This window comes from Puntigrus tetrazona, chromosome 4 (genome assembly GCF_018831695.1).
Source record: "Puntigrus tetrazona isolate hp1 chromosome 4, ASM1883169v1, whole genome shotgun sequence".
NCBI classification, from domain to species: domain Eukaryota; kingdom Metazoa; phylum Chordata; class Actinopteri; order Cypriniformes; family Cyprinidae; genus Puntigrus; species Puntigrus tetrazona.
Window position 1 is genome coordinate 3,756,375 of NC_056702.1, and position 532,137 is coordinate 4,288,511.

The following is a 532,137-nucleotide window of genomic DNA, read 5'->3' on the forward strand; positions in this document are numbered from 1 at the left end:
CATTTTTTTCTAAATTACAAATAAAAAGATTTATTGAGTAGAAATATTGCATGCAGTCTCTAATAAAAAATAAATGACAAATTAATAAGACAGAAATATTTAATTTGCCTAAAAGAATTTTAGTATGCCAAGATTTCCACTGTTCAACAGAACAATTAAATAATAAATATAAATTTATATAAACCCTATTTTTATTTTTAATAACAGAGCTTTAAGACCCACTTTTTTCCAGCACTAATGTTTAAATATTCAATTTATACTATATTAAAATTATATAAAGACATTTTTTTTATTCACCCGGTCTTCTTAATGATTAAATGAAAGCCAGATAGTTTCGTGATCCCTGATGGGAAATGTATTGTTTGTAATAAGCCATTTGGGAATTGCTGGCTATTGCGAGTGTCACTGTGGTCTGATCAAGACTGACCAGCAACAAGGCGGTGGTGTGATCAGACCAAAACACTTGCATAACCGCCTTTATTTGTCCTTTTAATAGGTCAACTTCACAGCCAAACTTCACTCAGTGAACCACTCTAGTCGCAGCCCAACCTACTTAAAAGTTTTGATATCTTCATTAATCTGGGTTTAATTTTTCAACGCAGGTCATGAATGCGTATGAATAAAGTATGACCTGTAGCGAATTCTTGAACATAGTAAGCAAATAACGAACACTGCTGAGCTGTAAGCATTATTACGAACAGAGCTGAACCTTTATTTGAACACTTTGACCTCGAAACTATTTCTATGCATTGAAGTCTCCTCCCCTTTCTAGAGAACACAATGTACACAACGCACAGCGTATGGGGTTGAGGCTGGTTTCGTTCTGTGCAAGTGCTCTACAAAACCATAAGCTTAATTCTCTTATTAAGGCCAGTTTTAGTTCAGTTTGCCCCAGTGACTGAATTCTTTGAAGTGCAATGAACTCTTGTTGCAGTGTGTCCTAATTCTCCCAAGTGAAATAATCCAACTTTCCAGCCGTGTCACCTCATAAAATGCCACACGGATTGGCTCAAGTTAAAAAATGACATCACACCATTAAAGTTATGAACTTTAATACTTACCACGCCACGGAAGGCGGGAGGAATTAAACCACAATATACAGGAATGAAACAGCTGCAAATAAGAGCCTGGGAATGAAGTGAAAATAGAAAGAGAAAGACAAACACAAAATAAAGAGAAAGCTAAGAAATAGTGTTCTTTCAGTATTATATATATACTATTACAGTATTTTTATTATTATTATTATTTTGTACTTTTTATTAAATATTCAGTTTAATTTATTTTTATATTTATTAAATCATTTTTTATTTTATTTTAATTTGCAAAAGTATTTTTATACATAAAAATGAAAAATTATATATATAAAATAAAATTATTATTATATATATATATATAAATATATATAATATTTTTTATTGTATATATATATATATATATATATATATATATATATATATATATATATATATTTTTTTTTTTTTTTTGTGAACTTTACCAAATTATGATTTTTAGGAAACTTAACTGAACATTTTAAAATGTGAAAGCACTCTTGTTGACAGCTATAACCACAATATTTAGTACATTAACACGCTGGGGCTTTTAAGCTGATGATTCTTGGGAATAAAATGTCATGACCTCATTTTTACAGAGAATTCATCGTAAGATAGAGCGAACGAGCGTGACGTCATGTTATGACCCCGTTAAATCATTTTCATCTAGATAAAAGTGAGGTATCGGAGTAATATAAAGCGGTGGCAGAAAATCTCATTCTGAGCTGTTGCTATGGTAAAGTGAAGCTCTCACCTGGATGAGTTCGTCTTTGGAGCTGAAGTCGGACACCAGAACGTTTTGGCCGTCCATGACCCGCGTGAGGGACACACACAGTCGACCAGAGGCCAGCGTGTGCGCATCAGACGGCAGGTCGCGGTGCAGCCCTCCACGTATCACCTTCACTATGTTAAATGTTGGGTGCAGAGGGCCCAGATTACGCTTCCGTGCCTCCTTGGCAACATTGATGACGTCTTCACAGCATTTCTCTGCATCAAAGGAAAAAAACTGTAATGCAGATACACTGAACATTCTTTGTTTCTTTTTTAATCTTTGCTCTTACCAATAGCCTACACACAATCTCTGAACCTGTAATAAACCAAAGGTTGATGAGAGTCCGCATCAGCTTTCTAGTTCAGATATGACATGAAAGTGAAAGAATGAAGTCATGACATGCACAAACAGCACAGTTTAAAGTTCTTCGGCGTTCAATCGAAAAGCTTTAACACAAAGTGACTCGTTCTTCCCTGCTTTTTACACTTTCCACCTGTATTTCTCCGAGTCTTGATAAAATACCCAATGGAAAGAACTCCTGGATCACACATAGAGGATCGTTTTAGGGAAAATATTAAATAAATAAATAAATAAATCAGATAACACGGTTCAAATATTTTGGGCGTGAAACATAAATAAGTGAACCGAAATAAATGCTAAATAATAATAATAAAACAAAAAAACTGCAAAGCAATATAGAAATATAAAATAAACTAACAAACACGGAAAATGCATGTAACAAAATTCAAAACATGAATCAATAAATGAATACAATCATAATTTTATTTGTTACACACCTTTACTCAGAATACTCTGAATAAATACTATAATAACATAGAAATAATACTAAAATAACACCGCTTCCACAAAAACATTTTATTACAATTGTATTTAATTTGAATATAATAATTTATTTTTATTTTAATCAGAATAATGAATAGGTGACTATTACAGGACAACACGAAACACCCCTATAAGTAGCTATATATGTATACTACATGTAAAGTACACAAGTAAATCATTTTGAGTGAATGTGTGTCTGTGTACTTTGTTATGCATTATCCATATATATATATGTATTAGTACACATAAAAGTATTAGTCATAAAACACTGTTTATAGTCACTATAGTCAAGTATTAACATGAAAATGCCAAAGTGCCCTAATCACCAGAAGGAAGCACTGAAGGATAACTTCAGATCTAGTGTTCGTGATCTTCATACCTAAGCAGGCGTCGGTAGTGAGCACGGATGCAGTGAGCGCCCCCGCGGAGGCTCCGTAGATCTTAGTGGCCCCGCGGATCAGGTTAGGCGCTTGCTCCAGAAGACAGCTCGCGACGCCGATGTGGTAGACCCCTAAAAAGCCGCATCCGGCGAACGAGAGGTTCCAGCCTCCCTTTAAATCAAACATGACCGCGGCTCAGTCTCGGGTCGGTCCCAGGATCATATCCTCTGCCCGTCTCCGTGGAGAAGGAGCGCTTGCTGCTGTTGCGTGCCGTTTTTGCTCTCGCGTCCGTCAGCGCTGGAGCCAATAGGAAACGCGCCGCAGCCCGATAGAAAAAGAAACTCTGTTTGCAAATTCTTAAATAGGCGGGGCTTGCACGTGGCGCATATACTGTTATGTATACTGTTCAACGTTGTCACGTGACTGGTGCTACTTTTCTCAAGATAGGTCGCGACAGACCAATCGCAATCGTTAAAGATGATGACACTTAAAACAATCACACTTTAAATTGATTATTTAATATTCACATACCAATACATTTTTTTATACAATAAACGAATACATTTTTTAATAGTAAAATGTGTGGCAAAAATCTTCCTAAGATATTAAAATAATAACAATTTTCCTCTAATTTCGAGACACTCCAACTTGTCTTCATTTAACACTCTATAATGTGATATTCGTGTTTAACAAACATTAGTGTGCACTTTATTAATAGCCGACTAAATACTCAATATGTACTTTTGCACTGACGAAACGATATTTTCTAACCCCTAACCCTAAACATACCCTGTTTGCATTATTGCACAAATGTCATATTTTACAATCCTTTTGGGGACATTTGGTCTTTGCAATGTATCATAAACAAGCACGCGCGCGCGCGCACACACACACACACACACACACACACACACACACACACACACACAGGCAATTTGATTATATTGTAATAATACAGTTATACGTGGCTATATTTAAATGTGCAATATGCAATGACTGATCAAATAAGAAAGCAGACAAACGTGATAAAAAAAAAGATTATAGCATTATTGCTCGACTTTTAGAAACGTGTTGTTTATTTACACCGGTGATGAACATCTGGCCTGCTCGAGGATCCGCCCAGACGACTGGTGCTGATGCTGAGAGGACCCCATTACATCACCACTCCTCCTCCTGATTGGCTGAAGGTCGAGGCGCACGCAAAGCGGCACGTCCTCGCCAAACAATCAGCGGCTGCTGGATATCAAATGCGTCCTCTTCTCCCCGAGCCTTTTTAAAAAGCGATCCCCTTCAAGCCTTTCGCGTCGCAGTCGTTTGAAAGGATGGCGGAGAGCGAGGTGGACACGCCGAGCACCCCGATCGAATACGAGAGCAAATACTTCGAGTATCATGGAGTTCGGCTCCCTCCTTTCTGCAGGGGCAAGATGGACGAGATCGCCAACTTTTCGTTAAGAAGTAGCGACATATGGATCGTTACTTACCCCAAATCAGGTATCAAAACGTCAGAAAACGCCTGTCACGTGCATGCTTTTCCTTCATAGAGGATGCAGTTATCTGAGGCGTTCACCAAAATAAAGGATGATCTGACATCTCTAGCGTGCACGCCGCTTTTGTTTTGCATTTATTTGTAGACAGTATGATTTAGATAGCTTGTCAATAGGCTATGCTAAACATATTTATATGCATATTTACGCAGTCTGCCTGTTTAGTAAAACGGCGCTTTCCAAATTATAGAGAAATAAATAGATGTTTACTTTTATGCACGATTCATCAACAGCCTGGGTGACGTCGGAAATATTATTGATTTTAAATAAGAGGTGTTTCGCATTATGAAAGCAGCCAGGCCCACCTAATCACGTCCGGTCCTCCCTGACAGTCTCACGAGAGCCAGGCCCGTAGGAAACAGATGAGTTTTTATTAACAAAATAAGGCGGAAAGTTTATTATTTTACAGGCCGTGCGATTTTTGCATGATGAGAATGACAAGTCAGCACTGGGAGCGTTTGCGATGTGTTGATGAGAGATTTAAAAACAAAGCGAGGTGAAATGTTTTCCATGCCCACACGTGCTCAGTCACCGCATGCAGGGGCGCTGTGTCGCTCTCTCTCTCCCACGCATGCTTGTTGCTATGTCGATTTACTTGTGCAATAAGTCAGCTTGAAAACAAACGCACATTTACAGGTCTTTTTGCTTCCTGTGATAAAACAAAACTAAACAATTTAGACTGGAAAGTGCAGATGCATTATATTGCTTTCTCACACGAGAAGCCACATTTATTTTGAATGTCGCCAAAAAGAAAGCAGGTTCCCTTGCTTTAGTGCGTTTGAACTAAAACGAACAAATAATGAGCAATTCATTTCGTTAAAGGAACAGTTCACCCTGAATGAAAATGTGCTGAACATTTACTCAGCCTCACGGTTTTAACTTCAAACTGTTGCTTTACGTATAATATTGCTCCGAAAGTCATCTTGTCTGAATCAGGAGAGAAATATGCACAGATCAAGCACCGTTTATAAGCGGGAAAGGGTCTAAAACAGTTCTAAACAAATGGTTTTGGAGATTTTGATGTGGATTGGTTTTCACTGGAAGAAGTGCTATTATGGATTATGGACTCATTTGCCAATAAGCAATAGATTAAATGTAAAACACTTTAAAGTGCCCCTGTTATGCCATTATGAAGTTTTGGGAGTCTCCTACAATAGGTTTACAGGAATGCATTACAATTCAGATTCAAATTACTAGCAAATCGTTTAGGCTGTAAAGAGTCGATTCTTTATTTTGGGAGACCGTAACTTTATTTATTGTGCACTTTTTCGACTTTACAGCTGTGCAGATCGTTTACAGAAAGCTACATGACACACTGCATGAAAGGCAATATTGGAATTGGCATAATAGGGGCACTTTAATGCTGTTTTTTTTTTCATTCTGACGGCACCCATTCACTGCGGATGATCCAGTGATGAGCAAGCGATGTAATGCTACATTGATCTAAATCTGTACTGAAGAAGAAACAAATTCAGCTACTAATGGCGAGACCATGAGGAAATGTTCAGCAAATATTTATTTTCGAGTGAGTTAGATAATAAACATTTCTCAATGTTGTTGTTATGAAAAAGTAAAGTATTGCTAAGAAAATCGTCATAGACCTATAAGCAATATTAGCACAGTCAAGAGCTGTCTAAGTGGACGCAGCTGTTTATATAACGTGATATAGATACCACTGCGCAGTTATGAAGAGATGAGCTGAGGAATGGACAGATAGCAGGATACTAAGAAGGATAGCGGGAGGGTTTATAATCACTTGATTTCTCAGAATCACCAGCATCGGTGTAATTGAGTTCAGAAATGTGTCTCCAGCGGACTCTGATGGATGACAGGTCAATAGAGTCACACGGATCTGCAGAGTAAACAGACATGGCCTTGTTGATCGTTGTGATGGGAACGGCAGAGTCAAACATTACACGCTTCTTGATTTTTCTCATGCCTCTTATAACAGGATTGAGCTCCATTTTGTCCACATTAAATATTTTCAGAATTTTAAACTCTCTCTTTTTCCCCCGAATATAACGCCAGGAAATTTCTAAATTGACAGTTTAGGTAAAAAAAAAATTGTTAGCGCTTTTCACTTTGTGCGCTTTAGTTGGAGGAAGTGGCCGTGTGACACTGATGGGGCGTTTTCTTGAAAACTGATTTAAAACCAAACGTCATCATCGTGCTGAAAGATAAAACCTCCTTTTATTTGTTGTCATGTCCTTAAAATATTAATTGGTCACAGATCTTTAAAGTACCTAACACAAGACAAGAAGTTTCTGTGCAGCAAATACAGATTATGATACTGGCCCTAGTACGGTTGTTTTCGGCGGTGCCGTTCATGGTAAAGTTAGCATGCGTACGTGATTTCTGCTTACGTATATGCTCTCAAGCCAGCCAAGAGTAAACTAAACTGCTGAGTGACAGTGAAAGAGTCGCTTTATGATCATTTCAAGGTCATGCTTGTATTTTACATTGGTTTTGTATTCTTGAAAAGCCCTTATAGTCAACAAATAAGTGTTGTGCTGAGGTGGCAGTAACTAAACAGAAGTAGATGTTTCATGTGAAATGGGCAAAAAAGAAGAAGTGAAAGGGGACCTTGATACTCTTTCATAGTCATGCAATACTAAAAATGCTTTTCAGGGTATCCGAACAAGACTTGTTGGGGTTTAAAGGCTGCTTTGTCAAACGTTTAATGCTAGTCATGCGTTTAAACCAGCTCTGTCCCTTTCAGAATTACTTTTACAATTAATTTGTTACGGCTAATAAATATTCGTAAAACATTTTCTCGGAACGCGACGTGTTCCTGTTGGTCCGTAGAGACGATTTCTGCTAAAAGATCAACAGGAACATGTTTGTACCCAGCTCAGCGTGTAATCAAACCGCCATTGTACTGTTAGGGAGTTTGGCAAAGCAGAAACCTCAAAAATGGCAAAGCCCGAACAGCCCGAAATCATGGGGCAAGACGAATATGCTCTTTTGTGAAGCGTATAATAGCATCTGCATCAAATGGACGGGCTGACTCTTGTCAGCCGTGACGGTCAAAACTGAAAAAAACCGAACACACTTCACCAAAGAATGAGTTTAAACCCCAGGCCATATTTAGGTAAATGCATGTTTGTACAGTTAAGTGCAGCTGGCAATCAATAATTCATACCAAACAACTTAGCTTTCTTCCTCTCGTGCATGTAGGTACGAGTTTGTTACAGGAGGTGGTATATCTGGTGAGTCAGGGTGCGGACCCGGATGAGATCGGGCTCATGAATATTGATGAGCAGCTTCCTGTGCTGGAATACCCACAGCCGGGTTTGGAGATCATCCAGGTGTTTACTCTCTTTACTGTGGCCTTCAGCGCGGGAATAACATTTATTTATCTCCTGACCTCTTGGACTGATAAGGTTTTGTGTTTCTTTAGGAACTGACATCGCCTCGTCTGATCAAAAGCCACCTGCCGTATCGCTTCCTGCCCACAGCGATGCACAATGGAGAAGGCAAGGTCAGCTGGAAAACACAACTAACATATTCATCGCGACTTAATCGTAACATGTAGTACAGTTTCCACAAGAGTATTGGTAATAACAAAAAAGGTTTCTTGAGCACTAAACACTTTTTCTACTATGCTTAAGATGTGAACAGATCTTTAAAAAGAGCACAATTTTTGGTATTAATATGCCTTTACGCACCAATGCATGTCCTCTAGGTGATCTATATGGCCAGGAACCCTAAAGATCTGGTGGTGTCCTACTACCAGTTTCATCGCTCTTTACGAACCATGAGCTACCGGGGAACGTTTCAGGAGTTCTGCAGGAGGTTTATGAACGACAAGTGTGAGTGAGACACGTTCGACAAAACCAACGCTGTATTTTCTCGAGAGGAAAGTGTTCTTGTCTTAATCTTGTTTGTGTGACCCCGTAGTGGGATACGGCTCCTGGTTTGAGCACGTTCAGGAGTTTTGGGAGCATCGCATGGACTCTAATGTTCTCTTCTTGAAATATGAGGATATGTACAAGGTACTGACACACACACACACACACACACACACCTCCTACTTATTTTATGGCTATGTTTCAAATAGAATTCTACATTATACACTACACATGCAGTGTCCATGTATGGAGTTTAACCCTTTTGGCTTTTCTCAGATTCCAAAAAAAATCGCTTTGTATGTGATTTGCAAGCATTTATTGCTAAATGTTACTTTTGACACTTTTATTATTTTCAAAATATCTTTGTAAAGCTTTTATTTAACTTCAAGAACTTTCTGTAATTTGCTTATTGTAATTATTGCATTTAATCTAATACTTATATTTTATTCCAATTACTAAAATTATTGTTAAATTGTACATCAAAAATGTATTATTTAATTCAATTTCCTGCAAACTGATGCAAAGATGATCTCAAAGACACTGCATGCATTCTGCTTTATATACTCGATACAGTATCACAGAGTCACATATAGTCTTTTGAACGTCCTCTTCCTCTCACTCGGTCTCTTTTTAACCTCCACGCATCTACTCTTTATCCACGTAGTATCAGTGCAAAGAGGTCCCTAATCACCGATATCCACTCCTAGTACATTTCCTTCTCACACAACAGCTGTATTCATGTCTTATAAGGGCAACGGTTCCTAGAAATCGAGTGTTAATTATGCATAATACAGGGGAATCACCGATTGTCAGGCTGCTTAAGTATGTTGTTTCCATATCTTTATGGAGGAACGTGATTAGGAGAGCTCAGAGTCCAGCAGGCAAGCACAAACAGAGACACACGGCATGTGACAGGGGAATAACCTCTGATGTAAAAGACTAACGTATAGAAATGGAGCCTATAGATAGTACACCATGTTCCAGAAAGTCTGTAGTTCATTAAACAGACAGTCTATATGCTAAACATAAAGGATATTATATAAAACAGTATAACATAACATAATATAATAAAATATAAAAATAACTATTCTTCCTTAATTCTCAGTGCCAACAAAGTTAAATAAATATAAAGTAAACATTTGATTGTTAAATGTTAAAGAATTAAGCCATATTGATTAAATTGCTTTAATGTTCCAAACTTTAAATAAAACATATTTATTTACTAAAATAAAAAAAATTATTAAGTTACGCAAGTTATTACTTTAACTCAACAATTGTAAAAATCAAGTATTGAATATTCAGAATATTCATTTATTTAACTTTTACTAACTGACATATCAAAATGAATAACTTATTTAAATAGTGTACATCAGTGCAAATCAGAAAATATGACGCTTTGTATAATGCACTGCTAGCAATTTCCTTTTTTTTTTTGGATTCAGAACTTTTGGAAAAAAAGTCACCTGGACCTCGGGGTCCCTGAAATAATTAAAAAAACTGAAGTTAATTATGTAAGCTCATTACGTTTTGATGTAGTCATCTGTGTAAGACCATGGTGTGAGTCACGATTACATAACCAAGAGACTGCCGTTCTCTCCGTCTCTCCACCTTTCCTGCCGCCCATAATTTTGCTCTCTGGAGGATCTGGGGACTCGTGGAGCAGCTGGCTCGCTTTCTGGGCATCTCGTGTGATAAAGCCCAGCTGGAGAGCATGGTGGAGAGCTGCAACCAACTCATCGAGCAGTGCTGCAACTCCGAAGCCTTGTCCATCTGCCGGGGTAAGAGAGAGATGCCTGAAAAAAAAAACGTTATTAATCATAACTTGATGTGCATTACAAAACAGCACAAATATATATATATAAAAATGTAAAACTAGGAATATAGAAAAATATTAGCTGTCTTTCACTGCATGTTCTGTTCCCTGAGCTAACATGACCTGAAGCACGCTGACCCTATACCTTCTTTAGCCTATCATAAAAATGGATTCCCAGAGATTTCTTCTTGGGCAAGAGAAATCTTTAGTCTTTCCCAAGGACGGATGCATGCAGTGATAAGTGCAGGCCAGAAGTGAGAGTGAACTTTAACACATTTCACATGCATGTATATGTCTGCCAGACAGAAATCTATCCCCTTGTATGACTAAATAGAGAAATCTCATGTGGCTCAGCAGTCATACAAAGGAAGGACTGTCGGGCAGCGCCATCATGTGGTGAATATGTGTGCTGCATCTTTATTTCTGTTGCTGTTTGACGTCTTTGTGCTGTTATTTGTTTTATTATTCGGTAAACATTATGTAAAAAAGGTTTTTGCAATTCATTTCAGATTTTTTTTTTTATTATTTGCACTTTAGTTCGATTTCGTCGTTGTTTTCTTGTGTCTTGTTTATTTTTCTTTTAGCGCATGGGATTCTTGGCTTGGCATGACGCTGAAAAATCTCACCCCATACAGTAGGGATTTGTTATACTGTAAGTGTGCATGAAGATATACTGTTAACGTGAAGATGGAAAAATGCGAGAAAGGTGAGTCTGGGTGAGGTCAAGTCTTTAAGGAAGGTTCTGGGATTGACTGTCAAAAAAACTGTACAAAATAAAATAAAATAAAATAATACTAGGCTTGGCCACTGTTCTGGAGGGAATGAAGCAGAAATGTGGAGTTTTGTTCAACTAAAACAAATTATTAAGTAAAAAAAAACATTATTATGATTTATACACATGTAATACAGTTTGGATGTGTCTTGATGCAATTCCTGTAAGTGTTATTTTTGGTTGTACCATTTAAAAGCTATCATTATGTGCATGATATTTACATTAAGAATTCTTCTCTTTGCTCATATATGCTTCCGGAAGAGTCTAACTCTGTTTTCATCTGCTTCAGGTCGTGTTGGGCTTTGGAAGGACATTTTCACCGTGTCCATGAACGAAAAGTTCGATGCCGTTTACCGACAGAAGATGGCAAAGTCTGACCTGACCTTTGACTTTACCCTGTGAGGAAGCGACACTGGACTATCAGTTCACCCGCTGTGCTTAACGTCACCCGACGGACATCCCCCGTTTTATCTCTCCATCCCCACCATCTCTTGCTCATCAGTGCTTTCATTATTTCCTCAAAGGTTACTTCTTAGTACAAGTACGCGGTCAGTGCTAAAAGGCATTTTTTTCACGTGTGTATTTGTATAAACAGTGCATCAGCAGTGCTAGTCCGAAGTGTAAGCACAGTGCTTGTTGCGTTTGCACATTGTACAGAGCTATTCCATATCCCAAAGGCGCTTATGAAAAATGTATTTATTAAAAATCCGATAGCGATAAATGATTTAGACTATATTCTATATGCTAGAGCCCTTACGACAAACGTTTCTCAGGAGGATTCTTGAAATCATTGGCTAATTCACGCACCGAATATGCAGCCATCCAATCACAGTTCAGGTGGTGAAAACCTGAGCCTCATGATGAATGCTGATTGGCTCCTGGCCAAAAGATCTTAAAAGTGTGTGTGGAATGTCATTTTGCTTCTTCTAGCGGCTTCTAGATGCTTCGACTTATATTCCAGTACAGCTATTCATCGATACCATAGATATTGAACTTTTTATTACATTTACTCACATGTGCATCCGCAATTTTTTAATGTGTATCGTGTCTACATATTTGCATAATACACGAACGTATACAATCTCTGCGTAAAGGAATGGGAAAGAGAACATTTTGTATCAGTGACATGCACATCATAATATAACGCATCAGAAATGTTAAGGCCAGATATGAGTTTGCATTTCATTATTATGTAAGAAGCATAAAAGATGCATAAAGTGAACTCAAATACCAGCACTTCTGACAAAGTGACTTATAACCTCACATGTCCAACAGTTACTGTGTTTGGAATGGAATACTAGCATCCTACATAGTGTGCTATTTTTAAAGGAAAAAGCCCGAGACCAAAGAGATTCGATATTTTTCCTATTCGAAAAACTCTTTTATAGTTTTATGGTTTACTAGTCAAGTCTAGGCCAATAGGTTTAGAAACTATACTCTCATTCTGGCGTAATAATAAAAAAATTGCTACTTTTCATTTCCCACCGGTCTCAGTACACAATATAACTACAGAAGAATCACGCTTTAAAAAGGAAAAATATCAAAAAATATCAAAACTTATGCTACTGGTCTAATTGGATTCAGTGATCTATGCTAAAAGTTATCACCGGGCCAAAAAGTGTATGCATAACTAAATATATTTAACACTGTCACATTGCCCTTATTAAATATGCGTTTAATATAGACAGCGGCAGTCGTGTAATACAATTATATGGATGTTTAACATTTTTATTCAATTTTGTGTGGCAGGTTGCAATTGAGGTTTCTGTGCAACAACAATGAAAAGACACTCTGTTAAAAATTTGAAGTAGTAAATAAAACAAAGATCACTGAAGTTAGCTTCACAAGAAAATACTATTTCTGTCTGTCTACTCTGATAAACTACTGATCATTTTAAATTCAGTGTCACTGTGTGCAGTATGCATACTGTATATATGCTTTCCCCCTCCTTTTATTTAATTATTTATTGATTTACTGCGGTGTAGACATTATTTTCAACAAGACGTTGCTTGTAAATGTCACAGAATTGTCAGACACAATCCAGTGATCTTCAATTTACTTAAAGCTTTGAAAAAGATGTATTGTGCTAGTACTCTATTCTGAATTCAGGCAATCGTTTGATTCAGGAAGAGAACTTCTGTTCGTAAAGCTCTGAAACCTCTCGTCCAATCAGGAGGCTGCGTCATCACAGTCACTTCATTCATTACTCCACACCATTTCCTCTTTCTTCACAGTCACTATCATGCCTCGTTTCAGTGACTGCTTCTGGTCTCTGGACACATTAGCCTGTTGCTCTGAATGTCTTTACTGTGTGGGACAGGTACATGGTCAGCCTGCACTGATTTAGTCCTGCTATGCTGTCTTATGTAACTCAACACACCGGTTTCTTTTCAGCCTTGCTTGCTGGTTTATTAATAAAGTGACATCTTTAGGCCTTGAGGTTCAGATCGTCTACTGTGTGTTATTGCTATTTAGTTACTGGTTGGTGATGATGTTTATTAATTGATTCTTCTTCTTTCTTCTTGCCTTAGAGCGTAAATACAACGTATCCGAATTAAAAACGGCGGCTAATGCGGCGGCTTAAATCTAAGATGCTGGATTAACAACAGTTGGAAACTGAAGCATGCTGAGTACAAAGAGGTTTCTGAACAATCACAGATGGCACCAAAGGACAAGTGAAGTTCCTATGGCAACAAATCAGCGCCTCTGATATACGTGTGTCCTTTAATCTGCCAGTCAGATATTAAAAATGAGATCAGTGCAACTTTGTATTTTAATGTTACAGCGTAGCACGGTTTCAATGGACTTTTGTTGTTAAAGGCACAGTTCACCTAAAAAATGAAAATTGGCTGAAAATGTACTCAGGCTATCCAGGATGAGTTGATAAAGGTGACCTTTTTCTCAGCGGTTTGGTTTCACGTTATGGCGGCACCCATTCACTAAAGAGGATCCACTGCAGGGAAAGCCATGTAAATATAAAGAAACAAACCCCTCTACATCCTGCATGCATTTTCAGCAAAATTTCATTTTTTGCGTGAATTGTATCGCCCCCAAATGAATAAGTAAATCAAAGTTGCAAGGCGAAAGTTATAAAAGCACATTCAAAAGTAAAGACCAACAGATTAAAAAAATATTTTTTATAATAATTTAGTATTTAATACTCAATCTTTCAAAAGCAATGCTTAAATGTAATTAATTTTGAATGAACGCCCAGTTACTACTAACATGAGCTCAAATTATATATGTACAGATGATATAAAGACTTCTATTTTAAAACATATCAATAGCATATATGTGCAAAGAAATCGACTAATAATTAATGATCGAAAGTGTGTCACATACTTTCCAGCCACTAGAGGGCAGTGCAGTCCACGGGAGAGTCTACTTTAAATCATCATTTATGCTTTGGGTCACTCAAATAAACAGGTGTATTTTGAAGCTTGCTTAAGGTTGTTGGTAGCACCGTCTCAGACAATTAATGCGTTTATTGTTGATAAACCGCATTCTGACATCTCAGGCTAAATTAATGTTGAGGCAGACCTACAGCAGAGATGAAAGAGATGACAGTTTCACCGTTTCATTTGGCAAGCCTCAAAAAGCTAATTATGTATTTGAAAGAGAACATTATTTATTGTTATGGAGTTAACAAACCTCAAAATATAAGATGAAGCGATCAAAAAAATGACAAACTTGTCCTTGAAATGTTCATTAAATCATTTCGATTATTTATTACCAATGATCAATAAAATGAAAATGAAAAATAAATGAAGCAGTGACACATGCAGACAGGAACAAAGCGAGCCGCATGTTTCTGAACACGACGCTATTTTAACTCCTTTTTACACTGCATCGTGATTGCTTTGTACTTCCCCTTCACTTTTTCCACTTCTCCCACTGGAGTCATGTGGAATACCTGAGAACGTGTGGGATCCAGGACTTGTTTCCCGACAGAATGGGCACGTGCCTGTATAACTGTCAGCATGAAACTGCAAAACACACCGGTTGTATGAAGAACTCACAGGCATTGACAGCCCTGGGCTTTCGGGGTTAAAATTGTGAATAATATTCTTTTTTTTTTGTCCTGAAGGAGAGGCTTTACAGACTTTTCGACAAGTTCTACTGCAACTGAAAGTGCAACTAAAGAAGTCAGAGAGAGAGAGAGAGAGAGAGAGAGAGAGAGAGAGAGAGAGAGAGAGAGAGAGAGAGAGAGAGAGAGAGAGAGAGAGAGAGAGAGAGAGCTGTGATATTCTGTTTGCTGTGTCAGTCTGTAGAAGCGCCCCTGGCTGCCCACTGCTGCTCTGCCCATCTCTTTCTTCAGTTATGAAACACTAGTTGAGTTATCACTGTCAGAATGCTGGTTGCTGCAATATTGTTCTCTTGAGTCGTGGTCATGAAAACTGCACTGTATTTACTGGGCTCAACTGTAAGCATGGTCTGATGGCCCGGGGCTTGTGACAGAACCGTCACTCGCTGTATCTCGCTGTATCTTATTTTGAACATCGTTATTCTGTGTATGCAAAAATATCATTTAACTGGAAAAGGTTACACAAGGTTTCTGTAGTTATTTATTTAAAATTAAAAAAAAAAAAAAAAAAAAAAAAAAAAAAAAAAAAAAAATATATATATATATATATATATATATATATATATATATAATGACCATTTGATTCAACAACATACATAACTAAAAAAAAGCTTGTAAAACAGCTCAAGATGCTTTTTAACAACTTAACATTTGTTACGAATATGGTGTATTGTAGTGTAGTGTATTGCAGTCAATGGACCTGAAACTACTGCAACGCATTGCTGTGCAAATGTATTTACTGACACCTTTGGAATGTGTCAGCCAATCAGAATCAAGAGTTTTACAACGATGTGAAATATTGCATCTGCCGCCTTCCACACACACACACACACACACACACACACACACACACACAAACACAAACACACACACTCCAAACGTCTCCATAGTGGCCTTATTTTTGGTGGATTAATGTCTGTATTTTTTCTGTTATATAACGTACTGCCTGACTCAAACCTGAGTCCCTTTTAATCTCTGTATTGAAAAGGGGCTACTAGCACACCTACACACATATGCGTAATTGCTCAATTCATTCCTTATGAACGATTTGAAGACACACACACAAGGACTTATACTGGGCCTCTCCCCAAGAGGAACTCTTGAGAACAACGAGAACAATCAAGACAGGGTCCAGAATTATACATATGCATGCAAACACTGATAAAACTCAACAGTACCCATGAAATATCTGTTGATTATATAAGTTTAAACAGACATCTTCAATCACAACTGATAGCTCAGCTAGAAACCAGACTGAGCAACTATAAACACTGGGCAAATAAATGCCACCCACCCACTCACCTTAATCCATTTAGTCATAACTGATAGTAAATCACGTATAGCATTAATAATATTGAGAAGACTATATAAGACAAGGGCTCGTGGCCTATGACATATGTACCAATATAAAGTTCACCAAAATGTGAAAGAAGACATTTTGACATTGCGGCGCAAAAATTTAGCTTAAAAAGATTACGCCTATAAACAGAGCTTTTTGCGTATTAAAAATATCATTGCAAGCATTTCCGTGATTTATGGCCTACATATGAAGCCCGTTTACCTGTAGGCAAATTGATTGACTGTTAAATTGTCCTCTACTTCAATTGGTCCTACAAGATAAACAATTCATTTTTTTCTCCCTAAACTGATCTTAAGCAAAGCGTGGCAGACGGAATGAAGATTACTAAATTAATTGTTCATTTAAGAACAATCTGGACTGGTTATAAGTCCACTTATGTTGAGCACACGCACAACAGCATACACACGTTTTCCTTCCGAGGGTGACTTTTTCTTCCAATAAATTGAAACTGGGCTAAAACATACTGCAGAACATTGGTCCCCCCCTAAGGTTTCAAAGAGAGAGCGGAAATATTTCCAATTATGCAGGTTCAGGTGCGCAATAATTTCCCTTATCCAGCCGCACTAGGCAAAAATGTAGTGGAAGCAGAGAGCGTGTGTTTATGCGACATGCATCAGTGTCACGTCAAGTGTGTGTTTGTGTGATGCTGCCGCGGCTCTGCTGCACGGTCATAATTGTCTTTCCGTTCGTCTTTGTTCCGTCTGGCCGCCTCCATCTGACAGTTTGACTGCTCGCTTCATTCTGCCTCTCCATACTGATATCCTCCATAATATCAGCCCTCCTCCCTCGTATGAGGGGAAGTTGGGGAAAGTTTACTTTACGGGCCCATATCCTCCTCGCTAACGTTAACAGCTGCTGCGCTCCTGACATTTTGATGCGTCTTATTGGAGTCGCTTTGCGCTCCGGGGAATGACATGCCAATGGCGTCTTGTTTCAGCCTTTATTATTATTTCTTTGATTTTTATAGCTCTCTCTCACATGCTGTCGGGCACTCTGTGAAGAGATTGAGAGCTGGGTGCACTTCTCCGCTGATCAATTATTTAACATGCAAGTCATTTCTATAGATGAGAAAAGAACACATACACGAATAATCGCGGGGGGGCTGCTGGAAGAAAAAGAGGGAGCGAGAGCAAGGGAGTTTAGGAAAAAGACTCCAAAATATGTTCTGTGGAAAACTAAATTAAATCAGTTAAACGTAAGAATGCATATTTAAGAGAGAAATATAAACGGACAAAGAAAATGCTTCCCATTAGTCTGTATGCTACACGAAGGTCACAGGTTCGATTCCCTGTGAATGCATTAACAGTTATGGCAAATGCATAAATGTAAATATTTTGTGGTCGAAGATTGTTAACTTTACAATAGCTGGCCACAAAGTATTATTTTGGCTCTAAGCATTTCTACAATTCAAACTGTAGAGAGCATGATGCTAAAATCATGGGTTCAGTTCCCAGGGAATGCATTAGAATTCAAATTTAGATCTTGAATGCAACGTAAGGTGCTTTGGATAACAATATGACAATATGGACTGGTTGCCTGATGTCTACATACAAAATAATCAAAACTGCAATACAGGTTCACCTGAAACACAAATGGTGCAATACAATATAGTCATAAACAGTTAAGACTGCAATATAAATAGGAGAAGAAAATGCTTCCCATTGTCCTGCTAGCACCACCAAGGTCATGGGTTTGATGCCTGAATTGATACAATATGGCAAATGCATAAACCTAAATTTTATGTTGATGAGGTTATAAGTCATACCACAAATGTACGCCAGATGCATAAATATTATGTTGTTGAGGTCACAAGTTGAGCAACTCTGTTAGACAGCACGATGCTAACAACACTAAAGTCATGGGTTCGAATCCCAGGGAAAGCTTGAACCGATAAAAATGAATGCCAAATGCGTAAATGTAAATGATCTGTTGTTGGAATCAAAGGTCGTACCACTCTGCAGTGTTTTGGCACAAAGTATTTCTGTAGCTAAAACAGTAAAACATGGCAAAACCGAAATTTGATTCCCATGGAACGCATGAATTGATAAAACTGTAAAAAAAATTAAATAAAATAAAAGTCAGGTGCTGATCATCCAATATTGATAGGTTATAAAATCAAAATTACAAGATAAAGTATCGCCCACAATACAATATAACAACATTAAAACATTGAAATGTGTTATTTAAAGATAATTTAGTTTACTTTTGTACGATAAACAATTCTGGACCCGCTTTGGCTTGCCACTTAATGTCCAATCTGGGTCCCGAAGCAAACCCAGTAGAGAAGCGTACTAGAGTAAAATGAGTGTTAATGCATTGTCTTGTCAGTCCTGGTGCATCACTGAATGGGAGAGAGGCTTCAGTCAGTGCCAGAACTGCCATCTGCCGAAGTCCTCTGTGAATGCGCTAGTGTTAAGAGCCCAGCCCGGGCTCCATTAGCCACACGCACACACACACACAGAGGATACGTGTTAATGAAAAACTATGCGCTCTATTATAGGACCCACTCTGACTGACTCTTAAGGGACTTCGTGCGGTGGATTAGTGCATTTTCAGGATGTAGGGCACTTCATAGGAGACTGTGCTTTGATTATGCATGACTGAAATAGGTGTCTGTGCGCGTGTGGCATGCTTTGCTTACTGCGCAGTGTGTGTTTATGAGGTTGAAAGTCCCGTCCCTGGAGTGACCCTCCATGCGAACTCCCACGTGAGGCTGCTTTTGGAGTTACCTCGACTTCCTTTCTACTTTTGTCAGCTCCAGGACTGCACAAAACACACAATGGGAAATGCTTTTAAAAAGAAGTCAGATAAGAAAGTGCACTCAGTCATCTCAGATACAGACATCTTGCAATGGGGATGAAGCATCAGGCAAATGACAAACGACATTGTAGAAAAGCGCTGTTTGCAGTCAGCCGTGACTTATTTATTCAGTAAGTGAAAGTGTCCAATAATAAAGGGGTTATTGAGATAAAGTGAATATTTAGCTGGTCATGTGATCGAAATATGTCGGCTCCGATGAGGCGACTCACTCCTTGTAAAATAACGTAAGTCCTTTTAAAATGTTAAATTTTAAGGTTTTAGGATCTTTATCAAATTCAAAAACAGCGTACTTCATAGTGGCCTGTTCCTGACCCCAGAACAGTTTATAAATATCATATAAATGCGTCAATGCAGTCTCTTTTTAAACATTCTCCTTGGAAAAGGTTTAATTCTGCAATCGGAAAAATAATTTCCAGGAAATGACAAATTAATTTTGGAATAAAAGAGCGTGACTTGATTATCGAATGCCATTTTTGTGTCTCGGATATTTTTGTTCAAGGGCTAAATGTATTAATTTGAATCAGGCAGAGTGAGCCAGCAAGCGTAGGTGGTTTAAAATAATGCATTCCTACTTTTTTTTTTCTTGCTTTGTTCATGTTCCCGATATTAAGTAGGTTGTTTGTTTTCCGCATAATGAAATTGAGGAATTTACTAAATTAAATCAGAGAAGGCAAATTAGACCTACAGAGACGCTCATTCTCCTTTCACCACCTTACACTCGTTCTGTATCTCTGTTTATCCATTTTGCACTCTTTTTTTCCCAGTCCCTCTTTGAACCCCGTTCATTCTCTTTCTTTGTTCTTTTTCATTTCTTTCCAAACAGCCTCCTCCCTCTTCTCAGAGTTTGCGTCTCTGTAACACCTCCCTCCTCTCCACCGCCATCACATTTGCAGTACGAGCTATAAAACAGACAATTGCACATATACATTTACCTAGAAAACTAAATGGGGAGACTTTTAATTGTGTTTATTTAAAGCTATTAGACTTTTATTGCACTAAGTATAGATTTGCATAAAAAAATCATGCTGTGAAATGTAAAAAATATATTAGATTAAATTATGAATTATTATCAAAATGAAACGTTATACTGTGGTTGTTGTTTTTTTTATCCCCAGCGTCCTTGTGCACAAAGTTACCTTTCTTGTCTACAAAAAAACAAAACAACAGCAACACACGGATCCAGTGTATGTAGTGATTATTGTTAGAAGAAGCGGTGTGATGCTTAGAACAGCTGTTCAGGCTAATGAGTGAAGTGCTTAAACACATACACACACTCAAGTGATGAAGCACTTTGTCACAGATGCTTCCTCTTTCACGCTGGCATCAGTTATCAATATTCTATTAGGACTGCAGTCCTCCACCTCAGAGACAGAGTTACATCAGCACAGCACACTACAGTTGTGTGATATGCATACTGTGTGTCAAACACCCACTATAGCTATTCTCATTCTCTGATTTGCCCCCTTTGGCTCTTCTGGGCTTTTCGCACTTGGCCGAGTTTACTTTTCTGTTATAAACAGTTTTTATTTACTGTGATTCCCGAACAAATTTCATTCCTTTTCTTTTCTTCTTTTTTTCAACCCCTGCTCTTCATATAAAGACCGCTTTTCGCCAATAAATCAAGAGAGACATCAAGCCCCACCTTTTTCTACTCACTGAATATCCCATTTGTCATTCGGAAAATTAGTTGCATAGCGGAAGAAAAACATGCAGTTAAGGGTGTCATTTACCCATCTTTAGTTTTTAAACTTTTCATACCCTACGCAAGTAAAATATCAAGTGTAAAATACTGCACAAAATACATTGACAAAACATAAAGTTTTACAGCTAAACGCATCAACAACACAACAACGCCATACCGCAAAGCTCATGAAAATGTGTGTAAATAGTATGCCAAATAAAAATGAAAACTCATGGTAATGAAATGCAAAAAATGGACTTTGGCATATATGATCACACGTGCGTATTTGGCATGTATATAATATGCAGTTATTCCTGTGCATATGATACAAATATAACAAAACATAACATAACATAACATATCATATAACATACAACATATAACATAACATAACAAAACAAAAACATAACATAACAAAACATCATAACATAACAAAACAACATAAAACATAACATAACAAAACAACATAACATAACAAAACAAAAAACAAAACAAAAAAACAACAAAACAAAACAAAAAACATAACATAACGTAACGTAACATAACGTAACATATAACAATGTAACATAACGTAACGTATAACATAATGTAACATAACGTAACGTATAACATAATGTAACATAACGTAACGTAACGTAACGTAACAGAAGAGAATAAACAGACCAACCAGCCAAAAATCATCCCCTGTATAATTTATTGTGACAGTAGAGGTTACGCAGTGTCTCTTCAGCTCTTCATTGAATTGTGGGACTCAGCGTTTACAGATAAAACAAAAAGCCTTTTGTTTTGTGTCTTAGATGCTTGTAGACAAAAAAAACAAAAAAAAGGAAAAAAAAAAGTCCTGGTGGATGTTAGAAAAAAAAAACAGACAAGGAAAAAGAAAGTGACGATGTATTAGAGGTGGTGCAGGCTGCAAACACACACATTTTGTCACAGATGCCCTGTACCCTAGTTCCTGTTTAATTATGGACGTCTAATTGGCACATGGTGACACTGGCGATAACACTCATGAAAATGTTTTGAGGTCTGGTGGTCCTCTGGCCATTCACACATACACACACACACACACACACACACACACACACAGACACACACACACATGCTGTAAGCATGGCCGGATGCCAGGCTCAAAACGAAGCCAGTCAGTGGACGACCACTTAATGGAAAGCTGGCTCTGACGAGAGGGAACGAGCGAGAGGGAGAAAGCTAAAGGGAACACGCAACGGGAACGACAAGGGGATAAAATAAGATAGATGAATAGAAATGAGATGAGATCTCTATCTTTCAGCTCATTAATTGTTCAAGATATCTGCTCCTTTCTCCTTTGTGATTTTAACACACTTCTAATTAGCTCCTAATTCGGGAAGTTTAAGCCTTGTGAACTTATTTATATATATATTGTAAAGAAATTCCCCCTCGTTTGATCTTTTTTATCTCTCTTTCTAAACCAGCTGCAGTCTCACGTTTCCTAGCCCCAGACTGAATTGTGAAAGCTAACTTAATGTAGTTGTAATTGTTCTGCTTGTCGGATAAAATGGTTTTTATGAAAAAAAACCCCACTTCTCAAGCTGTATTGCTTCCAATTACAGAGGTTTGAATTCAAAAAGGCACGGCGAAAACAAAAGACATACAAGACGATAAAAGAGATTTTCGTCCTCAGGCAAAGTCTGCGTAGAGGTGAAACCGAGTGATAACGCAGTCATTCGATCGCATCTGAGAACGAACAAGACCTCATTTTGTCTCCACTGAGCCACTAACCAGGAGTTTGGGCGGCTGAAAGCACATCTGGGAGGAGACTCTCGTTTTCAGAGCTTGATTTGGCAGCGGACCTAATAAGAGTTCAATTAAAGCAGAAGTTCTTTGGGCGACAGCAGGATGTGATTACCCAGGAGTCAGTGGGGTATATATAGTAGCTGTTCCTCTTTCCGTGTACGGCTGCCGTTCTCGTGCCAGGACCTGAGGGATGATGAGGGAGGTCCATTTGCACAAGGCATTATGACTGTCTCCGTTCCCTCCGCTAAAAAGCTGCCAGGTTTCGCGGTCCAACTGCAGGTGTCCAGCTAATGCACCCCCCTGAAGCTGAAGTCATTATCTCGGGGAATTCGCTAAGACTGAACAGATAGCTTCCGTTAGCATCGCTTTATTTACTTGTTTTAGAACAGTTCACTAGTTTCGCTTAATCTGTGACCTCCGGGGGGAAAGGATCGGGTGATACGGGAAATAGTCCTTAGCACACTAAAATGTGTACTACAAGAAATCTGTTATAATCTAACACTGACGTAACTACAGAAGGTGGAGCTTACTCTGTACACTATTTAGTCAGTTCACTATTAGATCTTTTTTATTATTAATTATTGCCGCCTGATCATTAGAACACACATCCGAGAGACTCTTTCAAATCATATTTAGTTCAGCACATGTTTATCTTCCCCGTACCCGTCTCTCCACCCTAGTAAGTATTTCTGTGATAGAGTTCTACTCATGTCTGTGATTATCTGCTTATTCACGGTGCTTTGGGGAACAGACTCGACGCAGTAAGATCAAGGCGTACACATCAATTGCAGTGTATAGCTGTGAGATGAAAGGCAGGGTAAGAGTGCAGAAGTTCAGCTGGCCCGAGGCAGCTTCGCCAGCTCCCGCCCATGTGGCTTTTTAACTTTGCAGATTGGAGCTAACCTAAAGGCAGTGACCGGGGCTCACCGCCAGCTCACCCAGAACAAATATGGACACGTCCTTCAGCGAGAGCAGCTGAGGAGAATAGGGAACGGCAGTTTAAAAAGAGCAGAGGCAGGTTTCAGAAGTAGATGGGAGGAAAAGAAAGAAACGGAGGGAGGATTATAGGCTAATGAATCCAGCAGCTCTTATATTTCTGTTCTGCAGGTCCAGGCATTAGAAAGCGATCACAACTTGATTGCGACCAATCAGAGATCAGGCACCAGGGTGATTATGACAGAAAATGGGAAGTGACAGAAAAATCCTCCTTTCTATCAAGGACTTTTTCCCCCCAAACTTTGTGCCTGGCAGTCAAATTTCCTCATCAGGTTTTGATGAGACTCATGGGCATACGCAGTGACAGGTTCATTTCTACAGCGTCTAATTGCTTTCAGCTTTCGCTCAGCCAGGTCCCTCATTAGTGTGCATTTAGCACACATACGGTAAACCAAGGCACCTAGCTTCACACCCTACCCGACTTGTACAAATGATACCGCACCATGCAAGTTTTGAACACCTGTAGCTCAAATATTTAGTTTACAGCATTATTTTGTGATACAGTAGCTACGGAAAAGTATGTTAAAGCTATGATAGTGCTTGTGATTGCATTAAAGTCTATGCCTGTAGTTGCTTGTTGATAGTTGCTTGGTTTACACAAAAATGACAATTCTGTAATCTCCCTTATTTTGTTCCAAAATCCATATGTAATATGAAAGGAGATACTCTGAATGATTGTCCTGGTCATGTACCCTCTGCAATTACAATAAATGGATTTTAAAACTTCAAATGGACTATTATTGTACTGCAAAAAAAAAAAGAAAAGATATAACTGAAATCCTGAAATGATAAATGAAATCTGAAAAAAATATATATATATATATATATATATATATATATATATATATATATATATATATATATATATATATATATATATATATATATATTTGCATTTAATATATTTTATATTTATTATATATAAATATTATTTATTTATTGCATATATGTCTACCAAATATTTCTTTTTGCATTCATATACATTTGAATACATTTGCTTAAAAATAAGCCAAAATAACCATGCCAACAATTAATGCCAAATATTGTACTAGCATCATTAGCCGCATTGCCAAGTTATATTACAGATTTATTTGTGGCAAAACATCATAGTTTTGGATACACAGTCTTTATCATAAACAACAAAACATGCAGGGAGAGTTGATATGATTACTTATTTGTCTATTTAGCATTGTTTTCTCCCTGCTATGTGACCCATTTCCTGCCTAATTATGTCCTCTGCAGTAGGTCTTCAGTAAGTATTCCGACCTGAACTGACTAAACCTTTAGACTGAACTACATTCGAGACAGTGGGAGGTTCTGCTGTGAAAGGCTGCATTGAAATAAAAAGATATGTCAGCGATAAGAGCAAAAGAAGGCAGAGCTTCTGCTTGAGTGTCGGGTGATATAATTCAGCGAGATGAACCTGAACATGACTAACGGAGAGGAAAGACTCCAAGATGGGAAGTCAGATAATGTCTTCACCGAGACACACACACACACACACACACACACACACTAACAGACTGTGAGTTTCTTCATATAGGCTTCAGTCATAAAAAAGGAGTTTAAAACAAGATTCAGCACATTCATTCCTTTTAAAAAAAACAGACTGTCATAAAAAAGACTTTTTAATAATGGATTTGTGGTTTATGGCTTTTTGAATCAGGTGAACTACATTTATTTTATTATTTAAACAAACATCATTGTCATACAGTACATCTCTACATCAAAACAGACCCTATTTACGTTTTTTAATGGACAAGAGGCTATATTTGGTGCATATTATTCTAATTTGAAATATTTTTTTTTAATTAACATACAGCAGTTTCTCCCTGGTTCTATGTCTCACATTAACTCCAAATGGGTAAATACCCCAAATATATTGAATATCCAGTTTTTACCAGAAATATGTGCTGTTTGCAAATTGTTTTGTTTGCTTCTAAACGATCACAATAGCGCACATGCACTCTTTAACAGAAAAACACAAAAATAATGACAGAAATGGTTTCCTTTTTGCTAAAACATTTTTTTTTTTGAAAAAACTGTGACTTTGGGCTTTAAACTTGGCGCTAATAGTGATGGACCTTTTGATAAATGGCTCGTGATGTTCCTAATCTGTACAGAAAAAAGTATCTACCGAATGATTAAATGTAAAGTATTACTTAACTGTAATTATTATTATTTTCCAGAATTGCAATTCTTCATTCTGCCTTAGCTACGGGATGTCATAAAGTCCAAACGCGACGTCTTCAGGTGTTCACTCAAACTCTGCAAACGCTGTTCAGGGGAGGGCTGTCAAACATCGCTTCAGGGAACTCGGAGTTGTCCGAGGGCAATTGAGTTGATTGTGCAGACCACGAGAGAATCTCATTAGAACAAACACACTGTTTATTCATTTCCTTTTTTTTTTTTTTTTTTTTTTTACCCCACTCGATCACTCCGTTCCCGCCATTAGCCACCATCTGGGGCCCCCCCCTCGCCGCGGTCCCTGCTTTTAGAGGACAGAGGGGTGGAAATTGGCACTAAGTGAAGAGATGGCATGCGCGCAACAGAGGGAACAATTTTAATTAAAATGTTTGCCCAGAAAATAATCTCCCGAGTAGCCTTGTTAATTATGACTAATGCCTGCAAAGGTAGCGCACGCAAAACGCACGGCGTGTGTTCACCATGGAAACGCGCGCGGACGTCGTTTTATCGCCCCTCAAACGGAAGTGGGGCGTCTCTCCTCCTCCTTTTGTTCCTCACTGAAGCAGCTTGTTTGGCCACCCGGTGATGTGACTTTGTTGTTAATTGGGTCATTGCCTTTACTGCAGCGCACTGACTCCTCAACCCTGATGTGAAATCCCAGGTGGGCTGCAGCGCAACACAAACACACACTCGTATACGCACAGCGTCCCTATGCGCGCTTGCCTGTATACACACGTACGCATTATCAAAGGAGAAATTAATAGAGGAGAATTAGAGGAGGTAAATGCTGATTAGAAGCTGAAATATGAATTCACGCTCGCTGGACTCAGACGTCTGCTGGTGAATATGTTATGTGGTTTATGGAGCCTCGTGTCGCTTCCCGTGGTGACATGTGGAGAACACTGCTGGCCTTTGATGGTTTTAGTTTATGTGGAAGGCACACAATCTAGTCAAACAAACTTGAAGCACCAGCGGACAGCTGACCCTGTGCTCTCTAATGCGTTATTTGAATATATTTGGGGATTGTTTTTGATTTAATGGGCCAGCGATTTACAAAAGTCATTCGTTATGAATCAGAGTTGGAGTCGCCTGATATAACCGGACACTATATAGTCGAATATGAACATTTATCAGCAACTCAATAGAGGTGTGATCTGGCAACCTCTCGCAATGTAACTGAATGCCCCTTAATTCTGAGGTTGGGCTCAAACGCACCTTACTGACTAAATAAAATAAATAAAATCACATTGCTAGATAGAAAGTTGCAACTCAAACACTGGAAGTCACAAATTACTTCAGAATAAAGTTGCAATTACGATAAGGACACTGCAAGTAATATAAAAAAGTCACAATGTAAAATATAAATGCTGTAATGGTGAAACAATGTAGTTGTTATAACTAGTTACTAGAAACAGTCAAAACCATAAAAGAGATCTAACTAAAAGTCTGGGACTCAAAAGCAAAAAAAGCACATCAGATTTTCTTAAATTTAGTTAGGAATGATAGATTTGAATACAGAGTAAAAATGAAAACAGGTAATTCTGAAACAGTTTAAAATAATAAATAAAGTCGCATTGCTAGACAAGCTTCACAATTATAAGACGTACTGTGAAGTTGCAAATGCCAGAAAAATTATGAGAAAGTTGCAATTATTAGAGAGGAGAATTCAACTGTGAGATATAAACTCACAATTAAAATAGTCACATTGAGTCAATTGTGAGAAAAGCTAAATGATGAGAAATAAAATTATGTCTACAAGTATAAAAAGTATAAATGACTTTAATTTCTTTTTTACTCTGAGGTGGGTACAGCAAGTATCTGACTGGAGATTTGATTTGAGGAGAGGTGCCACACAAACAACATGAGACTTTTAGATGACATTTAGAGGTCAAATTTGCTTCAAAACACAACTAGAAGCCATTTCGCTGAAAACTAAAACATCTAAAAAGATAAAATGATAAATCTACGACATCTGTTTGTCTGTCGTCGGGCGGTACGTCGATTCAGAGTCTTTCTCCTAATCTTTAATCTCTCTGTCTCAAAAGCACAAATCCTAACGGAAATCCACAACCCCTTTTTCCAAAGCACCTCAAATATTTATTCAACGGTTTGATGTTTCTTCGCTTTTATGAAATAATCAAAAATGTTTTAAAACGCATGCACCGCCTTTCTCACAGTCCTCTATCGCGGGCAGGAGCTCCTTCTGTCTTTACGGTCTGTAAAGGAAAGGGGGGGGGTGTCTTGTCTTAATAATAAAGCCAGTGAGCCGCAGATCAAACAGCGGTTTGGTGTTACAGCAGATCGTAATGAACCTCGGCAGCAGGTCTGGAGTCAGACAGAGCCGCATGCAAACACTGGGGAGAAGAGCGCAGGGCGCTAAGACGTGCTCCGCTTCCTGATACTCCAGCCTCTGTGTGTGTGTGTGTGTGTAAAATTTCCAAGCCGTTCCTAACAGCGGTGCATGAGAGATCTGCATAGTTATGAGTTATAGAAAGAGAGCAGTGCTTATTCATCATACAGATACAGACACAGGGGTCACCAGAGACAAAGAGAGAAGTGGTCTTAAGGACATTTAGTAGGCATCAGCCTATTTTTGGCATTCTTTTTCTATATAAAAAAATATTAGATTGTCTTTGATATCCCTTCCTTCTTCAAGACCACCATATACCTGCACGTATATAAATGGTCACACTGAGATATAAAACCGTTCTGAGATTAAAATGGCAATTGTCAACATGAGGTCAGATGTTATGTGCTTTATGCTGGTTTGGTAACGGTGAAGCCAGTAAATCAGCAAAGATGTTCTGCTTGACCAGATTTTATGGCTAGCTTGGGTTCGCTGGTTTACGAGCTTGACATAAACTATCACTATCAGAATGAAAGTAGAAGCTTGAAAGCAGGTGAATCAGCATGTTTTTTGTCTAATTAAGGGGCCCGTTCACGCAAAAATTAAAAATGCATTTACTCACCCTCCTGTTGTTCCTAACTTATTTGAGTTTCCAATAGTTGATGGTTCCCCACTGACCTCTATAGTGGAAGAAAACCGATTCCATCATAAAAACTCTTTACCAAACTCTTTGGTTATCTACATTCTTCAAAATACCTTTTTCTTTTTCTTTTTTCTGTAGAGTTAAAAAACTTAAGGTGAATTAAAAGACAAAATGTTTATTTTTGGGAGAAATCTCCATTTAATTTGGTTGACCAAGTTGCTCCTGCTGGAATATTTTAATTTTATACCATATAAAACTTCAGTCAATCTTGCCAGCCACTCTCAATTTATGTACTTAAATCAACAAGACGCTCACCAGTAAGTGTCAGTAGCTGATGTCTTTCCTCACATGCTGATGAAGACGAAAGAGCTCAGTGACACAAAAATGGAGGGTGCTGTCCCCCGAAGAAGTTTGTCCTCCAGACAATCACCAGCTGAAAGCGTCTCCGAACTACAGGAAGATACATTAATGGAACTTGGATTTATTAGCAGATTTTTTTCTTTTAAAGTGCATTAATACAGGACAGAAACCGTCTGGAAATCATAAACGCATCTCCCAAGGGAACGTGTGGCTAATGGATCATTTTGATTTCTAAAGTAGTACATTATTGGCTTAAGAAGCATTTCACCATTTCTGGACATCTCTGCACTGCAAAATACATAAATAACTCATAATTTTTTTTCAGTAGAAATATCTAAATACCATTATGCATTTACTTAAAAGGCAAAACTGTCAAAAGGGTATTAAAGACAAACATGGGATTTCGTCATCATTCGCTCAACCACGAGTCAATCCAAACCTGTATGGCTTTTTCTTCTGCGGAAAACATTTTAAAAAAATGTTCTTCATTCAAACAATTCTACCTTTTCATTTGAAGCATAAACTGCAGCACTTCCTTTCCAGACATTTCTTTATACGGTTGTACATTTGTCGAAAGATACATTTGGAAAGAGGTGTTGACCAAAATCCAACAACAAAGACGCCAGCGCTACTTCCACAGAAAAATGAATGCTGCATAATCTGCGACATCCATTCGGATGCAGTTTGGTGAAAAAGCACATAAGAGTATATACATAAGGTTAACTGCGGGATCGGGAGAGAAGGGGAAAAGAGCTGTGTCTATCTCGTGCGCTGGGATTCAGAGGTGGCCATCTTCCTGCAGAGCTATGCAGGTGTGAATAGTCTAATATCAACATTCAGGGCACTCATTTTGCCTCTATAATGTGCGAGGCTCTCTGGAGAGCGCACACACATCCTGAAAAGCCTCCCATTTCTTGCTTCATGAGTCATTGGAGAAATTATTCGCTGCACAAATATAGCTTACATGTTCTTCGTATCTCATTAGAGCAAACAAAAGAACAGAAACACTGAATAATTTTGATTTCTAGATGTTCCAGCTAATTATATTCTTTGGAGGCTGCCTGCAAGCAGCAGGACATCGTTTTAATTTGTATCCTCTAAAAACCTATTAAAAGGAAGCCAGCCAAAAAGTTCTCTATGTTCACAGCACTTGTTTTTTTTGTTTTCCAGATTGGAAAAGTGAAGCAAGGTAATTAAATGTAAAGTGGGCAGCAGTACTAGTTTTTATATCATCTGTTGTATTCAAAAGCCAAACACAAACAGAACTCCCCTTTAGAAGTGCATCCTTAAATTCGCTGCTCTCGCTTTGTAAACAAACCAATTACAGCAATACGCAAAGTAAATATTGGTTATATTTTAAATGTAATATGCGAGATATTCAGAGATAATATATTCAGAGGAATCACTGTAGGCATTACTCTGCGTGGGCTACAGAACTGACTAACAAACATGCATTCTTGGAGCGATCCATTAAAGGCCCTTTCAAGCTTTCAGCTAATAAAAATACTACAACGATGGGTCGGGATCCGAAAATCAGACTCAGGTCTGTTCTGACATGCCCTCCTCACTGAGAACCAGAAACTGAAACATAACATGCGCGTGCAAAATAAAACACAAACAAACTTGGTTGGTCCTGAACGTTTCGTTTCAGTCGATTATTGGCTTTTAGTAAGACTAAAACAGAATGAATGAATGAGCAATCAATAAATAGATGGACAGATACTTTGATGTGCAATGTAAAATCTGTGCCCTGAAACTAAATCAGATGAGGAAAATAATTATCCATTTTTGGGATCATTCCAAGTTTTCATACCTATATATATATATATATATATATTTCTTTCATCTTTTAAAACAGGACTTATCAGCCTTTTAAAATCACCGTGGAATTTAGAGCAACATTTTTGACACAGAGCTAGAGATATCTTTGATATGCAGAGTTATAAAAACATGCAAAGAAATGTGCCTTCCACGCAAATATTCATATTAATGTTCATCTGTGCAACTGGAAGCTGTGTGTCTAGTGATGGTGGGAGATCAGATCTCTTTTTCAAAGTGGAGGGGAACCAAACCAGACCAATACCCAGCACGCACACACACACACACACACACACACACACACACACACACACACACACAAATCAATCCGACCGGAACATGTTTAGAGTCATGCATTTTGTCAATCTCTCGGCATGCTAATCTGATGATGGATTACATGTTGGAGAATGAGATGGGTTTTGGCAGACCATCTTCCCTGCTTTCCACTTCACGGACAGAGAATCTGAACAAGACTTGTAAGACAGTTTGAAGTTTGTCACCAAGGAAACCAATGCACAGCACCTGCTGGAATTCAAACCTGGCACCAGCGCCAACATCTACACAATAACATTAGCCAATCCTATGGCACGACAGGAATATATATTGCGTCTAAAAAAAAATACGTGTCCGTACATGTTTGAAAGAGCAACGGATGAAGTATGAAGATAAAGTGTAAATGGCAGACTCGGATTCAGATTCAATACAATAAGTTTTCCCTGTGTGTGCATCAAACCTGTTACATCAATATCTCATTTCAGATCTCAGAACAGATGGCTTGACATGTCCAAGATCTGTCTGCTTTCTTTCATATTCTGTCATCAGTACGCCTTTAGTAGCACTTCTCAGTATGCGAACGTGCAAACGACTCCATAACCGTACTTTTGTTGCTATAAGATTCTCTCCGCAGATTTATTACATCATGATCATGACATAATAATTGCAAAGACGTTTGATGCCATTGTGATGAATGACTTGAACATTTTTCATCACACCACATGCATGTCTACATAGTCAAACCAGAAATGATTCAGACACCGGAAAATGATTTTTGATATTTTTCAACTAGTGGGACACTATAGTTCATGCAAGTGAAGATAGCAAAATAAAATAAACATATTTGACCCCAATACACAGTGGCTTACCAGTAAAACTGACACAAATATGGGACCAAATATGATTCACATACTACATAATTGCCAATGCAAACATTTAACGCCACAGACTGAATAAAATTAAGAATTGCTTGGTAATTGGTTGACCTAAATTGGTATTATCTAATTGTGTACTTAATTTTAACAGCTGACAACTATTCAACCTAATTCATTAAATACCCTTCTATCAAAGTTATCTGATTTTATCAAGATGAATTTCGCTGAGATCCTGTCATTTTCTAAAAAATAACTGTGATAATGGGAGAAATGTTGAAGGTAAATTTTGGTTTGACGCTGTACGTGTATATTCAAAATCTTCTCCTTTATGATTATTATGCATAAACTGAATTTTCAACAGGAGCTGTGTGTTCATTTTCATTATGTTACAGAGCTCTAATTAAATTATATTGGCAATAAGTAATTATCCGTGCATATGTTTTTGAGGAATTTTCACATACAAACCCTTCCAGATGTTGAGAATAGATCTTTTTATAGAGTTGTGGTTGTGCTACGGAAAAATGAAATGGTGAGAAACGGCGAGCATTGAGTTCATTTACCTGCGCTTTATAGAGATGGATAGTATTTTAGAAAATAAATAATAAAATCCTTACTTTCTAGGCAGTTTAAATTCATGAATTGTAAAATCAATGTTGGATAAAGTCATACTAAACAATCATTACTACGACCTCGTCCTACGGGCATCGGTTTCTCTCAAACCAGAGGCATGTGATTCAGCAGTCCAGGGCACAGAATAAAATTTAGCAATTATGAACAATTCATATTGTTACTTAGTAGATCAAGGACCCCGGTGCACCTGTAAAATGATTACAGTATTTCACATTGCAGATTCATTTTTTAAATTCCGATATATCTCTTCATTCTTTTCATCCTAGACCTTGAAGAGAAAGCCAAATAACTGCCTTTAATTTTACATACATCGTCAAATCTCTTAAACCACGGACAGATCAACCCAGTAGCTTACAGTTTAAAGCTTGTTGCCTTCCATCGTCAATTGCACTTTTCATGTGCTAATCTGGCAACCCACTTGAGTCAACTGAGCAATATTTAGAAATTGGACTGCAGTACCCATTTTATCCGCCAGCTCTTTATATTATATACCACACCTTTAACAACACTATTTCAGGTTTACACATTGAAAGTTTAATGCGTTGCTTGCCTTTTCTCTGTAATTATTTCTGAAATTTACTAGCAATGCTTTTTTTCCCTTTTGAGACCAGATCAAGAAAATCTCAGTATAGGGTGCAGAGTAATCAAGCTAAATTTCTACATGAATCTATCTATCCGTCTTCAATACTGTCTGCTTTGTGTCATAGTGCCCACATATACTGAAAAAAAAGTCATTCTAAAAATATGTAACGCCATCCATAGACTCAAACAGAGGCCTTGATACGGGTAACATGCAACATCAAGAGGTGAAGAGATGGCTTCGGTACAAGACACTTTGGACATAATCAAAACAGCATTAGTTTAATGGTGTTTCTTGTCTGTTGATAATGGTGCAAATGCCCTGTATGTTGGTAAGAAAAGAGAGCGGGCACCAGATTGGGTAAGAACTCAGCAGGGACCTCCCACCCCGAGGCTCTATTCCGACACTTTCCTGATGACAGAATTGGGAGTTTTTGTCATTTTTGGCATGGAGAAAGAACTATCGCAGAACAAAAGAGTGAGGGGGTGTGCTGGTTTTGCGTGACTCCCCATGGAGTAAGTCCTTGACGCCCTAAGCCATGCTAAAAGTGGGAGGGAGAGGCTAAACCTGGCAACCCAAGCTAAATTTGGCATCTTAACATTTCTTAGCCTATTTATGCTGCATTGTTCTGCATTATGACCAAATGACTAAACGATGGTGTAAGTTAAAAAAGATAAATAAGACTTATTTATTCCAAGAGTTAGCCATTTGTATTCTGCACGCAATAAAATAGCTACTATTGTTCTTGTCCATATCAGTGCCCCCTGAGGTGCTCGTGGTGATGATGTTTCATATGTTAATAAAGCCAGCCAGGACAATGCATCTTGACCTTGCAAATAATAAATCAGCTTTATGGCTTATAGTTCTCCATGTAGGTTACAGTTAAAAATAAAAAGAAAGAAAATGCAAAGTTGTGAAATAATATTAATATTATAATTGTTAACTATATATATATATATATATATATATATATATATATATATATATATATATATATATATATACACACACACACACACACACACACACACACACACACACACACATATATATATATATATATATATATATATATATATATATATGTGTGTAATTTATCCTGAGATGGTCTTAATATACCAAGGACAATTTCTCCTTATTATCAGTTGAAAACAGTTATGCTGCTTAATATTTTTTGTGTATATGAATTTTTAATGCATAGAAAGGTTAAACTAATTGGATTTTTGTAATATAAATGCCTTCTGTACTTTGTGACCAATTTCACGCATCATTGCTGAATAAATGCCTTACATTCTTTCAAAAGAAACATTTTATGAAGCTTAATGAAGCGCAAAGTTACGGTCAGATAGATAAATATAGATAAAAATATTAGAAGCATATTCAGAGATTTTTTTTTTAAATGCGATCCAGCTGAGATCAAAGCAGCAAAAATCCAAGCAGAGTGTTATTTCTCTAATTTTGGAAATAGTGTGATTCAAGTGTAATGAAACTAAGGGAATCCATAACTTCAGAAAGGTGCTGCATACTTCATAGTGCATTATTTTTATGACCCAGCATAGTGCTGGATCTAAATATCAATATACACAAATTAATAGTACACAGCAGATAGTTTCCTACAATATTACTTTTTTAAAAAAAGCAATATATAGATAAATGTGGTTGATAAAATATACAGTCTAAAGATATACACATAACATATCCGTAAACAGGAAATTATAGATTCACATTTTTAAAATGTAAAATAATTAAGAAAAATTTTTTCAGTATTTTTAAATACTAGATTTAAAAATCTAATATGTAATTCAATATTTAAATATATGTTTTTAACCATTGCAAGTTCATTAAAATTGTCTTGTGGTGTGAATACATAATATTTTGAAATTAATTTATATAGAGCATAGCATGTTACACTTTAGGACCTCCCAAAAATTGGACATAGACCACATGCAAAAAAAGTATACAAACCTATTAAGCAGTATATTCTCCTGCATCTACTTTTTAGCTAAAATTATTCAGGTCTAAAATATATTCTTCCCAGAGGACATTTTTTTAGTCATTAAAGATGACACCGTTGCAAATAACAGCATTCATTTTGCAAATTTTAAAAGGTTTCTTTATAAAATAAGTCAACCAACTTCTGCTCGGGGATACGAGTAATTCAAAGACGATGAAAATTAAACATCTTTGTCACAACAAACATTGTTCATAAATAAGCAGCATATGACAGTAATCAGCATGCATTGTTGCGGCTAATTGTTTTGTGTTTTCTTTTTTCCAGCGGCAGTTGCATACGCATTTGTTCCACCCGTATTCCTTCGACTGGCATCAAGTATTTTCAGCGCGAGCCAGACGGCACGCCCCGGGATGTTTAACAGCGCTAAAATGCACTACACCAGGCCTTTTGTTCAGCTTTAAGAGCTCGAAACGGCTGACAAGAACATGTCGAAGATGTATTTGCGAGTTTATAAGAGACGGAGGGAGAGAGAGACAGACAGTAGAGGACATTGCTGTGTAAAGCACACAAGTCGACAGAGAGATGTTGTTGGTGTGTACTAAAGAGGATGGAGTGGATGGCACATGAGTAGATGTAAAGAGGGGGAAAAAAAAAAAGATCTAAGAAAAAGGAGAGTAATAGGGAACATGTAGGTAAAAAGTGGCCAGAGACGGGAAGGATAACAGAGAACGAAGTCTTTAATGGCATAGTAAAAGCCAGCCTGGAATAAATTACCTTCCATCCCGCAGGATTACTCATGTAATTATTTGAATGAGGGATTTCATTAGGATGTGCAGAGGTGTGGAAGAAGGAAGGCTGAAGTGATACAAGACTGAGGACAATTTTTACCTACATAAATTAAGTTTTAGCCACGTGCAGATAATTGATATGAAATTCAGAGTCCTTTGATTAGGACTAAAAAGTGAGAGTGTAATAATGTGGAATTGACTAATCTCAAATGAAGACGGAGTAAAAAAAGAATGAGAATGAACCCTAGCGATGGGATAAATTTTAATTTAAGAGGTTGATGGGGTTTAAATTTCACTTGTGTGAATGATCTTCAGAAACTGCACAAAAAAGTGTGCACGTCCAGCCAGTTACAGATGAAGGACACTGAAAATAAACTCTTATATGTACCTTAATGCTCTAAATCGAAGACTGCAAACAGCAATGTTTTAAGCTCTAGGTGATCACCAGGAAAAACCCTATTTATATAGCGACAGACAATGACGTCATCAGATTACCTTCGTTCAGGAAATCACGATGTGATATTTTCATCTTTTTAAAGGTTTTTTGATTGCTATATATACACACACACACGTCTGTAGAAGTTATTGACCATGGCAAGAAAATTGGTTTACTGATAATTACCAAAAATGATCAGTAAATCAGTGTATTATCATAAAATAATGTGGATTTTTACTGGTATGAAATAATACTGCTGTAAAATAACCCCATTTCCTACAGGCCAGATAATCTGGTGATGTCATTGTCGGTCTATATCGGTTTACTTTACTTTGTCACTGCAAATGATCTCTGACGGTACAAAAAACCCCAGCTTTGACAGAGAACTCATCTCTGCTAGAATGTATGCAACACCATAACTCTTTAGACGGCAAAATTAATTGACGAAAAACAAAAGAATCTCGCAAAAGTGTATCTTTATCATTGAAATTTCACAACACAGTGACTTAACAATGCACAGAATCCGTTTGGAAATTCAGAACAGCATGCTGGGGAAAAAAAACCGACTGCAACACAGCAGCAAACCTGACGACAACGTCTTCAAAGAAAAGGCCTCATACGGGCGCGAATTAATTAAGAAAGAAAAGGAGAGGAAAGCCACGAGAGAGTGCAAAGCACCTCTGACCGAATGCAAACAAGTGTACAAACAGCAAGAAAAACCCTCAAAAGATGAATAAAGAAAGATGAGACAGAAATCCGTCTCCCAGACATCAGCTCATCCTTCCTAGTTGGCGTTTCCAATATTTTTCTTTTTATCTCTTCGATCTCTCAGTGCTCTGATTCGTTCTTTTCCTCGGGCTATAAGAGAGAAGCAATTGATCGCATTCGTACACACAGGAGCCCACAGATGCACGCACACACACGCAGAGCGATAATTCGTTCGATTTGTTCATTTTTATTCATCCATTTATATGGAGGAGATGAAAACCCTCTGCACATCTAACAGAACCGTCATATTAGGCCTAATGCCACACACAGTTAATGCCGAAGAGCTGTAAAACACATGGGAATAAATTATCGCCAGGAGGAATGTTAATAAATTATAGTGGGGAGCATGTGGATCAAAGTGCAACATATTCTTGTTATGCAAAAGCGCACATTGCGTGCATGGCAAGTCTTTGATATTCGGAGGAGGGACGTTAACGGCGGCGCTTTAGAAGAACTTTTAAATATTTGACCTTAAACAAACACTTCAAACTACTGTAAAAGTCCACACTGCTTTAGTTAAGGACCGTTTGCTTGAAAACACACTCACAGTTTTACACGTTTACAGTAAATCGAACAATAAAGAAAGCATGAAAATGTGGAGAACACTGGGAAATTTTTTTTTTTTTTTTTCACCATCAATATTTTAAATGTTACATTCCTGTTTAGGGTCATTTCATCTCCCAGTGAAACCCAATATGACCCCAAGTTCAAAAGAGCAACATATAACAACAGAGCAGATAGGAAAAAGAAGAATGAGAGACTGAGACTCAGAGAAAGAGAGAGAGAGAGAGAGAGAGAGAGAGAGAGAGAGAGAGAGAGAGAGAGAGAGAGAGAGAAAAAGATAGAAATGGTAAAGACCCTGAACAAACTTGTTTGCACCATAGCGCAGTGTTTCCTCTGGGCACATCCTGTAACTTTCAAGAGTGGATCCAGAGCAAAAGAAAAATGTTTTTTTTCCAAGTCCATTGAGGCTACAAGGTTACAAAGTTCCTTAAATAAGTGCCAGCCAATGAGAAGAAAGCTTGGCTTTCCATCATCTCCAGCACTGATTGGCTTCCATGACTTTAAGTACACGCGATTGTCACGCCGATTCAAGTGCAACGCAAGAGTCAAATTCAGAAAGCAGTTCAAACATCCGTGTCTGTGAGGCAGAATGCAACCGTTCAGTGTCACACGTCACAAAAATGGATGTAAAATATCCTTGAAAGTATCCAAATTAGCATCTCTCATCCGCTCTATATACACTACAGCATCCGCACACGCTCAAAAAGGGACCCTGATTGAAAGAAGGGGGCAGTGGGCGGGTCCTAGTTCAATCATGAGCTCCTGGGATTGGGCAAGTCGAAAACGATGGGCGGGTTCATAGGCTGGAAGTTCACCGTGCACGCCGATGCATTAACGAACGTGGTGGTTCCATCGGTCATCATACCGTAACCTAGCTCACACAAACACAAAGATATTATGACTGGTTAAGGTGGATAACGTCACGCACCTGATGTTTTCGCGAAAATACGTTGACACACTTATAAAAGGTGGACAACATGGTACAAAATGATGTTAAAGGAATAGTTCACCCAAACGTGAACTATTCTCAGGCCATCCTAGTAGTTTGTTTCTTCATTGGATTGGATTTAAAGAATCCCACTCAATAAAGATCAATAATCTTCTCCTGTTGAATGGGTGCCATCAGAATAACGGTTCAAAAATATCACCACATGACTACAGTCAAACAGTTAATCGATTAATGACTTGTGAAGAGATCCTTTAATATCAAAACCCACAGACATAGGCCTATTCATATAGAACTCTTTTGCATGTAATCGGAGCTTGATCTGTGCATATTTCTCTCCTGATTCAGACAAGACAGCCATTTCACTGGAGAAAGTATTAATATGCATTACAGACAAGCATTTTGGCCATATTAGATTAGTTTAAAACACCTTAATGATGGATTTGTTTCTTACAAACACAGCTTTTCACTTCACAAGATGTTAACTGACGGTCTGGATTCGTAAGCGGAAATTGTGGATTCTGCCGGCACCCATTCACTGAAGAGGATCCTTTGGTGATAAATTTCTCTAAATCTCTTCTGATGAAGAAACAAACCCACATTTTGGATGGCTTGAGGGTCAGCAATTTTAATTTTCGAAAACAAGGTTTAAAGTGTTAAAAGCTAATGGTAAGTACAAATGATCGTGCAGTGTGAATGGAGAATGAATACTTTTAAGATTTCATCTGCTACAGCAAAAATGTACAAATGCAAGCAAGCAGCTGCAGTTTTTATGCTAAGTGTAGAGATGTTTTGCACATTTACGTGCCATAACACAAACACAGACAAGCAAAGCACAAAACACAAGCTTGCAACCAAATCAGACTAAGATGACAATCCTTTATTAAAAGCATTTTGAGCATGTGTGCTAAATAAACTGTGAATATGAATGTGATCTAGTTTTTGCTATAGAGCTGTCAGAAGGCAAAGCAGCATGGGACAGACTCTGCCCTGATAACCCCAAAAACAGGCAGACTGACGTGGCAGCATGAACAAATATGTCTGAGATCAGCGGGCTGTGTCATTTTAATGCACGTGATTTACAGACAATTGCGATAGCTATCATTTCATGTGATTACCTTCATGAATGTGTCCAAATACATGTAGTTTGGGCTGAACTCTCCTCTGAACAGTGTTCAACAGCTCCATGCAGCCAACACGCTGCATCTTCCTGGGCACCCAGTCCAAAAAACCTACAAAAGAAATAGTGTAATGACTAATACGAACATCACAAGGCAAAGACAATGATGCAGAATATGCAGAAATATATGATATTAGAACAGTTAATTCATGCTTTTAGAGATACAAATGTCAGACGTACCAAGTTAGGGAAGACATTTATAATAAATTTAAAGACAGCAGTTATGATTCCGCTTAGTGTTTCATATATGTATAATATATTATACATTATATATATTTTTTTTATACAAAGTCACCATAACACAACATCTTTAGGTGTTAATTTGAAAACTCAAGGAGGGTGAAGTCTTGACTCAGTGAATTTTGATTAGATGATCTGACTGGGCGCTCTAGGAAGGTTAGCAAGCGACATATACATGAGCTAATCCATGAGCCAAGACTTCCTAGACGTCCTAGACTTCGATTTTTCTTTCACAATTAATTGTGTTTACACAACCAGAAGTTTTGATATTTAAAACTGGTGAAAGTATAGAGCGAGTACAATGATTTCAAGATCTTTAGTGCTGTTTACACAGGACGTGTCCTTATATCCAACTGATGACTTGTTAAGAGACTTACTCTTATATATGAACTAGCTTAATCCGAAATGATCATTACGTTGATTTTACAATTGTAGTCTGATGTCAACATCGCTGCGAATCTTCAGAGACGTCATTTGGGGCAACACTATGATAAACTCTCACGTTTGCACAAATGTATAGCGAGACATGTCTTTACCATGAGAATTACACATTGTCACAATCCCAAAGCCCAAAAGCTTAGTGTTTTAAACCGCAGCTGTCTTTACGCACAAACTTCCGTTCTGTGTATTCCATATGACTGTGTGTGTGAAGGTTTTATTATGTGCGAAGGGATTTGCTGCACTGCGAACAGCGTCTCAGTGTTGCATGCTTTAGCAGCCTGCTGTAGCAACTCCATCTGCCAAAGCCTCAGAGCAAAAGAGTGTGCGTGTATGCACGAGGATGAAGACAACATAATGGGGAATAACCATTACCGCATGCTTTGTGTGTGTGTGTGTGATTTAGGTCTCACCCAGAGGAGGGCAGTGTGTGAGAAGAATATCCGTTGAATCTGGGATCTGATTCCACTTGTCCAGCAGTGCTTGCCCTCGTGGCAGATTAAAACCCCAGCCGTAGTACCATGGCTGCCTGAAAACATACATCAAGGAGGAAAAATACACAGTTAAGGCCTACTGATGTGACTGAACATTACTGCCAATATCTTCCCATGTGCTTCACTGATCTTTTACCCAGACTGCTCTACCGCTGATGAAAACAAGATGACATTTCCATTAGGATCTGTAGACGGAGTATCTGTAAGAGATCTTGGGTCTATGATGTTAAAATAACAGAAAAAAAAACTAAAATCCCCAAATCACAAATAGCAATCGCTTTGATCTGGCATCATTCTCGTATCTTTTATGAAATGTAACAGAAAAAAAAAAGTTTAAATAGGAATGAAAAAGTCACAGGTTTAAGAACGGCTTAAATTGTGTTCCTCATCTTTTTCGTTCCCCACATCCCATTATTTACTGTCATCTCTCTACCATCACTGTCTAAAAAAGCAGGGGCGTAAAGATGATTTGAAAGCTTGACTCATGAATATTAATCAGGTGATGTAACGTTTGCCCAGTAGTCCAAACTGTGCGTAAGGGCTAGTAAGTGGGCGCAAAACATAGGAGGATTACCATTTGTGCATTTGTCCAATCAACGGCACAGAATCGACTGGCAGAGATTTTTTACTTGGTTTTCAAATGTCACAAAGAAAACTGCTAAAGTTATTTTTTATTTATTATATTTAAAAACATTTTGATTTTATATATATATATACACACATATACACATATACACACACACACACACACACATATATACATACACACACACACACACACACACACACACACACACACACATATATACACACACACACACATACACACACACACACACACACACATATATACATACACACACACACATACATACACACACACACACACACACATATATAGGGAAGAGGGACAGAAACAGAAACATGTGAGGAACAGAAACACAAGAAGAAAGGGAAAGAAACAGGTAGAGACAGGCAGTATGTAAGGATAGAGAGGGGGGTTGATGGTTTTGCCTATGCCCCATCACTTTGATTGCAGATGCACCAAGCTTGAGTGACGGTATAGAAATTAACATGTCACTAACAATCTGTCCCCAAATCCATCTTCCTCTGCTGTGGCGGATTTGCACATTTATGTGTGTGAGTATGTTGAAAGACTCAGAGTGTGTGTGTGTGTGTGTGTGTGTGTGTGAGTGTCAGTTTACACATGAAGGTTCCCTTGCCTCTACGTGGATTTTGTAATTTATAGAGAGCAGTCACTTGAAACGTTTACTTTTATAGCGGGCTGACGCATCAGTGTCCCGTCCTGCAAACACACACACACACACACACACACACACACACACACACACACACACACACACACTTTGAGGAGTGATCCAGACCAGCCCCGGGTTCCATCATCTCAAGAAGGTCAAGAGGAAAGAAGGGACTCATGGGAAAGCAAATGCTATTTTCATTTGATTTTATCTGATTATCATTCAAATCACTTCTATCATCAGAATCTAAACATTTATGATCAAACATCCGAAGGGCCACGGACACGGTCTGATTAATTCACATCTCTAATCTTAAAACATTTAAAATGGCCTTTGCATATTGATAGTGCTATTTAAATATTCATCTTCATCTTTACATGGACGTCTCAATTACACTGGATGGAGAAAGGACTCATTATTGGTGTCCCAAACAGATTTTTCTGTCTGAGCATAGAGAGGTTTATAAACAGAAAGAAAATGAGAAAGATGGCTGAGTGTGAATGGGAGATGTTACGAAAACTGCATTAAAATGTCTTAAAAATACAAGCAATTATGTAATTCAGATATTCAGATTTAGATTTTATCAAGCCATTCAAATTGGACGAAGACTGACTAGTGTGCTTGATGTACTAAACCATCTGTGTATTTATCAGTTCAGATGCTTTTTTTCATTTGTCAAGGTGAATAGAAAGCAAAGACAGCTGTTTGCTTTCATGCCTTTACTCCCATGATGCCACATCAGCACAAAAGTAGAAGAGAATACTTTGCAAATTACACTTTTCAATTTCTGAAGCAAATGTAAAGGGTGTTTGCTCGTGTAAAACTTATGACCACATTGCTAAGGTGCCGTCTATAGCGTATCTCTAGAGTGCTGCCAATTCAAACTAGCATTTTGTTTATCCATCTTCTAATTGGATAGTTGGACTAGAAATGCCATGTTGCTGATGTGTGTTGGTCACCACTGGCTTTAAAGCGGTCTATTTAAAGCAGGGGTAAAGAATAGTTTGGGTCAAATCTGTGAGTGCATGCAAAACCTCTCTTGGCCAAATGATATCGGTGCAGTTTTGTCATTAATCTTTAAACGCATGGCTGGGGGGAAAAGGCTGTGGGGCGGCTGTTCTTCAATATTTCATCTCATTGGTTAACTTCAAGGATTTTTAAAGGAAGGGAAGATGGGAGTTATAAGAAAATCTAGATTTTTTTAAAGAATGCATTAATGATTCACAGCTATGTGAAATCTAAATCAATTCTTGCTGTTGGTAAGGTGGTGCACTTTGAGTGGAAAGATAAAAGAAAATTGCGGAGAAATGAGCAAAGAACACGGAGTAGAAATATGACAAGGTCACTGACAGGTCAGGAAAGTTTGTGCTAACAGACCTGTTTACATCAAGTGCATACACTACCACTTTATTTTAAAACCTTTTTACAGCCAACCAATCAGCTGCCTTCTAAAGCGACATCCTAAATGTCATGGATGTGAAACGCTGTGTTCTCGCAATGTCATTTTCATTTTTCTTTTCTGAAAAGATTTTTATAGCCATTTTAAAGATTCCTTCTAATAAAAGAAATACTTCTGAACGAAGCCTAAAAAAAATATTGACAATATAATTTCCATAACTTTTCTATGACCTTTTAAGATTTGATTAATTTTCTCAACTGAAAAATACTCCACAGGAAGAATGTCCACAAAGTACCGAAGGCACATTAATGATTTCAATGGTTTGCTGTTGGCATGTTGCTAAGTTAATTGAATGATCAATTAACATTTTTTTAATTAAATGTTTTTATCTATTTTTATCAATGCTTTTCAAAGCCGACTGAGTTTTAGTATACAACCTTTTCTCTTACTGCATGCGCTTGTCGCAGCTGTGTCCACATTAATACCTATATATCTGAAAATGTTATTTTCATTTCAAAATGTCATTACTAGATCATTTTTAAGCATTTTAAGTAAGTTTTCCAAAAGTTGCTCACCCACACTGAAAAGTCTTAAAACGTCACCTTGTTGTAAAAATAAAAAATAAACACCATCTCAGTATGGATTAAATGCCAAAACGTAAAAAAAAGCGTTTTTAGTTATAGTCTGCAATGATTTTGGGACCGAGGTATATCTTACTAGACGGCTTAATTAAAGGTATACTTCACACAAAAATGACAATTCTGAAATGATTTGCTCATCTTCAAGTTGTTTTTCTTCTGCTGAATTAAAAAACAAGATATTTTAAATAATGTTGGTCACGAAACATTAACATCCACTGACTTCCATAGTAAGGAAAAAACACTGTGGGAGTCAATGGGGACTTGGTTCTCAACATCCTTCAAAGCATCTTCTTTTATGTTCTGCAGAAGAAATGTTTCATTTGGATCAACTTGAAAACTGGTATATGATGACAGAATTTTCATTTCTGGGTAAGCTGCCCACTTTTTGAAACGGTTTTCAAAATGCCTTAAAATGCTGCCTTCTTGGGCAGCTCACTAGATTTTAGAGCATAGCTATGCATACCTACACATATACGTAAACGCACACAAGTTACAGTAACTGCAAATGAAGAGAGCTTTTGTTCAGCATCCTCACCTGTGGCTGCAGTAATTACAGACGCCGGTGGTATCCTGACCCTAATTACAGAGGAGGTGTACACAATATTCTGTGTGTGTGCGCGTTTTTAAGATAGTGTATGTGCATGGCACAGTAGCAGGTATGCAAGTGAATAATTAGCAATGTGACGTTTCTGACACTGACCCAGATGTGTGTATGGAGAAGAGGAGGTTGGGAATCTACAGGGATAAGCCGTTACATCTCTAAAGAGTTAAGAGGCAATATCAGACAGTCTTCATACAGAGCACACACACACACACACATAACCTCATTAAGAGAACCTGTTTCAATTAATAGCTTACGGGTCACAACAGTCCACAGAGATTTACCGGCACATAAGAAGTCCTGTCAACATCACACAACTATGAATGAACTATAATAAAACTTTTCCTCGCACGATGAATGAATGAAATGGCTTGTTAAACAAGAAAAAGAAAAAAAAAACATTAATTGGTAATATCTGAAATTACTATATCATAAAGAATAAAAGCGAATATATATATATAAAAAAATCACTGAAAATCACATCAAGTCAGTGATTAAAAAATAATATAAAAATAATCATATCTTAAATGATTACACCATGGAGAATAAAAAAAAAATCTAAATTTAATAACATATGCATATGAACTGTTGGCAATAAGACAAGTCACATGCATCTGAAAATAAATGTGAATTTTATGCTGGCTTTAAAGATTCAGCTTTAACAAAAGGATTAAATCACAGCATGCTGTCAACACATACAAATATAAAAAAAAGCACCGTATAAGGAAATATATATGTTTTATAATTGTATTTGGATAGTGTTGCATGTTCAGCACAGTGTAGCTTTATTTTTCAGGCTGCGTTGTATATTTAGCACAGTGTGCTGTGCTGTATTGTGCTGAACTACAGGGCCGGCTGGACTTTGATGTTTAATCTGAGAGAAGCAAGCGGTCCATTCACACGGGGCTCCAGTCCGAGCAGCACAGCAGGAGAGACACACTCCACAAAACCAGAGAAAGAGAGAGAGAGAAACCCTGGAAGGCAGAGTATATCAGTCTCTGACAATAAAGGGATTAGACCAGGCTTGAGCCGATAGGAGTGTGTGGGTCTGTTTATGTTTCTGTCAGACATAGCTGCACATGTTCTGCACAACTTCACTGTTTGCCCAACTTCACTGCAATCCCCCACTCGGTCTCTGTCTGGCTCTGGGTTAAAACGTGGTAAATATGGGACATTTGGTCCCCAGCATGACATATGCAACACTCAGCATGTAAAAGTGAAACTAAGACTACTGGCCACAACACACACACATTCATCTACAGATACACACACAGTGGAGCGTGTTACGACTGAGTAATTAATAATGCAAAAATTGCTAAATAAAATATATTTCTTATTATAGAGACCTCACCCAAAAAAAACAACAACAACATATATCCATAAGAAAAGCAATCGAGGTCACCTGTTGAATAAAATAAAAAATTAAACTGTATTTTATTATAGAGGAAAAAAATAAATATACAAATCTACATAAGAAAATTTTTTTAAATCGGTTGTAAAAACAAAAAGAATCAGAAACCAAGAAATGTACATATTTAAGAAAAACAATGCAGGCACGTTGTTGAATAAAATTAAATAAATAAATAAATAATAAAACAAAATAAATTAATGGATTAATTCTTTACAATAAGACAGGTCACTCGCATTAGAAAATAAAATCAATTTTAAATGTCATGCCAAATGTCAAATATTTTAATGCAAATAAAACTCATCAATAATAAGAACCAAAATAAATAAACCTAAAATAAATGATAGAATTATAGTATTATTACTGACAGTAGAAACGAACTGAATGAGCACCACAGCTCAATGTGTTGGAGCATGTGTGTTAACCAGGCCACGGTTTTTGCCAACAATTAAGCATTAATGATAGTCTTAAGTATAAATTGAGGGGTGGATAATGAATTTGGACCCTGGGTGAATGTTTCTGCTCCACCGCATCCGATCCGGACAGTCCGAAAAACCCAGCAGTAACAAACCCATCTGTGCAATGAGACATCTGCCCACACAGCCTGACACGTCTCTCAAACTTATACACACGCGCGCACACACACACACACACACACGTACTGGCCTGGGCACACAGCAGACTTCAGAACAGCTGTGTGGACTCACACTCATCAACAGGAACATTCACAGCACTGATTAACATAACGAGCCAAGAGCAGGCACACACAGAAGTGTTTGATAGCTGATGCAGGGCTTTAAAGGAACGGATCGCGCAAAAACGGAAATTCTGCCATCGTTTACTTGCCCTCATGTCGTTCCAAGCCCGTACGACTCTCTTATAGCGTGCTGAATATAAAAGGAGAATCCCATTAGCACATTAGCATATTCAGATTTGGCGCGGCGCAATTGGCTACGAGATGCACAACGAGAACCAATGGAGTTTGACATTATTCAAGTCAAATCTGACACTGCGTGCCAAATTTGAACAAGCGCAAATTCCTTTTGTCTCTCACTGAAGGAAGAAAGTCATTCAGGTTTTGAAAAACACGAAGATGAGTAAATAATGACAGAACGCATGGACTGACTTTAAAGGAAAAGCCCTTTAAAGCAACGCTTAAAAGTCCGTGGTTGCATGCATAAAGACCTCTGCGTCTGCAAAGCTGCATTCTGTATTCCTTTTGAAAAATCAAGCTTAATAAATGCTTACTGCAAGAAAAAAAAAGTCTCAATGGACAACATCTGCAGAGAAGCTCTCGTCTTGCTACTGTGTGTAGGTGTATGTGTGTGTCCACAGAAGAGACGAAGACGCTCAACAATCGTGAGCAATTCTAAATTAAACTTCCCGTTTATAACATGAAAGAAAAGCAAGACGTCTCAAACCTCCTGAATCCCCGTGCTGCATTTAAATGTATTATTTTCTGGAATACTTGATTCTGATTGGTCGGTTTCTGTCAAATATATTTTTGCTAAACTGACCACATCATTCCCACAAAGTTATGCTCGCCTCTCACAGTCAGAGATCAATATCTGCTCACATATTCTAAGAAATTCAACAAATCATTACTTTTCTTATTTGACAAGTAGCTATGTACTAAGTGGGTTAATTTATTTTATACATTTTTTTTTTTTAAAGCAAAAATGCATCATCGCATTCCTGAACACTGGCCTTCAACATTAAAGCTTCGATTACAGATTTATTCACTTTAAATACTGGGGAAGAAATTATCAGAAGAAATGTATAATATTTCACAGATACATAGATAGATATGGGGTATGTATGCATGTATAAACCTGGAAAACAAGCCCCATCAGCTTGTGAAAGAAACCGTTAACTAACCGTTAATATTAACTACGGTGATAATTATGAACCTTTAAGATAATCAGATGTTTTCATTGTAGCCAATTAATTCAATTTTAATATCTAAATGTTATTAACAAGATTAAACATCATTATTAAACAGAATACCCTTTTTTAAATCACTGCAAATTTACTGAAGTTTCTGACAAAACTAAACACATACAGTACAGTATCCTAGAGCAAAAAAGCAAAAAAAAAAAAAAAAAAAAGGAATATTTGCGCAATATGCCTTTAAACTACAAAGCACATGGTGTCTTGAGATACTTCACTGAACGATTACTTCTGTTTCTTCCGTCAGGTCCCTTGGCTTTGTCTCTCGTTCTTCTTCCGGGAGGATTTTAGGAGCGCTGAGAGATATGTGCGACTCAAACAGACACCGTGCATGCAGCGCTAATGAGCTCCCTCTGGAAGCCCTCAAACACTCTGTCATACGTTATAATTGCGTTGGCAATACGTTAGGTTTTGCGTTAGCAGTTTGTACATAGTGTCGGAGAGGACAGAGAGGAAAGAGCAGGACAGAAATGGAGAGAGTTTAAAAAAGAATGACTGAGTTAACAAGGAAATATCAACGCTGAATGTGTGTGTGTTTGAGAGAGAGATGAGCTGTCGCCAGACCCCTCTAGTCTGAACTGTGAGGAGCAGGTGCAGGACAGCAGCACCAGTGTGTGTGTGTGTGTGTGTAAATGAGTGTGAACGTGTGTCAACGGCCGTGAGTGTGTGTTAGAGATGAAACTGTCATATGGAGCAGCTTGAAGCGATGCAAAGCTATTGCTTTCTGGGTTATAAACACACACATACACACGCAAGGTGAACTGGTCAGGTCATAGAAACTTACTCCTGCTGTGTTAATGTGCTTCGTGTTGGCTTACCAGCATGGCCTTTTCAGCTCAGCTGAGAGACACGCTTTACACACTGATGCAATTTCAACTCGATTTTCTGTCTCGGCTTACTCATCTGAAACTTTCAGTTGCATCTTAGCTTTTTTTTTTTTGTTTAAGAAAAAAAGGTTATTTATAAAAATGGTTTTAATACAACTGCAATGCAATGCAATACGATGCAACGCAAACACACACACCACATGCACACACGAACTGCCCAAGAATTTAGAATGTGGATACTTTATATTATATGTAATCCTTACAGATAATACATTATGGATATAACAATATATTGAGCTAGAAAATGTCATATTGTAGGCCTTGTATCGTATTGTAGTATGGTATATAACCTCAATATATAAACAGTGTTTACTGAACAAAAATGGCAGCATAAAATTAAGAATAAGTAAAATAAATAAATAAATAAATAATCCTGAAACTGGCCAATACAAAATGATTGACCATTTAATTAATTAAATTATATAATTAAAATAATGACGAGTTTTGTAGAAAAAAAAAGCCCTAACAAAGAAAAGAAAGAAAGAACTCTATTACATTTATCAAAAATATTTTTTTCTAATACACCAGCAGTGCATTTAGTTTTTAAATGTTTTTAAGACACCCTTTTACCCCAGACAATCATATTTGTGTGAATGTGCATCTGTGTAAGGGAATAAAATGTCTCCATCTCTAATTGGTGGCAAAAATACTAGCCACACTAGTTTTGCCACATGGTACCACATTTCATTCCTCCACAGCTGTGCGGCGAAAATAAATATCCAGTTCAGAATGGAGAGCAAGAGAGGTGTAATGAGCAGGAGAGGGAGTTAACATGTAGAAAGTGAGGTAGAGTAGCAGAGGAAGCGCAGAAGTGCTTGTCTGGGATTGTGACGGTGCTGCAAAAAAATCAGCGGCTAATTCCGCCTGTGTAACTGCTGGACATTTTTTTTCCTCCCTCTTCCCTCTCTTTCCCACAGAGTGATAGTTGCCGTAGCAACCGTGGCAAATCTTCCTTTTCTCAAACAGATGTCCCATTTAGTTGGAAATTAGAATGTGTAAAAACCCAGGAGACTCAAATTATTTCCAAGTTCTCCGGGAGGAGGGAGACGGAGAAGAAAAGAGGAGCGCGGAAAAGAAAGGAGTGGCGAGGGAAGGAGAGAAAAAGAGGAAAAAGGGAGGGAGAGGGTTACATATCCTACTCCTCAGGAAGTGTGAAAGTGTGTTGATTAGCCATCGCTGTGGGGCAGCTAATTCTGACGCCCGACCACACGCCACAGCCAGCACTGAAGAGGCAGCAGCCGGAAAAAGACACGAGAGAGGGAGGACAAGATGAATGCAGGACGGCTACCAACCATTGTATGGTCCGTCTTTTGCTTAATACGGTGTATAATTTATTCTCTGGATTGTCTTTTTTTTCATTTTATGTCACAGTTGGATGCAGAACACGACTGATAAAGCGGGTGACGTGACGGAGAAGGATAGAGATAAGCTGAATTATCTTGTCCGCTTTGCAGGTAAACAGATTCAGCGTTTATGAGAACGTAAAGAAGCTCCCCAGAGACGCGCACACTCACGTATGTGTGAAGACTTGAGCGCGGTGTGAGAGAGGAGCTTCGCCTTGGAGACCAATTTACAGGTAACATCCAGCCAAGGCACCGAGCCCCGCAGTCAGTTGCTTTTAATAAAAAAAAAGTTGATTTTTCTATCGTCTTCGCAGCAGAATGACTGACACACGGCAATCGGAGCTGAAAAGAGTGGTGGAGCATTTGGTCTGCACCTTGAAGGCCCTTGATTCATGACAACATTCCTGAGTGAAGCAAAGCATTAAGCTACAAGATAACCCTTGGACTTGAAGTTTAGCACTTTTTTTGCTTTATTTTCTCCCCCCACGAAAAAATTGTTTGTTGTTGACGCTTTAATACATAAAGCACCTACGATTATGCATAATATGCCGTCATCAGGGTCAGGTATTAAAAAGGTTTTAAGTCAAGAATGGCACATTTGCTAAGAATAAGCCATGGGTATTTAAAACGTGGATCAAAAAAAGTTAATTGTGTTTATCTGTGATCCATACACATCAATGTATGGTTATAAATATATATAATATATTATAATATTATATATTTAAATTATGAATTAGTTAATTAAAGACTAACTGACAACAAACTGTTTTATTTTGTAAAAAATGTTAATGTAAATGTAAATGTTTTAAGTGTTACAACAAACCTAAAGCCACAGAAACCTACACAGTGTTCTGTGGCTTTAGGTTTTAGGACAAATTTGAACAGTTTTTATCCACTTCAAATGTTGACTGTTTAATGGCATCTTTTTTATGACTGAAGGCTAGTATCACTAATACCAAATAATACCAAGTAAGAAAAAAAATCCCTTAATATTTAATCATTGACTATAGCCAATAAATATTACATTATAATTATTATATTTTAACCTTTATTTGTCCTTAAAAATAACTAAAACAATCTTCACATAAACCCATTATAATAATTGTGATATTTCTAGGCTGCCTGTACTCAACAGAAATATACAGAAATTGAATAAAAGTTATTAAACTCTAAATATTAAATTAAATAGATCACATATAAATACACAATAAAGTAAATTACTAAACTACACATAAAGTACTAAGCTAAATACATCATACATAAAGATTACAAAGAATACAGTAATTAGGTTGTTTTGGATATATATATATATGGTGTTGCAAAAATAAATAAATACAAAATTAAATACAACCAGGACCTTTATAATTCATTAATACATTTTCAATTCAATTCAATCACATGACTGGACAACAAGCTAGGATTTAAAAAAAAAAAATAATAGTAAGGTAATATATGGAAGAAAAGAAAAAACAAATTTCTGACACTGACAAGTACAATTACAATTAAATTTGTGTCATGAAAATAAAACAAGCCTATTTTTCAGTTTGAAGCTGAAAAACATTTGGCCTGTTCATATATTGTACTATCTTGCTACCAAGCAGCCCGATAAAAGACTATAATGCTTATGCCTGAAGCCCAAGACATTAATCGTGTAAAAAAAGCATACAAAAAAATAGATCTTCCCAAAAGAGACAAGGTCGAATAACTTCTCCGTGTTTAGAGCGGCTAACTCAAGTGTGTGAGCGTGAGGGGTCTACATGACAGGACTAGGCCGCTCCGACACCCCCCTTCTCCCTCAGGCTTCTCAGATGTTAATTGAGGAGGTCCTCCTGTGGCCAGCCCTACATAGCCGAAGCGGTGAGCTCTTTTCCCCGTGGGGAGACACGACTGATACTGTACTAATCTCTCCACTCTTCTCAAATCACTCTCCACATCAGCCGCTACTTTAATTAATTCACACAGACGCGCCGACAAGGTCAAGCAGTTAAACGTGCTGTTTTATATATATCCACCACCACACTGGCCTCTTCCTATCCATCATTAGGCTCAGTTCCTCTTCTACTCCTTTTTAATCGTTCGCTTCGTCCAAATGAAGGGCCATTAATTAGCGTCTCGTGCCGCGTCCCCTTCATCAGTGAAGAAGAGTCATCAAACACAAGGAAGACAGGTACACCAAAACAGAAAAGAAGAGGAAAAACGCACATCCTCTCCGTCTTTCACTTTACTTTCTTTCTTTCTTTCTTTTTTTTTTGTTTTGATGAGCTTCTTTAATTGGGCCACTACAGAAGAGAAGCAAATCCTCAATAATTAAAAAATCTAATTACGGAGTCTTTTGCATCTCTGGCATTAATTATTCCTCGTGGAGTCGCTGGATAGCGAACATTTCTCCTATTTTCATTTCACTTTTACAAGGGGAAAAAAAAAATAAATAAAAAAGTCTGTTTGCTTCTTTGCGCTTTATCCCCTCCTCTTTTCGTTCTCTTCTCCTCCTCTCTGCATCTTTCTCAGGACAAACGCTTTAAAGGCGGCCATTGATCTTAAATAACATCATTAAACATGTTTAAAATCGCACACATTTGAGTTGAGCAGTATGACTAAAATACCATGTCATACAGAGATCCTGCTAGGTATTCAAAACGTAATCCACTGAATTAAACACTGAAAGCTAATTGAAATACTTTTTAATCTATAAACGTTAAACGCTATAGCAAAATCATGTCTACAATAACAGCACTGGCCACACGCCGCCTTGCAAACCTACACGCATATATGTTGGCAGCCAGGTGTTTGTCGGTGATCATCTGTCTTTGCTTATGGATGCCCCGCTGTGCTATATAACAGCGTATGAAGCCCCCTGCTGCCCCTCAGAGCAAGAGAACGAGACGGACAGAAAGTGATTGACAAAAATGTTTTACACTTAATCTCCTTTACATTTAATGAGAGACTGACAGAAAAGCAACAACCTAGCGGGTAGCACAAGCTCTTCTCTTTTGTCATTTGCAAATCCTGTTCCATCCCTTTTACGTTGTCACCTCACTCTCGCTGTTAAAGCTAAAACGTAGCTTTTATATAAATTAGAGCACAATTTTGTGACAAAGTTTAGATATCAGTTTGAACTCTAGAGGAGACGTGAGACTGCTAGTGTCTTTTTTCTCTGGAGAAATATAAGTCTTCCACTCGCAATCTTAAAGAGAGCCCATTTACAGTTTTTTTTTTCCTGTGGGTATTCCAGCAGTGCAACAGATTAATTTTACAGTACAAATTCCTTTCCAGTATGAATTAAATTGCAGTCACTTCCATTCTATTATAGCGTGTACTATTCCGGACGATGTTTGAAACTTTGTATTGCTAGAATTTCTCATTTTATCGTCTCCTTGTGGCGATCACTTGGATAAAAGAATATGCTACATTTTTTAATGAAAATGCATCACAAAAATGCATGCGACAATAAACGTTCAAAATAGTATAGCGTGCCACACTTTTGATGTCACGTCAGCTATCTAAATAAAAGTCCAAAAATACCTCTTTTGTCTTTGCCCACTGTGCATATAAAAAGCCAAACCAAACCATCGCAATCGTATTCACCGTCCAAAGTCTTTTCATTTCAATGCAACTTTATTTTAATCTCCTGAGTTTAAACGCACTTTTCCCAATTACCTTCTACCTGCTCTTTTACCGCCGTTGCGTAAACATTCAGCTAGCAGCTTTCCAGTGACGGTAACCCCCCGCAGGGCGCACAGGATGTGTTTGTGTTCACCGAGCATCATCGTGACTTGTCACCGCGTCTGTGAGTAACCATCCATACGAGCGGATACGAGATGTGGGAAAGTTTAAAGCCGTGTATGTGCTGCGTGTTTAGCTCAGAGCTATACGTGCTGTGGGTCCTACACATTGTTTGTGCTTCACGCTCTCTGAAAGGGACAGCCATCCTTAATACTTCATCCACCCACACCGGCTCACACACACACGCACACGCACACAAATAGGCACAAACGCACCACGCGTCTCTGCATTTGCAGATCTGCGGATGACAAATGACTTGTAAACTTGCATTAGCGTCAGCAGAACAGAAAAACACGCCACATGTTCCCCCCATGCAGTTCTTTTCATTCCAGAATCACCGCATGACAAATAGTCAGGATTTAGGAAAGAATGCAACGTGCCAAGATCTCATTTAGCCCGGCAGAGAGAGAGAGAGAGAGCGTGTGCGTGAAAGTACGAGATTACGAGTAAGGATGGGTCCAACAACCGGCTAGTTGATTAGAGAGGTCGACTAGTCTCAGATGTTTTCTTATTTATCGTTATTCTTTTTTTCATCATTTGAGTAGAGATGCTTAACTTGGAGGGTTTGATACACTGCTGCTACAACCGTAGCCATATACACACACCATATAGATCAGAGTAGTTACAAATGGGCATGCCGCTTCGGCATTTTTGAGAATTGCCATGTGTATCGATATTTTCTTACACCCCTAGTATAAAATGTCCAAGCTGTGTTTGAACAAGCCCACTGTCAGAAACAGTGTGCCAAAAATCGACACCATTACAAACAAATGTGCAAATATTGCACAATTACAGTTACAAAAGCTTGTAACTGATCCTGTACCCTCAAAATGGAAAGATTTTGTACATTATGTACCACTAAAGGATGTGCATTAGTATCAATATGCATTCTTTAGTAACAGATAAAAGTACAAAGGTGTACTGCCCCAGTAACCAGCTTTGGTAAACTGAACGCAGGAAGGAAACTGAAAAGCAAAAAAGAACTTGGGCCAGAAGACGAGAGAGATGAAGAGAAGTGTTCTGATGCTGCTGTGGTAAAGTCGAGTTAAGTCAAGTCATCGTTATTTATACAGCCCTTATTACAATGCAAATTGTGTTCAAACAGCTTTACATTATTAAATAGGTGTGTCTTTCTCTTCTGGCCGGACAAAACCAGCAGTTTAAATCCAGGTTGCAACTGAAACAGAAACTAATTCCTGTGGTTTGTCTCAATGGCTGTCTGGGGGATGAGGTCTTTGGAGTAGATCAGTCTCTGGGGCACATTTAGGTCTCTACTGAATTTCTGAGCAGCTGGATGGACAGAATACAGTTCCAAAACCTGCTGCCTTCTGCTGACATAGACAGTTGCCTTTCAATGTGACATTTTAACTGAAAAGACTGTGTGAAAAGTGACTGACTTGGAGTACTTACATATTAGGAACACAATTTTTTCCCACCCAGTTCATTCTAGGATCGTTCTCTCCGAGAACGATGCATGTGATGATGAGAATCTGGGCAAAACAAGGTATCAAAAAATTCACCTTGACACTTAATGTATCTTAAAATACTGTACAGCCTCAGCAGACAGCTTTGGCATCAGCACAATAAATAAAGAAGCTGAAAAGTTAGAGATGAAGTAATAAGGAGATGGATGACTCTATTGAGAACTGCACAGATCACAGGCAGCCATCGCCCGCAGCAGCACAGGACTCGGCCCATAAATCCAGCGACTTAAAATCTCCACGGAGATGAGAGTTTTGCCACCCGGCCCCAGTGTGGCGGCACGTCTTCGGTGACAGGAGGACAGAAATGAATGTAGCACTAGATGGACTGACACAGGGGAGACGATGGTAAAAGACAGAGAGACGCACTTTCTGTCCGTCTTCCTCTATGGCGGAATGCTATTACCAGATCTCAGCAGTTTTATTAGGTCTGTACGGTGTAAACACACATAGGCACAAGCACGCTGGCACGAGACGAGGATTTCTGACAGGACATATCGGAGTGGATTAATTCTAGATGGTTTTAATCTAGCTCACGAGTTCATGACTGTTGTAAACACCATCAGCTTGACAAGCCACACTCACATAAATAAATGCTTATTTATAAACTTTGATGTTGTAAGAGCTTACTGTGATATTTTCAGAAGCCGCCTGTCAGTGAATACACCTTAGATGGAACACACACACACACACACACACACACACACACACACAGTTTACACATCTTTACGCATAACTATAAAATTAGAATATATCATAGACTTAACAAAATCATGTTGGTTGCTCACTACTAAACCAAACCCTAACCCCAAAAGGAAAACGTTTTGTAATAAAAAAAAAGACTTATTTAATAATAAATTGATAGCTAATGTAATAAATTAAGTATAATGTAATCATTTAAAAAATTACACTACCTGAAGAATACAAATAAAATAATAGTAAACAAATTAATAACATAAATATGTATAATGTTAATAATATGAAACATTATTATATTATTAATAATAATAATAATAATAATAATAATAATAATAAGTGATAACAATAATTCTTAACATTTATCATAATAATTATTGTAATTATTTTTAAAATATATTTTTGTCATGAATTATCAGTCAATTATTGCTTTTAATATAAACGTCAAATATAATTACTAAACACATTTTAGTTACAAAACAAAAACATTATTTAGACATCCGCGTGGTTTCATTGTGTTTTACGTTTCTTGTAAGGACATTTTTTGCTTCTACAAGTTAAGAAAAAACCCCCACACACGCTGTTGTGCAGGCCAAATTTAATTTGAAAACAATTACCTGGCATGCAGCTACAAAACATCTGTGTTTATACATAGAAGGGCCTACAAGTCACACAAACACCCATACTTATTCACTGGTGCAGAGGTACATTGCAGAACATGGAGGGTTGGCAAAAGAAGTGTTAACAAGAGAGAAAGACAGAATGAGGGAGGAAGGAGCAAAAAATGAGGAAGACTTGAGGGGGAAGGGACGACACAACAACATATGGTGACAAACACGGTGACAGGAAGACTTGAGAAAGCGCGAGAGAGAGAGAGAGAGAGAGGGACTCACCACGGAGAGCCGTAGATGCGGAAGCCCCTGACGGTAACATCAGAGTCCTGCAGGTAGATGCAGTTGGTGAGCAGGGACTGAACGTTCTCGTAGTTCTCCGGCTTGAGTTTGGAGGCCGAGGGAAAGTAGTAGAAATCCTGCTTTATCAGGTCCGCCATAAACTCCTGATCGAATGTTAGCTCGTGGTTCCCGGCTATAACGATTTTTATTTCATAAGGCAGAGTGCCTGAGGAAAGAGAAAACAGCCATCACGATAAAGCGCCTTGATTAAAAGATTGGTTATTTTTCATCATTAATTCATGTAAAGTTGGCATGTTAGCTAAATGCACGTTTCCCACACTTCTTACAAGCTCATTTTTTGGGGGCGATGGGGACTTTTACGAATCATTTTAAAGACAATCCACTCAAAAGAGCTAGGAGAAGTCTAAACGGGTATTACCGTGACGTTTTGCATAAATGAGACAAAATCTGCAGATTTTTGCTTTTTCTACACTGGATTTTGTGGAGGTAAAAATGTATTTCAATAACCAAAAGTGTTAATCAGAGCTTAGAGACTCTAGAGGTAGCTGAAAGCGTAATCGAATGGACCAAAATATTGAATAAACGAACACATAAGGGGAAGGGGGATGTGTAGCGCCGTGAATGACAGGCTGACGGATACTGTGTAAATCTGCGCTGCTTTCTGCAGGCACAGATGCCGAGTGGGCCTGCCAATAAGGTGGGCTACATCATTCTCCTTGAGGTATTAAGTTGGTTGAGTTTGCGTTTAAATCGGGAATCTTAAAGAACTCGTTTTCAGCTTTTCTGTGAAACAATGGAAATTAATATGGCACTTCATAATTCCGACATCAATAAACGCGCAAATATTATTGCTCCTCGTTCCACGGTCCCCGTTTTTTCACAGTTCTTTAAAATTTTCGGCGCACCGGGGAGCGAACCTGTCCACGCCTGACAAACACAAAGACAGTCTGTCCCCACAAATCTCCTCTCTCCAAATCGCTCTCCCCGCAGCCCTGCGGAGCTGAGGCGAAATTACGCCAAACATCTGGAAATGTTCCCTTTATTTGAAAAGTGTCATAAAAGAGATGAGATGCGTCAGAAAGTGTAAGGTTTGAGGTGTGACGGAGAGTTCAGTCAGCCTGTGTTTTGACAATTACGCAGCCAAGCGCGTCCCTGAAAAGCGGCAATTAAATTGTGGGCGGGAAGGATGTGGGGGGTGCTGGTTTTGAGGACCTGCGAAAAAAATAAAAAATTTAAAATGACGGAGCGCACACACATACGGTCCCCTGCACATGCTTATGCTCAAAACGTGTGACTTAACAGCAATTTGCTTGACACTTAACACACGCACGATACTCCACGGCACCTCTAAAAATCTGCGGCCATAAGCACAATTTTACCATCGCTGGGAGATGATCGTAAAAGTAAGACATGGGCAAAACTTGAGAGTTTTATGCGTGTACGGCAGATGCTTCACAAGAATCAGCGCAGGAGTTTTGGAGATTTAAAGCCTCCTTCTAGAGGCGAAGCTCTGAAATCTTTTATGGTTGCTCAACACTTTTGTAATATACGTAATAAAAGAACTACCTTCCAGCTCAATCTTATGCTTTACCGTGATATGATTAGATTTCCAAGCAGATTTAAGAGGGTTCATATCTTCCAATGCTCATCAAATCCATAATTCAACATCCATTTCCCAGACAGCTGTCAATAAACCCTCTATATTGCACAGCTCTGAAGAGTACTCCATTCTGATTGGTCTAAGCATTTTGTTGCACGATGCTACCTTAGTTTTATATTTCTTGTATCACTATGGAGTCTGTTTCTGGTACTATAATAAATATTTAATATATATTAGACAAATATGTCCATTGAATGCTGTTCATTTTTGCCAAAGAAATCACACTAGATCATTTACTTCAGGATCTTTGGTTTAAAACCCAAACATTATATTTAAAATGATCTAGCATGTAAATATGAAATAAATAATTCAAAATACTAAAAATACAAAAATAGTGGTTAATTAGATGCACAGCCTGTCAACAAAAAAATTTTAAAAGTTGATGAGCCTGTTTATCTCGTCATCTTAATTATGCACTCTTATATGCTTATTTACTTTGTGCAGTATTATTTTCACTTAGCGTTGCTTTTCCTCGCCATCCACAACCTTGTTTTTTGGGATCACGACCCACCATTTCTTCTTCTGCTCATCTATATTCTCACCACATATAGTCATTTGTTAACGTGCATCTTCGCATTCCAAAAAAAGATAAGTCTTCCATATTGTGTTTATGTCGTGCACCATCGGTTTCACATACATGTGTAGGCACTGCAAAAGTGTGAAAATCTCCCGGTGCATATGTTCATCTCCGTGCACTCACTGCGTTTCTTTTCTCTCCTTCTCGCGCTCCCTTTCCCTCTCATATAGATTCCACAAACGGTCCGACTCCTTCAAAGGCAGAATTACAGAGAGAATCACCATTTTACAATGGAGTCATTCTCTTAGAAACACAAAGCAAAAAAAAAAAAAAAAAAAAAAAAAAAAAAAAGCCTTTGGAAGCAATCAATCACACAAATACAAAACGCCAGCAAGAGGGAGGATGGAAAAGACGAGCCCAAAGCTTTTGTGATGAGAAGGAGCGGGAAACGGGAAAGAAAAAAGCATGCCGATTTCAGCCCAAAACGCCTAATCCGGACACACGGACGAGTGTGTGCTGCTTGTTGTTATTAGTTTCTATCTTCTTGGGCCCTTTGTCTTTGATTTCAAAAGCACTTTCAAGGCAGCAATAGCTTAAATTTCACTGTGAATCTGACAGACAGCTTCTGTTCTTTTCACTTCAAAAAGAGCGCAATTAAAGTGGATGAATGCAGGCCTGTGCATGTTCACACAGACACATACGTGCAGCGAGAATAGCATGTTCAACAACAACACACACACACACAAGCACTTGCTATACAAAACATTTCACTCTTATACATGTCTTGTGAGCTGCAACATTGACATATTTGTATGCGTGTGTGTGTGTGTGTGTGTGTGTGGTGTGGACCATTAGAATCAGGGTTTTTATAGGTGCATAAGCCCAGAGGAAGTGTCCGGATTTGAGTGCTATTGTCATTTCTGTTCTGGTGGGTGGTCTTTGGACTTTGATGGAGCAAATCCTCCAACCTCCAAAATTCAGAGCTCATTCAAGAGGATTATGGTGCTGTCTCACGCTGTGTGTGTGTGTGTGTGTGATGCTGCAGACGTTCCGCGAGACGTTTGCCACCTACGTGATACGTGCACTTTCTTGTAAGTTGGCTGGCTGAGAAAGTATCAGCCAACGACAGAACTGTGCATTTAACACATATGCCAGCAAATGAAATTTAATCATGGCACATTGTGAAAAATAAATGGAAAAATCAAAGAGCTTGAGAGCGCATGACACTAAAAGATTTTGTCATATTTAGGTAAAAGACAAAAAACATTGCAGTTTCAGTTTTAAACTGTCATGCTGTCATGTAGCATTTGCAGTGCATTCACTTTAGATGAAAAATTCATGTCACTACAATACATCAAAGAGAAAATATGAAAATACCTGCCTCTCTTTATAAAGTTTCTCTGTTTATCACAGCGTTCATCGTTCAATATTCGTATTTCGAGTTTTTTGAGACTTCCTATACATCCAAAAGTGAAGACAATGGTGCTGATTACATTTTTGGTTCAGTTTGTTTTAAAGAGCATACTGTAGATGATATCAGAATCCAACACTGTGACTGTAGTGGTGCTAACTGGTTGATTTTTGATGAATGCAGCTTCATCAAAACTGTATAAAATTCCAGCCTATAAAACAGTCATATTGTGCATATTTTTAAACGGAATTTTGTTTTTCCAGAAGCCCATAAAAATTTTTTTTTTTTTGCTAATGATTATATTCATATATCATTTTTAACCGCTCTATGAACATTTGTAACTGTTACCGTACTTTTAAGATGTCTATATCACGTAAACGCCCTCTTCTTATGTGAAATGGCTAGCAATGCTTCGCTGTGTGAGCCGTGCGGTTTTTGGCTCGCACCATTCCACACTTCGCTACTTTGCAAAGTATCAGCAAATTCTTAAAACAATCCGTGAAATGTGCCACTCGAAGTGTAAAGTTCAAATGTGGGCGGCCATGTGTTTATTTATCTGAAGTTAAGGAAGCACAGAATAAAAAGGTTTTTTTTTCCAGCTTAGTTTCAATAGAAGACATTTTGGACTGTGTTCTAAAAAACAGAGTTCATGTTTTCATAGCGCATCAAACTCTTTTATTTTAAAAGATCAAGGAAGATTTGATTTCTCCTGATGTGACCCCTTTAAAGCACATTTGTGACATCTGATTTATTTAGTGCATGCTTCTCACTTGTTTCAACCATTCGCTTCTCCCATTGCCTCTTTTTAGATCTTTTTTCGGTCCATAATCCCGGCTCAACAGAAAACAGTGACGCTTTGAAGAAGTGGAGTGAAGAATCTTTCTGCCAACGTGCACAAACACACAAACAGTGTAGGTGTTCTTTGTGTTTCTTCATGTGCCCATGTGAAATGTAAACATACAGTATTATAAGGAGAACACACACACACACACACACAGTATCCACCCATGCATAAGCATTCAGTCTCAAACACACAGGTGGCAGGCCACAAGGTGAGAACATAAACTGGATCTGTGCATAAAACTACATGTTTAAATATATTTTTAACATGCCTGAGATACAGAATTGAAATGACAATCATCTATTTATGTACTTATTACTTTCTGTCCAGGATGCTTTTATTTGTGTTTTCTTGTTTTTACATTAGGAGCAAAAATTTGAGTCAGCAAAATACTTGAAGAATTAATTGTATGGACTGCATTTGTAGTGTAGTGCCTTTATTTCAAAATGACAGAAATAAACTTTTTGGGCTAGCTATTCTATTACGTTTTAAATTAATACTGCACGTAAAAAACAAGACAAGCATTTAAGAAAGACAAGACGTTACACAAATGATGTGCAAATGATGTACACACACAGGTCCACAGACGCAAAGTATTCAACCACAAAACTACACAAAGATTTCATCTTTTTCTGAGATTGCTTTACACTTTAAGAGAAAAACCGTAAAGGAGTGTCAAGCTTCCTCGTTAATAATCCACAGCTAAACCTTCAGCTGAGTAAACCCATGGCAGGGAGAGGGGAAAAAAACGCAAAAAAGAGAGCTGTAGAGCTTGAAGGGAGAAAAAGGGAGAGCACATTAAAGTTTCATGACGGTTTTCTCTCCAGATACAGACCAGAGAGGGAGAATGGAGGGAAAACTCCAAAGTTGAGAGGAGAGAGAGGGAAAAGAAAAGGAGTGAGAAAGGTGTAAACTTTTTTCCCAAGATTCTTCCACCCCACACACTCAAACGCACATCTCACACAGCCCACGCAGCTGTCACATCACCATTGGGCTAATCTATTATTCATAATGTGGACAGGACAGAACAAGACGGAAGAACTACCGAACCTTCCTGACCCGAGAGAAAGAAAAGCGTATTAACCATTTCAACCTGCTTCTCTAACCCAGGTCTGCACATAATGACTTCCACACGGAAAAAGTGCATGTGAAACAATGCAAGAAGAAATTCAGCTGCCTGTGCCACAGATTCTCTTAAACTCACAGAAACCTCCTGTGAAAAAGGAGTTTGGGTGCTCCAACGAGCAAACTTCATCCGAAATTGGACTGGACTACTACTGGAGTCTGAACTGACGTAACTTACTATAACTATTGATTGTATTCTTCAGCAAAACCCTGCCAGTACAGCAGATTTTAGCCTTGTCTATGATCTCCAGAAAGGTTGTAGTATCACTTGTTATTACTGGGAATTCATGTCAGATTTTCCCTTTAACGCAGTTCTTTAAAGATCCAAGAAATGATCCTAAAGCATGTTCTCCGGTCGGTGTTAAGCCCGAAGGATACAAGAGAAAGACAAACGCGGTTTCTTGCACTAGTACAGTTGTTCAGCACGCAAATACAAATGATTCAAGACTGATAAACACAAATGGAGACCTGTGAAGATACGGATTTGCTTCAACTGCGCTTCGACACATTTATATAACAGGACTTTTAATTCGTGAACATCTGTACTCGCTAATGGTTAGTTCAAATTAACTGGTTGGGCAAATCAGACAACGCTGTAATCATTTTCACATGAGTGAAAAATTTGCATTTTTGTCATCTTGTCAAAACACTTTTCATAAAGAAGAAAAAAAATGTAAAAGTTATGACCAACAATTGTTAAGAATGGACATCTACAGGTCACAAGAGTGGTCAAATTTCAATAAGGTTTGTCAATTAATAAATCTAATGAATCGCATGTATGTAGGAAACCCTATAATTTAAGATAAAGAAACCACATTTTGGCAGATTATCATTCAAGGTGAAAATCGAAAGTAGATTTATTTTAAACTGAATATTGGACACGAACAAATAAGGATAAAAGTATTTTTTAGGTAGCCCAAGTTCATCTTTTTGGAGTAAAGCTAAATTAAATGGATACCGGACCACGCGCCCCCACGAAAAAAATGCATATTTTTCTGTCATAACGATGAAGGAGAATAAGTGTCAATGTTTTTTGCTAATGTTCTGCAAAGAAAACGAAACGCTGGTGACAATGCAGTTTTGTCATGTTTATTCATAGCTGCTAAAGAAACGATGTCTCTTTTTTTACATAATTTGTAAATAAAGGTGTATCACTCTGCAGGTCAATTTTAATGTGAGCTTAGTTTTAGAGCCAGTTTTCAAAACATTTCCTATGAGGAGGAGAAGCCTCATTTGTGTGCATGTGCCACGCCGAGTTGAAATAGCAGGAACATTTTATTATTTTAATATTAGGCTAATAAGAACAGGCCTAGCACTAATAATAGTTTTATGCAGTTATAAGGGCATGATATATTGGAACAAACCTAAAACGTGGCTTTAGAAGACAACAAATTGTTTACTTTTATATCGTAAGTCTATCAGTCCATAGCAATCTATTCTGCAATGTGTTTGTGTATGCAAACACACACGAGATAGACATCTTTTATTGCTGTGACACATCTTACTGTTTATTTCCAGTGTCTCACACCATTTTATAATAGCATTCCAGCTGTGCTAAACACACAATATAGTAACAATTATGACAATTTTTACCCTATGATGACTAGAGTTTATCCACGTTATCAATACACAGATTCACGCACTTCCAAAGCTTTTTCCGAGTTGCTTTATTGCATGCTGTATTCACAGCGCCTACTTCAGGGTCTAAGGTGACGCGCTATTATTAAAGTACCCCCAACTGCCTAAAATATTAAACCTGACAAGTTCAAGCAGTCGCGAAGAGCCCAGACGAAAAAAAGAGGAAACGGATTCAGCAAAAACATTACAGTGTGGAAGCAAAAAGGAGGAAAAAAAAATATACAACTGCCAAGGAAAAAGGCCATGAGACTAGGTTGAGTTAAGAGCATCGCCACATGAGGAGGTCTGTGCGAGACTGTGTATTTGCGCACACTTTAAAGTGTTGTGAGGTAAAAAAAAAAAAAAAAAAAAAAAAAAAGTAAAATCATATCTCTGAGGATTGTTGCTGGATAAAGAAAGGAAGCATGTGCGCTGCGAGTTCTCTCAGATACACAGGAGCAAAGATACAGAGATGAGAAAAAGAACCAAGTTATAAATATTTATACAGAGACAAACGCGAGAACAAAAGCGAGAACTTCCTTTTTGGCACAGGGACGGCGTGCCAGAAAGAAAGAGAGAGGCAGGACAGCAGAGAATCAATAGCGGGAAAGAAGATGAGACACACGAGCGGGAGTCTTAATCTGACTGGTGTCTCCTGCACCCCGCTGACTAACCTCCATCCATCCAGATCTCCTGCTTTCTATTCCCTTTCCTGAAACAACACCAGTCATCCTTCTGATTCTCTTTAGTACGGAGCCATCCTCATCTTTTTGGACATATATATATATATAAAGCATCACGACAATGACCTCTACGTGCTTCTGGTTTGTAAGAAAATCATCATAAATATCCATATTCTACTTTTGTCGAAAGGACTTTTTGATAAAAGATCACTGTGTTTTATTTCCTTCAGAGATATAAATAAACAAAAAAATAAATAAAAATAATCGCTTGAGTTCATAAATTAGGCAGCTTTATGAACAATATCATTGACTTGTAATATATCTACTGTAGCTGACATTAAAAAGCTATTCGGAACGAGCCGTTTCGCATCTCGGTTACAACAAACAGTATTTTTGGACTGGTACTGTACGTTTTCGTACTACATAATTCATTATTTCAAAAATCTAGGCTTCTGCCGATTTTGAACATGCAACATTCACAGATGCACACACATCCCACATATCTCGCATGTTCATTTATTTAATACTTTGGCTAATGTGATTGTGCTTTTGCTACAAATAAGACGGCAGCTCTCTCAGTTCTCTGTTAAACGTTTCATCGCATTTGTATCCACAAAATCAAAGCAGATTTTAAAGCAGATTCAGCCCTGCGACACTTTTAAAGATGCAATGATCCTATAAATGCATCGCGCTGCATTACATAATTTAAGTCACCGACAAAACCTTCTTAAGGAAGAGAACAAGCAAAAAAAAAAAAATCTCACCGAGCCAGTCGTTAAACTTCTTGACTTCGCTGGGCAGGCCGAGCTCTGTGAAGTCTCCAGTGTGCAGTAAGACGTCACCGTAAGGCATCTGAATAGTGTCAGTGCGCGAGTGCGTGTCAGAGATACAGACAAACCGCGTGTAGCCCGGGGGCTTGGGGGTGTCATGGGGTAACGGATCTACCCTGTGGAGAGACAGAGGCGTGGGAATACGTAAGGTTATATATCGTTCTCTCACGACTTCGCAGTTGTATTTGCAGAAAAGGGTCTCTGAGGGACATGGCAGAGTTTTGAATAAGAATGGCCCACTTTAGAGCATCTCCTACTGGGTCGACCACACAGACTCTACCGGCGACACACACACACACACACACACACACACACACACACAGGTACCAACTCACAGACAGTCATACACACTCACGAATATATGGTAGTGGCCTGTTTTCCTTTGTAAATTGGCATAAATAAAAAGAAATAGAAACAGTGAAACAAGGCCCATTCAGGGGAAAATAATTTACTCTTTGAACTATAATACAATTAAAAAAAGAAACAATGATGCAAAATTCTTCAACAAATTCAAATATATATATTAAAAGACAATAGTGTCATTATTAAAAAAAAATTTGGTAAGGAAGCCCCGAATCATGAAAAATATTTAGTTGACATGAACCCAATCGGGCGGGTTTTTTTTGTGTTTTAAAAACGCAACGGTAGCAACAGCGCTCTAAAGGTAATGAAGATCTCCTGAGAGAATTTTAACATGCAAACTGTCAGCTAAAGCAAAGCGTGCTGTCAGAATGCAAATTAAAGTGCCGCTGCTAAAAATCTGAAATGGAAAAGAAAGAAAAAAAATGCAGAAGACAACTAGGACAACTAGTCAAGCGCATGCGATTCTTAAATTTGCGAGTTTCTTACATATGGACGTGAGGCGGCTGGAAGCGCCCCTGGTTGATGTTGTAGAAGGTGAAGGCTTGAGTCGGGTTGGCGCTGTATTCGTCCACTTCCACCACCCCTCTTCCGCTCCTCTGAGACTGTTGCTGCTGTCGTCGGGCTGCCATGATTTCGGAAAGTGTGAAAGCCATGGCAACACACACACACACACACACTAACGCTTTCTCTCTCACACAGGCGCACTTGCTCGCCGGTGCTCGCTTAAAGGGCTTCCAATGGGGTGAGACTGTCTTGTGCAAGTTGTCGGGACGGGTCCCGGACCGTATTCAGCGGTTGGCCCACCGTACAGCTCCGCTGCTGGGACAGTGAGCCTGCATGCCTCCCCTCAATCACAGCACACCAGCGGCCACAATGCACCTGAGGGGGAAAAAAAAGGCACGAGATGCAAGATAAAGGGAGATGAGAACGGTGACAGCGGCATATTATCAAAACCCACAATCAGACGTGCGGCTGACGGCGGTGTGTCCCACTCTCCTGCGTGTTAGCGCCGAGATCTTACACAAAGCCATGGTAACCATTCTGTCACGATTTCTGTCTAACAATAGAGTTCCCTGCACTTTCAAGACGGCAGAAGAAGAAAAAAAAAAAGATGCGACGCAACAGAGACAATTGTTTGGGAAGAGAGAGGACACAAAAGCCCTCTAAAAGAAAGGGGAGCTAAAATGTTATTTTGAACTGAAATAACAAGGAGGAAAGAAGCTGAAAGCTTTCTGCAGTCAGAGAGTGCTGAAAAAGACCTCAAAAAAATTGCGATACGATTTTTTTTTTTCTACATAAAAGATGGATGATGACTAAGCAAACTAAGTAAAAGCACGTAAGCTGTAAGTAATAGGAGGAGTAGTGAAAATAAAACTAAATAAAATATATTGAAAAAAAAAAAAGTATTAAAAAAGTAATGTAGGATTTAGGTGTTAAAAGAGACCATGCAAGTATTTTGCCTTTTATTTAAATGATGAATATCAAGGTATTCAGTACTACATGTCAAAAGATCATGTACAAAAAATAACACAAACGTACTTGCTGGCATTTTTGTGAGTGTAACATGGTTCACAAAAAGAGACTAAATTAATTAGCAGATCTATCAGCTTAACCATATGATAACTTGCTTTTCATTAAGCCTAATTTCACAAGGCGTCCTTTGCCAGATAAACACTGTGTGTGCCGTTAAGGATTTTGTTTAGATAACAAGAAATAAACCCGACACGACGCCAAAAATCAATCGCGCACGTTTAACAAGCGTTCAGGAACTGACTGTATCTATGGTAACTGTCTCCGCTTCCCAAACAGACGAGCGTCGTTTATAATCATCCATGCATATTCAAAAGATATGCGGTGCTGATTTACATAGCAGAAATATACTTACCTGTGCAAACTCAAGAGTCTGACGCTGATAGGTTTTAAAGACGTGCAGGTGAAGACGCCGGACTAATAACCGGGGAAAAAAGAGCTCCCGTTTGCAGAGGCTCGCGCTGGTTTGTTTGAACTGAAGTCGCGTGGTGCCCCGGTATGTGTGCGCGTGTGTGTGTGTGTGTGTGTTTCACGCGGTCGGAGACACTCCCCCTCCGCTGCTCCGGATCCTTCTCTCCTCCTCTTGCGAATCCCACTATGGCCAGGAGCTTTCAGTCGTTTAACTTCCTTGACGATCACAAAAACGCCTCTCGCAGACGCTAACGGATTTTGTTGTTGACGCAACTTGCTACCGATTGCGCCATTCGCGACGCATTATGATATTATATTAGATAATATATGTGTCGTTTCGTTATGTTATTTGACAGTTCTGTGCGCGATTATTTGTACTTTAGTAGGTTGTCCATCGCTGTACGCGCCTTAAACGCTAAGGCGCGCTTAAACTGAAATCTTGCTCGGCGGAGTCAGAACCAGCGTCTCCCGTTCAGCCAATCAGTTTGTCAACGTCACGTGCGTAATTAATATTCATGAGACGATCCGTTCTCGTAGCATAACGCGTTAGCGCTCCACTCAAGCCAGTTGTTTCAGTCAGAGAGGAGCGCTTAATATTTAATATTATATCTGCCATCTATATCTATAGCTTATCTGTGCTGTCTAACCAACGATGTTTTTTTTTGTCTGACCTTGACTTTGAAACTTAATCACAGATAAAGGTGTACAAATCAGTATCTGATAGGTAAAAAAAATATGAATATTAACCTTTTTACTTTACAAAGAGTTCAGATATACTCAAAAAACAAACGAAAAATCAATAAAGATGAATTAGAAACTGCTCGTGAAATCTTGGTGCGCACTGCCCCTTTGTGGGAAGATATGCGTAATATTTTATGATATTTTAACACGAGAGGGCGACAAATCGTGCAAAGCTTTTAGGTCAGATCAGGGTCACATTTTTCTAATTGTCTTAACTTCCACTTAATTAATTTGAACTGATTATACTTAGCGTGTAACTAGCACGTGCTTCAAACGAAAGGTCGGCACAACACACGGCATAAGATTTGAATGATTTATTAATAAAGTGAGGTCTTAACAACAGTTCCCGTTCTCTTCTACGCGTCTCCTGGGGTTGATTTCACACAGCAGAACTGTTCTTCTGTAATGCGGTCATTTATCACGATGGGAAGCATACCAACAAACACAGCCTTCCAGATCAGCCCTGCGCACGTTAGACTGTCACCTTCCCCAGCACGCCGTTTCCTTCTACTGTAAATATTAACTTAAAAAAACCTAACATTTGTACATCATTTACACATCTGTATTCATAAAGCTTACAAATCACGCCAGCAGCAGTCTCGAGTCACTCTCCATCTGAGGGGCGAAGCACTTCTATGTGTGTGAAGCCACGGTCTTCTTTTCAAACAGCAACGTCTCCTCAAGTAATCACACGCCTCTGTTTTAGTAATCAAACGAGACTGTGACATGTGATTAACACGCACACGCACAAAAAAATGATCAAAGACAACCTGCGGTTATCTCACGAATCATAAATTACTGTGATAGCATAATAATACGGATTAGGTAATGCGTTTGTGTGCGCATGCATGAAGTTGGTTTATGCTCGATGCAAGAGTGAATGTGTTTCCCCTGTCTTATGTGGATATTAGAAATACAAGCATGAGTAAGTGCTCATATAACAAAGCAGCTTTTGAATGATCACTCCGTCCCTTTCTCCCAAACCGGACAATATGCGAAACAACGTCTTTCTGTGACTTTATGGCACGCGTAGATGTCTGTGGTTCGATTTGTCTTTTTCTGCCTCTTCTCTCACCCCTCTACACTTGCAAAAAGACCGCTATATCGGTTTTCACAAAAACGACCAAATAAAACTGTACCAGAACCACATTGAGACTCACACTATATATATATTTTTTGTTTTCCTACAAGAGCATTCTGCTGATTTATGAGGGGAAATGATCGGATCTCTGGATTCTCTCAGCCCGCCAACATTCACATACTTAAGGTATGTCATCCATTCAACAAACGGGCTCTGACTTTCATCCACAGTTCAACAAGAAGAGCAAAGTAACGTGTCTTTGTGCACAGCACAAAGGTGATATGTTATTACTATGTAATAGATGCAACAGACCGTGAGACTCGTGATTCTTCGTTGTTCTGAATCAAATCTCTCCCGTTTCCATGAGACAGCCGTCTCGAACTAAAATCTGGCTTGCACCACATGCACAATAACAGCCAGGTTAATGACAATCTCATCGCATCGTGTGAAATTAAATCACGTGAAATCTTACGCTTGTCAGGCTAGATACAGACCCAGTCAAACGTTAGGGTACTTTTAACACGTTTTATATTAAACTGCCAATATTATGAGATGATCATTATGAAACCTTTTTTTTTTGTTTTCAGGAGAGTGATATATCTTTCTGCGTCCTGTAGAGGGGAGGTTCGGGCATTTCGTGTTTCTACGACCAAAGTAAAACATCTCTATACAACAAAAACATTACGAAAAACTTAGATTCCTTATTCTCTACAATATAAAATTCAAGTGCAATTGAAGCTCCAAATACTAGTTAAACAACGTACATGTAACTCTAACTCTCGTACCGACAGGTAGTCTTTGTCTTTTATCTTGTTGTTGTTTTTTCTTCTTTCTTTCATTTATCTGGCTTTGTTTTTCATGTTGTGGTCAGAGCAGAAAGCGATTTCCTTTCTTATACAGTTTGTAAAGAAAACTTTAAGTGCACTAGGATATTAAAACCCCTTGTGCACGTTAGGGGCATGAAAATAACCTTTTCAAAACAAGAATATATATCTGTGTGTGTCTGTATGTGTCCTAATATGTCATAAGCTTGCACATATTTTTTTTTTTGTTCGCACGCACACACACACACACACACACACACACACACACATATATATATACATACATACATATACAAATATATACTGTAGATATCAAACATCCAAAGAGGGCTTTTGCAAAATAAAGCACATAAATATTAGCAAACAAAAAAAAAAAAACAAACAAGACAAAAAAGGGACAAATCTCAGACAGGAAGAAGGCCAAACGTCTTTATCTTCTTGCAGTAGTGAGGCCTTCTGGGAGCTAGTGGAGAAAAGACAGGAAGAGAGATGGGGATAGAGCCGGGGTCGTGGAAGAAATGTTCGGGTTTCTATTTATACGGCCGTAGAAACCTGGAGACTTTGGAGCGTAGCAGTTTGATAAAGGAACGTGGGAACATCTCCTTTGATTCCTGCACGGTGTATTTAAAGTAGTTGTGAGGGTGAGCCAGCACATCAAACAGAGCTTTAATCAGCTTCTTATCCTGACAACACAGAAACAGAGAATTAAAAGTGGCCGGTCAAGTTAGGTTTGTCTGCAGTTGATTGCTGTATTGTAAACATACGCTCACTTTTAATATCTCCTGGTGGTTTTCTGAGGCGTAAAGTCGGCCATCTCGAACAATGTCTTCTATAAGTTGCTGGTAGTCTTCTGTAATGACAGACACATTGCTTTCATTGACAACACTGATATATGTAGTATTTATGATTTATAGTTTTTTTCCTTTTTTTTTTTTTACAGCCTACTTTCTTTATACCAATTTTGGCAATATTCACAAATATAAATAGGCTGTACAGTAAAAACAGTAATATTATGAAATATTATTACAAATGAAAATAACTTTTCTATTTTAATATTTTTAAAATAATAAAAAAATTGTGTTATTAAACTTTTGTAACATTATAAATGTCTTAAATGTCAATTTAATGCATTCTTGATGAATAAAAAGTATTATTTATTACTTTTTAAAATTTGAAATCAAACTATTATGTATTGATTTTGAACAATAACTAAATCTACTGTACCAGTTACTTCTAATGCAACCCTACTGTATGCGTACGTGGGTGCCTCAATGTATATTGTTATCTTACCATCATAAGTGACATATGGGACCTGAAATCCCTTTCCGCTGTTTCCCTCATTAGATTTGAACTGGATCCACAGCTTGCGTGAACGCGAGGTGAAGGCGATCGGCCGCTCATAAGTTTGGCATGTCTCATAAGTTGTAATGGAAGTGGGCTGGGCTAAAAAGAGAGGGGAGGAGCTCAATAACACGGATTCTTGCAGGAATAATAAAGCAGCAAAGCGACAGGTATACCATACCGCTCTTCCTCATGACAAGAACATCTCCACACTCATCCTCGATAGGCAGAAAGATTTCTGGCACAACAATAAGGATGCGTCTCTTGTTTGGAGGGTTAATGGTCCAGACACAGTTGACGTTAGACGGATAGTCGCCAGGATAGTTGGGAGATTCGATGTAGCCCATGAAATCTCCCAGCTCACCACCACATAGTTGATCTGCAAGGGATAAAACAGACTTTGCCTTTGAATTCACTGCTTATTAGGTCATCTTATAGTGGATTCGCAAGTATCTGACTTACTTTTGCAGTGAGATACATTGTTAGCGCCGTCGAAGTCTGTAGTGGTGTTTCCAGGGCAGGTGATGCAGTAGTTCTGTCCCGACTCAGACTGGTAGGTACCAGCCGGACACCGGATGCAGCGGTGCGTGGTGGCGTTATAATAATGCCCGAGAGCACAGTGAACTGGAAATATAGGGAAGAGAGAATTCAAAATATGTAAGAAGTAAGCATGCTTAAAGAACCAGGAGTCGCTGTGCTTCCCAGCATACCTTTAGCCTCACAGTCTCTAAAGGACGTGCTGCCCGAGTGTTTAGTCATGAGTCCTCCTCCACAAGGGAAACACAACACACGGCCCGGCTCAGGCTGGAAGGTTCCCAGCTGGCAAGGCTGACATGGACGGAAACCATCAGCAGAGAACTGACCGGCAGGACACTGGCCTACAACCAGAGAAAGAATGAAGCAACGTTTTAAACATTTAATATATAAAAACACTATTTTTTTTTAATGTTTTAAAATGTCTTTAAAAACAGCAAAAATAGCAATATTGTGATTTACACAATTTAACAATTCACAAAAACTATGTAATAATTTCTCCAGTCTGCCACATGATTCTTTAGAAATGGTTCTAATATGATTATTTAGAATATGATTAGTATTTTAGTCTGGTAATTTCAAAAAAAAAGTATCAAATTGACATTAGAAAACATAAAGAAAACAAGCTGTCTAGACTACTTTTATGGTGCTTTATTTGGTCTTTTTTTCACGCTTTCACAGACCCTGTATCTGTTCACTATCATTTTATAAAAATGCACAGCCTGGATGTTTAACGTAATTAGTAGACAAACAGAAAAGTGGTTCATGATGTTCATCATCAGAGCCGGCCCAAGGCATAAGTAAACTAAGGAGCTGCTTAGGGCCCCGTGGCCACCAGAGGGCCCGTAAGAGAAGCCTATATGAAATTACATTCTATTTTATTTATTTGTAGATGGGCAATGATAATAATAAGAAAGCACAATATTAAATAATTAAATAATCTGTACATATACTTTTATTATTTCCACGTTGTTCCATGTCTTTTTTTTTCTCTGGCTCAGCGACAGCCAAAGCGTCAAGGCCATCGTTAGCTAACTTTGGTTGTTCTCGTTATTTCCATGGACTTTTTTAGGAAAAACACCCCTAAACAGATCGGACCTCAGTTAATTAGCATAACCTAGGTAGGGTATCTTTTTGTTTAAGTTTATGTTTGAACATCATGCCTCAATTAGCTAGAAATAGATCAAGGGTTGTTGTTGTTTTACAGATGCTCTCTGCTGTTTAATATCTATTATAAAAATATTTATATTAATATTATCAATTATTAATATTTATGTCCTGTAAATTAATGGTCTGCTAGTTTATTTGACTACTTTTCAGTACACTACATTAAGTATGCCACTTTGAATGTTAAGACACCTGACCACACTTGTAAGTTTGCAACTGTTACAATAAAAAAAAAAAATCACAGAAGACTAAACAAGCTTTGACAATAACCAGCACTGAGAGGTTCCCAAATAAAATTCTGCTTAGGGCCCCATGAAGGCTTTAATCCCACAAGGGGGAGCTAAAAGCAAAGAAACCTCATTCAATAGTCAACTAAACTGAAGCACTGAAGTATTATGAGCATTATGTGCACTGCGGCACGTATGAGAATCACAGATGGATTAAAATTGCCTTGTGGATGTGCTTGAGCAGCTCAAATGATTAAATTGAGCTTCTACCTACCAATTGATCAAGACTTTCCTCTGACCTTCATTAGAAATCTCACATTTGCATGATAATGAGCAATTCCGGGATTTCATTTCAGGCTATATTGACCCCCGAATTTCAAATATGTATTGATTCATTTTAAGAAAGGGGATGGTCTCGCATCAAACAGTTCCTGCAATCAATAGGTGTTTCATTACCATCACAAAGCTATTCATTGACACACACACACACACACCTCCGCACTCGGAGACGTTCTTGGCCCCCGTGACGCCCTGTCCCTCGGTGCTGGGGCAGGGCTCGCAGGACAGCTGGCCCTCTCTGTCCTGATAGGTTCCTGGCGGACACAACACGCACTGTTCTTGTTCTCCGCTGTAGAAGGTTCCCACACCGCAGCTGACTGGGAGACACATGAATACACAGAAGCGCACCCAGACACACAGACTTACGGAACTGTCTTCAATGCACCAGGTCAGAAAACAAAAGCATCTTCTAGAATGCTCACCACACTTCCCGTCGGTTAGGACTTGTCCTATACTGCAGGTCTCGTCTCCCTCTGTCTGCCGCACGGCGCGCTGGGCCACGTCGTACGCCGTGCCGGAGAACTGAATGTAGAACTGCTGCTTACTGATGGACTTCCTTAGTGTTCGCATGGCATTATGCAGCCTCTGTTTGGTCTTCTCACGCACACAGTCCACGTTACATGACTCTGACATGTATATGAAGACGAGAACGCTCACTTTTATGTTCTAGAACCACAGATGGAAATTGAGAACGCAGAGAGAACCGCTGTACACACACAAAGGCAATGTTACCTGAGGCTTCCTCTTCTTTCATTTCCATCTCAAACTCCGCTGTGATGTGGGAGACTTCCTTGGATGGAGATTTGCGGCCACGACGGCGCTTTTTGGACGAGTCGCACTTCAGATTCACAAATGTCACCTGACAGTCGTCTGTGCAGGGGAACTGACTAGCTGCTGAAAGAAAAGGAAAGATAAAAGGAGAAGACGAATCAAAAGGAATCAGTCAGTATCTGAATCAGAAAGAGCTTTGCATGTTTACACACACAAGCAAATGTTTTAGTGACTGAAGCTCCACAGTGCAACAGAATGACAAGACAAGACAAGGATAATAAAAAGAATAATATACAAAATAGACCGTATATATAATAGACATGTACGATAAGGACAAGCAAAAAAAAGTTAATGAAACTGAAAATAAGGAAGTGATGATGTGGGATGGGAAAAACAAAATGGAAAGTGGTCAAAAGATAAAAAGGAAAAAAGATGCTGGAGAGAAAAAGCAAACAAAATAAGAAGGACAAATATGAAATGGAGAAGAAAAAAACGGTTATCAGGAAGAGGAAAATAGGAAAAAAAGAGAAATGGTAAAGCTGATAATAGGCCATGGGAACATGAAGAGAAAATGAGAAATGAGGAAGTAGAACAAGAGGAAAAAGGAGAAGACAAAAAAATACATAAAACAGGAAAAGTGGACTAGGACAAAGAAAGGAAAATAGAAAAAAAGAAACATATAAAAGTAACAGGAGGAAAATGGAAAGGAAATGGGAAATAGGAAAACGTACAAAAAAGAGGATGAGTTAAGGACACGGTACAGAAGGATAAAATAAGTCAAGGAAATAAGAGGATGCTTTCAGTATTTAAATGTGTTATATCTCACCCTGCAGGCCCTGTTTTCCCATATCCCTGTGTTTCTCCTTATTGCGGGGTCTCAGGTGGCACTTGGCGTCTTTGATCTTAAAGCGTGCTTTCTGCTTCACAGGCTGGGCCAGCATCTCTGATGGACAGGAAATCGGCAAAGTCTCACTTTCACTTGCACGGTTTGGATAATAATCATGGAAAACAACAAAATATGAGGCCTTTTAGAAATCCAACATTCAAACACACTAAATCTGTCCTGTGGGCTGAGCGGCCCATTCCAAAGTATTAAAAATGTGAGTATCTAGTTTAGCACAACAAGTCCTAAGTCAGTGAGAGAATGAAGGGTGATGAAGGGTCAGGAGTTGAAGAGAGAACACACTGTGGTTGAGGGCTTCAGCTGGTCTTCTGCAACCATATCGAGCGTGTGGTGGTTTTGGACGTGACGGTAGGAGTTTGGTAGTGAACCTTTAAGCGATGTTTTTTTTTTTTCTAGAATGTGTGAATCGAGCGTGAACCGTCTGTTTACTCGTTCTCTCCGGGCCCCGCGTGTAGAGGCCCTCAGGAGCCGCTGTGGTAGAAACCCGTCTGTGTATTTCAAATCTGTCAGCATGTAGACGTGCAGCCAGCACCGAGTCATTTACTCAGGTTCACAGCATTCCTATGTATGCTGTCCAAAACAAGAAACGGCGTGTGTGTGTGTGTGTGTGTGTGTGTGTGCGCGAGTGTATTTAAGCAGTCTGTCTGTCTGTCTGTGCCTTGCTCTGCTCTCCAAAATCTACACAACGAACCACTTGGGGAATGTCGAATTCTGAGAGCTGGGAAAGAGAGAGCACTGGGGATAATAGTAGCGTGTATGTGACCTCAGCAGGGTTGAATGATAGGACCTGTTCTAATTCTCCTTGCAGATCGGAGTTTAAACCCTTTTTTAGTGTCTGTAATGGAGTGGAACAGGTCATGCTACATGACTTGTTTACAGTTGTCCTGTCTGATCTCTGCTGGAGGGGCCAAAAGATCTAGATAGGTATTCTGGGACAAGGCAAAGGTATGCGAACGTCTGTCCTGCCATTGCACTGAGTGACCCGAGAGACCGAGATGTGAGGAAGATTTGAACTACAGCACTTGGATTAAAGGAAAGAAGTGAAAGGAAACAGTGAAAAGGATAAGAGATAGCACAGAAATAAAAAAACTGAAGGAAAGGAAAGGAAAGGAAAGCTGAAACTGGACAAGAGATAAAGAAAGAAATAAGAGATAAAGAAAACAGGAAGTGGGATAAAAGGTAAAGAAAAGGAAAATAAACTGAAAAAGTAGAGGAGGTGAGGATAAGACAGGAAAATGGAAAAGAGGAAATTAGGAAATGAGAAAGGAAAAGGGAGAGATGAAGGGAAAGCAAGGAAGAAAAAGGAAAATGGAAACGAGAAAATAGTGTAGAGGAAAAATTCAAGAAAAGCAAAAGAGAAAAGGATCAACAGAAAACTGGAATAAAAAGGAAGAAAAAGAAAATGAAATGGGAAAAAGGAAAAGAAATCAGGAAAAGAACACAAGAAAAATAATAGAAAGCAAATAGAACAATTTTTGAATAGGAAGCAAGAAAATGAAGACAGGATCAAAAGTAAAGATGTAAGGAAAGTAACGTAATGGAAAGAAACAGAAATCAAGAACAGAAAAAGGAAAGCAGCTAAGGAAGAAAACAAGAGAGAAGTGAAAAGTAAAGGAAAGTGAATTGGGAAGAAATGAAATGGTAGAATAAATAAGAGAAAGAGAAGGAAAGCACAGAGAATAAAAGCAAGTGCTTGGTCTTATGAGTGTTTGTTTGAATCGAATGATGTAGTGCACTATATTTTGCAGGGCATACTATACTTTGTAGCTCAAGCTAGACTGCTGTTTGTAGTGCATATTGAGAGTAGTACTGTACACGCATGTTTAGGAGAGATGTCTCAGAGTTTAACAAAAGAGTATGGACAGGTGTAAGATGTACCTGTGCAGGTTTGCAGGGAGCTACTGCTGGAAGTAGTGATGTTCCTCTTCACTGGCACTTTACCTGGCTGGACAGGTACACCGCAGCTCAGAGTGTAACTGTTCTCAGAGTCTTAGTCACACACACACACAGAGAGAGAGAGAGAGAGAGAAATCATTTAAACAGATGCTCCAGGTCCAGGTGTTGCATGCACCTGAGTAATGTTTTGTAGTGTGTGTGTATGATGTATGTGTGTGTGTGTGAGTGGAGAGGGTTGGCTGTCAGGAAGACAGAGTGCTGGGAAGTTGTCTAGAGAGTCATTGGCCTGCCTTTGGCCTTGCCACAAATCGTCCAATGCAAGGCTGAATATTTCTGTTGGCATGAGGCTACAAACCCCGGCTGAACAGGATTAAAAGAGGTTTTATACGGCTTTAGTGCTCACTGTGCGAACCCGTGGAGACCATTAACACACACGTACAGAGAATCCAAGAGTCATAAACACACACACACACTCACAAAGATAAATACTCATATACTCAGATTCACATGGATCTTATTTAAAGACGAAATTTTGATGTTATTCATTTGATTTATTCTAGAACATACTTTTTACGACACACTTCAGATTAGTGCATATTTATTTTTGTAGTGCATAATAGATTTTATAGTGCATATTAGCTTTTATAATCTACACTACTTTCCATAAACATATACTGCATTGTTGATTTCAACATAAAATGTTAATCATATAATTACATATTACATATATATATATATATATATATATATATATATCATTTACATTTTTTTTAATTTTAGGCTACTACACAAGAACATAAAAAACACAATTTGGTTAGAACTTAAATTATCCAACATTTTAAGGATGCTATTTTGAATATTTATTTTTTGTGGTGCATACTAGATTTCATTAACTTTATAGCGTATACTGCTTTTTGAAGTACATCCACTGCATTGGAAACAGTTTTAGAATAAAATTCTGCAGTTCTGTGCTTTAGAAAGAAAGAAAGAAAGAAAGAAAGAAAGAAAGAAAGAAAGAAAGAAAGAAAGAAAGAAAGAAAGAAAGAAAGAAAAAGAAAAATTTACCAATGGGATTAAAGGAAAAAATAATAAATATTCACTGAAACTATTTAAAGATTGTTAGGATATTTTAAATACTTATTTTTGTAGCACATTAAAGATTTTTTGTTGTTATAATGCAAACTTTTTTTCTTATTTACCACTGAAAAAGGGCAAATGTATTTTTTTAGTAGAGTTTTTAGATTTAGCGGGTGAGACTAGCCAAGATGCAGAGATGAATCACAGTTTAATGAATCAGAACTGTTAATGTGTTTATGCACATTCCTCCAAACTGATGGACCTTGCATGAAGTTTGTCAGAGACAAGTTTTGGGCATCTAACACCTTAATACCTTTACCAAATCAGTCCACAGAGATGATAGATGTACTTATGAAATACTGCCTCAACATTTCTTTCTAGTCGCTTTCTCACAGAAAGTCAAAAATCATCTTCTGGTCTGGAGTGTTATGGTGTGCTCGGTCACCTAACATTTATAGTTATGACAGTTCTATGCCTTTACATAGATTAAATTAACATTTGCACACGCAATATAACGTTTGTACCACTAGATAGCAGCAGAGGGCAACGACTGATTGCGCCAATAAGCATAAATGAAGTGCTTAATCTAAATAAATCATTTCCTTTCCTTAAATTCCTTCCCTTTCTGTATTTTCCATGCTCAACAAATCAAACCGGACATAATGTATCCACAAACAACACACAATCACGTGCTGTTCAACTAACTTCCACAAAAAAGCGACGTACATACCTGCCAGGAAAAGTGCGTTTGAAGGACAGGACAGGGAGCACACCTCCCCTCCACCTGTCTTGGTGCAGCTGAGCTGAGCACGAGGTGTTGGCTTTCCATTCGGGAGGCATTTTACCGCCTCTGAGGACCAAGCAAGGTGCGTTACCACGGAAACAGCTAACATTATGGGATATTTCGAGACGAGGAACGAAGGGAGGACTCACCAACACAGTCCTTCTTGTTCCAATGGAGCTTTTGACCAGGAGGACACACACACTCGTAACTGCCCGGTGTGTTGATGCAACCGTATTCACAGCTCCCATTATTAATGCTGCACTCGTCGATATCTGTCACATGCAGCATATCCGAATGTGATTTTTCACATTTAAAAGAGTGAGAAACGTTGGCTGGTTTCGAGATTGTGAACTCACCGCCACAGTGTGTGAAGCCATACAGACTGTAACCTTTGTGACACACACACTCGAAGCTTCCCGGGTAGTTGATGCAGATGTGGTCGCATGTCCTCTCAAAGGAGCACTCGTCAATATCTGCGGAGAACAAACAAAGAACACAACACCATTAAAGCAAGTCACGCGTGTGTAATAATTTCCTGTCTTGCAATAAAAATGGCCACCAAAAATGGTGATTTCATCAGGATTCTTGGATTCTCACCATCAGTATCCTAAAAGACAAAAAACAGCCCACTCTTTTGACTTTTTTTTAAGGGGGTTACATTCAAATCACAACCATTTATAATTACAAACATAAGCCATTTTTGGTATGCATAAATTGCACATCATGTGAGCGATGCTCAGATTTATTTGTTGACTATTTCTGTTTATTTTTAATCAGCTTACATCTCTTTTTAAAAGTGACCCACATCTAATATCTCTACTTGCACTATATACCTGGCGAAGCAGCCCAGTGTAGACTGACTCGAGAACAGGGTTGCCAGGTCTATGAAACAAACCAGCCCAATTGCTAATAAAAAAAATTAGCCCAGTCAGGTTTTTCTCCAGTTTTCTTCTCCATCAGGAGTCTGGGGGGAGGAGATCACTTTAACCCACGAACCAAAAAACAACCAGCAGTAACAGTGAACAGGAACATTTAGCAGGAAAACCATGGACGTGGCAACAAGTGTACCGTATCAGATTTATTTCCGCAAATTAATGTGAGAAGATAGATAGATTGTCTGGCAACAACTGAGTAAATAATAAAAAAATGATAATGTAGCTATAAAAGGGAAAATATACAAGAGAGATAAGTATGACAAAAAAAAACAAAAAACAGATAGATCTCTTAAAATAGCTGGCACAGCCAAAACACAGCGCTTCACCAACACACCCCTCAATAAAAACACATACACTCCCCACACATTGATAGCCAGGAATAGGGTGGTGTGGTGTTTTGGTTTAGCTTAATAAAATAATTTCTGTTTGTACTCCCACTCATGCTCCGACATGCTTTCAGGAATCTGCCACCATTCACCTCCAGTAAACTCAACTAAACACACACACCTCATACGACGCAAAACGCCTGCCAGCATCCCGACCGAACAACAGCCAGTGAGGTGCTCCTGATGGGACAGTTTGCGTAGATAGCTTCTCTATCCACATGTCGGTATCAGTGGTTTTAAAATGCTAATCCACTTCTTCAAATGAGAATGAAGATATTTTGCAGAATGTACGCGTTTGAGCGAAAAATCAGGAAAAAAGTACCACAAAACTGCTTTCACTACTTATCAATCTTTGGAAATCTTTAAATTGCATGTTAGCCTTACGCGATAACAGACAGATATTAAAGTTGTTATTCAAAGAAATGTCAAGCTGTCTTGCAGAAAGCAAGGTGTTTAGTAAATTAAAAGCTGCATAAATTAATAAATAAATCATAAATATATATTTTCAGACAGGTATGATGCTTTAATATGTTTATTGTTATTTTCGGTTGTCGTATGCACAAGAGCTGCCCGAACATGTTGCTAAATATCTCACATTTTGCCCCACAGATTTAACAAAGCAGCACGGCTGGATTTAGCATTTTAGATCTCTTTAAATTATTCACAGAAATAATTTAAAAAAGAAAATCCACAGGAGATTTAAAAAGAAAAAAAAAATAAATGTGCATGCATGAAGACTAAAAAAACTGTGGAGAGGAAGATTTTCATTAATCACAATTAAAATTGTTTTATTGTCATTTTTGGAGCTTTAAGTTGTTGTTTGCATAAGAGCATCCTGAACATTTTGTTAAACATAATTTGTGCTTAACAGAAGAAAACTACAGTAGAAGAGAATGATTCTCAATAAATAAACAACGTTTAGTTCTATTCTGATACTTATGATACTTGAGCTAAAACTTGTGTATAACTACGTGTAAGAGCAGTCTGGACATTTTGTTAAATAATAAATAAGAAGAAAGCAAGCCATATGGCACAGGAGGAATCATATGGATTAGGAGGAATCATAAAGTGTCACAGTCACAGACCCATGAACATCTAAAACACCCAGAAAACAGAAACAATGTAGTGTAAAAAAGTGACTCACCTTGACAGGTGCGTTCATTAGTCAGGAGTTTGTGTCCTTTCTGACAGCTGCACTCAAAACTGCCCACTGTGTTCCGGCAGAAATGATCACAACCTCCGTTATTCTCCAAGCATTCATCGATGTCTGCAAAGAAGACAGAGATAATGACAATAATGGTGAAAAACACAGATACGGGGGGGGTGTTGATCCAGAACAAGTATTCTCATAAACGGCTTTTTGGAAATGTAAACAGTTTTCCTAAACAGGCAGCCACATACACAGCTCCACAACATCATCTTAAATATATCGGCCAATGCTGGCACACCATCCACAGACCCAATAAAAGCTAATCCCATCAACAAATGTGTAGGAAACTGTGTGTGTATGTGTGTGTGTGTAGTTTGGGGTTTCCTCTGCAGTTATTTCAGTAGCTGCAGCAAACACACGCTGGCTCAGGTTTGCACTAATATTAACTGAACTGAGGTGGGACAGAAAGTTTCCACTAAGCTTAAGACCGCAGATAAACATGCTAACTGAACATGGGGCGGCACCAGCGGGAAACATGCGTCAATTTACACAAATCAACACATATTCCAATCATTATGGTTTAATTCTACACAGATTTACATTTTAATATTAAGTAATTAAATTTAAGTTAAATAGCATTTAAAAGTTTGGGATAAGTGCAACCTTTTTTATAAAAAAAAAAACAACCTTTTACAATATATATAATAAATTGTATTTTAAAATACAAAATAAAAGTATTATAAAACTGCAGTAAAATTACACAGTACTTAAAAATCGAATTATTTAGAAAGTAAATAAACAAAGAAACTGAACTGCAAAGTGTAGAAGTCTCCACTGAAACAATTTCCAATAATAATTGTAGATTTCATAACAATAAAATGATCAAATACAACAACAAAAAAATTATTGTAACGATTTATAACAAAATAGTCAACAAAGTAATGTATAATTAACAAAATAGCGTATAACTTTATACATTTTCAGTTTAAAAGAATCAAAATTCTAAAACTTCTTTTTTCCAGGTTTAAATTAGAATTTGAAAAGCAGATGTTCAGTGTGGTCTCAGACCTTTGGATCCTATTTTACAAAATAGACTTAGACAGGTAATCTTAGGTATTAATGTCAAATAGTTGCACACCACTGTGCTAAAAAGTTACACTGTGCCAGCTAAAATGAAAAACATGAATCACTCTTTTAAACACAGAAACATGCAGCATTTGATTGATATGATTATATTCTTCCACCGTCCATCACTCAAAATGAAGCTGTAACCACAATTTAACCTGCTGGCTTTAAAATCCACGTAATCTTAGCCGTTTTACAACGCCTGAATCATTCACCTCTACAGCTCTATTTCTCCAGAAGACAGATCAACAGAACGAGAGCGGTAAGACAGGAGAATAACCACGCTAGAAGTTCACGTCTTTTGACTGATGTGTCAAATACTGAAACGAACAGCTCAGGGCCTCCTAATGTTAAGCTAATGATCATGTAAATATTAAATACAATTGATATAGCCTGCTGTTCTTGTCTCTGTCTGTGTGTCTTGACATATTTAACATCCTCAGGGTCCAATGGTTCAGATGTGGACAACATCAGAAGAAGGTCAGGAGCTCTCTGTGACCTAGAGGAAGTGCTTTATCATCTCTGTCAGCTTAGTTCCTGTCTACCTGTCAAGTCAAAGATGCAAAGTTCAGTCATCTGATCTATATTTTTCCATTATAAGGTTGACGGAGAGCACAGATGTTTAAACACACGGCACATTGCTCGTGATACACGGTTGAAAATGTTTGCATAAACGTGTCAAAAACTTTAGGCAACACAAAAAGCTACAAATAAAATGTCAATTTCAAAAATGAGGTTCTGCCAACCTGTTCATTTTAAGACGTTTTATAGTCGTATTTATATATCATCAGAATCTCAACACTGAAAAGGTGTTGTCTAGGAGCTTGATAACTATTATAACATCATGCTGATTCATTAACAGAGTAAAAGCATTATAGCGCAAATGACATAATGGAATATTTAACAGTGATTTAGCATTCACACTTCCCTAATACACACACACACACACACACACACACACACACACATGCACTTTATTCCAATGGCTCCTTAGCGCAGGCAGGGGGCTAATGATATTCCACATAATGAAGTTTAATGAGACTAAATAAGCTTTGAGTTTAAGCAAACATTGGACATTTTTCACATCTGTAAATGATAAACAACTGCAGGGGCGAAGAGCGAGAGGCTGCGAGGATTCATCGACATCGATTTTCGATCGGAAACGAGGAGGGCAAACACACACGGCGTTTGGAAACGTCGCTAAAAAACAAGTGCCGCGCTAACCTGATCTGATTCGAAAGCAAGCAAGCAAGAAGAAGAATGTGGAATCCCCATGAGCTTGTCTGTACTCAGGGATGTGTGTAGCCTTACCAAATATTTAGAGAAAAAAAAGCAATTAAAATTAATACATTTGTGGAAACATGAACCTCTACAAATAAGTTGGGACAGAGTTTTCAACAAAAGGAGCGTTTTTGCAGATCGTTTTCAGGCTGCTCACCTCAGGCTAGCTAATCTCTGAGAAATGCGCCGTTGAGCGCGCCAGTGTATTTTTTGGAGATTTAAATGGCCTGTTTTATTTGCTTTGTTCATAAAGGGATTTTGCCATGTAATAACACAGGCGCTGCTTGTCCAGGGCCGCCAGGAAAAACCAGCGTGATTTCGCCCCCGACACTAAAACTCTTTGGAGCGCGCGGGGGTCCGTCGGGGACGGTGTCATCCGAGGTGATGCCGACTGGCTGCTATTGTGAGGATTACTGGGCTCGGCGTGTATTAATACAAATGGATCCTCTGTGCCAGAGCTCACTGTCCCGGTTAGAGAGAGAACCGGAGACCTGATGGAGAAAACAGGCCTGCTATGACCCTTACCAGCTCTAGTCTTTACACAGTGCTGATCGGTGAGTGTAAGGACAGGTGAGCTTTCTGAAAAGAAACAACACCTCTACATGTGTATTAAAAATCAATCACAAGTTATAATAACAGACCAGCATTATTTTGAAAAAGTTTTACATAAACATACAGACAAATTGCAAAAATTCATTTCATTTAAGATTTATTTTAATATTTTTTTTCTGTTCTTTTCTTTTATTTATATTTTGCGAGTTTTTAGGCAATTTAAAAGTGAAAAGAAAATATTTTAGAAATATATATATATATTTTGTATATTCTGAGTTTATTTTTAACTCTGCATGTCTGTATAAAATAACTATATAAACCTGGACAGCAATTTATATTTAATAATAATAATAAAAATAATACTGTTGAAAATTATTATTATTAAAACAAAAAATATATATGCACTATATAATATTTTTAATAATAAAAAATATGATAATAATTGTTATTAATGTTGTTATTGTCATTACTGTTGTGTAATTCAAACTAAAATAATTAAAAGTTCATGTTTTATTGCTCACAAATCAGTGTACATTATTCTAAGGGGGAAAAATAATCTTTGTAATGGTCTTAATCTGGTATAACCTTTCTGAGTAACTAAAAAGGTTGTGGTGTTAGTCCTTCTGTTTTAGACTGCTTTTGCAGATAATGCAGCATTTCTAAACTCTGGCTAGTTTACAGAGTAATTAAATGAGTTAAAATGGTATTTTCTAATCTAGCAGAAGAGCGGCAATAACCAGCACGGTTGACTGAAGCTAAACTCTCCATGCAAACCAATTCAGCCCCAAACACGCAAGTATGCAGGCCAGCGGAGACGTGCCTGGGGTACCATCAGCCGGACCGAGGAAACACACGCATATACGAGAGCACGCACACACACAAACACACAAGACAACCCGCTCGTTCCCATAATTCATTTCCCCCGTTGACACCGTACACACACACCTTCTAATCAAACATCTGGAAACTGTTCGCAGTCGTTTCAATCACTCTCCCTATCCTCCCTCGCTCTCGCTATCATCCAGCGTGCGATCGAGTGTGTGTCTGTCAGCGAGCTAGCCGGGCTCCCCTGTCTGTCATCGCCGACCGAGGGCCTTTTATCAAATTCAAGCATTTAAACATGCCCTAAATAGTTTATATTGAAATGATTATGTTACAGAGACAAGATGGGGCAGCTCCCTGCGAGACCACTCGGTGAGGAGGGAAAGGAAAGCGTGAGAGAAATAAAGTGAAGACGACAGCGGAAAAAACAAGAAAAGGTCAGCCGGAGACATTTGCACGCACCAACACACACTTATTTTAGCAGCGTAATCTTTACGTGATGCACTTTTCTGTTTAGTCTGTGGTTAGCGTTGGTATAAGCGGAGAGTCGCCTGGGTTATTATGTAAGTGGCACTTGTGTCTTTTCTGTTATGCGCTACATTTACATCCCAATTACATATGAGGGCTGAACACCTATGATTATTGTGCTTTCATCTGTCCTGGCCTTTACAGGACAGATGACTTAAATCTAATCCACTAAAGATGTAAAGCATAGAGACGGATTCACTCTATATATGTTTAAAAACAGTTAACAGTAAAAATAAAATTATTATAAATATTATAAAATGTTATAATGATATCATATTATATCCTATATAAATACCTTTAGGAAACACACATCTTGATTCACTCCAGATTAAACTAATATATATATATATATATATATATATATATATATATATATATATATATATATATATATATATATATATATATATATAATTTTATTTTATTATTTTTTTAAACCATTTGGTTTAATTTGAATAAAATATTTACAAATATATTATATATTTTTAATAATTTCTTTCAAATAATGAAATAATTTAGTAAAATACTACAAATATTCAAATAAATTCAATATAATCTAAAAAAATATTTTAAGAGTAAACATAAGAATTTAAAATATAACTTTTTATTTAAAAATAAACGTTATGTATTTATTTGTTTCATTTATTTTTAAACGTGATACAAATTGTATATTGTATAACACACATCTTGATTCATTCTAGATTAAACAAGTGAATCAAATATATTAAATATTATTTTTAAAAAGGCCATTTTGAAGATATAAAAATAATAAAATATTGAATAAAATAAAATACAATTAAAATATAATTTTACATTATTTAAAAAAATTAAATAATTAAGCAAAATATTGCATATAAACCTTTCTACATTATTTTTTAAATATTTGGATAAATTAGATTTTTGTTTCCAGATAACTCCATCAAAACAATATATAAATACAAAATAACAAAACAAAACTAAATTGCCCACAGTGATGTGGGAAGCCTTGTATAAAATTGGCCAATCCTTACTGAACTCTGTTATGGGTCCTACCTCAACTAATTCAGCTTTAAGTCAGAGCATCAACTCATATGTTCATAGGCTGATACAGACAAAAAGTTGCTATCTAACTGAACAAAGACGTCAAGAGTGTCAGATCTTACGTTCACTCAGATCTAAGTCCAATGTAACATACTTTAGGTGAATCTCAGCCCTGTTTTTGCACCCTTGTTCTTATTTACTAAAGAGCTTGATTACATGCTATTTTTACAGAGTTCACTAACAGGCAGTAATAAGCGGTCACTGGCACAGCACACCTGTGATAATTGACCCAAAAGTATGTTTGTGGGTGCATGAGTGTGAGTGTGTGTTTGTGTGCGTGTCTGTGTGTGTGTGTGTGTGATAAATGGTGTGTCAGTGAGTAGATCTAAGGCCTTGTGCTGGATTTATGAAGGCAGACCCTCAGGCGGGCCTAATTATTAGGGCGGGTCACAGCCGAACCAGACCAACATCCATCTTACAGTACAAACACAGAGATACACAAAACACCCCTCTGATGCCATCACATTCAAACCCACAAAAAAGTACACGTTGTGTCACACAATAAAAAAGAGCTCATAAAATTGAACTTTAATGATGTTAATTTCTATTAACTTCAAAGTCACCCTTATGTTGGTGTGCTCCAAAAAGCTGACAAAATTATCCATATTTTAGGTTTAAACAAGCCTAAAAAGGTACGCTGGTCTCCCAGAATGGTCTGTCGAACATTTTTTACATACTACAAAATAAAACAGTTTTGTTTTTTAAAGAACCCATAAAATGTATGTTTTGTGGAATTAAGCCTTAAAGGGATAGCTTAACCAAAAATTTTAATTACTTTAAGATTTACTCACTGTTACGCTATTCTAGGTGCATATGATTTTCCTCTTTCAGACAAATACAATCTAAGTTAAAAATGTCAAATAAAGTGCACATATCCATAAAAAGTACTCCGTATGGGTCAATAAAGTCCTTCTGAAGCAAAGTAATGTGTGTTTTTTTTTTTAAATATCCATATTTTTAAACTTTATAAACCATAGGTTTTCCTTTGCTGTAAACAAAACTAACAGTCATTCACTGCTATTAAAAAACTTGGAAGAGCCAGGACATATTTTTATTATATATTTGTCTGAAAGAAAAGGATGGCCTGAGGGTAAGTAAATCATGGGGTACCTTTAGTTTTGGATGGACAATAGCTTTAAAAGCCTAAAGTGTTGACAAAATTAACCCTTTCAAGTCAATAAAACAGTTTAAACCTAAACCCTTAATGATTGGCTGGTTTTAAAAGGGTTTCAGCCACTTAACAGCCATCCTAAACCATCTTAAAAACATGCAAACCAGCTTAGACTGAATTTTCTAGGCGTTCCTTGCACTCAAAATTAAACACTTGCTTACAATAGCAAATCATTGAACGCACAAACGAAAGGTCTTTAAAGGCCTTCTAACCTCAGGATGGCGCTATGATTGTGTGTTTATATGTGTGTGTGGTTTTGTATGACAGCCTCGCTAATCAAACAGCGGTTGGTTTGCAGAGGCGTCTCACCGTATGGCGCAGACAGGGCTGTTTTCCGCACATACGTGCTACATTCTCTTCCTTCTTGAAGAAACGGTCACATGACCTCGCCTCGTCACTACAGCAACCACTCAGGAAAATGAAAAGGAAAAAGCAGCCAATTTGAGACACATTCTCCTGAACTGACCCTCAGGTAAAGAGATGCTTGTTCGCCATCACCAATTTAGGTAGAACAGGAAGAGAATAATTGTGAAGTGTGCCGGTCTCTTGGACCGTAGTATGGTCAGTGAGTTCTTGAGTGTGTTTGTTTAGAGAGAACCCACCATCATCCCATGCCAAAATCACGCCGCGGTAGTTTTACTTTGAAACCCCTGGTCATTGACGTCAAAGCTGGAATTTCGGAAGAAGAAATGCTTCGCAGCCAAAGCAACAACAACACGGCCATCACCGACCCATTCAACACGACAGGACAAACAGACGTAAAGCCAGTTGGTCTTGGCTTGGGATCACACACCCTCACACATCCGCCAATACCTGACCATTTCGAGCAAAAGAATTCATCTAATAACGTGTCTCCAATTTAATCCGAGCCTCGCAGTCTAAATACAGGAAATCTCAAATTGTTCCCTGACATTCAGAAGCACACGCAGGGAGGAAATCAGGACATGCTCCTTGCAACTTTAATCACAACAACACGCATCTATACTGACCTTTGCAGGTCTTGCCGTCTGGTTGAAGGGTGAAGCCCACCGGACAACTGCAGCGCACCCCGGTGGCCGTGTCCTTGCAGGTGCGATCGCAACCGCCGTTGTTCACCGCACAGGTCTCTGGGTAAACAAACACACAGGATGGGACAGGCAGAGGAAGTAATGGAGCATAAACACAATTAGAAATCACTTTTCAACAGTTGTTGACAGCATTAGACACGGTTAACTAAGAACTAAGTGAGGATGTGCAGCTGTTTTGAGAGCTAGGCTTGACCGCAACTATTTTTTTTTGTAAGGGTGCATGTAAAAAATGAATCCCAATGAGTGCAGCTGGTGGTTTATTAGGAAACACTAAACTAATACAGCACTTGAACTTAGAAGATGACAAGGTTCGTGACAGATATAAAACACATACTGCATGAAATCAGGACCGTCCATCAGTCCTCCTAAAGCCAAAGATAAAGGCATCCTTGGCAACTTGGTCAATCAAAATGTGAAATAAAAAAAACAAACAAAAATGGAAAGAATTGTGCTTTTTCCTGAGGTTAAAGTTAACAGAGGGGAAAACAGACAGCGGACAGCGTTTGGGTTGAGGGAGGAAAGCAGACAGTTAGTCTGTGACTGTGGAGAGAAAGTCAAAATAAGCAGTTAAACTAAGAAAAAAAAAACTGTTTTACTTCCATGACATTGTTTTACTCGTACGTGAAATGTAAACTAATAGTCTTAATATGTAGAGGAGGTTCCTTAGTTGTAATAACTTGTCTCCTATTGTGATATCATCACACAATCACGTTCATGTGAAACATTATAATTTTGTGCAAAAAAACTGACATATATTTGCGTGACATTTGTCAGTATAGCTCCACTCACTGTAAAATCGCATTGGTCAAAACTCACTCCACATTACATATCAGATGTCTTCTGATTGGACCAAATTTTATGCCCATAATCACACCTGGTTAGCACACAAGGTTAACAACAAAGAAGTCTGATTTTCCAGGTTAGGAGATTTATTGTCAGGTCGGGAGCCAACATGTCCATTTGGGACCTTTGCTTTAAGCAATCATGTTTGCTTTTTGTTGACCACACAATCCAAGTCAAAAACCCACAGGAAATTTGGCTGAGGACACAAAAGTCAAGGCATAGAAGATCTCCATCCAAAACAGGACATTTTTTTCTGTGGGATGGGGGAGTGGATGAAGCAGCTTTCTGTTAATGATTTATTAAGCATGTCAAAAGACCCTGTTATTACAGTCTAATGCTATGGGCAATTCAACTGCTGCAAGAACAGCTGGACCGTCTTTTGCCCAGGGACATGTAGATGGGACACGCAAACAACATTTGATTAAGTTAGCTGTGAATGTCTGCACCAAAATTCTCAAAAAGGGGTGTGGTCTTTCGATTGATGGATTTGTATGTTTATATAAATATATCTCTATCCACGATGAAAGATGAAGATTCTTGTCCGCCGCTTCTGTTGGCGAATGGCCAGATAAAACTAGAAGTCCACAGACGACTGGAGAGAATTTGACTGAACGTGCCACTGCTGAAAAGCAGCCCTTCTTTTGGAGGTGGAGGAAACCACACAGGCCTTCCTCACATCGACGGCTTCATTGCCTACAACAACTTTCAGATTAGGTGGTAAATCCGGGCTGTGCACCATCTTGAACAGTCGGTACAGAGAGACAGCTGGCCAGAGGTGTGTGACGTTTATTTGGATCACGCTCCAGAGGTCAACGCATCAGAATCAGCCCCTTTCCACATGTGCCCAACACATGGCAGTTTATTTAAATCAAATTCCTTCAATTCCCCCCTGCTGCTAAGTGACCACCTTTTAAAAACACCTCTTTGTGTTCGTTGCCTCGCTTTCTGCTCTTCTTCTCCTCCTCTCCAGTCTCTGGGTTTCCCATCATACCTGGGTACAATAGCAGCTTTCTTTCTGACACCGACTTTCCAGTTTAATTTGTCAGGATCGGTCACATCCTGGTGCTGTTGGCCCCAGCTGTGACAGGAGGGCAGGATGAAGCGGGAACGCCGAGTGTCAAATCTAGCGTTCTCCTGTGGCTCCTCTGTGATAGAACGCACACACACTTGCACAAGCACTCACATGCAAAGCCAAGCTATTGGTGTGAATCTGTCATAATGGGCCCATTTGTGCATCATGAAAGTTGGAATATGATCATAGACGGGTGAAATAATGAGGTCATTGAGTTAGACGGTGATGACATCACATGTGACTTGTTGACAAGTTCTCAAAACTGTTCACAACCTCTTCAATCTTGAGTATTTATTAATTTTTTTAGAAAAATATAATTAAAAAATAATAATAATAAAAATACAAATATATATATATATATATATATATATATATATATATATATATATATATATATATATATATATATATATGAAATATATCATAAAATGATTATATGTATTATATATTTTTAAAATCGATAAATATTATATTAAATTCTAATTGCTTTTTTTAAGTTGCAGCCTTATGTTAAACATAAAATTACTTTTTTCCACACGTCATTCTACACTCCATACAGCATAATGACAAAACACCAAACAGAGTTGTGACAGCTTGTAAATGTATTAAAAATAAAACACTGAAATAGGTACATTGCTTAAGTATTCATACCCTTAACTCAGTAAAGCTGAAGCAACTTTACAGACCTTTTTAGGTATGATGCGAAAAGCTTTGCACATCAGCATTTGGCAATTATCTGCCATTCTTCTCCTCACCTCTTCACCCCTCAAACTCTGTCAGCTTGGATGAGAACTGGAAGACATTTTCAGATTTTTCCATAAATGTTTGACTGGGTTCAGTCCTAAGCTGTGGCTGGGCCACTCAAGGACAAACACAGAGTTGTCTATAAGCCATTTTTGCTGTGTGCTTAGCGTCGTTGTCCTGTCGGAAGGTGAGCCTTCTGCCCAGTCTGAGGTTCTGAATGCTTTGGACTGGATTTTCATTAAGACTATCTCTATGTTTCGGTTCACCAAGCGCTTCTTCTAGTCTGATGTGTAACTTAGTCTCTGCCACTGAAAAACAGCTCCACAGCATGAAGTTCCTACCAGCATGGCACTCCGCAGTTGATGAGCATTGCCTGCTTTCCTGCAAACATGATGTCTGGATTTGAGGTTCATCAGACCAGATAATCTTGTTTCTCAGAGTCTGAAAGTTCTTTAGGTGCTTTGTTTTGGGTTTTCATGTGACTTCATTGAAGAGAGGACTGAGTCTCACTACACTGCCATAAAGAACAGATTGGTGGAGTGTTTCAGTGATGTTTATCCTTCTGTAGATTTCTCATATCTCCACTTACAGTATGATCATGGAGCTCAACTATAGTGACCATCAGCTTCTTGGTCACCAGTCTAACCAATGTCCTTCTCCATTAATTGCTCAGTTTGGCAGAAGGCCATCTCTAAGAAGAGTAGTAGATGATCCAAAAATCTCCCATTTTGGATAATAGAGGCCACATGCTTCTGTGAACTTTCAATGCAACAGATTTTTCTTTTAACTTGTCCCCAGATGTGTGACTTGACGCAGTTCTGTCTCTAAGCTCTACAGGCAGTTATTTTGACATCAGGGCTTTGTTTTTGCTCTGCTATGCATTTTCAGCTATTAGACCTTTATTGTCAGGAGTTTGCCTTGTCACTCATACCCATTGAAGTGTAGTAACATCTACAAGTGATATGAATGCTCCTGAACTAAGTGTCCTGAACTAAGTTTGAAGTGTCCAGAAGCTGTTACAAACCTGTTTTTTGCATTGTCATTGTTGTGTTTGCAGTGGAAAAAGTAGTTTAAAAGAATTTAATATAACACTGCATATATATATATATATATATATATATATATATATATATATATATATATATATATATATATATATATATATATATATATGCATATAATAAAAAAAAGCTCCAGCCCATCCATAAAACATTTCTAGGCATAATATAATTTTAAAAAGGAACAGAAATACAACACAGGGAAGAAAATAATTAAATATCATCTCAATGGGGGCAGCAAAGTCAAACTGAAATTAGGGAGAAGCAAAAGAAGGGTTAAACGTTTGTCGTTCTTCAATGCAGCTACAGTATACAGGGAAGAGAAAATAATGTCATAAACCAAAAACACTATTTCAGAAATTATCAAAAGAAGAAAGGAAGGTGATAAAGGGTAAAAGAAAGAAATTTCTGCACCATCAGGTTCCTGGGTGTACCTAAAATTGTCAAAAACAATTGGTAGAGAGAGATGTATGAACTGAAAACTGTATTGAACATAATTTGTTTAAATAATTTTATTTTTTTATTTTTACATTATAATAAAACATTGCCACTTATATGATGAATCTACGCTTATGTAAAAAAAAAAAAAAAAAGAAAGAAAAAAAGAAAACAAATGAGCTCTCTACGACCTCATAGTTCAAAAAAGGTGTCTGGTCTGTCCTCCCAAATACTTTACAAACAGTTTTTCTGCCATACAAAGGCAGATCTGTTGTCTGTCTGACAATGTCTTGGCCTTGGTTCATGAATTCAAGGACAAATGGCTAAATGGCTGATATATTTCAGAGGTCTGAGTCTGTGTGAGTTATCTCCTTTCTTAGGAGAGCTAACTGTAGCAGATGGACTGGAAACTAAAACTTCATTCTGCATTTCTGTTTGGCACCCTGGAAACGATCATTCTATTAAAGACACATTACAGTGAACATGAAACCAAAGTTGACCTATTTACTTTCTTAATACTTTCTTGGTCTTAATGTGAGCAATTTATCAATGCACAGTATTACTGTTAGAAAGGTATCCAATAGAATATCTTGCTTTGGGTGTATGGCTTTCTTTTTCTGTTAAGGGGTCATGAATTACACCATTATTCAGGTAAATATAATTTTTCCAGCCAATGCTAATATTGCCATGCTAATGACAAAATAATTGCATTTTTGTTGTATTTTGGTTTTTCAACACCCATTTTTCATGTCCTATTGATAAAATCCAATCCAACATGTTTCTAATTGAAGACTGACTCAATTAGAAAAGTGTTAAGAATGAAAGTAAAATGGGTTTGGCATTTCATGTTGACTTTTAAACAGTGAGAGAATGGAGAATAGAAACATTCTTAATGGTGAGTAAATTTAAAGACACTAAGTTCATGGAGCACAGGTGACAGAGGGTAAATGCAGGCAGATGATAAATGCCAATCTTTAATTCTTAAGAACACATACTATTAATAGAGCGTAAAAAATGATCTTCCGCATCTTCCGCTGTGGTTCACCGCTGCCCACAGCATCCTATGATGTGGAACGGCCTGAACCAACCCTCATGTCATTCTTCTTCCATAAAATTATCCTGCCATTATTCGTTCAGTATTCAGCCCACAAATGTTCCTCCAGTTCAACTAATCACTGTCTAAAACTGGCCTAATGTCGAAGTCATACAGTAAAACGTTCAACTGGAAAAGCGAGGATTGGTTTACTATCCAGTGTAGAGCAATCCAGTGTCATTTTTTTGTTGCTGTCTTTGGAAACGGGAGTGGATGAAAGCGGTCAGTTGTTAGTCATGTTGTTTTGTCAAAGAGAAGAGACGACGGTGGAGTCGAAGACAGTTTGAGGAGAGTGCAAAAGGAACCTTGTCATGTTTGAAGGGACATTTCTCTAATTTGTAGTAGGGTCAGAAACAGAAATATCGAACGAGTGACCTCGGGGGAGGGGCAAAGGAAAGCAAAGCAACTCAAACAAACTAAAGGACAGAAAGAAACGAGGGGGTAGAAGCACAAGCGCCATGGCAACACATAGAAAGAGGAAGAAAAGAGTTACCCATAAGTAGACGACGTTTCACCCGCTTGTCCACATCAGCTACTGACGTGGTATTGAATTCAGAGCTCTCAATTGCAGCCTCATCTTTCTCTAAAACACAAGTGACAGGGGACAAACAGGGAGGAGTAGGTTAATGAGAAGCCCAATGTCCATTGCCCGCACAGACAGCCCCGCTACAGGCCGACCCGCCTCTGGCGACACGCCCCCAATGACGTGGACGTAGACGCCGGGATGCGGGCTGCCTGACCATCTTGGCATTTGAGCCCAAACCAAAGCCAAGAGGCGTAAAGCCATGAAGAAGCGCAAATAACCCTGTTAGAGTGTTAATCACATGAACAAATAAAAGAATATCAAGATCTCCCGAAATGAACATGGGAATGTGGGAGGAGCTTAAAAAAAGGGGGACAGGGATTGGACGGGAGGGGCTGAGACTGACAGTAAGATGCTGTTTCCGTTGTAGTTCGTCTTCCATATCAAACGGCCACTTGTTTACCTCAGCAACAGAGAGGACGAGCAGTGGAGGAGGGAGAGAGAGACACAGAGACACAGAAACAGAAGGGGAAGGATGGATACAGGTCATACGACAAACTGCATGATCATGAGATGACGACAAAACAGGACACAGAAAGGACACAATCAGTGACAGAGGAGGAGCTGAAAGTAGGATGACATGAGAAGGATGGAGGTCTCCATGAGAGAAAGATGGGGCATGCCGAGAGGTGGATGAATGAAAGAGTCTGGGGCAGCGCTGGTTGCCTGTTTGTCTATGGAACACATATTACAACTGGCTTTGACAGTCGAGTCAATGCAAAAAAACTCTTTCAGAGTGTAGGGAATGGCTGGGCGCGTGTCGTGAGGACGGTAATGGCTTCCGAGCATGCAGATACAAGCACAGGATTGGTGTTAGAGTGTAAGGGGGTGGGGTTCTGGGCTGCAGGGAGCCAGTCCTGAATGGGTTAAGGCAAGAAGGGCCAATCAGGATTTGGAAGCCTGCCTTAAAGGGACAGTTCACCCCAAAATGACAGTTCTTTTATTATTTTGCTGTTCCAAAACAACCCAATAATAGATACTAAGCAGAATGTTCACACTGCTCTTTTCTGTTAAGCGAAAGGGTACAGAAGCTGTCGAGCTCTAAAAAATGCATCATAAATGCAGCACACCTGACAAATAGTTGTACGCTTCTGAAGAAATAAGCTTTTGTTTTCATGAAAATCATCTCATGCCAGTTTTAATGTCAAAGAGATGTCATGATGTGCCATATTTGAATATACAAGGTCAAAAATGTTATGCCATATGATCATTTGTAAGGAACAGACCAAATGTTAAACTTTTATTTGTTTAAAAGTCATCTTACTTGTGTTTGCATAAACTCAAATATGGCACATCTAAATTGAGACCTGTGACTATTTTTTTTTGTATTATTTTGGTGTTTTTAAAACTTGACAGCATTTATCCCCATTTACTTTCATTGTACAGAAGAATAGCAGCATAAATAATCTTTACCCTTTTTCCATGTTTTCTATTGCACTGAACAGAAGAAAATAAATAATAAAGGTTTGGAACAACACGAGGAGGAGTAAATGTCTTTGGGTGAACACTCCCTTTAAGATCAGGCACTGAAAGTTTGTTTGTCCTCCCGTCTTCAGTCACAGACTGGAGGACATCAGAATAATGTTGGGTATGCATGTTCAAAAATCAGAAATCTGTCTGTACTATTTGTGTGTTGATGATTTGCATATATACAGTCTTGGCTCTGACTGGCCCCATTTAGAAGACTCCACCAATCAGAGGTTGGAGTGAGTGTGATGTCACAGAAAAAAAATAAAAAATAAGCAAAAGACAAACTTCAATAATCCACTACCTCTAATGTGACTACAGTAACCATAAAAAGCACAGAGGGGTTACTATTAATGTTTTTACCAATAAAGAAGGGAAAACAACGGAATAGAAAGAAATTTCACAAAGACAAAACCATGCAAGCGAATCACAGCTCGTGCGTTAGTGTGAGAGGACAGGAAGTGAGCCGATAAGAAGAAAGCTAGAGTGCAAAGAGTAGAAAAACATGCAACTGGCATGAAGAGGAGAGAGCTCTAAACGCTCAAAATGAAAAAAAGAGTGACAGATGAAAGTGGAGTCGAGGCCAGTTTTGCATTGTTTAGTGACTCTTTTTTATTCAAGGTTGCAGATGGGGTTGGTTCATGCTTGTTGTGGGAAGGGGTCAAGGACAAGGAGATGCCATTGGCTGGCTGATTTCGGAGGGTCAGGCAGGGGGCGGGACTGGAGTATAGATTGGCTGGTCAGAGGGGATGCTGTTTTCTGATTGGTGGGGTCGCTACAGTTGATCAGGCTGCAATTGAGAGGTGCGTTTAACCCGTTTTACCCTTTCTTTCTTGCATTCGTTAGTAGATTTGCTTATAAACCTCTTTATTCCAGTCAGAATCACCCTTTAAATTGCAGACAAGACAGGCAATCAGTAACTTTCACCAGAGAGGCAGGAGGAAGAGCAGGGAGTCCATGAGACACGGCACACACGGGAGCGAAAGGGGGATCCTAAAGGAACGCTAAACACAGGGAAAGACCAGACCCACACAGCACAGCTAAACACAGACCACAGCAAGGGTCCAGAGACAGAGAGAGAGGTAAAGGAGGAGGAGGAGGAAGAAAGAGGTAGAGGGGAGACAGGGATAGGGTGGGAGCAGTCTCTACACTCCTCTTCTTGTCCCTGCGGCCGTTTGGTGTCGCTCCGTGGAGGCTGGAAAGGAAAAGTTGATTGAGTTTGATGGGAGACAGCTTGCTCCGGGCTCTAAGCTGCCAGAGAGAGAAGAACCAATCCAGTGTACGGTAATCAGCAGGTGCAACAAAACACAATGATCCTGTGGCCAATGGAAGTGTGTGTGTATACAACCATAAAAACGTATCTGCTTTAACAGATTCAAATGTATTGCTAAAAGCTAACTATTCAAGGCCACAGTTCACTCAAAAACCAAGATTCAGTCATTTTGTCCCCCACATGTCATTGCAAACCTGAATGATTGACTGATTTTCTTCAGGAAACTAAAGATATTTTTAAAAATGTTTTTAAAACACTCCCAGGAAAAAGGTACAAAAGCTCTCACTGAGGTGGTGGTATATTCTTTTAAAAGTTATTAATACGTACATTTCAGGGCTCCAAAACACCACTGGACCCCATTTAATTTTTTTTATCAATTACTTAAAATATATTCTTTTATCCTTTCACAGAAAGAAGAAAATCATACAGGTCTGCAATCATTTTGGGGGGCAAACTAGCTATGCATTTAAACAGTGCACAGTTTTCCTTTGATTCAAATATTTTGTACAAGAAAATCTTAAACAGCAGAAGAAAAGTATGTATAATCATATGAGATTAAGCCCAAACACTTACATAATAAAAGCTGTTTTACTCTACAAGTACTCTCACGATACTTGCCATTTTGCGATCACGTGACCAGCCAAATAGTACTTATTTTATCACTGTAACCATCCTGCAACTAGACAGTTTAGCTTGTGTAAAACTCAATCATGCAGGTGAGGATCTGATTGATCACACTGCAGTAAAAGACAAAAAGACAAGTAAAAAAACTGACAAGTAAAAGACATGTAAATGTGTTTCCTGTGTGCTTCTGATGACTGATGACCCTTCACTTGCTCACAAGCCCCTTTGAGCCCATTAAACCCACCTGCCAACTACAAAGTCTCAATCTCCTCATTACAACGTTTTAGTCCCAGCTCATGTGCACACACACTGTCTGGAAGGTTTTATGCTCACACACACCTTGAGTAATGATAACGACTGATCTAAATCGTATGTAGTCGTAACAGGAAGAAAGTTTCTTCAGCTAATGATGTGGTAGCTGGCCTTCAGTTTCAGCAAGTTCATTGAAGAGACAGCAAAACTTGCAAGAGCCAAATGAAATAAAAGATGCTCTTTGGAACTCATGCACACACGCTGGCACAACAAGCTATAAAAGCCGGTCAAACATTGCAGAGGAGATGGCGTTCGTCCTAAAAAAACAAGCATGAAAATTAAACTTACCTGCAGCGGGTCATTTGTCTTCCCGAATTTCAAAAGAAAGAGAGATTTGAAAAAGTAGGAAAACCCCGCTTCCTCTTTATTTCTGAAGTATTGCCCCTGGATGCAGCCGCACCCGCATGGCGTATAAAGTTTTCCCTTTCTGTGAGTATGGCAGAGCTCCATGGGCCGACTGGTTGGCTGTTCCACCATTATCAGGATGATGAATGTGTTTTGCACACAGAGAGTTCAACGATGAAATTTCCATCATCAAGCTCATCTTCCCGAACCGACACATGTACACACATCTCTCTCTCACCCAACCCACCCTTACGTACTTTTGCTAGAGCAAAGATACATCAGAAGTCTCATTTTCTGCTCTAATAGTCGCATGGAGCTGAGTGCGTGAGACAATGAGAGCATGAAAGCCAGACGAGAAGATGAATGACCAAATTAGCGGCATCGCTCCCTGAGTGTCAAAACTAATGGGCTTTTCCATCATTGAATTAGCCCTAACTGCTAAAGCAAGCATTGGAAATCACTGCCATACAGATCTGATGCTCTCATAAATGCCACATGGGCTGGGATTTGCAGATGAAACAGGAAACATGAGGTCAATCTCTAAGTTTTCTCTTCTCATTATCATGGATTTTAAAGTGGTTTTTGGTCATTTTAGCAGCTTCATCAGACAAAATAATTATACTTCTCTTGTATCTAAACTAAAAAGATACATGTTCACTAATACTGATGAGCCAAAATATTTATTCTGTTATGTATATGTTACAAATATCCAAATATATGAAGATATTTCAATCAAAAATCATGTTAGCTAGCTGTATTTTTTAGTTATCTTTTAACCTAATCAAAACAACCCAACTATAGTTTGATTAAGGTTCATTTGTATGCACAATGAAAAAGTTTTTAGTAAATTTAGACATTATAACATTATAAACTACAAGTGCAAAAAGGAATAGTCCTTCTGAAATAAAGATTATATTTAATAGTGTTACGCAACTATTCATAAACTGAACTTTAGGCAATCTATATGTAAAAATATGCTTTGATGAGTATACTCAATTCAATTTTAAATTATTTTAAAATCATTTGTGCACATTCAAACACTGTACAATTAAAATCACACTAGAATTATTTGTGAGCAAAAACGAGATTTGAGACCACTTCAGTTGCGTTTTTCTATCACCTTTGCAGCTCAACAGCCTTCACTCATTCATTTCTTAGTGTAGAAAGAGATGTGCCAATCTCCTTTCACATTCAGTAGGAGAAAAGAAGTCATACAGGTTTGGCATATTATGAGGGCAAGTAAATGATGGCAGAATCTTCATCTTTGGGTGAACTATGTCTTTGCTTCATGACTGAAGGACGCTACAATTGAAATGCATATGTTTACAGAGTCTCAAACCACAAGGAAGCAGTGCGTTCCTGGATGCCACATGGGCTGGGATGTGGGGTGCTCGTCTTTGAGACGTGAGGCCAATCTTTGGGGTTAGCCGTACCCAATGCACTCTCTCACCGCAGCATACCGGGACCCTCGGTGCGGAAACTGTGATATGGACCATTCGGCCGCTCTACAAAAACTCCTTCAACAAACATTCTGTCCAATCTGTCAGAAACAGCCTTGCACTTATAACCCTGGTAAAGCTCACTCACCTCACTCTCTCCCCTGTGCTCATTGTGTAAATACGACGAGGCCAAGATTTCCATGAAGAACTTTGCTAGAAGAGTTAAACGGCAGTGTGTGTGTGTGTATGAGAGAGAGACTTACCAATGCAGGTCTTGCTGTCCGAATGCAGGGCATATTTCTGATGACATCCACACACGGGCCCCACGTCGGTGTCATCACATGTGTGTTGGCAACCACCATTTCCATAGTTACATGTCACTGGTAACACACAAGAACTGTAAGGAGGGCTAAAGAGAAAAGTGTACCGCCATGGACACCCTTTTAATCAAGGTACATGTTTAGCAGATGAAGAAAAAGGCTAAATAAAAACGTATAGAATCTTGTACGTTTAGTATAGCAAAACAACCCCATCAAAGGAAACTAAATATGGCCAGTATCTTTTGTTGATGTCAAAAGGCTTTGGCTGGACAAAGAGACTGACCAGATATTTCACATCTAATACATTGTGCAATACTTTCAAGAATTTCAAGGACTTTGGTCCACGGTTTTCCCACTAGCATTAAAAATAGAAGAATGACGAATTGTAGATGAAAGTTCTCCAGATGTTCAGGCCAGAGCCACAGCACTATAACTAATATGTCCTTGACAGATCAGTGGCTGAGGTGGTTTGTTTAAGGAGAGATCAGTATTAGAGGACAGACTAAAATCAATCCGTAAACCTGTTGTTTAGCTTTGATGCCACCAGCCGTTTTCCTTTGAGATGTATATTGAGAAGCCAACTTGTGACCGAAAGGAAAAACGAAGGGATTTTTCATACCACTTGAAAAGAATCTAAACAAGTGTCATTAACTTGGATGAGATCAATACATACATGATGGCATTATAATTTGTAGCTACATCAATTTTAATTATGTGGACATTTTAAATCGTTCAAAGTATTTTTTTTCCTTTTATCAAAGGTTTTATACCAGAAATAAATACAATCAAATACAATTTAAAAATACTATTAATTAACACAATAATATTATAAAATTATTTAATTAATAAATAAACATTTTCAAATAATAATTCTACATTCTCTCTCTCTCTCTCTCTCTCTCTCTCTCTCTCTCTCTCTCTCTCTATATATATATATATATATATATATATATATATATATATATATACACACACACACATATTTTAATGAATTTACTATATAAATTTTTTCTAAATAATACATATTCTGCACAGGAATTACATCATTTAGGTATGACATCTTTAAAAAAGAGAAGTTTTGTTAAGCTGATACATACATTTGCAGTCACGCTGATTTTCGGCTAGCTCAAATCCGGGGCGGCACTCACACGCCACACCGCCTTTGGGAGTCTCTCTGCAGATATGGGCACAGCCATGGTCCTTATTCATACAGTTCATCCCATCTACCGAAAGAAAGACAGAGAGAGAAAGCTGAGTTACAGTCGTGTAATCCTCCCATTACAAACACTCCTCTGACAGGCTCCTGGAGATGAGCGTGTGATTTTTATGAGTGGTGTAAATTAGTTTAATGTTTCTGCCACAGGACCTTTTTTCACACGTAGAACAACACTGACACCGGCTGACCCGTGGAAGCGCACACAAAGACTCTCTCCATGGACAACATGCTCAGCAAACAACCTCACTGTTTTCTCTATTTTCCTCTGAGATTGCAAAATCTCTCTCCTGTTTCACCCACAGGAATAACTCACCCACAAATGAAATTTCTGTCATCATTTATTCACCCTCATATCATTCCAAACCTATATGACTTCATTTCTTCCAGAGAAGACAAAAAGAGAAACTATGAAGAACATATTGGTTGATTATTAGCTTTCTAATTGCATTTATTATGCAATTATGTATTATAATAATTAAAAAATAAAACAGAGCAATAATGCTTCAAAATAAGACCATAAAAGTGTCATGAAAGTGACTATATTGCAAATCTTCTGACAGCATGTTCACTATGTATGATTTACAGAGCAAAAAGTTATTACAGTTCAACAAATCTTGTCACTAAACTGTTTTTGTTCAAGTCTTTGAAACATTTTTGACCTTTTTATCTGCTTTTGTGTAATTTATTAAGCTTGAAAGCTTGTTTTTTATGCTCATCAAGGCTGTATTTACTTAATATTTGTGAAATATTATTTCAAATAACAGTTTTCTATTGTAGTATTCTTTATAATGCATTTTTAGCATCGTTACTTAGTCTGTCCATTACGTGATCCTTTAGAAATCATTCTAATATGCTGATCTGATGATTTATAATCAGTGTTAGAAATCGTTGCGCTGCTTAATATTTTTTTAGGACCTGTGGTACTTTGATACATAAATAGTTATAAAGAACAGTGTTTATTCAAAATAGAAATTGTGTGTTACAATATACACTAATGAATACTCTTATTCAGCAAGGACGTATTAAATGGATAAAAAGTAAAGACTTGCATTGTTAGAAAATATTTCTATTTTAAATCATTTCTGTTTTTATTCATAAAAAAAAAGAAAAAGAAAAATGCATTGCATGTTCCAAATATAAAGCAACGTAACAGTTTCAATAATTAATCAGAGAATGTGAGAATGATTTCTGAAGGATCATGTGACTCATAAAGACTGGAGTAATGGCTGATGAAACGTCACAATATTAGAATTCCTTCCTTCTGTTTGTTTAAATAAATACAGCCTTGTTGAGCATAAGAGACCCATAAGACATTAAAAAACACTAATCTAACTGAACAGCAGTGTGTATATATACAAACTGACAATTTAGGCCAGAATTTCCAATTAGCCTTTTTCTCCCCTTTGATCTTATACGTAGAGTATAGCACCGCTATCAGACATAGCATCTCACCGTCCTGAGCGAACCCTCCTAGTTTCCTAAACAAAACGATAACATAAAAGCCCAGAATGAAAGACGCAGACAAGGGATGACAGAGAGAAACTGTTGGGCTTCTCTAATGGACATCCTCCTCATCTTCAGGCCAAACAATGAGTAAAGAATGTGTGTGTACACAAAAGCAAGTCTCCGTGGAAACATGGCGGGTTCTTGCATCTCTGCCCCCTCCGTAGCCTCTTCAGAAGCGCTAAGTGCTCTCAGGACAGAGCCTAAAGTGGGCAGCTTTTCTGTGGACATCCTGGAGGACACCTTGATGTGCCCAATTAACGTGGACTTTGAAGAGGTCGTCAAACCTTTAAACGACAAAGAGATCTGCTACATTTCTCACACAAGAGTAAGAGAGTGTTAATTTGTGCTACTATGAAGCACCTTTTACTATCAACCCGCAACTAGCAGCCTAATACTACTATGAGGCTTCGCTGGGTTTTAACTGGAAGTGTTAGAGATCAAATAAGACCTTCGGCCCGGCTAAAGTTTTAAACACGCCACACGGCTGTCACAGGAGCACAGACAGGAAGGAAAACCAAATATTGACCCCTTTCACCTTAGACTGTCGTTCCTCCATCTGTGTATATCCACAGCAGCACTCAAGAATATGTGAGGAAAAAAAATGCAATTACAGGAAATTTTAAGTGAGTGCTTGAGAGAAAAAGACAGCCGGCTCATGCACATACGTGTTTAATATCAGTATGCACTCTGTGTGTCCATGTGCTCTGTTGCCCATAAACCTACCACTTAAAATAAGTGCTCTAAAAGCCCCAAATGCAATGTCAAAAGGGAAGCCACCTTTTAAAGTCGAACGTATAATAATTTATACACCAATTACAGTACAGCTTAAGAAAGTACTGTACTGGCCCGAAGAAACGGTCTCAGATGTCCATAGATGGAGAGAATAGGATGGGGAAACTGTCTTTGCAGCTATGAACATCAACGTAATGTTGATAAATTTGAAATAAAAGACCTCTGAAGACAGCCTCCACATCCGACAACTCTTTATAAGGATGGAAAACTTCTGTTTTAGCAGGTGAAGCTTACACAGAAATATTAAAGGGACAGTGTAAGTACTGTTTGTTTTCTCACACAAACCACTCATATCGGCCATCAATGTATCGTTACGATGGAGTATGGTTTAATTTGGATTTCTGAGTGCACTTTTTTTTCCCTCTCATAGAGAAAGTTCTCTATACCGGCCATTATATGATTGACAGACTACAACGGTTTGACTTAAAAATATGAAAATTGGATCTTATGAAGAAAAAAACATGCCTACACCTTAGATGCTTAGAAGCTGATAATTGTAAAAAATTTGTTTCAAAGTGAACTATGCCTTTAAGGAGTGATTTGGCTGCCTTGCTGAATTTTAAGCTGCATTTAAAGTGTCAATGTAAAATAAAAATTGTATAATCATTAGAAAATAAAACTGAACTTTCTCACAAGGAAACAAACCTCGAGTTGTTCTGGCAGTTTCTTTTGTAATAATTTTTATAATATGAATCCTATCTAATATTTTTTTGGGCAGATTTTAAAGTAAACTGGAGCGGAAAACCAATCATTTTTTATATGCAAAATTACATTTTTATCTTAAAGGCACAGTAGCATTCTTAATTTTGATGATCATAAAACGGTTTAAAAGGGTAGTTAGAAACTAAATTATGACTGTTTTGGACACATGCAAAAAACTGTAACTAATATTACTAACTATAAACATTTAAAAATGTCCAATTGACAAACAGGAAGTGGTGTAATCATTTTCACAGTAACAATAAAACCCTGGTTAATGTAAAGTTTGAAGGGATACATCTTTTCTGTCATTTTAAGTAACAAATAAACTTTAAAAATCAGTTACCTATACATAAGCACACACGCACACACACAAATATCCACAGGCCCCCTTTTTCCCATCTCTTGTAAATGCCATTTTAATTGAAATCTGTCAGACTTTCAATCTCTCTCCAAATGCACAATGCTATAGGTACTAAGCCATGAATTTCAATGAGGCTCTTTTTTCACCAGCAACCATTGATGTCCTTCAACAGAAAACAGCCTTTTCCCAAAACCCTCCCCAATCTCTTATTCAAACACAAGCTTTCTTAACAGCTCGTCACAAGTTCTCTCTCTCCCTCTCTCTCTCTCTCTCACACACACACACTCTCACACACAAGCTTATTAATTACGGTTAACATTAAAGTGGACCTTTTTCTGGAACGTTCCCCAGCTAACCCAGTGACCCTTAATGATGTCACAGTGATTGGAGAAAGTATTCAGGTTCTGCGTGTGATTCTATTTTCTTTCTGCTTATTTCTTTTCCTGAAGCTTACAAAGACCTGGTGACTTTAGTGTGATCATACACTAACACACACTTTAAGCCTCTATCCTGACACGGTGCAGCTGTTGTCTTCAGGGAGGAAAGAGTCCGAAAGCAAAACAGAGAGAAAGAGAATCCGAAGGGAAAAAACCCCCACCACAGCTGGACTTGGGACACCTCTAATCCTGCACACCTCTACCAAATGGAGATGTACTGGAGCTAAAAATACAACCAATGATCTTTCCCTGCAACTCCAATCCACAGCAGATAATTCCCCGCTAGTATACAAACTGAATTTTAGAGCATTTTTAGATATGTTGTATTGCATACTATACATCCATAACATAATTTAATTTTATTAAAAGAGATAAACAGTTTTTTAAAAAATTAACGTTTAAATATAACTAAATATATATTACTACATAAACAGTGCTATGTTAGTATCAGGATACGTTTATAATTTTTATTAACATTTAATCTGTTTATATTTTTTATAGTTTTCATTTATTCTCTATTTTAGCTAAAGCTTTAATTTTTTGTATTGTTTTTATTTAAGTTTGTTTTATCTTTTTTGAAGTTTACGTTATATGTCTATTTGGTTTTTATTATTTTTATTTGAATTTCAGTTTGTTATTTTAGTACAACAGGTTAAATTACATTTAAAAAAGAAATCTTGCTTTGGTAAATGGCTTAATAATTTCATACACATTTTCGTTTTTATTTTACTGTAATAAACCTGTAAATAAATTAATAATTAAATAATTGAAGAAATGAATAAACAGTAAAAGGGTCATGTGTAAGACTTTATTTTGGTTTACAAAACTAGTCTGAATATCTGGCACTGAACCAGTTCTCAACCTTCTGTTGCAATAGATTATAAGTGAAAGTTGTCATATGACTTTATAAGATTTAAAGTCTACAAATGGATTTTTTTTTGCAACTTTTCAACCTTTTAGTAGACAAAAAAAAAACAAAAAACGAACAGAATTCTCCCTTTGGGGTGAGAAGTCCCTTTAAATGAACCAGCCTGAGAATATTTTCTTCCTTTAAATCTAAGTATATTTGCTTTGTATATTTAAACAGGTTTCGACAGCTGGCCCTCAAGTCAAGGGAAAAGTTCCGATGCTCCTTATAGCCAGTCCGTGCCTCCTACCAACATGACTCCACCTGCATCAGTCAGAGTACATCACTCTGGAAAAAACTGCTAGGGAAAAGGCAGGGCGAAAACTATAAAAACAGAGCAAATGAGGAAATGCAGAACCCTATGAAGTTTACTTCACCTCAAAAGCTAATATTTAATCACAGTATTTATAACCAGCGGAAGACGGTGGGCGAGAGCTTCAGTGCCCACTCGCTGTCAGCGCCTCAAAGTATATGTGCATGTGTTTGTAAGTCAGCGTGTGTGCTTGGTACAGTTCAATCAAAGTACTTCCACCCTAAATGTGGCCCAAGATTCGATGAGAGGACCGAAATAGTTTGTTCAACACACCAGTCAAGACACTTCAGAGTCCGAAATCATTCACCATTTCGTAAAAAACAAACAAAAAAAAAACAGCATCACTAGGACTACAAGCACAACTATGCTTGTGGCCTTTGACCTTTGCCGTGACCCTGCAGGATTCCAGCATCAGAGCAGGATGTTTGCTGGCGACTCGGAACAAGAGCGGGTGGCAGTGTTTGAGTGAACGGTTTAAAACACTTACATGCACACACACTTTTCCAGTTTAATGCTGGTATTTTAATGAAAACAGCATAAAATATATTATTACTGAACATTTGTGTGTGTGGCTTAATTTCGCCCACTTCCTCTCCTCACACACTCCAAATAAATGCATTGGCTTCTACTGTTTATACTATTGTTTCATCCCCCTCTTTTCTCATATTATACTCCTCAGGACTGAGAATAAGAAAGCGAGAGAATAAAAACGAAAAGTAAGTGAAAAGAGAAATGTGAAATTTTTGATACAGAGGTGACAGATTTTTCTGAACGTCATTCAAGTAGAACAGCATAATTGAAAACTACATTTCTTATTTAAAATTTTCAGTTTTAATAATATCTCTTACGTTGAAAACAGTTGTGTTGCTTAAAGGTGTCATGACATGGCTAATTAAATTTTTTTTTTTACATGTTCCTTGAAGTTTACTTGTATTTTTTTCCACAAAAAACGAATTAATATGTGGGGAAAAAAATATTATTTTCAATTCTTTTTCAGATCCTCTCTCTAAAGCAACCTGTTTTAATGGTTGGGTCATTTAAGGCTTGTGAGCAATCAGCCACCGTTACGACTAACATCATTGCATAGAAAACAGTAGCCTATAAAAACCCCCTCTCTATTGAATGCAAGTGTTTTTACAACATGATGAAAATAAAATAGTCATTTCTAGACTAAGCATTTTTAAATAATGCATAACGAAGGTTTCTTTGTGAACTCTCCATGACACGGTGTCTCTTTTACAAAACAAAATACTCAAACACAATCTGGAATGCCATTAAAAATAAACTGTCCAGTTAGAAATATTATCCCACTAAAAATAAAGGAAATTTGCTTTCTTGTGTCATGACCTCTTTAATATCTAAGTTTTAACTTTTGTACTTTTTATTTTAAGGTTCAAAGGTTTGTCAGATTCTAATTATTTTAACTATCAATTTTTAAATATTTTAAAAATATATAAATTTTATTGACCCCAAACATCTAATATATAGACTATCTGCAAGGGTTTCAACTGAGAAATTTCGAGCACCTTCTTTTTTTATCTACAACAGGTGTAGGAAACATCCACGTTAAGAAGGATCTTGTAGATGTGATAATTTGTCTCTATCAAGGTATTGACTGCAGTGTGTGTGTGTGTGTTTGGGTCGTATTCCACTCATATGCTCGTAAATCATCAGCCTGCATTTCTCCGCCAGCGTCTGAACAGTAGGGGTGGCGCTGGGGTGAGCCAACACATTAATGATTTTTCTCAGACAGAGAGAAAAAGAGAGACACGTAGATAGACCTGAAGCTTGTCATGTCATATAGTCACATAGTTCGTGCATGTACACTGCTTTTTTTTGTCAGTTTGGGAGCTTGTCAGATGGTCACTATACATGCAGGTCAGTTTTAAAATTTCTCTTCTTGTTTAACATGAAAAATAACAGAATAGAGGTCTGGAACGAGTAAATAGGGGCAGGATTTTCATTTTTAGCTGAAATATTCCTTTAAATATTTAGGAAAGGTTCTGATTCATTCACACTACACTGCCAAACCAATTGGTTACCTCTACCATTCTGAGTCTGATGAAGCCGACGGGCTGTTGGCAGGGCACAAAAAAAAGTAAAGTCCTAATTTACAACCCACAAAGAGTGCCAGGATTTCAGCGGTTGAGAAGAATTTACAAGGTTATTATTTTCACAACATGTGGGGACATCTTGTGCCATATTTAAAATCCCATTAGGAGCCAGGGATTCATTTTCAAACCGGACCGCCCGGGTCAGCAAAACACGCTACAGCAGCTTGATCGAAATTTATCTAAAGTCAGATAAAGTTTGACTAGGTACGTGATGGCATTCAACGCGGTACTGAATAAAAACGGCAATAATAAAAAATATATATATTGGTAATACGTGTCCTTAAAGATGCATGTATATTGCTCTCCGGCCTGCTATCCATTACAGAGAGAAAAAGCAAGCAAATAAGAAGGACTGATACTGCAATAAAAAATAATCTACAATCTGTTTCTCTCCCGAGCGGGAATAGAGATGACAGAAAGTGAAAGGTTTACATTCACTAGGTTAGGCTATTCTGACTCCTCCGTCAGTGGCACTGGGCCATTTGGAGCAGAAACTCAGTTTATAACTGTGTAAACTAGAGGCATCCAAAAAAACAATAGTCACCCTTTCCCAGGAATGTTTGAGACACAACTATAAAAAAAGAATAATGAAAGAAAAAAAAAAAAACAATAATGGAAACATGTCCCCGACAGCTCGCATATCGTTTCCTTCTGTGTGTGTGTGTGTGTGTGTGTGCTTGCACATAGATGTGTCTTACTAGTTCTACTCATTGCGATAAACAGATAGACAGACAAAATGATGGATGGATAGACTGAGGGATGGATCGATATACACAGACATGCAGATAGATAGCATATTTTTCAGATTGCATATGGTTGTTCAATTATGCATATTTATAAGTAGACCACAACAACTGCTGTAAACCGCATTTTTTCATAAACTATATGAGGTGCTGTAGAAGTGGACATACAGTAAAACAGTGACCCTCACAGGTCAACAGAACTGACGGAAGCTTTAGTCAAAAGAACATGGCCTCTTATAGAGCTCTAGTTTTCCACAGCAGACAGACGGCGCCAATGTCACACACACACACACACACACACAACACTGCGCTAGACTCAGGCCAGTAGGACGCACTGGTGAGTGAAGAATTGTAAACACACAACACCACACATCTCTCTCTCACACACTCACGCACACATATACGTAAGTCTTAGACACGAGCCAATGGGCCATACTGGTGACAGACGAACTGTAAACATGAAACATACACACATTCATGCACACATATTCCCAAACACACACTATTGATGAGTGAGGGTGATGAAGGAAGGTGAGAGGTTCATTTAGGGTGAGATTAAACGTGTGAAAGCTTGCCTGTTTGTAATCAGTGTGTCTGACTGTGAGACCAAGGCAGATGAGGAAGACTGTACGCGGGCTTAAAGGTGCAGTGTGTCATTTCTGCACCACTAACAGCACCAAACGAAATTGCAAACAATGAATGAAAGCTGTTGTTTCTATCCGACATTATAAACTTGAATTTAAATTAGTAATAATTTTATTTTATTACATATATTAATATATCAAATAATAATAATAATAATAATAATAATAATAGTAATAATACATTTAGGTTTTGCCTAAAAACCTGGATATTTTTATAAGTGGAAACCTGGATATTTTCTGCATATTTCTTGATCTGGTAAGACTAATTTAATCTTTACTTTTTACAACCTTTTATGATTGTTCTATAAATTATTTTAAAATTTGTATGTCAAATAGTACTAAAACGAAATAATAAAACAAAAAGTCTAAATAAAATATATAAAAGAAATATAAAAAAATAAAACATACAAAAAAATAAAGTCGTGAAAAAAAAAAAAAAAAAAAAAAAAGATTTTCAAAAATAATCATTGGCTCTTTTTTTTTTTAATTTCATTTATTTATTTATGTTGAGGTTCTTATCGTCTTTGAGCAAAACGGTATTCCTTATACAATTAGTAGCTGTAATAGATGCCCAGTCTTTCCAGTGGAGAGTTTCTGATTCCTTTTCTGTTTACAGTGGATATATAGAGCTGTGTGTGTGTGTGTGTGTCTCTCTGTGTGTGTGTGTGTGTGTGTGTAGCGTGCAGAGCCATCCAGGACTGCCACAGCACATCAGTTAGCTATCCACAAAAACAACCCTTTAGCTTGTTTACAGACAAGTACACAAATGTACCACGCATTCACATAAAAAATGTGCGCACACACACACACACACACACACACACACACACTACTACAGTATTTACCAAAGTTTTGCTTTTGAAGTAAAAATACTTGCAGGACCAGAGATTCACCAATAGAGTTATGGGCTTCCCAAAAAGCAAATATGGAGCATTTCTGTTTCTCTAACCCACTTATATTCCATATTTTTCTGCCAGCTCCTGACTGGTTCTATCTTCCAGTCAAAAGTTTGGAATTGGTAATATTTGTAATATTTTTTTTAAAGATGTTTCTTATGTTCATCAAGGCTGCATTTATTTGATTAAAAAATAAAATAAAATAAAATGATATAATAATAATATTGTGAAATATTTTACTATTTAAAATAATGGGTTTCTATTTTAATATGCTTTAAAATACATTTCTCTGATGCAAAGCTGAATTTCCATCAGTCATTATTCCACTTTAAAGTGTCACATGATCCTCCAAAAATCGTTCTAATATGCTGATTTATTATCAGTGCTGGAAACTGTAGTGCTGCATTATATTTTTTGGAACCTGTGATATTTTTTAGGATTCTTGAAAAAATAAAACAGTAAATTAGTATTCCTTTTTTAGTAATCTTTTATCTAGAATTTGTTAAATTGATTTATAGATTTATATTGTTAGAAAAGATTTATATTTTTAATAAATGCTATTCTACATTCATCAAAAAATCATGAAAGAGTATTGTAATTTTCAAAGAAAATATTTGCCAACATCGATAATTCTAATAATAACTTAGCATATTAAAATGATTTATGAAAGATCATGTGACACTTTAGAATGGAGTAATAATGACTGATGGAAATTCAGCTTTGCGTCACAGAAATAAATTATATTTGAAAGTATATTCAAATAGAAAGGCATTATTTTAAATGGTAAAAATATTTCACAATATTACTTTTTAATGTATTTTTTATCAAATAAATGCAGCCTTGAAGAATATAAGGAAATATTATAAATCCTGCTGATTCCAAACTTTTCACTGGTAGTGTGTGTGTGTGTGTGTGTGTGTGTGTGTGTGTATATATATATTCTGAACAAAGCCTTAAAACTAGTAGAAGATGAAAAGAAGGGGGTCGTGTACACTCCTCTCCACATTCCACACATGATTGTGAGAGACATCAAAGATGCGATTACGAAGCAACCCACTCTCATTCATGACTATGTGTGCGAATCATTTAGATTTGCGTAGTGTGTGGGAATGCATCCGCCTCGACGTGGAGAAGCATCATTAGTTAAATCTGACAGGCGGAATGAGAAAGCACAAGAGGGTCGCATGATCTGCACATGCACACGTCACAAAGTCACACGTCACAACTGACTTTACCAAGCATTTGAACCGAATGCACCGTGCACACACAAAGACATGCCCGCTGGCCGCCTGCGCGTTCATGCCTTCAACTTCCACCTCTGACCTTCAGCTCTGTCCAGGGTTCAAGTACAGAAGTGAGATGTCGCTGAATTGGATGTTCTTAAGCCACAGTGAGAATTATAGAGCAGACATGGACACACGAAAAGAACAAGAAAATAGCCAGAAAGTATATAAAAATCTTTCACCAGAGAGTAATATCGTAAATAAATGTGAAAGTAACAGACTATCACAACTATGACAATTTTTGCCACAAGCAAAGCACAAGTATCTTTTCATAAACATGTCACAAACTGTCCAAAAATAGCATTTATTATAATAATACCAAAACACTGAACCTATGATATACGTTGAAAACATTTTATTATGCAGTTAAATATTTCTATGCATTTATAACTGACTTATATCTTAAAGCATGTACAATTACATTTATATAAGTTTTATAATAATAACAACAGTAATAATATAATTTAATGATAATTCAAATGTTTTAATAATCAGACCAACATTATTAAGTTACCTGTCTTTTTTGTTGTCATCTTTTCATTCTTTCAAAACTCAACAAATGGCAATTGATTAAAATGCAGTTAGATTTTATGGAATTAGTGCTGTCAAGAAATGAATCACATCCAAAATATTATTATATTTAAATATATTTAATATAAAAAGTAACATATTTTTTGTAAATATATGCATGCATGTGTTTACATGTACATAATAAATATGCACAGCACACACATATAACGTAAACCAAAACTTTTATTTTGGATGCACTAAAAATAAAATCTAATGTAATATAAAATAGAACAGAATAGAATAGCATGCAATGACTGGCTCATCTAAGTAGTATTAAAAGAGTAAGACTCACCATCCGACCGGTGGATACAGGTGTGCTGGTTGTCACTCAGGAAGAAGCCATCTTTGCACTGGCACTCGTAGCTGCCCATGGTGTTCACACAGATCTGCTGACAGCCACCGTTGTTGTCCAGACATTCATCCACATCTAAAGAGACACAAACACACACGGTCATTACAAAGAACACAAACACAGTCATTCAAGCACAAGGATCTGGGCAAAACCACCATGCTTTGTCTCTCTGCGTAACCAAAGTGGGCTCAGCTCAGGTATTTGCAACAAAGTTTGTTTATCCAGAGCTGATTTTCTTTGCTTTGCTCCCGGAGACTATCGCTTACGGAAGAATGCAGCTACTCAAGAATGCTGATTAAATGAGTAGTTTGATATTCGAGATTCCAAACACAGACAAATAAACCAGTAAACAGATATCGTTCCAGCTTCAAAAAGAAATATAAAGCAATATCCGCCATCGGTAGTGACTAAATCGTTACTTTTTAAATACTCTGGCTAAACTAAAATCTGTCTGGATAAGTCTAGGCTGTATGTGTGTATGCCCATTGCTTTGTCTTTGACAGCTCTATAAATGCCATTGTGGGTATGTTGGTTTGAGTAACAGCGTGACACTGGAGACCAGTAACACACATGAGTGAGTTTTATGCAGCCTTAACACAGCAACCTGCCTCTGTGGAGTCGGCAGCCCATAACTCTCTCTCAGGGGTGTTATTATGTCTCGGACTAACACCACTGCCACTCTTCTGTCACTCGTCGCTGCTGAACGTTCATGACAACATATTTTCCCACTTCAGGCTAGAGGTTACAGGTCCATAATCACCATAGATACATGAAGACCACTAAAGGGGATTATCCTTAGAATTCACATGCTCATGCTGGTCGTGTTACAGTATTTTGTTAAACGAAACAAAACAAGGTAAAACAAGAAGAAGCAAAAACCCAAACAAAGCTAAAAAAAAAAAAAAAGGCCAATTCAAAATCAATTAAAACAATGAACCCAACTCAATCCCCCAAGAAAACAAAGACCAAATGAAACCAACAAAAAACAGAACAAACAGAACCAAATGAAACAAAAAAAAAAATAAAAATATACCAAAACAAACCAAAATAATGATACAAAAAAAAAAACACCAAACAAAGAAAAAAGGAAAATGAAACCAAGCAATACACAGCAAGACAAATTAAATCAAGCAAAAACACTAAAACCCAAACAAAACAAAAACCAAAATGGAACCAAGTGCAAAAACTAAAAACCAAATGGAACCAAACAGATCTAAAACAAAACAATTTATATATTTATAATCTGAACAGACAGCATTCAATTCTGGTAGCATACTCATAACATTTAAGTTACTAGTAAATATCAAAGCTACATTTTGTTTTATTTTAACTACTGAGCTTCCATGTGATCACACAGTACATTAATACCGACACTTCCGTAAGAAATACATGCCCTAAATCATATTTTAAGAGGGAAAATAATAACAAGTGATGAATGTCTGCATATTCTTATAAAATGCATCGTAGAAAACAACAATATAGTAATGGCATCAATAAAAGTTACATTTAGAAAGAGTATGGAAAATAATTGCGTGACATTTATGAATACATACATGGCAAATTGTTTGCAGGTATGTCTCCATTCTCCTTGTTTTAGTAAAATCCTGTTCTATTGTTTACAAGCTACTTACATAACTCGCATTGAATGGTATAAACTGGAAGGTTGAATGACCATCAAAGCTTCTGTAAATGAGGTGTGGAAACAACATGCCAGTTTCCTCCACTGTCATAGGTGAATTATCCGCACGGCGCTCACAAACACGCTAAAGTCCCTGTTGCGTATAGATAGAGACTGCAGTGACTGTTTCAACACACTGTGTCACGTTTACATGTCTTTTGATAACGCCACTGTGTGACAGCTAATGTGAACGTGTGTTTATGTTTACTGCCCAGTCTGTTTGGAGTGCGTTGAGAGGCAGCCAGTTTTACAAGCTCTTTATTTGTGTGCGTAAAGACCTTTACAGCCGTTAGCGCCTGTGCGTGGTGGCACAAAAGCACTCTATCCAACCCAATGACTTCACTATCTTCTCCCGTGTAGCTTACGAGCTAAGACTACTGAGCTGAAGGAGACTAACTGTCTAATGAACTCAGGCTTTTGTGTCCTGAGTGGATCTTGTTGGTATGTATGCTTTATTTGGGCTAACGTCTTTGCTTAAGTCTGGACGTGCTATTTTTTCTTTGAATAAATGACGATAATACGCATGAGCTGAAAGACGCATGAATGTAGGACATACACATACAAGTAATCTCCATCCACAACATGCAGACACAACCGCAGTTTAATTTGGTAACAGTGGTTTATTATGTGGTTCCTGGCTTTACCTGTCGACATAACTCTTATTTTAGCATCCGTGGGGCGTCTCGTTAACGCAGCCAAGACAGCAAGGCCTTTACTGTCCTATTAACTACTGTCCGCATCGAGAGAGGGGGTCTTTATGCCCTCGTCCACAGAGGCATCCCTGTCTGCCCCAAGAACCGAAAGCTTTTTGTACTACGTGGTAGGTTTTAAAAAGTCTGAGATTACCTGTGAATTTTTTTTTTATCAAGAACAGAGTGAAAAGAGTAATTTTGTTACACTTTACCATTTAAAATACCTGTTATTTTTTAATATATTGAATTTAGCAATTACTCCAGTCTTATATTTAAGAAAACATTCTAAAATGCAGATTTGTTGATCAAGATGAGTTCTCAAAACAGTTTTGCTGCTTAATATTTTTGTGGAAACCAATGCCATTTTCAGGATTATTTGAGGAATAGAAAGTAAAAAAAAAAAAAAAAAAGTAATTTAATTGAAACAGAAATCCTTACAGAGAAAAACTATTAATTCCTTACTGACAATAAATTGTGGATTTTCAAGAGAAGTATATGAGACAGACCAAATGAAAATGATAAAAATGATAACCCGAAACATAACAAAAACCCCCAGGTCTCCTAAGCTATAAAAGCAAACTTTGAGCAATAAAATTTTCCTTTGGGAAAATGTTGCCATGTAACACCCCAAATACACAAGTTATCTTTTATTCGATTTTACCCCAAAGCGCACTCTAAATAATTTGCGATCTTCATTTACAAGTGTTTAAAGAATTAATGAAACTTCCAAAAGAAATGCCATGTTGCTATTTTGTAGGCTGTCTGCCTATTCTTTCCACTTTCCCTTTACCGTTTCTCTTTCCTCCATAAAAAGCATTTCTCCTCCTGAGAATAATCCTATCACTTATGAGGCCACCCAGATCACAAGCTTTTATCTCTTTATTGCCACATGTAACAATCCAGTTGTGGTGGCTTGCTTCTCATTTGTCAGTTCACGGACGCGAGTAATATTTGATATGAGGGTTTGGAGAAGACATGTTGGCTGCTTTGGTCTCGAGTGACTCTATAGCTGCGAGCGTGTTGTGCGCCGTGTTTAATGTGGGAATGGAAACAGATATCATCAGTGTGACAGCCCTCTCTTGCTTTAAAAGGACGGAAAAAAATAACATTTCAGCTGTCATCTCTCAATTAAGGCCCTCTCTGCCAAAATTTAAACAAGAGCCCTGGCATCCCAGTCTGCGAGTTTAAACTAGAATGCTTTTGTTTTGTTTGATTGCTCTTGTGTAAACTTTAATTTGGAGGAGATCTAAGATGACATGACACAACAGGGAGAAAAAGAAAGGGAGACAGAAAAGATGAGGGAGGAAGAAACAGAAAGAAATTCAGAGCAGAATAAAAGAGAAGGCGAAAAAATCGAAGAGCAAGAGGAGATGACTGAACTGAAGTGAGCTTAAGAGAAATAAACTAAATGGAACAGAACAGAAACAATAGAAGCTTTAAACAGGACTATACAAAATGAAACAGAAGAGAAATGAAAAAAAGGTGAATAGAGCAGGACAAAATAACCCCTTTCACAGAAAGTATACTGATAAAATGCACTGGTTCGTTCACACTGTCAGTGATTTTCTGGAATCTGTGGACATCCTGTACAAAAATTCCGTAAAGAAATGCGAAATCAGGATGTGATATATAATGATCATACACTAGCGCACTGTGTATCTTTCCACTAAGCTGACATCAGTGAGGATAGTGAGTTCACACAGAATGCATGGGATCAACACTGTGTGAAACGTGCTAAAGTGAAGTGAATACAACTAAAAGGGAGCAGAAGTGAACTGAAATAAAGAGTCAAGTGAAACGACAACTAAACAGAACCAAAAATAATTGGACGGGAGTAAAATGAAGTGGAGTGAAAAGAATTCAACAAATGTGAACAGAGTAGAATTGAAGTGAAGTGAAGTGAACAGAAACGTAAGAGAAAAGAAACCAGAAGTGAAGTAACCAGAAGTTAAAATAAGCACATTAGAACAGAACAGAAGTGAAGTAAAGTAAAGCAAAACGAGTGACCATTAGAGAATTAAAACGAAGAAGTGAAGAACAGAAAAATGTGAAATGAACTGAAAAGAAGTGAACAGAGGTGAAAAACTTAACAAAATTATGTGAAGTGAACAAGAGACAAAAAGAACAAAACAGAAGTAAAGCAAAATCACATTAACAGAAGCTAACAGAACAGAAGTACAGCAAAGCAAAGCAATGAGAAGAGAAGAGAAGAGAAGAGAAGAGAAGAGAAGAGAAGAGAAGAGAAGAGAAGAGAAGAGAAGAGAAGAGAAGAGAAGAGAAGAGAAGAGAAGAGAAGAGAAGAGAAGAGAAGAGAAGGCTGAGTTAAACTGAATTGAAATGAAATAAACTGAACTGAAGTGAAATGAAGTAAACACAACAGAACGGTACTGAGATTTCATTTGTTTAAAGTGACCTCAGTTACAACATCACCCCTGTTGTAATTGTAACTACATGAGTCTTCTCCTCCCTATTCTGATGTTAGAGTGAGAAGGGAAAAGCAGCCAAAAGATAAATAAACAGCAGCAGCAGCACAGGCATTCATAAAAAAAAGAGCCAAATGATCAACACATTGAGTCCAGCTGCCTGCACGGAGAGAAAAAACAAATAAGAATGGAAATGAAAAAGACAGAGGAACTGCAGTAAATTGCTCTTTAATCAGCTCCCCATTAGCCAATCTTAAATCAATTAAAGCTTTAACTTGTTAACATGTGGAGATCTAAAACGACTTCCTACACAAGATCAGCCAGGCAAACAAGCCACAGCACTGATTTCCGTACCGTTTCAAAGAGCTTGCGGTTTGGTTAGCGCTCAGTAGGTTTGTTTGAACACACTCTGTGAGTGTGTGTGTGCGTGTGTGTGTTTATGCAGAACATAATCAGTGGCACAAGCCACACTAAGGCAAGTACCACTATTGCTTTTGCTCATCCCATGTGCTTTACTCTTGATTTGGAGGCTCGGGTATCTGGGGAATGGATTTAAAACTGAGCTGAACGCTACATTTATTGGTAGCTGAGAACATAAACAAAGAAGTACAATAATAAGTTATCAGAAATTGTATTCAACAAGTCAGACAATTTCTGAGGATATGATGCTTTGCCCTAAACAATATGATGCTAAATGGTTAAGATTTATGGAGGACCTCAAATACATTGCATTATAACACAAATAATCTTAACAAGCAACATTTTGATACTCATGTGATGAAAGGTTTTATATGAACTAATCACATTTCCATCAGAAAATGTAAGAAATCTACGTTACGTCCAGTCAAATCTAGCAAGGAAGTCATTAATTATCTTTGAAAAGGGTAAACAATACATACTAGGACAAAAGGAAATAGAAAGAGAATGTCAAAAGCACAAAAAAAAAGAGACGGGAAAGGTCATCATAAACATGATTCATTTAACCTTTCAAGAAAGTCAATAGTTCTAGTGGTTTCACTTCCATCTGAACTTGCCATAATGTGCACAGATGCCAATGAGGGTGCTATGAGAACATGTCATATGACGTTAAAGCGCCAATGAGAATGAATAAGGCTTCGAAAGAGCAAACAAACACACACACACACACACACACACACAGATGATGTGTGAATGAGAAGCATCAGCATTAAGCAGACAGGAGAGAGTAACAGGAAACATGACGAAGCGCCATATGACGCTCTCTTTGACCAAGAAAGTGTTTCATCTGCCGAAAGACAATTTTAGCCCTTTTATAAAAACAGAGACTTACTGGAATTTCATGTGGTAATAAACTTCATGCCACAAATGCTATATTTAATGAAAATTGACTCAAAGAAAAGACAGCATGCAAAGAAGAGGACAGGGAGAGAAAAAATCTCTAAAATGATTGACTTTTTCTGTGTCAATCTATTTCTAGAGGTGGAGGAGAGGCCTGAGACAAAGACAGACAGAACCAGATTAAATCCAGCAGAGAAGACAAGTCAGAAAAGACAGAAAGAAATCAAGAGAAATGTAGCGAGTCAGACACAGAAAACTGGAAGCCGAGGGAAAGACATAACAAGAGCAGCAGAAGGAGGGGGTTTCGAACAGGAGAGCCCCCTCAGTGCTGCTGATGGCCCTCTACGGCCTTGTCTTAGTTCCCAGAGCCATCATTTAGACTTGTATTTGAGACATTCCACAATAAAGATGTCAAATAGAAGGCAAGTCTATCGCCTCTAGGGAAACAGCCTGGAGTTACTCCAAAGAGACCCACAGCCAAGATAACCAAGAAAATACAGAGAGAGGGAGAGTGCAAAGACAGGACGGGAGAAAGAGAGAGAGATTTTAAGAGGAGGATAAAAAGAAAAGTTCCAGAAAGTGAAAAATGAAGGGCTGATTTTGAAAGAAAGAAGTATAGAGATAGATTACCGTTCGGTATTACCACCGATTTTATAAACTGTATCGTAGTAATACCTGGGTTTTATAGGCATGATTGTAATATAGTTTTCAAAGAAATAAATTAAATGCACCTTGCCTATTTTAGTTCAACAGTGGGAAGTTTCAATCTATGGAAGCATTTAGTATGGATGCATTAGACTGCTTAACAAAGACAGACTTTATTAGCTCTACTGTGATAAAATAAAGAGCAAATGTTCGCAACATTGTATCAACAAAATGCTTGATTTAGGGGCTGGACTGTTTGTTTGTTCCAGCAATGGAGGACAATGGAGGTAGTGCAAACATTACAAACAGGACGTTTCACATTAGTCCGATCGTGCAAATTCATACAAATTGATTCCAACTATGGGTAGGGTTGGGGTGGACCATATCAGTTGGGTCATACAAATCCATATGAAATTGCCAGCTATAGGGGTGGAGTCATGGTTTACCTAAAAATCATACTGTCAGATAACACAAATTCATACATAATGCCAACTAGGCATTTACCATCTCTAATTCAGCGAATATGTCCGCAATCTTTTCAGCAACAGCCCTTTTCACAATCCGTTCCACATGACGAATGCTAATAAATTAGCATAAATAAATCTATAACTGCTTTCTCAAATCTTGCTTCCGACCCCACGGTTTTAAACATGTTGTTCTACCAGTCAGATTTTACACATTCTTTTGGAAGTGTTTCCAAATTGTCCCAAGAACAGACATTTACCTTTAAGTACTGTGTGATATCTAAGCAATTACTACTATCTGATGTCTCCATTGTACTGCTTCGTTGGTTTTGAAAGAGACACAAATTAGGGAAAACCGTATAAAGCAATTGTGCAAGATGATGTAGCAAGACGGAGGAGGTGCTAAAGGTCTCTGAAGGTCTGAGCCCTGATGTCCTGCTCTGGGATCCATCATCATTACAGCGGCTAATGAAAAATGATGACCTCAGCATCCTGAAACTCGGCTCTGTGCACATATTTGCTTTGGATTATGAGAGCAGAGAAGAGATGAGATGAGAGCGGCTCAAGTTCTTCATCCAGCTGCTCAGACGCACACCAGCGCTGTCCTCTCTCTCTTTTTCCTCTTGCGACATTGATGTTTGGACTGTAGTCACCATGACACCAAAAAGCCACCACAATTCAGGTTGATAAGTCGATTTCGACCAAAGACACATCTGCACTCACTTAAAGGGGTAACGCAGACAGACTCTTTACAAAAAAACACACTTTTTAACAAATTCCTGAATCCCCACAGCAATCCAGCAAAACCATGAGACCCGGCCCTAACTCTCCGGGTCATGGAATTTCATCTTTGAACTATTTCAATAAATACGGGATGGCAAGTTATTAATTTTCTCTCAGCCTTTTCTTCCCCTACTTCCATTTTTAACCACTAATATAAACATCGGACCTGACTGCCGATTTCTGGGAATTAGACACGATTGCGCCACTGGTGACATTTCGGTGACATTTTTAAGAGATGAAAATAATCGCGAGGTTCCTGTTGGCGTGCTCCTGTCACAACGGGGATGGGATACTGGTGCTAGACGTGGCTCGGCTGGCCTTTTCCGAGGCGCTGAGCGGAGATCGCTGAGGCAGATTTGTTTATGTTTGCGAAGGGGGGTCACTAAAGAGGTCGTTAGCCGGGCAAAGAGATGACGAGGGACTAGCTCATCTGTATATTCGTCAGGAAAGACGACTGAGTGTATATATTTCTTACCGAGACAGTTGTGCCCGTCATCGGCCAGCATGAATCCGTCGTAGCATGTGCACCTGTAGTTTCCGGGGATATTGATGCAGTCGTGAACACATCCACCATTGTAGTCGTTTTCACACTCGTCCATATCTGAAAAAGATAACATAATGAACACATTGAGTCAGTACAGATCAGACAAACGTACCTATATATAAAATCCATAAATATAAAATGGTGCGGATGAGTTACACAATGAAGTTCGATACATGGGTTAAGGGTTGCTCAAATAGCAAAAGTCTACTAAAACTATTAAAAAGTTGAATCCTGTTATTGATACAAAGCAGAGGTTAAATAAGCAGGTTTAAGAAGAGCTGGCTTATGAAACAAGCTTTCATTGCTGCTACAGGAGTTTGTACAGGAGACAGACGTAAGTAGGGACACTAAAATAAACACAATATTTCTCTCTCTTTCACTCACTTGAATGCATTGAAATCAGATAGACAGCAAGTGTCTGTTCTCTGCCAGACGATGATCGCGGGTATCTGCTTTGTGTTTTGCGCTACCTTGGAGTGATTTAATAAACCTGGCTTGTGCACTTGGATACATAAAGCACAAACTAAAAATATCCCCGTTATTTCCCACAAAAAAAAAAAGAAAACACTAACAACCCACATTGTGCAACTGCGGCTATAAGGGCAGTGAGAACTGCATTTAAGAATGTTTTCTTTTTCTACTGAGAACCGAAAATCTATCCAGACAGTAAAATATTGAGTGTACAGTAACACATACTAGTGCACATCCTCATGCCACAAACACAAATCACACACACATGCAGATATACACCAAAATTATAGAGACATAAATACTTCACTGGCATTTTATTCGTCGTTTGTTTCTTTTTTCTATCAAAGAGTGTTGGTTTTGGCTTATTGTGAAGAAAAGGACCATAACTGTAGACAAACACTGTAGCCAACTCATCATGAAAACATCCATAAACACTATGGAGCAAACAAAAGTTCATGTTTCACTACCGTTTTATCTAGTGAACATGTTCACAAATCTACAGGAAAAATCTACAGCGTCTACGTCTACAGGAAGAGGGATAAATGACAGAAAAGAGGGTTGTAGGGGAACCCCTGAAGGTAAACGAGATTGAAAATTTCAAAGATTAAACTTAAAATAATCCACACAATTATAGATGATTGAGACTCACTGTGTCCATCAGTAGCATTATAAAGTCAAACCATCCAAGAACAGTAAGAAACTGAGTATGATTTGAGGTGATAATGTTTTTAGCTGTTCGTGTGTGTGTGTGTGTGTGTGTTGTGGTCATTGCCAAACTAACAAGGTGCAAAACTAACAAGGTGTATATAGGGTGCCAGTGAAGGTGTGAGGGAGACGGGGTTGTTAAAGAGGTGGACGGTTAGTTAGCTTCAAGCTGACATGCTTCCTGCCTCGGAGCTGTTGTTGATATGACCCGGCAGTGAGCCGACAGTTTTAGGTGATGCTTGCTGCGGTTTTCACTGTCAACACGCGCAGATCTCTAATCGAAGGAGAAGTGTTTAAGCTCAACATCCCATCAAGCAGATTAAGCACCTCCGCTAACACCTCAGCAGGGGTGGAGCCCACGGGAGGCAACACCTCAACACCCCTATGGCCCAACACAAGAGGGGGTTCTGGAAAAAACACTTTTTGGTTGACTAGGACAAACAATGACGCCTTGCTAATGTGTGTTTCTGCAAAGTTCCCCACTTCTGCTGTTTAGGTGAGCGAGCAAAAAGCAGCGTGAAGTGTAAAACCTGTATAAACTAAAGCATATGCCCCCTTAGATTTTTTAGATTCCACTGGTTCATAATCACCTTGCTATATACAAAAAAAGTGCTGGTCTTAACTGAGAAATTACACATTCAGTCACACATTCAGTCGAACCATTCAAGAGTTGCCTTTTCTGCAGATCAATTGAAAAAAATAAATAATAATAAAAGTATATATATATATATATATATATATATATATATATATATATATATATATATATATATATATATATATAAACTGTAACATTGTGAAATTATTCCAATTGTTTTATATTTTAATATATATAAAAATATATTTTATTTCTGCAATGAAATCATTTCTCGAGTCTTCAGTGTCACATGATCCTTAAGAAAGCATTTTAATATGCTGAATATCTCTTATTAGTAATGCTGAAAACTATTTTGTTGCTTAAAATCTTTGTAAATGCAACAATATTTTTTTCTGGATTATTTTCTGAATATAAAGTTCACATGAACAGCATTTTTTTATAGAAATGTTTTGTAACATTATAATTGTCTTTACTATTAGTTTAACGAATCCTTGATGAATAAAAGTATGAATATCTTTAAAATGTTACTGACCAAGTAGTAGAGTACATTGATACTTACAAAAGTTTACACTGCTTGAAATTTCATATCAACTAAATGATGATTTTAAGATTTTTAGTGTGTGTGGTGGCACATATAGCAGCAAAGAGACCAAAGTGTCCTGTGAGGGGAGGGTCAGGGATGAAGGGTGGGCACACTCAGACAGCCAATCAGAGCATCGGAAGCTCTGTGACGAGTCCGCAGACACCAGGCAGACAATGGCCTAGTAATGGGTCGACACCTCCATCTCTCATTCCATTTATCTGTCTCCTGCTCACCACCCCCATCCCCTTTCTTACCGTTTTCTCATTGAAACATATGAACACACACTTAGAGACACAACTACACACACACTCCGACTCCGAGACTAGGGCACTTCTTCAGCGGCGACAATTACCTGACCTCTTTCACAGACTGAGATAAAAAAAGGAACAGAGGGAAAAAAGAAAAAAAGAACGAGGCAGACAAGACGATTCTCTCCCAGGTAAACTCACTGACCTAATGCTGAGTCAAGCTAAGGCTTTGTTTAATGTCTTTTCCCTGCAAATAAAGCCTTGCATTATGGGGAATTTTCCCTCATGGGCTCCGCCCGCTGATGAATCTCATCAATTAATTAATCTGCGTAAATCCATAAATAAATAATAATAATAAAACCCAATAAAGCACTATCTCACAACTATGTCATTGCATGTTATATAATTCTCCCCTTTGGCTTCAAAGCAAGTAATGTGTTTCATTTATGATAGTTCCGCCCTCCAACTCGTGCCATTGGCTGAACCAGTGTTGATGCGTCATGCTGGTCAGGATGCTCAAACAAACAGAGCCATGTTCCGATAGCACCATAGAGCCACAGCGTTTATATTTTTCAGTGGAATCAACCTACAAATGGCTTACTTATAGTTGTCTCTGCATATGAGCAGAAACACTTAAAAAGGCCGTAAGAGCATTTTAATTGCATTATGGCATCTGTTATAGGAAATAACATCACATGCATGCGTTTAAATGATGTCCACCTGCCCTCAAAAAACATCAGCTACATAATGTAGAGCAGGTTTACAAATCACAACTCACATATCACTTGACTTTACACTGACAGAAACAAGCAAATACACATTCCTCTGTTCCCGTTTCATCGGCTCACACATTTTTCTGTTTCATCGGCTTTGTTTCTAGCACAATCGGAATCCAAATCTTTCAGCAGTGACAGCCATGGCATCATTCATGGTAATACAGAGATGTTGCAGTTTTCAAATTCACAATCACAAGCAGATGCACCTCAAAACAGCTCAAAAACCTGTTTTGCTGTCCACGTATAACTTCTCACCACAAGCGATATTTATTTGGAGTTACTAAAAATCATGAAAAAGAAGGAAAATCAGGAGCCTCTGATTCGTATTGGTGTATAGGAAAAACAATTAATAAAGAAATCATTTATTGAAAGATGTAAATTTGCTGAAAATTTAATTCGTCCATCAAAACAGATTTGGAGACATTTAGCAGTACATCACTTGCTCATAAATGCATCCTCTGTAGTGAATGGGTGCCGTCAGAATGAGAGTCCAAACAGCTGATAAAAACATCCCAATAATTTACTCCAGTCCATCAATTACCAGCTTGTGAAGAGAAAAGCTGCATGATTATGAGTACTTTTTTGCAATGCTTAGGTGAACGATTTCTTTAATAAAATGTATTAACTGCGATCTCTCTTTTTTCCCATGAACCGTCTGCGATTAAGGCGTTTTAGAAGAAACATATGAGACAATGGTCACAAATAAATTAAACCTAGCACCTTTGATAGAGCGTGCTCTGAGCAATACAGATTGCTATGATCTTTATTTAGGAGACACCTCTAAAAAGCAGGAGACTTTAGAAATCTCCATCTAGCATCTTGTTGTATAAAATAAACGTACAAGACGATGTTTCACGTTTAATGTTTACGTAGTTAACTTATTTAAAATGTAATAAGTAATGTAACCTTGTTTTTATTAAGGTAATGTAACTGATTACATTTGATTATTTTTCATTACTTTTCTACATTTCTCATAAATGTTTTCAACTGTTAATCATTTAATCAACTCTCAGGCAGATTGTAGCCTAAAGCTTGCAGCAGCAATGTGGACCGATGTAATTGTCAGAGGTGCTGCATTGAATATCCTAACAAGAGACCCATTTAAAAGCATCATAATAGTATTGCTTTACTAAAAGGTCTTTAAATGGCAGGAGGCATCATGCATAAAAAGTCAGATAAAGCAAACTAATTATTAATATTAATACGAATATCTTAATATTATTCAACATATTCAAGTGTTTTACAGGAAATATCCAGATGTAATTCTTAACGTTTTCATTAGCAACTGTGATTTAATTACACATTGTTCTCAGTATCTGTAATGGATTACAGTTACACGTGTACCTCCTCACGCACAACAGACTTTACCAGCTACAAATGCACTGATGTGTAGACAGACAACATGACTGCATTGGAGTGTTAGCAAGTGTTTTCTTAATTTTCTTCAAAGCCAAACATGCAGGGCTTTAATTAAAGGGTGGGTATGGGGGGTGTTAATGGGCTTTTTGCTTCAGACAAAACAGCACCCCCCACTTCCCACAATACACCACATTACACTGTGGACGGAATGTCCGCTCAGACAGCACAAGAGCCAAAAAAGAGAGGAGACGCACACATGCACGCATAGTTAACATGCTAAGAGCAAAGTGGCCTGGTTGGATTCAGCGTAACTGACAGCCTCATTGCCCTGCGACCGTAGACTGCGGTTTAAAGGTGGGAGGAAAAGGCTTCTGTAAAGTCCAGAACATTCCCCGTGTTTCCTTAGAGAAATAAAAAGATGTTGTTGTAGCCCACGCTGTCTGGCCTCAGACAGGAGTATCAAGCGCTAACTGTGGAGCAGTCTGGTGCAACGGCGTTTCACATCCACCTAATTCATTAATGCAATTGAGAATGGGTGTCGGGTGTCATAATAGGTAGAGAGCGCATTTCGTGCTTTTCTTGAAACACAAGCTCCACACGTGTGGGTGAAACGAGGAGAGAGATGCAAAATGAACAATCTAGAATCCGCAGATGAAGAATGCGATGTACAATATGAAACAGCAGCGAGAGAGAGTTTGTCTGCTGTAGCTCGGACCATCAATCGCACCAGCAGAAAGTCAGGAAAGTGCGTGTATTCTTGGGTTCACTCAGCCTGGGACTATAAAACAACTTCTGATCTGGGTAATGATATATAACTGAAATGGAAAAACTACATCACCCAAGCAGTTTTTCGAGCAAGTTGTGAAATTATGAAAACTAAATTATGGAATAAAGCATAAATATAATGATTTATATTGAATAATATTGCATGATTGTGTTTAAAATAGAAAAATAGAAAAAAAAATAGAAAATATTGATTTTGAAATAATGGTTAAAAAGAATTTTCATTTATGATGATAATGCATTTTAAAAGAAAAATATTGCTTTAGAAAAAATATTGATTTGCATTTATGTATATTATATAGGTTTAATGTAATGACAATATATAATTTGCAATAATAAATACAAAAATGCATACTGTAGGTCAACTTTTGTAACCACCAATAAATTGAACTGAATGAATGTTGTTGAATGTTGAATGGCAAAATATTAATTTAAAGAAAACACACACTGCATATCAACTTTTTATTTGATAACACCTATAATTAAATTTTTGTTTTTAATTGGATATTGAAAATGCATATTGTAAATAATTTTTTTGTAACATCTTTTGTAACATAAGCAATCTTTAATTTCTAATGAAAAGAAATATGAACAGCTCATTTTATTAAGAAGATTTTATCAGTGTTTTCCTGTTTTCAATTTATAGTCAATATAGTTCTGCAATTAAGGTGTTTTAGCTTCTGAGACAATGCTCGTACACAAAGAAAACAGCTGGCGTCTTGGCAAATATGAGCACAGCACTTTTTTCCAGCATTTATCAGAATATGCATGTCGGCTACCTGCTTAATAGATCGATGTGTATAAAGAATGACTGTATAAAGTGTAAGGTGATTTTGTCTGTGAGCGTGATCCGCTCTGATCGTGTGTATGTTGGCTCCCGCTGTGCTGTGCTCTCAAGCAGAACGGTAGAGGGAAGTGTAAAGACTGGAGCAGGTTTTGCCCTCCCAGCACCTCTCACCCTCACATTGCACTTCCTCCTCACTAATTAAGACCCACAGCAGGAGCTGGAGAACAGCTGGATGACCCGACTGAGAGTGTGCGTGAGAGACAGGCGGGCAGGGACGGAACCAGAGAGATCTGTCTGCCTCACCTTCACAGTGCTTGCCGTCTCCCTTGTAACCAGTCTTGCAGATGCACTTGAAGGACTTTGGAGTGTTTTGGCAGAGAGCGTCGATGTGACAGTCGTCTGTGGATTCGGAGCACTCGTCCGCATCTGTGGAGTAATCGCACGGGCAAAGATTTAGCTAAAAGCTTGTCACATTAGACAGAAAGTTAGATAACTGAACATTTCCAGGCAGCTGAGTGAGTAATAAGGATATGAGCTAAATGCCAGTTTCTAAAAATTTTAGCTTTTGAATCTTTTTGTTCGTCGCTATCTTTTACAAACAGAAGAGCGAACTAAATCCGTTCAAATGCAGCACATCAATGTTCCCATGTTACCTTAATGTCAGGACAGGCTGAATTAAACATTGTCTTTTACGAAAAATCTTTGTTTTCGTGTGTCTCTGACGGGGGCTTTGGGGTGTGGTACTGTACTCTTTGTCGCTTGAAAGCAGTTTGCTTTTTCGTGTGATCTTATTGCTGGTTTAGACAGGTGAAGCTGAACGAAACAGAAAACAAAAATGACCAAATCTATTCGGACAGGACAAAAGCATTCCGGAAAGAAGACATTAAGCTTTTCAGCCAAGTAAAACCAATGGAGTATCCAATAAAGTGATATACCGATTCACCTAAAAAGCAGGCATGATAATCATTCATGCTCAAGTGAATAAATAAATGAATGAATGCATAAGCAGACTCCTGGAAAGCTTATATAGGAAGAGTTCAATGAGATGGTTCGGTTGGATATTGATGTGTATCTTCACCAATGCCGCGCCACCGGCCCCTTAACCCTTCCTCTGCCTTTGTATCGTGCGTGAGATCTAAATCGAGTGTTTCTTTAAACTTTACGCAAACGGAGCCCCTTTTGCGCAACGGCGCGCTCTTTTTATCCAACATTCAAACCGCAAGCGCACACGGAGAAAGACCATCAGACTATTCTTTGTGCATTTTTAAACTCAATGCCATACAATAATGTCTACTTTTAAAAGCGTCAAAACATAAAAAACAAAAAAAGGCGACTGTGCGCAAACCCATTTGGAGATGGGTTAGGCTACTCGTCTCTGTTTGTACGAAAAAGCATGCGTTAGACCTAAAATACAGAGATGTAAAATTATATGTCCAGTATTGTTTTGGTTAAAAAAGAAGCGATGGTTTGTTTTTAATCGTTTGTCTCGCTATTGACTTTTCCAGGCATTCATTATGGAGAGACACAATGCGTATTGATGGAAGCGGAGGAGTGAAGGGTCGATAAGCCCCCCGAACCGACCCCATCAGCGCGGCTCGTGTTCCTATAGACCCCAAGGGAGTCCGAAGAGACCCCGGCAAAAGCTCTCCTTAAAGAATATCACGCGCAAAACAAGACGGACGCGTTCAAATGCGCGTATACCTTATGTCAGTAACGAGAGGACAAAGTGTGACTGAACGAGTGCTATTCTAGATTAATGCAATTTCGGCTTTAATAACAGCCTACAGAATGAATTGCAATTGCGTGCAATATCACGCAACCGTTGACTTATAGCCTGTATCAGGTGTTAAAAGTTTCACCAAATAAATGATGTGAAAGGTACCGGGGGTACAAAAAACAGAGGAACGCTTACCTGCGACTCCAACATTTCCCATGACATCTAAAGTATTTATGAGGAGGAAAAACAAACAGACGTCCCAGGAGAAGCAGGCAGGACCCATGGTTAGAGGCTGTGAGTGAATGGACTTCTCCAGTTGTGCGTTTCTTTGATAAGAAGCGTTTCTGCTTCTGCTGGCAGAAGGAGCGCGAGAGCTCGAAACGCCTGCTGATTGGTTTGCGCACATTTGAGGAGGAGATGGGAGGTGGAGAGAGAGAGAGAGAGAGAGAGAGAGAGAGAGAGAGAGAGAGAGAGAGAGAGAGAGAGAATAAAAATAGTTATAAAACATAAGTAGTCTGTATTAAGGAAATACCTAGCTGTATACACATGATTTCATTACATAAAATTAGATTTTGCAGTAATTTGGTGCGTTCCGTTCCTGTCTGGAGTAAAGTGATGTTTAAATCCGTGTAATAGTAAATACAAACGTTTCTGATATCGATAGCTCTCACCAGCAGTCGTTTGCAATAAAATGTCCAATTGACGTTGAAAGAAAAAACTGGAAGTGCCTCTCAGTCTGGATTCACCTAACCGTCACAAAGCTGTAGTTTTTAGCTTAAAAAGAAAGATTCTCACAACTTTGCTGTAAAACGCTACAACAAATGCCAGGCACTAGAGAGAGGTTATACTGCCATCTCCCGGAGAAATGGAGGGACGTCATTACGAAAAGCACTGTGCCTCGTAATGTAATGATGTTTTAAAATACAATTGCATAGAGACTGCATATTATATATATATATATATATATATATATATATATATATATATATATATATATATATATATATATATATATATATATATAGCTATTTTGTGACTTTGAAAGACTAGCAAATAATTGTATTATTTTTTAAAGATACGATTACACCAAATACATTATTACTATTATTATTTCCAGGCCTGTAGATCACGTGCCATGGCCATAAAAGCCCTGTAAACACGACGGTGCCAAATGATTAGCATATTCGTAAACATTAGCATATTCATTCATATACTGGTAAAATATATTCAAATATAGTATATATTCATATATTAAAAATGAGCGTAAAATATCACAGAACGAAAAGTTGAAAATGGCACTGTGTCTTTTAAAGTGTGAAATAATAGTTACGTTAACTGTTAAGTTACACCGAAACGAAATCTTTGACGCGTAATTAATAGCAAAACACCTGTCTGTTGCAGTGAGTTCGCAAAACAGACAAACAAACTGCCGCGGTCCTCCTAGCTGTGACATAACTGTCTACTTGAGGGCCTGCGAGACATATTTCTTAACTTCCACGTTTCTCATTTTCCTAATTTAATCCGAGTTTATTCTTCCCAAAGTAAATTCCTGGGCGCGCGCAACGTAAAGGCACGTACAGCGGCTCACATAACAAGGACCCGCCCACTTTGCGAGACGTCACGACTCTCTAGCCAATCGCCGCCCGGTTCCACCTAGCAGATGCGTGTCATGGCGTCCTCCTTGAAGGGGGTTGGGTTGACTGCTTCATAATAGCAATAATAGTGCGATATTTTACATTCCCACGGCTGAGCGGTTTCAATACGTTTAAGATAGTATCGCACTAGCAATGGGGACTGTGCACGCACGGGTAAACGTTTTCTTAAAGACTCGGGGTGAAATATGCTTGTTTTGTCTGTGACCTCTTGTGTTCAGGTTTATTGGTTGCTTTGCGTGTTATTGTATTGTTACAGAACGCGGGCCAGGGCGTCTTTGCGCAAGAGCCACTGGATATGGATGTATATGTGTGCAAAAACTAAAGCTGCTCATGTTTGTTTTGTAGAGTATGGATTCCTACCCCATGCATGGGCGAGACCTGGGCGTCAACCCAGATGATTTGGAAGTGATGGAGGCGGTGCAAGAAACTAAACAAGAGGTTTTAGAAAATAAAGATGTAAGTCATGTTAAACCAGTATTGAGTTCTTTTTAAAATCCGTATACTGATAATATTGAGCAGCCACGCTATTTTGGAAATGCACCATGTTGATGTCGTGGTGCATGAATTTGGTGATCATGGTCACTTTTCATATCAACACCAACCTAACGAAAAGTGCAATAAAGCAGGGGTGCAATACAATAGCATTTTCTGGTATACTGTATTACTGAGATTCGTGTATTTGCATTAAGTGCTTCCAATAATACTATACTAAATACTAAATATATTGCTTTGTACCATGTCCAAAATCTGCATTCTCACACTTTGACATCTCTGGCTGTTCTCATGTAGGTTGTCGTGCAGCATGTCAACATTGAAGGCCTGGGCAGAACTAAAGAGGATTACCTGGGCTATGAAATCTCTGATGTCTTCACTGCCAGGAACCTGGTTGAAGTAAGTGAGCTGCCAAGGTCAAAGTGTTTGTTTGGGTTGGTTAAATGATTACGAGTGGCGATACACCAAAACCGTCCACTTCGGGTAATGAACAGAAGTGCCTATTCCGCCTCGTAAATTTTGCAATGACCTTTTCAATGGATATTGCGCGTATTCTGGCATTTTATAATTTCGACCCAGTTTGAATGTAAGATCCTTGTTAAATGTAAAACTCTTACACATATCAGCATTTTATTAGCCATAAATATCAGCAATTCAAAAACCCATATAGCTCGATCACTGATTATAAAATGAGGTAAGAAGCTCTGTGTTTCCACAGGTGATGAGAAAATCCCACGAGGCCAGACAGAAGTTGCTCCGTCTAGGCATATTTAAAGAAGTGGAGGTGGTGATTGACATTTCAGAAGGTGCTACATCCAAAACAACACAACCTTCATCCTTCATTGAGTTTACAGACCGTTCACTGGAAAGTGTCCAGTTTTTCTGGACTTAGCTGTTGCATTCCCTTCAGAGCAGCTGTCTAGAAGTGACCCTCAACATACTAACCCACATCAGTTAACTTACATGCTCATAAAGAAGAGCAGTGGGTCTGAAGGTCAGCCTTTTTATTGTCAGTATTAGATTTGTAGCATATACTATATATAGGAGAGACAAGATTAGAAATTCAACCTGGATTCAGAATAAATATATATTGTGCAGGATTGTTCTATTAACTTTGTAGAGGAATCCGATATACATTAACATTCAGCAATGGTGCTGTTTGTACAATGTCTTTTTGATCCCCTCTTTAGGAACAGACGCACTGCCAAATGGACTCGATGTTACATTTGAGGTGACTGAGCTTAAACGACTTACTGGCAGTTATAATACCATGGTTGGAAACAATGAAGGCAGTATGGTAAGAACCGTAATACACACACATGCTGCTTTGCATCTTACCCTTGCCTTGTTGTCTCGCAGCTAGCTAAAATAATTTTAAGTTGCTGTGCTAAAATGAATAAAAATAAAGCTATGTGACCCAGGATCAAAAAAGCAGTCATAAGGGTCGTATCTATCTATCTATCTATCTATCTATCTATCTATCTATCTATCTATCTATCTAGATAGATAGATAGATTTCCATTGATGTATGGTCTGTTTTTTAGGACAATGTTTGACTGAGATGCTACAATGCTACTATTTGATTATCTGGAACCTAAGTATAATAAACAATTATAAATATTGATATCTTTAAATATCGCCTTCAAAGTTGTCTAAATGAAGTTCTTAGCAATGCATATTGCTAATCAATAATTTTGACTCATACAGTGTATTTTTTTGGCTATTTCTACAAATATACCTGTGCTACTTATGATTAGTTTTGTGGTCCAAGGTCATATATAAGAATAAAAGCAAATTATAACATATAAATAATATTAAAGCAGCTCTGATTAAGACATAGTCTCAAATTAGACTATAAATAATAAAATGAATATAATAGAGAATTTAATGTGAATAATAATAATAATAACAATATGAATAATATTTATAACATTTTCAGTCAGTATGGAGTATTGTTTTATTATCACCAACTCGTTTCTACATAATGTGTCAAGTTTTCTTACTGTATTTGTGTTTTTGTTCCTCTCAAGGTCTTGGGCGTTAAACTTCCTAATGTTTTAGGCCGAGGAGAGAAGCTCACCTTTCAGTTTTCCTATGGAACGAAGGAGACTTCATATGGCCTGTCCTTCTTTAAACCACAGTCAGGATTTTATGAACGCAAGTATGATTTCTGCAAACCACATTAAATGCAATTACACCCTTCAGTTTTAACTATAAACGTAACAGTCGTGTTGAATAGATATTTAACATCTTGACTTCTTTGCTTTGTGTAGCTTTACTCTAAACCTGTACAAAGTCACCGGCCAGTTCCCATGGAGCTCTCTAAAAGAGACTGACCGAGGGGTTTCTACAGAGCTCAATGTAAGAAATAAAAAAAATGACTCTCATGTCATCAATGATGTAGATGATTTTGTTTTTCATTACAAGAGATGTGGAATAATTTCACATTACATCACTCGTTCAACCAGTGGCTCGTCTGCAGTGAACGGGTGCCGTTGAGTCCAAACGGCTGATAAAAGCATCACAATAATCCACATGACTCCAGTCCAACAATTAGCAGCTTGTGAAGAGAAAAGCAGTGTGACTGTAGGAAACAAATCCATCGTTATGATGTTTTAACCTTAAACCGGTGCTTCTGACCGAATTGCAAATAATTCATAATTCATCATTTCGTCTTGTAAATAGTGTTTAATCTGTGCATAGTTCTCTTCACAAGATGTAACCGTTGGATCGGAGTTGTGTGAGTTACTTGTGGGTTGTTATAATGTTTGTATCAGCTGTTTGGACACTCATTCTGATGGCACCCATCCACTGCAGAGGATCCTCTGATGAGCAAGCGGTATAATATTGAATTGCCCCAAATCTTGGATGGCCTGTGGGTAAGTTCTTGTAAATGTAAATTTTTTGGATGAACTGTTTCTTTAGTAATTAAAGATATATGCGTCTTGCAGTTCCCTCTGTGGATGACGGATCACACACTGAAATGGGAGGGAGTGTGGCGTGAACTGGGATGTCTGGCCCGCAGCGCCTCCTTCGCTGTGAGAGAGGAGAGCGGCCACACTCTTAAATCCGCCCTTTCTGTAAGATGCTCCCTGCTGCCTTAATCCCAAATGATATGGCTCCCTGGTTTCAGACTCATTTCACAGATTTCTTGTCTCACAATAGCACACCATGGTAATAGACACCAGGAACTCTGCCATCTTGCCCCGAAGAGGTGCCTTACTGCGGATCAGCCAGGTGTGTGGACTTAAACATAAGCCCAGAAGATATCAGTAGCTGTTTTCGTATTTCTTCGCTCGCCACAATGTCCATCGCTTTGTTAAAATTGTCTCACTGTTAAACAATACTTGCGCTCGCTCTGTCGGTTTAGGAGCTGGCGGGATACACCGGCGGAGACGCCAGCTTTCTCAAAGAAGATGTTGAGCTGCAGCTTAACAAACCATTTATCTGGGGATCGGTGAGTAGTCTTGATTAATGTAGGATGTTATAGATTTAAAGCCTGTGTGTGCTGTTATGTAAGTGTATTGATTTTCTCTTAGGTGTTATCTGCATCTTTATGGGGAGGGATGATCTATCCTCTTGGGGGTCAGCCTACCTCCATTGCTGACAGGTGTGCATTTGTTTGTTTTTCAGTAGATGTTTTATAGGTTTTTTTTAAAGGTTTTATAATTACGCACACTTATAAATATATCTCATCATGTGTTGTATTCATTTTTAACCCAGATGCTAGTTTAAGCGTCTAAAACGTACTTTGAGGTACCACACAGGGCATAGTAACTTCACAAAATGTTTTAATAACTTTATACTTTCCCCATTTTTATACTTTTTGGATTTATTACGAGCCTCATTGATCTGATCTCCTGCACCATGAAACATTTGCAATATTATCTACAAATAATGTTTTTTTTTTTTTTTAATCTCAAAAACAGAGGTGTATTAATTTAGATCCAAAATGCTTAAGACCAGTCATTTAAAAATATATAAAATATATAACCTGTGCAGAAAGAAAATAATTTCAAGATAATGCATAATACAAGATTTACAATGCATTTTTAAAAGGTAATTATACTAAATACTAAATTGGGATCATTTAGTTTATTAAAAGCCACCTTGTATCAGCACAAATCTAAAGAAGCATTTTGTAGTAATAAAATCACTGTGTGTTCGATTAAAAAGCTATTCACTGAAGACGTAAGCAATTTTGCTGATTTAGATGTGAATTAGATACTCTCTTCCCTTCAATCCTCACCTTCTCAGAACCATGTTAACCAGTCTCAACGTGTTTATAGCAGTTCACAAATTGCATTGTGGATGTGTATTTGTGTCAGGTTCTACCTGGGCGGCCCAACCAGTGTGAGAGGTTTTGGCATGTACAGTATAGGCCCTCAGAGTGAAGGTAAAAGTGTATTAAAAAACATCTAAATATACAGCATATACATTTTTGTCATATATAAATATAAAAAGATTCCAAAAGATTTTTTGCTTACACACACACACGCACACACACACTCTTCTAAATGATTGCTTCTGATCTGAAATCTTACCTGATCAGGTGATTATCTGGGTGGGGAAGCGTATTGGGCCGGTGGGCTTCACCTGTATACGCCCCTCCCCTTTCGCTCAAACAAGCGTGGCCTGGCTGACCTCTTCAGAACACACTTCTTCCTCAATGCTGGAAACCTTTGCAACCTCAACTACGGTCAGCAGTCATTTATCAAAAACTAACATGCGTCAGTCCAGAAAATAAAGATTAGCTGTAACTGGAAATGCAGTTTATTGTTATTTAAAAGCAAAATTCCAAAACAAAATTGAATCTGCCTGTTCTTTCATTTACGGTAATATTGGCTGTATTACTTTATGTGTTGTGTTTGTGTAGGAGAGGGACCACACGCGCATCTGCAGAAGCTTGCGGAGTGTATACGCTGGTCTTACGGCGCAGGAATAATTCTACGACTGGGAAACATTGCTAGGCTCGAACTTAATTACTGCTTCCCCATGGGTGTCCAGAGCGGAGACAGGTACATGCATTCATACTCAATCACTGGCAAAATATAGATGATATAATAAAGATGAAAGCTTTTCTTTGTAGCCATACCACTTCTTTTCTAGCTTCACTCTGATGTTTTGAATTAAAAAAGGATAACCTTGACAAAAAACAGCGTTTGTTCTGCTTTCAAATGACTTTCAAAACGCATTTTTTGTTCCTTGACAGGATATGCGACGGTGTGCAGTTCGGAGCAGGCATACGTTTCCTGTGATCTCGTGAAACTGTTAAAACAGGGATTTGTGGGATAGCGATTTTTGGATTTGGATCTGCATGCACACTCTTGAGGATGCACTTCGTTTTTGTACCTGTAAGGCAAAAAATACTTAGTTTTCCTGCATACCTCTCACTGTTTGAATAAGAGTCCAGGGTTTAGCGAAGGACATTGAAACCTTATCCAGTCTGCGAAGAGACTGCAGGTGCTAAAATAGTTAGGCTTTTACAGTTTTTTTTCCAATGAGGAGAGCTTTAGAGATTATTCACGGTCAAGCTGATAAACCAGTGATTTAATTCAAATCCACACCTCCTTCCACTCAAATGCGTGCTGTATTATAAGCAGTCCCTGCTGTTGCGATGAAAGCCCTTGGTTAAATTGTGGATTATTAAATAACGCATTTATCCTTTAGCCATTCGACACGAACAAAGCACCTTTTTTTCCCTTTTAAATCTGACTGTTTAATGTTTTGGTCAGTTGTCTCCTCTAATGCCAAACTAGGTAAATTAATTCATTTAAACTGACCCTCACAGAATTAGCAGTGAGTTTCTTCCAGCCATAAGTCCCCTTTGTGAGATCCACCAGCAGTGCTTTATTATTAGGAAACTTTTTATTACTCTCTGAACTAATTTATGTTTATTGTGCACAAAAAAAAATAAACTTTTTGGTTCCCTGATGAATTTATATTTATTTGATGAGTTTATCTTTTGTGATCATAAAAAACAAAACAAAAAAAACACGCATTAAAACGAAGAAAAGAGTCAAATATTTTTGCATGCCAGCTGTGTACATGAACCACTAATCGAAAGAATTACAGGATCTGCTAGAGACCTTACAGAATGAAGGATAAATCATGATGCTGAAGAAAATGTTAGTAGCACATAGCGAACTTAAGTGGCAAAAAAAAAAAAACCCACACATTAGATCTGTTTTCTGTCTTTCAAAGGTAACTAGCAAATCATGAGCAGGTTGATTATCTGTCGTGGAAAAGTAAACAGAAATGTGTCCAAACTATTTGCAGGATCTCTCCTGAGCCAAAAAAAATGACCTTGAGGTAAAGATCAAACACACACCCCTTGATTTAAGATATAACTTAGAGTAACACACGATATGTTCATGAATCGTTTTATTCCACAAATTAAGGCCTCGGAGTGTTTTTGTATATATTTGTGCTAAATAAATATGCACACTTCTACAACATAAATACATCGAGATGCAAAATGAAGACTTTTTTTTTTATTGTAAACTTACTATTGTAATTTTCACAGGAAACACGTTTTATCTTTTATCTTGTAAAATTTTTAGAAATCGTAAAATGAATTAAGAAGTAATAGAGATTGATTAGAAGCTTTACTTCTAAGGGTTTTAGTGTTGCTAATGCAATTCATTCTGTGCGCCACAAAACCAGTCCTAATTAGCATGGGTATATTTGTAGCAATAGTCAAAAAGACACTGTATGGATCAAATGTTCCTTTTATGCCAGAAATGATTAGCATATTGAGTAAAAATATCACGCTTAATTTTTGAATAGCAATATGCTTTACTAACTTTAAAGGTGATTTTCTCAGGATTATCTCAGTACTTCTTAGATTCCAAATATTTGAATAAGGCTAGTTGTATCTTGGTCAAATATTATATATCTTAATAAACCATACATCAATCGAAAGCTTATTCATCTCAATTTGGAAAAATTTACCCCAAAATTGGCCGCTATTGGCTATTTATTGCTTACATTTTCTTTACTTGGATATCCTATGTTATCAAAATATTATTAATGATTAAAAACTGGGGACACGCTCCTACGGTTACGCGCATGTTTCCAAACGAATGGGCGCCGTGACGTACGTCTCGGGAGCGCGCACGCACTGAACTCGCGTCGGTTCAGTCTGGTTCCGCCGCCACACTGACCGCATACAGGCAGTCAGTCAGCGAACCGCAGGTGTGAGTTTACAGTACCGCATGCTCCCAGGACCTCAGACCTAACCTTTCTATAAGTCTTTGTAATATTTCCACCATGTTGTGGACGGCGAGCACGATCATAAGGAAATTCTCTTCGAGCTCTGTGAGTAATCGCTTCTTATGCATTGTTGATTTTGCCGTGGGTGCGAATGAATGAATGAATGCATGCGTGAAAATGTGCTGTATTAATGGCAGACACGTGCACAGACCTTAAGATAAGTTTTTGCGTGTTGGTGAACTCTTAAGTAACATCATAATACAGGGTTTATCTATGCGTGGTTATTGTGCGCGTGCTGACAGCCCATTTCACTCAGTATCTTAATGCAATGTTGTAGGTGTATAACTTTGGTATTAAATCACCACGTATGGACATTTTATGCATGCTAATTAGATATAGGGTTCTGTATAGTTAAACTGGCTTGGGATTTGGCCACGTTGCTTCGTCGGATTACTTCCACTGGACAGATCCGTGGAGAGTTGCATCAGCAGAGGGCGAGAATATGAAGGCAGATCATATTACTCTATTACTAGAACGCAAACTATAACTTAAGATCGCATGTGCACTGCGAGATAAACATTTTGCATGCACGATCTTGCTATGACAAGCCATAATGTTTGCACTGCTTGTGTCTCCCAGCAGCTCTTTTATTTTAGCCCCATTGTACAGTACGGTTTTAGAGTAAATTTTGGCATGATTGTTTTGTGTACAACATTGGCAAAGCATCATATGTACACACAAAACTAAGACTGCAACTAATAGGGTGTTTAAAAAAAGAAAAGAAAATGCAAATAATAATATAAAACAAAACAATGTATTGAAATGAAATAGACAATAGAGATATGTAGTTATTTAAAAAATACAAAGATATTTACTGAATGTCTTAATTGTGTAATCTTTCATATATATATATATATATATATATATATATATATATATATATATATATATATATATATATATTAGTTCTAATCATATAGTTGAGCTGTTTAAAATGTTTTAATAGGCTTTCGTATTTTTCTCATAGGCTTACTACCAAAACAAGCTGAAGCTGGCTCTGATTGGCCAGAGCTTGTTTGGACAGGAAGTGTACACAAACCTCCGCAAGCAGGGCCATAAAGTGGTGGGTGTATTCACAGTTCCTGATAAGGATGGCAAGGCGGACCCCCTGGGTGAGTGTCAGATGGGTGGGGGTGGGATGACCGTTTTTTGTTACTGTAGTGGTGTCATGGGGGCTGGGAAGTGTCACAGCAGTGGAAGAAGAGAGACGGAGAACAGGAAAACGAGAAAGCCCCGGCTTGTTTTCAGCGTCTCTAATCAAATCGATCAACTTTGTGGATGACATTTAAGGCCGCCGTTGTAGTAATGAACACTTTGAGGAAGCGAGGTGGTCACAGTGCTGCATGCACGAGCAGCTGATTGGCTCACTGCGGGAGAGTGCTTATGTTTGCGTGAGGCGCAGGAGCAGTTCAGTGTTGGTCAGAGAAGAAGTACATGCCGCATAATGACCGCATTGTTTTGCTGAAAGTGGTGTGAATCCGAGTGAGGTGAAAAGTCCCCCGGTGATCTGAGCATTTGTGATGTATGTGAAAACAAAGTCTTCACTCATTGCATCAGTAAATCATTGCTCAATGTAAAATGTCCCAAAAAATGCATAAAAACTCTTAATTTAGTATTTAGAATGTATTTAATTATCTTAGAATAATGATAAAATTTTAAATGCATTAAACCTTTTTGTGTTTTCTTTGTATCTGTTATACAGTTAGCAAAAAGCAAAAGGCCTCTAACACTCTGAATGGTTACTTTTTATGCATCTCCAACAAATCATAATTACTTAATGTGCCGATTAACATTTTAATGACTGTATTGAAATGGTAAGCTGTGCCCAGGGTATATAAGCAGTTTATTACTGACACGTTTATAGATTCAGATGTAAAAGACAAGGTCAGTTAGTCAAGTATGTATATTGATTTGATAAGAATATGCCAGGTGCGACCTTATATAACTTCTATCTCTCTGACCTTCAGCGGTGGTGGCGGAGAAGGACGGGACGCCGGTGTTTAAGTTCCCACGGTGGCGGGTGAAGGGTAAGCCCATCCCAGAGGTGGTGGAGGCGTACAAAGCAGTGGGCGCCGAGCTCAACGTCATGCCCTTCTGCTCCCAGTTCATCCCCATGAACGTGATCGACTTCCCCAAACATGGCTCCATCATTTACCACCCCTCCATCCTGCCTAGACACAGAGGAGCCTCTGCCATCAACTGGTGAGATTTTACCTATACCTACACTAAAAATGAACATTTCTCACTCTCAGGTCATCCTAGATTAGTTTCTTCATTGGAAGAGATTTGGAGAAATTTACCGTCACGTCACTTGCTGCACCAAAGCAGTGAATGGGTGCCGTCGGAATGAGAGCCAAAACAGCTGATATAAACATCACAATAATACACAAGTAAAGTATGGAAGCTGTTTGTAGTATTGCTTTCTAAAATGAAAAACTCAGCTTTGATTCAGGAGAGAAATATTCACAGATTAAGCGCCGCTTCTGAGCAAAAACAAGTAGCCGGTTTTCACTTCGCAAGATTTTATTGTTGGACTGGAGTCGTGTGTATTGCTTTTGGATTGTAATGTTTTTATCACTGTTTGGACTCTCATTCCGACGGCACCCATTCGCTCCAGAGGATCGATTGTTGAGCAAGTGACGCTCTGATGAAGTAACAAACATGTGTACGTCTTGGATGGCCGGAGGAGAGCGAGTAGATTTTGGACTGTGCCTCTAAATGAAACAGATTTAAATATGTGTGTGCAGGACATTAATCGAGGGTGATAAGAAAGCAGGATTTAGTATATTCTGGGCTGATGATGGTTTAGACACCGGCCCGATCTTGCTCCAAAAGGAATGTCCAGTAGAGCTCAATGATACAGTGGACACGCTTTATAACCGCTTTCTGTTTCCAGAGGGCATCAAGGCTATGGTAATTATTTATCAAAAACACTTTTTATGCAAACAGAATATTAGATTTCGACTCCTGTGAGGTTCCCGCATATGAGCTGACTTCCATATTGTGTTCGAACAGGTAGAAGCTGTACAGCTCATTGCAGACGGCAAAGCTCCAAAGGTCCCTCAGTCTGAAGAAGGAGCCAGCTATGAGGGAATCCAAAAGAAATCCAATGCCAAGGTGAGACCCAAAGACAGTTATGTTAATCGGTCAAAATTAAGCTTAGGTGTAAAAGTCTGTGTAAAAGGGTGTTTTGTCTGTCTTTGCCTCCCTTTCCAAAGGCGAATATGGCTCAGCCGGCTGAGGTCATCCATAACTGGATCCGAGGTCATGATAAAGTTCCGGGCGCCTGGATTGTGATCGATGGAAAGGTGCATGCTCTAAACACATAGTTAGTTCGAATCTTGATTGAAATGGGACCATAACAAAAAGATACCCATTACAAATGACTTAGTTACATGTTATATTTTACAAAAATTATATTTTAAACTTTCTACTTTAGTAATGTAATGTAATCGATATAATGTATCAAAAATGTTTACTTTAGACGAACTCGAGAATAATTCTGATGGTTCTGCTTTGATGTTGAGTGGATGATGTTTTTACTGGATAGTAAAATGTGTGTATGTGTGTTTTGTTGTGTAGCCAGTAACGCTGTACAGCTCATCAGTGCTGAGCGGGTCAGTACCCCCAGGTCAGCCAATTGAGGTGGAAGGGGCATCTCAGCCTGGACTCATTGCCAAATCTGGGCTTATTCTGTTCGGGTCTGACGGAAAAGCGGTTAGCTTCTGCTTTTTTTTTTACTTAGCTTCTTCTTAGATTCTTTTGATGCTTTGATTCACAAATTCATAATGAAGAGAATGAACTGCTTTATTGCAACATCACTGTGCAGCTCCAAGTGAAGAACCTGCAGTTTGAGGACGGAAAGATGATTCCCGCCTCCAAATACTTCTCGTCAGATGAGGCTGCCAGTTTGGATCTCACAGACGATGAGAAGAAAATGGCAGAGGAAATCAGGGTACGTATGTGTGTGTTGATGTGCCTCAGAAATGTATTGTAGTATATATTTGAGCACTTGCGTTATTTGCCTATTGTTTTATACTTGTCTAGGCGATCTGGAAAGGTATTCTGAGTAATGTTCCAGTTGTTGATGACACAACCGATTTCTTCAAATCTGGAGCTGCTTCCATGGATGTAGTCAGGTTGGTCTGAATTTCATTTATTTACTTATCTATTTATATACTTTATAGTAGGTTATAGTATTTATTTTTTTCAATTAGCTGTTTTAGTTCAAGTTTTAGTCATTTGTAAGAAATGTCCAGAAATTGTTGATTTTGTATTTATCTACAGAGTTAATTTCTCACGCAAACAGACAAAAGAGGTCATTAAAGCCATATAAAAGTCATAGCAAAAAAGTTTAATTGTAAAGGGGTGATTATAATGTCATTGTTATATGAACATTTATAAATGGATGCTTCATTATTGTGATGGCTTGGTTTAGATTGGTGGAGGAGGTGAAGCAGAAATGCGGAGGAGTTCAGCTTCAGAACGAGGACGTCTACATGGCCACCAGCTTCCAGAGCTTCATCCAGATGTTCGTCCGCCGCCTGCGAGGAGAAGACCAAGAGGAGGAGCTGGTCATCGACTACGTGACAAAAGACGTCAATGACATGACGCTGAAGATGCCATATCAGTGTTTCATCAACGGCCACTTCGAAGATGCAGAAGATGGAAAAACATACAACACTGTGAACCCAACGGATGGCTCGGTACGTTCAGTCATCTCAAACACACACGTCAACCCAGCTCTGGCATGACTGATGAGCGTTGTGTTTCAGGTGATCTGTAAGGTTTCCTATGCGTCCGTGGCCGATGTGGACAGAGCGGTTAGTGCCGCCAAAGAGGCCTTCGACAACGGGCCTTGGGGTAAGATGAACCCTCGTGACCGCGGACGCCTGCTCTACCGGTAAGATGTGTTAGAGAGATTTGTTGACATTAATGAGCCATTGGGCCAATATTTGACAAAAGCCAAACTCAGGAGTAATTTAGTGCGATCATTTGACCTAGAATTGATTTTTCAGAGAACTTCCTGTTGGGCATACTTTTTTTGCAACAACTTTTTGACTTCTTTTGTGTCAAGCTTGGCTGACCTGATGGAGGAACACCAGGAGGAGTTGGCTACTATTGAGACGATTGACTCTGGTGCCGTTTATACTCTGGCCTTGAAAACGCACGTTGGCATGTCCATTCAGACGTTCAGATACTTTGCTGGCTGGTGCGACAAGATCCAGGTGTGTGTGTGTGTGTGTGTTCACTTGGGCCTTCATTTTATAGTTTCTTATTGCTTGATGCATCGTTGCTTGTTTCTCGCAGGGCTCGACGATACCTATCAATCAGGCCAGACCCAATCGCAATCTTACCTTTACAAAAAAAGAGCCTCTGGGGTGAGTGATTGTAAATGAGCGTGTGAGCGTATGCAACTTTGATTAGCATAAACGTGTAAGATGGTGTTTGTTTGTGTCTCAGCGTGTGTGCCATAGTCATTCCTTGGAATTACCCGCTTATGATGCTGGCATGGAAGAGTGCCGCCTGTCTGGCAGCAGGAAACACGCTGGTCTTGAAACCCGCTCAGGTAAAACACACAAACACAGAAAATATTATTGTGTGTATGTGTGTGTTTGTTATACTATTACATACATTTATAATAATTAAATATATATATATATATATATATATATATATATATATATATATATATATATATATATATATATTAATTAATATGTATAGCATATTTACAAGTAAAAATGATACATACAAAATATTATTTTCTGAAAAACAACTATATCGTAAAATCTGCCATTTAACAGCAAATTTTCAGATTATATATTTATATTTTAATGTTTTTTCTGATAATACAAAAATTGCATCCTAAAGTAAAAATACTATTTATTGAACAAATTAACTGAATTACACAATACAGAAACAGTAAATAAAATATGATTTATTATCTAAAAGACTCAAACTACTGGAACTAAGCTTGAATTCTCTTGATTTTTCCAGGTAACCCCACTAACCGCACTGAAGTTTGCTGAGTTGACAGTCAAAGCTGGCATTCCCAAAGGAGTCATCAACATTGTACCAGGATCAGGTATCAGGATTCAACTCCTCTTTCCGGTTGTATAAACAAATATGCATTAAATGCACTTACAGTGGAAACCTATGGGTTTTATTCTAGAAGGTTCAAAAGGTCTCATTTCAGTCACCTCTTTCTCTCAGGTGGCCTGGTCGGGCAGAGGATGTCCGATCACCCAGACATCCGTAAGCTGGGTTTCACCGGCTCTACCCCCATCGGCAAACAAATCATGAAAAGGTGAGTCTCATTCATGTAATCAAAATAAAAGCCGACACTTATACCAGTTCGATCCCAGTTCTGCACAATGTTGAAAGATTGCACGTGCTTGTCTTTATATACAAGAAGGGTTAGAAAACATTTCTGTTTATGCTGCAGTTGTGCAGTCAGTAACTTGAAGAAGGTTTCTCTGGAGCTGGGCGGCAAATCTCCCCTCATCATCTTCAGCGACTGCGACATGGACAAAGCGGTCAGAATGGTGAGAGAAGACGAGTAGTGTCAAAAGTTACAGATGCAAGGTAATGGTCGTCTTGAGCTTACTGAGTGTTTGTGCGGACGTTGCAGGGCATGAGTTCTGTTTACTTCAACAAGGGAGAAAACTGTATCGCTGCGGGCCGGCTGTTTGTTGAGGAGTCCATCCATGACGAGTACATCAGGAGAGTGGTACGTGTTTATTTCAAACAGACCGATTGTATATTAATGGCTGCGAGCTGCTTCTAGACGATGACATACTGGTGGGCTTTTTGTGTGCTCAGGTGGAGGAAATCAAGAAGATGAAGATCGGAGATCCTCTGGATCGCTCCACGGATCACGGGCCTCAGAACCACAAGGCTCACCTGGACAAGCTGGTGGAGTACTGTGAGCTCGGCGTGAAGGAGGGGGCAACGCTTGTGTATGGAGGAAGACAGGTGGACAGACCAGGTGAGACCTTCAATCTAACCATTCCCTGTGTTATTTTAATTTTTTTATTTGAAGTTGTTCTGGCATTGCTTTTGTGTTTTGCCATTTTTGCTTTGTTTTTAAATATATTTCTAGTTTTTAGATATTAGAACTTATTTTTTTTACACATTATTACATATTTTTGTTTGTATATTATATTTAGCTATGTTTTTTTTATTTTAGGCACTTTTTTCAAAGTTTTAATAGTTTGTCGTTTTATGTTTTTTTTGCTTTAGCTTTAGTATTTTAAGTATTTATTTCAGACAGAACTCTTTTTTTTTTTTTTTTTTTTTTTTTTTTTTTTTTTTTGTATGTTTTAGTGATTCAACAAAAAATGGCACCAGTATGTCAAAAATTATGATTAAATGTATAATTTATTAATAAATATACACATATTATATAAACTTTTTCTGTGGATGCCATTAGTCACCATAAATCATTTGACAACACTAATATTTATTTCAACTTCAGTATTTTTAATTTCTAATATCTAATATTTATGCTTACAGGCTTTTTTATGGAGCCCACAGTTTTCACAGGTGTAGAGGACCACATGTTCATCGCCAAAGAGGAATCATTTGGCCCTGTTATGGTGGTATCCAAATTCAAAGATGGGTAAGCTGGCTTTTGGGACCTTAGTAGGAGTTTTTGTGGCAGTCAAACCTGCAAGATGGCCTAAATCCAAGGCAGGAGCTCATTAGAACAACATCTAATATGATTTTTTTTTTTTTTTTTTTATGCTCGTCAGTGATGTAGATGGAGTTCTCAGCAGAGCCAATGATACAGAGTTCGGCCTGGCTTCTGGAGTCTTCACACGGGACATCAACAAGGCCATGTATGTGAGCGAGAGGCTGGAGGCGGGAACCGTGTTCGTCAACACCTACAACAAAACCGATGTGGCAGCTCCCTTTGGAGGCTTCAAACAGTCCGGGTTTGGGAAAGACCTTGGTAAGACCGAACAAAACACACTGCGTCACGGTTCTGTATTACTTCGAAACCAGATTCATGAACATGCGCGTGTGTACAGGTGAGGAAGCCCTGCACGAGTACCTGCGGACTAAAGCCGTGACCGTGGAGTATTAATTGAAACCAGCGATGGAAAAGACTGCATGGCCCGCGACTGCAGCTCGAAGCGGGCTTGAAGCAGGTTTGATCCGGAAAAGCATTTCCTGCCACGACTACACTGATGTGCCTACGTTTTTTTATCGCCTTTTTCTGGAAATGTTTGGAGTAGGACAAATGCTGTCTACACTGGCTAGCAATGTTTTAAAATGGGAAGGAAAAAAATGGCAAAAGACCTCCAAGTGGACCCACGGACACCGAATCAGCCACAAATCAGATTTTTAACTACTAAAACACTGGGGTATCATGCGGAGTCAGTTTCAAGAAGTAGCCACAACACTATAATGATCTTGAGCGTTACCAGAGTACTTTGAAGACGAGTCTGTCCACGCTGAACGTGGCTGAAGCCGAGATAGACACAAAGTAACCATCAAAATGCTCGTCATATCACAACTGGTTAGGATAAAACCGCTCATTTACGCAACTGTGCACACGTTTGAGGTCAGTACGATTTTAGGCTTTTGAAATTAAGGCTGCATTTATTTGATACAGTAAAAACAATAACATTGTGAAAACTCCATTTCAATATATAGTAAAATTGTACTTATTTCTATGAAATTTTTTTTGTGCACAGCTAAATTTTCAGCATCATTACTCCAGTCTTCAGTGTCACATGATGCATCAGAAATCATTCTAATAGGCTGATTTGCTGCTCATTAAGTATTTATCATCATCATCAATTGTTGATAACTGTTGTTTATTATTTTTGTGGAAACCGTTCAAAAGAACAGCATTTTTTTGAAATGGGGAAACTTTTGTAACATTAGAAATGTTTTTACTGTCATATTTCATCAATTGAATGCATCCTTGCATACATTTCTTGTTTTTAATCGAAAAAAACCTGACCCCAAACTTTAAAATGGTGACGTTCGTGGCCTCAGCATCTTTCAATTTTTAAAGATATTCAGCCAATTGCACACAAACACACAGTCTTTAGTTTCACATATAGTCTTCTATTTAAAAGCCATGTTGCATCACTGCCACTTTATGAAATCTGTATTACCATATTTGTACATCCCAAGGGTTTTTATTATGCATAGCATTTTCACACCACTCATTTTTATTGGCATAACTGTATATATTTTATTAGAGGATATGACAACTTGTCTTATTTTATATATTTAATTTTGCATTCCAGATGATTGGAAAGGGAAATGATATAAACACACTATTCTTTTTGAAAAGGAACTTATTTATTTTGTTTGAAAATACTGGACATGCTTGATGGGAAAATATGTAGTAATAGTTTACTCTTGAATTCAATACAATGTGAAGTATTCTGACACATTCTTGTTAAAATGACTGAGAACATACGGTGCTGGATGTTTGCTGAAGATTCGTGACGCTTTTGTTGTGCAATCACATGCGTTAGACAAAAGATGAAATGTTATCATATGCAGACGTTAAGAGTGTTTTAGGTTGTTTATAAGCTGTCAGTCACACTGGACGTGTCATATTTGCCAAACAGTCATTACACAGAACAGTATTTCAACTTTATAGCAACTACAAACAAAAATGTAAGGAGAGTTGGGAAACCATTTTTACAATAAAGAAACTAAATTTAAAAAAAAAACTGTTTTTCTTGACTGAACTTTTAATAAACTTAATGCCAGCATACAATCCATTTTCAAGTATACTCGACTGAGATAATACAAAAGATTAACTTTGTCTCCTCACAGATAAAAATGTGCTGAAAATGTACTCACCCTTGGGCAAACCAAGATGTATGTGTATTGAGTAATTTAGCATCAAATGACTTGCTCACCAATGGATCCTCTGTGGTGAATGGGTGCCGTCAAAACGAGAGTCCGAACGTCACAATGTCCAACAATGTTTGTGAAGCAAAAAGTGGCTTGTAATAAACAAATCCATTGTTAAGATGCATTTATCGGTGAGCAAGTTTTCTCCAGATCTGTTGTGATGATGTAAAACAAACTCGTCTACATCTCGGATGGCCTGATTTTCAACTATATAATATTCATTTTCTGGTGCATTATTCACCTTTTGGATAAAAATATCTCCAAGTCCCCCGGCTCACCAGGAAATGAAGTCACTGGTCTGTGCTCACTCCGAACAGCGAGCTTGGAAGGGTTATATATTTCTTTAAGAGGCATAGAAATGGCCTGGCGTGAGTCCTATAGCTCCAGTGGGAAGTACGTGTTCTCTTACTCGCCCTCTTTCTTAATCACCTGGATGTTGGCCTTTCTTTTTCTGCCACCTGGAAGTTTGAGCATCTTTGCAGTGACAGTTTGCAGCTCGTCCTCTGAGCGGTCTTCCTCAGATGAGGAGGATGAGGATGATGACGACGACGACGACTCTTCCTCCTCACTGCTGTCTGAATCCTCCAGTTCAACCAGAGCCACGTCCTGCAAGGCAGACACGTCTGGTTATTATGGAAAAAGTTCAATATTATGTTATACATATATATATATTAAATATGGCTGGGCGCACCATCTCGATGATTTTCTCAGCGTCCTCCACACTCTCAATGTCATAGAAACCAGTGGGAGCCTCGTCCATCTGTTGTCTTAGAGACTCATTGGCTTGGGCGATTTGGGGAAGGAAGCTTTGCAGTTTGTCCAAGACTAGCATGAAACAAAGCACTCTTATTTAACAGATTATAGTAATTGTGCTTTCTAGATAACCCAACTTATAGCACGAACTTACTCACCAGTACTTCTGGGGACCCTTTCTGTCTGCAGTGAAGCACTTTTAGAGTTCAACAGAAGTTTCTCATGGATTCCTGGGGACATCAAAGTTAATAATTTAAGATTAAGTGTTCCCATAATTACATTTGGTTATGATGCAATTTTTGTTTTAGACGTCTACATGATTTAAGAGTAGTTCCCCTCATTTATTTCTATTAATTTAAAAAGCTTATTTGCAAGTTGTGAAACTGTATTTCAAGTGTAATTGTAAAACAAGCATCGCAAGCATTGCAGGACACGTGATAGAGGTTTAACATAATTAAACAGCTTAAAGAAATTACATTTATCAAGTTTTCAGTTGGTCAAGGGAAAATTGCAGAATCGCCCAATAAATGAAACCAGAGATTTAATAACTATGCTGTAACGTTATCTAATAGCAAATATGCAAAACGAACCACACCTGAGTGATCCGATAGAATGTTTCTGAAATGATTTGTTAAATTCTCTCTGTAAACTCTTATTAATTTCCTCTGTAGCCATGGTCTTTTTTTCTAAAGAACGTCTTACCTTTTCCGTTGCCACAGGCCAACAAGTCTCTAGAAGAGGTTTTCTTGATATTGTTTTGTGTTTGAGCCATGGTTAGTTCTTCACATGTACTGTTTCACTTGTATCCACATGTGTTTTTGTACCACATCGTAACTTCCGTGTTGCAGGGCCGAGCCTCTGTTGGCGCCCTCTAGAGTTTTGGGAGTACGTGCTGCACAACATCCAACCAACAACCGAAAAATAAAATTAAAAATTAAATAATGTTACAGTAACTTTTCACGTAGAAACTCAAGTCACTAATACTATAACATTTACAGTATAAAATAAAAATGCATTTCAATCAAATAGCCTTCTTTTTTTGTTTTATTATTTTCTTATCTTGTCTTATATGGAGGACTTTTATTGTTAGGTTGTCATGAAATTCCTTACATTTTTTTCTTTCAGTTTTTAATTAGCTGACATTACCTGTTTCCCCCTTTTGGGTTGCCGTTCTTGTCTGGCGACATATTTGGAAAAGGGTGCAGTTTCTAAGTACAGTTTCTAAATTAAGGATACTGATTAATAGCCACGGGGGAAAAAATCTAAGCATATTGGAAAAAGCTTTTGGTATGTTTTCGTGCGCTTCATCGCGCTCTCGTGGGTCTTTTATTTTGAAACGCGTGCTCGCTCCCGCGGCAGTGATGACGCGCCGCCGCTGTCATAGAGCTCCAGTCCGGCGACAAGGGAAGAAGCAGAAAGTCGTCTCGACGGAACTAAAATAACACGGTACATACAGTGCTTTTTGATCTTTTTACCCTTAAGAGAGATTGCTAAAATAAAAAAAATCGTCGGTTTCGTTTGACAGGCTTCCGAGTTTAAAGGATTAATTATTGATGTTTACCATCAGGCAGCTGGAGAATATTTTAGGATGTTCTGGGATGATTCCAATACACAAGTCAAGGTTTAGACTTACACATGAGTATTTTTTGATAACCATAAACAATAAAAACGTCATAAATCAGGCATATTTAATTTGTTTGTCCAACTGACAATGCAGTCCGTCCTCTTCCGCCTCCTCATCAAATGTATAATATTATTCAAGTATATTAGTTCCTTACAGGCATAATAATATGTTGCTCGGAATTTTATAGGATTATTATGACACCGTATGATTCGTTTGTTCATTTATTTTAGTCGTGTGAACTTGTATTGTTTGTTTGTTTACAAACATTTCTCACTTAATGTGTGATATGTATTGTTTTGCTGTGTAATAAATTTGAAGTGCACTATTAAATATATTGCTTTTACTAAATAGGTCGTATTTGTTACTTTAATAGCAAATTTATGATTGTTAATTTTAATAAGAACATTTCATGCAATGATCAGATTCCATCAGACAATTATTGTTGTATTTTATCTAATGCACGTCTAAGAATTGTAAACTTGTTTCTGTTCTGCAATTGCGAATTTTAATCTTGCAATTTATTAATTTATTTTATTTGTGTAGTTTATTTTTGTCTTTTTTGCAGTTGTCAGATAAACATTTATATGTTTCCATAAATATTTATACCGAAGGGGTTTAGAAGTTAGTTCTAAGTATGGAGTGCTTAGTAGTTGATGTTTAAGTAAATAAAGTTTAGACTGTGTACTAAACACTATGACTGCCAAGTCAGCATTTAGATCAAATAACTGTAGCTGACAGACTAACAAAAAGCATATAATGATCATTTGACTTTGAATGTGACACTTTTGCTGCTGAATTTCCTCTGTGCATCTCTTTATCAGGTCACTGCGATAATATCAAAGCTTCTTCATAGCTGTGGATGCCACCTGCTGTTTCTGCCGGTCTGCTGCTCTTCTCGAAGTCCAGTGGGCCATGAGCCCAACTAGTTTTTGTCTGCAGTATGAGCCTCCGAACCATCGGGGGCGCTGTGCTCAGCTCCCTGGGCCCTAGTCTGGCCGCACAGGCTGGAGGAGCCTGGAGCTCCATCTCTTTCAGACCCATACCGTCCTTGCTTCAGACCATGGTACCTGCTGGTTACACCGCACTACAGGAGGAACGGCTTGCCATGGTGGACCTCAGCACGCCCAAGCCAGAGTCCCTCAAGAACGGGTTCCACCGCGAGCCCCGCCGCCACTCGGACCGCGGCAGCCGGACCTCCATCAGCCTGTCTGATGCCGGAGACGGACGCTATGCGGAGACTGAGCCCATGCTGCCTGAGGGCAGGCTTTCAGGAGAAAAGCCTGATGAGGAAGAGGAGAGCGAAGAGGAAGGGCAGCAGCAGACAACTAGAAATATGCCCAAAGAGTCACCTCTCGCCATGGCATTGCAGATACTGGTGCCCTTTCTTCTAGCTGGGTTCGGGACGGTTTCAGCCGGAGTCGTCCTGGATATAGTACAGGTGAGTTTTTGAAACATTAAAGGGAGTGTTTACTCAACTTTGTTGTTTCCAAACCTGTTTATCTTTCTTTTTTTGCAGAACTAAAAAGAAGGTTTTGTCCATATAATGAAAGTCAGTGGGGTCCAAAATCACCCTGGACCCCATCGGGTTTCATTTTGCGAAACAAAAACACTTAAGCATTTTTTAAGATGTTTTATTTTGTGTTTTTTACAAAAAAGAGTGGACTGTCCCTTTAAGTAATACATTTTTGACATAATTCAACTTACGCTTTTTGCCTGGCAGATAAAAGTGCTTCTGTTGTCACTCCAAAATATTGTGTCTGTTTAATCTCGATCAATTACTTTTTACAATTATTTTTTTTTTCTCTTTTTAATAATTATTTTATTTATTCTTACATTTGGGTACCCCCATTGGAGGATGTCGAGGCCCCCTAGTGGGCCCTGATCCTCTGTTCGACAACTACTCCATAGACCTGATAGAAATCTCTCTTCTTCTTTTTTCAGCATTGGGAAGCATTTAAAAACATTACGGAGATCTTCATCCTAGTTCCTGCTCTTTTGGGTTTGAAAGGAAACCTAGAGATGACCCTCGCTTCCAGGCTTTCCACAGCGGTTAGTATCCTAACTAACTGTCTTTAGTTCACTACGGGTGTACCTGTAATTTGATTAGAAGTGACTGTCAGCTCTCATTAGAAGTCTTCGTCTGACTCTAAGGTGCTTCATGATAAGATCTTGGCCCGTTTTGGGCGTGCTCTTACCTGTCAGGACCTGACAGTTCATCTCCACAGACTAGGCCTGGCAGTAAACACCATACATCAGTGATAGAAATACTAGGAAGCCTGTTATTATGGTCATGGCTCAATAAGCATTTCCAACCCCCGTGTGTCTGAGTAAGAAAAGCACATGTGTGTTTTAAGACAACATGTGATCTTCACTTTCTTAATGCCTGGGTATATTGTGCACAAAAATGTAAAGAAAAAGTTTGTTTTATAATATTTTACAATATATTTATACCACATACACTTCACTGGTGTGTTTTCCGTTGAACTGAACAATTAAAGGTGAAAAAGAAATGAAATCTTATCTAGAATAATAATAAATAGAATTTATGTGCAAGTTGTACTCATTTTTAATTTATTAATTTATTTTTTGTTGATTGATTCATTGTTTTTGTTTTGTTTTTTTGCTGCAACATGAGTTTTGAGGGCTTTTTCTTTTTATCACTTTCAGTGGCATTTTTGCGATAATTTCTGACCCTTATGAAAATGTGTTTCTTGTTGTCTTTAAAAACGTATTGTCTATTTAAACGTTTCCATAGGTAAAGTCTGAGGCGTGTTTATATAATTCTCTCCCACTCTCCTCTCCTGCCCTTTCCTCTGAGCGCTGGGGTCTCGGCTGCTATCTGCCGGCAGAGTGATTTTATTTATTCATATTAAATTTTTTTTTTGATAGCTAGTACTTTATTTTTTCTTAGTCCTGGTCTTTAGAGCTTAGAGGGGTTTCGGCTCATGCAGTTTAGCGTCTAGTGTTCTCATGGCAAATCTGTCGTCCCCCCTCGAGGTGAAAGAATAAACAAACCCTGGCGGTGTAGACCGAGCGGAGGAGAGGGGTGAAAGTACAGGCCTTCTGTTCACCCTCATGCAGCTGGGGGGAAAAAGAAAAACACACACTGAGTCTATTGCCCTCAGACGGCTCTCTCCTGCATGCTGCTCTTTCACGTTTACATTTGTTTCCTGTATTTTCTTAAGCACACACACTGGCTCATTGCTTGTGGAGACGGCCATCTTGTTACTCTGTGTTGCAGATACCCATTCTAAACCCAAAATATTATTACTTTTTTATTATTACTTTTTCTTTTCAGTGTAAAACATCCCATTCCAAAATCAGCCACTCAGAAGTTATTTGGTCACATACTATTTTTCTTTTTGATGGTTTTCTTGTTTTAGCTTTTCAACATCAAAAGATTAAAAGAAAACGGTACATATTTTTGTATAATATTTTAGTTAAATACATAAAAATACTTTTTTAATTGTCTGCATTATGCACTTTTCTTCTTTATTTTTTATTAACATAATTTAATTAAATAAAATTCAGTACAGCTAATAATTAATAATTAACATGACAAATAAATATGTTACAGCTTAAATAATATATATATATATATATATATATATATATATATATATATATATATATATATATATAATTTTTATTTATTTATTTTTTTCTTCTTCTTTTTTTTTCTTAATTTATTTATTTTTTCTTTTTATAAACTTTTAAATAAACTTTTTTTTCATACTTGAAATATGTATCATTTATCAATGTCAACCTTTTTTTTCTTTTTAGTTAGGAAGTACTGTAAAATGTGCATAAATCATATGTGTCACATTTTAACGACCACTTTACAAGTCACTGAATGTAATAGCAATTAGAGGAAAAAATTGTTCAACAGCTTTGTTGTCTTTAGGTGAATGTGGGGAAAATGGACTCGCCCATAGAGAAGTGGAATCTTATTATTGGGAATCTGGCACTGAAACAGGTAAGAGCTTTCAATAGGCTCACATCTAGAGTACAGGCTGTAAACAAGCAAACGCCATCAGAAACTCCAAAATGTAAATATTCTCACGCATTATTTTGCATCAGGGTTTTCACCTAGAGAAGGAACTGAGATCTTATCAGGATTACAGGTTTCCATATTTGCACAGACAGTAAGAAAACAAAGACTAGCTCAAAGTTCTATATTACTATTGTTAATAAGCATAAAATGAGCAATTAAGGGTAAAAAAAAATATATATTTACATTATTACATTATATTTGTAATGTTTTATTTACATTTTTAAATATTTGTCAAAAAATCTAAAAATGAAATGTGAATTAAATGTCTGTTTTTATATTTAATAAATTTTAAAAATATATATTTTATGATTTAAATTTATTTAGAATAAATCTCTTTCTCAGGTGCAGGCCACAGTAATAGGGTTCCTGGCAGCAGTGGCAGCCGTTGTTCTGGGTTGGATTCCTGAAGGAAAGTTCCAGATCAGTCACGCCGTGTTGCTGTGTTCCAGTAGTGTCGCTACAGCCTTCATAGCGTCTCTGCTGCAGGGTCTGTACAGCAGATTAAGCTGTAATACTCTTACGCGTATTTACTAAAGCGGTTCTTTTCACAGCAAATAACGGCCGCATTGTTATGTTAAAATCCAACGCTAGTCATGTTTCACGTTATGAATGTCCAGTTCCAAGTTGAACAGTGTCTCTTGTCTTCAGGTATAATAATGGTGGGTGTGATAGTGGGCTCTAAGAAGACGGGCATCAACCCTGATAATGTAGCCACACCCATCGCTGCCAGTTTTGGTGACCTCATCACGCTGGCCATCCTTGCGTGGATCAGCCAGGGCCTCTACAACTGCCTAGGTGAGAAAGATGCGCGTAAAAATAAGGGCTCTGTCTCAAACCCTAGTGAGCTGCCGGCTTAGATAGCATTTGTGTATGCTTACGATGTCTAAAAATGCTAAGTATGCACAAAAAGCAAGAGTAAACTCGAATGGATCAGATTATGAGCTGCCATTTCGGTTAGGACGCTGCTTTATAACCTATGTAGACAGCAAAGCAGCTCACTAGGAATTTTAAGAAAGCCTGAAAGAGATTTATTTTTTGCCAAGAATAGATAGTAGGTCAGAATTTGATAAATTTGTAGGAGTTTCTCTCTAGCAGATTGGAGGTAATTTCTGGTTTCTACCACAAGAGGGCGCAAAAATCCGCCATTTTGGATTTAGCTGTGAATCACATTTAGATGCGTTTGTCATAAAGCTGTCTGAAGAGTATTATGTGGAAAACCGAACATATCTGTCATATTAAAGTGTGGACAGTAATATATCTTAAGCGTAGCAGCGCATTTCGCACTCTCGCACTCTATTGCAGGTGTCAGCAGATGTGAGGTGTGTAAGTTACAGTTTATGGGGCAATGGGGCTGATATGTTTTATGGGTAGGGTCACGCTGCTAATGAGTCTGGCTCAGGACAATGAGACTGTTGTGACACAGTGCATGACCTCTGGGTCTGCAGATCCACATTCTCATGAAATACACACACACAAACAGGGCTCAGTATGTATCGATGTCTGTTCTTGTGTATGTTTGTGTGTTTCTATAAGTGTGTGTGTGTATTAAAAATATATATATATATATATATATATATAAATGGTAATAGTAAAATAATAAGTTCCATTCGTTCAGTCCTGTAGAAATGAATTGTTTTTGATTATTCATACTGTAAAACTAGTTTGAAAAGCTCAAGGTTCATTTCTTTTATCTGTCATTTTTAAACAAGTTTGATCTTTTTACAACATTTGGCCCTAACAAAAATAGCCACATAGCCAGGCGTCTCTCTCACACACAAACTATATTTCTAAAAAAGTGTGAAAGTTACACGTGGGCCATCCGTAGCAGCGTTCCGGAGTGTTTATGCTGAGTTTAATGGGGCTTTGGTCCATGATGATTCAGTGTGATAAGCCTCAGACTGGTCCAGACTGAGCGTGGTGCCTTTTTTTTTTTTTTTTTTAGCCTTTCCTTTTCTGAGAGAGGTAAAGTGAGGTGAGGGCAAGGAAAATTGCACCACCGTGCCGCGCCAAAACCATATCAGCCATGCCAACCAGCCGAGAAGAGAGGCTTCTGCCATCATTAGCACACACCGCTGCCCTGTCTCACACTAAATATAGTCACACAGATGTCGCCTCTATGTTTGGGATTTAAAGATTTAGGCTGTTTAATGTGTGATGAAGAGTATTTAGCAAAAAGTGAAACCTCTTTTGCATCAAATCTTTTGATGCAGACACTGTATGCATCAAAAGATTTGATTCGTTTTTTAAGAAGATCATTTTTTCACTCAATCTGCTCAAATCCAATTAGAGCCAGTCAGTATGGCTGCATTTACACAGCAGCAGAATATGAATGTCAGTCCTGATGCCACGTTAAGATTAATATTAACGTTTTTGAGCAATGCCACGAAACAGGTTGGGAATCAGATGAATCATTAGTTTTGAGTCGATTTGAAAAGGAAGAATGCTCTACTTGAAATTGAATCAAACTTAAGAGAAGTTGCTCACGAGACGAAAAAGAATCATGAATTTAATGCCATAATCTTTAGGGATAAAAGCTAATAAAAAGCATATAAAATTTATTTTGATTTATGTAAATACATTTTCTTAATCTTCCAAAACCACCCATAGAAGTCATAAGAAAATTCTAAGTGTGAGTTCAGTTTATGTGTTCTGTCTGAGAGGAAGTGCAGCTGACAACATGATTTCTGTCATCAACAAGATGTCAGTCATGGTTATTTTTTCCTGTCAGTCTCCCGTTGTGGCTGTCAATCCATCCCAGGTTTTGAAAAATAGCAGAAAATGGGTTGCAGTGTGGTCACAGAGCAGGACGACACTCCTGTTGAGTTTTCATTACTGTTTTCACTTCTGTAAAAATCACAATAAAAACTGTAAAATTGGGAAATATCATTGCAGCTTAAAATAAGTGTTTTTTATTATAGTTTTAATAGTTTTCAGCAGCCATTGCTCCAGTCTTCAGTGTCACATGATCCTACAGAAATCATTTTAATATGCTGATTTGTGTAATAAGCAACATTTCTTAAAATCAGCTTTAAAATAGTTTTTGCTATTTTTGTGTAACCATAATTGATTTTTTTTTTTCAGGATTCTTTGAAAAGAAAGTTCAAAAGAACAGCACTTATTTGAAATATTAATAGCTTGTTATACATTATAAATGACTTGACTGTCACTTTTGATCAATTTAATGGATTCTCACCGAAAAATAAAGAAAAAAAGATTGATTTCTTTCATAAAGAAAAATATTTTCGTGACCAAAATTTTGCCCACATAACTGAGAGCATGAAAGCAACGGGAGTGTCGCAAAATGGCAATTTAGAATAACAATAATATTAGGAAAAGCGATTAAATGTAAAATGTATCTGTGCTTCACCATAACTACTGAATCTGTATTCACCGTTGTGTTTCTCTCTGTCTGTTTGATCAGATTCTCACCCATATGTGTCGTCTCTGGTGTGTGCCTTCTTCATGTGTCTGACACCGCTCTGGATGGTCATCTCTTCCAAACACCCTGCCAGCCGTCAGCTGCTCTACTCGGGCTGGGAGCCCGTTATCACTGCCATGTTCATCAGCAGGTGTGATACACACATACACCCCCCACACACACACACACACACACACACACACACCTGGCCACAGATTCGCACGCACTCCGTAAAAGCCTTCGTTTGCCCCTCTAACACAATACATGTCCCTATTTCAGTATTGGAGGACTTATCCTGGACAAAACTGTGTCTGATCCCAACCTGGCTGGTATTGTGGTTTACACGCCTGTTATCAACGGTGAGATTTGTTATTCTATACAAAAAAAAGTTTGTTTTCCTTTGAAATGTGCAATACGGGTCAATACAGGAGAATGATTCTTGACATTTTGGTCAATACTCTGCATAACAGGCCAAACTGCATCAATATTTCCATTTCTTACTTGTCTTATTAGTCTTTTGAAGGTTTAAGCCTTTAAATCTTTAATTAGTAGACCTTTATTCCTAACGCCCCCGTGTCCACGGCACACATTGTCAGCTGATATTTCAGTCCCCTTTCAGACTGTTATTAACTCAAAGAAACTTCTATGCAATATCCGCCCTCTTTTAAAGTCACACAAGAATCTTTGTGGCGCATATAGCTGCTTTTTTTGTGATTTTAATGAGCGTTTCCATATTGAGAAAAAGCCAAAGAAAGGAATATAGCTCAAATACAGTTGGATGAGATTGAGCTGTAGGGTAAAGTCATTAATTGCTGTAGTTGAGCTTCGCGTGTTAGCAGAAGAGGAAGCCAGGACCATGGCACCTCCACAAAGAGCCATAGGATTTTTAATTAAAGCACACTAATGAGAGACATTTACGCTGTCTGCAGCCTGTCTGTGTTCTCTCGCCCAGACCACCAAACAGCTGTTTGAATCCCTGCGTATTTGTGCATGAAAGAAGGCAGAAGTTTAAATCGGAGTATCTCGGAATCAAAGGTTTTATTTCCAGTTTTAAGAAAGACATACAACCGAGTAGAGAAGACATTACTGAGAAACTCACAACAAGAGGAAAGAGTGAGATAGGATGAGTAACAGAGGCTTCTGTGGTTTGTCTGGCCAAACAGGAAGCGAGTCAGAGAAGGTAATTTAAATGATTGCAACATACACATGCTCATGTGCCACTTAGGTAGAGGAAAATAGTTTCCATTATACGTAAATAGAGCCAAGTCAGACCTCTCTTATCGCCCCCAGTACGAGGACGGGTCATAGTGGTCGAATGGTTGCCCAACAAACCAATTAGTGTGGTTTATCTAGATTTTTTTGGGCATCTTTTTTTAGTATTAAGGATTTTAGTGGTAGTGCTTTAATTAGCGTGCTGTGCTTTAGCCATAAGGCATATATGATAAAATTCTCAGAAAAGCATCTTTAAATTCATCCCAATTAAAACTACGGCATCTATATCTGCACATCCAGACATATCTTTTTGGCTTATAAATTGCATCTCATGCTCTTTCTTTTCTTTTCTTTTTTGATAGTGTCTTAGCAAATGTTGCTTTTTAAAAGTATATGTTTAAAGTAGTTCAGTTTTTGACAAAAATTCCCTTCAGTACTTGTCCGATGGGAATCAAATGAACCTTTATCCAGCCTAATAATTATTCAGACCTTATTATAGACAGATTAAAAATAGTTAGATTTGCACATCCCAACCCAGACAGTGTACTTACCGAAAACCAATTGGGCCCATAATAGAGCCCTGCTGCACACCCAGCCAAAGTCTCATCAGTTCTGTGATCCAGATTAAGCCGTCCATATATGTTAATCCCGCTGCTTGGACAGAAATGAGGTTACATATCATCTCCATTTCCTGTTGGCAGACATAGCTAAAATAAGCATCAGATTAATTGGACCTTATTGCTCCAGGAAAGGTCAAAAAATTCCCATACGCTCCTTTCTCATGCCCCCAGCCCATATCCAAAATGTCATGTTGTCGCTTGTTTGTGAGAAATTGAAGAAATGTTAGACCTGGCCAGTTAATCTGAACCCGCAGACACTTGCCCTCACGCTCTTCCATACATGTGGCGTCTCTCCAGCACCGCCACAGGGACGTGGCACAGTGTGGCGTAATGGTAACCTCTGCATTAAACATAAACACGGCCTTGTTGGGGCTAATTGTGCAGAAGCCTGAGCTGTGCTAAAAGATAATCGTTCTCCCTCAGGTCTGCTCTTTAACGATGGGAAATGTTATTATGGGCAAGAATGCACTACTGTATGTGAGAAATGGACTTGCTGTGTCTTATTGTAATTCAGATTACAGATTTCCTGTTTGGCTGTGAACTGGAAGTATATATTTTTAAATGATGTCCATCCGTCTTGACTGTCCACTTTCAGTTACCGAGCTGAAAGAACCATTTCTGGCTGTTTTTCCTGAAGTGGCAAGTTGGCCAACAGCTTTTTAAAGCAATTCTCAAATCCCCAGCAGTTGGTTGATGGTTTTGACAGTGTCTTCCTTCACTGAAATGTCCACCTTTTCTGATATATTTTTTTTCCAGCGTTATTCTTTTCAATCAAATTGTTCGATTTTTTTTTTTTTTTTTTTTTTTTTACATTTCGGTTTTATTGCATTCTGTTCATCTAGATTCGTTCCTTGTTCTGTTCTGTTTCTATTTCATCTTCTGTTTATGTCCTCCTGCTCTGTTCTGTTCTGTGCAATTGTAGTTTATGCAGTCGTATTGTGTGTTGTTCTCTTCTGTTTGATTTGTTATGTTTTGTTCTGGTTACGAATAACCATTGTATTTGATATTTTAGCCCATTTCGTTTAGTTCAAAAACAGATGTTTTAGTTCAGCAGAGTGACAAACCAGATGGTGTAAAAAGAGGAGAGAATATGTATGTGCAGTCAGTCTCTGTGTTGTCCGTTCTGTTCTGTCCTCTGTCTCCTGCCTTTCTATCTTTCTCTCTCTCTCTCTCTTTCGCTTGCTTGTCTTCCCTCAGAACTGTTGGGCGTGACATATCGTTACTGCGGCTCTGGACACCACTCTACTTTACTCAGGAGAAAGAGAGAGAGAGAGAGAGAGAGGGGAAGGGCTGTGCGTGTTGGTGTGTGAAAAAAAATAAAAAAAAGAGAGAGATAAAGAGGCGGGGGACAAAGGCAGAGTTAGTACTGGTGACTCATGGCTGCCAGTCTGACAGTGGGAAAAAAATGAAGCCTGTGTACACAGATTTCACCGCAGAAGCTTTACTGATGTGAAGTCTCAAACGTGTTTGAAACAGGCAACTGTTTTTTTTTTTCCTCCTCATATTTAATTCAGGTTTTGTCTTTGTACTCTCAGTATATATTTGTTTGATATGTATACTGTTATATCGTAGGTATCGGAGGAAATCTGGTTGCCATCCAGTCCAGTCGGATATCCACCTACCTGCACTTTCATAGCACCCCTGGAGAGGTTCCTGATGAGGCCAAGGGTTGCTACTACCCCTGCCGTACTTTCTGTGGCACAGGTAACCCCGAGCATTGTCCCGGTGTACTTAAAATTACACCAGCGTGCGCCCTAGACACATTCTAGTCCATAATAGATCAAAAATAGTGAAATATATAGCCACGGTTGAATCTGTACACTTTTAGAAATGAAACTCTTTAAGCACACATGCTAGTTTATTGTCCATGGGCCATGTCCATCAGTAAATATACAAGCATTATTCAGAACAAACCTTCATGAATAAACATCATTTCCATTACGTAACAATATACCATTCATTCTGTGGTGGAAATGAAATTTAAAACCTTTTTGTTAATAAAATGACTAATAAAAACACAGAATTAAATACACATACATACACATCTTTTTAAATATTAAATAAGAATCTACTATTTAAATCTAAATTTGAATTATTCACTCTTCCTTGATCCTCAACAGGCAGAAATGTGCGTAGTTTTAATTCAAAAATGTATTTTGAAATACAGTTTTATGTAAGTAATTTTCACGCTATGATCTTTGCTATTTCTTAGATAAATGTAACAAAAAAACAGTAGGATCTTGGCGTGGCTCAAACCTACACCTCCCTCACGAACACCAAAGCTCAATGCTTGTGGAGCATGTGTGCTAAAGGGCTCCAAACCACTCGTGTAATTTTAAATCCTCATAACATCCTTTAAGGCCTACAAATTTAAGGAGAGTGACTTAAACACACTTTGAAGGCAGTTTTTGTTTTCATAGCCTGTATTAAAGAGAGCGAGAACAAGTAACCTGTGTTTAGAGCAACATCCCTTACTAGGGCTCGCAAGTGTGTATACATTAGCTTTAATGGAGTGTCTGTAACAGTGGTTTGTGTATAACTATAAGTCTTGGAGAAAAGCAGGGAACGCTTGCTATAAACAAAAGAGGCGGCGGATGGCATGTTGATGCCGAAGCTTTGATGCAGGGCTCTTTCTTAGAGAAACAAGAGGACTCTGGGGACGGAGTCCAGATGCCCGAGTACATGAGGGGCACGATGCCCATTGCAAGCTTAGCAGTGCCATCTGGAAAGATAGGCATAAATCTTCCTCCTTCAAGGGCTCTGTGTGCACAGGGATTCCATACTGCGGGGGTTGAAAGGATGTTAATGGAGTGAGAAGTGTAGTGTTTGTGAATGAGATGTTTGCTGCATGCATATTCACTTGGAATATGTATAGAATAAATCAAATATGAACAGCTCCACACGTGCACAGATCGCACGTGGAGGGTTGTTTCAGGTGTCTTAATGCTTTATTGTGGATATTACTGTGCAAAATATCGTTCCGCTCACTTATCAAAAATTACGTTAAACAGTAAAGTCGTTTTGGTAAAAGTCCTGAAGTATTACAGATAAATATATAACAGTAAAAACTTCAATGCCTTAAATAAAGAAATGTTGCTCACTGAAACACATGTTAACTGAGTTTATTTAACTTGATTTAAAAATGTTTAAATTGATTTACTAGTGCTAAAATAAAAACTAAATATTTAAAACTAATAAAAATGACAAAAGCAGTTCAAATTAATACAATTTCAACTGATATTAATAGAGAATATAAAAATTATTATAAAAATTATTTCTTATGATATATAATTAATATAACTACTGTATGAGGATGAGAAAATAATCATAGTTTGAATATTCTGAAATATATAGTATTTCAATTATTAAATTATTTAAATGTTAAATATTGTTTCATATTATGTATATAATTTATGGTGGGGCTAAAGAATTAATGACCTGAAGGTAGTTGTAAATCATTACCATTTATTGTTATTCATATTTATATATTGCCTTAAAACATTTCGCTTTTTCACCCCTTTTTCAGGGGCCAATCACAGGTCGGCACAAGTACTGCTGTTACTGGTCATCCCTGGTCATTTGATCTTCCTGTACACCATTGACCTGATGGAAAGAGGTCACACCTCACTGACGCCCGTCTTCATTGTCGTGTACTTGGCTGCTGCTCTGTTCCAGGTGAGCGTGACAAAAACAAGGCCTTCTAGTGCCCTGTCAAGGCTCTGACATCTTCACATGAAAGTTTACAGGCTGTGCGGCGCAGTTATTTCCACACGGTTTAGAGAAGCTGTCATCAGTATATCTTTTTATTAAATCTGACACCTATTTGAGGCTCAGCTGTAAGCACCGTTTCCTGTAGCAGACGAAAATGTCAGCCTGTAATCATAAAACCAGACACCTGCTTTACGATACAGGTCTGGGGAATCTATTTCATCTTCAGTGTAATCGCGATGAATGTGCCGCCAGCAGCCCACATGTAACGACGTTACGACATGCATTTTTTCCCCCGCCATAAACCTACGAGCCTTTTAGAAAATCCCCAGAGCTTTTAAACGCCCCATTTCCCCTCTGAATGAAGCAGCGGTGACATTAGCGAGAGCGAGCAGGTGTTGTTTGTGTGCGTAAGCGGGTGTGTATGTATCTGTGAGTGTTTGGTTATTCCAAAAGGGCGTATTCATAAATTGTTTGGATCGCAATTAAGATCGATTACCCGCTGAGAACCTCAGTAAGTGCATTCAGCAGCTGGCGTGTTGCGAGCGTGAGGAATGTGTGGTATTTTTAGGAAGTTTGTGTGTATGTGTGCGTTGTGCGTGAAACGCCCTCGCTAACCTAAACACACACACACACACACACACACACACACACACACACACACACACACACACACACACACACACACACGCGTCTTTGAGATCCAAAGCTGCACTGCTTCACACAGAAGGATCCTTGAGGAGAGAGACAGGAAAATTCAATGAGTTTATTAATTAGGTTTTTCTGCTCCTCGGATATTTATTTTGCGTACAATTTGTGTACATAAATCATCAAATTCTGATTCTCTTTTTCATGTTTCTCAAGACTTCTCAAATTGACTGTAGCATATTTTCACAAATAAATACCATTTAAGTCTAATTAAACAAAAAACACGTAATACTATAATTACAAAACTATAAAATATAAGTTTAAATAATAAATCACTAATATAACAATACATTGAGATTATAATATATATATATATATATATATATATATATATATATATATATATATATATATATATATATTTATTTATTTATTTATTTATTTATACTATTTCATTGCTATATTATGTATTTTTTCTTTATCATGAAAACCCTTATATGGTTAATTTCTTTGGAAAAGAAGTTCACCTTTATTAGCCTGCTCCAGCTATAGCTTGGCTTCTCAAACATATGTCTAGTGCCCTGAAAGTGGCCCCCTGACCTCTGACCTTTATGGGTCTTCAAATACAAGGCATCTATAGAATTCCAGAAAAAAAGAGTTTGCTTTAGAGGAAGAAATTCCAGGGTTAAATGAAGTTCCCAGTACATAGCTGTTAAGTATTTTCGGAGACGCTGTGCAGAGGGGTCTAAATTGTATATTCACATGCCTCTCCAGGGTCATTTTTTTCCGATGAGGCAATGAAGTGCCTCTTCCAGTCATTTGGAAGAGAAAATAATACACAGAAATATTTTGTAACAATATGAGTATTTACTATCACTTTATATCATTTGAATATATCCTTACTGAATAAAACTATTCATTTTTTTTAAAGTAAAAAAAACAAATGCTCTTATTTTTAATTTTTTTATTCATCAGAGAAACCTGAGAAAGTATCACAATAAATAAATAAATATAAAGTGAAATAACATGAAAGAATGTTACTGTTTTTACTGTATTTTATCAAATAAATGCAGCTGTGATGAGCACAACGAACTTCTAATGGAAAAAAAGAAACTAATTTCAACGGTAGTAATTGTTTTCAAGCTGTTTGCATTTTATGACACAATGGCGTCCTTTCAAACAAGAAACAGCCGTGCGTTGTCATATTGCGAACTAATTTTCGCTTTCCATTTCCCGTTTTCTGCTGCCACTGTGAACCTAAAAAAGGACACCGTGCTAACCTTTGCTTCCAGCGGGTTTACGGGTTCGCTAAATCTGACACAATCTTCCTTAAAAGAGCCTCAAATAGATTTGAGCTACTCATTATATGTACTCTGTCTGTACTGATTATAATTAGCTTTATATAAAAATTTGGGGTGTTATATATCCTCATTTAGATGTCTAAGTAAACGTGCGTGCGAGAGGACGCCTGAAAGCCATGCAGCATCTCTGACTGCTTTCTCTGTCCTTGTGAGTGATGGAAAAGTGTGTCCGTGTGTTTGCGCAGGGTGGAACTACAAGGCTAATCTTGTCGGGCCTCAACAGCTTGTGTACATTAGAAAACCATCACTTTCCTCGGCTACTCGGAAGGAGGCCTCCGGCGTTTTCTTCCTAACAGCTTAAGCGTTAATTAATAGAACCCTAATAAAAAGCCGAAAGGAAAGAAAACGCGAGGAGAAATCTCCAACGGAAAGGTCGATGTTCTGATATTCTCGCACGCGGAAACGTGCAAGGTTAATTATTGAAATAATGTCACAAAACTCATCTTGCCTGGCAGGCGCAATTAATAGCCTTTAAAACGGCCATTTATTTCCTGCTAGCTAAATTGAAGTTTAAAATCTGCAGCGGAGAGCGAATCGCTTTTTAACCATCTTGCGCTGACCTTAATATAACGGATATAAATGAACGCCGCCCGGCCGGATAAGCAGAGCTTCAGACCTCCAAATAGAGTTTCGCACCGACCCGTCAATCTGATTAATGGGCAGGCCTCGTTTTTATTTCACTTAAATGAAAATCTTTCGCTCGCACACGCACGGAAACGCCGGGGCGGCTGGCGTAGAGCTTTCAGGAATTGCTGCAGTCCATCTTTTTAGCTTCCAGTTAAATGCAAGACGAAGATTTGAAATGTTACATCTCCATTAAGCAAACAAACTGGCATCCGCCGGGCCGCTCTGATCCAAAAGAGCATTTTAATAGTCTGCGATGCTCAGCGAAGACAAACACGGGGCTAATTTGCTGGTGTTTAATGAGCTGCGCTAGATGAAAAGCCTTGTGATGTTTAGATCTGAAGACGTTACGGATATTTGTCTTAAATGCGAACGTCGCTTTTCAAGAGAATGGGATCTTGTTGCGTTTCTGAGACGAGCTTTTCAAAGAAGCTCCATAAACAAAAACATTGGGATGCTTCTAGAATAACTCCGGCCGCCTCTTTCTGGTGTAGAGCTTCCTGTGCTTGTGATTGTGTGGGAAAGTTCGTCCGAAGGTACAGAGGAAGGGAGCGTGCTTTTACGCGGTTTTGCGCACTGTTCAACAAGTTCTTGTGTGCGTTTTCTTTCCGTCCCAGGTGTTCTTGTTGCTTTGCATTTCGGACTGGATGGTGCACTCCATGTGGAAAAGCGGGAAAGATCCGGACAGTTTCTCTATCCCATACCTAACAGCGCTGGGCGACCTTTTCGGAACCGCCTTCTTGGCCCTCAGCTTCCACTTCCTGTGGATCATCGGGGACCAGGACAGTGATGTGGGTGACTAAGGTCTTTCTTTGACCTTTGACCGGCAGATCAAACTATTCCATACTCGCCGTCCTCACTTATTGCCTTCAATGGCTGCTTGTCGGATCGGACATGTGGCATAAAAACAAACTTCTTAAAGTGGCAGATGATTTATTAGCTGCCTCGAAAGATTCGAAAGGTTACGAAGCATCTCCATCGTCTCAAACAGGGTGATTTCTGGTGCATCTGGTGTCGGGTGGTACGAAAAGCGTCTTTAATGTTCACTTTATCAGCACTATAGCAGTGGAAGGACCAAATACAAACCCTAAAAACAAGAATCATGTCCGGTGATTGTACGTTATTTATTTGTCTTTGTCTTTCTTTACTTATTTACCCATTTTGCTTTGACCAGTTCCTCACGTCTGTCAAGTCGAGTTAGACCTTATTACAAGTATAGCCGCAGTTTTACTCAACCAGTGCCAGATCAATTCGTATAAACCTCTGTAATGCAGTTTGAGAGCTGAAGTATTGCTTTGTATTGCTTAATAGTGTAGAATAATGAACTAATATATATCAGCTTTGAGAAAAGGGAATAGACTTTCAACTCCTTGTTTAAAGAGAAACAAAACCGTTTGAGTATTGATTTGGAAATGTCAAACTTTCTTTTTCGGTCGGGTGTTTAATGGTGATGTATGCAACCAAACGAAATGGGGTGAATGTGCAACATAGACACTCTAAATGAAGTCTCTCTCTCATATATATATATGTGTGTGTGTGTGTGTGTGTATGTATGGATATATGTGTATGTATGGATGTATGTATGCATGTAAAGATTTTTGTACATTGTTACTAAGGTGCCATAATCAGCATTTTTCTATGTAGAGAAAAAAAAGAGTTTCTACTGGCACCAATGCGGGATTCTCTGTGTTTCTTTCTTGCCATGCTTTTTTGATACTCAAAATGTTTAATAAAGGTTTAATAAAAATCTATGTCCAATATTCTTTAGTCTGATGTTTTGTTTAGTTTTTTTCCTCATCCTTTGGACTCCCGGGGCCCTAATTTAATTCTGTCAACTGTAATTACCTGTATATGATGTCTTTCCAACTGCAGGGATGCAGGAAAACCTCTCTTATCGGCTTAGAAACCTCTTGTGCTTTTATGAGAAAGCTTTATGTACATTCGAGCAGAAGGCATTCTCTTGCTGTGTGAGAACAATAAAGCGTGAACCATAAAGGGTTTTTATTTGATTGCAAAGCACTGCCAAAAAAATACATCAGGGACTTCATAGTGTGCTCCTAAAATTTGCGCTTTACTCACCTGTCAGCAGTTTTGTCAAACTGAGCTTTTAAAACTCGTTAGCCGAGCTCAGTTTTGTCAGTTGATTTGCAGTTTGGTGGCCTGTTATTACGTTATTCACACTTTAGCTTATTTGTTTTATTACCTTTCAAAAAGCTCATTATTGACTGTTAAATGCGACTAGATTACACTTTCCAGACGTTTGATATCACTCAACGTTTTTTGACATGTCTAGTATATTATTGTCGACAGTCTAAAACAAAAGGCCTCTATGCGAGTGTTTGGGAGTCTAGACAGGCCTTGTTAATGATGGTTGTTGAACTCTCCTGTCTTCAGGGTTTAATGGGGTTATTTGTGCGGCGTGGAGGATTGGGGGCCCTGAAACTTGAGCCTGCTCATAAATGGCCCCCAAATCGAGCCAGAGGGACCATGCTGTTGCATATTAGCACTCTATTAAAGCAGACCCAATCCCCTAATGCTACCGTGATCCCTCATGTTCTCCACTAACAACAAGCAGGTCATCAAGCCCATTTACTGCTGTTGTGGAGCTAATCAGAGCAATGACTTTCAAAACTGACATTGATTTTTGTGGGTTTTTGTTGTTTCCTGCTGGAAAATTCAAGGTCTGTATTTGGGCCAAGCTGGTCTGGATTGTTTATTTGCTTGAATAGCAAATGGTGGACCAGGTTTTGACCCGGTAGGCCATTTTTGACTAGGAAAAAAAACAGCTGCCCTATTCAAATAACCAGCTTTAGTTTCTTAAAGAGACAGTTCACTTTCAAATGAAAATGCAGGCTTTTTTCCTCACTCTGATTTCTTATTCTTTAAAACTTCAAGATCTTCAAGGACATTTAAGTAATTATTTTTAAGCATGCGTTATTACTGGTTTGCATCTTAAGACAAGATAAAACAAAGGCACTGAAATGTTTCAAGATCAGTTTCTTTCAGTTGAAACAGCTCAGATTTACATTTTAGTTTAGCGCATGTCTGATAAGAAATAAATCAGTTGTGAGACAAAATAAATCAATGTAAAATGTTAATAGTATTAGATAAAATGTTATTCTGTTATGGTAGTGCTAATATAATGCATTCCCTTTGAAAATGTAATCAAACTCCCAAAATTATTATTTTTTTAGTATTTTTTTTTCTCCATTTTCATGGATTGTACCCGTTTTGCTCCAGTGTTTTTCTGCCACCACTATGCACAAACTATGAACACACATCTGCAAGAGGGGTAACTGTCTATAAGATGCGCGCGATGTTTTGAAAATGTTTACTTTTACTCCAAATTGCTCTATATGAGCAAATCTTACAAGAATTGGGATCAAGGATATTGGACAATGAAGCACCATAAAGGAGTCCATGTAACTCATGCACTAATCAAAGACATACGATGGCTTTATGTGAGAAGCAAAAGAATACGAGTTGTATAAATTTGAAATTTAACCTTGACAGCCTGTCCTATTTAGTTTCAATATATTTTAGATTATATTTTTCCTTTAAGATGGTATGAGCTAAGTTTTCCAGCAGAGTTTATTGATAAATATCGGAAAACTCTTTGGACTGTCTAAGGCATTTTCACAGTTGTATATAACATAACCTTGCCTTTTAATGACAGTGTAAGAAGCCCTGAACTATGGTAATGAAGTCAGACTAAAGTCGACACAACGCCCACTCTTCCATTACAACCTCTGCCATCCTAATCATCGAGGACATCTTAAAGATGGGATTTGGAGTCGTCCCCTGGCACGAGCATGAGAGATGAAAGTTAAATACAAGCCAAAATGATGGTTTAAACTAAAGGACTTCATCCAACAACTCCACTTGAATCAGTTTTGAAGGCCACTGGACTTTACAGCATGCTTTTTGCTCACTGTGGTCACTTTTATTTCTCCCTTTGGACTATTTATCGAGCATTTTTATTTTAACCAGCGCCATATTTCACCTGAAATGGTCCAGTGCAGGGATATTTTATTTTATTTATATGGGATGGTTCACCAAAAAACTAATCCAAAATGTTATAATTTGTTTATTCCCATGTCTTTCCGAACCTGTTCCCTTTTATATGCGGAGCATAAAAGAAGATATTTTTAAAAATGTCTCCTTTGTTCATACAGTGAAAGTCAATGGGTTCAACTGAAATATTCTATATTGTAATGTCCTCCGGAAGAAAACAAGTAAAGAAATTCAGATCGAAATGACGGTCGGTTAATGCGTTGCATTTCTGATTTAAACGTGTTTTGAAAATGTTTACTTCCCCCTTTTCCTTTTTATCATTATCATTTGCTAAATTCAGTCATGACAGAGAAAGATGTCAGCGAAAGCTATCGTGCTCAAACGCCAACAGAGAGCGGTTTCTGCCATTCAGGTGTGAAATTCTTCCTCGACTGAAGCTGATGTCAAAAGGGTTGAAGGAGTTCAACTGTTGTGCAAATGGATTACTATGGATTAATCAAGTATACAGCACTGAGAAACACTTCTCAGGGAAATGGATGGATGGAAAATCTTCTCAGCTGTGATTGAACCACAACCAATTTCATCCTTGGGAATTAAGGAACACTTCAGTCAAAATATCTTGCGACTTGGGTTTTAGAGCTTGGAGATTATACCAAATTATAGCAGTTTTCAACTACGCCTGCATATTAGCAGTAAACAGCGTAGCGGTCCCTAAGGGAACAACATATAACTTCCCACAAACATCATCATTTTATAAGTTGGATAATGACAGAGAACTGCTGCCAGCTCGACCCTGCACATGTTCGCTGAGAAAACCCAAACCCTATCGCAATGCCAAGTTTGATGTGGCTGAAGGACCTAATTCAGAGGATGAACTTCGCCTTAGCGGTAAATGAATCGGTGTATTCTGAGCGTTGTTGAGAGGTTACGGTGGAGGGTGGAGCGGAGGCGACCATAGCAGGTGCGGTAGCATGAGAATTGCACACTCAGCAAGAAAAAAAATCCAAAGCTCAGGATATTCAGTGCGAAGTTTGGTTTTGGCTGCAATCTCGCTTTTGACACCAAAGTGACAACTCGCTACTGAAGCGCAGAGACTGTACATGAATCTTTCTTCACAGTGGAGTGACACACATTTCTCTGGCAGCCCGTAACGCAGATCTGTTGCACCTATGTGGCACAAAAGCTTGGCACGCTTTTGCGTTTCCTCTCGCATCAAATCTTCAAAGGTCCCACTTCAAATCTCGCTGAGGTATATGGGAGCGCTCGCATAACCAAATACATCTGGACTCACCACAAGACCTGGGAGGCCCTGCAAGCACCGCAAGGTCAGCCATATCGTCAGGGACTGAAAAACGTGACTTGCTTAGAGGCTAATAACTGGGTTCTTTGATATAGTAATGATGGGAAAATCAAGTCTTGCAAAAACCATACATTTGACATATTAAGTCTTGTTCTCTTTGCAGCTTTGAAAGCATTGTTGATCAATATGATAGTCAACCACTTTGTTAACCAGTTTGTTTTTACATGATGTTTAGAATTAATCTGAAATAGATGATAGCAAAAACCTAAAGTAAAGACTTTATAAATTAAGACTTTGTAATTTCGTTTTAAGATTCGTTTTAACTTAATCATAAACATTGAGGGCAACCACTGTATTCTGTTTTCTGAACAATGAATCTTATGAGTTGATTATTTTTAATGAATCGTAAACTTAGACCACAACCAGCGTATTCCATTTCCTGAACAATGACTCTTATGAGTCGATTCTTTTTAATGAATCATAAACATAGAGTGCAACCACTGCACTCTGTTCCCTGAACAATGACTCTTATGAGTCGATTCTTTTTAATGAATCATAAACATAGAGTGCAACCACTGCACTCTGTTCCCTGAACAATGACTCTTATGAGTCGATTCTTTTTAATGAATCATAAACATACAGCAACCACTGGGTTCCATTTCGTAACAATTATGAGTTCATTAATATCAGTCATAAATGTAGAGCATGTTTCCTGAACAATGACTCTTATGAGACACTTCTTTTTTAAGAAATTGTAAACATAGAGCTCAACCAGTGCCTCTTAAGATGAGTCATTCTTTTTAATAAATCAAAAATGTGAAATTTAGAATTTCAGTTGTTGCACAGTATTTAATTGCGTTTATGCCAACTTTGACTAAATGAATTGTTTCATTACTAAGAAGTAATCATTAATACGTCTGTTCAAGAGAAACTCTCTATGAGTACTATTAATGTGCCTGACTTGTTTCCATGTTTCCTTATAAAGCCATCCCTTTGCATTACTGGCCTCAAGCTCTATACCAGCAGATCTACAATAGCAAATGGTTTCAAACTACACAGTAAGCTCACAGACAAACGTAGAAGTTGTTTATCCAAAGGTGAGGGATCACATTCAGCCTCTACTTATTTTGAATAAGGCCCATTAAACCCCTTCAGGATTTAAGGAAGATTGTAGTTGAACAAATCCCTTATAAGAAGCTGTGAACAGGGCCGTGGGGTGCAGGATCTGAAAAAGATTTGATGTTTTGTTTTCTTATAATAGATCACCTTAGCATAAAGTGCTGGAAACCACGGCAAATGAGGAGGAACAGCTGTGTTAAAAAGATCCCTTTAACAACTGACAACATTTTCACTCAAGTTTAATGATTATGTGGAGACACAGACAGTGACAAATTGGGTTTCAGTTTCAGCTTTATTGAGAAAACAGAGGAGAGAAGGAGATAGAGAGAGAAAGTGTAAGCGCGTTCTCCAGGGAGCGCATTGATCCGACAGTTCACTTGGTTTGGATTTTTTTCATTTACAGTGCGAGGGTCTGACCCAGTGACCCGGCAGAGTCCATCCTGAATACAGAGGAGGAATAAATAAATAAATTAAACTGCGGATAGTTTGAGAATGTTTGTGAGCTCAAGAAAGCAAGTGGACATGAGTTGAAAACAAATACGGAAACCACATGTAGACACTGGTTGTTAAACAGGCACATAGAGTTACAGGTAAGCGGACGGTGAGCCTAGCTGTTCTGTACTACAGTGTGTAACGTTAGCTAAGTTAGCCTAAACCTCCATCTGAAGGAAGCGCTCAGCTGGAAACATGAATCATAAATAAAGCAAAGCATGTCTTGTGTCTCTAAAAATGAAAAATGCTGCATGCAACGTGAGCGAGCTGTACTACATGTGATAGAGTGACAGTTTGAAAGGCACTGTGCCTGCTAATGTGGGCGCTAATGCGTGTATTAGCGTGGCTGTCGTGTGGGCGCTAATGAGGCTGTACCGTGTTTGTTGTTACAGAACAAATGAAATAAACAGTTTATAAACCGAGAAACCATTCAGGCATACTTTGTTTTCTGAGCTGATGATTCAAAAATAAAGTCTTGAGTGATTCGCTTCGCTTCAGATTCATTTCCTGTTCTGAAGAAGATGAGATCTGAGATTTGAACACACAAAGAGATAAAGGTTTTCTGTGTCTTTGTGAAAGATAACACACGCTAAATTTATCATCTGGAATCTCTGGCATGTAAATGCCAGTTTTTGTCCTAACCAGCCAGTCAGTTACCATAATTATGCTACTAAATGACAACTCGGTTTAAAGAAATAGTTTCGTAATTACTGGTTTTGCATGTTAAGGGGTCTGCATGAGAATTTGAATCTTTTTTTTAGCTTTTAGAGATTTAGAAAAAGCAGTGTGAGAAAGGAATAGCTGTACTGCACAGAGAGGTTGATAACGTAGCTTGTTTTTTTTTTTTTTCTTCTCCTTTGCTTTTTTGCCACGTTTTACACTCTGAATCACTTGTGTGTGTGGTCTTCATTAAAGACCCTGCTCTACAGGACTTAAAATCCTGCTAATCAGCACTCACTTATTCAGGCCAAATAAACCCAGGACTTTTCCTAAAAAGCAGAGAGAAGTGGGAGCTAACAGAAGCCTTTAACCATAGTCAAGATCTCCTACTGACAAAGCCATTGAGATAAAGCACTAGGACGCACCCACTTGTGGCCATCGCACACATAAATAAGCAATTTTCATAATTTTTGTGCACAGTCAAAGCAAATTAGAATCATAAAAGACAGCTTGCTAAATTAAAGGGTGTTCCTTTGAACTCAAATTGGAAAAGACGTTTAAAATCATCTAATGGATGGAACAGATTTGCCTGCATTTTCTGTCTCTCTCTTTCTCTCAAACGCCACTGTGTGAAACTTTCCCATGAGAACAGCTCAGAAAACAAAGTCCTGCCCGTTTCCTTACACCCGTCACAAAACAACCAGCGAGGTATCCGAGCAACAGTGTTCTGCATATGAGGCAAGAAGAAATATGAACCAATCATGACAATTAAACCTCAGAAAGTCTCTAGCTCTAAGCTGATTTCCTTTCCTGGAAACAAAATATTAAGTCTTTCTCATCTCTATTTCACACAGTAATTCAAATAATATTATAACGTGCTGCTCGCAGCAACTTTTTCCATTATAAACAAATACAAAATAAAACAAAACACCCAAAATCCTACTTTAAGAAGACCAACTGAGGGAGGAGGGGTTGTGGGAACAGTGTGCTTGAGGCCAACCCGCAGTGACCTCTGACCTCCCGACTGCTACAGATGCTCCCTGACTGACCAAGTGGGCGGGGCCCCTGCCTGTCACTCACATTTAGACACACCCCCTTCAGGAGGCATCATCTCTTTTTTTGTCTTCTTATTTTAGTGTGCACCTTTAAATATGCACTGTATAAATACACACACACAAAGGCCGTCTGAGTATGGGAGAGAAGCGAGGGAACTTCCAAAGGGAACACGAAATTAGAAGTGGGGAATAGAAGCCAGAACAAGTCTGATTGTATCTTGAGTCTTATTATTAGTCTAGGCGCTCCTTTCTGTGAAGCTTCAATAATGGTGGCGGCAGCTGGCTGAGTATATTATTAGATAAACCGTTTGAGCAGGTATAGCTCAGAATCTGTCATATTGCTTTTGATGTCTGGGAACAGGAGCCTTTACACTGAAAATGTACAATTCGATGGGCAAATACATCAGACTTTCAAAGTGGTCCGCATTTGCAGTTGACCGATAGCTCCTTAATCTCATCTTGAAATAAAGCAACCGTCCCTGCGGATATAAATACAATTTTACATTAGAGTGCTCGGTTGATTCCCCCGCTTGTGTCTTTCAGCGACGGCCCTTCTCCCGTTGCTCAACCTTGTTGAACAAGCTCGGAACGTGTGCGCAGCTGCGTACGTGTGTCTACTGCAGTTTTAGGTAGCTGGGAATAGAGTAGTTGAACATTAGAAAGTCCAGTTTGTAGAGCTGGTAGAGCTGGCCTTGCTGCTGAGAGCTGATGTTGTTGAAAAACATGGCCGCCATTTGGTCGGTGGTACGGGTGGATTTTGCGTATGTTGGGAAGCGCAAGGAGTCGCCCACCCCTGCCAGTTTGAGCACGTAGTTGGCGTCCTCCTCCAGAGTCTCGTACTTGCCCACCAGGTCGTAGTGGATGTGGCAGGGGTGGCAGAGCGAGTAGACCGTCTGCCAGTGTTCGTTGAGCGGAGCTTCTCTTTGAGTCCCCGGGTCCACCAGGTACTCGGCGAACTCTTGGAATTTCACGTCGGCGCCGCTCTGCAGCGCCTCGGTGGTTGCATTCTTGCGGTAGCGCCGCACGATCTTCGTCCCGTAGCGTTTGTGAAACGAGGTGTTGTACCGGAGCGTGAATTTGTTACGGTAGGCCGACACCAACCGTTCGAAGGGCTCGCGCACGAAGAGGAACTTGAGGTAGCTCTTGAGCCGGTGGTTGATGTCGGGAATGCTGTACTGGTTGAGGGTCTTAAGGTTGGAGGGCACGTGGGCCTCGTTGGATGGGATCTCCATGGGGTCGGTGTACTTGCCCCGGCCGCTCAGCACCATCATGACCCGCTTCCAGTTGGTGCAGGCCACTTTAGGGACGTAGCAGTAGATGAGCTCGTGTTCCTCATCCACCACCAGGTGCTTCAGGTCGCTGGGAGTCAGGACGCGGCGCTTGTGGCTGGACGCACTGTAGGCACGACATGTGTCTGCCACTTGATCCCGCCGGGCCTGATGCAACACCGCCGCTGCAGAAAACTCAGCCTGAGAAAGAGAAGAAAAGGTGATTGTGTTAATGAGAAAACGGATAAAGTAGGTTCAATGGTAGAGCACAGCTTTGGGGCATCCAGTTTTGCTCCTGGAGGGCTAATGTCCTGAGGAGGTCCAACAAACTTGGCTGGAAATTTCTGAAGACAGCTTCTGACAAATGCATAAATGTGAATATAAATGTAAAGACTCATTAACAGCATGGCATTCAAAGCTCTGTAAAGATAAATGAGCAGGCTGCCATAAAGGGGAAAGTTTTGCACCAGACAATATTATTAAAATCTTGGCTTAAATCCTCTACAGCAGGGACACTTAATTCTGCTCCCAGAGATCTTCTATCCTGCCAGTTTTAGTTTTAACCCTTTAAGTTTATTGTAACATCCTATCATATAAAATAAGCAGTGTTTAATTTGAGTGACAACTTTACATTTGTGATAAAAAATATTAAAACATCCTAAATAAATGACCATAGTGTCACGGTAAAACAATCCCAGAATGCACTGAAACAAACTGAGTATGTATCCAAGGCAGCAGATAAAGGTGATTCTTTTTTTAGTGACTTTTCTAAATGCTCTTTAATTTTTTTTTAATTGCAGAAATGTTGTGCATCTACCTTCAAGTGCATCAAGTTTATCAGGTTCAGATACTGTGAAATACTTTCCAAAAGTGTTTAATCAAATTAACACTGACTATTTTGCCCACTATTTGTGCATGCTTTTTGTAATTAGCTTAGCATCACATTCATGTCAAATTCTATTGCAGTCAGTTGTAAGTCTTCCAGCGAGCAGTGCTATTTTGTGTTGTTTATGCCATTAAAGAGTGCTGTTAATATCCTGAACTTCTACCACTCTGTAACAAAAGCAGTGAACACATACCATCTCACCACATCAAACAAAAAAGTACTGCTGAAAGGCCGGAGGCAGTGAAAGTGGAATCTTGCTGAGTTGTGTTGACCCTTCCCTCAATCTGCTCAATATAGGGGCCAGAAGTTAAAGGTCAGTCTTACAGGTCAGTGGTGAATTTATGACTAACAATGCAGTATTTAACATATATACAGGAGGTTTAGACATGCACTGAAATAAATGAAATTCTATCCGTTTGTCTGACTGTCTATCTATCTATCTATCTGTCTTTTTGTGTGCACTATTCTCATTTGAGATATCTTTAGTAGTTGAAATCGATATCTCTAGCTATGGTTTCACTCGGTTTCATCAAGCTCCTTCATGTTGGATGTAATCTAACATTTACAAAGAGAACAGCACTGTACACTTCTCCAAAATCATTATTCAAACCTACAGCCACCCACATACTCTTCCTTCTCTGTGTGTGTGTGTGTGTGTGTGTGTCTGAGCCTCTTTCACTCTCTTTTATACACACCCACTCTCATCAGTTTAAGCGCTCTATTCCAGTGGAATTTTCCCTGAGTTTGTGGCCGGTATCTCAGGAAGGCTCTAGGATTCCTTGAATAAAGAACCGCTGCATTACCTTTTTAGCCGATAAATGAATATGGAAACAGAAACCGTGTCTTTGCAGGATGCAGAATGCAAGGTTATGTTGAGAAGACGTTTATTCTTAAAGGGACAGTTCGCTCAAAAATTGAAATTCTGTCATTTTCTCCCTCTCGTGTCATGCTTAAGCCCTTACATCTTCTGCAAAATGTGACTTTGTTTTGGAGACGGGCGGCATGAAAGAAATAATTGCAATGAATAATCATAATGAAATTAACTTTCTCCTCCACTCGGTAGCTCAGTAAAATTGTTAAAACTACACACTAAGCCTCATCAGTAGCAGGAAAGTGTGTGTATTTGGCAGAGCCGTTCAAAACGCTGAGAGCTTTTCTGGGAAGCGCAGACTCTTTATACATATATAGCTAATGATATACTGTCCACTCCAGTTCCTGCACGTCATGACTTTGGTAATAGAAAACCTTGATATAAAAGCTTGAGCGGATTTTCCCGCTATCTGCCCTGAACTCCATTATGCAGGGGTAGAGATAGGAGAAATGGGGTCGTAAGAGGTAAAAAAGGAGGTGAAGAGCGGTAAATCTGAGGCAAATTAAGGTTGGACGGCTCCTGGTTTAGCCACTTTTCTCTTTTACTGAAAAACCACTGCAGGTCCATTTTCTACAAACCTATTTTCTGCTATTTTTTATGCCTTCCTCTCTGCTCTCTTCTCTCTCTCTGATCTGTTAACCAATCGACCAAGGCAGCTCCACAACCGTACATCCAAAATGCCTGTTCAAAGTACAGTGTGTGTGTGTGCACCTGGTATTTATCACGTTATGGGGACCAAATGCCCCCACAAGGATAGGAATACCAGTACATTTTGACCTTGTGGGGACATTTTTGTGAATGTGAATGTCATACAATGTGTGTGTGTGTGTGTGTGTGTGTGTAATCATGAGCTTCAGATGGCTAACAACCATCAATGCAATGCAATGCTACATTCAGTCTGTGTTTGGGATTGAAAGTCTCTCTCTCTCTCTCTCTCTCTCTCTCTGTCTGTATATATATAGCGCAGCATAGATTGTTTCATATAGATTAATTGATCAAAATATAGTTTTAAATGCTTATAAATATGTAACAAATATTCCTTTTATTGCTGCAAAGTTTTTATTTAATCAATTTTCAAATTGACAGATTTTTTAATTTTAAAGAAAATGTTATATTTTTTCCGCAGCTGTCCCGCGATCAAATGATTAATCGCAAGAAATTGTTTACATAATACATGTGAGCTTACGGTGTATTAATTATGCATGAATATGCATAATTTAAAACGAAAACTTTTTCGGATGCAATTAATCCCGATTATTCGGCGGTATTTTTTAATACCGGTTCATTTTCAAAAGAATGTTTTTATTGCGCTCGTGTGTGAAATCATGTGACGCACACACTTTTCCGCCACTCATCTCTCCTCGACATTGATCAGAGCATCTAAGTGAGTCGCTTTGTTCATAACGGCACTGTATCCTAACGGAGCCTACCGTCCACAGGTTTTGTTATCCATTCCCGCCTGTTTCTCTCCAGCGCTCACGCACATCCAGCATCAATCTTCAACACGCACTTTCACCTCGTTATCACAGAGCAGACAACGATGCTAAGATATATGGGCCTTCTCTCAGCCAATCTTTCTTTGTTTCTCTCTATCTCTCCCTCCCTCAGTATCTCTCTCTCTCTCTCTCAGACAAAAAACACACGTTCACATGGTGCTCTGTCAGTCTGTAGACGCCCTGAGCTAATTTATTCCCAGCGCACCAACACAGCTATCTGCTCTCCACCGCAATTAGATAGCTGGAATGCATTCACATTACAATAACACCAGAACGACACACACACACACACACACAGATGCCCGCTGAAACTCTGGCAGAGATTTGTGGGAAAGAAAAACAGACATATTTGCATTCAGTAGCAAAATGCATTAGTACAGATCCAGCATCGCGAATTATTTGATAAACAGTCATGTTGAATAATAAGTTAGTCGATGAGTGTTCGGCTGGTCACGTGATCTCGAAAATGTTCACCCATCCATGTAAAATTCAGCAGCTTTCATTAGGCCGCTGCTGGTATGATTCGAACCGTATCTTTCCCCCCAAAGTATCCTTAATTTATTTATTTTTTTACGTGTTCAATTTTAATGAGGAAAAAATGACTGCACGCACCTTTAATGAGATTCAAATCACACAGTAAAACACAGCTGGCAGTAGCCTGCGGTAATTGTAACATTTTGTCAAGTCGATACGCTACAACAGAGAGCAGATATGCGTGAGCGTATCTGAGGTGCCTTCGTGTTTGCGTGCGGTACATTTATTTTCACCACGTTCAGGCTTTCCTGAAATAGAGAGAATGCAAAACACCGTAAGAAGCAAACATAAACAGCACCGGGAGCAAAGCACTAATAATCACACATTCAAAGCGTCTGTTAGCCCACCAGAGAGAGAGAGAGAGAGAGAGAGAGGGGATGCTTCTTAAACACACTGCCACTTTTGGCCCTGTGGAAGTTTAGGAAGTAAACTCTTGAAAATACTTTCACACTCTAATTTACTCGATTTGTCAATTAGGAATGTTCATCCATGAAAACAAACGGATTGCAAGCGGAATTCTGCCGTTTGAGTCATTTACACTAAATCTCAAATGATGCACAAGACATTTATGGAAATTACATTTAAGCGTTTTTGTGCTGCTGAGGCCATTTTTAGTTTCGAATTATACATTTTTGAATATTTAATAAATAAATAAATACCTTTTTTCATGACTTGCATGTATTATGTAAATAAAAACTTTATTTTGGATGCAATTAATTGTGATTAATAGCACTAATATACAGTATATATATATATATATATATATATATATATATATATATATATATATATATATATATATATATATATATATATATATAATATGTATATATTATATATTTTATTATATATTAAAAATCTTTTTATATTATTATATATATTATAAAATTATAAAATCAAATATTATAAAATATTTTTAAAATTTTAATTGTCTAGAATATAATAATTTGTATTATTATTATCAAAAATACAGTGTGACAGATTTTCTAAATATAACACTGAAAGCTGAAGCCTGTTAGTTCGCATGAAAATGAATCTGTGCCCATATAGTTGAAGAAACACCCGCTAATGTCTCACTGAAAGCTCGCGGCTGCTTTTTAGGAGATTGATTCTCGGTCACTCAGGTTATGATTTGACCCTGTGACCGCGACGACCTCAGAAGCTCTCAGACGAGCTCTTATAAGCGTGAGATGAATTATTAAAGAAAGTCAAAGCCTTGCCTCTCTCATCCTTTCCTCCATCTGTCCTCATGCTGAGATTTATCATCAATTTATATGAGCTCAGAGAGGGAGATTAGCACACTCAAAGGGCTGAAGTTTAACTCCGAAAATAAATTTGATTTCCTTACTGGAGACCTCCACAATAAACTGAACAGACTGAGTCAAAATTTCCCAAATTAGATTTAAATCAGTCTGCGTTCTGTTTACATGAGATATGCAGATATGCAAGACTTATATTATATTATATTATATTATATTATATTATATTACAACACGCATGTAATATGCAAGGGAGAGAGATGCACAAAGAGCACTTTTTACATAAAGCCTTTATGTATAATGCATTATAAAAGTAGGTTTAATTATTCCTTTGTAATGAATAATTGTAAAAACAAGTTATTACATTGTAACACTTAACAATTCATTGTTGCACTTTCCATCTTAAATTCAGTTGTAATTATTTATGACAAGATATAATGTATTACAATACACTTTATCAATAATTCTAATGCATTGTACCTTTTAATAACCCTTTATAATGCATTATACATTTATACATGCATTATAGATTTATTCTCGAATAAAGTCTTTAATGTGTTAATGTAAATTTCTTTTGTGTAATGCAAAACTATCAGCATCATTATTCTAGTCTTCAGTGTCACATGACCTTCAGAAATCATTTTAATATGCTATGCTTAAATATTAAGGTTTATTGTTTGTATTCGGTTATTAACAGTGCTTCTTATTGTTTTCAAGTCTGTTTTAATCAATGCTGTATTGTTATCATTTTTTTTCATGATGCATCTTTCAATATTTTGTTTTGTTTTTTGTTTTGTATCTTACATAACGTTGAATGGTATAGTGTCATGCTTTCACAAAAATATGAAGCTGCAAAGACTGCATCCAACATTTATAATAATCAGAAGTATTTCTTGACAACAGAATCAGGACATTAGAATGATTTAAAATATAATAAAACAGAAAGCAATTATTCAAAATTTAAATTTTATATTTATATTTTATAAATTACATTATGCAATCTATTTAAATAGAAATATATGAATACATATTACGTATAAACATGCTATTCAGTGCTAATATAATCTTCGAATCTATAAAGATGTGCATTTATTTGTTTTTCAAAGGCCGAATAAAATCTGGTCTTAATCACATCGCGCAGAAATTCAAGCAGAATTGGTCCTGACACACAGGAAGTTTATCTTTATCGTTCGTCCATTACAGTGCGGGCGATGAAGATGAAGATGATGATGATGACTCATGCCTGCTGAGTGGCGCGTTAGTTTGCGCGCGCGCTCGCCTGTCTGCGTTGGCTCAGTGAGCGCGGGACCGCGCGCCAGCTCTCAGACAGTTAATACGTCTTTTTAGCCGTCTCGTGCACGCACGCACTCACACGCGCGCGCTCGCTCTGCTGATAAAGGCGTCCTTGTGCCCGGCGCCCGCTTCGACGCGCTGCTCGTCTTGACGGATCTCTCGTCTGTCTCTCAAAGCGGAGGACTTGATTTAGTGCTGCTGCAGTAAAATTGATCCCGTGTCAGCGAGAGGCGGAGAAGGAGAAAGAGGCGAACGCGCCGCACTCGAGAGGCCAAATCAACTTTTCCGAGCTGAAGAAAGTTTTCCATGATTTCGCTAACAACCGCGCCTCAAGGATGAGCTCATAAAACACGCGTTTACGCTTCGCTTTAATAACGCGCGCTACTGAAAAGGTCGAGCCAAGGCGATGATGTCGTTCCTGTGCTAAGCCTGACTCTATTATCGCATCATCCCACAATACAATAAGTCAGTCAGCATGGATATGCTTGCGTTATTTTGATATTTTGTCTGCGCTCACACTTTAAAAGGGTCGTGATCTTTTGACATATGTACTATATAAACGTCCCGGAAGCTTCAGATCCAAAAAAACGTTCTCATTAGTATAAAAACCTGCTTTTGGGATGTTCTGCTCTATGATGGCATAAAGTACAAAAGAACACAGGGTTGCCAGGACTAAGAAATATTTCCAGCCCAATGACAACTTACAACCCAAGAATGAAAACTAGCCCAATTTTTCTAGTGTCCAATCAGATGAATCTAGTCAACTGGATTCCCACAAAGGGCCTTAAAAACAGTGATGTATGTTTGTATGTGTGTGTGCATATATATATATATATATATATATATAGTGTAGTTGCGCTCATAAGTTTACACGCCCCTTACAGAATATGCAAACCGTTAATAATTTGTACAAAATAACAGAGATGAGGAAAAGTGCAGGTTATTGTTTATTTAAAACTTTCCTGAGCAAGCTATTTCACATAATAAATATTTATATATCCTCCACAAGTCAAAATAACGACAGAATGTATAAAAATGACCCTATTTGTTGGTTTACATACCCTTGAACTGTAATACTGTGTAGTTTCCTGGATGATCCCACACTGTCTTTTTTATTTTGTTTAAAGATCACACTTTTTCATTTGGTACTAGCACTTAAGAAGCTACATGAACACTTGAATGTTTCCCAGAAGGCTAAATAAGCACAATTTACCCTGATCGTCCAGTTCAAAGACTTTGCACCCCCAGCTCTTAATGCCTTCTTGAGCATCAGTAAATGTTTTCACTTTATATGATAGTTATGTATGTATGTCCCTCAATTGTCAATATTTGCAGAACACTTTTTTATCGCTTCTGATCTACTCCGTTAATCCTTTGCGATATGTTTTCAGTATTTTCTCATTTACTTGACCTTACATGCTGCTTGTTCATCCACAGAGCACTAACTGTTTTTATTAAGTGATCACTATTGCTTTGTCAGTTATTAGATTGTTTGATACGTACTATTTATGCATTTTTAATCTTTTAATTCACAGCAGTGTTCATCCGTGAAGAACGTGGGCTGTCAAACACACAACTATCAGCCAATCATAGCAGTGGGCCTACAATCCTCTAGGACTATTCAAATTGAGCGTTCGGATGAATGAGGATAAAAATAGGACTGAATATAACATGATCGTGTTTTGGGATGTAAAAATCAGAACAAATGCAGTTCTTGACCATTTTAACGATGGAAACAGACTTATAGAATGTCACTTTCTGGTGTAATTAATCACGCGACGTCCTTTGACCCCTAGTGAGTATCCCGTAGAGGTGTACGTGAACGGCCCCGGAGCGGCCGGAGAGATAGAGAGAGGGGCTGAATGGGTGCAGTGTCGAATGCCCTCGGTGCTCAAACAGGAAGTTTCCACTGGCCTGCCCGCCGCTGCCAATGTGCCCTTTCTGCTGGCTAGGTAACGCACAAACACACACACATCAACTCACAGGGTGTTGCATTGAGAGGTTGCGTAAAGGCGCGAGGGAAATGCTGCCATGTGCGCTGGCAGTGTGCGGTAGAGGATTGTGGGATACCTCTAGAGTGATGTAAGACTGTTACACTAGTGTTGAAAAAGTTACTTTGGAACTGGAGGATTTTTTTTTACTTTAAAATGTTCATATATATATATATATATATATATATATATATATATATATATATATATATATATATATATATATATATATATATATATATATATATATATATTTTTTAAATGTTTTTTTATGTGTTTGTGTTAATTACAACTAAAACTAAAATGCAAAACTTATTACAAACTATTGACATTTTAAAAGCATAAAATCATAAAAATGACAAATACACAAAACACAATTGTTAAAGCACAACTGTAAATTAAATTAAATAAAAATATACAAATTAAATAAAAATATACAAAAAATTATATATATATATATATATATATATATATATATATATATATATATATATATACATTGTACATTTAATTATTGTAGAATATATAAAAAATAAAAAAATTAGGCCTTATTCTATCTATCTTATTTTTATTCATTTTTTTCCATTTATTTATGTATATTTAATAGGTTAATATACACTGATAAAATAAGATATATTGTTGTAAATAACGTCTCTACCTTTTAAAATTATTTTTGTATTTATGTATATATTATTATTTTATTTTGCTCCTAAATTTGCAGGGGAGTACATAATTGAAATAATTTCCCCCCAATCCAATTAAATAGTATTTACTATCAAAATGAAATAAATTACTAAATTAAATGATGTCTTTGTATTATGAAACAAATGAAAGCTTTGGCACTCTTCATTAGTTATTAACTGTGTAGATCTGGACACACACACCCTCTTTTACCCCCGACCCACCTCACCAGAAAAACCTGCCTTAAGAAAACAAACAAAACCACGCATTTCCCACTGAGCCAGCGAAAGAGACTCACACAGAGGACAAGGAGAAGCGAGGGAGGGTGGGAGAGAGCGAGAGATCCCGAGAAGTCAATGTCAAGCCAGTGATTTTCCACCACTCGCACCTGAAAAGCATCTTACACTGAGCTACAGAGACAAGTGGCATAGAGGAGTTCAGTTCAGTGAGTTCACAAACTAATGTCAGAGCTGTGCCGCTGCACGCTGAAGGAAATACGAGACATCTGATGCTTTGATTATAGCTCTCCTCTGAAGAGTTTAAACATAATGAAAGGCTGCCTGAACTTTCACCAGATTATCAAAGACTCTCTCAAACACACACACAACGGTTATTAGCTTTACAAGCTTGCTGTTCTTCTAATGGTTTACTTATATCAGTTTAGATATAAGTGTGTGTGTGTGTACAGAGAGAGAGAGAGAATATAATCTTTAAAGATTTTAAAGATCCAGCAGGCAAACCTTTTAAAATGCTTACATAATCTTTTATGTTTTATTTCATTTTCCAAATGTGCTTTTATTTTGAAATATGCTTTAAACAATTAATCGTGATTAATCACATCCATAATAATGTATATGTAAATGCACACACATGCACGCATATATTTAAGACAAATATACTATGTTCACATATTAAATATACTTATATATATACATTATATGAATATAAATACATACATACATGGAAATACTGTATGTGTGTGCATTTATATTGCACAAGTTTATATTATTTAAACAAAAACACTTGACCACCGCGTATCTTTTAATAAACCATCATGTGAAAATCACATATTGTTGTTGGTTTTCAATCATCGTTTTAGTTTTTAATTTTCTTGCATTAACTGTTTTGAGTTCGTGTACATGCTTTAACCAGTGGCTCTCATTTAGGCGTACAGCAAAAGCACAGTGAGTTAATTTACTGTGCACTTCAGTGAACCTGAAACTAAAGCCATAAGTCTCTGCTCTGTGCTCGGTCTCCATGAATTCCTGTCCAGCATTTAGTCCCAGAGCAAAGCCACATGTCCGTAAACATCTGAATATGGAACGGCGCGAATGGCTCCAACCATAAGAGAACGCGGTGAGGGTTTTTTTTAAAACCCAGCGAAACTAATTCTGAGATGAGAGTGTGAAATATATGCGTCAGTTCATGGCTTTCTGAGTCAGATGCTCTTTGATTAGGTATGTCTCCGTGCTTGTCTGATCTTGCATCTTCTCGTGTTTTCGTAATTGTTTGTGACGGTTGGGGTGTGTGCGGCCCTCAGGTGTTACCCATCACTCTCCCTCTCACACACACACACACACACACACGCACACACACAAGCAGCCATGTTCCAGTGATGAAGGGCAGAAGAGTGCTTAGACGCAGTGAAGTAGACAGCTGTCAGCCAACCCGTATAGACTCGCTCATTCATTCCCACGATCCCTCTCTCCTTCTCAGACTGATTCATCAGCAATGCCTTTGATATCTGGATAAGTCATTTCTGTAACGTGATCTTGCTACATGATATGATTACTCAGGTTTAATATTAAAAGGATAGTTCTCTCAAAAATGAAAATTCTGTCATTTACTCTCTCTCTAGTTGTTCAGAACCTACCAGTTTATTATCGGTCTTCCATGGTGTGAAAAAAATGGAAGACTACCAGCAACAAAATTTTTTTTTGTGTTTCGCAGACTTGTACTGGTTTGAGTAAATCATTTCATTTTTTTGTCAAATATACTTTTAACAAAACTCTGTTGCAAATCATACTACCTAAATAGCATTTTATTTTATTTTTTTTTTATTTTATTTTATTTTATTTTATTTTATTTTATTTTATTGTTTACAACTCACTCATTTTACTGGACAACTCACAAAAGTTTCCAAAATGCATTTTAGAAACTTTTCAACATTTATTCAAAGTTGCAAAAATCGAATAAATTACTTTAAAAAGTCTTCTTTTTTATCAAGGTATTGCGTCACCATAATTATGCTGCACTTTAAGATACAGTAACCTTGATGATTTCAACAAGCATTCTTGTATCATTATTTCTTCTTTTTTTTTAAGTATGTGATAAAGCAGGTTTACCAGAATGCGTCGCAATGGACTCAAAAATAAAAGTAAAAAATTGCTAAAGCAATCCCAGAATGCACTGAAGCTATTTTAATTGAAAAACTCAAGAGAAATACCTGTCACGACTGAAGATTAAATTCTGTATTTTTGTTTACTACAGTATTTTATCTTCATAATCACGCTGTCTCCTAAAACAAAAGAAACTTGACAAGCTCATGCGTTTTGGCATAAACTAAACGTACAAGATAAGGCATTTATGCATTGCAACAGGATGGCAATCTGACAGCGATGTCAATTAGAATTACGCTGTATTACGGTGAAGTATCTGCTGCTTTTATGCTTATGCATATTATGTTAACTTCAAGAGTTTCCTGTGCGCTTCCCTTAAGGGAAGTGTTTGTTTCTATGCAGAGCTTTCAGAATCAGTCGCAGAGTTTATTTCAAAGCGTATGTGTACGGTTTCCCGTAACACATGGCTAAAGTCCCTAACAAGCCAAATAAAGCTGATTAAATAGTTGATCTAGTGGTGATTTCTACGATTATGCTTATTTGCTGGAATTCCACACTCCGCTAGACGTAAAGGCAAGCTGCACATCTCTCGGGGTGTCCTCATTAGGGCCGAGACGGTAACATTTACCGAGCAGATGATTCTTGGACCGTCCTGCTCATTCACACAGAAAGAGAGCGGAAGCGCTCGGCGGACGAGCGAAGGTCTCATTACCCAGCAGGCACAGTAAAAGCCAAACAGAGGCACATTACAGCCTGACTAAAGAGCTTTGCTGTGGGCGAACAGCCCGTAAAAGAATAATAGCGAGGGAGAATAATCTACAGTGTAACAGTTTTAGTACCTGCCACAGTTTGGTGTGGAATAATAAAAGCTGTGTTGCGTTTTATGCCGTATGTATATACAGCCGGATGCTTGTTGAACATTACAGCATCACGCCGTGTAAGTGTTCTAGTCTATTAAGTGCGCACTTCAGCTTTTTTCCGAGTGCCTACAGTAACCTGAATCTCCAGTATGGCGTTTCTATAGTCTGCGTGAATGCGGCTGCTTTCACAATAGAGCTACTTCAACTTACACGCAACCTTGTGTGAGCCGAGGGTATTGGAATTCACAAGATAAGCGACGGCCTTCCGAAACGTACCCCGTAAAAGTGTCTCCAAAACTCAATGGGACTCTGTTGCCCCCGTGCATATCGAATGGCAAATCCTGCGCGAGTGGTCAGAAAGAAAGCCTCATATTTGTGGAAAAAAAATGAATGGAACTTTACATGTGCCGCTGCGTGTGGAAACGCAGTCTAAATATACTGTACATGTATTCAGACTCGCTTAGAATCCACCAGGGATTGAGTCTGGTTTAAAAGCTTGAATTTACATCAGAACAGGTGTGTGTGTGTGTGTGTGTGTGTGTGTGTGTGTGTGTGTCAGGTTTGTCTACATTGTGGGTACCAAATGTTCCTAAAAGGACAGTAAAACCTGAAATTAACTACACGTGAAGAGCAGCCAATGGTTACAAAGAGTAAAATGGGTTATTAAACGTATTAAGTAACATCTAATGAAAGGGAAAGGCATTTTTCCGGGTTCAATGCAAGGTAATCTCAATTCACAGAGTTCGCAGAGACGCATTGACAATGGTAGTGAACGAGGCCAGTTTTTTGAGGTCTTGGCAGAAATGTGAAGCTTAAAATTTTATAAAAGCTCTTTAAGACAAAGAAGTATTTTTGAGCTGCAAACCCGTTTAAATCTTTTTTACAGTCGTTTTAGAGTTTATGGTGTTCTGTTGTAATGCCAACGATGTTGTAAAACTGGATACAAGTTGCAAAAAAAGTTTTTTTTTTCACATTAAAATGACGTTGACAGTGCATACTGCCCAAAGTGTTTGAGTTCATTCCAATCAGCATTTGTAGCGTAAAACATCAAGGTTAAAGTGATGCACTTACAACAGAAGTGAACAGGGACCGTTTCTGAAGCGCTTAAAAGGCAGAAAAGTGAAGTTTATCGTGACTCTATACTATTAAAATCAGAGTATTTTAACATTTGATTGATTGACGTCCACTGTGTGTAACTGTAACCTAAATCTGACTTTTGTAAAGAAAAGGAGAGACAAGTGAAAATGTATTTTTGGTTATCAAAATTGTGCCACAAATGCTACTTATTGAGCTTAACTTGTTTTGAAGCTAGCATATGTCTTTAAGGAATGGAAAATATCATTAGCTCAGTAGAAATACATTTGAAGTCGATAAAAAGACGTGTGTGTGTGTGTGTGTGTGTGTGTGTGTGTAGTGCCAGACCACCTACTGCTTGTGCTGTGACATTTCAGAGCTGTTGGCTTCCTTTACGCGCAAAACGTTCTGACAGCGCCGAGCCTGATTTCTCAAGGTGAAAGAGTTTTTGAACATGAGATGAAAACAAACTATTACAGCTACACCCTGGTTTCTGGAACGGTCGGTCGGTCGGGTGACAAAGAACAGACGGGGTACGCGATCAATCACTGAAAGGTGGAGGTGGTTGGAAACGTGCAGGAAGGTGAGCGTGAGAAATAAAGACAGAGAGAGGGATGAAATTAAAGCGGATGAAATCAATCCTCACATAATGTTGGCTTTGTGGTGGAGCGGATCTGCTCGACTAAGCTCTAGACGTGCATGTTTTACATTGGAAATGAAATGTGAGTGCTCTTATGTGTTTCCATAGTAACATGCTCAGGCATTCCACAGAAGGTCCAGAGGTTATTCTTTCCCGCTGACCTCAGTGCAGAAACTTATAGACCCATGAAATCAAATTTGACTCATTGTACTTTTCTAATGTCTTATCGTGAACTATCCATAGGTGCATTTTTTTTAGGACAAAAAAATTTGCTTTTGGTCTGTAATCATTATCGCCTTTTTTTTTTTTTTTTTTTTTTTTTTTCAGTCGTGTCTTCATTCTGGTGTGTCCTATCAGTTCCACTCAATTTCTGTTTTACATACTGGATTTCACACACAATTTCCGAAGCTTAAAATATTTTAAAAAGCTGTAATTAATGTAGAATTTTATTGGCAGTTTCTGATTCTATATTCAAGTGCATTTAAAATAAAAATGAAAATAAAAAAATGTAGTCAGTGTAATCCATTGTAAAATTTTATTTTACTCATTTATATTTGCTTTAAAATACTAAAATATGATTAATAGGTTAGTAAATAATGATTAATAGGTAAGAAATCGAATTTTACCATATGCTGTGAAAAAAATTTTTTTGTTTAGGATCATATTGTCATTTTACTGTAAGAATATATATTGTGTATATATATACACATATATATCTCAAATTATATTTAAGTTATATAATTATTATTGTAATATAGAATTTATGAGATATATTACAGAAAATATATTTAAATATGAGCCACATTTATGATTTACAGTGATTCCCAGAGTGAATTACTGTATATATTTTACATTTTTATTGTTTTTTTGTGTTTGGCTTGTTTAATTTTTCATGTTATTTAGTAAATGTTTATTGCATTATCTTAGCATCGCTGTGTTTTTTTACTTGGTTTATTAACACTCATTTTCACCATATTAGTAGAACATTTTCACCACTTTTTACTGTATTTTTTCTTCATGCAAGTTGCGACTACTCCGATAGCCTGCTGTGCGTAGCATAAGATCCAGCGTACTGTTACCTGTGTGGGATTGTACAGCTCCTGCAGGGCGTTTCTAGAGCCCTTCCTGCAGCAGCCCTCCGCTGCGAACGGGTTCCGCCTCATAACTGCAACAAAACACAAAGAGAGAGACAGACAGACAGTTAGAGCAGCCAATCAGAGGCCGGTAGGAGCAACATCAACCAATCCCCACGAGCGATGCGCAGCGCCAGTACGGCCACTTCAACACACACACACTTGTCTGAATGAATGCCCTCAGTAAAAGGGCAAGTCTTTAATAATGCAAAGCCGTAAAGCCATCCAACAAATCTCCATATAAACAATACATTTAATTCCAAGTCGCTGCCTCAAAACGCACACACATCCCTGGAGTGTGTATGGTGCAATCGATGAATAATTGAAGCACGGTAATGCATGTGTAGACGCTCTGCCATGTCGTAACTGACAGTAATAGTTTTATACAGTTTGTCTCTCAGCAGCGAGTCCGCAGAGAGTGACCGGCACTGCTGAAATGACACTACATGAAAGCTAATGACCGGCACCGCTGAAATGGTGCCCTGTGAAAGCAGTCTCTGTGCTGAGATCGAGACTGACAGATTTAGTACTACATAGCTTCGCCTACTCGCCCTCATGTAACATTATCTCGACTTATAGTGTGTGTTTGTGTCATGCTAAGAGTCGTGTGTGTTTGCTCACACAGAAAGCATTGTTTAAAAGTGTGTTAATGCCTGTAAGTGCACGGCGTTCTCAGAGCGTCTGATGTCCTACTGTTTAATCCAGCTCGAGGAAAGGGAACCCGAATGAAACCGAGACCGCTGGGAACGAGAGATGAAAGGAAAACCAGAGTGACGGAGGAACAGAAAAGGATGTGTTAATGAGGGATGGAGAGTCTTTTGGACGAGAAACAGACAGTTTGGATCAGGGGGTCGACAACCTGAGGGGTTGTCATTAGCGCACCAGTGATAGCGAAAGATCGCTCTATGTGATTTAATTGGCCGTTTTAGAAATCCCTCGCATCCCCACGCCAGTTTTTCATTCGCTCATAAGAGGAAGTAATCCTTCTTCATAATCCTGCGGTCTGTTTTATTTAGTGTAAATATGGCCACATGGAGTCCTGCACATCCCTCACCATATCCGCGTACGTTAAGTATTTTATTCCAAAGTGTGGGGAAAATGCGGACAGATTCGTCTTGACATCCACTTGTAGAGACGGCACTTCATGCGATTTTTAACAAACAAGCTTCTTTGTTTTTGGCAAACACATTCTGTCAGCATCAGCCATTTTTAAATTCAAAACCATTCACGTTTGGCCAAAGTGTTGTTTTTTCCACTGTGCCAGTTTTATAAGCTACCAGAAATCCTGCTGTTTTGGTTAATTTTGGGAGAATTTAAATAAGCGTTGGTTTTTACTCTGCGTCAGCTGAAAAGCTACCAGAAAACCTGCTGATTGCAAGTCAACATACTTTTTTTTGATAGGAGAATTTGAAGAAGCGCTGTTTTTTTCCTCTGTTTAAGCTTTATAAGCTAGCAGTAAAATGTTGATGACAAATTAACATGCTTTTTTTTTTTTTTTTTTTTTTTTTGGTAGAGTTTTGTTTTTTTCGAAAGCCTCAGCTTTAAAAACTGCCCAAAAATTAGCACACTTTTTTGGATAATCTGATGTGAATTAAATGTTGCTTTTTTCATTGCGTCAGCTTTAAAAGCAACTACAACTTCTGCAGATGTCAAATGGAGACGTCCTTTTTTTAAACTTTGGGATGCTTTTTTGAAAACCTACCCAAAATCCTTTTGATGACAAAATAACTTGATCACATAATGAATACGTACTGCGTAAAGTAAATTTAATGTAAGTTGTTATTTAGCATTATTTTGACCTTTCCGTTCGTCCAAATTCTTCTCTAGTTTTTCTCTAGTCTTCAGTGTCACATGCTTTCTCAAAAATCATGCTAAAATGCTAAAAATTGGTGTTTTTTGTTTTTGCTTGACCTCAAGCACTGACCTTATCTAGCCTTCTAAACTCATAACAACCAGAAACAAAGGCCTGCACACAAAGTGTGTGTGTGTGTGTGTGAGTTTCAGTATGGGTTCCCCCTTCCTGAGCATGCACTAAAATTATCCCACCTGTACCCAGGTGGACGGTGCTGTTATTAAATTGGTGGTCCATTGGACACACACCTGCTGTAATTTCCCGTATGCTGACAACGCCGCTGACTGTGCCAGAGCACCTGCCCCCTCTCCGCTGCGCGACCTTCAGCTCACCCGCTTCATCAGACAGTTGGCCATTGTTTGTGGCAAACCATGTAGTGGGCAGCATTATGAATTTTAAGCTGTAAAGATCTGAGGCTGTACACATTGATCAAATGTCTCGCCGCTGATAGATGAGGATCTAATGGCAATATTTTATCCCGGAGAGCCGGGGAAACGAAAGAACCTGAGGCACAGAGATCTTGTTTAGTCCTGGGGGAAATCAGAGGGCTAAATGAGCAAAACAAGAATGTTTTAGGCTCCTAAGCTAATCAACAAACAAAGTTTAAAGCCAGCGAACAAGGAAAAGGAGCGCTGAATAATACATAAATGCTGGTTTGTTAACTAGCCCAGCTGCACACATGACCTTGCGCTGCTCGTTACCCAGCAGGCCTGTTTCCTCCGAGTCACACAGTCACATATCTGCAGCCATCCATCAGCCGAGGATTATGGTATACCGGAGGATTAATCTGTCTCTATCTACCCGTAACATACTCTAAAACACATCAGTTCCCTTATCAGCGCTCCGAGCGCACAAAACCATAAGTCAGACTGCAACTAAAATGCGTTCACTCATAAAACCACATATACAGTAATAAAAAGGATGTTTTCAGTCAATAAAGATGACAAGACTCCCATTTGGACGAATGCAGGCCATCGGGCCCTCGCCGATTCACGCCAAAACTAATGTTTCATTTTGAACCATCGGCAAGAATGTCCTAGGGCTCTCGGACTGATTATACACAAAAATGGGATTAACATGATATGCCGAATAATTCATTAAAAACTGCATTAAATTGAACAAAAAAGTGGCTTAAGAAATCATCATATATATTGCTTATTTGATTTATTTCACTTTTTATTCTAACATAAAAATACTTAATATATTCAATCATTCTAGTTTTATTTAGGCAGCGGATATTTGCGCTAAGTGCAAATAGCAATGGATTCTATTTACACTAGTGGAAAATAGTAGCAATATTTAGGTGCAAATAGCATTTTCTGCTATACTACTTATTGCAAGTGGCGGTTGTCTGCACCTCAGTATTGAAGTACATTATAAAACAGAATATAACGTATTGAGTGTAATTGTTCATTTTGATTCAAATGATTAAATATATGCCATGGTTGACACCCTTGTTGGGACAATAAAGCCCTCCCCAACACTTTATTTTCAACTTTCTTATTATTTCCTATTTTAAATGCTTTTATGATGTGATTTAAAATTTAAAAAGGGAGAAAAAATGTCATCAGAAGACGGATTCGATCCTACGTTGATCACATCACATTTTTTTTTATTAATTTTACCATCTGCACCACTAAAACTGATATTAAGTATTAAGTTAATCTTTTTATGATGACTGTCCCAATCACACGTTGGTGGGCGGAGCTAGCGTAAATAGCCACTACGTTTTATTTATAATTCACTTATTTCTATCTTCCATGCAGTGTTTTGTTCAGAACATGAACCATTTGTAATTCTATGGTATTCTTTGAAGTATCTCGGAATACCATCTAAATACCTGTTTATTTATATCTCTTGTGGATTGAGACACGGTTTCAACCTCATTACGGTTTAAATTAGCTTTCTATGAAATACTTCAATATTTGCAATGTATTCAGGCGACTTCATTAAACAACGGCTGATAAGAATTGATTGAGCGAGTGTGCCTGTGTTTATGTGGACCAAGAGGAAGTGGGTTTGTTTCCCACCAGACACAGGCATCTGGACAGATTGTCCACTTTCTCTGATTAACTTTGCTGGCATTTTCTCCTTTCTCTTTTGCTTAATTATTTAATCCTCTAATTATATATATTTTTTATTTATTTATCGAATAACAATTACTATAATGGCAAAGAAATACACTTTAAAAGACAGCAGAAAATGAAAAATATCTTATAGCAGGAAGTTTAGCCATTTATTTTCTTTTTATATTTTCTTGATATGACTGAACAGCTTTAAACTCATTACTCAAGTGGGCAGAAGTGTGTGTGGGAACTTAAAACTTTAAAAATATTCTGACTCACTGCACCCAAACAACCGCAGGGTGATTTTTCCCATTCACCTATGACCTAATTAATGAACTCGTGTGTATCTTTGTTAAGCTCTTTTGTCAGGTTTAACGCTATTGTAGCTGCCTAATCCTCTTTTGCAGATATAAAAGAGAGTGATAACAATTACTGGACAAATGTGCACGTGTTGAGAAAAACAGGTCGAAAGACCTTGATTACTTTGGTTCATGTATATTTAACTTGGGGTTGGGTCCAAACTCTGCCAGACAGCGGCCCAATGGGTTTGGTCTAATAATTGTTCTTAAAGGGACAGTTCACCCAAAAATGAAAAATCTCATTTATGTTCATTTAATGAAAGTCAACAGGACGCAAAACAAGTTCCCACTGACTCTTGTTATTTGGCCCAGTAAGCACTGACACCCTTTTAATAATAATTTTTAATAATAAGTTGTCTATAATGAAAGCCAGTGGGGTCCAAAAAACTCACCACTGACTTTTAATTGTCTAGGTAACAAAAACACTGCAACTTTTTGTAAAATAACTCTTTTTTTTATATTCCACAAAAGAAAGGAAATCATTCAGGGTTGAAATGACATTTTTAGGTAAAATGCCACTTTAAGTAAGTTGTCTATAATGAAAGCCAATAGTGTTCAAAACAACTCCCTGTTGGCTTTTATCAAACAGGCAACAGATACACTGCAACATTTTTTAAAAATATATATTTTATGTATTATGTTTCACAGAAGAGGATGAATGCTTTTACATAAACTATCGCTTTCAAGTGTCTGCTTGAACTCAAAGTGTTTCCTTCAACTCATATGACTGATTCAGTCCGAAACCGCAAAATATAATGCATCTTCTCCATTAAGTCTGACTTTTCACTTAGTCAGACGAGTCAAGATGTGTTTGTCATGTTCTCCTACTACGTTTCATCTGAGGGGTGTGTGGGTGAGTGCAGTAAAAGCGGTCATCTCATCGTCTGGTCCCATGCAGGACTGTAGGTCAACACGGTTGAATCAGAGCAATATAGCTGGGAAATTGGAGTCTAATAGCCCAAGTTTGCATGCTGGGGACTTTCCATCGACTTCTCTTGTAATTATACTAAGCTAATGATGTTGTTATCCCCCAAACCCTCCCACAGAACTTCCATTAAGGCATTATTTAGTCTGTTTATTAAGCCGTTTTCCTCACAGGGACTGTTTGCTCGTCTCCGGTGTAGGTGATTGCAGGTTTCACCGTCCTTGAGGAGACATTCGCTCACACAGTTTAGGCAAAAACCAACCCTGAGTTGTGAATATGACTGCTAACTGCATTATACTTCACTGGACCTCTGCTGTGTGTGTGTTTGAGTTGTTTGTGGGGCTTTTTATGAGTGTGTCAGCATCCTGGCGGCGTGATGCCGACACAGCACTCTAATTGCATACTAAATATGGGCACACACACACACACACACACACACAGCTGTATTCATTATCCAAACTCTTTCTTGGGACTATCGGGACGAATCTGCATCCCTTTATTTCCCGTTCTGTCCCTCTTCATCTTTGTATCACTGTCCTTGTGCACAATGAATGTGCACACACTCTCTCTTTGGGCGATCCAGGCTGTCATTATTCATCCGTCTCGTTCTTCCCTCGGCGTCTCCATCCGTCCATATTGTCCCTCAGATCACATTACATCTGAAACGAACCGACAAACGCGTCACCTTGAACACAGGCGAAGAAAAAAGGCTCCGTGTCCCTCAAATCCGCAAACACCCAGATGCGGATGTCAGCGAAAGTGATTCATATATTTGCTGCAAATATTATCATCGGCTTTTTGATCTGCATTGCAGGTGGTCACAGGATTATGCGCATCTGTCCTGCAACCCTGGCCAAAACTAACTGCCTTAAGCAAACACAAAACACGTACATATTCACAACAACCTGCACATGCCATACTGTAGGCTTAAACAAGGCCCTAACTCAGTGTCAGGGTGCTGTCACATTTAAAGGTGTCCTCAAACAACACTCGATCATACACACTCACACACAAGATGGTGACGATAGTAAGAGGTAGATTATAATCAGGCAAACTGATGACTGTTTTTGGCTCTCTGACGCCATCTGAGCTGATTCAGCATCAGCTATTAACACAATCACACTGATTGCTTATTATACTGTACATGCACTTTCTTTAAATATAGCACTTCTGGCAAAAGTTTTAGTTCTACAAATTTGTGTTGCAATTTTGTTTATTGATTTTTTTGTAGATACAAAATTACTTAAAAATACTTTTAAGTACTTAGTACATACTAAATGAACAATTACTAAATATGTGTAGTGTATATACAGTATATATATATATATATATATATATATATATATATATATATATATATATATATATATATACATGATTGTTTTTGTGTTTTTTTGTTTTGCTATATCTTTGGAGACAGAGTTGAATTGTTTAGCAAAAAATACTTTCGTTATACAATTTACACTTTCATATATTTTTTATTTCATGCTATGTTTATTTAATGAAAACTATGTTTGCACCCCATATTCGGACGTCACATTTTGGTAACAGCAATAAAAAGGCTGCAAAGCTCTTATAAAACAAAATTTAAACAGCTCGTAAAATATTTATGAGGTGGACAAACAGTGTACTGGACTGTAGTGTAGACTTTTTCCTGTATAAAAATAAATGTTAAAATAAAACAATTATACAGTCACTGGTGTTGTTCGTGGCACAGAAATGACACATTTCACCCTCTTTCAATGACCAAAAATCTGTTTATTTTATACCCTATTTGTGGAAAATGCCATACATAGTAACCGAAAATGTAAAATCCCTCTTTTCAGTCACACAAAAGTTGAGGTGCTGGTGGTCTAATGAACAGAGTTGTTGTGTTTTTGTCTTCGGACCCCCCGGTGTGTGATAACGCGTCTGCAGGATGGAGAGCCATCTGCCACTCAAGAGCTCCATCCATCAAAACAAAACACAACACAACAGACAGTCAAACAATACAGCGTGTTCCCGTACAGTCACAGACCACACACACAGATAATAGAGACGCGGTGAGAGGTACTGAGAAAAATCACCTTTTATAACCCAGAGACAGCATAGGTGACCTTTTGGACCTCCCATCTCATTGACGTCTCACATACGAACCCCTTCATGCCAACGACTTTGATGTATAACGCCCACGAGAGTCTCGTATAGATCCCGAGGTTGAATATGATTGTACGTTCTGACATCACTGATGATGCAATAAAGCTAAAAACTATCGGCGGGTTGTCAGGAGCATTTCCAGGCCAACGCTAAGCACTGCTCTGTGTGCCCATGTGGGTAATTAGCTAGTCTCGAAGATGGAAGGAAGTGCTTGTGTCAGCTAAAGAGAAGAGAGAGTGCAAAAAAAAAAGAAAAGATAATGAAAATGCTGCCTGCAGTCATTGTTCATATCCCAACTACAAGCGACGCTCTCCCATAGGAACGTACACATCCTGGTTTGGAGAGTAGGAAACAGACACTCCTCTATGGCTCATGCTGTTGTCGTTTCAATGAGAGAAACCATTAGAGCTCAGAAGTTTCATTTCATGTCGCATTCTGTATAGTGATCAAAGACTTCGGCGTCTCACACACTGGAAGACAAAGCTTTAATGCAGGTTAGGACAGTAATGAGATGGAATAGTTGAAAATGCTGTCATGGTGCCTTGAGATGTGGAAACTATAGCAGAGGAGAACATTTTTAGGTGACTTAAAAGTGTGCATTACTAAAGAGTCTTTGATAAGATGTCATAATAATAGAACTATATTATTTACTTAAATACAACAGAAAATGTACTCAGTAGTGACAGGAACCTCACACGGTCTATTCTTGCAAAAAGACATTCTTCACAAGAATCACTGAATCATTCACTTTGGATTCATTCAGTAACTCTGATTCATTCAGAAACTTAAAAAAGTGTCTGTCCAATCATTGAACAAATTGCTCAAGTGCTTTGTTCATAAAGCAGACAAAAGGCTCTCTACAAGAGCATCAGTGTATCGTTTGCTCAGCAGATTAGTTCACAAAAAACGCAGATTCATTCAGAAACTAATCATAAGCCTCTTTTAGGAAATCACTGAATCATTTGTCAACAGATGCATTAAAAACATTAATTCATTCAGAAACTGGTGTGGAGAAGGGTGCTTTCTTATTCATCCGAACTCATCTCCTTCTGTTTCCCAGAGAAAAAGTCGTACGGTTTGGGTAAATGATGGCAGAGCTGTTATTCTTGAGAAAACCGTTCCCTTCATGAACTTTGCTATTGCATTCTCTCTTTCTTTTTCTGATGCAACTTCTCCTCTCTGTAACTACTTCTGATTTCAGGTCATTGCGGACAGTTTTGTTAGGAAACGCACCATCTAACCACATCTGACAACACCACCGGGTGACATCAAGCTGCAAACCTGGCAGATGGCAGACGCTTGTTTATACCGGGGACCCTGGGAACTAAAATGATGGATACTTAAGCTCTTTGAAGCAAAAATTAGGTATCTGATAAACTCTCTAAAGTGTTTACGCACCATAAGTTTTAGAGAGCGCAGTGCATGAATGTGACCCTTTAATCAATATGCCTCTCTCCAAACATATCTGTCTCTCACCAGATTTGCTTGCCGACTATGTATACCTCCCATCCTAGTGGCTTTTTCAGATTAAAAATGAGGGAGAAACGCAATAAATTACTTAAAATGGGTGCTCAGAAAATAGCTTTAAAATGTAAATAAAGCTCTCAAAACTAGAGACAGCAATTAAAATGAAAGCATCTAACTGAGCTGTATAATGTTGTGGCATGTTAGAACTACATTGTGGTCCCCGTAGGCATTAAAAAGACTCTTGGGGGGGTTCAAATGCATTTAGCTTCCATTTAAGGATGTTCTCTCATTAAAAATATCTGCATTTTGTCTCCTTACTGCATGATGGATTTTGTTTCAGTGTGCATAGATGGCTACCGATGTAGTATTTTAATTACACTGTAAAACGATTTGTCATATATTAGATTAATGTCTTAATTTCCCTTTGTGGGAACATCAAAATGAACGTATTTGATTTAAATAAAATAATGTTTAATATGACAGAACACTCTGATGCGTGTTGTTCAATTAATTTGTCAAAAATACATATTTAATCATTAAGCATGATGTTGCAATAAAACCACTGTGAGCTGATTTAATTTGAACTCTTTTGTATATTTTTTTATGATTAGATTAAGATTTTTTTTTTGGCACTAAATTTAACAACACCAGTTTTTGCTTTATTTATTTAATATAAAATGATTAGTGTTATTATAGTTTCCTTACAAAAGTGTTTTTTTTTTTCTTTGTGAATTATTAATGCATGCATCAGAGAGTTATGGGTCGGCTCCTTAAATACAATATAAAAATCACATTGTTGTAAAATAAGTATTCATATATGCTATTACAAAAAAAAAACATTACATTAAACATTGAATAAATGAACGTATATAATGATAAAATATAATTTAATAATTATATGATAGATATGTCACATTATTGAAGTAAAATGGGTCGCATTAAGATAAACAACTCCACATTTTCGGTTATGGCCTACCTGGTATAGTTATTTCCAACATACCTAACTCATATTCATCTGAGCTGGACAGAACTAGATCATTGCAAATGATTAATAAAAGTCCTTATAGACCGAAACAATTCATCATAAATTCAGGCAGGACCACCTATAGTTCCATATAATGTAGCATATATTGTAATTCTCTCTGTAAAGCAAGCCAGGCTCTATTTATAGCTGCTGGGTCAGAGTTTCTCCTTTCTCAAAAACGCTTCCACCACAAACCTCTAATTCTGCACGACACACCCTTGCAGAAGGAGAAGGAGAAGAAGCTTGCAGGACAGAAACACAACAAATAGCAACTGATGAAATTGAAACCCACGTTGCCCAAGTCCGAAGCTGAAACCCCGTGTTAACTGAGCCCGCGTTTTCAGAGCAGCAGGAGCTCTATAATCAGGAGGAACCAGCGTAGGTCTAATGTATGGTTAGATATGGAGACGCAAGCAGCCGTCAGCCAGATGCTCAGAAGACAAATGACACGACAACACTTCAATCATCACCTCTTTCCATTGCAGAGTGTCAAAACACGACTCAATGTATATCATAGCCATAATGCGCACCCGTGTCCACCGCACTGTAATGAAAGGATGATCTGTGCGATCTGTACACGTTGACAGCGTGTAGAGTTTTTTTGCAGTCAGATCACTCATTCGTAACCTACTTTATATGTGTAAAACTTTAAACCCACCTCCGAACGGCTTTGTTGTCTGCTATTCATGTGGGTCAGATGTTGTCTTCCTGTCTAAGTGGCCCGGTCTTGGGCTATTAGTCAAGGTCTAACTGCGCCGAGTTGACCCCGAGGAACCTCATGAATGTTTTAGACTGAGAGTGGCACGAGGAAAAGATGGAGAGATACAGCAACCCAAATAATGTGCTCACCGATCCTACCCCAGAGACTCCCAACGGTGATCCATGAAGTCCATTACCACAGGAGCGTACCATTACTGCTTCGCACGGGGGGTCGGACACATCCACGGTCCTTCTGTTTAGAGTGTGTTTTGATTAGATCACCCACTTACACCTCTAATTAGCTTCATTAAATCAGACAACCCCCGAATTACAAGTGTGGTTCAAGCGTTTTGCAGCCTGAAGCTCCTCTCCCTCTTATGCTCTGCTCACCTTGACAGATATTACAGTTTTGGTTCCTAGGTCTTAGTTATTATATATGGCCGTATGTGATTATTTGTTACACGCTTTGAATTCCAATCCCGCATAGTGCCAGTAGTGGTAGTAGTAGTATTATTATTGTTGTGCATTAAATTAATAGTAAACTATATAAATAAAATAAATATAAACTATAATATTCCAGATTTAATTATTATTTTAGACATTTATAGACATTATAAAAAATATCAAAATTATTTAACCTGTTAATGTTCCAAATGTAATAATAATAATTATTATTATTATTATTATGTTCTAAAATAATACTAAACAATTTTAATAAAATAAATGTCATTTAAACTGTAATATTCCAGATATATTTTATTATTTATTACCAAGATATTATTACAATATTATTAAGTTAACCAAATCATTTAAACTATAATGTTCCATATTATTCTTATTTATTAAAATGCTGATAAACAATAATAATACAAACAACAGTATAATTAATAAAATATAATTACATTATAATGTTCCAAATATAATAATAAGTACTATAGTAAATTAGTAATACATTTCTATAGTAATAAAAATATCATTATTATTATCAAACTAATTATTATTCGTTTTTAACCCTGTAACCCTAAATAATAGAGTAAATTAATAATAATAATTATTATTATTATTATTATTATTATTTGCTGTTCTTATAATGATGTATACAATATATGAATATTACAAACACTGTAAACTGAAAGTATACAAAATATAATTATATTTATATTTGTTATTGTAAATACTGTTATATTTATCTGTACATTTTTTTATTTATTATTATTGATATTTAAATTTTTACTCAATTTTCACTAGCGTTAATATAATTCATCCTCAGCAGAAATGTTATAAATACGACTGTATATGGCGGATCTCAACAAATGAATGAGCCACAAAACGGAATAGTGCTCATTTGTAAGACTTCATGAAAGAAATGCAATCTTAAACACATACATCCTGCACAATGGCTGCTTTTACGAAGAACAATCAGCTTTATGTGTGTGGAGGAGCATGGAGTATGAAGCAGTGAACTGTCGTGCGATGCTATCTGTGTGAGCAGTGTTTTGGCTCTTTGTTTAGTGTTACTATTTGGAGCATGCTCAGAGAACCAGGCCCGTAAATCACCCACTACCTCTAACCAAAAGGCCCCCATAAGGGCCACTGTGACTGTTGCCATGGTAACATGTACAGGGAAGTGCACTGATGGGATGTCTTCGTGTCACAACCAAGGGCGGAATTTTAAAAGAGAACCGACTGAAAACGTGATTCAGACTTTGTCCAGGTTTTGCAATTAAGCTTGGAATGAGATCATGCGGACGACTGCTGTTCACTCAATTTCGATCGATTCCCTACATAACGTCCATGTTCCTGCTAAAGTTTCTCTTCCTTATTCTCAAAACAAAATGGTATGGTTTTAAAGTAGCTGAAATGCACACACACACACACACACACACATACACATACCACAAAATTACAGACTGGAAGAGGACTATGCTACAGTGAGGTCTTAAAATAGCCCAGAAGGGGGGGGGGATTGACAGTAGTCAAACCAGAAGAGTCAGTCTGGATGCAAATTACTGTATAAAAGACCTTCAGTGTCACAACACATAAATACTACCACTTATTGAGTTTGTGAGGGACAAGGCCATTGTAGCACATCTTAATGTAGTAATCTATTGTAATATACACTTCAGGGTCATCCGTTACCTTCACTCTGCCATACAGCGTGTTAGCAGGACCTTTACATTACGGTTAAACTTTATTTTAAGGTCCAGTTCTCGCTATTAACAAACCATTAACTATTCGCTTTTTTATTTTGCTTCAGTAAACTCCTAATATGCTGCTTATTGATAGTCAATAAAGTGTTTGTTAAAGCTACTTCAATCATTATAGCTTTTGTACTTGTTGTACTTTAGTGCTGTTGAGGATTTTTCTATCATTTTGCCAGTAGGTGGCAACAAATGGCGGCCTTTATCAGAGAGTCATAGAAGCAATCATGCAGATTCATTCAGGAATAAAATGAGTTAGTAGCCATTTAATCATAACTATTTGTTTAACAACACTGATCTATTAACCAACGAAACAAGTGATTGAGTCGCTGAATCATTCACTTTACCGTTTTGTTCAAAAACACTAAATCGCTCAGGTTTTAAAAAGAAATGCTACTGCCGTGTTCGTGGTTCAGATAAAGTAACTGGCAAAACTGCGTCTAAAATGTCATTTAATCAATATCACTTCTTTATCAGAGTGTAAAAGCAATCATAGACATATTTTCCTTTATTCTAGTTTAACATGAGTTTGTTTGAGTGTCTCAACCAACTAGAGGTAAAACAACATTGGCTGTTTTGGGACAGCATCATCAGTTCGTACCGGCCAACGGTATTTGAAAACAGCTATTTAAAAGTTAAAGTTGCACACACATAAAACACATTTACTTAAATTGTTACCTAAAATCTTGATGTTAAACAAAAAAAGTATAAATATGGCTGCATATGCAATGCATGTACACCAATGTTTTAGGGTTTTAGCCCAAGCCATGCCGTCTATGAATGCATTACGCAAGTTCTCTCACGTCTGAACTCATATCAAGTGCCGCGTGTCTCTTCACGCCCCATGCAATCGCTTAATGCCTCGCTCCCTGTCATTGAGAAAGAGAGATGAAATGAATACACTAGCCGTGGATTCTCGCTCATGTCCGCATGCTTACGAACACCTATAAAAGAAATACGCACACGTGTGAACACCTGTTTACACTCTCACACCCCATCCCCCAAAACACACATCATACGTGCCACTGTTTCCATGGTGATCGCTTACACCCCGTGAAATTTCTTCGTCTTCGCATATCTTCTCACTCGAGTTCTCTTCTCTTTGTCTCTTTCTAATGGCCTCTTTCGTCCTTTCTCTTTACTTTGGCCTGTTGCACCGATAAACGTATTTTAATCAACGGACAGGATGAGCTACCGCTGGAACAAATCAAGCTCACACGCACATAATGCGTGCGTTTAAGACACTAGTGCTTGTTCAGCACTAGAGGATAGTAATAGATAACTTGTCGTCTATGGCCATATTTTAAATACACAATATTCAGGAGAAGTCTGTACATATACACACCCCTCCTGAAAGCGTACACAGACACACACGAGAACAAACACAGGCAAAACGTTTCCCTTATTAAAAACCATAATTCACTTTAGCACTTTACAAGAATGTAATTAATTGCTCGGCCCGAATGTGAAAAAAAAGGAACATGAAGTGGTGGATTTCACAAAGAAATGTACAGGTTGTATTTCAGAACCAATAATATTAAAATAGTATTAAAAATGAAGTTACATTTTGCATTGTGACATTATTTTCATAAATGCTTCATGATTTAAATAAAAGAAATATATATATTATATTATATTATATTATAATGATGTGAGTTGGCTGTGAATTGTTTTGTTTCTTTTCCTTCTCTTGAAAAAAGGAATAATAATAGTCATGATCATATTATTATTGTTGGGGTTTTTTGCTATTTAAATTGTTTATAAAATTCTATAATTTTGCATTTAATATTTATTGTGTATAATATTCTCTAATAAATCATTAGAGCTTATTAAATTATTAAAGTAATATTAGCATTATAATGTAATATCTTATTGCATTTCGTTACCTTGTACTTGTACATGTGTAATGACAATAAAGTTGAATCTAATCTAATCTAATCTAAAATTGTTTTGTTATCATTTGCACCTTAAAAAACAGGCTTTATTTCCTTTCCTTTTGACTTTATGTATTATTTCCCAGACATATTCAAAAAGTTTTGTGAAATTCACCCAAATATTATATTATATTATAGTATACACTGTGCCGTTTAAATAGTTTATAATATTCTGTAATAAGACTTATATGGTTTATCTGACTTTGTCTTATGCATGAGTGTGTGTGTGCGTGTGTGTGTGTGTGTGTGTGTGTGTGTGTGTGTCTGTTAGTCATTCTCATCCTTTTTATTGAGTTCAAAGTTCATTCTGTCACAGACCAAAAATGTGACCTTTCCGTGCCATCTTGGTAACGAGCATAAACAGTAGCCAAATGTGGTTAGGTCCCTCTTCTTCTACTCTATTCTTCCATTAACGGTCCAGAGCTCAAGTCTTACGGCAAGATCAATGCTTATCAATACCCTCGCCAGCAAAACACTCAATTCAGCACGTGCTGACACTCCACGCTGAGCATAATGACTGCAGCTAGTAAGCTGACAAAGGCCCAAATGAGACACACACACACACACACATACATATTCACACTCTTATGCCCACAAGAAGAAAAAACAGACCTCATTTGATTCTCCTAGAAGCCTCCTGCTGATTTTTCATCTGAACAAAAGACTCCAAATGTTAAAAATATCAGCACACGCGGTCATTTTATGCCTCTGTACTTATGCTGCGCATCAACAATTGTCTCATTTCATTCCCACTATTTTAGGAACTTTATCAAAACCAAGTCACTCTCCTTAAAAAGCAAAGTTATTTGGGGATTTAGGATATAATCGGCCATACACAGAAATCTCTTCGTTCTTCCAGACTCGGGTGGCTGGCGTCCAGATGTTGGATTTGGTAAATGACACTTTTGCCGCTTTCCATCGTTAAGACGCGGCTCCTCCCACGACAACGTGCTGCAGACTGGGCTTAATGAGCTTAATGGGCTGACTCATAAACCACAAACATGTGCATACCTTTTATCTCACGCATATGGCAGCACTGGGAAGTATTTTAACAATTAACCAACGGAGAGAAAGAAACGGCAAGAGAGAGAGAGAGAGAGAAACAGATGGGCAGAAAGCATGTGCCCGTCTGTCTGAGGCGTGGCTTTTGACATCAACCCGAAATGAAAGAACAAGGAAGCCTTTTAGATATGCTGGGGTTTCCTGCAGTTCTCCAGAGATACCTTACAAGCTTATCGGGATACGCTGCATGTTTTGGGGGCAGGTATGATGGCGGCAGCTGTTCGCATGCCACCCGAAAACATGAATTGGGGAGTGCGAGCCACAAATTCAATCCGTTTCAGCAGATGGGTATCAACCAAATTGGTCTGGTGGGCTCCAACAACAAGAGCTCTGGCTCGAACACAAAGGCATGGTGCAATAATGACAGCGAAGTGCAGCGAGGAGAATGTGGATCAGGGCCATTAATCTAAAATGATTTCGCTAAATTTATGTCACAAAGGCAAAAGGAGTATTGCTTCAAACATATTTGCATAATATGTGCATACCTGAATAACAAATCTTAAATCTTATCTCCTTTCTGTGTGACCGCATGCATAGTACAGTAATTCAAATGAAACATTTTGCTGCTATATTATTTATTATTAATAACTAGTATATATGTATATGTAATATATGTAGCAAAAATACATTAAAATAGAATTTGGTGTTCTCTCTGTGAATTTAATTCAATATGTGCTTTATTGGCAACTGATACAATGTATTGGCATAGTGTTACATTACATTGAATTTAGTATAGATATGTATTTAAAAAGTAATAATAATAATAATATTTAGCTCTCTCTCTCTCTCTCTCTCTCTCTCTCTCTCTCTCTCTCTCTCTCTCTCTCTCTTATATATATATATAAATTAAAGAATAAAAATATGACAAATCACACACATCTGTCCTAGCTTGGTAATCTATAATTACATAATAATTACATATATATATATATATATATATATATATATATATATTTTTTTTTTTTTTTTTTTTTTTATACATCAAAACAATAAAATACAATAAAACAGAAATACATTAATTTATGTAAGTTTTATTTTAAGTTTAAAAAACAATTAAATAAATAAATATAACGATAGCCTATTATAAAATGTATTGTGAAATACTCCAGCTGCACCAGTGTCCACATCTCTCCGGGACCAGCTTGAGCATGTGGGTGTGTGCAAACTGATGGCAAGAGCTTGAAAAACAACATGCCAACCAAGATCACACAAACAGGATATCCCGCATATGCACTCTCAAAAAAAGGCAAGCAGAAAAAATCAAAACAACAATGAGCTCAGATCCGGCAAGCAAACACTTGCGCACCGGCAAACAGCGTGATTTGAGCTTTGGTCTGTCATTTGTTTTCACATTGGCGTGACCTTTGTCATTCACAGACATCAAATGCCAGAACTCCTCGACAGACTCGGAGGATGAAGAAATGCGTCAGGGAAAGTCAGTCACACAAATACAGAAAGGCGGCCTTATCTAAGCTCTCAAGAAGAACCGGGATTCTTTGGTCTGCTGGTCTGGGTCCTCGTCCCGGCCCTGAGTGACCAACCTTTAAGGAATGTTGAGCTCCCTGCAGACATTCCTTATCTCCTCTCTCCTAAGACAATTCATTCTGGTTCCTTTCCGGCCCATATTTCCTTCTACAGTCTCTACAGTCCTGCCCAGAGGAAAACTGCTCAGAAGTAGCTCTTATCAAGAACTCTGTTATTCTTCATTTCGTAACTTTTTCTCAGATGTGTTTTCTAGAATTCCCCAGGAGAAATAAAAATAGAGACAACTGAGCTATAAAAAGTGGATAGCACAGCTCAGACAATTTTAACATAGAGAAATGTGATGAGAAATCTCTTGATTTTGTATATTGACATATCAGTCCACAGACCTTTATTTTTAGAATATATCTGAGATATTAAAAAAAATATTCCAGGTTCAGATGCTGATTAAAACATGCTGGTTGAAACATTTTATTTGGGTTATTTGTATTTGTTTATATTATAATTTTTTTTTACGATCATTTTGAAACAACTTCCACATTATTCATATATATAGCGTGGAGCTTGCCTATTGTATTAGGTTTCATGCCTGTGCTATTATAAGAGAAAGTATGTAGTTGTTTGCAAATTTTAACCAATCACCGCAACCCAGATTTTGCCATTTGCTTCTCTTTCTCTGATCATCATAAACACGCTGAAGCATTACGTCAGCCTGTCATTCAACGGCTCAGGTCCACTTGAAGCGCTTTCCAGTGTGTGTGTTTATGTGTGTGTGTGTGTGTGTGTGTGTGTGTGTGTCTCGTGCTGTGCCAGTGTGTTCCCTGGGTATGTTTGTAGGCTAGAGTGCATAATCAGGTCACACACGGGGGGAGGAAAGGAGAAAAGAGCAAGGGCATGTGGCCATAGAGACACACACACAGAGAGAGAGAAGAGGAAATTGAAACACCTGTCAAGCCAAAGCAGAACATAAGGAAGACTGTTATATCAGACATTGTTCGTAAGCATGTGTGATGCACAGATGCATTTAGAAACAGCTGCTCGTACCACCATGCAAAAAACGCCTGTACATCCCAACAGACCTTGGGATGCCATCGCACCCCTGTGATGCTTCGAAAAACTGTGAACTGAAAAGCAGATCACCCAAATATTAACATTTGCTCAAAATGTACGTGAAATGTAGGCGAGTTCGTTTCTTCGTTGGAACAGATCTGGAGATTTGCCTTAGCATTTGCTCACCAGTAGATCCTCTGCAGTGAATGGGTGCCAACAGCAGATAAAGACACCCACAAGTAATCCACATGACTCCAGTCTATCAGTGAAAGTCTTGTGAAGCAAAAGGCTGTTTATGAGAACCGAATCCATCATTATGATGCTTTAGCCTTAATATATTGTAAAATACCACAATCCATAACTGTTCCTCCCCTGTTGTCTTCTCGACATATTTGATTAGAAAAGTTTTTGACTATTTTCACACGTAAGCAGTGCTTGATCTGTGCATATTTCTCTCCTGACTCATATACGCTTATACGTCACACGCAATAAGGATGGAATATTTCACATTTTAGACAGAATAAATGCTTTGAAGTCAAAGAAGTCATGTTGATTTCTTGTGTAGTATTGAGATGTTTCAATCACGCGTTTCAACTCTCATTCCGACGGCACCCATTCACTGCAGAGGACCCATCGGTGAGCAAACGATGCGATACTGATTTTTTTTTTTTTTCCAAATCTGCTCTCATGAAGAAACAAACTCCTGCTCGGCTCGAAAGCGAGAGCAAGATTTCAGCAACTATTCCTTAGAACCAATAAAACAAAAGAGGCGGTGAGTCACATCCTTGATATCCAGCGCAGATGTGTAGACGACGTCTGGATGAGTGTGCACTCATCGGTCGGTTTCTCTGTCTTGTTTCAGCATCCTCGCCGTGTAAGACGATGATGACACGGGCATTCCAGCGAGCTGCTGAGAACCTTCACAAGACGGTGACGCTGATGACTCACCGTTTCCAGAGACATTTCACCGTTGCCGGTGACCACAGCGCTTACTCTCTGCTGCACTGCTACACGGCTTCCATTGTCCTTATCTGGATCTTCCATCCGCAGCACATGGGGGATTCCCCCCAAAAAAACAGATGTCATGCTACATGCTCTGGTCCAGATGAACCAACCCGGACGAGCAGGACGATGGAAAAGTCTAACAGACAGGAGGAATTATACCTCCTGCATCATCCATCAATGCAATTTCCAGATGTGCTCTATGCAATGTGAAGTTCTAGTGGATTTAGGCTTAGAACTTTTCATTTGCATCTAGCCTAAGTAAGCTACTGTAACACATATAGATAGATAGATAGATAGATAGATAGATAGATAGATAGATAGATAGATAGATAGATAGATAGATAGATAGACTCATCAGTGAAATTGCTCAACCAGTAAAGCGCACAATATCTAGCTGGCAACAAGAATTCAGTTTTTGAAATATGCCCCTCCACTTTACTTAATATTCAATTTCACAACAACACAAGTAAGCAGCGTTTGAGAACAGAAGCAGCGGGTCAGCTGTGTGCCAGTACTGATGTATGAATGTTTGATATACAGTGACTCTACTGTACCGGCCACCGGAGACAATGACCGTCCCTCCACAACACCAAACAACGGACTCGGGCTCTGCCCAGCGCGTTTCCTACAAGTAAACGATCCCAAACGCACGCAACTGGACGTCGTTATTAACAGGGCACGGACAGCTGGAGCTCTGATGCGAGTCAGTACATCATTCACTCTCGCTGCCGCTGATCGATGCGCTCCTTCAAACAGCTCATTGATTATTAATGACATTCTTCCACACTAAATCAGCATGACAGGACTACGAAAGGAATAAAAGAGCATCTCGGATCGATTAAAAGCTTTTGGGATCAAACCGTCACGAAGTCCTACCTGGTTGGAACATACTTTGGAAATAGAAGATGACCAGAATAAAAGATCCCAAACAAGTGGCCAGCACCATCCGGCAGATCCTACTCATCCTCATGAGGTCCAGTAACGTCTGTTTCATGGCTGGGCACGGAGAGACGGAGGGACGGAGCCCCGTACAGCGGGTCTGTGTTTGATGCTGATGCCGCCTGCGTCCGTGTCTCAGAGATCTCAGCGCAGCTCCCTGGAGTGCACCACCTTCCTCCGCGCACTAGACTACAGCGGAGAAACTCCGCCCCCTCTCGCCGCGCGCTCAATGAGCTCGCCCACACTGTAAAAACGCTTTCATCTCGAGCTCATAGCGGCATCTTTGTTTCCTTTCGACTTGTCCCGGTACTTTTTTCTTTTTTTTTCGCATTGGCGTTCGCTTTGAACGACTTTTCAAAGTCACAGTCATGATTTGCTCGTCTGCAACTGAATTCAAAGAGGTCAAAAAGTGCACTTTGAGTTGCTTTGAAAAATTAAGCCAGCACTAACTTTTAGTTAGTGGGTTGACATTTTGAAGCAGCCTATATACCACTTATATCCATGAAGAAATTCCCATAGTAACCAGCTAATTAATGTAGCTATTGTTCTTATGGAAAATCTCATTCAAACAATATGGGAAGGTTTATTTATTTATTTCTTTGCTTGCTTATTCATTCGGCATTTTTCATTGTATATAATATACAGTACACCACACAATATATATATATATATATATATATATATATATATATATATATATATATATATATATATATATATATATATATATATATAAACTAAATCATACACTAATTAATAGATATTATGGCTTATTGTAACATACAGTTAATTTCATTGATAAAATACATTGTATAAATAAGCTTTACTTTTTTAACATTTTTTCCTGAAAATTGCTTTGTAACTGAACATATTGTTAGGCTTTTACTTATTGCAACTAACAATAAATTAAAATAATAATAAATCCAATAAATAAAAATGCAATCAAGTAAAATTGTAATAAAATGACAAAAAATTAAACAGAAAATTAAAAAAAAAAAGCTTAAAGCTCATTAAGTCAAAAGGCACATTTAATACATGAATAAATGTATCATTTATAATATATTTTAAATCAAGTCGTTTGGTTTCTCTTATGATCTGCCGCTCTAAAGTTAACTAGTGAACTTATTGTGCTTATATTCATCATTTATTTACAAGAGCAAGATCACTACTGGCCTAAAAATCCCAATCTACGTTAAAAGACTGTGGTAAAGTCGGTGGAATTTTTTTGAGCGTGTGCTGGTAAATAATGCAAAAGCTGGAAAGACCAGGGGAAAAAAAACAGAAACCAGTAGACCATTAAATATATGCCACCAGTGGTTTATTAATATCATTTCAAATAAACACACTGCGCAGATAAATAAAATGCATGCCTTTTAATACAGAAAATGAACTGCTATACACCACAGCATATACAGCGTTAGCAAACAGTGTTCAGTCGATGTCCCCCTGTGGGGAAAAGTGCATTACACCACGAATCCAATGGCAATGGCAGAAATGACTTTCAGAGAAACTAATCAATGATAAAAAACTTAAAGCCTAACAGAACGTTAATTACATCCTAACAAGATTATCACAGGCAATAAATGTTTCAAATAATCTTCAAAGTTTCTTGGGCGAGCGCAAAAGAGTTTGTGGCGATTCCAAATTGAAAATCAAGTCTTACTTCATATGGATATAAACTGCCACAACATTTCCTCCTCAATGAGCAGTCGCTAATATAATTATGCATTCACGGTCCGCAGCGTTCAGTGCTGACTGAAGCAGAAACGTTTAAAATTCATGAGTGATTTTGCATTCTGAACCTGCTGATTAGAGGCACTTTCTGAGGTGTCCATTCCCGAGAGGAAGCACTCGGGGAATTAGGCCAGAATTACAAGGTCGTGGTGTTGATATGAGACCCTGTGAGGGGAAGAGAGGAGAGTTTTTACTGAGAAATAACAGTGTGAAAAGTATGCTGCATGGGGAAACTCCTGGTAAATGCAGTTATTTGCGGCTAGCCTGCCTGTAAGTGTAGCTTTTGTGCCAGTTTAGACAAATTACGCAGCCAGGAAAGGGGTGAAATAGTGTTATATTTTTATGTGACCGTAAACGATTAGTTAAAGCCATTACTGTACACACTAACGAGGAAATAACAGTACAAAAATGCTCATTATAACATCATTATATTTTTCCACCACTATTGTCAGGGGTTATTTTAATATTTCAGAGCTGGATGCTACTCTTATGAAAGCTTTGCTTCTTTGTACGATCTGATATCACAAGTTAGTCAAAATAAAAATCATACACATTTTTTCCACTTTAATTTGAATCAGTTACCATTTCACTTCACTGTGCGACGTGTTTGCCCTCACTTTGAGCCCTTTTAAAGCAACGAAGCATCACCGCAGCTGCATTATTCGCTCTTAAAGTAAAAACATGAAGCAAATAATGCATAAAAAAAACAGATTGTGATGATAAACAGAAGACTGCTTTTAAATTTGACATCTGCCTCATTCGGCCCTTTTGTCAAACTGAGCTCTAGCACCATTAATGTTTACCTGACACACGAAAAAGAGAAGCAAAGGGAAAACAGAGAAAGTGTGTGTAGGATTTCCACTTATTTCCATAAAATTAATTTATATGATAATTAGCTCCCCATGTGTAGGCCTAGGCATGCACGGCCTACGTAACGAGTATGGATCCTGTCATCAAAGCGAATGAAGGGAACATGAAAAAACAACGTTTTAATGATTAAGGTCAATAAAAGCGATTCGTACTAGATAACGAGAACATAGAAATGTCGTTAAATGCAACCTCTTCGGACGTTTACGATCTCATTTCGAGCGCGCCCCCTGGTGACCGACATAAAGGCTTGCACAAACCGTCTCGCGCAGCTCCATTTCCGGCGTCCAATCAAGTTGCAGCGCGAGCGCGAGTCAGGTTTGTATTTGTAGCTCCGGTCAAATGATCCGCTTCAGCGGTAATTCTCGTGTTTAACGGGTAGAAAAGGCCGATACCGGCAGGTCTTTACAGGTTTTTACCAGGCCGAAGCAGCCGTTAAATGCAGGAAGTCTTAAATGATTGAATGTTTGAGGATGGGTAAGGGATTATTTGAGTGGAGAAATGGAGGCTAGGTCCACGCGAGGCCCCGAAGCCACATTTAACCACATTTAATAAACAGCAAGTCTGATTATAAAAAAAGACAATTCGTTTCTGGTTGAAGTTGACACAATCTTCTTAAACGCGATATTTCCGTATCTTAAACGTGTGTGATTTGTTAGCTTGAGCTGGGACGATGCTAACCTGCTAGCTGACTATCAAAACAAAGGCTGCCAGAAATGCATACAAATAATTACACGACCAGTTATTATCGATATCAGTAACGCGTGCTAATCTACGTGCATATTTATTGCCTGTTCGTTTTATTATTTGCATTTTAAAAATAATATTTTTTGCTCTAGTTTGTCGAATAAACCTGCTGTTGTTTGTTACGATGTTTTTTCTTTGACAAATTACTTTTTGTTTCTCTTTGCGTTAAAAGCGTCTGCTAAATTCGCAAATGATTTATAGAAATTGTGGTATCATTATTAATAATGCTTTTTTTTAATGCCCTGGACGGTTTTATAATTGTCGTAGGTCATGAGTGAATGTTTTTGCTCATTATTAAACTGGAGTATGAATAAATGTTTTAACTCTCATTGCCCTGTTTGTGTTTTCAGATGGACGGAGACAGCAGCACCACAGATACCACTCAGTTAGGAATAACTGGAGAGTATATGACAGGAGGAACATATGTCTTACAGACCCAGGATGGTATGGACTTGATGTCGCCATAAATAATCTTTCTGTGTTAGAGATAATGTGCAGAGTTTATATAAGTAGCAGCGGTTTGTCCATGATCATTTTTTTTGTGCAGATGATGGGGATGAAAGTTTCAATGACCACGAGGATGGTAACGGCGGTAAAGACCATTTTCGAGAGCAGGACATCTACCTTCCCATCGCAAATGTTGCTCGCATCATGAAAAATGCCATCCCACAGACTGGAAAGGTAAAGTTCGAGAATTGTTTCCAAGTATGAAGTAACTCGTTAAAACGAAACAAAAAAAACCCACTATCTTTATATTTTTTTGGGGAGGGGTAGAATTTGTTCTTTTTAAATGCATCTATGTAAAATTATATTTTTATACAGAAGTAACCCTAATTTCTTGTCTTCTCTTAAACACAGATAGCGAAGGATGCAAAAGAGTGCGTGCAGGAGTGCGTGAGCGAGTTCATCAGCTTCATCACATCTGAGGCCAGCGAAAGATGCCATCAAGAGAAACGCAAGACCATCAACGGAGAGGACATCTTGTTCGCTATGTCCACGCTGGGTTTCGACATGTACGTGGAGCCGCTTAAACTCTACCTGCAGAAGTTCAGAGAGGTATCATTGCACTCACCCATAATACATTTACGGTCTAAAAAGGATCTTTGGCACTTGAATATGCCAGAATGTCAAAACCTGCGTGTGTCAATGTGAATGTCATTTGTAAAGCGCAAATTACGGTTAGAAGTGAAGTATCACATTCATGTTTCCAAGGCAATGAAGGGTGAGAAAGGCATCAATACTGTTTCAGTCAGCGAAGGCCTTGGAGAAGAGCTTACAGATGACAGTTTCAGTAAGTACAAACTCTTTAATAAAGCTTATATATATTTTTTTTTGTATGGTATGGATTTTTAACCTCTTTAGCAGTGCCTCGTTTAGAAATGTCTATGTAATTGTGAACATGCAGCACTGTTGTTCTGCGTGTTTATGACTTTTAATGTAATGTAATGAATAAAGGTTGTGTTACCTTTAACTTACAGCCGGTCAGTTGCCTGCAGGACTGATCACTGCTGATGGCCAGCAACAGAATGTGATGGTATATACCACCTCATACCAGCAGGTTAGTATGTCAACCAACCGATATGATGGGAGGTTCCTGATCATTTACTCTTGTAAGATTTTATGCTCACTATTTAAACAATGTTTTTTTTTTTTTTCCCTGATCCTTTAGATCCCTGGTGTTCAGCAGATACAATTCTCATGACCGAAGACCGGCTCGACTTCTATCTAGTAGCCTGTCCAGTGTCCAGACAGAATTATCTTTTGCCTTGCAAAGTTTTCAGGTCAGTGCTGGAAGACCAAGAGATGCCTGGTTACCAGAGCAGGAACAAAAGTGCCTGTTGCCAGGAGGCTGATTTGATCTTAAGTGATGTCTCGTAATTCATTCAGTATTATATTTAGGCCAGTTTGTTTTGAACGGTCTGCTTGGTCCAGGCCGAACCAAATTATGACTTATTTTTTGGGGAGGGGTTCCTTGTATTTAATAATTTTTAAAGTTTGGAATGGGGGCGGTGGGAAAATAGAAAGGCCATGTTGACAATTTACATTCCCAGAATTAAGGGAGTTCTCATTTGATATGACATTTGGTCTTAATTAATTAACCTATTGAACTGATATTGTTATTCTGATTCTTTGAATAAAAAAGTGATCTGTCTTTGTCTGAATGTTGTTTAAAGTACATCTTAAAAATCGCCCATGAATATTAGAAGAAACTGATAAAATGGTCAAGATATAAAGAAATTAGAAATAATTTGAACTAATGTGTGCTCTGTCATAACAGCATTTCCAACTAAACTTAAAATTTGTTTAAGGTTTTTAAAAGCTCAGTTTAAATAGCACTTTAAGTGTAATTAATAGCTCTCTCAATAAGCAACATGCTAATGGAACATATACCTATATCATTTCTAATATGCCACTGCATAAGTGACGAATGGGATATTAAAAATCCTCTAGTAGACTGATTATATAGATTTGTGCAGGGTAAATGTATATTACTGTTTAATTAGCGTACTGAATATTTTACCTACATTTTTGCTTTTATGGGAAAATGTCCTTTTTGCAATGATAACAAAACTAAATTCCTAAGCTGTTCTACTTGTTTAAACAGTTACACCATAAAAGCATTTTTAAGAGTAAGAATTGGAAAAAAAAAAAAAAACTGAAATGAAGGGAGCTTTGGTGAAGCTGTTTATATTTCAACTACGGTCAATTACGGAGTTCTTAAAAATAGCATATTTTAAAGAAATTTACATGCAGTTTAATTCGGAAAAACAAAAATAAGTGGTTACAACAATCCATAATAAAAATAAATGTATAAACTCAGTATAAAAAGTGTTAAATATGTACATTTTACAGTGATGACCTTTTTAGTTGATACTGGTAAACCTAAAACTTACAGTAGAAATGATACCGTGACATTAAAAGGAGAAAAACGGTTCAGTCAACAGATGAGTTTGTTTAAAACGGCAAAAGGAGTTGTGGAATAATAAAGAGTGAAATGCAGTCCTGAAGCATTCGAGCTTTGGCGGTGGACCCATCAGGGGTGAGAGAGTTCATCTGCAGGTGGTGTCAGGCTCTGCTGCTGGAGGACTGGAGACGGCCTGCGTCACGGAGGACTTCAGTTTACTCGCATCTGTAGGACAGCATATAAAGAGGTTAGGACCACGCTGAATACTGCAGTGTACGAAATGTTCAGAATTTAAAGAAAGTATTTTTATTTGACATGGAATTGATCAAAAGCGACAGCAAAGGCATTTCTATTCATCGAATCAACTTGAGTAACTAACTGGTTATGTGGTAATTAATAAATAATACTCGGCACAACTGTTCAATATTAATAAGAAGAAATGATTGTGAAGGTTCATGTGACGCTTAAGGCTGGAGTTTGAAAATGTTATTGTAAAATAAAATATTTCACAATGTAGTTTTTACTGTACTTTTGGTCAAACACTTGGCCAGTAAGCATCAACAATGCCATATTAAAAGGTATGTTTGCCCTTATTTCTTTAATGAAATTATGATAGACCAGCCACAACGTCCTGTTCAATAAGCAAAACAAATTTACAATTTACAAATTGCATTTATAATTGTCCTTAGCAATGCATATCACTGATCAAAAATTAAGTTTTTAAATATTTACGGCATAAAACTTACAAAATATCTTCATAGATTATGATCTTTACTTAACATCCTAATGATTTTTGGCATAACTAAAAAAATCTATAATTTGTGCTGTTGGCTGTTGCTACAAATACACCCAAGCTACTTATGCTTTAGGGTCCCAAAAGAGTATTTGATGAGGATGCACATTAATGAGTCAAAACTTTAGAAGCTTTCGCACACCTTGCAGCCAGCGGATCTGAGTGGCCGGGCCGTAGCCCTGCTCGTTCTTGGCAGCGATGCGGAAGACGACAGCAGGCCTCGCCGAGCAGTCGATGTGTGCGTTGCTCAGCTGGCTTTCGCTGACTGTGCACGAGGTCTTGGTGCCACGGTAGATTCGTATAAAGGCCAGCTCGCCAGGTCTCTCCGCGCTGTTCCCTCGACTCTTCCTCACAGCCAGATACATGGAATACTCCGTGATCTTCCCCGACGGAGAAGTGGGAGGCTCCCAGGTGATGTGCACCGAATCTTTATCCTGAAATCATAACATGGCATCTAAACGTCTTTGAACGCAAAATGTTTGTCGTCGCTGAGAAGAGCGATTGTACCTTCGTGATCTTTACAGCAGACGGCGCTCCAGGAAACCCGGGCTGGCAGGTTTTAAACTCACTGACCGGACTGAAGTTGCCCGGGCCGCGGCTGTTCAGTCCGGCCACCCTGAACTTGTATGTGACCCCTGAGGCCAGTTCCCGCTTCTCGCGATCCTTAAAACAATGAGGACCTGGCAACTCCCACTGTCGGACAGAAAGCGGTTACGTAAAACGCACGGTCACAACAGGCAACCATTACAATTAGGTGAGGTGGTATCGAACCAGCGCCACAGACAAACCTCAATGCCAGACGAGTTTCGACCAAACAGAGTTGAGGCCATGTTACCTTCCTCAGAAGGCAGGAAGTAGTGTGTAACCTCACAATACAGTGTTTTAAATACACCCACATCAAACCACACCGAGTCCACAGACTGTAAGGGATAAAACGTGTCAGTGTTTTTAGGAGAGTCATACCTATATGAGTAGAGAAACACACTAACACTTTACCTGCTGGGATGGTATCGGAGGAATATCTCGTTCTGTAAATAATAATATAATTAGTAATAAAAGGAATGCTATAGTATTTTCAACAGGAGGTGTGTGCTCTTACCTTTCTGGCACTGAGATGTACTATTCAGCCGACCGGCCTTATTCACGTTTGACGGCATCACAGAAACACCTTCTTGATCTATAATTATACACATTAAAAATACATCACATATATGTATATAACACCAAAAGTAAGAGCGCAAGTGTGGAAATAGCCATGTGTATTAAGCTACATATCAGAAACATGGTCACTTTTTGGCCGGACTTCCGCTCACCTAGTTCTTTTGGCATCAAAATGCTTTTCTGAAATGAGAAATACCCCGTGAGATTAATAAAAGGATATCACGATTCATATGTAAAATACACAAAAATGCAGAAATCCGACCTGTGATGAAGATTCTTTCTCTTCTTTAACTTCTGCACTTGACTGGGAGTCTAAACAGAAAGTTAATATAAATAAGATAAAACTTATTCATATAACACTTATTTAAATTACAAATAATATACACAGTGTTTTTAAATTAATTTAAATAAAAAAATAATAATTTGAGCACTCTCGAGCAAAAAAACAGCACTGAATGAGTCGTGTGTAATACCTATTTGTAGAGATTTCTTTCTGTCCCCGGCGTCCGATGCTGTGGACTGTGGTTCAGTGGAAGCAGACTGAGATGTGATTGGCTGCAGCTGAAGCAAATAACATTCAGCTGCAGGTAGGGGCCTCCAGGCAACATGCAGCATATTAATTGTGGACTTCACAAGGACCACTGCGCCGGGGGTCGAAGGCTTCTCTACACACAGCGAATCAAAACGTGTTGATTTAAATGTTCGGATTTCATTTAACGGTTGATTTGACGACTGTGTCGCTCACCTGTTTCCAGGTACCAGAGATCTTTGCAGCACACCTGGTAGTTATGGGACTTTTTGTATCCGTCTCGCCCGCTCCAGACATACAGACGAGTGCCGACGGTTACTGCGCAGTGTCCGGCTCGTGCTTTCGGGCAGTGTGCGTTACCTTCTTCCTGCTCACCCAGCTGTTCGTCTGAAGCTGATCCCTGCTGGTCTTCTTCTGTCAAGTCGTGCCACGTCATTGTGTCTACAGTAAGCAAAACAGAAACATAAAAAACTCTAAAAAAATAAAGCAAATTTTGAGTTCATCTAGCTGCAAGGACGATGTCAAATTTTTGATCGTACCGAGGTTTAGCATGGAAAGAGAGTTGGTGCAGACCCACTTGACTCCATCGGCGGCGAGCGCATCCTCTGCCTGTCCAATGGGAACCCAGCCTCCAAACACATATAACCTACAAGAAGATAAAGAAGAAACACTGAGACCGAGGCCAGGTACGATAATATATATGGCACTGAAATAACTGTTCTGATTGAAGAACATCTTTATTTTATTGAAAAGTGAAACTGAAGAGAGGAAATGGAAAATGGAGCTGTTCAGACATGACGTCAATATCTAGAAACCCAAGAAGATAATTCAATCCTAATAGATTTCTAATGGGTTTTCAAAGTAGCAGTTTTGTTAACATTACATGAAGAGCCTCTGTCATTTCTCAAATGAGAATGTTGAAGCAAGTAACAAGACATTAAACCGCTAATTAGACTGCTTCATATTTGCTGAATGAAATCCAATACTTGTTTCTTGCTAATTTTGTGGTGCTGATTTCAGAAGTGGTGCTTTATCACAGTTTACCACAAGCATAAGCATTTAAGCATGTTTTCTTTCAACAATTATAGATTTTCTTAATTTTATAATGCATTAACTGTTATGTAGAGTTACAATAAATGGAGTATTTGAACATATTTCTTTACTCCTTTGCATATTGTAAATAACATTTTTAATATTTTTTTTTACATTTGACTGCACTGAGGGCAGCTGACACATAATATGAAAAATCATTCTTACCGTTTAAAAAGTTTTATCGGTTTTTTTTACTTCAGCATCATCAAATTAGGTAAAAGAGTTAGATAATATTAGGTCATTTTGACAAATCTGCAGTATTTTTTTATCTTTCCTGTTTTAGGACCACAATCTGAACCGCTTTGTACAGTAAATCAAAAACGAAACAGGCTATGGCTTTACTTGTTTCCAATCACATTGGAGGTGTGCAGACTCCTGGGTAATGGCAGCTGACCTCTGATTAGAGGTAATGACCAAGTCATAGTCTCTGAAAGGGATGAAAACATCACTTTTAACTAATGAAAAAGGTCATACAGCTCTGTTATTTTGATAAATGGGCCTTACCAAAGTCTAGTTGCCACAAATCATTCAGTCTGTGCCCACACATGCCCCCAAATATGTACAGCTTTGGTCCACTTGAACCCTTTCCACAGTACATCACAGAACTGTGGGATTCTCTGGCTGACGGACCTCCACCTTTGGTTTCAGGGATGTTCCAGCCTTTAACCCCAGACTGGACCTGCAGCTCCAGCTCGTAGAAGTCGTCTAAATACCTGCACAGAGGCACAAATAAGCATCATCCATGCGAGTGCGTATCCGTTTTTGCTTTGGACATCCATAAATGCATGCAAATATGCACACCGTGGTATGTTTCCATTTGGGTCTTCACTGTCATTGGCCATGCCACCAAAAAGGTAACACTTATTAGCATGAAGAGTAAAGCTGTGGCCAATCCGTGGGCATGGAAGTGATGCATTCCTCGGTGGGCGGGGCTTCAGTTTCTTCCACAGCCATCGACTGGCCTGAAAGAACAGACACGAAATCATGGCCCCGGCCTCCCGAAGCTGTTTACTACCATCATGAACTGTTGATGCTTGTATTTAGGTATCACCTGCAGTTCATAGAGGCTGTTGGTATACTGCCCAAATTCAACCATCCCTCCGAACACCAGGATCCGTGTGCCTTCACAAACAAAGCCATGAGCGGCGCAACCAGGTGGGATATCACCCCTAACTGCTGGCAGGAACCACTGCCTGGTCACTGAAACATATGGTTAATAACTTTCACTCATCAGTTATTCTGTATATCAGCCTTAACTACTTACGACTATTTTAATATGCATAAGTCAGCTTTAATGAAAATGAAAACATAACAGCAGATTATAGTAGCATTTCAAACTATTTTTATGCATGTTATTAAAGTAATTCAGTGCATTCATTGCTGGGAACTACGTGGAATCTTTAGTCACGTCTCTATAAGTGCTTTTATAAACTATGCATCCATTGTAATATGTAGTGTTGTTTATCTAGTGCCCTACCCGAGTTATAAACATGCAGATTGGTCGCTATTCCCTCGTTTCCACCTCCAAACACAACCACCAGCTCTCGGATGGACACGGCCCGGTGCCCGTGCCTCGCCCTCGGAACAGGTCCGGCGTAAGACCGCACTCGTTTCCATATGGGACCCTTATTAATCATAATAGGTTATCGGTTTGATTTTGCACAGTTGCATTGGAGCAAAGGCGGACTGCATGCAAACAGTTCGTAGCGCTTCCCCGTGCGTGAAATCGTGTTTGTGATTGGCTCAACGCCTACCACGTGACCAAAAGGCGGCGCACTTTCGACAAATCGGAGCCGTTTGTGGTTCTGAGGTCGCTCTCGTTCTTAGCAAGTACAGTAAATAAGCCCCGGGGACAGTTAAAAGAAAACGCCTTTAATACCAGATTTTATTGTAAATTAATTAATGTGTAAATGAGTACTAAAATAAAACGAAATAATAATATACTAAATAAATGCATATTATAAATGTAGCACTAAAATGATATATGTTATTAACAAAATATGTTTTTTTTTTAAATGTATAGTTTTACGATGGAGAGAAAAAATAATGATTACTTTAAAAAAAATAAATACATAGAATAGGCAACATTATTATAGAAAACTTCACATCATAAATATTTTCCGATGACGGTAAACCAGTAAAATAAATAATAAGCATACTTAGAATCGGCTAATTATGATGCAGTATGTGGTTAACGATTTTATGAAATGTAAAAAATTATAGTATGGCAGCTATGGATGTTGTGGTGCCCTAAATATTTAATTTTAACATCAAAACAGAGGATGCTTCATCTGCTGTCCATGAACTGTGTTTAAGTTGTAATATCTTATGTGAAACCTAGAGGTCAGCAAAAATCTATATGAGGATTTTGGGTTTTTAGAGGCATAGAAAATGAGGAATGATATTACAGACATACCTCTCTCTAGACGTTATAGTTTATAATAAGATTAGCCAGATTCACTCAAAAAAACATTTTTCTTCAGTGGAATGAAAATGCCTTTTTGCCCAAGGAAAACCTCACTATCGGTTTATGTCAGTTTTAAAGTTCCCAAAATATTTTCTAAAGGACTTTTGAGGCCATTTAAACAGTGTTTTAATTTGAAATGCCATTTACTAGGTTCATAATGTCATAAATCCCTTATTTAATATGTGAAACACAGGGCATTCTATAAGCCTTCTCCCTATAGGCTTCCTTTCCGAATAAGCATCTAGACTAAGGATCGAGTCTGAAGTGACATTTGAAGTAAAATGTGGTTTGAATGTCGTAATTGAAAATCCACTTCATGCTGTGTCTATAAATTACATTGAAAAAGAACAATGGGTTAATGTGGTAAGCAGCAAGCTAAAGAGATGAAAAAAAATCCATTGAAAGATAGATAGAGAACAAGCTTCGGTTAGTCCTTACATAACAATATCTTCTGAATAGAGCTAAAAACGATTTCGCGAACTATGAAATGAAAGAATAAAGAGGATAAAAGTTAAATTGCTATTCAATAATATAGAAATAATGTGCGTCACGTCAAAACAGGCATTCAGCAGATGAGAAATGGGGAAAATGCTTATTTCAAAAAATAAACAAGGCACTGGCGATGCTTATTTCAAAGCAGGAGAAAGAGTGATGTCATTGGCAGAGCGAGAAAGGAGCGAAGCTAGGGATGCCGGAAGAATAGCTGCAGAAGAGTTCTGAGAACTGGAAAGTTTCGCTGTTTCTTAGTATTCCACTTTTAGACTTGGCGACAGAATCATTCCCATGGCACAGCAAAAACAATTGAATGCTACTGTGTCTAAAACGTTCGAGAGCGACTTTGTGATGTCACAATATTACTGTGTTTGAGGCTAGATTGCAGCATTTCGATAAAAAAGCAGAGGAACAACGAGGGGAAACGGGTTGAATGGGTGAGATGTGCAGATGCAGACGGCTGGAGAGGAAGCCATTAGGAGTGTCGTATGTGAATTATGGACATGTAGAGTTGAGCCCAGTCTCATCTTTGAGCTTGGCAGGAGAGCTTCCAGTAGTCGGGCTGCATGATGAAAGTTTTTTTCTATTTTCAGATTTTTCCCCCATTAACCCTAAACTAAACTTCCCGTCTTAAACAATGCGCTTTCCTTCCTGGCAACCTTGCAAAGTAATTGAATGCATTGTTTAGGATAGAGCCAAGCTATAGAACAACAATGCATTCCCTCAAACTGATTGTGTTTTAAAGTAAGTAACAATCTTTGATATCCTTGAAACGCTAATTTAGTGTGGTACCTATTGTAATTAAAGAGCTGAACATGTTTTTGTTTGCTTATTTTCTGATTTAAACCAGGACTCCAGTCCTTGATCCGGTGGACGCTGTAGAATTAATCTAAAGAAAGAAACTTTCATCATCTATTTGACCTAAACCTATCTAACCTTTCTTTGTTAAAGGGCATGTGGGGACAAGGTAACCGCTGCGATCCCAATTACACTGGCAGACCTGCTAAGACCAGAGCTTCTGTAAGTGTTTGAAGAGAAGGTGACAAATTAATGAAATATTTTATAAAAAGGCCTCATTCGCTCTATAATTAAAGTGACAGGGACATCCAGGAAGGTGATTTTACAGCGTTGCATAGAGAGATCATTTTTGGTTCCTCAAAAAATCTTTCAGTCAAAGGTTCCGAAAAGAACCTCAGTTATGAAGAACACTTCATGAATGTTAAATATTCTATGTGGAACCATAACTGGTTCAGTTTGATGGCGTTTCTAAACTTGTTTTAATGGAACCTCCCTCCTAGTTTTCTGTTATATTTTCAGCGTCTTTTAAAGTCCACATGGCCCTTGCCTTTATTAGATTTGCTGCCTAAAAGCAAATAACTGCTGCTGTTGGACTCATTGACAAAGCTGGCTTTACCCATCTGCAGCATTTAGTTTGAAAGATGAGTCTCATACTACCTGTCAATTGGGTTAGGCTCCTATAATAAAACGCTGATTGCTTGCTAGTGGTGTTTGGTTCTGAGGATGAAAATGGCATTATGTGACAAGGTTTGTTTGAATCCCTGCTCGGCCAGAACGTTCCTCTTGATAAGACGGGGATTGGCTGATTGGAGCCGCTCATTTTTAGCAGATAAAGGAAAGCTGTGTGAGATGAAGGGAGTTTAAACGTAACCTGCACCGAGATCGAAGCAGATCTGAAGGGTCTCCTGCGTGAACTATGGAAGACTTGCTTTCAAACATCCACTCAATCATTTCGGAAAGCGGTTGCAGTTCAATTCAGAAAAATGAAGTTATTTTATAAGAAAAACTAACTTCAAAAGATAGCACTTGGTTTGATATTTTATAGTTATGGAGTGTATTTAAAAGAGGAAGATTTATTCTCTAATAAAAGTGCGTTCTGGTCCGATGTTACGCAACCAGGATTGCAGACATCGGTCAGCACAGTGGAAAATTACTCCCACAGCTCTTCGGGTGGGTAAAAATAACGTAATTAAGTTTATATTCCATCCTTCTTTGATCCCAGTGCCATAATTACTAATATAATGCATCTGAATCTGGAAGAGACTAGACAATCAAACTGTTTTTGAGCCTGTGTATTATAAGGATGATTAATAATCGAATTGGTTAAAGCAATATTATTGATAGAGGACTTGCATTTTAAAGAGCAATGGTTTTAAACTAACTTAATGTGTTTATGCACATATTTTCACCTCAAAAGACATTCATTAATGGACTGTGAAGTCTATTGGTCAGCAAGTGATGCTATCCTTCATCAAAACAAGCTCATCTACATCTTGGATGGCCATAAATCTTTATTTTCAAGCGAACCATTGCTCTAACCAAACAAGTCTGTCATACCCATGGACACACACAAATTGTTTGTAACTGGCATGTTTTATTGTCTCTTGTTGAGATGTTTTTTTTTATATATATATATATATATATACACAAGTTTTCATACACGTAATTTCTTAAAACATTTCAACAAACATCAGGCAAGCTGTTTTTGAGCGCTTTTGCTCAGTTAAAGTTTGGCACAAACGATTCAAGATGGAGTTATACACCCAAATATTGTTTAGTCATTCATAACACTGACACATATACAGACTCGCAATATACTACTTTTTTTCCACCTAGCAAAAAAAAAAAACCCTTAATGTTATAGGTGTAAACAAATAAGACGCACGTCAGCCTAAGAAATAAAGCTGAAGTTCTTCTCAATATTAAACACATAAAACACAAACCTGAAGTCACAGACTTTAGTGGTAAAGAAAAGTGCAACACAACTTAATGTGCTGTAAAATAAATGCATCATTTGCGCAAATTTACATATTTTTAGGTAATCAAAACAGATTCATATAGATTATGACACAACCAGAATCTCCTTTTTGAACCTTTTATAACCAAAAAATTTGCAGACTTCTTTTGTGTTAATAAATCCTCGTTATGTACAGTGAAACAGATTAGATATTTCTACATTTATTTCCATGGCTCCTAGGACTCCACTGGAATACTGTGGCTTGATTTGCGCGAACAGTCGAGTTGCAAACACTGACTGGATTTGTTGGAATAATCTAGCCCTAAAGACTGACTGGACTTTCGGGAGTTGCATGGGTCTTTCCAAGAGTCGAACCCATCTTTGGTCCGGACAGCAGCCAGCTTGGTCAGGAGGGTGTTCCTCCGGATGCTGCTGTCCGAATCCTCTTTGTGTAACGTGTTTTGGGGTTTGTTCCAGCAGGGGAAACAGGCTAAGAAGTCATAGAGGAGGTGTCCGCTGAACAGCATGTAGATCCATGGGTTGCAGCAGCTGTTGAGACTCGCCAGAAGGGCAGAGAGGGTCACCGCTGCATTTTCAGAATCTGAAAAAGAGAAAGGACGAGTGAAGCGACTGTAGTAGATCGCAGTGATAGAAGACGAGATTTCTTGTTTCTGAAAATCGCTTGCTTTATTTGGTGCTCTTAAATCTTTGCACCTCAGGTTTGTGCTCCGTTTATAGTCCTGCGTACAGTTTTTCAAGCTCGGACGAATTACAAGTAGATCAATACGCCTTCTAAGACTTATGAAATATTGACTAAGTATTATGTTGCATAATCAATGATTTTCCTCCCACAAACTTCCAATATAGCAATGTATAATGCAACGGTACAGTATATCACTGATAAGTAAGAAAAACAGCAATACAACCTCTCGTATCCTGTAATCTCAAAGGAATGCTAATGGAATTCAGAAAAGAATCCTTTGAGAGACAGATAAGATCTTCCAGGATAAACTGACGGCCTGATGAAGAAAATACGCCAAATCTGGAATACAGTATGATCTTATTTGATTCTTCCTTGTTTGGTCTTTTTAGGAACGGTTTCCGATTATTAGGCTATAGAGTGTACATTAGCATTTTCATTAACAAGGAAATGAAATCCACGCCTGGAATTATTTTTTGGAGATGCTTATAATTACATCTTAGATGCTTGCAGTTGTGAATATTAACAGTAACTGTATTAGGGCGCATATACGGGCTACTATTTTTCAGACTAGTATTAGGTTATTTTATTACGGTGCAATTAAGGCTTTAAATAAAGTCGAAGAAAAAGACTGTGATTTAGCATTTTTCCTTACATACATATATAGGCTTCCAAAACTTCCAGTAACTAAAAAAAATTAGTGCTCGAAATAAATGCGCAAACGGAAATCGCGTTTGCGCGAGAAGGTAACCATAGCAACGGCTGCCCGATCGCTTTGTGTGGTAAGTCAGAAAAAATAATTAGCCTGTTAATTAGCCAATTTATCACGTTACAACACATAAATATTACATAAATAGTGTTGTTGTTTTTTTTAAAGTTGCTCTGAACTGTTCTACAGCGACTAAAAACTAATTCGCGGCCAGAAAGGGCATTTTACGTTTAAAACGTTAGCCCTCTGAAAGCCTTTGAATCATTTAAAAACTTTATATAGTGCTTAAATACATTCTCGTCTTTAACTATGTGACAGCTCACCATCCCAGGAGAAGTTTTCATCCCAGACTGACCACATCTGCACGATGAAGAACGGAGCCCAGCAGACGATGTACGCCAGAACAATCACGAAAGTCATCTTAACGGTCCTTAGCTTGGCTCTCGAGATGATGGTGACGCTGCTGACCGACGCCTTTCCGATCAGCCCGTTCTTGGTGCTGTGCGGAGCGCCTCTCTTGGTCTTGCACTTGAAGTTCTTCCAGATGCTGTGGCATATGAACCCGTAGCAGATCATGAGGATGATGACCGGGATGAGGAAGATGCCCACGGTGATCCAGGTGATGTACGCTCGGATGCCCCACGGCTCGATGAAGTGGCCCCAGCAGTCATACACGTCCGAGCCGTTCTGGATCTCGCTCAGAGAGAAGATGAAGTATTGAGGGGTGCTGAGCAACAGGCTGCACAGCCAGGTGGACCCGATCATGATGTAGGCGCGCTTTGTGGGCTGCTGGAGGGTCTTCAGGGGGTGGCATATGGCGATGTAGCGGTCCAGTGTCATCATCACCATCATATAGGTAGACGCGAACATGCCAAGGACTTGGAGATGCTTGACAATCCGGCAAAGAAAGTCGGGTCCGTAAAACCTGAAGGTGATCTCCCAGCAGAGCTGTGGGAGAACCTGGAAGAAAGCCACCACCAGGTCCGCGAGGCTCAGGTGCTTGATGAACAGGTGCATGCGGGAGCTCTTCTTCTTGGTGTTGTGCATGGCCAGCAGCACGCACAGGTTTCCGATCACCGCCACGAGGAAGGTGACGCTTAAAACCGTGATCTCCATTTTGGCCACGTCTTCGTTCCTGCCGAACGGGTCGGTGTCGTTGTTCGCCGTGGTTTGGTTCGACGCTTTGCCCATGCTTGGGTTTGGAAACGAGCTGTGATGTTCATGCGTAAAATCCCGCGCGCTCTCTCAGGTGTGCGGAGAGGAGCGCGCTAGACGGAGCTTCATTGCGCACGGGCTCTCGTGCGTAAAGGGCGGCAGATCAGATCTAAGTCTGCACACTTAGACAGGACCGATGCGTTAAAGTCTCAGAGACGCGGATCATATTCTGGTGGTGCGCATCAGTGTGCTTCAGTTGTGGTGATCTGACGCGCAAAGGTCATGAAGATCGCCGGACAAGTGCTGCATTTCTTAAATCCAGCCCCTAGAGCCTGAAGAGCCGCCCTCTCTGTCCTCGACTGCACGCCCCTAACCAACATTAAACACAACCTCAGTACAAGTAAAAGTACACGAGGTACGCGCCCTCAGTGGAACCAACCGAGCGTGTTCAAATTCATTTATAAGATACCAGTATGCCAATCAGTTATGCAAGTGAAGTCACAATTATTTACACAGTGCAGATTTTTTAAAAGCAACTTCCTAGTAATTAACAAGAAAAAAGCTTATAATTATTCTCAAATTCTCTTTAAGTTTTTAAAATTCACTTTTATCTATCTATCTATCTATCTATCTATCTATCTATCTATATATATATATATATATATATATATATATATATATATATATATATATATATATATATATATATATATATATATATATGTGTGTGTGTGTGTGTGTGTGTGTGTGTAAATATATAGCAATGTACAGTTAACATACAAACCAATACTAATCCAACTTATTTCAGTTGCAAGGTTTTCAGCTGTGTTGAAGCAGCCACTGGGTTTAATGAGCCGGATGTGGTCACTGAGAACCAGAGATGTGAACAAAGGTTTGTAGACAATGCTTAAATATCACATGCAACACATATGGAAAGTAAGCCTTGCAGGTCTCAATGAGTTCAGAAGATCTCCACTAAAAGTCCGAGTGCAGATAACGAGGAACAGGTGCCTCATTCACATAGCTACTTACACTTTCGCTTACAGAGGTCGTTTGCTTGAAGCACAAATGAGTTAAATGGGTCTCTGATGTAGAATGTACATTTGTAAAAATCAATTAGCACATGGCTTGTTTGATTGAATTTATAAACAGCATTGGCCTTTAGTGTAAGCGTACCTATTAGCAGATGCATTAAAATGTGTGTTCATGTACTTTGAAACAATTTTCACTCAGATATTGCTACTAAGTGCCACAAGCATTACAAAAAAGACACAGTGTACTGAGTTGTATTGAAAAACACGATGTCCAAATATGTCCTGAAAAAACTATTTGTCAAGCCATTTCATGGGTGATTTTTTTATCATTGCAAATGGATTTGAAAAACTTGTCCTCTTTTTCTCCAGATAATTGCTGTGGAGGTGTGGTGAAGAAATAGGGCACAGCCGAAAGCATCGCTGAATTACTCCACAGTGGTTTTACTGTGAACATTTGTAAAGAGGTGGATGGACTGAAAGGTTTCTGCTGTTTTACGGCCTGGGGTAAGTGTCTTGAGCACATGAAGTATGACGGTAATACAAATGTGACGCTTAGAAGACAATTTTCAGCTAGGACAGGGATTGGAGTCGTGTGGGAGTAAATGCTTGTTTGCCTCAGATGCTGATTATCTTTTGCCCCTTTCTCTGATGAGCCTTCATTATGGATAGAGGTAATCAATAATGCTGCCTGATGCATCCATTGACTGCAGTCCCCATTGGTGTGCGCCGAGGGCTCACTCTTAAAAGGCACATTTACATTTATATTTCTTCATTTGGCAAAAGCTTTTAGTCAAAGAATCCTACAAACGAGGAATATAAAAGAGCGTATCATCTTGAGGTGGAAATAGCACGAAAAGCCGTTCCGGAAAGTTCAAAGACTTTTCAGAGGAGGTCAGGCTAGAATAGATATGAAAGAAAGAAACTGAAGTAGCATTTGGACGCTTTATGAGACTTGTTTGAAGTGTTTGAATTAGATACAAAATATAACATGCCGTAATAGAGAGTTCAAAGATTGCTCAGAAGAGTACAAGCACTGAGGAAGAAAGGGTGAAAATTAAAATAATTAAAATACAGTGATCAGTACAAAAAAGGGTTTGTACAGAGTCACAATTAAAAAAATTAAATGCAAAGTATAGCACGCTGTAATAGTTCAAAAATGCTCAGAGTACAGACTACAATATAAGAAATGAAATGTACAGAAATAATATGCACTGTCCAAATGCAAAAACAAAGTACTTTAAAATACTGTTTATTGCACATAACTTAAAACAACCTGGAACATATGCTTCTTCTCATGAATGTCTATTGCTATATGTTAAGCAGTTGATGTTTTCTTCCAAGGATTTAATTCCAGTAACCTTAAACGCTGGCAAATCAGGTTGTTTTTAAGTCGTGTAAAGCTAGCCAATCAGATTGGAGTAGGGATTTTTTACGAAATCCTTGGTAAAGTTTTAAACTTGAATGAAGTAGGTGGTTTTAAACTTGTATAAATTTGCATAGAGTGTGGAGAGTTCACGCATGCTTTGAGAGGCTGAGGCTATTTTTACTGTAATGTCGGTAATGTCACTGGTGGGTCTGGACAGGGCCGGTCATTATATCTAAAGTGAGCAGGTCTTTGGTTGCCTACAGAAGCTGCGTTGGTCATTTTAACAGTGTGTAGGATTTTCAGATGTACGTTTATAACTGTTCTGGGATTAATTATTAGCAGATGAAGTGTTGAACAGAGAGGATGTAGGCAGAACAAACATTTGTCTCCTTATTAGAGAACATGAGGGCAATCTTCAGGCAAGAACCGATCTAGCAATCGTATGTCCCTCATTTCTGTCTGTATCTCCCAGCCCACATATCTTTTAACCTTGTTACAGTGGCCTACCTTGTGTCTTCCCACAAAACAGCAGCTGTGAAGTCGACACAAGCCCATTTGTTGTTTATTGAATTGTCAGAGAGATAAAGATGTGTACGTGAAAGAAAGGAAAGAGATCTGTGCCGTAGAGTAAATAAAAGAGAATTTTAATTTCCGTCCCCTTTCACTGATTCACAATGTTTTAATGTCCAATTTATATGCATAAAGCCGCAGGCTAGAAATCCAGCTTTTTCTGAAGTTGCTTTAAATATGGGGCGAATGCCACAGTTTGTTTATTTTAACAGTGACAGCTGTGACACGTTTGTTTGGGTACATGAGCCTGCGAGGATTAATGATCACAAAATATTAGTCATTCATCTTTTTGCGTCCGAGTGGCATTTAGGGGTGCAATCTGTGTATTTGAGTATGAGCATGCGTGTATGCATGCTTTTAATAAAGCAGAATTGCACTTCAGAGTACGTAAACATATGCAAATGTATGCAAAACTGCAAAAACCGCAAACCATTTTTATTTATTTTAACTCATAACTGCGTTATTTTTGCTTCAGACACACCTTAAATCATGCAATTAGTTATTTTTGTGTACTATCTATTAATAATTTGAAATTCAATGTTCAGTTTTAGACTGTCCTAAGTGTACTGGTATTCTATATCAAAGGTATACTATGCGTTCCGCTGAATATCACAGTTTGTTAGCTAAAGATTTGTGTATGTAAATAAATCTAGATACATTAAAGATTCTGTGTTACTTTATCCTTTCTCTATCTCTCATACTCTCTCCGTCATTCATTTACTAAAGAAAGTGAGACATAGAGCTTGTAGGGTGATCGATTCTGGAGCCAAAGAGCCGCTCTTGAAGGATGTCTCTAGTATTTTCCCCTCTAGGTCATGACTGCTTTGAAACAGACAGATATAAAGAGAGATTTCAATATCGTATTCAAACATCCTGAGCTTTAATGAAATGCGTGTTGTTAAATATTGAATATTGAGACATCTGCCTCGTTAAAAAAAAAAAGAGAGAACGAAAAGTTAGACAAGAAAGTAAATTGTGAGAACATTTGGTTTCTGAACAATGTTCACCCTAATCGTTTCCACACGGTGGAAGTGAACGGTGATGGGCTCTTGTCAAACTCCCAAAAAGACAATAAATTAATCATAATTCTAAAGCAAAATTTAAAACCTTTAATTATTGACAGTAATATAAAATATTATGGGCACACCAGCATGCCAAGATATGTTGTTTTTAATTTGCTTCAGGATACAAAAGACAACTTGGAACCCTGTAAACAAGCAAACCAATTGCATTGGACGATATGTAAATGAGATGCTGTGCCCGTGTTGTTTAATTTGCTTATTGTTAGTAAATGACCCGCAGAAATTTCCCCTCCCATCAGTGCTTTTCTGGAATTGCTCTCAGGCGCTAATTTTCCTCCATTCAGTAAAACTTGCCCTAAGTATAATTCACATGCATTGTAATCTACCATAATGACAAACCGATAAATGGATACGTTTTAAATGGATAGTTCTAGAAATGGGAAATAAAACAAAAACAAAGTCCTGTACTTTTGGTCCTATACCCTTTACAAATGAACTTCATTCTTCATTTGTCTGATCGTGCGTGGTTCTCTTCGGGCACGTCTCATCCCGTTCCAAAAGGGAATGTTAATTCCCAGTGAGTTGTGTTGAGTTACCAGTTGTATGTTGTGGTTTTCTCAGTCATGTCAGTCTGTTTTGTGTCATTCACCCTTTGATATCATCACACTAAGATGGATGAAGTGATGGTCAGAGACCCTGAAGTCATCTATCAAATACGGGATCTCTCTTTGACCTCTAATTCCTACCTAACCACAGACGACTGAGAGCTTGAGAGAGAAAATGACGTTTTTTCATTGTCAACATCACACTCTAGCAGCAATAATACGAAGAAAGTACATGCTTTTTTTAGTCTGTCAGTTTGCTTTTCGGGTTTTATCGTCGCACTTTTATAACCGAGGCTTTGCACAAAGTGGTTTCACCTGGTATCCACAAACATTGCAGAATGCTTGCGTCTTGTTTTTTTTATGTTTTTGAGGTTGTTTTGTTTCTCCGGAAGTAGGCGAGCAAGTGTAGCTGATAAGGCCGCAGTCACAAGAGAACCATTTGCACTAGGCGATTAGAGTAGCAAGTAAGCTTGTGGCGTTAGCTGAGAGAATTGTGATGCACTTTATGACACAAACCAGACTCTAAACAACAAATATTTGACTAGATGGCTGGTTATAGAGTGACTAAATAGATAAGAGGTAGCACTGTGGCTGTTAGTTATATAGCTTAACATGATTTAGCCAAGCTCAGATTGTGGATTCATCTGTTTTAGCCTTTGAAAATGAAATTTTCCACTCAGACAAAAGTTTTCGATTCAGCTTCTCAACAGAGACCACCTTCATCATCTTTTTCATTCTGTTTCAATAGTTGTTCCTTCCGTTCTACCTTTTTTTTTTCTGTAGAGGTCACTTTTATGAGTCATTTTAAGCCGAGACTAACAGGATCGTTGAACCTGGAAACTGTGGCTTCGCTGTGATACAAAACATTTGAGAGTAAGAGGCTTTCTTATCAGCGGTGCTTGGCTGGGTGTCAGAAAGACATTTTAGTTAAATAATACACCAGAGGTGCTTTGTGAGTCTCACTCCAGTTGTCTCAGAAGCTCCTAAAGGATTTAAAGGTATAGTTCTCACGAAATGACAATGTTATCATCGTTTGCTCATGTTGAATGCCGCATGCCACCTTTTACAAAATTATTCTGGCAACCACAGCTGCCAATTTGTTTCTACAATCTTTAGTATATTGTATTGGATTGTCCACGTTTCATAAATGGAAGCCAAAACACCACCATAATTAAACCCAAACCCTGCGCATTTCACAACCTCTCCCTTTCCCTCTTCATCTTGCTGAGCTGAAGCATGTGCAGGCGTGTGTGTGTGTGTGTGTGTGTGTGTGTGTTTCAGATTAAGTCTGTTTATACTGCCTGTTCAAATGAAATGAATTAATCTGATCAGATCATCATTCATTTTAACAACACAATTTATTTATTACCCCTTGCCATTACAGAATGCCTTGTGCCAGTCCGTTTTAATGTGATGAAAAAGGAGGGAATTTGCTTATTGTATAATGCATATGTAATCTCAATGCCAATGTCCCTGTTCTCTCTCTTTCTCCCTCCTTTTCTTTCCCCCTCTCGCTTTTTCTCTGAAATTACCAATCTTGTTTGAAATTGAAGGTTTGAGGCTGGAACTGTTCTGGAATCAAAAACGTCTCTCTGTGTGAGTGTTGAGGAGGTAAGTGTGATGACTGATAGAAGGCATTTTTCTTTTCTTCTCTTCTTTTCTTTTTTTCATAAATGTTGTACACTTTAGTGACTTTTTTTTTTTAAAAAGCAGTACAAAAAATCCTACCTTTCATTTCGAGCAGTACTGAATATAGTATTCTATGCAAGATAAAACAGTTTTTACCTTCTTAATTAAAATGATACATTACGTAGTTCATTCATGCAGGCCAGTTACTACTGTGAGAGAGACGTGATTTGCAAGAGACCTTCTCATTGTAACTGAATCTCTCCCCATTACGAGCATTTTCAGTACTCCGTATGAAACCAAATACAGCTCTCCTCAGGGGAGATTATGGTTCACTGTAAATAATTAGCATTTGGAGGAAATTGAGGCTTTCTCACAGAGGTAATTGTGTGCACTTGAAGTGTTGACTCACACCCTCACTATACTTCTATAAATATAAATACTAATGCCAGGAAAGCTGCTGCTGGATTGTACTATGAACAAAATATAATATGACGCTCTATAATTATTTTATGTAATATAATATGATATTATATAAAATGTCAACGAAAAATATAATGTTAAAATATAAAAATATACTGCATGTTCCAAAGTTTTACATTTAAAGGGGCATATTTCAGGATACAGACCCTAGTTGAGTCAATGTATAGAAAAGTCTGTATAGAGCAGTCCATTATAACCATAGGAAAACAATGGATTGCAACGATAGTTCGAACGCTGATAAAATTTTAAACATTTATTCACACTTTTATTACGGACCACAGATACAAATAGGACCCGGTATGCAGCCAAGAAAGCAGGGACATTAACAACATATTCAGTCGAATTTGATTTTACCTGCAATATGCACTTTAAAATGTTATCCTAAAACATACTGACTTTGTAACTTTAACATTTAATCAATCTAGCGCTCATCTGAGGCTCTGGTGGTGTACATATAGTACATAGTTTTGTAGGACGAGTCAGTTTAGATGATCGTGTGCTCTCAGCTCGGAGCTTATTTGTGTTCTCTCTTACAAGGCCATAAGAAACACTTGAGAATATATATATAGCACACAGTTTTGAAAAATTCATGCTGTGGTTGAAGGTCTACATACGGATTTTGTTTGTCTTTGGGAAATGACCATGTTTGTTTGTTTGTTTGTTTGTTCATTTATTTGTTGCATTTTGCAATGTCTACTATTTTTAATAAAAAAAGCTGGCTTTCTCTTCAAGAGAGCACTTATACATTACTTACTGTATAAAAACACGAAGCACGTGTTTTGACAACGCTAAACACTGTAGGCCTCTCAATCCAACGTGACCTCCATGCAGCATGTTGAACAATTGAGGCAGCTATATATATGTGTGTATAATATAAACGTGTCGGAAAAATGTGCTTGTCTGTATTTTAACGTGTGTGATCTGTAGATCTCAATGGAGCTGCTGGTTTGCCCTGCCAAATAACACGCTGAATATATGCATGCGCTGTTGAACGCGGATCCAATTGAATATTGGATAATGCATGCTGGGAATGTATTCAGATGTATCATAATCTCTATCTTGGCATCTATTCTTTAAGAATTAGGAGAAAAACCAAGTAATGAGATCGAATGTAGGCCATTATTAAGGACTTTGGCACATAATAAATAGGTTCAACTTGACAATTGGGCCGATTTGGAAATGTTCGTTTTAATTACTTATAAAATCTGAATTCCAGTGTGTAACCAGAAACAAATGGTGTTTTTAAAAAGGGGTAATGATGTTGCGAAGGCCTTGATTATGAATATTGAAGCTGGCAGAGGTGTTGCAATGATCATTAAGGACTCTGGTTATTCTGTCATATAGCCAATAATTACTCTAATTAGACCCCTGCAGATATCTCATATGTCTTGTGCTTGTGTAGCAATGTATTACGTTATAGTTGAGAAAGCAAATGAGAAATGAGAAGCTTGAGAATGCATTGCCACAGATAAACTGATAGATAGATACTCTAAAATTTAAATGAAACCATTCACCCTCATGTCCAGTTAATTAATAACAACTTCAAAAGTACAGCGTGTTTTAAATAGAAATCTTTTGCAACCTTCTAAATAGTTACACTCTCTTTTGACCAACTCTATGCGTCCTTGCTGAATAAAAGTGAAGAGAAAATGAGGACTCCTGAGTCTAATAAGCCCGTTTCTGCATCCAGTGGGATGTCCTATGAAAACTAGTAGACTTTTTTTTTTATCTTAAGATCTTATATGAAGTCAAAAACATGTTTCAGAATTTCTAAACTTAAGATGAGGGATTTGACGGAATACTAGAAAAAAAAAGCACAGCTAAACTTTCAAGTGTCAAGAAACACTGTTAAAAGTATATTAAAAATTCAGTTTGTTCTTTGTAGGAATAGTTTGTCCATCTGTTGGCTGCTGTATGTCAAGTCATCATTTATTCTCCCTCATGTCGTTCCAGACCTGTATGGCTTTATCTCTTATGTGATAAAACCCCCCAAAAGTTCAGTAGAAGCTTCTTGACTCTCCAGGGTTTAGCATATGCAAATTTTGGAAAATGCACAGCTTGTCATGACTGTACAGACTCATGTTTTTGCATTTTTCTCATGTTATTTGTATGTTAAGGTGTATATATATATATATATATATATATATATATATATATATATATATATATATATATATATATATATATATATATATATATATATATATATATATATATATATATATATATATATATATATATATATATATATATATACACACACACACACAAATTCATGAGTTTTTTTTTTTTTTTTTTTTTTGCAGTGGCCACATTTTCTTTGTTTTATGTTCACTTTCGTTCCACTGATTCACTCAATGTTACTGGCTGGCTTCTGTTTAAGCTCTGCTTTGTCTGTTTTTTTAAAATCCACCAAAGCTTGAAACATGATAAGAATCACAAGAGAACTGATGAAAGAAGAAATCTGTCCTAAAACTCCTCAGGTTACCAATGCATATACATTATATTTTTACTTGTGAAAAATATATATAATACTGGGTTAGCATGTAAGACATGTAAGATAATCCATAACATGAAATCTCTTCATCATATGTGCACCTGAATGCCGACATTTTTATTTATTATCACATTTTTACATATACTAAATTATTTGCACTAAGCATTTTCCACTGTACTTTTGACACAAGGATGAATAAAATGATGTATTGGCAGTTTGAGTCAACATGAATTATGGGGAACTGAGCAGAATTCAGATATATGCAAATGTATAGAAACCACAGAAGTCCGCTCCGTATGCATTATAAATTGGTTATGTTCTGCATTATCTTTGCTTTCAGAAAAACATATATCAACTTATATTCCTAGAAGAATAATATTCAGCTCTTAGACGGCCCTGGAGTCTAAAACACATGAATATAACCTCTAACTCACATTAGATCCAAGCCAGACTAGCCAGTTATTTAAAGCAAAACATCTTAATTCAATATTCAATATTTTTCTGACCTTAAGGTTAGGAGTTATATTTTCTCACCATGTATCGGGAACTCCCTGGAAGATACACAGTCAGCTTAACAAAGTTAATGCACCAGGCAAGAAGGAAATAATAATAATAATAGTAAATAGAAGCAATAACATGCAGAGAATAGCACAACAGTGTTTCTACCAAGACCTGGATCGTCCATCTAAAACAGCCCATTTCAGGACATACCATTTCCATTAACGACAACACAGAAGCTAAACATTCTTGAAAATATAGGTTTTTATTGGCATGTGGTTATGCAAAAAAAGGATCTTTATTGGAAATATATTTTTTTTTTAGATCATTAAAACGGTTCTTTTTCTATTCTATAAGGGTTTTCTATTACATTGCAGTCTTTTCCATTGTTTTTCTATGTAAACAAGACGTATTTGACTCATTGCATCTCCCAAATTTTGTAGTGTCTCACATGAAGATGCAGCAATACAGTTATAAGTAATTTTTTTTTTTTTTTTTGTTAAAGGGTTAGTTCACCCCAAAATTAAAATCCCGTCATTAACTACTCACCCTCATAAACAGACGATATCGTTCATCAGTGTGATGAAAACCTTTCTGGAACCTTTTTTTAAAGGGTTGTAGGTTGATGAGAATGTTGCCAGAAGCCCCATTTTAACCCATAAAGACCTTAAAAAAAATGGCCGATGAGACTGTTGTTCCAAAACAACATCTCATCACAGTCCCCGTGAATGACTGAGCTTCAAGGCGAATCCTCATGCGAGGATGATTGGGGTCAGGGATCCTGTCGCACTCTCCACATTGCGGCGTTCCCAGCGCCGGGACTTAATGTATCACCGAGATGTTGATGTGGGAAACGCTGTGGAGAAAGTGGGACAGAAGCGAAATGAAAGCGAGATGGGAGAATGAGACGCGTTTCAACGCGTAGGCCATTTGGGTTTGATTTGGGCTCTGGGGAATGAGAGGCAGCTGCCCGGGGATTGCGAGGTCTCACATTCATCATCCGCTCAGTAGGGAGCTACAACAGAGGCCATAACGTTCTGAGTCCTTTGCTAAGTCGTCCGCTGATCGTCAAAGCATGCTGTTATAATTCATACTGTTATAAAGCGGCGCATGAAATCGGTGTGAAATGTGCAGCTCAGACTGTTTGCCCACAGCTTTCGGTCCACTGTTGTTTGAGAGTCTCCATAGACTTGTGGGTTTTTATTAGTGGAAACCGTCAGAATTAGAGTAAGACTTTTGAACTTGGATGTGTGCTGGGAACGTCGTAGGCAAAACTGAAGAAGGGTTATTCATTATTTGTTGTTTAATTGTGTCAATCCTGATAAGATCCTCTACATAATTGTTCCTGGAATTATATTTTTCGGAGAATTCGTATAATTAAATGAGGACAGAGGCATATGGCATAGACTTGCTGCTGTGGTTTGACTTTTATGGTATGTGACTCTCTCGCAATGAATCAGTGCATACCTAAGTGTATGGATTTATGTTTTTAATTTGGGTGCTAGAATGTGTGTGTAGCATATTCGGCCAAAGCAAAATTCTGATTATTAAGCCAAAAGTTCTATGAGATTTATTTGCATTTATGATTTATGGGTGAGTTATTTCAAGAATGCACAATTTATTTATTTATTTTTTTTATTTAAAACCACATGCATGCTTATGAATGCGCATAGTTGTGCTTGAATGTCATAATTTGTGTTAAAAGTATACGGTACTTCAGATAAGTTCATATTAAAGCCATACGGATTCCGTTAAGAGGACATCCTATAACATTTGAAAAAGGGATTTATTTATGAATTAAAACAATGACCAAGAAGATCCAAATTAACCTTAAACATTTTTGAGGTCAGAATTTTAATTCAGCAACAATGTATTCAATTATAGTTACAGTAAATACATTTATAATGGTAACAAAAGACTTTCATTTAAAATAAATTTGCTTCTTTTGAACTTAAGAAACCCAGAAAAATATGTATCATGGTTTAAAAATAAAATAAAACATTTAAAAATGTAAAAAAAAGTTTCAGCATATTAGAATGATTTCTGAAGTTTCTTAATAATATTAAAAACTGTTATTTTAATTTGTAATAATATCTCATAATATTGCTTGTAATATTGCTCATAATTTTTGATTATATTAGTGCAGTGTTATATACATATATTTCATGTATACTTGTTTTTATATTTTTCTTTTATATATATTAAATGTATATTTCTTTTTTTTTTAACATGTCATTATTCACCCATAAGATATGCTGATACAGTCATGCAAAAATACAGCGGTCCGTATATTATCAATAACAGCCACCTTTTTTCTTTATTTGAAATTTCATTCATGTGTGCAGTTCAGGAATAAACACGGACCTGTTGAAAGTTTTCATCATGTTTTTACGGACACATCTGCAAAATATTTAGTTACCACAGATATAGAGATCAATTAGGGGTGACCATCACTGTGTGTATTTCCATAAATAATGAAATTCAGCAGCGCTACGAAACAGGAGATGTGTTTATATCACACTGCCTCTGGTTTATGTGATGGAAGTTGATACCATGACACAGTTTAGTATTATTTACTTTCACACAAACTCTCCTTCGGCTCTGTTTGTCAGTTTATTAAATGTTCTGTATATAGCCACATAACATAAATCCACAATGCTCTAATGCATCCTATGAGAATAATACTGGAGCCAGATATCGTAAAGAAGACTGGGACTCTAATGTTCTGTTAATAGGCATTTAGAAAGATTGCCTGGCTTTTGTGTGCACTGCTCTCATCAAAGCTTTACCGCTGAATCCGCTCTCTAATCTCCCGTTTTATTACACAGGCTTTATGTTCAGAGACGTTCTGAGACCAGCACTTAGCCCAGATTACCGCCGCCTTTTTTGTTTTCTCTTTACACCTCCTTCCCTCACATGCACTCCACCAACCTAAAAAAAAGGCTTTTGCATTATAAAAAGTTTGTGCATTATAAATAAGATATCAGTAGTCAACACGGGGAACAACCTCAAGCAGTCACAGAAATATCAGGGTCAGACTTGTAGGTTTATTGTTTTACTAGAGCAGATTGCATGCTGTTCTTGTGAGATGAGGGCATGCTGGTGGAGCTCCGTCAGTGTCTTCTAGCCCGGAGCTGCTCGCTCATTATTGCTTCCTACCTGCGGTGCTGTGACCGGACTCTCAAGCACCACATCTCACACACATATATGCTCTACTTTCACACAGGTGTGGAAAACATAGCAGAAATGACTTGCCACCACACTTTATATATTATGGAGTATTTGCAATCTGTTCTTTTTATTGATTTCATTGTTATAGTATGTAAGTATATAGTGTGTGTGTGTGTGTGTGTGTGTGTGTGTGTGTGTGTGTATATATATATATATATATATATATATATATATATATATATATATATATATATATATATATATATATATTTTTTTTTTTTCGTTTTTTTATTTATTGTTTTGTTTTATTTTTATTCACAATGATTAAAAATGCATTATTATTATTTTTATTTTATTATTATTATTTATATTTATTTATATATGTATTATTTTATTTTTATTTATTTTATGTACATTCTAATATTATAGATGTTAGTTCTTTTTCTTTTTTTTTTGTACTTAAAGGAGTAGTTCACCCACAAATGAAAATGACCCCATATTTTACTCAACCCCCAGCCCTCCTAGGTGTATATCACTTTCTTCTTTCAGACGAACACAGAGTTTTCAAAAAATTTATCCTGGCTCTTTCAAGCTTGTAAATGCTCGTGGATAGTGGGCATTAATTTGAAGCTCCATACATTTTATATATGTTGTGTAACTAACTATACACCTTCAGGGGGTTACCACCTGACTCCTGAAGCTGATCGATGGGCTTTTGTAATTCTAACTCTAATCACTGACCTCCAGCCACGGCTGTATGGGTGTTCATGCTGAGTGACACTTGGCTGACCTCTTGTATGACGTGAGCTTCATTAATTCTTTTTTTTACTTCTCGTTTTCGACATTTAATTTGTTAATGGCATTTAGTATTGCTTTGTCCTGATATGAGGACATTGTATTTTAGTGAATTTCTCTGAGAATATACATGTCACAGTCTGGGTGTCCTTTAAAGAGCACATTCAGGGCTTTTCAGAGATACCAAATTAATGGATGTCTCACCATGACCACTCCCTCTCCTTGGTCTTCAAATTAATTTAGTGAAACTCTTGAGGAAATATGATCATATTTTGTAATCATCGTTTAAATTTAAAAAATATATATATATTTTTTGCATATTTTTGTAATGCTCCAAACAATGTAAAGACTTCAAAAAACAATCTTTTTTCTCTGGTCTTAAGAGGCTTTTCTTAGCCATTTATTCTCTTGTGAGCTTAAGTCATATACACCTAGGATGGCTTGGGAGTGAGTAAATTACAGGGTGCTTTTCAAACACCACAGGATTTACTTTGCAAAAAAACATAATTTATTTTATTGAATTTATAAGCTTCTTATTATAAATCATATGACCATTTTTCACAGAAAAAACATTTTTCATGTTTTCAGAACCTAACAAGCTTCCTAAAATTCTTTATGACACACTATTTAAGTAAAGAGCTTTAATATTTTGCAGGTAAATTAAGTTTTTTCTGTATTGATTCGCAGGGCATCGAGGCACGACCAGGTTCTAACTGATATATATTTCGACGAGTGAGGTCCTCGACATAATCAGATGTTCCACAGCCTGCACAGAAACCCTGAAGGTAAAGCTGTTGTTCTAGTTTCTACTATGTTATGACTGCAGCTCACTAGTGAGGGAGAGCTCTCAGATCATCACAGGGTGGTCTGCGGCATGAAACAAACCTCACATCCAGCCTTTTTAGGAATATGAGTGTATGAGGAAAAACAAGCAAGAGATGAGAGGGACGTTTTAGTGGGTCCGCGTTCCCAAATATTAGATTACTACCAAGAATGGGAAGATTTCTGATTAATGTAGTCTTTATGTCAGGAAGAATCATGTTCTTACTGATGCTGCGTCACGCCGCAATGGTTTGTTACTGAAACTTTCGCATGCAACAGAGCTATAAAAGTGACAAGGACAGATTCCTGGGATCTAAGGATCTCTAGAGCACTTTGATCATTATGATGAATGAAGCTCCTGTACTAATAAAATATTTCTCAGGCTATTTAACTTGTAGCACTGAGAAAACACTCTGTTACTTAAATATAAGGGGAAAAAACACTCATCCCGCCGTTTGAAATATGCATAAAAACAGCTAATAGCTTCCAGTTCCATCATACCTGAATCTAAGAGTGTCTCGCCGTCTCAAAAGGATAGATGTTAAGAGGTTTCTTAAGGACAGATGTGTCAGGCTGGTTTCAGAAGCAGAAATGTATCGGTGCTGGTAATCATTTCCAGACAGTATAGAGAGGTGCTGATATAAATTCAGCTCACAAAAGCTTTTGCAACTATTAGTAAATTCCTGGTTTATTGTCTGAGTCCCTGTGGGCTCATACGTCAATCTCTAATAAGCACATGTGTTTATTTACATTCCGTAGTCCTAATGAAGAGCACTTGTGAATGTGAGCTGCTGTAGAGGAGTTGTTCTGCTGGACGTGTTTAAAGGACTTCAGAAGGATATGACATCACATGCTGTAAGTTTGTTTAATTTGTGTCATTTTCTTCTCATTTTTCTTGCCTATCGTTCTGTCTCCTCTCATTCACATAATTTTTGTCTTTAAAAGAAATTTTATTTTAGTGTAATTTGCTTTTTTTTTTTGCTATTTTGATTCATTTTTTTAATTGAAGTGTTGCCTGATTTTGTCTTTATTTTTCTATTTTGTCTATTATTTTTCTTTCATTCATCTTCTTTCTTTGACAAACTTGTAATAAAATTATCCTTTATACATTTCATCCAATTTCATTACCTGATTTTATATTATTTTTCATATTGTCTCTTTATATTTTAATTTTAATAAAATTGTATTTAATTTAAAAATAAGTTTTTGTTTACATAATGTATGTGTGCACTGTGTGTTTATTAGGTATATAGCAATACACACATGCATGTATATATTAAATAAAATATTTTATGTTTGTAGATTAAATAGTTTTATTTATAATATAAATTATATGAATAAAAATATATACATGCAAATATTTTCCAAATATTTACTGTATGTGTGCCTCTTATGTATCCAAAGTAAATTGTGATTTATTAATTTACTAATTGTGATTAATCATTTTATACATTTTATTTGACGTTATTTTATTTTAAAGTCATATGGATTTATATATTACTATATTTTTCCCTAATTTCAGTCAGGTCTCATTATCCTTTGACTTCCCATTTTATCACTTTAATTCATATTTCTTGTCTCAAAATATTTCATTTAATTTGAATATATTTCATTTACCCTTTAAATATTCACTTTTTTATTTTAATCACTTTTCATTAACTTATTTCGCTTGACTTTTTTAAAATCATATTTCGCTTGAATTTGATCGCTTTATCTGATATTTCTTGTTTTTATTTGAGTAATTGAATTGTATTTTATTCTCTAGCCCTTTTTAGATTTCAGTTTTGTCTGATTTTCTCATTGCTTACCGGTTTTGAATACATTTCTCCTCATCCTATGTACTTCTGTCTCTTTGCTGTCTTCTCGTCACTTCATATCTCTTTCCTTGCATTTTATTTTCATCGTGTCTCACATATGTTTGTCTCTTCTCGACTCTCTTTTCAGCGTTTCTTCTCTCTTCATCTTGTCGCTTCGCTTTCGCTCTGTCTTGTCTAATCTAGATTCCTTTACTTTCTCTTCTCTCTCCACATGCCGTCTCATTTCATCTCCTCCCATCTCAGCTTGTCTTTTCCTTACACGTTCTGTCTCTTCATTCTCCATCAGAGAAGTATGTGTCCTCATCTAGGTCTCGCTCTTCAGATATCTGATTTAACAGACACAGTTGTAGACGGCACTTTCTATCTGTCATGTCACAAGCTCTGACATGTGACTCATTCTTTACCTGTGTGTGTGTGTGTGTGTGTGTGTGTGTGTCTCATACAGTCACTTTAATTTATCTGACAGGCCTATCCTCAAACATCCAGCATGTGGAGATCACTTCTATGCAAACAGCTCTTTATCGCTAGCCCTGAAAACAAGGACACACACACAAACACATGTCCTTTACTGACGCAATTCAGCAGTCCACATATAGGTTATGTGTATAAGCATGACCTACACAAATATATGCGGATCTATAATAATGTTGACACAAGTAGGAAGTCAGTCAACTGGTTGACCACGAAGCTTCACAACACTTAATGAATATGGCTTTCTCTTTCTCTATCTCAGGATGTGTCCTCTGATGGAAAAATCTGTCTAAATATGCGACAGGGCTTTCAAAAGCTTCCAAGAAGCGCTCCTGAGTTTCTTCTGTATACATTAAGATGGCATGTCATTTGCGTGCATGTTTGCGAAACGGAGAGGAGCGCAGTGAGATGCTGATAGCAGGTGCTTACTTGACAGCGCATGATAACTTCTTGCGTTTTTACAGGCGTGAGCATCAAAGCCCATCCACTGTTTTGTTTGTGTGCTGTAGAAGTCGATGCAGCACTGCAGAGCTAATGATCAGGCAAACATTTCATGTGCAAACAAGGTTTTTAAAACGTTGCGTCAGCCTTTCTAAAATAACTGCCAAAGACATTTAACAGACCCTTGCCAGCATTTTAAGAGCACAAATGTAAGCGCTGTATTTATCCTTCTGAAAATGCTTGTTTGGACAAATTCTGAGGAAGCGTCATATTATTTATGAGGAAGTCAATGCAAGAATGAATTGCAATTAGCTGAGTGAATCTAAAAGATTTGAAATCCGTGCACTCAGCCAATAATAGGATGTAGTGTTGTGCGTCTTGATGACTTGTAGATTTTGTTTTATTTCATTTCATTTCATTTTATTTTTCAGGAAGCACATATGGACCAGTACATGGATTAACGCAGTGAAGAAATATGAAATATTCCATGAGAAATGTTAATATATTTAAAAAAAACATTAAATTATTAGTCTAAATAATAATAATAATAATTTAATAATACAATATATTAATATTGAATGTTTTTAAATATTTTACATTTGGTTACAACAGTTGAAGTAAATGAATAATAATAATATTTTTTTAATCATGCATAACAAAATGTTAAATGATGATGATGATGATAAAAGGTGGAGTAAATTAAAATAGACATTTTATTTTTATTTATTTAATGGCTTATTTATTAAATAGTCAAAATAATTATTTATTAAATAGTCAAAATAATTAATAATAATAATACACTGAGTGTGTGTGTGTGTGTGTGTGTGTGTGTGTGTGTGTGTGTGTGTGTGTGCGTGTGCATGCATGTGTGTGTGTGTGTACTTCCTGTATAGACTATAGTTTCCTTTCAGTTTCAGAATATAGGTTTTGAAGCCAAATTTATGTCACGTTTAATTTATCACAAAAAACTATTACATTTTAATTTAGACACTCATTCATGACTCTGTTTTAACTTTATAAGTTCCATCACATTCAACAATGGACATTGTTTTTTTTTTCTTTTGTTCTCCTAAAGTCATTCATTAATATTTGTTATTTATGTTGTGAAGGAACGCAGAGATGATGTTTATCTGAAGGTCACTAGTAACTGAAGTGAGTGATAAATTCATCCATTACTAAGCAGTTGAACAAATGGCCCTGTGGTCAGTGGGTTCAGGTTTGCATAAATGATCACAAGCAGGAGCGCCTTGACCTTGTAAGAAAGAGAGGCCAGCATGTGAATAAGATTTAACCCTTGTGCTTTTTAACCCCCAGCAGGTCAAGACAGTCTGAAACACCCCAGACCTTAAAGATACAAATCTTGCTCTCAACAGATGACTGTCTCCAGATGCTCTGCACAGTCCAGGTGAGATGATGCCTCATGTAAAGGACTGGCTGACTGGTTGTTGGAATCTATACTGACTTCTATTGCCATGGATACCACATCACATGACCTATTTGGATTGTAGAATTCCTGCCATGCATTAATGAATCAACATTATTATTCTTATTATACAGTTGTTTACTAAAATACTATTATATTATATTAATAAAAATAACAATGAATTATAATATTTTGAATATAATAACAATTGTTATTGTTATTAAATATAAATTATTTATGCATTTAAAAACATTTACTTTTTTAACATTGATTTATTAATAACAAATCACTTCACTTCCATTGTTTTGGTTCATTGTTGCCTAGTGTTTTATTTTATTTATTTGTATTTATTTATCAGTATTCTACAAATCCCATTGATTTATCGAATATATTAAACCTTGAATATTTATTTTATTTAATTCCTTATTTAAACGTGTCTGACCCAATAATAACCAAAATATCACACATTTTTTCATGGCTTTGACATGAGCAAATTTCATTTTAAACCAATTTTTCAAGAGTACTGTTCACTTCTACCGTTCACAGATTTGAGTCTCTATTTGCGAGATAGAGCTGTGCTCGTTTATTTTAACACTAATCCAACAACCTTGACCCCGGACCTTAACTTCATCCTCCTTTTCCACTTTAATTTCCTGTCGAACCGCTCTATGTAAAAAAATCCTATAGCTAGAAGTAAGGTTTGTTTTCTCACCTTTATAAGATGTTCCGACTTTCTATGGAGACGAAAAGAATACTTTTTCAGGCAATACCGATCCTGTTTATGCTATCCTTTCTTTCTCTGCTCTAATTTTCTTTTTGCATTAATAGCAGTTTTTAATAACGTTTAATCCTGTTGATTTTCCAGACTTGATTGTCCCGAAAGGCTCTAAATTTCCTCGTCGTGACAAACAATCACCAGACTCATCTATGTGGGCGACCTTCCTTTTTCCACATTCATTTAATGCAATTATTTAACAGTTTATTTATTTAGTTCAGTAGGTTCCTTCGAGTGCTCTGTCGCTCTGAAAACGTCCTGGCACCCTCTGCTGGTAATTGACAAAGTTCGTTTTCAATGCAACTTCAATATGACTGTTTCTTTTTGTATCTTATGTAATTCGTTAAGCGTTCCTGTGATATCCGTCACCAAGATCTTGACCCAGTGGCGAGAACAGCGATACGGAGTGGCCTGCTCCTGCCGAGCCACATGGGATTTTTTTTTGGGAGATTGAAGACCGCAGGCTTAACTGTAGTCAGCCCGATAGGAAAGGAAATATTGTTAATGAGGTTACACAGCTGGAAATGGGTCAAAGTGGGAATGTGGAGTGACCGCCAGTCAGCGATGATGATGATATTAATCTAACCTTTATAAAACTCTACTGTAGGGCAGCCTAACACAACTTTCCCAGAGGTCAAAGGACGACAGAGAGAGAGGGGGCTGTGATTGGCAGCTCAATACAGGACTGTTTTGTGTTTAATAACTACAGGAAATATCAGATCCACTGTTTGATTGAACTGAATTGCCTTTACAGTCATCAGTCATCTGTCTGAAGAGAGATGTTCGAAAGGGCCATCAAGGAAAGTTTGATGAAAAAAGTAAGAAAAAGTGTGTGTGTGTGTACACAAAGGAAAGGAAAGGTGATATTTTGCTTTGAAATTTTAAAATGGGAAACGGTTGTATTAAATTATAATATTATAATATTGATCAAATAATTGTAACCTTATTAAGCATAAAAGTATTATTTTTTTAAACATTTAAAATGTGTATCTTAGTAGCACCCCCAACTTTTTGTTTACCGTTTTTACGGACAAAAATAACAAATAATAGCTAGTTTTAATTGTTATGCATTTTATATTGTTATAATTTATATTGTTATTTTAGATTAAATGCATTATACATCTATCACAAAATAATATGAATATATTTTTGCCCATATTTTACATTTAATATGTGATTACTCAAATTCAAACTTAATGTGTCAAATAGGTTATGACAAAAAATGATGTTGTTTCCTATCATTGACATCGAATATTGTTTATGCACCAAATTTGAATGTTCAAAAATAGATTTCAGTTAATAATAATAATTTAAGAATAACTTGCATTTGAGAAACGCACCGGTGAAATGTGTGTGAGTAAATGACAGTATTTTTTAAAACGATTCCATTAAATTAGGTCAGCCTTTCTCCGTTCTGTTCACAGAATTGCAGATGTCAGACATTTGACAGCTCTTATACAAAACTGAAACGTATGATTGTCGGGTTTGCCAGCGCGTGGGAGAACCTGTCGCTTTGGAGACCAAATAAAAGCACCAAAGAAATCACATCGTCAGCGTCATCGTCTCAAGCGCCTCTGTCTGACAGGAACAGAACGTTCAGGCGACAGGAGAAAGAGAAGAACGAACTGCAGCAAAGTCAGTACTTAAGGAAACGTTTACGTCTGTTGTTTGTCTTTTGTAATTACTGACGGGATGCTTAAAATGTTTTTCCCATGTCCAAACATAGAGTTTAAGTCAAGAACGTTTTCTTGAACAGGAAACTTCTTGATGTACAGATAACTGATCCAATCTGCTCTATTTGTATGTTCTCCTCCATGTGGACCACGGGTTTGGAGTTTTCCGGCACGGATCAGGAATGGGATTCAGAGATGTAGTCAAGCGTTGCTTAAAATAGATGAATTCCATTGCATTGGATCATGAAATATAAAACCAAGTGGCATCTGCGAACAAATAATACTTCAATAGTTCATAGACGTGACCAGCTAACATCTTCATTTTGACCGGATAATTTGTTTTATTATTAAAAATCTACATTTATTTACAATAAATGCCATTTGGTTTAATCATTTTAAATCTATTGCAATGATGTCCAGATGTGACACCACAAGTATTTGTTGCACACACTACTAAATGATTGATTGATTGATTGATTGATTGAATGACGGTTAAATGATAACAGATATAAATACCCTCACTGATATCACTTACACACTTCAACACGCACTAGAACCCCATTAAACATACCCAAGAGCTTTACTAGCACAAAAAATTATGATCTAAAAATTATAGTTAATTTAGCATGATTTAATGGGAGTGCCCATAGGACCGTTTTATGCCTTGTTTATATAGAACCAAGCATTCTGTATAATACCCAAGAGAAACGCTTCGAATATTAGTCAGGAACGTAATATAGAGTCCATTAAATCATCTAAAACGACCCTCAGAAGTCTAAAAATACATTTAAGTGCCCATAAAAGCATCGTTAGAGTGAGGGCGTGATCAGTGATTGGAACAGATATACATTTCCTGAGCTGCCTTGGCTTACAGTATGTGTGTGTGAGTGCCACTTGTCCTGGGGATGTCTAATACACCTCAATAATTCATAACTGAGTAGATATGCTGTATGCTTGATAAGGGACATCGCATCATGTCAAACGAGAGACACTATATCCTTCTAAACATCTTCTAAACATTGCTACGCACACACACACAGACAGCTTTATTTTACGTAACCCATGTCATGTTGATATATTTGAAACGGTAATGAGATTGTTGTTATGCAGGAAGGTCTGGCTTTTTGGAAAAAGAGTGAGCAAAATAGGTTCCCAAGCCCAGTCAGTTTGCAATTCAAATGCTTAGATTTCTTACAATAATTATTTTAAAAAATGAACAATATTTTTCTTTTGTAAATAAATTATAGAAGACATGCCTGAGCCATATATATATATATTTTTTTTTACTTTTTTTTTATTTTAGATATTATATATACACATATACATATATATATATATATATATATATATATATATATATATATATATATATATATTCCCATGCATTATGAAAATGACCATAAACACGTGTATTTATTCTTTCATGAGAAGAAACAATATAAAGATATTTATCCATTTATGTATCTATCAGAAATATATGTATAATGTAAGTATAAAATCTGTTTTCAATTGTTCCCTGACAAATGGGTTGATTTTCCCTGTAGCATTATACACAATGCAAAAAGCTAAATCTGGAGTGTTATATGACCCTGACATGTTCTGTACATTATTGCTTTGTAATTATTTTAACCTTATTTACCAGTGAGGCACATTAGTCTACAAACTAGACATTACCTTGCATATATATTGACACAATTTTCTTTTGGGCAAAGCATTCCTTTAACCTCGCTCTCCCCTCTACAGCACCCTCAGTTTGCTCCCTGAAGTTACACGAGATCAGCTTCACTGAATTTCTACTGGTTTTTGCATTCTCTGTCTCCCCCTGCTGACTCTGCGCGTGAGGGTGAATAAGTGACCCAGAAAGCGCCTCCTACAGCATTCAGCCACTTATGTCTAAGTGAAGAATGGGGGAGTCATTGAGAAGCCTTTTCATTGTAATTTATTACTCTGTTCTGTAGTTGCGCAGTTGCTCCAGCAGAAGTCAGACTGGCGCTTTCTACTGATAGGCTACTGGGTGTTTCCGTTCACCTCAAAGGTTAAATTCAACCTGGTGTAAAGCTGGCATCATGCATTTGCACTGAATAATACATTTGGACAGTGTGCAAATAGCTCATTGACTTTCAGAGGCTGGACTTTAAAATATTTGCTTCGGTATTTTTGTTTGGCGCAGCTATATATTTGAATTGAAATAAAATTGAACGTTTAAATAACATGATATTTCGACATTATTCTTAATACGTTTTTTGTAATGTATAAATGTCTACCGTTGTGTTTGTTATATGTCAACATATTTATATATTATTAACCATTTATTTTTGCATAAATTGATGAAATGGCTTTATACAGTATATATTTGTATATATTTATACAGTATAATATATTTGTTTTCATACATATACACAAGAAAATATAGACTATACATTGTTTATATTATATTCGTTATATTAAAATATCTCAACGGAAATAAAGTTTAATTGAATGACACCTCTTGATGAGGTCTAATATAGCATCATATTTCGTGTTTCCATCCCCAAATATCACAAACCAGATCTTAAATCTTAAGATCTAGTCCAGTTGTTCTCAGTCCAGGTCTTAAAGTAGTCCAGTTCCAGCATTTTGACTTCCTCCGTTATCTGACACACCCAGTTGGTCTTGTAGTCTCTGCTAATAAGCCAGTGATACAAAACAGGTGCATTAAATGAAGAACTATCCATTTTAAGAACTTGGGTTCTCAAGAACCAGAACTGTGTACAACTGAACTAAAGGTTTCCTAAAATAGAGTGACTGTCAATTTGATGTGTCTTAAACACACGCGCACACACACACACACACACTCACGCCCCAACCCGCCCACCAATTGACAGTAGTGTGAGAGAGCGCGAGTGAGAAACGCGCACACCTTACGAATTTTTTGCATACACAATCAGATACTCTCGCATCTTAGAGTGAGTTTACATTAGTTACGGTCTCTGTCACCTCTGCCTTGCTTGTTTATCGCGTGCGCACTCAACCTGTGCGTAATATCGATGCGGCCACTTGCATCTCCAGTCGTTCTTGCGCGTCTGGCGATGCGGCTGTAACGACGCGCCCCTGAGGTTCACGTGCCACTTTTAATGGCTTTTTTGTCTTTCGTGCAGGTCCGATAACCATTGATGTGCGTGGTTGAATGTCATCGCTTTGCTTTACGGACTACAGTTTCCTGCCGCTGGATCACGCACTGAACCTGTGGTTAGATATGACGCATCGGGCACAGTAGGGACGCGTCTCGGAGAAGCAGAACGGTTTCAGACAGAAGGGACTAGCGGATCTGGACTACACAGGCGTCATGTCTAACACGACGAAGAGCAAAAAGGAAAAGGAAATCATTACAGAGTATGAGAGTCAAGTGAAAGGTAAGAAGAACACTCTCGCACCTGATGGGCACCTGGAGACGGACTCTCGTCTGATGCATCTAATACGAACCTTGTGCATGCGTTACATTTTCTACGTGCTGGGCAAATAATATTTCTTAATGTCTTTTAGTTGCATTATTGCGGTCCGTTTTGTTTGAATTGGTTCTCAAAACATATTAAATCGTTCTTCTGGAAATCGTTAAGATGGTGGGTGTGTTTTAAAACGTGTGAAGTGGCTTCTTGCATTCTTTTGCTGGTTAAAGCTGGTTAACCATCTTTGACCAAGCAACTCAGTACGGTCAGGATGATTTTAGGAACATGGTTATTGGTCAGCCAGCTAATGACCCTGCTGGATTAGCTAGAAACCAGCTGGTCACGATGGGTTTTGCAACATACCTTACTACCAGTTACAAAGCAACCAGCTGTTCATTATGACTTTTGCTACATGACATCTGGTCAGTCCACTTAAGGTTTTTCTGATGTGTTTTGGATTACGGTAGCTGTTTGACCTGAAATCAGCTGGTCAAGTTGTTTTTTGAAACACGATTCCTGGTCATCCAGCTTAATGCATTTAAAATTGTTTTTTGAGCATGGTAGCTGGTTAACAAGATGATAACCAGCTGGTCAGGATGGTTTTTGCAGCACTGCAGCTGGTCAGTCCGCTTATTTTTAGCTAGAAACCAACCAGCTTAAGGTGAGTTATTGTAACATGTTAGCTGATTGATGAGGTTATAACCAGCTGTTCAAGATGGTCCAGTTTGAAACTAACCTGCTGGTGGTTAAGATAGGTTTTGAAAAAAGGTAGCTGATTGATCTGATAATCAGCTGGTCAGGATAGCTTTGCAACATGGGAACTGGTAAACCAGCTAGAAGTAAGCAGCCGGTCGGTAAAGGTGGTTTTTGCAACATGGCAGCTGGTCAACCGTCTTATTACTAGCTAGAGACCAACCAGTTTAAGATGAATTTTTGAACATTGTAGCTGGTTGACAATATAATTAGCTGGTCAAAATAGCTTTTGCAATATCCAGCTGGTCAACCGGACCAACCAGTTTAAGGTGGTTAAACATAGTTTTACAATAAGATAGCTGGTTGGAAAGATAATCAACTGGTTGAGATGGTTTATGCAACGTAGCTGGACAACCAGCTATTTACCAGCTTGAAGTCAACCTGCTGCTGGTTAGTATGAGTATATTGGTTGACCATACTTGAGATCTGATCATACATTATGGTCACTTGAGAAACCTCAATGAGATTAAGATGGTTGTGGACCTGTTATCTGTTTTACTAGATATGTACCATTTTAAAATCCAGCCACTATTTGGACATACTAGCTCTAAATACCTTTTTTCACCAGTTGATAACTGCCTTGGACCAGCTAGAAACAATCTACCATGTATCAAGCTGGATTTCCAGTCGGAAAAGATAAGCTTAAGTGAAGGAATTATGAAAATGCATGCTCCTTCTCCTTCAGTATATGTATTATCAACATAATAACATATACGGTCCACCCTGCATCATTTGTTTGCCCTTACAGCAGGGCGTTTGCTTGCGCGCTCGCACTCGTTTAACAGTGTGTAATCGATGAAACAGAAAGGAGGGGGGGTGTGCAGCATCGCAAAGGCTTCATGGCAACCCCTGTCTCCAGCCCTCCAGCTGTAGTCAGGCAAAGCGGTATGGCTTTTTTAGACCTCTAAAACGATAAAAATGTTTTGGAGGGGCAAGCTGGAACGAGAAAAGCCTAAATTTGCTTTCCATAATGCTGATATTTAAATGTAAGGAGCTGAGTTGCTGTCTCAGCTACTATTGGCCAATGGTGGTCTGGGTGAGGGTGGTCTCTAGGCAACATGCTGATAGATCGGTGTAGTATTGGGGCCGCTGTGTTAGCGCACGCGTGGCTAAGATGGATGAACATATGGACGGCTCTCGTTGTCAAATGTAGGTTTGTGTGCACGTGCACAAAGGTACACTCCGCTTTCAACAGACAACAGGCTCTTGCTGCATTGTACATGTTTCCATGGATACTCAACCACCAGTGTGTGTGTGTGTGTGTGTGAATGTCCAATAGGGAAGCGATGGGTATCTGGCTGTGTGTGTGTGTGTGTGTGTGTCAGGGAGCAAGATCAGGGAATCCTCCTGCCGCAGCAGTGCTGTTTAGTATGGACCGCACGTACGGCCATGTGTGTGGCATACAGTAGTGTGAGTAAGGATGGATTGAGACAGATGAGTGATTTATGGTCATAAGGGACAGCCCGTTATTCTCAGATGTTACAGACACACGTTCGTTTGCTTTTCAAACGTGCCTGATTTACTTTATTGATTAAAACCGTCGCTGTTAAATGCGCTCTGTGAGCACGGGTGTGTAAATGAGATTGCGGAATCAGAAAAAAATGGGTTCTGTGGAAAAAAAATAATGTCCTCGGGAACACGCTCGAGTTTGTCAATGTCCGAACAGGAAATGGTTTTCTCTAAGGGAGGAAGTCAGAAGGAAAGAGAGGCACATGACCTTGACTGCATCTGCGTCTACACATGCGCGAACACACACACACACACACACACATAACACTGCTTTTAATTATCACTCATATATAGCTGTTAATTCTTTCGATTTCTATTTTTATGTATTTAGTTAATTTAATCTTACATTATTTTATTATGTACAATATTACTCTTTATTTATTAAAGTTGGTTTTGTGGTACTTTTATTATACTCTGAATCAGCCTTGCATAAAAACATAGCAACTAGCTTAAAAAGTACATTTTTTCAGTTTAAGTTAATTTCCTTGCTTAGCATGTACCTGAATAAATAACAATTATAATAGTAGGTTTTTCCAGTTATATATTGATCTATATAGTTTCGATTTACTTATTTCAAGTAACGCAATTTTTATTTTTTTTTAATTTAACTACAACCCTGATTCAGAGTGAGTCAGTTTAATGTGGAAAACGTTGCTGTATGTGTGCGTGTTGTTGCATGCGCATTCCTCAAAATATTTTTGCTTCATCAGCAAGAGCCGGCTCACGAGCGGGTGACTTTTTCAGTCCTGTAGGGAGCTTGTGCTGTACAAAAGCTTTACATGCATACGACCAGAAACACTATTGTAAAGCCCGTCCTCATGTCATCCAGTGATAGCTAGTGTGCATGAATTGTGCCTACGGTGTGTCATCATGCAAAGGTTTAATCTTTTCCAACGTGTGATTATAACCACAGAATGAATTGATATCTTGCCGTAATACTGTGTTTTAGCCTGTTATTCTCCTGAGATTTGATGCTGGGTTGCACTTCTGGCTGCCATCCAGTCCAAAGCCACAAACACACAGATGCAGTACACATCATCATCCGAGGCCGCAGACTTACTCGCTGGTGTACTTCCTCTGCCTAGAGTGACTGTATGAATCAGATTTATTGCGGCTCTGGGGATCCACTCCGCTACAAGACATTTCATCTCTTTGTTCAGAGTCCCAGAGAAGGAGCCGTCGGAGTCCAAACATCTCGCAATAAATGTTCTGAGCGAATGCAAAGCGACATAAAATGGGCTGTAGAGATTAAAGGAACATTTCTAGTGGCTTTAGGAAGCATTATACTGCAGATTTTGCAGAGTTCAACAGCCATTCAAAGAAATAGTGCCAAGCGATACTAATGATGATTTTTTAATTTTTTTTATTTATGGACATGCAGAAGGAAGAAAGCGGTTTTGATCACCCACATCCTCTTGTTCATGTCACTGCGTCAAATAAATGATAAATTTAGTGTTTTTCCAGTAATGTGTAATGAGAAATGAACTGCTAGGTTAAAGATTGTTCTTATGAAAGTGCCGTTCGATTATATGTTTAACAGCTCTGTTTAAAGACTAGTTGAAAAGTAAACAGATTATGTAGACCTGCAAACCTGAAACTTAACTGTATTTTAGATTATATATATTGCAGGCAATTGGATGTGTGTGTGTGGGGACTTAGATTTTCAGAAAAAAAAATGATCTCTCCTTTTAGGGTTGTTTGGGGACATTCTCAACTGGGGAAAATGAAAATAAATATGCATTCAAATATAATTATTTTAAATAGTATTTGTTAAATGTTTATTAAACACAAATAAAATTTGATTTTAAATTATAATGTTATATTATAAATGTTAAAATAACTAAATTATTAAATTAATATTTAAAATAAAAGTAAAATATTTATAAGAAAGGGTTTTTAGATTCAGTGTTGGCTTTATTCTGTTTTGTGTTTTGTCTGTTCCTGTATATGAACATGCATATTTATATACTATACCATAATGTATATAAAAAAAACAGGACACCCAATTGGTAGCATGTCCAAAAAATTATATTTTATAGTCATACCCGATTTATCTGAGATTTTACTGTTCCATAAGGGCCAAAGGATTTTAGTGTTTGTAAATATTGTAAAACAACAATGTGAATGATATCTAGGTCACATGACAGAACATGGTCTGATCATTTTCAAACTACCAAGATTCGTAAATGCATTAATGGTCGAAAGTGCATTCTTTATCAAAAGCAGTACATATTTAGTATGCCATTTCAGCTCATTTAGGCACGTTTACTGAAACGTGTCTGAGTGGACAAGTAAAGCCATGGCAAATGCTGAGAGGAGGACAAGGACCAGATGTCCACAATGTGTGTGTGTGTGTGTGTGCGCGCGCTTGCAGGAGTGTGTGAATGTGAGTTGTGTGTGTAATATCGTCCCATCCTCATTTGCCCGTCCAGCCCTGGTCGTGTTTTAAAATAATGATTGGAAACAGCATATGGCCTCACTTCCTCTTTTCGAGAATAGACAGTGAACAAATAGCTAATTTGGTCAAAACTGATTTCTTTGTATCAGACTCGAGTCCAGACAGATTTCCCAGCCACCCGCTGCATGTATTTATAACAGGAACCCTGTAAGTCTCATTAATCAAGTATAGATATCGATCCAGTAATCTATTTAAGACCACAGCGGAGAGGACCACATATACTGCAGTACTTACTACTAAGGATTGTGGATCTTAAAGCCTGTCTTTGACTTTACTCTTGGGTTTAAAGAATAAAGCGTAGTTAGCTAAGCTCGTTTTTCAGGTTATCTGCGGTTTTATTTCCAATTTGCAAAAACAGTGACGTCCTAATGGAGCTTAGCCGGGATAAATGCTATATTTTGATTCATGTGGATAAAATGTCTTTTTGTTTTTTATCTTTTGACTGTTTTTTTTTTTCTTCCCCTTACAGCCTCATTTACACTTGTGTCAAATTATATATTACATGACAGTTCTGGTCTGGTGTTGAGTCATAGTCTGTCTGTTTAGTCCTGACACGTTCTCTTTAGCTGTTCGTATCTACCGACCTTGGATTCGTGAGCTCTTGATTACATTTGTTGTGTCTCGTGTGCTGAATGAAGCCTTGCCTAATGCTGACTTTTTCTTGACGCTATTGCAAAGACATTCCCTCCGTTAGTGTGTGTGTGTGTGTGTATATATATATGTAGACGGATAGATAGACAGATTTCACATAAATTTATATATATATATATATATATATATATATATATATATATATATATATATATATATATATATATATATATATATATATATATATATATATATATATAGATCAATTTATCAATTTATTTTAAAATGAAACAAAATTCTTATTCTGACCTGTACTTGTTAAAATAGAAGAGTGTGTGCAAAGCAAAAAATAAAAAAATAAAACAAAAGCTGAATAAAAAGCTTAAGAATTAAATTAGCTTTAGATGAATAGAGGAGAGCGAGAGAGGAGGAGTTACAGATAAGAAGTCTGTGGAGAAATGAGAAATAAATGGGAAGCAGCAGAATAGTGTATAACACAGTGACATATGTGGGTTTTTTTGGAGGATAAAAATGCGAGTTCCCCTTTCTTCCACACAAATAGGATATTTTTATGTTTATGTGGGCATACGTGTATATTTTGCTGCCATTGTGGTCCGAGGTTCCCATTTTTATACATCATGTGAATATGGCAGTGTGTGTAATGCTGCTGTACAGCATGCCTGCACACTCCTCACGCTCTCAGGTTGCTGAGCAGAAGCCTTGTTGCCATGGAGACAGTCTGGGTCGGGCGCATGCCGCAGGGTATCAGACGTGCTCACCGCGGTCACAAGTTCAAAGGTCAAATACCAAGACAGCGACTTGTAAAGCGACTTAAAAATTTGTAAAAAATGATAAAAGGTAGTTATTTTTATAGTATGGAGTCCATTATTTCTACACCACTATTTACTGCTTGTAAACTGGCAAGTTTTATTATTTCATCATGCTAAATGTCTATATAAATCCTCGCAGCATATATGCATTTGCTCGGCACAGCAGGACAAGATTTTTATATTTCTTGGCTCGATGAAATCCGTCCTCTTGAACAAACATGTTTCCGATGCTTTTATATTGTTTTAATTAGCATTGTCTGCCTGATTTGTGCTTCAAAGGCTTGCGGAAATGACTCACTGTCTATTTATTTGTAGTTTCGAAAGCAGTTTCAGTGCACTTCGCAGTTGTTTCTAGCTGTTTTTTGCCAGTGAGTAACTGGTTCGAAACTGCGTGGATGTCTGTCCAGATGAAACGTGTTTCGAGCATCAACACGAGTGGAGGCAGGGGACGGCCCGTGTGAGGATGCGCTCCGTTGCAGTCGGATGTTTTGTCTCTGGAGATTTTCTCGAGAACAGCTCCGTCAGCAACAGCTGGACTGGTGAAAGACCGATGCATTGGCTAGGCTAATTAATTGTCCGGTATTTGGCCATTTTGAGATTAGCGATATCGCCCTGGAGCGTGCCAGGTTGGCATTTGCTCCTCCAAAAAGCTATACGCTGACAATATGTGCATATAATGTGTTTATATGTGAAATGTGTGCAGTTTATATGTGCAATGTATGTAGTTCGTGTGAGTCGTCATCTTTTTTTGAATATCGCTTCTGACTCTCTGCTGCCTTTCAGGTGCTTCTTATATTGTATCAAAAGAGTCACCTTGCTCACCGTGCCACCGATGCAGAACACACACACACACACACACACGTTACATGTCTCCACTTCTCACAGTCCCTCCCACCCTCCTACACACACACACACACACACACACACATACACCCACGCAGAGCTCACGCCAAGCCTGCTGTCTCATCTGTTATTTCGAGCCGGAGAGGCAGTGTGACATTAAACAGTTGGTCTATGGAGAGAGAAAGAAAGGGGGGAAAAGTGTGAGGGAGAAGAAGAAAAGGAGGGAGAGAGCGAGCTGCTGAAGGGGAACAAGGGAGTATTAGCATGCAGTTATTAAAAGTGTAATTTGTGCAAAAATTAAAATTGCTCATCCTCGTGGTGTTTAAAACCAAGACTGTATTCAGTGATTGGGATACATAATATGAGAGTCAACCATTTTTAAAAGCCATATCGATGTGAATATTTTTGTGTGGAGGGGTGATCTGTCCTTGGGGGAATATTGGGGTGTTTGTGGCTCTGTTTCAGACCGTATGGCTGTTTTACATGCTCATTTCCATGCAATTACAATTAACAGGCTATGAGTCTTTTTGAAGAAACACTGTAGAAATATCTTGTGGTTCATATAACTTATGCTCTTATACGTCTATGATACCTTTATGTGAGGAGCAGACCCAAATTTAAAATGTAAAATTTGTTTTCGAGAAAAGTACTACCAGTCAGATTTATTTAACTTTTACATTTTCAATTTCAAAACACCCCAATATTCCCCAAGGACAGATCACCTCGTCACAAAAATATTCACACCGATATGGCTTTTAAAAATGGTTGATTCTTCTATATTGTATCCCCCAACCCTGAATAGAGAGTTCAGTCTTGGTTTTAAACACCATGAGGATGAGAAATTTAACTCAAAATCTAACTCATAACTTAATCACATTTTAGATTATCACTGGATAATGGCATATTATATGTCTTTATATTATATTATATTTAATTATTTATTTTTTATGTTTATATACATTATATTTAACTTGTATATCTTTGTTATAATATTTAACTTAAAACGTTAACTCAAAGCTGAGCAAAGTATTAAATGAAAAATTTGTCAACTGAATTAAATAAATTTAGGGTTATGGGTTAAAATTACTAATTAAAAAATAAAAGTGCATTAAATTTAAGTATAATGGAATAGCAAAAAAGAAAATAAAAGCTAATTCAAGATACTGATAAAACTAATTTAGTATATATTATATATATTATACTGCTTCAGATTATATTTAAATTTATTATATTTAAATAATATAAATATTTAATTATAAATATACATTGTAATAATATTTCAGTACTGTAATTATATGCAGCCTTGCTATTTTAGCGGCCCTAAACATGTATAAGTTTATATTTCCTGCTTTAATTTTTAAGTATTTTCTTTTGCCATTGTCTTAAAAATAAATGGAACTTTCAGATACTTTCCTGTTCAGTTTTTCCTAAGAATTTGGTTTATAAACTCACGAGTCCGGACTACTTTTATGATACCTTTACAATTGTTTTAAAAAGCTAAAACTTAACTATAAACCGCCTTTTGTTAAAAACAGCACTGAGTTTGAAACATCATGACGTTTCTTAACATTTTAATTCGGACTGAACTATCCTCATGTAAAGAAAAGGAGTGTGGAGTTTGAGGAGAAGTGGAGATGAGAATCCAGAATTCCTCCTTCCATTAAACACACACACTAATCCCCATGGGATACTCCACTCCACTACCTGTTGTCTTGGCAACGGCAGCGAGTGTGATAACCAGTGTGTTGTTAAGGAAGAATCCAGACTGGCTTGTTAGGAGGAAAATCTCTGGTTCAGGGAGCACAACTTCACCCATCAGTGCTCACATTGTGTTCAAGTTGCTCCTGAATGTGTCATGTGATGTCACTTACACTGCAGCTGTCATTGAGAATCAAACACTGTCGTTAGAAATCGCCGTTGTTAATTAGCTAACATAACTATGTGTGTGTGTGTGTGTGTGAGCAGAGATACGGTCTCAGTTAGTGGAGCAGCAGAAATGTCTGGAGCAGCAGACGGACATGCGGGTTCAGCTCCTCCAGGACCTGCAGGATTTCTTCAGGAAGAAAGCGGAGATCGAAAGCGAATATTCACGCAACTTGGAGAAGCTCGCCGAGCGATTCATGGCCAAAACCCGAAGCACCAAGGACCACCAACAATATAAGTGAGTGAAGTTGTAATGTGTGTGTGTGTGTGTGTGTGTGACAGAGAGAGCCAGACTATGAATGCACATGAATGATTCAAGAGTCATTTTCTAGAAATAAATCGGTGGTGAATCGTTCCGGGTTAGGTCGCTTATTTCCTTTCCTTTCGTTCACCTCCAATTCATTTCTCCCTCCCTGTTTTGTTCGACTGTGGTTTTTCGGTAGATTAGGGCGATGTCTGGAATATTTTACCCATCATGCTCTGCAGCTTCATGCTTGAAAAATCAGAGATGGCAGAGGAGAGGCGATTGCTGTGTCTGCTGTAGTTATTGTTCTTGTGTGTGTGTGTGTGTGTGTGTGTGTGTTTGTACGGGCATTTGTGTATTTGCTGTCTCATTAATGCAGATAACATTCTTCTGGGAAAATAGAGAGATGAGGGATGGGTGGGTAAGAGGAGAGAGAGGGAGTTTCACAGTTTCTCTTCTGTTGCATTTTTTTTTCTCGTGCTGGGCACTGTTAGTGTGCTGGCCCTCATGGGGCTGTCCCATCGGATGCCTGCTGAGCTTTGTGATTAGTCACTGGCTGCTGAAGACATTCGCCTCTTTGGTCCAAAATGGCTTCCCATTGTCTTTTCGCAACAGCCATTACTAATATAGAAGATCAAGTGTGTGAAACAAAATGGCGTCTTTTACCTTCACGTTGGCAGGTGGGTAAACCACCTTCACTCTCCAGAACAAATGAGCAATTTGTGCAGACAGCAGTGCAATGCGCTTTAGGAAACATAGTTATACAAGTCTGAGGTCAGTAAGATTTAAATAAATTATTCAGAAAAAATTTCCAATCAAACTAAGAATTCGGAAAGAATTATCACTTGTTTCACAAAAATGTTAAGCAGTTAAACTGTTTGTAACATTACTAATGATCACAAATGTGTCTTGAGCAGCAAATCAGCATACTAAAATGCTCTGAAGGAGCTCTGAAGACTGGAGTAAGGAGTCTTAATATTCAGCTTTACCTTCACAGGAATAAATTACTTTAAGTATATTAAGACGGAATTTGTTTTTTAATTGTAATAAATATATTACTGTATTTTTACTATTCTTTTACTTTCTTAAACTCTTATTTATTAACAATATTTTATCTATTTTTTTTTAAAGGATGAAATGCGCTTTCTTTTTGTCGTCTTAATTTTTGCAAAACACATGCTTTTTGATGATTTTATGGTGTCTTAAATGCAACAGTTATGTAAGATATTTTCTTGTTTAATGCAAATATATTTAGTCATTGCGAGTTACACTTCTAGAAGTAGTCACACTTTTATTCGGTTCGTGAATTCATGCGCCAGATATATTATGGAAAAGTGAAGTGAGGAATATAATCTTTACATGGAATGAGATTCAGAGCATTAACTTGTCATCAGTGGTTTGTATGTTGATATATTCACTATTTGTTATAAAGATTTTACGAGTGTGTTCAGCTGGGAGTCATCTATAGAGATTTTACGGGTTGTGGGACCTTTCCTTAACATCCTCAACCAGTTCGGTGAACTGCAGTTGAAATCTTCACCAAAGCCTCAGCATTTCTTGAGAATAAATGCGAAAAGGTTCATTAGTGGATTTGGATGACTACTTGATAAAAGCCACAGAGCGGCTCTCACAAAAACAGCGTGCACAGCACATCCAGGGCCACCCAGAGAGCCCTACAGCGGAGATGAAGAGATGAGAGATTTGACGTATACAAAAACGAAATGTGTATATGCATTTAAATCACTTAATGTATGAATGTCTTAATATGAAATCGAAATATATTTTTAAGATGATATATTTTCCATCTGGCTTTCAGGAAGGACCAGAACCTTCTTTCTCCTGTGAACTGCTGGTATCTGCTGCTGAACCAGGTGAGGAGGGAGAGCAAGGACCATGCCACACTCAGCGACCTTTACCTCAACAACGTCATCACGCGCTTCACGCATGTCAGCGAGGACAACATGCGTCTGCTCAAGAAGGTGAGGTCTAACGCGGGTCAGCTTCCTGTCTGTACTATAATGTGACGGGATACACGTATAATTACATGAAAATTAAAGCTGAAAAAATGATGCATTTTGTTAAAAAACGTGTCACTTTTAGTCAGCTGGTGGGAGACAAAACCTCTTGATATTGTAAGCACATTTCTCCTTTGGATAATTAAAATGTGAACAACGTTTTACACTCTAGAATTTTTCTAGCCGTTTGTTTGAATTCCTTCAGTATAATTGTCAGACTCCTAAACCCGACTTTCTCAGATCGTGTGCATGGCTGTGGTTTTATTTTATGTGAATTCACCATTCATTATTCAGACATTGTCTCTGTAGAATCCAACGCAGTGGTGGTTTATTTATAGGAAGCAAATTTCTCTTTCTGCACGACACTAGTAGATCAGCGTTAATGTAATAACAATAGTAGAAGGGTCAAAGACAAATGACAGTGTAAGATACAGGATACAGGAGATACAGATACTAAGATGCAGTTTAAGTGCAATCTTTGTGTTCATTTTGGTTTCCTGTAGTTTAAAACTATTTATTTACAATGAATTTTCAAGAAACGTATTAAAACTGACTTAAAAGAAAATCTGTGCTGTGACTTCTGAAGGACCCAAAAGGTCAGGTCAAGAAAGTACTGCCTACAACGACTGATTAAAGAAGTAAAAAAAAAAAGCAACTTTTTGTCCAAAAGTGTGCATTTGAGTTGTTTTGATCTATCGTATTAGTTCAGAATTGACAAAGCGAGGACAATAATGCTTGGCTGTATAGAGTTGACCCAGCTCGGCCCTTACTCTGTCCATTATAACACATCTTGTGTGGTTTTTATCTTTTTTTTGGCCCACAGAGCAAAGAGATCATTTTCCAGCTGCAAGAAGACCTGATGAAGATTCTTAACGAACTCTACACGGTGAGCTTGTCTCATTCTCTCTCATCATCTCTTCAATCTCTTTTTGGATTACTTTTTCATCCCCTCGCTTTGCTGGTGCTTTTCTCTCACATATTGTCATTCCATCAATACGTAATTCACCCCTCCATCACCGACACTCTCTCACTTCTCTTCTTCCAGAACTCAACTGTATAGCTTCATCTATCTTTCATTTACTAGTTTCAAAATTTCCGCGTTGCTTTTTGCTTCTTGATGGCTGTTTTCCTTTTGTCTGCAACATATGCAGATGTTTATTTGAAACCATTCTGACCGGCATAAATTTTCAGACTTAGAATTTTTTTACAGCTTCTGTCTTTGACGTGATGGTACCGCAGGAACTCATACAGTCCCAAACTACATCTTTTTATGCAGCTTTAGAAAAATCGGTGACATGACATTTACCTTTACAGCTCAGTTGATTGACTTAAAAATTATGCAAAAGAGGTAAGATGGCACACAAAAAAATAACTGAAAAAAAGAAATGCATGCATGGATGAGTCTTTTCCATTTTAATGCTGGGTGGGAACCTTTCCTGTTGACAGAAATTTTGTCTGTAATTTTTTTCATGTGCAGTTGTGAATATTTGACCTGAATGCGAGATTGTTTGACAGGACTGAAGTCTTAAAAGCCGGCAACTCTTGCATAAATAACCTTGATAAAACAAAAACACACAGCGCACATTAAGTCTGTCAGCTGAGCTTACCTTTAACATGAGAAATGCACACTAAAAATTAGATGAATTCTCTGAACCAAAGTACTCAAAGTTCAGGAAGTTTCCACCTCACTGCTGCCCTCATGTAAGCAGTTTTGTGTCCCTGTTGAGAAGGATTTACATCAGAGTTTGAAGGCAGAGCAGGACGCATGTTGCATGATTTAGCTTGTAGTGAGGAGTGTTTTTTGACAGTCGAGTGTCTCCAAAAACCACTTTTCATGCTGGTCAATCATGAGCATATCATATTAAAGGAATAGTAAAAATAAATGTTGCTTAAAACAAACCATCCAAGATGAGTTTGGTTCTTCACCAGAACAGATTTGAACAGAAATGTAGCATCATATCACTTGCTCACCAATGGCTCCTGTACAGTAAATGGGTGCCGTCAGAATGAGAATCCAAACATCACATGGACTCCCATCCATTAATTAATATCTTGTGACACAAAAACCTGATTCAGACGAGACAACTTTTTGGTTGTACAAACAGCAATATTATGGATTTACCAATAAAACCAATGGTTTTGAAATATAGTTATGTATTTGTTTAGTACAAATATGCATACTTTTGCATTATTCTGATGTTTTTATCAGTCTCAATCCCATTCACTGAAGAGAATTCATTGGTGAACAAGTAACGCTACGTTTACGTTTTTCATATGGCAGTCATTGCATGATGTACAATAGACATTTATAAATCCGAAGGACTCAGTAGGACGGTTTGCATTCTGCAGGAAGTTTTTGGGCTTGGATGTGAGGGATTGTGGGTAATGTAGTGTTCCATCTGCTCTGCCTCCTGCAGGTGATGAAGACCTATCACATGTATCACTCCGAGACCCTAAGTGCAGAGAATAAGCTAAAGGAGGCAGAGAGGCAGGGTGAGCGACAGGGCCGGGGCGGAGAGGCCGTCTTCAGCCTGCGCACCGAAGATCGCCATCAGCGACGTAACGCTGCCCGCAAAATCCAGAAGATGAAAGAGAAGGTGACTTCCAGATCTTTTGCAGTTTTCTTTTCTGTTGTATTGTTGCCTCTGTATGTGTTTTGCCTAATATGTGTTTACAATCTAAGAGTTTTATCCACTATGCAAATTAGATTCCTTGAATTTTAATGTGCCAGATGTGTTTCCAGAAATAGTGCAAAGTTCGTTTGTCTTGATGAAATATTGTGAACTGGAATTATGAAGTAATTCGGTGGAAAGCATGTGCGATCAGAGAGTATTTATAGAAATGTTCACTGCAGAGTCTAGGGAAAAAAAGCAAAGAAGCGCAGCCATTTTGCAAACTATTCTGTAACGGAAGACCATTGATAACCATGTTTTTAGGGCACAGTATTGTCCCACACCAGCATAAACTGACTCAGGAGACTATAATGTCAGACTGTGTAAATAAAGCAGTCTATATATATTACATATAGTAGTCTGTCTTCAGAACATTAATTTTCCAGTTCAAACACCCCCATGACGCACCGTGTGTTCGTTTGGTACTGCATTCATTTCTCTCTTTCATAAGGGGGAGGAGAGGTTAGAATGAGCAATTGTTACAGTATTGGACAAAATAGGCAGACAGGATATCCCGATGGACAGAGTCAACAGTGCATTTTTCCGTTTGATGTATTGTATGAGAATAATTATACACTTATAAATTTAAAATGTGCATGCACTACCATTCAAAGGTTTTTTACATTTATCAATGATGCATTAAATTGCTGAAAGTCACAGTAGAAATATTAATAAAGTAAAACTGAAACAAATGCCGTTTTTTTACTTTCTTTTTATCCGACCAAATTTAGCATTGCATCCTAGGAATAAATTACATTTTAAAATGTATCTAAAAAGTAACTAAAATTTTGTTGTTGTTGGTTATTGTTTCACAGTGTTTGTTTGCTGCATTTTTTATCAAATTCAGCCTTGATTTGCATTTCTTTCATAACCTTTTTACTGACCCCAAACTTTTGAATGGTAGTGTACATCTTCACTCAAATATCAGTCAGACTGTGACACTATCGACACTATAAGGTCAGGATGCTTGCTTGATTCAATGATAATGTTGCCGTAAAAGATATGTGGGTTTTACCAGCAGCCGAGGAACTTTAATTAAAGGAGCAATTACGATCACAGAGACGCAGACATAAGCCAAGCCTAACTGTGCTAACACACTTCCATTAGAAACAAGTTAGTCGATAGGCCGTCAATAAAAACATTTTATCTTCCTGCCTCGATGGAGATATAGCACTTACTCAACACTTTGTCCTTCTTTCTCTCCTTCAACCCCTCTTTCTCCCCCTCCCAGCGCCAAGCCAAGTACTCGGAGAACAAACTGAAGGTTATGAAAGCTCGGAATGAATATCTGTTGACTCTGGAGGCCACGAACGCTTCTCTGTTTAAATATTACATCCAAGACCTGTCGCATTTGATTGACGTGAGTATCTGATTAGGGCTGTGTACTGTAATGTACAGATTGTGAGTAGACGGCAGGAAATTGCCACTGCATGAAGGGCATGGTGTTATAGTTGTGTTTATTTGCTTTTTCACCAAGCACAGTAATGAATTATAGTCCTGATTAATAATCACTAATTAAGGCAGCCTACACTGCCTTTAATTAGAGACAAACGCACCCTGTAACAGGCAGGACGGGATGGAGATTAAGCCTTTAATTACAAGCACACATTAGCACATTCTGAAACAGGCCATGTTTTGAATGGAAAACTAGCACACTTGTTCCTGCTGAACAGGGTATACTGTCCTAAACTCTATCTTTTACTCTGTCCATCTATCTATCGCTCAGTGTATTTCTATCATTCCATCGTTTGTTAGATCTGTTGTTTAATCTATCATTGTGTCTATCTATCTATCTATCTATCTATCTATTGTTCTATCTATCTATCTATCATTCTATCATTCTAATGTTCTCTCCTCTCTCTCTCTCTCTCTCTCTCTCTCTCTCTCTCTCTCTCTCTCTCTCTCTATTTATCTGCAGTACTTGTCGGTCTGTTCTTTTATTGTTCTATTGTTCTTATTTTTCTGTCGTTCTATTGCTTTTCTGTCAATCATTGATCTATCTATGACCCTGCCGGTCGTTCTTTCTTTCTGTCATCTATCTATTTTCTGTCTATCACCAGTTTGTCTTCATTTTATCACATTAAAGATGGAAGGTGAAGTTGTCCATTGCATTGCGGGATAGAGTGTCCCATGTATTGTACTACGATCCTTTTTACAGCTGTAGTAATTCATTAGTTAATGTACATACTGCACACTACCTACTTTCCACACACAAAGTCTTATAAGATCTTATTAAATATGTAGCACACTTAATCTACTGTCCAGTGAGGCGAGGAGATTCTTCAATGGTGAAGAGAGGAGCCATTTCTCACACTGGGTTTGCTGTGTCTGTTGTTTTGCTCATTAGAGTTTGCAGCAGGCTGATGGTGGTCAGCAGTATCTGTCCGATCGGAGCGCTGCGTCTCTTTGACCTTCACAGAGGTCAAACCTGCTCACACTGAGATAAAGACAGCAGGAGAATTTGTGTACGTGGGTGGGTAAAAGAGGGAAAGAGATTGTGTGGGGGTGGGAAGTGAGATACAGTAAAAGCCTGGATGAAAAACCCTTCAAATTAACCCTGAGAACACAAGCCCCGGAGGATAATTTCTAGATAAATGCTTTAAAGCAATGGTTCATCCGTCGTAATCGGGTTTGACTGACAGCGCCACACAAATCCACACTATTCACGCTCTCTTCTCTGTTAAAATTGCCTGCTGCTGTGTTTGTGTTTTAACAGTGTTGTGACCTCGGCTACCATGCAGGCCTGAGCCGGGCATTGCGCACCTACCTGTCAGCAGAATACAGCCTGGAAACCTCTCGGCACGAGGGCCTGGATATTTTGGAGGGGGCTGTGGAGGGGCTGGACCCCAGTAATGACCGGCAGCGCTTTATGGAGACTCACCCTACAGCATTCACCCCTCCTGCACGCTTCTCCTTTCAACCACACATGGGAGACCAGGTCACATGCCACCTAGTGTCCAAACTGCACACATACAAGCCATTCACACTACATCGACGTCTGCGTATGAAAGGAATAAATTTGTGCTGTTGCATATCTTCATAATTTGGCTAGACAGCAAAAAATAAATTCATTTCATCAATAAAAATCACATTTGAATGTTTGTTTGAAATTGTCCTGTGCTTGACTAGACTGTGAACTGTGGGGAAACTCCATTTCTTAACTAAAACATTCAGTTCTAATTGGGAAACATGACCATCGAAGAAGTAATTACAATGTGAATTTTACTTGTTTATGTGGAACAACTCGTGTTTTTGTGATACGCCTTCACATAATAGTATGATTTTTAGCATTAATTTATTTTAATTGTTTAAATTAAGCATACAGGAGTCTGTCTTCCTAAAACTGTTTTAAATAGCATTTAAAAACATAGTTTGATGACCTCATAAAAATTGGGGCCAAATGGATTGTTCATAATTTTTTTACAAACTCATTTGTCACACCACAGGACCATTTAAAATGAATTAGTTAAGCCAAAAAGGTGATTTAAAAGTGGTGGCCGCTTAGAGAATCTAAAAACTACTACTACTACTATTTTCATACAAATATATAATTTGATATAACCCTCAAGTGTTGAGAACAAAACAAACGTATACTGAAACATATGGTTGAGCTTGTTAATTCACACGTTCTCCAATTTCACACAGAATTTCCATGCGTGTCAAATTTAGTCACATCTGTGGTCTTGTAGTTACCGTGCAGAACCTTGGTGGTCGCTTGAGCAATGCAAATTCAAGTCTGGCTTGCAACATATTTTATCCGACACCGCGCTGTTCTCCATATCATTTCCCGACCTTTTTTACTATCCGTGTCCTTGATAATGGCAAAAAGGCCGCTTTAATAATAAATGAGATCAAATGATTGGTTTGTTCTGCTGAACGCTTTCTGTAATATGTGTATTTATGCATGTTGATATTTCAGGTGAGTCAAATCACGGCCTTGCCGCAGGTGCAAGCTGAGCTCCTCCTCCGATTCCAGCAGCTGCAGTCGCGCCTCTCCACGCTGAAGATCGAAAATGAAGAGGTGAGACACACACACACACACACACACACACACACACACATGCGCACAATCTCTTCCCCTTGAATGAGCACCTCGGCAGCTGCGGTTCCCCCACTGAGGATAAAGAATGAGATGACAGGCGTACACACCTTCTCCATTTCCTTTCCCCTCTCATTTCTTCTGTCTTTGTCGTCAGGTATTATACATGCACGCCACCTCGCTCCTTCACAGCCACAGACGCATTCATACATATTGTTTCCATCTTCTCCGTCTCTGTTTGAGTGTGTGGTTGTTTATCGCTAGTTGTTGGCAGGCCAGCTGTTTCCTGCAGCTCTCAGCATGTGAAGGACAGAGCAGAAGTGCTGATGAACGCTGTATTACCGCAGTGAGCGTAGACCGTAGAGACCCAGGGGTGTACGGATGTGTGTGCGGGATATTCCTAAATCCTTGCTGCTCTAAATGACTACGGACCAATTCCTGAATACATTGTGTGATTGTCACTCAACAAAAAGTACAAGCCGTTCTATTATTAGCTTGGTTGTACATGATAATACTCAGTCATTTGATCAAATATTGTGAAATTACTATTTTTACGGTTTTCTATTTTTATGTACTGTATAATGTAATTTATTAATGTGATGACAAAGCTGAATATAACCAATACTCAGTGTCACGCGATCCTTCAGAAATCATTCTTATATGCTACTTCGGTACGCTAACATTAAGAAACGCCCCACTCGCTTTCTGTTGAATCAAACTCTCCATGTTCCCTCTGAAGGTGAAAAAGACGTCGGAGGCCACGCTCAGCACTATCCAGGACATGGTGAACATGGAAGACTACGACGTGTCCGAGAGCTTCCAGCACAGTCGCTCCACTGAGTCGGTCAAATCCAGCGTATCAGACACTTACCTCAGCAAACCCAGCCTGGCCAAGAGACGCGCCAACCAGCAGGAAACAGAGCTCTTCTATTTCACAGTAAACGTTGGCCCTCACACACTCGCTCACACCGGCCCTGTTGTAGAAATATGGCGTTTAATAAGACAGTTAACTTGCAGCCGACCAAGAAAACGGCGCAGTCACCATATCTATTCTCCTTACGTCACCCTTTGCAGCCAATGATCTGGTTACACTGTAGTTTTGTAGCGGTTTGACCCCTGGATCAATGGTCACGTTTTAGCCTCAAGCAATGTCTGCATCTTTAAACTAAGTTTATGGCTACTGAAGGATGACCAGGACTAATTAGATCATTAGTTTCCAGTGTAATTGGATTGTTATTGACTGTGTATTTGTGTGGCTGCAGAAGCTGAAGGAGTATCTGGAAGGCAGTAATCTCATCGCTAAATTACAAGCCAAACATGACATGCTGAAGAGGAGCATATCTGAAGGTGATGTTGCATTTCACTCTAAATGTGTGATTATTATGATCAAATGCTTTATTTACTGTTGTATGCGACTGCTGCTGCAGCTGCTAATAATGAATAATAATAATAATTTTTATATTAATATTTTAGATAAAATTATATTATTATTTTTTCTTATTTTCCTTATTTTTTGCTTGTAAATCTTTGATTTATTAAATTACATATTAATATTAATACTGTTTCTACTAGTATTATTACTACTAATATTAATAATATAGCAAGACACAGTCAGTTTATCTGTTTAACATGATTATATAAATTTGCATCAACACTTTTTCATAAAATGCGTATTGAATGACCATTCACACTAGAACACTGAGGTTTTTGTAAACAGATCCATGTGAATAAAACCAAGATAAATATAATAATATCTATATCCACAGGATACCGAGCAGACATCATGACAACCAGGTAAATCTCATTATCTATGTCTGACCTTCTTTTAATGCCCTTTTTACACATACTTCTCTGCATCACAAGGTCCATTTGATATTTGTAAAGGTTCTCATGACCTTTTTGAATGCTAAATCCCTTGTTTCGGTTGTGTTTCTCTCTCTTTTGCCACTTAGCCGTCGACGCAACTCCCACAGCAGGCACCAGGTAACGGCCGCCTCGGTTTCCACCTCTACCAGCACACACATTTCACATTTTGTGCAACTTTATGAGTATTGGGATATTTTTATCTGCACACAGGATTCTGGGAAAGCCATCCCACTGATTGTAGAGAGCTGCATTCGCTTTATTAATCTATATGGTAAGAAATGCATATAATCTGATGAATAATACAAACATTGACAAACACATGCATTCACATTATGGTGTAATTATTTTTTTTCTTCTTCTAGGTCTGCAACACCAGGGTATTTTCAGGGTTTCAGGGTCACAGGTGGAAGTCAATGACATCAAGAACTCTTTTGAACGAGGTTTGTGAATGCCGTGATGTAAATAACTCTCATAATTATGTAACTTCACTTTATTTAATTTTTTGCATATATATACCAGTCTTCTTTTAAATTAAAACATTTACGATTGTGATTCTTTAATAATAAATGCTGATGGCTTTTTGAAAACTCAGTGTTCAAATGATGTGAAAACCGTTGATTATAATGAAAAAGATCTATCACCATGGATACGCTCTCATCATAGCGACTGTTTCCCAGGGAACGACCCCTTGACTGACGAGGAGAATAACCATGACATTAACTCGGTAGCAGGCGTGCTGAAAATGTACTTCCGCAACCTGGACAACCCGCTTTTCCCCAAGGAGAAGTTCAACGATCTCATCGCCTGCGTCCGTGAGTGCTTGTTTCCCTGCGTTCATATGTGTGTGCACGTATGTGTATGAAGCAGAATAGAGGAAGGAAAGAAAAGGAAAGGTGTGTGTGTGTGTGTGAGAAACGGTGGCAAAAGCGTTCGGGAAATGACAGGGTGCTAAGTACTCGGGTTTCCTGGGGAGTTTGGACAGCTGCTGTCTTTTCATGTGAATATAACAGAGCCTGCCTGTTTGAGCACACGGGACGTCTGCTTTTCCTTGTTCTTGAACCTGCGTGTTCATGTGCACTCAACAGGAACGGAGAGTTTGTATGAACGTGCCCTGTCCATCCGCAAGATCTTGACCACAACACCACGGCCAACACTCGTGGTCATGAGATACCTGTTTGCGTTTCTCAACCAGTGAGTATTCACACACATTTATGTAGCTAGAGCAAATAGGACTCACTACACAGACTGTGTGCTGCTTTCATATAAAGCTAAGTGTAATTATTCAATTCTATCATTCTGTAATATTTTAAGTAACTGTATAAATATATATTGACTATAATAGCTTTTTATTTATTTTAGTGCATAGTGTTATTGTAGTACTTCTACTTATTAAAATGTTTACAATAATAACCCGATATAAATGATTTATTACTAATATTTAGTGCTGTCAAATGATTAATTGCGATTAATCGCATTTTTAAATATATATATTTGTTTATACATTGTATATTTCTTATGTATATATAAATACAAACATACTGTATATTTAATAAAAAATTTTATTTATTGAATTTATACATTATCAATATATGTGTATATGTATGTGCGTGTTTAATATATACATATTAAATACACATGGTACAAATATATTATGTAAAGGAAAACCTTTTTGATTGTGAATAATTATTTGACAGCGCTACTAATATTATACTTTTTTATGTTATTTTATATAATGTATTAATACAGACCCTAAAAGAAAACAACCAACATTAAATAATATAAATAAGTGTGTGTATGTTTAAAAAATGTTTAAACTTTAAGGAACATTATAAATGTTATATGTACACTTAATGTCACTTCTAACAAGCAATAACCTGTTATATCTCTAAATCACTTTTTAGAAACTTTCAGATGTCCTCGAAGGAATGTTTTGCTATATTTAGCTGATTCATGTTGACAGTTTTGTCCCAAAAGAGTAGCAAAGTAAACCCACATGCAAACTCTTCCATGTATGTACTCGGTATGAAATATTCATCAGTATTTCTACTTCCAAACGAACACAACTGATTGAGCAGCGAATCTGAAGCGCCTCGTTGAATAGGAGAAATGCAGCTAAACTAAGCATCCATTTTCACACCGGAAATTAAATCCTCTCCCACCTCTGTGCCGTGAGAGACAGAGGGAGGCTGGGAGCGAGAGTGTTGGGTAAAGGTGCAAAAAGAAAAGGTGCGATATGAAATTTATGACTCATGCACACAAATAACAGAATGACGCTCTGATTGAGAACGCATAAATATAGCAGTGAACCCAGGAGACAATTTAATGCATCGTGTTTGCCTTCGCAGCTTGTCCCAGTACAGTGATGAGAACATGATGGACCCTGGAAACTTAGCTATATGCTTCGGTCCGACTTTGATGCCCACCCCGGACCTCCTGGACCAGGTCTCATGTCAGGCTCATGTCAACGAGGTCGTCAAAACCATCATCATCCATCATGAAACCATCTTCCCTGACACCAAAGAGCTCGAGGGACCCGTTTATGAGAAGTGCATGAGCAATACGGAGTACTGGTGAGTTTATCTGTGTAACCGCTTACCGTATTCATTTTTAAAGTGTATTGCAGTATGTTGATAATCTTTTTGTGTTCTTTAAGTGAAAGTCCGTACAGTGAGCCTGGAGCGTTTGAAGAAGGGGAGCAGGACGGAGGGACTGAAACACAGACGAGCGAGGAGGGTAAATATATGAGGAGATTGTTCGCTTTTCTTAACCGCAGAAATACAGAATGCTGAATCTGTCTTTCTTTTCAGAAGGGGAGCCTGTAGAGGCCATAGCGAAGTTTGACTATGTGGGACGGTCCGGACGGGAGCTGACCTTTAAAAAAGGAGCCACTCTGCTGCTGTTTCAGAGAGCGTCTGAAGACTGGTGGGAGGGACGACACAACGGCATTGACGGCCTCATACCACACCAGTACGTCACGCTGCAGGAGTGAGTTCACATGCTTCATCGACATATTCAACAAGATAGGGAAAAAAAAAGAATTTTATAGCAGACACATTTTATTGTAAAATCATGGTATCTCTATCTCACAGTTTGAGAAATCACATTTTATTTTATTTTTAATTTGTTATTTTAGTGGTGACTAATAAAACTAAAAACAAATTAGGTCTAGTTCAGTTTATTTTAGTTTTTTCCACTGGTGACTAATTTCCACTTAATAAGCATGAAAATCATTTATTAAATGTTTATTTTATTTTAAACAGTGCTGATTAATTTGACTTAATGTTACTAATTCAAAACCATAATAAATCAACTTTGGTACCTCCTCTAAACAATGTAAAATTTCATTGCTTTTTAAATTTAATTATATTTGGTTTACTTTAGTTTGGTGGTGACTGCTTTCCGCTTAATACTGCTGCTTTAAAAACATTAAAAAAATGATGGTGCTGTGTACACAATCTGACAAGTGACTTATTAGATGTTTATTTTATTATTTTATTTTTAACAGTAGTGACTTATTCCCACTTAACGTCTATAGTAAAGAAATGCTCATAGTAACTGTAAGGAATTTGAAGGTTGGTTCTTTTTACATAACAAACTGGCAAATTTTATTTCCTCATTTATTATGTATTTCAGGGATGAGGCCATGTCAGACACTCTGAGCCAGAAGACAGACAGTGAGTCCAGCACTACACCTTCAGATGAAGTGAGCTCCAGACGGTCGCTTACGTCTCCTACTGAACCAAGAATCCCTGAGACCTTCATCAGCCGGTGAGCACACACACACACACACTGGCATTCAGTCACCTAGTCACTTTATTAATCCCTCCTTCCTCTCTTCAGACACCGGAAGCGGACCGAAGCCCTTCTGCGGCGTGTCCCTGGACGCTTAAGCGACGGTCACTGTCACGGCAATGGTCTGGAACGCAGCTCTCCTCCCGTAACGGTGACGGTAACGGGGCATTTCAGCCCGCGGGAGCTGCTGCGTGGAAACAGCTGTGTGGACAGTCCTGAGCACCACCGACGCACAGGACACGACGCCACCTCCAACGGCAACGTCACTGCCAACATCAGCCGCCACGAGTCCCTGCGCAGGGACAGAGAGCGGGAGAGTCCTCCGATACGCCAGTCACCGTCCACACTGCATTGTGGGTTACCCATTCAACGCTCCCAGACGCTGAACCCGCACACAATGGCACAGGTTTGTTGTGAAAACCCATGCAAATGGTCAAATCTCACAAAAACACGTTCCTCGCATTTCAGTCCCAGAATTGAAAGAAATTAAATTATTTTGCATATGGAAACTAAAACGATTTTTGACATTTTTACAGTTAAACACACTTTCTGTATGTCTGTGACAGGTTTCGTGAGATTTGCATACGTGGGCACTCATGCACGCTCAAATAACCCAACGTGTCATGTTAGTGATACTCGTACAGTTAATGCTCTCTCTCTCTCCAGGATTTAGAGGAAACCATGAGCCTGGCCTTGAACGAGCTGCGTGAGCTGGAAAGGCAGAACGGGAAGACCGCTGCTCCTGACCTGGTTTTGGACACCCTGGAGCAGGTGAAGAGCAGCCCATCCTGCCCTTCCGGCTCCACCCCCTCCAGCTTGTCCAGCCCGTCAGATTCCCCGAGCCCCCTCAGCCCTATCAGCCCCCTTCCTCCTCTCCCACCTCTGCCCGGCCCTTCGTCCCGGCGCTCCAACGACCCCGTTGCCACCTTCAAACCCGTGGCCTCGCCCCGTATGGGCGTGACGCTCCGTCCACCCGCTTTGCGGCCCAAACCGCCCATTCTCCCCAAAGCCAACCCTCCACCTTCCCAGCAGCCCCAGAATCCACCCTCGAGTTTCAGCGGCGACAAATCCGGCACTATGTAAGCCAATGGGTTCAACCGAAGGAAACAGGGTTTAAGACTCGACGACTGCTCGAAGAACAGGGTTAATCACTTAATAATGACATGATTGTACGGCCGATAGCTAGTTTATGCGCAGAGCGGTCTGATAGCGTTAGTCTACGATATTATATCCATAAATGTGTTGTCAGGGTGGTGTGCGTGCGTGCGTGCGTGCGTGTGTGTGTGTGTGTGTATTCTCAAAGTGAATAGGACTTTACCGTGTCTGTGTGTAGATACATTTACGAGGAACACATTCAGAGACAGCGGAGAGAGACTGCTTGTACAGGAAGTACCGTTGTTGGGTTTTTTGGGGGGGGGAAATGTTCCATTGAGTCGGTGCAATGTATTTTGAGTGCTTTGATTTGTTAGGCCTTACTACCACAAGAGGGATGTGTCGAAAACGCTGTTTTTTATAAGTTGCTGCTGCTTTTTTTTTGATGCTTCGATTCGAGTTACAGGACTCCCGGTGCCTCTTGGGAAAATAGCTGTTTCACTTTGATGGGGAATGTAATTTCGTTTATTTTATTTCGTTCACTTAGCCTTTCCCGCAAGGCGACTGAAGAACACAGAATGTATTCCATGAATGTTCCACTGTTTTTCCTGTTTTCACTCGAAAAAATACCACGCTAAGCCTTGATCACCAGATGAACCTCCCCCTTTACCGTGGAAACCAAACCCTGAAGCCTGATTGGACGACATGGGAGGGACACAACCCTAACATTCCGAGGGCAAACGCGCGAACGAAGCTTTAATGAAACATCACACCGAAGGCGCAAATAAGACCTTCTGGGGAGGATTGCGAAGAAAATTCCGAAAGTTAGTGCAAAAGGCCACGCCCTCCCTCCGGTCGTTCAAGTACAATTTCCACTGCTGCTCCACTAATGGACGATAACGGTGTTCGATCCTTGATTTTCAGCGTCCCCTGTGCTTCCAGTGTACGTGTGTTTGTACGATATCGTCAATGGCAGACTCTTTGGAGCACACTAACCATACATGGCTCTCCTGTGTGTGTCTGTGTGGGGGTTTTTGCATGATAAAATGCGCTTAGAGTAGTTCAGAGTACTAGATGATGGATAATTCATGCTTGTACATGACAATTTAAGTGTTTGAGAGTGTGTGTGTGTGTGTGTGTGTGTGAGAGAGAGAGAGTAAAAGAGAGCTAAAAAGAGTGCACTGCACTTGTAGACAAGATTGTGGGTTTGTGTGTGTGTGTGTGTGTGTGCGGGATAGAGAGTGTGTGTGCGTGTGTGAGATCGAGGGTGTTTAGTCCAGTGTGTAAATATGCATGAGGGTGAGTAGGTTTAAGACCGAACGGCCTTGGTTCACTTTTTTATACACTAACGATGATTGTTTTTCCACTTTTTTTGACTGCTGCTCTTATGTTTTTCTACCTGTTCTATTTTTTTACCTTCATTTCTTACTGGTGCTCTTTCATACGACCGCGTCCGCTTGTTGCCGTATATTCGATTTTCCAAGCAATTCGAGATTATCTCCCCACCCTCCCACACAAACACACACACACACACACACACACACACACACACACACACACTGTGTTCACATGAAAGTGCCTTTCAGGATGCATGTTGAATGCAGGAGCCTAGTCTGCCAAGGGTGTGTGCTCCCGTCGCTCTCTGAAGAGTCGTTCCCCAAGTTAAATAATAATAATAATAACGCTAGAGCTATTTCCAGATATTTAATAACCTGAACGAATAATAAATATGTACATTTAATCCATTGTGATGTCGCACTTTCATGTATAGGATTGTATTGGCATGTAGCATTAAATCATGTTCCAGTGCATTTTAAAATGTGTCGAAACTGAATGTCTTTGAAATAAAGGAAAGTTGATATGTCTCAAAATGGCGCGTTGTACATTTTTCTTGATGTATGATAGAAAGGCTCGTACAAAAACCGAGTAAAACGTATTATACATGTGATTTAAAGACACAGAACACCCAGCACTGTTGTTATTACTTCATTATATAGAAAACTTTCATGGAACACAAAAATGGAAAATAATGATTTTTGGTGTGCTGTCCCTTTAAATGTTACAATCCTCCTGCCTGTATCCATGTTTTGTACACACGAACACTAATAACCTATGCTCTTATTTCAGTCTCGCCGTTAAAAATTCAGGAAGATTCAAGGAAGCTTTTATGACTCCACAGGAGTGGAGGACACAATTTCTGCCTTTTAAGCAAGGAATCATTTCCCATCATGCACCTTAACTGGCTGATTCCAAAGTGGAGGTAAATTGATAAAGATTTCCCCCCATTCAGTGGGGTCCAAAAGTCTAAGACCACTTATTTTATTTTGCATTCTAACTACTTTTTCCAATGTAAATATATTTAATTCCTTTTGCTTAAGCTGTATGAACATGTTTTCCAGTTTTATTGATCATATTACATCACAAAATTCCTTTAATTTTAAATTACATTTTAAAGATTTTCAATGTGGTATCAGACATTGGGCCAGACTGTGGTTTTGGATTTGCAGATGTTTTGCGAGCCTGCTTTCTCTGTTTTGAGTTATGGGTATAAAGTTATCAATCTTTAATGTTTTGATTTATATTAATCTTCATCCATTTTTTAAATGCAAGCCGGTACATCCTTTCCGCTGTCCTTCAGAGCAGATCCCAACTCTCTTGTACAGCTGTGACCTGTGCATTTTATTGGGTTGCAGTGAACCGTAACAAGAAAATAATCACAGTTCGTATTACTAAAATGCACATTTTACTGCATTTCTTTTTACTTGTTTCTTTTTTAATTACCAGTATGGCCATGGGTTTTCCAGACTATAAACACTTTAAAAGCACAGAATGTTTGGAAACAAAACTGTATACTTTTCTGCGCTGATCTACACTATCATTTAGAAGTTTTAGAACTTTTTTATGCATATTTTTATTTAGTAAAAATGCTTTAAACTCACAATAAAGACAAAAGATTACCATTTAAATGTTCTTTTTAACATGCTATTATTCATCAAAGAATGGAGAACAAAATATATCGGTTTCGTATGTATATAATGATAATTGGTTTCTTTAGCAGTAATTCAGCATATTATAATGTAACACTAAGGACTGTAAAATTCCTTTTTAATGGAAAATTCAGCTTACAGAAGATTACAGAAGTTGAGCCATTTTAAACTAATATTTCACTGGATTTTGATAAAATAACAGTACAATATAATCACATTAAAAGCCAATTGAAATACCTAAATAAAGTAATTCAGTGGATTCAATTTTGTTAGTCACTGCAACCCAAAGAAATGCACATGTGCAATTCCAAAAGGCTTTGTTTGTTCATAACTGTAATTATATTCCCTAAGAAGTCAGTACAGTATAATACACAATTCCAAGCTTTATTTCACAAGTGACAACGTACACAATGGTCAAAAAAAATTATTCTAAACGTTAAAACCAATGGCCATTAAAATGTGTTACACGGCAAATGAACAATAAAAGTCTTTGCAGTGGGTCCCTTTCGCATTCGGTAAAGCAAATCCAATAGCTAAGCAGGAACACGAGCTGAAAGTAAAAAAAAAAAAAAAAAAAAAAAAAAGAGCCACAGTTGTAGTATTCGTCTTTGGTCTGAAAGTGTTTGAATTAAGAAGCTTTTGGACCTCTTTAATAGTCATTCAAAGGGAACAGGATAAAACGGATTACATTCAACGAGGGTTTCAGCAGCGCAGTGAATAAAAGAGCAACAGAAACCGATATCCTATTAAAATAAACTATATTTCGAGTGAAAATAGCCTGTACTGATAAATAAGCAGCGGTTCATCCCTTGGAGCCCGGTTTGAGTGTGGTGAAGGGTTTGGTGTTCCTCAGCGATCCCGTCAGCTCCTGGAGGAATGCCACGATGTTGGAGTCCCTCTCCGACTTCCTGCCGTCGAAGATCACCACTACAGTGAAGTGCGGTTCAGGCCGCGTGAGGAAGTAGGTGCTCTGGACTTTATCGTCATAAAAGTGGACCACCTTATCCAGAGCGTTGAGTTCCGTCGAGCGGTCGCTCATGATCATGATGACATTGGGCCAATGCGTAACGGGCCGTTCTCCGCCGGGGAGCGACACGACGGCCGGAAACTGCTCCACGCCTTTGGGAGCTTCCCGGTAGGAGTGCGGATGGTGGTATCCGTGACCCTGGAAGCTCTCGGAGCCGCGGTTGTCAAAGACCAAGGAGACGTTGGAAGCGTCGTGTTTGCGAATGAAGGCTGAGATCTTGCCGAAGTAATCTAGGGAGGTCCGAGCCGTCAGGGTTTTCATCTCGGACTGCGACGTTTGCCGGCTCAGAGCCTCGTGGAAGTAGAAGCTGAATTTGGCTAGGAGCGTCGCTTGAAGGCGCTGGAGCCACATGTAGAGGTGCGGAGGCTGCACGGCCTTCTGGGACTGGCCTCCGAAGAGGTGTTTTCTGGTTTCCCGCTGCCGTTCGAACACCTGACCCCACGCCTGGAGTTTGGAATGGGCGCCGTGCAGGTTGAGCAGAGACGGCAGGAAGCGCCACTCGGAGATCTGCGCTTGGCATCGCAGCAGCTGCGTCAACACGTCCACCTCCACCTGGAAGCTGCTCTCCAGACGGCTCAGGATTGGATGGTGGAATCTAGAAGAAAATAAAAACCACAGTGTCAATACGTCATGGGTAAATACGTCATGCACTGCAGATTTCAAATTTTGTACACTGTACAATTTTTTTTTTTTTATTATATTCTCAATTGTCACATTTTTTTTATCTACACAATGTAATGATTTAATTATTTGTGTTTAATTATTTTTAATTAGATAAATTATTCTATAGTGTATTAGTATTTCAACTTAAACATTTCAGGATTAATTTAATGTGTTACAATGTTGAAAAAAAACTAAAACAAATCAAGAGTCCATGATTTTGCGTTTCAGCTCCGAGATGTTTGTTTTTTTTATGCATAACTATTAAAAGCATAATTCCTCTCGTAGCATTTTTTGTATATTCAATAATATTTAATATATTTATAGTCATACAGTATTTTATAATATTTTTTAATATTAATTTATTAATATTTTTATAAGTTTTTTTAGTTTTTTTTCTGTTCATTTTATGGCAAGTTGGTTCTTGTAAAAAGTAACAACGTTGTTCGACTCCAAAAGAATAAAAAAAAGTTCCAGTTTCCAGATCAAAATCCTTTTAAACGCAGATGCACTCCTGAACTTATAGTTATGTGTATTATTTTTTTCTCTAAATAAAGCAAATAAAATTTCCTGTATTTTTTCACAATTTCACATTTTATATCATCAATATTACCATGCAGCCCTATTCGAAATGGAATTCTGATATCATGATAATAAGAGATGATGTAAGATGGTGGACGATTGTCAACATCTCTGTGATCCTGCAATCTGTCCCCCGTTTGTGTGCGAGCGAGCGGCTCTGCAGCAGCTTGTTCTCTTTGCTCATTAGTGCCGGAGAAAGTCATGAATACTGCAGGGCGGCGTAGAGCTCATTACATCTCCTGCATTCAGCAGCAGCGTGAAAATTCTTCACCCCTGACTGATCATTAATTACATGTCTTAGCAGGCAGCCGGAAAGAGAGCACGAGGAAATGACAGACAGAGAAAGAAACGTCAGCTTCTTCATAGAAAAAAAAAAAAAAAAGTCCTTTCTATCGCAGTGCAATTCAGAGAACATCTTCACACAGCAACCAATAGTGAGCGTTTAGGGGCGGGGCTATGTTTAACCAGCCACTGGCAGACGGGAGTGTTTGAGGAAACCTGTTTGGAAATAATGACTTTTGCAACACAAATCTGCATTTCCTTTGTAGGCCAGCAGCCATTTGATGGAGTTCACGGCTGATTTCTCAAGGTCAAACTCTGTAGCGTCACACCGCTGGCAAAAAAACAAATCTCTGCTGAGCACTTGGCTGACTGATTAATTGATCAGATAACGTTTGTGAGATGACTCAACGTTTGGCATCCTTCCTTTCTTCCATCTCTCTCTCTCTGAAGTGCAGAGTTCACCTTGAGCAGTCAGTGGGAGCGCTCGGCTTCAGATGTCATTAACCAGGTGCTGGGCTCACGTACTGCTTTATCAGACATCACCTGCTCTTACAGTTACCACTTTAACAGGCCATATTTTCCATTTGTATCTCGTTTTCAAGATCATTTTTGTAAAATCCAAATGACGCTAAACAAATCTTTATTAGAAAGGGCTTAAACAATAATGTGACTGTAATCAGTTACTGCACACAAGCTTGGTTCCATCACGGTGTATAGATTACTATCATTTCAATTTAGGCAAATTATTGGTAATGTTCTATGAAAGTTCATTTGAGACTATAGGGTAAAAAAAAAAAAAAATAAAATTATATATATATATATATATATTTCATATTAAATTAATAAAAACATAGAAAAATTATATATGTATGTTTACTTTAAAAACCATTTTTATTATTATGATTTTTTTTTTTGTACATTTGTTTTTGTGTTAGCAGTTTTTTTTTTACTTTGTCAAAATAACCAAAAAGCAGTTTGATTGAGATTATGCACAGTGGGAAAAAAAGGATGGCGCACGCTCTTTAAAAAAATGTAATAACCCAAATACAGTTTGATTGAGATGAATTGGAATGCACGATGAAAAAACACGATTTCTGAGAATTGTTAAAAAAAAAAAAAAACGCTTTTGCAATTTAACTCTTCATACACATTTATTACTTATTAATTATTCATTTTCTATTAAGTCCATTTCTGAGTAAAGATTTGAAAAGAATTCTCGTCTTTTATTTTTGTTTACTTTGAGGTGGAGATTTCATACTTTTTCTATTTTACTGGTATTGAGCATTAAAAAATACGTTTTGCTAATAAATAAGGGGTTAATCTGAGTGAGGCGAGCCACAGCTCCCTCTGCTGGCAGAGAAAACATACAACACCACAGGACGATCCTCAATCTAAAACCATTCTCAGACCGTTGCTCATTGTGATGAAGTGAATGAAACATGTCTCCCACCTGGAACTGTACTTCTGCAGAATGCTCTCCAGCGTGCTCACGAGCTCCTCAGAGTTCACGGTCTTCTGGCTGCCCAGGGAATGCATCTTCTCGTAGAAGTCTGCGATCTCCATCCTGGCCTGTGTGAAGTGGCACAGCTGCTCGGACAAATGGGGCAGGAGGTCCTCCAGGTTGGGAGTGGAGCCTGCGGATGTGTGGCGGCCCATGGACACCACCTTCTTCAGTTCATTGTTCAGGGAGGTATAGATGGTCCTGATGGAATCCTTGCGGCTGAAAAATGACTGACCACCTGCGTGACACGCGTACATTAATGTGACGGCATTAAAACAGTACAATGCTGGAGGCACTTCTAGTGTTTCAGCCTGAATATTAATTTAATAACAGAGCACGCAGATGGAGATGCATTATGTATGACCACATGGCGCCATCTGCTGTATTTAAATATCATACACTGTTAAAATAAACCAAAACAAACAAAAAAAAACTTGGTAAGTGTACAGTACAATGCAGTGTTTTTTGTTTTGTTTTTCTATGTTTCTGGCATATTCGACACCTGATATTATCATGGCACATATACTACGGTAATACTATTTTTTCCCTAAAACGCCACGCCATTATTCTGTCAAAAAAAGTTAAAAAAAAAACCCATCTTGCATCATATGTAACTGAATTACTAGCATAATCACAAAGTGTTTAACATTTAATACCACTGGAAAAACCTCAATGTCCTAATGATTTTTGGCATAAAAGAAACATTTATAATTTTGACCCATACAATGTATTGTCTATTATGACAACTTATGACTGTTTGACGTCCAGGGTCACATAATGATAATTAATAAATTACATATTACATATACATATATTTAAAAAAAATTGTCAATTGATAGCTTTGTTTGACTGCCAATTATAACTTGTCCTTTTTCTTATTTCATAATTTTGTTGTTATATTTAAGGTTTGATTAGATCATAATTATGATTTGGTATCTTAGCTGTTACTTTACAATTTATAGTCTATCACAATTTTGATAGTCATTATTTTCTCTCATTAATACTACCTGACATTTTTTCAACTCATCAATTTAATATAAATTTAGACTTAATCTCATAAATATGACTTGTCTAACCTTATTATAATTTCCACTTATCTTTCCAAATTCGTGGCTTTTCATTTTCAAAATATCGACGTCTGTAATCCATGATTATAATTCTGACTTTATTGTCGTTTTCGATAGAATTCATAATTGCAAACGCTTCTTCCATACCTAGTTTCTGCCCGAGGAAGGTCATGTTGTGGTAGGCTTTCTCTGCGGCGGCCAGGTGAGCGAGCGCGGCCAGGAGAGACGCCCATGTGGCCCCCGCGCTCTTACTGGCGTCCTTCTCCTTCTCCACATAATCCTTGGCGCGGTCGAACCAGAACATCCCGAGCTGAGTGAAGAAACTCTCGAGCACGGCTCGCTCTTTGGGGACCGGCCGGAGCTCATCGTCGCGCTGTATGTCACTCATGATGACCGAGAGAATCAGCGCAGATCCGCTTACAGCAGCGACACATTCACGCGGTACGGCGTTTTTAAACGCTCGCTAAAACTGTTTGACGCGCGCGGTGGCTGGAAAGGGACAAAACGGATCACACCGTCAAAATTAAGCGATTCAGACAGGTTTGTGTTGGTAAAATTCGCATTCTTGGTGCTAAACGCCACCATGACACTTTTCAACGACAACACTATGGCAAGCCAAAGGAGACACGCAAGTCTATATACGAAACGCGCATGATATACAATAAATGCGCAAACGGGTCGGACGTTTAATTTCGCATTTTATTTAAGCGAAGACACCGCTGTACCTGTCAAGTTTGAGATTTTTTATGAAGTGTTCTTTCAGAGTCGTGGAAAGAAAACATCCCAAAAGACACTGTTAAGCACGTGCATTTCCATCACAATACATATTTTCAAAGGCTGTTTTATCGAAATGATTTTTATATTAATCTCCCATCTCTATTCCACCTCTGAGACACACAGAGATCTGTTCATATATAATTTGTAAAAACATTTGACATGGAAAAATAAAAAATAAAATACGTTTTTGAAACTGACTTTATGCAGTGTTCAGATTTTTTTTGCACTAGAAATGCATGCAAATTCGACCATATTTCATTGAATAATGCCTCATTTGCACATTTAAACATAACATTTCTGAAAAACTTGCAATGATAATTTACAATTATCAATGTAATCGTTAAACTGGGTACATCAGGCGATAATTATTGGTTATTTTTAAACCCTGTTCACCTGCGGTGTCTCGTCATAAATATAAAATGTATATGCATACTGAATATTGCATATACTCGATTCGAAGAGTCGGATTTTGTGCCACAATTTAGATGCAGTTTAAAGATTCATATCATCGTCATATTAAAAAAAAAGGTCCCTTTAATTTTACCCGTGGGCAGCAGTTGTCATGCCAGCTTCTGCCGTAAAATCTCGCTTGGGCTTTGTTCTTTGCGACGATGACAGTCGCTTGACGGCAGACTGGGGCAGGGCTGCCTGTAAGATCCGAGACATCTGATCGTCCGCGCATCTGTCCGATAGTCCAAAGTTTATTCAAATTAATCCATCGCACCGGGCCCAATGGATCCCAATCGAATCATACAAGCTCTGAAGGGCACCATAGATCCGAATCTCAGGCTAGCGGCTGAGAATGAGCTCAACCAGGTCAGTGATCCATCAAGAGAAGTTTGTTGTTTCTTTAGGAACCAGAAGCACCATGAGAGCAGAGATGCCTTCAGTGAATATGCTAAATTAAGGCCTGATATTAATGCATAAGCCAGGGTGATGTTTAATCGTTTTATCTGCGACACTATTTTGTCTTTGTTTACTATTTAGATGTCTGGCTTCGTACCTATGAGGTTGCAAACTAGTTGCAATGCATCAATGGCATCAGTGTGCCACAACAGAGGCAGATGCGCTCCTCTTCTGACAACCAACTCAGTTATGATAATATTTGTGTCCTGTGCTTTATTCTAAGGACTGATCTGCTTTAGGTTTGATGTCAGAGAGGAAAAACTCCTATAAATCCCTTTGAATAATGTAGAATGTAGAGTTTATGGGTGTTATGCTGTGATATGACATTTTTCATTGTGTCCTGATTGTGCTGCATGTAAATCACCGTTGCCACAGACCACTGATGCAATTCAGTGCAATCCACACACATAAGCGCTCCACATAAACTCATTTCTCTTCCAGATGAACAATGCGTGTTAAGACGAGCCGATGCGCCTGCATACGAAAATCTGCGATTTCTAAAAAGAAATTGTTCATTCAGTTCGGTTTTTAACATCGTTGTTCGTTGTATATGTTCATGTAATCATAGTTTTTCAATATAAGCAGTGTCATAATTCTTAAATTATTAGCACGAAACCAATAATTTTGTGAGATAATGTAAAATTGCGTTCCTGGCCCTGAAGAATCGTTTAGGATTGCAAACTGGTAATGTTTATAAAAATCTCGAATTTAAGATATTGTTATTTTTTTTCAGTCCTACAAGATCATCAACTTCGCCCCAACTCTGCTGCAGATCATTGTTTCGGACCAGGTGGAGTTTCCTGTCCGGCAGGCAGGTAAGAGCTTTTCTCTTCTTCAAGCGGGTTGATGCTGATCAGTCAAGCTGAGTGAATCTGATTTTGAATCTAAATGACTCAACCGAATCGTTTGCGTTTGCCGCTGGTGCCATTATTTCTTGCCCTAGCTGCCATCTACTTGAAGAACATGGTGAGTCAGTACTGGCAGGACCGAGAGCCCACACTGGGAGAGGTGGTGTTTCCTTTCAACATCCATGAAAACGATCGCGGACAGATCCGAGAAAACATGGTGGAGGCCATTATTCGCTGCCCAGAGTCTATAAGGTAAGACGGCTGTGTACCTGCGGGCAGGTGTTATCACTGGAAAATGACTCTTTTTGTTGGTTGGCAGGGCTCAGCTGACGGTGTGTTTGCGTGCCATAATAAAACACGACTTTCCTGGACGGTGGACGGGTGTAGTGGACAAAATTAACCTATACCTGCAGTCACCAAACAGTGGGAGCTGGTACGGGAGTCTGCTCGCTCTTTACCAACTCGTCAAAAACTACGAGTGAGTGAAGCACAAGATTTTTGTCTCTCTTTTCATTACCTGTGACATTTTTCTTTTCGCTAATGTCATAATTATCAACCTTCAATCGAGGTTCAAAGAGTAGTTAAAAACGACAAATTTTCTAAAAAAAACAACAAAAAAATCACTATATTTCGGCTAAGATTTGAGATTTGGAGAAATGAATCCTCTGCAGTGAATGGGTGCTGTCAGAATGAGTCTATGTTTGTAAGAAACAAATTCATTCTTAAAACGTTTTAAATTCAACGTTTCCTCAATTAATAAAGTTACCTGTTGTCCCCTCCTTTAAAAATTGACCAACCTATCAGTTTGAACCTGTTTCGTACGGTTTATAAACAGTGCTTGATCTGTGCATGTTTCTCTCCTGATTCAAATGAGACTACTTTTTAACTCTACACTGCTCTATTATGGATAGAGGACTCATTTTAGTTCAAACGTGTTGATGGATTTGTTATTTTATAAATACACAGCTTTTTTTCCCAGCTGTGATGTTTTTATCAGCTGTTTGGACTCTCGTTCTGACGGCACCCATTCGCGGCAGAGGATCCGTTAATGAGCAAGCAATTTCTCCGAGTCTGTTACGTTCTCATTTACAACTTGTCTGGCCTGAAACCAGTTTTCAGGGGCTTCTGAAAGTAAATAGAAATGGTGTCTGAAAGCCGGTGTTTACGGTTCTGTGGGGGTCAGGTTTAAGAAGGCTGAGGAGCGAGACCCTCTGTTAGCTGCCATGCAGATCTTCTTGCCCCGGCTCCAGCAGCTCATCACTCAACTCCTGTCTGATGCCACCTTCATCTCAGTTCTGATCCAAAAGCAAATCCTGAAGATTTTCCACGCTCTTGTACAGGTGTGTGATCATTGGTTTCCCGGGTTAGTCCCAACAGGTCCGTGCTAAGTCCCTGTTTGTGTCTACTTCTGCAGTATTCCCTACCGCTACAGCTGATCAATAACACCGTCATGACCCACTGGATGGAGATCCTGCGCACAGTTGTGGATCGGGACGTCCCTGCAGTAAGCTTGCCGGGCTTTTTTTCAACATTATGGTCTTTTCGGTAAATGCGATTGTTCTGTGATTATGACTCTTTGCTGAATAATTTCCAGGAAACCCTGGAAGCTGATGAGGACGACCGACCGGAACTGATCTGGTGGAAATGCAAGAAATGGGCTCTGCACATCATCATGAGAATGTTTGAGAGGTGATTAAACAAGCCAGACCGCAAGCCTCGTTTGTGGGCATTCGTAATAGAAAGAACTTTATTGATCCTCTAACAGGAAATGCACTTTCACAATAGCAGACTTAAAAACAGAGCAGCACCCGGGAATTAATATCGTTTTTATTTCTATTCTGTTCTGTTCTGTCTTGCATATTAATTGAGATTTTATGGATGATTTTTTACATCCATACAAATAACTTTTTCATTTATTGCATATATTATGTTTCTATATTTTGCAATGTAGGGATGTTTGTGAATTATAGCAATAACTACTATTATCATCGTTATTCGTTTAATATTTAAATAATACTTTTATTATTTAGAAATTAACATTTTATTATTATTATTATTATTTATAGTAGTAGTATATTTCTGTATGCTATGTTTTGTATATTAGTGATATATTTTGTATGATTATAATTATGTAGATTATTAATACAATTTGTACATTAATGTGCATTAATTGTGTGACAAAATATAATATTCTGTGTATTAGTCATATATTTAGTTTAATCACAATGACACAATTGCACATATTTTGTATGTTTTTGTATTTTTGTATCACAATAACTTAAAATATTATTATTATATAATTTTATGTATATTAATAATACTAATATTATTTAAATATTAATAACAGTAGTTTAATATTTCTGTGTATTAGTTGCATCTTTTAGGATTTTCTGATCGCAATGACTTTTATATTCTGTGACTTTATATTATATTTGGTTTCATACACTAATAACAATGTATATTTTATCATAATGTGTGTTAGATTTTATATAATCCCATCGCGGTAACAGTTAGATACGTTATTACTGGTTTTCTTTCGACAGATATGGCAGTCCAGGAAATGTGACGAAGGAATATGTGGAGTTTGCAGACTTTTTCTTGAAGACGTACGCTGTAGGAATCCAGCAGGTATGAACGGCATTTGTATTGTGGCGTTAGCTGCACGGTGGCTGAGTGAAATGCTGTTTTTCCTGCAGGTCTTGTTGAAAGCGATTGGCCAGCACCGGCAGAGGCAGTACGTGAGTCCTCGTGTCCTCCAGCAGGCTCTGAGCTACATGACTCAGGGGGTGTCTCACTCGCTCACATGGAGACAGATGAAACCGCACATGCAGGTGGGAAGCAGCTGAGGAACAGCGTCACGTGACTCTATATAAACTACGACTTCCATACAGCGATAAAGTAATACCTCTGTCACTGCAGACTATCACTCAGGAGGTGGTGTTTCCTCTGATGTGCTATAAGGATGAAGATGAAAGACTGTGGCAGGAAGATCCGTACGAGTACATCCGCATGAAATTTAGTCAGTGTACTTTATCATTTTTTTTCTCTCTCCTTATCAATGTGTGCTTTTTTTAGTTTTGTAAAGGCTGTGTCAGTGCATTCGTTTCTCATATTGTCCGGTTTGTGAATATGAGAGGGCGGAAAAGGAGAGATGTTTTTGATTCGAAAATCTCTAGCATTATTACGTTCCCGCTGGGAAATCCATTCGAAACGGGGAACTTATTAATTCAAACATTTTTCAGTCAATGCGGCCATTAAGTTGATTAATTTCACCGTTTCTCCTTGTCTTGCAACTCTGGAGATGTTTTAATGCTTTAATGGAGCTAAAATAGTTTGTAATTTATCAAAATGATTTGCAAAATTAAAGTGGTTATTATTAATAGATATATTATCTATAAATATGAATTGTGTGAATTAACTTTTTTGGATAATATATATATATATATATATATTTATTTATTTATTTATTTATTTATTTTAATTAAAAAAACAAATTTTTACTAGACTTCAACTGTTTGAATCTATGCATTAAGCATTTTTATTGTTGAATGCAATGGCTGTTCGGTTGATTGTGGTTTTTCTGATGTATTTTAGTTAAGGCTGAAAAATACGGATTTTTTTGTTTGATTTCCTCTGTCAGTGAATTCAGGGATGGAAGCTGTTGTTCTTGATTGGCTGATCTGTGTGTGTTCTGTAGATATGTATGATGATCACGTGTCTCCAGCCACGGCCGCCCAGACTCTGTTGTGTACAGCAGCCAGGAAAAGGAAGGAGGTGAGTCCACCCTCAGACCGCTCTTTAATGCCAGAGCTCTTGTTTACATTTACATTCCAACGAAACACTCCAGACTTTCCAAGAAACGCATTGAGATCTGATCAGAGTTACTTGGAGGGAAGGATTCAGAGTGAAATAACCTCAAGTATTTCATTACGGGTGCTGTTTTCTGCAGGTCATATGATTCAATTGCACGTGTTTTGTCGTATCCTTTGGGTTTGTGATCTAATTTTTAACTTTTTTTTTCCTCAGGTCTTGCCTCAGATGATGGAGTTTTGCCATCAGATCCTCATGGATCCCAACGCTGACCCCCGCAGGAAGGACGGGGCCCTGCATGTGATCGGTGCCTTGGCTCAACCCTTGTTAAAGGTTAGATTTAATTAGCAAGATCTTTTGTGTTCTCAATTGAATTACAAGCTTCCTGCTACACTGTTCCTCCTCGTCCTCGTCTTTCTGCAGAAGCGGGTGTACAGGGACCAGATGGAGCTCATGTTACAAAACTATGTGTTTCCTCTGCTCAACTCTAATCTTGGCTACTTAAGGGCCCGGGTGAGTGTTTAACTGCCAGATTACATTATTAAATGTTACAGTATAACACATCTCAAAACACATATCACCAAAGCACTTGAAATAAAAATAAAAAGCAAATGGCTTACTGTATTAAGTTAAAATATAACTATTTATAAGGGATTGGTGTTTGTATAATATTTTTATTTTTATTATTTTTATTTTAAAATATTTTTATGTATTATACATTTTAAATATATTTTTATTTTTGTTAACTTTATTATGTGATTTAGACTTTTTGTTTTATTTCATAATGTTAGCATTAAACATGTTTCAGTTAACAAGTTTAATTTCATTTATTCTATTTGATCTAATATTCTTATTTCATATTTGATCTATTGTGTTTTATTGTTTTTGCTAGTGTTAGGATAGGATTTGGTCAGGACTTGATAACAGACTTGTCACTTACTGAGTTTTTCTTTACATTTAAAGTCTTCTTAATTAAACTTTGAAGATCTCCTCTGAGAGGGCTCTGGCATGATAGCTAATTATTAGATTAGCTGTCAGCACAATAAAACCATTTCGGAGAAGCTGTCTATAAATCCAGCCCTCTAAAGTGCTGCCGTTTCAGCCATCAAAGCACCTCATTCTTAACAAAATCTCCAACATTAAATTTTGGACAATTACTGTCAAATTTCTAATTGCCTTCTGTGATAAATGCTGTTATTACACATAATTGGTGCTTTAAGACTCTTGTTGTGAAGGCTTAACAGTTTTGTGTGATTTGAATTAGAGTGGTTATTTGTTGGCTATCTGTCATTTACCCTGTTAATAGTCTGTGCTCCTGGTTCATAGTCTATTTCTGGTGAGCATAATCAACTAGCCACTCAAACAACCCACGACTAGTTGAATTTGACGGCATGTTTTGCACACAACTTCGGCAATCAAAACTGCTTCTGTCAAGAGTCCTTCAAAGCTACACTGGTTTCCATGGAGACGTGATTCTGGTCTTTCTGTTGTGTGTGTGTGTGTGTGTAGTCGTGCTGGGTGCTGCACTCCTTCAGTCCTCTGAGGTTTCATAATGAGCTGGTCCTGAGAAACGCTGTGGAGCTGGTCAAGCAGAACCTGGTTGATGACAAGGAGATGCCTGTCAAAGTGGAGGCAGCCATTGCACTGCAGACGCTGGTCAGGAACCAGGAGCAAGGTTTGATCTCTCACACACACACACACACACACACACTTAAAACTAAAACACATTTTAGTCGACTACTTGAGCAGTTTATGAAGTGATTTGAAAGTTTTGCTGGATTGTTGCTGTTAATTATATGTGTGTGTGTTTGTGATTATATTAACATAAACAGAGTACACACACACAGATTCTGCAAACAATTTTTTTGGGGGGGATGCGATTTTAATCTTGATTAATCATTTGACAGCACTGGATTTTTTACAATAACCAGGCCAGTCATGGATAGATAAACATGACACTGAAGTCTCCAGAAAGCTCTCGGATTTTATCAGAAAAATCTTCATTTTTGTTCCACAGACGAACAAAGACCTCAAGTTTTTCTTTCTCTTTGGAGTGTTACAAGCTGTTAGTCCATAGATAAGATCCCTAAAGTTGCAAAGACTAAAGTCTCAGAACCAGTAGTTTGAAAGATTCGGCCAATCACAACGCCTTGGATAGCTGACCAATCAGAGCACACCTCGATTTTTTTTTTTTTAGAATTATGAGCTTTTTACAAATCGACCAATTTCAGGAAGGCGGGGCTTAGAGGAGAAACACTAATTTCACACTATGAGGAGAATACAGTATTTACTGGTTTGGGAACCGTGTTACAGATATATCAACAGACGGAATAAAAAATGAAAGCGTGTAGGCTTTATCAAGACATGCATAATGAAAATAAATGCGTCTGCTTTCATTTGAGAACGAAATGTACACTAATGCACCTTACATGGAGCAAATTAATTTTACTAAATGAAATTAGTTTACTCTCTGTAATTGGTTCAAGAAACTATTGGATTGCCGTCTGCCTGTCCAGTGCTTGCGTAACTCTCTCCATCGTGTGTATTGTGTGAGCGCAGCCAAGGTCTACGTCCGACCCTTTATCAAGCCTGTGATGCAGGAGCTGCTGCACATCATCAAGGAGACGGAGAACGATGACCTCACCAGCGTCATTCAGAAGATGATCTGTGAATACAGCGAGGAAGTGGCCGTCATCGCCGTGGATATGACGCAGAACCTGGTACTCCACTCGTCTTCTCGGTTTATCGTGACGTGTGCGCGGCTCGTGCTAAAAGAGGTTGTTGTGCACAGGCCGAGATCTTCAGCAAGATTCTCCAGAGTGAAGAATACGAGGAAAGTGAAGATAAGACTGTGATGGCTCTCGGTATCCTCAGCACCATAGACACTATCCTCACAGTCATGGGGGACCGAAAAGAGGTTTGGATACTAGCTTGAGGCCTTTTTAATGGAGATTCAGCATGAGGAGAAATTTGTGAAATTTATTAACACTTTTATTCAGCATGGACTGATCAGTATATCAGTAATTTATATGAATTAGTCAAACTTTACTGAAAGGACAGTTATAACATTTATAATGAAATAAATGCTGTTATTAGATTGATTTCTGAAGATGCAGTTTTGCCATAGCATAAATAAATTACATTTTAAAATGTATTCAACTAGAAAACAAAAATATTTTATTTTATTTATTTTAATTAAATTTTTTTGTTTGAGCCTGAGCACAAATCAGTTCTGCATTGGAACATTTTTTGTGGGTTAAAAAAAAAACTAAAATTGCTGCACAAACTTGAGAATAATGCAAAGAAATATTTATTGCATACAAATTTATTCATTTATTTGAAGAATATCCTTGCTGCTTGTTTCAATATAATGAAATCAGATGAAGTGATACGCTTCACTTTGTTCAAGAAATGGACTGAAATGTCCAATTCATGAACAAATTATGTTCGAGACTTTTATTTTCACACGAGTACGTTTATCCAATTCATAAGATTTGCCTGAATAATTTGTTCGCAAATTTTCCTGCTGAGAATGATCACGTTTGGGTGAAAGGTCTCTTTAAATGACATCAAATTTGTTTGAACATGTTGCGATTTGTGTCTTGAAGCAGAAATGAGTTTGATGTTTCCCTTCGCTCGCTCTCTCTCTGTTTCTGGTAATCTTAGATCAGTCAGCAGCTGGAGGGAATATGCCTGCAGGTGATCGGTCTCGTCCTCCAGAAACCCATCATAGGTATGGCAGGTGTGTGTGTGAGACACTATTTTCTTTTTCAAGATTATTTATTAAAGGTTTTTGCATTAATATGAAATGTTTTAGTCACGTCTCGTAAATTACATTTAATCATTTTAAAGACATCCCCATTAAAATGCTCAAAGGAATAGTTCGCTCAAAAATGAAAACTCTGTCATGATTTAGGAAGTAAGTTTGTACTTCCATACTATTTTTTTTTCCTGCTATGAAAGTCAGTGATGACCAAAACATCTCTGGATTACAAACCATTTTCAAAACGTCTTCCATTGTGTTCGGCAGAACAAGGAAATTCATACGGATTTCGAAGTACTTGAGGGTAACTAAATGATGACAGATTTTTCATTTTTGGGTGAACTGTTCCTTTAAGGCTCATTACCACTTGGCAGAGCTGGTGAAAACTTTGGAACTTTGTTTGAGTTCAACTCGTTAATGTATGATAATATCACTAGATTTGCATAAATACAGTGATATAATGAGCCAGCTACCAATGCCAGTGAAGACAGTAGAGATTGCTCGTCAAACTCCAGCAGTTTAATTGCTGTCAGTTTGAACGGCCCTTAAAAAAATGCACCCCTTGACCACTTGGTGGAGCTCGGAATAAAAATTTCGACATTTATCATCAAACTATGTATCCTTTTGAATGTCCTCAAAACGTCTCTCTTTCAGGAGCGATCGGTCACACTCTCTCTGTCTTTTCCAGAGTTTTATGAGGAGATCTTGTCGCTGGCGTTCGGACTCACCTGTTATTCCATCTCCCCTCAGATGTGGCAGCTGTTGGGGGTCCTGTACGACGTCTTCCAGCATGACTGCTTTGACTACTTCACAGGTCTCAGTGCTCATGTAGCTCAGATGCTTCACCTGCAGTGTAAAACGCAAGCCGAGAGCCAAGCTCAGGCTTGATCTCTCCGCTCCACCTTAAAATATAAATCATGTCGTGATTGAACTAGGTTGAAAGAGTCATTAAGTTGATGGATGTGCGTATTTACGGGAGTCATTTGAAAATGATCGCGCCGATATTGAGTACTTGGTTAATGATGTGATTTATTACCTTGTTGATGCAGATATGATGCCCCTCTTGCACAATTATGTTACTGTGGACACAAATATGCTGCTATCAGACCCCAAATACCTGGAGGTCATTTACACCATGTGCAAAAAGGTCTTAATATGCATCTCCCTTATTAAATAATTCCAATATAAAACGTATTTCATGTCACTCTTCCATATGCTCCTCTCACCTTCTCACCTCTCATCCCCCAGGTCCTAACTAGCGATGCTGGGGAAGACCCAGAATGCCATGCTGCTAAGCTTCTAGAGGTCATTATATTACAGTGTCGTGGACGTGGCATTGACCAGGTCAGTTGTGTGTGTGTGTGTGTATAATATATGTGTGTGTATTACATAATTTAGTTTATTATTTTCATTTCTGTGCACTTTTTTTCTACAGTTATGCTAATTTTATTATTTAGGTTGCATTTTTTTCAATTTCGGTTTTAGTTCTATTTCAGTATTTTAAACGTATTCATGTATATGTATTTAATTTTATTTTTAGTGCAACTTTAGTTTTTTTCAGTTTGTCGCCCAGGCAACATGTTACTTTTTCAGTTAACATTTGATCATATATATATATATATATATATATATATATATATATATATATATATATATATATATATATTTATTTATTTATTTATTTATTTATTTATTTTTAATGTAATTTTTGCAATTTCCCACAATTTTTTTCCCAAAATTTTAGGTCAGTTCAACTTTGTTTATTGATCAATTGATTGTCAGTAATTATAGTTGTTAAAATTACATTTATTTCCGTTTGTTGCCAAGGGAACATTTCTAATTTTCAGGTTAATTTAATATTTTTTGTAGTTTTTAGTAGTGCCTTTATTTGTTTTGGTCTTTTTTTATTATACTATTTTTATTCCATTTTAATAAATTTCAGTTCAAATTCAGTTTTGGTTGGTTTATTTATTTATATATAGTCATTTTATTACTACTTAATGTATTAAATGTAAAAAATGTTTTTTTTTCATTATAATGGCCCTGATAAGTATGCTAAGTGTACATTAATGTAACATCAAATCTGGTGCCTGTGTGCGTTTGTTAGTGTATCCCTCTGTTCGTGGAGGCCGTGTTGGAGCGGTTAACACGAGGTGTGAAGTCCAGCGAGCTTCGCACCATGTGTCTTCAGGTGGTAATCGCAGCTCTGTACTACAGCCCCACCGTACTGATACACACACTGGAGAACATCCGCTTCCCTCACAGCCCAGAGCCAATCACAGCACAGTTCATCAACCAGTGGATGAACGACACCGAGTTCTTCTTAGGGTAAAGGCTCCGAATGTCACATGCACATCATTAACAGAGATGGATTTACATTAAACATATTTATCTGTATTTATGCTGAAGTGGCAGCTGACAGGGATGTTAAAACTTTTTACCGTTGACTTTGGAATGGTTTTAAATTTCTTTTAAATTCCGGAATTTGAATTTTAAATTTGAAAAATATAACTACTACATATCTAGTTTCAAATAATAAGCGTTTTAATATGAATTCTATTTAAATTCAGATAACATTGGTTCCCAGTTCTGGTTAACTAGTGTGACTGACATCCCTTTAGTTCTTTTAGAAAGCTTTACTTCCCTTTAAGCGAACTATATTTATATACATGATTGCTTGTCTGCCACAGACTGCACGATCGTAAGATGTGCATCATTGGGCTGAGTGTTTTGATGGAGCTGCCCAGCCGCCCCGCGGTCCTGGAGGAAGTTGCAGGTCAGATCGTTCCCTCCATCCTCCTCCTCTTCTTGGGTTTAAAGCACATCTACTCCTCCCGAGTGCTCAACAAACCGGAGCAGCTCGCCAGAGCTCAGGGCACAGAGGAGGAAGAGAACGGTGAGATTGTGTGTGTGACTGCGAGACGTTCTGAAGCATTTCACTTGCAGAGTGTTTACAGTCTGTACCTTTAAGACGTCTGTATGTAAACGACCTCATTTACATACAGAGCCCCTGGAGGAACCATACTATTAGACTAATTGAAGTGTCACAGGAGAGTGGAAATTGGCTTGGTGCGCAAAACCTTAACTAGTGCAATAAATGACAAAAAGTGCTTAATTACATATAAAATAGCTGCTTTAATATCAGAACACAATAAACGGAATATAATTATTTAGTGACCTATTGAGTCCAGTGTTTGTTGTTCCTTTTGGTGGTCTGTGTAGTTATATTAATCTCACCGTTTCATCAGGTCCTTATCTCGCTTCACCTCAGGTAAACTTAATTCCTGCACAGGAAGTACTATTTCTGGCATATATAGCTTCAGGTTGGACTTTAGTCATCGGGGTTTACGGACGAATGAGAACTGATTGTATCGCTCTAACAGGGCCCCGGAGACACGGGAAATGGAGGAACGACTTGTGCATGTTAGTTTAACGTGATTCTGAACCCTTGGGCCTCAAGCACTTGACTCAAACGAGTTCAATAGATCTTCACGACTCTACACCTCTGACCTGAATTCTGACAGCATCACGCTGTAGGAGTTATGGATTTATTGATACTACGGTGCTGCTTTCTGTTAGACACGAACATCAGCTGCATGCTGGGTTGCATATATCCATATGACCTTAATTTTTGGACTTCTTTGGTTGGTTGCCCACATTCTCAGCATTTTTTGGAATAACCTGAGGGTGAACAAATGATGGCAAAAAAATTCAAATAAAAATGTTACCATTTTTAATCCTTATTATTTTTTAAATCTTTCACTGTTCCAAAAATATGAGATTCTTTTTTTGTGATTAATACAAAAAAAGATCTGAAGAATCATTCAACATCCTAAAGTATGTTGGAAACCAAGCGGTTGACGGTAGCCATTGACTTAGTATGGAGAAAGAACAATCACTATAGAAGTGGATGGCTACCGTCAGCTGTTTGATTACCAACATTCTTCTTTTATTATCTTTTTTACTTTGGTTTGTGTCACACTTTATAATCGTAATTCACAATAATGTCACACAAGCATCGTCTAAAGGCTTTTTTTTAGCTTTGTTCTATTGGAACCGGTAGTGTGAGGTTCAAAGACTGGAAATGTCTATTTTTAGAAGTGACCTTTACGTCAACAAGATCCAGACTACATCACCAAGCCCCTCCCCTACACTGCTCTGGAAACGTTCTACACTGAGTTTGGAAATTCATCATGTCTGTTTTCCAGAGGAGATACCTAGCGACGAGGATGAGGTCGGACAGAAAGGCATGGCCCTGCAGTCGTCCGGCGCTCCCACTGGGAATGACAATGAAGATGAAGATGATGAGGACGATGATGAATACTGGGATGATGAAGGTCTGGAGGGGACCCCATTAGAGGAATACAGTACACCACTGGACTATGACAACGGAGAGGATGAATATCAGTTCTTCACCGCCTCCCTGCTCCGTATGCACATTTTGTTCTCTATAATATACCACACGTGTACATTTACATAATACATTAATTACGTATGTCACACTACGCCATATTTGCATAGAGCCCCGTCAACATCTCATTTGTTCAAAATCTGGCTTCATGTAGATGAATATTAAATAAATGTCCATACACTTGTTTTAATCAACATCAAGATGGTAGGGTTAAAGTTCTGTTAAAAGGTCTTTTTTTCGCTTAGCACTAGTTCATTTGTCGTACTCGTGTAATGTAGTAAATACATTTTCCTACAAATTCCTAGATTTTTTTTTTTTATTCCTAGATTTCATAATAAATATTTAATCAAAGATTAAAAACTGTTTACTTGCACACTGCAAGTAACATCTCAAATAAGTTAAATAAAGGTATTTTTTCCCATTGCTCAATATCAATATTAATTTAAGAATCAATATTTGTTTAATTACTATTTTTTTATTAATTTATTTAGCTATCTGTGTCATAAATATTTTAATAAATTTTTTTCCTGGTCATCATTGCATTATATTTTCCACAATCTTTTTTATTTGGTTAATTTTGAAACTGTCCTGTAGTTTGGCCAATATATTTTTTTTAATTAATAATATTCTTTGTAGTTTCTTAATTAGCATAGTCATTAAAATTGCTTGGATCTTTATATATATATATATATATATATATTGTTAATGTACTTAAACAGCAAGATAAATTGATGTTCTGTAATTGCAAACAATTCCTGTTGCAGGTGTTCAGAGTTCAGATGCAATCTGGTATCAGTCCCTCACATCACCTCTGAGCGAAGACCAGAGAAAGCAACTGCAGGAGATCTATAACCTTGCCCAGCAGAGGAGGAGTGCAGGAGTCAAGGGACTGTGGTAAGTGTGACCTTTTCCAAAGATGTGGATCGCTGCACATCAGCGTTAACTGCTTTAAGACTCCACTGAAAGCGTGGCTTTCCCTGACATGGATATCTCAAATACTATATACGCTTTAAAGTTTAGGGTCGGCGACACAGATGAAGTATTTAAAAGCATTTGTCGTCACTCTAGCCCATTTAACATTCGTGTTACATTATTTATCCGTCTCATGACTGCTGTTGTTACTTCAAACACTTGAAATAATGAAAGATTGTTTCATCGTCTCCCCATAGAGATGTTCCAGTTGTTCTGAGGCAGGTCGGGGATACCTGACACTTCGGATTTGGATCTGTACAAAGTTCTGACGCCGAAAACAGCTTGAACTCTGGTGACTAGAGACATCTCACTCAGGGTGGATGGGATCTTTAACCCAGGACCCAAAGCAAGCTCTTCAGATTGTTGACTCTTAATAGGAACACTGAGACATCATCAAAACTGGTCAGAAAGGCCCCGGTGAGGTCGAAGAGGTTATTCTGGGTCACCCATTCCCTGAAGCTGTGTGTGTGTGTGTGTGTGTGTGTGTGTGTGTCTGCGCATTTGTACAGAATTTTGGGTGTTTGTGCATGTGTGCAGACGTATGTGTGTGTGTGTGTGTGTGTGTAAGTAATTGAATGTTATATATTCAATATACAGTCTCTCCTCCATTTGCAATGAGTCAGTAAGAAACTCGACCGAGGCTGTGAAGTGAGGCATGTCAAGACGAGCCAGAGAGAGAGACGGACGGACACCGCTTCAGACTGACACACAGATGGAGGGATTTGTCACGTTGGTCAGTGCCTTCAGAGATACGTAGGCATTTTTCTGCCCAAACAGATCATGTGCACTGGCTAGAAGTCAGAAGGACGATGTTTATAGCTGTCGTATGTTTGTATGTTTCAGAGTTTGTTTTTGTAACAGTCAGTTTTCAGAATTAACTTAAGTCATAAAAGTTAATATAACATGAACGGTTGAACGGTCATGGAGTCGTGTGATCATTGATTTGTGTGGGGGGTTTTTTCAGAACATTTTTATTTGGCATATTTAGCCGGATCGCATTTAATCCCAAAAATCCAGAGATCTTGAATTTTTTTTTTGTTGCTATAATATAATTTTTTTTTAGTTTTGATATAGTTTTCCAACAATTAAGCACATTTTGCATATATATATATATATATATATATATATATATATATAGAGAGAGAGAGAGAGAGAGAGAGAGAGAGAGAGAGAGAGAGAGAGAGAGAGAGAGAGAGAGTGCATTTATAATAATAAAAATAAATAATAATATAATAATAATAGTGCAAAATAATAATTTAGTTTTTTAAAAATTTATAATAATATAACTTTTTTTTTTCTTTTGTTGCTTCTGCTGCTGACAGTTGGTGGAGGGTGTTTAAATGTGCTTAATTGTCATGGAAATCATTTCCCAATGCAAAAAAGCGCCATCAGCAGTCAGTTTCGCTGCTCAATCTGGTTGCAAGAGCGATTTGACCGCAGGGGGCCAGCAGATGTATTTAAACGCCCACCCCAGAAGGGTAATTTTAACATTTCTTGCATAAAATCGTGTTTAGCCAGATGTTCGCCTGTCACCGAATCTTTAAAAATGCGTTTGTCATCATGATTCATTATCCCTGTCTTCCTGTTCCATTAGCAAGTCCGAACCGAGAGCAATTTGCTTATGACTGGTTCTGCGTGGAGGCACGGGTCACGGTCAAGGCAGTGCAATCATTGTGTGAAACATCCCACAGCTCTTTATTGATTTCCTGCCTGTGCTCGCTCTCTCTCTCCCATTCGCTCCATAATTTGCATTTATCTTTCTCTCTCGTTCTCATTCTCTCCTCCAAAATTTCACCTTGGTAGCAATAGTTTGTGCCAAAATATATAACCGTAACTGATATTATAGAATATTATAGAAACAATGTAAGACTCCTTCAGTTTTGTTTTTTGAAGTTCTTTTTTTTTTTTTTTTTTTAATAACCACAATTTATACAAGCTATAAAAATCATAATTTAATCATTAGCATAACTTTTGACTTAATCAGCCTCACGCAAGAATACTTGTGCGCTATTTTGACAGAAGTATAATAGCAAAGAGCTACTGATTCTCCATATTACACCCATTAATATCAAATATTTCTGTCAGAATTAAAAAAGAAAACTAAAAGTGATTAGTTAATCTCACAGTTTTAAAAAAAAAGTGAGATATGAACTTACATCTCACAATTTGTATCGATTCTAATGTTGTTTTTTCTAATGAAGTTTATATCTTGCAATTCTGACTTTTTCCACAGATTTTGAGAAAGAAGAAAATTTGACAAATTTTGAGAAATAAGCTCAGTACTGTGAGGGCAAAAAAGTCTGAATTGTGAGATTCGAAAAGTCACAATTACCTTTTTAATTTTTCATCTTGTACCGGAAGCAAGCTTTCACGTAACCACTCAAAAATATGAAACATTAATGAATGTTTAACAGTAAATAATGCAGAAATAAGGTAAATGTAAAAAATGTAGGCTAAAAAATACATATATATTAAACGAGGAAATTATAATAAAACTATATTTCTTATTCTTCATCTCTTTTGTTTCCATTTGTCTCTTTCCGTCTGTTTCTGTTTACTTTTCCTCGCGTGCTCATTCCTTCTAATTTGCATCTCTTTCTCTCGCTCTCTGTAATTTACATTAGTCGCTCTCTCTCTCATCCTCGCTCTCTCTCTCTCTCTCTCTCTCTCTCTCTTCTGCGCATGCGCCGGTAGGCGGGTTACATAGATTTCAACACCTTATACACATTCACACTCGCTAACATTACGCATTCAGAGCTGTAACGCTGTCCGGGCTTCGGCGCAGCACACGGGCTATGGAACGGGACGGCTTTCCTCTTTTTGACTCCCACGAGCAGCATGCGAGACGGGGACCGACATGACAGCGAACAGCCGAGGGACCAAAGCCGCCCCTCTCCCGGTGCAGCGGCGGCTGTCGGCGCTACCGAGGCCGGTGGTAGGAGTCCGGTACGCCGCGCTGGTGGCGGTGTGCGCGCTCTGCTACAGTAACTCTCTCTGGGGGGAGTTTGTGCATGATGATATATGGGCCATCACCAACAATCCAGATATCAGACCGGGCTCCAGCCTCCGGAGCATCTTTACCAATGACTTTTGGGGCAAGCGGATGGCTGATAACACCAGCCACAAATCCTACCGTCCGCTCTGCATCCTCACTTTCAAGTAAGTCCCGTCAGCTCCCGCGAAGACGTGAGAGCTGAAGTTGCTTTTAAGCGCACGTTTCGGGCTTCCGATGTTCCTTTGCGAGTTCGAAAGGAGTTTTTTTAAGGAGTTGTGAATTATCGTAACTTTCGTGAGAACGTTTTACATGGCTGGAGTCACGTGACGAGAGCAGTTTAATTTCTGAAAGATGAGAGCTGTGCATGTCATAAAACATGTCACAATACCATATTTGGCGCAATAGGGTTCAGTGAGGGGTTAACGTGGGTTTTAAAGCATTTTTATATTAAGTGAAAGTAAAAGTAAAGATGTTATTATTTTTTGTTTTAGAAAGTTTAGTTTATATAACAGTTGTTATATATTTACACACATATTGGGGAGTAACTAGTTGCATGCAACGCAAATATGTAATTTAATTACAAAACAAATGTAACTGTAATTAGTCAAAACCAGTGTCATAGCTATTGAACTATTATTTAAATCTGTGTTTGGCCTCAGAATGATCTCTAAGTGAATGTTAAGCTTTGATTCTGACTGGTCTGTCGTGACATTTCAAGGTACGTGTGATAACAACTGGTGAAAACTAATAATACAGACTCATCCTGGTAATTAAAGTCGGTTGTGGAAGCTTTGCGTTTGGTTATGTGTACAATTTCTCAATTCTGTCGTCCTTATATTGTGGACTCGCTCTGTCGTTTCATACAAATACATCTGCTGCTATTTTGTTTTGTACACTGCAATGGATTAAAAGATAACTAACAGACTAGTTACTGTAAGTACTAGTACGTCATTATTTATTTGGTGAAAAGATGTGTCTGCTCCATATGCCTTAAATGCCCATCTAATTTGAGCTTGCCGCTTGCTAGCAACTGCTTTCTTCATGGGAGCTTTGTGTTCACATAATTAAACTCAGCTCAGTGTTTCATCTCGAATTATTTAGCCTACTTTTGTGGCAAGGCGTGTAATAAGCAGGATAATGTACATCCAGCCAATCAATCCAAGTAATCATATGTAATGTGTAAAGTTACATTACTTTAAAGTTACACTACTTATATATATATATATATATATATATATATATATATTTTTTTTTATTTGTTTAGGATTATTTATCATGTTGACTAACCGTACTCGATATATTTACGTCTTCTAGCAGATTAATTTTTTAGATAACTGTTGTATTTAGAAACTTCCTGATAAAGCGCAAAGCATTTCAACTGAACTTGACCCACCGCCCTAAAAACGCGACGCTCACGACGCGACGTCAGTCAGACGCGTGTGAAAAAACAAGCCCGATGCGCGCGGACCCACGCTTAAATACATTTAAGTACATTTGTAACTGATGTATTTAAAAGCCCCGCGCTCACGTCCACTCTTCGGGGCTGCGCGGTTGTTTACACGAGTGATGTTATTAAACACTTGTTGCGCAGTTCACGGAGAGCTGTCGCTTTCCCCCGAACTAAGAGCGCGCCGCCACAAAAAGTGCCCGTAACCGGTCAAACGAAGCGGAGTATCGCGCGCGTGGAGGAGTCCCAGACAGATAAGCTCGCGTGTTTTGACTCCGGCTTCCGAACGCGGGGCGTTCCTTTCGCCCGGATGACGTCATAGTCCATATGGCGCGGGAATCTGACAGCTCCACGACATCCACAGACAGCAGCAGCAGCCCTGACACCAAGACAACGGAGGAGGACTTTGTTCCTTCCAGTCTGAAAGGAGGCGTTGTGTATTTATAGCAAGGCAATTAACATCCTACTCTGCGCCTCGTATTTTATCTCCTTTATTTTTGGAGCAGACGCTTCCTGCTGTCTATAAATCACTGGCCAGGTCTTTAGTGCACTGAAGCCTTTCTTTTTTTGTGAATGTGTAGGTAATAATATTTTCGCGGTCTCGTTTCAGCACTCGCAGACCTTTGGGTGTTGATAACGCGTGAGTTGTGTGTGATTGAAAAGGCTAGATTTCTCCCTTTTTTTGAAGAATCGTGAGTGGTACCAGGTGCTAGTGTCTGATAAATGGTTTCCAGGGGGTTGCTACGCAGTTAGTAAAGTGTTAGAGTGGTAGTGCATTTCTATGCTGGTGGTTAATAACTTTCTCAACCCTTAAATCTTTATGGCAATAGAATACGTTGCATTCGGGAACTATTACTTACATTTTAGTATTCAAATTCTAAAATATATGTTAATATTGTATATATATATCTTTAAGTTTTTGTTTTTGTATATGATTGTATAAAAATGTATTATATTAATATATATTCATTGTGTGTGTACAATTTATACAAGTTAGAAAACACATACAAATATATATATGTGTGTGTGTGTGTTTTTAATAGAAATGTAATAAAATATACTTTTAAGCATGTGGCTAATATGCCATATTCTTTGGTGGCAGTGAAAATGTTGGCTTTGCTCTGGACGAAGAAAAAAATCAATGTCAAAGATTTTTAATTATTGAAAGATGTTATATAAAAATCTTTTAAATGACATGAAATAGTATTTTTGGTTCAGATTATTATATGGCCTGGAAAAAAGTTCCTACTTACTGACAGACGTTAAATGCCAAATGTAATACTTCAAGCTTTTGCTGTTTGTCAGTCTTAAAGCGTATCAGTTGTGCCATGTGTGTCATGAGAGAGTGAATGGGTGCTGCTCATTCCCCACTGTGTGTGTGTGTGTGTGTATGAGTAAAGAGATAAAATGAATACCCTTGAGCCCATAGTCCTGTGTGTGTGTGTGTGTGTGTGTGTGTGTGTGTGTGAGCGAGCTGTGAGCTTGCAGGCAGAGTCGCTCTTGTATCTCAGCTTGATCCTCGTGTCTTTTATCTGCTCTTTGATGCCGACTTGACACGGACTCTTGAAAAACTTCAGCTGTCTTTCTCAGACGTGCGCAGATAGCTTGAGCTTAGAGCAGAGCCTTCAACACGGCGCCAGAGCTGCCTCCCAAATTAAAAGGATTAGTTCTCGCCAAAATGAAATTTCTGTCGCAGTTTACTCACCATCGCGTCGCTCCAAACCCAAAGGTGAACACTGGAGGCACCGGCTTGACTGAGAGACGATGGGTTTGTGTTGGTTTCTGGGAGTTGTTTGAGCCCCTGTTATTTGTGCCCTAGCGCTCTATGTTCTAGAATGACATGAAGGGTGAGCAAATCACGACAGGATTTCCACCATACCTTTCGTAGAGTTTCCTCCAAATCAATTGGGCTCGATTTTCTGCTCGCTGAGAGCATCGCAATTACGTGACGTTAGCGGCGACCGGTTCTTCGAGGCTCTGTGATTGCAGGATGGTCTGATGGAAACTAGCTAGATTTTTATTTTCAGCTTCGATGAGGCCTGAAGACGTTCTCCTGTGGAGGCCGTAATAAACACGCTCCCGTCTCCATGTCACGTTAGTCAGCGGCGGTTAAACAAACACAGGCTTGTTATTGCCTGCAGATGTACAAACTGTTTCGCAGTCATTATCGTTTTCCCTCCATCATTTCATTAGCCGTCACCCTTTTCGCTCTCGTTCCCTCGCCTCTCATTCCCCGGCTCGTTCTCGACCCTGAGCGCCGAACGTCAAGCTCAGAGCTGGATATTAAGTGGCAGGTGTAGTCAGTGACTCATGCAGAACCTTCAAGGGCCGCTTTTTATGCTTGCATAACAAAGTACGCTAAGTCTGAAAGTACTGGCATTTATCCTGACAAAGTCTCGTGCTTTTCGCAATTCTAACAGAGACCCTCAAAAGTCCCTCCAAAATCTTTAATTAGAGAAAAACAAGCTAAGCATCTTTTCATGGATGAATTTTGATGGTAATTGGAATGTAGCTAGTGCCATCAATATTAATGTAGTTTATACTTAGGTTTTTAGGGGAATAAACAAGAAAGAAAGAAAGAGCGTGAGGGGTTTGAGTGTCGTTAGGGAGAATAAATAATGAGCATGTTTTCATTGGGGTGAAATTATTTGAATCTAATATTCTTTAGGTGAAGAAAAACTTCATTAAAAGGATTATGAAAGACCTTAACGCATATGCATTGCTAAAAAAAACACTTAATTAAAAATGATTAAAAATAAAAACTAAAAACAGTAATTTTTTTGGTACTGTCAAACGATTAGTTGTGATCCAAAATAAAAGTTTTTGTTTGCATAAAATATGTGTATATACTTTTTATTTACACACACACAGTATATATTTGAAAAATATTTACATGTCTGTGTATATATTTATATTATTACATTTGATATTATATATAAATACATTTAATATAACATGTTTTTTATTAAAATATATATAATATGGATTATATATATATATATGGATTATATATGGATTCGATTAATCGTTTGACAGCGCTAATTATTTTATATACAAATATTATAAAATGCAAATATGATAGCTGTATCTTGTATAAAACCACCGTACGGTCATTAAAAACCTGATGTATTAGTTTGAGGTGATATTATATCTCGGCGTATAGTGAAATGAGTTCATGTTCATCATAATCCATGCCATGTTCTGCCTCTGGTGCTCTTGCTAAATTTTAATGCAATCTCTCCTGCAAGTCAAGGTGACCATGGAACCTCATTAATGTTGCATTGCTTTAGGCTAATTGTTCCCTTCTCTCATCTCTTCTGGTCTCTCGCTCTCGTTTTCTTTAAGGGCTTCCCGTGCTACCACACTGCAAGGTCAAGCAAGCGTGTTTACTGAACATCAGAGCTTTCTCCACAGTCTGGGCTTTTTGTTTTGAATGACCTAAAATCCACTCTTTACCATGAAACTGCAACTTTCTTCTCTACAGTAATTTTTCTGTCCATGGTAAAAGCCGACATGCTGCATGATGGCACGCGTGTCAATCAGAACACATCTGATACCGAACATTCAACGATCCAGAAGTACCGTAGAAGCCAGCAAGACCATATACATAAAAGAGATTTTTCTGTTTGTCGCTTCATGGTGTTGTACCTGGGTAGGACATGCTCATATCTTTTTAACGTGACTCTCTCTCTTTCTCTCTTTTTCACTTTCGCTGCAGGTTAAACATTTTGCTGGGCGGCATGACTCCGTTCTACTTCCACCTGGTGAACGTGTTTCTGCACTGCATGGTGACGGCGCTGCTCATGCACACCTGCGAAAAGTGTGTGTTTGAAGACAGCAACCTCTCTTTTCTCACCGCACTGCTTTTCTCTGTTCACCCCATTCACACCGAAGCTGTGAGTGAACATGCAGAACATGCATAATGCATTTCTACTTATTTCAGCTGTAATCTCTTCTGAATCTGTATGCTTTTGTGTGGTGAGGGTTGGCGCAATGCTGATAACGAAAATAGCTGTCAGTTTTTGGGTAACCCGTTAACTGATAAATTGTGAGAGCATTTTATTTACGTTATTAAAAAAGATTTTGATACATTAAAGCAAGTATTGTGAAGAAAAATAATATGATCGATATAAAAGATATAAATAATATTTAATATTTTCATAATATTTTAATGTATAAATATTCTATTCTATTATATGTTAATTATAGAAATAGTTACATATACAAGATGATTTTTATTAAATATAATATATTAATATATATACATTTGTGAAGAAAACATTATAAATTAAAAATAAAATAAATAAATCTGTATATTTATCTATGTGTATAATATTTTATATTATACATTACATTAATACACTATGCAATTTACATGTTAATGTTAATACACAAATAAAATAATTTTCATTTGTGGTCAAAACTATTTTAATGCATTTTCTGGACTTTATATAATAATAATAATAATAATAATAATAAAAAATATTTTATCTATCCAATATGACATGTAATATATAAACGATATGTGTGTGTATATTTTTTTTTTTTCCATATATTTCCATATATTAAATAAGTGTACATTTTATAAAAATATATTTAAAAGAAGTTAATTGATATTCAAGAAATCAGTTTAATTCTGTTAAAGTTGAGGGTGCTTCTTTGGTCGTTATAGAGCTGTGTTTAAGTTTTACAGCAGCAGCCGTTCTCTTTTTAGAGCAGAGTTTGTTAACAGTAGAGCGTTTGCTGGCTTGTTTGGAGTGAGTCCATGCCACCGAGCCAGACTCCGATCATCAGCTCCGTGTAAACACCATACATCAACAGCTGCATCCCACCAGCATTAATGAGACTCACACACACACACACACACACACACACACACACACACACACACACACACGATCACTGGAGGAGGTGCTGTCCTCAGAGTTTTGATTGATCAAGCAGAAATATAATTAGTCTCTGGATAAATAAAAGAAAGACAAAGAGTAGTTTACTCAATTCTGGGTGTGGAATTATCATAGATTTCTTTTTTTTTTTTTAATTTATTGCCACTGATTGGGCAGTAAGAGAATTAAAAAATGATGGACGAAGAGGGGATAATGGGATTGCAAAATGTCACAAGCTTTATTCAAACCTACATGAACTGAGTGAGCACCGTGGCATAATGTATCAAAAGAATGCAGTTTAACAGACTGGCTTCATTTTCTAAATCATAAATCAAGTTTTCAAAAATTCAAAGTGTATGTTGAACAAAATAATTGTTAATGTTATAAATGATATTCTAAATGTTCTTTATGCTCTTTAATTACAATTTCTTTTTTCAAATTAGATAATGTAGTAAAAATGGAGATTTGTACATATTACAATTTAACATGGTTTTCTATGTTGAAATATCATCATATTAGAATAAATTATCACAGACAACAAAGTCTAGATGAATGGCTCCTGAAAATTCGGAATTGCCAACACAAAAATAAATTACGTTTTAAAATATAGTGATATTTCATAGTAAAAATATAGTGAAATATTATTACAGTGTAGTTTTATTTTAATGTTTCTTTTTTTTGTCAAATAACGCAGCCTTAAGGGACTTCTTTTGAAACAAATCTTTTGAAAAATCCTACTTATTGATGCTTCATCATAATTTTTTTCCTCAAAATGGCCTCTTTCTGGAACCCATGCTCCTTTGTGCCTCGTGAAACAAAACCGTGGTTATTAGGTGTCAGTGTAGCGAATGATAAGGTCATCAGGTAACATCAGCTCCCTCGGCGGGGCATGCTAGAGACGCTTGCAACCGAAGGTTTGTCCTCGCAGCAGGGCTGTTGGCTGGTTGTTAGTCGAGAGGAGCATCGCTTGACAGGCGTCAGCAGGCTCCTGATGGAGGATGAAAGGCCTCCGTTCACTGGCATTCTGTCTCTCCCTGGAGACTGTACTGAAGCCTGCCTGCAACCTGCTGACCATCTGTCCCACTTCCTCCCTCAGCCACCCGCCGCTGGCCGCTGCCCATGTCCTCGCACTCTCGTAATTGAAAAACTCGGTCCTGTCATTAGCGGTGCGGTTTTTTCTCATTCTATTCTCCCATTCAGTCATATTTTCTTAAAAAGTTCCTTAACTTCTCTTGCATGCTTGTGCACTTTGCCTGTTTTTTTTTTTTTTTTTTTATCAATTCGGCTTATGTCCAACGCCTGTTCGGCTTTCATCTGTGCTTGTGCGATAAAGTGTGTTTGTGTATGTTTCTCCACACTATCTGTTCCTCTTAGGTTTTCCATTTACAATGCGAGTGGAAAAAACAGTTTGTAGATTTGGTTTCACAGCAGTCGGATGCTGTGTGTGTGTGTGTGTGTGTGTGTGTGTGCGCGGACCCTCCGTTGGCAGGGCAGGGCCGACTGCAGCTGTTCTTGAGGAATTCCTGTTGAATTAGGTAATTGGCTGAAATGAGGTATAGCTGTGGGTCTTTCTGAGAAGTGCAGCGTTTCAGATCCCCAGCTTGATACACAGTCAACTCGTAGATGTGTGTGTGTGTGTGTGTGTGTGTGTGTGTGTGTGTGTATTTAATCGGCAATCCTAGCATAGGGAAAGAAGTAGTCACAGTTGAATCCACACTTTTGAAAGGGTCTTGGAGATCTGTGCATTTATTTTATGGACTAGGTGTCTTAAAACAAGATAGATTAGGCACACGATAGTGTGTGTGCTCTCTGCAACTGTCCAGGGTGAATACTCCATTATAGGAGGCAGGATAAGAGTTTATTATTGCTGGTAATTGCCTGTTGTTTGAAACAGTGGGAAATGTGTAGGAGGACAGGTGGCAAATAACGTAAAAGTTTAATGGAATGATGGATAAGTACAGGGTCGTTCAAACGCTACACAGACTGTGTGGGTAATAGTATTATGCACGGTCAGGTTGTATGTGTGTATGTGTGTGTGAGAGAGGGATTTGGATAAGTCACGTGATAAACGTGCAACAAATCACATTCACATATAAATATTTTTATTAGGATGGATTAGTAGTGCAGAGGACTTTTAATTAGCTTGATTTTAATACTAATACTAATATTATATAATTATATATTTATTAAGTACACTAAATTAAATTAAATACAATTAAACAATTAAATAAATGTAAATATTTGCTAATGTTTTAGAAAAGCAAAAGAAATGTCTGTATGTGTACATATGTGTGCGTATTTATTATGTGTGTGTGTGTGTGTGTGTGTGTATATATATATATATATATATAATGACACATACATTTCTGCAATAGTAATAATTTATTAACAAATTATATTTTGGCAAAAACTAGAAATTTCTTATCTTTATAACTTTCTTATCAAATATTTTATTAATAGGACAAAGGAAAGCTAGAAAGGCAGCTAGTCAAAATGTTTGTCTTTCATTTTTTTTTATCTCTTGCTTGAATAAAGAAATTTACAGACCATGACTAGCAATTAATAGGGAAAAAAAACGATCTAAATGATAACTGAAATATTCCCTAGTTGCTGAGTGCATTGTTAGGGCGGCGTCATGTGTGTGATTACATCATAAATACTATTATTCCAACATGACCTTAAGGCAGCATTTATACACGCTTTTAGCGGGTGATTTTGTGTCTGCAACAGTGCTTTATTACAGCAACTGTGAAAGTCTGGCTCTAGATTTACTGATAGGTCTACTGGCCCCACATTTACATCTGTATTCAGCCCATAAACACTGCAGCCGGACTGTAATACCACACAGATGCTGAGCTGTATTAAGGGCCGCTGGGCTTTATATGTTTACATTAAAGATGATGTCTCAGAGCAGTGAAAAACACTCTGTGTCCCTCACCAGCAGTGCATGCATGGTGTGTTGCTCCGGGGTGTGTCTTCTGAAAGTGTGTGTGTGTGTGTGTGTGTGTGTGTGTGTGTATAATTCCATGGAATTCTGCGTCTGGGGGATGGGCTTCAGAAACCCTCCAGATGTGGAGTGTGTCAACTGTGGGATCATTTTAGCGTTTGTGCCTCTGGCAAAAACAAGCAGGAAAAAAGTGCAAGAAAACAGATTGGAGAGGATAGGAGGACTTTATGGATGATATACATTTTAGGGGGATGGGAAGATAAAAGGACGGAGCTGACAGCGCCAGGGAAATAAATCTCTCTCCCTCTTGCCCTCACGTTTTCCTTTTTCTCCTTCCCGCTCTTTCTCTCCCCTCGTTTGATTTCGCCCTCCTCCATTTGTCTTACAAAGAAGCACTCATTAAATGTGCAGTGGCTCTCCCTCATTGCGAAACACATCCACCTTTTCCTCACACGGCTCATACTTTCACACCACCCTTTATGCCGCAATGGAAATGAATATAATTAGATTGCAGGATGACATCAGGAACGGGTGTTTTGGGAGAGAGGCTCGGTGACTGTGACATTAGAAATTTCAAGCAAAATTAAGAGTATTAAAAGTAAAAACAAAATTGCAATTGTAACAGTTACTATATAGTAGCTGGTCGTTTTACCACACACACACACACACGGATCATTAATGTGTCGTAATTGTGTGTTACAGGTGTCTGGGATCGTCGGGAGAGCAGATGTTTTAGCCAGTGTGTTGTTCCTCCTGGCCTTTCTCTCCTATATTAGGTAACAGTAGAGCATTTTTCATTTTCATCTAACAATTAAATTTTCATGCACTGATTACAGAAATAATAATTGATTTGTAATTAGAAAAACTATGTCTTAAATGCATGCAAGACTTTAGTTTTTATTGATTTTTGTGTTAATTGTCACTCTATTCACATTTGTGTTATATTATCAAACCGGACAATGGAGAAATTTCAGATTTCGTGACTGTGATTCTTTACTAAACTGTTGTTTTCAGCATATTATTGAAAATACCTGGAAATCGGACCAAAGTAATCCAATTTATCCGAGTTGCGATGCATCGTGAAAACTGAAATGTGATCAATAAATGAATCAAATCATGACATTATTTAAATTATTATCATTTGTGTGCCATGTTGGTAAATCGTTGTCAGACCATGCAAACCAGGACTTTTTTTTTCTTTTAAATTGTGCATCAGTCTTAGATTTAATGAATGTTTTCATTATAATCAACAACTGTGCTGCTTAATATTTTTCAGGATTCTTTTATGAATATAAAGTACAAAAGAACAGTGTGTTGTTTTAAATAGAAATCAGATGACCCTCAAATTTGAACAGTAGTGTATAAGTGTTGACTTTCACTTCTTTTTTTGTCTTTCAGGAGTGTGTCAGCGAGCAGAATGACTGACGAGTTTCCTCCCACAGTGTCTGTCTTGTCACTGGCTCTCAGTCTGTTGTTGGGCACCTGTGCCATGCTGGTGAAAGAGACGGGCGTTACGGTGTTTGGTGTGTGCGTCTTATACGATTTCCTGGTGCTCTGCCGCAAACCGCTCATCTCGTAAGTGTTTGCTAAGCCGTATCATTAACAGACTCTGATTATTGCCAACTAGCATTGCTGTTTTGTTGGAATTAGCATGTATGAAAAAACTCTATAATATTTTATCACTTTTCAAACATTGCCTTTGATTGGTCAGCCACCCTTTTTAGACCTGAAATAGCAGTAATGTCAATCCCTCACTGGTGTGAAGTGTATATAAATGGCATGTTAAGGGCTCAAGGAAGGCCGTCTGTGATGGAATCTTTAGTGGAATGTTTACGGAGAATTCCACTGTGGCCGGAACATCGGAGCAGCCATGTGCTTTCAATCTTCAGCCCAAGGCTGAGAGCGTGCTACGAGTGACCGACGCACATTCATCACATGCAGTCGGATCACATAGCACAGACACTCTTTAAATTCATTAGGAGACGGTTAAAGATCGGCAGTCCCTGGATAGACATCGACTATTGTATAAAATTAGCTTAGCTCATCAAGACAACCTAATGCATGCCGACACAAAGTCTGACCTTGGGTAGTGACCTTTCGGGGAACCGATTTTCTATGATGCATTTCCGTATTCCGTTCTGCTGTCTTTTTTTCCTCAAAGAAAATCCCTTTCAAGTATTTCCGAGCAGGTTCAAATATGCTGCAGAATACATCTGCTTTGCATTAAAAAAATATGTATATAATACAATCATCTATTTGTTGCGTGACCGCAAATGGCAAAATGTTGATTACTATTTACTGGATACAGGTGGACCAGTCCAATCAAAGCGGATTAGTTTTTCACTTCTTTTATCATTTAAAGAATCTTCCTGTTTGACTGGTACCAAACCAATTGTGAGCAGACGATCTCGCTAAAGATATCGCATATCTGTGATGGAGAATACACAAAGCAATCTTCCAATTACAGCTCAGCTCTTTCGTTCGGCTGTGGCGGTAATTGGCATTCAAAAAGAGTCAATCAGGCGAGACAAACAGCAATCGCTCTCCCGACTCGACCCCAAACTCTCTCATTCTCTCTCTCTCTCTTTTCGCCTCAACCTCATTTGCTTCAATTACAGTCTCAGCTACTTAAAATGTGCTCTGTGTCCAGTGGGTCTTCACTCTCTGAGAGTGTGAAAAGCCGAACAAAGGGACTCATCAGTGAGTGGAAAATAGATAGGGACCCCTTGACTGGCCCTTGGGTTCTCATTACTGAAGGAGACACACGACTGAGATACCAGGCTGATCTCTGAGTGCTGCGTGCAAACGTTACACCCACATTTACACACACAATCCCATACCCCCTCCTAATAGGTTGCTGTCCCAGACTTGTCATTTTGATGGTGTTTAGAAATGCCTTTTTCGTGGTTTTCTTTTGACATTGACATTAACAGCCCTGACAGCATTTTAACGGCAGTCGCATAGGAACACCTCAGAAACCACTCAGAATAAACTGCAGCATCTGTGATATAGTTTGCATCCGTATATATATCATATTGCAGTAATGCATTATGTTGTCTGGATCGCTACAGCACTTGAGTTATGTTCACTGCCGGCGATGTTTCTACAGTTAAGTCTATCGGCGTTTCCATGTGTTCGGCAGAGATCAAAAACACAAGACATGCATCTATTTCTCCGCATTAGTAACAGAGCACATAACCTCGGGGACAGCAGAGACCTCACAGATAAACATGACATCAAACATCCAGTAGCAAGCTCCTTTAATCCATTATTAAGACATTTAATATGGATAATCTGATGTTTGTAGCATTTATTTGTTTACTTGCATGGCTGTGCCACATTTCACAAATGCTGATATGAATCACGTGGTTGTAAAAGCTATTGGATATGCTTATGAAATGAAATGTAAAGTGGGTTTAGCATTTATTTTTATGTTCAATTATTATTTACTTATTTTTAATTCCTTCTTACTTCAAAGGTTTTCGGATGTATCTCGGAATGACCCTTTAACATGATTTCAATGTAAATTGTTAAAAATCCTTACATTTGAACCATGTTACCTTTTCATTGTTCTAGAACATTTCTTTAAGTCACTCTCTTTTTTTTCTTATTTAATGTTTATTCAGTGATAATGACATAACAGAAATTGTGGTTGTTTAGACATTTTCCGGATTTAAGGATCAGCATTACCTTTGTGATTGATTGTTTTTTTTATGAACTTTGACTTCCTCAGGTTGATTTTTCTAATGATTGAACACCTCTTTTTACTAACCATCTGTTGGAAAAAAGTACTATAAATACTTAAAAAAATAAAAATGAGGATTTTTCATTTTGTACCCCATGCAATGAAATTACCATGTATATTTATTATGTTATTTGATTATTACACTTATAGGAATATTTATGAGCTAATCATTAGGCATCATAGTAAAAGGATGTTAAAAGACACAGCAGAAAAGAGCATCCGTGACACTTATACAAAACATGTGACATGGGCTGTGGATCGCTGGCAGGAATGATAACATTCTGCAGCCTTAAAGAACAGCAAAGGAAAGATTCCTCTCTCCGTCTGCATCTCCCTCTGGGGAATGAGGGCTCTGCAGCTTTATTTGATTTTCAAAAGTGCCCATAAACCTTTGCCACTACCCGTGACCCTGGGGAGGACATGAGACACAACCCCTCTCTCTCTCTCTCTCTCACACACACACATGCACACACACACACACACAGTGTGAAGTGTGTGATTGTGACTGATAGTTGTCGTAATGCCTGCAGACATGCTGTCTCTCAGTGTACGTTTTAGTGTGTGTGTGTGTGTGTGTGTTTGTGTGTGCAGTAAAGGGGGTGGAGTATCTTCTGCGGGCTTTGTTATTATTAAATGCATAAGCCGACACTTGTTTTCTCTGCTGTATCTCTACACCACTGCAATATTCATAAGAGTGTCAATTAAGAATGCCCCTGAAACACCTGACATGAACTAAATAAATGTTCCTAATTTCATTAACATGATTGTTTATCTGCGTTTGTACTGCTTGGTGCAGACATGCAATAAATTCCCTTATTTCTCATTTCTGTAATTCATTTAATGGCACAGCAGATGTTGACATTTTATTTGTATATTCATAGTTCGGTTTCTAATTATTCTTGGTTGCAAAAATGTACAAATTGGAGACATTTAAAATGAAACTGCATTCGCAACTCGTTTTATTGCCATAAGGTGACATGTTTCTAAATGAAAGAGCGTGTTTAATGAGGAACAAATGCCAGGCAGGGTTTAATTTCATCCACAGGATTTAATTCCTGTGCTAGTTTGCATTTTGTGTAAGACTCCTCCCCTTCTGACGCACAGCCAGCACCCATTGGCTGAAACTTGATGGCGAAAGTCATTTTGTATTGTGAAAGTGTTTATATTGTGGTGAAATCTACATTTTATCTTTTAAATATTTTGGAATAACATGCGCAGTTGAATCATTTACAATAAAACTGGGTACTTTTTCATTGGTTAAAAGTTGGTGGCCCTGGTGATGTGATCAGAAAAGTTGTTTTAGAGGCGGAGAAACACCATTAAGGCTGTTTGTACTTTTGAATAGCATGCACTGATGAATCAGTTCATGGGAATGTGAATTAATTACTTCAAATTAAAATCAATGATACTTAAAATCAATAAACAATTATTGTTTAGGCTACACTTTATTTTGATAGTCCACTTTAGACTTTCCACTATTTTTTTCTAACTACATGTCAACTAATTCTCATTATTTTGCATATCTGCTGGCTCTCTGAGTAGACTGTTAGGTTTAGGGTTAGTAGAATATGTTGACATATACTTGCAGAATTTCTCATAATCAGTATGTTGTATGTTGTGGACCCATTAAGACCGTTATTGAGCAGACAGTCTATTAATATTACTGACTGCTAGTTGACATATACAGTAGTTGCAAAGTCATTGCAAGTGGATTATTAAAATAAAGTGTTACCATTGTTGATATAAAACCCCTCCCTGTTTTTTTACATCTTGTCATTTTTCTTGGAACCAGACAAAAACGGCACAAAATGGAAATAGCAATAAAAGGCGAGGATAGAGGCGGGAGGCTTGCGTTTTTTAAAATACAGTGCTGTCTTTGAGCCTGGTTACTGATCCCTGGAGTACAATACGCTCTGAAAATCACTGATTCACACACGCACACACACACACACAGTCATTAAGCCCAGCTCTCTGCAGTTCTTTACTGAATCAATCAGCAAAAGTGCGATGTACGGCCTCAGCTCCTCTCCTCCCCCACCTCCTTCTCACGCCTCTTCTTTTCTTCCATTCATCTCACCCACATTTCCAGTCAAAGCTGTCATGGTGTCATGTCACGCTGAATTAAAATTCACTGTACATCCCTGCACTCTCAAAGAAGGATGATGCCGTTCCAGTTTAGAGTGGCATTTTAAAATCTTTTAATAAGGACTGTGAGAGTGTGTGTATGTGTGTGTGTGTCTTTTCATTCGTTTTCTTCCAGCTCTGCTTTCCAAGATGGAGAGGTAATTAATTGAAAGCAGCAGTAAACAGATTAATATACCCGTGAAGTAATTCGCTGATGGTTTGATTAAGTCAGTAATGAATGAAAATGAGTTCATCAGCTGATTGAGTTACGGAGTCGTTAAACGACTGTCACATCTGGTTATGCTTTTCGTTCCAGGCACCTGTCGCGCTCCGGGTTGAAGGAGCTCGTCGGAAATTCCAGTCCGTTCGTCAAACGAGCTTGCATCATCTCGCTACATGTAAGTAGCTAGGTTTTCACTGCCAAATGTAGCAATGCTTCTCTTCTGGCAAAGCACCCTCTGAGTTTGGCTCTTTTTCTTTATCCTGTGATGTGACTTAGTGGTTAAAGATCTGTGAGCTGTGTTTTATTTATATGTTAGAAGAGAAAAATCAGGCTTTTAGTTCATGTCTGTTACTTTTGAGCTTATCTATATGCTAGCAGTCTACTAAAAGCTGGCAGATACGTGCTTTTAAAATTCAGCGTGTTTATCCTCTTGGAAAATGAACCCCGCCCCCCTCATTTGCTTTCAGGGGTTTATGCACATTTTTGTCGAAAAAGTGCCCTTTAAACAGGCTTTGTATCCCTCCATCTAATAACATTAGCAATCAAATTTTATTAATAGGGTTTCTCAAACCTATTTGTCAGCTCAACTGCATTTTTTTTTTTGTTGTTGTTAAAGGAACACTCCACTTTTTTTGGAAATATATTCATTCTCTAACTCTCCCAACTCAAGTTAATAAGTTGAGTTTTACTATTTTGGAATCTTTTCAGCCGATCTCGGGGTCTGGCAAAAGGACTTTTAGCATAGATCATTGAATCCGATTAGACCAGTAGCATCATGTTCAAAAATGACCAAAGAGTCTCGATATTTTTTCTGTTTAAAACTTGACTCTTCTATAGTTACATTGTGTACTGAGAGCGGTGGAAAATTAAAAGTTGCAATTTTACAACAGATGAGAAAACGGTTTCTTATTAACTCTAACATAAAATTTTTTTTAATAATGTGAATTTTTGTACATTTGTACTATTTACAAATTTGAACATTTGTACTATTTAATGTATTTAGATTTAGATCGCATATGTGCAAACCGCATGTTTTTCTGTAGGTTACAGTCATCATGTCTTTACGCTTGTGGTTGATGGGTGGATCCATGCCGCTGTTCTCAGAGCAAGACAATCCGGCGTCCTTCTCTCCATATCTGCTCACCAGGTTGGTCTGACTGTCTTCCTTCACACATCTTCAACTTAAAACTGTTAAGAAAAACATGTTCTCACCCGCTAAAGACTGTATGTTAAAGCCAGTATGAGGTTTGATGTGATTTGAAACGTACACAAAAGCAGGAAAACCTTGACATTTCCTCCAGTTGATAAATAACAGAGGGAGAACTGTAATTTTACTCGTAGTACTTAAGCATTTTTGTCTGTATTCGTAATTGTGAAGTATTTTTATGAGCGTATGACTTGGTCTTCCATCATTGCCAAAGGACCATTAATATTTTATGTGGATATGCATGACATTTCTTAACAGCTTCTTAAAATACCAATGTTACGACATGTTTGGGTTTAGATTTTACCTAAGTCAGGAAGAAAGTGTCCAAAACACAAGAGCAACACTCTGGCAACTGCCCAGGGCTGCGTTTTCCAAAAGCATCATAAGCCCAAGTTGATCGTAGCACCATTGGTTTCAGTGAGTTTACGATGTACTTAAGCTTTTTTGGAAACACAGCCCAGAACATCTTAGCATTATGATGGTGACTTCAGCTTTCACATTCATTGATTAAAAAAAAAAAAAAAAAAAAAAAGTTTTATAACTTTTTTTAACCCTTGTTTTTTGGATTGTTGGTTCTTTCTGCTGAAAATTCGTATTAATGTTATCATTGGACTAAAACCTAATGACTGCTCCGACAGAGTGAACAAAATTAGGTAACACTTTAGTATAGGGAGCAATTATTAACATATATTTTTTTAGTAATTCTATATCATATTCTATATCTCAATCCTACCCAATACCTGAACTTAAACTACCTTACTAACTATTAATAAGCAGCAAATCAGGAGTTCACTGAGGCAAAAGTTGTATTTAATGGTTTCTTGATAAATAAATAGGTAATACATTTTGCTACATTATTGCATTATTATTTCATCTACTTGTTTTTGTTTGTTTTTTTAATTGATCTTACGTTTTTGGAGTAAAACAACTCAGATTTAGACTTATTCAGATCAGTAAGGCCTATGGACAATCAGTTCCTGAAAGAACTTCAAAACCAATTCAATTAATTGAGTGGGTTAAGATTTTAAGCACAGCAAAAGAGTTAAAATGTCTATATATTTATTAAATTCATTTTTACATTTATTCAATTATTTAACCAGAGCATGATGCCCTGTCTTTTCAGGTTTCTTACATACTGTTATCTGCTCTCCTTCAATGCCTGGCTCTTACTGGCTCCCACAGTGCTTTGCTACGACTGGCAGGTAAATGGCATCAACATAAACACACAGCGGCCGCTACATTTGATGGAATGTTTGATGACCGCTTGGGTTGTGATTGACAGGTGGGCAGCATTCCGTTAGTGGAGTCTCTATGGGACGGACGGAATATCGCTTCCCTGGCTTTGGCTTTCGTCATGCTGGCGCTGAGCCTGAACTGTGTTACACGCCTACAGGTGAGCGCGCGCACACACACACAGAAACACACGCACACATAAGCATTTCCACATGTCAAGTCAACCGCGTTCTGTCATGAAAAACACACACGCAAACGTAGCTTAGACGTAGACGTAAAAGCCTTCGCTCGTGCTGTCTCACACCCCCCCGTTCTTCATTCCCGCCGCAATTCTTGGCGACCCATCGCCATGGCAACATGTGAAAAATAGCAGCGATTTGTGTAAATGAGTGCAAACGCTCACGTGAAGCAGATGTTTGCCGTGAGCTAATGCACACATTGTGCACGAAGTGAGATGCTTTTTTTTTTTTTTTATCAGCACTTCAGGCGATTATTCTGCTCATCTCTATCTCGCAGTTTTTGTGAGGCACATATGCTGACGGAGAAATTCTTCATATATCATTTTCATATGGCATATGAATACGATTTTAGCATCAAAGAAAAAGTCCCGCACACCATTTCAGTCAAAGAGCATCTTCAGGCATTTTAAAACTTTGCCGTTGCAATCAAAGACCTTCATTAAGCACATTCAAACTTTTCAATGTGCCTAAATAATGCATTTCTTTTTGTTCATTTCCTTAGTCTCAAATGCACTAGTGTTTTTATTTGTGGTGTGTTTATGATATAGTGCATGCAGGTTTTTTTCAGCGAATTACGCAAAAAGCCCACGAGTACGAAAAAACATTTAAGAAAATAGCAAAGCATAAAAGGCATATAAAACATTCACATGCTCGTTTTATAAAACATTTGAGAAACTGTGATAGAATGCCAAGCCATTGTCGAGCCCCAGAATGCTCTTTTAGTTGTTTGCCGCTGTATTGGCTCCGTCCTTGAGGGATCTTTTAGAAACGTTCGCATTTCTGCTCTCCAGTCCTCGAGTTTGTGGAAAGAAAATTATTTTTTGCGATGACTGGTCTGACTCCACGCAAAGAAACTAAGACAGAGGGAAAGTGAAAACGAAAGAGAGGGAATATTCCAGGCCCTGATCAGCAGATCTCATATCTCATATCTGACTGAATAATTCATAGTGTGTGTCTGAGACAAGCTGACAGACCAGTGTCAGTAAACTGCCTTCTCCTTTTAGTGTGAGTGTTTAATATTGAAAAAAAATATGTTTTCTCATTCAGTTTATAGAGAGAGTACTCTCAGATTTCATATTCTATGGATGTTTGACAAGTGAAATGATCCTCCAGTCCAAACATGTTCTGTATACACTAGGGCCCAAAAGTCCACAATGGATTTGAACCTGGAAAGAAACTGGCAGTTTTAAAACATTAAAGAAACATTATGACATATTTATATAACTGGCTATAGATGTTCATGCTTTCATTGAAGCCCTTTAAATCATTCTCAAACCATGCTAGCCACATGAACAAAAATATATGTATTTATAATATTAAGTTAAAATTAAAAATACAAATATAGAAGAATTGTCATTAATTACCTTTTTTGGACCTTGTTTTCTTTTTTATTAAGGACTATTTATAGCAAAATTGCAGCGGCAGCATCTTGTTTTATTATGAAACTATCTTTCTTACCTCTTGGAGGGTAATTATGATAGAAGGGAACTGAAGGACTGAAAAAAGCCAAGGTGAAAGGAATAAAGGGGCCGAGGGAAATAAGCGGGAATGAAAGCGCAGAGCTGAGAGAGATGCGTTGGTCTGTAGAGGGCCACTGAATGGAGTTTGGCCCAGTGACATTTTGGGACATGCGGGTGACCTCTGTTTGTGCTGCCATGACAACAGATGGCAACTGGCGAAAAGGATAATGCCAAAGCTATCATCATTCTCATGACCCGGCTTTAGCCCGCTAATATTTCCCAGAAAAACATAAGCTTTTAGGCTCTGTGTATATGAGCATTGTCTGGTTTTGTGTCTCTCTCTGTCTGTGTTTGCATTGCTTTCGATATTTTGTTTGTATTAATGGGACCAACAGTAATCAGATGGATTTATTGCACAAATGCACAGATTAAAATAATAAAGACAGATCAATGTATTCAATATTTTTGGATATTTTCTTTCTCTCTCTCTCTCTCTCTCTATGTATATGTATGTGTATATATTAAGACATATTAATATATCATTTTATACAATTTTCTAATAATCAAAATAAGTAACACTGTTTAACAACTTTAAAAACTGAAGTAAATAAATTAAGATTAAAGTTTTGGAAATATAGAGTGCTAAAAATAAAAACACAAAAAGAAATATAAATACGAAATTGTATGTTATTAGAAAAATGATCTGGTTAAGGTCATCTTGGTTTATTTAAACCTGGTGGCTAGTGGTCAGTGTTATTTTACCCCTTTGAACCTAAATAACAACCTATTTGACACTGGAAATTTGAACTTAAAATGAATAGCTTCTTCTGTCACTGAAATATTCCCATAGTCACATGACCAAGCTTGGCCACGCCTTTATCACGAGCGTGTTTTGGCAGGCCTCCCCCGATCAGCCGCATGGAGCTGTGTGCCAACGATTCACCCTAATGGCTTTCCAATCTGTCTCCTCAGGAATGTTTACTAGGCTAATTATCTCATGCAGAACACACAAAAACACACACAGGCCTGAGAGCGAGTCGATATTAATGATTGGTGGCCCTGAATGCTATCAGCACATATTTATACGAGCTTTTGTTTATTTCTTGACATAGTCATTGCATGTCTGCTCATTTGTTGCTGAATCTGAAGTTAATTAATGTTGCTGATGGACTGGAGGACAGAAATCAATAATAAAACATTCATATCCTGTCTGTGGATATATGAGAGAGCTTTCAGATAGTGGCTTCGGTTTTATTGTTTATTATCAGCATATCGGGCATTTGAAAGTAAACCGAGCGTGATACAGTTATGATTTCACCCTCCCCAACCTTTCTTGTTCTACCTTACATTTCATATCCAATTCATATCTGTGTATCGACTTTTTATTCTACTGCTGTCATATTTAATGAACTTATACATCAATAGAAACAAGTCTAGCTCATATTTCAAGGATACACACTCAGTACAGTAATAAAAGCATGGGAGCTCAGTATCAGCGAAGAAAAAAACCCTCTTAGTTGTGGAAATATCGCCTAGACGGTAAACAATGTGCCGGTCATGTATGACGAAAACACATGTAAATACAAAAAACACCAACAAATTAAGAAAACATCGTACTCAGAATGCAGCTAAATACAGAAAATGCTGCATATATTCTTCACAAATTACACAGACGTGCTGCAGATACTCACAGCAACTAAACACGGAAACACACCGCGCAAAATCGCAACAATAAACCAACAAATAAGAGTGTGGCTGCAGATTTTACAAAGGCAAGCTCCGCTGACATTGTCTGCAGGAAATGTAGAAAACTTTTGCTTTCTCCAACAGCAAACAGCCTCTGGTTTCTCTCTGTCTCTCTCACTTTTGCTCTGTCTCTCTCTTTCTGTAGAAGATGAAAGGAAAGGAGGTGTTGGTGGGCGTGCTGTTCCTGGTCTTTCCCTTCATCCCAGCCAGTAATCTGTTCTTCCGTGTGGGATTTGTGGTGGCGGAAAGAGTTCTCTACATGCCCAGGTTTGTGTGCGTGTGTGTGTGTGTGTGTGTGTGTGCGGATGTGCCTGTAAAAATACATCGCGAAAATGTCCTTTGAAAACATTCCTTGCTCTTCATTTGACTTTTTTTTGTAGAGCATCACAAATTTAACTTCCATTTTTCTCTCCCTCGTTCTCCTTCATCCCGCTGTGGGGATGACACACCACTGATAACAGTACATAATCTGTCTTGAGCCCTGCTTCCCACAATGCACCACTGATCTGTTATAAATGTGTGTGTTTGTGTGTTTGTGTGTGTGTGTGTGTGTGTGTGTTTGTATTTATCTAAACTGTCGAGATTAAACTGAAATTTGAACAATGAGGCGAGGGTTTTAATAGAGATCGTTCAAAAATGATCTTATTAGCTGTGAGTTGCGGTGACCTGACAAACGCCCACATACACACACGTACATGCAAGTACACACAGCATTACATCCCTGAGCACACTTAGTTATGAGTAATGAGCGGTTTGTGCTCAGTGAATTTAATGGCCTGTGTTAGGATCAGATGGGCACTTATCTTGGTGTTTAGGCGGCACTTCTCTATGCATGCTGGGTAAATATTAGTAACACTGTCTTTGTTAGTGCTAACAGCAATCGTAGTCAGGCACGTGAAGGCGGCACTGCGGCTCAGAGGCCAAACCATTTATACACACACACACACACACACACACATCAGTGTAAAGCTATGAGAGGAATGTGAGTTGCTCTCAGGCTCTGATTCACTTCAGCTGTGTCTGTGCAATAGGGGAACATTACAGTTATTATAAATCGTTAGCATTACATCATTTACTCACCGAATGGACGCTGTGCAGTGAAACGGTTGCCGTCAGAATCCACACAAGCAGTCCATCAATTAACGTCTCGTAAAGCGAAAGCTGCGTGTTTGTACGAAACAAATCTATCATTAAGACATTTTTCATTTTAAACTGTTGCTTATGGCAGAAATATAATCCATTATAACGCTTCCTCTAATTTGAAGTCGACCTCCTGTCCCCCTTTGCTTAGAGCTGTTTTCACTTGCAAGTAATGCTTTATTTGAGCATATTTCTCAGATAAAGAAATGTTTCACTTGAGAAAGCAATATCATGGATAGAAAAGTCCTATTTTAGCCAGAAGCAACAGTTTGGAGTTAAAAATATCTTATTGTTTTGTTTTTTTCACAAACAAGCTGATTTTCAATTCATAAGTCTTCGCTTCACTCATGAACTGTTTAATATAACTAATAATTCCAGTCTTTTTCAACACTATATTCTCTGTATGGACGATTTGTGTAATTTGTGTTTGACTTGATCTGTTTTTGACCGTGTCAACTGTGACACCAGTGTCTGAAAATAAACAGTGTGAGTGGTGGAATTGGATCAGTCCCTTTCCTGTGGTTAAAGGATTGAAGGGCGTTTCTTCCTTCTCATGATTACCTCCAAATATGCGTCAACAAATATGATTCACAGATGTGTCTGATTTTGGGTTTGCAATTTTAAATGATTTTGCCTTGATGCTTACCTGGTGCCAGGATTACAATATTTAATGTTTGATGACAATAGCCAATCCACGCTGCAAAAAATGAATAAAATGTAATAAATACATTAATAAATCAAACGTATTTCATAATTTACGCAATAATATTTTTGTTATATTTCTGCAATAAGTAGTATTTATGATATTTAGTATTTGTATAGTATTTTTGTATTAGCTGATTCTTAAACATTTACATTTCTCCTATTATTTAGATGCATTATAAATACACTATAACGTGTGTTTTTCTATATATGTATATATATATATATATATATATATATATATATATATATATATATATATATGTGTGTATGTACATCTCAAATATCGCATTTAGTCAAAGGAAATTATTCATTTAATTATAATTTATTTTAATTTTATTTATTTACTGTGATTTATGATTAAAAAAATAAATAAAGTCACTCCTACTTTATTAGCTTTTAATTTTAATTGTCATTCTGTCAAAAGAGCTGTATGATTTTTAACAAGCCGTTGCAATTTTAAATATTTCTTTTATTTATTATAAGTCTAGCATAAACAAACATTTCTATAGGGTGTATCACTGCTATTTTCACGAGAGTTGTCGTGTCCTATGGAAATGATTCTCTGGCTGTCTCAAATAACATTAAATACATGAGTTAACATTAAATGCTGAAACGCATTAGCCTCATAGTTGAAAATATGCAATTTTCCACCCACAATACTCTCTACAGTACATTACCTGTGGATTATAAACAAAGGTCTGTTCCAAAACTGCTTCGTGATTCGTCCATCTACGCAGTATTGCTCAAATTACAAAGGATTTTTCCATAACAACACTCTCTTTGTGTCTGTGCAGTATGGGTTACTGTGTTCTGGTGGTGCACGGCCTGAACAGACTGTATTCAGTGGTCAGTCGGTGGGGAGCAGCCGCACTAACTGTGTCCATGCTGGTCGTCCTCCTCCTCTTCTCCTGGAAGACCGTCCAGCAGAATGAGATCTGGCTCTCTAGAGAAGCCCTGTTCAGGTGTGTGGGTGTGTGAATGTTCATATTCACATCCTGCTGGAAGATCCAGAATTAACCAGTTTAAGATGAACGCTGGATTCAGCACTAGTACTAGTTTCAAGCTGGTCAGTGTTGGTTTAGGTGAATTATACATTAGTCAACATTTAGTTCACTACGTTTGTAAAGATGAACTAAGAATGAACAATACTTCTACAGCATTTATCAATCTCGGTTAATGTTAATTTCAGCATTTACTAATAAAGTTTTGTTTGTTAGCATTAGTTAATGCACTAGGAACTAACAAGTGCATTTTTATAACCTAACATTAACAAATATTAATAAAGAGTATAATAGATGTAGTGTTCATTGTTCATTCATGTTAATTAATACATTAACAAATGTTAACAAAAGACAACTCATTGTAAAGTGTTACCATATTTTCTGTTTTCAAAAAAAAAAAAATAAAATATATATATATATATATATATATATATATATATATATATATATATATATATATATATATATATATATATATATATATTGTATAGAATTTTTCATTTTGTTCACATAAGGTGAACAAAATGAAAATTAGCTTGGTACTAAGTAAGTAAAGGGTTATTTTAAAAAACAGGTGTTTTAAAATACTTTTAGGTAACTATAATAACCCTTATTTTTCATTTTTGTTCATTTTGTTTTAATTAAACATTTTATTTAAGTTTTTTTTATTTTGCTGTGTTTTGTCATTTGCATTTTTTTTAAATGTGAGTATAATTTTTTATCATTTTTATTTCACTATTTAATTTGAAGTAGTACTTAATTAGTAAGTTAAGCTGAACTAATGGCAATGGAAAATGTTGCAAACAAAGGCTTTGGTAACTGTGATAACCCTGGTTATTTTTTTATGTTTTTTATGAGATTTAGCATAGAGTGTTGTACCCTTTGGATTTTTGTCCTTTCAAATCGAAATGTTTTTTCTTTCTCTGTGCCGTTCCGATCTGTTTTTTTTCCCTCTGCCGTCAGATCTGGCATTCAGACTTTACCTCACAATGCTAAAGTTCATTACAACTATGCCAACTTCCTGAAGGACAGAGGACGAAACCAAGAAGCCATTTATCATTATAAAACGGCCCTTAGGTAAGTGTGTTTATGCGAGCATGGGAATAATTTGACACTGAATGGTTTTGTCTGATGACGGAAACATTTCCAATTGCCAAAATACACCTTAATACCCCAGTTTCCTTTATACTTTGGTTAAGAACCAGTGCTTTCATTTGATTATGTAAATCCGTAAATTGCCTCTGTGTTTTTGTATAGACTGTACCCTCGACATGCCAGTGCTCTGAATAATCTGGGCACCCTGACTCACCAGGCAGAGGAGGCTGAAGTTTATTACAGGAGAGCGCTGGATATTAACCCTCAACACAACAGAGCTCTCTTCAACCTGGGCAACCTTCTGAAGTAAATACATCAGTTCCTCACCTTCTGAAGTAAATCATTTGGAAACCCCTTTTTCCGCCACTGAATAAAACATAAAAAGGCAATTATGAGTTTTTATCACACAATTATGCCTTTTATTCTCAATTATATCTTGCAATTCTGACTTTTGTCAGCATTGTGAGAAAAAAAAAAATCTAAATTGTAAGTTAGAAAGTCGGAACAAAGACTATTTTCTTATTTCTTTGTATCTCACAATAACTCGCGTAACGTAACTCACAATTGCTTGTCACGGATGTGTGTAACCTTCGGAGGCAAATACACAAATGCTATTGCAATATTACTGAAAATCTGGGAATTCTGCTTTCGTGTGCCGTATGCCAAGGCTGGAAAGCAGCCAGGTTCACCCAAATGCTGGAAAGGATAAAAATAGCGTTTGATGTTGTGGTTCGCAGAAGTAATTTCGTGTTTTTTGCGCTGCTGCGTTCAGTTTCAGTGTGCAAGGAAGAGGATGATGGTGATATTGTTTTGCAGGTCTCAGGGGAAGGAGGAAGAGGCGGAGAGGATGTTAAAGGAATCGATTCGTTTCGGTCCCCATTTTGCTGATGCGTACTCCAGCCTGGCCTCTCTATATGCTGACCAGGTCTTTCTCTCTGTCACTTGTGCTCGTAAACGATACTCATACGAAGATACTCGTACAAAACTTTTTTTTTTTTTTTGCAATAACCTGCTAAAGGCCACATTTAATCTATACGTTTTCCCCTAATTTTGTGTAGGGACATTCAAAAGAAGCAAATGAAATTTATACCAAGGGTATTGAGAACTGCCCCGACAGTTCTGACCTCCATAACAACTATGGTGTGTTCCTGGTGGACACGGGTAAGAAACTTCTACGACTCTTTAAACTAGATCAGCCATGATGCTGTTTTGAAGGGACTGCTGTGAAGATCTTTGTTTCTGTTTGTATATGACCATACATCTTCTTTTTCCCAGAGATGTTCTCTTTTTGAACCTGAAAAATGTGTCTGACCAGGCAAAATGTCCAGGATTTAGCTTCTGCTTTCTAAAGTCACCCTTTACCGTGTGCTTTTTTTGCATTAAAACCCTGCACCGCACTGTTTTTTTAATCTTGCTCCCAATGTCTGCCATTTTAATGCTGAATATAATTTTCTCGCATCAGGGAGCTGCCATCAGTATATATTTAAAGTATTTAAATCACTTTGGATGCAGCTCGTGATGGATGCAGGGTTGCCAAATCTGCTCATTTTAAACTGTTGTGGCAGGTTGATTTTCTCCCATGGGTTGAAGGTTTGAAATTTTCGCTGAGATTACATTCGTTTTGAAATCTTGCATTGAAACTTTTTGCATTTTACCTACAGTGTGATATAACTGTGGTGGTAGACGTTGAGATGTGTGAAGAATGGCCACTGGTAGGACGCCTTTTATCTGTGTTTAAAATCAATCTGGAAAACGGTGACTGTAAAATACACCCCCGTCCCCTTTGGGTCTGAACGACGCCATTCATTCGCACAGAAACATGCAGAACATGCAGAATTTACATTTAAATTGTATTTTTCTGCTTAATATTCACATCTTGGTTAAAGTGCTGCTCTTGATTTATCCATTCAGAATTTGTCAAATTCCGTGACGTTCCGCATTATGCAGTAAAATTCCGTTTTTATGATCGTTATCATCAGGCCCTACACGTGTGTTATGTTACATGCAGCCTACGCCTTACCTGGCTGTCTCCGTTTTAGGTCATGGGGATCGTGCAGCCTTTCATTACCAGGAAGCTGTGCGTCTCAAGCCATCTCACTATGTTGCCATGGTGAACCTGGGTCGTCTTCTTCGCTCGTCCAATGACAATAAAGAGGCAGAGCTATGGTACAAAAGGTAAGATGAGATCAAATGAAACCGAATAGTGTAAACGATGTATCCAGCTTCCACAGCTAGATCTCAGGTGGATGGGTGTGTGTGTGTGTGTGTGTGTGTCTCTCAGGGCACTGCAAGTGGTTCGTAAAGTGGATATCCTGACCCCTCTTGGGGCTTTATACTACAACACCGGTAGATACGAGGAGGCACTGGAGGTTTACAGAGAGGCGGCCACACTTCAGCCCGAGAGCACTGATATCTGGCTCGCCCTGGTGAGATTAGTCACTATTTTAGCAAAAAACCATATGCTTTCTCAGCTATTAATTTTTTTTGTCAATACAACAGTTTTGGTTAAGTTTGGTATGGTTTTAGAGGGTTTATTCACACAAAAAAATTAAACTTGCTGTTAATTTACTCGCCCCCAGGCCATCCAAGATGCAGGTGGCTTTTTTTTCTTGAGTAGAACAGCTTTGTAGCTAAAACTGCGGTGCTTGGTGATTCAGAAAATGCAAGTCAGTTTTTGAGAATTAAACAAAGGCGTATTTAAGGAACACAAAATTAATACCCAAGGCTCTTGGCGATATATTCAGGCATCGTCAAGCGTAACAATCAGTCTGTGCAAGAAGCTGAAAGTTATTTGGAAAGTCATGAATGCAGAACCTCAGTCAAATAGTCTGGAGTTTTACCCTTATGTAAAAAGGCTAGTTTATTGACTTTATATGCTTTAGACATGCAAAACATCCACATTTCATATAATTATATATACATTACATGTATGTCATTGTATGATTACATAAATGAACTAAAGAACTGAACCAGGTAATAGAAACAATGTACAGCAGAATTAGATTTCCCCATTTCCTCAGACTAAGGATTGCAGGCAGTAATGTAGTGAATAATATTCAGTTTCTTGCACAGACCGATTATTTTACTTCATAAGACCTCAATACATCGCCAGGAGCCACAGGTATTCATTTTGTGAAAATGATTCCAATTATATTGTTTCTATATGTTTTTTTCCCGATATAGTTATAGTTATAGTGATGTGGTCTCTGCTGTTCTTTAATATTAAGAATGATTTTTAGAACTATAACAGGTCTTTATTTTTTCTTCCTTAACTGTTCGTTCCGATTATTCTGATTATTTTGTTTATATTTAAAAGACAATAAAAAGTTGATCATAAAAGAAATGTAAAAAACATGCAGCATTTCTATTTATGAATCACCAAGGATCACGGTTTTAGCCAAAAATGTTCTGTTCTACTGACAAAAAAAAAATCTCAGCTGAGCAAATTAACAGCACTTTTTCATTTTCGGTCAAAATATCCCTTTAATTTGTCGGCATTGGCATTGGTCTTTTGAAAGCGGTTTGCTTGGAGTGTTTGAAAGCTCAGAACGTCAGCTTAATTGAGTCTCCGCAGACCCTTCACTGTGATTCACATCACCGCCTTAAGAAGCGCAGGCCGGGACCTCTCAGGTTCCTTTCTGGTTGCTCTTTCATTCCCTCCTTCCTTTTTTGTCTCTTCCCATCTCGTCTCCACAGGCGCAGGTTTTAGCTATGGCGGGTCGATCTGGGGAGGCCGAGAAAATGACCCAGGGCGTCATTTCAAAGACCAGCAACTGCATTGAATGTTACCGCTTGTTGTCTGCCATCTACAGCAAACAAGGCAACCATACAGAGGTGAGTGCGCATGCCTTTGTGTGAGCCAATTCATGCACACTCTCTTTTATTGCTCCCGTACTCAAATGAAAAACACAAACACAAGGTTTTTTCATCTCATTTGTTGTTGTGAATCAATTCATCCCTTATCTTAATTTTGCCCGGGTCCAATTTCACCACTGCATTCGGCAGTTCAAAGAACATTTTATTGAATCTCAGTGAGGCGTCTTAGACTAGAATAAATTGCACGTAATTTCTTTTTATTACTCATGCCTTTACTCATTACTTTATTACTCAGTTTAACGGTTCTCTGCCTCAAAGAGAAATCTCTATGCCTCCTGAGAGGCAAAGAGACTCAGGAAAAAGAAGTTTAGATTAATGAGTGTGTGTGTGTGTGTGTGTGTGTTTCAGGCGTTGGATGCGTTGAAGACAGCACTGCAGCAGGAGCCGTCAGACCCCGGGGTGAGGGCAGAGCTGCACTTCTCGATGGGAAACCAGCTCAGAGAGATGAACGAACTCGATCGAGCCTTCCAGGTAACTTCACCTGCAGCTGTCAGTTTGAGCGAAGAGCTCTTCAAATATTTCCTTTCTTCAGATTCTTGGTTGCTGAGTCTTAGCTTGCCTATAGACAGTTCACCGCACGGTTGATGCGTATTAGACGGAAACATTGCAAGAGCTTTACCCAAATGGAAAGCTTTCATTTGATTTTACAGATTTATACGAAACCCAAGAGCAACGGTATACAGGTTTTTTTAACAGCCTTCTGAGAAGCAGAAGATTTGAGGCTTATTTTTTTTTTTTTTTTTTCAGAATAAATTGATTTACTTTTTAACTTCTAGTATTTTTCAGACAGAAATATTCCTGTAAAGAAAATAAAGCCTTAACTTGGGACAGTAAATATTTTTTTTATTACAATATATTCTCAATAGCTTGTAAAAAATAAATAAATAAACAAAAATATGTAATGCAATGTAAAGGAAGAAAATAATGCAAATAAAAGTGTGATTTTTAAATATATCAACATGAATAATAAATTGTAATAATTATTTTTATTCTTTAAATACAATTAAATGTATTTACAGTTATTGTGTAAACATCATATTAATCAAAATGAGTGTCTAAAACACAATTGCAAAAATTCTCAAAAATAATGCTAATATTAATAAAATGGGGGTGATTTTTTCAGAATTTTCTATGCATTAGAATAATAGTAAGGTTTTTGATTTTTTTATATATATATATATATATATATATATATATATATATATATATATATGTGCAGTTAATATAGAAATGCAGTTAATACAAAAATAACTTTTAAAAAGATTTTATTTTAGGTATTTATGTATTTTCTGTATTTATGTATTTTTAACTGATTTCTACTGCATTTAAATTTGAATATTTGGCTAAAGTGGAATTGTTCCTTTAAATGTAAGCGTAACCTTTAAAGCCTTTTCGTATTTGTCGATATGTATATCAGTTTGGTTTCATTAGAATCAACACCAAAGACTGATTGGTTGTTTGACATGTCAGTCAGGCCCCCTTACTGTTTAAATCTCAGTAAGAATGAGCTGGAATATGAATCAGTTTTGCTGATAGTCATGAGACTAAGCGTTGTATAATTGTGTTCTGTGCTGCTTGCTGCTTCGCTCACCTTCACACTGTTCCTTGCTGGTGCCCTGATACTGTCAAAGGAACATCACCCACCTCCTTTCATCTCCAAATATAAACTTCATCTCACGCTGGAAGCTTTGTCTTTGAGGACCGAGTTTCTTCAGCAGGATTTCTGGTTAACAAGAGGACTGTTTTGGTTGCATTCTTCGATCCTGGACTCATTCCAGGTCTCCCACTAATATTTGGCCTGTGGTTCTACTTTTATTTGGACCACAAAAGGACAGACGAGAACAGGCTGGTCTCAGGTTTACATAATTCTGCTATCCAGTTCAAAGCTCCGTTATAAAGCCATGAACAAAAAGGCTTTTTGCGGTATTTCAACACCACATCTGCGGTAGAGCCAGACTGTTAAATGCGCCTCCAGTGCTTTTTTTAAATCTTAAATGGATCGTGTTTCTTGCACAGGCCAAAACTGTTATAAAAGGTTGAATCTCGCTGGTGGTTTACTGCTGTTGAAATCATCATTGGCTACATATCCTGTATATAAAATGTCATGTCTCGATCTAATGTTTCCAGAGCTACAAGCTTGCTGTCGAGCTCAAACCTGACCAATCACAAGCCTGGATGAATATGGGCGGGATTCAGCATATCAAGGTATGAGGGCTGCATTTTGAGGGCTAATGAAAACATTGTTTTGCCTAAAGAAAGAGATTGAAGAGAAATTGAAGCCTTTTGAATAAATAACTGAATTTTCTTTAAGCTAATATGTTCTCAGTTGCTTGTAAAATGAAAAAACAATTTCTATAATGTGAAGGAAGAAGTGATGTATCAATATAATAATGTACTTACATTTATATAATGTTAGTATAAATAATAATAAGTAATATAAATAATAATAATTGCATTTTAATGTACCTAGTAATACAAATACAACATATTTCAGAAGTAAAATATAATAATGCTAATAATTAAGTTAATGTAAAACACAAAAAACAAGTTTTTTTAATCACTGCTCTTATTTGCAAATATTTGCAAATAGATATATTTTATAGTTATAAAATAATTTAAGCATACATTTATTTAATCATTTATATATGATTTTTTTTATTATTTCCCACATTTAAAATTTTAAATTGATGCACAAATATTAATAATTTGCATTGTTTCGTAATACTTTCCTAATCGTTATTAGCTCAGGTTAAATAATATTAACCACTTAAGGTTTTACTAGAAGAATAAATCCTTTAGAAATATTTTTATGGCAACATGTTTTAAAACAAATGCATATTTATGCATGTTTAAATGTATTTCTTTTGATTAGATGAAATGCGAACAGAATATTTCCTTGTGCCATTCTAACTTGTTGTGCCATATTTATTTACTTATTATTGTTATTTTTCTTTAGGGAGACTATGCAGCAGCACGAATGTACTACCAAAGAGCTCTTCTCCTCTCACCCGGCTCCAAACTGCTGAAGGAAAACCTGGCCAAGCTGGACAGGCTAGAGAAAAAACTCCAAGGGGCCTAGAGGAAAAGCGTGACCTGAACTATCGGCCAAATGATGAAGGACAAGCAACCGAGAGACAGAAGGGTGAAGAGAGGGGCGAACTACGGACTCAGGAGATGATTAACGACCTCTTTCTTCACCTCCAGAGTTTACAGAGAGCCTCTCGGATCGAACTAATCCAAAAGACCGACTTTTTTTAGCCTCTACATCCAGGGCTGGACCACGCAGATACCATTGACCTCAACACATCACCGCAGTATCTCACACCAACATATTTAACAAGTCCTCATCCCTTTTTCCCCCCGCGTGTCGTCCCAAGCACTCAGACCAGCACAGATTGAGCGTTTGTTGTTCTTGTATGAATCGGAGCAGAGGCACCATCTCTGAGAGGGATTTTTATTTTATTTTTTCCGGAGCCGTTCCGCTCGACCACTGCGGCTCCGCTCCGCTGATTGCAAAACCTCAGCAAGCATTTCAGACAAATGCTCCGAGTTATCAAATATGACGAGCTGTGTTCCATGAACACGGCTGATCGGTTGCGGGTGGGCTTGTGTTTTGTGTTGTTTTTTTTCTACGTAATGATTTTTAAATGAAGGAGAAAAAAAGGACAGAGTCGTTCCTCGTGTGCTTTAATTAGATTTTTTTTTTATCTTGTACATGCATCAATATTGTGGAATGTATCTTGGACTAAAGGCATATTGACCTGTGCAGTGAATTGCATATCATTTTTATCCTCATAAGCTATAATACTGAAGTCTATTTAAATCGGAATTACGAATCATACATAATGACGTATCCTTGAATTAGGGGGATTTTAGTCATATTTTCAGTGGCCGGAATTTGTCATGCGGTACTCTTGATTACACCGTAATCTTTGCACTTACATTTCGTTGCCATAGGAACTGTTATCAAGAACATTTCTTGAATTCGGCAGAAGCAGCAGCCGTGCTAAACATGTCATAGCAGAAACCAATGTGAAGTAATGTATGATTATTTAATAAATATTATCCAGTACCAGTGAATGTGCTGTTGTGTTTGGGGGTGTCGATATTGCTCTGGGTGGGCAGCTATCTATGCAATCACTTCTTATCGAAATGTTCGAGGCCAGGCGTTAAAGTACTCAAACACATAGAAATGCATTGTTCTGTAATTCAGCATACTTCCCACCGTTTTCAATTCATGCCTATAATACACACAGATTGCATAAAAACAGATTTGGCAACACAGTCTCTTGTTTAACTGAATCTGCAATCTTAATTTTATCCATATTTGATTTCATCCAACAATATTTTTAATCTCAGACATTGATACATAGGAGAGATCTTGAACGAGACGAACAGCTCTTTCATATTTAAACATGATACAAGTGTACTTTTAGTGGTGCTCTGAAACCATGTTCACTGAGAATACGCAGAAGAAATAAAATGTATGTAAAAGATTCAAGTCTGGAAATATAAAGGTTTCGTAATGACTAAGATGCACCTGAACCTTCTTCAGACTACACAGACTTGTTTCAAACTAAATTACATGAGTGATAAAGTAATAAAAACATTTTCATTTTAGTTTGACCAAAGCAAGTTTAAAAGCGTGGTGTGATTGTAGCTGGACTCACTTTGAAATTAAATATATATATATATATATATATATATATATATATATATATATATATATATATATATATATATATATATAATCAACAGATTTTTACATGGATGGAAGGTTTGTCGTGCAAAACGAAAATACTAATCGATGTCCTCCCATGGTATTTGTATCGTTCAGGCGTTTCGGAGCTCGGGTCTTTGCTGACATCTAGTGGAGAGTCTCCGAACAGCTCCGCTCTGTTAATTAAACGCTAATTGCCCCAGGTGTTGAGGGGTTGCATTAGCTTTTCGTGTTGTCGTCGTTGTATTATTGCGATTCTCCTCGCGTTTTTAATAGCACAGCAGTGAACATGTGTAAAAAGTATATATTTATTTTAATACTCTCTCTTAACTGGACCGAAGCGGACCCTGGTGAGGCTCAGTGATTATTGCATCACGAGCTGATGTCAGTTACTTGGTTCGCTCGTGCGATTCCTTGCTATATATAATGTAATATCTCTTTAAAGATGCTGAAGGGGATAATAACGTGAACGCTTCGGTGGAAACGAACTGCGTCTTTGGCAAAGGATGTTACAGTAAGGCTGATTCTATCATTAATTAAAAAATATCTAGAAAAAAATATGTAGAAAAATATCTTTATGGAGCATTTTTTTTACTTGATCTCCTGATGAGATCAAAGAAAAATCTATAATTTTGCACAGTTTGTTTTTGGCTATGGCTACAGATATACCTGTTTTCCAGACCAGGCTGGCATGCGTGTGTTTTCTCCTAAGGATAAGGATAAGGATGAGGATGAGAGCCGGATTATAGGTGGGCAGGAGGCATGGGCACATTCATGGCCATGGCAGGTTTCCCTGCAGTACTCAGATATTCCAGCCTGCGGGGGGGCCCTCCTCGACCTGCGGTGGGTTGTTACGGCCAGCCACTGCTTCAGGCGGTAAGACCCCCGGCAGAGATCTCTCAAACCATTCATAAGGGTCGGTTTCTTATACATCATCTGAAAGCTGAGTAAGTTTTCCATTGATGTATGGTTTGTTAGGAAAGGACAACATTTAGCCAATAAAAAATCTAAATATCACAAATCAAAACGTAGTGATGTATACAAGGTAGGAAGTTTGCAAAATATATTTATGGAACATAATCCTTACTTAATATACTTTATTTTGTGGTCCAGAGTCTTAAAAAAAAAAAAAAAAAAAAAAAAAAAAAAAAATAACAAAATTTTTATATATATATATATATATATATATATATATATATATATATATATATATACAGTAGGTACATATACCTTAGAGTAGTAATACATACCATTATAGTACAAATAAAAATATATATATAAGGGTACTCTTCCAGCAACATTTTAAACCCTTATTTTTGAGTGTGTTGGAGAGGTAAGCATAAATGAAAATTATTATTATATTATGTTATTTTATTTTTCCTGGGGTTTTTTCTATTTTCTGTCTCCTGTATGCTATTCTGGCATGTGAACAGTTATAATAAGGCGTCACTGTGGAAATCTGTGGTTGGAATGCATGATTTGGAGAATCTGAATGAATCCTGCCGTCAAGTGAGTGTTTATTTACATCTTAGCGCCTTGTGTGGATCTTTCAAGTTGTTTCATTTTGCTTTGTGTAACTCTCTTGTGTATTTTATTTAAAGACCGAATTGGTGGAAAAAATCATCTCTCACAAGGAGTACAACCAAAAGACAAATGAGAATGATATTGCCTTGGTGAAACTGCGGAGTCCCCTGCTGTTTAATAACTGTGTGAGGCCTGTCGGCATCTTAAACCTTGATTTGTCCCCTCGTGAAACCTGCACCGTCACTGGCTGGGGCGCCATCAGAGAGAGTAAGGCCCTAAATAGCAGGAATATATTAACCTTGTCTTGTTTCTCTGTGATGGGCTTCATTAGTAATGACTGTGTGTGTGTGATTTGATGAATCTGTCTCTTTATAGATGGGCCTCGTGCCTCCACACTTCAAGAGGTCAATGTAACTATTTTGGCGGTGGAAACATGTAACAAATATTACAAAGGGAAAGTGTATAAAAATATGTTGTGTACTGGAGCGGATGCTGGCGGAAAGGATGCATGTCAGGTAAACGTTTGCCTTTTTATTAAAGTTCTGAAAAATACCAAGAGAGGAACTCTATATGAATTCAACAATGTTTTCTTTATTATTATTGTTGCTGCTGTTGTTGTTGTTGTTGTTGTTGTTTCTGAAGTAAAAAAAAATCAAGATATCTTAATTTCAATATCTTTTAAAAAGGGAAAAAATATCAGGATTTAATATTAATAGTAATATTAGTAAATACAATATTATTATTTTGAGTAGTGTGTGTGTGTACTGTAATTATTTTTCATAATAATAATACTTTTGTTATATAAAAATAATGCTTTTATAATCTTTTATTGTGAACACTTTTACATTTCTTTTTGTCATTGATCCGCTGACTGCTCTGGATCAGGGCGACTCTGGTGGGCCTCTCTCATGTTTCACAGGTGAGAGGTACAAGCTTGCTGGAGTGGTCAGCTGGGGGGTTGGATGTGGTCGGGCCCAAAAACCTGGGATCTACACCAATCTATACAACTACAGACAATGGATCGAGTCTTCAATGCATGGTACGAACTTTCAGATTTCAGCGACGTATCAGTGCCGGCTCTAAAACTGCTGTTTTTTTCCCTTGTGTCATATAGATGAAGCCATTTCCGAAAGCCCTGGCACCAGTTCAACTGGTAAGACTCTCATCATGTACCTTTACAATCGCTTTAGTCATCGTTCATGTCCATTTCCATGTTTTGGCTTCAGTGCAGTGTGGTCAGGCCAAGGTGGATCCCTGCCAACTGCCTGCTGGTTTGGCACAGCTGGTGTCCTCAAAGGACGGCACATTCAAGGTGGAGAACGTGAGCGAGGCCTGTCCGAACTCCTGGCCGTGGCACGTCAGCCTCCAGAGCCACGATACACATTACTGTAGCGGCGTCCTCGTTCATTCGCGCTGGGTTCTGGCACCGCGCCACTGCCTCACCAAGTAAGCCAGAGTCGTCTGATCATCTATTGTTCCTCGTCATGTTCTGACAGTTCGTCCTCCAGGGCTGGAGATGTTGCGGTCTTGGGAGCTCATGACCTGAACTTCATGTCGGGTCAGACTACAGCTGTGGAAAGCGTGCAGAGTTTGAATTACACTGGCAGCTTCCCCCCACTCTCTGATCTCTCCATGATCCGCTTATCAGTCCCAGCTCGAATTGGTATAGAATAATATGTGACCTTATGTCTATTTTTCATGCAATCCTTATTGGCAATTAGAGTTATACAGGTTAACGTGTGATTTCATCCAGGGCCGATGATATTTCCAGTGTGCATAACAGCTAAAGATGATGAAATGGTTAATGAAGACACCTCGTCTTGTGTGACAACTGGCTGGGGACCAAGAAAAACTACCTGTGAGTTAACAGGCATTGAAACCAACATGAAATGGCATTCCTAACCCAAGTTAGCCTTTTTTTCTATCCTTGTCCAATAGGACACGTTAGGACATTAAACTTTTTTATTGTTATTTTATTGTTCAGTTTTCCCCATCTGTTCTCTAAACTGCTAGTCCTGTGTAAGTCAGGGATGTCTGGCTTTTCTTCCAACCACTTTTGCAGGTTTTTTGCGAAAACAGGCAATTACTTGGAATGGATCATTATTTTGCATTATTATATTTTATTACTTTTTAATACGATTGATTTGGAGAAACATGCATCGCAAAGTCCTGCACAAGAAGACCAGAAGAGCATTTCAAGAACAAATCCCGACGTCCTGTTAGTGTTACATCTAAAAAATAAATAGAAACACCACAAAACACACGTGAAAATTTGCTGTTTTGAATTGGCTCCGTCCTTAACTGTTAAAATTTTCTAGTAGTAGCTGTTTTATTTTCTCGTATTAGTGGATCTGCATCCTGATATCCTACATATGGCCAGAGTTAAGCCTCTTTCTGAGAAAGCCTGTAAGACTGACTGGGGCGACCGTTTCAGCATGAAGTCCCTTCTGTGTACGGATGCAGCAGCCTCCGCCTCCTGCTTGGTACAGACTTACAGTAGTTTCAACAATTACTATTCACTTGTACATGTCCCGGTCACTTAATTTATTTTTTGTGTAGGGGGACTCTGGCGCACCCCTTATGTGTGAAAGAAGTGGGGTCTACTACCTTGTAGGACTAACAACATGGGGCGCCAATAAATGTGAACCTCGGAAACCGGCTGTGTTTACTCGAGTATCGACCTATCACTCATGGATACAAACTTGTATCAAAAATGCCTAATATCTATAATAAAGATGTATTAAAATATTTTCTGTGTGACTTCTTGTCGAGTTGGTTGCAAAGCAACACTTTATTTTTATACTTTTAAATCACGTGTTATCTAAGCTACTAAGAAGAAACATATCAGGGGAAAAAAAATATCAATTTAATTTTATACTGCCTAGAAGTTATGTTTAGGTTTCAAAAGTTCATAATAACTCTTATTTGACGCTTGAATAGTTCTTCCGCTTTCGAAATGCTATTGTAACGTTCACCCATGTGCCACAAATTCAAACTAGTGAACAAGTCTTTAAAATCGAATCTTTCAGTGAATTGATTGAACCGGTTTATGTGATTCATTTCCGAGGTCTCGCTTCATTTTTTGTTTTATGAACTCGCATGCCATTGTAAGTAATTTTAGTATGATGTAATGTAAGTGCAAATGATATGTATGTTGTAAACGGTTCTTTTGGAACGTTTTCGCTTTTAACAATTTTGTCGGAATTCCAGGGACCACGTGATAGAGCGATTACGTCAGCCCTTAAAAGAACCGAACGAGCTGTCCAAAAGAGCCGATTCTCAGAAGTGATTCGGACTTCCCATCATCACTAACTCCACCCCTCCGATTCCTCTTCATTTTTCCAATGAGCATCCGCGCTCGAGTCACCCGAAACAAGTGACACCTCATCTCTCCAGCGAGCCGCCAAGATGGGGGAAGTAAAAACGCCCAGACAATGGTTCTTGTGGAGCATTGCGCTTGTTTACGTGTGTGCTTTTTCATCCATCTACGTTCAAATACCAGGTAGGGGAGTTCCTCTGTGCTTTTGCAGATAGATGTTTGGCGGCTATGCTGGATTTTGGGTGCGGCAGTAATGAATGGTCACGGTTACGCTTGAACTTGAACTTGAACTGTGTTCTGGAATGTCGGCGCAAACAAAACGATTCAATGTGATTCGTTCATTCATTCAGTAGCGCTAAACGCTCGTTGTCCTGCAAAATCGTGCCACGGGGGATCACTCTCGCTTTTTCAGCTCAAACTTTGGAAGGACCTCGTGCACAAACCGCATCTCCGTTAGAACTGTATTTGCGCAGTGGGTTTGATAAGAGATTTTTGTGATAACTAGACTTAAATCCCGCGTGAATAAAGCAGCAGTGCTTGTGTCCCTCCACATGTGCTGATATTTGGGAGCCCCGCCAGTTAGTGCTGAGTGCGCACTGTAGTGACCCGTCATCACTCAGGGGCCTGTGAGCTTTTGTCCCTGAAACGCTCCATGCATGTGCCATGTGTATAGTGTGTTCATAAAGCCTTTTTTTTTTTTTTACTTCAGCGTGTTCTAACAACACCTTTCAGCATGTCGATAAGCTCCACTCAGCCCTTGTACAAAGAAGCGCCTCATCCAGTTTAATAACCTCTCACCTCTAAGCATTGTTACTCATGCATTTGCAATGTGTTACCAAGTGCAAGGTTATACTCTTTCTCTCTGTAAATATGCGTGTACCTGTATGTGTGGTACAGGCGTGGTGGCTTTATTTAAAGGTTTCTGCTGCAAAAAAATAAACAAATGTAACATTTGTTAAAATAAAAGGCGCTAATGTAAACACATTGACATTTTCTGACAACATTCCCCTGTAGTAGCCAATGTCATACTATATGAGATAAATTGTTAAAATTGAATAAAAATTTTATTAAATAAATAGATAATGTGCAAAAATATAAAACCTGTTTCATGCAATAAACTCCTGTTGTGTATTATATATATATATATATATATATATTATTAATACACACACATGATAGATAGATAAAGATTTGCTATTTCTGTTTACTCATTAATATAGAATTACTATAATTCTGCAGTGTGTTGGTAATTTTGGAAACCATCACATTCTGACTATCTTCACAGAGTATGGTTAAGGCTAAGTGCCAGTTACTTACAAAAAGCTTAGTACTGCCAAATCTGACCACCAGCAGGCTGCCTTGCTCACAGATAAAGGAAATCATGCACACTTAATAAGTCTCTTCCTGTTTGATATAGTTGGGTTATTTGCCACTCCCCCCCTTGGGGGGCATTTTACAAGTTTCAGTTCCTGCGAATATATGTTCCAATCAGAGCTAAACTCGGGTCTCTTAGTGATTACGCATGGAGTTTTTTCCTCCCGTGGGAAACGGTTCTCTAAGGCAGTGTGCCTGGAGGAGCCGCTTGTGGCAGAACTGGCTCTAATGCCAAAATGGAGTAATTCAAAGAGCAGGCGTGAGTCATATGTTGGCACTGCCACAATACACGGCCTGTTCTCTAACTCAGACCAGCCTGCTCTACGCTAACTCTTGCTGTGGCTTGCATGCCAGAAATGTGGATATGCAACTTTGCGACCTCTGCCCACAGTCATCCACCTAAAGAGTGAGTTCAGTCACATTAAAAATGAGTTCAGTTTGTCAACGTTCTGTAACAGAGACAGAGAATCAGGAAAAACGACTTCTCTGTCTCTGTGTGTGTGTGTGTGTATTGTACATCAGACTGTTGTTTTACTGTTAGCCAGTAGCCTCAAGCAGTATTTTACAATGCACCTGTTTGCATCCAATGGTATTAGTACATGTGGGGAGTCTGTACTTGTTTTGAGGCTTTAAAAAGTCACAGGATGGGTTTGTTTAGCTCATCATCATGGCGGTGTGTGCCTGTGGTGTTGTGGAATGAATGTTTTCATGACACTTGATGCTTTGCTTTTTACTAACACTGTTGCTTGATGAAATTGGTTATGATCTGTGTTCTTTTTTTTTTTCTTGCTTTTCACCACATTGCCACCCTTTTATGCCTCACTCATCAGTGCAGATTTAGTCAGTGTTAAATGGTATTCAGAACCCCGAAACTGTTAAACATACATGTGTAGAAGTAAAATGGGTTGCAGATATTTGTTTTTGATTGATAGAACAGGAATATAGTTCTATTAAAAACATCAAGCAATTTGTAAAGTTTATATAGTGCTATATACAGTAAGTCTATTCAGTAAGTAAATGACTGAGTTTAATCTTTCAAAATAAGTTGTTTGCATAATGTGTGTACTGTGTGTAGTTGTTTATATAAATTCAAATGTGTATATAATTTAGAAAGTTATGTTTGTATTAAATATATTTCTACGTGTGTGTGTGTGTGTGTGTGTGTGTGTGTGTGTGTGTGTGTGTGTGTGTGTGTATGAATATAAATGTAAATATTTTTGTAAATGTATGCTGTGTGTTTATATGCTATTAACACTTTCCTGGAACTTGTGTATCAACATAAATGGTCATGTAGTTTTGAAATGAGATGTATGGGAATTTTATTTATTTATTTTTTTATTCATCTTTCCATGAATATAGTCATTGTTGCTGGCATGACATTAAATCATAAAAAGATAAAGCTGAAAGACACTATATAACTGTTCTTAGTACTTTTTGTTCTTGTTGCTTTTTTATGTTTTTGTATATACTTGCTTTATTTGTTTTTGAAGTGTTTCCCTTGCAATGAAAATATAGTCACTGTTGCTGTTAAAACATAAATAAAAAAATTATTAATTTTAAAATTAATACTTTTTTTTTTTTTTTTTTTTCCATACAATTTCTACACAGCTTTTGAAGATAATAGGTAGGCATTAGCTACAGTATAAAAGATCTTATTTTGGTCATGAATCTGACCAAATTGGCTGTGCTGTGTGTTTGTCTTATTGAAACAAAAAGTTGTTTCAAGACCATATTATCACATTTTTATATGTAACCAATGCAGTTGTCATGACGACAATGTTTTCAGGTCAAGATCACCAATCAATAAAGTGCATATCATGCAAAAAAACGCCAATAATGATCAGAACTAACTAAGCCTTTTCTTTTTGCGTCTCTTCGGACAGGTTTGTATGGAGACGATGGTATTCTCCCTGTGCGCCTGCAGATGCCAAAAGTTCAGCGGCCCCTTCTGGAGCAGGAGTCCCTTCTTGGTCTGGGGCCATCTCTGGGTCTGTCACCCCAGCAGGTCCTGGAGCTCACATGCCTGGTCGGAGTGGCGCTGGCCCTGTGTGCTGTGCTGCTGGAGCCCCTGAGAGACAGTCTGATCTACTTCTGCCTGCGGGTCCTCTACCTCTCACTCTATAATGTCAGTATTATATCTTATTCGGTGCTTCTTCAAAGGCTTGTTACAGTGTAGCCTGTGCAGAAACATAATTGTGTGTTTTGTTTTATAGGTCGGTGGAGACTTCCTCCGCTCTGAATGGTGAGTTCCACACTTTGTCATGTTCGCATTTTGACCTGCTGTGCTGTCTCTCGTTCGGGATATAACGACAGCCATAACCACTTGTTTATTTCTCCATCGTTTTTGAGCCTATAATCGGGGCATTTGCAAGTCAGATACTCAGCAGCAGAAAGTTAATGTGAATCTTTATGAGAGGGAAAACTGGCCACAAACTTCATTGCAGTTTAAGCGCCTGCCCGTTAAATTTGATGCAACTACAATCCAATAAATGACTGATCAGTTAGTGGAGTTTTTGCTTTTGCTTTCCTAACAGAATTCCTGATTAAATGGCCAAAAAGCTGACTTGTATTTGAAGAACCCTAGCTATATGTAAGAAAAGGGCTCAAAATCTACTTAATTGTGTTAACTTAATTAGCTTTTTATCGTCAGAACATGATCAAGTTCTTTACACAGTGCTCCTATTAATGAAAGATTAATATTTTGGTTTTGGGAGTCCCCAACAGGTCGACATACATGCAAAGTCAAAAAACACTTTCACTGTCTTAGAATATACCTTATTTGCTCAACCACTCCCAAATGAGTCGCTCAATGATTAATTTTTCCAAACCCCTCTTTTGCATGATTCTGATCTGCGATGATCAGTCGTTTGGACCCATTTTAATTTCATCATGCTTGATGGAGCGGCATTTGTGAGCACAGTGCTGCTTTGTGTAGCGCGTTACCCGGAAAACCACTGTTTTACAGCTACAAAAGAGACACCTAGTGGCAAAGAATGAATTTGCATCTTCATTCAGACCAATGCAAAAACACAGAGTGGACAGGAAATATACTAATATTATAAGTGTTTCAGTGATTCAGAGTCGACTCTTTCTTTTGAGAGACAATAATGTTGACCAAGCCATTTTATGTTGATGTCAAAATGAAACATTAGTACATTGCCCAACCATTTGGTGTTTTCATGTTGAATGAAAATGCTAATTCACGTTTTTGGAGCTTTAAAAGCTTCACAAGCACTGCTTCAAATGAAATCGACCAATCGCCAATCATATTAAATCGTTGAACGAAGCATTTGGGAGTCGTTTAATGAATAAGGTAAAAATAAATGCGTATTAATAGGAAAATGAAAGTGTTTTATCACATTGCATGCATGCCAATCTATGTCTGGGACCTTTAAAACCTTTCATAGCACATAATAGGGGCACTTTAATAAAACAATTCTGCATGTTTCAAATGAGTAGCTCTGTTCTGCTTTAGGTGAACTTTACGGTTTTATCAAGGTAAATTGTAGTTTTGCTCTCATAGGGACGTGCTGCTGTTGGAGGCCGGGCTTCTGGCTGTGCTTGTTGCTCCGCTGAGTTTGCTGCGGCGTCACTCCTCTTACCGTTTTCATGACCCTGTGAGCTTCTGGTTGACCCGCTGGCTGTTCTTCCGGCTGATCTTCTGCACAGGTGTGAGTAAGCTGGCCAGCGGTGACCCTGCGTGGTACGACCTGTCAGGTAAAATGAGTCATGTTTTACATTATTAATTCTGTGTTGCTTTAGATTTGCGCTTGAAATGCCACCCACTCTTAAAACCTATACAGCACTTTGCTGGAAATCACTTCTCAAATAATTTATAGATCATAAAACATCGATTAGTGTGGGGTTTTGCCATATCTTGGGACTTAAATACTGAAGGGTCTAATGTTTATTAGAGTGGGTTGGCTTTTTTTTTTTTTTTTGCCTGAAGTAATGGTGACATTGGCCAAGAACTGACAAACTGACTCATCTGTAAATGACAGTGTTTTGAAAAATCTTTCGCAGCACTGAGTCATCATTTGGAGAACCAGATGAACCCCACTCCTTTGGCCTGGTACGTCCATCAGCTTCCTGATTGGCTTCTGAGATTCGGAGCAGTGATTGTGTTGCAGAGCGAGATCGTCATTCCTCTTGTGACGTTCTTTGCTCCCATTCGTCGCTTGAGGCTGTTCGGCTTTTATGTTCAGGTATGTTACATGTAGTGTTTGTGTGTGTGTTTTTTTTTTTTTTTTGTGGGTCCACTACAATTTGTGAGTTGAAAGTTAAATATGAATAAACAACTGTATTTACGCCTCTATAAGGACCTTTTAAACAACCTGACATATGAAATAATATTCATAATTAAATGGAATTTATTATTATTAGTAATTTATTAGAATAATCAGATATCTAAAAGAAATGCATATAAAATAATATTAATATATAAAATAAATATTATTTATTTATACCCACATATGATATACCATTTATGTAGTAGTGCAGTATGTTTTTTTTTTTTTGTAATATTTTCTTAAAAATGTTTAAGGTCATTTATTAAAATCACCTGATATAAGTAAATAAAAAAGAAATAATAATTGTTGTTATTACAGTATAAAGTTATTTTATTATATACATGCACTGTGTGTGTACATGTATAGCTATGAATATTGGTAAAATAGATTTTTGCAAGAGCGTTAAAATAAAAATGCAAAATTCTGAAAGCAATGCTCTTTTTTACAAGATGAAGAACAAGTCAATCCTTTTCTGTAGTAGTACACAATGTGACCGTTGTTCTGAGACCGTTTGACTTACGCCTGTCTTTACACCGTTTTGTCAGCTGTTTCTCCAGCTCTGCTACATCCTCACGGGTAACTGTAGCCTTCTGAACCTGCTGAGCATCGCCCTAAGCTTCTCATTACTGGATGATGATTATTTCCACTCTAATACTAGCCCAAAGAAGAAGAAGGGCCAGGAAAAAAAGTCCAGAAGTATGACCTCATTTCTCTAACTTTTGTTTTGTGCGGTAATTTCTGTTGGGACAGTCACTGACTTTCACTAATGATCCGATTAATGGGCTCGTGATTAAAAGATCTCTGTGAAAATGCATCTGTTCTGCCAGTAGTCACACAGTGATCACACTGAGTGTCTGTGTTTTTCAGACTGCGGACAGACCTTGGTCTCTTTCTTGATGCTGCTGCTGGAGCTGGCTGTCTACCTGTTCATCCTCTACTGTTTTATTACTCTCTTTAAACTACAAGTTAACTGGGAAGAAAAAACTCTGTCATCCAAAACAAGTGAGTGACATTTCAAAATAAGTCATGTAGAACTGATTTGCAAAGGGGATGATATTGAGAAGCTGATGTTTGCATCTCTATATAGCATAAAGTTTATGCATCCTATGAAAGCTGAATGGTTTATTAGTATAGGACAATATTTGGCTGATATACAACTATTTGTAAATCTGAAAAAAAAAAATACTGTGAAAATCGCCTTTTAAGGTTGTTCAAAAGAATTTCTTCGCAGTGCATATTACTAATAATTTAAGTTTTAATATAGTATGGCAGGAAATTTACAAAATATCTTATGATTTTTGGCATAAAAGAATAATGGATAATTGTGACCCATACAATTTATTTTTGGCTATTGTTACAAATACATCTGTGGTATTGTATAAAATATTGTTTTCTGCTTTAATGAGTTATGGCTCCAATAACAGTTAGTTTTACTGTTTATTTCATTACTGTTGCATTCTTTCAGATTTCACTCAGCAGCGATTCCATGCGTTTCTGGAGGTTTTTCAGGAGCTCACTATCTGGATCGGTGTTCTGTCTTTCACCTGGGAAGCAGTGTCTGCCATGCTAAAGTAAGCTCTATCAAGAACGCTTATGAGAATTTTCATGGGTGTACAAAAAGTAAAGAATTTGTATTTTTCTACCTATGATTTTTATTATTTTTTTTGTCTCCCATCTGTTTCCTCTCAGTTGCATGTGCAGCCGAGGTATTGTCAGCAAGCTCTGGTCTCTCATTCAGTGGGCGCTCATCACAGCAGTTACTGTGGTCGTCTTTGCTCTCAGTGTGGTAAGTCATATGTCCCACATATGGCTGCAATGTCATAATTTGAGTGATTGATTGATTTGATTTTAGGTTGGCTTTTCGGTTTCATCCAATCATATTGATAATGCACAGTATACCTGTTCTGAGGCTCATGTATTATATAATTATACTGGTGACTTTCTATTTAACTTTTATAAATGTATGTTTCACACATTATTACACACAAGCAATGCAGCGCCCTCTGCTGTTCATAAGCATATAGACTTTAAAAATCTGCACTAGTACAATGTGGGCATTTTTACCTGCCTTTGTATGCAAATAGTAGGGCTGTTTGCCCTAACATTGTTTTTAGAAGCTACATCTGAAATGTGAAATGTTTGCACAGACTGTTCAGAAGTTGCATGAAATCACTTACACTGCAGTTCCTTTAAAAACGAAGCAAGTCTTTATCAATTGGTCACTGAATCATTCTCACTCAGTTTGTTCAATAATAAAATTGAATTAATTCACATTGTGTTTCTCGGAAAGGCACAGCTATGGCTTTGTTTCAAATGCTGTTATTTTTATTTCTGTTGCCCAAATTGAGCAAAACTGTGTGTGAAAACGCTTATTAAAAATTTGTTGTATAAAATCAAATTCAAGTTTGCAATCATGCACATATTTCAGGAAAAAAATGGCACTCTTGCTTAATGCGTAATTGCTAAACTAGGCCTATATCCTATAATAAATCCAAAACCTCACATCTTGAATTTTAGGGGCATGTAGCTGCATTCTAACAGAGCACATCACAGCCAGTAACTGCATGCAACATCAGATGACCCACAGGGGCATTTAATGTTCTAATCGTTTTAATGAAGCATTAAATGGGCTACAGTGCAGTCCACATGATCTGTGGATTGCACTGGTAAGTTTTAGGCAGTTCTACCAGCCTTTGTAGGCAAGTAAATGAGTGTTTGTGTTTCCTCTCAGGTTCCATACACATCCATGGCTGGCATGTCAATTAGTAAAGTATTACCTGCAGTTCGGGACGTGTACAGTGCTGTCGAGAGGTACCAGCTGGTCGGGGCATACGGCATCCAGCACAGAATGACCCCTGCTGAGGGCAGGCCTGAGATCGTTTTAGAGGGCAGCTATGATGGGCTGACATGGACGGTAAGAAGACTGTGGGAAAGGTCGCCCTGTTGCTTTTTACTCTCCTCATAATGTCACAGCCATTGTTTTCACAGTGGAAAGGTTAAAGTTTATTCTCATCCTGCTGCAGGAAATGAACTCTATGTATAAACCAGGAAATGTGAACGCAGTCCCACCCATAGTAGGCCCTCACCAGCCCCGGCTGGAGTGGCTGATGTGGCAGGCTGCTCAAGGAGGGGATGATACAAGCCCCTGGTTCACAGGCCTCTTACAGCGCCTCCTACAGGGCAAACCAGAGGGTGAGCAACCACTTGTTGCAGTACATCTGCTTAATTATTGAGATGATGCTGAATTGCCCGATTTTGTGTTTTTCTGTCCTGTAGTGGTTCGTCTGCTTCAGGTGGATGAAGCGCAGTACCCTTTCAGTCAGAAGCCACCAGTCTTTATCAAAGCCAAGCTTTATAACTACCACTTCACAGATCCTGCGAAGGACAAGTGAGCCCCGTACCTCTTTATTTAACACTCATTCATTTAGAGTTTATTTTTAAAGATTAATTATGCTTGTTTTCTCGGGAGAAAAGTAATTAAAAAAGCTATTTATTTCACTGCTTAATTTTGTATAATTGTGCAAAATAACTAATCTGAATTAATATTATAATAAAATTATATCATTTTATTAATAGCCTTTTTGGCATTTGTTAGCAGATTATTTTCATTTGAATGATAATGATAAAATTAAATACAGGTAAATGTTAAATTTGTACAATTAATATCAAGTCTTTAATATTAATATTTAATATAATTTTATTTTAAATGTTAATTGTTAAATCTGTATAATAATTAAATTGTATTCATATTAATATACAAAATATTATGTAATTTTTTTTTTTTTTTTTTTTTTTTTTTTTTTTAAGGATAATGCTAATGGTATATGTTACATCTTTATAAATAATACATTAAAGCATCTAATTTAGTTAAGTTAAATTAACAATTAATTTAATTAACATTTAAATGTAAATGTACTGTTAAATCTGTATAAATTAAGGGGAAAAAACTGAAATATCTGAATACATTTTTAACATTAATTTAATCTTTTCTGTTTTTCATTACTACTGTGTGTAGCAAGTATTTGTCTCTCTTAAAACGCTTTGATCTTGCTATGAAAATAGCCATAAATGCTGGTATTGTAATACAAATAAATATTATTGTATTATATGTATTTATGTATGTAATGAACCATTTTTAAATGATTTATTAGACAGATTTTATTTATATATGAATTAATCGGAGCCATATTTCAGCTTTGCAGTTGCTGAAGCTTACAGATGGTGCTGGCTGTGGTATATAAGACTTAAGAAAGCTGCATCTACTGCACAGTTATTTAGAGACATTGAGGTCATCGTGTGAAAGCCCACACAAAAATAGAAATGTATGCTTTGTGTCAAACTGTTAGTTTCTGAAACCTACTGACAGGAGAGAAACAGCACTTCAGTCTGAATCTGCTCTCAAATTTGGTGTCCTTGTGTTTGTCATTTTGGAAGGACCCATCTGCAGTCTTGGTGGAGGCGGCAGTACAAAAAGGAGTTTTTTCCCATTGTGAACCTCGATGACCCGGCTCTCAAGAAACTCTTAGATGAGGCTGGACTGAAGGTAAAATAGGACCAGCAACATGCATTGGGAAAATTGAATAGAGTTTTAATGACTGATTTGAAACGTGTGTTTGCGTGCAGGAGAAATCCCCCGGTCAGGCCAGCTCTGACACACCTGTATCGCAAGCTGTGAGCCTCATTCGAGAGCACGTCAAAGGCCTCTCGGGGTCCCTCGTGCTTTCAACGCTGTTAGCTACTTTAGCTGGAATCTTCCTCATCAAAGCTGTCTTAGGAAGCCGGAAACCTAGACCAGCACCAGCTGATCACAAGACTCGGAAACCCAAGGAGCCCTCTCAGACAGCTGAGAAAAGCCAAGCGACAGCTCCGTCCAACCGGGGCGGCAAGAAGGACTCCAGCGAAAAAAAGAACTCGGACAGAGAGTCCCCCCGAAAGAGGAAATGAGCTCTTACTGTCACTTTGTGCCTTTTGTCTTTGGCCATATGCAATGACAAATGATTCTCTCTCAGGTGTATTTTTTTTTTTTCTTTCTAAGATCAAATCTTTGAATTCCTGCCCGTCACACACCTCAGATTTGCGTGTCACCACTACCCCGTTTTATCTCTTCGTGTCAAAACCACTTGGTCAAATGCACAGTACTTTATGTAATTGGCTTTGAATGTTAACAGAGTCCATTTTTAAGCTGTCACCTGCAACACCCTTCTTTATACACAAGTGGACGTCCCAAAGATTACAACGAAAGCACAAATGCAATTTTTCATGCTATTTAACTCATTAAATGGTTGTTGATAAGTTGTTATTCCTCTGTTGTTTTCTAAATGTTGATTTCAGTAAATGTCACTCACCTTAAAAATCAGGCATTGAAAAGGTGGCCGTTTGTAATGACGTGAAAGGGTGGAATGCTTTTGGACGAGATATTTAATTTTAATTTTAAACTTCACCCTATATTGTCTCTCAAGTATGGGATACACCCGTTCTGTCAGAACTTAATCCAGCTGTCAGTCATTCATGTGAGAAAGGAAAGTTAGCCGCCACAAGGTGGCAGTGCTCGTTCATCGTGACTGCACACTTGGGTTTATGTTGAAACATGACTGCTAACTGAGTCAAATTTTACAAGCTAGGTGGGATTTTAATTATGCGGCACTAAAAACGGGTTATATCATATTGTGAAGCCAAATGCTTTAAGATGAAAGATGCTAAAGTATTTGTAGTTGGGTTTGATACAGTTTAACTACGAGTGTTAGCATTAAAGCTGAGATTTTATTTTTATAAAACCTAATGTTGACATGAACACTTTTTATGACCAATATAAATTATATTAAACTATATATATAATTTTTTATATATATATATATATATATATATATATATATATATTTTTTTTTTTTTTTGTATATGTATATGTATATGTATATATATACATATATGTCTGTATACATATATGTGTGTGTGTGTATATATGTGTATATATACCTCATGCATGCATATACATACATATGATAAAAAACAAACAAACACGAGTGTCTGATAGATTACGAAGTATTAATTGTTGGACTTCACATTACAGTGTATTTTGTGCTAGTTTAATGGTAATTTGTATAAATACTGGTAATTATTTGGTATTAATGATGAATTACATGTAACTCTCGCCAGTTATTTTGCCAAAATCATCTTGTAATTACTTGTGACTGTTATAAACTTAGTAGACAGAAAAAAAACCCTTAAACTGGTTTTAGCTAGTATGGCCCTTCTGAAATGTGTCCAAAACCACTTTAAAACCAAGTTATCACCCATATAGTAATTTATAGTACATACTATAATGTTAGTATAGTCACACAGTGCACTAATGTTAACAAACAACTTGTGATTTAAATAATGCATTAGTAAATGCTGAAATTAACATTAACTGAGATCAATAAATGCTGTAGAAGTATTGTTCATTCTTAGATCATGTTAACTAATACACTTTATTGTAAAGTGTTACCAATTAATTCAAGTGCATTACTATAGTATTAATCAGAAAATGTCTGTGAAACCAGCAAACCATAGTTTGTGTTTAATCAGGTTATTATAAGTTTAGTCAGATACTGTATATTATGAATAAACCTCAAGCTGCTTTCGGTCAGGGGTTTTGGGTACTTTTCAGCTTGTCGGTCTGCTTTTAGAGGCGTGTTGGATTCTTTTTACAGTTGGCCAATCTGGTCTGGTTTCAGAGGATCTTAACCATTTTTAGACTGTTTGGATCATTTTTCAAACTGGTTTTAGAGGGGTTTTCAGATTTTGCCCATTTTTCAGCCGATTTAGGGTACTTTTCATTGAATTTTTTTTCTGGTTGTCTTTATCACGAGGAGGCCACCAGCCACGACCAGCAAACAGTCTCGGGCTGGTTTAACTTTTTCTTTTCTTTTTTCATACGAAACTGCCATGTGTCCCTTGTGATTGAGGTCTGGATGAGTCACCCGTGTTCCCTTGAATAGTTTTCTCTATTTTACACATTATAAGTGAGTCAAAGAGCCCTACCTCTTAAACACAGAGGACAAGTCCATCCGCCCCCATTCAATTCACAGAAGCGCTTCAGGGTGAAATTGCGCACTGAGCACGCCATGCTCTCCATCGGGACCAGAGGAGAAAGACACGCCAAAACCACTGATCCCGAGCCCGTCCTGTGATTATCTTCAGTCAGGTGTACAGGCGGAAACATGCCTGCATTCCGTTGTCAGGCAAAGCGTAGAAAGTAAGGAGACACTGCAGATTTGTTTTTAATATTCCCATGTTCCACATGAGGGAGGTTAAGGTGAGTACACGCACTTTTGGAGACGCGCACGCACGCACACCCACTGCGTAAACGAATGAGCGTTGACTTTCTTACGCAAATTATGCAATCGTTGATCACTTTTTATTATTTATAGTGGCGGTCTGGTAAAACGATTAGGATGTATCCCGATAGGTGTTATGTACTGTCTAACTGCATTGAGACTTTTTCGTTGTAGATCGGAGAAAGCATTTGTGTATTAGTGTTGCTCTTTTCTGGGCTTGTGACCTGCTCAGGTGTTTTTGGAAGCCCTTTAACAGATGATGTCGCCACGTTGGAAACACTGGTAAGATTTGCGAAATTGAATTTTATTCATTGCTTTCTGCGTTATCGCTTTGCGGAGAAAAAGTTAAGCCCAGCTTGCGATGGTTTATCGCTCTCAAACTGGTCTGAAAGCTGTGTGATTCATCTGGTCAGGACTAGCTAAAGACCATGCAGGGAAACCTTTTGACAGACTAGCTTGGCTAGGCTGGAAGAGCAGCTAAGACCAACAAACCATCACGTTTTAGCCATTTTCCCCAGCAGGGAAATCAATAACATTTCCAACTTTTGCTGGATTGTATTTTTTCTGGTGTACAAGTTACAACCAACCAATTCTTGTTTCACTGTTTCACCATTTCAACCCATCAGAGTGAAAACATTCCCAGTGACTACAGAATACCTATCTACTTCATCACCAAGGATGTGGTAAGTGTGATAAATGCAAATATTTGATGATATGGTTGACTTAGTTTGGTCTATTGTTCATTTGGATACATTTACAGTGGCCCAAAATCATATTTGCAGACTCTGAGCCACCCTTTATGAATGTATTTTATTTATATTAGTTATCAAAATATCAAACCACGTGGCAGACAAAAGATGCCAAAACTGATCACTGAATCAACTTTTAATCAGCTGGTGAAGTTAGTTTTCTTAGCAGCCTTGATATCTTTCCTCATTCTAAACCTAACCTAAATCTATATTAAACCCTAACAAGCATATGTTGAAATGCATTGAATTAAAAATGCTCATAGCTTCTTTAAAATAAATTCCACCTGACATAGATATCATACAGTTGCATGAATACATTTATAAGTGTGGCTTAAGTGTCCAATCCATTTTAAGCCCATTATCAAAATGAAAGATTATGTTCCAGAAGTGATGCCTATAAATATTTGTCTTTTTTTAACTTCTAAGGGTGGAGCTTGCTGGCCAAATGTGAACCTGTATCACGTCGAAAGTAGTTTAAAAACACTGGCCCTCAAGTTTGGCAACCTGTCCACCAATAAAGCAAACATCACTATATTTATAACAATGCTGGAGGGTTTTCGTATTACTCTGGACGAAGAGAAGCTGGTAATTCCCTTTCGTTTGCATTCGCATTCTTTGAAACGTTGTCGTGGCTTTCGGTTCATTCTGGTTTGTTTGTCTTCTTTAGGAGGTGGCAATGCAAACATTCGAGTGCCATTACAGAAGGGGAAAGTGGCCGACAAGACGTTACTTCAATCACGTTAAAGAGGTTCTTACAGCGGCTGGATCCAAGCTTGGCGATTTTAATAACTGCACACCTCCTCCTTGCAAGACCCCCCCAGCTCCTGCTTTCACTCCAGGTGAATGTGCATTTTTTTCCCCTCATGTATATGATGCATGAGCAGAATTAGATGGGATCTTTTTTTTTTGTATGAAAAAAAATGAGTTCTGCGGAAAGGATGTTAAGATGATAAGGCAAAGAACAGAGGAGTTCCAAGGAGGATGATTCTATCTGGGCTGCACAGCAGTTTCTTAAAACCGGACCACAAGTGTGCAAAACACACACTATAGCAGGGACATTTGTAAATATGTTTGTAAAACAGGAGTGTAGGACTATCCGAGCAAGCAATAACATTCTAGTGAATTGTATGAATCCCTTAGTGGGAGGTCCAGCATGAGAACTTGACAGCCTTCACAAAGTCTCACTTTTTGCTTTAGTCTGAAAGAATTATAAATATATAATTCTAAAAAAAGTTATTTTAACATCCTCTACATTTAGCGAATATTACATTGTGCTTCAATATTCGACATTTTAATATGAATTTGATCCTTTCTCAACATTTAACAGAATATGTAAAAACCTTGCTTGTTGTGAGAACCTGAGCTCATGAAATAATAACATTATAAAGGCTACATAATTGCAATGGAGTATTATGAATTATTTATGCTTTATTTATTCGTTGTGCGTGTTTTAATGCGTTGTGCTTTAAAGACAGATAGACCGTATTCACAATGGCAATTCTGATTAGCATGAAACTATATAGTATATAATTAACTATGGTTGGATTATTTTGAAAATAATTTTTTTCTAAAAACAAATTTGTCTATATCTTGCTGTCATTTTTTTCACATAGGCTAATATTCTCAATTAAAAGATATTATCCTCATTATAACCTAAATTATCGTAATTCTAACTATTTTGTGTTTCTGTTGTATCAAAGACTTTTTGTTTCATTAGCAACATTGAGGAGACTAACAATGAATCTATGATGCTTTGAATGCCGTCCAAGAAAAATGGAAGCCGTTGGGAAGATTAAACACTTCATTAATGCCAGTGCTTTTGAGATTATTCATTCAGGTGTCCACATACTTCATGCTATATAGTGTACTGTACAAGTAAGAGCTAAGAAGGGAATGTGCTTTTTTTGTTGTTGTTCTGGCAGGTAAAAGCCGACAGCAGAACGGTATGAGCGGAGCTATTCATGGGCTCCTGGCGCTGCTCATCATCCCTAGCATGGCGCTTCTGGTCCTTACTGTCAAGATGGTAAGTTAACACCCTGATATACCCTTACAAAGTATAGCCATGTTTACCAGCAGCAGAAGCTTGCGTCAAAATTGTAAGGAAGCCCTGAAGGCGCTCAACAAATTTTTCACATTTTTGCATTGACAGCGCTCTGCTTTGAGAACACCCATATTTTGCATGTCTCAATGGAGTGAGGTCAATTATGATAGAAAGGACTTGTCATCCATCAAAATGATCTCAATCTATACCTATTCCCAGGTATTTAGAAAAAGCCACTGTTGTGCGCAAAGAATGCATGAAGTCAGCTTGAATGAGGCCCACGACGGAGCTGAAGAAAGCAGAACCGGGCCCCACGACGGAGCTGCGCGAGGGGACCCTGATTCCAGCTCTACCAGCCAACAGGACAGGTAGCAGTCTGATAGCTGCAACAAGTCTTTGTCTGTTTACCACTTAGTAAACAAGACCTAACAAAACCTTTTTTTCCATCGACATGTGGTGTCCTTTCAGGGCGTGGGTGGATTCTTTAGGGTGTGCAGACACAGAGGTTTAAATTAAAAATGCATGAGAAAGCTCATTGGAAATGGCAGTATTTTTTGGTGGATCTCCGGTTATATGAAGCGGACAATAAAGGGAATATTTTGGCTGTTCCGGGAGGGATGCATGAGATGTTTCTAGACTTACTCATCAAGCCTTACCTGCTCATCACAAGAAAAGCAGAAAAGACGAATCACAACTTGTGTGGAGCTTAACCAATCAATGAGAGCCTATTATTACGGGATGCCATCCTAAAAACTATGGAAGAATTTCATCCGGCAGGAAGCGTGGCTCTTTGATGAGCACATTGGTTGGTCTGCTGCGATGCCCGCGGCAGCTCGAAGGCTTTGAGGAACACTGCTAGTCCTGCAGGCCTCTGCGAGGAGGATAAATGGCTTTTTTGTGCCAGAGCCCCGTTGCATGAGGACGGTGGTTTATTTTGCACCAGAAAACATCATTGGAACAGAGCACAGGCTTGTCTAGAAGCACGTTTGATTTACAGCGTGGACAACAGTGCCAAGATTTTTGGTGTTTAATACTCATTTATTAACCAATACTGAACCTGATGGGATCCTCAGAAGATCCGGTATCTGATGTCCGTCGTTTCATAAACTCTAACACATTCAAACTTTAAAGTCTTTCTCACTCAGACACACTCTGGCTGGAAAAGCCGAATGTCTCAGTCCCTATTGAGAGGGTCTGCAGTCCAGGTCATCGGTCCGACTGCGTTTTATTAACTCGCACACTCCAGCGGCGCAACAAGAGCTGATTGTTTTCGTGACAACATGGGGAAACCCAGAGAGCATGAGAAAAGAGCTTGCATGGTAAAGATGTAACATCAACATGACTCATGCCCCATAATTCAATCTTACTTGCTATAGCATCTCTTGATCATTCCGGTGTCTGTTTTCCTGCCCGCAGTAACTCAATAACATTGTTTTGAGATTAAGACCAACTGAGTAGATTAGAATTGATTTTTCACTGTTCAGATTAGACAGATCAGTTAATGTTTATGCTGCTTCTTTCCGTACAACAAAGTGTTTGATTGCTTAGGCTGCACTTACTGTTTGATTTTCAATATAAGAAAATATAAAGCCAAGTTATCTTAAAATATTAAAATGCGCTTTTCAAGCAGGACATTTTCAAAATTGGTTTCAAATTGGTTTCAAACTTTAAAGTAATACATTATGTACAGTTTTTAAAAATGGGTTATGTTTATATAAAATGCGATAAACTACAAAGTGTGAACTGTACCAGTACATAGAAATTAGATTAGCTATTTTTGCATTTGGTTTGAGATTATGTGAGTAATGCAGTATTTGTCTTAAGGGTTCAAATACTTTTGCCAATTAAATTTTTTTTTTAAATCGTATTTTGAGTAAATATAAACTTCCATTTCTATGTGTTCTGCACAAAGCTGACCTCTGGCTTTGTATGGACTGCAAAAATTGATTAATATTTGGAGCTTGACGGGCCATTTTCGCAATATAAGAGCAGAACAAATGAGATTTGAGAGAAATTTCAATGTTGAGCTACATTTTGTTCTGTTTTGTACAAAGCTGCCATTTGGCTTTAGAACAATATGTCCATCATATCCAGTCATATGTACTACATAAAAAAAAAAAAAAAAAAAGTAAGACTTTTTTGTTATTTTTGGAGCTTGGCAAGCATTGTCACAGTATTAAAAGAGCGACATAAACTTTCTTCGAAACCTCTTATTTAGCGTTCCGCAGAAAAGTGAGTAAATGACATCATTTTCATTTTTAGGTAAACTACTCTTTGAAAATACAGCTTTCTATGCTATTTTTGAATAGGTTTTGTGTCACTGTCCCAGCGCAGACAGTCCTAAAAATCCCCACTGACTCATTGTGCATCACTCTGTCCAGAGCAGAACCAGGTACTGGTAGTGGAAATCTCAAGCTCCTCTCCATGTAACTTTCTCATTGTCTCCATCAATGCATGCGCTGTCAACTGTTGTCGTAAAGCATGACTGCCAACTCATAACCGCATGAGGTCGGTAATGTCAGCCTGGCTATCATCAACCGCAAAGCGGCCGTAACAAAGGGCCCTCTCATACAGACAGACACGCCGCTCTTTATGGCCTATTGAGAGTGTCGTCCATCAAACTTCAGTCAAAGCCCACTCTTGACTCGCCGACTCAGCTTCCGACACACACACACAGATACATTCACACACTAAACGGCCCCCAGTGTCATTAACATCAACTCTTGACTCATAAAGCAGGTCTGAGTGTGCAGCGATTTACAAAACAACCTCTCGAATCATCCAAATATGACAACTGAGAGCAAGGAATCTCCGTGGCACGAAAAGCAAAGGATGACTAATGGATTACGACCATCTTAAATACAGTTTGTGTGTTTTGTGTTCTGATTAGTAATAATCAAAATAATATAAAAATAGTGTTTGTATATGAAATGTTTATTTTTTAATGGTATGGTTAATCCTGTAGATTTTTGTTCTTTATTTAAAAACAAAGTTTTTACTATATAACAGTGTTTGTAATAATATTGTTGCCAGTTAAATTGTGTAGATTTTCTCATATTGGTTACGATTACAGGTCAGTATTTTTATGTGGTTACATTACTACAGTTCTAAAATACCTGTAAACTTGTCAAGGGGCATTACGATAAAATGGAAACTTAAAATAAAATATAACTGTCTGTCATCAAACCTTGAGCTGTGACTTCTACTGAAATATTTTCTTTAAAAGCCTTTGCCCTTAGTGGTCTGGAATGAATTGTTCGAGAAAAAGATGCTGGTTGTCTTTTAAACTGACAAATGATACTCCTGGGAACTGGCACTAACCTGAACTTAGTGAAACAAAACAATGGCCTTACGAGAAGGTTTTAAGTGTCTTCGGTCAGGCACAGACCACAGCCTGCTCTTTATACAGAATGCTATTTTTAAAACGGCAAATTAGCCCGTCCCAATCTGATCACGTTACATGAGAAAAGAAATTCGGCATTCAGTAATCATCAGGATTGTAACTCTGGTGCTGCATGTATCCCTGACCATAACTGCCATTGTAGCTCTGCTGGTATTGCAAATTATGATGGCTACTGTACTGCTGACTGTTATCCGGTTCGTAAAATTCAGCATTGTTATACTGGTCATATTTCCCATCGGCATATCCACCGTGATGAGAGTAGCCATTGTCCATTTGAGGGTCAAACTGCTGATCTTCCGTACTGTACTGCTGGTGTTCAGGCTTCGCTGCAGGATTCTCCTCCATGGCGTTCAGTAGATTATTGGGATGCAGTTCCCTCGTCTTACGGCCAATGCATTTGAAGGTTTGGACAGCAAAGATAAACTGCAGAATCTGCAAGACAAAACAAAGCAAGCTCAATCACTACAGTGAACTGAATTATACGCTTGCTAGGGAAACAATATCCAACAATTACTTTTTGGCTGTCTAAATCAAACATGCTTAACTTGAATTGCATGAAAGCTGAAAAAAATTAGCTATCCATTGATGTACGGTTTGTTATGACAGCGTAGGAAAATTACAGAATATCTTGCTGGAACATGATCTTTTCTTAACACGCAAAGTTTTGACCCATGCAATGTATTTTTGGCTATTACTACAAATAGTGCTAAAATGCCACAACGGTGACGTTACGGCACCAAATCTGTTGCTGTTGTAAATTTTTTTCTTTCCATACAAAAAAATATTCTTGTAGCTTCATAATATACCTAATATACCTAAACTGTATTCTGAAAAAGACGTTTTTACGGGTTTGGAACGACATGAAGTGATTAATGACAAATGAACAACAGATTCATACATCCATACACCAATGGAAAGGTTGTTTATTCAGCTTTCCAAAAAATGTATCCTTACAACTGTTTTTATTTATACTTTATTTTATTATTGTAGCTAAATCTAAGATGCTTTTAATTGACCCAGAATATTTTTTTAATTGGTTACATACCGTGCGGGGTCTCTCCTTACCTGAATCAAAAGAAGCCCAACATCCATTCCAAATATTATGATTATATTCATGTCGAGCCAGTCCACTAGTTCCTTCTCACAGCCCTGTCACCAAAAAAAAAACTGCTTTAATGTGCAAATTAAAACGAGGAGTGTAAGTAAAAGGGTTGTAATGACGTTACCGTTTCATAGATGTCTGATCCGCTTCCAAAGCTGTGTGTTCCAGACAGAATTACAGGACAGGTGCCGTTAAAACAAGAGCAAGGGTAGACGTCAGTAAGCCCCCAGGACTGAATAACTGTATTATTCCTCCATTCATTTGGGGTCAGCCTACCACAGCACTTTGCCTACAGCAAGAACATACACATATCAAAACACACCTTCCCATAGCTGCAATCAACATACACTCATCTTGAGTTCAGATGTAAATCAGCCACGTACAGAAGACTGCACACTGTCTAGAAGTTTCCAAGACGTTTGGGTTTCATTTCCTCCATACTCCCTAATGATCTCGTCCACGTTATCCCTCAAAAACTGCTCGATCTGGCAACATTCAAAACACGTGTTAGTAAATCACTTTATCATTGGGATCTCGTGTGTAGCTGAAGCCAGCTGCGCTTTTCCTTAAGGTATTAATAATGTATGTAAAGACTTGCCTTGTCTCTTTGTATTAATAGCACAAAGGTGACGAAAAGCTGGCCCAGTATGATGACGATCAAGAAGCACAGATACTGAAAAAACACAGAAGAGGAAGTGTCCTCAGCATGCTTTTACTGCATTATTAGTGTTTTTGTGCACTACATAAATAATGCTTACAAATATGATGAAACATCGGCTCTCAAAATAGGCACCAGCACAACCCAGCAAGGACACAACAACCACGACAAGGCCGATGAAAAAGAGCCCCCCAGCCACCACCTTCACTTCTTGTCCTGAGAGACCACATGTTTTGCTTCATTAACACACCAAAATCATATTGAAGGACACTAAAACTTAGTAGTACACTTTTTAATAGTCCTAATACATTACAGGTAGTCTGAGGCAAACTGCAGTAACATGCATTGTGTATTCTGCTGCTTTGAAAAATGATAGGCTATGACAGACAGGAAAACTTACCAGAGCTTAAAACACTTACAAAGCTGTCCTTATCAAATAAAATCCAAGCCGAACACGCAAAAATGCTGATGCCAAGAATCTGTCGAGATGATGCAAATTGTTACTTGTTTATACATGTAGCCTTGCATTAAGACGTTGTATTTGATGGGTGCAGAAATCTGCCTTCGCACAGCGCTGGCAGAAAACAAGCTTAATCATATTACAGGCTGCATGTCAATGTCCGCCGTGTGATTAATATATTTGACTACAGTCCAGGAAGTTCTTTCCTTGTAAGTGATAAGCAAGAAATGTCTCTAAAATCCACACCAGTAACGTAGAGATCTAGGGTTATTTCTTCTTACCACAAAGAAGGAGTTGACGAGCATTAGAAAGAATTTCAAGATCTGAAGTTTGTCGTCTGCTTTCATGTTGCCTTTAACAAACTGTTACAGTGTAAATCTAAAACAGGCTGCATGGAAACAGAAAACAGAGAAATGTTACAGGAAGATCAGATTACTTGATGAGAACAAATGAAAAACTAATTAAAGAAGTTTCCATTGTTTAAATACCACTTTTAGAAAATTACCTGTACTGTTGAACCAGTTTCCCTTGTTATTTGTCCAGTTTGGTATATAAAAGTCTAAAAGTTTATTTTAGCGTACTATTTTATTTTATACATCCATTTTTCCTCCCTGGTTCAAGTATGTGCGCTTCATATAGCTTTAGTTGCCATAATGGTTTCCTGGAGATTCTTATAATGCATCTCAGGCTTAAAGTTCACTTCCTCATGACAACATAAATGATTAACTTTAACAATCACTTGTGTTGTGCTTCACAGCAGCCTGTGCCTAGTGTTTTGTATTGTAATAAGGGGTTTGGAGAGAGTTCAGAATGTGAAAAATGATCATCTGGTTTATTTTCTTTGGCTATGATTGTGCAATGGATTGTTTAGGTAATTATTGTTTGTTAAGCTTCTTAAAGGTACCAAGAATTGCCATACCTATTGAAAATACCATAACTAGCATCAACATTATAGTCTATAAATACTCTCTCATGTTACTACCACAATACTTTTGTGTAAGTTTCATCGTCACCATCACACTGTGACCTTGAAACAATTTATCTTTTCAACAAGAACTGATTCTAATCTCAAAGGTTGCTGGTTACAAACCGTGTTATATAGACCTCCTTCTTAGAAACCTATAGAGCGCGCCATCTTCTGGGTAAATATGAGTTATATTACCGCAGGTTCGATTGCTCCTACTCGACTAGTACTGCCGCGATAGGTCGTCGACTGCACGAGTCTCGGCGTTCTCATTTCCGGTTCAGATCGCAGCTGAACAGTGTGTTTCGTTGTAGTTGTGCTCGAGAACCGGTGGATTTAAACACGCTCCAGCAGAGATGTCTACCGCTCTTGAGAGCTACATTAACCGTATCCTTTGATGCGTTTCACGATGGTGATGTTGTAGGTCGATGCTTGGTGGCGTTGTGTTGTTTCCTCGAAAGAGGTGATGTGTTTGAATGAGCGCGATTTGTGGCGCGCTATCAAGTGATTTAGCGTGTTATGGTGAGCATGATGGAAGTCATCGCGCTTTAGTATGCATGCATGCATACGTGCTTTAACTTAATGTATCAAACAGTATATATACTACACATATACAGTAACCATACATGACACGTTGTGCGTGCGATGTTTATAAATGCATGCATCTAAACATATGACCCTGAATTTTTATTTAAACTAAACTTGTTAGTGTAGTACTATTTATACATTGATAATATCGAACATGCGTCTGTAGTGTAGTAAGATGCATATTTAAAATTTTTTTGTGTAACATACACGTACATTCATATAGTTAATTGAATGTGATTGTGTAGTTGATCAATGTATCAATATATATATATATATATATATATATATATATATATATATATATATATATATATAAATAAATAACAATGAAGTAAAACCTCTCTCATGTTATGTTTAACGTTAAAAATTAACATATATTTTTCTCACGATATTTGTATGGTCACACCACAGGACCCAGTCCATTTTTTTTTTTCTCAACCGCGTCTTTATGAGCCAGATTTATTTTTTTTCCTTAATCAACATCATTGAAGGGACGGTTGCCATCATCACTTCAGATGGCAGAATGATTGTGGTGAGTCTTTCTGCTCTTCTTAAGTAACAGTGCATTAATAAAGGAGCCTGCTTATGACTTTGTATTGTATTTAGGGGACGCTAAAGGGCTTCGATCAGACGATCAATCTGATCCTGGATGAAAGCCACGAGCGGGTGTTCAGTTCTTCTCAGGGCGTAGAGCAGGTGGTTCTGGGACTGTATATTGTCAGAGGCGATAATGTGTATGTATTTGTCCTGCTTCTTTACATTGTTTAAAGCAGCTGCAGGCTTTGTTGGATTTTAAAGGCTTGTGTTTTTATGCATTTAAGGGCTGTAATCGGTGAAATCGATGAAGAAACGGATTCAGCGCTGGATCTCGGAAACATAAGAGCAGAACCGCTTAATTCTGTGGCGCACTAATGCCTCTCGAATCAGGACTGAAAAAATCCACGTTTAGATGAAATTCCCTGTCTCCCTTTTGAAGACTCACCCTAGGACATCTACAGGCATCAAAAAGCAGCAATATTATTTGCTTTTTTAATATTGAAAGAAATAGACTGAATGCATATCCTTTTTTTTACGTGTGTTGAAATAAAAAAGAATTGGAAAGAATTTTGATCTAAATATTTATTTTTATTTTTGATGGCGGCAAAAAACAAGGCAATGATGACTGATGTAAGTAACAGATTCTTGATTGATTCGTAGTTCACATTTAAACTTTAGCAAGACTGTCATAAATATGATGAATCTCTCAAAGAAACATCCAGGTTGTATTTCACAGCCAAGTCAAAAGGAATACAATTTTTTTGTTACATTAAGAACATGAACATTTGTTTTTGCATTATGATAATGTAACAAAACATCATTTATGGATTTTGTTTTACCAAAAAAGAAAAAAAATCATATGAATGAAAATGTTGGCTACTGACGCAAAGAAAACTGCTTTTAAATTTGAGATTAATTGTCAACTAGATATGTCTCCAGATATCCAAAACCAGCTTTTACTTTAAGGATGTAGAAAATATGTAAATTACATTAGAGGTTCACCATCGCTGCCATGTTGGACATGATTTATACCACTAAGTGGCACCAAAGATCATGTCTTCTTCAACCATAATCACACTAATTAATTGGTTTGATTAAATACACTTTACAGGGAAATATAAATGAAGCACCAGTATTGTGCTTTAAAGGAATTTTGAGAAATCAGCTTTGTGGAATCAGATTATATTTACCTTCTGACAAATCTGAATATAAAAAGGCATCACTTGCATGCTTTTTATACAAGAGGAATTTGTTATCTGAGATCCTGGAGATTTCAGAGGTTTGTGGTAACGCTGCAGTTCCTCTGCGAGTGAGTGGTGGCAGCATTTCATCTGCTATTCTAGCATGCTCAATCCTGCTCCAACACACCTGGTTGCAATTTAAATTTAAAGCTGAAGGTCTTGATCATCTATGCTTTAGGTCAGTGGTTCCCAACCTTTTCTTGTTTGAGGCACCCTTGGAAAGCCTTTCAAAAGTTCCCGGCACCCTTATAAGGAAATAGATATTTAAAATCTCCGTAGCTTTTTTATTATTATTTATTTATTTATTTGTTTCATTTCGAGAGTTTGCATGCAACAACACCTTATACCTAGTCCTAGATGATATGAGAATACTGTTTACACTGATTCTGCCTTAATAAAAAAATTTTGTTGAAATTTTGGCGGCACCCTCAAAAGATCTCACGGCACCCCTTAGTGCCGCGGCACACTGGTTGGGAACCACTGCTTTAGGTGGTTTCGTTTGAATCTGAAACTTTACAGGACGGGATCGAGCAGGCAAAGCTACAACAATAGTTCAACTATTGGTAAGAAAATATGTTTTAAAGATTTTCCAGATGCAGAGCTCAAAGGTCAGTCCTGGTCTTTGTCATGTTTCTTTTTTAAAAAAACTCTGTAGTACTTCATATAAACAAAACAGTTTCTTGGCAATAGTACAATGAAACTGAAATATTTGTTACAAACAGGCAGTGTTATGACATGTTGGAATTATCTGGGTGGATGAATTCTGCTATGCGTGATACTGCCTCATATTCATCGTGGTTGCCAATAACCAAAGCTTTCTGCAGGTTAGAATAGTGAGAATTCAGATTTGGGCAATTGTGATGAATCCTGATCCATGATTGACCTGCCAGTGAAATAAAGACAAATATGAACAAGATTTGCCTAAAATATATATATATACACCACAAGGCAATTTAACCTATTTCATGTTTGATTAATGAACCAACACAATCTGAGAATTGTTTTTAATATTATAAAATACGATATGAAACTATCTAATACTCATAGTATGGTTGAATGTTTCAGATATTTGAAACTATGTTTATTTACATTTACAAACATGTTTAGTTTACAACTATAGCACACTATGGTGGATGAAATGTCCCACAATGCAATTTGACCAAGTCATATATTGAGATAAATTTTGGCTGACCTTTCTGTACCTGCTGTCCCATCTCAACCAAGATCTCTGCTCCCACACTGTGATCGATTTCCTCTCCCGATTTAGTACGTCCTGCCCCCAGTTTATGCAGCACTTCAGCCAGGGCCAAACCGTCAATGTCCAAAACGGCTCCTGTCAATCAAACAGTTCACACATATACACACACAATGGCTGCCGCTGAGATAATGGACGTGATGATTGCATGTAGATGAATAACAGTGAATATTAATAGCGCTGCTCCGTGCGATCTGTTTATAATCATGCCTGTGCTGTTAGTGTTATGTAAAATAATTAACATATTTGATTTTCAAACAAGAACATGGGACATAATTACCATCATCTAGAACCTCGAGCTCTGTCTGATGCTCTGCACGCTTCATGTGCTCAAAGTAGTCGGCCTCGTTTAAACACAGGGAATGCGCAACATCTGCAGACACACCCTGAGCGACCAGCATCGCCTCAAACTTTTTCAGGGCTTCTCCGTTTTCCAGTTTGACCGCGATTTCAGTTTTCCCGCTCTCTAGAGTACCAGAGTGGCCACACATCCACAACAGATACCCACCTAAACACAGTGAAAACATTTATGCGTGCTTATTGCAGACATTTGTGGCCAGTTTGTCTTGAAGAACATCACATAAGTGGGTCCTTCTCCTTACCTAAATTTGTGACCAGTTCCTTGAGATCATCTGACCCTCGTCCTTTAAGACACTCAAGGGCTTCACACACCTCAACCGCATTTCCCACACTCTGGCCAATGGGAGCATCCATTCGGCTGAGCACCGCCCCTGTCTTCACACCCAGCTTGTTGCCTGCACTGACCTATTGGCACATGAACACCAGTACTGTATAACAATTAAATTGAGTCTCATTTTTAAAGCCAATTCTAATCCGGAATTGAGTTTGATTTAAGGTTAAAAACAATGTGCAGAATTATAACACATTTGCTAAATTAAATACTTTCTTATTCATTCTGATTGCAAAAATAGTACCGTTTTGAACAAGAATGTCACTTTTGTACAAAACATGATGTGCATTTAATAGCAATTTTGATTTCAACGACCATTTGTTATCCCTTAATCACCACAAAGGCAAAGTATATGCAACAAATGTCCGAGAATATGTGTCTATTTAAAACTAAGCTAGGTTACAACTTGAAATATAGAAATTTGAATTTTGTGAATATATTGCAACTAACACATTACCTTTTAATAGGCTTAATTTCCCAGAATCAGTTCCCTGTTTTTTTAATTATTGAAAATATTTAAATAATATGAAAAATCTTTCATTAAAAAATTCTTTGGTGAACTTTGCGTAAACCTTGCGAACACACAAACAGCATATTTTGAATCAAGTGAATTTTGGATGCAGTTCCCAAAAAAAAACAAAAATATATGTTGCATGATTATTATAGATAATAATGTAGTGATAGTAGAACGCTAAAGCTCTCTTACCAGTGATTGAGCAAGACGCCGAGCGCTATTTAAATCTTTATACAGAGCAGCTCTGCCAAACTTCACATCTAACACAAGACTACTCAGACCTTCAGCTCCTTTCTTAGAGATGATGGAGCCTGTGCAGAACATGGACAAAAAAGAATCATTAAAAGTGGGCTTAACACTACGATGAGAAGTTTTCAGGTTAATCTTACTGATGATAAGAGGAAGACTATCGACAGTGGATGTGGCGTCTCTGATGGTGTAGAGAACACGATCCGCTGGAACTAGACTCTCTGTCTGTCCCACAATACAACAGCCCACATCCTCTAGGATCTGCTTCACCTACAAACATATAATACAAAAAATATATACTTTAATGGTGTTACATTCGGCAGTCCAATCATATAGTTCTTTAAAAAAAAAAAAAAAAAAAAAATCATAAATGTTAATAAATAAATATCTGGTTTATTCGCCACTCTGCATCTGGATATTTTATGAATATACACATTTTGCATTGCATATTACAAAATTGCGCTACTGTAGTACTAGTACGATGGTAAAAGTTCTGACTAACTTTTCCCAGTAAGAAGAAATATGTGAATATTGTGAAATATTGTGTATAAATCGTTGGTTTGGGAGAAACAGCATGATGTGATGAATCAGTACATGGGCATTCATTTACATAGATTTCATTATATAAGGATTACAGTCAGTGGTGAAAATTAATTTGATGACGCTCATATTCAATAACAACATTAATTATAAATACTAAAACAGGCCATGGAAGACATGGTTAGCAGGGTTTTTTGATGTCAGTATGCATTAGTCAGTTCCTCATTTAGATGAGTGTTCTCCTGAACAGATGATTTTGTGCTGCTGTAGAATCTAAAATATTTTTTATAGCTATTGGTGAAATGTTATATTAATATTAAATGTTATATTCTTGACATCCTTCTGCTCATCACCTTTTAAAAATATGTATGCAGCCTTTAAACCAGCACTTTGTATCTTCAAATGAAAATATAAGGAACTAAACCAAATCATCATGAAAGATGCAAATTTCCCAGTAATGACACATGATGTTTTTTAAATTGTGTTGCAAAGAGTTTGACTGTTTTTTGCTAGAACTGTTAAATGCATATAAATAGCACGCCAAATAAAAACAAAACTCAAGGTGTGCGTATGAGATGAAAATTGTTTTCTTGCATATGATTTGCAGTTTCAGCATATACACGCCAAAGTCCATTTCTAAGGGATCAATACCACTATTTGCACACTCATTCATGAGGTTGGATAGAACTGGGGAATGGAATCAGTATAAGCTCACAATAACTATAACTTAAACTCAATTCAGTTAATACTTAAAGAAATAAAACAACTAGCCAAACGAGTTAGAGCATCATTTGAAGTTTAAATAAAATCCAACATCACCTGTTCAACTGATTGGTTGACTTTAAACCCAGGTATAGACTCCAGTTTGTCCAAGGTGCCACCCGTATGTGCCAGTCCTCTTCCACTTATCATGGGCACCTAGAAAAAAACCCTACATATTTAAAGTACCTGAAGGATTCATTTTAAAATAAATTCAGGACAGTTTTTAGTGGAATATGTAACTGAAATGTAGATCCACCAAAAATATGAATCTAATTTACACCATAAACATTTTCAGAACGTTGAAATGCAGTGCAGGCCACTTCCTGTACCTTACAGCCGCACGCAGCCAGAGCAGGAGCGAGTGGAAGGCTGATTTTGTCTCCGACTCCACCCGTTGAGTGTTTGTCCACCACAAGCCATTCCTTCGGCCATTTAAAGGTCTCTCCGGAGTTCATCATTTCTCTTGTCATTGCCAGGGTTTCTTCATCAGTCATGCCCTTCTGCCATATGGCCATTAGCATAGCACCTGGGCATTGCATTAGAAGAATTCCACCCAAACACTTTCTTAGCTTGCGTCTTAACTGTAAACGGAGTTTATGTGAAAATGTTCTTACCTATTTGACTCGTCTGGATGGCTCCTGATGTGACTCCTTTTATAAAAGTGCTTATTTCTGCCGTGCTGAGTCGGCTGCCATCTCGTTTCAGCTTTATAAGCTCAGGAAAACTAATAGTGTTGTCTTTTGATGACATCTTTATATCGATTTATGTTTCGTCTTCAGTCAGCAGCTGTGTGAGGCATAAAACAGGAACTTTGTGCTGAGGAAATACTATGTCAAGGGTTAGATCTTCTAACTGTACTGCTTTAATAACATAATGTCATGTGCAGCTAAAAATGTAAAAAAAAGTGTATGTGAGATCAGAGGAGTTGGCTTCTCGGCCAATCACCGTCCAGTGCAGTTGTAAGAAATAAATGATCTACAATCAGTGCAAACATTTGCAAACAGAACATTGCAGCAAAAAAGGCAAATTTCATTCTGAAAGTGAAAGTGATGGGCATGACCAAACCCAAAACTCCCGTTAGACAGCAGTTTTTCATCTAACATTCCCGATTCACAAAATTGTTTACACAGAGATGAAAAATGTAACAAATGTTCTTCTGTTTTCTATAATTAGCACAAGTCTACTTAAAATTCAAACCCAACATCTGAGCGCTTGCACAAATAAACAATGAATTTGTGTGAACGCGAACACTTACCTTGTCTTACTTCAGAGGAAATAGCAGAGGACCGTCCGAATCACTGCACTCTTTCAGAGCATATGTCAGTGACACATTAACCACCCACCTCTCAATCTGAACGTGAATGTACTGTCAATAAACCGCCACTGGTATACAGTAGGCGAAATCTGTGGAAACCCGAAGCTATAAAATGTAATAACAGCACTGACTGCTTACGAATTCCAGTAGTCCTTTTGTTTAATAGTTGCATAACACTTCATGAAAAACTCTATAATCTAAAAACAACTCCATTATAGGTAGCCAGTCTCAGCTTGATATTCGGAACAATGTGTGCATAATATTAAATAAATCGCTTTACTGCTTTAAACTGAGTGAAAGGTATGAGCTAACTTTATGTAGGCCTAGTTGAGTTACTGACCTTTTAGACATTTTATGGAGACATAGCTGTCACAAGAGCTATATGTCAGTAACCTAAGGTTTTGAGTCAAAAGTCCAACCACATAAATGCTTGTTTTCAGTAACACTGTCATAATTTAGCAGGTTTGAGGACATTGTCAGTTTGTCCTCAAAACACAAATTACAAAATCATAATTGTAAATCTGGATCATGTGTTTTTAGTAAACAAGTTAACATAAAAACATACCATCAACTATGTATTATATCTTTTTTTTAAGCATAAAATGTTGCTGTGCTCTCAACAGGTTAATTTGTTGTATAATCGGTATATGCATGTCTGGTTCAACAATATGCTGTGAGTAAATAGCTCACAATAGGCCTACATTTTAAAAATATGTAATAAAATATTGGTGTTTTTCAAGTTTTTAAGTTAATGTCAACATCTGTTTTAATGCAGATCATGATAGATCATCTCTGTAACTAATAAAGCATTTAATCATGTAAGACATGCAACCTGAACTGAATACTGAATACTTGGCATTTTTCCATTTAAAAATTAGTTTTAACCTTGTCTGTGTTATAGGCATTTTATTAACCATTCTCTTTTATCTTTTGTTGGTTACCTTAGAAAGCAATTTTTTTAATTATTTTTTATTTTAATAACAAAATTCTCAAATTTTATGCATTCATTTTTGTTCACACACACACACACACACACACACACACACACACACACACACACACACACACACACACACACACACACACACACACACACACACACACACACACAATATCTTAAATCTTAATGAACCCAATCTCCTTTTTCTCCACAGAAAGATGATGTATTCTTTGATTAATCCCCACAGCCTGAGAGATGATCTTTAATAACAGACAAGTCAAATTATATTTTTGTGTACATTTTCTTGTTTTAAAGCAAACATGTCCAAAAGCTTGATCCTCAAATCACTTCATCCAACAAATAATACAAAAAAAAGTCATCAACAGAGGAAATGGCTCCTAAAAGTGGTAAACTAAAAGAACATGGCTGCCACACCCTTCTCTTACACTAATAATTAATTACATATTTGTGTTTGAGAGTGTAAATGAGTGAGGATCGGAAGAGAGGGAGAAGGACAGGGACAGATGAGGGAAGTACAGTAATATTTTATGCAGATGGCTTATAAACAGTAGCACCCACATCTTTGTGCAAATTGACCAACCGGAGGAGTGACAAGTGTGAGGATTTTTCTCCTCTGTTGGCAGAGTTCAACTGTTAGTTAAATGTGTAAACCACAGCAACGCCTACTGTTCCAGCTTTACCAAACACAACAAACCGGTCAAGCTAGTTACCATATAATTTTTTGACACAACATAATCTCAAAGTTTGCTTGATTTATATGGGGGATTTTAAAATAAGAAACTGAGGAAAAATAACTGTATTCACAGTAGATATGCTTGTAATCAGATTACTTTTAGTAATTTGGTTGTACTAGAAGAAAATTTCACACTTTTACTGAAGCAGAAAATATTCCCTTGTCATTATGGTCAGGGATACACTGCTTTTTAAGGCCCATAAACTAATGTGTCACATTATTACTTTAAGTTGTAGACTTGACTATAACTGGGGATCAGACAAATTCACCAGCTTAGCAGTCTGCATTAAAACATGTTTAATAACAAGTTAATTTATATATGTTAAAAGCCCTTAGGTAGCATATTTTGCTCATATTGTTCTAAACTAAAAGACTTGATAGGAATTAAATCCTAAATGAGTAATTGCACAATACATAACCAAATCATGGCAAAGAAACATTGTTACGTCTTGAATTCACAAATTGATCAGCATGAAATGATTGACTGATGCTGAGTTATCATTTACAAAAGGTAACAAATAAATTCCTACAACCCATAGTATTTCAAATCCTCTGTTTAAACGAAACAGTTATTCTACATACAGTCTTACTGAGCATTTATTCATAATAGACAAAAAAGGTCTGTCCGTAATTACGAAATTCTTAAATAACTGACCATGAACTAGTCCAAAGATTAGGTGTTTATAACTCACAAATCACAAGTTATACCATGGGGAAAAAAGAGTAACTGCGTTCATGTCAGGGTATTGGTTGATAGTTGACAAATAAAATAACAAATATAAAGTAAGACCAAATATGACACAATCTCACAGGGCATAAGACAAGTATATCTCACCTTATTCTCATACATTCTTCTTTTTTGAATATATAACTCCATATATATCATATACATATAAAATTGAATGTAGTGACTGAAAATATCTATCTTTAACAAATTTTAGATGGCGGCAGTATTACCTCAAGGCCACACTTGTATTGTATTGGGAGAAGTTTTATTCTCCTAGTTTAGGGCAGATTGTCAGATCCTTTCTTACTTGGACATGTTGCATTCACATGCCAAGTCCAGTTACTGTAACGCATCTTATAATCACCATTAACATGGCTATCTACTATTGAGTTGCAAGATGGTCGGTGAACATATTGTAAATTCCGGGCACTTGGAAGCATTGGCATTGTTTACAGGAGAGGTTTCTGCTCTTTCCTTTCCCTTTGCATTCAAGTTGACAATGCTTTCTAAAACACAGAAGTCTCTCTCCTGGAAGCAGGAAATGCACACAAATCCAGACGGTGAAGATATTTCCTCTGATAATGTGAGAGGAGTCTGTATGTTTGCCACACCTTCATCATCATCATTTGATTGTAAAACATGGCACGTGAAGGAAATGGCTGCTTGCTGGCTAAATCATTTGTTATTGTGCAGAAGACCCAGTTAAAAACATGGCCAGTTTGATTTTCTTAGACCTGTAGCTGTAAATAGTAGATATTGCGCAGTAGGTCCACACTCCTGTCCAGCATGTTATTTTTACTCTTAGTAGGTGGCAATCTAGTGAAGAAACATGGTGGGTTTTGTGGGAGTTAAATCATTGCTTGGGTAAAATCTATATTATATAAGGGCTGAGCAATGCTAAAAAAAAAAGTGGGTTGGAATCTATGGCGTTAGACTTCAGAATAACTTTAAGTTTTAATGATTAAAATTTATTTAGTGATAGGACTATATCATTTGCATTTTGGCTCTCCTCAACTCTCCAGCAGCTGCTTCAGTGCACGTTCGATGTTCATTCGGTGTCCCACCCGTGTCACCCCTAATTCTGCCAGATCGTCCTTGGTCAGTGCAGGCAGGTGGGCGCCTTCAATCTCATGCTCTAAAAAACGGGCACGATGTTCTCCTAGTCCAACACTCTCTAGCCACTCTCCCACGTCATACTTACTCCACAGTGCTAGGGGGCGCTGTCTGAATGGCCGCAGGGCCAAGAGAGGGGCTCCCAGTACCGGTGAAGGGCAGGGGGAGGCGCATGGAGAGGGGGAAGGAGAACGGCTGCGGGCTCGAGCACTGGCACTCCTCATGACGAAACGCACCTCCTTGGGCTCCTGGGGCAAACTTAGGCTAGAAGACTTGAGGATTGTGTGATGATGGTGATGAGGGCCGAATGTACGGACAGGCCCCAGTGGTTCACTCCGTTCTGGTGTGGCTCCAGGGCTTGGAGTCCTACGGGTCACTGGGTATCGGCTGCCAGGCCGGATTGTGAAGGTGGTGCCGTAACTCCGCTGAGAGATGGTGTGAAGCTCCCCTAGACTACTAAAGAGTCTAAGAGAGAGGGAGCGAAAACATAAAAGACAATTAAAGGAAAAATATAAGAGGGGAAGGTGTAACAGAAATAAAGAAGTAAACAAAGGTAGAGTTTTAACTGCAGTACTTTTAGGAAACTACTGGGATGCTAATGTGAGAAAAAAGGAAAGTGGATCCAATGCTCTAAGCATTGGGATTTAAATAGTGCAGAGCATGCAGAGAACTTAATGCAATAAAATGACAGTTAGAGCAGTTAATATAAAACTGGAGTCCTCAGAATGGGTATAAAAAATGGTGCATTAGCATTTCACAGTATTTCCACCACAGCATGCTTTCAGTATTCATTTTGTAAACATCCGAAACTTGCTGCAATAAACTTACCACAATCAATGCAGCAATACAAACTAAATGTAGATTCAACATTCGTTTCATTTACTTTTTATGAAAAAACAATTTGATTGGCCCTCAGCGGTAGACTGAAAATTCCAGTTTCGTTGCGCAAAGACAGACAGAAGCTGAAATGCCTCAGTTACTGCATAATGAACTACCATAAGCCTTTAATACAAGCCCACAGTAGCATTTGCAGCTTGATTAACGGCTGCAGTAAAGGGTTTAGTGAAAGTTAGTTAGACAAGGAGTTGTTTTTACCCACAGAGCTAAAAACCTACGATTTACTCTCTTCTCCATTCTCCTCACATCTGCAAGGACATACAGACACACACACACGTGTGTTATGGATAGGCAGTTTTAACCAGGTGTGTGGCTAAGGGTGTCAAAAGTCAAGTGGGTGTATTGCTAAATGATATTGAAAGTTGTGCTGTGTTTCATGCAGGTGTGCAAAATGTGCTGCTGTTGTTAAGTTGGTGCAGTTTTGAACAAGTCTTTCCTACCTAGCGCCTCCAACAGGTGACCTCCTGCCAGGGTCAAGAGGTGCTCCCATTGGTGGTTCCTCCCCCAGAGAATGTGTGTCTTTGCTTAGCAACTCTGCTCCCATAGCAGCAGGCCGACTTTCATCAGACCCACCCATCGGGCCCCGGGGCTCCTCCCCCCAGAGTTTGGAACGTCTTTGGAATAGGTAGCGTGGACGGCTGGGGCCTGTGCTGGGTGGGTGTGGAAGCAGCTCACTGTCTGATGACTGTTTAAGCAGTGGGTCCCTGAGATGGGCGGGGCGACCACGCCCCACCCCAGAACGTGGTTTGCTAGCATGGGCAGAGTCTGTGCTCTCCGAAGACAAAGTGGACATGCTGGAGACTGTGGAAACAGTACTGGTGGTCTCCATATGTGGGTCTTCAACCCCAGAGTCTGCCGTAGAATCGCTTGCTTTCCCAGAAGAGGTCTTTGCAATGGATGGCCGTGATCCGCTAGGTGAAATGCTTAGAGTGGCTTTGGGTGTTTCTTTAATTAGAAGGCCATTAGCGAAAGGTTGAGGGGGCGGCACGAGACCTATCTTTCGAAGCTCCTCTCTGGTTTCCTCATCACTGGACGAGAGTAATGCAGGGGGTAGTGTCACTGTGTAAGGCTCTGCTTCCTCCTCTGAGCTCATAGTCAAACTTCGAGCAGTCAGATTTGACAGGGTAGGGGCAGGGGAAGGTAGAGTGGGTGGAACTGCCGGTGGGGTATGCTCTGTATCCATCAGCGCAGATTGGACACCTTGCACGCTGGGTGGGACAAGTACCTCTTCCAGGCTTCGTCCAGACCCTGGGCTACCGCTAGTCACTTGGCTTGCCGTTTCTGTAATGCTGACTGGTTCGTCTCTCCATGAATTAGATGGAGGAGCCTCAAGAGGAGCAGGTGGTGTTGCTCCTCCTTCAGTCTCTGGTCTTTCCACTGCTCGACCTTGAGTAGGTGAAGGTGTGGGCGATGGCGTAGGTGTTGGTGTATTCCGGCCACTAAGGGCACGTTCTCGTGCAGCCAGTGCAAGTGCTAGAGGTGAGGAGGGATCCAATGGTCGACCTGTTAGAGGGTGTATAAAAGTGGTGCCCCCTGGTGGTGGACCAGGGGAAAGCATTGGTGCAGGTGGAGGCAACTCGGCCAACTCATCCACTGAGTGTGACTGAGAAAGTAACGGAGTTGTTTGAGGCTCAGTCGCGCCCCCTTCTACAGATAGAAAAACGCTGGGTCTGCGTCGGGCCCCTGGAGGCGTAATTCTAGCTCGCTCAGAGAGAACTTGCTGTTGGAACTGCTCTGCTCGGCTACTGTGGGGAATCCGTGACCCTCCCAAAGGAGAAGGGTCTCTACTAGTATGAGTAGCAGCTCCCTCCTCAACTGGTCCTTGTTTAACTAGGGGGCTCTTTCTACGCTGGGGCTTGGTAGGAGTGTAGACTGCACTTAGACGACCTACGTTAGCATACGGATTCTCCACAGGTGGTCCACGCCTGCGACCACGTTCAGGTGGAACCGCTCCAGAGGTAGGCGTTTGTGGTCTTGCGATAGGGGCAGGCTCCACTGGCAAATGGGTGGTGTCCTGAAGAATGATCATGGAGCGAGTTTTTCTCTGGCGGTCTGTTGTGACTGGGCCATGGAGTTTGGGTTCCGCCCCCGGGCGGAAGCTTGAACGGCTCTGATTGGTAGTGCGAGAAGGGGGCGGAGGTGGAAGAAAGGATGGAGGTGGCCCTGAATCTACGAAGTAGGGAGTTGGAGGTGGTGGAGGAGCTGTCTGTGGAGGGGGTGGAATACTATCTTGTCTAAAGCTGTCAGTCATCGAAGAGCTTCTCGGAAAGCGATGCTCTCCAATCAGGGCTGAGATTCTTTCATCTTCAGGTGCACCTGTAAAACATTTTTTCGATGAGACTGTGATTGTATTGTTTTGAATAAAGATCAAAGAGGTCAGCTGCATAAACAGATACTGTGTTAAGACTGTCTTACAAACTAGTTTGACCAAGTAGTAGTTAGCCAAGAGGTAGTCAGTCTAATGGTCTGAGTCCGAAATTTTTGTATGCATTTTCAAAGCTATGCATTGCCCTATCAAAATGTTTGCTACAAATGAGAAAATGCCGAAAATTTAACCTGATTAGATTTTTCTTTTTAATGATAGACGAAAATTTGGGAGGCAGTGTGTAAACGTGATTGACACAACAGTCAATAAATTTATATAATGTGCATTGACCTTTACTTTTTGGATTCAAATTAGACCTACCTTTTCGTAAGTAATTAAAAAAATACATAGTAAAAAATAAAAATAAAACCTACCTTTTTAAAATTAGTTTATGCAACCAGCCCCTCAAAATTCTGATGAACATTATGTTTTAATACCCCCTTATATCACTGTTTTATGTTTATTTATGGTAAGGAAACATTTGTGAGAATGTTTGTATTTGTGCATGTGCTAATGACACATTACCAAATGACTTGGTTCTTGACATTCCCCGAGGCAGCTGCATGTGACTTTTGTCCACAGCCAGGGAACTTATTGGCAAACCTTGCCTCTCTAACAGAGACTACACACAAACAAAAACAATACATGATCAAATACTGGCCAGAATTCAGTTACTGTCAGAACAACAAACAAATCACAGATTCTGATCAAAGAAATAAACAGAAAATGCTGTCACAGCAAAATTCATTTTTTAAACTTAAGACAATATGCATTATAAACAAAAACTGATCAGCAGCAAAATCTTTACTGACACAATTTGGCTACTGCACTATAGTGGTGATATGCACCATCTGTTGCATACAATGCTTAGTATATAAGAAACTACATATTTTAATATATAACAAGGGCTCTTGTATTTTGTTTGTATTAAAACAATATTATAACTTTTGCATTATTATAACATACATAAAAAATGTAATTATGATCAAGCTCACATTGATCTCAGCCTGTGTGATGCGGCGACTTGTTGGTCTCTGTTTCACAGTGGCTGCTCTGGAGTCTGAATCCCCTGGACGCTGCCTCATCACTACAACCGGTTCTTTGGGCGAACTCAACATCTCATCCAACTTCTCTGTGAGGGATACACACAGATGCACACACATACAGAAACACTTAATACACGTTCTTGATCAGTGTTACAGTCCTTCCTGATCAAACCACAGTAGACCAAACACAGTCACCAAGTGCACCAGAAAATACAAGTACACAGATCCCAAGGGTATAATATATACATAGTCTAAAGGTACACGAAAACATATATACAGTCACAAGTAAATCACAAAACACATACATAATGGCTGAATACAATCCACAAAAAGAAAAACAAACACGTACACATACTTTGACTTTACAATTTTTCGCAGTCACAGGCAACAACACACAAGCTAAAAAAACAGGTTAGATAAATCCATCCATGACATCACATGCCAATCAGCATATAGAACCAGTAAAGGACATCGTTAACGTGAGACTGCTTTCATATCTTACCTCCCCTCCTTCTCCTTGACGCTTGTGGACAAGAAGGACAAATCTATAGTTCCTGATTTAGCTCATAGATTGAGTAATAGATGGTCACTTTTCATTAGCAATGAATGAGCAAAGCACAATCATTCACACGCCTTTCACTGCTGTATCATTCTCACAGAAAGAAAAGACATTCATTTGCATGTATTTCTCCATTAGTGTTCCTGGGAAAAAAAAGGAGCTTGTGCTATGCCCTCAAAGATAATAACATAATCTGTTTCAACTCGACTTTTCTGAGACCTAGCATAATCCTTGTGTGTGCATCCGTGTTTATTTTTATGAGCATCGGTCTTACCCAGCTCCTCCAGTTCTGCAGTCATGCTTTTTGAGCGCAGGGTCAGGCTGGTGCTTGGGTCTCTCTTGGGAGGTGGTGGGGCTAATTAATTATCAGAAAGAACAAGAAATGTGATATTTAAATCTTGCAGGATTCCCTAATTCCTGACGTCCATTCAAATTAAAAAGAAAAATGCATGCATTAATAAAATGAGGATAAGAACCTTTCTTGCGGACAACGTCTCCAGTGTCAGGTTTACGCGTGACAGACACCACCTTCATTACTAGCCGACTTCCACCTTGCCGAATCAGTGATACCACCTGCCTATGTCCCACCTTTACTACGCTCACCCCATTTACCTGATATGTGTGAATTAGAGACAGATGTAACACATAGCCGATAGAAACCCAGCAGGAGCAAGATGACATTTTTCAGTCTAAAAACGTCAGCGTGAAATTGAAATACAACCAATCGTTTTTTTTAAATGCATGCTACTGTTCATGAATGATTCATGCATGTTTTTTTTTTCTTAATTGAGCTTGTAATTTTTAACCAAACGACAGACATCTCATGTGACTTCTTCAGATGAGTCAAATCATTTAAATGTTGTTGTTTTTTTCTGTTAATTACAACGATTAATTTAGACCAGTTTTTGAATATACGGTTTGAAAATCACTGCTTTAGTGTGTGTGCATAAATCAAAAGGTTTTTTAACCTCTATAAGGAAATCTCCAGTCCTTAACCCTGCCCTCCACGCCACCCCTTCCAGGTCCACAGACTCCAGGTATTGCAGGGCAGGAAAAGCAGGAGTAGGTGTGAACTCTTCTATTGGCGTCTCAGCTGACAAAAAAAGAGCATTTAATTATTGCATTTGTATGTGAATGTTATTAATGAAAAAATGCGAGCACGTTCCAGACCTTTAGCTCCCCGAAGCACAAAGCCGAATCCTTCGCTATCTCTCTTCTGCAACGTTGCACTTTTTTCTTCTATAACATAATCACTGTGAATTTATAGAAGTCAATAGTCAGATGTGCTGCACTGCCAGAACTCACCGTCTTCATAGATTCCCCCTCCCATACCCATAATCCTCTACACTGGCACCATGTTTTATTTACTCAGGATGAAGGAGAGAGAAAGGCAATGGTTGGAAAAGCGCAATACCGCTCTACTCGTATGATTTCTACAATATGTGTACTGTGCATATTTCAAGATTTACATATATACATTTATCTAGTTGAATATACCTGTAAGAGGTATAGTTGTCGTAGGAGCCAACAGTGTAGTGCCTGAAAAGCCTCTTGGTGCGATCCTCTCTTGTCTCTGAGAAACAGATGAGTGTGCACATCAATAACAATAAGATCTGAACATTGAACTGAGGAAAGCTTTAAAATAATGCTTCTGAATGCAGGTGTGTGAATGTGCACTGACCAAGTCGTGGGTCGTATTGTCTCATCTGGACTTCCTCTACGCAGTGAGCAGGAAACCAGCCAGTTCGTCCTTTAACTGAGCCTTCCCAGAATCCACCTTCACCTATGCTTAGCACTGGTGGAGACACATCTAAACTGTTAAATGCTGTATTTCATATATTTAGCTCATTTATGGATGTTTAACTGCAGGCATGTCTTTTCCCAGATATATTAAAACTAACTGTTTTTTTTTTCTTTTTTATTTATTTACTTGCAGATTACATTAAATCTCTCTTGGTAGGCACTTTTTTTTAGTTTACTTTAGTTTATTTTTCTGAATGCCTTAAAGTATGTATGTGTGTATGTGTGTGTGTGTGTGTGTGTGTATCAGAAACAAAACCAATATTTTATTTTCAATTTTATTAAATTACTTTTTGTGTGTATATAGGGCAAAAAAAATGAGTTATGAATTATGAGCTTTTGCAAGACAGTCTGTCATTTTATTCCTAATTAGTTCATGAAAGTACAGTTCTCCTGTAATGTATGTATATTCGCTATTGAACACTGTGAGTAGACACATTCGATAGGCTAGAGAATTTTAAAATGGTATTCGTTTAATAAAATCCACAGGGCCAAAAGTGCCCATAGTTGAAGAAATATTGAGAATGCCACAGATCGTAGCAAACTCCAGCATAAAAATAATGTGATCTTTTTGCTGCATCTCACACAGAGAAGCTGGCTGACTGACCTTTGACCCTCTCTCCTCGGTTGAGTGTGATCTCACCCTCGCCCTGTGGAGTGTGGGAGCTGACAGCGATGAATGTTCGGCCGGGCACCGCACTGTACAGCCGTCGCTTGGGCCCTCGAGACACGGCAGGAGGACTCGGCTCTCGCTGTACAGGACTGCCAGGGCTGCGGTGAGCAAACACGTGTGCAGAAATGATTAACAACCAACTCTGAGGTGGATATTGTCTTTTGTGACAGGTAATCAGTGCTTTATTATTTATAATTATTTAGACTGAACCTCAATTACCACTTGATTGTGATGAATGGAGGAAAAACGTTTTTGATTTGTTTCATAAGTCAAGTTAGCTAAAAATTAAAATGATGATTACACCTAAATGAATAAAAATATAAAAAAATATTATTTATATTATTTTCTTGAAAAGAGCAGTTGGGGCATGTTGATAAATACAGAACTTTGTGTTTAAATAGAAAATAAAAAGTATATTTAAAAGTATATACATTTTAATATATTTATTTAAATGTAAAAAAAAAAAACTAAAAATAAAGCAAATATATTATAAAAAAAGACATCTTATGGAAAAGAGCAATCTGGGCGTGTAGCAAAATATCTAATTTTGTGCTGAAATAGAAAAGCAAACAAGGATGACTTGCCCATGAGGTGTACATAAATTAAATAAAATGCAAAAAATTAAAAAATATGTATTAAATAAATATATATTGTTAAGCATCTCATTTTGTGTCCGAAAAATCATTGCTAAGGAGAAATCGGTCTTTATAACTCTATAAATCAAGGATGACTCCACACCTGAAGTGAACCGTAAATAAATTAATAACATCTAAATAATTTAAATTGTGAAAAAAAGTATTAATCAAAACAAAACTTAAACTTTAAATTAAACAAAATGTTATGGTAAACAGCTCTCATTTTGTGGAAATATTGGTTTAATATAATTGAAGGACCGCTCCGCACCTGAGGTGTCCTCCAGAGCGTGTGTGTCTCCTGAGGCTGCGTGTGTGAGTGTGAGCCGTCTGGGGGCTGCGCTGGGACGGGGCGGTATCGTCGGGCTCCAGCGGGGGCAGGCTGCGGAGGGACGGGGCCGGAGAGGGAGCTGGTAGACTCTCATCTAGAGCATTATCACTGGCCGATCGCATTAGAGAGCGACGTGGAGATACGCAGACAGCGCGGCGCCGAGACGAATAAGAAGGGGTCTCCCTGAAAGGCACTTTTACAGAAAGACGACGACACGTAAAGAGTTATGCATAATTTACGTAAACACACACAGAGCCTAGCGATATTTATATTGCTATAGTCAATTTGATTTTCATGCTTGTAATATAAAACCATGTAAATTTGCTGAAGATACCAGACGTGCACATAACGAAAGATTAACACCACACACATCAATTATGGAAAAGGAAATGATATGTATTTGTGCTGTAACACAATTTGGCCCTTACTTCTGCACATTATATTTAATAAAATGCACTTTTAAACTTATGTATTTACATCTGAGAACCATTTGGAAATTGCAGTCTTTTAATATCCAGTTTAATATCCTGCTGTGTCATTCAAACAAAGCAACTCTTTAAAAGTGCCACGGAAACAGTGTTTATTTTCTTCCATCACGATTAGATTTTTCCAGAAAAGGTGTATTTCAAACTCAGCTAAGGTGTGCCGTTTATTAAGAAAGGAGTAGCCTAAATCGTTGAAAAATTCATGTGGAATGGATTCTCAAAGAATCCTATCAGTTGTGAATAAAACCCATTTTCGCTTGTCGAATGGATGAACTCTCTCCAGGAGGCTGGTATGGATATGTCCAATCTATCATGAAGAAAGAGACTAGCAGAACAGATTTACCTGTATCAGGCTGAGATAGAGAGAAATCACTCATAATCTGAAGACTAGCACCCCATCTGTGAGCCCCAGTGTTAAAAATATGGTTTAAAATGCGTATGGCTGCTGTTTTATGAAAAAAAGTCCAATTAATTTAGATTGAAATGGTCAGGTGGAGGTCATGTATAGGCTGCAAGTCATTGATGGTTCATGGTTTACAGATGTAAATATAAATAAAGACAGACTTTAAAGAGGTCATATCAAACCTCAAAAATGTTTGACATACGAAACAAAGTCATTTATTTTTTCATGTCCCTTTATCATTAAACGTGCCATTTTGCTACTGTACCTTTAACACTTCAAAGGTAAATGCTCTAAATGGTTATATTGATTTGCAGTTTTTGTGTTATTATTATACATTTATTTATAGATTTAAAAAACACAAGAATATTTAATGAGAAATTATAATTAAAACGGATATAAATACTAGTACTAATTATTATTATTATTATTATTATTATTATTATTATTATTATTATTATTATTATTATTATTGTTGTTATAAGTATGATCCAGTTTTTATATCATGTGATTTTATTTCATGGTAATGGTATATATCACAATACAGTTATTTTTACTTTTAAAACATCTAGATTTTGATAGCATATAAATTGCATAAATATCGTCACCAGTGTCCATATCACAAAAAACTAATGTAAGTGTAAAAAAAACTAACCTCAAGCTCACTAAAGACAAGTCAGCAATTGAATTAGAATAAGAAAATAATTACAAACAACAGGACAAAACTACAGAAGAACAAATAAAAAAGAAGTGCTACATACATTATATTATAAAAAAAAGACTGCATATTCTTCACTGTGTTAATGAAAACAGATCCTAAAAATGCTACCTAAAAATAATTAAAAACACTTTACAATAAGGTGTCATGTTAACATTAGATAATGCATTAGCTAACATTAACAAACAATAAACAATACATATATTACAGTATTTATTCAACTTTATTAACATTTTAACAAAAATACAACCATTTATTGTTAGTTCATAGTGCATTAACTAATCTTAACAAAAAAACGTTTAATTTTAATAATGCATTAGTAACACTACAATTAAGTATCTCAATAAATGCTGTAGGAGTATTGTTTATTCTTAGTTAATGTCGTTAACTAATTAACCTTATTGTAAAGTGTTACCAAAATAATAATGTAAAATTAAGAACAAATAAATACAAGAAAAATTATACATTTACAATACTTGGTTCTTAATAATGTGTCTCCTTACATATCAGTGTTTGCTTATATAGTCTTTTGTGATAGTTGTGAACGAGTAACTAGTTTGTCCCTGTCCCTGCTCTATCCACATTTTTCCTGAACACCAAAGTAATGCTATGGGTGAAGCTTCTTGTTCGTCAGACGCTATAGATAAATAACAAGGAAAATAACAACATGCGGTAAACAGTAAAACTTATTGCACTACAAACCAGTGTGCTCACAATAAAGATAATACATGAACGTGATTGGATGCACCGATTTTCAATATCAAGCAGCAAAACTAACTGTTTCGTACAGCTAAAAATAGCTGGACGTGGATGAGACTGGAAGCTATGTCCATAAAAAAACACAGGAAAAAGGTGGACACTAAATCTTACTAAATTCATGGTTTCCCAGCATGCTTGAGAACGTAATAAGGTATTGAGCGACTGTGTGAGTCATGCACAACTATCACAACAGGTGACAGACATTGATGCTTGAGTAGGCAATACACAATGCAGTCACTGTTTTGAGACATATATTTAAATGTTACTATGAAAAAAATCTATTTTATTCTCCTTATTTTTATGCATTCTGCAAAAAAAAAAAAAAAAAAAAATCTTATAAACAATGATAAAATGTTAACTTGTTAACTAAATGTAATTGTATCTGATTCATATAAGAAAATATCCCCCCCCACCCCTTTTTAGATTAGGTAGGACATAGTATACTGAAAGAAATTAGTTTTTTTGTCATGATACGACCACTTTAAACACACAGTTTTGTGTTATAGAGCCACAACCTGTGGAGTTGGAAAAAAAAACACACACACACACACACACAAATTGGGCGTGAAGCACGGATTTGCACTGGAGAGTTAATCAAATGCAACAAAGACCGGACAGAAAGATCAGCACGTAAAACACACACAAAAATTACAAACAGATGACTCACACAGAGCATGACTGAGATTTACAAAGAGAAACGCACACAAATCATAAAGAGATTAGCCCACATACACTACTATGACAAATGCTACAAATACATCACTTATTGAAAAGTTAGAACGCTGATAGGAACGGGATCTAGATCTGTCTGGAATGTAAAAAAAAAATCCTGCATTTATGGATTGTTTTGACACAGGCTGTGATAAAGTTACTCTGCTTCGTGTGATCAAACGCTCTTGTGTTGTCATTTCTGCTTTTACTCTGAAAGGTGCACTTGTGGCGTATCCACTAGACTAGATAATAAATCGAGGTTTTATTTGAAATGATGCCCAATAATGGGTTTGAATTGGAGTGAACTGATTTCATTTAGACAACCCACGAAAACTTATTATGGTGTTGTGGTGCTGAGTAAATAGACCCAAGATTCAAGGCCTGATGCTTCAAGCAATTCAAACTAAATCCTTATTAGACTCACCAACATCTGAGGTTTTATGAATCTTGATGATTTCAGCCAGGTCAAAGTTCCCTGCGATGATAGCAACCTATGAAAATAAGGGGAAAAAAGTATTATTTAACATGATTTAAGGAATAAGAAATGAACTAGAGCTGATCCAAAACATCTGAGAGATGTTTCATACCTGAAATGCTGTTTGGTTGTTGTAGTTCTTGATTTCTTTATTTGCTCCTCGAAACAGGAGAACTCTAGCACAGCCTTCCTGTAGATATGGCAGAAAGAATAAAGAAAGAGGTGCTGAGTGCACGAAAAAAAACATGAGACATTACAGTTATAACACCCTGTATGTTTTATATGTGACTTGAACGACATACAACTGCAGTGAAATACTAGCATATGGCTTACTGCAAAGTATGGATACTGACTAATATATATTTAAAAATTATTATATATTATTATATTACAGATTTTTTTATAAATCCATCAGAGGAAGCGATGAAGGAAGCGGATCCTAAAAACATCATTTGTAATAAAACAAATAGTAAGAAGAACAGGAAAGTGTATTAATTAGTTAAATAACATGAACAAACAATGAACAATGAACTAAAAACACTCTTTATTAATCTTTATGTTAGTTCACAGTATATTAATGTTAACAAACAAAACTCGTGATTTTAATAATACATTAGTAAATGCTGAATTTAACATTAACTAAGATTACTTAATGCTGTAGAAGTATTGTTCATTCTTAGATCATGTTAACTAATTTAGTTAACTAATCTTAAACAATAATCTGTGTTGTAAAATCCACAAAATCCAATTGTGTGTGCTACAGGGCAAAAATAAATGAATAAGTAAATTGGTACACATTATTATATTTTGTTCTTTGTTGAAAATACATATCCAATCTCACAGTAGCCTATATTTAGGCAAAATGCAAATGTGTATGGAGAGATGAACCAAACAATATCAAAGTTATTGCAAACATTGTCACTATTTGTTCAAACCGAAGCATTTAATTTTTCTCATAATTACAAAATTAATGTTTTAGTCTGACTTAAATTGAACTTGTGCATGTTAATGTAGAGTACAGATGATGTTAAAAAAGTTAATGCAGTTAATGTCACTTCGGGTTCATTTGTCACAGCAGCGGAGGAAGCTGGAGTCGGGTGCAATTACAGTATTCAACTCCGCTCACTATAGTTACCTTTCACACATTTTGACATATGTAGCAGGTCATCCTCATATTTTATGCATGAGTGCACATTACAAAAAGGCACAAGTATGCATACTACATACTCCCTAGTGTTTACTTAAAAACTGTACAGACATATATAGTTTTAGAAAGCATATCTGATGGAGAATGTGTGCGTATGTATTTGTGGGTGCGCGTACCTGGTTGTAGAGGGCACACAGGTGTAGTGCTGTGTTTCCTGAGGCATTCTGAGCGCTCATCTCCGCTCCATAGAATAACAGGTGCTCAAGGTGCTGCACGTTTCCATGACGACAAGCCTATGGCACAAAAACACACACGCACGCACGCGCTCCGATCACCCACTGCTGCAGGTGTAGCAAATAATAAAGAGGATATATTTAGTCTAGCTTGAGAATGAAACTTCAAGCTACGGGAGATTTTCTTCTCTCTTACGTGTAATGAGAGAGTTCTGAGCATCAGACGTTACCTGATGGATCTCCTGCCAGCCGTTCTCATCGCTGTAGCCCAGCTGGGCATGATCGTACAACAGCAGCTCGCAGCAGTACGGATCTCCCCCAACCATGGCACTGTGATAGAGGGGGGTGAGCCCACGACTGTCCTTATAGTCCGGAGACGCCCCCAGATCCAACAATGTCTGCGGATAGCACACGAAATATGACGGACATATGTGCACAGGCTCCCAACAGCTTGTGATGAGTTGTGTAAGGATGAGTCTTTCTTTGGATTGTGTGTGTGGGAGGGAAAGTGCATCAACTCACAGTCAATGCTACATGGTTGTGCGTTTGGACCGCTTTGTGCAGCGCCGTCAGGCCGTCTCTGGTTCTGAAGTCCAGATGGGCTCCTCCGCTCCTCAACACCTTAATCAGATCGGCACAAGTGTCCAGCTGGGCCACGAGAGTGAGAGGAGATTCTGGAAACATCGCACATGCTGAGATGATTAAAAATGCTAAATGTTTCGGCGAATAAATGATTGGCTGATTTTTGTCGGATGTCCTTGCTGATTAGCACTGTCCTAAATTTACATTCACGAAAGCATGCTAATCAAGGCAAACTTTAAAGCGGTAGTCCACCTATTTTTCATGTCAGATGAAAAATCGTATTGTTCCAGCCCTGTATTATTTTGTATACTCCATGAAATGTAGATGTTTGGCAAAATGTCCAGTTTGCTCTTTTCTACAAATTGAAAGTAGATTGTGAAACATATCCCTAAGCTCCAAAAAGCACTCTAAAAGTATCATAAAAGTAAATTGTATGACTTCTGAAATTGTATGAAAGCTTTATGTGAGGAACAGACCAACATTTATACTATTATTCAAGGATAATCTTTGCCAAGACTCTCACCCAGTCTTGTTCAAAATAGCAGCTATTAGATGCTTTCTACTGCAGGGGCAAGGGAGAGAGCGTCTCCTCAAAAAAAATGCAGTACAAAAATAAAACAACACCAATAGTACAAAAGACAACATTAAAATATTTTTATAAAAACATGTTTTTCTAAACACCACTTGCCGCACCTTTCTAGCCTCCCTTGAGCCCATTGATTTTAAACATGTCCTCTAAAGCGTAACTGAGTATTAATGGGGGAAATGCAATGCCTCTTTTGTGATAAGATTGAATATGACTGGTTATGTTCAACTGCGATTGGTTCATGAGATAAATCCCACCTCTCCTGTTTATGCGCATTTGCAAATCTGTCAGAATTAACAATGTGACGTTGATAGGAAGACTAATAAAAAAGTTAGTAATCAATTTACACACCTAGATATAACCAATCTGATATGTCAAAATAAGACTTGACTTGAAATTCATACTTGGCTATAATACATAGAATACTGATTACATTAATGTAAAAACGTACAATAGAATTGTTGTTTTTTTTCTGATAGTGGACGTAATGTTAATTTAACCAAGAAAAGGTGACTGGGACATGCATTTACATTTAATGAAGGACTGTGACTTCTCATTACAAAAAAACCACCACACACCACACCATATACTCAAAAGCACTCACCCCCACTGTCAGCATCATGAAAGTTGGGGTCCAGCCCTTTCTCTAGAAACCTGCAGACCTTGTCCACACACCGTTGTTGAACATACTCCATAAACTTCTTTAGATTGGCCTGGCAGCAACAGAAATGAGTGAAATACAAGGAAGTGACATACTACGTTCACAACAGATAGTTGCTGTTTTTATCTATTCAGTTTTTTGGAGCAAATGAACATACAAAGATATTAACCAAATGATTAGAGGTCATGCAGTTATATTTAAGTAAGTCTTAAAGACATGGAATGAGAACAGTCCGTACAATTCTAAATCAAAAAAGAGTCACACATTTTGCTGCAAGAAACCTTGGCTAGAATAATTAAGCTTAGAATAATGAATGCAACCAAACTGTAGATGATGTTCATTTTAAAGGCAATGTAAGCAATTCACATTCTTTTTGCTAACCTCTGCCATTTTGCTAACCTGAACCGCATGCCCTTTCAAACCCATCCTTTAAAGACATGTCAGCAAATGCAATGTCAGCAAAATTAAACGCACAAAACGATTCACAGACAGAGAGCATTTCTAATTAACTAGTTTTTTATTTGGCTAAAAAAAGCTTGGGCTGCTCCCATGACTTTATTTGGCATTTATAGTGTCTAGAACTGTCACAGAGAAACATGCAATTTTCTCAAGACCAAAACAAATAGCTTACAGCATGTTTTAGATAACAAGGTTGTTGTTGTTTTTGTTTTTCTTTATGGGAAAGATTCAGCATTTAGAACAGTAGCTTTGTGTATAAGTTTAAATACTACTGTTTAAAACTTTGGGGTTAGTAAGATATTTTCTTACTATATTTATTAGAAGGCTATATTTATTATATGCGACATATCATTGCCATTTAAAATAAATATTTTCTCTTTTAATATTCTTAAAATGTAATTCATTCTGAATTTTCAGCATTACTCCAGTCTTCGGTGACACAAGATGCTTCAGAAATGATTCTAATATGCTGATTTAATGTTTAAGAAACAGCGGGTAAAAAGAACAGCATTCATTTGAAAGAAAGTCTTCCACTCATTAAAAATCCTTTCAATCCGCCCTTTCTCAATATGAAAAATATCCGTACCAACCCCAAACAAACTGATGAATGTTAAATGTTACCTTGGTGTGTAGTTTGGCCAGTTGCTTGTCATCTACATGGCTCTGAGTGTAAACACGCCTCTTGTAACGGAACTGAAGTCACACAAATGAATTAAACCGGTAAATGAAAATAATTGCAACATGACCTAATTATATAATAAGTGCAGAAGGATGTGCACCTCTAGGTACGGTACAGGTGTGACCGTAGGGAATGGATACTCCCTGAGCAATCTCTCCTCATCAAGGAACTTTCCGGCGCGCCCGTTAAAGGCAGGGAGGTAGAGGCCATAGTTAAGCACATCGGTCAGGCTTTGTGTCAGAGTGACCAGAACTCGCTGCTTACAAACCCACACTGGAGCCTCAAGGTCCAATCGCAGGCATTTCTGAAAACACATATATTACAAACTCATCATACTCCTACATTAGTTTTGCTCTTATTTTGGGATTTATGCATAATTATAAAGACTGACAGAAATTAGATATTAAGGCGATATTTATGAGGATATGTAGCAGGCTGGACTCAAACCTGCATCACCTATTTGAGCACCAAGGCTTAAAGTGACTGGATTACATGAGCTAACTGCTGCGCCACAGCTCTGACTAGTTTAATTATTCCTGTACAATTTACTGTACAATCATCAAGTCTTGAAATGCCACAATATTTACAGCAGCAAATAGTAAATTTTAACTAATACCTGTCCATTAAATAATTTATCTATCTGAGATCAAGGCCTGTACTATTTGTTCTTGTTTATTCATAATCAGTCAATAAGAATGTGCTAAACTGTTCTTACTTGAATAAACTGAAAGCGAAGTGAAATGGTGTTTGCAAGATGTGCACTGTTTAAAGAAGTAGTTCCCCAAAAATGAAAAATCACTAAAAAAAGAAATCACCCTCAGGCCATTCAAGATGTACATGAGTTTGTTTCTATAAACTACATTTTGGGCAGCCTGAGAGTGAAAACATCATCATAATCTACAAGTAATCCTCATGACTCCCGTCCATCAATAAATGTCTTGTGAGTGTGAAAAGCTGCCTGTTTGTTTGAAAGAAATCCATTATTAAGATGACTTATTTGAAAGTCATATTTCCTTTGGACTGTTTTGGCATATAAACAGTGCTTGATCTGTCCTTATTATGTAAGGATTCAAACAAGACGCCTTTTTAACTGGAGAAAGCAATATTATGGATAGAGGACTTGTATTTTAGCTGGAAGCAATGGTTTGAAGATTAAAACGTATTAATGATGGATTTGTTCACAATCACACAGCTTTTCACTTCAGAAGACATTAGCTGATGAACATCTTGTGGATTACTTGTGGATTATTGTGATGGTTTTATCAGACTCTCATTCTGACGGCACCCATTTACTGCAGAGAATCCCCTAAATTTCCCCAAATCTGTTTCAATGAACAAATAAACTACACTTTGGATGGCTCAAGGGTGAGTACATTTTAATAACATTTTCATTTTTGGGTGAACTATTTCTTTAAATATATTTTGTATTTTTAAGTTTCTATAATAGGAGAAGCAGATGACGAAAATTATAAGTTTAAAGGGGTCATGAACTGCCTGTGTTTTTTTTTTTTTTTTTGTACTGCTCTCTGAGATCTGATATTATCAAGATTTTTACATAAAAAACTTCATAATCTAAAAGTAATAAACCTTTTTCTATCCTGTTTTAGGCCCCTTTTCAGAACGCTCTCTTTGAATAGGCGTGGTGGATTGTAGACTTGTAAACGCTATGATTGGCTAACAGATGTGTAACAGCCTACATCCTTAACAAAGGACCTTACTGATGCGATCTGGCAATTTGTTAAAAGTAAAGTTAATTAAACACAGTTTATCAATTGGTTTCTGTGTAGACCTGCGTTCTCCTGCGAATCAGTGGGTGGGGCTAAAAAGGCAGTGATGTAGAAGCATGTATTGATCATCTTCTGCGGAGGCGGTGCTTATCCACGCTATTACATCATTGAGTAGAACATTCCAAAAGCTGTTGTTTTGGCAGACTGCCTTCATTTTAAGCTGTTTTTAGACTGACAAGAAAGTTTTGAGTTCTGAAACTTACAGGTTGTCTTTACAGCGCAATGACCTTTTAAATATCGAAAGATTAAGGGAATTTTTGATTTCTCAGTTCATCACCTCTTTAGTGCAAGATACAAACTCAGGTTCAAAGTACCCCCGTTGGACATTGACAGGGAGCAGCGTGTTACGCTGGATTCCTAAAAGACTGTCCGAAGAAAAAGGTATGTCTGCATTTTTGTGTTTGACAAGATTATGTAAACACGCTCCACATGCAAATCTATTCAGCAATTAAAAAAGGTCAAGCCACTTTTGGATGACAATATGTATGCAGTCGACATGCATGCGGCATCTTTCAGCACAAGTGACTGGATCCCTGTGCAGAAACATGCGTGCATGTAGACGACATGCTGTAAGCCTCTGTCACACACACCCCTTACTCCCACGCAGAATCAACAACTCGGTCTGTACCAATCACTGCCACTCTCTACTCCTGTACTGCAGTGCAGCCATTTCAAAGAAAAGAGTGAGCCTGCATATGCATATGAGGAGCTCTCACCGTTTGCTGCAGATCAGGGATTCCGATGCGGATGACAACTGCATTTCCGTGGAGATCCTCCATAGGTTCGGAGGTAGATTTAGTCCCAGGAGAGACCCGAATGCTGTCATCTCCGTGATTACCGTTGGTAGGGGTGTGTTGTTGCCGCGGCCGGTCGAGAGCCTCATGTTTGCCGTCGGCAGGTGGACTGATAGGCATGCTCCGGGAGAGTGTGTGTGTGTGTGAGTGTGTGTGCGTTCTGCTCAACACGCCGGCCTCACAACCCTACAAGACAACATGCACCTGTCAAACTCATTCTAATGTACTGCGTTTGGGAGATCTGGTATTAGATTACCTGCAAACTAGTAAGAAGTGTGCATTTGAGGCTCATAAATGTCATAGTGTCACATCTTTACGTAAGCATGGAGATGACATTTTACCACAAATCTAGATAAAATAACGGGATGAGAGAGTTTGACAGAGACAGTGAGAAAGAGAGAGAGAGAGAGAGAGGAACTCCATTGGTTGTGAGTGGTTGCCATGGACACTGTGAAGCAGATCCACTTGGGAATAATGGAAATTGAGGGAACCCTGCATCCCAAGTTACCATGGCAACTCAGCACTTTGCTTGTTCTGGTGCGCTACCACTTCCTCTTTAGAGACAGCTGTGCAAAATCACACACACTCACCGTCATCCCTCCGTTTGGAGCATCACAAGCAACAAACCACCGGCACTCTTGAACTCTTGACACCCATTTCAAATACTTAACCCTCTGAAGCATACAGTAAGTAATTTAACCATTCAGGGTGTGATGTTGTATCCAAAGCATCATAGACAATTACGTTAGACCATTTTCCATAATTCTATATGTCTGTCCTGTTATGTTATTGTGAATTTTATTTCCAGCAATGTTAAAAAGAATGTTCTGAATTCATTTGATGGAATCCATTAATTAACATTATGTAAATGTTCTGTGTTTGACTGGTACAGTCAGCATGTCTGATTTACCTACTTTATGACTGTTATCTTTTATCGCAGTGAAAATGCACTGTTATGATTAGATATAAACATTTAGAATTATTTGTTATTGTTTTGAAGTTAAAAGATTCATTTTGCATGCTTCAGAGGGATAAATACTTTGTACATTTTCAGCCACGCTAAGAATCAGTGGAGGAATATGCCTCATTCTTTTACCATACTATTATCACAGCCGGCCACATGTAGCCGTCCACCTACTCACTCATTCCAATGCAATCGCACACAAGCTAAAACATTTCAGACACTCTTGACTATTGTCCACAGAGACAGAAGGGAAGTCCTCTATTACGTAACAGACATTGTCACAGAGAACATTAGATGGAAAATCCCCGTAAAGAGCAAGTATCATTTGCATCAGCATTGTTAAATTATACGACTAGCAGAAACCTAACTAAGATCTGAGATGGCATGTTATGATTCAGCTGAATTAAAATACCAAGATAAAAAAAAGTCTGTGATTACTAATAATCAATTACATAAAATCATATAGAAATTCTTTTACAAATAAACAAACTAAAATGTATATGAAATATGTTTATGTCATTCTAAATATACTACAAATACATTTAGATATCCATGTACTGAATAAAAATAACCTGCAGTTGTACTTTTTGTATATTATACTGGTATACTTAAATTGATACTAATTTTGTGCTTACTTGTGCCGAACTAGTGCTGAAGTCCAGTTAAATATAAACTGAATTATTTTTGATAAAGTGGAACTATTGCAAGTATTCTTTAGGTACACTTTAGTATCTATATCTTGCGTTTAGAGACCATTTTATTCAAAGATCACACATTCCTGATCAATAGTGACATTAAAACACATTTTAAGCTTAATTTTAAGAAATGTGTATTGTATATTAATACCTTATTCTACCTCCCTAATCCTTCCCTATACTTAAAGTTAACAACTACCTAAATAACTATTAATAAGCAGCAAATGAAGAATTTATTAAGGGAAAAGTCATAGTTAAGTCAATTGTGACCTATTCTAAAGTGTTACCTAATTTTAGCAAATTTAGACAGTTTTGAGAAATGAATATGGCAATAGATTTGCACTATACTTAGTATGAAATAAATGTATTTTAAATACAGTACTTTTTTACCTTACTAGTTGTACCTTAGTAGGGTAATGTTGTTTAGAGAAGAAAACATAACAAAAGTTCCCATGAAGTTCCCAGCTTTTCCTAAGATGCTATAAGACGTTCTGAGTGGTTTCTAGGAAGTTGTTAAGTGGTTGCTAGGGTGTACTGAGTACACTCAAAAACAATGGTACAAATGCTGTCACAAAAAGTACATTTTGTACCTATTAGTTTAAGGTACCAAAATATACCGTACAAACATGTCCTTTTTCAAAAGGTACCACCCCAGTGACAGCTTTTGTACCTTTATTTATATAAGAGTGTAGTATCCACCCATGAGGCACGTTTCTGGCAAGTTTCCTTCCTTAAGTTTTATCATCTTGCAGACAAAACCATAAGTCTCATCATAAAATAGCATGCTCTCTTTAATGTTCCATATTTCTTATATTGCAAAACAGACAAATTGCATACAAAAGTTTAGTATTTTGATATTTAGTGGTTTGTTAAAATCCCCAGCAGTAGGAACGAGCAATAGTAATATTTCTTTAGCAAACACCACTAACAAGCTAGATGTATTGAAAACAAGGAAAGAAGGAGGAGTTCACCTTTGACCTGGACTTCCCATGTGAGGTTCCTGTGAATTTGCAGATATTTCAAACTTTTTCTGTCTTTATTCCAACGGTTTACTGTCGGTATTCCACAATGCGCACTTTCTTTTTGTAAAAAAGCAGGGCCGAATATCCTGGCGCTCCCTCAGTGGTCTGAGATTTCAGGACACTTGAAGCCCAACCCTGATGTTGAATATTCCCGAGCAGGAAAACCAAGAGGAAATTACAGCAGGAAGGTCTCCAGACCATCTCAAACCATCTCAACCAACCAAAAGCATCATTCGAGGACCTCCACCAGTAAGCAGCCAGAGTTTAGCATCTTGACCAATCACCAACATCTTTCTATAAACACCTCAGGTAAGGCTGCGCTTAAACAAATAATTCTGGTTGTGGTCAACAAATCTGTCATTCCTAATACAGCCTGTTTAAGTGTCACTGTAAATTTAATATGGATAAAATGTAGCAACAACAGATTATGTGATCCTTTGATTGAATAAATAAGAGATTTTATTTATGCATAGTCCTGGATAATGCATTTATCAAAGCATGTTGTGGTCACACTGAAAATGATGCCAGTCTGAATGAAGAAATAAAAAAAGCCTTCATAATCCTATCAATTTTACATACAGAATCAACTCCCACATATTCTCACTTACAAACACACACGCACACTCACACATCCGAAGCAGCACTATCGTTTCTTTAATCCAGCACTGTTACAGTCTCCAGAAACTTCCATTAGACCTGTTTTCATACTAAGCCCTTCTGGCTTTGTAATTTACTTCCCGTGATCTCAGCCTAACTTCCTGCCCTTCTTCCTGGCTGGATTGGGCCGAGGCTCCTCGGGATGTTTTTGCAGGAAGTATAGGAAAGGCTGCACGCCTCTGATAACTCCACTCTTTCCTCAGGCGATACAAAAATTCACCTCACACACATGAATGTGGAACAGAAATAAAGGCTACTGACACCCACACTCCTTCCTACAAATCTCACACACATGCAGTTACAGAGCAGTATCGTTTTCTATTTCCACCGCACATTAGATGGGCCTCTAATGCAATTACAATATAGCACTAATATTGTAGAATAGTTCTTTAATACTGAATATATCGACATTTGAAATTGCATATGAAGGTGCTGTGATAGATGACAGTGGCAAAAAGTCCTGATAGATTTCATTTCCTTTTGATTTCATCAGATCAAGGAGAAATCACATGAGTGTGCTGCTTCTGTTATGTAAGCCACACCTTAGCGTCTGGATCTGTGGGTAAGAACTTGACTGAACTTATAAGACTGCAGCCGCTTTCAAAATCTTTGAGAGCTCTAGTAAATCTAGTAGATATAGTAAATGCATTCATTTGTTTGTTTTTTTTCATTTAAGGAAATTAATTTTCTTTTGTTTTAATACAGTGGAGACCAAAGGCTTGTCCTTTTTTTTTTTTTTTTTTTTTTTTTTTTTTTACAAATTCAGTATGTTTTTCCATTACACATTCTTTTATCAATATGATAATTTTAGCAATAATTTTGTATTTGGTTTGTCCTTCTTTAGTTTTATCAGCACAAAGGCTGCTTTTGTGTCAGACTTTATGATGTTCTCCAGCATGATTTGAGATGATCCACAAAGCATCTTGAGCTTCAGTGTAAGAACATGTGACACATGAGTCACATGATCAATATCACAAATTTACTCATTCAATTAATTTCTGCACCGTCAGCCATTAATGCAATCAGTCCAAAGTCCTAAAATGAATGGTATAAATTACAAATTTAATTACAGATTTTTAAAGATTTTCAGAATCTCTACACGTTTAACTACACAAAAAAATTTAAATTAGAATCATCCCTTGCCGGTCACTGAAATAGTCCTGTACTTAAAAAAAAAATTTGAATATACTTTTACATTTAAACTTCAATTTCAGATCTATGTAAATAAAAAACAAATAGCATGCATAATAATTAATGCAAGAACAAACAATTTGAGGTATAGCAACCATATTGAAGGAAACAGCTTGAAATGTCATACCAACATCATTTTCGCTTAAGATGTTTCTCACCTTCTGAGAGCAATGTTTCTAAAGAGAGCAAGTTTTAAACGCATTATTTAAAATGTATTCCTAATACGCAAGTCATTTAGTTCGGCTTATATTCCCCTAAAGTCAAGTTTCAAAGTAGCAACCCTCTATTACAAATTTTAAATGCAAAACTTCTGCGTAGAATAACTACACTCCGACATTCATCATTGCACACACACTCACTCACAAATCCCCTTCATCCCTCACTCATCCCCACATGGTTTTCTCCCCCTTTGGAGCTCTTGTCACCTCTATATACAGATCCAGGGACAGTATGATCAGCCAAAGAGCACTGTGAGCAATAATGATGTGTGTGCGCGTGGGCGTCTCACCTCATCACCGTCTCTGTTCAGAGCCTCAGTGCATCTCCATATCTCAGTGTGAGAATTCACATGCTAAGAGCTGTCACTGCATCCCAGTACCACTGCACCTCTCCAAGTCCTCGCTCATCACTATGGCAACCAGAAAAATGGTTCACCAGGAAACTTTGCCTGCTTTTAAAGGGCCAAAGCACAAATCTGGAGCGAGCATCCTCCTGAAGGGTGTGCAAAAGACTCAAGGCGCGAGTGCCACACAGATGTTAAAAGAGAGGGGAGATTGAGAAGGGGAGAACAGCAGAGAGAAAGAGAGAGAGAGAGAGTAAATTAAGGAGAAGAAACACAGAATGTGATGGCTTAATGTGTGGGCGTTAGGGCTGAATAGATTGGCCTCAGTCACGACAGAAATTAGGACGTAAGAGAGCGACAGGTAAAGAAGGTAAGGGGTGACGTTCATCCGTTCTGCAAAATTCAACTCTATGCAAATCAGAGATTAGGTTTTGCCTGAGGAAGACCTATATAGAGTAAATGCAACACTCATTCACACATCCGCTTGCAAACACACACACACACATTTTGTCTGTTAGGAAAAGTGTTCTGTAATCCCTGTAGTGATGCCCAATGAAAATATCCGCATCCGCAGAGGTGCGCTGACTAAACATGACACACAGAGAGCCTGAAAAGACACAAATTACTCTCATCTTCCAACAAACAGTCATTTAAGCATCCTAACACGCACACAATTCACACAACGATGTGTTGGAAATCATAAAACTTACCTAATAAAACCAGGGCACACATTCCACACCATCTCGACTTCCTCTACGAGGGTCCTTCTCTGTTCTGTGAAAGTGTATAAGTGTGTTAATGTGTGTATTTGGAACGTATGTGTGAGAGAAAGAGAAGAGAGGGAGGAAAGAGGAGAGATAGAGGGAAAGGGAAAGAGAGAAATAGAGGGAGAGAGAGGGAAAGAGAGAGAGAGAGAGAGAGAGAGAGAGAGAGAGTGCGGAGGCAGAGAGACTGTTACTGTATGACAGGAATGCTCAGCTCAGCCCACACAGTGCAAGCATGATACACTGACTGTGTGTGTGTGTGTGTGTGAGAGAGAGAGAGAAAGAGAGAGAGAGCATAGGGAGAGGTTCAGTCTCCCACTTCTTTGCGTGGGCAAGGCTTGAATCTCACTCACAGTCTCTCTCTCTTCTCAACAGCTATTACCGGAGAACAGCAGAACTGGATGGTAAAAAAGGGGGATTGTGAATGAGAAAGCCTGGGGGGTGGGGAGAGAGAGGAGAGAAGAGGAGAAGAGAGAGAACGAGCCCCGCCGATGGTCTCGTGGCTGATTGGTTCTGTTTTATGACATAAAAAGTTTGTCAGCAAAATCCCGGAGCATCAGAAGCAGGGGATGAAAGGTTCCGTGATCGCCATGGCAACGCGCCAGATGTAAACATCAGCACGATTGCGTGGGCGCCTTTGTTCGGTGTGTGTATGGAAAGACGGTCACAACAATACGATCCTTACGAGAGGTCAGGGTAGCGACATATAATTATGTAATATGCACGCAACTGCGAGTCTGATACCGAGTGACACTGGATTGAATGGAAAAATTCACACACAGGTGAATGGCTCAAAACTCTGGTCCCAAAAATCTAAAGAAATGTACGGTATTTTGCATAAAGCAAATGAGTTCTGCTTTTTAGTTGAATTTTATTTATTTTATTAGTTTGTTTTTTTTTTATGCCATTTTCATGGCAGTTAAATGTTCTGACTTTTCCAGATTTCTCTTCATAATAAATTGAATATTTGTACTTAAAAGATTTTGTCAAGCTGGAAGAGCTGATGTTGATTTGATGTCGAGTAATAAAAAATTCTTTGAAGCCTAATTTTCACCTAAATCAAGCATATTTGTACCCTCCGTTGTCTCTCTACTGTTCAAGTTTTTCTTTGTTTCTCATTATTCTTAATGATTGTCATTAGATTCTCACTGTAATATAATTATTTTCCGATTTAATACAGTATTAATCAGCATAAATTAAAAGAAGTACAGCAAAAGCTGACATAATGTACAATTTAAATATATATTGTGCATTTCAGTAATGGGATTTGTTTCTGTTAGATTGCATTATGCTAATGAGAGTTAAAAAGGCAATGTGCATAATATCATGACGGCAGAGCAAAAAAAAATTAATGGTCCTAAAACAGGCCTCACTTTTGTTACTGGTGCAAAATAATTACACTTAGAGCATGACACTCAAGCTCCAACTTGAAATGGTTGGGCAAAAAAAACAACCAGCATCTCTGCAAGCAACCTTTTAATCACTGAAACTAATAAAGCTTAATGATTTATTCTGAGTGTGCGGGAGAAAATGCTTACAGTGGTACAGGAGAATGAGACACTGGGGAAATGCGCACATATTGCACATGGCTGCTCGTAACTAAGATTATGAAAAGCATTATAAGTTAGGTGTCTCAGAGCAATATCAAAAGTGTCCCTGAGCGCAGCTGCACGTGCAGCCCCTCCTATTATGACTGCAGTGTGTCCCCAGCATGAAGCTGCATGAGGAGGCCCTTTCATCTGAGCTCTGTCTCCCCAGCACGGAGCAGCACAAGGAGGCCCTCAGAACTCTTCTGAGTGTGTTCTGTGCTGCGCTGAGCTGTGTTTGGGGGCCACCTCCTGGATGAGATCGATAAATTCACTCTTCTCCAGACAGGCTCTGCACTCCTCCCCCCACGAGGCCAAGACTCTCTTCAGCTCCAACACTCGCATTTTAGACAAAGCATCCCTGCTCCAGTCGAGAACATGACTGTCTGTGCCAGAAAAACCAGAAAGCCCATTTTAAAACCTTTGAGACTACAGATAGAAGAGCTTCAGGACTCTTATACGTGAATACACCCTACTGTATCTGAGCTCGCAGATCTGGCCGTCCCTGCGCTGAAGTCTCTGGCATATTTTGTGGACAGGAACATGTGCACTGAGGGGGCGGCTCACCTCACCTGTCACTTTGGCTGCAGCATCATTGGAGGCTCCCAGGTAATAACACTGGGGTGAAAGGGGAGAAAATTACAATTACTATTCAGTATATCTCATATAATCTCTATATGTTCAAAGATGGGCCAGCAACCAAAGAAGAATAAGAACCAAACTGTGCCTGTTTTTATGTTCTTACAAGTCGATTCTCTTTCCCAGTAGTCTCAGCGCAGGCTCTGATCAGACCCTCCTCCACCAGCTCTGGGGACAATTCTGTGTGTCTGAGCACCAGTGAGTTATAAAGCCGCCCCAAAAACCCCACACACACTGGAAAAACAGACACACACATAAATAAACAGAGGTTCGTACTGGAGGGCCGAATTCATACGATATTAGTTATATAACAGAGTTTCTGTGGATCTTAAAAGTGTCTTAAGTCTTAATTAGAAAGTCTTGAATTCATGCAATCATGGCATCTTCCTCATTATTTTGGTTTTTGTTTTTCTAATACAAACATTTAACATTCTTAAAATTAAGATATGTTTACTTTAGATGCGAATTGACTAAGAAACGTTTGTTTTCTGAGAAACTTAAGTGAGTTTATGTTTAAAACATAAACATCTGTGAGTGGAGAAAGAAAATTGTTTTACCAATGAATTAGGTTGATTTTGCTCAGCGTATTTGTTCTTGATTTACTCATAAATTAAATTTTGTTCAGTTTCTCAGAAAACAAAACTTTTTATGTTCAATTTGCATCTCAAGAAAATGTGTCTTGATTTAAGGATATTTAAAAAGGTGTAAGCTATGGGAATTGTATTGCATGCAATTGATCAATTTATCATAAAACAACAGTCATTTTGCAAAGAATTTGCACTGGAAAACAATACAATAAGACAAAAAAACCCAAAACACTTTGTCCCACTGTTTTCAAACTATATCATGTATTGTAAAATAAAACTAATGGCGATAAATTGGATTTATTTTCTATGAAGTGGTGCTAATACAAGACATTTTAATTTAAGAGACGATATTGGCATCTTGTGTTATATTTACTTTAATCTCTACATATTATCAATCTTAAATATGTCTTCAAATTGTTTAATAAAGTCTGATAAAACCCTGTTAGTAATGATTATGCTTAACATAAACGAAGTTTTCTAGTCACACATTGATTGTATTATTATTGTATTATTACGCACAAGCCATGCGCTATTTAGTATTACAATAGTGTTATCTGTTTGCAATCCAAAACCAGGACTCACCTCTTCAATACTAACTTCATACAGTGAATATCTTATATGTGAAAACACTCATGCACTTGTGCAAAATAACCCAGGTGACTATTTTTAAACCCAGGGGCTCATGCGCATTGCAAGCCAAGCTGACCAACCTCACCTTCGCATTCTTCTGCATCAGTAACTGAGAATAAAACAACACATAAAAGCAACGGGGTGGCAAAGGAGCTGGTTAAAGACATGACTCTGTGAGGTTAAAAGGCGCTTGTGCGCACTTTTAAGTCAACTTCAATACCCAGTACGCAACACCCACCGGCGCTGCTTTGGAGCTGTTTCTAAATCAGGCGCTGCTCTCTTGACGTTCCAGGCGACGTCAGAGCAGTGGCGCTCTGATTGGCTAAAAAAGCCGTCCGTCATTTGACAGCTCTTAGAAGTCCATCCTTCTCGTTTGCATATTAGTACCGGCTTCCGGTAGAATTCTTCGGAAGCATGGCTGCCATCGGGGTGCACTTTGGATACACATGTGCCTGTGTTGCCGTATTCAAGGTGAATTATTAATGAGTATAAATCATTTTATATTCTTTATTCAAAGCAGATATGTCGGCAACAAAATAGGATATCTAATAGGTTTTGTTTGTGTCGCTAAGTAAATATTTATGTGACATACAAACCATAGCAGATGAAAAACAGCGTATAATAAGACTAAGTTAACTGTTTTCACATAGGATGGGCGAGCAGATGTTGTGGCGAATGATGCAGGGGACAGAGTCACTCCAGCTGTGGTCGCATACAGAGACACTGAACAGGTAATTGTCTCATGATGGACATCTAGAGAATAAGATTGCAGGCAATAATAATAATTTAGCTCTCTCATCAGCTCCAAAAACAGAAGGAGCCTTTAGAATATGTAAGGAAAAGAATCAAGCGAAAAATAAATACATTAGAGATACGGTTTGTAGTAGTAAAATAGTGAATAGTATGTAAGCTGTGACTGTATTCTGTATATTGTGCTGTCTCTTTATTGCATAGTGTGCTTAATTTTTCCTAATAGCTGTGTTGCATGCATTGTTTTGATGTGTAGATTTGCTATTGCTCCGTAATTTTATAATATGACATAATATAATAATGCTGGGAATTGGGTTGAGATGGATGAGCTCATGCCCAAACACTTCTAAATCCTGCCAGCAGACCGGTCTGGTCATATATGGTTGTATATGATGGTTTTATTTAATTAATTTGGTTTTTAGATAGTGGGAATCGCTGCTAAGCAGGGCAGAATACGAAATGCCACCAATACAGTTGTCAAAGTGAAGCAGATCCTGGGCAGACAGTAGGTTTTTCATGTTGTCTTCTTAGACTATACTGAGAATATTTTAATATTTTTATTTACACAGTTATACAGTCCACTGTTCTGTATATAAATCGCTGCATAAAGTTAATAATATATTCCAGTCGAATTAGCAATAGCTTAAAAATAATGCATTTATATAAATATTAAGCACAATATAAAATTCATTGCACTTACGTGTTTGACAGCTACGATGACCCAGATGCTCAGGCACACAAAGAAGAAAGCAAATGTGTTGTAAGTACATGCTGTTCTTTTTAAAATGCAGCAACTGTTAAAACTAAGCCTCCTGCTCCTTTAAAAGGTATATAATTCCCTATTTCTTTCCTAGGTTGTCAATAAGAATGACCTGCCCAGATATGAAATCGACACAGGGGAAACAACCAAGTATGTGTCACCTGAAGATGTAGCTAAATTGATCTTCCATAAAATGAAAGGTACTGTCTTAACCCTTCATTACTTTTCGTATTATGTTTAACATGAACCAGTCATAATTGTTTTATGTTTCCTGCAGAGACGGCCCAGTCAGCCTTGGGTTCGGATGTGAAAGACACTGTCATAACAGTGCCTTTTGAATTCGGAGAGATGCAGAAGAATGCACTCAGGTACTGTCTTTAAAAAAAAACAAAAAAACATTGTAGATTTTGAGATGAATGCAAATTCATTTAAATGATGTTCTATAAGAGTCAGTGCTGTGTTGTAGGCAGGCAGCGGAAAGTGCCGGGTTCAATGTGCTGAGGCTGATCCACGAACCTTCTGCTGCTCTTCTAGCTTATGGAGTCGGACAGGACTCACCGCTAGGAAAAAGGTAGCTTTTGATTATATATTTTTTCTTTTTTTTTTTTTGATGAATGGTTTATTTTAGATTAAAAGCCTCATTCTCATTTCTGTTTTCCTTCACAGTCATGTGCTGGTGTACAAACTCGGGGGCACGTCGCTCAGCGTCACCGTCCTGGAGGTGAACAGCGGAATGTACCGAGTCCTCGCCACACAGACGGATCACAGGACTGGAGGAGAGAGCTTCACACATGAGCTCGCACAGCACCTCGCCGCAGAGTTCAAAAAGTCAGTAGATATCTCACATTTAACTTTGAAGCGTGTGCTTTGACTTGGAATGGAAGGGACACTGTGAACTGTAGGTTGTTTGCAGTTGCCAAGCAACTTCACAACTTTTAGCAATTAAAGTATTTTGTTTTTATAATACAAAGCAACTTGTGTTTTGGGGAAGAAAAAAAAAAACAATCACTGATAAATATTGTCTTTTCATTTACATATATTATTTATTTATGTTGAATTGTTTGCAATTTATTATACTATATTATCAGAAAATATACTTTTTTTACTATATGTAATATACTATTGTAAGAATAATGCACCAATGTATATTGAACCTAAATGGCTATATAATGCTATATATATAACACACTGCCGTTCAGAATGTTTTTTTTCTTTTGCAGTTAAAACATTTAATATTTTGAAATATATTATTACAATTAGATATTTCTTAAAATGTAGTTTATTTCTGTGAGGGTAAAACAAAATTTTCAGCTTCACTACTTTAGTCTTCAGTGTCATGTAATTCTTCAGAAATCATTTTAATATGCTGCTCTGGAAATATTTCTTATTTTTATCCATTTCTGTGAAACGTAAATGTAACAGAAATTGAGAAATTATATTATGTCTTTACTACCACCTTTAATCAATTAAATGCATCCTTGTTGAATAAAAGTATTAATTTCTAACAAAAAAAAAAAAAATAGTCTAACTGACTCCAGATTTTGTTCATATTTCCCACCGCTACATGTATGTTTTAAATCCTATTGTGTGTTTGTCATGTGTCTCCAGAACCTTTAAACAGGATGTGACGGGTAACCCCAGGGCGATGATAAAGCTCATGAATAGCGCTGATGTGGCCAAACACACTCTTTCCACCCTGGGCAGTGCAAACTGCTTTGTGGACTCGCTCTACGATGGCATGGATTTTGAGTGCAATGTGTCACGGTGAGATTAAGTTCAAAATTAGTATCATAAAGAAAGCTGATCCTTTTGTTCATGTCATGTCTCATATGCTTCTGTCCTAGAGCCCGTTTTGAGCTAATATGCTCCAGTCTTTTTAATAAGAGCATTCAGCCAATTAAAAGTCTTCTTGAGCAAGTAAACCTGCCCACCTCTGACATCAACAAGGTAAAACATCTTTTTAATACAAATGTGTGATCATTAGAGGGAGCTGTAGATGTGCATCTCAATTGCATGCTAAATCCATGCATACTAAAATCTTTGTGATTATTACTGAGCCTTTTAGAGGTGTTTAATATACTCTTAAAACTGAAGGTGCTTCACAATGCCACAGAAGAAGCTTTTTTTTATCTGAATGGTTCTATAAAGAACCTTTATTATCTGAAGAATTTTCACAAAGGTTCTTTGTGGTAAAAGAAGGTTCTTCAGATTATAAAAAGAGATAGAAAGAGATGTTGCTGTTTTTTTTTTAAACTGTTTGACTGAATGATTCTTTTTATAGTCGAAAATGGTTCTTCTATGGCATTTCTGTGAAGAACCTTTTTAAGCACCTTAATTTTAAGGTAGATTATTAGGGCAAATAGTAGATTATTTGTGACCCTGTACCACAAAACCAAGCATAACTGTAAATTTTTGGAAATTAAGATTTATACATGATCTGAAAAATTAATAAATGAGGTGTATGGTTTGTTAGGATTGGACAATATTTGGCCGAGATACAACTATTTAGAAAATCTGGAAGCTGAGGGTGCAAAAATTATAGCAATTATGTCATTCCAAAACCTTAAACTAGGCCTTTCTTGTCTAAGGTGGTTTTATGTGGAGGATCAGCTCGTATCCCCAAGTTGCAGCAGATGATCAGGGATTTGTTCCCAGACGTGGAGCTGCTGAACTCCATCCCCCCGGATGAGGTTATTCCGGTCGGTGCTGCCATGCAGGCGGGCATCCTGGTGGGAAAAGACAGCCTGGCACTTGGAGAAGATTCCATCACTGTGGACTGCTGTGCCAGCGACATCACCGTTAAGGTGCGGAGCTTCAAACCATCAATAGAGCTTCATTTTATGCCATTTTAGAACACCATTGATAAGTAGTTTGCGTCTTGGTCTTACAGGAAGTGGATGACTCCGGAATGGAGGTTTTCACGGTTTTGTTTCCATCTGGCACACCTCTCCCTGCCCGCCGCCAGCACACGCTGCAGGGTCCTGGCAGTCTGTCTTCAGTGAGTCTGGAGCTGTACCAGGCACAGCGACCAATTGCACAGGTTGGCACACTTTTAACGGACATTTCAGAGCAAACCTAAAATGAAATGAGATATTCGGCTTGCATTGTGCATTTTGATTGATTCCTTAAAGTTATTAAATTTTAAATGTGAATCTTTGTTTTCTAGATCGTACTTAGAGACTTGGAACCTAAAGAGGAGCTACATGATGTTGTCACAGTGCTGACAATGAAGAGGTAAACAAATAAATGAATACATATATTTAGAAAACATTATATTGATCGAAAGTGAGAGTAAAACATTTTATAGTGTTTCAAAAGATTAAGAAAAATACTGTTTTATTAAAAATAATTGTTTTATTTATTTATTAAAAAACATTACATTTTCGACAAAAAAAAATTTAATTGAAAAGGGTTCTTGAAGCAAATCAGGATGTCTGAATGATTTCTGAAAGCTCATGTGATACTGAAGGCTGGAGTAATGATCATAGGATCACATTCATCACTGGAATAAATTACATTTTAAAATATATAAAAAAAAATATTTTAAATTGTGATATTTCATATTATTACAGTTTTCTTTGTATTTTTAAAACTGCTGTCAAATAATTAAGTTTTTGTTTACATAATGTGTGCTTTATATAGTGCGTGTGCATATATATGCGCATGCATATATTTCGTAAAGTTATTTATAATATAAATCATGTGTAAATACATTTCAAAATATAAACTGTGAACATGCACACATGCAGACAAAAACATAAATGTTGTATGCAATTAATCGCGATCCACAATAATTTTAATCAAATAAATGCAGACATGAGGCTTTAACGTTACAAAAACTTAAGTTAAAACTTACTGTTTCTTAAACATCAAACATTGACTATTATTTTGTTGTAGCAGTTTTTTGCTGTTATTTTGTTTGTGTAATTACACAGTGCATATACCATAAATTTAGTATATACCACTAAATATCAGCCACATTCAACTCTGTCATAAAGCTCATATCCTTGTTTGAACTCTTTCTGATGTGTCTTTTTTTTTTTTTTTTTTTTTTTTTTAGGGATGGTTCACTGCATGTGACTTGCACAGAGCAGGGCAGCGGCAGATCTGAGGCCATTACCATAGAAATGGCTGCTGCAGCATCTTAACCTTAAATCACTCTGTCAACATAAATCCATACAGTAACCTAAACACCTGCATCCCACTGCTCTAAATTCCTCTAGACCTTAACTGAAACAAACAAGTTCAAGTTCTTGTTCAGTTAAAGGAATAGCTCACCCAGAAAGCTGTTATTCTCTTACCCTCATATTGTTCTAGAATTATTATACAACTTCTGCCATACAATAACCCATTCATGTCAAAAAGAGGAAACAAGTAGTTCTTTGTCATGAGTGGGTGTTTTGTCTTGTTTTATTTTTTTAACAGAAGTCATCTTGTACTATTTTTCAAGCCTGCTGTCTGTGACCAGCAGGATTACTGTAGTTGTTATTACCATGTACTTGCATTACATTAGTGAAATTAATGTGACAAGCAAAACAACTGATACCATCTGAAACATGAACAACCTTATCAAACTGAAGAGAGACTTTCATATGTTGTATAGACTGAAGAGAAGCAGGTGCAGATGACTTGAGGATATGCTAATCTGGTGCAGTCACATCTAGCAGGTGCAAACAAGTTTTTCTTTTTTTTTTTTTAAAAGCTGTTCTCCATATTTGTCAACTTTAACTAGTACACAATAAAGATCACAGTACACAATAAACCTTGAGTTTATGGTCAATACAGATACTTGCTGCTGGCAAATGTTTTTACATATCGTCAAACCTTTTTTTTACAGGTGTATTTAGACACGGTGTGTATGTACAGTAAATAAACATTCAATATTTTAATCAGTTTTTCTTTTTTACTACATAACCAAAACGGAAATAAAATAAAGCTAAATTATTTTTAGTTCTTCAACTAAACGAAAATTTTACATGTTGCCTTTGCAACTAAAATAAATCAACGTTAATATTTACATTTTATGTCAATTAAATAAACAGCTCTTTAGTTTTAATTCACCAATATTTAAAACATTATGGATTTGCTTGAGAGCTTTAAGTTTATTAAGTCTGAATTTTTGAGCACTTATAAAGATCCAAATCTTCATGAGGTAAGCTGTCGCACAACAAACCAAAAATTAATATTCAAACATGAAATCAAAAAATCTGTTTTGTGACCAATTCCTCCCCTGCTGCCAGTTTCCTGTACAGTTCCTTCAGGTCTTCTGCTTGTGGGACTTTGGACCCTGGTGTTGGTGGAAGCTCAAAATCCGATGATACCTGCGAGTCTGATTTGGGCTCCATGTCTTCTTCCTTCTTGGGTTTGACGTTACAGCTGTCAGTCACATCTGACACCGCCTCACCATTGGTCCCACTAGTACCGGCCTTACTTTCATCCACTTGGACAAGAACGGTGTCCACTTGACTGAGGCTCTCCATCTCTGCGTCTGATATATGAGTGGACTGTGATGAAGTCAAGTGAATGGAGCTGCTGTCATCCTCCTCTCCATCCTGAAACAGCTCGGGTGACTGGGACGCTGTGTTTTCGGTGGAGAGCGTTTGAGTTTTGTGGCTGTTCTGACTGTTATCCAGTTCGCTCTCATCCGTCAACACTGGTTCCACCTTGAAGAACTTTTGCCAGCAAGGCAGAGCTGTTTTGGACTGGGATGGGTCTGATTGAGTGAGTTTTGAGGATGGTATTTCTGTGCGAGGTGGAGCAGCATCAGATGGGTGAGGTATAGGAGGTTGCTCGGTATCGTCATTGTCATCATCGTCGTCGTCGTCGTCATTTGACTCAGTGCAGTCCATGTAATTGGAGGAGTGTGAGGCAAGACAGGGTTCTATGAAGGAAAACTTTTGGTTCGTATCATGAGAATCTTTTTTAGGGCTGTGAGGCTGTTCGATAACGTCAACCTTGGTCAGATCAGTCAGTGTCATTTTTCGCCGCCTTGGAGCTGTGGAAACCTCCTCAAACAGGTCTTCATCACCGCTAAAGTCTTAAAGGAAAGTTATACAGCATACGTTTAAAAGCAAAGTAGAATTTATCCTAATAATGAAAGCTACTCGTACCTTCTGATGTGCACCTCTTTCTGGTTCTTTTGAGGGCCCCTAGAGGTTTGTAAACAATCTCCTCTCTTCCAGACTGTTTTCTACACAATGGCTTCAACCTGAATTTGGGCAACAAAAAAAAAATTATAGTAATTATTTAAAGTCTTATGCCAACACATTTCCAAAAAAGGTTTGTCCTTACAGATCCGTGACGTCCTCCAGTGTCTTTCCCAATGGAATGACGTTAGGATAGATGTTGACAGGACAGATGTAGGAGAGAAAGTTCTTAACCTAGTCACGGGAAATAGACACAGGATTACAAGACGCAAACTGTGAAAGGTGTGTCACTTGAAGAATATCCTTCACGGTGGGATTTCTCTCACCTCCAAATAAGAGGAATGAAAAGAAAAGCATGCTCTGTACGAACTACTTCCCATCCTGAAAAGAAAGACACTGAATAAATAATTTTAATAAAAACCACAAAACCAGTCATAAATAGCACAGATATATTTGTAGCAATAGCCAACAATATATTCTTTTATGCTAAAATCATTAGAATAGTAAGTAAAGATCACGTTCCAGGAAGACATTTAATAAATTTCCTTTCATAAATATCAAAATATTTTTTTGCACCCTCAGATTCCAGATTTTCAATAGTTTCAATCTCAGCCAAATATTGTCCTAACCTTATTTATTCAACTTTCAGATGACATACAAATCAATTAAAAAAAACACACTTATGATTGATTTTGTGGTCCGACTCACTCCCACACACACGTTTGTTTATTTATATTTATATATATATATATATATATATATATATATAATTTTTATATATACAAGTAGTCACATGCAAATTTTATTGTATTTTTACTTTCAGATTTCCTGTACCATTACCTAAATTTTAAAGATTAGATTGAACACTGTACTTTAATACTGTACTTTTCACCTTTTTTTTACTATGTGAAATAAGATTAAAAAAAACAATTGATATCACCCATTAAATGAAAATAATTATCTGGGATTTTTATATTAATGCTTTGTGACTCACCTGACAATGACAGAAGTCTTTCTGGTCCGTTCTCCAAACCATATGGTTGAGGGTTTGATGCTGATTATGCTTAGAGGAACGCCATCTGGAGCCGTGGAGCCACACGGTAACCGGTTTGCCCTGAAGAACTCCTCATCCTGTGAAAACCAGCACTGTGAACCCCGTCTGGGACATATACGATGGTTTCATTATGCAAAGGTTGAGCGTTACCTTGGGGTGCCTACAAGCGTGAATCTGTGTTGCGCGGTCGGTGGTCACGTGACACAGAATTTCAGGCATTTTCTTGAACATATCCAAGCTTTTCACGTGTATCTATAATAGAAGAAAACACAGTGTTAACGTTTAAAACAATCTGGAAAGAAAAATACTAAAAAAAGGAAAAGAAATCTGACTTGTGTGTTGAACTCTTGTCCCAGATTGGTGAAGAGGTATTCGTAACCATACGCTGCCTTACAGTTTAACCAAACAACATGGTACGGACTCTGACAGATCCAGTCATGGACCAGCTGCTTTATCCCTGCCAAACAAGCCTCCTAAAACAGAAAAAAGTTATGAATGGACCTTACGAACAAGTTCAAGCCTGTATGATATAATACAGGTGAGTAAACTCTTACTCTGCTGGGGATCTGATGATATTTGGGATCGAAGAATGTGGTGTCGATATACACACTCCGAATGTCTTTCACCCTGCAACACAAACATTTGCATGCTACTGTTATATAAAATGTGCTATACTTATTTTAATCCGTGATATCTAAATACCTGTTTCCAGAGTGCAAGTACTCCATGCGAGCTGCGTCTCCGACAGCCAGTCTGAAGTCCCCCGTGTAGAGCACTGTTCCCTGAGCACCCTCAAACAGAAACCTGTGTTTAAAGTCAATATAAAAAACACTCGCTCTATTTATGTGCTTAATGCATGTTCATGCTCTTATTTTGCTGAGGTGGCTTACATGACTGATCCTGGACAGTGTCCCGCTGGAAGCAGAGTAACGACCACATCCTCTGACTGAAGAGAAAAACAAATACAACTTCAGATCAACTCAAAAACACTCTAAACAACCAACTAAAGAATACACTCACCTCTCCAGACATTTCATCTATCAGAGATATGTGAGTTGGACTGTCTAGTTCCAGGGGGACCTAGTATGCAAAGATTCTCAGTTAACGGTTAACAAAACCATTTATAGAGTAATTTCATAGCTGAGATCGGTACTTACAATATGATCTTCCCAGAATGCATATTTGGGGTTATTAAGGAGGAGCTCCTTTGTGACAAATGAACAGTACAGCTTAACTGTTAAACTAATGGAGACAATGAAGTCAGATTTTGTGTACGCATTTTTGTGTTTTTTAAAATCGAACATTTATTAACAAATCTATTAAAAAAGAGTTGATTTGTTAAATAACGCATTTAACTGCTACTAAATTCTTAGAATAGAATAAAAATAGAATACACAAACACATATTTAAAAAAAATACTGGCCAAATATTAAATAGGCCACTTATAAATTAAAAAAAAAGTGCAATATAAAGTAATTTAATTCTGGGGCAAAATAAAGCATATAAAAACAGTAGTTTATAAATAATAGTACATGAAACTAGAGTTTTTTTTTTTACGTAAACGTTTTTAAACAAATAATAAATGTTTAATTATAAAGTGATGTTTCATATATGACGTGTTGAAATATATACTACACTCACCTGAACTTCAGTTTTCTCTTCAGTAAAGGTCCTTTCAAACCTTTCATGTGATCTATTAGATATAAGCAACAGATAACGTAAAACAAAACAAGCACAACATAAACTTCATAGATCCAATAACCATTATACAGGCACCTTTATGGCAGTGAGAGAGAAAATAAGCTCTGGCGTGCAGATTCTCCCGGTCAAACCGGTCCAGGGAGATGGTGGGATACTCCTTCATGCGACCAGCAAACGAGCTCATGCTAACTTAATTTCACTGAGTTTGAGCCGATAAAACACTCAAAAAGCAGCTGAGAGCTCAAGGCATCACTGCCCTAACGCTATCTGGGCGAGAAGCAGCACCCCTGCATCTGTCTGTCCTCCTCCTGGCATCGCTTTGGCACGAAACCACGTGATTCGGAAGTAAACATCTGTAATATGATAGCGTGAATAGTACAGCGACATCTACTGGACTGTGAACAATCCTGAAAAAAACTGCAAAACGTCACCCTAGTAGGTATATCCTAAATCTAACACTGAGGAAAAAATGCTAACAAAGTGTGGTAAATAAAACTAGTTTGTTTCTACTAAACAAGTTCCCTGTATAATATTTATTGGCCGACCAAACAGCGTAACTCCGCGTGTGCTTTCGTTTGGCCATTCCACCCTCAAGCTTTTTTTTAAAGCGATGTTGCTAGGAAACAAATGATGCGCGAGATTGTTCATGTTGACAATTCAGTCGTCTGTCACACACGTCGATGTAAGTATTAAAAACATTATGAGCGCGTTGTCATTTATTATCAGAGTGCAAGACGTGCTCTGAGTGAATTTGACTCGATTCCCAGCTGTCAAAGTTGGTAAATATAGATGAGCGTTAACGTAACTTATTTTTTTCGTGCATGCTGTATTATTGTCGTATGCGAGGAATTGATATGAGTTTATTTTGTACTAATTTGTAGTGAAATTGTATTCATACCAAATGAGAATATTGAGATGTGTTTATCACACGCAGAAATGATGTCCTGCTCAGTTTTACTGGATAACAACGCCAAGCCGAAGTCCATGAGCCGAGCAAAGCACTGGACAGGAGAGATTGAGAACCTCTACAGATTTCAACAAGCTGGATACAGAGATGAGATGGAGTACAGACAAATCAAACAAGTTGAGGTATCCACTTATGATCATTTTTGTTCTATTACTACAATATTAGAAATTATTACATTATATAAAGCTTAAACAGTATTTAAAAATTCAGAATGGCATGCAATATATTTTATATTTTCCTTGTGTGTGTGTATATATATATATATATATATATATATATATATATATATATATATATATATATATATAGATTGGGTATTTTGGGGTATAAAATACTAGTTTACTTTATTTTGCAATCCTTACATAAATAACCTAGTGTCCTGCCCCCACTATTAAAAAAATATGTAAACTTTGTGCTTTATGCCATATTTTTATTATTTACAGTGTTTCTGCTTTCCCGGTTAATACCTAATTACAGCTTACAGTTTATAATTTCAATGTTTTTCTATTGAATATGCTTGTGCTGTCTTTTCAGATTGACCGTTGGCCGGACACTGGGTTTGTGAAGAAGCTTCAGCGTCGGGATAACACCTTTTACTACTATAACAGAAAGAGGGAGTGTGAAGATCGAGAGGTCCATAAAGTGAAGGTGTACGCGTACTGACAGCTCTTCGACCTAGCCAGCACTTATGTCATTTTCTATTTTTAAGTTTTGTAATACATTGTGTGGCTTTACAAAAGTGCATGATCAGAGTTGGTTCATTGTGTCTAAGTCTTGGTACAATTTTTAATTAAAAGAAATTATTTAAATAAGAATTGTGTGTGTGTGTGGTTTGTTCTTTTTTTGCTATGCAGCACACCATTGGAAATGAGAGACTGTATGAATCTAGCATAACAAAATAATACAAGAACTTTGGGTTGAGACAATTAAATAGCAGTGAAACAAAAAAACACAATAGGACAATATTCATTTTGGGAAATAAGTTAAGTATTCATCATCAAAATCCAATGAAAATCCTGTCCCATTTTATTATTAAGGATGATTATTTTTGATGTGTTTGACATTGACGTGCTATTATTTGCAATACATTTTCTTTCAAATTGTTTTTTATTTAGATTCAGTTGTTTTGTTGACCAAATTTAAGGTTTGTGCCTTCACTAAATAAACAAACGGACCGCATGGCCCTTTAAGAAGACGTCACTTCCGCTTTCATGTAGCGAGTCGTCACAACTGATCTTTTGAAGTCATGCGGATAATGCTCCGATCGGAAAACACCCCCGTGTGATCAATAAATCCCACTGTTTCTCAAATAGGGGTAAGTTCAACAAGTTTAGCATTTTATTATACTCTAATTTCATCTGTGGCGGTCAGATGATTTGTTTTCTTTCACATTAGCTCGTTAACGCTAGCTTTTTCATGACTTATTTATATTAATCTTACAACAACAAACAGTTTGTGATCATATGTACTTTTTTCTGACTGAAAGCAATGCGCTTAGCTGTCACGCGCTGTAAGATCAAAAGGAAAAACAGTTTAGTGGATGATTTTTATTGATCAGTATGTAAATGCATATATAAACAAAAACCAGATAATGCACCTGCACTGATACATTACAGTCAAAGCAATAAAGTCGTTTGCTGTACTGATAAGATGTTTAGATGAATGTGGTTATCTGATAGAGATGTATGATTGTTTTGTTACCACCATGCAAATTTAGACAGGCCACCTTTTTGAGAAGAATCTGGACTAGAACAATCAATACTAGGAAATGAATGCAAGTGACATTAGACACTAATGGTCCATTTGTTTTATTTGGTTACAGAGCTGAAAATAGTCTGGAGATCATCATCGTCTTCCATACTTGGATAACTTTTCACACGAGCTGCATCCGGAATTTTTTGACACTATCATAATGAAGATTTGCATCGGTTTGAGAGGTAATGTGCTGCAGGTCGTGTACATAATTTTATGTATATAGTTTTTTTCCCATTGGTTATATTAATGCACATACACATACAGATACAGTCTTAGCTGTACAGTAGGAAATGAAAGAAGTATAAAAACAAGTAAACAAAGACATGTATATAGTTTAAAGACCATCTAAAGGAATACTTAATCCAAAACCGCTTATTATTATTATTCGGTTTTGTTCCAAACTTATTTTACTTCAAAACAAAAAACTAATAACAGTAATGTAAGGAGTAAATGGTGACAGATGTTGCATTTTTAGGCAAACTGTCTCTTTAAGGATGTCTTTTCTAGTGACCCATTGTGACAAAATGTAAAAATGTTATGTTTGTATGTGACTATATGGTTAAATCATCACTAGCAGGGCTCTGCGTAATCCAAAAACCTTATAAACCCGAGCATAGCCTTCTTTCCTTCTGCGCTGACGTCAAGATCAAGCTCTCACATGACCGATCACACATTTTTAAGGCTGTTCATATGCTTTCATGATCCAGTCTGCCTGAATCAACTCCAGACCCTTGGGCTGATTATTAGAAAGGCAAGCTTGTTGTGTTACTCTGAAGCACCATTGTAAAAAAAAAAAAAAAAAAAAAAATCTTTGGATTCATGGGAAAAGGAGCAAAGTTTGTGACCGATCATCTTGCATTTGTTAGTTCATATCACACACTTTGACATGCCATGAATTTTTGAGTGAATGTTTTCATAATTTAAATCTCTAGGTAACCCGACCGTGACTATGTTCTGCTTCTAAATCTCTTGCTGTGAGGAGCAAAACCAACCTAGAGAGCAGCGGACATGCACTGCTGTCCTCCGCTCCAAAGGGGGAGCTGCTGGTAGAAGATATCAGAAAAGGGTGTGTGTATTGCTCTGGCCATGGATGACTTCACTACACGCACCTATGGCACCAGCGGCATGGACAACAGGCCTCTGTTCGGGGAGACGTCGGCCAGGGTAATGCACCTGTTAAGTTAGGACCGTGAAGTTTTGCTTGGTAAATGTCACATTGTGGATTATGCAGGAGGATTACTACATTTAAAAAAAAAAAAAAAAAGAGTTCATTTTTAGATTAAAGGAATACAGTAGTTCACTAAAAAAGTACTCAGCCTCAATCCATCCAATGTGTAGACGAGTTTGTTACTTCATCAGAACAGATCTGGAGAAATCTTTGGATATTTGGATCCTGGAGCGAATGGGTGCCGTCAGAGTCTAAACTATCAGATTTTTTTTTTAAATCACAGTAATTCACAAATAATTCAAATACCACCAGTCCATCAATGAATGTCTTGTTAAGTGAAAAGATGCTTGTTTGTAAAAAAATAAAAGGTATTCAAGGCATTTTAACTTAATACTTTATCTAGACTCTATCCATATTTGCTTTCTTCAGTGAAAAAATTAATTAGGATAGAAATACCCACAGATCAAGCTATTTTAAGTGCAGCTATTTTCTGTCAACTACACAGCTATATTTTTTTATTTCGTCTTTCAGGATAGAATCATCAATCTAGTGATCGGTGGACTCGCGTCTTTACTCGTTCTGGTGAGTTTTACCATAAAGATCTCTGTACATATCGGTCAATCAAATTGTGATTATTAACCCTGAAATTTCTTTCAGGTGACCATCATTAGCTCATTCGTCTTCCCATCTCTTCCTCCCAAGCCATTGAATATATTCTTTGCCATCTGTATCATGCTAGTCTGCGGTTCAGTGTTGGTTCTGGTGAGTAAGAACTTTCAATATGATCTAAAAGGCATTATGCTTAATTGTTCAAACGGTGCCGCAGTGAAATAAATGGTCTCGCATGCAATGAAATCACATCCGTGGCTTTCTCTCGCAGATATACTGGTATAGGCAAGGAGATCTGGAGCCCAAGTTTCGCAACTTGATCTACTACATGCTCTGTTCCATCGTTCTGCTGTGTATCTGTGCCAACTTGTATTTCCATGATGTTGGACGTGATAAACAGAGCAATGCCTTATAATGCTGTTTCCACGGGAGCCGTCGCAATCAGCGGAATGTTCATCATTATGTGGGTGCTTTGGAACCCCACATAACTCCATTCGAGTTCTTCAATCAGGAGAATTCATTTTCCTACAAGCCCCATTTGTGTGGGCAGGGCCAGTCTGCCTTTGGGAGCCATGTCAGCGGACTAAACATATTACAGATGCAAATATGCTAGCGATCAGTAGCACTCTGGGATGCCCATGCACACATTTTGCACCCTAAATGCTGTACACAGCTTAACTATATGCCAATTTTGAAATAAGCCATGGCAATGTAATGCATAATGCTTTTATATTTGTACATGATACACCAATGGTACATTCCTAATTAGAAAAAAAGTTTATTTTGTATTTAAATTATTAGAAATGCAATCTTGAATAAGAGCACTTGATTGAAGACATGCAGCAGTCATTGTAAATTTTGCTTTTTTGCTCATATTTCAAAATTACTGAACACTGTGTTATTTGATTTGTTAAAAACCTTACAATTTTGGTTATCAACTGTTGTAGTTTGTATTTTATGTAATGAACAAATACATATACAAGATATGCATTTGTTGTATTGCTTTATTTTTAGTACAAAGTCGTTAAACGTGAAATGGTTTTATACAACTTCTGCTGAAACGCAAGGGATATTAGTTTGTTCACGTTTGACCAGGTCTGTGTGACCACTAGATGGTGCTTGTCTTTAACTAGATTGAATAATTACCATAATAATTTCATAACAATATTACATTTTATTTATTCGTAATTGTCCAAATAAAAAAACCCTGCCATTTGCTCGTGTTACTTACATGCTGCTCAAAACCTCCTCCATGAGGTATAACGATTGAAAGAAATACTGACTGATGAATCATTAATACTGATTATTAAATCAGCTCTGCTAATTATCAAGCTTCCAGTCATCCCTGTTGCTTCTGCACTATTTCCAATTAACTAACAATCACCATTTATCCATAATACACACAAGTGTCTGTCATTAAACTGACCTGACATCAGTCAAAACCATATATTAAGACATGGGTTAGTGGTCTGGTCACTACACTAAAATGTAAAATATGCATGAAATAAGATGTAGAGAAAGAGAAATGACCATGGAATTTGTTATGCAAGTTCAAAAACGTTTGTTTAAAATTGATGCAACATAAATTGGTAAGAAAATTAGTTGAGTACACTACACACAATTTAACGAGCTACGCTGTCAGCTTAAAGCTTTGCAAGTGAAACAAAATGATAACATAAAAATGAAAAACAAAAACAAAAAAAAGAAATTGCTCATGAGTTCAAATCCCGCTGTTGTTTGCATCATACTGATGCCATTATTTCTAACAAAGTGCCACAAACACAAGCTGTTTCAAGAATGTCATGTGGGATAGTGGTTAGTTAATAAAGCTATGACTGAGGCATGGGTTCGAGTCCTACCTCACACAATCATATAGAGAGAATCAGAGCTTTGACTGCTCTTTCAGTAACATCGTGTACAAATGTAAAATATAAGTTCCAGCACACCTCACACCAGGAGATCTGTGGCTCACAGGTAAGAGCGCTGCCTCACGGTTCAGAGCTCGTTGGTTCGATCCCAGCCGGAGCTCCTTGAGTAGACGATTCAGGAGAGCCAAAGCTTTAACTAGCTTATTGTACCATCACACAAACGGTGACATAGAAGTTCCAGCACATCTCATGCCAAAAGGTCTGTGGCTCACTGGTAAGGGCACTGCCTCACGGTTCAAAGGTTGCCGGTTCGATCTCGCTGAGGCTGTCTGTGACAGGGGGGGCTAAAGCTTTAACTAGACTAGTATTATATCACACAAACAGTGACATACAAGTTCCAGCGCGACCAGCGACAAGAGATCTGTGGCTCACTGGTCAGAGCACTGCCTCACGGGTTCAGAGGTCGCTGGTTCAATCCCAGCCGGATCTCCGCGTTACGTGTGAATGGCGCGCATGGAGTGCGTGTGCTGTGTGAATGAAGGGACGGGGATGGCTCGGGTCCCCCCCGAGCCCCGGCACCATGTCCAGCAGGGGTTATGCTTCTTGATTTCAAAAATTGAAATTTGCCTGTATAAAAAATTTGAGCCGCCGTCCCTTCCCCGCCCGCTTAGGTTACCATCATTTGCTTTCTAGAGGAGTGACCCCCACAAAGAAAATGATGGCAACCTACGCATCAACTACACAACACGACACAAAACAAGCCTCACCCGTCCTTCAGCACGTGTCCATCATTACAGTCAGTGTCTGTCCTCACGCTCCAGAGCTCTGCTTCCGTACAACACCTCTCTTACTCTGCAGGGGCAACACAGATGGATAAAGACTTTAGAGTTTGTTTTAACAAATTATGGAAAACAAAAATAATACAACTCTATATGTTTTTAGACAAATATCTATAACCAGTGATACTGGAGGAGTGACATTTAAAGACACTCAAGGCTATTCATGTACAGAAAATAAATTCAATACACCTTTTCTATGGTCTTTAAAGCAAACAATGTTTAAGTGGTTAAAACAGGGGATACAATTATTCGCGCAACACTATGGTGTCGCGCTTTGAATCAAATGATTCACAAAACGCCCCTTTTAAATCCTGTTCTGAATCAAATGATTCGAATCCCAATACGTGATCCGATTCGAAATCCTGTTCTGAATCAAATGATTCGAATCCCCAAAAGTGATCCGATTCGAAATCCTGTTCTGAATCAAATGATTCACAAAACGATTCAAATCATTGGGCTTAATAATGTTCCCCGCCCTTTCAAAAAATCGGCCAATCCGGAAGGAGAGGCGGCGCCGTCACCCACTCCCATTGGTCCGACTCGTTAATCAATCACACTGTTTGACAGCACGTAAACACACCCTCCATCACTTGATCACAAAACACGGTACCGTGTTGTTCTTTAAATCACTTTACACGTGTACAGTTGCAAATGTTCTCCGCCTGCCAAGTAGAGGTTGATCGTTTACGTTAAATGTGAACACGGCGACAACGATGCATTCGATGTAGAATTTCATAATTGCATTTATTTCGACACTATTAACGTGTTTGTGGCCGACTGAACGATCGACCGACTGCCTGATAACCTCAAAATATCACGTTTCGACTAACGTTTGTTGTGTGAACGCGTGTAGTGCTTGTGTTTCTGTGGGGTTTAGGTAACTCACATCGACGCGAACTGCCGTGTTTTCTTCCCAGGTTTCTACTTCTTCTGATCAGTCGGGGGTTCGAAGTCTCTGAAGGCGCCTCTGCCGCCTTGTGGAGCGGATGAAAAATGCAGTTCACTTTACTACCGGCTGTCGTGTCACAGCCTCATCAGACTCAACGTTGTTTCAGATTAATTTACTGGCTATATTCCCAAGTAACACGTGCATGAATAAATATTCAAGTACTCAAGTTCCGTATTTGTTAAGTGTGAAGAAAGGCTTGTGACGAATCACCGGCTCCCTCTTGTGGCCCGTTACGCGAAAACGCAAAGCCGAGTTGGTCGGCCAGAGGACAGAGGTTCATATTTCCAAAGTTGGGTGTTTTTTTGTTTTGTTTTTTTCTCCAAGTAAGAAGTTCGAGGGCAAAAAGAAGAAAGCAAGCAATGTAAGGACCGCTGTCATATAAAGAAAGGTTAGAACTACTAGCTGAGTCCCAATTAATGTACTGATGTGTGCAGTAAGGGTTTTGACAGACAGTTTTACACATTTCTAAAACCATGCACTCTGAACTTTCTTTTCACGGGGTCTCCTTCAAATTTCTGGTTTCAATTCATGCGGTTTTGTAGTTTTTAAAATTCGGTGTGCACAGCTTTTTTCAAGAGTGAAAACTGAACGCAGAGTTGCTTCATTCATCTCTTTTTTACCATTTTGCTCAACAGAAAATAATTTTCAGGTGCATGTACTTTAGGGTGCTTTGCATAATTGCGCGTGTGTCAAAGACTGCAGCCCCAAAAGACATATCATGCATAATAAACAAACAGAGCTCACAACCTTCAGTACTTTTTTTCCATTTATTTGTGCTTTGAGCAGGGCAGTTATTTGAAACTTTGCACGTTGGACACTTACTCATGCCTGTAGTACAACAGAATTTAGACTGCTGGTAAGCAAATTCAAAAGATTTACGCGTTCAAATAATCCCTCATCAAAAAAAAAAAAAAAAAAGAGCATGCGTACACAACCTCAGCAGATTGAGATTGATTTCTCAGTCTAGAGTTAATGTGCCACTGTCCCATCACTGGGACGCGGAGGTCGCAGCATCCTCCTGTGGTCTCAAAGAGAACTGCAGTAGAAAGTCCCACTGCTCTGCGACAGAAAGGATTCAGACGATTCCACAGCTTGTGCATGATGTGCTGCTTTCAGCTGTCCTGGAGGAGGTCATGGCATCCACTGGAAATCGCTTGATGCTTGTCTTCCTCCTTTCGCAAAAGACAAAACAGATCCACTTTAATGTACTTGAGTCTGAACTCGAAAAAGGAAGGTTGGCATCATTGAAAATGAGTCCTGTAAGACATAAGAAATGTTCTCAGTTAGAATGTTCTTCCGCGGGATGCATGCACTTCTGTTTATTAACCGCTATCTCTTTTTGTGGGCTTGTCTGTGTTTGAAATGAAGCAATGTTTCAAAAGCACCCATAGCTGTTGCCTGTCCTGATAAATCAAAGAAATCACTTGTGATATTGCAGCTACGTGAACAGATAACATGCTAAAATGCTCAGAGGGGTGGGTCTACACACACGCACACGCATAGAGCACACCTTGAGCCAAGAGATCTGTGGCTCACAGGTAAGAGCGCTGCCTCACGGTTCAGAGCTCGTTGGTTCGATCCCAGCCGGAGCTCCTTGAGTAGACGATTCAGGAGAGCCAAAGCTTTAACTAGCTTATTGTACCATCACACAAACGGTGACATAGAAGTTCCAGCACATCTCACGCCAAGAGGTCTGTGGCTCACTGGTAAGGGCACTGCCTCACGGTTCGGAGGTTGCGGTTCGATCTCGCTGAGGCTGTCTGTGACAGGGGGGGCTAAAGCTTTAACTAGACTAGTATTATATCACACAAACAGTGACATACAAGTTCCAGCGCGACCAGCGACAAGAGATCTGTGGCTCACTGGTCAGAGCACTGCCTCACGGGTTCAGAGGTCGCTGGTTCAATCCCAGCCGGATCTCCGCGTTACGTGTGAATGGCGCGCATGGAGTGCGTGTGCTGTGTGAATGAAGGGATGGGGATGGCTCGGGTCCCCCCCGAGCCCCGGCACCATGTCCAGCAGGGGTTATGCTTCTTGATTTCAAAAATTGAAATTTGCCTGTATAAAAAATTTGAGCCGCCGTCCCTTCCCCGCCCGCTTAGGTTACCATCATTTGCTTTCTAGAGGAGTGACCCCCCCCCACAAAGAAAATGATGGCAACCTACGCATCAACTACACAACACGACACAAAACAAGCCTCACCCGTCCTTCAGCACGTGTCCATCATTACAGTCAGTGTCTGTCCTCACGCTCCAGAGCTCTGCTTCCATTACAACACCTCTCTTACTCTGCAGGGGCAACACAGATGGATAAAGACTTTAGAGTTTGTTTTAACAAATTATGGAAAACAAAAATAATACAACTCTATATGTTTTAGACAAATATCTATAACCAGTGATACTGGAGGAGTGACATTTAAAGACACTCAAGGCTATTCATGTACAGAAAATAAATTCAATACACCTTTTCTATGGTCTTTAAAGCAAACAATGTTTAAGTGGTTAAAACAGGGGATACAATTATTCGCGCAACACTATGGTGTCGCGCTTTGAATCAAATGATTCACAAAACGCCCTTTTAAATCCTGTTCTGAATCAAATGATTCGAATCCCAATACGTGATCCGATTCGAAATCCTGTTCTGAATCAAATGATTCGAATCCCCAAAAGTGATCCGATTCGAAATCCTGTTCTGAATCAAATTATTCACAAAACGATTCAAATCATTGGGCTTAATAATGTTCCCCGCCCTTTCAAAAAATCGGCCAATCCGGAAGGAGAGGCGGCGCCGTCACCCACTCCCATTGGTCCGACTCGTTAATCAATCACACTGTTTGACAGCACGTAAACACACCCTCCATCACTTGATCACAAAACACGGTACCGTGTTGTTCTTTCAATCACTTTACACGTGTACAGTTGCAAATGTTCTCCGCCTGCCAAGTAGAGGTTGATCGTTTACGTTAAATGTGAACACGGCGACAACGATGCATTCGATGTAGAATTTCATAATTGCATTTATTTCGACACTATTAACGTGTTTGTGGCCGACTGAACGATCGACCGACTGCCTGATAACCTCAAAATATCACGTTTCGACTAACGTTTGTTGTGTGACGCGCGTGTAGTGCTTGTGTTTCTGTGGGGTTTAGGTAACTCACATCGACGCGAACTGCCGTGTTTTCTTCCCAGGTTTCTACTTCTTCTGATCAGTCGGGGTTTGAAGTCTCTGAAGGCGCCTCTGCCGCCTTGTGGAGCGGATGAAAAATGCAGTTCACTTTACTACCGGCTGTCGTGTCACAGCCTCATCAGACTCAACGTTGTTTCAGATTAATTTACTGGCTATATTCCCAAGTAACACGTGCATGAATAAATATTCAAGTACTCAAGTTCCGTATTTGTTAAGTGTGAAGAAAGGCTTGTGACGAATCACCGGCTCCCTCTTGTGGCCCGTTACGCGAAACGCAAAGCCGAGTTGGTCGGCCAGAGGACAGAGGTTCATATTTCCAAAGTTGGGTGTTTTTTTGTTTTGTTTTTCTCCAAGTAAGAAGTTCGAGGGCAAAAAGAAGAAAGCAAGCAATGTAAGGACCGCTGTCATATAAAGAAAGGTTAGAACTACTAGCTGAGTCCCAATTAATGTACTGATGTGTGCAGTAAGGGTTTTGACAGACAGTTTTTACACATTTCTAAAACCATGCACTCTGAACTTTCTTTTCACGGGTCTCCTTCAAATTTCTGGTTTCAATTCATGCGGTTTTGTAGTTTTAAAATTCGGTGTGCACAGCTTTTTTCAAGAGTGAAAACTGAACGCAGAGTTGCTTCATTCATCTCTTTTTTACCATTTTGCTCAACAGAAAATAATTTTCAGGTGCATGTACTTTAGGGTGCTTTGCATAATTGCGCGTGTGTCAAAGACTGCAGCCCCAAAAGACATATCATGCATAATAAACAAACAGAGCTCACAACCTTCATACTTTTTTTTTCCATTTATTTGTGCTTTGAGCAGGGCAGTTATTTGAAACTTTGCACGTTGGACACTTACTCATGCCTGTAGTACAACAGAATTTAGACTGCTGGTAAGCAAATTCAAAAGATTTACGCGTTCAAATAATCCCTCATCCAAAAAAAAAAAGAGCATGCGTACACAACCTCAGCAGATTGAGATTGATTTCTCAGTCTAGAGTTAATGTGCCACTGTCCCATCACTGGGACGCGGAGGTCGCAGCATCCTCCTGTGGTCTCAAAGAGAACTGCAGTAGAAAGTCCCACTGCTCTGCGACAGAAAGGATTCAGACGATTCCACAGCTTGTGCATGATGTGCTGCTTTCAGCTGTCCTGGAGGAGGTCATGGCATCCACTGGAAATCGCTTGATGCTTGTCTTCCTCCTTTCGCAAAAGACAAAACAGATCCACTTTAATGTACTTGAGTCTGAACTCGAAAAAGGAAGGTTGGCATCATTGAAAATGAGTCCTGTAAGACATAAGAAATGTTCTCAGTTAGAATGTTCTTCCGCGGGATGCATGCACTTCTGTTTATTAACCGCTATCTCTTTTTGTGGGCTTGTCTGTGTTTGAAATGAAGCAATGTTTCAAAAGCACCCATAGCTGTTGCCTGTCCTGATAAATCAAAGAAATCACTTGTGATATTGCAGCTACGTGAACAGATAACATGCTAAAATGCTCAGAGGGGTGGGTCTACACACACGCACACGCATAGAGCACACCTTGAGCCAAGAGATCTGTGGCTCACAGGTAAGAGCGCTGCCTCACGGTTCAGAGCTCGTTGGTTCGATCCCAGCCGGAGCTCCTTGAGTAGACGATTCAGGAGAGCCAAAGCTTTAACTAGCTTATTGTACCATCACACAAACGGTGACATAGAAGTTCCAGCACATCTCACGCCAAGAGGTCTGTGGCTCACTGGTAAGGGCACTGCCTCACGGTTCGGAGGTTGCCGGTTCGATCTCGCTGAGGCTGTCTGTGACAGGGGGGGCTAAAGCTTTAACTAGACTAGTATTATATCACACAAACAGTGACATACAAGTTCCAGCGCGACCAGCGACAAGAGATCTGTGGCTCACTGGTCAGAGCACTGCCTCACGGGTTCAGAGGTCGCTGGTTCAATCCCAGCCGGATCTCCGCGTTACGTGTGAATGGCGCGCATGGAGTGCGTGTGCTGTGTGAATGAAGGGACGGGGATGGCTCGGGTCCCCCCCGAGCCCCGGCACCATGTCCAGCAGGGGTTATGCTTCTTGATTTCAAAAATTGAAATTTGCCTGTATAAAAAATTTGAGCCGCCGTCCCTTTCCGCCCGCTTAGGTTACCATCATTTGCTTTCTAGAGGAGTGACCCCACAAAGAAAATGATGGCAACCTACGCATCAACTACACAACACGACACAAAACAAGCCTCACCCGTCCTTCAGCACGTGTCCATCATTACAGTCAGTGTCTGTCCTCACGCTCCAGAGCTCTGCTTCCGTACAACACCTCTCTTACTCTGCAGGGGCAACACAGATGGATAAAGACTTTAGAGTTTGTTTTAACAAATTATGGAAAACAAAAATAATACAACTCTATATGTTTTAGACAAATATCTATAACCAGTGATACTGGAGGAGTGACATTTAAAGACACTCAAGGCTATTCATGTACAGAAAATAAATTCAATACACCTTTTCTATGGTCTTTAAAGCAAACAATGTTTAAGTGGTTAAAACAGGGGATACAATTATTCGCGCAACACTATGGTGTCGCGCTTTGAATCAAATGATTCACAAAACGCCCTTTTAAATCCTGTTCTGAATCAAATGATTCGAATCCCAATACGTGATCCGATTCGAAATCCTGTTCTGAATCAAATGATTCGAATCCCCAAAAGTGATCCGATTCGAAATCCTGTTCTGAATCAAATGATTCACAAAACGATTCAAATCATTGGGCTTAATAATGTTCCCCGCCCTTTCAAAAAATCGGCCAATCCGGAAGGAGAGGCGGCGCCGTCACCCACTCCCATTGGTCCGACTCGTTAATCAATCACACTGTTTGACAGCACGTAAACACACCCTCCATCACTTGATCACAAAACACGGTACCGTGTTGTTCTTTCAATCACTTTACACGTGTACAGTTGCAAATGTTCTCCGCCTGCCAAGTAGAGGTTGATCGTTTACGTTAAATGTGAACACGGCGACAACGATGCATTCGATGTAGAATTTCATAATTGCATTTATTTCGACACTATTAACGTGTTTGTGGCCGACTGAACGATCGACCGACTGCCTGATAACCTCAAAATATCACGTTTCGACTAACGTTTGTTGTGTGAACGCGTGTAGTGCTTGTGTTTCTGTGGGGTTTAGGTAACTCACATCGACGCGAACTGCCGTGTTTTCTTCCCAGGTTTCTACTTCTTCTGATCAGTCGGGGTTGAAGTCTCTGAAGGCGCCTCTGCCGCCTTGTGGAGCGGATGAAAATGCAGTTCACTTTACTACCGGCTGTCGTGTCACAGCCTCATCAGACTCAACGTTGTTTCAGATTAATTTACTGGCTATATTCCCAAGTAACACGTGCATGAATAAATATTCAAGTACTCAAGTTCCGTATTTGTTAAGTGTGAAGAAAGGCTTGTGACGAATCACGGCTCCCTCTTGTGGCCCGTTACGCGAAAACGCAAAGCCGAGTTGGTCGGCCAGAGGACAGAGGTTCATATTTCCAAAGTTGGGTGTTTTTTTGTTTTGTTTTTTTCTCCAAGTAAGAAGTTCGAGGGCAAAAAGAAGAAAGCAAGCAATGTAAGGACCGCTGTCATATAAAGAAAGGTTAGAACTACTAGCTGAGTCCCAATTAATGTACTGATGTGTGCAGTAAGGGTTTTGACAGACAGTTTTACACATTTCTAAAACCATGCACTCTGAACTTTCTTTTCACGGGGTCTCCTTCAAATTTCTGGTTTCAATTCATGCGGTTTTGTAGTTTTTAAAATTCGGTGTGCACAGCTTTTTTCAAGAGTGAAAACTGAACGCAGAGTTGCTTCATTCATCTCTTTTTTACCATTTTGCTCAACAGAAAATAATTTTCAGGTGCATGTACTTTAGGGTGCTTTGCATAATTGCTTGCGTGTGTCAAAGACTGCAGCCCCAAAAGACATATCATGCATAATAAACAAACAGAGCTCACAACCTTCAGTACTTTTTTTCCATTTATTTGTGCTTTGAGCAGGGCAGTTATTTGAAACTTTGCACGTTGGACACTTACTCATGCCTGTAGTACAACAGAATTTAGACTGCTGGTAAGCAAATTCAAAAGATTTACGCGTTCAAATAATCCCTCATCCAAAAAAAAAAAAGAGCATGCGTACACAACCTCAGCAGATTGAGATTGATTTCTCAGTCTAGAGTTAATGTGCCACTGTCCCATCACTGGGACGCGGAGGTCGCAGCATCCTCCTGTGGTCTCAAAGAGAACTGCAGTAGAAAGTCCCACTGCTCTGCGACAGAAAGGATTCAGACGATTCCACAGCTTGTGCATGATGTGCTGCTTTCAGCTGTCCTGGAGGAGGTCATGGCATCCACTGGAAATCGCTTGATGCTTGTCTTCCTCCTTTCGCAAAAGACAAAACAGATCCACTTTAATGTACTTGAGTCTGAACTCGAAAAAGGAAGGTTGGCATCATTGAAAATGAGTCCTGTAAGACATAAGAAATGTTCTCAGTTAGAATGTTCTTCCGCGGGATGCATGCACTTCTGTTTATTAACCGCTATCTCTTTTTGTGGGCTTGTCTGTGTTTGAAATGAAGCAATGTTTCAAAAGCACCCATAGCTGTTGCCTGTCCTGATAAATCAAAGAAATCACTTGTGATATTGCAGCTACGTGAACAGATAACATGCTAAAATGCTCAGAGGGGTGGGTCTACACACACGCACACGCATAGAGCACACCTTGAGCCAAGAGATCTGTGGCTCACAGGTAAGAGCGCTGCCTCACGGTTCAGAGCTCGTTGGTTCGATCCCAGCCGGAGCTCCTTGAGTAGACGATTCAGGAGAGCCAAAGCTTTAACTAGCTTATTGTACCATCACACAAACGGTGACATAGAAGTTCCAGCACATCTCACGCCAAGAGGTCTGTGGCTCACTGGTAAGGGCACTGCCTCACGGTTCGGAGGTTGCCGGTTCGATCTCGCTGAGGCTGTCTGTGACAGGGGGGGCTAAAGCTTTAACTAGACTAGTATTATATCACACAAACAGTGACATACAAGTTCCAGCGCGACCAGCGACAAGAGATCTGTGGCTCACTGGTCAGAGCACTGCCTCACGGGTTCAGAGGTCGCTGGTTCAATCCCAGCCGGATCTCCGCGTTACGTGTGAATGGCGCGCATGGAGTGCGTGTGCTGTGTGAATGAAGGGACGGGGATGGCTCGGGTCCCCCCCGAGCCCCGGCACCATGTCCAGCAGGGGTTATGCTTCTTGATTTCAAAAATTGAAATTTGCCTGTATAAAAAATTTGAGCCGCCGTCCCTTCCCCGCCCGCTTAGGTTACCATCATTTGCTTTCTAGAGGAGTGACCCCCCCCCACAAAGAAAATGATGGCAACCTACGCATCAACTACACAACACGACACAAAACAAGCCTCACCCGTCCTTCAGCACGTGTCCATCATTACAGTCAGTGTCTGTCCTCACGCTCCAGAGCTCTGCTTCCGTTACAACACCTCTCTTACTCTGCAGGGCAACACAGATGGATAAAGACTTTAGAGTTTGTTTTAACAAATTATGGAAAACAAAAATAATACAACTCTATATGTTTTAGACAAATATCTATAACCAGTGATACTGGAGGAGTGACATTTAAAGACACTCAAGGCTATTCATGTACAGAAAATAAATTCAATACACCTTTTCTATGGTCTTTAAAGCAAACAATGTTTAAGTGGTTAAAACAGGGGATACAATTATTCGCGCAACACTATGGTGTCGCGCTTTGAATCAAATGATTCACAAAACGCCCTTTTAAATCCTGTTCTGAATCAAATGATTCGAATCCCAATACGTGATCCGATTCGAAATCCTGTTCTGAATCAAATGATTCGAATCCCCAAAAGTGATCCGATTCGAAATCCTGTTCTGAATCAAATGATTCACAAAACGATTCAAATCATTGGGCTTAATAATGTTCCCGCCCTTTCAAAAAATCGGCCAATCCGGAAGGAGGCGGCGCCGTCACCCACTCCCATTGGTCCGACTCGTTAATCAATCACACTGTTTGACAGCACGTAAACACACCCTCCATCACTTGATCACAAAACACGGTACCGTGTTGTTCTTTCAATCACTTTACGTGTACAGTTGCAAATGTTCTCCGCCTGCCAAGTAGAGGTTGATCGTTTACGTTAAATGTGAACACGGCGACAACGATGCATTCGATGTAGAATTTCATAATTGCATTTATTTCGACACTATTAACGTGTTTGTGGCCGACTGAACGATCGACCGACTGCCTGATAACCTCAAAATATCACGTTTCGACTAACGTTTGTTGTGTGAACGCGTGTAGTGCTTGTGTTTCTGTGGGGTTTAGGTAACTCACATCGACGCGAACTGCCGTGTTTTCTTCCCAGGTTTCTACTTCTTCTGATCAGTCGGGGGTTCGAAGTCTCTGAAGGCGCCTCTGCCGCCTTGTGGAGCGGATGAAAATGCAGTTCACTTTACTACCGGCTGTCGTGTCACAGCCTCATCAGACTCAACGTTGTTTCAGATTAATTTACTGGCTATATTCCCAAGTAACACGTGCATGAATAAATATTCAAGTACTCAAGTTCCGTATTTGTTAAGTGTGAAGAAAGGCTTGTGACGAATCACCGGCTCCCTCTTGTGGCCCGTTACGCGAAAACGCAAAGCCGAGTTGGTCGGCCAGAGGACAGAGGTTCATATTTCCAAAGTTGGGTGTTTTTTTTTGTTTGTTTTTTCTCCAAGTAAGAAGTTCGAGGGCAAAAAGAAGAAAGCAAGCAATGTAAGGACCGCTGTCATATAAAGAAAGGTTAGAACTACTAGCTGAGTCCCAATTAATGTACTGATGTGTGCAGTAAGGGTTTTGACAGACAGTTTTTACACATTTCTAAAACCATGCACTCTGAACTTTCTTTTCACGGGGTCTCCTTCAAATTTCTGGTTTCAATTCATGCGGTTTTGTAGTTTTTAAAATTCGGTGTGCACAGCTTTTTTCAAGAGTGAAAACTGAACGCAGAGTTGCTTCATTCATCTCTTTTTTACCATTTTGCTCAACAGAAAATAATTTTCAGGTGCATGTACTTTAGGGTGCTTTGCATAATTGCGCGTGTGTCAAAGACTGCAGCCCCAAAAGACATATCATGCATAATAAACAAACAGAGCTCACAACCTTCAGTACTTTTTTTCCATTTATTTGTGCTTTGAGCAGGGCAGTTATTTGAAACTTTGCACGTTGGACACTTACTCATGCCTGTAGTACAACAGAATTTAGACTGCTGGTAAGCAAATTCAAAAGATTTACGCGTTCAAATAATCCTCATCAAAAAAAAAAAGAGCATGCGTACACAACCTCAGCAGATTGAGATTGATTTCTCAGTCTAGAGTTAATGTGCCACTGTCCCATCACTGGGACGCGGAGGTCGCAGCATCCTCCTGTGGTCTCAAAGAGAACTGCAGTAGAAAGTCCCACTGCTCTGCGACAGAAAGGATTCAGACGATTCCACAGCTTGTGCATGATGTGCTGCTTTCAGCTGTCCTGGAGGAGGTCATGGCATCCACTGGAAATCGCTTGATGCTTGTCTTCCTCCTTTCGCAAAAGACAAAACAGATCCACTTTAATGTACTTGAGTCTGAACTCGAAAAAGGAAGGTTGGCATCATTGAAAATGAGTCCTGTAAGACATAAGAAATGTTCTCAGTTAGAATGTTCTTCCATGGGATGCATGCACTTCTGTTTATTAACCGCTATCTCTTTTTGTGGGCTTGTCTGTGTTTGAAATGAAGCAATGTTTCAAAAGCACCCATAGCTGTTGCCTGTCCTGATAAATCAAAGAAATCACTTGTGATATTGCAGCTACGTGAACAGATAACATGCTAAAATGCTCAGAGGGGTGGGTCTACACACACGCACGCGCATAGAGCACACCTTGAGCCAAGAGATCTGTGGCTCACAGGTAAGAGCGCTGCCTCACGGTTCAGAGCTCGTTGGTTCGATCCAGCCGGAGCTCCTTGAGTAGACGATTCAGGAGAGCCAAAGCTTTAACTAGCTTATTGTACCATCACACAAACGGTGACATAGAAGTTCCAGCACATCTCACGCCAAGAGGTCTGTGGCTCACTGGTAAGGGCACTGCCTCACGGTTCGGAGGTTGCGGTTCGATCTCGCTGAGGCTGTCTGTGACAGGGGGGGCTAAAGCTTTAACTAGACTAGTATTATATCACACAAACAGTGACATACAAGTTCCAGCGCGACCAGCGACAAGAGATCTGTGGCTCACTGGTCAGAGCACTGCCTCACGGGTTCAGAGGTCGCTGGTTCAATCCCAGCCGGATCTCCGCGTTACGTGTGAATGGCGCGCATGGAGTGCGTGTGCTGTGTGAATGAAGGGACGGGGATGGCTCGGGTCCCCCCCGAGCCCCGGCACCATGTCCAGCAGGGGTTATGCTTCTTGATTTCAAAAATTGAAATTTGCCTGTATAAAAAATTTGAGCCGCCGTCCCTTCCCCGCCCGCTTAGGTTACCATCATTTGCTTTCTAGAGGGTGACCCCCACAAAGAAAATGATGGCAACCTACGCATCAACTACACAACACGACACAAAACAAGCCTCACCCGTCCTTCAGCACGTGTCCATCATTACAGTCAGTGTCTGTCCTCACGCTCCAGAGCTCTGCTTCCGTACAACACCTCTCTTACTCTGCAGGGGCAACACAGATGGATAAAGACTTTAGAGTTTGTTTTAACAAATTATGGAAAACAAAAATAATACAACTCTATATGTTTTAGACAAATATCTATAACCAGTGATACTGGAGGAGTGACATTTAAAGACACTCAAGGCTATTCATGTACAGAAAATAAATTCAATACACCTTTTCTATGGTCTTTAAAGCAAACAATGTTTAAGTGGTTAAAACAGGGGATACAATTATTCGCGCAACACTATGGTGTCGCGCTTTGAATCAAATGATTCACAAAACGCCCTTTAAATCCTGTTCTGAATCAAATGATTCGAATCCCAATACGTGATCCGATTCGAAATCCTGTTCTGAATCAAATGATTCGAATCCCAAAAGTGATCCGATTCGAAATCCTGTTCTGAATCAAATGATTCACAAAACGATTCAAATCATTGGGCTTAATAATGTTCCCCGCCCTTTCAAAAAATCGGCCAATCCGGAAGGAGAGGCGGCGCCGTCACCCACTCCCATTGGTCCGACTCGTTAATCAATCACACTGTTTGACAGCACGTAAACACACCCTCCATCACTTGATCACAAAACACGGTACCGTGTTGTTCTTTCAATCACTTTACACGTGTACAGTTGCAAATGTTCTCCGCCTGCCAAGTAGAGGTTGATCGTTTACGTTAAATGTGAACACGGCGACAACGATGCATTCGATGTAGAATTTCATAATTGCATTTATTTCGACACTATTAACGTGTTTGTGGCCGACTGAACGATCGACCGACTGCCTGATAACCTCAAAATATCGCGTTTCGACTAACGTTTGTTGTGTGAAGCGCGTGTAGTGCTTGTGTTTCTGTGGGGTTTAGGTAACTCACATCGACGCGAACTGCCGTGTTTTCTTCCCAGGTTTCTACTTCTTCTGATCAGTCGGGGTTCGAAGTCTCTGAAGGCGCCTCTGCCGCCTTGTGGAGCGGATGAAAATGCAGTTCACTTTACTACCGGCTGTCGTGTCACAGCCTCATCAGACTCAACGTTGTTTCAGATTAATTTACTGGCTATATTCCCAAGTAACACGTGCATGAATAAATATTCAAGTACTCAAGTTCCGTATTTGTTAAGTGTGAAGAAAGGCTTGTGACGAATCACCGGCTCCCTCTTGTGGCCCGTTACGCGAAAGCGCAAAGCCGAGTTGGTCGGCCAGAGGACAGAGGTTCATATTTCCAAAGTTGGGTGTTTTTTTTTTGTTTTGTTTTTCTCCAAGTAAGAAGTTCGAGAGGCAAAAGAAGAAAGCAAGCAATGTAAGGACCGCTGTCATATAAAGAAAGGTTAGAACTACTAGCTGAGTCCCAATTAATGTACTGATGTGTGCAGTAAGGGTTTTGACAGACAGTTTTTACACATTTCTAAAACCATGCACTCTGAACTTTCTTTTCACGGGTCTCCTTCAAATTTCTGGTTTCAATTCATGCGGTTTTGTAGTTTTAAAAATCGGTGTGCACAGCTTTTTCAAGAGTGAAAACTGAGCGCAGAGTTGCTTCATTCATCTCTTTTTACCATTTTGCTCAACAGAAAATAATTTTCAGGTGCATGTACTTTAGGGTGCTTTGCATAATTGCGCGTGTGTCAAAGACTGCAGCCCCAAAAGACATATCATGCATAATAAACAAACAGAGCTCACAACCTTCAGTATTTTTTTCCCATTTATTTGTGCTTTGAGCAGGGCAGTTATTTGAAACTTTGCACGTTGGACACTTACTCATGCCTGTAGTACAACAGAATTTAGACTGCTGGTAAAGCAAATTCAAAAGATTTCTTGCGTTCAAATAATCCCTCATCCAAAAAAAAAAAAAAAGAGCATGCGTACACAACCTCAGCAGATTGAGATTGATTTCTCAGTCTAGAGTTAATGTGCCACTGTCCCATCACTGGGACGCTGGAGGTCGCAGCATCCTCCTGTGGTCTCAAAGAGAACTGCAGTAGAAAGTCCCACTGCTCTGCGACAGAAAGGATTCAGACGATTCCACAGCTTGTGCATGATGTGCTGCTTTCAGCTGTCCTGGAGGAGGTCATGGCATCCACTGGAAATCGCTTGATGCTTGTCTTCCTCCTTTCGCAAAAGACAAAACAGATCCACTTTAATGTACTTGAGTCTGAACTCGAAAAAGGAAGGTTGGCATCATTGAAAATGAGTCCTGTAAGACATAAGAAATGTTCTCAGTTAGAATGTTCTTCCGCGGGATGCATGCACTTCTGTTTATTAACCGCTATCTCTTTTTGTGGGCTTGTCTGTGTTTGAAATGAAGCAATGTTTCAAAAGCACCCATAGCTGTTGCCTGTCCTGATAAATCAAAGAAATCACTTGTGATATTGCAGCTACGTGAACAGATAACATGCTAAAATGCTCAGAGGGGTGGGTCTACACACACGCACACGCATAGAGCACACCTTGAGCCAAGAGATCTGTGGCTCACAGGTAAGAGCGCTGCCTCACGGTTCAGAGCTCGTTGGTTCGATCCCAGCCGGAGCTCCTTGAGTAGACGATTCAGGAGAGCCAAAGCTTTAACTAGCTTATTGTACCATCACACAAACGGTGACATAGAAGTTCCAGCACATCTCACGCCAAGAGGTCTGTGGCTCACTGGTAAGGGCACTGCCTCACGGTTCGGAGGTTGCCGGTTCGATCTCGCTGAGGCTGTCTGTGACAGGGGCTAAAGCTTTAACTAGACTAGTATTATATCACACAAACAGTGACATACAAGTTCCAGCGCGACCAGCGACAAGAGATCTGTGGCTCACTGGTCAGAGCACTGCCTCACGGGTTCAGAGGTCGCTGGTTCAATCCCAGCCGGATCTCCGCGTTACGTGTGAATGGCGCGCATGGAGTGCGTGTGCTGTGTGAATGAAGGGACGGGGATGGCTCGGGTCCCCCCCGAGCCCCGGCACCATGTCCAGCAGGGGTTATGCTTCTTGATTTCAAAAATTGAAATTTGCCTGTATAAAAAATTTGAGCCGCCGTCCCTTCCCCGCCCGCTTAGGTTACCATCATTTGCTTTCTAGAGGAGTGACTTCCCACAAAGAAAATGATGGCAACCTACGCATCAACTACACAACACGACACAAAACAAGCCTCACCCGTCCTTCAGCACGTGTCCATCATTACAGTCAGTGTCTGTCCTCACGCTCCAGAGCTCTGCTTCCGTACAACACCTCTCTTACTCTGCAGGGGCAACACAGATGGATAAAGACTTTAGAGTTTGTTTTAACAAATTATGGAAAACAAAAATAATACAACTCTATATGTTTTAGACAAATATCTATAACCAGTGATACTGGAGGAGTGACATTTAAAGACACTCAAGGCTATTCATGTACAGAAAATAAATTCAATACACCTTTTCTATGGTCTTTAAAGCAAACAATGTTTAAGTGGTTAAAACAGGGGATACAATTATTCGCGCAACACTATGGTGTCGCGCTTTGAATCAAATGATTCACAAAACGCCCTTTTAAATCCTGTTCTGAATCAAATGATTCGAATCCCAATACGTGATCCGATTCGAAATCCTGTTCTGAATCAAATGATTCGAATCCCCAAAAGTGATCCGATTCGAAATCCTGTTCTGAATCAAATGATTCACAAAACGATTCAAATCATTGGGCTTAATAATGTTCCCGCCCTTTCAAAAAATCGCCAATCCGGAAGGAGAGGCGGCGCCGTCACCCACTCCCATTGGTCCGACTCGTTAATCAATCACACTGTTTGACAGCACGTAAACACACCCTCCATCACTTGATCACAAAACACGGTACCGTGTTGTTCTTTCAATCACTTTACACGTGTACAGTTGCAAATGTTCTCCGCCTGCCAAGTAGAGGTTGATCGTTTACGTTAAATGTGAACACGGCGACAACGATGCATTCGATGTAGAATTTCATAATTGCATTTATTTCGACACTATTAACGTGTTTGTGGCCGACTGAACGATCGACCGACTGCCTGATAACCTCAAAATATCACGTTTCGACTAACGTTTGTTGTGTGAACGCGTGTAGTGCTTGTGTTTCTGTGGGGTTTAGGTAACTCACATCGACGCGAACTGCCGTGTTTTCTTCCCAGGTTTCTACTTCTTCTGATCAGTCGGGGGTTCGAAGTCTCTGAAGGCGCCTCTGCCGCCTTGTGGAGCGGATGAAAAATGCAGTTCACTTTACTACCGGCTGTCGTGTCACAGCCTCATCAGACTCAACGTTGTTTCAGATTAATTTACTGGCTATATTCCCAAGTAACACGTGCATGAATAAATATTCAAGTACTCAAGTTCCGTATTTGTTAAGTGTGAAGAAAGGCTTGTGACGAATCACCGGCTCCCTCTTGTGGCCCGTTACGCGAAAACGCAAAGCCGAGTTGGTCGGCCAGAGGACAGAGGTTCATATTTCCAAAGTTGGGTGTTTTTTTGTTTTGTTTTTTTCTCCAAGTAAGAAGTTCGAGGGCAAAAAGAAGAAAGCAAGCAATGTAAGGACCGCTGTCATATAAAGAAAGGTTAGAACTACTAGCTGAGTCCCAATTAATGTACTGATGTGTGCAGTAAGGGTTTTGACAGACAGTTTTTACACATTTCTAAAACCATGCACTCTGAACTTTCTTTTCACGGGGTCTCCTTCAAATTTCTGGTTTCAATTCATGCGGTTTTGTAGTTTTTAAAATTCGGTGTGCACAGCTTTTTTCAAGAGTGAAAACTGAACGCAGAGTTGCTTCATTCATCTCTTTTTTACCATTTTGCTCAACAGAAAATAATTTTCAGGTGCATGTACTTTAGGGTGCTTTGCATAATTGCGCGTGTGTCAAAGACTGCAGCCCCAAAAGACATATCATGCATAATAAACAAACAGAGCTCACAACCTTCAGTACTTTTTTTCCATTTATTTGTGCTTTGAGCAGGGCAGTTATTTGAAACTTTGCACGTTGGACACTTACTCATGCCTGTAGTACAACAGAATTTAGACTGCTGGTAAGCAAATTCAAAAGATTTACGCGTTCAAATAATCCCTCATCCAAAAAAAAAAAAAGAGCATGCGTACACAACCTCAGCAGATTGAGATTGATTTCTCAGTCTAGAGTTAATGTGCCACTGTCCCATCACTGGGACGCGGAGGTCGCAGCATCCTCCTGTGGTCTCAAAGAGAACTGCAGTAGAAAGTCCCACTGCTCTGCGACAGAAAGGATTCAGACGATTCCACAGCTTGTGCATGATGTGCTGCTTTCAGCTGTCCTGGAGGAGGTCATGGCATCCACTGGAAATCGCTTGATGCTTGTCTTCCTCCTTTCGCAAAAGACAAAACAGATCCACTTTAATGTACTTGAGTCTGAACTCGAAAAAGGAAGGTTGGCATCATTGAAAATGAGTCCTGTAAGACATAAGAAATGTTCTCAGTTAGAATGTTCTTCCGCGGGATGCATGCACTTCTGTTTATTAACCGCTATCTCTTTTTGTGGGCTTGTCTGTGTTTGAAATGAAGCAATGTTTCAAAAGCACCCATAGCTGTTGCCTGTCCTGATAAATCAAAGAAATCACTTGTGATATTGCAGCTACGTGAACAGATAACATGCTAAAATGCTCAGAGGGGTGGGTCTACACACACGCACACGCATAGAGCACACCTTGAGCCAAGAGATCTGTGGCTCACAGGTAAGAGCGCTGCCTCACGGTTCAGAGCTCGTTGGTTCGATCCCAGCCGGAGCTCCTTGAGTAGACGATTCAGGAGAGCCAAAGCTTTAACTAGCTTATTGTACCATCACACAAACGGTGACATAAAGAAGTTCCAGCACATCTCACGCCAAGAGGTCTGTGGCTCACTGGTAAGGGCACTGCCTCACGGTTCGGAGGTTGCCGGTTCGATCTCGCTGAGGCTGTCTGTGACAGGGGGGGCTAAAGCTTTAACTAGACTAGTATTATATCACACAAACAGTGACATACAAGTTCCAGCGCGACCAGCGACAAGAGATCTGTGGCTCACTGGTCAGAGCACTGCCTCACGGGTTCAGAGGTCGCTGGTTCAATCCCAGCCGGATCTCGCGTTACGTGTGAATGGCGCGCATGGAGTGCGTGTGCTGTGTGAATGAAGGACGGGGATGGCTCGGGTCCCCCCCGAGCCCCGGCACCATGTCCAGCAGGGGTTATGCTTCTTGATTTCAAAAATTGAAATTTGCCTGTATAAAAAATTTGAGCCGCCGTCCCTTCCCCGCCCGCTTAGGTTACCATCATTTGCTTTCTAGAGGAGTGACCCCCCCCCACAAAGAAAATGATGGCAACCTACGCATCAACTACACACAACACGACACAAAACAAGCCTCACCCGTCCTTCAGCACGTGTCCATCATTACAGTCAGTGTCTGTCCTCACGCTCCAGAGCTCTGCTTCCGTACAACACCTCTCTTACTCTGCAGGGGCAACACAGATGGATAAAGACTTTAGAGTTTGTTTTAACAAATTATGGAAAACAAAAATAATACAACTCTATATGTTTTAGACAAATATCTATAACCAGTGATACTGGAGGAGTGACATTTAAAGACACTCAAGGCTATTCATGTACAGAAAATAAATTCAATACACCTTTTCTATGGTCTTTAAAGCAAACAATGTTTAAGTGGTTAAAACAGGGGATACAATTATTCGCGCAACACTATGGTGTCGCGCTTTGAATCAAATGATTCACAAAACGCCTTTTAAATCCTGTTCTGAATCAAATGATTCGAATCCCAATACGTGATCCGATTCGAAATCCTGTTCTGAATCAAATGATTCGAATCCCCAAAAGTGATCCGATTCGAAATCCTGTTCTGAATCAAATGATTCACAAAACGATTCAAATCATTGGGCTTAATAATGTTCCCCGCCCTTTCAAAAATCGGCCAATCCGGAAGGAGAGGGCGCCGTCACCCACTCCCATTGGTCCGACTCGTTAATCAATCACACTGTTTGACAGCACGTAAACACACCCTCCATCACTTGATCACAAAACACGGTACCGTGTTGTTCTTTCAATCACTTTACACGTGTACAGTTGCAAATGTTCTCCGCCTGCCAAGTAGAGGTTGATCGTTTACGTTAAATGTGAACACGGCGACAACGATGCATTCGATGTAGAATTTCATAATTGCATTTATTTCGACACTATTAACGTGTTTGTGGCCGACTGAACGATCGACCGACTGCCTGATAACCTCAAAATATCACGTTTCGACTAACGTTTGTTGTGTGAGCGCGTGTAGTGCTTGTGTTTCTGTGGGGTTTAGGTAACTCACATCGACGCGAACTGCCGTGTTTTCTTCCCAGGTTTCTACTTCTTCTGATCAGTCGGGGGTTCGAAGTCTCTGAAGGCGCCTCTGCCGCCTTGTGGAGCGGATGAAAAATGCAGTTCACTTTACTACCGGCTGTCGTGTCACAGCCTCATCAGACTCAACGTTGTTTCAGATTAATTTACTGGCTATATTCCCAAGTAACACGTGCATGAATAAATATTCAAGTACTCAAGTTCCGTATTTGTTAAGTGTGAAGAAAGGCTTGTGACGAATCACGGCTCCTCTTGTGGCCCGTTACGCTGAAAACGCAAAGCCGAGTTGGTCGGCCAGAGGACAGAGGTTCATATTTCCAAAGTTGGGTGTTTTTGTGTTTGTTTTTCTCCAAGTAAGAAGTTCGAGGGCAAAAAGAAGAAAGCAAGCAATGTAAGGACCGCTGTCATATAAAGAAAGGTTAGAACTACTAGCTGAGTCCCAATTAATGTACTGATGTGTGCAGTAAGGGTTTTGACAGACAGTTTTACACATTTCTAAAACCATGCACTCTGAACTTTCTTTTCACGGGTCTCCTTCAAATTTCTGGTTTCAATTCATGCGGTTTTGTAGTTTTTAAAATTCGGTGTGCACAGCTTTTTCAAGAGTGAAAACTGAACGCAGAGTTGCTTCATTCATCTCTTTTTTACCATTTTGCTCAACAGAAAATAATTTTCAGGTGCATGTACTTTAGGGTGCTTTGCATAATTGCGCGTGTGTCAAAGACTGCAGCCCCAAAAGACATATCATGCATAATAAACAAACAGAGCTCACAACCTTCAGTATTTTTTTCCCATTTATTTGTGCTTTGAGCAGGGCAGTTATTTGAAACTTTGCACGTTGGACACTTACTCATGCCTGTAGTACAACAGAATTTAGACTGCTGGTAAGCAAATTCAAAAGATTTACGCGTTCAAATAATCCCTCATCCAAAAAAAAAAAAAGAGCATGCGTACACAACCTCAGCAGATTGAGATTGATTTCTCAGTCTAGAGTTAATGTGCCACTGTCCCATCACTGGGACGCGGAGGTCGCAGCATCCTCCTGTGGTCTCAAAGAGAACTGCAGTAGAAAGTCCCACTGCTCTGCGACAGAAAGGATTCAGACGATTCCACAGCTTGTGCATGATGTGCTGCTTTCAGCTGTCCTGGAGGAGGTCATGGCATCCACTGGAAATCGCTTGATGCTTGTCTTCCTCCTTTCGCAAAAGACAAAACAGATCCACTTTAATGTACTTGAGTCTGAACTCGAAAAAGGAAGGTTGGCATCATTGAAAATGAGTCCTGTAAGACATAAGAAATGTTCTCAGTTAGAATGTTCTTCCTTGGGATGCATGCACTTCTGTTTATTAACCGCTATCTCTTTTTGTGGGCTTGTCTGTGTTTGAAATGAAGCAATGTTTCAAAAGCACCCATAGCTGTTGCCTGTCCTGATAAATCAAAGAAATCACTTGTGATATTGCAGCTACGTGAACAGATAACATGCTAAAATGCTCAGAGGGGTGGGTCTACACACACGCACACGCATAGAGCACACCTTGAGCCAAGAGATCTGTGGCTCACAGGTAAGAGCGCGCTGCCTCACGGTTCAGAGCTCGTTGGTTCGATCCCAGCCGGAGCTCCTTGAGTAGACGATTCAGGAGAGCCAAAGCTTTAACTAGCTTATTGTACCATCACACAAACGGTGACATAGAAGTTCCAGCACATCTCACGCCAAGAGGTCTGTGGCTCACTGGTAAGGGCACTGCCTCACGGTTCGGAGGTTGCCGGTTCGATCTCGCTGAGGCTGTCTGTGACAGGGGGGGCTAAAGCTTTAACTAGACTAGTATTATATCACACAAACAGTGACATACAAGTTCCAGCGCGACCAGCGACAAGAGATCTGTGGCTCACTGGTCAGAGCACTGCCTCACGGGTTCAGAGGTCGCTGGTTCAATCCCAGCCGGATCTCGCGTTGCACGTGTGAATGGCGCGCATGGAGTGCGTGTGCTGTGTGAATGAAGGACGGGGGATGGCTCGGGTCCCCGAGCCCCGGCACCATGTCCAGCAGGGGTTATGCTTCTTGATTTCAAAAATTGAAATTTGCCTGTATAAAAATTTGAGCGCCGTCCCTTCTCGCTCGCATAGGTTACCATCATTTGCTTTCTAGAGGAGTGACTCCCCCACAAAGAAAATGATGGCAACCTACGCATCAACTACACAACACGACACAAAACAAGCCTCACCCGTCCTTCAGCACGTGTCCATCATTACAGTCAGTGTCTGTCCTCACGCTCCAGAGCTCTGCTTCCGTACAACACCTCTCTTACTCTGCAGGGGCAACACAGATGGATAAAGACTTTAGAGTTTGTTTTAACAAATTATGGAAAACAAAAATAATACAACTCTATATGTTTTAGACAAATATCTATAACCAGTGATACTGGAGGAGTGACATTTAAAGACACTCAAGGCTATTCATGTACAGAAAATAAATTCAATACACCTTTTCTATGGTCTTTAAAGCAAACAATGTTTAAGTGGTTAAAACAGGGGATACAATTATTCGCGCAACACTATGGTGTCGCGCTTTGAATCAAATGATTCACAAAACGCCCTTTTAAATCCTGTTCTGAATCAAATGATTCGAATCCCAATACGTGATCCGATTCGAAATCCTGTTCTGAATCAAATGATTCGAATCCCCAAAAGTGATCCGATTCGAAATCCTGTTCTGAATCAAATGATTCACAAAACGATTCAAATCATTGGGCTTAATAATGTTCCCCGCCTTTCAAAAAATCGGCCAATCCGGAAGGAGAGGCGGCGCCGTCACCCACTCCCATTGGTCCGACTCGTTAATCAATCACACTGTTTGACAGCACGTAAACACACCCTCCATCACTTGATCACAAAACACGGTACCGTGTTGTTCTTTCAATCACTTTACACGTGTACAGTTGCAAATGTTCTCCGCCTGCCAAGTAGAGGTTGATCGTTTACGTTAAATGTGAACACGGCGACAACGATGCATTCGATGTAGAATTTCATAATTGCATTTATTTCGACACTATTAACGTGTTTGTGGCCGACTGAACGATCGACCGACTGCCTGATAACCTCAAAATATCACGTTTCGACTAACGTTTGTTGTGTGAACGCGTGTAGTGCTTGTGTTTCTGTGGGGTTTAGGTAACTCACATCGACGCGAACTGCCGTGTTTTCTTCCCAGGTTTCTACTTCTTCTGATCAGTCGGGGGTTCGAAGTCTCTGAAGGCGCCTCTGCCGCCTTGTGGAGCGGATGAAAAATGCAGTTCACTTTACTACCGGCTGTCGTGTCACAGCCTCATCAGACTCAACGTTGTTTCAGATTAATTTACTGGCTATATTCCCAAGTAACACGTGCATGAATAAATATTCAAGTACTCAAGTTCCGTATTTGTTAAGTGTGAAGAAAGGCTTGTGACGAATCACCGGCTCCCTCTTGTGGCCCGTTACGCGAAAACGCAAAGCCGAGTTGGTCGGCCAGAGGACAGAGGTTCATATTTCCAAAGTTGGGTGTTTTTTTGTTTTGTTTTTTTCTCCAAGTAAGAAGTTCGAGGGCAAAAAGAAGAAAGCAAGCAATGTAAGGACCGCTGTCATATAAAGAAAGGTTAGAACTACTAGCTGAGTCCCAATTAATGTACTGATGTGTGCAGTAAGGGTTTTGACAGACAGTTTTTACACATTTCTAAAACCATGCACTCTGAACTTTCTTTTCACGGGGTCTCCTTCAAATTTCTGGTTTCAATTCATGCGGTTTTGTAGTTTTTAAAATTCGGTGTGCACAGCTTTTTTCAAGAGTGAAAACTGAACGCAGAGTTGCTTCATTCATCTCTTTTTTACCATTTTGCTCAACAGAAAATAATTTTCAGGTGCATGTACTTTAGGGTGCTTTGCATAATTGCGCGTGTGTCAAAGACTGCAGCCCCAAAAGACATATCATGCATAATAAACAAACAGAGCTCACAACCTTCAGTACTTTTTTTCCATTTATTTGTGCTTTGAGCAGGGCAGTTATTTGAAACTTTGCACGTTGGACACTTACTCATGCCTGTAGTACAACAGAATTTAGACTGCTGGTAAGCAAATTCAAAAGATTTACGCGTTCAAATAATCCTCATCCAAAAAAAAAGAGCATGCGTACACAACCTCAGCAGATTGAGATTGATTTCTCAGTCTAGAGTTAATGTGCCACTGTCCCATCACTGGGACGCGGAGGTCGCAGCATCCTCCTGTGGTCTCAAAGAGAACTGCAGTAGAAAGTCCCACTGCTCTGCGACAGAAAGGATTCAGACGATTCCACAGCTTGTGCATGATGTGCTGCTTTCAGCTGTCCTGGAGGAGGTCATGGCATCCACTGAAATCGCTTGATGCTTGTCTTCCTCCTTTCGCAAAAGACAAAACAGATCCACTTTAATGTACTTGAGTCTGAACTCGAAAAAGGAAGGTTGGCATCATTGAAAATGAGTCCTGTAAGACATAAGAAATGTTCTCAGTTAGAATGTTCTTCCGCGGGATGCATGCACTTCTGTTTATTAACCGCTATCTCTTTTGTGGGCTTGTCTGTGTTTGAAATGAAGCAATGTTTCAAAAGCACCCATAGCTGTTGCCTGTCCTGATAAATCAAAGAAATCACTTGTGATATTGCAGCTACGTGAACAGATAACATGCTAAAATGCTCAGAGGGGTGGGTCTACACACACGCACACGCATAGAGCACACCTTGAGCCAAGAGATCTGTGGCTCACAGGTAAGAGCGCTGCCTCACGGTTCAGAGCTCGTTGGTTCGATCCCAGCCGGAGCTCCTTGAGTAGGCGATTCAGGAGAGCCAAAGCTTTAACTAGCTTATTGTACCATCACACAAACGGTGACATAGAAGTTCCAGCACATCTCACGCCAAGAGGTCTGTGGCTCACTGGTAAGGGCACTGCCTCACGGTTCGGAGGTTGCCGGTTCGATCTCGCTGAGGCTGTCTGTGACAGGGGCTAAAGCTTTAACTAGACTAGTATTATATCACACAAACAGTGACATACAAGTTCCAGCGCGACCAGCGACAAGAGATCTGTGGCTCACTGGTCAGAGCACTGCCTCACGGGTTCAGAGGTCGCTGGTTCAATCCCAGCCGGATCTCCGCGTTGCGTGTGAATGGTGCGCATGGAGTGCGTGTGCTGTGTGAATGAAGGGACGGGATGGCTCGGGTCCCCCGAGCCCCGGCACCATGTCCAGCAGGGGTTATGCTTCTTGATTTCAAAAATTGAATTTGCCTGTATAAAAATTTGAGCCGCATGTCCCTTCCCCGCCCGCTTAGGTTACCATCATTTGCTTTCTAGAGGAGTGACCCCACAAAGAAAATGATGGCAACCTACGCATCAACTACACAACACGACACAAAACAAGCCTCACCCGTCCTTCAGCACGTGTCCATCATTACAGTCAGTGTCTGTCCTCACGCTCCAGAGCTCTGCTTCCGTTACAACACCTCTCTTACTCTGCAGGGGCAACACAGATGGATAAAGACTTTAGAGTTTGTTTTAACAAATTATGGAAAACAAAAATAATACAACTCTATATGTTTTAGACAAATATCTATAACCAGTGATACTGGAGGAGTGACATTTAAAGACACTCAAGGCTATTCATGTACAGAAAATAAATTCAATACACCTTTTCTATGGTCTTTAAAGCAAACAATGTTTAAGTGGTTAAAACAGGGGATACAATTATTCGCGCAACACTATGGTGTCGCGCTTTGAATCAAATGATTCACAAAACGCCCTTTTAAATCCTGTTCTGAATCAAATGATTCGAATCCCAATACGTGATCCGATTCGAAATCCTGTTCTGAATCAAATGATTCGAATCCCCAAAGTGATCCGATTCGAAATCCTGTTCTGAATCAAATGATTCACAAAACGATTCAAATCATTGGGCTTAATAATGTTCCCGCCCTTTCAAAAAATCGGCCAATCCGGAAGGAGAGGCGGCGCCGTCACCCACTCCCATTGGTCCGACTCGTTAATCAATCACACTGTTTGACAGCACGTAAACACACCCTCCATCACTTGATCACAAAACACGGTACCGTGTTGTTCTTTCAATCACTTTACACGTGTACAGTTGCAAATGTTCTCCGCCTGCCAAGTAGAGGTTGATCGTTTTACGTTAAATGTGAACACGGCGACAACGATGCATTCGATGTAGAATTTCATAATTGCATTTATTTCGACACTATTAACGTGTTTGTGGCCGACTGAACGATCGACCGACTGCCTGATAACCTCAAAATATCACGTTTCGACTAACGTTTGTTGTGTGAACGCGTGTAGTGCTTGTGTTTCTGTGGGGTTTAGGTAACTCACATCGACGCGAACTGCCGTGTTTTCTTCCCAGGTTTCTACTTCTTCTGATCAGTCGGGGGTTCGAAGTCTCTGAAGGCGCCTCTGCCGCCTTGTGGAGCGGATGAAAATGCAGTTCACTTTACTACCGGCTGTCGTGTCACAGCCTCATCAGACTCAACGTTGTTTCAGATTAATTTACTGGCTATATTCCCAAGTAACACGTGCATGAATAAATATTCAAGTACTCAAGTTCCGATTTGTTAAGTGTGAAGAAAGGCTTGTGACGAATCACCGCTCCCTCTTGTGGCCCGTTACGCGAAAACGCAAAGCCGAGTTGGTCGGCCAGAGGACAGAGGTTCATATTTCCAAAGTTGGGTGTTTTTTTGTTTTGTTTTTTTCTCCAAGTAAGAAGTTCGAGGGCAAAAAGAAGAAAGCAAGCAATGTAAGGACCGCTGTCATATAAAGAAAGGTTAGAACTACTAGCTGAGTCCCAATTAATGTACTGATGTGTGCAGTAAGGGTTTTGACAGACAGTTTTTTACACATTTCTAAAACCATGCACTCTGAACTTTCTTTTCACGGGTCTCCTTCAAATTTCTGGTTTCAATTCATGCGTTTTGTAGTTTTTAAAATTCGGTGTGCACAGCTTTTTTCAAGAGTGAAAACTGAACGCAGAGTTGCTTCATTCATCTCTTTTTTACCATTTTGCTCAACAGAAAATAATTTTCAGGTGCATGTACTTTAGGGTGCTTTGCATAATTGCGCGTGTGTCAAAGACTGCAGCCCCAAAAGACATATCATGCATAATAAACAAACAGAGCTCACAACCTTCAGTACTTTTTTTCCATTTATTTGTGCTTTGAGCAGGGCAGTTATTTGAAACTTTGCACGTTGGACACTTACTCATGCCTGTAGTACAACAGAATTTAGACTGCTGGTAAGCAAATTCAAAAGATTTACGCGTTCAAATAATCCCTCATCCAAAAAAAAAAAGAGCATGCGTACACAACCTCAGCAGATTGAGATTGATTTCTCAGTCTAGAGTTAATGTGCCACTGTCCCATCACTGGGACGCGGAGGTCGCAGCATCCTCCTGTGGTCTCAAAGAGAACTGCAGTAGAAAGTCCCACTGCTCTGGCGACAGAAAGGATTCAGACGATTCCACAGCTTGTGCATGATGTGCTGCTTTCAGCTGTCCTGGAGGAGGTCATGGCATCCACTGAAATCGCTTGATGCTTGTCTTCCTCTTTCGCAAAAGACAAAACAGATCCACTTTAATGTACTTGAGTCTGAACTCGAAAAAGGAAGGTTGGCATCATTGAAAATGAGTCCTGTAAGACATAAGAAATGTTCTCAGTTAGAATGTTCTTCCGCTGGATGCATGCACTTCTGTTTATTAACCGCTATCTCTTTTTGTGGGCTTGTCTGTGTTTGAAATGAAGCAATGTTTCAAAAGCACCCATAGCTGTTGCCTGTCCTGATAAATCAAAGAAATCACTTGTGATATTGCAGCTACGTGAACAGATAACATGCTAAAATGCTCAGAGGGGTGGGTCTACACACACGCACACGCATAGAGCACACCTTGAGCCAAGAGATCTGTGGCTCACAGGTAAGAGCGCTGCCTCACGGTTCAGAGCTCGTTGGTTCGATCCCAGCCGGAGCTCCTTGAGTAGACGATTCAGGAGAGCCAAAGCTTTAACTAGCTTATTGTACCATCACACAAACGGTGACATAGAAGTTCCAGCACATCTCACGCCAAGAGGTCTGTGGCTCACTGGTAAGGGCACTGCCTCACGGTTCGGAGGTTGCCGGTTCGATCTCGCTGAGGCTGTCTGTGACAGGGGGGGCTAAAGCTTTAACTAGACTAGTATTATATCACACAAACAGTGACATACAAGTTCCAGCGCGACCAGCGACAAGAGATCTGTGGCTCACTGGTCAGAGCACTGCCTCACGGGTTCAGAGGTCGCTGGTTCAATCCCAGCCGGATCTCCGCGCGTTGCGTGTGAATGGCGCGCATGGAGTGCGTGTGCTGTGTGAATGAAGGGGACGAGGATGGCTCGGGTCCCCCGAGCCCGGCACCATGTCCAGCAGGGGTTATGCTTCTTGATTTCAAAAATTGAAATTTGCCTGTATAAAAATTTGAGCCGCCGTCCCTTCCCGCCCGCTTAGGTTACCATCATTTGCTTTCTAGAGGAGTGACCCCCCACAAAGAAAATGATGGCAACCTACGCATCAACTACACAACACGACACAAAACAAGCCTCACCGTCCTTCAGCACGTGTCCATCATTACAGTCAGTGTCTGTCCTCACGCTCCAGAGCTCTGCTTCCATTACAACACCTCTCTTACTCTGCAGGGGCAACACAGATGGATAAAGACTTTAGAGTTTGTTTTAACAAATTATGGAAAACAAAAATAATACAACTCTATATGTTTTAGACAAATATCTATAACCAGTGATACTGGAGGAGTGACATTTAAAGACACTCAAGGCTATTCATGTACAGAAAATAAATTCAATACACCTTTTCTATGGTCTTTAAAGCAAACAATGTTTAAGTGGTTAAAACAGGGGATACAATTATTTCGCAACACTATGGTGTCGCGCTTTGAATCAAATGATTCACAAAACGCCCTTTTAAATCCTGTTCTGAATCAAATGATTCGAATCCCAATACGTGATCCGATTCGAAATCCTGTTCTGAATCAAATGATTCGAATCCCCAAAAGTGATCCGATTCGAAATCCTGTTCTGAATCAAATGATTCACAAAACGATTCAAATCATTGGGCTTAATAATGTTCCCGCCCTTTCAAAAAATCGCCAATCCGGAAGGAGAGGCGGCGCCGTCACCCACTCCCATTGGTCCGACTCGTTAATCAATCACACTGTTTGACAGCACGTAAACACACCCTCCATCACTTGATCACAAAACACGGTACCGTGTTGTTCTTTCAATCACTTTACACGTGTACAGTTGCAAATGTTCTCCGCCTGCCAAGTAGAGGTTGATCGCGTTACGTTAAATGTGAACACGGCGACAACGATGCATTCGATGTAGAATTTCATAATTGCATTTATTTCGACACTATTAACGTGTTTGTGGCCGACTGAACGATCGACCGACTGCCTGATAACCTCAAAATATCACGTTTCGACTAACGTTTGTTGTGTGAACGCGTGTAGTGCTTGTGTTTCTGTGGGGTTTAGGTAACTCACATCGACGCGAACTGCCGTGTTTTCTTCCCAGGTTTCTACTTCTTCTGATCAGTCGGGGGTTCGAAGTCTCTGAAGGCGCCTCTGCCGCCTTGTGGAGCGGATGAAAAATGCAGTTCACTTTACTACCGCTGTCGTGTCACAGCCTCATCAGACTCAACGTTGTTTCAGATTAATTTACTGGCTATATTCCCAAGTAACACGTGCATGAATAAATATTCAAGTACTCAAGTTCCGTATTTGTTAAGTGTGAAGAAAGGCTTGTGACGAATCACCGGCTCCTCTTGTGGCCCGTTACGAAAACGCAAAGCCGAGTTGGTCGGCCAGAGGACAGAGGTTCATATTTCCAAAGTTGGGTGTTTTTTGTTTTGTTTTTTCTCCAAGTAAGAAGTTCGAGGGCAAAAAGAAGAAAGCAAGCAATGTAAGGACCGCTGTCATATAAAGAAAGGTTAGAACTACTAGCTGAGTCCCAATTAATGTACTGATGTGTGCAGTAAGGTTTTTCCGACAGACAGTTTTATAACATTTCTAAACCATGCACTCTTGAACTTTCTTTTCACGGGTCTCCTTCAAATTTCTGGTTTCAATTCATGTTTTGTAGTTTTAAATTGGCAGGTACAGCTTTTTTCAAGAGTGAAAACTGAACGTGAGAGTTGCTTCATTCATCTCTTTTTACCATTTTGCTCAATAGAAATGTCACTTTCAGGTGCATGTACTTTGGGTGCTTTGTGAAGAATGTACAGTGTCAAAAAGACTGCAGCCCTAAAAAAGATATAGTCATGCATAATAAACAAACAGAGCTCATAAATCTTCAGTATTTTTTCCATTTATTTAAAGCTTGAGCAGGCAGTTATTTGAAATGCACGTTGGACACTTACCATGCTCTGTAGAGACAACAGAATTTAGACTAAGTGGTAAGTAAATCTGCAGATTTACAAGGCTCAAATAACTCTCATCCAAAAAAAGAGTACGCGATACAAATCCTCAGCAGATTGAGATTGGATTTCAGTCTAGAGTTAATGCCACTGTCTCATCACTGGGACGCGTGGAGTGTCGCAGCATCCTCCGTGGTCTCAAAGAGAACTGGAGGGAAAGTCCCATCTACAGAAAGGATTCAGACATTCCACAGCTTGTGCATGATGTGCTTCAGCTGTCCTGAGGAGGTCATGGCATCCATCAAAATCGCTTGATGCTTGTCTTCTCCCTTTCGCAGTACAAAACAGATCCACTTTAATGTACTTGAGTCTGAACTCAAAAGGAAGGCTGGCATCATTGAAAATGAGTCCTGTAAGACATAAGAAATGTTCTTGTGTTATAAATCACTTCGTTGGATGCATGCACTTCTGCTTATTAACAACTGCCATTCTTTTTGTGGGCTGTCTGTGTTTAAATGAAGCAATGTTTGAAAGCACCCATAGCTGCTGTCAACCTGATAAACCAAAAGAACATCCTGTGGAGGACACAATACGTGAACAGAGCACATGCTAAATGCCTGAGGGGTGGGCTCACACACACGACATCAAAAGAGAGCAGCACTTGAGCTAAGAGATCTGTGGCTGCAGGTAAGAGCGCCAGTTCAATGTTCAGAGCCCTCTGCTGGTCTCGATCCTGAGCCAGAGCTTCCTTGAGTAGACGATCCAGGAGAGTTTCAAAGCTTTTCTTTAACTTAGCTCATTGTACTAATGTTGCCAAATGCAGACATAGAAGTTCCAGCACATCTCACGCCATATGTGCCCGTGCTCACTGGTAAGGGCACTGCCTCACGGTTCGAGGTTGCCGCCCGATCTCGCGAGGCCAGTTCAGACAGGGGCTAAAGCTTTAACTAGACCAGTAGCTTACATCACAAGACATACAAGTTCCAGCGCCGTACTAGCGCATATGAGATCTGTGGCCTACCGGCCGTGAGCACTGCCTCACGTGGTTCAGGAGGTCGCCGGTCAATCCCAAAGCCGATCTCCGCATGCGTGAAAATGGCGCGCATGGAGTGCGTAGTTGTGTGAATGAAGGACGGATGGCCTTCGGTCCCAGCCCTTCGCACCACAAGTCCAGCAGTGGGTTAGTCTTCTGATTTCAAAATTGAACTACTGTATAAAAATTTGAGCCGCGTCCTTCTGCCTGCTTAGGTAAGCCAGCTCATCATCTGTTTTCCAGAGGAGTGACCCACAAAGAAAATGATACCACGCATCAACTAAGCTACAACACGCACACAAAAGTCAAGCCTTCACCCGCCCTTCAGCACGGTTCATCATTACAGTCAGGCGTTCGTCCTCACGCCCAGAGCCTCAGTTTCAAGAGCAACACTTCTCTCACTTCGAAAATACAGATGGATAAAGACTTCGGGAGTTTGTTTTAACAAACAGGAAAATAAAAATAATACAAATTGAAGGTTTTAGAGAATATCTATGTTCAGATACTGGAGGGAGCATTTAAAGACACTCAAAGGCTATCATGTACAGAAATAAATTCACACACTTTTCTGGCGGCTCAAAGCAACAATAATATGTTAAACAGGGGACACAATGACTGGCAGAACACTATGTGTGTCGCGTGAACTAAATGATTCGCAAACTCTTTAAATCCTGCTCTGAATCGTCGATTCAATCCAACACGCGATCCTATCTCCGAACTGTTCTGAATCAAATGATCAATCAAAAGTGATCCGATTCGAAATCCACCGTGAATCAAATGATCACAACGATCAAACTGGCTGGGCTTCGCAATAATGTTCCCGCCCTTTCAAAATCAACTGAAGAGAGGCGCTGGCCACCCACCGCATTGGTCCACTCGCTAATCAATCACACTGTTTGACAGCAATGAACACACCTCCGTTTCACTTGATCACAGCACGCAGTACCGTGTTGTCTTCAAATCACTTTTACCGTACGCGCAAATGTTCTGCCGCAGAGGCGATCGCCATGCTAAATGTAAACACGCAGCGACAACGATGCCTGATGCAGAAATTTCATAATTGCATTTATTTCACACTATTTAACGCGTTTGGTGGCTTCATCGAACGATCGACTCACCGCCTGATAACTCAAAATACGCCACTTTAACGCTACGTGAACTGCAGCCGTGTTTCGTGGGGCTTTAGGTAATCACATCGACGCGTAACTGCCAAGTTTTCTCTTCCAGCTTTCACTTCTTCTGATCAGTCAAATAGTTCTGAAGAAGCTTGCTACCTTGTGGAGCGACGAAAATGCAGTTCGCTTGGCTACCGGGCTAATGGTTGCCAGCCTACCAGACCTAACCGTAGAGCCTCAGATAATTTACTGGGCTATATTCCTGGCAACACGTGCGGCATGAACAATAGTCTGGCGCAATTTCAAGTCTGTATTTGTTATGCAGTATGCTTCAGGACGAATCACCGCCTCTTGTGGCTCACATGCTGAAAAATCTGTGTCGAAAGTTATTCTGCTGTGATATAGAGGTTCATATTTCCAAAGTTGGGTGTTTTTATTTGCTTTTTCTCCAGCAAGAAGTTCGAGGGGGAAAAAAGAAGAAAGCAAGCAAATGTAAGGACTGTCATATAAAGAAAGGTTAGAACTACTAGCTTGAGTCCCAACTAATGTACTGATGTGTGCAGTAAGGGGTTTTGACAGAGAAGTAGGTTATCAAACCATGCACTGAACTTTCTTTCACGGGTCTCCTTCAAATTTCTGGTTTCAATCTATGCGGTTTTGTAGTTTTTAAAATTCAGTACAGCTTTTTCTAAGAGTGAAACCAACATAGATGTCGTATTCAATTTTTTTTAACATCATCAACAGAAATAATTAGTGCATGTACTTAGGTGCTTTGCATAATCATGCTGTGGTGTCAAAGCAGATCATATTCCAAAAGAGGTATTACTAGCACAACAAATAGAGCCATAACCTCTAGTATTTTTTTCCATTTTATTTAAATGAGCAGTAAAGATTTGAAACTTTTGTGCATCGCGTTGACACTTACTTCATGCCTGTAGTATACATAATAGACTGCTGTGGGCACCAGTGACGACGCAGTTCAAATAATCCTCATCCAAAAAAAGAGTATGCGAGAACAACTTCAGTGATTGAGATTGATTTCTCAGTCAGAGCACGTGCCACTGTCCCATCACTGGGACGCGGAGGTCGCATCCTCTCAGCCCAAAGAACTGCAGTCCCACTGCCTCATACAGGAAAGGATCTCAGACGATTCAGCTTGTGCATGATGCTGCTTTCATTGTTCTGGAGAGGCCATGGTAGACCCACTGAAATCGCTGATGCTTGTCTTCTCCTCTCTTCTGAAGACAAAACAGATCCACTTTTTTGTAAACAATCCTGCACGTGTCGGAAAGTTGTATCCAGTATGAGCACTCAAGTTGGAAGTCTGGCCTCTGCCTCTGGCGGAGGGGAATTGCATTCAGTCTCCACATTCAAGTTAGGCAAACTGGCTCAGAAAAATGTGTTGGTTCAGGTCAACAACATTCTCACTATAAAATATTTAGCCTCTTAACATTTGTGAAATTTATTATTTATTATGATAGAGTAAGGAAAATAATCGATTGCCCTTTGTGGCAGTAGGTGTATCACATTAATAACAAAGTCAATCAGTAGGTGTGGTTACAGTAAAACTACAACTAACCTTTTGACAAAGAATGGAATGAAACTAGCATTAAATTAGACGCTATTAAAAACGTAGTTCTGAGTTAGTACATTAATAATTTTTTACTTCATGTTGAGAGACAAATAATAAATTTCTTAGATAGATTAATTAAACTAGATTAGGAATCATTATATATTTAAGTACTTTATAAACATGCCTTAAAAAGAGTACTTCAAATACTGATCTATATCTTAGGACAAAACACACAGTGCAAGTATTTTCAGTTAAAACAAATACGCATTTAGCTCAGATTTACATGCTGAAGTTACTGAGAAGCAAAGTAAAGTTAAGTAGCAAAACCTAATGAGCATTAGAATGCAACAAAATACTATTACTATTATTTACTAAAAACAATAGAAGTGCTATAAATGAAACTATAACAAAGCGCAGGTGAGAGGCATCAAGCCTGCTAAAATAAACTTACACAGACCTTTCTCAAAAAGCTTGAATAAGTCACATTATGATTTTCTGAGATTTACAAATAACATTTATTTCCTCCATTCTGTTATTTCATATTTAATAAATTAAATTAATGTCTAAGAATGAATATAATACAGTTATAATAGTCCTGTCTATTTTGATATGAATATACTTCTGCTTAAAGGGACAACAGTAACATAACATGCAAGGTGATGTAAAATCTTTGTTTATCTAATAATAAAATATGTTACAATAGATGATATGTGAATATTTAAATATATAACCAGCCTAATCTAACGAATATTTGGAACAATGATGCAAAATATTCTTGTACACCCTCTAATTAATACATCAGAACAGTGCAGCTTATTAGCTTTTTATATTTAAGTTTCTTACTGTTACAGAAAGTACGCTACAAAATCTCTGTCCAATCTAGACATATACACAAAAAAAAAAAAACATTTAAAATAATGAGCGTGTTTACGCAATTTCAAACATGCCCATAAAAAGGTAACAGAGTATTTATTATTTTGACTGGTATCGAGATACAAATATGCTCAGGAACTTGTATGATAAACAACATCAGTTTTTTGATGTACGACGCTTTGATGATGTCTGATGATCTTGCTGCGCCAGTCGTCCTTACACAAAGGAACGCATCTCAAAGTCATTATTTTGGGTTTAGGATCAGCCTGATCCTCTTCTGGTTCTGAATGGGATCTGTATAAAACGTAATGGTTAGATGTTACATCTACCTGTTAGATGAAGTCAACCAGCTGACATTGTTACCTGTCATGTTCGAGCGAAGCGACAGAATCCGTGGTTGATCCTCGCGTAGTGGGAATAAAGCTGCTCTGAGACGGCACTACAGCACGTGCTTGTGTTTCACCATCCCTGAAGTTCTGCAGTCTGGGAACTTTAAGAGATGAGTTTGAGAGTCTTTAAACCTAAGAAAGAGAATTTCATGAGCAGTGAAGCAAAAAGTTTCTTTCACTTTTGTAATGGATTTAGAAAATGGTACTCTTTCTTCTTCTCTTGCATCTTTTGGATTCTTCACTCTGCCCTTCTTCCAGGGTTGTTTTGGTTTCTCCAAGGCTCGTCTTTCCTAGCTCCTGCTCTCCAGCTCTGATTGGCCGAGAGGGTCCGAGAGTGTCCCTCTGAGGTCACCGCTCATGATGATGCTGCAGTGGGATATCTGGACTGGTCGGCATTCTCGCTTGTCATCTGAAAGTAAGTGAAGAGAGATGAGAGACAGAGAATACAGGCTTTGTGGGACACACATTATTTTGGTAACTATTTAGTACTGGCTAATATATTAATATTTTTAATTTTAGCTGACAATATATGTAAATTCTGTAATTTGTTTAAATTATTTCACATCAGTAGTTATACTATTTATTACTCTCAAATGATTTATCACTAATCAAGTAATAAGGAATAAAAGTTAATATATGTATGTGCACTGTGTTTATTTATACAAATATGAATTTATTTTCAAATATTTACATATGATTATACATGTATTTATATTATTATATAATATATGTTATATTTAATATATAAAGTTAATACATTTTTTTGAAATATATACATGGCTGGTGTTTATATTCATAAATATATAATAAGCACATACAGTACACACATATTATGTAAACAAACTACTTTTGGATGCAATTACTGTTGACAGCACTAATACTATTATCATTTATGAAATTTATTATTATTAAATACTTTATTTCTAGCAATATTTCTAGATTTTAGGTACTTTAATGTCAAACTAAAATAAAATGTTAAAGTAAAAAGTTGTGATGTTATTTCATCTAATTTACTTGAACAAATATAAATTTAGCTGATTATAACCCTTGTGCACACAAAAGACTTACGTGTGAGACTGTAAATAACTGGTCTATGAATATCAAGTAGGCTGCAGCTGTGAGTGTGACTGGGATTGGCTGGAGAGGTGAGTTCTGATTTGTTCCTGCTTGGAGGAAATACGCTCAGGGGTGCCGTGGGTTGCAGGTGAAATGACTAGCGAGGAAATTACACACATGATTTACAAACATAGCTTATAAATCTTGTAGCCCTATAGAATGACCAAAGTCAAATCTGAGGTACCACAGGTAATTCAAAGGTCCAAAGCCCCGGAGTTCAATGATGGTTTCACTGCTTGAGTACCCCACTGCACCGCCTGAAGAAGCTTTCAGAAGAGAGGAAGTGGTGCAGATCTGTTATTCAGATTCAAACTCACATAGCATCTTTTTAAACTGTACAAAATAAAAATTTCTAAATCAGATTATTTTTCCCAAATGCATCAAATCATTGAATTGTAACAAAGTTATTTTTCAAATTGAAACGCACAAAGTAAGCCATCCATACATAATCTAATGCGATTTTAAGAATGTGGATATTGCATGGTCATAGTGATATTAAAAATGCCGCCTGATATCTGAAAGCACTAGGCTATACTAAGCACAAGACGGTTTAGGAAAAAGCGGATAAACATGACAGAACAAACATTGATTAATCGATTTTTGCATACAATTAAATCTCATAGATACAATACAGATTTTTTCTTGCCTGCAAGTGACGTTTTTTTCATTCCACTGGAAAAGTAAGCCAGCAGTCCCATGCGAGGTTAGCGCAGGAGGCAGTAATTAACATAACTTTAAATGACACACTTGTTATTCTACAACAGTAATAACCACTATTCACAGGTTGTCTGATCTACAGACATGTGTGATCTGCACTGGAATCTGAAACGATCTGTGTGCCGTGGACGGGCTGGGCGGCGCTAGCAGATCGAGAACCACTACCACAACCTTGTTCATCGTGACGGCGGTGCGCCTCCAATGATTCTGAAGCCCTTTTCAACAAGACTACATTACGACACACGCTCAGTGTTCGGGAACTTCATTATGTCAATTACAAAAGAGCGTGCGTGGCTCTCACCAGGGAAAAAGAGTGGAAGTCTTTGCATTGGCCACTTGTCTTTGATGGTTCATCATTTGCTGCGGAGCCACTGAGGCGAGCTTAACTGCTCCAGCCACCGCCAGAATGTCCTACCACTTTGGCATTCATCCTCCACATCCAGTTCGCCATCCTGCTCACACAGATATGGCACTGTCCATAATGAGTCTATGAATAGGTATGTGAATTTTGCTGGGAAACCAGCCTGCGAACGCAGGTTGATGTCATCTTCTTGGTCTACCGTGCGCCGCTCTGTTTCCAGTTAAGGTAGTTGAGCTATTTGAGCGGCACTGTTTCTCTGTTGCACAATACCTCTAGCCACCGATGCCCAAGAGACTTCTGAGCGCAACATCACCCGCCCCTGTGCCTGGGTCAACTCGTGGACTACCTCTCGCAATCCTTCTCCTCCTCTCCTCCGTCCATTTAATTTAAAGCATAGAGTTTATGAGAGTGTTACAATAATAAGCATGATAAAAATAAATTGGATAATAAATATAGTATTTTTTAGATAATTAATCTCTACTTACATTTCTAGTTTCAATATTTTCTACATTAGGTTTTTGTAATAATTGCTTTGTTAAATATTTTATATAAACAATATTAAGTTATAATTTAGAAGTTATATTTGTTTGTGTGTGTATAGATATATATAGTGTATATATATATATATTTTATATATATATATATATATATATATATATATATATATATATATATGTTATATATATATATATATATATATATATATATATATATATATATAGTATATATTATTATTTGAAATGTACATTTGGGAAAATTCAACTGCATGGCATGTGTCCTCTTATGACACGGCAGCAACTTCTCACAGACGATGCACTTTCATGCACTGGGCACGCCCTATGGTAGCCTGCAATCATTTCCATGTTTCCTCCTCGCCTATTAACACACACACAATTTGACACATGCTGATCACACATTCAGGTCACATTTCATTTACATTCAAGATTCATGGTTAAACTTACTTTTCACCTATTGACTTCATCAGTGTGTATTCTAAACGACAAGAATAATAGCACATATCAAAATATCACATACCAGTCACTTCTGGTGCAATTGATCTAGTTTGGATCTAAATATGTTTAAAGGATTAATAAAAATCCAAATTTACTTGCTTCACGTTTGAGTCAGTTATCAGATATTCAGAATATTACGCCTAGTAATATTGTGCTTAACAACGCTCTGCTCAACTACATGCTATACCATGTGTAAAACTCTTCCGCTTCTTCTTTTCGACATCTCTACAAAGATGATCTGTGAAAATCAACTTCTTCTGCTCTGAGTCAGGTGCACAGAAAGATGAATAGTAGGGAAAGTGTAATCAAAGATGGTACTTCCAGCAAATGTGATACATCTATAATGTGCGCTCACTTCCTTAAATAACGTCTATGTTGGTCATCAGGAGATCAATCTCTCTTTTGACTACATACTCTGTTTCCATTTAGACCTAAGAATATATAAAGAATATATAGCTGTGTGTACTTTGTAAAATTGTAGTCCTATTTATATGCTGGTTTGCATGACAATACAGAGTTGTATCATTAAGAAATATGTTGACCTTTACACCAGTGTGTCTTTATCTCTCTTTGTGGTGTGAACCAGGCTTGACTGACAGCAGATACATCTACCTTTGGGCAGAAGAATCAGTTGGCAAACAACATTTTATTTATATAATACTTCAAATAATCAGAAATGAAATTATTAAAACCACAAAAGCAATTAAGATGATAATGCTGTATAGCACTCATAAATATTTTTTTACTGTTCCAGAAGGATCATTTGGATTTCAGCTCCTACTTCCCTCATCTCTGTAGTGTTATTGTCACCCCTAAACTTTCTGCATCACCTTCTGTAACTAAAGCCGCACAAACCAAATTTACAGTTTGCCCATTCTATCACTGCAGCGGTGATGGCGTAACAGCTTTTTAAAGCATAATTTTATTTAACATTTTAAATTACATTTTAAAATATGCATTATTATTATTTTTATGTTTAAAATGTACATATATAATATGTTATTTTTTTACTGTTTACGTATATTTACTACAGACAATCCTTATATAAGACATAAATTACAAGATTATAAATATATGCATGCAACATTACAGTATATGCTGTATGTGTGTGTATTTAATATATACACACACACACATAATAAAACTATACACACACATTTGTAAACAAAACCTTTTTATTATTACACAGAACTTATATATTTGTAATTACATGTATATGATGTATAAGTATACATATAAAAACATAAGCAATCAGCATTTAAATAAAAACCTGTAATGCAATTTCTAAATCATTTTTAATCTGTATTTACTTCCCAGCATAGTATATTATTGGTATAGTGCATAATGCTATATCCCCTATATGTCCACATACTGCACTGGAAGGCCTCTACACCAATCAAATTCTCAGTGTAAATACTTGTAATAAAACTCGCTGGCTTCTTCACTCATTTGAATTATCATTTGCGTAAAAAGTCACCTTAATTATATAAAATAGTGTACAAACATGCCTTTGTCCATGAGTACTACTGCAGGAGGACACCAGGAGCATCTGTCGAGGTATAGAGTCCTGAGGGTCTTCATCTTCATTGACAACCGGGCAGCCGCTGTGAATATGTTCCTGTGGTCCTGGCCTGATCCCAGATCCTCCCATCTGCGTGTCCAAACCACACGCAGAGCAGGCTATATAAAAATTACTGTAATATAATACTGTACAGCATCACGCAGATAGTTCACGGGCTGTGGATCGCTTTTGAGGCTGTTTCACCATTCTGAGGGCAGCAGAATTATGCTCCCATCAGTATCCTGGAGAGTAAAATGTGACAGAATTACGGATTCATGAGTCACAGTGGCTGGGACATTCCTCTGCTCATGCTCAGCCTACAGGAAAGAAACACACATACAGTTAAATAGACTCACTTTAATGTGTTAAAGTGTGTTAATGTGTTAACTCAACACTTTATTTGCATTATAATGAATATTCAGTATACTAATGCAAATCAGAATGCAAAATATATAAATATTTAGATACAATCTGTTTGTATATATATAGAATATATATATATATATATATATATATATATATATATATATATATATATACATACATACACACACACACACTCATACACATATATATTTCTATTTTCTATTTCTCCAGTCAACGTGAACCTTTATTAAAACACAAATGTGTTCAAACTCTTTTTATACACAGCGAATAAATGTTTGTGCAATTACTCTTGATTATTGCCTTCTTGTAAATTTCCCATGTGCTCCTGTAATAAGCAGATGGTAATAACGAGATGTTTATGTTTATAGTAAATAAATATGAAGCCGTGTGAGGCACTGACGGCACTTTATTCATAAAGTGTTGTTTTCATGTAAAGAATGGAAAGACGAGTCCAGATACAGAGGTGAGCGAAAGTGAAACTTAGCTTGGTTTTGTACCATTCTGTTTTGTACGTGACTTCTGCAGTGACCAGGATGAATGGCAAATACCAGATGGAGGATATTTTTTTCTGGGTTGGCCTCATACAGATGGAAGTTGGGTCTACAGAAGCTCCAAGCTGGTGACTTCCGCTCTAAAAGTGTTTGAGTTTTTTGACTGAATGCCTGCTTGTGTTTTTAGTGCGCTATTTACAAGGTTATCTTATGTGTGGGGATTTAGTTTAGTAGAGGCAGCTTACAATTTTATGCTGTAAACATATCTGAATATATTAACACGCTTTCTTTATTTTATTCTAGCCTCAGCAGCGCCATACCTGCTGTTGAACATAAAGAAAGGCTAAGGCTTCTTATTTTGACAGGGCTTTCTTGTGTATTTTTTAAAAGTCTGTGAAGATTTGCAGCTGTACTTACGTTACCAGTATCATCCTATTAATGGCAAATGTTGAAATAAAAGTGAGATAAAAAATTAAATGAAAATGCCTGGGAAAATGAATAAATAAAATAGTGATATGTATTAGCAATGACATGTATAAAAATATGTATTTTCCTGTACATAGATACACAGGCACAGATAGGCCTATGGATCAAAATAAATAACAAAAAGTAATTTTTAATAGTCCAGCATGAAATTAAAAATAAAATAAAAATAAAAAAGAAGATATCAGTGCTATGGTCTGCACAAACATATTTTTGGTAGATGTTTATGCAATTAATTTCACCACTTGTCGCTCTGCTTTCATCTTATTTTTGTTTCTTCCTGACAATAAATAGGTGGTGTAATAGTGTGTCATTACTGGAATGAACATTGCCTTCTATTCTCTCTGTCGCTCTCCCAGCATGACTTTCTACTAAGGGTCCTTGACGAGTGTTCATCGTGTCTAACCACACGTACGTTTTACGGTCCGTCATCTCATTTATTTTTTGAGCAAGATCATCGAGTTAATTTTAATTTAGCTGAGTTTGCAAAATGGTTAATCGTCAAATAAAAGATGCCGTGAACTGGACTGGATTAGATTGGTCGTGACGTCAGACGTCAATCAGAGCCTGTGCATGCAAATACAGTAGAGCTATCGTTGAACGAGCGCATTTTCGGTCTGTAGTTCGCGTGTGCGCACACCGCGAAACCGCGTTGTTCCTATTCCGATCCCAGGTACCTCTTTGCTCTTCCCTTTTAATCCTTGTTTCCATGAGATGGAGAAGAGGCGTCTGGACTACGCTGTTATCCTTGTGCGCTGGTAACCTCTCTTTCCTCTGCGCACGAGCGTCAGGCAAACCTGCCACTGTGTAAAGAGGTAAACGACAGCGTGTTACCTTTTTATGAAATACTATGGCGCATTTATTCGCCGCCATTCTGCGTTTATACGCATAAGCAGGCGCGTTTCGCTTTCGCGCGTGTTTCTTCTGCTTCCTGAAATTAATGAAAATGTTACTCGCGTGGTCGCGCGCTTCTAAAACGCTTTCTTCACGCGCATCGTCGCATTTACGCGTTGATCATTTTAACACACAAATTATAGTTATGTGCACACAGCAAGCAATAACATCTTGTTATGGACGCGTTGTTACGACGAGATCCTATATGATGACGCTGCGCTCGGCTACCTATCGGGTGATGGAAGCCGATTTATTATAAAAGAGAAGCATTTGTTTTTAGAGCTTGTAAAAATGTATTTATAGGAACTTTAAGCACATTTATACAACGCGAATGGGTCTCCACCCTCCATTTTCAGATTTGAAGAGACCGTGGTTGTTCTTGCCTCATCCAATATTTGCAGTACAAAGCACTAGTTTATTAAAGTAAGAATACTTTCCATCCAAAAATGAACGGACGGATGCTGGGCAAAATCACAGACTCAGTTACAAATCAGAACACAAAAATATAAGGTTATTTAGAATATATATATATATATATATATATATATATATATATATATACATATATATATATATATATATATATAGATTTATATAACATCTTTCCATTGATGTATGGTTTGTTATGATAGGACAATATTTGCTAAGACAAAATACAGGAGAAAATCGTTGCAAATAGCATAATACTAATCATAAGTACGTTTAGTAAAATTACACAATGTGTTAATGGACCATAATCTACACGTAATATCCTAATAATTTTTTTGGCTTAAAGAAAATCTGCAACGCTGACCTACAATGTTTTGTTGTCCATTGCTACCTATGATTTACAATTGAGGTCCAGGATCACATTTGCTGTTACTGCATAGAAAAACATTCAACTATATATATATAAAATGGCGGCTTTTGGGAACAACACGGGCGAGTAATGATGATGCCATCTTAATTTTGGGGTGGACTGCTCCTTTAAGAGAATTGTGGGGGATGCTGGGAGAGGTGCAGGTGCACCATTAGTGATAATGTGTGTGCTGTAATCAAACATAACCAGATGACAGGCACCTCCAGGGGGATGCATTTTATCATCTTCCAGAAGGCAACAACTTTATTACACAGTATTGGTGGTATATGTAATTTAATATGTGGGATGTGCGCCTATACCTGTGTGTATGTGGTCAATTTGGCTTTTGTGTCTAGCATGCCCCTAAAGGAGCGTGGAGAGCTGCAATCTCTGAGCTTATTAGAGCATTGCACTGATTTGCATAACAGATCTGTCAACAAAGACGCACACAGGAGGTAGGTAATAGTGGCCTCATTATTTCCAGGTTGCTATCGGTGTATCTCGAGTCTCCTCATTCATTACCATCCACAACCAAATGCAATGAGTGATCATCATGACAACAGTCACAGGGCTCTGGCATTGCCACTGGCGACTGTCTGGGACAAAAGGCAGATAGTCCCCATCCTCTGCCCTATTGTACACACACATGATATCTGGTGTCTGAGTTTTGAAAACAGTAAAAGATCAGGTAGTGGTGAGTGAGAATAAAAGATGTTAAAAAAAAAAGGCAAATTATGTTACATGACAATATATTATGAAAGGGAACTTTCTGACTTTCTGTAAAGCTGCCTATGTTCGAGAAGAGCACATTTACTTTATTTTTGGCCTAAAAACATTTGTTTTGCACATGTATCCATGATTTTTTTTTTTCTGTAAAGCTGCCTGTGTTTGAGAAGAACACATGAGCAGTTTTATTTTATTTTATTTATTTATTTTTATGCACATCAAATTGTCCATGATTGTACACATATCCATGATTTTATCTTAGATCATTTATTTATTTATATTTTTAAGCATGTTAAAATAAATTTTGTCCATGGGTTTCATTTTTTTTATATTTCATTTTATTTAATCTTAACACAAAACAGTAGCTGTGTGGTGATGTAAACTTCGATTATAAGCTGTGTTCCAGTGGCGAAAGCAGAAAATATTAACAAATGAAAAAGGAAAAAATACTGAATTAAAACATTAAATATGACACTCTTTATCGTTGTTGGATTATAAAATGCTCACCTTTAATGAGCATTATTGTGGTTGATGTGTCTGAATATAAATGTCTATAATATGTGTTATAGACAGACTGCTATACATTTAAAATGTGAAATATTTAATATGATATGATAAAATATTTAATTTATTAAAATATTCTAAATGTATCTTTTTTTCTTGCTGGTTTATGAAAAAGGTCACTTTTAATGACCATAACTTGTGTCTGATGTATATGTTGATATCTGCATGTGTGTTTCAGACAGACTACTACTTTGAGTACACAGAGTGTGACAGCACAGGCTCCAGATGGAGAGTTGCCATTCCTCACAGACAGGGAAGCTGCTCAGGCCTTCCAGAGCCTGTCAGAGGCACAGACTGCAGTAAGAAAACCACAAGCACTCTTAATGAGCATGCATCGTGACATTTAATCAAACGGCATTTCATTCATTTCATTCGCTGGGCTTACTTTGTACAGCTTTTTCTTGTGAAGCTGGGGAGTTTTAGAGATGTCATCCCAGCAGTGCACGCCATGTGCGGCCGGCTCTTATTCGCTGGGCAGCGGCGTGCGTTTTGACCAGTGGGACGCCATTCCTGCGGATTCAGCAGTTTGGCCACATACATGGACTCAGGAGGTTCAGAGACGACTCAATGACCTGCAACAAGTCAGTGCCAAGTTACAGAATGAACAGAAATCCATATATCTATGATATATCCACATATTCTAAAGCTACCAGTTAACTTTTAATTGCAGTTCTTCATGGACACCTCAGGGAAGTCACTTGAATCCAATCGTGACGACTGCACAGTGTCACTGGTGTATGCAGTGCATCTCATGAAGCAGGGATCCGCCTCCTTTGACTATCAATATGTCGACAGCAACGCCTTCTTCGAGTTCTTTGTGTGTTAACTTTATACATCTTCCAGTTATTGTTCTACAAACGTGTTGAAGTGAAAATATATCTCTAAAAATATTGTTTTATTTAGCAGCTGTCAAATGATTTTTCACAATGAATTATATCCGACTAAGTTTTTGTTTCCATAATATAAGTATGCAAATACACACACATACATGTATTTATTTTGAAAACATTTACATGTAATGACATGCATCTATGTATATTATTTATAAATATATTTAAAATATAAAAATAGCATTTCTCTTGAATATACATGCTTGTGTGTATTTATATATATATATATATATATATATATATATATATATACATAATAAATATACACAGTACACACTCATGTATTATGTAAACAATTTTTCTTATTTTGAAAGCATTTAATTGCTTGACAGCACTAGTTTTATTTCTGATGCAGATTCAGAATGATCAATGTCAGGAGATGGACCAGACAGGAGTGAGAAGTGGATCAAACTCACCTCCAATGGAGAGTGGGGAACGACACGGTTAGTGATTTTATTCGTTTTTAAAGGGATAGTGCACCTGAAATTGAAAATTAAGTTATCATTTACTCACTCTCTCATGTTGTTCCAAACACGATAACTTTCTTTCTTCTGCTGAACATCAAGTCTGCTTTTTTGAGAAAGGTTTGGAACTAAATGCGAGTGAGAAAATGATCACAGAATATACATTTTGGGTCAACTGTCTCTTTGAGAGTGCTGTAGTATTGGTGTGTAGTACAAGCTGTTTCTGGTTTATCACAGGTAAACTTGAAATCAGGAACTAATATTCTGTACTGGAGAACCACAGGAATGCTCTTGGGTGGAAGCCAGTGAAGCCAGTCCTTTTGAAGAACATCCAGATCGGCTAAGGTGCGACATTCTGATGAAATCACATCTACTTGGTGTCTGAGACCTTCTTTATGACAAATCAATTCAGATGCAGTCTGAATATATATATATATATATATATATATATATTATTAAAAATATATATTTTTCACTTTTTATGTTTTATTTATACAGTTTTGTGGTGTGGCGTACACCTCAGAGTGTTTTCCATGCAGGCCGGGCACCTTCAGTAAAACCCCAGGCTCTCATCATGTGACCTTTGCCCCAGGAACACTTACTCTGGAAAGGAGCCAGTTCATGTACATCATGCTCCAAAACACAGTACTCCTGTAAGAACACACAAAGACAATCATTCAGATTTATTTCCTGTATTCTTTGCGCTGCCACAACAATCCACAAATGGCTTCTAGTTATAATTTTAGCATGAATCCAACAAAATTCAGTAACTAAAACACTTTTTTAGTGTGTATAATGTCTCTAGTATAACTAATTACGTCCATTTAGTTTTTCTACTGTATTCATACCTACTGAAGATAATGACTGAAAAGTAGTTTGACTTTGATGTCAGTAGAAAAACAAAACCAAAATCTAGACATTTTAGAAATTCTGGCTCGAAGAAAAGACCACATATGGTCACCCTAATGTTCCTCTATGTGTGTGTGTGTGTGTGTTCTAGATGAGGGATGGTCGCAGTGTAAGGAAATCGACTCCTTGTTCAGAGAAAGACTATTTTCAAATTCACACAGCCTGTGATAGTGACGGAAAGGTAAGGAAATTGTAATGCACAATGCAGTGTTTTGTTGTAAATTATATGCTCAGAACTTTTCATTGCTCACTTTTATATTTCTGTATTATTTCAGACCCAGATGCTGTACAGGTGGGTGGAGCCTCAGGTGTGTGTGGAGAATGTGACTGGCGCTGTGACGCTGCCCCTTCTGGAGAGAAAGAGGACTGTCCGCCCTGCAACCCAGGCTTTTACATGCACAACTCTTCCACCTGTTTACCCTGCCCTCAAGGCACCTACTCTGATGGCACCACGGGTATATAGAAACACATTAACATAGATACATATTCATGTATTATGCAACACTGTTGGTTTACTGGTACTGGTGTGTAACAGAGACGATTTGTTTTGGCACAGAATGTCAAAGATGCCCGGAGGAACCGAACCTTCTTTGGGATATGAATACAAGTGGTGGAACATCCTGCCGAGGAATATGAAAACATCATGTTTTAATGTGGGCAACTCCAAATGTGATGAAATGAATGGTAAGATTAGTAGAAATGGTTAAAAAATACATTTAGAAGTTTTTCAACAAATTTAAACACTTTAAGTTGAAGTACAAAGGTTGCTAAAATAAAAGTAATTTATCATAAACAAATTATATATTTATAATAAAAATGATAATAGCACATATTTAGGACTACACAATTACTAGACATTTAATACAAAAAGAAAACTGAAAGCTAACATGCACACACACAAACCTACTAAAATATTTAAAATAAAATAAAAATGTGAAGTTCAATAGAAATAATATTCAAAACTTTTATTACTTTTTACAAAAACACAAAAATCTCATTAATAATAAATAGCATAATAATTTATGTAATATAAATTTAATATTAGCATATATTACTGTTTTAGTCTTTCTAGTTCAAAATTCTCATCAATGTGTTGTTGATTCTTGTGTACACATTATGGAAGCAAACGGTCTACGATGATCCGAATCTCGCTTTGTTTCTGTAGGCTGGGAAGTTGCTGGTGACCATATCCGTAGTGGAGTGGGAGGCTCAGATAATGATTACCTCATCTTAAATTTACGAGTGCCTGGATTCAAGTGAGTCAGATCTACAATTCCAGTATTGAAATGTTAGTTGTGCGTACAACATTTACAAGTGGACTCTTTTTTTTTTTTATCCCTCTCAGACTTCCTACTTCTGTGGACGATGCTTCAGCTACAGAGTTCGGCCGAATCACATTTATCTTCGAGACCAACTGCAGCGCAGACTGTGAACTCTATTTTATGATAGTAAGACAATAACTTAACCGAAACAGTACAATTGTGATGTGATATGTAGAATTGCTATTGTTATGAAATTTTTTTTCATAATGTGCTCTGAACATTAAAAACATACAGTTAAAAAAAAGTGTTTAAATATAATTGATTTCGCATTGTGTCTAACAGTGCCCATTAGCTGTTATAAATTCACTGTAAACACGGCTTCTTGGAGCTTACTGGTTTTATAAAATCGTAAATCCATATACGTTGCAAGGTTTCACAAAATAAAACAGAGCAAATAAAGTGTAATCGTATTAATAAAAACATTATTCTTCCGCCAAACAATGTAGTCCCAATGTAGCGAACAGTTTATAAATAATGCTTGGGAATAATAGTCCAGTCATCATAACGAATTAATCTGCAAGTTGTTTACTAAATAAATGCGTTTCCTCCATAGGACGTAAACAGGAAGAGCACAAATGTTGTGGAATCATGGGTAGGGAGTAAACCGAGACAAGCGTACACCCACACCATGACCAAAAATGCTTCGGTTTCATACACATGGGCTTTCCAGCGCACCAACAAAGCCTCTGATGCAAGTATTCACAACAGAAATAGAGTATAGATACCTTTTTCGTAACGTTGAAAAGTACTTTCTCTCCCAGGTGCGCCAGTATGTAAATGACATTGCGAAGATCTACTCGATCACGGTGACTAATGCGATGGACGGCTCGGCGTCTGGTTGCCACGCTTGCGCCATGATGAGTCAGCAGGACGGCTCTTCCTGTGTTCCCTGTCCTGCTGGACACTTCATCAACAAAGACACCAACCAGTGCCAGGAATGCCCGCCCAACACTTTCCTCTCTGGGCATCACATTTACGGCCAGGAGGCCTGTCAGCCCTGCGGTCCTGGAAGCAAGAACAACAAGGTACGAGTAAAACAAGAGGCAGTGCATGACTATGTTGGTTTTTTTACACTGTTTAACATGCGACATTGCGTGTGTCCAGGAGCACTCTGTGTGCTTTAACGATTGCACCTTCTCGCATATGGATCAAAACCGAACGCTGACCTACGAATTGAGCGCCTTGAGTACAGTGGGGTCGATCATGAATGGGCCTAGTTTTACCTCCAAGGGAACAAAATACTACCACCAGTTTAATATCAGTCTGTGCGGGGCTGAGGTACTATACACATATCTCTATCTTTAGCTGAATAAAAATAGACTGCTTTGATAGAAATAGCTTTCATTAGCTCTTAAGATCATCGCAAAGTGCATATTTTGTTCTCTCGTAGGGGAGGAAGGTGGCGGTGTGCACTGACAATGTGACGGATCTGTCCAGTAAGGACCTGCAAAACGAATCCGCTGACCTTAACAATTTCGTAGAGACTTTTGTGTGCTAATCGACCATCATCCCTGCGGATGGACGGGCTTTAGAACATCACTGTCGTCTCAGTCCATCAGCCTGGCTGACACTTTCCTTGGTGAGCTTATTCTTTAACAGTATTTAACATGTACGAGCCATTTAGAAGTTTGGCCTCAGTGAGTATGTTCGAAAGAAGTCTCTTATGCATATATTTGATCAAAAACTGAAATATTAAGAAAACAGCTGTTTTCCATGCTAATATATTTTAAAATGAAAATGATGCAACATTAACACCCAGTCGTCAGTGTCACATGATCCTTCATGTATAATCTTTTTGTATTGAAATGCAGAGAACATATGTGAATTATTTCCACCTCTAATCTACAATGACGTTTTTACATGGCACTTTTACATTTAGCTGCCTTCAAAATATAGGTGTTTAATTAATAGGTGTTCGTTCTTCTATTTCTCAGGAGCTTCTGTCCACAAAAATCTGGATGGGGTCACCGTCAGCTCAGAACTCTTTCCTGAGTCTTCATGGAAGGTTCCAGATATCAACTTTTTCTATCGGTAAATAAAGAAAGATGAACTTGTTTAAAAATAGGTAGTTAAGTGCAATGATGGTATTTCTCATGGTATTTTTTTACTTCAGCTCTCCACAGCCCACAGCATCCTGTCTGAACGGCCGTAGCACAGTCGTGACTCTGCGTTGTAACCCTGAGAAGAGTGCACGCGAGAGCTCACTGTGCCAAGGTGCGGGTCTTTCTATGCTTATTATCTGTATTTGTTCACAAACGGATGTATTTTAGGACCAAGTTAACATTAAATCTCTTTAACGCATTGCATTTTTGTATTAAAATGTGATTAAAATGCGATAGCTGAGTAAATGGAGAAAAATATTCCTTATGGGTAATAGATTTTTAATAAAACAGATTGTGTGACATAAATTTGCATTTTTCAAATTTGTATATGGTGAATTATCATCGAAGCTTAATAGCTGAAATATTACCCGTGAGTGAAACGCCATTATTAATATAAATGCTAATACTAATAGCATTCAAAGATTTGCAGGCCGGTTGCAAATATGCAATGCATATTCAATGTTTGCAGATTTGCATTTACACTTTTTCAAGTTTGGGAAATGAGAAATGTTGATTTTGTGAGTGAGGTGGGTTCCAAATGCATTGAAATGGACCCTTTAAATGACTGATTAAGTACATTTACAAACTATTTTAATTGCTCGAAGGAAGGACAATGTGGTAACTTTAATCACAGAAAACACTTTTAATTGTGTGTTTGTGTGTTTAGCAAGTGCCCAGCAGGTACATGTAATGGCTGTGAGTTTCATTTCCTCTGGGAGAGCTATAGCGCCTGTCCTCTCTGCACCGAAACCGACTACCATTCGATAGAAGGAGCGTGCAAAGGAGGAGTGCAGGTACATCTCTTTCCACAAATGCATTCGATACAATTTCTTTGGCCCCTTTTTGATTAATCATGCATCCTTTTCATAAAAGGACACCCTCTATGTGTGGAATGAACCCAAATTTTGCACTAAAGGAGTACCGCTCCCGAACAAAACCTCCGCCCACTGTGAGGTGGTCAGCCTATGGGTGAAGGCCGGGTTGGGGCGGAGCCTTCATGGCTGTCCTCTTGGTTTCTCTCACATGCTATTTCTGGAAAAAGAACAAAAGGTAACAAGCTGTCAATGGAAATTCAGCTGGGATGCAAGAAGTGCTTTTAGATTTTTGACCCCTTTTTTCTTTTTTGTACAGGCTTGAATATAAATACTCCAGACTAGTGATGTCGGCCAATAAGGACTGTGAGTTACCAGCAGCAGACAGCTGTGCATTAGCAGAGGGAGAGGGGGAGGAGAATGAGGATGATGTTGTTTACTCAAATACTCCTTCGTTACTGGGTAAACTGAAAGCTATCGCAAGCAAGGTGAGTTCATTTTTGTGACGGCAAGCCTGATGCCATTACAAACTTTACTAATATTAAAAATACTAATATTTCTGATATTTAACATAATTTATATAAATTTACGTGATGTGACACATACGGACTTTCAACAAATACAAAAATATATTTTGCAAAACTTCATATTTAAAGTGATTTTAGTGTTCTTTTATCTAGCTAAATAAAAAAGCCATGTGTGTTGTGACTGTGATTTATCTTAAAATAATTTTATTTGTATATCATATTTTGTAAAACTTTTCAATAATTAAAATGTTTAGAAACAACATATATATATTTTGGTAAATAATTATTTATATTCAATTCTATAAATTTTAGAACAAAAATATGTAAGAATTATTTAAAAGTAAATAATTATTCAAAATAAACTGTGAAACGTCTTGGTAATTAAAGTGTTTAGAAACAAAGTATTTACATTTTCGCTGTATTTATCAAATAAACACAGACCAGGTGAACAGAACATCCTTCAAAAACATCAAAAAATCTTACCGAACCCAAACTTTTGAATGGTTGTGTATGGTGCAGCAAATGGCTTTTGTTAAAACAGAAACAACTTTTGCTGAGATCATGACAAAAGTAAAAAACAAGACATTAAAAAATAATGCACAGCCTCTAAGGCTTCTGTAATAACTTGGAGATGGTACAAACACATTTTCCGTGATAATCACCATGCCACAGATGCTTATTGGGCTTAACTAAAATAAATTTTGTATAGTTTTTTTTTTGTTGTTTGTCTTCATCTGATGTTTTATTTACCTTTTCTTGGCTGCAGGCAGACGGAGACAACAGCGAGTCAGTACAGCTGAAGTCTTCTCAGTCAGAGAGATGGGTTTGGGGATAGCTGGAAAAAAAAAGGGCCGCTACTGACAGAAAGAAAGAGACAAACACTCATGGAGTTTTCAATGTTTTGACACTCCTTCCTCAGTTTCTGAATATCTCACACCATCCCCCGTCAAATATCTGAGAACATATCTCTATAGGGTCTCAATACAATGCGTTGTGAGTCGAAAAGCACGAACTCTCTCTAAAATTAGCCCCATAAAGTAACCGTATCACATATATACCGCTAAAACTTTCTTGCTTTCTGAACACATCACAGTATACTAAGCATACACCCACGATCTCACCCACAGACACAAGGGCATCAGAGACACATTTGCATCACGGCATGCGCGCGAACAATTGAACCACTATACTGCAAAATGAGCCTAAAAACTGTATGTTTGCTGGTATGTGTATATAAGAATGTTTCATTTTTAAGATATATTTTTCCCTGCTTCTTCACGCACTAGCATTCATACAATTATATCTAGTGGCTGGCCAACAGATGGAGACAGAGAGTCTTACCGCCACACAGAGCTTCTTTAGTTTCATCTCAATGCCAAACATCACACAGCAGATCTAAAAGAGAGAAAAAGGCCCTTGCTTCATGTATTACAGAGAGGACTGTCCTCTCTCCACATCTCTCCTCTCAGGAGAACAAGAGACAATACTGTTTTCTACTTTGTATTTTGTATTGTTGTGTATTTCCGAGCTGTATAAAGTTACGTTGAAATATATGGTTTGTTTTACTCCCTGATTCTGTTTATGCTTTAATAAACTTGAAGAGCGCTTTAAACACGGAGCAAGTGTGTTAACCATACAGAAAAACACAAGAGAGCGGTTCATGAGAACTTTGCACTGTTAAAACATTATTTCTAAATGTACTTTGAATCTTTTTCAAACATTAACGGAACATTCCATTTAGCATTTTCCCAAGCAATATTAGAATGTCACGTTTGAATGATTTAAATTGCTCTGTAAAGTTCTGAGAACATTCATGAAACACCCTTTAAACAGTCAATGACTTATAATTACAAAAATGCTAAATACTGTAACACCATATGTAAACACAAGATGTGAATGTTTAATTCCTTGGTTACGCAAAATTGATGACTTCTAAATGTACAAGAGAAAGTGCACAAGTTTCAGAAAGGGACCAATTAACTGAATATCCCATGTGTGAGATCTAGTAGAAATCAGTCAGCCAATAGACAAATTAAGCTTGCACTTACTAACATTAGCATAACAATACACTAATATGCATTCATTTAACATTTCTGCACAATGCATTTCCTAAATCGTTATTTTTATTCAGCTTTCCAGTTCTTGACTATAATGAATTCTGAAATATGAATATTGCATCTTTACTTATTTTGGATATTTTGTAATATTCATGTCAGACAAGAACAGGTTATTTAAAACATTATTTTTATTTAAAAGAATACATTGGTTAAACAGTAATGCACATGTCACTTGGTAATAAATTATCCTGATAATTGAATACTTTATAATGATGCAACTATTTAGTCTGTGGATCAAAATATACCTATAGCACTCACAAACTGAGTAGGAATGTATTTCAGAAAATGACAAGAGCGACAAACGGTTGGCAGAGGTTATGGCTTATAAGTTAACTCTCATTGCATGCTTTCAGGTGCCATTGCATGATACTGTTTGTTTTCAAGAGAGGCCGTTATTAGGTCTTTTCTCCCCTCTATTTCCTAACCTCTATATCCTGCATCCTTTGATCTCATCTCCCTCTCTTCCCTGACGGTAGGCGGGTAGGACAGCTCGCTTGCCTCCCAGCAGTACAGATGCACTTTGAAAAGATCAGTGAGCTGAGAAAACAAAGAGAGTAGACAGAGACGAGAAGAGAGTCACCAGGACACAAAGCCCCAGAGCAAGCAGATGACTAGTCCAGACTCTCTCTCATACATGGAACATATAAACACAATCATACTTCTAACAAATGAAAGCAGGGGAGAATGGGGTAAGCTGTGACATTTTTCAAATATGTAACTGACAGAAATGCATTAAAACAATCAGAATAATAATTAATCGGATATTTAAATAATTAATGTGTAAGTAATATAATATATATATATGACTCTGAGCACAAACCTTTATCTTAAGTCGCTATTTGTAGCAATAGACAAAAATACATAGTGTGGGTCAAAATTATATATTTTTTTTTTTTTATGACAAAAACATTAGAACATTTAAGTAAAGATCATGCTCCATGATGATATTTTGTAAACTTCCTACTGTAAATATATCAAAATTAAATTTTTATCAGTAATATGCATTACTAAGAACTTAATTTAAATTTAGAATTTAAATTAAGAATTTAATTTAAATTATATTTACATGTTTTCGCACCTCAGATTCCAAATAAATAGGACAATATTTGTCTGAATATTCCATCTTAACAAGCTATACATCAAAGAAAATATTATTCAGATTTCAGGTGATGTATAAAATTCAATTTGGAAAAAATGACCCTTATGACAGGTGTTGTGATTCATGGTAATATATATATATATATATATATATATATATATATATATATATATATATATATATATATATATAAATTATATTTATATTATATTGTATAATAATATTTAAAATACATAAAATTATAATAAAAAGATAATAATGTAATAAATCATGTAATAAAAACTATGAGATCCTTTTTTGAAAATCTATAAATCTGAAGAATAAAAAAAATAGACTACGGGGGTGGCACATCTTACCCCACTCTCCCTAACACTTAAGTCATCAGATAAAGGATTGTTTGTGTTCAATTGTACAGTACATTTATGTGAATGTGAAATATATACAGCATGCCATTGATATATTACATCAGCAAAGGAACTGCATCTACATCTACACAAGTGTCCAATACAGAAATAATGAATGTATCCTTTTTACGAGCGTTGCAAATCTTCAAAATCCGATTTTACATCATGTGGGCAAATTTATAAAGTTCATACGCTAACGGACTACTTCCAATACCGCTTGGCTTAACAGCTGCAAAAACCGTAATTGCTTCTTACAATGCATTCCCTTCATTAGTTTTCATCTTACAGTTGCTGTTAAACCTCAGGCCAAAAAAATTGCCACCAGCAGCCGAGCAAAAATATCTACAGTCTGTTCTGTTTAATTAAATCTGATAGACTCGAGCAGAGAAAAAAAAAATACAGCTTCATATCCACTGGTAATAGTTTGTGATGGCATGAAGCTGGGCTGGAAATAATACATAAGGTGTTCAGAGAGTTTTTATCGTGTAACACTGGGTTTCCTCTAGGCATCATACTTTTTTCCCGCCCTGTGGATCTGCTGGTACAAGGTCATGGAGAATGCCATCCCAAGCAGCTGCAGAACAGAGAACATGACATCAACGTGGGTGTGCATCAAACAGGATGTGACATCATTGGAGGAAAAGCTCCAAAACATTCCAGGATGAGTGTAATTGTAATAATTGTACCTGTAAGACCAGCACACACATTGCGATGGTCCCGAGCAAATGTTTGTTATCGTTTAGCCATTCTTCCACCTTCTCATAGCAGCCCTGAGAGTCAGAAAGAAGACGTGCGTAGCAACATTATGAGTAATGCTGGCTGGGGAGGTTATTTTGAAAGTGTTTATAAATTGTCAAACTTTACAATGTGTACCACATTCGGAATTTAAAGTAGCTAAACAAGTTCCACAATCTTGTACATAGTCAGCTATAGTGTAAGCAAGTAGCTGACTACATTAAACTAACACTAACAAAGAGAGAAAAAGCTCATCAAACACCAGTACAATTTTTTTTTCCAAAAGGTATAATATATAATAGATATTAATAATAGATATTTAATAGACAAATTAAACAACTGTAAGGTTACTAATAATATTTGATTTATATGCACCAATAAACTTTAACGGACACAAACAAATCTACCGAATACTCCAATTGATTGCAGAAAATTAGTCTGGCTGGTCTGATTTTTTTCGGATTTTTTTTTTTGCAATGATGTGCTTAAAAAAAAAAAAAAAAAAAAAAAATATATATATATATATATATATATATATATATATATATATATATATATATATATATATATATATATATATATATAATCAAAGCAAATATAAAAAAACTAATTTAATTAAATAAAATATTAATACAATACAATACAAAACAAATCAGAGAAAATATTAAAATAAAATTGGAGAAGTTTAGAGAAGATTAGAGAGACTATTTAAATGAAATAAAATACAATATAAATAAGATTAACTAGTACTAACTTCTAAAATTTTAATTTGAGGAGATATTTGTATTTTTCCATTTTAATAAGACAAAATTTACATTTTTATGAAATAAAATACCCAGCCATACCTGTGACCAGAAAACATTAGTAGTGTTGCGACCGCACTCTCTGTAATGTTCCTGGCAGCATCTGTCTGGAACTGTTTTCTCCTGCAGGGCATCATGCCAGTCTGTGTGCCCAGTTACACCACAACACTGCCACTGAGAGACAGAGGGAATATTCAGATTCATTATTTACACACAGAGTGAAGAAAATTTCTGCAGACGCCTGCATATTGTTCAATACTGGAGGGCTTCCTGAGTTATCTTCCATAATTCTGTGGAGAGCAGCTGTGGATAAGATGTGGCCCAATCAACCAGCTGAACTCACAGTGACCCGCCATTACTGTCACTGATGACCGTACATCACACCTGCACCCATCCACACACACCTCAGCTTGGATAATGTTCCAGGCGTTGCGGAGACCGATGTTATTGTCCGTGTTGTAGAGCCTCAGGCCGTCTTTCAGATCCTGCTTAGCGTTCTCGCTCACCTGCAGAAAAAGTTTAGTTACACAAAGCACTTGTAATCCGAATAGGAGTTACGGAGTGAATTTTTGGAAAAAAAGAAAACTAAGAATCCTGAGAGAGTAAACCAGTATAGCAGGCTGTTGTTGTTGTCAGGATTCGAGTGGGTAATGAAAGTCTGTGCACGGTGGGTGGTTAGATGTGTGCTCGTGTGTGTGTGTGTAAAAGCTAGATTGAGGGGGTGTGTGTTACGCTTGTTGTTCATACTGTACCTTGTCCGTGTACACGAAGAAAAGGATGAGCAAAATCAGCTCTGCCAGCAGAATAATCAACAGAACAATGAAGAACTGCAAGAAAAAAGACAGCTAAGTGAGTAAACTATTTATATCCAACAATACAAAGTTGTACATATGTATATACATACATTATATATATATTACTTAATATAAAAATGTCAAATAAACACATTCCATTACTATCAATAAAATGTGACCATTAACTGAAATAAAAAAACTAAATAAATAAAATAAACAAAAATGTATTGTATGTACATACATATTATATACGTATATATATATACGTATATATATATATATATACACACACACACACAAACACATACATACATATATATATATATATATATAAAAATTAAAAGTTTTTTGTGACTCAACTAAACAATGAAATATTCATATGCTTTGTAGCATAACGGAAATTTTAATTTCAGCACCTGAGAAGAGCAGTTAAAAATGCAGCGACAGCTGAAGTGATGAAGTAAGTTTTTAGAAGTTTACTTTATGGAAAACAAAGTTAAAACATAAAATGCATAATTAAAACAGAATTTGCAAAACCTGACATCCAAGGATTACACTAACCCAGGTTAAAAATAACTCTGGATTAACAATACATTCCTTATGCAAGTGTGCATTGCGGGAGTTCAGGTGTTGACTTACACTCAGCAACAGGCACTTGTTCTCCTTGATGGCACCGAGGCAACCAAGAAAGCCCGTTACCATGACGACGGAGCCCAGGGTAATGACCAGATTGGCGGCTGAGAGGGAGGGGAAGGAGGGGGAGAAGGTGGCAAAACTGCCCTGAGAAACGGACAGCCATATTCCCACACCTAACAACCCGCAGCCCGACAACTGAGAAGAGACAGACAGCAGAAAGCATTTCACGTTAATAAACAGACAGAAACTCATTCATTATGGATCAAACACGCATAAACATTCAGTTTGACAGGGTTTCTTTAGGCTTTTACGTGTCCCAAAGTGTAAAACCGACTCTCCGGTTTCATTCGCTGAAGTCAGTAGGTCTCAGGAGGAACTAAGAGGCACTTCCTGAACTCAGGTTCACTCAAGGTGAGCTGTACTTACTGTTTCAGGACGGATTAGGATGTGTGTGCGCATGCCTGGCCAACAAAACGATACCTGTGTCAGCTCTCCCTGCTGTGAGAGCAATATAAATGCTAATGGGTCCGCAATAAAAGGTTGTTGTTGAGTATCGAAGTGTGAATTTTGTGTGTGTCTAGATCGTAGAAGAGTAGAAGGTGTGCTTGTTGGGGAGAAACTCTCTAATTTCATGCTCAGGTAACCGAAATGTACTCCAGTTTGCTAAAGGCCAGGCAAAGGGAAAAGTTATGAAACACACCTGGACAAGTTCTAACAGAAAACCAGAATACGCTGTATTAACGGCACAAACTGCTACATATGTACCTGCAAAAGTGGATTTTATACAATAAATGTCAAAATGCTTTCACTGTTTTATCCCAACTATACTGCAAGTAAGCCAGTTGTAGGATGATTTACAAGTTCACATTTATAGATAACACTGCACAGCAAGACAAAGTTATATTTATTTTACACTCTGACTTATTTCCGTGATATGGCAAAAAAACAATGAATATCTGATGTTAAGATATAATGCAAGATTATTTAATACAAATGAATATGAAAAATACTAAATATTACATATACATATAATATATACATGCCTATATACTGAGACACCTGTTTTCACAGGCTAAAATATGGTTTTAAGTCAGTTATTTCTATCTTTCACTGTTGTGTGTCAGTAGGAAAGATCAGTTTACATTTCCTAACATTAATTTTGCCTTTAACTGTAATAATCCAGTGAGATTTTTTGTTTGCAGAAGGAGTCAACGGCCAGTTCTCCACACAGAGATAATGCACAATATAATCTTTCTAAAGATTATATTAAACTGTGTGTTCTGAAAGATTAAATATGTATAAATATAAATGATATGAATTCATGAATTAAAAAAATCATGAAATATTTTTAAGGTTTTCAAATGTAAAATTTAGCAGGGCAAGATGTTCTCTGTTAATCCTTCCTTACACAACGTGTGTCATTGCGAGATATGCCCCACAGTGCAGCGGTCTGGCTCCCCACACACTCTTCTTTTGAGTGTAACTGAAGGTGAAAAGCTGTGTCATTCAGTTCCTCGAGAAAATACCCAGCATGCACTTTGAGAATCACTGAGAACCACGAAGAATCTGAAATGACAGAACCCTTGTGCACGGAAAATGATGAGTATGAAAAATAAGAGATAAAACAGGTGTGTGTGTGTGTGTGTGTGTGTGTGTGTGTGTGTGTGTTGTGTGAGAGAGAAAAGCAGCAGAGCAAGTCAGAAAAATAGGTTAAAGATGCTGAAAACTTTAAAACCATGAAAATGAAAAGTATGGCACAGTAATCAGAAAGTCTGTGAGGAAATAATTAGGGAGCAAATGCAAGCATGGAAAAATAAGCCAAAGAGCACACAAACTAGAAAATAACAGAATAAAACATAAACAGGAAGAGCACAGAGTAGGACTATTCTGTCCACAGGAGCAGACAGCTTTTAACCTAAATTTTAGTATTCATGACGCACTACCAGAATGTAGACACACACAAACAAATTGAATTCAATCTATTCTCTCTGCCTTTGGAAAATCCTACATAATGAGTTTGTTCTTAATCTAATCCTGCATTTCAAATTGGGGGACTATTCATTCCAGAGGTTTTCTTTATAGTGCACTGCATTTAAAAACACATAGACCGAGGTAGGCATTTACTAGATAAATGGTCTGAAGCAGCAGCAATCAACACAATCAAGGTGCGTGAAGAGGAGACTGAGGAAAAGCAGGGGAGTTGGGTCAGGATGGAACGTGAAAAACTAGGCTAAAAAGGACCAAGGACAGGGAAGGGTAAGGAAGGAACAAGGTGTAAGAAAAAGCAAGAAATAAACAGGAAAATCCAAAATACTGTAACTGGCCTAGGTAATAAAAGATAATGAACAGAGGGGGAAAAATGACAAGAAAGAGGTATGAAAAGAAAATAGGCAGAAAACGTCTGAAGAAATGGAAAAAAGAAGAAAACAATGACAGGCAGAAAATTTAAAAAAAAAAAAGGAATAACAGGAAAAGGGATAGCAAAGGAAATGAGAAAGGAAATGGATAGAGAATTACAGAGAAAAGAAAAGTGATAGAAAAGGAATTGACAGAAATAAAAGCAATAGTAAAACAAACATGAAAAAGGAACTGAAAGGATAACAGATAGGAAAGGAAGCAAAGGTGGAGAAGAGAAGAACAGAAAAGGGCAAGAAAGGGAATGAAAAAAGACAGTACAGGAATAAGGATTACAAAGAAAATTAAAACAGAAAGGAGCAAAATAAATCAATACAAAAAGACAGGAATGAAAATGAAATGAAAGAAAGTATAATACTAAGGAGCAGGAAAGAAAGAATAGAATAGAAAGAAAATTAAATGACAAAGGAAAGGAACAGATAGGAAACGGAAAGGAAAATGACAGCAAAAAAATTAAAAAGGATACTGAGGAAAGGACTTTTTACTAAACGCAGGCAGCACTGATGAATAAGCTTCAGAAACATACCAGAGAAGAGCCAGACAAGTTGAGTCAGTTGTTCATGTTAATAACACATCCCACATGCAAAACTGACCTCACACCCACTAATGAGTGTACTGTGTGTTTGTGACCTTGTGCAGAGTGAAGTGAGTCTGGCCTTAACTTTCTGACTCATGTATTAAACATAGAGCTGAGAGCCATCAGGCTCAGTAATGTCAAGCACATGAAATATAGATTACCAGCGACCTAAAACACCTCCTCTATTCCACTCAGAAACATCATTTGCTCCCCATTTACATTCAATATAAAAATACAATAAAAATCCACACAGTAGATCAGGGTTTTTGTCTCATGTTCTGAAAAGACTTTATTCAGCGCCTCTGTAAACCTTGTAATTCTAAACAGAAACGTAATTTCTCTTTAAAATTAAATTCCTGTGAAGCAAAAAAAAAAAAAAAAAAACACAAACCATTCCATCTCAAGGTAATTCTATATAAAGCCTTCAAATGACTTTTTCTTTCTATCTCACTCCTCCATCTTTCTTTTTATTCCCTCTCCGCCCCGCTGTTTAAAGTGTACAGTGTAAAATCTTCAGGCATTTGCAATCTTCACATAATTTTCTAATTCTTTTATGTTCCCTTTTCCATCATTATATGGGTGTATATGTGGGTGTGTGTATGCAGTGGGAGATTTTAGATCAGTCGGGGGATTTTTCTCAAGTTTCCTGCTCGCGATTGGGTGCTTCCGTCATTAAACTGGCTCCGAATCAAACAAACAACAACACACAGCAGATCAAACGAACGAAATCTCACAACTCACAGAACCGTAAACTGACACACAGACTTCCTGTGGCAGATACACAACAACAACAACATAGACACAGATGACTGATAGTTAAACTGGAGGCCTATAGGAGCTGTTAGAATGAAAAAGGCGGGGGGATTTGTTTGAGTGCTCTAGCTGAGATGAATATGTATTACTGCCTTTGATCTGAAAGCATTTAACACCTACTGATGAACCTACTTTTCTCTCACTGCAGCACACGTGTCTGACATGTTCACGGACATACAGATTTTCTCCAAAATTATTACAAGAGCATTATACCCATTCAGACTGATTTCTGAGTTTTTAAATGTATAATTCATATATTTGAAAATTAAAGATGTAATTAAAGTGTAACTGGAATATCCTACACATTTTGAGGCATGCATTTCCATGCGTGAGTTTCTAGTTGTTTATGATTTATTGGAATCTTTATAAACTGGCTGCAGTCACAACTACCAGTTTCTAGCCACTGATGTATTTTATAGCTGAATGATACTAGAAACATATTTCTCTAGCTATTTCCATGACTTGGGATTTAATTAATATCTATGTTGTTGTTTTTTTTTTTGTAGGTTAAAACTGCTATTTTTATTTTATCCGTTAATTTTTATTACTGTGGGGTCCTGCTGCGTGCAGCTTTGGAAAATAAACACATAGTATATGCAAAAAAACACAAGCATATTATTATCCCACGCTGCATGCATCCGACAAACATCCGCATGAAAATCAAACTGCTCAAAAAAAGCGCTCTGGTTGAGAACATTTTAACTGGAAAAAGAATAATGAAAGGACTCGTATTGTAAGGAAAAGTAGTGGGTTTGTTTCTTACAGACATGCAGATTTTCACTTCATAAGATGTTAACTGACGGACTGAAGTTTACTTGTGGATTACTGGGAAGTTTTTATCAGCTGTTTAGACTCAAAAACAAAATCGTCTTCATGTTGGTTATGAGCATTTTTGGGCAAATTATTCCTTTAATTTTTCCTATTTAGGATTCACACAATTCTCCATCTCCATGTATGAGCGATAATAATAATGCTTGACTTGCCTAATGATCTGTCCCAAACTGATATCATTGGCTGAGCCAGAAACATTGTTAAAACATTCAAACAAGTCCCACAGAGACATCATGCTCACTTTTTCGGGGAAATCATTGTACAAACTGTTTACTTATAGCAGTCTCTGCACATTAAACTTTGACAAGAGAAGGCATTTTGACATCAAGTAAGTGTGGATAATTCATACTGTGATTCGACACTCACCCAGAACAGCAGGTTGAAGAGGAACATCATGTATTTCACACAGCACAGGCATCCACGAGCCATCTTCAGCTTCTCGAACTCTAGGAGCAACACAAACGACAAGTCCAAGTAAAACACAACGTACTTCCCACCGCAGACACCCGCTTATCCTGAGGCTTCCTCCAGGTGGGACGGCGACCACGGTACTGGTCACTCTGTGCCGCTTGATCTTTGACATTTGACCCCCGGGAGCCGTAGAAGGCCCCCACGGCCAGGCGGTGACCCCGATGGGCCGCCCGGGTGAATTCTGATTCTGCGCTGTCCAATGAAGGGCTCCGCTGGACCTCGGATTCGTGGCTCTCACACCTCTGCATCATCGGATGAAGGCCGAGCGGAGGGCATGTTTTACACACACACACTCACACAAGCTGCAACTTAACAAACGTGTCCAAAGTTGCCATTTGAAAAGATTTGACAAACCGCCGTGCTCACAAAAACACAAGAGCTTCAGAGGACACAGATCTCAGGTTTCTCGAGGTTGCAATTCCTTTGCACTGAGAACGTCTTTCTCCTGGTGCTTCCTATTTGTCTTTTCGCCCTTTGCGCTGTTCCTATTGTGCATGCAGGAAAGCAGAGCATGTGCTTTCAACTTTCCCCGCTCTCGCTCCATCGCACTCTTTCATTGCTCTGCGCTGGCATGATTCGCTTTGCTGCATGTACCACTTTTTTCTCCACACGCTCTTGCTTCCCTGCAGTGCTATTATTAGAGATCTCCTCCCGGCTCTTCCCATCCCAACTAGTGCTCTGTCCCTCTCTCCGCATCCTCCTACCTTCATTCGTTCATCCCTCTCTCTTTTTCTTTGGCTCCTCCTCCTGCACTCTGGCCAATCTGTTTGCAGGTCAGTGGATGCGTTATCTCCCTTCCCATGTACCTCTGAAAGTATCAGTAGCCAAGCGGGAAAATGAAAGCTGATTGAGGGAATAAATCAAATCCTACACACAATATTGCAGAGATAAGACATACCACATGTATGTCTTATCTCTGCAATATTGTCTTTGTGTACATGCCATCTCGCTGAATCAGAGCGCTTTTGCAGAGAGCTTTGTGCAGGGCCAATGTTTCCAGGTCATTTCTTTGTTGTCAAGTGTAAAGAGTTCATCTGATTTGTTGTTTTTTGCTTTTGCGTGGATGGTGCCCTGCATGATCTTTCAACACAATTACGTGTTAAAGGAACACTTCACTATTTTTGAAAATAGGCATATTTTCCATCTCCTCTAGAGATAAACAGTCGAGTTTTACCGTTTTCGAATCAGTTCAGCTGATCTCCGGGTCTGGTGCAGGATCACTGAATCTGATTAGACCAGTAGAATATCACTCAAAAATGACCGAGGATTTTCGATATTTTTCAAAAATTGTGGAGTGTTCCTTTAAAACACACTTCTGACCAAAAACAAAACAAGCGTTTGCTTTCATACTGGGTCAGAATTTGTGCTGGTGATATTTTAATATTCTGTACATGCAGTTATTTATTTACTTTTTTTAAACCAAACAACCAGCCCAAAAGCAACTGCTTAGCAATGCTAAACAAACTACGTTAAACAACATCAAATTAATAAATCACCTTCAAGCTTTGTGAGTTTAAAGCTACAAACTTTCAATTCCAGTCCAGGCTGCAGTCTCTCATTCCCATTTCTATTTATCAAACGAGTCACATTCAATAAGAGCCGTTCTCGTTGCTAGTGATCCTGATTTAACCACTGGCTAGGATGCTTACTGACCTCTAACGTGAGCTGCAGTGAAGCGTGGATGAGACAGCTTGAAAAACAGACTGATACTGAGTCTAAATAAAGTACATGCATACAGCACAGTTCATTCAAACAAATGAACAGTCTCAGGGTACTGTCACGTTTAATTTACACAATCCATGTTTCCAGACTTCTCCACTACTAGATTTCCCGGCAAGACAAATTTTCAATGTTGCATCAGCTGAATGATTGACACCCTAGTACCTGATAGCATAACGGACAGAACAAACTGTACATCTACAACTGACAGCTGTGTTTTTAATAACGCCTGTAAGAATTATACAAAATTCAGTGAAATCTGACAAAATACACCACCGGGTATGTCTTAGTTGAAATAAATAATAAATGTATAATTTTATTCCAAAATGCAAAAAAGGTTTATTTTAGTCTTGGCCTGAAGTATTATAATTTAGCTAATATAAAAGCAATAAAAATCATGGTATGTCTCTATTTATGGAACTAAAAATGCATATGTGTGTTTGGGGGATATTTCTGTAGAGATCCTCCTGTGACTATTTTTTTTTTTCAGTAATAATTCTTTCCCTCCGGTGCTCTTTCCACTCTAATTAAATGGCATTGTGATCTTGTGTAACTCAGTGCGTGTGTGTGTGTGGTTATATATTGTGTATATGCTGCTGTGTATTTTACCCTGCGGCTTTGTGAGATCTGATGTTCTCAGGAAACTCATTAGACAGGATTTATTAACTGAACAGTGTTTATTTTGCTGCAAGGGTGGACAATACTTTCCCACAGCTGCACACACAGGCAGCACATTTATACACCTTTTGAGAACCTCCCATAAACGTATAGTGTATATTAGTCTATTTTGCCACTGTTTTCAGATGACTTTTAGTAAAGTAAAACAAACTTTTATCATACGCTATGAACATTTCAAATCACTGAGAGGCGTTTGTGTGAAATAATTTTTTATTAAACACAATTTTAAAAGGACTAAAGAAAATAAATAAGTAATTCTAAACAACTTTAATACAAAACAATTGTAATATGTTTAATAAAAAAATTGTTCATTTCCGAATTGTTCATTTTTAATCCATGTTCATTCATTATGGATTAACCAATGTTAATTAATAAAGCCAGAAATTACTTTGTCATCATGACTCACAGATAGCTATACTGGACCGTTCCCAAATAGTCATCTTTTTTTTTGTTGTTTTTAAAAAAATAATAGTTAATCGGTTTGAATGGAAATGTACTTATGAGTACATAATTTGGCCCTCAGGGGTATTGCAAAACAAGTACGCTACAACATGCTTTGGGCAAACTGTTTGCTAAAATCATCCTCCTGATTCTGTTCTACACGGATCTTGGGGAACAGCACATGTAGTACACACACGGAGTGTCAGGCCCCGAATAGCGGAACATAGAACGCTCTCTGGGATACTATTCTGGAATATTTTATGGTTTGTGTGTCTCACGTGGCTTCTGTCTGGGTGCCTGAGAAGAGCATATTTGGTAGAAGCGGTGCAGAATATCTGTTCACAGGTACTTAAGGCATCCAGCGCCAGGAACAGCGCTCATTTATTATACATCCAGAGAAGAGAGGACAGAGAGGATTGCAAGATAACTGTTGGAGAGAGAAAGGAAATCGACAGAGAGAGTAACAGATGTTTTGTTTGATTGTTTCCTTCGGGTGTTAACCAAAGCCTTGTTGAATGTGTATTTTTAGTACAACTTTTTAAATCTCTTGAGTATAGGAATGTGTGCAAATCATGCCAGAGAAGTGCAGTATCTGGAGAACATTTAGAAAATTCTCCAAAAGAAATCTATTCAGCAAGCATGCAAAACTCACACATGCATAATGACTATACAATTATTATAATTCAACATATAATTCAATTAGATTTTTTTTAAATAACAGCATTTATTGAGAATAGAAATTTTAGATAACATTATAAATGTCACCTTTGATCAATGTAGTGTATCTTTGTTAACTAAAAATACTCACTTCTTAAAAAAAAAAAAAAATTACATTACATTAATCCAGAATAATATTGTGCATTAAATGTATTAATAAATTAAATAAATTAGCTTTTTTTTTTAAATATATTTTTTTAAATAATACATTAGCAAAAGCCTAAACCTTTTTTAGTCTGAATTTTTGCCAGATCCTCAAGGTGGTCACAGATTTTGGGACTCCTCTGTATGTATAGTAAATGCTGCCCAGATGTGTGTTTAAGGAGTATTAATTAAACAGACTCCAAGGAAGCACAATCTGCCATCTCATACAACACTATAATGAACATCTGCCTACCAATCTGCTCAGCGCTCACACACACACACACACACACTTCCTCGATACACTATACTGCATGACAACTTCTGGGACGACAAGCTTGTCGTGTCTTTATAGGAATGTTTCTCGTCGTACATGACTGTGGTTTCAAAGAGGCCATTTCCTTCAGCTGGGCAGTCGGCTTGCATGTAAACCGCACTCTTGGGCACTCAAGAGGATGTATTCCCAAACAGTCTGCCCTATATGTAAATCAACTACCATTAACTCCTCATCCAGGGAATGCTAGCTGCCTTGCTGGCAAAAAGCATATTCTAACACTTTCCAGGAAATGGAAGTTGCGTGTTGGGAAAGAGGGAACAAAATTAGTGCCGATTTCATCCTCTAACAGGCAAAAAGCTATTTTATCCTGCTATATGCCTTTTATTTCTAAGAATCATAAAGAAGCTACGGTCAATAAATACAAGTGAAGCCACAAGTATAAAAAAAGATAATAAACAACACTGTAAAAAAAAAAGTAAGCAGTAAATAAAAATGATTGGAGTATGTTTTACAGGACAATACTATTTTATTCTTTCTACTTCAAATATCAATATTTCATGACTCTTTCAACTTGCATGCTCAGTTGAATCACTATTTGCATACTAGATGTGCAATCGTAAATAATGCATGCTAGACTATAATTATTAGGCCCAGGTATCATAAATGCAAAATATTTCCATGTATGCATAGAAATATCCATTCTTTCCAGGCTAACAAAGCCCAAAAACATTTTATGATGTACATTTTTCGAATAATGCAGAAAAGAGATCTGTGATATATTTTTAAAACGCATACACTACACACATTCATCTTTTAAACACTTTATTCACACGTAAAAAGCCTTTCAAGCCGATCTCGCTGTACCTCTTACATTAGTAATGAGCTTTTGTATCATTGAAATATCTGTCAACACACATCGCATCCATGCTACATGTAATAATTTCCCGAGTCACACTGAGCTGAAGGCTGCATGCAGCACGTCTAAGCAACAGCAGAAACAGGAAACAGCCTGTCTGATATTTTTTAAAACAACTGGCATTTTCATAAGACCAACTGTTTAAGCGATGGCATTTTAATAGCTTCCCTACACATGCATGAATATTAAAGATGCCTTCCTCGCAGAAAACTGCATTTTCAAAACAGAAAGAAGGCCTTTGATGAATGAGATTCTAGCTTTAAAAACAGGTGGATTAATTGCCTCTCAGGCACCCGAAACCCAACAAAAAAAAAGCATGCCAATGTGCATATGATATTTTGAACGTGTTTAAGGTTAGAGCTACACTAAAAGATCATTTATTGTAAAAATGCCCTTTGATGCAAACATTCAGCACAGGACGTACCCTTCCTGTGTATGACAGCCAGAGGGCATGTGCCGTCTCAGTCCTTAATTACGTCATTAGCTCTTTCCTCGGTTGGCTATTCAAAAGAAGCTGCGCTCTGACCTGCTGTAGCTCACACTTGACGTCTTTTCTGTTTTTATAAGACTATTTAGCATTAACTTTGTGACCTCTTTGGAGGTGCAAGGAAGTTTGGGATGCACTGCCCTCTAGTGACCCTGGACCACAAAACCTTTATCATAAGTGCTACACTTAAGGTAAAGGTTTATTAGTAGCAATAGCCAATAATATATTGTATGGGGCCAAAAATCATTAGGATATTTAGTAAAGATATATAGTAAAGATCATGTTGCATTAAGATATTTTATTTTATTATGTAAATATATAAGAAAATGATAACTAATACGCATTGCTAAGAACTTAATTTGGACAACTTTAAAGGCAATATTTAAATATTTAGATTTGCACCTTCACATTTTTAAATAATATTACTATTGCCCTATCCTAAAAAAAGCATTCATCAATGGAAAACTCATTAATTCAGCTTTCAAATGATGTATACATCTCAGTTTAAGTAAAAAGTGACTCTTTTGTGGTCAAGGGTCACAAATAGGATCTTTACTTTCAAAAAATAATGAAAGAAGTTCTGAAAACTATTGTCCATAACCCCTAACCCTGTATTTATATGCGCAAGAACACCAAAACAAAACATTAGGTCACATTTTGATTATGCATGCGCCGTGTAAACATATTAACCTATTAAAACATATTAAAGTATTGGAAATATGCATTTAATTCAAGAATGTTAAGTTAATATTTTTTAAAAAATTGTATTAATTTGATCTAATCAGTTCGGATCATGCTGAAATGTAATGCAATATTCCAGTAGCTGTAGTTTTGCTTATTTATTTCAAATTAAAGGCTTAACCAAAGCACAGACCTCAACAGGCGAATGTGCTCAGTGTTTCCATGAGTCTGCAGCAGACACGCAGCAGCTGCTTTCAGAGAGATGCGCTTTTTAGATGCGCCAATTCTGCACATTCCAGTGTAGCGCTAATCACACACACACACACACACACACACACACACACACACACACACACACACACACACACACACACACACACACAGAGAGAGAGAGAGGGGAGAGAGAGAGAGAGACTGACGGAACGTTTACTGAACGCTTAAAAAAGCCTCGTTTAATTAAACTGTAGGCCTTAAACACAGCTGCACTCTTTTTACATGAACAGCGCCATATCTGCTCCATCTGCTGTATCTTTCATATCAAGAACTTTCCGTAATTGGAGACGTTTTCCTGTTCAGACAAACTGATTTAGTTTGACGCATTCAAACTTCCACGTACGTCTATATGCGTTTAAACACACAATTATAACCACTTAACAAAAGAAAACTGGAAGTGTTTCCTTAAACGCAGGTATAAACATACTAGCGACTACTAGACATGAGCCGCACGAGAAGCTACACAAGCACAGGCTTCCATAGTAAACAACTTTAAATGTTACAAATGTAGTCAAGGATAACACTTTCAACCGTTTTTTAAGCCTTACTCACCTCGTTGGAAGCACAACTCGCGATTTCCGACTTGCTTTCTTTTTTCTTTACGAGGAAATCTCCCCACTTTCGTTTGCGTTTGTTTGTATGGGGGTAAAGACTGATTTAACTGTGGCCCGTGGACGTAAAACGCATGCAAACTATCGGCGAGCAGACGTCTGATTTCATGGTAGTCCAAAAAAAAAAGTTCCGGAGCTCGAAGAAATCGGGATGGCAGTAAGTTTTCCACGAACGGAAACAGTGTAGCAGGAAAGATGGAGAGCGTGACTTCGCTCCCGTTTACGGTCAGAGAGAGAACTGCTTTAAATCCGCAGGAAAACACCGCCGGCGTTACCCTGCAGGGGGCGCCAGTCCGCACGAGCGCCATTCATTAACAACGTGCAAAAATAACGAGGCTTGGCATTTCTAAAAATACAGCGTGCAAAAGCCTCTCTTAGTCCCTGAAAACTTTCTCTCAACAAAGAGCCTGTGGAAAAAGCATGCGTAACGCTTTTGGAAGATGACAAACTAAAGATGTCAAACTCATTTTATATGAGCTGGTTATTTATTTATGAAGAGTTCGTTTGCAAAAACAGAAAACTAAAAATGTCAAATAAATAAATAGATCCTTTTTTTTTATTGTGCATTACAGTTAAGCTTAATCAAACTGCAGCTTGGTTGCTTTGATTAAATAAAAATAACTACAGCTAACAAACAGTAAAACACAATGAAACCATAACAATAAAAAAATATATTATTTTAGTTTTTTAAAATGTTTTTTTGCAAATAAACACTTCATATATTGTGTAATTACATTTTCACATCCCTGTTACTTAGACACTTGGATCAAAACAGAAATTTTGCAGTTTTATGTTGAATAATAATTTCATAATAATTTTGTTAATTACAAATCAACATTATGGCATATGTTTTTACTTGTTAGTATTAGCGTTATTACCAATGCACTAAAAAGCTGCAGGACACCGAACTGTCCTATATTTATGTCAAAAAATCTAAATAGTAGTCACAAATGAAAATAGCCCTCACATTTATGCCAAAAGAAAGGTTGTTTAATTGCAAGTAAGTTTTGCAGAATAAATAGAACAACAACTAAATGTAAAATAAATTCTGTACTTTATATGATGAAGAGAAAAATCAAGACATTTCATCCAATAAATTAATGTGAATATATTGAGAACGGACAATTGCGTGTGAGGTTATACAGATTAAACAACAGAAATTGTTGCCCTAAATCAGGTCCAAAAAAACCCCAAAACAATCCCAATCGTACATCAATAAGCCTTTTTTCTAAGCCTTAGTTTTACATTTACATGCGCCAATATGTACTGTAAACTGACAGTGTAATGTTATATATGCCATTCTATATTCATTACTGTTAAGCGAGAAACTGGATAAAACCACAGATGTACCTTTAACGGTATCAATAAAGACAGCGCAAACAAAAAGATGTTCCTTTGCATAGTAGCGTAGCAGTCTTAGATTAGCATTATTTGGCAGCAAGACATCGCCATTCGTCCTAATCAGGGCCTGTATTTTGCACCTCACTTATAGGCCAATCCCAGGATTCATTATTTAGACACCCATGTAGTTGCACAAACGGCCCAGAGTGCGGGTGGACGGGCCGTTCGGACCGATGAAAACAGCAGCTGCGTATTCTGGTTGCGCAAAGAGACACAGAGTAGCCCTTCAAGCGGTATGATGAGATTCGTGCATGTGCGAGTCAGTCCCAGTGCAGACTGAAGCCCTTCGAAAGCATGACGGCCTCCAGGTCACTGTCCTCCTCTTTTTCTCTGACCCGCTGCTCCTCCAGCAAGGCCACGAGCGCATCTCTCTGCTCCACCACATCCAGCATCTCGCTCAATATACGCCTCTCCTCCGCCAGCTCATCCTCCCCCTTCAGATCGTCTGAGAGAGAGAGAGAGAGAGACAGAGAGAGAGGTGCTGTGAAGCTGTTATTAATTGAAGAACCATTACGAGAGAAAACCACAAAGGATTAAGGGGAAGTCGAACTATTAATATCCTCGATGTGCACTAACCCTCCACCGCCATGCGCTCTCTCAGCTCTTGCTGTAGTCGACTCTGCCTGTCCTCCAGCTCCAGTTCACGTGCGCTGAAGACAAATCGCACAGATGAGCACACAGCAAACAACGGGAAGAAGAACACTTACGTAACACCTGATGCAATCACACAATGACTATTAAACCGTTGATACTCACAATATCATGAGCTCGGATTCATAGCGCACGAGAGCATTCTTCTCCTGCACCAGCTTAAACCACTGATGCATTAAACTAGGGTCATCTTTCTTTCCCATTCCTGTGAGAGACAGAAGAGGAGGATGGGACACTGTGTGGACTGTAAGCAGGGTCCAAGTGAACACTTGCAGTGCTAAAATTCAAATAAAAACTGGCTTTGGCTTTTGCCCCTCAATATAACATGGTTAAACTATAAGAATGATAGCTTGAAATGTGAAATTAAAATATAATATAAAATATAAGCATGTGAAATATATATATATATATATATATATATATATATATACACACACACACACACACTTCAAAAAAAGTGATCTTTGGACCCTGCTTATGAACTGCACTACTGTTCAAAGGTTTGGGGTCATTAAGACCTTTTAATGTTTTTGAACCTCTTAAATCTGTGCGTGCATTTATATAATGAATAAATACATAAAAATGTGAAACATGCTTAAAGTTAAAAAAGTTTTCTATTTTAATACATTTTAAAATGTAATGTATTCCCATTTTTAGTGTCATGCTTCTTCAGAAATCATTCTAATTTGCTGATTTGGTGCTCAAGAAACATTTATTATGTTGAAAACGGCTGTGCTACTTCATATTTTTATGGAAACTGTGGAAGATTTTTCATTTTTGACCTTTTGCGTCTGTACTGTTGCTTAAGATCAGTCCAATGCATGCCTTGCTGAAAAAAATCTTACTGACACCAAACTTTTGAAAAGTAGTGTATATAAATTGATCAAAACGTGCAAGCAGACAAAAACAAACAGCACACGCACACACGGTGTCAGTTCCCAAATAAGACAGGATATGACATTTTAGATGTACTGACAGCCAATAACCTGCCATGCCCATGCAGCTTCATTGTGAAAGGTTACAGAACAAAATTAGAGATTACAAGAGAGACTAACGTACTTAGCTGGTGAAGTGGAGGCTCTTGCACTACATAAAGAAAAAAGACTGTACAGACATAAACTGAATGATCGTGCTCTGTCCCTTTAGCTTTGGCTGCGTACAGCAGGGCAGGGGAAGGAAGAGAAGAGAGGAGAGAAAAGTAAAAGGCTTTAGAATGTAGTGCTATTACACAACCCGCACTAGAGGTGTGAGACTGGGGAGGTGTTACCTTCTGAGGAACAGCAAGGACAGAGATAGACAGGTCTTCTACGAGGGGAACCTAGAAAGGGCTCGACTAAGACCGCAGAGACAGGCAGGAAAAAAAAAGAGGCAGAGGAGAGGAAGGATTCAGGAATGCAACCAAGCAAGGATGGGAATAATGGAGGAACGTGAGGTGTGAAGCTGAAATGGGTCTCAGAAAGTAGGCCACCGGTTAGCCCAAAGTAAAAGCGGAAATAGCTGATTAAAAAAACCCCACCATCTTTCCCGACAAAAAATTGATTTGTATTTCCACCAGCTGTTGAAACTTCATCTCATACAGTCATAGCCAGCAGATGAAGCAAACTAACTAATGCGAGCACTAGGGTCCAGATTTAATTCAAACTCAAAACTAACCACAAGCAGACAGGACAGGGTCCACGGCACGATAAAGCCAGAAAGCCTGTTTTCACGCCACTAAAATGCCTGTTTAATCTGCATTAACACACCATGAAGCTGTAAGGCGGTAAACGTGTTTGTTAGTGTCATTAAGTCAAATGTGTCGTACATACCACCCAGATGTACGTCCAAAAGGTTTGATGTACTAGAGTCTTCCCAGAAGTCTATATCATAAGGAAGGACACATCAAGAGGATTCTGACCATTAGAATTCAATGAGAACTGAATACGCTGCACTGCTCCGTCACTGTTTTATCTAAATATGCGAATGCAGTGAATGTAACATTAAAATGAAAGAAATGTGTTGTTGACAAATGCAAGACTTTGAAAACAAATATACTGTATGAGAGGTGACAATATACAACAATGAGGATAATGATATTTCATAGGACATCATATGTATTGCAAGAACGGCTGAAACATTAAGTAAATGAATAAATTAACAAAATAAAAACATTTGTAAAGTTTAAGGTTAAAACGCAAAATACACTTATATGCAAGGTACATTTTATAAAAATAAGCCACCTTCTGTTAAAAAAAATATGTTAAACTGGTTTGCAGCCCTTTGGACTGGTTTTAAAATGGTTTTGGGCTTTTCATAACTGGTCAGGCTGGAAGACCAGCTAGATTAGCTGGGGCCATGATGGTTTTGAACCATCTAAGACCATTTGAAACCAGCTAAAACTACCAAACCAGATTAGGCTAGTTTAATCTTTTTTAGCACGGTTAATTTCTCAATCAACGTTTTAGTATTATTCAGATGATTATACTTATTTGATTATTTAAAGCAAAATTACATATTTAATATTATTTTCTTTATTTTTCTTTAATATTTTTACTGATGAGACTGACTAAGATCAGGATTATTGCATTAAACAACGTACACAAGTAATATTAAAGTTGTAAAGTTATATTGTAATATAATAAAATAATATAATGTTTAAAATATATTGTGTGATTAGAGCTGTCAAAACATTAATCACAATTAATCACATTCAATACAAAAGTTTTGTTTCCATAATATACTGTATGTGCAGTATGTGTACTGTGGTTGTTTATTGTGTGTAGATACACACACATTCTGTATATATTTTGGAAATATGTACAAACCAGGATTCCAAAAAGTTGGGACACTATACAAATCGTGAATAAAAACTGAATGCAATGATGTGTAGGTGCCAACTTCTAATATTTTATTTAGAATAGAACATAACTCACGGAACAAAAGTTTAAACTGAGAAAATGTACCATTTTAAGGGAAAAATATGTTGATTCAGAATTTCATGGTGTCAACAAATCCCAAAAAGTTGGGACAAGGACATTTTCACCGCTGTGTGGCATCTCCCCTTCTTTTTACAACACTCAACAGACGTCTGGGGACAGAGGAGACCAGTTTCTCAAGTTTAGAAATAGGAATGCTCTCCCATTCTTGTCTAATACAGGCCTCTAACTGTTCAATCGTCTTGGGCCTTCTTTGTCGCACCTTCCTCTTTATGATTTGCCAAATGTTCTCTATAGGTGAAAGATCTGGACTGCAGACTGGCCATTTCAGTACCGGATCCTTCTCCTCACGCAGCCATGATGCTGTGATTGATGCAGAATGTGGTCTGGCATTATCTTGTTGAAAAATGCAGGGTCTTCCCTGAAAAAGATGACGTCTGGATGGGAGCATATGTTGTTCTAGAACCTGAATATATTTTTCTGCATTGATGGTGCCTTTCCAGACATGCAAGCTGCCCATGCCACACGCACTCATGCAACCCCATACCATCAGAGATGCAGGCTTCTGAACCGAGTGTTGATAACAACTTGGGTTGTCCTTGTCCTCTTTGGTCCGGATGACATGGCGTCCCAGATTTCCAAAAAGAACTTCGAATCGTGACTCGTCTGACCACAGAACAGTCTTCCATTTCGCCACACTCCATTTTAAATGATCCCTGGCCCAGTGTAAACGCCTGAGCTTGTGGATCTTGCTTAGAAATGGCTTCTTCTTTGCACTGTAGAGTTTCAGCTGGCAACGCGGATGGCACGGTGGATTGTGTTCACTGACAATGGTTTCTGGAAGTATTCCTGAGCCCATTCTGTGATTTCCTTTACAGTAGTATTCCTGTTTGTGGTGCAGTGTCGTTTAAGGGCCCGGAGATCACGGGCATCCAGTATGGTTTTACGGCCTCGACCCTTTCTCACAGAGATTGTTCCAGATTCTCTGAATCTTTGGATGATGTTATGCACAGTTGATGATGATAGATGCAAAGTCTTTGCAATTTTTCGCTGGGTAACACCTTTCTGATATTGCTCCACTATCTTTCTCTGCGCAACATTGTGGGAATTGGTGATCCTCTACCCATCTTGGCTTCTGAGAGACACTGCTCTTTTTATACCCAATCATGTTGCCAATTGACCTAATTAGTGTTAATTGGTCTTCCAGCTCCTCGTTATGCTTAAATTTACTTTTTCCAGCCTCTTATTGCTACTTGTCCCAACTTTTTTGGGATTTGTTGACACCATGAAATTCTGAATCAATATATTTTTCCCTTAAAATGGTACATTTTCTCAGTTTAAACTTTTGTTTCGTGATTTATGTTCTATTCTGAATAAAATATTAGAAGTTGGCACCTACACATCATTGCATTCAGTTTTTATTCACGATTTGTATAGTGTCCCAACTTTTTTGGAATCCGGTTTGTATATACACGTTTTTGTATTTACACAATGCAGTTCTGAATCTTACAAATCAATTAGCAATTTAAAAGTTTCTATAAAACTCTGATTCATGAGGCTCATCCACCACAAGATGGTGAGAAGAGATCGACAGATACCTGCTTCGCCTCTGAGTGCTTTCTCCACAGCTACACCCTTCTCCTCCAGCTGCCTCTGCTTGACCTCCACCTGCTCCAACTGACGCTGGATTATCTGAGATGACAGGCACACATATAAATACAAATTCTTTAAGAGACACATAAACAAGCATGCTTGAAAACACGTCACGCACACACACCTGTGCCCTGTGCAGCCTCCGGAGCTCCTCCTGCTTGGCCTGTCTCCGTGCTGCTCTCTGCACCCTGCGTGTTAGCTTGGCGTTGAGTTCCTCCTCCGTTTCCGCTCTCTGAAACAGCGTGGTACAGAAACTTATGCTGGAAGGGTCCGGGAACACCACCCAAACACCTACCACCTCTGATGGACATGACGACTCTGGGGTGGCTGCCTTGGTCGGCATCTCTGGCAAAACGCTATGTTTCTATCGAGAAACAAGATGTTGAGTGTTGCTGCTTTAGCCAATGGGTTTAAAGATCAAAGGGGCTCAACACATGTGAAATAAAAAGATGCTACCTTAACCGCATACGCTCTCTTGAATGCCAATGCATGAGGCACATAAAGCGACTCGGGAGAGAAAAGGCAGAAACTGAATTAATTTATATTCTGTATACTCTGTATTTTGATGTAACCACAGCACAAACACACGTCTATGTGCTATTAACTACACCCTACGTTCAGCTTCCACAATCTAAAATCTGAAAAACAATTTATTGCCATTTTGATACCTCATCCCCTTCATGGACCTCCTCATATATTGTTTCTTTCAGAAGGTCTGACTTGATATCTGACAGTTCTTCCCACAGCTAAAAGAACAGCCGGGAAAAAGGCATTAAATACCTCCAACGTTTAATAATAAAACTCACAAAGCATTAAATAACTCCAATAACTCCACACTCAGATATAAATGAGTCATGTATAAGCGCCAAGCAATGAGCCTTATTGCTGTATACAGAAAGACTGACAATATTTGAAGACTGAAGAGGATCGTGCGGAAACGTAAAGGGCAAAAATCTATACAAAAGAAGATGAGTGGAAAAGTTAAAACTGGCAAAGTTTCATTGGAACAAAGCTACAAAATGAATCACTCTGAAGTCCTTGGACATCTGATACAAAGCATATCATGTGAAAAGGCTTGTTACATAAAGGTCTAGTTCACCTAAAAATTAAAATTGAGTCATTAATTACACATCCTTGTGTCATTCCAAACCCGTAAGACCTTCGATCATCTCTGTAACACAAATTAAGACCTTTTTGTTGAAATCTGAGAGTTTACTGACCCTGCATAGATAGCAATGCAGCTGCAACATTCAAGGCTTAGAAAGGTAGTAGACATCATTAAAGAAGTCTCATGATGCACTTGAACCCAGTTCTCGGATTTCATCAAAAATATCTTAATTAATGTTCTGAAGATGGTCTTAAAAGTTAGGATAACTTAGATAAGTGTGAGTATTTAAGGAATTTATTTTATTTTGGGGTTAACTACACAGACAAATATTCATAGATGCCTCATTAGTGACTGTTTCTATGGGCCGCAATATGTACGCTGTCCACTATATTGTAGCAGTCTTGATTTGACATCATTCACTATAGTAATCAATGACTATTCGAAAGATGCTACAGTCCTGCACAGAATGGCTCAACGGTGCTGTGTGAACCTACAGCATTGTGAATGACGTCAAGTTCACCATTCCAACATGGCAACCACATTTACATGCCTGGAGTCTATGGCTAACTATCCCTTTAAAGGCATAACAGCAAAAAGTCCCCATTTAATTCTAAAGCCAGCGGAATTAAGTCTATTGTCAACAATGTGGCAAACACAGCTCACACTGAAGTCATTTTCAAACCATGCTGCTAAATTTACAGTTGCATGGATTCCTATTGGAGTGGTTGCCCTGGAAAATATGCAGAGTAACATTAACATCTGCATTCTAGAGGTGTGAGACTGGGGAGGTCTCACACCTCTAGGATCAGAGAGAGGGGAGAGGACTTTGACATTACCTGAGCTCTGAGAGGACATCTATCTAGAAGAGCATGGCAGGACAAGTCTGTGTCTTCAGAGAAACTGGGATTTTTCCGGAAGCACAGGTCTACAGTGTGAAAACACCATTAAAGTTATGTTCATGAGGAACAGGTTATTTATAGATCCATCCATCCATCTCACCTGATGTTCTGTTGATTCCTGACACTTTCCGCTTGCTCTCTGTGTTAGTTGCAGCAGGTAGAGTTTCCGCCACCATCACAGACTCTTTCCTCTTTTTGTCCTTCTTATACACCGAAAAAACAGTCTTCCAGAGGGATTTGTGCTTTCCTGGCTCCCGCTGGGCCTCAGCTCCTGCGTTCATGCTCTTCCTGCTTTTACGGGGTGAGAACAGGGAGTTGCGCTTTTTCTCCTTCTCCTCCATGCCGTTGTCTGCCCCCCACAGTTTCATTTCTGACCTTCGAAGCCGGACTTCAGGTCCTCCTGCCAGCAGCGGAGCAACCAACCGGTCAGGAAGCGTCCGCCTGTATTCCAGCCTACGGTTGTCCGTCTGGCCTTCGGGCTCTGTGACACCAGATCTTTCCGGCAGTCTGGATGCCCCTTCGGCCTCGTTTCCGCACAGGATCTCAATTTCATCCGGAGGAAGACTATGAGCTTGATTGAGCTCAGGTTTAAAACAGTCTCGCTGTGGAACAGGAGTAGGGCAGGTCGATGAGAAGACCATAACCTCTCGGTCCAGTATGGGTTCAGAATGGTGAAGGGCACGACATTGCTTGCCGACAAGAGGGGATTAGACGGGCTGTACGGAGGAGTAGGAAGACCTGCGCGCTGAGTTTAAAACGCGTTTTCATTTCCAAATGAGGTGGAGTTGAGGTCCAAATCCAACTTGTCACCCATCACGCAACCTTCTACTGTGATGCTCAGTCTGTGGATTACAGAACAGCGGCCTATTGTGTCTTCTAAAGCGACACCTGTATCGCCATCCATAGTGTGAGATGGTTCAGGCGGGACGTGCTTTGAGATGGAGTTTGTGTGCTGGAGTCACAGTTTCTTGCCGTTTGGTTGGTAAAACTAGTATTGCAGGACGGTATGTAGGCGACTGAGGTGTAGAAGCTCTCTTTAACATTAGATGTTTGGGTTGCTGTATGCTTGGGGTCACATTCTCTAGACAGAGGTTCCAGGCCTAAACTCTTCCTGATCTCAGCACTCTTCAGCCAGAACTCCTCTACAACCTCTGACCTCTTGATTGGTGGACTCTCTAGATTTGACGACAGCTCAGGTGTGGATTTGATTCTGGCGGTTTCAAGGATGGTCGGGGCTCTGTAGATGACTGTTGCAATGAAACGGACTCTTCTTCTGCCTGTTGGTCACATGGTTTGGAGTCTCTCACTGAGCTGGTGTCTATATCTGTGTTGTCACTGTATTCTTCATAAGACTCTAGTTTTTAAAAGCATAAAAGGATAAGGAAAGAAAATTATTGGAATAAGAAAGAATTCTAGAGACGTTATAGAATCGACTTAATAAAATAGTTTTGTGGGAAAGCGGTGCAGCTGCTCAGTTGCTCTTAAACAAGCAATGACATGAAGCATCCTGAAAAAGATAAAACTGTAAAGATTCAATTTTGGTAACTGTATCAACTATAGAACAATTTTTTTTTGTTTTGGAGGATTTTCACTTTTTAAAAAACTATATTCAGGAACTAGGAATTCTCAACAATTCACAGCACAATTAATGTAAAGTAAAACAAGCTAAATATTATTATATATATACACCTATAAAGTGGGCTAGCTTTTTTATACTTCATGAACAGCAAATGTGATTAAAAATATGTGCTAACCAGGCATAGTCACAGTTTGCCTTTTTTATTATTTCTGATGTGACAAACCTTAGTGAACTCTTAGTGAATCTTACACTATGTAGTGTTGTGATTAGTAACAAGTGTTTACATTGTGCATCATTATTGCTTTCATTGTGAGCAAATAAACTGCTGTGTGAAAACTTATCATGTCATACCTGGTTAGGACATTGTTTAAGTTAGTGACTTAAAATCTGCAAAATATACAAAACAGGCAAACTAAAACAACTGCAAAGTATTTCCATAGCATAACCCAAAATTATAAAAAGCCAATTGCAAAATATACATACATTTAAAACACACTATTTATCATGCACAGCCTCAAGAACGAAATAATCTGCAAAAACATCTTTTAATTTAAAATAATGCAAATGAGGTTAATTAAGGCCATCAACAGTCAGGGGTGGTGCTACCTTTAACAAACCCAGCCTCCTCTTCCTCAAGCCACACCCCTGAGAGCCGTTCCCTCTCCCAAGGGCAGTACTCACCCTCTACACATACACATCAACACACCCCAAAACAGACACACATTCAATGGAGAATGCACAACAACAAACATACAAACAAGCATGGCAACATCCACCTCAGTATACAATTACACACACAAACATATTGTGGAAATATGAAACAAAAAACAGATATTGAGAGACATTAAATCAAACAATACCTTATCATAAGATGATTTTTTTTAAATAAACAAACTACAAAGTCAGACAAGATAAACTTTATCCATGTTATAAGAGCCCTTTCTAAAGAAAATGAGCAAAAACACCCACCATCACTAGACTCTCCCTTGTCTTGTTCTTCTTCTGAAACTTCTCCTTCTTCCTCCTCCTCCTCCTCATCATCCTCCCCCTCCTCTCCTTGTTTTTCGTGGTTCTCATCTCCCTCTTCCTCCTTTAGCTCCTCCCCCAGATCTAACTCACTCTCTCCATTGGTCCTGATGTTCGGCCCCTCCTCCTTCTTCCAGGCAAGCTCCTCCTCCTCTAGGTCTGACTCAGAGCTACTTAAAGCCAAAAAAGAGACAGATTTATCCAAGGAAAACATGCCAGTAAACATTAGTAACATAAGAGGAGCATGTTTTATACCTGGACTGCTCCTCTGTGTTTTCTCCTGTAGGCTAGCACTGAGGTTGTGCTGTGCAAGCGTCTCCTCTGGAACCTCTTGCAGTGGGCTGTCCTGTTGTTTTGGGCAGGGTTTGTAGTTCTCCAGCTCAATGCGTTCTGGTGTACCACACAGTCTCTTGGCCAGGCTGGATACAATGTCTGGGTGGGTGCTGGAGGACCAAGAGTCTGGTGGGGTCGCTGTGCCCACACTGATCCTAAAGAGGACAAAGACGTAGAAGCCGAGGATGGAGCAGGGGAGCCTTGAGAGACAGAAACACAGACAAGTCATGTAAACAAGGCCATAAATAAATGCATAAACAAATAAGCTTGCACTTTATTTTAAAGGTATCATTTTTAAAGTATAATTATACATTTGAGTACTGAGTAATATTACTTAACTACTTGTGCTTACTATATGATTAAGGATAGGATTTGACTTAGTTTGCTTGTTACTTGCATGTAACTATGGATAATTAATTGTCATTATTAGTATATGTACATTAGTACATGTAGCATGTGCAATAAAAACACCTTAATATAACATGTTACCACAAGTAAAATAAATAAAAGTAAATAAAAACTTTTGAACTGATTTACATGTATATATTTATATTCCTATTATTTATATAAATATACGTAATATATAAACAGATTTTTTAAAATATATACATGCATGTTTGTGTATTTATATACGCATAATAAATATACTCAGTACTCACACACGTATTATGTAAACAAAAATATATTTTGGATGTGATTAATTATGATTAATTGTTTGACATCACTAAATAAATAAATATATAAAAAAATCACATGTGAAGGTTATACTATTTAAAAAAATCCTGTTTTACATAAATGTATTCACAAATTTGTCATTATAATGATAAAATATAAACATCTCTATTTTATATATATCTAAAATCGGGCACATATGATCTGATGAGGTTACCTGAGTAGGTCGAGGGGCCACAGGAAGGGCCGGTCTCTTTCTCTGAGCCACGCTGGTCATTCTGTAGCTGAAGTGGTGCTTACAGTAAAACTTCCTGTACAAACCAAAAAGAAAGAAGACATAAGAGAGCAGGAAAATAAAAAAAGTAGCTGATGCAAGGACTAAATGTCTTATTTATACTGTTGCATTAAGTCGATCCGAATGCCGCCTCTTTTTTTAAACTTGAAGTGTATGAATCATGTGATCTATACGACCCTATCAGTTACAACCTTTTGGTGTTTTGATTCCTATTTTTTTTTTAAAATGTTTTAAAAGGGATTTTTCTGAGGGCCTTCAGTTTGTGTGTGTGTGTTTGCTCCCACTGTCATTATTGCACAACAATAAAAGCCCTGTCCCAACACACACACATTTCAGACCTTATGACTGTGCGATGGTAACAAAAGAGATGTTTGTGCGGTCGAAAACAGCCGCCTACAGCAACACAAAACAACAGGCCATTTCACACGCTGTGTCGCTCATCTTGTGACTACATCTATTAAAAGCTAAACACCTATTGTTTTGGATTTAAGCATAAAATCTTAAAAACACAAAGCACTGATAATGATCATTTTATTAGTGAAAGTATGAAGTGGTTCATCACACACGCACACACCATGTAGCTGGTCGTAAGCGTAGTTAGAGAGGCGTAATGTGGTGCTGCAGTGATCGCACTGGAAGCAGCTCCTGTGGAAGAACTTTCCCTCTGCGCTCAGCCTTTCCATGACATAAACGCGACGGCTGCAGAAATAACACACATCGCTGCCTCCCATGTTCACAGGAAACTCCTTCTGAGAGCCCTACAGGTGAGAGGTCAAAGGTCAAGAATCAATATAAAGATGCTTAACATGGGCAACTACAACTGCCACGACTAAATCATTTTTGTATTATTATAATTATTATTATTATTATTACTTTAGTACTGCCAAATGATTAGTAATTAATCACATCCAAAATAAAAGTTTTTGTTTACATAATATACGTGTGTATATTTATTATAATATATAAATACACACAAATACAATAAGTATTTAAAAATATATAGTATTGTCTTTAAATGCTTATATTTATATTCATATAATTATATAGAAATATATTAAATATATAAACAGCATATTTTTCTGAAATATATACGTGTGTGTATTTATGTATACATACTAAATATACATTATAATACATAGATTAGATTAAATAATTAGATGTTATTATTATTTAATATATATATAAAATTATTATAATGAAAAGCTTCAAACCAAGACTCAGATTTCATAGAATCAAGTTTGATCTTTGCAATGAATTTTTTTTGATTGCAACACTTTCATGAAAAGACACTTTGGGTGTGATGAGTTTAACCAAGCTGTAAAGCCTTATTAGAGAAAATGGATTAGAGCAGGACTTCACACACTCGCAGTAATTAGTGAATATAGCACTAAACAAAATTCAATGCTGGGTAACGGACCTCATACACACAGTAATACAGGCACTGAAAGGACGCAAGAAGATTCACAGTATTAGGGAATATTTGTAGCCAGCATTACGTGTGAACTCTTACCAACTCCCTCCTTTGAAGGAGCTTGGGAGCTTGATCCTGCTGACTCTGAATCTGATTGGCTATCTGCTGAGCCAATGAGCTCACTCCGCCAGTATACATCTGAATGTAGCTCTAGAAATCAAAAGATGAGCATGGAAAACAAGCAAAAATACTAAATAAAATGATGCATGCATATTCTTTATCTATGCCTTATCTATATGTCTGTCTGGTTCCTAACGTTTTTCCATTTTAAAATTCCACACTCTTCCAGACTCATACTCATAGACTCTTACATAATGGGTTATGAATACAAAAACATAGCCTTATATAAAACACCCATTGAAAGTTTTATCTGCAAATTAGTTATTTATGTCATATTGACCCATAAATGGTTCATTTTCATTTTGTTTTCAGCTTTATATTTGGTATGTAGTACAGTCATCTGTAAATATTCAAAGTGATTACATACAGAGTCCCTAAAATATATATAAAAATACAATCAGACTTTTACATGCGCACAAGAAACCTTTGTGTGCCTTTTGACATGCCACTGGGAATTTTTTGCATGCTTAAGTTTCTTAATGCACAATTTCTAGTTTAATATAAAAGCAAGAGCATAGATGGACATTTTATCCATCCATCCATCCACCCATAAATCAGCATTAACCTGTCAGTCAAAGGCAAAGTCAGTAAGTAGCATACAGGATAAGATAGAGATAATAAATCACTCTGTTTGAGATTCTTCAGTTAAGATCCTTAAATCACATGCCCCATGGCCTCCAGTCACTGATAGGCTGTTGAGCCCTAGGCCAGTTCACACACAGAGCTCCTTCATAACCTCTTCATATAAGGGCAACAGTCCCAGAAAGAAGTTTAAATCTGAACCAGATTAGCCATCTGTGTAGAAAAATTGACACTGCTAGCCTTTTATCTTATAGCACAGATGCATTTTTACCTTCTCGCTTCCAGTCGGCAGAGATTAAACTCTGACCTATTCCTTGTAACGTAAACACATCAGTGTTTGCTTTTTCTTAAAGGGTAGTTCACCAAAAATGAACATCCCCATATGGTCGTAAAGTGCTTTGTCTGTACAGCAATACACAAAAAAGCAGTATAAAAATGCCTCGTTCATTTATTCACCTTCAGAACACAACTGAAGATATTTCTGAAGAAACTGAAAACAATGGAACTGACACATTCATGTGATATTGTCATGAACAACATTATAATTTGTTATTTATGTGTTCTTTGTGCACAGGAAGTATTCTCGTAGCTTCATGACATTAAAGTTCAACCACTGTTGTCACATTTTAACAATGTCCTACGAACTAACACCTTGAACGTGGTAGTTCTGTTGCAGGGCCAAATTTCATCCATAATATCTTAACTTGAACAAAGGTCTTAGCTTTTGGAACAACATAAGGGTAAGTAAAATTTATGATTTTAATTTAATTTCAAGTAGGGTTGGTGGAAATCAAAATGTTATTCACTGTAGAGCAAAAATCCCTGGTTTTCTGATACAGCAGTTATGACTTTCAATAATCTGAATGGCTTTTAATCTAATAAAACACTTTATAAACTCTGCCTGGAGGCTTTGCCAATTCTACTTGCTCCTGTTGAAGTGTGTATGCTAAGCTTGTGTAGCAGGCACTGGATGAATCAGCAGCTTTCCAATTCACTCTATATTAGTACAAAATATTACAAATCTCACGGCAGTGTAACATTTTATCACAACCGAAAACAAATATAAGTGACTATAAGACTAGAGCAATATTTATTTCGATGAGACAATGCATTAAATTGCTTTTCCTGCATAGTTTTTTGAGTAAAGAAAGCAAATTTGAAAAGAGGAAAACTTGTGTTGCAGGGCATGCAAACACCCCTTTCTGCACATACTGTATGAATCACACAAATACTCACACACCTGTCGGCGAGTTGCACTGGCTGAGGCCGATGGCGAGTTTTCTCGAATTTAGCCAGCAGTAGTGTTGCCATGGACCGAACCTTGCTGTGACCCTCACTGACCTTTGGTCCTGACCCAGGAGGTACTACTGAAGTCTTATTTTCTTTGGTATCATGAGGAACATCATCCTACATCAGGAAAATAACACTGATTAAAAAACTACAGTATATATACTACAGTATAGTATATATATATATATATATATATATATATATATATATATATATATATATATATATATATATATATATATATATATATATATATATATATATATATATATATATATATATATATATATATATATATATATATACTACTAAGTAAGTATTTGTTTACATAATATGTTTGTATGTGTGTACTGTGTACATTTATTATGTATATATATATATATAGACACACATACAGCATGTATTTGGAAAATGTGTGTGTATTTATAATACATAATAAATATACAGTACACATATATATTATATAAACAAATACATTTATTTTGTACGTGATCAACTGTGAATAATCACAGCACTAGCATATATATTTACATTTTCATATTCTTATATTTTATATTATACATGAATACATTTAATATATAAGCCACATAATATATTAATATAAATTAAAATGTATACAATATACACACTACACACACACACACACACACACACATATATTACACAACCAAAAACGTTTAGTTTTGACGTGATTAATCACAAATAATTGTTTGACAGCACTCATTTATAAATATATATAAATGACATATCACCTCTTCTGACTGGCCAGTCTGACTTGTTCTCCTCCTCTTTCCATTTCCAACACTATCTGCTTCCTTCTCTTTCTTATCCTGATAGAGATTAAAAATAGCACATCTTATGTGGGTAACAGCGGCTAAAAAATGAAGCTGTGTAACAGTGAGAGAGAGTGTGTGTCTGTGTGTGTGTGTGTGTGAACCTTAGGATTGCGCTTATGGGACAGACTCTGTCCCAGTTTGCTGAGCAGTGAGATTGGTGACCTGGGGCTGGAGAACTGAACTGTTTTCTCTCCAGAGCTCAGGTTTCCTGTCCGGAGATAAAAAGTTTGTATATGAATAAAGATCAAAGAAGGTAAAATATATCACTTAAATAAAAGTAAAAATGACAGATAATGTCTTATCCTGACCACTAGCCGGCGCTGTGTCTTTGAGGAGCTCGTGAAGCTGACTGAGGTACATGACCATGCAGAGAGTCGCGCTCTCTTCCAGTGCACTCATTTCCTTGCCGGTCATTATAGGACAAATACCAAATTCCAGCTCCGCCATGTCCAGACCCAGCTGACCATTCAACTCCGCCTCACTCTCCTCCAGAGACGCAAAATCACTACAAGAAACAAAGACACTAGTGTCAGAGTCACACGTTCAGAAAACCTCCAATCAGCCCACGCTTTTAGTTACCAACTTTCTTTTGAAAGAACAAAAGCACTTAAAAACCCTGAAAACCTTGTTAAACTTGGAAAAGTTATTTCCTGGTTTAAGCTTAAGTCCATTAATATAATAGTACCTACAGAGGACTGGAACTGTCATATTAATATGTAAATATTTAATTAATGCTGTTAATAAATATATGTAATTTAATACAATTGAGTAAAATTACAATATAAAATAATATAAACAGATATGTCAATGTTAATAATCAATCATCAAAGTTCAGTGGAAAAAAGTAATTTACATTTAATTTATTTATAATGACATTTCACAATGTAGATTTTATTTACTGAAATGTATTTAATAAATAAATAGTGTCAGTAAATAACTATACGTGCCATATATAAACAAATAAATCATGAAATATGTAATTTCTATCTTTCTATTATACACATACACACATACACACACACACACACATTATAATATATTGATGTTTTTTAAAAATATTTATTAATATGACTCCAGTTTTATTTTCTTTTTAATTTTAACTTCTTTTCACATTTCATAATTTTTAAGAATATATATACATTCATCATTTTTATGTATATATGTAATATATTTATAGACTATCAAGAAATAACTAATTAAACCAGTGATAGAATAAATCAATAATAAAAAATTATAAATAAATAAAGGTTCATGTGAATTAAGACGTCATTAAATATTTAATTTATACATTTAATATGAATTTTTACTTATATTGATTTATTGACAGATTTTCTGATACGCTTGCCTATTGATGCTCTCAGTGAAATATGAATTATTATGGCACTCCGAAATCCGCCATAAATAATCTTTTTTAAAGCAGATACATATTTAAAACAGTCCCATCTGGAAAGTAGGCCAAAAATATTGGTGGTACAGCCATGTCACATCAGTTCAGTCCAATAAAATGCTAGCAATAGCAACTACAGCCAACCTGTGATATAAACTAGGTTACCAGCCCAGATCGCTAACCACTATGCCACAACCCTCATTCATACCCAGAGTAAAGAGCGTGGACTCACATGAGGTCAGGTCTGAATCTGTGTATGAGAGCGCACAAGGCCAGGCCGCTTCTCCAGGACGTTGTGAAGTCTGTCACGCACACGTTCATGTAACCGTGCGTCTGCTCCTGACACCAGCTCAGAAGCTTACTGTATCGAGCCATTGACTCTGCACACACAGACGCCTTGTTAGATGGCGTGATGAATGTATGAGTGGAAAATGGCATATGGTTGAAGTAACACACACCCTGCCGTGTGAGCCTTGGGTGTGGAGAGCTGACTGCATCGAGGCTTAAAACCGACCTCACCTGTGTCTATGAGATGACACACCTGCACACACATTTTCATCATCACGATCACCATCAGTGATTAGGACTCAATTAGAAATGCACGCTTCTAACCTGAGGAGCGCTGATGAGCTGCATGTTGATGTTGGGGTAACGACTAGCAGGATCCACGCTGTACTGGCTGTAGTTTTTACTGACGTTTTCTGGAGTTGTCTGAGGAAGCAACCGATACACGCTCTCTGAGACGGGGAAGAGATGGAAGGGGATATTAGAACAGAATCCTACTTTGTCAAAAGCGATTGTTCATAAATCTTCCTCGACTTCAACCCATTTTAGAGCTGACCTCTCAGCCAGAACCTCTGAAGGGGTGTTGCCCTGACCCCAGCTGCGCACCATCCAGGCTGTGTCCATGGCTGCCAGGAAGCCCCGAGCAATTCCTGTTCCCATTGGCCAGAATGGCTATTAAAAAAAAAAAGTTGTGTAAATACACTAAGATGCTTACAATAAATCTGATCAAACAAAAATATCACAGCTGTTTTCTGAGTGTTCTAAAAACAATTATATTGTTAATTAGTGTCTTTGTGAACCTTCTAATAAAATTATCTAAACCTTGTTAAAACTGAATTTTAATTTAGATTAAATACATAGTATTTTATTAATAACATAATTGTTTTTTAAACATTTGAAATGTAATCATAAAACTAGTTATATATTATTTAGTGTCAAAATATATGTGTATTCTTTAAAACAAAGAATACCAAGCACTTGATAATTGCTGTATGATATAAGGCAATGTGAAATTAGACATCAAAACATTATAATGTACATTGCTATGTATAAACAAATATGGATATTAATTGTGACACTTCATAAAACAAAATAATATTGATATTCTTAAGACAAAAATAAATGACTATTTTCAAATATAAATTATATTAATGATATAAATGTATTCATGATACATTTATTAATTTATTTTAAATAAACATAAAAATATTGCACATATTTCTTCAATATTCTGTATAAATGCATGTGTATGCATTTATATTTACATATACTGTATATATATACACAAACACATACAGTATATATATATATATATATATATATATATATATATATATATATATATATATATATATATATATATATACATATTTCCATTCAGGTTCATTTATCTTTTTAATGTAATTTGGACTTTTACTAGAAATAAGGCAAAAAAAAAAAGTTTTTAATTGTTCATGTTCTCTCACCTCTAGTAAACTATCCCCACCAGAGCGACCAGCAGAGGGTGAGTTCTGCGCTGACGCACCATCGCTGCGTTTTCAGAGGCATACATGCATGTAAAGTCAAACATGGCTACATCTGGCTGCCCATAGTGGTTGATGGCAAAGTCCAGTGTAGGAGCTGATGATTGGTAGAGAAATCAGCTGCTTCACGAGCATACGAGAGCAGTGCATTCTGGTCCACATTATCCCTGGACAGCAGCATCTCAGTGTCAGCATAATCCTGCGTGAACAAACACAAGAGAGCAGTCACTCACAAATCAGTGTGTACTATATGCAGATGAATGCACATGACATTAGACTCACGCGCAGAATGACTCCTTTGTCCAGAAGACTTTGCTTTTGGCGGTCATTACAAAGTAGTGAGTGTCATCTTTGTAATATACTATATTCTCCAGATCAATTCCTGCACAGAAAAGTTGTTCATATTTAAAAAGATAAAGAACGCTTTTTGCATTTGAGTGCAATATGTGAATTTTTGGCATTTCGTGTAGTAAGATAGTGTATAATGAAATGACTCAGCACCGGTAGCCTGCCGGAGATCCTGGAAAACCTCTGGTTGAAGATGAAGGCGACACTGCTGATTTCCTCCACTTTGGCTTCGGCAGTGGTGTTGCGATTGATGAAATTCGCCGTGATAGCAATGGCCAGTTTCCCCCGAAACTCCTTCCTGCGAAACCCTAACAGATACGGACGAATAAATCCATCACACGGAGGCTTTGAAACCCAGAAAATGAATTAGTGACGTCCAAAACAGAATAAAATTAGAAAAGGGGAACCGTCTGTTATAGATGACTGCGAAACTCTGGAAACATGTGACAGGCGTCTTGCGCTTCTAGTCACTTTTCAAGCATTTGATGTTCCTTAGTATTGCAAAACATGGCGTTTTTACTGCAGTATTTCAGTACTTCCCGTAACTACATGTATCTGTACATTATATATTGTCAGCACAATCATGATAAAAATTAACATTGACTATAAATAGCTTTTTACTATAATATTATACTATATATTCCTAATATATTCCTTAATATTTTGTCCAGATGCCTGACAAATCAAACAATCATATATTATCTAATTTTATATATATATATATATATATATATATATATATATATATATATATATATATATATATATATTGAACTTTTCTTTAGTCTTTTGTACAAAATATTTTACACTTATTCACACATCTTAATTCTAAAGAAGTAGTTTTTTTTTTTTTTTCGTGCTCATATATTAATAGACCAAAATGTGAGTGGCGCCATTTCTCAATTAAAATAGATTACAGAACAAATGTGCAAAACACGTTTTGGGTTTTGACGTATGTGTAAGACAAAAAAGGAAGACCACTGTAAATCAGCAGGAAACCTGAGAACTAAATTTAAGAAATGGTGTGAAACAAGGCAGATACTGTTATCAGAGTGAAACATTTGCTTGTTGCATTTCTGATCGGATAATCTGTGATCACGGCAGGCCTAAGACCACACAGATACCTGGTAAAGTGTTTCTTCTACCGTCTGCGCCAATAACCACATCAAACTGCAGCTGATTGACTGGGTGAGAGCTGGGATGGACCTCTGCTCGCCAACCAACACCTGAACAGGACAAGTGAGAAAACTGACAATTCATTTTGCAGCCAAAATTAGCGTGAATTTGTATTCGATTTCATTCTTACATTTATCCTGATCGTCTGGAGGTTCCACTAGGCGTTTGAACTCCACATTCACGTGAACCTCGACACCCAATAACAAGGCCACTTTCAAAAGCATCAGCTGCAGCTGACGAATACCTGCACATGCAGTACACAGCTGTTGATAAAATCAAATTAACTTCAAAAAGGTGTTTAAATGCATTCAATGAAATGAATGTAACTTTTTACAGGGAAAACAGGACAGCTAACGGGAAAAACAATCAGAGCCCATAAATGACAATGTCACTAATGTTTTCAGAAAGCACCGCTAAAAAATTTATATATGAAAAATATTACGAAATATAAATTAAAATCATAAAATATAAACTATATGTTATATAAATCCACTTATATCCACTATATACATATATATATATATATAAATAATGTAAATATGAATGTATATTAAAATAGATGTTAAAAAGATGTTAAAAAGGAACAAAGGAAATTTAAATTTTAATATAATTCAAATATTAAATATGAACAGAATCTAATAAATAATTAAAGAATCTACAACATAAAATAGGATAGGATAGATTAAAAAATTATAAATAATGACAAAAGTAAGCTGGCACTTTTATAAATTCACTGGGAATTGATTGGAATGTGTTGGCCAATAGACCACGTGGCCTTAATGATGTCTTAATGATGTTCTTTTATTTGCTCTGATAAATTCACATGCAATAAAACCGCAAAGTTCATTCAACTCAGTTCTGATCTCAAGTTCACATTCACTCACTAATATGGTCAATGGCTCCAGCACAGAACTTCCTCAGTGAACTTTTTGGCCCCAAACCGCGGAGGTCCTGGATGGTGAAGGGCCAAAGGTGAAGCACATTGTTGCGCGAGAAAGCATCTCGCTTTTCCAGCAGAACCACTCTGGCGCCCAGAAACCGCAGCTCTATAGCCGTCCGCAATCCACACGGGCCTGCACCTATGATCAGACACTGCACACACAACAAAAACCAGCGCGTGAAACAGTAAAGACAACTCTCTCCTGCAATGCACTGCGGGACTCTTTGTACCGTAGTGCTGGTGCAAGCATGGCCTCTCATGTACTCTCTCTGGCTGGCCCTTTTATCCAATTTGGCCCATAGTGCTTTGGCCTTCCAGTCATGCAGTCTGCTCCTCAGGGTGTGGTAGAACTGCGGCTGGCCGCCGGGATGCAGCTTCAGCTCTTTACACAGCTCCTGGAAGGCCCTGAGGGTCTCCCTGCATGTGGCGGCCTGCACGAAGGCATCGAACAGGCCGTGCGCCTGACACGTCTCAGACTGGCCTCCCACATGTCCACACACGACCCGGTGACCCCACACAAGAGTCAGCTCACCTCCAGAAGGCACCAGACGCAGGACATCTGAGGAAAAGGATTATTTCCTGTGATTGCAGGGTGATTTTATCACATGGTGAAGAGATGAACACAGAATAGGTAACAGTGAATAGAGATGGAGATAAAAAGGAAAGCGCATAGATAGATAAGCTGTGAGGCAGATGCGTCGGCAAAAGTTCACATTCTCATTTCTCGCCATCCATCTGCACATCATGTCCCACTCAGACACACATCTCTAATTAGCTCCTCAACTCAATGACACTCTATGTGTCACTGCTTATATAAGACATTTTTTACTTTATATTAGGTGGCCTTAACTGCTATGTATTTAATCATTAGTGCAACGCACTTATTACTTGTTTTTACATAGTACTTATGTTTTTAAATACCTATGTAATAATCTGTAATTAATTTCTGTAATTATAATATATATATATATATATATATATATATATATATATATATATACATATATACACTGTTGACTTACAACTTAACTCACCCTTAAACCTATCCATACGACCAAACTTGTCCCTAACCTTACTCAGTATCCCAACTCAATAGCAGCAGAAGTGTTCTGCAATACAATACAAGCAAAATGTAAGTACATTGTACTTATATTCTGAAGTAAGTACATAGTAGTTAGGGCCACCTTATAATAACGTGACAGACACATTTTAGCAATATTAAAGTAATTGAATTTCCTACAAATTGTTACATAAATGAAATAAATAATTGATATTTAGTATAAAAATGATGTATACATTTATACATGTTTATTATACTATATTAATAAAAACACTAGTTACAATTAGTAATAATTATATAAATAAATTAAGCTTCAGAGTGATTATTAATTGATACTTTCCAAAAATCCAAAGCTCTGGGCAACTGATGATGCAAAATGTTTGATTTGAAATGTTTTAGGAAATTTTGAGTAAATAAACAATTTACGTGTATATCTATTATGTATATCTGTATGCTGTCAAGCATAGATAACTATCTATATGTACACATATCTACATATCTGTATATCGATAGATAGATCTCGATCACCCATGGTTATATTATCTAAAATGTGTATCTGTGTGATATCGAGCATATATACCTATATCTCTCTATATCAATCAATCTAGATAGATCCTGCTCTAATTCCAATGACCATTTTGATTGGCTGAAGAGTAAAAGGGTGTGGCTTACAGTGCTCCATAGAGTCAGCAATAAACACCAGACAGTAAACTACTTCATTACTCACATTACAAAAGATTACAGTAACTGCATTGACTTAATTCATTTAGCACTATTACTCAGCCGTGCTGTTCCGCCTGGATGAAAAGTTTGACCTCTAAGCGCCCAGCCACCCACATAAGTATGACTCATTAAATGAGCTTGCAGATGATGCCTCATTTGATATCTCATGATTATTATATGTGCAATAATAAGCAGCCTATTTAAATTTGATTTGGGGGCTAAATCCTTTTAATGGCTGTTTCTTCCCCTTCTTGCATTGAGATGACAATGTAATCTGTGTACATCTGTGTCTTGTCTTTATAATAATATTATACAGCAAGATTGTTCAAATGCACTAACGCAGATACTGACATAGTGTCTAAAGCAGGGATCCTTAAATCTGGTCCATAACATCCACTTTCCTGCAGAGTTTAGCTCCAACCCTAATCAAACTCACCTGAGCATGCAAATAAATGTCTTCAGGTTAATTAGAAAATCACAGGTAGATGAATTAAAACAGGGTTGGAGCTTAACTCTGCAGCGCATTGGTGACATCTTAGGAAAAATGATCTAAAGTTTAGGTTCTTTAAAGATGGGGTCAGTTTGGTATTAACTTATAGGAAAGAGACCCACTGGGAAAAGGAGGATTATGGGTGAGACAAGGTGACTGTCAGCTATAATCTTTCTCTTAACTTGCTGAAATAAAAAGTCTGTCCGCAAAACTGAATGGTGACCAGGAGCTGTAAAGTTCCAAGAATAACAGAAGTATTTTACACACATTACAGCTGTTTTTGCTTGGAACATAGCGACATGCACGTTTGTTATTCATGATGTTCCTAAAAAGAATCATTTGTGCCACATTTCAAAATACACACAAATATAATTGTATGTATTTGAAAGGTTTGAGAGTTTAGAAGAAAACAATTTCAGTTAAATTCCATTCTGTTCATCACAAAAAAAATATTTTTCAGTTTGGATGACACGCAAGTCATTTGGACTACTTTTATAGCGCTATTTTATAGGGCGAATCTTTCAGAACCTAATAATTTGAGTGTAATTGATTTTTGGGGGTCACGATTTGATAAAAAAAAAATATTTTTTTAAAATATTTAATCACAATTTTTCATGCACACTGGACATGCACCAGTATTTTCATCCAGTCTATATTATAGGTAGTCTTTACTTAAGAAATCGGTATTAAGTTTTAACTTCCTAATAAGATATTTTACACTTCGCAAAAAAGTGTATAGAAAGGAAATGACATGTATACGGGACCCATAATGGTAGCCTAATGAATGTTAATACATTTTATGTACTTTTTAATGTAATGATTCATATGCAAACTGATTTTTCCTCCGCCCTAGTATTTTTCATTTTTGTAGTTTAACAGATCCTGATCACCATTTACTTTAAAGAACAGCATGGAGATTCTGCTAAACATCTCCTTTTTATATACGGAAGAAAAAAAGTGAAACAGGTTAATGTTAAGCAAGCGATGAAAGTATTGTAATTTCTGAATGATCTGTTCCTTTAACCAAAGAAAATGCTCACAAATAGTTAATGGAAACTGTGTAAGAAGAAGAAGAACAAGTTAGTCTCAAAATGAAAACTCTCCTGGTTTTATTGGAGGTCATTCACGCATGATCCTCACACGTAAATGGAGGGCAAAACTCAAAAAATGAGCAGTATCAATATCCCTTTTCCCTCTCTCTTCTCTCAAATGTCTCACTGATTGACTGCTGTGCAGTTTGAGAGCAGAGGATTACAGAACGTAAGGCAAGTGCTGCAGAAAAAGGATCGATCACAGTTTTCCCCTAGTCAGCCATTCAGACATTGATTACACCATCAAACTACTGTATATGGGCATTTGCACATATTAATGACACTACAGTCTTTCATTGAGTATATAGAGTCAAAGTGTTACCATGTAAGCATGCACCGAAAATAACCATCCAGCTGCATGCAGTCACATGCTTTTCACCTCTTTCCACATCCCATCGAGCATATGAAGTAATATAGGTTCCTCAAAATCCTGTCACAAAGCATCAACACTGCTGCACCAGACTGACACATGCAAACACACACACACACACACACACACACTCACACATTCAATGCAAGTGAGATTTACCGTGCTGCTTCTCTGCGGTGTGTACATGCTGCTGACATGATTTCCTTCCTCTTCTCTCGCTCTGTTTTTCTCTGGCAAGTTCCCAAGTGGATCTAGCGCTGTTGGTGCCACATTAACTCTGGTATCATATACACAGCTGCAGTGCAGGAATTAGCTCCACCGCTTCACACACACACACTCTGTCCTCTTTCTCTCTCCATCTCTCTGTAGCCAAGGTCAGAGGAAGGAGCTACCAGGCACATGCTGACTCCTCCTCTACACACACACTTTCAACAAACACAAACATTGTCTTTCAGGACACACACATGCATCTCTATGTCACATACACCCTGTAGATGGTTTCCATTTTGCAGGCAGATCGTGTTAATGGTGCAAATTCATTATTCAGTATTGCGGAGGATCTGCTGGTGCTTGCTGTCGGAGTGTTATAGAAAGCGGCCCTAAATCTAATCTGATTTGCCCCGGGACGGAGGCTTCTTAAAGAGATTACACAGCACAGATGAGGGAGGGTAAGATAAGAGAGGTGGAGGAAACACAGATCTGGAGAACATTACCTTAAGGTGTCACACTTTTGACTGTCTTTAGCCCTTCTGAACACAAAAAAAGCCTATGTCTCCCTCAAGTGGCTACTTTTTGGATTAAAGAGAAATTCATAATTGTTTTAGTCATTCATTCATTCAGAAACTCTTTCGTCTGTTTCAGGGATAATTGAAGGATATCCCTCAAGAAACAACAGGGAACGGTCTCACACTGGACTCCAAGGAAAGAGGACCTTTCAGTTTAAAGCAAAGTAAATTACGCACGAATATAGACGTTTATGAAACGAACCTTGACGAGAATTACATTTTAATTCATAAGATGAATGCTAGCAGCTTAGTTAACTGACAAATATACACTGCATAAATGTAATTTTATAGCTTGTTTAATAACAGAATGCAGAAAGGCTTTTTACGTAAAACATCATCGATAACGATTAACTGAATACTTTCAATTCAATACTTATTACGATGTTATTGCAAGTGTTTAGGTTTTTACATGTGCATTGTTATTTGCTTATAGCTTCTTTTAGCATATAAAATGCTAGCTTTTTTTGTTTAATCTAAAAATGTATAATAAAAGTTTTTTTTAACTAAATATAAATTATGCTATTGTCAAAATAAAATATTATGACCTAAACGATTTCTGCTAGCACAGGCCTACTCCAAAATGTTATCAAAACAAAATTTAAGCAGATACCCTGCACTTACGTGTAATATTTACTGATGTTTAATCTTGTCAGAGCATAATTTTTTCAAATAAAATGCTCAGGGTTCCGCTCTCTTCTTAATTCTGTCCCAGTCCAACTTCCTGTTAAAATATGTCAACACAGGAAATAAAGATTTAACAGGTTTTGTATAATAATTCAAGACGGACACAACACAACATTAAAAATAATAGAAAATCCTTCCAGCTTTAATATGAGATGTTTTGTTACAAAAGTGCAATTGCTCTTCATTTCTCCATTGTATTTCAGGCGTCTTGCTGAAATAGAGGAACAAAACGAAATTTCAAGTTGTTAAACTCTCAGCTGGACCTCGGTTCAAATCTGTTTTGAGAAAAGTGAGAAGAAATGTGAAGATGCTTACTAGTAACGCACGTCCTCTGGTCTCAATGGGCAAAAACAACACTCCCACCGCACAAATCACACACGCCAAGGCAAACGGCGACAGGGCCAGAATCACAGACTTAGACATTAACACCTATGACACACGCAAACAGTGTTATCTCTGTGCAAATCAAATGTGTTAAGCACACACCTGAACAGATCTTTATGTGCACACACATGTGCAAAGTAAAACACATAGAGCACCTGTGCAATAAATGGTGCGATCATTCCTCCGACTGACTGAAGGATGTGCAAAAGCCCATTCCAATTGAGCGCACGGCCGTGGGATAAACCTGTCCGCAAACACCAACCGTAATCATTTTAATTATGTGGTGAACTCTTCCATTAAGAGTACGTGAAGTGTTCATATTGTACGCGGGTCTCACCTCTGCTGTGTAAATGTAGACGACATTAAAATTCATAGAAACCACGGAGCGGAGAAGGAAGAGCAGTATAGTGAAACCCATCCTGCAGAGGGAGAGAAACGTTTTTCAGTTTTCTGCTTCAGCTGCGCTTCTGCCAAAGCGATCACAGGAGAAATGTTTGAACACCCCTATTGTGAGTAAATGGCTATGTGCATCCTAGCAAGCTACCATACTACTTTATTATACTTCCAGTATAGTTTATGTACACTGTTTATAGCATGCATACAATATGTAAAACTATTTTTCTTTTTTAAAGACACAATAATGTCACATAGATGCACAAAACTATAATAGAGTTGTACATAACTACGATAATAATAGCAGTATATAACCCAGTTAATAACCCAGATGAAAAGCAATTTAAATAATTTTACAGAAAACAGTGAACAATATACTTACATTGTTGTGCAAATATTAACAATCATGAAGAAAAAGGCTGACAACACCTGAAGTATGGCCAAACTGGGCTTCCGTCCAAATATATTTTAACAGGCCAATATTAAGGGGTATAACTGCAGAGGAAACAGATGGAAGAACATACATCAACTTTTAACATTTGTCTAAGCTGAATGTGTGAAACCAGGCTGAGTGAAAGGTCAAAGGTCACTCACGTGCCACCTCGCCCAAACAGCTGATGAGGAGAGTCTGGTAATCAGCCATGTTGAACGGGATACAGTAACACAGCGCCTCCTCCTGGTTGTGTTTGATCTGGTGCTCTGGATCAGCGTCCGTCATACATAGAAGATTCTTCTCCAGCAACTCAGAGCCGCTCAGAACCGAGCCATAATAGGAGAAGGAGGCCACAAACCTCATGGATGAACAATACAGTATGTCACGTGATCTAGCACAGTAACCAAGCATATGTATTTGCTGATTTCTCACACACACACACACACACACACACACACACACACACACACACAACACTAAACAAACCAAAAGGAAGTGTGTTTACCAGGAGTACCACAGCAAAAGTGATGTTCTTCTAAAAGCTGGGCTGATCAGAGTGATGGCATTTCCTCTTTCTAACTGAATACAAACAGTCCTGTTAGTTGCACTTAAGTGTGTTTACACTAATGTAAATGTAAATTTATTCATGAGATGAGAGAGATGTAGTACCTTTTTCACTCCTATTTACTTCATAACCATTGAAATATACATCCCTACTTTCTCAAACTATTTACCTATTTTGAAACAAGGCCTCTTTATCGTACATTACGAAAAAAGTATGTATGTATTGTGCCTGTCTATTTATTTTTTTTAATAATGTATTAAAAACCATAATGGTTATTGGTTGATTTTTTTTATTTATCTGTACCTATGGTGTATTTAACTGTGCATGCTCATTTTCACTATTTTATTTAAATGATCATTCTCGTCTTGAAAATGTGATGCTTTTTTATGTTAATTATCATTAAAAATAAATAATTACTGGCTTATAGTTTTGTCCTAAATTGTAACTATCAGAGAATCCTTACAATATAATCCATATATTACTAAAGATTATATTAAGCAATACAAAATTGATTTATATTTAATTTACTTTTGCTTATTGCTTAACTGAAACTGTAAGAGTAACAGATAAAGAAACAGAAACTTCTCCTTACTCACCACTTCAGGTTCCCGTAGTTCTCCTTCAGGTAAGGAGGCGCCATTCATCCTCGCATCCAGTTAAGTGTTGACATGGCTCCTTGTACATTGCCTGCTGAGACCTGGAACCGTGCAGACTCGGAATAAACTAAAAAGGAAAAGAAAGAGCTTAAAGGCAAGTGAGTCAAAGACAAACATCTGCTTCCGTTTCTAAAACCATTTAGACGAAACTCACCATGAAGAGTCCAATGAGAATGATGCTGGGGATTATAGAAAAACGGATCATCCAGCGCCAACCCATTGTGTAGGCACCACTGTCATACCGAGAATAATAATAAGCATAGAACCCAGCATCCAGAAGACCTGTCACCAATCACAGGTAAGGTCAGAATTAAAGGTTTCCCAATTGAAGGTCAAACGTAACTTCACATTTTGCACTCACCGCTGCAAGAGGCAGCAGAAAGCTCTGTATTTGGCTGGGATGAATTCAGTCTTCAAAACAAACCTTTAGAGAGGAAATAGCAGAGAATTAGAGGAATAATTCATTGCATTGGAATGATTTACTAATGAATCATTCAAAGCTATTTTGAACCAGTTTGTGAACCAATTTATGAAAGAAAAGATAAAATAAAGTTGCAATGCCATTGTAGTCCATTATTCTTTACAGAACCATCTCTTTCTTACCTTTTTATAATGTGAAGAACCTTTTTTCACCACCTTTTATGAAGTTCTTTATTGATCCGCTTTAGACAGATCAATGGCATTGTGAAGCACCTTTATTTTTAACAGTGAACTTGCTCACATATAAATGTTTCTATGCCTTACAAGTCTAATAACAAAAAGCCAAAACTGATAGGTGTACTTGTATAAATATATGTGACTTATATCACACAATATCACCCTTGAGATGTTGCTGCAACACCACAGCCCACCATACAGCGCAGGAAGATGAACCATCCATAATGATGGAGAGAATGAAGTGAGCAGAGAAAATACGATGCCCATATAAAGCCTCCAAACACCACCTGTGCACAAAACAAATGTATTTAATCTAATTTATCATAATTATCCACAAATGAAACATCGCCTGACCTTCCAACGCCCATATTTGTCGGGCAACATAACCACAGAGGACGCCACAGACCATGAAACTGAGGAACACCATCTGAAATCATGCACAAACACAAACAAAGTAAGGCCGTAATTTATTATTCATGCATTCTTTAGAAAAAAGTGCAATGCATTTACGCACTATGCACTAGATTTCATTTCATATAAATCTAGGACACAAGGAAGCTTTTTAACATGAAATACACCTTACATCACCTTTAAAAAAGGTCAACCAAACTAGTCAGACGGTCACATGCGCGCACCTCGCACCACAACATTCCATTCCTGTCAAACTTCAGAGCGAAAACAAAATAAAGGGCTCTGATTGGACGATCTCCTCACTGTGGAGACAAGGGCCACCTGCCAATCCTCTAGACGCCATTCGCAGCGGATCTCAGGAGAAACCACAGCCAACAACATGATCTCCATTGCCTCCACTATCTACACACACAGCACATCAACAATAAAATGAGTGAACAGAACAAAAAACGCAGCGGTTAATTAAGTACAGAGATGCGCTTTTCTTACATTGGCACTACCCATGATGACAAAAAGCAATATGTGGAAGCGTCCGAAGCCAATGCTCTCCACAGCCTCCACCCACGGTGTAGCATTTTGGTTCTGTTTGGGCTATAGAGGTCAAAAATCACTTGAGGCGATTGGACGCTACTTGACTGCTCACGAGTAGAGTAGTATAAAACGCAAGCGCTTTGGCTTAGCTGTTTTGTTTGTAACGTTCTTCACCTTTGGCCTCAGCAGCTTCGGCATGTGTGCTATTACTGCTACTTGTGTTGATCTCTCCTCCAGCTCCACTTCTGAAGCTGGATGGCATTGACCAGCTGGTCTTCATGGAAGACGCAGCGCTTTAATGCCATCCTGTTTAAAAAGTCTACTTTATTTCCTGAATAGTAGGCACTGAAAAGTGAAGATGTAAACAGTAAAAAAGGTAAACCTAAAAGTAATAAATCGATATTTACATAAAAGTATGATGGGTGTTGTGTTAAACACTGTATCATGAAACAGCCCTGTTTTTCTGGTTATTATTTATTACACCATATTTACGGACACGTTAAGATTATACAATGTTTTGGATATTCGACATTGTTATACTATGGTTTTGGACACAGTACTATGCTATTCATCTATTTTTGGACATGTTTATTGACGATACTACAATAACACTATGTTTTTGTAAATGAACAATGGTTACACCTCATATTTTTACCAGAAATAAAAATATGGTTTTAGCTGTTAAACATAGTGCCATTATAATATGACGTAATTATATAATATATATATATATATATATATATATATATATATATATATATATATATATATATATATATTAACTATGTGTATTTTTAGACATACAAGAACAATGGTTGCGCCTTAATTTCTTAGGCAAGTATTTCACTATATTATTTGATGACATTACTAAGCAAACACTCCTGGTATATGGATAATATAATCATTCAGTAGTATTATATACTTGATACCTTCACTGTAGTGAAGTGCTGTATTAATTATTGATGTTGGTAATGATATTTCCGAGGAACTGAAGCACACCACAAAACACTGAATTAATTTATTATCACACTATTATTATTTATCATTCTGAGTATGTGACTTACTATAACATCGATGATGAAGTGAGGTAATCAAACACACGATGCTCCGTCACGTCGACCTCTTTTCCCATCGCGTCCCATCCAGGTGGATACTTTTAGTTATGCTGTACTTCCCCACGCAAGAATTCCTGTATGTTGTGCCAAAAGCTTTCAGCGATTTATGCAACCAGTCCGCAGAGAGCTGATAAAATAACTCATGCGTTTTTAAACTATAAACCAATCGGTATCTATCACGAATGTCCTAAATCCAACTTCAGTCTCTGTATAGATGTTAATACTCCTTTGGAAAGATGCATCATCAACCTCTCTCCGCAGTAACACCGCATATACCTGCTGACAGGTAAACAACGTCACACACTTCATCGTAGAAGGGTCTGAGCTAGCATTTAAAGGGCCATGTCTCTTTTTTGGTGATAACACACACCCAATATCGTGTTTCTTTGCTGTGGTTAAAAGGAACTGTGGGCTATTTAGTAAAGTGGACAAACAGGTTTTGAAAGTTAGTTTAGGTTTTCTCCTTCCTCTACTGATCTATATATTGTAAACAGTGCTTGACACTGTTTGTAATGTACATATGATTTCACGCTGACATTACAATGAAGCCTAATTCCGAGGACCTGTTACACAGGAGACAAAAGTAACTTTACAGGTTTCAAGTGAACAAGGAGGAGAAACATGACTGGCAACATTTAATTGATTAGCAAAGTAGCGATGTCCGATTCGTGAATGAATCATTCTTTTGAATCAAATCTTAAATAGAATACGTTGAACCTGTGTAGATACCAGCTTTTGATATTGAAAGTTCAAAAGGAACTCCCTTTATATATATATATATATATATATATATATATATATATATATATATATATATATATATATATATATATATATATATATATATATATATAATTTTATACACTGTTTAAATGCTAAAATAACCATATTTTGTTTTTATTATTATATTTAGGTAATATAGGCTATGCAAATGCCCATTAGAGAGCATACTCTTCCATGAATAGCCTAGGTATGTAAATATTAAAATATGCAACCATGTGACTACAAGAAATTTTATTAAACCACATCTGAATATTGTATCTGTTGACTGGGAGACATAGATAGATATCTAACCAGCACTGATACAAAAAGAGACACCATTGACGGCACATTGTTTATTATTTAATTTATACAACAATATAGAGATATTAAACATCAAATACAGGGATGCAGTTTGCAGAGACCAGAGAGAGAAAGAATGAAAAAAGACAGAATGAGAGAAATTTTCTTATCCTCAACGATAGGATCACAAAAGATGGTGCAATCAAAAGATGACAGTGTTGTTAGATTTCAGGTAGTTGACATAAAATGGAAAATGAACTTTCTGTAAGATTTCGTTTACATTCCTATTAAGATCCTCTATGGCACCGACACTTAGGGACAAAGGAAGGGTATACAATAACGCGCGCACACACACACACACACACACACACACAAACACAAACACGTTGCATTCAGTTAATCTCAAGAACTTGTACATTGTAATTGCTATAAATGTGTTTGAGTTCAGGCTCAGTGCTGTAAGGTTTTGATGGTATTAGACAGCTACATTAATGCACTTGACACACACACACACACACACACACACACACACACACACACACACACGACACACACACACACATACATGTTGAGTAGCACCACAAGTTAATCAAATGACTGTAAATCTAACTTATTCTCAATCTTGTCTTTTATGAATGCACAATTCATGAGAGTGGCAAAATTGAACATAAAAAAGAAAAAGAAAATGTAAAAAAATTCCCAGTTGGTCTTTTTGCACAGTAGGAAGGGAGTCTACTGATGATGTTGCCTCTTACTGGTCAATCACGTGGACTACATACTGATTATTTAAATATGGAGAAATGTCTGTTTTACATATTAATACTCTTTTTATATGATATATTTTAGTCATAAATATTGTTACTCAAATACTTTCAAAATATTATTCAGGTTTATAAATGACAAAATACTGAAAATTTCTTTTTTTATTGATGATGATGATCAGGATAAGTTTCTCTGTGCTTTGACCATTGGTTTTTAGTCTCATGAACCATTAAATAGTAGTCTTTCAATGTAGTTTCAAATTCTATCAAGCTTGGTTGTATTTTCAATCATTTTAGACTATTAGCATGCCCATCAAGACATTAACACACAAAAAACAAGGAAAAAAATAAGCATAATCCAATCCACTTCACATGCGTCCTGATTTAAGGCCTGGCAGTGAGCTCTGAAGATCGACAGAAAAACAGAGAAAGATCGAAGGAAGGAAAATTAAAGATAAGAGAAAATGAGAAACATCATGAGAGAAAGAAAAACAACAAACGAAAAGAAAGCGGGTTTCCACAAGTGACTGAAGTGTGATTATATGATATGGATATTTAAAACTATTTTATTTGTAATTTGAAAAATCTATTTTAAATAGAAATATTTAGTAGGACTGCTGTTGATGGTTTATTATGAGCATTTTTCAAGCTTGAAAGACAACATTTTTTTTACGTTATTTCCAGTTGTGGGGGAAACCCGGTATGAAAAAAGGAGAAATGCGAAAACAAATCTAACCTAAAAATAAAAGACAAAAATCCTAGAGCATTAAAACAGAATATTGATCAAGGCTCTTCAATCTCAACACATTTCCTTACAGGAGTCGTTACAATACTGCTCTGTGCAAATCCCATGACCAAATACCTTGAAAAATAAGATTAAGAAATGCCTACCTACCAAAATTACAAATAAATGAACTATATGCCTCAACAGTGATTTGGCTCTTTTTTTAAAAGTCCCATAACAAATACTTGCACCACATCTTTGTCATTAATACTTTCTTATAAACAATAAAAATAAATACAATTTAATATGCTCCAACTTGTATAATCTAACATATAATCCAGATTGTGCTCAATGAGTTGATATGGTCGATATACAATATATATATTTGTATATGAACTCACTCTATATCTTTCTTTATATATTTATATAGTTACTGTATAGTGCGTCTCTTTTCCTAATAAACTTCTTTAACTGATTGACTTCCATCATAATCATGATATGAATGGCAAAAATGAGAAAATGCCAAAATGATAGATAATCTGTAACAGAAACTACCTCAACCATACTTTAAAAAGAACCGATTGGTTGAAATAGCGTTCAAAACCACTTGCAAAGAGCTTAAACGAATAAGCTTACGGGCATCATGAATGCTTG

At 38.1% G+C, this 532,137-nt stretch overlaps 29 protein-coding genes, 9 long non-coding RNA genes and 3 pseudogenes across 61 annotated transcripts in view; 19 read left to right on the forward strand and 22 right to left on the reverse strand.

Moving 5' to 3' along the window:
* pnpla3 (patatin-like phospholipase domain containing 3) overlaps nt 1–3,365 on the reverse strand; it is a 7,373-nt gene extending 4,008 nt beyond the window's left edge. Inside the window, exons 1-3 of the mRNA XM_043237554.1 lie at nt 3,044–3,365; nt 1,804–2,036; nt 1,062–1,127 (exon numbers count right to left, since the gene is read on the reverse strand). Of these exons, the coding sequence (XP_043093489.1) occupies nt 1,062–1,127; nt 1,804–2,036; nt 3,044–3,230 (486 nt within the window). The 5' untranslated portion in view covers nt 3,231–3,365. The remainder of the gene's footprint in view (nt 1–1,061; nt 1,128–1,803; nt 2,037–3,043) is intronic.
* An 844-nt stretch (nt 3,366–4,209) lies between these two features.
* On the forward strand, nt 4,210–13,469 carry sult4a1 (sulfotransferase family 4A, member 1). Its single transcript, XM_043237555.1, is given in 8 exon segments — nt 4,210–4,535; nt 7,766–7,896; nt 7,989–8,069; nt 8,274–8,400; nt 8,489–8,583; nt 10,081–10,091; nt 10,093–10,217; nt 11,314–13,469. Coding segments are annotated over 8 exon segments (852 nt in total). The 5' UTR covers nt 4,210–4,366; the 3' UTR covers nt 11,427–13,469.
* A 5,596-nt stretch (nt 13,470–19,065) lies between these two features.
* LOC122342502 lies at nt 19,066–29,346 on the reverse strand. Its single transcript, XR_006250582.1, has 3 exons — nt 29,231–29,346; nt 28,895–28,952; nt 19,066–19,231 (listed from the first exon to the last, which is right to left on the reverse strand). It is a non-coding gene; the product is annotated as an uncharacterized LOC122342502 (long non-coding RNA).
* Nucleotides 29,347–37,564: 8,218 nt separating this feature from the next.
* mpped1 (metallophosphoesterase domain containing 1) lies at nt 37,565–69,029 on the reverse strand. Its single transcript, XM_043237756.1, has 7 exons — nt 68,554–69,029; nt 67,155–67,547; nt 66,240–66,421; nt 57,601–57,826; nt 41,179–41,294; nt 40,026–40,139; nt 37,565–38,832 (listed from the first exon to the last, which is right to left on the reverse strand). Exons 2-7 carry the CDS (start codon nt 67,319–67,321, stop codon nt 38,714–38,716), a joined length of 924 nt encoding a protein of 307 aa, XP_043093691.1. The 5' UTR covers nt 67,322–67,547; nt 68,554–69,029; the 3' UTR covers nt 37,565–38,713.
* On the forward strand, nt 50,565–51,524 carry LOC122343347. Its single transcript, XR_006250756.1, has 3 exons — nt 50,565–50,705; nt 50,859–50,980; nt 51,062–51,524. It is a non-coding gene; the product is annotated as an uncharacterized LOC122343347 (long non-coding RNA).
* A 620-nt stretch (nt 69,030–69,649) lies between the features above and the next one.
* Nucleotides 69,650–131,780, reverse strand: scube1 (signal peptide, CUB domain, EGF-like 1). Of its 4 annotated transcripts, none has more exons than XM_043237726.1 (23): nt 131,608–131,780; nt 129,999–130,121; nt 123,317–123,442; nt 114,780–114,914; nt 103,101–103,226; nt 101,947–102,063; nt 96,134–96,223; nt 90,315–90,431; nt 82,761–82,883; nt 80,652–80,768; nt 80,445–80,567; nt 80,242–80,361; nt 78,417–78,527; nt 76,461–76,577; nt 75,596–75,757; nt 75,286–75,489; nt 75,019–75,180; nt 73,307–73,474; nt 73,059–73,220; nt 72,778–72,975; nt 72,546–72,698; nt 72,026–72,105; nt 69,650–71,938 (listed from the first exon to the last, which is right to left on the reverse strand). In XM_043237726.1, the coding sequence occupies exons 1-23, from the start codon at nt 131,693–131,695 to the stop codon at nt 71,786–71,788; spliced, it is 3,075 nt and encodes a 1,024-aa protein (XP_043093661.1). In that variant the 5' UTR covers nt 131,696–131,780; the 3' UTR covers nt 69,650–71,785. The 4 variants fall into 4 exon arrangements, with proteins under 4 accessions (XP_043093661.1, XP_043093662.1, XP_043093665.1 ...); XM_043237727.1 differs by having other exon boundaries at nt 75,596–75,754; nt 131,608–131,779; XM_043237730.1 differs by lacking the exon at nt 96,134–96,223 and having other exon boundaries at nt 75,596–75,754; nt 131,608–131,779.
* A 1,282-nt stretch (nt 131,781–133,062) lies between these two features.
* On the forward strand, nt 133,063–139,501 carry samm50l (sorting and assembly machinery component 50 homolog, like). Its single transcript, XM_043237747.1, has 15 exons — nt 133,063–133,220; nt 133,413–133,523; nt 133,857–133,958; nt 134,278–134,365; nt 134,750–134,856; nt 135,590–135,720; nt 135,833–135,920; nt 136,511–136,639; nt 136,725–136,796; nt 136,930–137,016; nt 137,099–137,169; nt 137,888–137,955; nt 138,112–138,258; nt 138,436–138,577; nt 138,772–139,501. Exons 1-15 carry the CDS (start codon nt 133,200–133,202, stop codon nt 138,815–138,817), a joined length of 1,410 nt encoding a protein of 469 aa, XP_043093682.1. The 5' UTR covers nt 133,063–133,199; the 3' UTR covers nt 138,818–139,501.
* A 1,201-nt stretch (nt 139,502–140,702) lies between these two features.
* Nucleotides 140,703–149,557, forward strand: aldh1l2 (aldehyde dehydrogenase 1 family, member L2). The gene is made up of 22 exons (XM_043237733.1): nt 140,703–140,879; nt 141,802–141,946; nt 142,802–143,036; nt 143,582–143,747; nt 143,850–143,951; nt 144,053–144,142; nt 144,417–144,551; nt 144,664–144,789; nt 144,882–144,973; nt 145,273–145,540; nt 145,610–145,737; nt 145,912–146,062; nt 146,145–146,215; nt 146,298–146,403; nt 146,835–146,922; nt 147,051–147,144; nt 147,283–147,382; nt 147,469–147,567; nt 147,660–147,825; nt 148,353–148,458; nt 148,592–148,791; nt 148,871–149,557. The coding sequence occupies exons 1-22, from the start codon at nt 140,832–140,834 to the stop codon at nt 148,924–148,926; spliced, it is 2,772 nt and encodes a 923-aa protein (XP_043093668.1). The 5' UTR covers nt 140,703–140,831; the 3' UTR covers nt 148,927–149,557.
* A 554-nt stretch (nt 149,558–150,111) lies between these two features.
* On the reverse strand, nt 150,112–152,337 carry nopchap1 (NOP protein chaperone 1). The gene is made up of 4 exons (XM_043237762.1): nt 152,181–152,337; nt 151,637–151,708; nt 151,417–151,550; nt 150,112–151,331 (listed from the first exon to the last, which is right to left on the reverse strand). The coding sequence occupies exons 1-4, from the start codon at nt 152,248–152,250 to the stop codon at nt 151,131–151,133; spliced, it is 477 nt and encodes a 158-aa protein (XP_043093697.1). The 5' UTR covers nt 152,251–152,337; the 3' UTR covers nt 150,112–151,130.
* A 431-nt stretch (nt 152,338–152,768) lies between these two features.
* Nucleotides 152,769–202,886, forward strand: slc41a2b (solute carrier family 41 member 2b). 2 transcript variants are annotated; one of them, XM_043237744.1, is made up of 11 exons: nt 152,769–152,924; nt 153,924–154,540; nt 155,044–155,151; nt 157,007–157,078; nt 157,499–157,643; nt 157,805–157,951; nt 160,578–160,725; nt 160,854–160,933; nt 163,979–164,110; nt 165,933–166,081; nt 202,252–202,886. In XM_043237744.1, exons 2-11 carry the CDS (start codon nt 154,043–154,045, stop codon nt 202,288–202,290), a joined length of 1,518 nt encoding a protein of 505 aa, XP_043093679.1. In that variant the 5' UTR covers nt 152,769–152,924; nt 153,924–154,042; the 3' UTR covers nt 202,291–202,886. The 2 variants fall into 2 exon arrangements, with proteins under 2 accessions (XP_043093679.1, XP_043093678.1); XM_043237743.1 differs by lacking the exon at nt 202,252–202,886 and adding an exon at nt 169,365–170,507.
* Nucleotides 175,454–214,088, reverse strand: chst11 (carbohydrate (chondroitin 4) sulfotransferase 11). Of its 2 annotated transcripts, none has more exons than XM_043237753.1 (3): nt 213,866–214,088; nt 193,659–193,744; nt 175,454–178,856 (listed from the first exon to the last, which is right to left on the reverse strand). In XM_043237753.1, the coding sequence occupies exons 1-3, from the start codon at nt 213,966–213,968 to the stop codon at nt 178,002–178,004; spliced, it is 1,044 nt and encodes a 347-aa protein (XP_043093688.1). In that variant the 5' UTR covers nt 213,969–214,088; the 3' UTR covers nt 175,454–178,001. The 2 variants fall into 2 exon arrangements, with proteins under 2 accessions (XP_043093688.1, XP_043093687.1); XM_043237752.1 differs by having other exon boundaries at nt 213,851–214,087.
* Nucleotides 214,089–216,700: 2,612 nt separating this feature from the next.
* nfyba (nuclear transcription factor Y, beta a) lies at nt 216,701–219,413 on the forward strand. Of its 2 annotated transcripts, none has more exons than XM_043237758.1 (7): nt 216,701–216,832; nt 217,612–217,705; nt 217,809–217,942; nt 218,120–218,317; nt 218,474–218,552; nt 218,740–218,819; nt 218,931–219,413. In XM_043237758.1, exons 2-7 carry the CDS (start codon nt 217,612–217,614, stop codon nt 218,961–218,963), a joined length of 618 nt encoding a protein of 205 aa, XP_043093693.1. In that variant the 5' UTR covers nt 216,701–216,832; the 3' UTR covers nt 218,964–219,413. The 2 variants fall into 2 exon arrangements, with proteins under 2 accessions (XP_043093693.1, XP_043093694.1); XM_043237759.1 differs by lacking the exon at nt 216,701–216,832 and adding an exon at nt 216,851–216,991.
* A 519-nt stretch (nt 219,414–219,932) lies between these two features.
* hcfc2 (host cell factor C2) lies at nt 219,933–225,454 on the reverse strand. The gene is made up of 16 exons (XM_043237736.1): nt 225,219–225,454; nt 224,793–224,941; nt 224,543–224,703; nt 224,246–224,454; nt 224,084–224,168; nt 223,189–223,295; nt 222,866–223,090; nt 222,594–222,785; nt 222,383–222,432; nt 222,273–222,300; nt 222,059–222,136; nt 221,956–221,987; nt 221,748–221,879; nt 221,467–221,652; nt 221,102–221,393; nt 219,933–220,391 (listed from the first exon to the last, which is right to left on the reverse strand). Exons 1-16 carry the CDS (start codon nt 225,376–225,378, stop codon nt 220,312–220,314), a joined length of 2,166 nt encoding a protein of 721 aa, XP_043093671.1. The 5' UTR covers nt 225,379–225,454; the 3' UTR covers nt 219,933–220,311.
* A 3,618-nt stretch (nt 225,455–229,072) lies between these two features.
* avpr1ab (arginine vasopressin receptor 1Ab) lies at nt 229,073–232,291 on the reverse strand. Its single transcript, XM_043237751.1, has 2 exons — nt 231,188–232,291; nt 229,073–230,056 (listed from the first exon to the last, which is right to left on the reverse strand). The coding sequence occupies exons 1-2, from the start codon at nt 232,053–232,055 to the stop codon at nt 229,692–229,694; spliced, it is 1,233 nt and encodes a 410-aa protein (XP_043093686.1). The 5' UTR covers nt 232,056–232,291; the 3' UTR covers nt 229,073–229,691.
* A 17-nt stretch (nt 232,292–232,308) lies between these two features.
* On the forward strand, nt 232,309–250,774 carry LOC122343346. The gene is made up of 7 exons (XR_006250755.1): nt 232,309–232,434; nt 232,828–232,911; nt 233,423–233,557; nt 238,170–238,227; nt 246,374–246,471; nt 247,268–247,363; nt 250,552–250,774. It is a non-coding gene; the product is annotated as an uncharacterized LOC122343346 (long non-coding RNA).
* Nucleotides 250,775–251,966: 1,192 nt separating this feature from the next.
* Nucleotides 251,967–283,031, forward strand: srgap1b (SLIT-ROBO Rho GTPase activating protein 1b). 5 transcript variants are annotated; one of them, XM_043237723.1, is made up of 24 exons: nt 251,967–252,253; nt 252,860–253,070; nt 256,246–256,500; nt 265,483–265,678; nt 267,501–267,663; nt 268,523–268,585; nt 270,117–270,296; nt 271,603–271,731; nt 273,088–273,309; nt 274,291–274,392; nt 275,150–275,347; nt 275,673–275,757; nt 276,177–276,204; nt 276,363–276,393; nt 276,487–276,547; nt 276,639–276,716; nt 276,954–277,088; nt 277,362–277,467; nt 278,622–278,846; nt 278,930–279,009; nt 279,084–279,261; nt 279,910–280,044; nt 280,117–280,474; nt 280,735–283,031. In XM_043237723.1, the coding sequence occupies exons 3-24, from the start codon at nt 256,434–256,436 to the stop codon at nt 281,149–281,151; spliced, it is 3,237 nt and encodes a 1,078-aa protein (XP_043093658.1). In that variant the 5' UTR covers nt 251,967–252,253; nt 252,860–253,070; nt 256,246–256,433; the 3' UTR covers nt 281,152–283,031. The 5 variants fall into 5 exon arrangements, with proteins under 5 accessions (XP_043093658.1, XP_043093659.1, XP_043093660.1 ...); XM_043237724.1 differs by having other exon boundaries at nt 252,216–252,253; nt 279,084–279,243; XM_043237721.1 differs by lacking the exons at nt 251,967–252,253; nt 252,860–253,070 and adding an exon at nt 255,909–256,053.
* Nucleotides 283,032–284,517: 1,486 nt separating this feature from the next.
* Nucleotides 284,518–289,917, reverse strand: kics2 (KICSTOR subunit 2). Its single transcript, XM_043237750.1, has 3 exons — nt 289,414–289,917; nt 288,149–288,437; nt 284,518–285,769 (listed from the first exon to the last, which is right to left on the reverse strand). Exons 1-3 carry the CDS (start codon nt 289,652–289,654, stop codon nt 284,950–284,952), a joined length of 1,350 nt encoding a protein of 449 aa, XP_043093685.1. The 5' UTR covers nt 289,655–289,917; the 3' UTR covers nt 284,518–284,949.
* A 759-nt stretch (nt 289,918–290,676) lies between these two features.
* Nucleotides 290,677–305,673, forward strand: ipo8 (importin 8). 2 transcript variants are annotated; one of them, XM_043237731.1, is made up of 25 exons: nt 290,677–290,859; nt 291,683–291,764; nt 291,893–292,049; nt 292,117–292,275; nt 292,981–293,137; nt 293,212–293,301; nt 293,392–293,486; nt 294,341–294,425; nt 294,494–294,628; nt 294,717–294,816; nt 295,495–295,571; nt 295,824–295,940; nt 296,031–296,120; nt 297,117–297,282; nt 298,167–298,327; nt 298,399–298,524; nt 299,274–299,349; nt 300,059–300,184; nt 300,420–300,517; nt 300,619–300,714; nt 301,478–301,698; nt 302,061–302,266; nt 303,579–303,800; nt 304,546–304,675; nt 304,951–305,673. In XM_043237731.1, coding segments are annotated over exons 1-25 (3,057 nt in total). In that variant the 5' UTR covers nt 290,677–290,775; the 3' UTR covers nt 304,952–305,673. The 2 variants fall into 2 exon arrangements, with proteins under 2 accessions (XP_043093666.1, XP_043093667.1); XM_043237732.1 differs by having other exon boundaries at nt 299,274–299,340.
* Nucleotides 305,674–307,482: 1,809 nt separating this feature from the next.
* tmtc1 (transmembrane O-mannosyltransferase targeting cadherins 1) lies at nt 307,483–340,897 on the forward strand. 2 transcript variants are annotated; one of them, XM_043237734.1, is made up of 20 exons: nt 307,484–307,912; nt 312,914–313,091; nt 317,731–317,804; nt 318,427–318,603; nt 323,214–323,295; nt 324,164–324,267; nt 325,451–325,529; nt 325,610–325,720; nt 329,151–329,272; nt 331,645–331,812; nt 332,815–332,928; nt 333,109–333,252; nt 333,763–333,871; nt 334,005–334,107; nt 334,986–335,121; nt 335,228–335,372; nt 336,643–336,780; nt 337,171–337,293; nt 338,950–339,027; nt 339,779–340,897. In XM_043237734.1, exons 1-20 carry the CDS (start codon nt 307,611–307,613, stop codon nt 339,899–339,901), a joined length of 2,610 nt encoding a protein of 869 aa, XP_043093669.1. In that variant the 5' UTR covers nt 307,484–307,610; the 3' UTR covers nt 339,902–340,897. The 2 variants fall into 2 exon arrangements, with proteins under 2 accessions (XP_043093670.1, XP_043093669.1); XM_043237735.1 differs by lacking the exon at nt 331,645–331,812 and having other exon boundaries at nt 307,483–307,912.
* A 791-nt stretch (nt 340,898–341,688) lies between these two features.
* Nucleotides 341,689–345,806, forward strand: ovch1 (ovochymase 1). 2 transcript variants are annotated; one of them, XM_043237741.1, is made up of 13 exons: nt 341,689–341,892; nt 341,988–342,056; nt 342,223–342,418; nt 342,976–343,051; nt 343,144–343,333; nt 343,442–343,581; nt 343,952–344,105; nt 344,181–344,219; nt 344,293–344,512; nt 344,575–344,729; nt 344,820–344,924; nt 345,413–345,549; nt 345,626–345,806. In XM_043237741.1, the coding sequence occupies exons 1-13, from the start codon at nt 341,832–341,834 to the stop codon at nt 345,785–345,787; spliced, it is 1,704 nt and encodes a 567-aa protein (XP_043093676.1). In that variant the 5' UTR covers nt 341,689–341,831; the 3' UTR covers nt 345,788–345,806. The 2 variants fall into 2 exon arrangements, with proteins under 2 accessions (XP_043093676.1, XP_043093677.1); XM_043237742.1 differs by having other exon boundaries at nt 341,847–341,892; nt 342,255–342,418.
* A 597-nt stretch (nt 345,807–346,403) lies between these two features.
* Nucleotides 346,404–357,347, forward strand: lmf2b (lipase maturation factor 2b). The gene is made up of 14 exons (XM_043237737.1): nt 346,404–346,568; nt 349,643–349,884; nt 349,973–350,001; nt 351,283–351,476; nt 351,783–351,964; nt 352,594–352,744; nt 352,916–353,050; nt 353,514–353,619; nt 353,738–353,834; nt 354,780–354,962; nt 355,072–355,240; nt 355,325–355,436; nt 356,483–356,591; nt 356,672–357,347. Exons 1-14 carry the CDS (start codon nt 346,475–346,477, stop codon nt 356,990–356,992), a joined length of 2,124 nt encoding a protein of 707 aa, XP_043093672.1. The 5' UTR covers nt 346,404–346,474; the 3' UTR covers nt 356,993–357,347.
* Nucleotides 357,348–359,091: 1,744 nt separating this feature from the next.
* Nucleotides 359,092–364,933, forward strand: kitlgb (kit ligand b). The gene is made up of 8 exons (XM_043237757.1): nt 359,092–359,342; nt 359,539–359,646; nt 359,991–360,047; nt 360,540–360,698; nt 360,781–360,952; nt 362,036–362,136; nt 362,374–362,522; nt 362,623–364,933. The coding sequence occupies exons 1-8, from the start codon at nt 359,319–359,321 to the stop codon at nt 362,663–362,665; spliced, it is 813 nt and encodes a 270-aa protein (XP_043093692.1). The 5' UTR covers nt 359,092–359,318; the 3' UTR covers nt 362,666–364,933.
* A 134-nt stretch (nt 364,934–365,067) lies between these two features.
* Nucleotides 365,068–368,455, reverse strand: si:ch73-139j3.4 (CD82 antigen). The gene is made up of 9 exons (XM_043237754.1): nt 368,283–368,455; nt 368,059–368,165; nt 367,718–367,796; nt 367,418–367,533; nt 367,258–367,332; nt 367,043–367,144; nt 366,784–366,948; nt 366,623–366,706; nt 365,068–365,989 (listed from the first exon to the last, which is right to left on the reverse strand). The coding sequence occupies exons 2-9, from the start codon at nt 368,122–368,124 to the stop codon at nt 365,636–365,638; spliced, it is 1,041 nt and encodes a 346-aa protein (XP_043093689.1). The 5' UTR covers nt 368,125–368,165; nt 368,283–368,455; the 3' UTR covers nt 365,068–365,635.
* A 518-nt stretch (nt 368,456–368,973) lies between these two features.
* lsm8 (LSM8 homolog, U6 small nuclear RNA associated) lies at nt 368,974–370,433 on the forward strand. Its single transcript, XM_043237763.1, has 4 exons — nt 368,974–369,128; nt 369,821–369,861; nt 369,936–370,063; nt 370,151–370,433. Exons 1-4 carry the CDS (start codon nt 369,098–369,100, stop codon nt 370,239–370,241), a joined length of 291 nt encoding a protein of 96 aa, XP_043093698.1. The 5' UTR covers nt 368,974–369,097; the 3' UTR covers nt 370,242–370,433.
* Nucleotides 370,434–371,765: 1,332 nt separating this feature from the next.
* On the reverse strand, nt 371,766–376,493 carry LOC122343333 (thymidine phosphorylase). Of its 2 annotated transcripts, XM_043237748.1 has the most exons (10): nt 376,374–376,493; nt 375,733–375,904; nt 375,448–375,644; nt 375,176–375,274; nt 373,957–374,086; nt 373,760–373,878; nt 372,965–373,127; nt 372,643–372,870; nt 372,300–372,440; nt 371,766–371,990 (listed from the first exon to the last, which is right to left on the reverse strand). In XM_043237748.1, the coding sequence occupies exons 2-10, from the start codon at nt 375,866–375,868 to the stop codon at nt 371,836–371,838; spliced, it is 1,368 nt and encodes a 455-aa protein (XP_043093683.1). In that variant the 5' UTR covers nt 375,869–375,904; nt 376,374–376,493; the 3' UTR covers nt 371,766–371,835. The 2 variants fall into 2 exon arrangements, with proteins under 2 accessions (XP_043093683.1, XP_043093684.1); XM_043237749.1 differs by lacking the exon at nt 376,374–376,493 and having other exon boundaries at nt 375,733–376,292.
* Nucleotides 376,494–377,602: 1,109 nt separating this feature from the next.
* On the reverse strand, nt 377,603–405,454 carry shank3b (SH3 and multiple ankyrin repeat domains 3b). 8 transcript variants are annotated; one of them, XM_043237714.1, is made up of 25 exons: nt 404,548–405,449; nt 403,784–404,444; nt 398,669–398,932; nt 396,266–396,469; nt 396,108–396,179; nt 394,971–395,079; nt 393,721–393,872; nt 393,429–393,596; nt 393,142–393,258; nt 391,931–392,008; nt 391,768–391,834; nt 388,211–388,463; nt 387,242–387,405; nt 386,516–386,629; nt 386,332–386,407; nt 386,005–386,087; nt 385,803–385,927; nt 385,311–385,446; nt 385,109–385,189; nt 384,778–384,798; nt 384,225–384,361; nt 383,755–383,851; nt 381,305–383,180; nt 381,083–381,112; nt 377,603–380,432 (listed from the first exon to the last, which is right to left on the reverse strand). In XM_043237714.1, exons 3-25 carry the CDS (start codon nt 398,864–398,866, stop codon nt 379,865–379,867), a joined length of 4,926 nt encoding a protein of 1,641 aa, XP_043093649.1. In that variant the 5' UTR covers nt 398,867–398,932; nt 403,784–404,444; nt 404,548–405,449; the 3' UTR covers nt 377,603–379,864. The 8 variants fall into 8 exon arrangements, with proteins under 8 accessions (XP_043093649.1, XP_043093647.1, XP_043093648.1 ...); XM_043237712.1 differs by lacking the exon at nt 403,784–404,444; XM_043237713.1 differs by lacking the exons at nt 403,784–404,444; nt 404,548–405,449 and adding an exon at nt 401,377–401,530.
* Nucleotides 405,455–406,064: 610 nt separating this feature from the next.
* Nucleotides 406,065–408,362, reverse strand: cdnf (cerebral dopamine neurotrophic factor). 2 transcript variants are annotated; one of them, XM_043237761.1, is made up of 4 exons: nt 408,129–408,362; nt 406,933–407,060; nt 406,760–406,805; nt 406,065–406,573 (listed from the first exon to the last, which is right to left on the reverse strand). In XM_043237761.1, the coding sequence occupies exons 1-4, from the start codon at nt 408,208–408,210 to the stop codon at nt 406,383–406,385; spliced, it is 447 nt and encodes a 148-aa protein (XP_043093696.1). In that variant the 5' UTR covers nt 408,211–408,362; the 3' UTR covers nt 406,065–406,382. The 2 variants fall into 2 exon arrangements, with proteins under 2 accessions (XP_043093696.1, XP_043093695.1); XM_043237760.1 differs by having other exon boundaries at nt 406,664–406,805.
* hspa14 (heat shock protein 14) lies at nt 408,363–414,315 on the forward strand. The gene is made up of 14 exons (XM_043237745.1): nt 408,363–408,514; nt 408,694–408,774; nt 409,216–409,298; nt 409,505–409,553; nt 409,648–409,753; nt 409,831–409,921; nt 410,020–410,124; nt 410,220–410,381; nt 411,162–411,317; nt 411,398–411,500; nt 412,142–412,357; nt 412,444–412,593; nt 412,720–412,787; nt 413,614–414,315. Exons 1-14 carry the CDS (start codon nt 408,458–408,460, stop codon nt 413,699–413,701), a joined length of 1,515 nt encoding a protein of 504 aa, XP_043093680.1. The 5' UTR covers nt 408,363–408,457; the 3' UTR covers nt 413,702–414,315.
* On the reverse strand, nt 414,307–418,818 carry dclre1c (DNA cross-link repair 1C, PSO2 homolog (S. cerevisiae)). 2 transcript variants are annotated; one of them, XM_043237739.1, is made up of 14 exons: nt 418,530–418,818; nt 418,395–418,446; nt 417,911–417,995; nt 417,774–417,833; nt 417,644–417,699; nt 417,456–417,557; nt 417,308–417,380; nt 417,086–417,226; nt 416,904–417,005; nt 416,694–416,830; nt 416,026–416,080; nt 415,845–415,933; nt 415,664–415,761; nt 414,307–415,590 (listed from the first exon to the last, which is right to left on the reverse strand). In XM_043237739.1, exons 1-14 carry the CDS (start codon nt 418,636–418,638, stop codon nt 414,752–414,754), a joined length of 1,998 nt encoding a protein of 665 aa, XP_043093674.1. In that variant the 5' UTR covers nt 418,639–418,818; the 3' UTR covers nt 414,307–414,751. The 2 variants fall into 2 exon arrangements, with proteins under 2 accessions (XP_043093674.1, XP_043093675.1); XM_043237740.1 differs by having other exon boundaries at nt 417,911–417,958; nt 418,530–418,619.
* Nucleotides 418,819–419,050: 232 nt separating this feature from the next.
* On the forward strand, nt 419,051–420,236 carry meig1 (meiosis/spermiogenesis associated 1). Its single transcript, XM_043237764.1, has 3 exons — nt 419,051–419,136; nt 419,389–419,543; nt 419,956–420,236. Exons 2-3 carry the CDS (start codon nt 419,391–419,393, stop codon nt 420,082–420,084), a joined length of 282 nt encoding a protein of 93 aa, XP_043093699.1. The 5' UTR covers nt 419,051–419,136; nt 419,389–419,390; the 3' UTR covers nt 420,085–420,236.
* A 387-nt stretch (nt 420,237–420,623) lies between these two features.
* On the forward strand, nt 420,624–423,943 carry tmem243b (transmembrane protein 243, mitochondrial b). The gene is made up of 6 exons (XM_043236162.1): nt 420,624–420,736; nt 421,244–421,358; nt 422,109–422,340; nt 422,876–422,926; nt 423,002–423,106; nt 423,225–423,943. The coding sequence occupies exons 3-6, from the start codon at nt 422,263–422,265 to the stop codon at nt 423,366–423,368; spliced, it is 378 nt and encodes a 125-aa protein (XP_043092097.1). The 5' UTR covers nt 420,624–420,736; nt 421,244–421,358; nt 422,109–422,262; the 3' UTR covers nt 423,369–423,943.
* A 6,649-nt stretch (nt 423,944–430,592) lies between these two features.
* On the reverse strand, nt 430,593–432,354 carry LOC122342390. The gene is made up of 3 exons (XR_006250551.1): nt 432,280–432,354; nt 432,020–432,104; nt 430,593–430,994 (listed from the first exon to the last, which is right to left on the reverse strand). It is a non-coding gene; the product is annotated as an uncharacterized LOC122342390 (long non-coding RNA).
* A 4,830-nt stretch (nt 432,355–437,184) lies between these two features.
* Nucleotides 437,185–438,771, reverse strand: LOC122342421. Its single transcript, XR_006250562.1, has 3 exons — nt 438,697–438,771; nt 438,437–438,521; nt 437,185–437,412 (listed from the first exon to the last, which is right to left on the reverse strand). It is a non-coding gene; the product is annotated as an uncharacterized LOC122342421 (long non-coding RNA).
* Nucleotides 438,772–440,470: 1,699 nt separating this feature from the next.
* On the reverse strand, nt 440,471–441,983 carry LOC122342441. Its single transcript, XR_006250566.1, has 3 exons — nt 441,909–441,983; nt 441,649–441,733; nt 440,471–440,623 (listed from the first exon to the last, which is right to left on the reverse strand). It is a non-coding gene; the product is annotated as an uncharacterized LOC122342441 (long non-coding RNA).
* A 1,447-nt stretch (nt 441,984–443,430) lies between these two features.
* Nucleotides 443,431–445,202, reverse strand: LOC122342416. The gene is made up of 3 exons (XR_006250561.1): nt 445,128–445,202; nt 444,868–444,952; nt 443,431–443,834 (listed from the first exon to the last, which is right to left on the reverse strand). It is a non-coding gene; the product is annotated as an uncharacterized LOC122342416 (long non-coding RNA).
* A 1,446-nt stretch (nt 445,203–446,648) lies between these two features.
* Nucleotides 446,649–448,405, reverse strand: LOC122342442. The gene is made up of 3 exons (XR_006250567.1): nt 448,331–448,405; nt 448,071–448,155; nt 446,649–447,044 (listed from the first exon to the last, which is right to left on the reverse strand). It is a non-coding gene; the product is annotated as an uncharacterized LOC122342442 (long non-coding RNA).
* A 19,803-nt stretch (nt 448,406–468,208) lies between these two features.
* Nucleotides 468,209–470,857, forward strand: LOC122342475. The gene is made up of 3 exons (XR_006250578.1): nt 468,209–468,229; nt 470,615–470,735; nt 470,831–470,857. It is a non-coding gene; the product is annotated as an uncharacterized LOC122342475 (long non-coding RNA).
* Nucleotides 470,858–470,861: 4 nt separating this feature from the next.
* Nucleotides 470,862–478,300, forward strand: LOC122342824 (annotated as a pseudogene).
* A 3,110-nt stretch (nt 478,301–481,410) lies between these two features.
* On the reverse strand, nt 481,411–489,802 carry tspan9b (tetraspanin 9b). Its single transcript, XM_043236028.1, is given in 8 exon segments — nt 481,411–481,656; nt 481,769–481,852; nt 482,663–482,794; nt 483,025–483,126; nt 483,373–483,447; nt 484,054–484,245; nt 489,053–489,186; nt 489,189–489,802. Coding segments are annotated over 8 exon segments (1,011 nt in total). The 5' UTR covers nt 489,409–489,802; the 3' UTR covers nt 481,411–481,584.
* Nucleotides 489,803–497,428: 7,626 nt separating this feature from the next.
* Nucleotides 497,429–519,085, reverse strand: LOC122342825 (annotated as a pseudogene).
* Nucleotides 519,086–523,905: 4,820 nt separating this feature from the next.
* LOC122343241 lies at nt 523,906–526,269 on the reverse strand (annotated as a pseudogene).
* Nucleotides 526,270–532,137: the final 5,868 nt, after the last annotated feature.

Excerpts from the sequence above, each read along its gene's own strand:
- mpped1 (XM_043237756.1), bottom strand. The coding sequence starts at position 67,321 with ATGGCTTTCACACTTTCCGAAATCATGGCAGCCCGACGACAGCAGCAA. Across the intron at positions 66,422-67,154 it reads CAGCCGCCTCACGTCCATAT|GGTAGATCCGTTACCCCATG; the intron begins GTAAGAAACTCG and ends GTCTCTCCACAG. Across the intron at positions 38,833-40,025 it reads ATTTGGACACATTCATGAAG|GTTACGGTATGATGACCGAT; the intron begins GTAATCACATGA and ends TGTGTGAGCTAG.
- scube1 (XM_043237726.1), bottom strand. The coding sequence starts at position 131,695 with ATGGGTCCTGCCTGCTTCTCCTGGGACGTCTGTTTGTTTTTCCTCCTC. Across the intron at positions 114,915-123,316 it reads TGACGGGCACAACTGTCTCG|ATGTGGATGAATGTCTGGAC; the intron begins GTAAGAAATATA and ends GTGTCTCTTTAG. Across the intron at positions 72,699-72,777 it reads TCTTGTCATGAGGAAGAGCG|CCCAGCCCACTTCCATTACA; the intron begins GTATGGTATACC and ends CTCTCTTTTTAG.
- samm50l (XM_043237747.1), top strand. The coding sequence starts at position 133,200 with ATGGGGACTGTGCACGCACGG. Across the intron at positions 133,524-133,856 it reads AGGTTTTAGAAAATAAAGAT|GTTGTCGTGCAGCATGTCAA; the intron begins GTAAGTCATGTT and ends GTTCTCATGTAG. Across the intron at positions 136,797-136,929 it reads CCTTACTGCGGATCAGCCAG|GAGCTGGCGGGATACACCGG; the intron begins GTGTGTGGACTT and ends CTGTCGGTTTAG.
- aldh1l2 (XM_043237733.1), top strand. The coding sequence starts at position 140,832 with ATGTTGTGGACGGCGAGCACGATCATAAGGAAATTCTCTTCGAGCTCT. Across the intron at positions 145,541-145,609 it reads TGAACCCAACGGATGGCTCG|GTGATCTGTAAGGTTTCCTA; the intron begins GTACGTTCAGTC and ends GTTGTGTTTCAG. Across the intron at positions 145,738-145,911 it reads CGCGGACGCCTGCTCTACCG|CTTGGCTGACCTGATGGAGG; the intron begins GTAAGATGTGTT and ends TTTTGTGTCAAG.
- nopchap1 (XM_043237762.1), bottom strand. The coding sequence starts at position 152,250 with ATGGCTCAAACACAAAACAATATCAAGAAAACCTCTTCTAGAGACTTG. Across the intron at positions 151,709-152,180 it reads GGCCTGTGGCAACGGAAAAG|GAATCCATGAGAAACTTCTG; the intron begins GTAAGACGTTCT and ends TGATGTCCCCAG. Across the intron at positions 151,332-151,416 it reads CTGAGAAAATCATCGAGATG|GACGTGGCTCTGGTTGAACT; the intron begins GTGCGCCCAGCC and ends TCTGCCTTGCAG.
- slc41a2b (XM_043237743.1), top strand. The coding sequence starts at position 154,043 with ATGAGCCTCCGAACCATCGGGGGCGCTGTGCTCAGCTCCCTGGGCCCT. Across the intron at positions 157,079-157,498 it reads GGAATCTGGCACTGAAACAG|GTGCAGGCCACAGTAATAGG; the intron begins GTAAGAGCTTTC and ends TCTCTTTCTCAG. Across the intron at positions 157,952-160,577 it reads GGGCCTCTACAACTGCCTAG|ATTCTCACCCATATGTGTCG; the intron begins GTGAGAAAGATG and ends CTGTTTGATCAG.
- chst11 (XM_043237752.1), bottom strand. The coding sequence starts at position 213,968 with ATGAAACAGACGTTACTGGACCTCATGAGGATGAGTAGGATCTGCCGG. Across the intron at positions 193,745-213,850 it reads CCAAAGTATGTTCCAACCAG|TTATGAGGCGGAACCCGTTC; the intron begins GTAGGACTTCGT and ends GTTTTGTTGCAG. Across the intron at positions 178,857-193,658 it reads AGCTGTACAATCCCACACAG|GCTGAGTTTTCTGCAGCGGC; the intron begins GTAACAGTACGC and ends TCTCTTTCTCAG.
- nfyba (XM_043237758.1), top strand. The coding sequence starts at position 217,612 with ATGGACGGAGACAGCAGCACCACAGATACCACTCAGTTAGGAATAACT. Across the intron at positions 217,706-217,808 it reads TGTCTTACAGACCCAGGATG|ATGATGGGGATGAAAGTTTC; the intron begins GTATGGACTTGA and ends TTTTTTGTGCAG. Across the intron at positions 218,553-218,739 it reads GCTTACAGATGACAGTTTCA|CCGGTCAGTTGCCTGCAGGA; the intron begins GTAAGTACAAAC and ends TTTAACTTACAG.
- hcfc2 (XM_043237736.1), bottom strand. The coding sequence starts at position 225,378 with ATGATTAATAAGGGTCCCATATGGAAACGAGTGCGGTCTTACGCCGGA. Across the intron at positions 222,433-222,593 it reads AAAGAAATCTCTACAAATAG|ACTCCCAGTCAAGTGCAGAA; the intron begins GTATTACACACG and ends CTTTCTGTTTAG. Across the intron at positions 222,137-222,272 it reads TTTGATGCCAAAAGAACTAG|ATCAAGAAGGTGTTTCTGTG; the intron begins GTGAGCGGAAGT and ends GTATAATTATAG.
- avpr1ab (XM_043237751.1), bottom strand. The coding sequence starts at position 232,055 with ATGGGCAAAGCGTCGAACCAAACCACGGCGAACAACGACACCGACCCG. Across the intron at positions 230,057-231,187 it reads TGAAAACTTCTCCTGGGATG|ATTCTGAAAATGCAGCGGTG; the intron begins GTGAGCTGTCAC and ends TCTCTTTTTCAG.
- srgap1b (XM_043237723.1), top strand. The coding sequence starts at position 256,434 with ATGTCTAACACGACGAAGAGCAAAAAGGAAAAGGAAATCATTACAGAG. Across the intron at positions 265,679-267,500 it reads AAGGACCACCAACAATATAA|GAAGGACCAGAACCTTCTTT; the intron begins GTGAGTGAAGTT and ends TCTGGCTTTCAG. Across the intron at positions 267,664-268,522 it reads ACATGCGTCTGCTCAAGAAG|AGCAAAGAGATCATTTTCCA; the intron begins GTGAGGTCTAAC and ends TTTGGCCCACAG.
- kics2 (XM_043237750.1), bottom strand. The coding sequence starts at position 289,654 with ATGAGTGACATACAGCGCGACGATGAGCTCCGGCCGGTCCCCAAAGAG. Across the intron at positions 288,438-289,413 it reads CTTCCTCGGGCAGAAACTAG|GTGGTCAGTCATTTTTCAGC; the intron begins GTATGGAAGAAG and ends CGTGTCACGCAG. Across the intron at positions 285,770-288,148 it reads CTGCAGAAGTACAGTTCCAG|ATTCCACCATCCAATCCTGA; the intron begins GTGGGAGACATG and ends ATTTTCTTCTAG.
- ipo8 (XM_043237731.1), top strand. The coding sequence starts at position 290,776 with ATGGATCCCAATCGAATCATACAAGCTCTGAAGGGCACCATAGATCCG. Across the intron at positions 297,283-298,166 it reads GGTCAGGAACCAGGAGCAAG|CCAAGGTCTACGTCCGACCC; the intron begins GTTTGATCTCTC and ends GTGTGAGCGCAG. Across the intron at positions 300,715-301,477 it reads GTGGACGTGGCATTGACCAG|TGTATCCCTCTGTTCGTGGA; the intron begins GTCAGTTGTGTG and ends TGCGTTTGTTAG.
- tmtc1 (XM_043237734.1), top strand. The coding sequence starts at position 307,611 with ATGACAGCGAACAGCCGAGGGACCAAAGCCGCCCCTCTCCCGGTGCAG. Across the intron at positions 324,268-325,450 it reads TCTCCATATCTGCTCACCAG|GTTTCTTACATACTGTTATC; the intron begins GTTGGTCTGACT and ends CTGTCTTTTCAG. Across the intron at positions 337,294-338,949 it reads AACTCGATCGAGCCTTCCAG|AGCTACAAGCTTGCTGTCGA; the intron begins GTAACTTCACCT and ends TAATGTTTCCAG.
- ovch1 (XM_043237741.1), top strand. The coding sequence starts at position 341,832 with ATGTGTAAAAAGTATATATTTATTTTAATACTCTCTCTTAACTGGACC. Across the intron at positions 342,419-342,975 it reads GCCAGCCACTGCTTCAGGCG|TTATAATAAGGCGTCACTGT; the intron begins GTAAGACCCCCG and ends GCATGTGAACAG. Across the intron at positions 343,582-343,951 it reads GCGGAAAGGATGCATGTCAG|GGCGACTCTGGTGGGCCTCT; the intron begins GTAAACGTTTGC and ends GCTCTGGATCAG.
- lmf2b (XM_043237737.1), top strand. The coding sequence starts at position 346,475 with ATGGGGGAAGTAAAAACGCCCAGACAATGGTTCTTGTGGAGCATTGCG. Across the intron at positions 353,051-353,513 it reads AACTCTGTCATCCAAAACAA|ATTTCACTCAGCAGCGATTC; the intron begins GTGAGTGACATT and ends GCATTCTTTCAG. Across the intron at positions 353,835-354,779 it reads TCGTCTTTGCTCTCAGTGTG|GTTCCATACACATCCATGGC; the intron begins GTAAGTCATATG and ends GTTTCCTCTCAG.
- kitlgb (XM_043237757.1), top strand. The coding sequence starts at position 359,319 with ATGTTCCACATGAGGGAGGTTAAG. Across the intron at positions 360,048-360,539 it reads ACTTCATCACCAAGGATGTG|GGTGGAGCTTGCTGGCCAAA; the intron begins GTAAGTGTGATA and ends TTAACTTCTAAG. Across the intron at positions 362,137-362,373 it reads TGGTCCTTACTGTCAAGATG|GTATTTAGAAAAAGCCACTG; the intron begins GTAAGTTAACAC and ends ACCTATTCCCAG.
- si:ch73-139j3.4 (XM_043237754.1), bottom strand. The coding sequence starts at position 368,124 with ATGAAAGCAGACGACAAACTTCAGATCTTGAAATTCTTTCTAATGCTC. Across the intron at positions 367,534-367,717 it reads TGTAAGTGTTTTAAGCTCTG|GACAAGAAGTGAAGGTGGTG; the intron begins GTAAGTTTTCCT and ends GTGGTCTCTCAG. Across the intron at positions 366,707-366,783 it reads GATCAGACATCTATGAAACG|GGCTGTGAGAAGGAACTAGT; the intron begins GTAACGTCATTA and ends TTTTGGTGACAG.
- lsm8 (XM_043237763.1), top strand. The coding sequence starts at position 369,098 with ATGTCTACCGCTCTTGAGAGCTACATTAACC. Across the intron at positions 369,129-369,820 it reads TCTTGAGAGCTACATTAACC|GGACGGTTGCCATCATCACT; the intron begins GTATCCTTTGAT and ends ACATCATTGAAG. Across the intron at positions 370,064-370,150 it reads ATTGTCAGAGGCGATAATGT|GGCTGTAATCGGTGAAATCG; the intron begins GTATGTATTTGT and ends TATGCATTTAAG.
- LOC122343333 (XM_043237748.1), bottom strand. The coding sequence starts at position 375,868 with ATGTCATCAAAAGACAACACTATTAGTTTTCCTGAGCTTATAAAGCTG. Across the intron at positions 375,275-375,447 it reads TGGCTGCGTGCGGCTGTAAG|GTGCCCATGATAAGTGGAAG; the intron begins GTACAGGAAGTG and ends GTTTTTTTCTAG. Across the intron at positions 371,991-372,299 it reads GGGACAGCAGGTACAGAAAG|GTCAATCATGGATCAGGATT; the intron begins GTCAGCCAAAAT and ends TTTCACTGGCAG.
- shank3b (XM_043237712.1), bottom strand. The coding sequence starts at position 398,866 with ATGCCTATCAGTCCACCTGCCGACGGCAAACATGAGGCTCTCGACCGG. Across the intron at positions 393,259-393,428 it reads GCTGGCAGGAGATCCATCAG|GCTTGTCGTCATGGAAACGT; the intron begins GTAACGTCTGAT and ends TTTGTGCCATAG. Across the intron at positions 386,088-386,331 it reads GACAACTATACCTCTTACAG|TGATTATGTTATAGAAGAAA; the intron begins GTATATTCAACT and ends ATAAATTCACAG.
- cdnf (XM_043237760.1), bottom strand. The coding sequence starts at position 408,210 with ATGTCTTTAACCAGCTCCTTTGCCACCCCGTTGCTTTTATGTGTTGTT. Across the intron at positions 407,061-408,128 it reads TGATGCAGAAGAATGCGAAG|TGTGTGTGGGGTTTTTGGGG; the intron begins GTGAGGTTGGTC and ends CTGTTTTTCCAG. Across the intron at positions 406,806-406,932 it reads CTGGGAAAGAGAATCGACTT|TGTTATTACCTGGGAGCCTC; the intron begins GTAAGAACATAA and ends CTTTCACCCCAG.
- hspa14 (XM_043237745.1), top strand. The coding sequence starts at position 408,458 with ATGGCTGCCATCGGGGTGCACTTTGGATACACATGTGCCTGTGTTGCC. Across the intron at positions 410,382-411,161 it reads CTCGCCGCAGAGTTCAAAAA|AACCTTTAAACAGGATGTGA; the intron begins GTCAGTAGATAT and ends ATGTGTCTCCAG. Across the intron at positions 412,594-412,719 it reads CACAGCGACCAATTGCACAG|ATCGTACTTAGAGACTTGGA; the intron begins GTTGGCACACTT and ends TTTGTTTTCTAG.
- dclre1c (XM_043237739.1), bottom strand. The coding sequence starts at position 418,638 with ATGAGCTCGTTTGCTGGTCGCATGAAGGAGTATCCCACCATCTCCCTG. Across the intron at positions 417,834-417,910 it reads CATTCTGGGAAGATCATATT|GTCCCCCTGGAACTAGACAG; the intron begins GTAAGTACCGAT and ends TTTGCATACTAG. Across the intron at positions 415,934-416,025 it reads TTCATTCCTCTTATTTGGAG|GTTAAGAACTTTCTCTCCTA; the intron begins GTGAGAGAAATC and ends TCCCGTGACTAG.
- meig1 (XM_043237764.1), top strand. The coding sequence starts at position 419,391 with ATGATGTCCTGCTCAGTTTTACTGGATAACAACGCCAAGCCGAAGTCC. Across the intron at positions 419,544-419,955 it reads GACAAATCAAACAAGTTGAG|ATTGACCGTTGGCCGGACAC; the intron begins GTATCCACTTAT and ends CTGTCTTTTCAG.
- tmem243b (XM_043236162.1), top strand. The coding sequence starts at position 422,263 with ATGGATGACTTCACTACACGCACCTATGGCACCAGCGGCATGGACAAC. Across the intron at positions 422,341-422,875 it reads TCGGGGAGACGTCGGCCAGG|GATAGAATCATCAATCTAGT; the intron begins GTAATGCACCTG and ends TTCGTCTTTCAG. Across the intron at positions 422,927-423,001 it reads TCGCGTCTTTACTCGTTCTG|GTGACCATCATTAGCTCATT; the intron begins GTGAGTTTTACC and ends AATTTCTTTCAG.